The sequence below is a fragment of the Moschus berezovskii genome, chromosome 20 (assembly GCF_049115385.1).
Source record: "Moschus berezovskii isolate FMDL1 chromosome 20, NW_MosBer_1.0, whole genome shotgun sequence".
Taxonomy (NCBI): domain Eukaryota; kingdom Metazoa; phylum Chordata; class Mammalia; order Artiodactyla; family Moschidae; genus Moschus; species Moschus berezovskii.
This window is the reverse complement of record NC_142479.1, coordinates 64,102,842-64,671,027: the sequence shown is the minus strand read 5'-3', so window position 1 is coordinate 64,671,027 and position 568,186 is coordinate 64,102,842. Positions and strand designations below refer to the sequence as shown.

Genomic DNA, 568,186 nt, shown 5'->3' with positions numbered 1-568,186 from the left:
GTCTGGGAGCAGAGCAGGGGAACGGAAGGCTGCAGAGTGAGCTGGCTGAACATGCTTTTCCCAGAAACACACTCGGAATGCTCATCTTTTTTTTTTTTTTTTTTTGAGGATTTCTTTTATCACGCTCAGCAAAGCTCTGTGTGCCAAAGCTCCTTGATGAGGCTAGGTGAGTAGGAGGAAATTTAACTTGTGAAAAGTTAACCTTCAATAAAGAAAACAAGAAAGGCTGTGTGTCTTGAGCTGAAGGCTTTTATATCTACGAGGCCAAGTTTATTGCCGTGAAATGTGCTGATATCATAAAGCACCTGGGCTCGCCTCATCCCAACCACACCCCAGTTTCTCACGAAGGTTCTCCTCAATCTCCCTACTGCCATCTGCCAAGGGCCACCTCCATGGCCCAGCTACTCCGGTCTCCAGGCACCTACGTGCTTTTCTCCTCGCCTCTTTCCCCAGAGTCACACTGTGGGGAGCTCACTTGCAATGTGTGTTCTGTGTTCGGGCTCTGAAAACAAGAGACAGTGATAGAACAGCACCAGATCAGGAAGCAGGGAAGGGGGTTATGATAGTTCATATCATACCTGAAAATTCCAGAAGAATAAGTTATACCTGTTCTCATTTATTTCCTCTCCAAGGATGGTTCACAATATGGAGCGTCACTTGCTGTGCTAACGATTGGGCATAGAGAAATGTTTGAGGCCTGGACTCTTCTTCTAAGCTACTTGTTTTCTAATCACAGATAGACATAAAGACAATTCCTATAATGAAACGGGAAAAATATTACAATAGCCTCCTTTGTTGGTTAAGATATTCTCAATTATAAGTAACTATGCATCATACCCATACAGCCTTAAATAGTAAACTAGATTTACCGAATCACATAATTGAAGAGTCCCTATGGAGGGTAGACGATGCTGTGATTGATCAATGTTTACCCACTCTCTTTGTATCTAAAGTTCTTTCTCAAATTGGATTGCCTCATGGTCACAAAATGGCTTCCAGTGCAACCAGGCTATATGCTTCCACACTCAAGTTGCTTTCTTCAGCCATGGACCAGAAGCCTTCAACTTTTCTATGGAATGGTTACCAGCATAGACTTAGAGTCATACAAACCCAACCTTTAACTCTGTCTCTGCCATCTTCTGGTCTTGTGGGTCTGGGCAATTTACAAATCTTAATGTCTGTAAAGTCCAGAAAACAGCAGCACCAGCCTCACTGCGGTGTGGTGAGAAGTAACAAAGTGAATGAAACCAAACACAAATGTGGCTGTAGGGGGCACTGGCTGCATCCTGAGCTTCTTGCTTTCCCTGGGGGACCCACACCTCTCCCACACAGCCCAGACACTCTGGGGAGAGCCAAGTCTTCCCCAGCTCCAGGAATGAGACTTGGATTTTCTGGCCTTGGTTATCAGTTTAGGGCTGGGCATGTGCCCCAAGGCTGGCTCAGAGAGAGTGAAGACGTTTGCTGGGGGTTGTGGCCAATCATATTTCCAAGATAGTGACAATGACAGCTCCCATCCCACCAACTCTTCATGGATGAGAACTTGGGATGTTCCTCCCGTGAGTGATAGGGACTGCGGACCATCCCCTTGAATACGGGCAGCCCTTCGTGACCACTGCAATGAACAGAGCACAAAGGAAGTGAGACTGTGGGACTCCTGAGGCTAGATCATAAGAAAATCACGCATTCCTGCCTTGTTCCCTTGGATCCCAGGTGCCATGCTCTTGGGAAGCCCAAGCAGCTCTGTATGCGGAGGAACCAAGTTCCCAGTCAGCTCCAGCACCAATTGGCCAGCCACATGAGTGAGCCATCTTGAAATGGGTTCTCCAAGCCCCCGGTTTATCTGCTCCAACTGATGCCCTGCCCAAACAGCAGGTTTATAAGCAAAATAAAAATTTGGGGGGTGATTTGTTGTATAGAAAAATGTAACCAGAACAGGAATTTGGAAAAAGAGATTCCCTCTGCCATTTAAAGATTTGAAATAGAGCTGGAGCCACTGCAGCCATTTTGGCATCATGAGGGAAGCCATTGTGAGGCTAAAGTTGCTGCTACAGAGGACAGAAAGAAGAGGTGGACCTGAACCTAGCCCTCTGAATAGGGCTGAACTGCTGGCTCAACCATCCATGATACCCACACAGCCCCTATACTTTCCGGTTAATATGAATAGTAATATCCTCTCCAACACTGAAGGCTTTCTGAATTGGATTTGTTACTCTTAACCCAAAGCATCCTAACTAAGATATCTAGTATCACCGACAGGATCACCACCTGGGTTTAAGCCAAGGGAAATGTCCTGATCTTAGAGCCTGTCTTAGAGCAGTACAGTGGTGGCTTTATGGGGCTGGCCTGGACAGAGCTGGGAGGCAGGGAAACAAGCCAGGACAACTCCTGGGTCAAAGAAGGTGGGGCCCCAGGTGATGGGTCTGGAGAAGAGCACTGCTGAGGGCAGTTCACAGGTGCTGTGTTTGATCCTCCCTGTGATAGAGGTACTAAGTATTACTCAGACAGGCAGTTGAACTGTTGACCCTGATTTGGAAAAGGTTGCACCAATCTTTCCCTTCCCGCTCCCCTCTGCACCCATGGGATGGAAAAACTTCCTTTCCATCAGTGTCCTCACTGGCGGCAAGGAGGGGCTACAGATCTCCAAAAGGATTCAGGAAAGGCCCTGAGGGAAGCGGAAGCTTTCAGGCCCAGCAGCTTGGAGGCTTGTCTGCTGCCCACCGCGCTTGGCCAAACCTCTGCCCCCCGCTCAGCCCGATGCCCGCCCTCCATGCGTTCTTGGCCGGTCCCCACCCAGCCTGACCTCAGCCCGTCCCACCCTCCAGTCTAGCTCTGCGGGCCTCCCTGCCCCCACACCCCTCACACAGCTGGGAGTTGTTACTGCAAGCTCTCAGATGTTTACTGAAGGCCTCCCTCGGCATTTTCTCTCCTCTGGCAACACAGATTCTTAAAGAGGCCCGGCTAGTTTTCATTCTCTGGGCCTTGGGACACTCCGCCTCTGGGTTCTCCCCAGAGGTGCCCTCTTGACCTCATGTGGGGCGCAGGTGCCAGCGTCTGGACAGCTAGGGCTGGCAAGCCAGAGGACTCCCTTGGTGGTCAGCCCTGGGACTGTGGTGGCCAGGCCACTCTGATGGGGTGGGGGCGGCCACCTAACTAGCCTCCTTTTCCTCCTTGGCTACAGGGGTTCACCCCCACCCTGAGAAAGCTCAGGAGAAGTCCCTAAGACCTAGTCCTTCGGGGATGCCTTTCAAGGTTCCCCCCAGCTGGGCCTCACCCCCAGACTGGGTGAATAAACTCAGGCACGTTGGGGCCTGGGCAGCCTGCAGCCCAGAAATACCCCACTGTGCCACAATGAAGAAAATCCTTCTTGAAGGAGCTGAGGCTTTTAAGCACTTTCAGAAATCCACTGACCTTTCATGGGACCAGGCAGGCTGCCCGTGCACGTGTCCAGCTGGCCCCGCCAAGGTCAGAGGGAGCTGCCCGGCCCAGCAGGGTGGAGGAGCTGGTCTGGCCCGCTGTGCGGTCAGCGGTGGGGCCTCCTCGCTGTTCTCAAGGCCAGGGCCACCAAGGAGGGTGCCCCTGGGGGCCTGCCTGGCTGCAGCGTCGGCTCGGTGCCAGCAGGGGCCAGCTCCCCTCTCCTCCTCTCTGAACCCCAATCAATGCAAAGCCTTCAAATTACTGGGAAGCCTGAACTCCAATCCTGCAACACTGCCTGTGGGCTGGAGGGGGTGGGGGAAAGTTTATGGCTGGGCCGGTGTGGAGGGGCATTGGGGTCTCTAACAGGGGTCTTTGAAAGAGTCAATATTCCTGAAGGTCCTGGCACTGAACTGGACCTCCACAAACATCTGGTCACAATGATAGAAGATTCATAAACATCTCACATGGGCTGAATGTTTGTGTCCCCCTGAACTCCACATGTTGACAACTAACCCCCAGTACGATGGCATTAAGAGGTGATCCAGCCAGGAGAGGGAGCCTCAGGAATGGGGTTAGTGTCCTAATGAAGGGCATCCCAGGTGGCACTAGTGGTAAAGAGTCTGCCAGCCAATGCAGGGGACATAAGAGACACAGGTTTGATCCCTGGGTTGGGAAGATCCTCTGGAGAAGGGCATAGCAACCCACTCCGGTATTGTTGCCTGGAGGACCCCACGGACAGAGGAGCCTGGTGGCTACCATCCGCTGGGTCGCAAAGAGTCAGACACAACTGAAGTGACTTAGCATGCATGCATGTCTTAATAAAGGGGAACTCAGAGAGCACCTTCACCCTTCTGCCCTGTGAGGACGCAGCAAAAAAAGATGGCCATCTATGAACCAGGAAGAGGACCTCATCCAATGCTGAATCAGACTCCAGCCTCCAGAACAGTGAGGACTAAACTTTTGTTTTATAAGCCTCCAGGCTGTGGCGCTCTGTTAGAGCATCCTGAGCAGACTAAAACCCACACTCACCCTCATGACACGAGGGACTGTGACCCATTGAAGCCTTCGGCTACCCCAGTGACATCCCCTGGAGAGAGGAAGGGTATCAGCCCCCCTTTACTGAGATCAAGCTAAGGCTCAGAGAGCTGAAGGCTTCACTTAAAATCACCGAGCTGAGAGGAGTCAAACCTGGATACCTGATGCTAAGGCTGTTTCACCGTCTTTTGCATTGGATCCATCTGGAAACTAGAGGTCACCTTGCTTGTCTGGTTGTAACTGTAGGATGAGCAGCAGGGGTGGCCTGGCGTGGCAGCTACAGGGTAAATCCAGGGCAAACAGGGGCTCAGCTTTGGCTTAGATGCTTTCAAGTGGCACCTCCTGGTGAAATGTAATTCAAGGCAATGCCCTCGAAGATGAGAAGGTGGGTGGAAGGGGGTCGCCAAAGGCCTCCCTGAGGCTGGCTTTTCGGTGCAGACTGGGGAAGCCCCAGCAGCAGAGCAGGCGATGATAAAGCCACCAGCCCGAAAGATGGTGAAGGTCAAAAGCAGCCCTGGTTAGCAGCACCACCCTCCGAAGTCGTTGTGTTGCCAAGGCAACGCTCCTCCCGAGTTACCCATCCCCGTACAGGGTCTGCTGTGACTGAAGCAAAAGCCTCCTTAGGAAAGGCTTGAGGCTGGTCTGATAGGAACCAGCTGCTCAGCACACCACACACAGTCACGGGGAGCTGCCCTGGGCACCGTCCCCCTCCAGGCAAGGTTCTGGGAAGAGAGGTCAGCGACCCCTCAGCTTCCACCTGTGACAGCCTCCCTCCCCCTCGCTTTATTGAGCTGTCCTGGCCACACACCTGGTTCACCCCTGCTTTCTCCTCTCTAATCCTTCACTCACCCCCATTTCAGCAAAAAGGAGGTGGAGCTTGGGAAGCCAGAACAGAGCTGACCTACCCAGAAAGGCGGCGGGTGGGGTGGGGGGGACTGTGATATCGTAAAATGTCACATACTGAGAAATACATACTGGGTCCTTGTCCCCAGTTCCTGGTATAAGAACTTCCAAAACCCTTGAAATTTCATGAGAGGTTGAGAGGAGCATCCTTTGGCATTCGTGAGGAGCCCCTTTTTGACCAAAACTGAGCTTATGAGAATGAGGTGGCTTCTGGTGGGCCCCTCAGTAACCTCAGGATGGGGCTGATTGCCACAGGAACCAATCAGCTTCATTAAAGCTTAGAATTTTTAGCCGCCCCCCCCCGCCCCCCCGGCCTCTGGGGAGTGGTGAGTTTGTTGTTCAGTCACTTTGTTGTGTCCAACTGCCTGCAACCCCATGGACTGCACCACGCCAGGCTTCCCTGTACATTGCTGTCTTCTGGAGTTCACTCAAACTCATATCTGTTGAGTCAGTGATGCCATCCAACCATCTCATCCTCTGTTGTCCCCTTCTCCGGGGCTGGAGTTAATCCTAATGGCCAATGGTTTAGCCAATCATGCTTAAGGAATGAGGTCTCCCTGAACACTCCTAAAAGATGCGGTTCAGGGAGCTCTGTGCACAGGTGCTGGGAGGGTGGTGAGCAGGTGAACACAGCAGCTCTGCACCCCTCTCCCCACACACACCTTCCAACTGACTCTGCATTGCATCCTTTATGCTGCTGCTAAGTCGCTTCAGTCGTGTCTGACTCTGTGCGACCCCATGGACTGCAGCCTACCAGGCTCCTCCGTCCATGGCATTTTCCAGGCAAGAGTACTGGAGTGGGTTGCCATTGCCTTCTCTGTGCATCCTTTATAATAAGCTGCTATTAGTAAGGACAGTACTTCCCTGAGTTAGAATCACTCTAGCAAATCCTACACCTGAAGAGGGGGTGGTAGGAACTCCCCAACCCTAGCTTGCAACTGGCATCTGAAGCGGGGGTGACTCACAGCTCATTTATGGGACTGAGCTCTTAACTTGTGGGGTCTGCTACAACTCCAGGTAGTGTCAGAGGGCTGGAGATGTGGCATTAGAAACAACAATACAGATTTGGTGTTCAGAGGAGGAAACCTCTTATTTGGAGTCAGAAGTATTGTAACAATGGCACAGAGGGGCAAAGGCATAAGAACTTTCAGAGCTTCTGGGTGGCTCCCATAGGTGGCCAGTAGCTGTCACTGGTCTAGACTCCAGGACGCTTTGCAATTGAGTGACCCAGAGTCCCTGGAGGGCTTGGAGATACAGATTGCAATCCCTAGGGTTTCTGACTCGGGGAGAGTGGGGCAGACCTGAGCATTTGCACTGCTAGCAAGTTTCCCAGCTGCACTGGGCTGCTGTTCCACAGATTTTACACTTCATCTTCTTACGATTCCAAAAAAGATTCAAGTTCTAAGTGTTTGGGTTTTTTCTCCCAAGGTGTAGACGTGGGAGCTTCTGGCATAGTTTTGTATCAACGTTTTGTCTGAATGCATGAACTGATTCACTCATTCAACCAAGATTCAAAGGCTACCGTGCTGCTGCTCTGTGCTGGGCATGCCTGGGATCCGATGGTGGAAAAGATGAAATCAGTCTAAAGGTGGCAGAGACACACGTGAGCTTTGGCCTTGCCCTGTGGAAGGATGTTAGGGAAATAAAAATGGAGGAAGGTCTTATTCAGGCTTCAGAACCTGGGGCCCATGTCTCTGACCTGTTTCTGACTCTCCTGGACACTGCCCAGATTCTCTGTCTGCCTGCAAGCAACCAAGTCAGGAAGCACTTTAGATAAGATAAGCTTGGAATTTCTTAAGTTCTCGATGACCTGGCCAATCTGCCAGGGGTCTGAATGAAATCCCATGACTTACCAGGTGAAGCCAACAGCATTGTTAAAGTTAAAAATAAAGCCAGGGCTGCAGTTTGCAGGTGAATTGATGCTATCAGTTTGCTACCTGGAATGATAAGTGGGACCCCCCACCCCCGAAAGCTGCAATTTGAAGTCTTACCTGTGGGGTGAACACAGCCTGGGACTCTTTCCTCATTGGGACTTCCCAGCGCTGTTCAAGTCTGGATGTAGCTTGTTGACCCCAACTGGTGACGCTACTTCTATTGCTTCTGTTTGTTTTCTTTTAGTGCATGTGTATTGAAATTAAGTCAAATAATCCCCTTTTAAATGTTGAAGCTGTTTACTGTGTGTGATGAGTGGTTTCTCAACAAATCCTTCGATCCTAAAATGAAGTAAAACTTTTGGCAAAACAAAAGATTATTGAGCGGGGGAATGGAGAGTGTGTCATGGACACGGGACAGGGTAGCCTCCTCCAGGCTGAAGACAGAGGCTTTCCCCAGAGTTCAGGCATCTGAGTCACTGGTCCCTAGAGTGTGGTCCCCAGAGTGTGGCCTGAAGGCCAGGAGTGTTGGCAGTACCGGGAGCTGGTTAGGAATGCAGAAGCTCAGGCCCCTTTTAGTAAGAGCCTGAGATCTGAGGCTCCTCCATGGCTGAGAGGCTCCCAGACCTGAAGGGTAAAAAAAAATTAACCTGGTGTGGAGGAGGGGAGTGTTTCAGAAGAAGAAATAGTCTGTGTGTCATCTAAGGAAGAAAAGAAGTTCCTCTGAGCAGAGCTAGGATTTGGGGGTGGGTGGAGAAGAAACCTCTTGCCTTGTAAAGGATCCACCTCTAGGGATGCTCCTGGGGTCTCAGGCCATCTCCAGGATTAGGATCAGAGGGATCAGAGGTGATGGTGAGCTTGGTGAGGCAGAGATCCCCAAGCCTGTTCCTGGCAGGCCTTTGCTAGCAAGGAGCCAGGCAGGGCCACCATGACTCCGGCCTTGTGCCCTCCCTGTCTTACCCAGGCAAGGCAAGGACAGCTCCGTCCTGGGGCCCCTTGGCCCCCTCTGGACCAGCTGCCTGGCCTCCCTGAGACTCCTAGGTTCATCTTCAGCCTTGTTCAGCCCCTCTCCCACCCACCCCCAACCTTTTCTCTCTAGATCACAGCCTGCAGCCAGCTCCCCATGATTCCTCCAAACCGGTTCCAACTGCCCCTCTGTCCGGGCGCCATCTCTGTCTCTGCCATCTCTGCAGGTCACATGCTTGTCTCCTGCAGGCAGAGGCCCCTTTTCAGTCTGGAGGGGCCTCCAGAAGAGCCACCCGTCCTGACAGCCTGAACGCACATATCTGGCGCGGGCATCGGTGCAGACGAATCGGACTGGCACTCGGGCAGCAATCGTGTGGGGACCAGGGAGCCGGGAGAAGGGCTCTGCATTCCTTCCCTGACATTTTGCAACGACCACATGCTTGGCTCTGAGCTCCTGGCGTCCCCACCAGCGACATTCTTTCGGCACATCAGCTGCTGCCACATCAGACCTTTCCTGTCCAGAGCTCCCTGAGGCCCTGGGGCCTGCCACCTTTGCCCAGGGCCACGTGGGTGAGGCACCAACCAGTCCTCCTGAATTCTGGCCATTTCAGGAGGTCTGAGCCACTTTGTGTGAGGCTGTGGCCATAACCTAGAGGCTGAGGGCCTGAGCAGGGGGAAACGGCTTTTTAAAAGCTTCATTATGTAACATTTTCACCTCTGTGAAAAAGTAAATTGAATAAATTACAAAGAAACAAACAAACACCTCTCCTTGCCAGAAGGATACACCAGCGTCCTTGAGGGGAAAGTTGCCCATAAATCCCCTCCCCCAACAGAAGCATCAACATGGGTCACAAGCTCTCACCCCCAACCATGTGCACCCCAAACCCGTAACTGGGACTCCCCTGGGCCCTCCCGGGGATCACCTGGGGCTGCTGCCCAGTGGAGCGGGTGGGGGTTAGGTCCCAAAGGAACACCTGGGTTGTTTGGGGAAGGAATACGTGGGAAACGAAGGCTCAACAGACAACAGGGAGTGTACAATGCAGGATTGTTCCACGTTTGTCTAAGTTGATGGTGTGTCTTGTATCTGTCTCATGTCAGCACACAAGGGGTCCCTGAAGTCCTTTTGCACAGCTGTATAGCCTTCCACTCCTCAGAGGGCCTGTAATATATTTATTCCTCAGTGCATCTGAGTCTCCTTCCTGTGCTTGGGAAACCTGCCATCTTGTGAGCTGAAAAGACCAGGTCACTGCTTTCAGATGCCCTCTCAGGGCCTTGAGTCTTCAGCCTGTGGCCAGTGAGACAGGGCTGGTCCAGGGAGCTTGCTGGTGGCGGTGGAATGGCCGCAACAGCATCCAGAAGCTGGGGTCCCATGAGGCAGTGAGCACATCCATGGGCTGGCAGTTTTATATATGTATATATTTTAATCTTAGTTCTCCAACCGAGGATTGAACCCATGCCCCTGCAGTAGAAGCCTGGAGTCTTAAATACCGGACCTCCAGGGAAGTCCAGTCTGGTGGTTTTACTTCTAACCCGACTCTCTGGGTCCTGCTGTCTTTGGCTTTCTGGTTACATGCGAGGAGCTGATTATAAATAGTGCTCCTTTCAGCAGGAGGTAGAGTCTCTTTTGCCAACCGCTGGCTCCCTGCTGGCCCTGGGATGTTGGGGGTGAGTTCCAAGCCTGAGCTTCAGGAGGGCTTGCATCTTGAATAATGGAACCCTGATAACAGGTGACCAGGCCTGGGTCATTGTCCACCAGGACGGGAGACGATATAGAGGGAACACCACACCCCAACCCCCGATTCCTGCTGTCCCAGATGAAGCCTCAACATGAGTGAGCCCAGCCAACCCTGTGCAGAGCCAAGATGACCCATCGCAGCTGAGCCCAGTGGATCACACACACAGATGAATGGTGGTGGGAATGAGCCGCTAAGTTTCATAGTGGTTATTTCCTTGTGGAAAGTTACCTGGAACACTGCTGCCACTGCTAAGTCATTTTAGTCATGTCTGGTTCTTTGTGACCTCATGGACTTAGTGACCTCATGCCAGGCTCTTCTGCCCACAGGATTTCTCCAAGAAAGAATACTGGAGTGGGTAGCCATGCCATCCTCCAGGAGGTCTTCCTGACCCAGGGATTGAACCCATGTTTCATGTCTACTGCATTGGCAGGCAGGTTCTTTACCACTAGCGCCACCTGGGAAGCCCACCTGGAACAGCAGCCTTCCTTAATTCCTGCTCAGCTCCTCAGCCTGATTCTCTAGCCTCCCCACTCATTCTGCGAGCTTCCTAATTCCTTCTGTAAATCCCTTTTCTGCTTAAGTTCACCAGTGTGTGTGTGAGTGTCAGTGACAGACTGACTCTTTGCGATGCCTCGGACTTCAGCCCACCAGGCTCCTCTGTCCGTGGAATTCTCCAGGCAAGAATACAGGAGTGGGTTGCCATTTCCATCTCCAGGGGGGTCTTCCTGACCCAGGGATTGAACCCTGGTCTCCTGCATTGCTGGCGGATGCTTTACCATCTGAGCTACGAGGGAAGCCCTAAGTTCACCAGAGCTGGTTTCTATTTTCAGCAACTACTAAGAAGGTTGGCTGGTATAGAAATTGGTGGTAGAAATGAACATCAGGTAATGGACCTTCAGGGAACCAGGGGCTGAAAGCAGAGAACGACCCATTTGCACACACACACCAGAGCTGCCGCAGTTAAACGGCTGAGGCTGTGAGGTGCTGCTGGGGATATAGAGCAAATGACTCATGCACGCTGCCAGGGAGACAGGGCGCTGCGAGAACTAAATGCACGGCCCAGCAAGTCCACTCCCAGGTACACGCCCAAGAGAAATGAGCCCACGTGTCCACCAAAGCACATCACAAGAATGCTCGTAGAAGCTTTACCCCGAACACCGAAACACGGGAAACAGCCCCAAAGCTGTAGAACAGGTTGATGAACTGTGGTGAATTCAAACAATGGAATTCTGCTCTGCTGCCTGGAACAACACATGTGAATCTTGGACAAAATATTGAGCCAAACAAGGCTGCCACGGAAGGGCATATACTCTGATTCCTTTATATGAAGTTCAAGAAGAGGAAAGGTTAATCTATGTTGACGGAAGTCAGAACAGTGGCTGTGCTGAGGGTGGTGGTACTAACCAGGGGGAGAGGTGGGAGAAAGCCTTCTGGGGATGAGGGAAGGTTTCACTGTCTGGGTCTGAGTGGTGGGTCCATGGTAGGTAGATGTAATATCAAAATGAACTGAGCTCATTTTTGTACGTATGCACAGATATAAATACGTGTAGGTATACGTGTGTGTTATACCCCAGGAAAGTCATTTCTCCAACTCCCACAGGCTGCCAGGGATGGGAGTTTGGCATTGCCCCCAGTGGTGAAGCTGCTGATTCAGTCATTGCACTGCAGGGTCAGAGATGCTTGCTTTTAATGGGACTAAAGCAAGGATGAAGCAAGTGAAAAATTTAAGAAACATTCCATTTCAGGGGATAGATGACTGGGGAAAGCCCTTTGTCCTTTTCTGTTACCTCCTTCCTGCTTCCTGAAAGGTAGACATGATGGCTGGAACCCCAGCAGCATTACGGACCATGAGGTAACCTTGAGAATGGCGTCACATACTAAATGATGTAGAAAGAGTAGGAGCCTACCTCTCTACTATGTGAGAGAAAAAGAAAGGATCTCAAATAAGCCACTGCTATTTTCAGTTGTCATCATATGAAGCTGAAGCTAAAAACATCTAATATAGGTACAGCTATCAGGGATCTAGCTTCCTCACTAGCTTGAGCAGCTGAGAGTGATGCTAAGTATCTCCTCAATTCATTGACTGAAAACTGGCCTCCCTGGGGGCCAAGAATTCCTTGGTACAATATAGAGAAAGGAATCCAGGAGTCAGAACCCCTGAAGAATGTACTGTGAGCAGCCAATCTCTAGCCTCTAATCTGGAAAGACCCAGCCAGCTGTCTTTGCCCCAAGACCTGGTGAAGTCACCGGGAAAGGAGGCACCAGCCTTTTAGAAAGTGCCCTTGTGGCTTATCTCTGAAGGTCAGAGAGGGCCCCCTCTAGAGACGCTGCCATTGAGAGGGCCTCCTGATTGCAATGGGAGGGATGTGGCTAGCTGTTCATGAGATCCTCAGGACCAAAATAGATGAGCAGTTTGCAAAGCTCTTACTTGATTCTTATCACTGAGAAAAAACCCGAGCAGAGCCATCATGAGAGGGTTGCAGTCCCCTCCCAATTTCTGGGTGACTCAGAGCCCCCTCAGAGGCAAGTGGTCAAGTTTTTAGGCCCTGGACTTCAACAGTGTGCAGTCCTCACAACCTTCCTCCTGACCATTAACCAGGTGACCGAGAGCTCCCGGGAAAGATTTTGTGGGCTCTTGTACACACTTGGTTAGCAGACTATCTTGAACTAGACCAGGTGAAGATCCCAGGGGGCCCTCCTGTTTTTCCAGACACAGCCTGGTCAGGGCAGAGTGGTTTAGCCCAACACCTGGAACGCGGCTGTTGTGAGCAGTTCTTTCTCCCACATGCACACTACCCCCCACACTTCGGGACCGCGCCAGCTCCGATTCTGCGCCTGCACCCCGCCGTCTCACTGTGCCACAGCCGAAGGACAGGCGGCCCTGGCCTCTCAGAAAAGGGAGCCCCCTCTGGACGTGTGAGGTGGCACGTGCCACACTTGGTGCTGCTGTGGCCAGTTACTGGTGACCCAAAACCTGGAGTCAGAGCACAAAGCAGGCAGCTCACCTGTCATCCAAGGAATTGACATTTAACTAGATTTGCATTGGACCTCCCCACCCATCAGTCCATCTTAGCACTACCAGCCCTGGACTCAGTAACCGGCACGATGGCTGGACGGTTGCTCCCAGAGCATGCAGGTGCCGAGGTCAAGGGATTTGCTATCATAAGAGCAGCCCATGACACGGAGCTGGCCTGTGAATTGGAGGGTGAGGACAAATCCCAAGGCTCGAGATAACAGTGACGAAAGACAGAGGATCTGGATCTGAAGACATCAACAGCACATTAGCCAATCCTGGAACCGCCCAACTTCCAGATTCCTTAATACATTCTTTCATCATTTACTGCCGAACAGAACGGAACAAAACAACCCCAAACACACACCCAGCCCTGGGCTCCAGTTTGTGGCAGTGTGAGTCCCTCCCCCGCCTGCACCCCTAGTGTGGGAGCCAGCGGTGGCCGAGCAGGACAGATTAGTCCTCAGGGCCAGACGTTCTGCGTCTGGTCCCCCTAACTCTCTGGACTCTGCTGGTTTAGGGTTTTTATTTATTATTTTTTCTCGTTCTGTACCCCGCTTCTTCCCTGACATCAACCTCAGTATATCAGGGTTTGCCACTTCCCCAAGAGGGAGACCCTCACCAACCACCAGCAAGTCCACTGGCCCATTCCTGACATGCTGGGAGGGAGGGGTGGGCAGCTCTCAGGTGGACCCCTCCCCAACACTCCATCAGCAGAGTCCCTGCTGCTGCTGCTGCTAAGTCGCATCAGTTGTGTCCGACTCTGTTCGACCCCATAGACGGCAGCCCACCAGGCTCTGCCGTCCCTGGGACTCTCCAGGCAAGAACACTGGAGTGGGTTGCCATTTCCTTCTCCGGTTTAGGGTTTTTATACTCATGAAAGGAATATTTCCACTAAGAGACACCTCCAGGCTCCACTGGCCAGAAGCTGAGACCAACATCTGACCAAGTGGACCACTCATGTGTTTGGGCAAATGGGATGGGTGAGGAAAGAAGGCGGGAGGCCTATCCTGGGCTGCTGGACCCTGACTGTCAGGGGGACAAGGCTGCCACTCGAACGCCCACAAGGATGATGCAAGGAACTCGGGGATTCCTCGGGCGTGTCCTCAAATGGCTGATCCCATAGCTCAGGGTGGGGTTGCAGGCTTTCTTATGGTCTGGGTCCACCAGGGCCCGGAGCACTCTGGAGGAAAGGTTCCGGTTACCTGACCAGGCCTGTACCTTCACTTCTGGGGTGCTGGCTCTGGGCAGAGGTCCAGGGAGCGGATAGGAGAGGAGGATGCTGTGTGGGTTTGTGGCTCATTGCTTCCGTGAGACTGGCACTCCCCTGTGTGTGTCTAGTGCACATTGATAGCCATCATTTCCTGTCTTCCTTACCAGCTACGGCCCCGACGGTGGTTATGGCCACGGTCAACAGCGTGGTTTAAACAAAGTGGTAGATTTTTAAGATGTCAAAGGACCACCATAGAGGTGGCCAAGATGGTGGGCCTGGACCCTGGGAGGGGGCCAGGGCTGGGGGTGCCTTCTGGGAAAGGGTGAAGCTGCGTGGGGTCAGGGGGAGGCTTTGGTGTCCCTGCTCTTGTTTTTGCGGGACTGGAGGGGAGGAGGCGTGTGTGGCGGGGACAACTGCCGTCTCTGAATCTCCCTCCCATTGGGTGAGTCTAGTGCCGCCTCCCTTCTCAAGGCCAGAACAGTCCAGATGCTTGTTCTCTCAGACCCTGGCCAAGAGTGGCGGGCACGTGTCCTGAGCCTGGCCAACCAGATGCTTCCACCGGGGCCTGGTGCCTGGAGCGTGTGTATCACAAAGAAGCGGGGACAGTTTAGAATTTTTGCCCTGCTTGCGGTGGGGTCAGCCTCCAGCGCCCAGATCCCGGTGGTGGCATTCTAACGCAATGTCCCTATGGGGCCCCAGGCCCGGTTCCCTTGCCTTGCCCTAGATTCTGTGGGTCTTCCAGTCTTCTTCTAGTACACCCTTCTTCTGCCTGACCCTCTGCATTGTGGGTGTCTTTTACTTGTGCTCAAACACCCCATCGGTGGCCTTCTAGGTTCTTTGAAAATTTCCATTTCTACAATGCTGGGATGAGAATCTCTGCCCGCTTCCCCGTGCACAAGTGGGAAGATTGATGGGCCGAGATTTTGATCACCTACTGTTCCTTCTCCCCGGAACACACACCCCCTCCGGCCATTTCCCCCACGCCTGCTGCCTCGCACTCTTCATTTCTCCACTGAGATCCACTAAAGTAGTTCCAGCCTGTGCCTCCCACCTTCCTTCCTCTGGTTTCCATCACCCATTATTCCTGCTGGTCCTCACCCCAAGTGTTTGCTTACTGGTGATGGCTTGTCTCACCCACAAGACCGCAGCAGCTTCACAGGGAAGGGACCACGTCAGCTTATTACTGGATCCCAAGGCCTAGAGCATTATCCTCTGTCCCAACACCTTGTGAACTCAAGAGCCCTTTCTGCGTGAACAAGAGAACTTGGGAACCACAGTGCAATTTTAGTGATCTCAGACAAGGGTCAGCAGAGGGTGGAGAAAGCGAAAGGCCAGGTAGGAAACCCAACAGCTCCTGGCTCACATCTCGTTTCCCAGCAAATTAGCCGGGCAGTTGAAGTGGGAGTTCTCAGCTTGTGAGGGCACTAGTTGAAGGAAGGAAGGAAGTGTTAGTCGCTCAGTCATGTCCAACTCTTTGCAACAAGTTGTCTCTGACTCTTTGTGACCCCATGGACTGTAGCCCGCCAGGCTCCTTTGTCCATGGGATTCTCCAGGCAAGAATACTGGAGTGGGTTGCTATTCCCATCTCCAGGGGATCCTCCTGACCCAGGGGTTAAACCCAGGTCTCCTAAATTGCAGGCAGATTCTTTACCATCTGAGCCACCAGGGACATCTGCAGTAGCTGAAGTCTTCCAGTAATTAAGCTCAGAGAGATCAACGGAAGCAGGGGGGCCACCTGGTGGCCGGTGGTTGGAGGTGGCTGCAGAGAGGAAGTGCAGGAGGGGAGGAGTTCAGCCTCTGTGCGCTCCTGCCCACCCTGACCTCCAGCCTCGAGTCTAGTCCATGCCTGTGGAGTTGGTCAGGTAGAAGGGACGGATGACGGCTTGGAACTTGCTGAAGAACCCTGCCGGGCAGGGGAAGAAGGAAGCGCTCCTGGAGCTGTTGGTACCCAGGGCGCTGGGGATCAGGGCCTTCCAGCCCTCGAAGTCGACGATGTCTGCCACGAAGCTCCCCTCACAGTGCAGCAGGGCCCAGTTTTCATAGCCGATGGTGGGATTGGAGTAGCTGGACTTGGAGAGAGCCAGGAGTGGGGGGTCATCGGAGGAGCACGAGAACCCGTAGTTCCAGCATCTCTGGAGGGTGGGGAGGTACACGAAAGACCAGGAGACAGAGCTGGCCTGGAAGAGGAAGCTGGGATGCCGGGGGGTCTGGAAGGACCGGTAGGGGTTGTAACTGGAGCTCATCACAGACTCGCTCCAGGTGGGTGAGGTGTAAAGCCGGGGCTGGTAGGCGTTCTCGGTGAGGTTCAGACCCCAATACTGAGCCAGCAGCTCAAAGGGCACGGTGTGGAACTCCAGGGCCTGCAGTATCTTCTTCTGGAGGAGCGCCTCATGACTCCAGTACAGGGACAGGTTAAACTGCAGCGAGAAGAGGTCCCGGGGCGGCATCATGGGGAACCGCACCTTCTCCACCAAGCCCTCCACTTCCTCGTGGGAAATGCGCCTCTCCCGACTCCACTTGTCCACGGCCAGCAGCAGGACCAGCTCGCTGGGCACCACCAGTTCCGTCCTGGAGAGCAGGTCTTGGAGCAGGGCCAGGGGGACGCTCGGCCAGGCCTCGGCCTGAGTCAGGGCCCCGAAGTTCCAGGCCAGGAACTGCACGCAGATCTTCTCCAGCACAGGGTCCCGGGTGGCCAGGGCATAGGCGTAGAGCTCCAGGGGTGTCCGGAAAGAGGGGTCCCGGGGGATGAGGGTGGCAAAGAGGTGCCCACAGTAGCTCTGCAGCTGCTTGGCCTGGTAGGCAGAGGCGAGCTTGTGCAAGCACTTCACGGACGACAGGGACACATCAATCCTCCGGGAGTAGAGGTACCTGGCGGGAGACAAGGGCTGACACCTGGCCACACCCCTTCTGCCGAAGGATGACAGGTGTGCCCCGGTGCAGGTGTGCAGCTGACTGCTGATAGCCGGGGTGCTAGCTATTTCAGGGGGCATTCAGAGCCCCCCAATTTATCTCCTGAGTCAACCCCATTGGAAGCTCATGTTGGCCGAGAGCCAGGTGCACAGGCAGCTGGGCGGATCCCAGACTCCTTGAGGGTGTTGCTTCATCCTCATCGGTGGGGACGGTCCCACCACCTCCTCCATCATCACTATTGTCTGCATGGGCTGGGCCCCGACACCAGGACCTGCTGACCATCCGGGGCACTGCCCTTCCCTTTCCCCTGTCACGCCCCTGGGCAGAACTCTTGAGTTCCCCACTGGGTGCCACTTCGCTCGAATGACGAGCCTCCCAGGGAGCCTCAGACTTGCTGGCTTCCCCATCACCCGAATGCGGAGCCTCGGGTGCCCAGAAAGGAGCTGGGTCCCCACAGAGTCCAGGGGCAGCAGCAGGGGTGGGCCGGCCCTCGTCCCACCTGCTCTGCCCTGATGCGCTCAGTAAGTCTGGTGATCCTGCTGCTGACCACGAACTTGAGAGCAAAACTGGTCATCTGCACCACGCGGGGGCCACCGGGCAGAGAAGGGAGTGGGGGTGTGTGGAGGCAGCGAACAAGGGTCTCCAGAGGGCCTCTAGGGCCTGGGTGGGGCTCACTGCGGCCTCTCTGCCTTAGAGGAGCGAGAGAGACAGAGGTGGGGGAGGCAGAGACACACAGACACGGGGCAGTAGGAAGACAGAGAGACACAGAGACGGGCAGACAGAGGCGGGAGGGCAGAGAGGCAGAGACCGAGCCGGAGCGCGTGGCTCGACAGTCCAGAGAGTCACTGACTCTGACCAAGGGCGGCGACTGGCGGGCCGAGGCTGGGGCCAGGTGCAGAGGCGTCCAGGCCTCAGTCCTGCTGGGAGGGGCGCGGGACAGCCGCCAAGCTCTCATCCTTGGCTGAAAAGACGCCGTTTAATCTTTTTAAACTGCCACTTGCTGTTTCCTCTTAAATGTCACTTTTGGCTACCTACAACTCTGGGTCATGAGAGGGGACGGCTTTTCATACACTCGGTTCTTTCTTCAAATTGATGCTCCCAGAACGCCAGTCCCTGGGAAGCCCACCCGAGGTGGTGACATAGTGACCGCCCCCCCCCAGCAGGATGGTCTGCGGGGGAAGGGGCTGACCCCTTGGGGCCCACTCTCAACTGGGAGATGGGCTCCTGGCGTGGCTGGCCTGCTGGTTAGACCGCCGCCTGGACGGTGCCGCCTGGGGATTTTCTCCCCACTTTCTTCCGGCAGCAGACTTGGATTACCGTTTCTTTAAAAATATTTTTCGCAGGAGCAGATCAGTGAGGTGAGAAGAGGAAGAATAACTTTGATAGTTATTTTTTGGGTGCTTATGACACCCGAGAGACAGGTGTGGTGTGTGTGTGCGTGTGTGTGAGGGCTGACCCATTTCTCACAGTCCCCGTGGAAAGAATACATAAGAATGTGTGTGCAAAGGTGAGGGCGTGTGGCTGTGAAGGTGAGTGTGCGCACGTGTGTGGGTGTGTGAGCATGTGTGCACGCAAGTGTGTAAGCACATATGCGGTTGCCCTCGCATGTGTTCAGGCGAGCACAGCTGCGGTTGGTGCCGCGTCCCTTGTGCCTGGGGTTTTCCTTTGGCGGGGAGGCTGCCCAGTCCCCGGGCCCGGCCCCGAGGCCACTCACCTGATGAAGTCCTTGACGACGGGCACACACTCAGCGTCCACCTTCATGGTGACCCTGCTGCCCGGCTCCTTCCACAGGCTGTGGGCCTCAGGGTTGGTGGACAGGATCAGCTTGTGGGCGCAGATGGCCAGATCGTCCTCCTCATGCACCTTCACCCTGATGAACAGGTCACAGCCCTTCTGGCTCTCAAAGATCTGCTCTAGAGCCGCGGGGAGTTCACCGGATAGGTCGAGGGTGTACACACCTCTGGTTTCTGTGGAGGGGCAGGGGGACGCAAGTTAGGAGGCGGTCCTGGCCCTTGCTTCCTCTGTGACCCGAAAACACTTTTGCTCCGCGGAGTCAGATTTTTCCTTTAAACTGTGGGTCCTGCCTTATCGACTCAGAAAGGCTCCTGGGGAGATGAGGAAAGAACGGCCCTGGAACACAGGGTGCCGTTGACCCCCATGGCCCAGAGCCCCATCCCGTCAAACACCCCTACATTGTAGCTCACCTGCCCCCCCACATTCAGATGGCACATCTTGGGGGGGATCTGGAGGGGCTGACTTCCAGAACTTGGGGTCCCATCCCAATCAGTCAATCAATCACCCAGATGTGACTTTCTAAAACCTGAACCTCCTGCCTGGTCTGGTCTCAAGAGGGTCCCACGGCAATGTGGTTTAGAGCTTTGGGATCCTTGGCAGCCTCATACAAGGGACTGAGGCCTAGAGAAGCTACTGGAAGCCCCCAGCCTGGTTTGGGGGTGATGCACCCCCTCTCCCAGCAGAAACAAAAGGCTGCCGTTTCAAGGGGTGAGCCTGCAGTGTGTAGACACGGGCGCACAGGCACCCCACTTTACTGTGCGTCGCCGTTTCTCTGAAACTCAAGGTCGTGGCAACGGTGTCTTGAGCTATGCTGTTTTTTGTTTTCCAATGACATTTGCTCACTTTGTGTCTCTGTGTCATGGTTTGGAAATTCTGTGACCTTTGCATGTTACTATTGCAAATGACTTGCTGAAGGCTCGGAGGGTAGTTAGCAGTTTTTAGCACTCAAGTACTGGGTTCTTTTGGCTGTACCTCATGGTGTGCAGGATCCTAGTTCCCTGACCAGGAATCGAACCCATGTCCTCTGCACTGGAAGTGTGGAGCCATAATCACTGTACCACCAGGGAAGTCCCGATAAAGTATTGCTTAATTAAGGGATGTACATTATTAAAAAAAAAATAAAGTGTGTATATTATTATCATTATTTTTACTGCTAGCTTTTCTGGTTTATTGGGGCTTCCCTGGTGGCTCAGATGGTAAAGAATTCGCCTGTGGTATGGGAGACTAACTAGGGTTTGATCCCTGGGTTGGGAAGATTCCCCGGAGGAGGGCGTGGCAACCCACTCCAGTGTCCTTGCCTGGAGATTCCCCATCCACAGAGGAGCCTGGCGGGCTATAGTCCATGGGGTCACAGAGTCGGACACGACTGAGAGACCAAGCAATAGCACTGGTTTATTGATTTTATGCCATTGATCTACTGTATTTAGGATTGGCCATTCTTTAAATTTGTTCTCTTCAAAAAAAAAAGAGAGAGAGAGAAAATATGCATATTTCAGGGAGGCCTGGCGTGCTGTGATTCATGGGGTCGCAAAGAGTCGGACACGACTCAGCGACTGAACTGAACTGAAGTGATGTTATCTAAAACTCTTCCGCTTCAATCCTCTCAATGTAACAAGGCCCCGCCCTGGTGCCTTGAACAGGGTTTAGTCTCCCTGTACTTCCCCCTGTCACAGCAAGCGGGTGCTGCTGGGCCAGGAGCCTGTGCCCAGTGACAACTGCTTCCTGTCTCACGGGGAGTCTTTGCTGTGAGGCGGTAGCAACTGTGGGCTTTCCCGCCTCCTGAACAGCGGGCATAACCTGGGAACCTTTGCTCAGGCAGGCGTGTGATTCACGTGGAGCCGAATCAGGAGGCAGCTGAGAATCCTAGAACTCTCAGCTAGGATAAGAAAATCTTTGTTCCAGTCTCAACTCTGCTTCTAAGTGTGTTTGTTTATTCATTTAATTGAAGTATATGGCTCACAATATTATTTTAATTTCACGTGGGGAACATAGTGATTCAATATTTTAGTATGCACACTATTCCTTTAGACATAATGCTGTTGCACACTTAGATGACAACAGAGTGTACACACAAGTTCTACAGGCACAGGGAAAAAAATTTCACACGCTCGCTTTACTGAGATCCTCGCTTTCCTGCAATGTCTGGAAACCACGCTATCTCTGAGGTGGGCTTGTATTTTGAAGTGGCTCAGTGCCTGAGAATCAGGTTAAAATGGAGCATTTCTGAGTGGCTCCAGGGAGGGAGGGGAGGAAGTGGGGAGCCCTTGCTGCGAGGTGGTGGGAACTGTGGGCGTTCCCACCCCCCCTGGAGAGTGGGCATCACCTGTGAACATTTGCATAGGTAGGCGTGTGGTTCACGTGGAGCTGGGGAGTCGGCCTGACCACCACCCCTGGGATCCAGGCCTCGGGCCTATGGGGCAGCTCTTGCGGGGTGGGGCAGGGTGGGGCAGGGAGGGCCCTGGGGCTCACCACCGTCCCTGGGATCCAGGCCTCGGGCCTCTGGGGCAGCTCTTGCGGGGTGGGGCAGGGTGGGGCAGGGAGGGCCCTGGGGCTCACCACCGTCCCTGGGATCCAGGCCTCGGGCCTCTGGGGCAGCTCTTGCGGGGTGGGGCGGGGTGGGGCAGGGAGGGCCCTGGGGCTCACCACCGTCCCTGGGATCCAGGCCTCGGGCCTCTGGGGCAGCTCTTGCGGGGTGGGGCGGGGTGGGGCAGGGAGGGCCCTGGGGCTCACCACCGTCCCTGGGATCCAGGCCTCGGGCCTCTGGGGCTCAGGATGGGACGCCACCCCCACTCCGCTCACCGTTGGTGCAGATCACGCTGGCGTCCTTGTCGTGTCTGCAGTTGCTCCGCATCCAGCCCAGGGATGAGCAGTTGGCCAGCGAGGGCTCTGTCCCCGTGCACTTCACCTCGTCCAGCATGATAGGGCCGTGTCCTGGAAGCACAGCAAGGATGACAGAGCCTGGAAGGGGAGCTGGGGCTCTCAGCCCCGGGAGGAAGGCCCTGCCCACAGCGCTGCTTCCCTGAGAAGTCTAGTAAAGGACAGTCGCGGTTACACACAGAGATGGAGAAAAGCCCTCTGCAATCCTGCCACCCCAGTAAAGCAGCCCCTGGTTGGTGACGTCCCTGCCGGCGTGGGTCCAGGTGGGCACGTGTTTTCACCCGGCACTGTCGTGTGACTACTCGAGCGTGGGTGCAGATCTGTTACTGTAACTTTGTGCCATGAACTAGCCTTGTTCGACCTGGTCGGTCGGCTTTGTAGATACCAAATAATTATCCTGTAACTTACGCATCTACCCCTGTGGCTGAATACTTGGATGATTTCTTTTTTTTTCAGAATCACAGGCACTGCACACAGACTTTTCTTTTGGGGGGAAAATTTCAAGAAGGTAAAGTCCCGGAGTGGAGTTTCTGGGCTGGAGGGAACAGCTCCTAGGCAAGTATGAGTGCAGACTGGGCTGTCAGCTCTTGGCCAGCGCAGGGCTTCTGCCCCTTTGAAACCTTTGCCAGTGGTGGGAATGCCATTTGCACATCTTAGGTATGACCCCTTCCTGGGCCTGGTTCCTTGGCAGCGCATCCTGCTTTGGGGGACCTGGGGACCCGCGGGTTACCTGGCCCAAAGGCAGCTCCGCCCAGAGCCTCGGTGGCATTCTGGAAGCCCAGGGCCCGGCAGACGACGCTGGCGTCCATCAGGTCCCACATGTTCTCACACACCGTCCCCCACTGGCCACTGTAGTAGATCTCGACACGGCCCTCGTTGGCGGAGCCCCCATCAGCCAGCCGCATGTCGCCATCTTTCACGCCTGCGGGCTCTCAAGGGAGAGCAGAGGTCAGCAAGGATGGAGGCTGGGTGCTGGGCCTTCATCCCTGGGCGGAAGCATGGCCACCCCATACTCCTGGGGGCCATGGGCTTTTGTGGGGGCAGTAGAGTTCTCCCCAACAGGGGTGAACCCTGGACCATTAGCTTTGAACACCCCATCCATCCCCGAGGGGATCACCCCCTGGGAGGAGTGAAAAATACACATAGACACCCCCCCCATACACACACTGAGGGTGGATGTCCCCTTTCTAGGCCTTGGGGTCTGAGTCCTTCTTGCCATTGATAGAGAAGGGCCGGGGGGAGCTTGGTAACTCCTGAGAATGGGGTGGCAGGACCCCAAGGGAAGAATAGGCCCACACTGACCCCACCTGTGGGTATCTGGGGCTTGGGGAGCAGCCTGGGCACCATGATAAGGACTGCTGGGAGGGGCGTTTGGGAAGGCCTGGGGTCAAAGGTCCAGAGTGCCCTGAAAACACAGGAAGAGTATGCCAGACCAAGAGAGAAAGCAGGGTCCCAGCTCCACACTCATTCTTCTGGGACTCAGCCCTATGATCTCCCCACCCAGGCCCACCTCAGCCCCTGCTGGAGCCGACAGGGTCAAGCAGGAGCCGGGTGCCAGGTCAAAGGGCTCTTCTCAGATAGGGTGTAACAGGCCTTCCATGGGGTCACCAGGAAGGGGAAGGGCCTCTGAATGTGAAGAGCTTGAGGACAGGTGTCCAGGACTCTGGAAGCTGACTGTCCAAAGGGCACTGACCCCAGGCCCCTTGGGGCTCGGCCACTCTGTGGGCCCCTCCCGCCTGGTCCTTCTGGTTCCAGCTGGATGACAATGGAGCCCCCCGGCCTCCTCTCCAGATCTCTGAGCCATGACTGGGGGCAGCCAGGGCTTCATGCAGGAGCGAAGACTCGGGCTGGCCCCTGTGACCCAGGCGCTGGGCAGAACACTGCCTTGACTTTCTGCAAGGGGAAGAGGCCGACTTTGTAGAGCAAGGTCACAGATGGCTGCTCTTAGCATTCCTGGGGCTCAGCTCACCTTGAGACCCTGCAACCAGCAGCCACATCCAGAGGAGCCGTAGAGGGGCCATGGCCTTGCCTGGGGGTCCCTTGTCCTGCAGTGAAAGGAGGCAGCAGAGTGAGAGGGTGGAGCTGGACAGGCCTCGAGCCCTCCTCGTGGAGGGTGCTCTGGGGGGCCTAGGGGGGCTCTCACCCCATCTGAAGGTGGTCCTCCGAGGATGAGGAAGACTTGCCCAGATGAAGGGGTGTCTCTGGGCAGCGAGGACAGCGGGGGGAGAAAGGTGCCCATATCAGAAAGCTAGGTCCTGGGCGTGGCTGTCAGGGGCCATGTGTGGGAAGCACGGGGAGGGAGGAGGCAGAGGGTGCAGGGCCGAGATTGGGGGTCCTGGGGGACCCCGATCAGTGTGGCTGAGAGATGGCAGGGATGGCTCAGATGGCAGGCCAGCCTGCGAGAGTACCCTGAGGTCTGCAGCTGCCGAAGAACATTGCGTGGGCTCTGGACCATGTGAAACCTGGAAGGGAGGGGGACGAGAGCGGGGCAGGGTGGGGAGGTGTATCAGGAGGAGGCCACAGAAATCCGGGCAGGGTGACCCAGGGGCAGAGAGCAGTGACAGACACTGGGCTGGGGGCTGGGGGTCGGGTGGGGGGGGTGGGAGGAGAGGGTTGAGGACCAAGACCCAGAACTCTGCCTGGGCAGCTGGGTGGGCTTGGGGGGAGAGTGGGGGAGGGGAGCGAGATGAGAGGACACTCTGGGCCTGGCACTGCCACCTCTGAGGTCAGCGTCCCCGAGAAACAGAGGCTGGAGGAGGCGGGGGACCACAAAGGCCCCACAGCCAGCCCTGGGGAAGGGGGCAGGGAGGACCCAAGTCTCTCCACTTTTGCTGGGACGTCTTGCCTCTGTAATTCTCACAGCTCGCTTTTTCTCTTCACCCACATCCTGCCCCTCACCTGCCTCCCTCCCCTCGTGTCTGCATGCCTGCACAGAGAGGCGGGGAGAGGGGAGTGGGGGGTGCAGAGAGTCCCTGCTGCTCTGGCCCAGTAAGGATCTTGTGACACCCACACCCCCCCCTCAGGGCCCGGCCAGCAGGGCTGTGGCTGCTGTTGTGGGCACCCCTCGAGTCAGAGGCTGGTAACCAGACCTCCCGGGGGGTCCCAGGCATGAGGGCCTGCTGTCACTGAACAGAGTCCCTGGACCAGACTGCTCACACCACTGGCTCATGGAATCCTGACCACGACTCTGAGAAAGACCTCGTTGATCCCACCTTACAAGTGAAGGGGCTGAAGACCGGAAGGGCAGCCAGCTCTGCTCACACAGCTGGGGAGCTGTGGGTGGTGAGTGGCCGTGGGGGAACCTGCCCAGCGGCCACGCTCTCATTACAGTGACCTCAGCTGATAGTCGAGGGGCCAGGATGACCAACCACCCAGCACACCAGGGCCTGTCCCCGTTTTAGCACTGGAAGTCCTGTCTCCTGGGACATGCCCTCGGTCCTAGGCACGTGGGGACCGCTGGTCACCCTCTGCACTCCCCAGAGAGTGGCAGCCACCAGCTTTGCTCATCCTGAAACAGGAACCCAGGGTCCCGGGAAGATGGCCATTCAGGCACTTGGCTCATGGGATGCAGATGTCACTGCCCTTCGGCTGGCCATGGCCACCCATCTTTGCCCGACTCATTCGAGATGAGGCAGAATTGCCTGCCCGGGTCCATTCGGCACTCTTGTGCAAATTGGAGAAAGGTGCTCTTCCTTTTGGAGAAGGCAATGGCAACCCACTCCAGTACTCTTGCCTGGAAAATCCCATGGACAGAGGAGTCTGGTAGGCTGCAGTCCATGGGGTCACGAAGAGTCGGACACGACTGAGCGACTTCACTTTCACTTTTCTTTCACGCATTGGAGAAGGAAATGGCAACCCACTCCAGTGTTCTTGCCTGGAGAATCCCAGGGATGGGGGAGCCTGGTGGGCTTCTGTCTATGGGGTCGCATAGAGTGGATACGACTGAAGCAACTTAGCAACAGCAGCAGCAGCAGCTCTTCCTTTGGGCAGGCTTAGCCTGAGCTGAAAAGCACAGATCGGAGAGGGTGCCTCGGCTGAACTGCTTGCCCCTTTGGGTGGTGTCCTCGTGCACCAGTGAACAACCTGCCCAACTGGACAGAGAGACACAGGAGCAGCAGTGATGGTCCCTGGATTCAGGAGGTGCATCAGATCCCTAACTGAGCACAGGCAGGGAGACTTGGTCGCTGCAAGATTACACTGTGTACAGAGAGGGACACCCACCTGAGAGAAAGAGATGAGCAGCTTACCTGCCGAGGCACCTGCAGATGCTGTCCTAAGGCCTCCCACTTGCAGAGGAACCTTCAGCCCAGAAAACCCTCCCAGTACAGAGTGTGTCAGGCTGGTCCCAGGAAGTGCTTCAGAAAGCTCAGTCTAGTTTCGATTTCGAGAAACCACCTGACACTGTTTTCTTCTGGGGTTTGCTGCTGCCAAGGCTTCCTGCTCCCCTCCCCGCCCTTGGCTCTGAGTGGGGGCGGCTGGGATGGCGGTGGGGAGGATGGCAGCCGCCCAAGGCTGCAGTCTGGCTGATTTTGCTCTGGTTACAGAGCAAGGCGGCTGATGGCCGCATTTTAATTTCAGCACTCTCGCAAGCTGAACCGGCGCCAGGGGTGGGCGCTGGGGGAGGGGAGAGGAGGGGCAGCAGGGGTCAGCGGTCAGAAGAGCAGAGGATGGGCGTGGACAGGTTCTGTCTGCATCCAGGGACTGTGGGCTCTTTCACCGCACGCCCACACCCGTCTCCTGGGTCTCACGTGTTGCTGGGGGCAGGGCTAGGGAGGCTGCTCACTCTGCTCTAAGCACTTGGCATGCCTGACCTGAACATCTCACCCCTCTGGGGCGGGGGCAGAGCCTCTGGAGGGGACATCAATTGTTCTGCCCATCTCACACACTCCCTTTCCTTCCCTCTGACAGAGAGCCCGCACCTCGATTTTCCCCTGGGGGAGCACACTGGGTCTGGCCTGAGTCTGGCAGGTTGAAGACAATGGTGTTAGGGAGGTGTTGTGATCCCAGCCGACCTGAGGGGTCAGTTTTAGACTGCTGGAAGCGGACCCTGTAGGGAGCAGGCGGCCTGGAGGCGTTGATGCCCCTGGTGCCCCCGACTGTGCCCTGAGGAAAGCCCAGCTGCGGATGCAGGTGAGGGCAGAGCTGAGAGATGGAGGGACCTGGGTCCTGATGCTATGGTTTGAGCCCCTATGTCCCCCTGGCCTGAACTCAAGGCCAAGCCCTGGTTTCAAGGTTAAATGAGGCAGTCAACATCCTCTTTTGTTTCTGCCATTTGCATCCCAGGTTCTGGACGAGAGTTATCCCCTAGGAATGTCCCCAGGTCTCTCTAACCTGCTGGCTGTCACCCTGGTCGGCTCCTGAGAATCACCCAGGAGTTTCACAAACTCTCAGTATCCAGATCCACAGTCTCTGGGGTGTGGGCAGGCGTTGGCCTCAAAGTTTTGCAGGTGGTTCTTTGTACAGCCAGGGCTGAGAACCATTAGTGGGGAGACAGAGTTTCCCTGGCAGCTCTTGAGTCCAAGAGAGTGAGCCCTCGGGTCAACCATTCAATGACTATTTGCCCAAAACGTGAGGTTTGAGGGGGCTACGGGCTCATGTGATCCCCTCCAAAGAAGCTGTAAAGCTCCGTGGGGGGAGGCGGGGGGTGGAGCCGCAGAAACAGAAGCAGCAGAAGAGACAGGAGAGTTTGAACATCCCACCCAACTGAAGGGACCTCAGTGCTGGCTGTCACAGAAGCCCCGGCCTCGTCACTTCTAGCCTCCATTGGTTCTTGCCCCAGTAAGGAGCTGGTCAGGGTCAAGAGTGCTGAGGAAGTCCTTTGGGAGGAACTGGTGGCGATGTCGGAAAAACCCAAGCTGCCGAAGGGCATGGGATCAAAGCAGGGCTGTCTGTTCCCCTCGGGCCTTTCCAGTCTTCCGCCAACTAAGGGAACTGGAACAGGAATTGAGGCCATCTGCTGCAGAGAGAAGTGACTAAGCTGTGAAAAGGAGACCATCCGTGAAAGCCTCGGCTCCACAGATAAGTGGGCCAGTGGGGACCATGTGGACGTGGCTGCTGCAAGCAGGCAGCCATAGCCGATGCAGTCAGGAGTGTGCTGGGGGCTGTCAGAGACCAGAGCCCATATGAAGCCTGTAAGACTTTCTTTTGTGCCTCCTCTCCCGCTCCACCAAACAGGGAACGCAGCACGTGATGCTAACATAGAGATATGGCACTGCTATAGTCTCTGATGGGACCCATTCGATACTCCCAACCTCTACAGGAAGTTGATGTTGTTCAGTCACCCAGTCATGTCCAACTCTTTGCAGCTCCAAGGACTGCAGCACGCCAAGCTTCCCTGTCCTTCACTATCTTCCAGAGTTTGCTCAAACTCATATCCATTGAATCGGTGATGCCATCCAATCATCTCATCCTCTGCTGCCCCCTTCTCCTCCTACCTTCGATTTTTCCCAGCATCAGGGTCTTTTCCAATGAGTCGGCTCTTTGCATCAGGTGTTCAAAGTGTTGGGAGCTTCAACTTCAGCATCAGTACTTCCAATGAGTATTCAGGGTTGATTTCCTTTATGACTGACTGATTCAATCTCCTTGCTGTCCAGGGGACTCTCAAGAGTCTTCTCTAGCACCTCAGTTAGAAAGCATCGATTCTTTGGCGCTCAGCCTTATGGTCCAACTCTCACATCCATACACGACTACTAGAAAGACAATAGCTTTGACTATATCGACCTTTGTCGGCAAAATGATGTCTGCTGTCTAGCTTTTCTTCCAAGGAACTCTTATTAACTCTTTTTAAAAAATATTATTTATTTATTATTTTTGCTGCACTGGGTCTTCGTTGCTTTCTCTAGTTGCTTCTAGTTGCTTCTTCGTTGCTTTCTCTAACTGCAGTGAGCAGGGGCTACTCTCTAGTTGTCCTGCATGGGCTTCTCAGCGTGCTGGCTTCTCTTGTTGCAGAGCACAGGCTGTAGGCACATGGGCTCAGTAGTGGCGGTACACAGGCTTAGTTGCCCCGAGGCGTGTGGAATCTTCCCAGACCAGGGATCGAACCCGTGTTCCCCGAATTGGCAGGCAGATTCTTAACCACTGGACCACCAGGGAAATCCTCTTAACTCTTCAATAGATGAGAAAACAGAGGTGCAGAGAGGGGAAACCCACCTAGTTACACAGCCGAGAAGGGGGACTGCTGGCATGTCAACCACTTTTTCAAAAAACTTGACATCTGATAATTTACGTATAATAAAGTGCATCAATTGAATGAGCCTTGGCAAACGTATACAGCTCGTAACCATGACAACCGTAACAGAGAACATTCTTATCATCCCTCAATGTTCTCTTAGGCCCTTGACGGACAATCTCCTCTACCAGCCCCCAACCCTGGCAACTGGTGATCTGCTTACTCCTACTATGTGGATCACAATAAACTGTGGGAAGTTCTGAAAGAGATGGGCTTACCAGACCACCTGACCTGCCTCCTGAGAAATCTGTATGCAGGTCAGGAAGCAACAGTTAGAACTGGACATGGAACAACAGACTGGTTCCAAATAGGAAAAGGAGTACGTCAAGCTTGTATATTGTCACCCTGCTTATTTACCTTATATGCAGAGTACATCATGAGGAACGCTGGGCTGGAAGAAGCACAAGCTGGAATCAAGATTGCCGGGAGAAATATCAATAACCTCAGATATGCAGATGACACCACCCTTATGGCAGAAAGTGAAGAGGAACTGAAGAGCCTCTTGATGAAAGTGAAAGAGGAGAGTGAAAACGTTGGCTTGAAGCTCAACATTCAGAAAACTAAGATCATGGCACCTGGTCCCATCACTTCCTGGCAAATAGATGGGGAAACAGTGGAAACAGGGGCTGACTTTATTTTTCTGGGCTCCAAGATTGCTGCAGATGGTGATTGCAGCCATGAAATTAAAAGACGCTTGCTCCTTGGAAGGAAAGTTATGACCAACCTAGACAGTGCATTAAAAAGCAGAGACATTACTTTGCCAACAAAGGTCCGTCTAGTCAAGGCTATGGTTTTTCCAGTAGTCATGTATGGATGTGAGAGTTGGACTATAAAGAAAGCTGAGCACCAAAGAATTGGTGCTTTTGAACTGTGGTGTTGGAGAAGACTCTTGAGAGTCCCTTGGACTACAAAGAGATCCAACCAGTCCATCTTAAAGGAGATCAGTCCTGGTTTGTAGGAGACAGGAAGAATAAAAGAAAAGCAGGCCCTGGCAAGGGCCACAAAAGAAATTTATAATTATTGATAAACTGGATGCTGTAAGGCATGAAACTCTTGGAACAAGTCCAGAGGGAACAGTTCATAATCTTGAAAACAAGATATGATCCTGGGGGTCAGAAAACCGACCCCAGACTGATTCTCAACTGGTGTCTCAGAGTCACATGTTTTACGTATCTGGTGGAAAATCTATAGATAAGAATATTAGTCTTAGTTACTGATTTGTTATTGATTCAGTTCAGTTCAGTTCAGTCACTCAGTCGTGTCCGACTCTCTGCGACCCCATGAATCACAGCACGCCAGGCCTCCCTGTCCATCACCAACTCCTGGAGTTCACTCAAACTCATGTCCATCGAGTAGGTGATGCCATCCAGCCATCTCACTCTCTGTCGTCCCCTTCTTCTCCCGCCCCCAATCTTTCCCAGCATCAGTCTTTTCCAGTGAGTCAACTCGTCACATGAGGTGGCCGAAGTATTGGAGTTTCAGCTTTAGCATCAGTCCCTCCAAAGAACACCCAGGATTGATCTCGTTTAGAATGGACTGATTGGATCTCCTTGCAGTCCAAGGGACTCTCAAGAGTCTTCTCCAGCACCACAGTTCAAAAGCATCAATTCTTCGGCGATCAGCTTTCTTCACAGTCCAACTCTCACATCCATACATGACCACGGGAAAAACTATAGCCTTGACTAGGCGGACCTTTGTTGGCAAAGTAATGTCTCTGCTTTTTAATATGGTATCTAGGTTGGCCATAACTTTCCTTCCAAGGTGTAAGTGTCTTTTAATTTCATGGCTGCAATCAGCATACTCAATGGTTAATGAACATTTTGTTCTTTGGCCCTGAAGGCCACGAGTTATGGTTTAACTCCCCACTAATTCTTTCATTCACGGCTGAGAGTATAATAAAGCTGGCTTGGATTCTGTTTCGGCACCTTCACCTTGGAGCGGCGATGGTCCCTGATCCTCGCTTTTCTCTGAATTCTTGTGTCTCCTTTCTCACTCTCGCCGTATCGCGCTTTCGGAAACCCTGCTTGTCGAGCTGGACTTGACACTGGGTGTTCATTGGAAGGACTGATGCTGAAGCTGAAACTCTAATACTTTGGTCACCTCATGCGAAAAGCTGACTCATTTGTAAAGATCTTGATGCTGGGAAAGATTGAGGGCAGGAGGAGAAGGGGACGACAGAGGATAAGATGGTTGGATGGTATCACCGACTTGATGGATATGAGTTTGGGTGGACTCCGGGAGTTGGTGATGAACAGGGAGGCCTGGCGTGCTGCGTTTCATGGGGTTGCAAAGAGTCGGACACGACTGAGCGACTGAACTGAACAGTTTCAGCATCCAATGGAGTCTTGGAAAGTATCTTCTGCAGATACAGGGGTCGGGGGGGTGGCTACTGTATTACACATAAAACTGTTAAGAACATTTGGAGACAAGTCTTTGTGTGAACATCAGTTTTTATTTCTTTTGTGGAGGGACAGGATTGCTGGGCCCTGTGGTCGGTGTACGTTTAACTTCTTAAGAAACTGTCAAATTTCCAAAGTGGCTGAACCCGTTTTTGCATCCCTACCAGCAATTCCTATTACTGTTTCAGTGGCTTGAAATGCTCACCAATACTTGGTGTCGTCAGTCGTCAGGGTTTTCTACTTTGAGCGTATAGGTCTTGTGCATATTGTTAGATTTTTACCTGCTTCATGTGTCGGGGCGCTAACATACATGCTGCTGACTCAGAAAATTTCCAGTTGTTCACTGCACAGAAATAAAACGAACTTCCGTGTGTGAACGGTGCATCCTTCAGCTCTGCTAAACTCAGCTCTTAGGTCTTTTTGAAGAGTCCTTAGCGTTTTCCTATCTAATTGAAGTTGTCCTTGGTGAAAAAAGACAGTTTTACCCTTTCTTCCCCAATCGAAAGAGTCTCCTTTTTCTTGCCTAATTGCACTGTCCGGGACCTCATATAGGATGGTGGGTGAAGGACACTGATGAGCACATTGCCAGTTTCCTAGTTTGATCACAGAGCTGTGGTTGTGTAACAGCATGAAGGGAACACAGCAACACTAATTCTAGTTTGGCAACTTCTTTGTGGCTTAAAATGATTTCAAAACAAAAAGTTAAGTGGTAGGGAAAAAAAGAGTGGTGAATGCTGACATTCTTGCCTTGTTCCCAGCCTTCAAAGGAAAGTCTTTTACCGTGAAGTATTGTGTTAGCTAAAGGTTTTTTTCCACAGATACCCTTTACCAGCTTAAAGAAGTTCCTTTTATTTCTAGTTTGCAAAGAGGTCTTTTTTTTTTTTACGCTTGTATTTATTATTTTAAGAATATTTAAATTATTAAGAAAATTCATTTTTATTATGATAAATGTTCAGAAAATATATTCTTAGTGTTTAACAAATACTTATTTTTTGGCCATGCACCATGCTGGATCTTAGTTCTGAAACCAGGGACTGAACCCACGTTCCTGTAGTAGAAGCCTGGGGTCAACCACTGGACCACCAGAGAAGTCTCTGTTTGCTTTTAAATCATGAATGTGTACTGGATTCCATCAAATTTTTTTTTCTCTATCTTTTGAGATTATCATACGGTTTTACCTTCTTCATCTGTTAAATATGGTGGATTATGTGGATTTTAGAATATTAAACCAACCCTGCATTCTTGGAGTAAATCACAGTTTGTCATGAAGCATTGTCCATTTTACATGACATTGTATTCAGCTGGCTAAATTTTTGTCAAGGATTTCTGCTTCTATGTTCATGAGGGTTTGTATTTTTCTTCTATTTGTCTGGTTTTGGTATCAGGGCAGTGATGCCCTCTCAGAACGAATGGAGGGTGTTCCCAGTTCCCCAAATTATGGAAGATTTTGTGTTGGCTCCTTACAACTTCTTCCTTAAATGTCTTAGACACAATTTACCAATACATTTGGCCTTGGAATTTTCTTTGTGTGAAGGTATTTTATTTTTGCTTTATCCAAATCTATTAACCGTTTTATTAAGGTATAATTTACCAATTTGAAGTGCACAAAGAAGACAGGACTAACATTTGGAAAGAAATTAATCTCGTTTTCTTTCACTTAGTTCTGAGCTGACTTTTGGGAATTTCTTTTTTGCTGATGAATTGGAGAAGGAAAAGGCAACCCACTCCAGTATTCTTGCCTGGACAATCCCATGGACGGAGGAATCTGGCGGGCTACAGTCCATGGGGTCACAAAGAGTCGGACATGACTGAGCGACTTCACTTCAATTCTGGTGGCTCAGATGGCAAAGAATCTGCCTGCAATGCAGGAGACCCAGGTTTGATCCCTGGGTCAGGAAGATCCCCTGGAGAAGGAAATGGCAACCCACTGAAGTATTCTTGCCTGGGAAATCCCGTGGACAGAGGAGCCTGGCGGGCTGCAGTCCACGGGGTCACAAAGAGTCAGACACTAATGGGCTGCTAGGCAGGCGCAAGTCACCTGGAGCCCGGAGTGTCGCAGCTGCTGAAGATACAGTCAAGGGCCGGTTTTCTGTGCCCTCCTCCTCCACGCGCAGTTGCTCACCCTGTTCCCCTCCTCAGCTCGATGTGCCCTGGCCCCCCACCTCCCATCCTGGGACTGTTCTCCTGGGGATCGCTTCCTCATTGCTGGGCCCCTGGAAACACTCGACCTCCTAACTTGACACCTGCAGGGTTTTGACGGTTGACTCTCCTCCCTGGCTGTCCTGGGCAGGCTCGCAGCAGGTGGCCCCAGGTTAGGATACTCTAAGGAAGCTTGAAAGACCGGGGAGCTATTTACAAGGTGTGAGTCAGCAGGTGCAGCTGGTATCTGGAGCTCTGGCCACTCCCAGGCCAGAAGCCACAAAGGCAGGAAGTAGTTCCCAGAGATAGTGCAGGAGGCAGGCAGCCCTGGGGAGGGAATCAGAGCCTCCCAGCTTGCCCCACTGCTTCCTGCTGGCCAGGGGTCAGTCCCAGAGCGTGCTGATGAGGTGCAGAGGCTCACTCAGGTCAGCCTCTGGGGAGGCCGAGCAGAACGGGGATGGGACAAAGGACGATGGGCACCCTGACCCACACCTACCTCCTTCCAGGCTCCCGAGGCTTCCTCTTAGGGCCCCCAGTGTCCTCCAGAATGATCTAGTTGGTTCCTGCAGGCTCATCAGACACCTAATGACATCTGGGGCAGTCGAGACCTCTCGCTGAAGCCCACCTCACTATCAATCTTCTAGTAGCCTCCAAAAAATGGAAAAGTAGATGTTAATCTGTGTATGGACTCATTTACTGTTCATGACAACTCTGTGAAGTAGCTCCATTATCGCTCTCCTTTCACGGACAAGGAAATAGAAGCACAGAGACATTAGCTGATCCAACCAAGGTCACACAGTTGCAAATGCTCGGGGGGGACCCAGAGCCAGGACTGGAACCTGGAGTGGAACCAGAACCTATATTCTTTATCAGTCTGACCAAAACAGCGTCTTCAGGCTTAGGGACAAGCTGGACTGGCTGATATGGCTTCCATAAAGGCTTCTAGTCCACAAAGGTCCACGGTCCCTTTCCCATGAGCTCCCATGGTACCCCGGCCATCCTGCATCAAGAATGCTTCTGGCTTGTTTCTTGCCAGGATCCCTCTTCATCCCCACAGGACACGCACCCTTCTCTGAGCCCCTGTGGGAACTGGCTCTCATATCCCCTGGGGCAGTGCCAAAAGTCAACACAGACATGGAGACAAAGAGAATTGACTTTATTGTTTACAAAACAATGGCTCCAGTAGGGAGGAACACAATTGTTATGCTTACAGCAGCGAAAGGGGTGGGGGTGGGGGAAAAGTCTAGCTTTAAATACTTGAAAATCACTGTGTGAAATGGAGCTTCTGGGCACCTGGGTCTCAGATCTCAACCCAGTGAATGTCCCTAGTCTTCCAACCTTCCCAATTTCATCTCTGGTATTTTTAATATCACACAGCCCTGAATGTCATGGGTATTTATCAAGGAGGTGGGTCAGGGAGCCCAGGTAAGCAAAGTCAGAAAAGACTTGGGCCTTCAGACTGTGTACAGTGGGAGCTGAGTTCTAGAGAGACACGTCTGTTCAAAACCTTGTTTTCTGTTCTCCTGCTATTCATTTTATAGTGGAAGAAACAACCAGCGCAGGAATGAGGGATACTTCCTGGGTCCCCCCCCCCCCGAGCATTTGTATTAAAATTCCAAAGTGGGAAAAGTCTATGAGACAGGGGTTCACAAGGCAACAGCCAGAGCCTAAAACACAGCCCTTCCTGGCCATCGCAAACCCTACATTCTCCTGAGAGGTGAGGTAGCTTCTGGGTGAGGGGCACCGTGGCCTGATGGTGATGGCCCTTCTAGACTTCGGCTCTGGCCAACCTGTGTTCCAAACACTCCACCTTTACCCTGGGGTATGGAGAAGAGACCATAGGGACCAAGATGTGCCAAAGTTCCTGTGAAGTTTCTAGAAAGAAGAGGCTGCAAAACTCCCACAGGGAAGCGGAGAAATAAAAGGCCAGGACAGAAATTGCTGGACCAGGCAGGCCTCGTCCACAAGCTCCAGGGTAAGGGAGCCCCAGCGTCGGGGGCCAGGTGCAGGCTTGCCAGAACCTGGGGCCCCTCTACTCAGGAATTACACATTCAAGTCATTTATGGAAATCTTTACAGAAATGGCAATTTCTGATAATTGCTAGAAAAAGGTATTGTATCCTTATCATTGTATCCTTTGGCCAAGGACTTAGAAATGCTTGAAAACTTGCCTTACCGACTGTAACTGCTTAATTAACATTTTCTTCACTGCTGGGAATGAATTTCTTAACTACAGGACTTTGCTCTTGATAAGATTTGCCGATTCCATTTTATAAGAAAGGAAACTCATTAATATATAAGCTAATAATTAAAACTTCAAAGTGCTACGCAGGCACAGAATTTTCCTGAAGACAGAATACGGGGCCAGCCCCTTGAATGGAGAAGTCTGACGTGGGGGCAGACGGTGGGCCTGTGTCCCCTCTTGCAGCACTTTGAGCAGACGTGTTCCCGGAGGCCTGCCCTTGCCCTCACAGCCCTGTGAGACCCTGCAGTGTAAACGGGTCCTTCCCCAGGGGCCTGGAGGGGTGGATTTAAGGCCTGAAGAGGGTGGTCCGGGAGTACCAAGCTGGCAGCCCCACTTCAGACTCACTGCTGGGTTTCCAGAGAGGGCACAGTGCTTGACACACAGTAGGAGCTCAAGAAATATTTATTGAGCAGAAGAAGAAATGAAGAGAAAAGAAAAGGAGGTCAAATGGAAGAAAGGGCTGAATCGGAGGATGGGCCCCAAATTAAGATGCCGGCAATGACTGGCTTCAACCACCAGGTGGCAGCGCAGGGAAATGGCCGGCCTGTAGTTCTGGGACACCCCACCACCACCCCACCACTTCCGTTCCCCTCTGAGAAGCCACATCTCAAGACTGGGACTGAGCTCCCAATTCTGGAAATTTCTAAACCAGGCACACACCTCAAGAGTTAAAAAATAAAATCAAAACAAGTAAAAAGATAAACTTAACATCACATGAAAGTGCAGTCCTTGGGTTTTTATAAAACTTGAGTCCTGACGTAGCTTAAAACCGTCCACCCCTGGGCCTTGCTCCTCATCTTGACTTTTGTTGGTTCAAATGAACTCTATGCCCTCGTACTTCACACTCCCGATCTTCGTCTCGGGCAGGAGGAAGTGTCCGTCCAGCGTGAAGGCCATGATGTAGGTGGCGATCTGGCCGCCGTCCTCCTCAGACTTGAGGGCCACGATGATCTGGTCGTCGGTGTTGGGGATGAACTTGAAGGAGGAGAAGCCGTGGGTGGGGACCACCGCCCCCACGCGCCGGACAGTGATGTCCCCGAAGTCCTGGGCGGCGCTCAGCAGCAGGTTGGTGCCCCGGCGCTCGTCGTCCTTCTCGCTGTAGCGCTCGTGGCTGGCGCGGCGTGGCAGGAAGAACCAGCGCTGCAGCATGTCGCTCCAGCAGGCCGACTCGTGGATGAGGTAGCCTGGGGACACACAGACCGGTCACGGCCCGCCTTGCCCCGCGTGCAGACCCACGAGTGGTCCGGCGCCCGAGCCACAGCACTGTTGTCTTTTCTTTAGCTGTCTGTCTGTCCAGAGTGGCTGAACCCAGCAGGACAGAGCCCATGGGGCTGCACGAGCCTCTGCTGGGCCGCCTCTCTGGCCACCCTCCCTCACTGGCTCCCCCAGCACTGCTGAGTAGCCATGGGTACAAGGTCTGTATTTCACCTCCTTGGTGCTACTCTCGGGGCGCAGAGGAGAGCACCACGTCTGATCTGAGAAGACGGATCAGGGCGGGCAGGAGAGGCTGCCTCACAGCTGGAAAGGATGGGAAGTCAACCTATCTGGAGGGGAAGCTGTGACCTTAGTCACGGCCCGAGCCCGCTCCAGGCACCACCCCTCCCTACTACAAACCATGACTTAAAGAAACGAGGGCAAAGAAGCTCCCAGCACAGGACAGGGGCAAGGCCCGACCTCGAGGCAGCCCCCAGGAGGACACTGCGGATGGGGCTACTGTCTGAGCCCGCGGAGTGAGCCTGGGTGAAAAGCAGAAACGGCTCACTGGCCCCAGACCCAGAGGCTGGGCGGGAGCAACCGTCAGAGACAGCCGAGTGGTCTAACAAGCAAGCTCGCGGTGCCCGTCCGTGGGCCTGGCTCTCACCTGGTGGCCGGATCCCAGCGGCGGCCCGTAGGGCATTGTAGCTGGACACCCAGCTCTCGTGGTCCACGCTGCCTCTGCAGCCCACCACCTTAACCCACTCCGGGTTCTCATTCAGCACCTCCCCCGTGGCCGTGGTCCACTCCTTGCCTAGGCCGCCCACATACAGATGCTCGTCCTTCACGGCCAGCCACTCAGCTTTGAAGCCTGGGAACAGGGAGACAGGGGCAGGGCTGAGGCGAGGGCCAACCCTCTGCTGGCCTGGCCCGTGGGCCCAGTCAGGCCAGGGCAGAGAGCCCTCTGGGCCCGGCAGCTTTAGGTGGCAGAGGTCACTCATGTTGGACTCAACTTGGGGCGACGACAAGAGAATAGGGGATGGACCAGCCAGCTTGCAGCTCCGTCCGAGGGTGGGTGGTCAGGCCCCTCTCCTTAGAGCAGACACCACGGCATTCATGCGGGGCAGATGGGCACCACCGCTGCCTTCTGCCTCCTCTCCCCCTGCTCTCCAGCATCTTCCTCCCAAACTCACCCCAGGAACCCTGCTGGACCCCCCTTAACCCAAGGGAACCCCCCAGTGGAGTGGCCTAGTCCCCCCCCCCCCACAGCCAGAAAAGTGGCCCTCCACTCACAATCTCTGCAGACCCCAACCTGTTTCTCCAGCTGTCATGTCAGTCCCACCTCAGACTATGCCCAACCCTGGGAAAACGTAGGAAAGTGCTGGTCACACAGCCATACCCCCGAGGGATTTATGTGCCAGCTGCCAGAGCTTAGTGGGGCTCAGCAGATGCTCACAGCAGCCACGCCGATCAGTGTGTTTCTCAGATGGGTTTACTCACCACGAGCCTAGTTTGAAGGCTGTGTGGGCACTTTGTTCCAGTGTATTCTCTCCTGCCCCTAAACTGTGTTCTAATCTGTGCTTGTTCCCAAATGTTTTGCAAACTTCTGGCTGGCCCAAAGAGCTGTGGCTGCAGCCCTCACCTCGGGATGCTTCTCTGCAGGTGGCTCTGGGGGACCCACTGGCTTCCTGTGGTCTCCTCCGGGTGACTGACCACCGGGCAACCCCGAGTTCCCTCTATCCTACTACCCTCCAGTCCCAAGGGGCAAGCAGAACTGCTGGATGGTGCTGGACACACGTGGCTGGCCTGAGGCAGGAAGCGGGCAACCGAAGTTTTCAATAAAACGGTGGCTGAGAGAGAGTCCTGCCAACCTGCCCAGCCTCGGGCAAAGTCAGGTCAGATTTTTATCACTTCGAGGGAATGGGGGCCTGGCAGCCAGCCCAGGGCCCAGTGAGTTAATGCGATTTCTCCTTTAACCCCAGGTGCTAGCAGTGGAGACTGGCTTTCTAGCAGGTGCAGATCCAGCCACACGCATGGAAGCTGGTGTCAGCTCTCCTGCTACCCCATGTGAAGGTTCTGGGCACACAGGCTCCCTCCCACAGCTCTGCTACCTGCCTGCTGGCATGGGGTAAAGCCGATGCCAGAGGTCGGATTCCACTCAAGGTCGAGGTGGGGGGCACTGCTGCTCACACTCAGACCCTCCCCTGCTGGGTTTTCAGAAAGGAGCAGTTTGCTTTTTAACAAACTCTCAGTTCAGAATGAGCAAACCTGATGTCCCGGCTTTAAAGCTAAGGCACGTGGAAGGCGCAGTCCCAGAGTGCTCTCAAGACACTGACACGGCTGAGGACGCAGAAAGTGGCTGTCCCTGAGGGCAGGGCCCAGCGCTCCTCTGGGAGAGACCCCGCTTCCCCGCCAGCCCCCAGAAGCTCACACTCCTGGACGCGGCTTCAGTCTGAGGTCTCCGAGGACTCTGCTCAGGCTGTGGGGGCCGCAGGTCAGAGGAGGGGGAGACAAGATCTCCTTGACGTCCCCGCCCCGGACCTGTGACTGCTTCACTGTGCACATGTTGAGAACCACCCAGATGACCTGTCCTCCAGCACCGCAGCAAGCCTGGGGACAGATGGCCTGACTCACCTTTCCCCACGGTGCCGTCACCGTCGGACAGGATGACCCAGGGCACGGCCCTGGAGCCTTCAATCTGGTAGACCACCCCCGTGCGGTCGTCCACGGAGTACAGCTTCCCGTTGAAGACGATCAGATCCGACAGCTCCATGCCCCGACCCTTCTCCGCCAGGTGGGACTCCAAGACCTCATGGCCTTGGTCCCACTCCACGGCCACCCGGTCCCCGCTGTCTGACAGGGTCAGATGACCCTTCTTCAAGTAACTGACCCAGGTGTTCTCCTCCTGGGCCCTGGACTTTGTGTCCAGGTCGGCGATAACAGCGATCCGGTATCGCGTCCCGCCCGGCGTCCTCTGGGGGACAGACAGCGGGTAGGTGTCATTGTACCGGGCAGCAGGCGGCTGGCCGAGCCTCCAGTTGTGGGCGTTGGGCACGGGGGGCCGGCCAGGAGGGGGGCGGTGGGCGTAGAGCAGCCAGAGGACAGCGGCGCCCACGAAGGACGGCAGGATCACCTTCCAGCGGGGGCGGAAGCGGGGGTCCGCGGCCTTGGTCATGGACGCCAGCACGGGAAGGCCCCCCACGCTGATCCGGAGAGAGTGCATAGACTCATTCCATTCTGGGGGGGTGGAGAGCTGGACGGGCATCAGACTGAAGGGCGGGCGGGACCTGCAAGGTCGGGGAAAGTAGAGTGGTCACGACCGGCCAGACACAGCACCCCACGTATGAGCGGGTGCATGGTCCAAGGCGGCCTCATCCAGGGTGACCAGTGTGGCCACGACTCTGAGCCATTACTGCTCCCTTGGGTTAAGTAAACCCTGACTCTAGCAGTATCTTTGTTTGCTCTTATTCAGCAGGAAGAAAAGTCTTTCCAAAGCAAAATCATTCCATGTCCTCTGTCCCAGCTGGCAAGACAGAAACCTCAGTGAGAGAAAGTTCTGCGTAAGCCGGCGCTTTGCAATCTTGGGAAAGAGGGCATGTGACAGGCGGGGAGGCGGGGAGGGCGCTGGGCAGGAAAACTATCAGAGAGAATACAGGTCCGTATTTTAAGCAAAGGTCACCTAAGCCGGGAAGCCCTCCCTGATGGCTCTGCTCCTGACGGCAGCCTCCATCCCCTTCCGTGGCACCTGTCACCACCGGACATCGTGTTACAGTTTATTCATTTGCGCCCCCAGCTACTAGAACAGTGCACAGAGCAGACTCATGCTCAGGGAGGGAGTTTTTACTTCCTCCTGGGTTACGTTTCTGTGATATTGAAATAAAGCATAAAACACAATCAGCCAAACAGAAACGTGCTGTGCTGTGCTTAGTTGTTCTGTCATGTCTGACTTTCTGTGACCCCATGGACTGTAGCCTGTCGGGCTCCTCTGTCCATGGGACTTTTCAGGCAAGAATACTGGAGTGGGACGCCATTTCCTCCTCCAGGAGATATTCCTAACCCAGGGATTGAACCTGCACCTCTTGTGTCTCCTGAATTGCAGGGGGATCCTTTACCCACTGAGCCATCGGGGAAGCCCATTCAAATCAACTATGGAACACAATCAAGCCAAACAGAAACAGTGCAGGTTTTGGCAACATCTGTCCCCTGGCGCCTTTGTGTCATGCAAAAGGCTGAGGGTCCAGAGGCTGACGCGTCCTCATCCCTGGAGCCCTGCCTGTCAGCGCATCAGCTCCAAGGACAGCGTGGCTCGGCCCAGCCCGCTCCCCGGGTGCAGCTGGAGGCCAAGCTCCGGGGCCGGTGGTGGCGGCCAGGAACAGGAACAGCAGCTCTTGTCCCCAGCACAGACCACGGCAGCTCACAGGTCACAGCAGCACCAGGGGCAGAAGCAGCAGAACACCGGCCCGTGGCCACTCTCAGTCTTGACCTTCAGCTGTGACTCGGCAGGTCTCAGCCTGAGAAACGTCCCTCAGGCCACGGAGCATTTCTGCCTTGGCCCCCAAACAACTCACGGCTGACTCTCTGAGTAGATGCTCCTTGCTCCGCCAGGTGGCAGCTGGGAAGGGCGTGGGGACTCACACGGGGACTTGGCAGTTCTGTGAACCACCCCCCTCCCCACAATGGAGACCATGTGGTCTGGCTCCTGGGATGGAAAATCAAGGCAACAGGCCCACATGGGAAACAGGCCTCCCATCCCCTTGCTTTCCGGACAGATTCTTAGGTTCTGGCCGCAGGGTCAAGTACAGAAAAGGGGCTTCTAAGAAGTAGGTAAGACATGCGGGGCCCTGCGGAATAGCCTCGGAGTCTTCCTCTCCTGCCCTGGGCATGGGCCCAACTCCCCCCCTGGAAGAGGGCTCCCTCCGCCCCCAGGAAGCAGTCCCTCAATTTGCCATGGAGACGTGAGCAGGTTGCTGGGGACCTCGAGGGAAAGCAGGAGTCCTGGCCCCTCGTCTGGTCTCGCCAAACCACGGCTTCAGAGGCACTGCCCGCTGTCCATGTCCAGCCCCCTGTCGCCACCGAGCTCTCATCCTGCCTCTCACCTCCTGGTCAAAATTCTGCCTGGATTTCTGACACACAGTCGCCTGCAATTCCTCCCCCAGAAATCGAGGCGGCGATGGCGGATGGCCATCGTCGCAGCTGCCTGGTCGAAACTTCCATCGAAACCCTGGGAGACACAGCTTTCTGTGTGAATACACTTCAGCCAAAAGTTATGAGCCACGGCCACCTCGAAAAGCCGAGGTGTGGTCCCAATCCCCCTCCGTCTGCAGCATCTACTCTGTCAGCCCCAGGACCTGGCCGCCTGCCTCCTCTCCATCGGCTCACACGGCCCCTTCTCACGGGAGCCACACAGGCGCCCTCCTGCTGCCACTCCCCCCCCTCCGACACCCACCCGTGCCCTGTGGCCACCGACACCTGCCATTCAAGCCAGCCCCTCTGGCCGTGTCATTCCCTGCTTTGGGAGCAAACCCTTGCTAGTTATACAACCCCTGCCATCCCCGACCCGTCCCGGCAAGCCGGCTCCTCTGCCTGCCAACTGACCACCCTTCTACCCCGCGTCCCCTAGACAGGGCTTGCCGTCCTGCCCCGGCTCCTGATGGTCTTGATCGCACTCCTCAGAAGGGCCTCCCTGCCCACCCTCTGCCCCACAGCAGACTGCGCCGAAGGAATGAAAAGGACGCCCACTTCCCGAGCAGCTGAGGCTCCTTGCCCCTGGGTCCCAGCTTAGGTACACGCAGCCCCCCAGGCCTGGATCCAGCCGGATGGTCGAGCTGCCTGCCGTCACAGGGCTACAGGTGCAGTGGGCAGAGTGCCTGCCAGTGCAGACGTGTCTCCATTGTGATGTGTGCCCTCACGGCCCCTGGTGGACTCCTCATTTCTGGGTCGCTGTCCCAGTGTCAACCCCCACCCCCCGACTTGCTCCCAGCAGACTCTGAGGACGCCACCAGCAGCTAGGGCCCAGTGAAGCCCGCCCGGCCCCTCGGCCCCAGTCCAGGGGGAGGACCTCCTGCTTGCTCGGGGTCAGGTCAGCCATGCCTGCTCTACTGGTTCCTTCTCACAGTCTGTACTTGCCCAAATCTCCCATCCGAGTCAGTGTTCCAGCTCGAGTACACTCGCAGGTACACTGGTAGTGCTCAGTATGTGAAAGAGTGACACCGTGCCTCTGAATGAGTGCACAGCCCACCCTCCCCGTCCCTGAGGAGCGCTCACTCTCCTGTCCTAGATGGGCCCACCCCTGGCCCCGGAGATGCCCCACCCAAAGACAGGCCTGCTCCTGGGGCCCAGCCTGAGACCCCAGGCCACAGCGTGTCCTGCTGCACCTCCTGCCAGCAACAGGGACTCCAGTGGTGACCTGGCTGCAGTCCTCCTCCCTGTCTCTCTTCTCGGCCCCCAAGGCGGGCTCCGTCCTCACCACCCACCACTTCTCCTTCTGAATCCACACCCTCCCAGCCCGAATGTCTCCCTTGAATCCAGGCCAGGAGCCCAGCTGCTGAGCCTCCCGCGCCTGCAGCAGGTTCCCGGCAGGACGGCACTGCTGGCCAGGGGCGCTCCCAGCCCTCAGCGCCAGCCTGGGCAGCAGTCAAATCGCTCATGCTGCCACATCCTGGCAGGTGCCAGGCCCCCTCACCATCCACACCCCAGCTCTCAACTCCGCACCACTCCCTGCCCCGCCCCAGCCTCTGCCCTGGTCTTGTCTCACCTTGGCCTCTTGATGACCCAGACCTCTGGGCCCAACCTGAGTTCTGCCCGTTACCAGCCGCGTGACCTCAAACAAGTGACCTCACTCCTCTGGATCCGTCTCTCCACGTGTAAACAGTGCTCATGACGGACCGGCTTCCAGGGCCGCGGCTGCCGGGTCAGACGCTGTGGGACTTGGCACTGACCACCCGCTGCTGTCCAGCACTCCCCTCCTCACATTACAAGTGCCTGTGCCAGGCCTGGGGGGCCTGGCTCTGCGGGCGAAGCTGGCGCAGGGGCCAGCCCACTCCTGTGAGCGCCGGGCACGGCCAGAGCCAGGGACTAGACGGCCCGCAAAGCTGAGGATACCCACGCTCTGCTCCCCCAGAGAAACAGACCCTCCCCAATCCATCCTCCACACAACTGACTGAGACTTTCCTGAAAAGTGAATCTTTACCAGCCCCCAGCACCTTCCTGCCAAAGGACAAGCTCCTCAGCCTGCAGGCGAAGCCTCGCATCCTCGCATGCGCTCCCCACGTCAGCACCGCGTTGTTTGTGATCCCACAATCCGTGTGCCAAACACTTGCCCAGGACGCTTTCTCCACTCAGCCACATGGACCCACCTAGCAGTTCCTGGCTGTCCCGTGAGTCACGCACTTGCTGTCCTGTCCCCTTCCTGCCCTGCGTCTAAGTGAAGCACCCCCCCCACCCCGCCATAAACGTCCCTCCTGTGAAGGGCTGACATCCCAAAGGCAGCCAGGCCGGATCCCAGGACCTGGGAGAGTCCCCTTCTATGGCCACAGGGACTGTGCAGATGATTGCCAGTCAAGGGCCTTGCGACGGCGAGATTACCCAGGTGGGCCCCAAGCGTGATCATGTCCTCACAGAAGCAGGGTGGCGGGGGATGTGATGGCCAAGAAGACCACGTGACCACAGCCGAAAAACGCACGGGGCCCCGAGGAGCTGGAAGAGGCCAGGATGGACTGTGCCCTAGCGCCTTCGGCGGGAGCGAGGCCCTGCTCACACCACTTCAGCCCAGTGAGATGACACCTGCTTCTGGCCTCCAGAACAACGAGGGCACGTGTACTGCTTTCAGCCGAGAAGTCTGTGGTGATGTGTGAAGCCAGGCCCAGAAACCAACACACCCGATGCTGGCTGCACCTCTTGCAGGGCCGGGGCTCTGCCAGTCATCCGGCTGCGACCCGGTCTCAGCCTCCCCACCGACTCTGAGCCCCAGGAGCCCAGGGGCTCTGCTCAGTCAGGTTGGCTCCCAAGACCAAAGGAGGTCTGGGCTTCGGTCACGTTTTGCTACATAAACACTTATTCGATTGCTTTCGGTGACTGGAGAGCTCAGGCTGCCTTCAAGAAAGCCCCTTCAGCTTCACCACTGGATCAAAGCCCAACCTTGGTGTCCATCCCTCCTTTGGCATTCCAAGGGATTATTTTTATTTTGTAGAAAAAGAAAAGTTTCCAATCAGATTTGTTTTCATGCCGTGCCACGACCCACCGGTTTATCATCTAAAACTGATGGTGAGCTGCCTGTAGACTCTTGTTGCTGGAGGCCTGGCTCCAAGAGAGAGCCTGCATTTTTATTAAAGAAACAAAAAACAGAACAAAAACAAAAACCTGCCATCCATGAAAACCAAGAGACAAGCCAGCGCAGGTGAGAAGTGAAATGGACAAAGCCGTTCCCAGAAGGGCCTGCCCCCTGCCCACACACCTCCAAACACTAAGCGGTTTAAAGGTCTGCTCTCCGTGACGAGAAGTCTGTCAACCCCACCACGTGCAGCTTGAGCTGTCGCTCAGCTGTGTCTGACTCTTTGCAGCCCCAACGACTGTAGCCCTCCAGGCTCCTTTGTCCATGGGATTCTCCAGGCAAGAATACTGGAGTGGGTTGCCATTTCCTTCTCCAGGGGATCTTCCTGACCCAGGGATCAAACCCGCATCTCCTCTCCTGCATTGTGGGCGGATTCTTTACCCACTGAGGCATCAGAATGGGTCGATTTTCTTTAAAAATTATTTTTATTTGACCGCACTTGGCCTTAGTTGCAGCACACCTGGGTTCCCGGGTCAGGGACTGACTCCGAGTCTGCTGCGTTGGGAGCACGTAGCCTTAGTCACTGGACCACAAGGGAGGTCCCAGGCTGATTTTATATAGCCAGGAAAATTGGAATCAAGTTACTGCGGTAAAAAGTCACAAGCTCTTTGGCCGGCCAGGCTCACCTGTTCAGCGGGCATGCCTGCATTCGCTCCTGTTCAGAAACCCCTGGGGACCCCACCCCTCCTGGCTTCCTTTCTCCTGTGCCAGTCCTGCTGCAACATCTCTGAAAGACATCTCTAGTTGTTGAGGGGCAACAACCACCCAGGAGGTTCGAGTTCTAATTTCCTTCCGGGTCCCCTGTCTTTGGGGCGGGTGTCAAGAATGGCTCGCTGACACTCACGCTTTTCTGGTTTCCGTCGAACCAGCACTTCCTTAGAAGACAGGCCGGAAACAGCCAGGTGTGGTGCTGGTGATGATCCACTGGCCAGTGGACTCCAGACCCAAGGGAGGTGGCACCAACCTCTTGTTGTACACCCAGGGGGACGCTGCCTCCCCACCCCAGGAGCAGCAGCCCCTCCGAGGTCTGGTTACAGTTAAGGAGGAGGACAGACTCTGACAACCCTACTTCCACAGGCCTTTCATCACCGGACTCTACCAAGGCTTAGACGAAAGTGGGTGGCGACACCCGACACAGCCAAGAGCCTTTTTCTGTAGATTCCTTCAGGACAGGGGTGTGACACGTGGCAGGGCAAACAGGTTTAACGACAGCTGCCAAGGCTACCCGCCCCCATCCCCCTTCAGGATCTAGGGAGGCAGGAAGCACAGTGTGGAGATAAGGCGGCCCCTCCCTGCTCCCCTGGGGGCAGCCACTCTCCTCCCAGGGGAGCAACTGCCTTCCTGGCCCCACCTCGCTCCTAGAGAGCCCTGTCCAGACAGCGGGCTGGCCTCTGAGTTCCCGCTCTGCTCGCTGCCAAGGGGCACTTCCTGGTTAGAAAGTCAAGAGCTCATCCCATTGACATCACTAGACGCCAAGGGTTTCACAGCTACAGTGAGACGGCATCTCAAAGAATGCAGACGGTGTGTCTCAGCTCCTGGAAAATATGACCTGATTCAAGGCATTCTTCTGTTTTGAACTTGCCAAGGCTTACTACTTTGTACTATTTTAGGCCATTTCGAATGTGGACAGGATGGACAGTGGAAGGGAACCAGGAAGGAAGGGAAAGGTTCACAGCAGTCCAGTACATCCTTTTCAGTTCAGTTGCTGAGTCGTATCCGACTCTTTGCGACTCCTTGGACTGCAGCACACCAGGCCTCCCTGTCCATCACCAACTTCTGGAGTTTACTCAAACTCATGTCCATTGAGTCGGTGATGCCATCCAACCATCTCATCCTCTGTCATCCCCTTCTCCTCCCGCCTTCAATCTTTCCCAGCATCAGGGTCTTTTCAAATGAGTCAGCTCTTCCCATCAGGTGGCCAAAGTATTGGAGGTTCAGCTTCAACACCAGTCCTTCCAATGAATACTTAGGTCAGGGCTGAAACCTGAACTCCTCTTACTCTGTATACAGGCATTCACAACTGCGTGCTGAATCTGGTTACATACAGATCGAGGTAACTTATTTTTCAGCCCTCTGGCTTGCTTTAAGGTCACTACCCAAGAGGAGTGAGTTTGTCTTCTGTTGCTGCTATTAACAAATCACTGCAGACTCGGCGGCTTACACACCACAAACTCGTTTTACAGTCTCGGAGGATGGAAGTCTGACATGGGTCTCACTGGGCTAAAATCAAGGGCTGTGTCCCTTCCTGAGGAGCTGGCCTTTCTCAGCTTCTCGTGGCTGCCCACATTTCTTGGCTTGCAGCCCCTTCCTCCACCTTCAAAGCCGGCAACAACGCTGTCTTGCTCTGGCCTTTCTGCCATCACTTCCCTCTGAAGTTCTCTTCTCTCCCTCTTCCACGTTTAAAGGCTCTGTGATTGCTCGATAACCCAGCATGGTTTCCCTATTTTAAGGTCGTGGGTTAACAACCTTAATTCCATCTGCTACCTTAATATCCCCTTGTGAAAGTAAAGTCACTCAGTTGTGACTCTTTGTGACCCTGTGGACTGTAGCCCGCCAGGCTCCTCCATCCATGGGATTTTCCAGGCAAGAATATTGGAGTGGGTTGCCGTCTCCTTCTCCAGGGGATCTTCCTGACCGAGAGATTGAACCTAGGTCTCCTGCATTGCAGGCACTCTTTACATCTGAGCCACCAGGGAATTCCTAATAACCCCTTGCCACGTGATATATTTGTAGATTCTGGAGATCAGGATGTAGACATCTTGCGGGGGGGCATTATTCTGCCAACCACAAGGAGGGAGACAGAGAAAGAACCTCCCTCCGGCTTTTCCCAAGAGGCAGGGCCATTCGCACATGGCTCTGTCTTCAGGGTGGGCACACTGTGTCAGGATCGTCCACAGTTTGTAGTTACTGCCATCATGGGAGGGCTGTGTGTGCTTCAGTTGTATCATTAAAGCTATACTTGGAGGATTTTTAGCAAAAAGTGATCTTTCCAGTGGAAAGTGAGGTGCCATACACAAAACCACACATCACTGGGGCTGTTTTCGCAGAGAGCCCACAAATACGAGGACATAATCATCCCATGATCCACCTGAATCAGGGCTTGCTCCCAGACAGTGGAGCTGCACCTGCAAGAAATCATCTCCTCCCGGCACTTTTCTCAGTGGTGGGTATCGGTGGGACTCACTCAACCCTTGGAGCCCTTCTGTGGGGGCTCCAACCTCACCCTCACCCCCACACCGTCAGTAATCATAACTCTATCTGGTCTGGCCCCATCTGAACCCTGCTGTCTGGAGCCCTACTCCAGCCTCATTCCCCACGGCTTGTTCCTCCAGCTGAACGAATGAAAGTCGGGCTCTGCTTCAGAACCTGAAGCTGTGAGTTCCACTTAATGACTGGACCTGCTGCTGCTGCTAAGTCACTTCAGTCGTGTCCGACTCTGTGTGACCCCATAGACGGAAGCCCACCAGGCTCCCCCTTCCCTGGGATTCTCCAGGCAAGAACACTGGAGTGGGTTGCCATTTCCTTCTCCAATGTGTGAAAGTGAAAAGTGAAAGTGAAGTCGCTCAGTCGTGTCCGACCCTTAGCGACCCCACAGACTGCAGCCCACCAGGCTCCTCCATCCGTGGGATTTTCTAGGCAAGAGTACTGGAGTGGCTTGCCATTGCCTTCTCCGATGACTAGACCTACTACAGGTCAACAAGTAGGATTTAAAAAAAAAAAAAAAGGTATAGGAAACAAGAAAACCAAACACCTTCCCAAACAGATTTCTCTATCACCAGGATTTTTTTTTTCTAATTGATCATCTTGAGTCTAGTGAAACGGGAAATCAACACAGAGGTCCTTAAAGATCAATATGAAAGCTTTAGATTCCCCTAAGGTTGGCATTTAATAAGATCCTTCCAGGAATCTCCACAGTCCAGAGTGTTACTGGAGGGAAAAGTAACATCACTGCCTTTCCCCTGCAGTGTCCTAGGTACCATTCCACAATCATCTGAACGATAGAGAAATGACTTATCACAGCATAGACCTATTTCAGGACTCCCGACCACAGTCCCAGATCCGAGGTACTCTGTTTCTGAAGGAGAACACGCTGGAGCATGTGTCCACCGATCCTCCACAGCTGCCACGAGGACCGCCACGGTGCTGCTGGGAAGTCCTGAGACTCAGATGAAAGGGGCATGTGTGTGTGTGGGAGCCTGCAGTGCTCACCTCAAAGGCCACATTCAGGGAGTGGGGCGGACACAGCCGCTCCTCCTGCACCCTGGGTCCCTCCTCCCCACCTCTGTGGCTCAGGGAGGCTGGGCACACACGCAGGATGCAGTCAGACTGGCAGGTAAGAAATCCCTCGAGTATCGACAGCTTAAACACATCACTGCTGTGGGCTATGAAAATAAGGGGTGAACTACGTTTGGGTAACATCTTTAGGGGGAAGAAAGCAGACTTTCAGCTAACAGAAGGAATGGAACAATCAGATCGTACAGAGCCACAAAGCATACTTGCCCGTAGGGGATTTCCTCCACCACCCTGTGACGTCACGGTGCCTTGTGTGATCAGGTTAACTGGGACGAGAAAAAGTGAGAAGATGGAGAATCCTGGCCCCAGACCACTGCAGAGGCCTCTCCCCTGAGGCCTCTCCCAAAGACGCTCTCAGGACAGGACGCCCTACCAAGTGCAGAGGGAGTGGCTGGCTGGTCGGTGTGCCTCTCAGGCCGAATAGAGGGCTCATTGAGGCCAGGAGGGAGGCGCCCCAGGGGCTGGCTGCTTGCTGGCTGTTCTGGGAGGAGCCCCAGCGAGCCCACAGGCTCAGGCTGGGCTGTTCCACTGGCAGGCCTGTGGGGTGAGGCTGGGGGCTGGAGGAAGTCCCGCAGCCCAGCCCAGGCAGATTTTTCTCAATCAAGCTCCTCAAAGGGAGAGGAGGGGTAGGCTGCAGAGACCCTAGGTCTCCTGAAGGGCTGCAGCACCTGCTTCCTTTTCATGGACCCCCAGAGACCCCGTGCTTTTGTTAAAGTTTGGTCCTTAGACAGAAGGGCCAGCAAGATTCACTCGACCTCAGCAGATGCGGGCTCCACATCTACAATTTGTTCAGAATTGGGTAGGAAAAGATGTCAAGCACGTACCCTGAGACAGGCATAGGAAACGGGCCTGAGTGCTAAGAGGCTCCCATCTCCTAGGGGACCCTCAGGCACCTGGGAAAAAGACGTGTCTGGCAGACGGAAGGGGACCCGCCAACCCTAGGGACGCAAGGGCAAGGGTCACGACAAGACACAGGGATGGGCAAAGTGCCTGTCCTAGGAATGGTGCCCATCCTGACCAGAAGGTGGGGAGAAGAGGGTGGAGAGGGGGCAGGGCAGACAGTCTGGATGCAAAAGGAAAGAGTGGAAGGAGAGAAAGGCCTGCTGGGGTTGGGGACGCTGACCTGCTGCACGTGTGACAAAGTGCCAGTAAGAGAGGGGAGGGGTTCCCTAACTGGTAAGAAGAAGCCCTGCAGAGGTCAGAGATGCTGGTAATGAAATCACAGCGGGCAGGAGAGGGTTGTCCTCGAGGATAGTTAAGCCTCACGAAGAGAATGCATCCTCCAGGCTCAGAGGGGGTGATGTCCCAACCTAGTCCGAGGGGCGAGGTGTCCACAAGTCAGAGGGGGCAGGAGTCCTGCAGTCAGAGGGGTGGTGGACCGCGCGTCAGAAGGTGGACGAGTCCCCCAGGTCAGAGAGGGTCGCCCTGCAGTCACACGAGGGAGGTATCTCCTAAGTCAGAGGCGGGAGGTGTCCCGTAGGTCAGAGGAGGTAAGAGTCTTACAAGTCAGAGGAGAGGGAGGCGTCCCACCCTAGTCAGCGAGTCAAGGGGGGCGGGGGCCCCGCTCAGGGAGAAGGGGGATGGAGCCTGCAGGGTCGGAGGAGGGACGCGGCGGGGTCGGAGGATGCAGCGGGCGCCGGCGAGCCGCCGGCAGGCCGTCACTCACCCGGGGCGGGCAGACTCCGGGGCCCGCGGGCGGCGGGGCCTCGCTGCAGGTAGCGCCGGGGACCCAGCGGGCGGCCGACTTCCGCCCGGCGCGCTCGCCCCGCCTCCGGGCAACACGCTCCCGGCAGCCCCCGCTCCGCGGCTGCGCACCGACGCCCACTGCGGGCTTCTGGGAGTTGTGGTTTTCTTTTTGTTTTTTTGCTGCTCCGCGAGCAGGTCGGGCGGGGAGGAGCCGCTCGCTGGGAGGGGGCCCGAGGGCATTGTGCTCCGCCCGCAGGCCGTTTTCGGCTAGTTATTCCAGAGCTTTGGCCAAAATGGAAGAGGGAATGGAATGAAGGCTATGAGGAAGGAGTTATCATTCCTCCAACTGAGAGTGTCGGATCCCTCGCCTGGAGGCAGGGAAGCTTGGGCCCCTTTCTGCCACCGTCATTCAGACGGTAAAGAAACCGTCTGCAATGCAGGCTTCGATCCCTGGAGAAAGAAATAGCAACCCACTCCAGTTTTGTTTTGTTTTTTTCCTCTTTTTCCCCTACTCCTTATTCATTAGGGCTTCCCAGGTGGCACTAGTGGTGAAGAACCCGCTTGCCGGTGTACAAGACCTAAGAGATGCACGTTCGATCCCTGGTTCGGGAAGATCCCCTGGAGGCGGGCATGGCAACCCACTCCAGTATTCTTGCCTGGAGAATCCCATGGACAGAGGATCCTGGCGGGCTACAGTCCATGGGGTCTCAAAGAGTGGGACACGACTGAGCAACTAACACTTTCATTTTCCGAGAGTCCCTCTCCTTGGCTCTTCTAATCGGCCACATCGGAATGTTGGTCCGTTTCCAAACAAAAGGTCTGGGCACAGGGCTACAGGTGGTAGCATCCTGGGAATGGGGTGCCACTGATTTGCAATCAACGAACCCTCTCCCTAAAGAGGGTCGCTTATTTCATCCTGTTTTTACCAGTCTCCTTCCCAACCCCCAGACTATTTTCTTGGAAGTGTTAAAACGGATCCTGGCCCTACACTCCCAAGTCCTGCAGTGTGCCTGTTTTAGAAATACTGAAAAAAGCCTGATAGCAGTGGCGCTTCACCCAAGAGCTGGGCTGGGAGGGTGCCTCAGCGCTGTGCTGGTCTGCACCTGATTCAGTCTTTTGGTGCCTGCAAACACCCCTGGGTCTCTCAAGAGCTTAGAGATGCACAAGGGAAAAATTCAAATTATATTAATGGTGCACAGTGAAAAATAACTCGCCCCCCCCCCCAACTACCCTGTTTGGCATTCCCTGTCCAGAGGCAATCACTATTACTAGATTTTTGTGGTTATTTCTAGAGCTATTTTATGATGCACAAACTAATCATAAACACATACATTAAATTACCTTTTAAAAAATGCAAATGTGCTAAACATGGTTCTGCCTTTTTTTAGGGTGGAGGGACCCTTCTTGAATTCATTTGTTTCCTATCATGCTAAACTGAATCCTGGCCATACACCATATTTGTGTTTGTTCAGTCGCTAAGTCGTGTCCGAGGATTGCAGCATGCCAGGCCTCCCTGTCCTTCACTTTCTCCTGGACTGACTGTGCTGTGCTCAGTCACATTCGAGTCTTTGTGACCCCATGGACTGCAGCCCACCAGGCTCCTCTGTCCATGGTATTTTCCACGCAAGAATACTGAAGTGGGTTGCCATTTCCTCCTCCGGGGGATCTTCCTGACTCAGGGATCGAACCTGCGTCTCTTGAGTCTCCTGCATTGGCAGGCAGATTCTTTACCACTGAGTCACCTGGGAAGCCCCTCACTATCTCCCAGAGTTTGCTCAAACTCACGTCCATTGATTCAGTGATGTGATCCAACCATCTCATTCTCTGTCACTCACTTCTCCTGTCCTCAATCTTTCCCAGCATCAGGGTCTTTTCCAGTGAGTTGGCTCTTTGCCTCAGGTGGCCAAAGTATTGGAGCTTCAGCTTCAGCATCAATCCTTTCAATGAATATTCAGGGTTAATTTCCTTTAGGATTGAATGGCTTGATCTTCTTGCTGTCCAAGGGACTCTCAAGAGTCTTCTCCAGTACCATATATACCATATATATTATTATTACTTAAAATTCTTAAAATCTTTTATTTATTAAGATATCTATATATATATATATATATGGGGCTTCCCTGATAGCTCAGTTGGTAAAGAATCCACCAGCAATGCAGGAGACCCCAGTTCAAATCCCGGGTCGGGAAGATCACCTGGAGAGGGAATTGGCTACCCACTCCAGTATTCTTGGGCTTTCTTATGGCTCAGCTGGTAAAGAATCTGCCTGCACTGCAGGAGACCTGGGTTTGACCCCTGGGTTGGGAAGATCCCCTGGAGAAGCGAAAGGCTACCCACTTCAGTGTTCTGGCTTGGAGACTTCCATGGACTACATAGTCCATGGGGTCACAAAGAGTAGGACACGACTGAACAAGTTTCACTTCACTTCATTTCATATCTATGTGGGCTTCCCTCTCCGTGGTAAAGAATCTGCCTGCCAGTGCAGGAGCCACAAGAGATACAGGTTGGATCCCTGGGTCCAGAAGATCCCCTTGAAGAGGAAATGTCAACCCATTCCAGTATCCTTGCCTGGATAATCCCATGGACCAAGGAGCCTGGTGGGCTGCTATCTATGGGGTCCCAAAGAGTTGGACATGCCTGAGCACACACCCATGCTCTATCTACAGAGGCCTCCCAGCTTAAGAAATAAAACCTTAGCCCTGCTATCTTGAAAGCTTTCTTGGTACTCCTCCTCTTCCCAATCCCCTCCCACCGCCAGAGGTAACCACAATCTTGAATGTTGTGTTAATAGTGATTCTCCTGCTTTATTTTATGATTTTAGCAAATAGGCTTCCCGGATAGCTCAGCAGGTAAAGAATCTGCCTGTAATGCAGGAGACCCCAGTTCGATTCCGAGTCAGGAAGATCCACTGCAGAAGGAATAGGCTACCCACTCCAGCACTCATGGACTTCCCTTGTGGCTCAGACAGTAAAGAAATGGTCTGCAATGTGGGAGACCTGGTTTCAATTCCTGGGTTGGGAAGATCCCCTGGCGAAGGGAATGGCTACCCACTTCAGTATTCAGGCCTGGGTCACAAAGAGTCGGGCACTACTGAGTGACTTTCACTTTCACAATGTATCCCTGAACAATATATACGCCTACTGTAACTTTTACAAGAAATAAAACTATGCAGTGGATGAGAGATCAAGTCACTCCAAGATATTATCATGTTATTAATTTTGCCAACTATGGCATTAAATATCTTCTCTGGGATACTGTCTGAGTACTGAGAGACTGTCTATCATATATTTTGGTCATTTTTATTTCTTCTTCTACAGATGCCCCAATATCTCAGTGGTGTTTTTCAGGAAATAATCCTTTTCCCTTGATATGTATGCAATGCCTGTTTGGTCATAGATTAAGTTTCCATATATATGTGGGTCTGTTTGGGGGACTTTCTATTAGGTTGTACTGATGTAATTTTTCATAGTAGTTCCAATACCACTGTCCTCATTATTACCTCTTTTTAATAAGCGTTTATATGTTATAGGACAATTCCCCCCTCCCTCCCACAGCATCTCACCCACCCCAGCTTTTTAGGATTTTGAATGGAATTGCTTTGAATCTGTAGATTAATTGGGGGAGAATTGAAATTTTTATGGTGATGAGTCTTTTACCCCAGAACATGGTTTGCCTTTCCACTTACTGTTCAGTTCAGTCGCTCAGTCGTGTCCGACTCTTTACGACCCCATGAACTGCAGCATGCCAGGCCTCCCTGTCCATCACCAACTCCTGGAGTTCACCCAAACCCATGTCCATTGAGTCAGTGATGCCATCCAACCATCTCATCTTCTGTTGTCCCCTTCTCCTCCTGCCCTCAATCTTTCCCAGCATCAGGGTCTTCTCAGATGACTCAGCTCTCCACATCAGGTGGCCAAAGTATTGGAGTTTTAGCTTCAACACCAGTCCTTCCAATGAACACCCAGGATTGATCTGCTTTAGGATGGACTGGTTGGATCTCCACAGCTCAAAAGCATCAATTCTTCATTGCTCAGCTTTCCTTATAGTCCAACTCTCACATCCATACATGACCACTGGAAAAACCATAGCCTTGACTAGACGGCAAAGTAATGTCTCTGCTTTTCAATATGCTGTCTAGGTTGGTCCATTTTCTTAGCTCTTCTTTAATGTTTTTCAATAAAGTTTGTAATTTTTCACCTCACATGAATGCCTGTTCTATATCATTACAGAGAGAGCAGCCTCCTTCTCTAAGGAGCCATGTGCTATCTGCTGTATGAATGTTCTGTAATTTACTTTACCAGTCCCCTAATGATGTCACTTTAGGGTATCTATGATCTTTCTGCATTACAGCAGTGCTTCGGTGGCATATCCTAGAATTTACTTATTGGAGCCCATTTGTAAGTATATCTGCAGGATAAATTCCTGGAAGAAAGATGACTGGATCAAAGGGGACTTGCATCCTCTGGTGAATAGACACTGCCTTCCCAGAAGGCTGTGGCATGAAATTGCCCTCCTCCCTGTCAACAGTCATGTACAACCAGGTTTCTCTTTAATTTTCATTGTCCTTGTGTTCTTTGCATCATAGGGGACTTCACCGTGACCTTCTCCTGGAAATTCTCTCCTCCTTTTATTTCTGTGGCTCTGCATGAAAGACTAAAAAATTCTTCACTTTAATTGTTCATTCATGTGTCTGCTTACTCATTCACTCATAGTGAAAGGCATAGAATTGTGCTGTCCACTAGAGGGCCTCCGATTTTGTGCATCAAGTAAAGTAGTCTTACCTGACTGGTCTGTCTAGGACTCTCTCTCTGTAACTGAAAGTGCTAGGAAACGGGAGTAAGCATTGAGAGATGGAGAAACTGAGGCATGGGGCATTAAGTGGCTTGATTAGAGTCAGGAGGCATATAAAAGGCAAAAGAAAGACGGTGACTGTATTTTTCTATCCCCTACTGCCCAACTTGGCGTGGAGTTCTGGGGGGATTCCTCCTTCGAGTGGGCATGTCTTCTCCAGGTCTGAGGCTCACTCACAGATTAGCCTCCTTCCATCCTGGCAGCTATCAGTCCGATTCCCACCTGCCCCGGAGCCTTCCAGAACACGGGCAGTGCCATCCAGGAGCAGTGAGGGTGGGCCAGCAGCCAGGGAGCCTGGGTCTGGCTGCCAAGTTTCCATCTCAGCTCCTTCTCCAGATCTCCACGGAATCTCTCCCACCCCCATCCCTTGGCTGTGGGACACCACCGGAGCAGGCCTGCCTTTCGTTACCCTTTGGAACAGAATTCAAAAGTTTGCAATACCGATCTCTGCCCTTGAGACTGGGCAACCCGGCCCAAAAATAGCTGGGAGAGGCCTCAGTGGGAAAAAAAATCACAGAGCTGCTAATAACAGGCTTTGCTTATCTAGAACTGCGCGTCTTGCAGACGTTAACTGAGGTCACGTAGTTTTTTCCAAGGAGGAGAAAACAGAGTGAGCATCGTGACATGCCCCGGGGAGAGAAAGAATTGCCAAAGAGTGCACAGAATGTGCTGCCTCTGGGCAGAGATTCCGGGCAGTGTGCTCCCCTCCCCCCACCGTGAGTAGCTGGGTTTTACATCCCATAAGCAACCCGTGTCTGAGAATGTGGAGCCACTTGGGAATGTTCAGGAAAACTTTAGGAGTTTGGCCCAGACATCCTTGTGTAGGAGGTGCGGGCTCCTAGGGAATTCCAGGATGGGCGTGGTCTATGGCTCCTCTGGGAACCTAAGAGACCTCAGTCCGATGGGGTGGAGAGTCACCATTCTGGTTGGCCTTGGCCTCTGGCCCATCACAGGGCTGATGAACTCTCCCCCAGGCATGACTGCTGGCTTTGAGTTCTGATTTGTTAGCCTTTTTTTTAACCATCACTCTTGTCCTAGCCCTGGCCCAGACTGTCCTAGGAGAAGATATTTGCTGAACTGAGAACATTCTGCCCTGATTGCTGCGGGTGGGGTTGGGGTGGGCTGGGGGAGGCAGGCTATACCCACGATGGAGAAAATCAAGCATCGCCAAAATTTTTACTACTTACCACTTTAAGGAAATACCTGACAAAGGGCATGAGGCCCCTGGCCAGCTCTGTGTTTGCGTGACATAATATTTCTTTTCTTAAGGGCAGACTTTGCTTTCACTGGGAGCGTAGACTTTCGAATCTTTGCCCAGTTGTCTGTTGGTTTGGGTTGTGGGCCCTGATGGCACTACTCAACGTGTACTCAGACTTTAGTTCCTGTTCTCCGGAACTTCCCACGCCTCAGAGTCTTCTGTTTCTCATGAATATCTTGGGAAACCCCAGGCTCTTGTTGCCACATTTAATATTAACACACCCACCCCCCAGTTTCTGCCTCAAAAAAAAAAAAAAAGAGTAATCTCTTTCTAACTCTTGGGAGATTTGGGGGCTCAAACCAACAGGAAAGAGGGAAGAAGATCATTCTTGTAATGATAATTATCATGACTATTCTCACATTTGACCCCAGATCCCCCCAGTACAAACACTCTAAAAACACAATGTTCCCCTAAATTTGGCATGAAACAAATTTGAAAGAACAAATTGATTTAAAGTGTTGTGAGACTCTGCATGTCTTTCCTTTATCCCACTAAAGACAACACAAGTGTCTGATGAAGGAGCTCCACCCAAAACCCACTGGGTAGGATGCTCTTGTGACAGTTGCATCGTACTCCGGACATATCTGTCTTCACGGGTTCCAGGAAGAGACCCTGGACCTGGCTCTGCTTTATAGACTAAGACCCACCGTGGTAGGGCAGCATCCCCTGGCTGCGGACTCGAAGCCTCCTGTTAGGACTAGCCAGTTGCTGCTGAAAGGGACAGTCCTTCTTTGGCTATATTTCTAGAGTTCTGCTCTATATTGGGCCTCTGAGTTCATGCCTTGGAATGATCTTCGAGGTAACTGTCTTTTAGTTCTTCAACACCAAAGCCGTCTTGCATGGAGGCAAGAAGGGAACAAACCTTCCATTTCCACGTCTGTGTCTCTTTCAAGCTGTGTGCCCAGCTTCATGCACATTGAATTCTGGTATTGGTCCAGGACTTTCCCATGTCTGAGTCTCCTAAGTAGGACAAAGGAGGGCTTTTCCATTGCACTCAGGGGGTTCCCAATTCATAGGAGTTCTGAGAAAAGACCTGAATCCTCTAACGTCCAGGAAGAACCCACAGGGTGGCCTCTTCAGTTACTGCCATCTCCCTGCTTTGAAGGTTATTCGAGGACAGGGCAACTAGGGGAAGGTCAGTGGGTGTGCTGGCCTGGGGTCTTGTTGACCGGGAAGTGTCCTCGGGTTATGCACGGAACGAAGACGAGCTTATCTCTGGGTTTTCCTGTGTGGATAAGCTACCAGGGATGTAGGGTTTGCCAAGTCTCAGACACATGCCAAAGATCGTGAGAGGTTCTGAGTCTTTTAACGCCAGCTGAAATAAAACCATATCTCCAGGGGAAAAGCATTTACTTAATCTTTCCATGGTGTCCTTGAAGTTCTCCAGGGCTACGGAGGATCAGGGCCACTTGGGACTTTGCTCCCACAGAAGCGAGTTGATGGCTGGGGTCTCTCCACTATCCAGAGCCCCTCTGTCTTCTTCCATCACCACCATTCTCAGCTTGCCCTGGTGAGAAGGTGTGCCAGGTGCATGTCAGAAACGCACTCCCCTCCTCCTCTCGTTTTGATGACTTAGCCTTTCAGGCAGATACGTGGAGTGCAGAGGTGGAGAAGAAATTCCAAGGCAAGGAAGAGTGAGATTCAGTCTCTCTGCTTTGCCCCAAGCACTCCAATCCAGTATCCTTGCCTCTCCATCTCCTGTCTGAGTAGAGCCAGTGGGAGAGGTCCGGGGAGGAGTGATCACAAAACAAAAAGTGCAGTGAGGACATCCAAACAGATTGGAGAGACCGTGGGAGACGGCAAGAAACCACTCCCCCCCAAATTTTATCATCACAACAGAGTTGTGTTTCTCAAGACAGATCGTTCCACTTCTCTTGATATGATAAGATGCTAGAAATATCTGATCTGACTCAGACTTTGGGGATGGAGACCAGCTTGACCAGGGGCAGCTCTTGAGAAGCCTAGGGCAGTTATCAGGATGCAGGGAAGGGGATGGGGGCAAAGGACGTTGTTGCAAAAGAGCTTTTGTATAAGATGGAGAAAATGTCTGTTTTTCATATCAAGGAGTGAAAGGCCTGATAGAGACTGAGAAACGCTGACGTCCCTGCTGGCCCCACCCTGGCTCACATGTCACCCAGAAAGTCTGCACCCCCAGCTGGGGTTCTTAACCTTTGGATCACAGCCTCCTCTAAGAATCTGATGAAAGCATTAGACTGTCAGCGTCCAATAATACCCGTGTGTGCACACGCACGGGCACACGTGCAATTTTAAATTCTGTTTGGGGGTTCACAGATTCCCTCAAACCTGTCGGAGGCCCCTGGCACACCAGCTGGGTGTCTCAGGTCTGCCGCCATCTGGGAACCGATGGGGGCGGGGTGGCTGCAAGTGCCCCTTGGGCACCTTGGAGCCCAGCCCCCTGTCACCCAGCAACTCTGGGAGCTCACAACCCTCCTTGTCCTTGGACCCCCAGCCCCCCAACACCAGGAGGGACTTCCAGACCCTCAGAACCCCACCCCCACTGGCCAGTCCCCAGCCCGCCGGCTCCCAGGGTGGCCAGGAGGAGGGCAGCGCGGGCGCTCCCCCCGGGCACACACACAGTTAATCCTCCGCGGCTGCTGTTTGGATAAAATGCGCTGGGAGCGTTCGAGGCTCCGCGGCCGCTCACATCTGGCCGGGATTTGCTCCTTACACGTCTGTCCCGCTTTCTTCGGCTCTTCCTCTACTTTCGAGAAACCGCGTTTCCGCTTCTGGCCAAAGAGACCTCGGAGTTCAGGCGATCCAGGTGCCGGGAAGGGGTCGGCTGTTGCCTGCACCACCTCCCCTCCCAGCCCCCGCCTCCCCTGCAAACTTTCGGGGCCCTCTGTTCCGGAGGACTTTTTTTTTTTTTCCTTCCTGCTTGCTCTCTCCTTCGACAAGTCTGGTCTTCCTTCGACCTGGCCGGGAGGAGGCTCCGCCGCTGGGAGATGCTGTAAGAGAGGCCGCGGGGAAAACGCGGGCGCCCGGCTCGCTCCCGGACGCCGGTGGTTGGCGGTAGGTGGCCTGGTGGGCGGGGTGTGTGTGCGGGGCGAGGGTAGGGGGACCCGGAGCTCCTTTTTCTGGCTTCAGCATACTCAGAGAACCGGTGCCTTGACTGGGGCTGGTAGCGGCGAGAAGCGTAGTGGGAGGGGTCGGGGGCACTTGCTGCCAAGGGGCAGAAAGACCAGTTGCTGGAAAGGTCCGGTGCGGGTTCCTGCTGCTGCCTGCCTTGGTGGAGATGCCACGGAAAGTCGTGGCCGTGGTCTCTCTCTGTGACCAGGAAGCAGGAGGCTCCGTGGCAGATGCTGTTGGGAATGACTGGTTTTGTTTGTTCTAGTCCCTGAGTGGTGTCTGACTCTGCGACCCCATGGACTGTAGCCCGCCAAACTCCTCTGTCCATGGGATTTCCCAGGCAAGAATACTGGAGTGGGTTGCCATTTCCTCCTCCAGGGGATCTTCACGACCCACGGATCGAATCCGTGTGTCTTGCATTGGCAGGCGTATTCTCTACCACTGAGCCACCTGGGACGCCCCTGGGAATGATTGGACCTCCCTTGATTTTTGTGGCATGTTTACTCTGCTCTGGGTGTGAAAAGGAAAGTAATGATACCCAAGTTCCCCCTCTACCCCTGGTGGGGAGCCCCTGCCCCAATATTTCCTGGATCATGTGAGAGCCAGCCTTGCCTGTGGGCAACTTGGACCCCACACAGAACAGGGAATGCTGACTTTGGCCCCTGCATCTAATGGCTTTGGTGTTCCTGGAGGGGATCCAGTCTGGACAGGAAAAAATGATGTCCCTTTCCCAGGGACCCTCTGGTCTGCCGGCATCACGAAGGTGGCCCTGGTTGGGGCTGAAATTGCTGAGCTTCCCCTTAAGCCTCTGGATGGCACATGCCTCTCGGTGCAGCGCGAAGTGCCAGGCATCTGCATAGCACAGGTATGAGCCCACCTGTCCAGGGCACACGTGTCATGTGAGCCTGGGCCCCGCCGTGCACAGCTGCTGTGTCTTCCGTGGGACCCCAGCGTGGTCCAGGCTGACCCACTCGGGAGGGCGGGCCGCTCTGTGACTCGTTCCTGTCTCTCTGTCACTTGGTTTCTAAGAACAGAGGCAGTTTGGCACACTAGGAGTTTCCTCCTTCCAAGCTTTGAAAATGGGGAGTGTCCTGAGAAACTGAGTTTTCTCAACCGCCAGCTACATCCTGGGTCCCCGGAGGGAGGATGTGAGGTCCTCAGAGGCTGCTGGGCCTTTGCTTTTTATAGTTCAGGGAAGCACGCGGACAGCCCCACGTGCAAGGTCACACATAGAGGCACTTGGCTGTGTGTGCTGCCGGGAGAGGCCGGGGAAGAAGTGCATGCTCCACAGGCCTGCTCACTGTCCCTGCTGACCAGAGAGGCCAGAAACACAGAGGTGAAGGGAGATGAGGGACCAGAGGGTTGAGCTGTCCTCTCCTGCCCTCCTTCGCCACTCTCCTTCTTAACCTGAGCGCTAAGAGGAGCTTAGGGATGACCCAACAATAATAGTAGCAATATAAATGATGACAGTGCACGTGCGTGTGTGTATGTGTGTGTTTCCCACACAGTAAGCAATGAGCAAATGCTGATTCTCAACAATTCTACCAGTGGCACTGTCATCCCTGATAAGCTCAGAGAGACTGTGGCTTGCGCAGAGGCAGTTGGTGGAGGACCCAAGGCCTGCATCTCTGTGCCCAGAGAAGGGATGTGACTTGCTCAAGGATGTACAGCTTTCCAAACAGAGGCTGGAAAACCCAAACTTCTCAAGTTCACAGATTTCCACTTCCCAGCTGCCCACAGGGAACGTTCCTTGGCACAAGACAGCCAGGTTCTGCTTCCCAGGGACTCTGGCCCTCTCCTCTGGCTCTCTCTCCTGCTTCCTTCTCTCATCTTGAGTCTCTTGGGATGCCAAAGTGAGCAGCGGGTCAGGAGACAGAGAAATGCAGGTGCCAGAGGCCTTGGATGGGCCGTCTTTCAGCCAGAGGACACCGCTGCCTGTCTGGGGCAGGTGCAACCAGCCAGCGAGGGGCACGCTCGCAGGTGGGAGCCGAGAAAGCCGACATGGCCCCGAGAAGCCTGCAGGCAACTCCCGCCTCATTCCTAGGACGTAACCTCCCTATTCAGGGCAACCAGCACAGCATAATTCTTTTGGAACATGCTTCTTTCTGTTGTTCTTCCTGGTGCCTCTCTCCCTTCCCTCCACCCGCCCCCCCTCCCAGCTATAATTAGCATGACTCATAAACCAAATATTCTGGCATTGAACTTTACCCATCAAAACAAAGATGAAAAGAATTTCATAGATACAGTCGTGCTGCTGGGCACCCTCACTGGACGTGAGCTTGTCGTTGGGTTTTTGTCTTCAGGGGCCGGACCCTTGTGTGGGTCCCTGTTCCCGGAGTTGGGGGTGGCTGAGGCTCCAGGATCGTAGGCGAGAGGTGGTCGTTTGCAAAGCAGAGGAAGAATAGAAAGTTTCCCTTCTGTTATGGTCCCCACACTCTTCTGACAACTTAAGGTAACTCTGCCTGCTCAGCCACGAGAGAGAGAAATGGCTGTTTTGGAAGCAGCCTTGTCCCCCTGCTCTGAGAGCCCAGCGACCTTCAGTGGGGGCAATGGCATCTCGGGACACTTCATCTTGGTGGTGTAACTACCACATGTGCTAATTATTTTCTTCCTGTTTTTACCTGCTGAAATCTGCCTTCTCATAAAGTCAAATGAGACAGGGCAGCTTCCTGGATGGGACTCTCGACATCTCCTTGAACTGGCCTCTCCCACAGTGCGAGGGACCACCTGCTCACATAGAGAAGGATTTGGAAAAGGACCATTAGAGCCTGACCAGGTGCTTCCTTCTGTGCTCTCAGGGCAGCCCAGGGAGCCAGTGCCCTGGGTCCCAGGATTCGGGATCCCTGGGGCCCCTCCTGGGCATCCCCCGCCTGGGCATCCCCGGCCTGGCAGGACCAGTTCTGCACTTAGCTATGGACATGCAGAAGCGGGCACGCTGGCTCTTCCCCTCCTCCCCAAGCCCGTGGTGAAACTTTTGCCACTGCAGCCTGTGACCTCTGACCTTCATCTTCCTGCCTCTTGGAGAGTGGCTCCAAGCGGCTCCAAGAGGTGCCATGAGCAGGCGTGGGAGCTCTTGAGACCTTTGGGGGCATCTTTATCTCTGGGTCCTCATCAAGGTTGCAACTGAGCCGTGCCTGAGCAGTTGGAGGCAGAAGCAATTCCCAGACCCTGTGAAGCCCCTCATCCTTCCCCATGCTTGCTTCCCAGGACTGAGCTCAAAGCGGGATGGGTGTGGGAGGCCCCACAATGCCCACCCAGCTGTCCCTGGCCTGCCCAGAGGCCCTTGGAGTGAACCCCTCTCCAGCTATGGACAGCACAGGCATAGTCCTGTCCCAGCTTCCTGTCTCATTCAGGATGGCCATCAGGAGCTTTGGGCCTGCCTGCTCCTCCATGTCTGTCCCTGCCTGACCACCTCCTTGGCTCGTGTAGAAATTTTCCTTGAAATGAGGCGGAGCAGAGCAGGAGACTGCAGGCAGGGACACAGGATGGGAAGGGAGGCAGACAGGCAGGGCGGGCCATGGGGGGTGTGGGGAGCCTGTGGACCCCAGGTTCATGGTGTCTTGTGCTGGGTCAGATTTTGCTTTTGGCCACTGGTGGATCCCTACTTGGGGGAAGGCCCCAAACCCTTTGCCTCCCTTGCATCCACTCCCCAAGTGGGGACATCTGGTTACCAGCCGCCCTCTGCTCTGGGGGCCAGCACAGGAAAAGGACCTCGCCTGGGAAGACTGCCAGGCCTGGTGGAGCTGCGGGCGGGTGCAGGCCAGAAGTTGGTTGGGCTGGGCTCTGCCCCTCTGCCTGCAGGTTCTGAGGCTGGTGGTCAGGGTGGGTGACTGGGGTGTGCTTGGAAACACTTGGGCTCTTTCTGCTTGTGAAGTGTCTGAAGTGAGTTCTGGTGAGAGATGGGTGCATCTGGGTGGGCTTCGGAGTGGCCCTGGCTCTCAGGTCTTCCAGCATTCAGGACATCTATCCCCCACTTTCCACTTCTCCCCACCGCCTTTTTGTTTTGGCTGCACAGTGCATCATGCAGGATCTTAGTTCCCTGGCCAGGGATCAAACCTATGCCCTCTGCAATGGAAGAGCAGAGTCTTAACCACTGGACCACCAGGGAAGTTCCCTTCCTCCCTCTATTTGAGATATAGTTATGAGAATAAGGGGCTTCCCTGGTGGCTCACGTGGTAGAATCTGCCTGCAATGTGGGAGACCTGGGTTCCATCCCTGGGTTGGGAAGATCCCCTGGAGAAGGATCTGGCTACCCACTCCAGTATTCTTGCCTGGAGAATCCCATGGACAGAGGAGCCTGGTGGGCTACAGTCCACAGGGTTGCAAACAGTTGGACACAACTAAGCAACTCACACTTTCACATGAGAACAAGACCCACGGTACTGTAATCTGAGCAGACCCATGAGGAAGAGACCCTGAGAATGTCCCATGGAGCAAGCAGAGCCAGGCCTGGGAAGCTGGGGAGCTGTGCTGGAGTTCGATGCCTGCCCTTTCCACTTCTGTTCCCTTCTGATACTGTATTCTTCTCCCAGTTCCCTCTCTGCAGGGATCTCTCCTCTGGGGCCCCCACACCTGACCCCAGGCAACCTCTGAGGGATAGGCAGACACAGGGCACACTCAGTGCATCTCCAATGCCGATTAATACTATTATTTTTTGGCCGCTGCATGCAGCATGCAGGATCCTAGCTTCCTGACTAGGGATTAAACCTGCACCCCCTGCGTTAGCAGTGCAGAGTCTTAGCCACTGGACCACCAGGGAAGTCCCTCAGCGTCGATTCTCTACGCCATTCCCCACTGCGAGCTGCACTCCCCCTCAGACCCCTTTGCTTCTGAGCATCAGAGGGCGTGGGGATTGGGGTGGGACGTTCACTATCCCTGTGAGTTGTGGGCTTCTCTCTTCCCTCCCCTCCAGACCTCACTCATGCACCATTTGCTCTCTACCCTGCAAGAGCAGTGCCCTCAACATGTACATTCAGTGGGCCACGCCCCCACGCCCTTCCATTCTGACGTGTGAGGGGGGTTCCTGGTGATTCTGTGCCTAAACCCAAAGGAGTTCAGCTCCAGCGGTGGGCGTTACGATGCAGCCCCAGGAGGTCTTAGCACATCGCTTTGATGAGATGGCTATCAGGGATGCCCTGGTGCCCCGCATGGTGCTGGGCCTGGGACAGACCCTCAGCAATCTGCTGGAGGGATGGACACGAGGGTTCAGCCGGGGGATAATTTCTGCAGGACCCGGGCCGCTGCTGCTGTTCCCACGGTAACCGAGGGAGCTAAGCAAGTGAATGCCTGCCCAGAACGTGGGGGCGCCCGCTGGACCTTGGTTTGGTAGAACCAGCCCGTTCTACCTGGCTTCTTCCTGGAGGCCCCCTTGAGGCGCAGCGGCAGGAGCTCTGCTGTCAGGCACACCTGGGTCTCACCTGAGCTGTAGCACCTGCCACAGCAGGGCCTGAGTGGGTGACTCCCTGACTCTGAGCCCATTTATTCCCTGGAGAAATCGAAGTGGCTATAGGGGTCAAGTGCAGTAGCCTCCGTAAGGCGTGTGCCCAGAGCCCAGCATGCAGCAGGCGCTTAACCAGTGGTCGCGGGAGAGCTTTGTTAGAAGCAATCTCTGGTAATTGACAGGGCTGCTCACGGGCCCATTAATGCTCCTGACCATGCCTGACGATGGGCTCATGGGTTTTTCTCCATTTCCTCCTGTTTGATGGCTGCAGGCAGCTTCCTTCAGTAGAGAGTCACCAGTGACTGGTGTGTGAAAGGCAGAACAAATCCCCTGCTTCTAGAGAATGTGTTCTCTATGGCGGGCCTGATTCTGGGCCTGATTCTAGCCCCGCTTTGGCGCCTTCTCCCGCATAACTGGTACCCACTGCAACTCCAGGGTTCTGCTGCCTGATCGGAGCACTGAGTCTTCTTCTTTTTCCATCACATTGCTAGAACCCAGCCCTCTTTCCAGTGCTCAGCAGACACTCAACACACACTTGTGAAAGAACACGGGACTTCAGCATGAGGACAATTTATATTCCCCACAGTTTGGCTTGAGTCCCAAACTCACCACAGCGTCCCCAAGCCCCTCCCCCATTCTCCTTTCCCTCGCATAGACTCAAGTTCCTCAGAATAAACAAAATGCTCTCTCAATCCCCAGGGTGGGGCTTATTTGCCATTTTTCTAAGTGGAAAATAATGTGTACTTAATGTGAAAAAATATGTGACTATTATAGGGGAAAACCCCAGAGACACTAAAATAAGAAAATGGCAAACATCCATATTTTCATCACCCGGAGATAATTGCTGTTAGCAGCCAGGTGGGTGGCCTTCGGATCTCTGCAGTTACTGTATGTGCATGTGTGGATGTGTTTTTATGTACATTTGTTTTCAACACGCATTTTAAACTCATCAGCATTTTACGAACATCTTTTCATGCCCATAAATACTCATCTGTTGACAGGGGTCAGTCCTTGGTGCTGCTGGCTGAAGTTGCCCACCTCCCAGAATCATTTATTTGTTTATTTGCTGCTAAGTCGCTTAAGTCGTGTCCGACTCTGTGCAGCCCCATAGACGGCAGCCCACCAGGCTCCCCTGCCCTTGGGATTCTCCAGGCAAGAACACTGGAGTGGGTTGCCATTTCCTTCTCCAATGCATGAAAGTGAACAGTGAAAGTGAATTCACTCAATCGTGTCTGACTCCTAGTGAGCCCATGGACTGCAGCCTACCAGGCTCCTCCGTCCATGGGATTTATCAGGCAAGAGTACTGGAGTGGGTTGCCATTGCCTTCTCCGATTTGTTTATTTAAATGCCTTTAAATGGAACATGTGTTTCCTGGTTTGTCGCAGTTTCCATCCCTCCCTATGACATTACACCCAAGACCACAGTCAATGGCTAAAGGCACTTGAGTTTGTCGCCCTGACCAACCACCTCGTTTTTAGTTTTCCATTGTGTGGATGTACCATCATTTGATTAGACGGCTTTTGTAGGATCTTGGAGGTGGTTTGTAACTTTGGTTGATGGAGGCAGTGGGTTGCAACTCTTATTTTTGTTTGTAATTTTTTTTTTTTTTTGGATCTTTGTTGCTGCTCGTGGGCTTTCCCTAGTCGTGGTGAGTGGGGGCTGCTCTTTGTTGAGGTACAGGGGCTTCTCATGGTGGCTCCTCTCATGGTGCACAGGCTCTAGGAATGTGACTTCAGTAGCTGCAGCACCTGGGTGCACGGGCTTAGTTGCCGCGTGGCCTGTGGGGTCTTCCTGGACCGGAGATGGAACCTTTGTCTCCTGCACTGGCAGGTGGATTCTTAACTGCTGGACCACCAGGGAAGCCCATACTTCTTTTTTTGAAGCAGAAGGCTTTGAGTGCTGATAAGAGGAGCATCTGAGGCAAAGACGGCTACTTGGTCACACCAGGAGTCAGCATTCTGATGACACGTAATCATGTGTCCTTGGTCACTCTCCCCACTTCCCTTCTCCCCCTACCACAGACCACCCACGGTCCGAATTAGAGACAGATCTGAACACACTGGCTTGAGTCCTCTTTGGATGATGGCTCTGCTACTTGAGAAGGCCTGAAAGGGAGTGCGGAATTCAGTCAGTACTGAAAGTCAGACCCCAGACCTTGGAGACGCTTGTGAAATGAGACCTATCTCCTGTGTGTGAGGACCTCCTGGCCTGTGAGCAGACCAGACAAGAAAGTCGCTCTGTGCCAGATGCTGGGGGAGGAAACTTCCTGGAGGAGGTGGCATTGGGCTGGGCTCTGAAGGACACGGTGATGGGGAAGGTGGCAGGAGAAAGATACGGAGGATGAGACTGTGGTGTGACTTGTGTTGGGACTTCCAGTGGCTCTAGGTGGCTGGCGTGAGGGATACAGGTGCAGGGGTGGGGATGAGGGGCCACAGATGAGACAGGAGATAGATGGTGAAGCTCAAGAGTTTAAACATTTCCTATATTTTCGTGGGAAGCCTTTGGGGCCAAGGGTGGCATTCAGATGTGCTGGTTTGAAAGTGGCCTCTGGCAAGCAGTTCGGAAGGCAGAGGAGAGACGAGACGAGTGTAGGGCTGAGAGAAAAGTGGTGGTGGCCCCCTAGATAGGGAGAGAAGACCTTCAGGAGGCCTGGTGATGGTGCAGGAGAAGCAGGGGTCTACGGGTCTCCCAGGTGCCAGCCTGGGGCCCCTGTGTGAACAGCTGTACGTGCAGGAGTAGGAGCAGGGCTGGTGGGGGCTGAGGGAGAAGACAGAAAGCTAACAAGGGGCTCGAGCATCTTACGACAGAGTGAGGAGACCTGGTCTGAAGACAGCTGGATGCCTGGGTCCGGACCAGCGCTGTCCAGTAGGACTTTGCGACCATGGGTGTTTCCTCCCAGCTGTGCTGTCCAAAAGGGTAGCCACTTGAGATGTGCATGAGTGGTGGAGAATGGAAATTTTCACTTTGTTTAGTTGTCATTAATGTATGTGGCCCCAGGGGCCAGATGCCACTGTTCTGGAGAGCGCATCTTGGTGGTCAGGGACGCCTGCTGGGGACAAGGATCATGGAGCCATCTGCTGAAGCCATTGTACAGGAAAAGATTGGCAGGAAGTGTTTGGAGTGAGAGGGGCTGAGAGCTGAGGACACAGTCTGGAAAACACCTGTCTCTAAAGGGGAGGTCGCGCAGGGTAAACACTGGGAGACAGGGTGGGCCGGAGCAGGGGTGGAGAGGCGGGTGGTCATCTCCGGCAGGCACTCTGCAGTGCACTCGAGAGCCAGAGCCGTCTGGGCTGGATCAGGAGGCAGCAGGACTGTTGGATGCTGAGCTAAATGACACTCTTGACTTAGAAGCCACTAGATGTGGGACAACGTTCTACCTTTTGCCAAGCTCCCCCCCGCCCTGCCCTGCCCCCGGAGATGGCTGTAAAACACGGCAGTGATTTTCAGGTCCCAGAAAATTGAAAACGGTTGTGCTGCTTGTAAAAGGGATGGTGCGGTGGCTGTGGAATTCCCAGCTACTTCCCACCCTCCATCTTGGGGGCGGTCAGCCCTCTGAGGGCGTCACCACTGCGGGGCAGTGGGCCGGAGGCCAGGCCACCTGCAGCGCGGGCTCCGGCGAGGCACGAGCTGTCAGTGGCTCTTCTCTCTCACACGATTCTTAAAGCGGGGGCAAGCCTGCCGCCTGAGGCCTCACAGCTGGGAGGTGATCTAAGGACAGGGCTCTAGTCAAGGAAATCTTTGTTTGCACTGGGGAGGCTGGCCTGGCCAGGTGCCCCCGAAGGCCCGCCGCCTGCAGCCCACGTGGTCTCCTTGTTTGCAGGGCCTGGGCAGAGATTTAGGCGGTGTCTGCTCTCAGCTCCAGGTGAGCCCTTTCTGGTCTAGGCACAGCGAGTTGCCCCAGGAAAGGATGGAGATGTTTCAGGATGGGGAGGAGGCCTGGCCCATCTTACCTTGGCTGTTTGGTCCCAAGTCAGTGCAAAGGAAGCCCTTGCTTATTCATCAGCAAGTAGCCCTGGAAGACTTCATTGCCATCCCTGGTCTTGGGCTTTGGAGGGAACAAATAAACCCCCAAACCTTAAGAAAATAAATCCTCTTCCTCTAAGCCAGAGAACAGCTCCTTGGAAAAAGGAAAAGAAGGAGAGTCAGCGAGGGAGATGGGCGCCAGGACGCCTTCATCTTTTGGGAAAGGCTCAGCTTATCCCCCAGTTGACTGGTGCATGCGTGTGTGTGCGCTCAGTCGCTTCAGTCGCATCTGGCTTTTTTCTACCCATGGACTGCCTGCCAGGCTCTTCTGTCCATGGGATTCTCCAGGCAAGAATACCGAGTGGGTCAAAGCCGGTGCTCTGGGACAACCCAGAGGGATGGGGTGGGGAAGGAGGTGGGTGGGGGGTTCAGGATGGGGGGACACATGTACACATGTGGCTGATTCATGTTGACATATGGCAAAAACCACCACAATATTGTAAAGTAATTGGCCTCCAATTAAATAAATAAATATTTTTTTTAAAAAAAGGAAAACACACACACAAAGAATACTGAGTGCATTGCCATGCCCTCCTCCGGGTTATCTTCCCAACCCAGGGGTTGAACCCGCATCTCCTGCTTTGCTGGTGAATTCTTCACCGGACTGGAGTTTCTTTAATAAAGGATGCCCATCCCCCACCTCTGCTTCCTCTAGTGTGTTGGGAGGAAGCCAGAGAGGGCCCAAGACCAGCTGGGGCTGCCCTATTACAGAAGGGAAAATTAGATATGAATTGGGTTCCTGGGATTGGTGAGCAAATGTCATTTATCAAGTGGATGTCACTCTGCCTCCCTCCTGCCCATCACTGGAGGAGCCTGGTAAATGGAAAATGAGTGTGATGAATGGCTTCTGGGGTAGGAAAGCAGACGCCAGATGTTAGACAATCCTGATGGTCATCAGGGCCAGAGGGACACCCCAACATGGGGCTTTCTCCTTTCTGGGCACCCCAGGATCTGAGTCCAGGGAGCCTCTTGCAGCAGCTGGAGAGCTCCGAGCATCTCAAGTGGAGAATTTCCGCCAGATGTCGAAGCAGAGAGGGCAGCCCCAGGGCTTCCTTTCTGGTGGAGAGGAGGCCAGGGAGGGGAGGGGGCAGGAGCAGATGTGCCGGTTGCTGGGCTGAGGGATGGATGACGCTGGGCTGAGACAGGCTCTGACTGGATGCTGAGTCGAGTCACCTTCTTACCTAGAAGGCATTAGGTGTGGGAAGACATCCTATCTTAGGCCCAGCTTTCTTGGGAGACGTGTGTGAAATTTGGGGGTTGATGAACAGGCCCTAGAAAAGCCAGATGAAGATATTTGTCTTGGGGGTGAATTGAGGTCTGAGGCCCGGCCAGAGCTCCTGGAAAGCATCAGCTGGTACAGAGGAGTAGAGTCCTTCAGGAGATATTAAGGAGGGTTGGTGACTGATTCGGTGTGGCAGACATGTGAGAGGAAGGCATCTAAATGACTCCCAGATTTCTGGCCCACCGTTTGCTCAGGTTTCCTGCTCCCCCACCCCCCAACTTCATGTTGATAGGACTGAGCTGCCCAGTGGAGCTGTCTACAGTGATTGAAATGTTCTGTTCTGTGCCCTCCAGTATGGCAGCTCCCAGCTCCCCGTAGCCATTGAGACCCTGGAATGCGGCTAGAGTGACTGGGAACAGAATTTAGAATGATCTTTCATTTATTTTATCTTTTTGGCCGTGCCATGCGCCATGCGGGGTCTTAGTTCCCCAAGCAGATATCAAATCCGTGCCCCCTGCTATGGATGTGTTGAGTCTTCACCACTGGACCACCAGGGAAGTCTTTAGAATGTTCTTTAATTTTAATTGGTTTAAAATGAAATAGCCACAGGTGGCTAGTGGCCACTGCAGTGCACAGCACGGGCCTAGAATGTCTCTCTCCATTTTTTTTTTGTAGATGGATATCTTTTTTTATTTTTAGTTTGTTTCGTTTTGGCTGTGCTGGGTCTTTGTTGCAGAGCAGGCTTTTCTCTAGTTGCGGAGAACGGCAGCTGGTCTCTAGTTGTGGTGCGTGGGCTTCTCATTGCCTGGCCCCTGTTATAGCGGAGCACTGGTTCTAGGGCCCGCGGGCTTCAGTAGCTGCGGCGCATGGCTCAGTAGTTGTGGCTCCCAGGCTCTAGAGCACATGGCTTGGCAGGTGTGGTGCCCAGGCTTCATCACCCTGCGGCACGTGGGGTCTTCCTGGATCAGGGGTTGAACCCGTGTCTCCTACATTGGCGGGCGGATTCCTTACCACTGAGCCACCCGGGAAGCCTCCAGAATGTCTCATTTTGAGTCAGCATCTGCTGTTCTTTGAGCTGCAATTGGGCACTATCTGTCTCCTTCACTGGCTGGTAATCGCCTTGAGGTTATGGGGTGTTTATAATCTGCAGTGGCATCCCTGCCTCCCAAGCCTGATGCTTTGCTCATCACCGGCATCCAGGAAACCGTGGCTGTGTTCAGTTTTCTGCTGAGAGGCAATTCCTGAGCTACATAGGCCATTTGGACTTGTCTTCTAAATTCCTTCTAATCCAGGGAGATCCCGGGTTTCTCTCCCCTCTCAGAGCAGCTGGTTACCCGATGATGAGCAGGGAAGAGGGAAAACCACGGTTATAAAATGCTTTTGTCAAAGGGCACTGAGCTGGGTGTGGTCACAAGGCACAAGGCAAACATGTGGAGCCTGAGGGCTGGGAGTTCACTATCAGAACATTGGCTGACACCCTGGAAGTGGGCGGGGCCCCCAAAGTGATGGAACCGATTTTTAAACAGATATAAAGAAACTCGATGGACATGAGTTTGAGTGAACTCCGGGAGTTGGTGATGGACAGGGAGGCCTGGCGTGCTGTGATTCATGGGGTCGCAAAGAGTCAGACACGACTGAGCGACTGAACTGAACTGAACTGAACTGAAAGAAACTTAAACTTGTGTATGAAAATCCTCTCCTTAAATGATTCACCACACATCCATTCCGGGGCTCTGGAAGATAAAAATAATTAACCAGGAAGTGTTCTCACACTTCCTGCCTTCCTCCAGACCCTGCCATTGACCCAATTCCTCCTTTTCCCCTCCCACCTACTGTTGGAAGAGGGGAGGAGGTGAGGCTGCAGGGGGATGGGGAGGGTTGAGGGAGAGGAGAGGAGCTGCAGGTCCTGAAGGGAGAGAGTGGTAGAAAAAGATGCTCATGGAATTGCCATGGAATCTGGCAACTGAGTGTCTTGCAGGGTTTGGGATGGGCAAGTCCAGAACTTGAGTCATGTTGGAATCGACCTCAGACGCCTTGACCGCAAGGCAGCCAGGAGCCTGGACCACGCAGGACCAGATTCAGAAGGGTTACACACCCCTGGCCGAGGCGTCCTGGGGGCCGCTTCCCGGACCTGCGTCGCGGAGCACAGCACGTTCTCCTGAGTCACCTTTCTAGGGTCCACACCCGCTCTGTTGCAGGGGACTTCATTTCACTGGAAATCGCTAAAGTGGGCCGGGGCCAAGTTTGGTTGGAAGTTGGGCAACACTGTTTTTTGCCCCAAAGTGAGTAAAATGATGACAGTCATGATGCTGACTTTGCTGTGGGACTTGGGGAAATGGTTCTGAAGATAGTTGTGAAGAGGGAAAGGTTTCAATCTGGGTTTGCCTTGGCTCCAAAGGGGAGGTCCTTGAGGAGAACCTCCAGCCTCTGCTGACCTCTCTCAGTCCGCCTGGCGCCTCCGACCCTGCCGGGCCATCACGGCTCCACCCCCGCCCATATCGCCACCCCTTCACCAGCTGCATCCTGGTCTCCCTCTCTTCTGACCCAGGTACAGAAAAATTCCCTTTCTAGGCTTTGAAAGAGACATACCAACGTGCAGAAGGGTGCTTCTGTTGGGGGTGGAGGACTGATTCTCAACTGGGAGGATTTCTGCCTTCTAGGGGACACGTGGCAAAGTCTGGAGACGGTTTTCGGCTGTCACAACTGGGGGTGGGGCTGTGCTGATGGCATCGAGTGGGTGGAGTCTAGGGATGCTGCTAAACATCCTGCAATGCACATGACAGCCCCTCCCCCTCCCTCAACCCCACGACAAAGGCTGATCCGGCGCCAACTGTCCATGGTGCCGAGGCTGAGGGACCCTGGGGGCAAAGGAGTCCAAGATAACTCTTTCCTTCCTTTTGCTGTTCTTTTCCAACTTTCCCCAAATGAATTATATATTACTTTGGATTCAGGGGGGAAAAGATGTTTAAAGAAAGGAAAACCTCTTTTCCTTTCAAGTGATGCAAGTTTGGCATTGAAGAGGAAAACAAGAGTAATTATCAAGGCGCCAAGGAAAAACAGAGGAAATACAGAAATAGGGCAATAAACAAATTTGGAGAATTCAATCTGACAAATATTTGCCGAGTAGAGGGTGCTGCAGGATGCTTGGCGGGTCCAAGATGAACAAGACCGTGTCCCAGGCCCAGAGGAGGTCACGGGTGTACTGTGCAGAAACTTCCCAGCCAAGAAAAACTCTTTGCAGAATGAGACAATATGAGAAGCACAAATAACGAAGAGCAGGGGGATTGGTTCCAGCTGAGGGTCTGGGGGGCTCTCCTGGTGGCACTAGTGGTAAAGAGCCCACCTGCCAGTGCAGGAGACACGAGAGACGTGGGTTCGATACCTGGGTCGGGAAAACCCCCTGGAGGAGGGCATGCAACTCACTTCAGTATTCTTGCTTGGAGAATCCCCATGGACAGAGGAGCCTGGGGGGGCTACAGTCCATAGGGTCGCACAGAGTCAGATACAGCTTTAGCGACTCAGCACACAGGCATGCACCAGGGTCTGGGAGACCTTCAGGAGGAATACGGAGCACCTGGTTGGGTCTTGGGTAGAGTTTTGATGTGATCGGAAGGCAGCCTGTTGAATTCAAATCCAGCCCCCATGGCTTAAAAAGTGGGCAGCCTTGGGCTAATCAACTTTTCAGTGTCATTTTTTCCTCACTGATGCTTAGTCACTCAGTCGTGTCCGACTCTTGGCGACCCCATGGACTGTAGCCCGCCAGGCTCCTCTGTCCATGGGGATTCTCCAGGCTAGAATACGGGAGTGGGTTGCCATACCCCTCTGCAGGGCATCTGCCCAACTCAGGGATTGAACCCAGGTCTCCCGCATTGCAGGCAGATTCTTTACCATCTGAGCCACCAGGGAAGCCCTTCTTCACTGGTAAATTTGGTATAATAATGAATGAATATTGTCTCCTTAAAGGATTCACTGTAGGTCCATCTGAGGCCTTTGATGCTGTAAAATCTATTAATAAGGAAGTAATCTCAGGAGGAACCCTAACCTATAGGGTTGTATAGATGAATGGAAATGCTATAGTGATCCCCAGCACCGGGCCTGGGGAAGTTGTCGGTGGAGCACGGGCTCTAAGGCAAGTGGGCTTCAGTAGTTGTAGAGTACAAGCTCAGCGTTGTGGTGCATGGGCTGAATTTCCCTGCCGCAAGCGGAATCTTCCCGGACCAGGGATTGAACCTGTGTCCCCTGAATGGGCAGGTGGAGTCTTCACCACTGGGGCACCAGGAAAGTCCAGGAGAGATTCTTTTAATATGTGTTTTACGAATTATACTTATAAGTACAAACTTTCTTTGTGAAATGGAGGTGAGGTAGTGAACATTTTGAGTAGGGGGGTGGGGGCTGGTTCCAACCAGTCTCTAGGTCATTGGGAAGGTCTCTGGGCCCTGACTCTTGGCAGGTAGAGAACGTGGAGGTGGCGGGCCCAGCTGATCCACTGCAGGGGTTAGGGGATGTGCAGAGAATTGAAGAGGTGGTAGCAGTGTGGGTTGGGGGCTTGTGGGTGAGGTTCCCGCGGAGGCCAGCCTTCCTGGCTCAATCTCATCTTATCTCTGAGGACCCACTGGGAGAGCCGCAGCTCCCTTGGCTCTGGGAGCTCTTCCTCTGCCTCCCCCAGCTTTTCCTGACTTGGCATGGGGCTCCAGCAGGGCCAGAGCATTCTGTCTTCTGAGCCAAAACAGCGAGCCCACTAATGCACAGAAGAAAGAACAAAGCTGAGAGTCGGCACGATGAGAGGGTCGTGACCTCCCGGGCTGCGAGGTCTCTGGACCAGGGGAGCCGACGTACGCCCACGGAGGCCCGGCGTGTGAAAGGAGCATTCACCTGGACAGACGATCACCAAGAAAAACAGAACTTGCTCTCAGCATTTTCATTCCCCTTAGACATGAAAAGAGGAGTTAAAGAAAAATCCGACAATCAGACAGTACCTTCTGAGGCTGTTTCCTTGCCTTGATGCTTTGTTCCTCCCCCATGAGGCCTGGTTCCCAGCCCCAGCCTGGCTGAGAAGGGGGGTGGGCGTTCTTACTCCCCCAACTTCAGCCCTTTCGCCACACAGTCCAGAAGGTCCAATTTAGTGTCCTCGTCAGCGCTTTCCATGTTAAATTGTATGTTTTGGTGAACCAAATGAGTTGGGATTGACCACCGTCTTCCCTTCCATGATGGGAGGTTTTCCAGCCACCAGAAATAGCCGAGGCGCACGTGACTCCTCACTCCACATGCGTGTAAACCCCACGGCTGGCCTGGGTGAGCCAGGGTGATAACTCTGACAGTGAGAAACAGGTGGGATGTTGTGTCTGTTTTAAGTTCAAGCACTGCCCCCTTGCGGGCTCACTGGGAACCTCCCCAGTGGTCAGCTCTTTCTAGAAGGACTATCTTAATCCTGCAGGAAGAGGGTCCTGTCCAGAGCTTTTTGGAGAGACATGGAGCTGGCTTCAATGACAATAAGTGCCCTCTGGGGCTGGGCAGACTCGCCCCCACCCCCACAGCAGATGCTCAAGGACGCTCACTGGTGGCCAGAGAGCAACTTGACACCTTCCTGCACACCGGCCCCCACGGTGCCGGCTGGGGCAGAGTCACTGCACAGTGGACCCCCAAATTCATTCTGGATTTTGCTCATTGTCCTAACACGTTCAAGACACAATCATCTGCAGAGCTCAGGGTTGAGAGGTTTCCTTCCTGGGAGGCATGGGGGTGCTGGGCAGAGCCATGCTCAGGGGCCATAGGCAGCTAGGTGCTCCAAGGTGGAGTGTGCGGAGTCTGTGCATATTAAGTTTGTGAGTGTGCTGAGAGAGTGTATGTTGGGGTGGGCATGCATGTGTGCCTGAGTGCGCACACATGTGAGTGCATGTGAGTATACACGAGTGTGCAAGTGTGAACACAAGAGTATGGATTTGAGTGTGTTTTAAGTGTACTCAGTGTCTCGAGTGTGTGTGAGTGTCTTTGTGTATGAGTGTGTATTACTGTGTGAGAGAGGGTGTGAGTGTGTGGGGGCCTGTTTGTATGTGCGTGAACGTGCGCTGGGGTTTGTGTGTCTGTGGGAGTGTGGAGCGAGGTGTGTGAATGTGTTGAGTGTGTGAGTGTGTGGTCACCCTCCCAGGAGGAGCGACAGTGAAGCGCCTCCCAGTGTCGTGGCTGGGGCGAACTCCGTGGGCTTGTTCTCCCCATGGGGCTCTTCCAACCCACATCCTCCGTATGTCTCCCCAGCAGGGCTCGACGGGAAGATGGGCTCCCGTAGGCTGGGACTCGTGCTGGCATGCTGCCTGCTGCTGGCCTTCGCCTGTGGTCTGGTGCTGGGCCGAATGCCCCGTGGGACTCAGGAACAGCCGGAGCAGGAGGGGACCAGGGAGCCGCCGATGGACCATGCTGAGAGGTGAGGCTGCGGGGTGTGGGTGCCAGACCTTCGGCTCAGTGGTGGGGATGAAGGCCAAGTCCGGGCGCCCCCCGAGTGCTTGTTGACGGCCAGAGGAGAAGGGGCAGAGGCTGAGGAGCTGGGGGATGGAGGCAGCATTTCTCCTTTCAGTGACCTAGGTGTGTTATCTGCAACTGCAGATAGTAACCCAGCCTCATTCCAACCCCAGAGGAATGTGGGTCTGCCTGAGGTTCTGCAGTCACATCCTTAAAAAAAGAACATGCCAACCCCCCCACCCCAGCCTTTGGTTTCCTTGCATTCTCTCCTGTCCTTTGAGAGAATCTATTAGAGTTCTAAGCACCAGCTGGAAGTAGAAGGCAGGGACACTGCTCGACCGAGAGTGGGCCTCCACCACCCTGCTGTCTGATCCCATGCAGGTGGGGGACAAGGGGTGAAGACTGACGCGGGAAGTGGTGGCTTTCCTTGAAAAGTTATGACTTTCTTCCTCATGGCATTGTCTTCATATACCTGATAGCTCTGTTGGTAAAGAATCCACCTGCAATGAGGGAGACCTGGGTTTGGTCCCTGGGTTGGGAAGATCCCCTGGAGAAGGGAAAGGCTACCCACTCCAGTGTTCTGGCCTGGAGAATTCCGTGGACTGTATAGTCCGTGGGGTCGCAGAGAGTCGGGCAGGACTGAGTGTCTTTCACTTTATTTCACTTCATATACATATGCCTTCAGCGATACACAGACTCTGGGATCTCTGGGATATTTTGTAGGGATACACAAAATGCTTAGGATTACTGATGGAAATGTCGTTCATCAAACAAGAGGTCCTAGACACTCAGTGCTGGCCTTGAGTTTCATCAGCCCTTTTCGCTAGTCAGCTTTGGGCTGACTTGATACTCAAGGCTTTGGGCTGTCTTGGGATATACTGGAATTGCATAGGTTTGAGGTAAAGAAACATCATTCTTGGGCCTTTCTGCTGACTCAGACTATAAAAGACTGTGCCTGCAATGCAGGAGACCCAGGTTACGTCCACGGGTGGGGAAGATCCCCTGGAGATGGGAATGGGCCCCACTCCAGTATTCTGGCTGTAGAATTCCATGGACAGAGGCAGACTGCAGCCCATGGGGTCACAGAGTCGGACACAACTGAGTGACTCACCTTTCACACACACAACAGCATTCTTGACCTTTGTCTTTTCTTCTCCTCCTCTTCCTCTTCCTCCTCCTTTTCATTCAACAAACGTTAATCAAGTGCTGCTCCTGATCTGGCCATCTGCTAGGCACTGGGGACACACACATGAATGACACAGTCTCTGGGTTCCAGGAACTCCAAGGCTGTGGGGGGACAGACCCGCACGACCCACTTCAGTGAGGCTGGCCTTGCAGTCCAAATGTGTCCACAAGGTGGATGTGGAGGGTGGGGGTGGGTGGGCTGGGGAAAGTTAGGTGGAGAAGTGACTGGGTCTTGAAGGTCACTGGGGGAGCATCCCAGGCACAGAAGAAAGGGAAGCTGCCTGGCAGCCAGGACGACACATGTGAAGGGCAACCTTTCCACTGTCTGATTGTGTAAGGCTGGTGGGTCCTTTGAGTAGTGGGAGCCAGTGTTGGAGGGTGGAGGCTGGGAGGATGGGATGAGCCTGGTGGGGAAGGATCTCTCTGGAGCTTCATCTATAGGGGAGTCATGGAGAGATTTTCATTTCATGGTGTTCTAGAAAGAATTCTGGAAGGTGGCAGAGCAGGGGATGAACTGGCAAGGGAGAGATGAATTCCAGGAGAGTGTTCAAAATATCAGTGGTCCCAGAAGTAGGGAGAGCCAAGGGCCCAGCTCCTGGGGGTGCTTTGATGGTGGACTGGACTGACCCCTCAGGACTGCATGATTCTCAGAATGGAGCAGCGAGGGCAGAAAAGCATCTGTAATGAGGCTGAGGGTCCCGTTCTGGATGACTGGTCATGCTGCTGCTGCTGCTGGCGACAGGGTTTGGAAAGAGAAGACTCTGGTGACGAGCAGCAGTGAAGGGCCGTCAGTTTGGGGCGCTTCTTATGTGTGGGGCTCATGGAATCTTTGTGGAGACTTCTGCTGGGAGGTGGGGGCAGGGTTTCCTCTGAGAGTCTAGGACTTGTTGTGTCCACCCCACATGGACTGAAGCCCCCCAGGCTCCTCTGTCCATGGGATTTCCCAGGCAAGAATACTGTTTTTTCGGTATTGAATACCATAGGAGTGGGTTGCCATTTCCTACTCTGGGGGATCTTCCTCACTCAGAGAGCGAACTTGAGTCTCCTGCATTGGCAGATGGATTATTTACCACTGAGCCACGAGGGAAGCCCCTAGTGCTTGTAGGTGGCTGAGTGTAGGGCATAGAGATCCTTTTCCTGGATTGTCTGTGGTTTGAAAATAGGAGTGAAGTAAAACAAGGGGCTGACCCTTTGATGAGAGAACTGTGCCATCTCCAAGACGGTGCTGTCACAACCGAACAGCTGCAAGCAGAGAGCACGGTGCAGTGCAGTGTGACACCGGGAGGTGGCAGCATGGAGCTGCTGCTCCCCGGGATCCTCAGGAGCCCCTTTCCAAATGTCAGGTTGTGAACAGGACAGTAGAGTCTCCAGCTGCTGCAGCTCCCAGGAATCCCACAACGTCTGGCTGAGCCCTCTCATTTGCAAACGAGTCAGCCTAACATACCGTCTTCCAGAATCCTGGAGGTCAGAGTTCCAAGTGAAGTGAAGTGAAATGAAGTGAAATTCGCTCAGTTGTGTTCAACTCTTTGCGACCCCATGGACTATAGAGTCCATGGAATTCTCCAGGCGAGAATACTGGAGAATAGTGGCCTTTCCCTTCTCCAGGGGATCTTTCCAACCTAGGGATCGAACCCAGGTCTCCCGCATTGCAGGCGGATTCTGTACAGCCCGAGCCACCAGGGAAGCCCTAGATACGTGAAGGGGATGTTCATTCAAGGGCTGCCATGTCACGTCATCCAGAGACCCCTCCTAGAGGTGCCAGATTTCTCCCACGCAGCCTCCATCTTGCCAGGCCCTCAAGGTATCGCTGTTGTTGTTATCTTTATTTTCATGACGGTCACTGCAGTTAACGGAGGGCAGGGGCTCTTTCTGAAACTTCACTGAGGATCTCGGAGTTCACCAAGAGCCAGTGCAGCACATCTGGGAGAAAGATGGGGCTTCCTGGATGGCGCTGGCGGTAAAGAATCCCCCTGCCAATGCAGGAGACGCAGGTTCAACCCCTGCGTCTGGAAGATCCCCTGGAGAAGGAAACGGCAATCCACTCTAGTATTCTTGCCTGGGGGCTTTCATTGACAGAGGAGCCTGGTGGGCTACAGTCCATGGGGTCGCAAAGAGTCGGACACGACTGAGCACAGAGCACGAGAACGCAGCACATCTGAGTGAGAGCCGGGAGTCAGGTAGCCCAGACCCTCTAGCAGCAGAAGAGAGAAGAGGTCCTGGCTCTGAGGGCTCCTGCCTTTCACGGTGATGTCTTTACTCCCTTAGGGATGAAGAAGAGCATGAAAAATATGGCCCCAGGCAGGACGAGGAAGCCCCTGCTTCTCGGTGCCTCCGCTGCTGTGACCCTGCTACTCCCGTGTACCAGGCCATCCCAGTGCCGCAGATCAACATCACCATCCTGAAAGGTCAGGCACAGAGACCAGCCAAGGGCACCCTCCTCTGGGGAGGGGAGGGGGTGCTGCCCTGTCCCGATCGGGGGGCAGGGCAAAAGATAGATTTAGGGAGGAGGAGGGGGCAGGGGCAGATAGCTCCCTTGGGGCACCAAGCCGAGGCATGCTGTCATCTAGTGGGGAGGAGGGAATTCCATTTCTGAGGCTCTGGCCCCTTCCAAGAGGAGAGGTTGGGGAGGGGACCACGGGAGAAGGAGCCTCAGGGCAGCTCTGGGTCTCATCCCACCTGCGTTTGCACCGCAGGCCTCAGGGTCATGGTCCTGCGAGCAGTACATCACCTTGCACAGCCCAGCACAACTGAATCAGGAGGCAAAGCGGCCCAGGTCCTACATCCCCGGGGCGCTGTTTCTGCAGTTCATCTGCTTCGAGGGAGCCATGGGCCTGGCCACTGCTCCCGTTGCTTTTGGGTAAATGCTTTACTTTGCTGGGACTTTCCAGCAGGAAGAAAAAACATTTTTTTGATTGCTTCTGGATGAAAACAGAATAATCCTTGAGATTGCTCAACACCGTGTGTTTCCCTGTCCTGTTTAGGTGAGAAGGGCGACCGGGGAGACCGGGGCCTGCAAGGCAAATACGGCAAAACAGGGTCCGTGGGTGCCAGAGGCCACACGGGACCCAAAGGGCAGAAAGGGTCCATGGGGGCCCCCGGGGACCGCTGCAAGAACCACTACGCCGCCTTCTCCGTGGGCCGGAAGAAGCCCCTGCACAGCAACGACTACTATCAGACGGTGATCTTCGACACGGAGTTCGTGAACCTCTACAGCCACTTCAACATGTTCACGGGGAAATTCTACTGCTACGTGCCCGGCATCTACTTCTTCAGCCTCAACGTGCACACCTGGAACCAGAAGGAGACGTATCTGCACATCATGAAGAACGCAGAGGAGGTGGTGATACTGTACGCGCAGGTGAGCGACCGCAGTATCATGCAGAGTCAGAGCCTGATGCTGGAGCTGCGGGACCAGGACGAGGTGTGGGTGCGCCTTTTCAAGGGCGAGCGGGAGAATGCCATCTTCAGCGACGAGTTTGACACCTACATCACCTTCAGCGGCTACCTGGTCAAGCCGGCCAATGAGCCCTAGCCACCTGCCAGCCTCTGTTGCCACAGGCTCACCTCCCCTTCTCCCCGTGCCCTGCCCTGCTCCGCTGGACCTTCCCCCCACCCCCTCCACCATCTGGAACCTCCCTCACCCACTCCTGGTCAGCCCCTCCTGCACCCAGGTTTCCCAGGCCCCCCATACCCCCCTGCTTTGGTATTTGACATGACGCCCCTCACGGGAGCGGGAAGCAATGTTGGCTGGGTGGTCCCAAGCCTTGCTTTGTCCGCACGTGCAATCACCAGGTGGGTGTGCCTACGGGAGTTCCCCTCTGTGTAAGTGTCCTAGAGTGAGACCCTCTCCCAACGTGCCCCACGACAACGACGCGCCAGGGTGTCTCAGAGCAAGCCACCCTTGCTCCAGTTGCTGGGAATAATTAAGTCAGTTCTGAAGGTTGTGAAAGGAGCAAAGTAAACCATGAAAAGAGAGGGAGGCAGTTGTTATTTTTGTCTTCGGCCGGTCCCGCTGGCTCCCAGGAGGGCTGTCTCTGCTTGACGCAGTGGAAGGCTCCTGGTTAGACGAGATCTAAAGTGGACGCCGAGGGTTTCCACTAAAGAGGAAACCACTGGCTTAATATTTTAGGCCACATACAAATCTTCTTGGGGGACAGCTGGACTGATGTCGACATCCTGTGGACATTCCTTTGGCCTTGCTCAGGGGCTCAGCTGTTCTTTCTGAGCCACAATGGTGAGGGAGTTCGAACTGGGTGGCAAGTGTCAGCTCCTCAGAGGGGCAGCCACACCCTCAGCTTCAGCCTCTGACTGGGGGAACAGTCTGCTCACTAGAAACCGTGGGCTTCTGGCAGCAGGTGGTTCTCTGAGCAGCAAAGGTCAGTACAACCCAGAGGAGCCATGCATCCTTGCGTGGCTCTGTTCACTGGCGCCCCCCACACTCCACCCTGGCATCCTGGGCAGGACTCCACGCCTGTCACCCTGGCACAGGCTTTCTGTCCCTCTTCTCCAACAGGTCAGCTAAGGAAGGCTCACGGGTCTTTGGTTTCATAACAGTTGTTATGGTTGCACAGTATTTTCAATAAAACCTGCTCATACACCATCTCAGAGTCCTACACCCAGGAGGGTTCAGCATTCAGCCCTCCAGGACCCTCCCCTGGGACCTCTTTGACCATCAGCCTAAGACCATGCAGGAGGGGGCTTTCCTGGGCCCCAGAGCAGGGGAGAGCTGGAAGGGACTGGAAGGCTCCCCTCTGCCTGTCTCCGGAGCTCCTGCACAGCTTAGCCTCTGAAAGAGGGCATGTCCCCACCACTGGTGTCAGAGCCTCTGTTCTGAGGGGGGATGTGGGGGCGCTGCCTGGATCGGTGCTCTAGTTCTTGGCTGACTTTGGCCAGGCAGCCCTCCCCCACTTCCCTACATCAACCGCCAGGGCCGGGGTCACCCTGCCTGCTTGGGCCCTAGGCCTGACAGGAGGCCTCTTGCTCACGATTTGGTAATGCCCGATCTTGACCGATCCCTCTGCCCTCGCCGGGCCTGGCTGTGGGGTCTGGGGTCCCCACATCCCTCCCTCTGCTGGTCAGACTTTAAAAACTGTGTTTCTGTTTCTGCTGGTGAGCAGGGTGCCCGCCTGCTGCTTTGTGCTGCCTCGGTGCTCTTCCAGAAAACATTAAACTCGGAATTGTGTGTTTCAGCATCACAGCCTCGTAATTTTTGGTCCTTGAACCAAATCCTCCTCCTTTCTTTCTTTTTTTTAAATTGTTATTTGGCTGCGTCAGGTCTTATTAGGATGCATGGGGTCCTTGCTGCAGCGCACAGACTCTCTAGTTGTGGCACTGGGCTCGTTGCTCTGCAACATGTGGGGTCCTAGTTCCCTGACCAGGGATGGAACCGATATCCCCTGAATTACAAGGCAGATTCTTAGCCATTGAACCACCAGGGAAGTCCCATATCCTCCTCTTTTCTGTCCCCTCCCTTCCCCCTGCTGGCATCCCGCCTACTGTTCATTGGCGGCCTGGGAGCCTTTAGCTTGGAACCTGGGAACATGAGTACCCAGTGGCCATAGGCTGGGCCATGAACTGCCTCATTTCTCACAGGAACGCATTTCACAGCTGGACGAGGCCCCATTGGATGCCTGGTAGGGGAGCAGCCTTCCTTGCTTTTTCCGGCTTCCAGTGGCCCCACGTGTTCCACGGTTTGTGGCCACCTTGCTCCACGTGGCCTTCTTTCCCGAATCTCTTATATCTCCCCCTCCTTCCTCTCCCAGTTGTTGGAATTAAGGCCCAGCCTAAATCCAGGACCATCTCCTTCCTCTTGAGATCCTTGCTTTGATTACATCTGCAAAGATCGTCCAATTTCCAAATAAGGTCATGTTCACAGGTACCGGGGGTCAGGACCTGGATCTATCTTTTGGAAGGATGTAGTTCAACTGACTACAGCAGCTTGCAGGCTTGAATACACTCACTGACAGCACCTTTCATGCCTGAGCAGTGAAGAGCAGATGTTTCTTCTTCTCTCCCCATTGCTTGCTCGGTAGTGGCCAGTGCCCTTATCAGACTGCCAACAGGCAGTGCCGAAGCTGCCTGGTCCCGCTGGTGCCAGCAGGCTGGCAAACAACTGCTGTCCTCCCTTCGCCTGGTTCTGGAGCGGGCCTGTGTGGCCATACGCAGTCTTGGGCTGGGGCCAGACCGGAGCAGGCGGACACTGCAGTCTTGCTCCCTGCAGGACAAAGAGTGGGCCCCGCCTCCACAAAGCTGAGGCCACAGGACAGAGGACGCAGCTGGGAGCAGGGGCTGAGCGCATTTCCCAAAGGTGCAAGTGGAAAGGACAAGTCGGCTTGAGGCAGGTGTCCACTGCCCGCCCTCTCTCCAGGGACAGTTGCATGGAGCATGTGAAGCCTGTTCCACGGCCGGCCATGCCGATATGGGAGAGGAGGCAGGCTTTGCTCTGGAGCCCACCCAATCCCCTTTTGCTGTCCCTCACTCTTTAAGCTCTTCCACACCCAATCTTCCAGTCCATTCCTGCTGGCATTCCCACTCTGCTTGTTCTCTCTCCAGCTATATCTCCTCCTGCTCTGTGCTAGCCCAGGTGCCAAGTGCTGGGGCGTGGTGTCAAACAAGACATGGTGCTTGCTTCTAGAGGACTCTTCTAGGACTTTAGCTGCAACGTGACATGGATGCCGCCTCCTCAGAAGGGCAGCATGCGTGGCACCTGGTTACTGACCTCGCCTGACCCCCGTCCCGTGCGGCCGACCTTGCAGGGGCTCCTTTCCCCATGTCTTGACCCTGGCTACTGAGAAATTGGCTAAACTTTCCTGGAAAAGGTCTGATAAACTCAGTTGCAATGCAAATATTAGTGTTTTCCCAAAAGGACTTAGAAACAGCTGATGACTCAGCCAAAGGAAAGAACTGCTTGTGTTAGGACTTTCAGGAGTCTTTGTAGCCAGGGATGGGGGAAGTGAGGAGGGCACACCCAGTCCTATGGGAGAGGGAGAGAGAGAGAGAGAGAGAGAGAGAGAGAGTGTGTATGCATGCTCAAGGATAATTTTCAGCGGAGTTCACTATGGGAACACAATGGCATGATGGCAAGTTAGTTTTATTGGGCCATAGTAATAAGACTGGGGTAAAATGACTTTCTTGCCCAAATCATGAAAAAAACAGCAGGTTACAGAAAATCTTAACTAAAACAAGACACCCCCATATGCAAAACAGTAGAGTTGTCTCTAAACCTCATACCATATACAAACATTAACTCAAAATGGATCAGTCACCTAAATATAAGAACTAAAAGTATAAGATTCTTAGAGAAAAAAAAACAACGAACCTAGGTGTTAATCATCATGACCTGTATTAGGCAATAATTTCCTACCTATGACACCAGAAACACAAGTAACACAAAGAAAAATAGATAAATTGGATATCATCGAAATTAAAAATTCTATGAATTAGGGACTTCCCTGGTGGTCCAGTGGTTAAGACTCTGTGCTTCCACTTCAGGGGGCATGAGTTCGAACTGGTTGATGAACTAGGATCCTGCATGCTGCACAGTGCTGCCAAATAAAATAATGTAAAATGAAACAAAATAAAATTTGGTGCACCAAATGACACTGTTAAGAAAGTGAAAAACAACACAAAATGGAAGAAAATATTTGGAAACTGTGTATCTGATAAGAAACTTATATCTAGAACATATAAAGGACTCTCGCAACCCAGTAATAAAAAGACCAGTTAAAAATGGGCAAGAGGTCTCAATAAACACTTCTCTAAAGAAGATAAACAAATGACCAGTAAGCACACGAAAAGATGCTCAGCATCATTAATTACCAGGAAAATGCAAGTCAAAACCACAGTGAGTTACAACCTCACAACCAACAGGATTGTTATTCAGTCACTAAGTCATGTCTGACTCTGTGATACCATGAACTGCAGCATGCCAGGCTTAAACTGGCCTTTACTGCCTCCTGAAGCTTGCTCAAACTCATGTACGTTGAGTCAATGATGTCGTCCAACCATCTCGGCCTCCGTTGCCCCCTTCTCCTGCCCTCAATCTTTCCCAGCATCAGGGTCTTTTCCAGTGAGTTGACTCAGCATCAGCTTCAGCATCAGTCCTTCCAATGAATATTCAGGGTTGATCTCCTTTAGGACTGACTGGTTTGATCTCTTTGCTGTCCAAGGGACTCTCTAGAGTCTTCACCACAATTTGAAAAATCAGTTCTTTGGTGCTCAGTCTTTTTTATGGTCCAGCTCTCACATCTGTACATGACAACTGGAAAAACCATAGCTTTGACTATATGGATCTTTGTTGTCAAAGTGATGTCTCTTACCAGTAGGATGGTTGCAATCAAAATGACAAAAGTTGGCAAGAATATAGAGAAACTGTGACTCTTGGATGCTGGAAGGAATGTAAAATGGTGCAGCTGCTTTGGAAAATAGTCTGGTGCTTCCTCAAACATAGAGTTACAGATAACCCAGCAGTTCCCCCAAAGAAATGAAAATATATATCTGCACACAAAAACTGGATGGATGTTCTTAGCAGTATTACTTTGTAGTAAAAAAGTGGAAACAACCCAAATGTTCATCAGTGGATGAATGGATAAATAAAATGTGGCATATCTATACAGTGGAATATTACTCAGTCATAAAAATGAACCACTGATATGGGCTACAACATGGATGGACCTTAAAAGCACTATGCTGAGTGAAAGAAGCTAGTCATGAAAGATTACATATTGTATGAGCCCATTTATGTGAAATGCCCCGGATAGGCAAGTCCATAGAGACAGAAAGTAGATTAGAGGTTTCCAGGGGCTGGGGCTGGGGGGAATGGGGAATGACTGCTGACAAGTATGATATTTCTTTCTGGAGTGATGAAAATGTTCTAACATTGATAGCAGTTATGGCTGCACAACTCTATGAATATACTAAAAACACACGAATTGCACACTTTAAATGGGTGAATTGAATGGTATATAAATTACATTTTCAATATAGTCATAAAAACAAATAAACAAGACACATACCAGAACACCTTACCTTTCTCTTTTGAGTTGCAGAAATTCACATTTCCCCAGGCTTGACTTAGCCTGGGGCTAGGGTCCAGGGTCCAGTGAGGTGTGATGGGAATGTCAGGGTTAGTTCTTCCAAGAGCATCATTGAACAAACATTTTGGAATCAACTGATGGATGAGATCATGCGAACACAGGAGACTGACTCAGGTGCCAAGGGAAGCATTCCAGAAGGAACAGTTAATTGAAGACCATGCCTTTCTCTCTGAAGTCCCTACACAGCTGGAGTAATGACTGAAAAGTCACGGTGACCTCAAATGCCCCTACCTCAACTGGCTCTGGTAACCACCTCCTCCTAGGGAAGAAGAGAGCAGAGTCCTTTTCTCCTTAGGTAGATGACCAGGCAAGGACAAGAAATTTCTATCTTGGAGGATTTCACAAGTAAGATTAGAATTCCACACACTCTAGATAATTTGAAAACATCCCCGCCTAAAGATAGAGATCCGACTGTTCAATACAATGTCCACTAAGTTGTCCATTCAGTTTGACAGTCTGCCTATGAAAAATACCCAATAAGTATGTATTAAATTCTTACCGTATGGGGGAAAGGGCTTCCCACGTGGTTCAGTGGTGAAGAGTCCACCTGCCAAGTAGGAGACATGGGTTCAATTCTTGGGTCAGGAAGATCTCCTGAAGAAGGAAAAGTGCAACCCACTCTAGTATTCTTGCCTGAGAAATCCCCTGGACAGAGGAGCCTGGCAGGCTACAGTCCATGCAGTTGCAAAAGAGTTGGACTAAACAACAACAATATGGGGAAAACATTCATGGAATTGTCACAATCAAAAATGAAAATACCTATGCTAGCTGTATTTGAGGAAATAAAAGACAAGACAGAACTGTGGCAAGGAATTTGAAACTAATGAGAAAAAGAAAAAAGCTATAAGGAACTCTAGAAGTGGAAAAGAAAACAAGTGAAATGAACTCAGTGGGTGAGCATGACAGCGTGTTATATAGAGCTGAAGAGAAAAATCAGTGAATTAGAAGATAAATCAGAAGAAAATATCCAGTAAGCAGCAAGGCAAGACAAAAGACTGGAAGGACAGAATAGAGGTTATATCTGTACAGAAGTGACACTGAGAAAGACCTCCTGAGACCTAGGCTCAGAAGTCACACCACAGGGACTTCCCTGGAGGTCCAGTGGCTAAGAATCCACTTTCCCAATGCAGGGGGCTTGGGTTTGATTCAGGGTCAGGGAACCAGACCCCATAGGCAACTAAGAGCCTGCATGCCACAGCTGAGACCTGGGACAGTCAAATAAGTAAACAAAAATAAATTATTTAATTAAAAAAGGACAGACTTTCCAAAAATCATGAATGACTGAGGGTCTGTGTGATAAAAAAGAAAATGTATATACAAAATAGATGAAGAGTAATGTCCTACTGTACAGCACAGGTGACTATATTTAATATCTTGTTATAACCTATAATACAAAAGAATATGAAAAAGAATATTTATATATATATATATAAAATGAAAATTAAAAATGTTAATCGCTCAGTTGTGTCCTACTCTTCGTGAGCCCATGGACTGTAGCCCACCCGGCTCCTCTGTCCATGGAATTCTCCAGACAAGAAGACTGGAGTGAGTTGCTGTGCCCTTCTCCAAGGCATCTTCCCAACCCATGGATTGAACCTGGGACTCCCACTTTGCAGGCAGATTAATAACAGTTTGAGCTACCTGGGAAGCCCTTGGCAAACTGAAAATGTTAGTCGCTCAGTTGTGTTCTACTCTTTGTGAGCCTATGGACGATAGCCCACCAGGTTCCTCCATCTGTGGAATTCTCCAGGCAAGAATACTGGAGTGGGTTGCTATACCCTCCTCCAGGGGATCGTCCTGACCCATGAATGCTAGAGAATCTGTGTCTCTAGCATTGCAGGCAGATTCTTTACCATCTGAACCACCAGGGAAGTATATATATATATATAACTGGATCACTTTGCTGTATACCTGAAAGTAACACAACACTGTACATCAACTTCAATTAAAAAATGAAATAAGATAAAGCGTGACTTCCTCCCTCCACATGATAAACAAAAATAATTCTGGATGGCCTGTGGATCTGAAAGGGGAGGGCAAGAAAATAAAACTTCTAGAAAGTAACAGAGGATGGAGTGTTCCATAGTCTCATTAGTTTAGGGTAGTGAAATACATTTTGAAAAAGACACAAAGGTACTAATCATAACAGAAAAGGCTGATTAATTCTACTGCAGCAAAATTAAGGATTGTTTTGGATGAGTTAGTGGGGGCACTAACAGAAATGACAAGGCATCTAGAACTTACTGGAAGTGAAAGTTGCTGCTATCAAAAACTGGGAGACAGTGAGACTCTTTCTCAGAGGGAGATGTATTCCCTCAACTTGCATTCACAGAAAAACAAGAAAGATTTAAAAATAAGTGAACAGAACAGTCTACTTTTGAAACCGGAAAAAACAACAAAATAAATCCAAAGAAAATAACAGGAAAGAAAATAAATGCAGAGATGAGTGAAATAGAAAATAAACAAAAACTAGAACAAGATGAAGAGGTTGTGTTTTGAAAGGACTGATAAAATAGACAGCCATTCAGGGAAAAAAAAACAGCATCAAGACAAAAAGGAAGAAGACACAAATAAGCATCGGAACTGAAGAGACGGCATAATCAAGAGATTTAAAAATATGATTAGAAATGACTTAACTCTCTTACATTTTGAAAACCTCAATGAAGTGCATACTTTTCTAAGAAAACACTCATTGTGGTAAAATTGGCCCAAGAAGAAAGAGGAAAATCTGTATAGGCAATAACCAGACAGGAAGATGAAATATTAAAGGCCTATCCTTAAAAGGCATCTGAAAGTTGTAGACATAAACAGCAAAGAACTAAACTCGACAATTATTAACTAAAATTGCAGGAAAGCATCTTTATGACCTTAAAGTCAGGACAGCCCTCCGAAACAGCGAAGCCACAGAAGACAGTAGGAATAAACCTGACCATGCTGCTGGTGCTGCTGCTAAGTCGCTTCAGTCGTGTCCGACTCTGTGCGGCCCCAGAGACGGCAGCCCACCAGGCTCCCCCATCCCTGGGATTCTCCAGGCAAGAACACTGGAGTGGGTTGCCATTGCCTTCTCCAAAAGCTGACCATACAGGAATCTAAAAGACCTACAGTAAAAATAGACAGTCATACATTTGCTCCATTTATGTATATAAGAGGCAAAATATTAGTATTTAGCATATATGTGACTCTTACATCAGAAAGAAAAGACAACACAGTAGAAATGGGCAAAGACCCCCCCAACAGGACTGGCACGGAAGAAAACTCATTTCCAAATGGCTGACCAACACGAAAAGCTGCAACTTCAATTTAACACAACAGCCAGACCCCTATGGGCACCCACCAGGGGAGCAAAAATTTTCGAGTTCGATAATATCAGTATTTGAGAGGTTGCGGGGTAACCTGTATTCACCCCGTGCTGCGGAGGATGTCGGCTGGGAGTTTGTTAGTGACTTAAAACTGAATACGTGCGTGCTATTACTCTTAGCAACTCTAATCCTGTTTTATCTGAAAAGGGGGAAAAAAAAGTTAAGTATGACCAAAATGGTCTACACAGAGATGTTCATTTTAACATTTAAAAAATAATAGTAAGCAAATGTTTACTCTTTACATGCCCATCTATAGGTAGACAGGTAAGCAGACTGTTGTGTCAGAATGGTGGCGTAGTAATAACAGTCAAAACAAATTAGAGTTTTAAAATGAAGTGGCTTTAAAATTTTATTTATTTATTTGGCTGTGCTGGGTCTTAGCTGTGGCACGTGGGATTCTCAATCTTTATCGGGGGGCCTTCAGGATCTAGTTCCCTGACCAGGGTTCCAACTCAGGCTCCTGCAGCAGGAGCATGGAGTCTTAGCCACTGGACCACCAGGGAAGTCCCTTCAACAGGGCTTCATTTAAAAAATATTGCTGAGTGCAAAAAGCAAGATATAGAATAATGTGTGCAGCTGATACCATTTTTATGAAATGCAAACAATGTTATATATTCCAGATACATATAGGTGTGTCAATAAGTATTTTAAGACATCTGAGAGGGTACAGGTCAAACTGATAGAATTGGGGGGAATGTTAAGGGGCCTCAGTAGGACAGGGGAAGCAAGGAAATCAAGAGGGAGGTGGATTAAAAGGAACATTAATTTTATCTGCAGGGCTTTAAATTTTTAAAGAGAGAAAATGAATGTAACTGTTGTGTGAGTATAATAATACAGGGACCCAGCAAAGGCAGGTCGGAGAAGGCAATGGCACCCCACTCTAGTACTCTTGCCTGGAGAATCCCATGGATGGGGGAGCCTGGTGGGCTGCTGTCTATGGGGCCACACAGAGTTGGACACGACTCACGTGACGCAGCACAGCAGCAGCAGCAAAGGCAGGTGCCCCAGGTTTGCTATGATTGTTGCAGAGTGTTTGTTCACAGACAGGCATCTGTGAGGCGCACAGGCAGGTATGAACCAGAAGGGGCTCGATATTCATCATGCAGAACATTCAAGCATGTGCCTGGGCACAGACTCAAGTGGGTGTAAAGGTGACGCCAGGCCCAGCATCCTTTCATTCCTTGGCCTTTGCTGAGCACCTGGGAGAACTCTGTAACAGGGAGTGAGAGTCCTGGGCTGCACCACACAGGCCTGCAAACTGTGGGCAGGCTTCGCTTCAAGACCAGAAAAAGAACCCAGAGTCAGCAACAGACACATCAGTGGTTTAATGGATAGAGGCGCTCCCATGTTGGAAGGAAGGTCCTGGAGCACACCCCCTGTTGCGTGTGCAGCTGATGGCAGGTAGGTCATGGATACATCTTCACTTCCTGGGGGGAGGGGGAGGAGGAGGTTCCCAGTCATGGGGATTTGACATTGATGGACTCATTAGTTACTGGGGAAACCAGCAGAGGGGCATGCGTCTCACTGTCCCTTAGATGAGCTATCTGATCTAAAATTGTCTAGCTCAGGCCGGAGGGGAAAATATGTAGAAAGGTCAGTCAGTTGAGCAGGATGTAGGTGAAACAGGCATTGGTCATGCAGCGGATGAGCAAGAAAACAGCCACCATGGGAGGCCTGACCACACGGAGCTATAGTTCAGGAGTCTTTAATGTGATTTTTGCTCTCACCCCAGCTGGTCTGAGGCAGGTCTCTGAATGAAGGGAAAGTGGGGTTTATTGCAGAAGGAACGCAGAAAGAATAAGCTGATAAGATCTTGCAAAAAACGGTGACAGCCTTGTAAGGCAGGCTATTAGAGAAATTTTTTTAAATTCCTGTGTTCTCCCTCTGTTGTAGTTAGATTTGGCTACTATAAAAAAAATACCAAAATAGTATTGGCTTAAATCAGACAGAAGTTTATTTTCCTTACATAGGAATCCAAACACCAGCATTCCAGGGCAATACTGTCGTCTGTGCCATTGGGGGAGTCAAGACCCTTCTCTCTGGTTGCTCTGGGCCCTCTCCATGTGCCTTCTGTCTTACAGTCCCAGAAGGCTGCTGCAGTTCCTACCATCACATTTCACACCCATCTGGCCAGCAGTAGGAAGAAGGGAAGGAAAAGCGTGTGTGTATGGTGGCGGGGGGAGTGGGTGGGGGGTGTTCCTTTGTTTTGCAGACACAGCCAGAATTGCAAGTGTGACTTGCATTCTCATCCAGAAAACAGGACATGCTCGCCAGGCCCTTCTAAACTGTCAGGCCTACTGGAGATGCTGTCTTCATCCAGGGAGCCAACAGTAGCTAAGAGTGGGCTTTTCTCCCTAAAGTACAAGGGGGAGGAAAGGATACCAGGGACAATTAGCTGCTGCCTTTAGCTTATGAATAACCAAGCCTGTGGATCAGGTGATGTCCACTCATCTGGTTCTAGCTTCTGGCCCACCAACATTGTGGAGGCCAGAAGAGAGACAGTGGAGGAAGGAAAAGCAGGTAGATGTGAGTCCAGGTCTCCCCCTAGGCCCAATTGAGGGTCAGATGTGGCAGCCAGTGCAGGAAACACGAGGCTGGTGCAGCACCAAACCAGTGGCACCGTCATTCGGTCAGGCAGGGAGGTCTCCAGGCGCAGGTTCCTGAGCCATCCTGACTTCCTGTGCTGGCAGAGCCAGGAAGGTGGACAGAGCCATGACATGTCAGCAGGGGCCCCCAGGGCAGGGCAAGGCTGCAGTGAAAATTCACAGATGGGGCTGCCAGATTTAGCAAACTCAGCATCGAGTTCACTTTGCATTTCAGATAAATGAGAAATAATCGCTTAGTATAGTCATGTCCCATTTCCATTTGTTGTTTATCTGGCATTCGTGTTTAATTGGGCATCCTGTACTTTATCTGGAAACTCTACAAGGTAAGGATTTTAGGTGGCCAACCCAGGCTTTGGAGGATCTGGAGTCCCAGGGGGACTAGCGTGAGCTTAAGGCAAATGTGGGGACCTCCAGGCTCATCCTGATCCAGGACAAGGACCCTGAGACCAGGAGCCGCAGGGCCTCGCAGAGCAGGCAGCACAGCAGGGGCCAACGCAGAGGCTGCAAACCGGCTCTTCCTGGCCCTGTGGAGGGTGTGCAGGGCGACTTGAACTTCCCTGACCCCCAGACCAGAGGCCAACACTGCCGAGAGGAGCAGAGAAGGGAGGTCTGAATATATATTTTTCCCCAGAGACTGAGAATTACCCTAAAGAATCTCTAAGAACTTTAAGTTCGGAGGATGAAAACTGATTTATTTTCACCACTAAGCTGCAGGTAAGTGGTTTAAATGCAGACTAAATACAGACCCCACATCTTCTGTGCTCACTTGAGCACAGCCAGAGGGGAATCATGACCCTGCAACCTCCCCCCGCCCTGGGGGGGTCAAGGCAGACTTCCCAGGACGCTGTAGTCCCTGTCCCCCCTGGGCTCACTGTCGCCTGCTCCCTAGGGCCCCATCTTTCCCCGAGGCACAGCCAGGACCCATATTTCACAGATGAGTCATCTTCCCCACTCTATGGGTTTATGGACGCTTGGGGCCTCATAAAGTTCAAAGTCTGCAGCCATAGTAAAGAGGCCCACTCAGCTTGGCTCACGCAGCAGGCCATTCCCAAGCAGCACAAACAGGTGTTGCGAGCTGGGTGAGCAGAGCTTTAAGCAGGCCCACACTCAGTCCTGTGGGGCCCAGCCTTGGGTCCAGGCCCTTCTCCTCACACTCCACACTGTGGGGACCCCTCTGTGCCTAAGGTGCTGGGGAAGTGCTATCTCTGAGATACCTCCTGGCCCTGTGCACTTTGCGGGGCCTTGCAGATTTGGGGGTGCAGAAAAAAATTTGTGCTTCAGTGGAAACGATGCATTCTCTACATGCTGCATATCCTGCTGTTATCTCATTCTAGCTTTTTTTTTAATTGAGGTATAAAATTATGGAAGCATAGTTGATGTATAAGTTTCCATACAACACAGGGATACACAATTTTTAAAGGTTATACTCCATTTATAGTTATTATAAAATATTGGCTATATTCCCTGTGTTGTACAATATATCCTTGTAGCTTATTTATTTTATACATAGTGAAGGAGGAAACAGACAGAACAGGCTCCATCTTGAAAGCAGGACTCCATCTTGGGCCAGACTGTGGACTTTGAGCTATATGCCCAGTTTCTATGAAAATGACATGCCAACAGGAAACCCAGGCCCCCTGGATGGAAGAGCCCCAGGGCTCGTACCTAGACTCTCTGTTGCCTAAAAGAATACCCTAATTATCTGTGTAACCGAATAGAATCATAACTTCTATTATGCTTATTGGGGTATGACCACAGACAGGCCTATTGATACTTGTCCACTGTTAACTACCTAGGCTGAAGGCAGATGAATCAGGGGTTAACTTTGACTGTATCTTTCTTTTCCTTTGTTCAGACTAGTTTCAGGGAATTTGGGGAGGTGGGTTTGGGCACGTACACTTAGGATGTATAAGGTTTTCAGCAAAACTAGTCAGGGTCCTTGGCTAAGAGGAGACTCTGCCTTGGGCCCGCCGGTGTAATAAACTGCACTCCACTATCTGCATTGTCCTTCTGAGTGAGTTTGTTTCCCAGAACGTGTGGCTACAACATTTGGTGCATGGGCCGGGAAAGTCCTCACTCTGAGGAAACAAGTCCCATTTGGGACTACTCCGAGGCCTTGCGACTCGAATCTTCTAGAGAGGGGAAGGTGCCTCGCCCTTCTGGAAGGATTCTGCTTCTCACTGCCTGGACCTTTCATGTTAACAGGTAGTGGACGGCAGCAGGGGAACTGAGCACTCAGGTGAGGAGGAAACCACCGGCAGGGTGGAAGAGGGGGCCTGATCACCCCCCTGGGAGGGACTAGAAGGGGCACAGACCCATAGGAGCCTGGAATAGGCAGGCGGCAACGATTGCTTGGTACACAGGTTGACGAGTGTGTTAGGGCTTAGGAAGGAAATTTGTGAAGGTCATTTAGGAGGTGGTGTCCACGCTGTCTTGGGGAAAATTATTACCAAGCAATTGCCAGGGGATTTTTAGAAGAAACTTGATTTTTGTGTGCTCGTATTCTGCCCTCCCCAAGGAGGTGTCCCATCTGCTATGAAATTCTTGACCCCCTTGGAATTGTCAGGCTAGAAGGAGGGGGACACATAAGTGAGTATGAACTGGCTTTTCCGGAGACGGCCTGGGACATGGGATATTTAACCCATCTGTGTTTTCATCTGCTCCTGATCAAGCCCACCAAGGCAGAATGGACTTTAAAAGTTAAGAGAGAAACAGTCTTGGATCACGTGGTATTCTGGTTTGGCTGTGCTGACCGGCAGGTGAAGATACGCCAATCCTCCTTCTCCCTCTGAGATCTGGCAGGTAAGGCTCTTCTCACCCCAATTAGGAAGGAGGCAGAATGGCAATTTAAGTGTGAGTGGAAATACCAGAAGTACATAGGGTACTGAGAACTTCGTAGACAGAATGAAAAGGACAAGTAGAAGAAGGTCCGAGAAGGTAAGCAAGATGGGGGGAAGTGAATCTAAGGCACTGTATTGGAATGCAGTGTTAAAAATTTAAAGAAGGGATTTGGAGGAGACTATTGGGTGAAGATGAAGCCTAACCGCCTCCACATACTCTGTGAGGTCGAATGGCCCCCTGTGGGAGTAGGATGGCCACCAGAGGACACCATGAACTTAAAAATAGTGGAAGCAGTCTATACAGTAGTCACAGGAGAGCCAGGACACCTGGATCAATATCCATATATTGACTCATGGCTAGGGTTAGCTCAAGACCCTCTTACTTGGACAAGGTTCTGTATCCAGAAGGGAAAGGGGGAAATATTAATGGCACAAAACTTGACTGATGATAAAAAAAGAAGTTTTACAGGATTTGGACAGGGATGACCTGCTCCCTCCCCCATACTGGATAATGACATGCCCGCCACCCAGTGCTCCACCAGGACCAGAGGCCACCTTAATGCCCAATCCAGGGCCAGGTGAAGTTCCTGCGGCAGCCGCTGCTCTTCCACCAGCTCTCCCAGAGTTCATAGAGCCACCGTTTCGGCAGGCTCCGATCCCAGAGATGGAGACCTCTGGTCAGCGCCCCCAGAATTCCACCTCAGCTGGACCTCCTAGATTGTATCCACCTCTCCTGGTGAGTACTGATGGGAAGGGGAAGAAAACACAGGAATTAGACAGAGGCTGTGCTCCGCCAAGGAACAGGGGGAAAGAAGCCCACTACAGATGCCCCTCAGGGAGCTACAGCAGCCTCCGGTTCAGGATGCCTGGGGCACTACCACCAGCCCCCTGTAGCCTATCATTACCAGCCATCTTCCTCTACGGATTAAACGGGCAGACACGCTCCACCGTACTCGGGGGAGCCACAAGCCATGATTAGGCTAATGGATACTATTTTTCAAACCCACCGCCCTACATGGGTGACATAATCCAACTACTAGTCTCCCTTTTCAGCACTGAGGAAAGACACAGGATCCTAACTGAGGCCAGAAAATGGTCAAGAGAAATGGCACCTGAGGGTACTGCAAACCCGCATTGGTGGGCAGAACTCGCCACCACCGATGAGAGGCCCAATTGGGACTGTAACACAGAGGAAGGGAGGGGCCCCCTGGAAAGAGATCAGGCGACTATTTCACAAGGCCTCACGAGGGGGGCCCAAAAAGCTATGAGAATCGCAAAACCCTCCGAAGTGATTCAAAGGGAAACCAAATCACCCTCTGAGTTCTATGAAAGACTGTGCGAGGCCTATAGACTTTATACACCAATAGACCCAGCTAGAGGCTGTTGGGTCTCAGATGGTGATAAATGCAGCTTTTGTGTCTCAAGCCTACCCTGAAAATGTCAGATGTGGGGCACCAAGTGACTCATGAATTTTTATACATCCCTGAATGCCCAGTACCTTTGTTGGGAAGAGACTTGCTGTCTAAATTGGGGGCACAAGTGACCTTCCCCCCCACGAAAGACCCACTGTTTGAGTGGGCTCAGCCACCTATTTACTCTCCCTCTCAGCAACCCCTCAAGATGCATGGAGGTTGCACGATCTCCTGGAAGGGAAACCGGACGCGCTAAACAGTCAAGAGAGAGTTAACAATTCCCTGAGGTCTGGGCGGAAAACAACCCCTCCACCCCGGGCTTGCAAAACAACAGTCCCATTGGTAATAGAACTCAAACCCGATACAATTACATCAGCACTCACCAGCCTTGGGCCTGCCAGGCCTTGCTAAGCCGTTGACTCTTCATGTGACTGAAAAGGACAAGGTGGCTGTGGGAGTGCTGTCCCAGACGATGGGGACACGGGACAGACCGGTGACTTATCTCAAATCGGCTGGACAACGTTGCCACTGGGTGGCTGCGATGCTTACGGGCCGTTGCTGCAGTTGCCTTACTGGTCCGGGAGGCAACCAAGCTGACTTTGGGCCAAGATTTGCTCGTAAAAGTCCTGCATGAGGTCAACACTCTCCTGTGAGTGGACCCCCCATAAATGGCTGTCAACATCCCGGATTACTCAATACCAGGGACTGTTACGTGAGAACTCCCATGTTACTACTGAGGCTTGTCAGGCCCTGAGTCTGGCCACTCCTTCCTGTGGGAGAAGGTGGGCCCTCACATGATTGCAAGGAAATATGCCAGCAGACCTGACTTGAGAGACCAGCCAATCCCGGACCCAGATTTGGTCCTGTACACCAACGGCTCCAGCCTGGTGAAACAAGGACAATGGCTGTTGGGATATGCAGTAGTCAGGGGAGAATCCATCGTTGAGGCCAGCTCTCTGCCATCACACTGGTTTGCTCAACGGGCCGAACTATATGCTCTAATCCCGGCCCTCCAGCTGTCAAAAGGTAAGAAGACAAACGTTTACACAGACTCCAGGTATGCTTTTGCCACACTACAAGTACACAGGGCTCTGTATAAGGAGAGAGGCCTTTTGACAGCTAGTGAAAAAGATTAAAAATAGGAAGAAATTCTGACCCTATTAGATGCTGCCTGGGAACCAGAAAGGGGGTTGCCGAGGACATCAAAAAGAGGATAATCCCCAGGCTCAGGGAAACAGACTGACAGATAAGACCACGAAACAAGCAGCCGAGGGCTTGGGGGTGACAAGTGAAGCTCCTATTAAAGCTCTCATATTGGCAGAGCTGCCTGACCTAACACTGGACTCTCCAAAATACACTGAAGCCCAAAACCAACTAGCCAAAGTGGAAGGGGCCATCTAGACTGAAAAGGGATGGTGGGAATTGCCAAGTGGCAAGTTATTGGTACCAGAGGAGCTGACATCCACTCTGGTAAGCCAAACACACCAAGTGACCCATCTAGGCCATGATAAACTGGAAGAGCTAATTTGAAAATATTTCTTGGTTCTCCGCCTCTCTTCCCTATGCAGGACAAATCTCAGAACTGCACTGCCTGCTCACAGGTCAATGCTGCCTCTTGGCACAGACAGAAACCTCCAGGGATTCAGCTAAAAGGCATGCTGCCTTTTGAACACCTGGAAGTGGACTTCACTGAAATGAAACCTCACCAACACTACCATTACCTGCTGGTCAGAGTGTGTACGTTCTCAGGATGGGTAGAAGCTTTTCCTACCCAGACTGAAAGAGCATCAATAGCCTGGTGCCTGCTTAGGGAGATAGTTCCCAGATTTGGATTTCTTACCAGCATTGGATCAGACAATGGCCCGGCTTTTGTAGTTGATTTAGTATAACAAGTAAGCAAAACTTTAAGCATCAAGTGGAAATTACATACAGCATATAGGCCCCAGAGTTCTGGGATGATGGAAGGAAACAACCAGACACTTAAAGAGACACTCTCCAAGTGGATCTTAGAGACTGACTGTTCCTGGGTGGACTTGTTTCCGAAGGCTCTGCTCAGACTCAGGATGACCCCACAGTCCCATGGCTCTTCTCTGTACAAAATTGTGTATGGGAGGCCCCCTGCCATAATAAAACAGGTGTCAACAAATTTGCCTCAGGTAAGGGGAGATTAGATTTCACAGCAGATGGAACAACTGGGTAAGGTAATAAATCAGGTAACTAAGTTTGTACAAGAAAGGGTGCCATTCCCCCTTGGGGAACAGATTCACGAATTTGTGCTCGGGGATCAGGTGTGGTCAAGGGCTGGAAACATGACTCCTTGGTCCCACACTGGAAGGGTCTGTATACTGTTGTTCTAACCAGCCCTGCTGCAGTTAAAGTTACAGGTGTCACTCCCTGGATCCTCCACATGAGGGTGAAGAGAGCATACCACGCGGACTGGAGGACGCCGAGTGGACTACACAAAAGGACCCCACTGATCCCCGTGAAACCAAGGTCATCTTAAAAAAGAAGAGATGAAGCTCTACAATCAACTGCTGCTACAGGGACTTGCTGGTATCATCTTGAGACTAACCATAGTTTCAGTACAAAGAGGGACCTGTGCTATAATTAAAGTTGAACGTTGTGTATATATTCCTGACTTATCTGGCTATGTATCAGGCACCCTAGATGACATGAAAGGTCAGGTAAAAGTTATATCTGATGATAATCTTCCTTTTTGGACTTCAGTCCTATCTCAGGTGAAGGGTGACTGGTGGAAAACTATATTTACCGTTGTTATAGTTGCCTTGATAGCTCTGCTTTGTGGACTCTTTATTTTACAATGTATTCAGTTCAGTTCAGTTGCTCAGCCGTGTCCGACTCTTTGCGACCCCATGAATCACAGCACGCCAGGCTTCCCTGTCCATCACCAACTCCCGGAGTTCACTCAAACTCATGTCCATCGAGTCAGTGATGCCATCCAACCATCTCATTCTCTGTTGTCCCCTTCTCCTCCCGCCCCCAATCCCTCCCAGCATCAGAGTCTTTTCCAGTGAGTCAACTTGTCGCATGAGGTGGCCAAAGTATTGGAGCTTCAGCTTTAGCATCAGTCCTTCCAGTGAACACCCAGGACTGATCTCCTTTAGAATGGACTGGTTGGATCTCCTTTCAGTCCAAGGGACTCTCAAGAGTCTTCTCCAGCACCACAGTTCAAAAGCACCAATTCTTCGGCGATCAGCTTTCTTCACAGTCCAACTCTCACATCCATACATGACCACTGAAAAACCATAGCCTTGACTAGATGGACCTTTGTTGGTAAAGTAATGTCTCTGCTTTTTAATATACTATCTAGGTTGGTCATAACTTTCCATCTCAGGAGTAAGCATCTTTTAATTTCACGGCTGCAATCATTATCCGCAGTGATTTTGGAACCCCCAAAAAATAAAGTCTGACACTGTTTCCACATCTATTTCCCATGAAGTGATGGGACCAGATGCCATAACCCAAAGGTTGATGTCGTTCTCCCAGATTGGAGGTCGGGGAGTCAGGGTGCAATATATCCCTATGAATGATGCTCATACTACGAGTTAAGAGCATCAAGAGGGGGGAATGAAGGAGGAAACAGAACAGGCTCCATCTTGAAAGCAGGACTCCATCTTGGGCTGGATGTGGACTTTGAGCTATATGTCCAGTATCTATGGATACGACATACCAACTGGAAAACCAGGTCCCCTGGATGGAAGAGCCCCAGGGCTCGTACCTAGACTCTCTGTTGCCTAAAAGAATACCATAATTTTCTGTGTAACCGAATAGAATCATAAATTCTATTATGCTTATTGGGGTATGATCACAGGCCTATTGATAATTGTCCACTGTTACCTAGGCTTAAGGCATATGAATCACCGGTTAACTTTGATTGTATCTTTCTTTTCCTTTGTTCAGATTAGTTTCAGGGAATTTGGGGAGGTGGGTTTGGGCACATACACTTAGGGTATATAAGGTTTTTAGAAAAACTGGTCGGGGTCCTTGGCTAAGAGGAGACTCTTCCTTGGGCCCACTGGTGTAATAAACTGCACTCCACTATCTGCATTGTCCTTCTGAGTGAGTTTGTTTCCCAGAACGCTAACGCGTGGCTACAACAATAGTAGTTTGTACCTCTTCATCTGATTTTAGTTTTATTTTCTGTCATCTTTTTTACGTGTAAATTGTCTTGTCCAGAGGTTCAGTGATCTCACTCACCCCCTCCACCTACCCAGAGGAAAAACTCTTTATGCCTCTATTTACGTACTCATTTCAATATTCCTGATCTATATTCGATCTCTTTTCTGATTCGCTTTTGAACTGGATATAACACCTGTCTGAATAACGAGTAGGACAGTCTTTAACACTTGTCCATATTTATACTTGAATGAGAATTATGATTTCACTTTTCCCAGGAAATTATCTTTGAAACAGGAGTTAAGCAAACTGATTTCAGATATCACTTTCACAATTTACTGACTTTGTGATCTTCAGGAGATTGCTCATCTGAAAAAGAACTCACACAAAAGGGTCTTCCGGAGCCCTGGGCTAAGACCCCGCCCTTCCCACGCCCACCGCATCAGCCCCGCCCCTGGCCCCGCCCCAGACCCCGCCCCCAGGCCTTCCTCCGCTACAAAGGCCCGGCTGCAGGTGCGCCAGCCCACAGAGCGAGCCGGGTGTCCAGCCCGAGCCTGGTAGGGGCGGGGCAATCGCGCAGAGAAGTCCCCATTGGCCGGAGGGCGGGGGCGGGGGCGGGTCTCGGCCTGCGATTGGCCGGTGGCCGGCGGGCGGCGCGGGCGGGGCAACGTCATGGAGGCGGCAGAGACAGGGACCCGCACGGCGGCGCGGCAGCAGGAGCGGCGGGTGCGGGCGCCGGCGACCCTGGAGAAGCAGCGGGATCGGCGGCCGGCAGGGCGGCTGACTCGGAGGAGGTGGGTAAGAGGTCGGCGGGAGAATTCTGCGGCTCGATCCGGCGGCCGCGCAGTGGGCCGGAGTCGTTGGGCGCCTGGCCCTGGCCAAGGGAGGCCCTGGGCGCAGGACAGCGATCTCCGGCTCCCACGCTCACTGTTCGCGGCGGGTTCTGCCCATCTTCCCGCCTGCCCCGCACAGCAGCAGGCACGGACAGAGTCTCGGAGCCTGGGTGCGACCCCAGCAGCGGGCGGAGCTCCGACATCCTCATCTGAGAAATGGGTTGACCATGCCTCCCTCCCCTGGCCTGGGTCTGCAGAGAGATTTTAATTGCTCAGTGCAGACCAGTGGATGTAATTAGGATTATTAGTGTCCATGCTGGGGAGGACAGGGAGGGTGCCTGGCGCGGGACATCTGAACTGGTCTTTGAGGAGGTGGAGGACTTCAGTAGGTGGAGACTGGAGAGAAGGGTGTTCTAGTGTGAGGGAACAGAATGGGCAAAGGCACGTTTCCATAGTTTGCATTAAAAAATGTAAACCAGAGGACGTCTCCTCCTGCACGTCTTTCATGGGGTCTGGTCCCTTTGCTTCTACAGGTTCTTTTTCTTTACCCTTTTATTAAAAAAAAAAAAAATTCAACTCCTTCTTTGCTTAGAATTGAAGAGGATCAAGAAGAAGCAGTCTTTCGAGAAGTGGTCAGTTTTACCCCAGACCCTTTGCCAGGTGAGAAGGACCGAGGCTCTGAACACTGTCTGTGTTCACTCTGGGGCTTCTGGGCAGGGCTGCCCCTTCCCCATCTCAAGTTCTCTATTATGAATTCCATAATTTCCACTGATTCCTCGCTGTTTCCCTCCTTCAACCAGTTAGATATTATGACAAGGACACCACCAGACCCATCAGCTTTTACTTGTCTTCCTTGGAGGAACTCTTGGCGTGGACACCTGATGTGGAGGATGGCTTTAATGTGGCCTTGGGGCCCCCTGAGTGTCGGCAGCCCCCTCTGAGCAGCCAGAGGCCCCGAACCTTGATGTGCCATGACATGATGGGCGGGTACCTGGATGACAAGTGAGGACACTGCGAGTGCCTGGCCTGGGGTGACGGGATGGAGGGGAGGGGCTGTGCCCAGCGGTGGAAGGGGCACTGGACGTGGAGTCAGGAGCCAGCCAGCCCACCCTGCCACCTCCTGGGAGAGGAACTCAGGCTTCAGCCTTCTATCTGTAAGAAGAGGAGGCTGGGTTAGGGGATAGCTTATGCATCCTTCAGCCCTGAAACTGATTCTGTGGATTGCCTGCACCTGAGGTCAGAGAGGCTGGAGAAAGCACGGTTGCAGGGACCCTCTTCAGACCATCTGGCCCAGTAACTTGGTTCTTCTGCTGATTTCTTTCCTTCACCCTCCTCAGTTCTATTCCATCTTGGCCCGCTAGTTCTGGAATCATTCCACTCCCTCTCCCACCCCACCCCAGCCGGGGGCATTTCTTCCCAAGATCTTGCAGGGTCAGCTTAGAGATCTTGTTGTTTAGTCGCTAGGTTGTGTCTGACTCTTTGTGACCCCATGAACTGTAGCCCCTTAGGCTTCTCTGTCCAGGGATTTCCCAGGCAAAAATAGTGGAATGGGTTGCCATCCTCCTCCAGGGGATCTTTCTGACCCAGGGATTGGGTCGAACCCAGGTCTCTTGGATTGGCAGGTGGATTCTTTGCCACTGAGTCACCAGGGAAACCATTAGAGATCTTTAAATACCCATAAAACAAGCTTGGATGTCATAATTGATGGGAAGCCTTGAGTCGGAGCTGGCCATCAAGGTACAGAAGTGGGTGATGAAGCCACTGGTGCAGCTCATGTGGTTGTCAACCCCAACCGTACCTGCAAGCCGGCTGTGTCCTAGTGAACTGCAGATGTTGGAATAGAGCAGGGCCCTGGGCACTTGGAGGTCTGCGTGAGCCCCTCCAGGCCTCTTTCCTTGTGTTCTGTCTATCTGTTCATTGAGGCTAAACACCCTCAGTCTTTCAGATCTGATAGCCAGTGCCTGTTGGGCCTAGTGAAAATGCTTCCCTTAAGACTAACCCTCTCAGGACTTCCCTGGTGGTTTGGTGGTTAAGAATCCGCTTTCCAATGCAGAGGGTGCGGGTTCGACCCCTGGTCGGGGAACTGAGATCCCACGTGTTGTGGGGCAGCTAAGCCCACATGTCACAGCTACTGAGTCCATGTGCTCTGGAGCTCACACTGCAACTAGAGAGCCCAAGGGTCCCACCTGCTACAATTAAGACCCAGCGCAGCAAAAAAACCCAACAAAACACATCCAGGCTGTGACCTGCTGCTACTTCTCAGCCCAGTCACTGGCAGGGCCTAGCTCACAACAACCTTTAGTGCCAACTAGACGGATCTAAAGAGACTCTTCACTCGTGCTGCCCTCTCTTTTCCCCTTGGGGTCACCGTGTCCTCATCTGTTTCTGGGTCCTGATTGTGTTCTCTTTCTTCACCCAGGTTTATTCAAGGCTCAGCCACACAGACTCCCTATTCCTTTTACCACTGGCAGTACATTGACATCTTTGTGTACTTCAGCCATCACACGGTCACCATCCCCCCAGTAGGCTGGACCAATGCTGCCCACAGGCATGGAGTCTGCGTGCTGGGTAAGAGCCAAGGGCCTGCCTCCAACCCAGCCAGACTCGTTGGCACACCTGCCTGGGGCCCCAGTGATAAAAGGGCTTGGGCTTGGGATGCTGTTGGGTGGGTAGACCTCCTTACCTTCCTTGATGAGTTAGGACAGGTGAAGGCAAACTTGTTCTGGAAAGGAAATATTCTCAGCTTTCCAGGCCACTGAGTCATGTACTGGGGCTGCCAGAGAGATAACAGCTCCCACAGACAATAAACAAATAGATGGGCTTGACTGTGATCCTGTAAAATTGTTTTTGCAAGAAGAATTGGGGGCAGGATGTAGGTGGTCCACCTCTGGGGGAGAGGAGTGCTTCTCAAGCTTTTCCCTGCATCCGAATAATTTATTGTCTAACACTGATTTCAGGGCCCTACCCCCAGGGTATCTGATTCATCTGATATCTGGGGACACTGGGAATTTGGAATTTAACAATTTTTTTGCAGGTGATAGTGATGCTGTTGTTGCAGGAGCCACACCCTGGGAACTGCTGGGTGGAAGGGGAAATGATCCCCTGGCCCGACCTCGTTTCTCTCCTGCCCCACAGGGACTTTCATCACTGAATGGAAAGACGGGGAGCGGCTCTGCGAGGCCTTCCTGGCTGGGGACGAGCGCTCGTACCGGGCGGTGGCCGATCAGCTGGTCCTGATCGCCCAGTTTTTCCGATTTGACGGCTGGCTGATCAACATTGAAAACTCTCTGAGTGTGAGCACGCCTGACCCTGGTGCCTGGCCCGCCAGCCCCTGTGCCCCACAAGGACCCTCTGCCATGCTCCTCAGCCTCGCCAGGCCGGGTCCCTGCTACTGCAGCGCTTCCTGCATCCCAGCTAGAGCTGGCTCCAACCTCCAGCCCCTCTGCCTCTTCACAGGGAGATAGACATTCTCCAGCGTGATGTCCAGGAACCTTGCCTGGCTGAGCTTTGCTTCTCTGGCTCCTTCAAGGCAGCCCTGTCTTCCTCCTCTATCTCTGCTTTGCTTGGGCTGCATGTGCGACTTCCTTTTCATGGAGGCCTCCCTTTTCATTGGGTTTTATCTTCTCTTGATTGCGGAGTCCATGTCCTTCCTGCTTCAGAAAGAAAGGAAAGTCGCACCTCTGGCTGGACCCTCTCCTCAGCAGCTGTGGGGCCGAGGGGCTTCCGGGACCAGGACCTGTTTGCCCCTGGGGTTAAGTGTCCTGTCTGTCCGGGGCCAGGTGCTCCTCACGACAGGCCTCTCTGGGCCTCACGGAGGGTCTGTCTCCACCCCTCTCTCCAGCTGGCCGCCGTGGGCAACATGCCCCACTTCCTCCGGTACCTGACCTCTCAGTTGCATCAGCAGGTCCCCGGGGGCCTGGTGCTCTGGTACGACAGCGTGGTGAGCAGTGGGCAGCTCAAATGGCAGGATGAGCTTAACGAGTGGAACAGGTGAGCCTGCAGGCGGGTGGCCCAGGGCCCATGGGCAGGTCCGGGAGCTTCCTCTGCCTTCCAGAGGTGTCACCTACACAGCTGCCCTGGTGGAAAGCGAGGGAGAGGGCAGAGGTGTTTGGTACCCTGACCACCAACAGACAGAATTAACGCCTTGTCAGCCTGGCTGCGCCCAGCGTTACGGGCCACAGTTTGTGGTCTAGGTGCGGGCTCTTTGGAAGCAGACTCTGCTTGGTCCCGGAGGTAGGCAGTGTGCAGTCCGTGCACCCAGCAGACGCGGGTGCTTGAGGGGAGAAGGCCTGGGCTTCACGGCCCACCCGTGCCGCCCCCCAGGGTCTTCTTCGATTCCTGTGACGGCTTCTTCACCAACTATAACTGGCGGGAGGAGCATCTGGAGCGGATGTTGGGGCAGGCCGGGCAGCGCCTGGCCGACGTGTACGTGGGTGTGGACGTGTTTGCCCGCGGGAATGTCGTCGGGGGCCGGTTCGACACGGACAAGGTGGGTGGTGGCCTTCGAGGCCGGGGAGGTGGTGGCCATGGCCTGGGTGCCTCGTGTTCCTGTGGACCCCTCATTCCCACCCGCACCTCACGGGAAAGAGAGGCAGCAATGATCCTCCCCCAAGCGGGGACACCGAGGCCCTGAGAACAGGCTGTGTCCTAAAATCCTAACTTTCAGCCCATCTCTTCAGATGGTACGGTTTTTCCGTAGATTCTAATGGACAAAGCACTTGTTCCGACCATGGGTCTCACCGATAGCTCGACTTCCTTCTGGACTCCGTCCTTTGAGGGGCACTGAGCTGGCCTTTTAGCGCATCATGTGGACGCGGGGGTGGGGTGGGGCCAGAAGCCAGGGAGCATATTGTGGTGTTTCCTTAGCTCAGGGCGAAGGACTGAGGTCACACACCCACAGTTTTGGGAACTGCTGGTTTGATTAACTAGTGAGGTTTTTTGGCAAGGGAAATATTGTCGGCAGTGAGAAAAGAAGGGGGGCCCGCGGGCGGGCCGCCGCACCTGGTGTGGGATAAATGGGGAACCAGCCCATCCCCAGGCTGTCAATCCTGCCCTTCCCAGGTGCCGCGGGGACGTTCTCAACTCATTAATTAAGCTTTTAAGTGAATAAATTAATCCAATAACGGGAGATTCTCTCCGCCCCCCTGTGAGTCTGATAATAGAACGCGAAGCGTAGTGAGAGAGAGAGACGTCTCCCGTGGGCGCCCCGCGTACAGACCCCTGCCCCTCGGGTTTTTCCCTCCGCGCCTCCCCGCCGCCTCGCGCCCTCTTCTGGGCAGCTTCGGAACTGCAGGGATGAGCCCTGCAGCCCCGGAGGTTGCCCCTTCCCTAAGCCCCTCATCCTGTGCGTGGGCTCTGGTCGTTGGCACGGGGGCATCTCCCTGACTCCTATTTCCCCAGTCGCTGGAGCTGATTCGGAAGCACGGGTTCTCAGCGGCCCTGTTCGCGCCTGGCTGGGTGTACGAGTGTTTGGAGAAGGGGGATTTCTTCCAGAACCAGGACAAGTGAGTCCCAGGTGTCCCAAGGCCTGGGTGTGGCCAGTGGCAGGGAGGGTCTCAGGTGATTTCCCCAGCTTCTGGCCATGCTCGGCTGAGGGGTGGGGGTTAAGACAAGGCACAGGGATCAGCTGCCCTGGCTGCTCCTGGAGGTCCTTGAGATCAGTTACACAGCAAGGATGAAATCTGGGGACTTCAAGGGACCACTTGGTAGACACTCAGCGGGGTCCGAGGTCACTTGGGAAGGGGTGCAGAAAAGCCTAGGGTCATGAGAGTGAGTTCGGGGCGATGCAGGGCCCTCTGGGGACCTGAGCCTCCATGCATTTCTCTGTAGGTTCTGGAGTTTGCTGGAACGCTACTTGCCCACACACAGCATCTGCTCCTTGCCCTTTGTCACTTCCTTTTGCCTGGGCATGGGGACTCGAAGAATCTGCTATGGCCAGGTGTGTGGGTCCTGTGCTGGGTGGCCGGGGGCCAGGGGCTTCCTGGACGTGGCTGTGTCTGGGTGAAGGGGCTGCCTTCTCTTAGGCCTTTGGGCCTCCCCTGGGACTGGTGGGAGGGGCGTTGGGTGTGATAGCTCCCTCTGCCCCCAGCGCCCTCCTCCACCTCTGCCTCACCCTTCAGGAGGAGGCTGTGGGACCCTGGTACCACCCGAGCGCCCAGGAGATCCAGCCCCTGTTTGGAGAGCACAGGCTGGAAGGGGACGGACAGGGCTGGGTGAAGACGCATTGCTGCCTGGAGGATGCCTGGAACGGGGGCAGCTCTCTGCTCATCCGGGGGCTGATTCCGCCCGAGGTTGGAAATGTGGCTGTGAGGTAGGTGAGTGAGGGGGGCCGGGACCTGGGGCCCGTCAGCTGCCCCCGTCATCCTTGTTGGTTGCTGAAACCGGGCAGGTGGGCAGCAGAGGCCAGAAGGAGGACAAACTGGGATTTTGTTTTACTGTGTGAAGAACACGCAACATCCAGTTTACCATCTTTGCCGCTTTGAGAGTCCAGGAGAGTAGCATCAGCTGCCCGCACACTGTTGCGTGCCTCTTCCACCCCCGCGGCCTGCCCTGCTCCCCATCCTGGAGGGGGAAGTTGGCAGCCGGGACCAGAGCAGCGCAGGCTTTCCATCAGCTTCCCCGCAGCCTCTCATTGCTGGACCTTTCTCCTCCAGGTTATTTTCCCTGCAGGTCCCAGTGCCACCCAAGATCTTCCTGTCCCTGGTGTACAAGCTGGAAGGGACTTCGGCTGTGGGAGTGGCTTTGGAGCTCACCACAGGGGATGCGAGCAGCTGTCACGTGGGAGGCATCTCGGCTCTGAGCGGTGAGTGGATGTGGTCGGCGCCTGTCTTCCTCACAGGCTTCTCTCTTCTCAGGGGTGTCTCGGGGAGGAGGAGGTTAGGGGTGTGGAGGCAGCGGGGGTCCAGGTGGCGCTCTGAGCCGGGCCTGGACTGGGGGTTCGCCTCTCAGTCGGAACCTCTGGGCTGCAGTGGCCCTGCGGCACAGGGTCTGATGTGTGTGCCCACGACAGCTCTCCTGCCAGCAGTGCCCTGAGTGGGAGGATGTCCTCGGGCCAGTCCTGGGCATCCATCCCCAAGCTTCCCTCCTCTCCTCCCTGTTCTCCGTTCCCCAAGTCCTCAGTCCATTGGGCTGAGTACCTGGGGCTACCAGGGCATCTTGGGGGGCCCCCGGCTCCCTGTCCAGTGAAACCTCCCGGTGCAGTTTCCTTTGGACTCCCCTTGTTAAAGTTCTGTGTCTCTTCCTCCAGCAGAAACGAGCTCAAGGCGCAGTCCCCGACCCCTCCGGGTGCCCCCAACCAAGCTGGCCAAATGGGTGGGCCGCTGTGGCCAGCAGCTCAGCGGGGGCTGGGTCCAGCGGTGAGTCCCCCCTCCCTTTCCTGTTGAGTCCCCAGCAGAGGGCGGCCACACCCTGGTGGGGATTGGAGAGTGAGGGGCCCTCCACTGAGAAACTGTAGAATTGGAGGGATGTAGTGCTATTGCCTAGGGAATCCCATGGATGGAGGAGCCTGGTGGGCTGCAGTCCGTGGGGTCGCTAGGGGTCGGGCACGACTGAGCGACTTCACTTTCACTTTTCACTTTCACACATTGGAGAAGGAAATGGCAACCCACTCCAGTGTTCTTGCCTGGAGAATCCCAGGGATGGGGGAGCCTGGTGGGCTTCCGTCTATGGGGTCACACAGAGTCGGACACGACTGAAGTGACTTAGCAGCAGCAGCAGCAGCAGCAGGGGCCATGGGCCAGTCCTCCCAGATTTCAGGCAGCTCAATGACACAAGCCCAGGATGCTTGCAGGGAACGGTCATGATCACGGTCATGGCTTAGGTCCAGGTTTCCCACTGATCACAGGGTCTACTTTGGGATGGACCTCCCTGTGGCTCGGGCTTCTGTGAGCAGCCAGTCTGTAGGTGCCGGGCTGAGGCCCCTTGTGACTGGTCTCTCTCTGTCTCCCAGCTGCTACGAAGTGAATCTGCAGGGCTGCCTCCTGCAGGACCTCTTTGTTAATTTCTCCCGGCCTCCGGGCAGCCAGAATGAGGAGAACTTCATCTGTCGCCTTGGAGAGCTCCAGGTGAGGCATCCCAGGGACCTGGCTGGAGCTCGGCCGGGGCATCTGTGCTCCTTGCAGACGAGGCCGGACACCCACCCGCCCCCTCCTCTGGCTCAGAGGGGAGCTGGGGCAGGGGTGCCAGGGCTGGGACCGTGCAGGGCCAGGCGCCCCCCCAACCTTCCCTAGGCTCCCGGGCTGAGCTGAGCCTTGTCTCTTCTGCCAGGTGGTGGACGCCCGCAGCCTGCTGACCCCGCACCCCCAGGTGCAGGCTCTGACGGTCTCACATGTGCGCTGGCAGCCGGCTGCCTCTGAGCCGGAGGGTGGCCCCGCCAGGCTGCGGCTCAGCTGTACTCTCCACTGGGCCTACCTCCTTCCCCACATCCGGTGCTTCCGGATCCACTGCTGCCGAGGATCGGAAGGTGGCTCTCCCGGCAATGGGCCTTCGGAGCCCGGGAGGCCCAGGCTGCTGGGCCTGGCTTTTGTCAACCGGTATCGGATAGTGGACCTGGCAGTGGCAGCTGCGGAGCCTGGCCGGGATGGCCGTGTGGAGTTCCTGGTGGAGCCTGTCCCCAAAGAGGGGTTCCCGGTGCCTCAGGCCGAGTGGGGCAGGGCGGTCATGCTTTATTCCATGTCCCACACGTGAGCGGACATTAAAGCAGAGTTTCCTATCTCAAGGCTAAAGGCTTCTTCTGCGCCGGGGCCTCACACAAGTGTTCAGGGGGACCTGGGTCCCGAGGGCTGGGTGAGATGTCTGTGGCTCTTCACTGGGGTATTGCAATAGGAAAGCTGAGAAGTTGGATTGCTGAGTTGATAATTCCCAGGGGTGAATGGACACCACCCCCCCAGTCTCATCTCCCAGTAGTATACTATACCAGGTACAAGTGAAAAGATTTGGGAACATTTAGCCTAGAAAATTCCATAAAGGGTATTGCCTAATAGGCTGAGAGACACTTATGCTGACAATAGTGACCTTTTATTCCTGCAGTTGGAACAATTAGGAATGAGCTTCACTGTGGCAGGAGGGCCTCTGAGTAGGGCCCTGAGACGCTTCCTAGGGTGGGAATGAGATAGAGGGGCTGCGATGGGGGTGCAGAGCTGGGATTGGGGGATGTGGTAGCACAGGAACAGCAGCCCCTGCAGGTGCTGGGAGGGGGTCCCCGGGGTGCCTTCTACCCCAGCAGTGGGAGCCCCTGGCCAGGCGTGCCAGGTCACACCAGCCCCTGTTAGGGCGGGCACATGGGCCAGACCACCTGGTGACCTGATTTACTGTTCCCCAGAGCCAGAGCCACTTCTGCAACGTCCCTACTGGCCTTGGGTCCTGCTTTGTCTCTTCTGGGTTGTAGGCGGGAGCTAGTGAGCTTGGGCAGCAGGTGGCCAGGCAGTGCCCAGGGCTGCACCCTGCTGCCCCCAGCCCTGTGTGGGGGCTCTGGGTCGCCTCCTGCCTCCACACCCTCCCGCTCAGCCGGTCCCTTGAGCAGGTGTTAGCCCGGAGCATCACGGTGCGGGGGCTGCGGCTCCTCCTTCTGGCCTCTGCCCAAGCTGAGGCTGCCCAGCGGTTCTGCATAGGGACGAGGCGGGGGTCAGCGAGCCAGAGACAGCTCCTCCTGCCACACAGCTCCCTTTTGACATGTGGGCTGCCGCGGTGGCTTCCTGGGAGGGATCGTGGCCCTGCAGCCTCGGGGAACCCTGCTGCCCTCCCCTCTCCAGGCCCAAGTGGGCTCTGCTGTGGCCCTCTGACGACGGCCGTTGGCCCCTTGTTCTTGGGGGTCTCTCACTTCCAGGCCCCACAGGCCAGCGATGGGGGTATTACTTCTCTGTTCCTCTTGTCCTCCCCCATATGCTACGAGATGTGGATGATGCCAAGGGCCAGGACATTCTGGGGTGACCTCCCAGCTAGGAGGATGGGCCTCCTATGCCAGCTCCGGGTCAGCAGACTTGATTTACGCTGCAGGGAAGGGAGAGGCCGCTAGGCGGCAGTGCAGCCACGCTGCATCCGCCCTGGCCTCGGAACTGGGAGAGGACAGAGTGGCTCAGTGGTAAAGAATCCGCCTGCCAAGCGGGAGACACAGGGCACGTGGGTTTGACCCCTGGGTTGGGAGGATCCCCTGGAGAAGGAAACGACAACCCACTCCAGTACTCTTGGCCTGAGAAATCCCACAGACAGGAGGATAGGGGGGCTACAGTCCACGGGGTCGCTGAAGAGTCAGACAGACTCAGCCACGGAGCCTGTGCGCACAGGACACAGGAGTCTCCTCGGCGGACAACAGCCGGTCTCAACCTGCCTTGCTTCCCAGGTGCTCACGTGCCCCTTTCACAGCCCCACACAGGAGCTCAGGTTCCAGGTCTTTCCTAACTGGGAACGTTGAACTCTTCATGCCCCACACATGTGGCCCAGCTCAGTCCCAGGGTGGAAAGAGGTTTGTTTGGGAGGGGGACGATGGCTCCGGGGGGCCAGGAAGACACCTCCAGTGTCTGACCCTGAACAGGCCTCCCAGCGCCCCCGGTTCCCCCAGGAGACTGTCAGGGTTGGGGAACCGCTCCCTTGACTTTTCCTGGAAATGTTTTGAGCCTCCCCATTTTGAACTGGGGGTGAGGGCTCCCGTCTGCCCCTGCTCCCCAGTCCCCAGGGATGGTGGTCGGCGGCGGGGGGGGGGGACATAGGCGCCCAGAAGTGGGCAGCACAGCTGTGATGCCCTGCTGCTCTTATTTCAGGAGCACCCCCCTTCTGTTTTTTAGTGCTGGTTTTCCGAATATTTTATGCAGAGAAGGAGGGAAAATTTATAGTGGCAATTATTTTCTCACAGTCTGGTGAGCAAGCAATTAGAGGTAAGGGGATTTAGCAGAGCGTGGCATGCGGAGGGATCGCACAGCCCCGGCTCCCCTAGAGCACGGTCCCCAGTCCCACCGACATAAAGGCTCGTATGCAGGAAAATTAATATGTCGGCATTTAAGCCCGTGCCCCTCTGGTGTGTGTAATCGCCCTGAAATAAATTATCCGGCGCTGTGAAAAATGAAGAGTGCAGGTCCTGGCGAGACGTGGAGGGGGCAGTGTGGTTGGGCTTGGAGTCTGCCCCCCATCGCAGCCCCCAGCCCATGGCTTTCAGGCTGTTGGTCTGAACTCTGCTGCTTCTCCTCCCAGTTCTCCCTCTTCTCCCGGGGGTGGGTGGTGGAGGGTGGCGGCCACTCTCCTCCGCCCCATCCCGCCAGGGTTGGGGGCTCACAGGGGTGGCGCAGGGGGGGCTTACCTTTAAGCAGCTCCGTTCCTTGGGACCACGGCTGGCCCCGCGTGCAGCAGCCTCAACCGCCCAGCTGGCGCTCTCTCATTCCGGGGCGGAAGGCAGGCTGGGGACTGCCTGCGGTCAGGCCCCGTCAGGGGCAGCAGCTGCTGAGCAGCGGCCAGTTGGGGTGGTGGTGGGGTGGTGCTGCCGCCTTAGACTCTGCTGGTAGCTTCACAGACCTTACCCTCAGGCTAGGAGCCCTGCCTCCAGACTCCAGGGGTGGGATGGAGGAGGGGTAGAGGGGTGCTAGAAACTCTCCCAGAAGGGTCTTCTGACTCCCCCTGGCCATCTGGCTTCCTGGGAGAAAGAAGCTGCCTGTCCTGGTCCTCGGTGCCCTCTCCCCTCTGTGCCCAGGGGGCCGGCCAATCAAAAAGAGTTGTCCTGGTTTGAAGAAAAATCTTTATTAATAATCTTAATAATAATACGGTTGATTTAAATGGTCACACCTTGGAAGCATACAGAATGATAAGAAAGGAAGCCTGGGGCCTGGCTGCAGTCCTGGGGGTGGGGGGCGGGGGGCGGGAGGGCGCAGGGCGCAGGGCTGGGGGGTGGGGCGGAGTGGCTGCAAGAAAAGGGCCCAGAACAGCAGAGGGTAGAGGGGCCTGTACAGAGGACGAAGCCGGAGGCGGGGCGGGGCTATGTACACCGGGAATAGAAAAGGAGACTCATCTCGGTAGCTTCAGGAGCTGATGCTGAATATAAAGTGAGGTGTTTTTTTTTTTTTTTTACCTTTTAAGTTTCATGAGACAGTGGAGCCATGTTGGGAGCCTACATCTTTTGTTCTGTTCTGCTGCTTCCCCGACTCCAGCTCTCCCTGCCTGTCCAGGGGCTCCTCCCTGCTGCCCACCATCTGTGGCCACCCTGGGACCTGATCTGGGAGCAGGGGAGAGGGCCACAGACCACCCAGGCCTTCCCCTACCCCCTTGCTCTCCCTGCTCGGACGTGCTGTCCAGACCCACAGCACCGTGACCCCAACCTCACCGTGCAGCCAGGCGCTGGCCAGTCCCGTCCCTCTGTTCCAGCTGCAGTGGTGATGCTGGCCTTCCCTCCCCTGGGCCAGACCCAGGGCCTCCTCCAGAAAGGGAACCAGAAACCCACCAGTCCGAGCCAAGTCCACACCCTCCAGGCCCCCAGCCCCTGGCTGGGCAGCCGGAGCCCCCTGACATGGAGGGGCCCTGGGTGCCCTGGAATTCTGGAAAGACATCAGCCCTTGGTGTTGGGTTCGGAGCCCAGGGCTGCTGCTGGTCAGTTGGACAGTCTCCGGCGCTGCCAACTCCTCCTCCTCAGGTTTGCAGGACACGGGTGTTGGCGGCGAGGCAGGAGGGGTAGCTGGGGCCCAGAGCGGGAGACACGGGTCGGGGGGTGACCGGGCACAGCCGAAGCCCTGGGATGAGAAGCTGAGCCCCTCCCCGCGCCTGTCCCTCTGTTGGCACCGTCGGCAGCCAAGGTCAAGTCCTGCTGGCTGCTCTTCCTGCACGGGCCTGCAGCCTCTCACCACTGGCCCCATGCTGCCCCGAATGGGGCCTGGAAGGAAGACTTGGTAGAAAATGAGGCGCCCCCCACCCTTCCACCCCCCCATCTTCCTGCAGACTTGCTCCCTCACTGCGGTGGGTGCGGCGGCTTGCGGGCTCACGGACTCAGACGTGGTGGATGCTTCTTGGTTTGGTTGGTTGTTTTTGTCGCTTGGATCTGAACATCTTTTTTTTTTTTTTATTTTGTTTTTTGTTTTGTGATTTTTTTGTGTGTGATTTTTTTGTTTTGTTTTTGCCCTTCATGGTCCAAGAAGGAAACGGCAGAAGCTTTCACTACAACAGAAACAGAAAGGCAGGGCTTGCAGTTCACAGAAGCGACTGCCAGGTGTGCCACGGGGGGCAGCGGCGGTGGGATCTGGGGCCCTGGGTGCCAGGCGGCTGGGAGGGAGAGCGCCCCACACCAGCCCCACTCCCGGCTTCAGGGGCCCCCTCATCCTGCATAAGGGAATTGAATGCAGACCTCTGCCCTCTGCAGGGAGCGGGGGAGGAGAGGGTGGTGGGGATGGAAGAGCCACAGTGTACCCAGCTGGCAGGAGCTACTGCTGGACTCTGCTAAGACCTGGGTGGGCAGGGCCTGGCTGCTTGGGGCAGACGAGGGTGGAGGTCAGGGCATGGTGGGTGGATGGCGCTGCACGGGCCACGTCGGGGGTCTGGAATGAGGCAGCTGAGAGGGTGTTCAGGCAGTGGAGGTGAGCTGGCTGGGTACCCTCTAGAGGCCTTCCCACCCCACCAACCAGAAACAATGTGCTGGTGAAATAGATGGAGGCTCATGCCCTGGCTGGCGGGGACCTGCACCCACTAGCTGGGTGTCTAGAAGCCTGGAAGCCAGCTCTGGCACATAGGCACCCAGGGCCTCCTTGGCCCAGCCACTTTCTCCTATAACAGAGGAGACAGGGCCGCACCTGAAGCTTCCAGAAGCTCCCCTAGCCGTCTCAGCTTTACCTGCAGGCTCCAGAGCCCTGCAGCAGAGCTGAGCCGTGAGCTTCTCCGGACAGGAGGTGGGTGGTAAGCACTGTCCCGCCAGGGGGGCTGGATGGTGAGCACCACCTTTTCCCTGCTCTCTCCCTCAGACTGCCCTTCCAGAAATGTACCCGGAAAAGAACATTTCAAGCTTGGGGAAGGGAAGGCAGGGCTGCACTCAAATAGAGACCGGGGTGCCAGGCTGGCAGGGACCCCATCTCCAGAGTGTGGTCGGATTGGAAAGTCTCACAAGTGTGGGCAGTGGGGCAGACAGGCTAAGGGAGGGCCCCCGGGCACTGCAAGGCTGGACCACTTTTAGACTCTTTCATTTCTTATAGCAGAGGCTAAGGAACCCAAGGCTGGTGTGGCTCCCCCACGACTTCTGACAACTTCAGCAGGAAACATCAGTCAGATTTAATCAGAATTGTGAGTTTAGCTGAATGGGGACAAGGAGGGCAGAGATAGCTACTCTTGCGATTAGCTGGGTGAAGGTCAGGAGTGACCACTGTCGAGGCTGGGAACCCACCAAGTGGGGCAGACAGACAAGAGCCCCTTGCCGCCTGAACCCCAGGGGCAGGGGCAGGGACGGGTGTTGGCTAGGAACACCCCAGTCTGGGGTGGCTTCCTGGGGAGGCTGGACTGGTGTCTTCCTTGGGGCGGGGTGGGGGCAGGTGACGGGAGAGTGGGCATGGCTCTCTCGGGCTCTATTGCTAGTTCTTGAGAAGAGGTCTTCTGGTAGCCTAGCCCCTCCCACTTTGTGCATCCTATACCTGAAATGGCTCCGGGCTGGGGGTGGTGGGGCACAACATCAACAGAGTCAGAATAGGAACCAAGGTTTCAGACACACAGGGGTGACCAGGGTCAGAGACACACACGCCATCGTCGGGGGAGACCAGCTGGCCGGAGGTAAAACCTATGGACTTAAAGAGTCGCAGAGGTCAGCAGCGCGTGTCGCTGACCGGGAGGGGCGCACTGTCCTCGGAGTGGCTGTGCCTGCTTTTGGACTGCTGGGTTTGGTGTGTACTAGGCAGTCAGAGTGAATGCTGTTAGGGGCTGGGCCTCTTGCTAGTAGGGGGTGAAGCGGCTGTACCCTCCTCGGCAGAGGCTAGCCTGCAACATCAAAGATGAAAAACAGCCAATCAGTACCGCCTTTCGGGAGGGGAGGGAGAAAGCAAAAATTAAAAAAAAAAAAAAATGAAAAAAACAAAAAGAGAAACAGCTAAATCCCGTCTTCTGCCCCCTCCCTTCCGTTCTGCCTTGGGGAGAATGGGCACTGGTTGTCATGGCAGCCGGAGGGGTGCTGGGCCTATTTTCGATGTGGTTGGTGGTCTTGGGGTCAGAGAGGTGCTGGGGTCACCAGCCATGGAGCTTCTGGATAACGAGGTCTGAGATGTCTTTTGGGCACTTTGTTGGCTCAGGCCTGACCCTTCCCTGCCTGCCTCCTCCATCGGCTGTCATCTGGGGGAGGTCAGAGCAGAAGCCTCGCCTCCTCCGTGCCCATTGGGGATGCGGGGTTGGGGGGATAGGCCTCAGCCCCTCCAGGCATCAGAGGGGAGAAGGGCCTCTAGTCAGGGTTCCTGGGGCCTTGGCTTTATCAGGAAGGACTGCATCTACTCATCCAGCTCCAGGGGCCTTCTGGGGTCCCTGAGCCTCCTCTGTCCAGCTGGGAGGACAGGCCTTCGGCATGCTCTCTCTCCTGTGCCCCGGGGCTCCCCTTGGTCAGGGAGACCTACACAGGAACCTCCTGCCCCACCCACCAGTTTCCCCAGAAAAAGGAATGGTAAGTGCCAGAGCAGAAAAATTGGGGGAAAAAAAACCAAGAGAATCTTAGAAAAATAAGAGAAAACATAACAGGGAACCCTCTATGAATTAACAAAAGCTTTTAGCTAACAGCTTTGCAGAGGGCCTGGTGATTCTGAAGCCAAGGAGCCTGCAAGCCAGCTAAGGGGCCTTCACCCAGAGGCCTGCGACCCATGGCTGCTTGGGATGTCTGAGGCTCGTTAAAAATCAAAAAAAGACAAAATGAAAATTAGGAGGGAGTAATCAAAAACAAGGGAGATGAAAAAAAAAATCCATATTGTCTCTGAACCTCCTCCCTCTTTACCCTGCCCAAAACGTTTTCATCTTTGATGCTGGATGCCAAGCTAGTTAAAAACCAACATTAATACCCCATGGGGTTGGGGGGGTTGGGGTGGGCCTGGAACGTAGGTGTTCACTGGAAGCAGATTTCGGTGTACAGAGTGAGCTGGGCTGTATGTGTCAAGAGCTGGCCATACATACACACACACACAGACACACTGGCCCGTGAACCTCAGGCCTCAGTAGGCCCATCAGAAGTGCGCCCCATCCGCCCCCTGCCAAAGCCCAGGGCAGAGGCCCTGCCTCCCCAGGAGAGACTTGCAGGCCCCACTGAGCCACGGAGGGGTCACGGAGCAGGGGCGTGGGTGATGTGAGGAGAGGTACAGCAAGGGGGTGACAGAACACAGAGGGACTGTGGCACGGACACCCACACGAGGGGAAGTGGAGGCCCTGCCTGCCTCTGGAACCCCCGGCAGGAGGTTCTGTTGGGTTTTCCCAGTCCGGGGAGTGGAAGGCCAGGATGATCGGACTTTAGTTACAGGGCTCAGCAGAGAAGGCCACACCAGAAGTTCTCCCAGACGACGTTACCGGGCAGCTGCCTGTCTGGGCAGGCCCACCTCCCTCTGACTCCACCGTAGCACAAGGGGAAAGTCCTGCCCAGCTCAGATCCAGGCCCCTGTCCTGCCAGGCACAGGCCGAGGTCTGGGGCGTTTCCCTAAGGGCCTGCCCGCCCACCCCAGCCTCAGCCCGGCCCGGGCCTCCTTACCATGGTTCCAATGCTGTAGGTTGCCGCGGGGCCGATGGTGTGGTGGTAGGGGTCAGCAGCCGCGTAGACTCTGCCGTAACTGGGGAGGTGAGCACAGGGAGGGGGTGGGGGGCGATGGGGCAGGTGAGGGTCTCCCACCTCCTTGGAGACAGCACCCCAAGGCCCTGCCCTCCCCTGCACACCCCCTCTTCCTCCTTCCTGCTGGTTTGGAGGGAACATAGCCGGCCACCCTCTGAACACGTCTGGCGAGTGCTGACCACGAGTGCTGGCCTGCTGTGCCCCAAAGCCCAGAGGCCAGATGCTGAGGGTGCCGCCTGCCCCTGGAAGGGAGGGCCGAGGGGCCTTCAGTGCCGCTGGCAAGAGCAACAGTTGCCCGCCACGAAGTGCCCACTGGACGCCTGGCTCTGGAGCCTACATGCTTCCCCAAGCTGCAGTCAGTGGCCAACAGGCTGAGTACCCACAGGGAAAGGCATCAAGGCAGCCCCCCACCCCAGGACCGGCCCTCAAAACAAGAAAGAACCCTCCTAGGGCCTCTGGATGTACTTGCAGCTGAGCACATGCTCTGCCTTTCTTTCTCGGGGTTGAAGGGTCTCAGGCCTGGGAGCACTGATGAGGGTCAGAGGTGTCCCGGGCGGAAACCAAGGCTCCTAATTACCCTCTCACTCTGGGCTCCAGGGCTCAGGGTGGTGGGTGGGGGGTGGTTAGGCCTCCAGGGCTGGGCATCAGAGGAACTGTCTGCTACCCAGAACTGGGGGGTCCCAAGGCCTCCCATGTTGTGAAGGCAGGAAGTGATTACAGAAGTTGAGGGCTTGCTGGCTTGGGGTCTCCAAGCTCATGTAGACTTGCTGTCCTTTGTCCAGACTCTTATGTTCCTCCAGGGGGAAGCACCCCCAGGCCCGAAGTGGTGGGTAAGGCTTCTTGTCTGTTGCAGCCCAGCCCTGTGACCCGTCCATCTCCTCCCCATCCCATCCAGCTCTCCATCGCTCCCCAGGTACCTGTCACTGTAGGCGGCTGCAGCTGCTGCTGGCTGAGCGTATCTATAGGCGGCATAGCCTCCCTGCAAGGTAAGAGGGGGAACACGGCACACGGGCTTAGTGGGGCAAACACAACCTTGCACCCTTCACCTTGGGCAGGTGAGGGGTGGCTGGCGCATGCCTGAGAGCACCTGGCTTGTGGTCTAGTGGCATGGCTCAAGGTGGAGCAGGGTGTCATACACCTCCTTCCTTCCTTCATGTGTCCATTTGTGCATTCAACACACATGAGTGGGCACCAATAATTATATGTCTGGCTATGTTCAAAGCTTTGGCACACAGTAGATGTTCACAGACCTGCCACCAAGCCAGTGTACTGCCAACCTTGATGCTGATGGGCACGGAGAACCCATGGGTGACTCTGGGTGTTGGATGCTGGGATGGGTCAGGGGCAAAGGGCATTAACTCAGACCACATCTTAGCCCTGACCAATGGATGGCTGAATTACAGGTGACCACCACCCAGGATGGCAGTGGGGGATGGGGGTCATCAGCAGGGGCTCCGAGCTAGAAGAAGCAGCAAGTGATGCCCCGTGAAAGAAGAGAGAAGGCAGGACTCCATCCAGGGGTCTGCCCTGGAGCCCCTGCCTCCTGGTCATTCTCTGAGCCTCTGCAGTGGATCTGGGGTGCCCATGGGGGCCCATTCAGTGACCCCAATGTGATATGGGAGAGTCACCTACGGCCCCCATTTTACAACTGACACCTTGTGAAATGGAGAAGACACGCCTGGCTCATCGTGCTGCTGGGACTCCATTACTACTGCCACAATGAGCCGGGATAACCCAGGTTTAGCTGAGAATGCCCTCCTGGGCTCCCAGGATGGGAGGGATGGGGGGAGTTGGGCAGGGAGTGGGGGACACTGACTTTTCATTGGAGACACGTGAGGTGCCGGATTCATCTGCCCTCCCTCCCCCGGGGCTGCACTTACATAAATCTCAGCACCATAAAAGCCATCCTGATACACGACCCTGGAAGCAAACGGACAAGAAAGTGGTGGGAACGCTGGAGAGGTGGGGTAGGCCGGCTCCGGTGTCTGCTGAGGAGGGAGGGGGCAGGGTGCCAGCCCTGCCCATGGGACTGGCATTTTAACAAGCGTTTGCTCCAGTGCCCTGTTTTGGTATAACAATAGAGTAACACCCTTGCTGGTCAGCTCCTTTCTCCCACAAACCCAGGGGCCCATCGGCCCATCTTGCTTACTTAGCCTCCCCCTGCTCCACCCCAGGCAGCTGTACCCCCCATTAGGGTCGGAGGGCCCCGGGCCCCAGGGGAAGGGACCAGGGAGGGCTTAGAGAAGGCCCAATGAGCTCCGGGGCCGACCACGACCCACGGAAGCAATGGGCAAGGTGCTGGGGCTCTGAACGTCCCCCACATGCCAGTGACCCTGAGATCCCGGAGCAGGGTGGGGGTGTGGGTACTGATGTGGAGGCGACTGCAGTGTGAAGGTTGGGGTTCCAGCCCCACCCCCCGCCCCCGCGGCTCTGGAAAGGCTGCCTAGCCCCCCTGGCTGCACCACGCCTCCCTCCCCACGCCCCCTGGGCCTTTCTCCAAGCCTCCCTCCCTGTGCCCGCCAGGTACTCACGCTCCGTAAGTCGGGATGGGGGGCGGGGGCGGTGCAGCCCGGAAAGTATTGTATACAGCCCGGCCCCGACCCCGTAGGTGCGCGCCCCTGTAGGCAACGGCTGTGCCGGTGGTTGGGTAGGGGAACCCCGTCACTGCAAGAAAGAGGCCGGGAGAGGAGACCGTGTGAGAGGGACAGCTAAGAGGAGAGGAGGCTGGAGGCCTGGAAGCCAGACCACCGCTTCACCTGGCCACGCCTCCTGTCCGGCCCCGCCCTGCCTCTGTCCGGCCACGCCCCTGGCCGCGTCCTCCCACGCAGGAAGATCTGACTACCCAGCCAGGCCCTCTCAAGCCCACACCCCAGCTCCCAGCCTTTACCTGCATAGAATTCAGGTCCATAGACTGCCCCTACCACCGGATTTAGCTTCCAGCCTTGAAGAGAAGCAGAGAAACCCAATCACTATCCCCCACATTCTCTCCCTACTTCACATTATGTCTGGGAACCCTGGAGACTCCAGGATGGGCCCCACTGGGACAGTCCCAGGCTGTGGCCGCTGCAGAGAACAGGCAGGACCCCTCCTTCTGCAACCAGGGTAGATGGATAGGCAGGAGCACAGACCCCAGGCCCCGCTTAGGAGGCTGCAGCCTCACTGGCTGGGTGCCTTCTGCTCCCTAACTAACAGGCACACATCCACTCCTGAAAATTTTGGCCTTCCCCAGCCTGCCCCAGGCCTCCCCTGTCCTGGGGCACTGGCCCCAGCAGTTTGGGGTCTGCATGTCTGCTGAAGAGCGTTAAGAGGGAAAGTGGAATGTGTTATTATGCAAGCGTCTGTAGGTCGCAGCTGGGATGGGGGTGCTGGTGGCCTGGGTGCTTCGGTGCCTGACAGCCTAGTCTTCTGGGAGCTGTATCATGCAGGCGCCTGGCTGCCTTCCAGGAGGGTCAGAGGCTGCGGTAAAGGTGCCTGGCCTCAGCCATGGCGACCTCCTCCATTTCCCGCCCATGTCTGTCCTGGGCTGGAGTTCTTGGAGGGCTCCCTTCCCCAGGGCTGAGCTGGCTCTCCTGTATCTGTTTTTCCCCAAAGCAGCCTATGGCAGGGCTGCTGAAGGAAGAGGTGGGGAGGCAGGGCTTTGGGACTGGGGATGATAAGAAGAACAGCTAGCATTCCCTTTACCACATGCCTGACTGTTCTGGACCCACCCATCAAGGAAGGTGTCACCCTCTCCCATCTATAGATGAGCAAATAGAGGCTCAAAGAGGCACGGCAGCCTCCAGTTACAGGGCTGGTGAGTGGCAGTATGCGTTAGTCGCTCAGTTGTGTCCAGCTCTTTTTCGAACCATGGACTGTAGCCCGCCAGGCTCCTCTGTCTACGGGGATTCTCCAGGCAAGAATACTGGAGTGGGTTGCTATTTCCTTCTCCAGGGGATCTTCCCAACCCAGGGATTGAACCCCAGTCTTTTGCATTGCAGGCAGATTCTTTACCATCTGAGCCATCAGGGAAACCCAAACCAGCTCAGACCACGCTCCTGGCCACTCCCTGGGCCCCAGCCTCTTCCTCTCTGCAGGTGGACTGGCTCCTCCTGGCTGGTCTTCCTCTCCCATCAGAGACCCAGGTGCAGGGGTGAAGGCCTGCTCCCACCTGAGGCCCCGGGGATGGAAACCAGTTGGCAGAACCTTCACCATCCCCAGGCGGTCAGGAAGTGAGTGCGGGGGTCAGCCCGTTTGACCAGGCCCAGCCTCTGGCCTCTCAGCTCTTGGGGGTCTTTGCAGCACTCCCCCCAGGTCCAGCTCCACATCCCAAACCCAGAGTCTGACAGCCCCACTGCTGGGCCGACAGCCAAGAAGTGCACAGGAGAGTTTCCGGGCCTGGTTCCTCCCAAGGCGGCCCGTTCTCCACACTTTTTGTGAGACTGCCGTCCATCCCTGGCCGTCCATCCCTGGTCCACCATCACATGATGTGCCTGAATGTTACCGTTGTGTGTCTGGAATCTTCTATAAATACAGGTCAGGAGGGAAGAAAGAGTTCATCTTCTGAGAAGATCTCCAGTCCCAAGAACTGAGTCGTCGTCTTTTTTTTTTTTTTCAATTATTTATTTTTTTTGGCTTCGCTAGGTCTTCACTGGGCTTCCCTTGTGGCTCAGCTAATAAAGCATCCTCCTTGCAATGAGGGAAAGACCTGGAGGTCAGGAAGATCCCCTGGAGAAGGGAAAGGCTACCCACTCTGGCCTGGAGAATTCCATGGACTGTACAGTCCATGGGGTCGCAAAGAGTCGGACGTGGCTGAGTGACTTTCACTTCAGGTCTTCATTGCCGCGCCTGGGCTTTCTTCCCTTGTGGGAGAGCGGGGGCTACTCTCTAGTTGCGGTGTGCAGGCTTCTCATTGCAGTGGCTTTTCCTGTTGTGGAGCATGGGCTCTAGGGCTTCAGTAGTCGTGGCACATTGGCTCAGTAGTTGTGGCTCTTGGGCTCCAGAGCACAGGCTCAGTAGTTATGCACGGGCTTAGTTGCCCTGTGGCATCTCCCTGGACCAGGGATCAAACCAGCATCCTCTGCATTGCAAGGTGGACTCAGCCACTGGACTACCCGGGAAGCTGGAACTGAGTCTTCTCAGTAAAAATCCAGAATGGTGCAGAGTCCTTGAGCCACCTACCCAAGTCCAGCCCCCAGGTCCCATCGGGCACCTCCTCTGGTCCCTTCTGAGAGTCTGCACTTCTGTTTTGGATGGTCCTGGCACTTCCCTCTGCCAGTTCTGGAATCCTGCGTGCCTCTACCTGTTGCTCTGGCCCCAGTTCGCTGTCTGGGACCCCAGATGACGGAGGCAGCCTGACACCCGCCTGGGTGGATCCTTTGTTTCTTTTGCAAATAGTAACACCCAGTCAAACCTGGAGAGTTTTGTTTACTGCAGTGGAAACTTCTGCCCCTTTGACCAAACGATGAATTTGAGTTCTCCAGAGCGTTAAGCAAAGTCAAACCTTGGTCACCAGAGCCCATGAGCTGGGCCTCACAGCCACCTGCAGGGAATGCAGGGCTGGCTCACAGCAGCCCTTGTCACTCTCGCCCAGACCCACAAAGATGTGTAATGAGACTGTGGTTGCCACCAAAGTGGGCAGAGCTTTTTTCCTCTCTCCACTCTCTGTCGTTTAACTGGCTTCGGTTCTGTGCTCATCCGTGCCAAGGATGCAGTCATTGAGGGATGGGTTCCCTCCTGAATCCCATGCTCCTTGGCACCCTCAGGTATGCCAGACAGCAGGGGCATGTGGCTCTCAGGAGGGGCTCTGCAGCCCCCAGGGTCACCCTGACCCTGTAAACATGTCTGCGGCTTCCCTTCCTGCACCGAGAACCGGGTCTCTAAAGTCACACCCAGTACAGGCTCAGCACAGGTGCAAAGCCCGGGAGCCTCCAGAGTTTTAGAAAAAATGTGAGCTTTGTTATCCTCAAAAAAGCACACATGTATAGCTGTGGCTGATTCACATTGATGTATGGCCCAAACCAACACAATATTGTAAAGCAATTATCCTTCAATTAAAAAATTCAGGATGGAAGTGACAATAATCTCGTCTAAACGGAGTCTGGCCAGAGCCCCAGCCCTACTCCAGGAGGTCAGGTTGGGGGGGCCCGGACTGGCGGGTCAGGTGGTAGGTCTGCCCACAGTCCTGGCACAGGCTTTCTGTGTTGGCCCGTCCCCTGACTCCACGCACATCTGATCAGACTGGGACAAGCGAGTCTTGGGGTGGCTTGATTCACTCTTTCCTGCTGGGGGTTGGGGGGTAGGAAGCAAAGCCAGAAGACCCATCCTGACAGAGCGAGGCTGCTGCTTCCTGGCAAGAGGTGCGAACTCAAAAAGGCCCCAACGAGGTGCCAGCTACACAAACCAGCTCCTTGCCCGGCGAAGTTCAGGCACAGGGTGGCCAGCCAAGAGTTTTCCCTCCACCGCTCCCAGCTGCCAGCATTTGGCATTGGCAGTTTCGTTTCAAAGACTGGTCACCTCTGCTTACAGTCAGGTCCAGGTAGGTATGGGCAAGGCCGCTTGGCCAACTGGGTCTCAACCTTTCAGTGTTTCTAAGGCCGGGGTTTGGGGGAGGGCGACTGTCTGTCTGTCATCACACTCATTAAAATACTGAACACCTCTAGCCCGGGCTTCCCTCGGCGCTTAGAAAATAAGCAACAATCCAGGAAGTGGCCACCTTCCCCCTGTGCCTGAAGCCTGTCCTTGGCCTCTGGGTGCTGGACACCCCATGGGGGTCTCACCAGCTGTGTGGGAAGAGGGTGGTCCCCGGTTTCCCCCGCCTCACTGACCCACCCCTTTCGGACCACAGCAGAGCACGAGGGGGTGCTTAGCATCCTGGGAGGTCGGCCTCCAGCGGCCTGGGCCCCCTGTCCCCACGGGCAGCCCCTGCAGCCTCCCGGGGGTCCTGGGCCCCCTTACCATTGGTGTAGGGGTTGGCAGTCTTCTTGTTGGTCATGACCCGGGCCGTGGCGTTATTGACCTGCCCGGAGAGAGAGAGAGAGAGGCTGAGGGGGGCATTAGCCTGCAGCCCACTGGCCACCTGGTCCCGCTCTGAACTTCTCCTCTGTGGCCGCCTTGGAGGGCGTGGGGACTGGGGACGAGGCCCCCGGGGCTCCCAGGCGAGGCAAGGGACAGCTTCTGCCACAAGCCTAGTCTCCCACCAACCACGGCCTGTGCTCCTCCCTCCCAAGGCACCCCGCCCTACCCAGGGGGCTGGAGCCACCACTGCTCCCCATGCTGCCCAGGTCCCAGCCTCGCCCCCCTCCCCCTGGCTCTTGCCCTTCACGCGGTTGTCCCTACGACCGAAGCTCAGCCTCTCTCTGGCAACCCACGGCCGTGGGAGCAGCTGACTGGTAGACTCTCCACTCTCAGTGCAGCTAGCAGACCGATCCCTAAGACTTCTCTGCCGTGGGCAGCTGTTGAGACCTTCCTAGTCGTGGGCACCAGGATGGCCACCCCTCTTTGTGGGGGCTGCACCCCTTCCCTCAAGGCCAGCAGAGAGCTTTTCCTAAGGGGGGGCATACGTGCCTGTTGAGGGGGGCAAGGCCAATGGGGGAGGAGCAGGTGGGCACCAAGTGGGTCCTACTGTCCAGACATCTACGGCCCTGGTCGGGTTGCCCAGAGGGCCAGGTGGGGGTGTAGGAAGGAAGGGGAGGGCCTCTGCGGAGGGAGCAGAGAGCAGGCAGGGAACTTGAGGGAGGCGTCCGGGCCGTACTGCCTCCCCCCAAGTCCATGTGAGCCCCAGGGGCCTGGGGCCACAGCCTCGAGTGTTGCCGGACACTCAGCTGGAGCCCAGCGGTGGTCAGTGCCTGTAGCATTCGTTCCGCTTCCAGAAGCGTCCCCCACACCCACCCCCAAGCCTTCCACCGTTCTTCCTATGGCTCTGCACTGGCCACTGAGCCCTCCTCTATGGCCGCCCTCACTGCTGAGCCTGTTTGGGAAGCCCAGCTCCCAGACAGCAGAACCACAGCACAGAGCAGGGTGCCAGTGGACCCGGGGAAGAGGCTGGCTGAGTGTCAGGAGGACCCTGCCTCCTCTCCCCTCTGCTCCTCTGGGCTGGATCCATTCCTCTGCCGCACCCTGCTACCCGCTCTCTGGGGCATGAAAGCAAAGGGCAAATGGCAAGATGGGGCAGCGTGGGGAGGGGGCAAATGGGGCAGCTGTTGCTCCTTGGTGAGCGTGGCCGGGGTGGGTGGTTAATGATCCCCTCCCAACTAGGGGCAGACTGGGCTGGCTGAGGTCCTTGGAGCTGCCAAGCCTCAGAGAGATGACTTCTGGGGCTTCTCCAGCCCCATGGGAAGGAGAGGGAGGGGGCAGGGTGTGGGGCCCTTGGGTGAGCCTGAGATCGAGATCCAAGAGGGGGCGGCAGGTGGTGGGCTCAGCTCCAGCCTCAGCATGGCCCCGCCCCGGGGACCCTGGCCCGGCTCTCTGCAGGGCAGCGGCGGGGCTGAGTGGGGGGCCCCGGGGTGACCGGAGACGGTTCTCAAGGGCGTCCCTGCTGCAGCACACTTATCTGAGCACCTCAATTTTCCGGCCCTCTACGATCGTCCCATTCAGCTTCTCCCGGGCTCGGTCAGCATCTGAGCTAGTTTCAAAAGTTACAAACCCAAAACCCTGTGAGCGGAGAAGGACAGACATGGAGAGAAAGACACAGGATGAGAAAAAGGAAAAAAAAGAGGTGTGCGGGGGTGGGGCGTGGGTGGGAGGGGGCAGGGCAACGGGGGCGGGTAGAGAGAGAGAGAGAGAGGGCTTGAGTCAGGTGAGTTGGAGGAGACTCAGAGGTCTGTCCTGGTTCCACTGGCAGGATGCCCAGGAGGGGTACGGCCCCTGGCGGGGGCAGCTGCTGGCCTGGCCTGAACCAGGCCTGAGCTGACCGCCTGGCACCTGAGGGGACAGGCTAAAGCTGGAAAAGAGATGCTGACCTGACCAGGGGCCAGAACTGTTGCCCTAAGCCCACCTGGGAGGGGGCGGTGCCCAAGGCTGGGCTTCTGAAGGACCCAGTGGGGGCAGCCTCACCCAGCTTCACCCCGGGGAGCCTGAGGAGGGGCGCAATCTTCCCATCCAGGAGCTGGCACCCTCCCGCCTGCCCCCTGCCGCCCTTCAAGCCCCGGGCGGGGGGGGTGGGGGGCAGCTCCAAGAAGGCCTTTGGCCCCAGGGGAGCAGCTCGCAGCCTGGGGAGGGGCCCAGGCCCAGGGGTGGGGGCTCTCCGAGTGCAGACAGAGAGGTCCCGGCGGCTTAGAGAGAAGGAAGCACCCGCGGCAGCGCAGCGACAACACAGACAGCGGGGTGGGGAGGGCGGGGCGGGCGGAGGAGCGGGGAGTACAAGCACCCGTGTCGCTCAGGGGTCCTCAGGCTCGGAGCTCTCCAGGGCGGAAAGGCACATTTCACACGTTAGCCTGGCGGGACCTACAGCCGGGCGCTGTAATGGTGGCGGCCTCTGGGCGGCACCCACCTTGGAGCCCCGCTCGTTAAAAATGATCTCCACGTCTAAAATTTTTCCGAATTGCTGCAGAGACAGAGATGGGGGTGGGAGAGACAGGAGAGGGTGGGTTAAGACCGCCGGCCCGGTTCGCCGGCTCTCCACGGGGACCGCTGCCCACTGCCTCCGTCTGGTCCTCTGCTCCCGCGGGGGGCGGGGGAGCGGGGCGGGATGGGGTGGCCCTTTCCACCTCCTGCAGGGACGTGCATAGCCTTGCGGGGGTGGTCCCCACTTTCCCGTGCAGAGAGCTTCTCCTACCAGGACACCTGCCCCACCCGCATGTCACCAGCGTTCCTCTCTCTCCCTGCTTGGACTCTGCCCCTAGCTGCTGACAGCTGGCCCTGATTCACACACGTGGATACAGGGCTTTGGATAAGCCCTTCCCCAAAGGTGGGGTGCTGGTCCATAGAGGAACCCCCGGAAGAGGCACAGGGTCCTTCCTGGCAGCTGCCTGCTGCCTGTGCTGTTTGGGGGCTGGGCTATGTGGGGTGCAGAGGGCAGTGACCCCAGGCCCCTCTGTCTGCCTGGGACATACTGGTCAGCTGGGCCCAGACACTTCGGCTAACCCCTTCCTGCCCCATCGCTGGCCTGGGATCCTCAAGGGGTAGCCCTGTCCCTCTCACGGCACTTGAGATCAGGAAGCTGGGGATTAAGTCCCCTAAAACGCCAGCTGAGGTCCTAAGGGGCCTCCAGGACATGCAACTGGAGATTCCCCTTCATCCCGTAACGTTCAGGAGGCGACACAGAGCCAGACGGTGAGGCAGTGCCAACCCTGCTGAGTGCTAGGGAGGGAGGAGGCGCAGCTGGGATGCAGGTAAAGTGGGCTGATGGTTCTGCAGGGACTGGGGGTGCTCGTGGGTGGCCCGTAGGGACAGAGTGTGCTGAGACCCATGATGTAGGGACAGAAATGGCATCCGAGTGAACTGACCCACACCAGCTGCTTTAAGTCAGGGCTCCAGGCTCAGAGAAGTTTGGCAGCTGCCAGGCCCAGGCCGAGAGTGGGTAGTATCCTTATCTTCCGATGATTCTAAATTCCACCCACACCCCACTGGGTGTCACCCCAATCTAACGGGCCCTGGCCCCATCCCGAGGCCACCTCCCGTTTACCTGACAAATCCCAGCTGAGGGCGGCATGAGGGGAGGGCTGGGTTCAGGGATCAGAGTCTGCTGGACTTGAGGCGGAAGTGGGGAGTGGGCACGGGGCAGGCAGGTGAAGGAGAGTTTGGAGTGGGAGACGGGAAGGAGGGAGAGAGCACAGGCTGGGAGCACGTGTCCTCCACGGCTGGGGCTGAACCCGGGCTGCTGCCCTCTTACCCGCCCACAGGGCAGCCCCAGCCCTAAGAGGGCATCAGCACCTGCTAGGGGCTCAAATCACGTGGCAGAATAAAGTCACTGCAGGACTTAAGAGCCTCCTGCCGGGATCCTACAGATAGTCTGGGAACAGACCGGGAGAATCCAGGGATGGAATGCTCACTGGCTTCCCGTAGTGTGGGCTCCTTGTTGCCCCAGCCCCCGGGTCCTGGGGGCTGCAGGCCCAGAGATGTCAAGTACCCAGGCCGGGCCCCAGGCACACCGGACAGGCAGGGGCTGTTGGGTGTGGGGCCAGGAGGCTGGGTGCCCTTCTGGGCACAGAGGTCTCTGGAGCCCTCAACAGCATAATGATAAATGCAACTGGCACCCGCGTGGGCCTGAGGGGCAAGGGGTTGGGGTGAAAGTGAAAGTCGCTCAGTTGTGTCTGACTCTTTGTGACCCCATGGACTATACAGTCCATGGAATTCTCCAGGCCAGAATACTGGAGTGGGTAGCCTCTCCCTTCTCCAGGGGATCTTCCCAACCCAGGGATCGAACCCAGGTCTCCCGCATTGCAGGCAGATTCTTTACCAGCTGAGCCACCAGGGACGCCTGGGGTTGGGGGTGAGTCATGCAGGTCCCTCCCTGGAGCCTGCGTCCTGCCTCCCCCCTCCCATCCTGCAGGCTCGGGTCATGTGGGGCTGGACCCAGAGGGTAATGGGATGTGGGAAACGGGGGGCTGTTCTGACACTGGGGCCGCACTGGGGGTGGGGGGGCAGATGGAGGGGCCGCACACACTCACCCCGAACATTTGCCGCAGGTCGGGGTCCCTGAACCGGAAGGGGATGTTGGAGACGTGTAGCCGCTTGGGCTGCTGCTTCTCTGTGGGGTCGGAGGGGTGGAGTGGCTGGCTGTCCGTCTGTGCCGCCTCATCTGTCTGCTGTGGGGAGAGGACCCGGGCTGGGAGGTGCCCCACTTCTGCTCCCACCCCATAGCCGGGGAGGATCTAGACACCAAGCCCCGTGGACTCCCCCTGCCCAGGATTCACAGGACTCATAGCAGCACTTCAACCCCAGAGGGCCCACTTCCGGGCTTTCTCCCCGAACAGCGTCTGTGAGGCCATCACCAGGCGAGGCCTCCCTGGCCCAGCGCACTCTCCCACCCTGTGGCTCAGCGTGCCTACTGATGCCCGGCCTCGGTGGCCCCTTGGCTATCACAGTTCTTGAGGTCGTGCGTGTACCCCGCTGACAGCCTGAGCTCTGGGAGGACAGGGAACGTTCGGGGTTTCCAGCCTGATGAGAAAGTGCAGAGCTTTCGGAAGCCACTCGTGGCACACACATCAGTAGGGATGTGGCCACCAGGGAGGCCACCCCCAGACCGCCTCTTCTTCAAGCCCTGCTCTGGGGCTCTGCATTGTCCAGGGCTCAGGGCTGGTCCTGATTCTGGACCCAAACATTGATCAACAGAGGGATTCTGAAAGACTCGGGTCTCTGGGAACAAAGCTGCCGAAAGCAAGGACCACCTCCCCGCCCTGTCCCCAAAACCAGCTCCCTGAGAGGTCAAGGCCATGAAGAGGCCTCGAGGTGGTGAGGTGCAGCGAGCGGGCTGGGCACGTGTGTGAGGTTTCTCACTGGGGACTTCCATGGGGACAGGCCACCAGCTCACAGCCAGGCTGCCCTTCAGCCTGGTGGGTCCCTGCTGAATACCCAGGCCAAAGGCAGGCTGGGCATGGTGAGTGCAGGCAGGGCCCACCGCGGGGCCTCGTCATGACCCTGGGGCTGGCATCTCCGGGCCTCTGTGTGTCGCTTAGCGTTGGTGTCCAGGAGCAAGCCGATGACAGAACGGGTGACCGGACAGATGCCATTCTCTCACTTGGGGCCCCTCTGGGGCTCTCCTCCGATGCCATGTGTCCCCATCCCCTGTGGGCACGACCGGCTGAGAAAGCATCTTTTACTGCTTCTTTTCTCTTCCTGTCTCAAGTCCTGGTTCCCTTCCCAGGTTTTCTGGGATCACCTCCCCAGTACACTGCTTGGATTTGAATCTTTGTCTGGGTGGTCTTCCTCTGGGTCAGGATTCCGGGTGACAGTCGGGCGGCTTGGCTCCTGTCCGATACTCCTACAGAGAGCAAAGGGGGAAGGGCAGGGTCCTCAAGGCTGGGGTAGACTTTGCACAAATGGAAGTCCTGGCGGCTGGGGTCTCCCATGTGGCCGGTGGAGAGAGGCTGGGCTGCAGAGACATGCTCCGAGGACAGCTGAGAGGAGAGGCACTGGCGTGGCCCCCATGGGTCGCTGGCAACTGCCCGTTTGCTTCCGGTGGGTTTTGTCCACCAAAGGAGTGCTGGGCAGTACCACAAGCCTCCTGGAGCCAGGATGGTAAGCAGGGTGAGCTCACCATGCCCGAGCCATCGTGCGGTGGCTGAGGACTGGCCCTCGCCAAGGCCACTGGCTGGAGGTCTGTCTCTGGATTCCTGAGTGGCTGCTCTCGATGGCCACCCAGGTCATCCTCTCTGGAAGGACAGGGCCGCTCCCATAACTCCTGCGCTCAGCCAGGCCCCAGGGTGGCAGATGCCATAGGGGACAGGATGGGAAGGGATAGGGTGTCAGCTCCTGGGCACACTTCCTGGTGGCAAGCCGGGAGGGGGTCTGGAGGGCTGCAGGGGTGCGGGGGTATCCTGTTCAAAGGCCCCGTAGACTCAGCTCTCTATTCCTGTGTTGAGAGGAAGCACAGGGCCGGCGATCCTACATGTGGGTTTGAAACCACCATCCTCTAGTGTGCCTGGGGGGACATGTGTGACCTGGGGTTCAGCAGGCTGGCCACCTCATGCATGGCAGGCCCATTTCTGATGAGTGTGTGTTCTCTGAGCCAAGTGTAGGGCTGCAGGTGATTTTGTGCTTTTCCTGGGGCTTCACCAACAAGTGCTGACACCCAGGAGCCCCCCTTCAGTCTGGGGAGGAACAGCTGGTCAGGGGGAATGAGGTGGCAGGGCTCCAAGGCACCTGGTCTGGCCTGCACATGCCCTCGTTCCTGACGGACAAATCGGGGCAGCTGCCTTTGGGCTTTTGGGGGACATTTGGGGGCTCCTCTCCTCCAAGCCCAGGACCTAGAGATGCCCAACCGCTCAGCCCCTCTCCAGCTGTCCTCCTCCCTGTTGCACTCTTCTTTGTAGGAAGCAAGCTTGGGCGTGACCATCAGAGGGCCCGTCTGTGCCCCTAGACCAAGGCAGAACTGGCGTGTATCTGCTGATTCTTCAGAAGCCTGGGCCCCGCCCTCTGGCTACAACAAGCTGTGGCTCTTTCCATGAGGCGGTCAGGTTGGGTCCAGTGTCCCCTGTCACCCTCCCCTGCCCTGTGCCTTTCACACACCTGTGCCCTTGGCTGCTCTTGGGTACAGGTGACTCACAGACTCCGAATCTGGGAAACTAGGGGGGAGAGGAGCATGCAATGCTAACCCTGGGCCAGCAGAGGGCAGTGGTCAGCGCAACCCGGTGGCCAGGACTACGGTGGGTGGTGGTGGTGGGGGAAACCCAGCTTACACTCAGAGATGGGGAGCCTTGGGGGGGGAAGGGGGCACCATGGGATGGCACTGATGAAGCTGGGGCATTGGGGCCAGGCTGGGATGTCCTTTCTGCAACGCTTGGGCCTCTCCTAATAGCAGAACTGAGCCCACTGTGTGTCTCCAAGATCCAGGATCCCCCTGCTTCTTCCCACCTCAAAGGCCCTTAGGGGAGCAACTGAGGGTGAGGTGGGAGAGACAGGGTGATGGGGCGGGCAGGACATGTAAGAAAAGCCCCCCCCCTCGGCCCCAAGCACAGCTGCAAACAGAGGCAGATAAATGGGTTCAATGACTGTGAAATTGTAAGATGTGTGGAGAAACCCCAGAGTGTAACAGCACACTCGCTGCCCCGAGGGGAGACGGAGGCCTTCCCACCATTTATCACAGCGGTCCGGGCAGCTGGCACCGCCTTCCGAGGGACTTCACTTCCCTTTTTCTTCTTTAAAGCAATCTTTGCCTTTGGTTCTCAAGTGCAGGGAAACGAGAAACAGCAGCAGCAACACCCCTTCCCTCCCCAGCTGCTCTCGGCCGTTTTGCTCCTGCGTCCTCCTCATTTCCATGTCATCTTAGCCCACGTGGTGACACGGTCCTCATCCCCTTTCAAGGCAGCACCTGGTCCCTCTGCATGGGACAGCGCACCTCCCATCCTTGCACCCTCCAAAGAGTCTGCAGCCCCCTTCGCTTGGGCCTCCCCAAGCCCAGCACTGGGAGAGGCCGAGAGGGCCCTGGACAGGGTCAGTAGGTCCAGCGGGGAGGCAGGCATCAGGCCCGGACCCGGGGACCGTCACTGGGACAGAACCAAGGCTGGGTGATGCCACACAGAGGAAGCAGCTCCAGGAAACCCTCTTTCTCTGCGGCCCCCTCTCCCTCGTCTTCGGGCCTCCAAGACCTCCTCGTTACCCACGCAATGACCGTCGGCTGCTCGCCTGACATGACTCGCCCCTGGTGGGTGGTGAGCCAGCCTCGGAGGAGGTGTTCTCCCCATGAGGCCTCGAGCCATCCACTCATGAAGCCTTCTTCAGGACCTCAGGTGGAGCTGTGTGTCCTCTTTGGACTCTGAATGACGCCATGCTCCGGGAACTCTCTGCTGGCCGCCGCTCGTGGTGCATCGATGCTGATGGCGCCATCTGCTCACACCCTGCCTGCGTGGGGGCAGCATCCTTGGGTGGTGTATTCCAACCACAGTCCACCCCGTTCTCTTAAGTCCCAAGAGCCAAGAGTGCAGAGGACGGAAGGCTGCTGCTCCAGGTGGAGCTTCCGAGAGGACGTCCCTGTGGCTGTCTCGCCACACAGGGTGGACAGGTGGGTGGGGAGGACACCTGCAGGGGGCCCCGTAAAACCTTGCAAGAATGAGGTAGCTTCGGGAGGCGGTCCCCAACCTGTCCCCCCAGGGGGTCCTGCAGAGTAGTGAGGCGGGCCTGCTCCATCAGCAGCCCCAGTCACTCTGCGTCCCCTGCTGCCTTTTGATAAAAGAACGTAGATGACACCGTGATGACAAACGGAATCCACAGGGACGAGACAGACACAAGCTGGAGCCTACACTGCCTGCCGCCCCGTACCTCCCGATTCTAATACCAGGCTGCTTGGGGAAGGCCAAGAGGAGGCTCTGGGAAGTGACGCAGGCCTGATCCGGGATGGATGTAAGACAGCCGAGCAGCAGGGCTAGGAGGACCAAGAGTTTGTTGAAGAGAAGTGACTCCTGGAATCCTCGAGCAGGGCAGGCAATGGCCACCCTCCTCAGCTCCTTCCAAGGGGCGAAGCCTCTGCTGGAAGAAACACTCTGGATCGGAGCATCCACGCCCTGCAGCAGTGGCGGCTGAAGTCTTTGCTGGGCAATTCTGAGTGTCTTTGAGATCATCGGCTAGTCCAGTAACTTCCACCTGAGGGGCCTCTATCTCGGTATCCCAGGGGAAGAGCAGCAGACTCACCCCCTCCCAGGACCTGAAGCGCACCCCCGTGGATAAAGGAAGGCCAAGGCTGCCTGGTATCGGGCTCAGCAACTCTCTGGCCTAGGCACTTTCCTGGGAGGGGGGCATTTAACCGAGCAGTGAGGCTCTCACATCTCAGTTGGCTTCTCTCTGAGACTCCTGGGTCCTCTCCGGGGCCGCAGACTCTCGCAGAGTAGAAGGGGCCCATGTAATGTCCGTGACTGGTGGGAAATGATGCCCCCCGTGGCATAGGGTCAGGCCCTTCTTCCTGTGCAGCCCCGTGCTGGCTCGGGGCCTGGCATAAGCAGGCCCCTGCAGAAGTCGGCCAAAGGAAGATGGTTCTGTATGGGTGGCGGTGAAGCTGCGTCAGGCGGCCCAGGAGGCCTGTCTGTGCTGTGAAGGTGTCAGAGGTCTCAGCCTCCTGTGTCAGCGGCCAGTCTGGTCATCTTGTCTCCTGGGTTTGCTTCGGGGGGGGCGGGGCGGTGTCAGCGTTTGCTCCCAAGGAGGTCATGAGAGGTTTCCCCAGACTCAGCCCATCTGCTGTTGTCCATCAGAAAAGAGACTGGCCGGCCGGTGGTGACCTCCTCACAGGGACCCCTCTGGCTCCCTCCCTCTGGCTCTCTTTTCTGAGCACATGCAGGTCCCAGTTTGAGGTGTGAGAAGCGGCAGTGGCCAGGGAAGTATGGTTTGGCTCCCTGTGCTGAGACCCGTGGACACTGCCCTTCTCATCCATGGAACCCTGGGGGGCATCTGTGGGGGACACCCTGCAGCAGGGACGCTGGGAGAATCGAGAAGACTGATGGTTCTGGCGCAGACTCAGGTCCGGCAGCGCTCCAAGCAGGCAGGAGGGTTTGGTCCAGCCCGTGGGGGCCAGCGTGGGTGGGTGCTCTCCCCAGAATTCGGATGATGCTGCCCACACGGTGAGGGAAGGTGATATCCACATTTAGGGGTACACCGCGGGAGCCAGGCTGGGTTAAGAGGCTGAGGCGGCACACGGAGCGGGGCACCCATCAGGAGGGCGGTGCAGGGCATGTTGGCCTCCCGCCTGGCCCCCACCAGTCAGCACTGGCACCGGGCCAGCAGGGCTGGCTTGATGAACCCAGAGTCCAAGAGCTCAGCAGGGCGCGGGCCCACAGAGAATGCAACAGAGGGAGCTGGGGGCGGGGATGCAGCAGCCTGGTCTCCAGAGGGGCTTCCTCCACAGGGCGCCACCCCAGGCGGGCCAGGGGTAGCGGCCACTCCTGGGTGTGATCCTTGGCTATCAGGAAATCTCCAAGAAGTGCCGGGCTCAGCACTTTATCCTTGGAACTGCATCACAACCACATAATTGAAGCTATCTGATTGGAGGGCAGCCAAGCAGGTAGATTACAAGTGATTAGAAATGATAGGAGGGCCTGCAACCCGAGACAGCTCTGAGGGGCTCCGGGCCTCTGCTCCCTGCCGCCAGCCACCCCCATCCCCGCCCCCCTCACCGCTGCCGGCCCCACCCCCACCCCCCCCCCCCCCCCCCCCCGCCAACCCGGGACTCCGGGAGAGCCCAGGCCCCCCCCCCCCCCCCCCCCCGCCTCCACCTGGCCGTTTCTCTCGCTTCCCATTAACAGGTCACTGATGGTTGAGGTCACGCTCCATCTCCCAGATGAGGTGAGAGCTAGCCTGAAGTTATGGCTAGGGGAGGCAGAGGGGGGCCCCCTGCGTGGCATCTGCCCACCAGAAAGATTCTATGGTGAAGAGCCGGAAGGCTGGGAGCGCCCTCCTGGGGGCGGAGACACCCCTGCAATGGACTGCCTCTCCATTCGCAGGCCCCGAGGCCCGGCCCCCTGGAATTCCGGGGCTGGGGGGCCCTTACCGGCACCGTCTGGGCCCCTGTGATGGGCTGTGTGCTGGTATCACTGCTCGGCTGCTCCGGGTGGGTCTGTGCTGGTGTGTACAGGGTCATGCCATGCTCCGGGGGGACCGGGGTCTGGCCCGAGTAGTCCGGCGTGGGGTGCGGTGGGGGCGGGGCGTACTCGGCGGGGATGCCGTTCTGTGGCGGAGGAGGGTACTGGGCCGGGGGGTAGGGCTGGGCCATCGCTTCAGGCGGAGCCGTGGCGTCCTGATTGCCCTGCGGAGGAGAGAGCAAGGCTGGTTAGACCGCGGTGTGGCCGGGACTCCACCTCCTTTGACTGGCCCCTCTCCGGGAGGCCCTGTGGTCCCGAACTGGATATTCAGCAGCATTGTCCAGGCCGCCTGGGACGGGGGCGTGCTCCCCCAGCACGGGGCAACCAGCTCACAGCTGGGCTGCCAGGGGCATTCAGGGGAGCCCAGGTCTGCGGCGAGACACCCCTGGATTTGAGGCCACTTGTGTGAATTTGTCAGGTCCGAGCACACTAAAGGTTTATTTTTAATCCACCGAATTTTAAAAATAATTAAACATTTCCAGATAACTGTAGGCAGACACAGCTGTAAGAAATAGCTCAGGGTGGCCCCGTGTACCCTCTACGCAGGGTCCCCCAGCGGTGATGGCTTGTGAAACCTTCCGCACCAGGAGACTGACATGGGCCCAGTCGAGAGGCAGAACCTTCCAGCAGCACCAGGATGCTGCCTTTGGCCCTGGATGGCCACACCCCCTCCATCTGGCCTGAGAAAGGCTTTTTTTTTTTTAAGCCTCGGTTTTCTCATCAGTAAAGCAGGTGTGAGAGGACATGATCCACAGCCTGCAGAAGGGAGGACTGCAGTTGATCATGAAGACATGCAGCCTCGTACAACTCGGCTTCATGGTGGCCACAGGGTGAGGTGCTGTCTGTGGGGCAGAGGGTTCTGGCCTCCGTCTCGAGGATCCCCAAGATGTCCCAGTGATCCTTCCCACCCTCAAAGGTCTGCTGCTCCAGGGGGAAATGTATTCCCTCGATGCTGACCCCAGCCAACCCGGGGCTCTGAGAAGCCCTTGGCGAGGCCTGGAAGCACCCCAAGGACAGTGGTTCTCCAAATCGGGTGCTGGGACCCGCAGCATCAGCATCCTCTGGGGTCTGGTCAGCAGTGCAGATTCTCAGCTCACCCCAGACCTCCTCCCCAAGTCTGGGGACTTTGAGAACCACTGGTTTTGGGTACAAAGAAAAGCCCTGGTAGAAAAGTCTCAGCCTCAGAGAAGGGACTGGGGTCCCTTGTGGGTTCAGGGGAGGGGACTAGTGTTCTGGCCAACCCTCATTGTGGACACACACTAGGGGGCAGGCGGTCAGCAGCCACTGTGAGCAGGGGAGGCACCCCCTGGCCTTCTGAGGGTGCCTCTGGGGGAGAAGGGGCCTCACCACCTGGAAGGACAGGGGTCACCTCTCGCAGGAGGAGCCCCCACAGCGTGGAGGACCATTGCATGCACGGGGACGGTTGACTGCTTTCCCAGTGCCCTGCCGAGGGGGGACCTCATGTGTGCTCCCGTGTCCACCCCCATCAACCTCCGCGTGTCTGACCTCAGTTTTAAGAGTCTCCCCACCCTGAGACAGGTACTTCTTCTAGCAGGCACGCCCGACTTGCTCACTACTGTTCCTTCAATTGGTGACTATTTATTCACCCCAGACTGTGTGTTGGGAAGCTGGGGTGCCGGGCTCGTGATTCTGGTGGGGAGCAGGATGGGTAGTCCTTGCCCTGGTAGGGTCTGCTGTCTGATGGGAGAGTTCGACTCCCCAGATGTTGAGTTGATCATGAGCCGGGGAGGTGGCCCAAGGGGACTGGCCACAGGAGGCCAACGGAGACCGAACAGAAGACGCGGTGTTCCACCTTTAGACCAGACCCCTGCCCCACCGCCACGGTCTGCTTGCCTGCCCACCTCCCTTCTAGCCAGCGACCGCAGGCCCCCACGTCAGCCCAGGGCCCAGCTCCACCCTGCCCCTAACCCTCCCAATGCCAGCCTCCGCCTCGGTGCTGACGGCCCTCACTTCTGGGCGACCCAACACGAAACAAGAGGTCTCGTCCCCGCTTCCTCCTTGGGGAAGCCCCAAGGTCCTTCCCCTCTCTGCAGAAACTGGGGCAGACCGCGCCCCTGACAAGTGGACGGATACAGGCGCATGCACACACTCATGAGGGTCCCGCCCCTCACTAGAGGGTCCCGCCCCTCACTAGAGGGTCCCGCCCCTCACTAGAGGGTCCCGCCCCTCACTAGAGGGTCCCGCGCTTCATTGCTCCCAAGTAACCCAGAAGCCCCATCACCCAGTCGGCCAACACGCTGGTCGGTCCTCTGGCTCCGGCCCAGCGGGACCCGGGGTGGGCTCAGAAGGAGGGAGGAGGGGCCCGCGAGGCGGGAGGCTCGCAGGGGTGGAGGAGCACCCAGGCTCCAGGATGGCGGAGGAGAGGCAGGGAGGGAGGGGAGGGTGAGGAGCGGAGGGAAGCGGAGAGCCAGGCAGGAGTGTGGAAAGGCCCGGGTGAGGGGGAGCGCGCTGTCCGCAGCCTCCGGAGATCAATTAACTGATAAATATTTGATTAGAACCTTCGCTAACTTACATCTTGCCAGCGCCCCCTCTTCCCCACCTCCTCCGAGGCTCTAGGAAAGGGAGGCTGCTCTCCTGTCTGCTTCCTCCCTCCCCTCCCCCCGCCCCGCGACCCTCCGCAGCGCCCTCCTCTCTGGTCCTGTCCTGGCAGAGGGACAGCTGCCAGTCTCCCCCTCTGCAGGGCTCCCCCGCGCTGGAGCCCAGGGCCCAGACTGTCAGGGGAACCTGTGACACGGTGGGGGTGGCGGGAGGGGTGTTTGGGGTCCTGAGGGCCAGGGGCGGGCAGGAGGCCGCTGAGGGACGGGCACCTCCAGCGCCATTGTGACATCATGAAGTCAGCGCGTCTGAGCGCACGGTGCTGTTTGCTCTGCAGACGTGACCTCATTGCATCTCCTCCAACCTACCAGGTGGACAGTGAGCTCCCATTTCCCAGCCAATAAAGCTCAGGTAGAGGGACCTGTATGGCTTGGGCTGCCAGCTCCTAAACCTGGCTCCCTGCTCCTTGTGCAGAACTGTAGCCATGCCTGGGGGTCTAGGGGGAGGTGAGGTTCCACCGCCCTGTGAGAGTCGAGACCTTGGAGAGCACGTGGAGAGCTCTGATCCCCTGTCTTATCCACCCACTGGCCCCAGGTCACTGTTTATCTGCTCTGAGTACGCCTTCCGTCTGCAGTGATCACCTCTGGTGTGTCAGTGGGTCCTGGGCAATTCTCGACACCCCTGCCCTGCATCTCCTCCACGCCCATGTATAGTGGTTGTGGTTCCATGAGTGGCCTTTTCCTAGGCTGCACAACCCATACTTGGGACGCACACCGGGGCAGTGAAACTTCACAACTACACTTTCTCACGAGATTCTGAAGTGCAGCCCATGCTGACAGCCCCAAGAGCAGACCTGGATGGAATAGCAGTGAGTGTCACGTCCACCCTAAGCGGGCGTCCAGGTGCCCTGCACACAGAGGTTTGCACAGTGTTTGTCACTTTCGTTTTCTTCCTTCTTCTTGGGTCTGTTGGAGCCACAACGAAGGGCTTGGGCTTGGTGGCGTGAGCTGGGCAGAGTCCCCCTGCTGGGCCAGGTCTCATGGCTTCAGGTGATTTCAGAGCAGTTTGTGAACTAGTGTGGCTCCCCAGGGATCGTGAATTCCCTCACTTGCCCCCCATCCCCACACCCCTGCACTCAGCGCAGCACTCTGCTGCACTTGGAAGTTTCAACGCACACAGGGTGGGTGGATGGATGAATGAAAAGACAGAGGGAAAGACTGCTGGCTGGGTAAAAAGATGGCTGGCTGGGTGGATGGATGAAAGGATTGATGCGTGGACGGACGAATGGAAGAACTGACAGACAGAGGGGCTGATGGGTAGATAGATGGACAGATGAAAAGATGGATATAAAGATGAAAGGAGAATGGATGGATGAAAGGGGAGTGGATGAGTAGATGGACAGATGAGTTAAAAGCTGAAAGACCATGGTCAAGTCATTTATTCCCACCCATTCTGCAAACCTGTCTCTCCTGTCGCTACACTTGCCTGGCAAATTGCTAAGAGCAGCTCTGCCCATTCCACTCCGTGGCCCACACTCTGGGAAAAAGCACAAAATCAGCCCGATTTCCTGAGATCACTGTCCTCTGCCTGGATCTGCCACTCGCTGACCATTTCCCTCTTCCTCCCCAACCCTCCCACCACGCGCCAATGTTCTCCTCCTTGGCGATGACCGTGCTTTTATTTCCCGTGGAAACGGAAGGCTATGTCCATGCTCACTTGTTCACCTTCCTGCCTTGTCCCACCGCTGGCCTTCCCTCCCATCTCTGCTCCCATTTCTAACCGGTCACTTCCGTGCACACAGGTGTCCAGTGCTTCTCACCAGCATGTACTCAGAGCTCTGGCAATTCGCTGACTGGCTCCCATGATAGGGAAAGAAAACCCTCCTTCACCACTCAGCTTTGTCAGCTACAAACCCCATGCACTGCCTCCCTACAGAGCAAAGGCTCTTGAATGAGTCGCCTAGACCTGCAGCCTAAACTCCTTTATTCCCGTCCCCTTGTCATCCCACCCCTGGCAGACTCTCCCAGGCACCATTCCCTGAAACTGCCCTGGGCAAGGTCCCCACCTCTGCCATGTTGACCATCTAAGGGTCAGCCCCCAGCCCTCATCTGACCTGACCCTCGACAGTGCTCATTGTGTGGCCCCTCGTCTCTCTCCAGACACACTCTTTTTTCTTGGCTCTGACTGACCACTCTTTTCATTGCCATGAGGGGTTTCTGGCCCAAGAGGAACTGGCCATTCTAAGTCAGCAGTAATGATGGCTGGAAGGCAGTAAGTTCTAGAGAGCAAAGTTCGCTCATCTGACAAAGGGGAACTGGGGGCCATGGACACAAGAGAGGAGACTGATTCAAGAGGAGGGGTGATGTCAGGGGAGGGTGTGTGGTTGGCTGTGAAGGTGGGGCGAGGGCTCAGTCCTCTGGTTTCCAGAGTCTGTGGGGGAGTCTCGGGTATTCATTCCCCTGCTCTCTCCCTGGGAGGCTGTCTCGGGCTGGATCTCTCCCAGACCAGAGGGGATCCAGACTCAAGGGAGGGGCCTCTCCAGGACCCTCCAATCTTCTCGGTTCTATTGCTGCTTCCTCCTTAGGCCTGAGGTGGTAACAGCTCTGTCACTGTCAGTCTGGGGTCCTGCACTGTTCCTGGTGGTCCCTCCAGCCCGTCCTCCAGTTATTGCTGTTGTTGAGTCGCTCAGTCGTGTCTGACCCTTTGCGACCCCATGGACTGCAGCATGCCAGGCCTCCCTGTCCATCACCAACTCCTTGAGTGTGCTCAAACTCATGTCCATTGAATCGGTGATGCCATCCAACCATCTTATCCTCTGTCGTCCCCTTCTCCTCCTGCCTTCAATCCATCCCAGCATCATGGTCTTTTCTAATGAGTCGGCTCTTCGTATCAGGTGGCCAAAGTATTGGAGCTTCAGCTTCAGTCCTTCCAATGAATATTCAGGGTTGACTTCCTTTCGGATTGACTGGTTTGATCTCCTTGCAGTCCAAGGGACCCTCAAGAGTCCTCTCCAGCACCACAGTTCAAAACCATCAATTCTTCAGTGTTCAGTCTTCTTTATGGTTCCGCTCTCCTCCAGACACCTCTGCAAAGTCTCCGTGTAAATAAACTCACGTTATCCTAGAGCCAGTGAGCCACCCGCTCCCTGCTGGGTCCTGATGACACGGTGGTATGAGATGGAAGGGCTTGGCCAGCCCCAGGAATGGGCAGTGAGGGGCTCTGACCAGGGATAGCCCAGCCAGCCTCTCAGGGAGGGCCTGCAGCTAATGGCCTTTTCTCTGCTCCTGTACCTTGGGTAGGCCTGCTTTTGGCACCAGACCCTGAGCGCAGACTCAATGCCTCCATTTCTAGGTGACTCTGCACAGCCTAACCTCTTAGTCTGTGGAAAGGGGACAGGGACTCATCCGCCTGGAGGCAGGGGCTAGGCAGGAGGGCCCTTCATCTTTAAGATCTAGAGCTAAGACTCCCCCAAGTGTCTCTGCCCACATCACCGGCCCAGTGGAAATCTGTGCACTCAGGCCTTGGCCAGTGAGCTCCTGTCTTCCGGGGGGAGGGTCCCCTCTGTGTGGGATGCGCTGGGCAGGATGTTCAGGGAGCCGGGTGCTGGGGGCAGGGAAGAGCCAAAGCAGCAGCAGACAGAGGCCCTCCCAGCCCCTCCCAGCACAGTCCCCTAGGGGATCTATCTGCTCCCAGCCCCTCCACGACAATTAGGCTAATTGCTGCCCAGACTCCTCACCCCGGGAGGGAGGGCGCGGTGGGCCTGGTCTGCAGGCCAGGCTGCAGAAGGAAGGCAGGCCGGCGGCAAAGGCTGGGCACTGTGCCATCTCTCCACCACCTCTGGGCAAAGCCGGCTTCCAGACAGGGTGGAGGAGGGGAGTGCGGCAGAACCACCGGCTTCAAGGACCAGACGGGTAGGTGTGTGATCTGCCTGTCCCACTCTGGACATGGCTCACCTGTCCTGAGAGGAGAGGGGACCCCACCACCACCTTCACAGCCACGCCCCCCTAATACCAATCTTTACCCAGGTCACTGGCATCAGTTGAGCCTCTGCTGCCTGGCACCGGGGACACACAGGAGGTACACAGGCTGGACTGATGCTGTGCCTGTGTGCGCAGGGCACCGCCCATGTTCCCAGGACAGCGGGGACAGATGTCGCCTCCCTAAGCCAGGAACAGGGGCCAAGCCCAAGCCTTCATGCCGGGTGGGACAATTCACAGGACCAGGAGAACAGGACAGTTGATTTCCAGAAGAGGCCGGTGCAGAGGACCCCCTGTGAGCATCGCTGGGTCGTTCTCGAGGCCTCCCTGGTGCCCATCAGTGTCAGAAGAGGAGGCAGCTGACTTAGGGGCTGACTGCTGGTAGGCAGGACATGTGGGTTTAAGTCCCCAGTGATGGTTGAGCCAGGGCACCTCAGGGGTCTGACCTCCCAGCCTGGGAGCAGTATGGTCCTGCCCTCCCCATCCCAGGGCATGCACGTGTGAGGCTGTGCCCCAAACCTCTGAACACTGAGGAGTCTGCATCCCGAGCAAACCCAAGACGCCTTCAATCCCTGAGCCTTAGACGGGAGGTGACCACGGGTGACACCCGACCCGGCCCGCCAGACAGTGACTCTCATCTCTGTGCCCTTACGGGTACCCGCCAGGCTCTGTCCAAGCGAGCCCAGCGATGCATGTTCACCAGCGTGGAGGCTCCTTCCCTCCTGGAGCAGCTCTGCCGGGGTGCTCTTCCATGGGCAGAGCTGAAACCTGCCTTCTGGAAACTTCCACCCCGTGCCTGCACAACTGCAGCCCATGGACTTGTCCGCCCCTTGCTGACCCTCCAAGGGTGTGAAGAGTCCACGACACTCTACCCACTTTAGTTGTTCCTTGGTGATGCTCCAGGAATATGTGGGATGGTTGTCCCCCTTTTACGGGAGAGGAAACGTCGGTCCGCGGTTCCACACGAATCTGAATCCGGGCTGCGTTCTGCTTGTTTCCCGATCAGGGAGTGGGGCTCAGCGGACACCCACCTGCTCAGAGGGAGGGTCCCTCTGTCCCTGGCTGCCCCGGGTAGGCTGGTTCTGGAGCAGAGGGATGGCGTTTCCTGGAGCAAGAGGGCTGCCCATGATCACTGATGGTAGCAGTGGGGAGGGTGGGGGCTCACAGAGGGGAAAGGGCTGGGGTCAGGGGGGAACACGAGGAGCAGGAGAGGAGGGGAGGTCACGAGACTAACGCATTCGGTCTTGGAGGTGACGTCCCTATTCTATTTTCTTAACGTGCTGGTGGTCCCAGGGAGGTGATGTTTTGGAGAAAGAGAACATGAGGTTATTGAAGAGGAACGAAGATGAAACCGGGACACGCGGTGATATCAAGGGAAGGGGCAAGAGACCCCCGACACTTGTGCAGGCTGGCCCACGCATCATGGACTGTCATGTTCCTGCCGCCAGGCTTGGGTGAGTTTGGTTGATTCTAGCAAGTCCTCTCGCTGTGACTTAAGACACACCGGGCAGGAATAGCACATGTCCTCTGACTTTCTCCAAGGAGGTTGGATCCTGGCCCTGCTCACAGAGACCCAGGACCACTGCGATCCCGGAGAGGGACCTTCGAGGTGGAGAATGTTCTGGCCACTCAGATGAGGAAGAATTGGCCCCGGGGAGGACTGGCTGGTGAGTGCAGGCAGGGTTGGTGTTCTCAAGTCTGTGCCAGCAGAGTGGGAGCAACGGTGCAAATGAACCTGCTCGCTGACTAGACACCCAGCACTCACTAGGTCCAAGTTCTAGGTGCTGGCATATGCCAGCCAGCACGGAGCCCTGCCTCTGGGAGCAGACACCCTGAGGAGGCCCCATGAGCATCAGCTAAGTCTGAAGCACGCGACATGACTTTTGGGGGACAACCAATTAACTCCGCCACGGTGTTTGGTTCGGGCTGATATTCCAATTTCCTAGGGGGCCAACTGACAGCAGGGGCTGGGCGGGCGGAGTCTGTTGCCTCCGAGTGTCTCCTGCGTGACTCATGGAAGGGGCTTCTCTCTCATGGAGGGGAGGGGACTCGTTCTCCCGGGAGCATCAGTGCGAAAATAAATAGACACAATCGAGGTTTCCAGGACCTGCCAAGACCCAGAGCAAAAGGAAGAGCAGGTCCAGGGTTTAGCAGAGGCTGTCTGGGCTGGAGGTCACCCGCGGGAGGGTGGCCGGGGAGGGTGCGCCAGGACGGCACACGGTCTGGCCACACGCCCTCGCGCCCTCGTGCCTCAGTCTCATTTCCTTTCTCAGTCCAGAAACAGGCCACCTCCATGGCGCACAGGCTCCTGCCCCCAAATTTCATGGGAGAGTGGCCCTGCCAGATGGGAACGGAGGCCCCTCCAGCCCAGGCACCCGAGGAAAGTCCTGGCTCGTGGAGGGGGTGTCCTGGAAACCCAGCCCCTACCTCCATGCGAGACCCCTCCTGTCCCCTTCCAGCCCACCACCCCAGAGGCACAGTAGGGATTTCTCTCTCTTGGAATCTCATGCCTCCCCCCTTCCAAGAGCTCTTTAAGATGTCATCCCAGCAGCGTGCAGGGTGGGCAGATCCCTACAGGCCGGTATACATCAAGGCAGAGGCTTTGGGGCATGGTCTTGGCAAGCAGGGGTGCTGGTATAGATGCTTCAGGACAGAGCGGGGCTGCAGTCATGGTGCCAGGGAACTTGAGTGGGAAGGGCAGTGCCTGAGCCCACCAGAACATTCCAGAACCTTAGTAGTGGAGAGTGGAGACTCCCAAGGGCAAGGGCTCACCGCGGAGCTTCCCAGCACCTGACACAGCCCCGGCATACAGCAGGTGCTCAGTACATGTTGAGTAATGCTGACGAATGCAGGAGTGACAGCCATGGGTCACTCGGAGAGCCCAACACTGCATAAAGCAATAAAAAGGCATTAGTTCATATAATCATTCAACAGCCTGTGAACTGGCCTTCTCCACCGAGGAGAGAAACAGAGAAGCAACTCACTTGCTCAGGAGCACACAGCAGCACATAGCAGACCCAGACCTTCCTGACTATGGAACCAGTGGACACAGCATGACAGCTGTGGACTCTTGTAGCTGGACTCTTATCCATGGGAACAGAAGAGGGCGGTCCCTCCACCCACGGTCCCTAAGATCCCAGGGCTCCATCGAGCAGGCTGACCCAGCCTCACGGAATTCCTTCTAACCCAGCAACCAACCAGGGTTTTTGAGCTCACTGGTGCCCACCCCTGGCCTGACACCCTCCTCCAGCGTTCAGAGGACAGGCTGACTTGGCGATCCACTCCCCTCCCCAGGGGGGATGTCCTGTGTTGCGGCGGCTGCATATTTCCATGGTGTAAACGCTCCCCCCTCCGCTGATTTCAAGCTGCCAGCTTGGAGTCCCTGAGCGAGGAGCCGGGAAGGGATGCACACAAGCACACCCCTGGGGAGAGGGTCGCCGGCCCCAGGCAGGCTCCAGTTCACCTTTCCCCATCCAGGCGACTGGAGGTCGGGTTAAGGGCGGCGATGCAGGTGGTGGGTGTGAAGGGGGCTCTGAGGGGCACTGGGACGGGGCTGCCCTGGGGTGGAGGGGTGACCAGGGGCCCCCTGGCAAACACCAGGGGGAGCATGAGGGGAGGGAGGAGCATGAGGGGAGGGAGAAGCAGAGGCTTCAAGGCTAGGGCTGCAAATCCGCCTGAGCGGTGGCCCTCCCTGCCTCATCCAGTCCACTCTGCCCCTGCAGCCAGTTCAGTATCTTCTGTTAAGTCAGGGCTGTTGGAAGGCCCGTCACACTCTGTGCTGCTTCATTCAGGATCCACGGGGTGGCGGGTTCTCCAGCCTTCGGCTTTCTCCCCTTCCTCCCCCACCTTCTCCACGGGGTGTCTGACTCAGCGGATACTCCAGGGACTACAGGGTGCACTGCGTGTCTGCCCCCACCCCTGAGACCTAGAGGGACTTCAGGGGAAATCCAGGCAGAACCCCCAGAAATGAGCCCCGAGGACTCCAAGCCACTCGGCAAGTTTACAGTCTGACACTGTGGCCCGTGTTTGGCCATTCCTGGTGGCAACGAGGTGCAGGCCTGGCTGGGTTCCCACTGCCCCGACCCTTTCCCTCCAGCATCCCAGGTCTCCTCCACCCTATGCCTCCTTTTCCTCTGGTCCACAGACCCTCATTTCCCAGAAGGGCCTCAGGCCCCTCCTGCCTTGGCGGCTGCTGAGTGGTTGATGGGCCGGGTCACCCTGGCAAACAGCAAGCCCTGATTGCAGAGCCCTGCTCTCCACAGGGAGCACACGTGGGCCTGAGCCTGGGCTCCCACTTAGTCCGCAGCGCCGGGGCCAGTCTCCCGACACGGCTCTCTGGGGCACCTTACTCTCTGCCTAGGCTTCGCACGGGGAGGGCGAGCCTGGTCACACTCTTGCTCAAGGCTCCCTGCTGGCGGCTCGGTTTTCACATCTGCACCGCGAAGGCCGACAGGGCTGACCCAGAGCTGCCGTGGCTCAAGATCAACGCGCACCGATTCGGCGCTGTGTCCGCAAGCAGAGTGGTTGTGCTCCGCCTATGCTTTGTCCGTGTTTCCTTCTATTGGGGGAAGAACTCGGGGCACCTGCGATCCTGGACAGGAAAACACCCTACCTCTCCATCTTACCATCTGCCAACTGGAATGTCAGCGCCCATGAAAGTGGCTGCAAAACCCAGGGCGTGAGCACCGCCCGAGACCCTGTCTTGAACAGAAACTGTAGGTCCCTCCTGCTCTGCTATGCTTGCCCTCACCCCAACTCCAAAACTAGGGTGTAAGCAGACCCCACCCCCAAATGGTTCTTTCACACATTTGTAAAGAAGCCACAGATTATGACTTCGCCTGTTTTCTCTCTTCAGATAAGTGTATTCCAATAAAATGGTTTCTTTTATAATCCTAATGTATTTTATGCATTTAAGACCATTTTTTGAGAAGGGATCCGTGTGCCTCAGCGGATGCTAAGAGGGTTCAAGGCACAAGAAAGAGTAAGACCCTCTACTCAAAAGACCTCAGGCGCTTTCCCAGTCTACCGACTGTGATGTCCCCCCACCCTGCAGAATGGAGCCCTGCCGCCTGCCAGAGCCTGCCACTGTTTCTCAGCCCCGACAAGGCCCCTTCCAGCATAAGCCGGGCCCAGATCTCAGCCGAAAAGCCCCAGGGGAGGGGATGGATTTTTGCACGATTAAACCGTAATTCCCTCCAAGCTCACTGCATACAAATCGTAAATAACGTGGCCCCATAAATCCCCCCTCCCATCAGCTTCACCCCCACCGCACTCTGTCCTGCCAGGGGAAATCAGCCAGGAGCCGGCAGCCGCTGTCTGGCTGAAGGGCCCAGGAAGGCAGGTGTGGGGTGGGGGTCCCTCCCGAGCATGAGGCTGCTGGGCCAAGCAGGGACCCCAGGGGCTGAGTCTCTGCAAAAGGGGGTGGGACCAGAACACAACTGGGGGTCAGCCAGGGAGTCCAGGGAGCTGCGGCCGGTCACTGCCCCTCAATGAGCAGAGGTCCTCATCCCATTTCACAAACCCCTTTGGGTGCTGCCCGGCCTTGAATCTGTAACTGACTGTGTGTGTCTGTGTGTGTCCACACATGTGTGTGTAACCAGCTTGTGTGCGCATGTGTGTCCAACACATGTGTGTATATCCACGTGCATGTGTGTCCACACATGTGTATCCACTCTCGTGCGTGCCTGTGTCCATGTGTGTTCATGCATGTGTATGTATGTATGTCCATGTGTGTCCACACGTGTGTGTATCCACAGTTGTGTGTGCGCGTGTGGCCACACATGTGTGCAGGTGCCATCAAGAACTAGCAGCTCTGGGGACACATGGGGCTGTGGTTAACCGGAAACAGTGGCTGTCCAGGCACGTGGGAGTGGTGGGGCAGAACCGCTCTGCCCATGGGGTGGGCGGCCCATTACCCGATGGGCTCGTCTGCCGAGCCTGGAGGCCCCTCCCACCGGGGCACTGGGAGGGTGGCACTGGCTGCCCCACTGCCCCCAAGCAGTGGGAGAGCCCCCAGCACCCTTCAACTGCTGCTCATAGGCTTCCTGACAAAAAACGTCAGGAGCAATGGGAAGAGACACGCTGAGCTCCTCGAGGTGAGGGAGGGGCTTGGGGAAAGCAACCCCCTTCTGGGCCAGGGACCCTCTTCAAACCAGGTGGGAAGAGACAGCCAGGAGGGCCGGGAGGCTGCATGCTGGCCCCAGGGGGTGCTGTGTGAGGGGACAAGCCCACCCACCTGCCTCCCCCACCTCACAGAGCAGCACAGTGAGGCTCCTGGGGGCTGGCCTGAGGCCACGCAGGTAGGGCTCAGACCCCAGCATGGGCAATCCAAGGCTCCGCTCTCACCCTTGGAGCCCATCTGCCTCTGGGAGGAGGAGGAGCCCTCCATGGTCTCGTACCCCTGCCCCCAGGAGCCCCGGGCTAGACCAGCGGGAGGCACAGGGCAGCTGAGCCATCTGCCCAGGCCCTGGGTGCTGGGGGCGCCAAGGCACTCAGACACCTGTAGGCTACCAAGGGCAAGGATGAAGGACACTGTCAGGGAAGCCTCATGGAGGAGGGAGACGGCAAGAGGGGAGGGTCCCTAAGGAGGACCCAGGCCCAGCCTGCCAACCACAGTTACTTGCCAACTCCTAGCAGCACCCACCGAGGCTCCCACACAACTCCTTCTGTCCCCTACCTTCACCGCTCCATTCGCTCGGTAAATAACAGTTTGCTGAGCACCTCCCATGTCTGGAGATATCAAAGTGAAAAACACCGCCCCAGTGTTACGCTCATGGACAGGCTTTGTGCAGAGAGTCTCTGCTGTGACCCAGGGCTCTTCCCTCCTCCAACCCTCCTGCTGCCCTGGAAGGGTTCAGACACCTCCTCTGGGAAGGCTTCCAGGTTATTCCCATGCCCTGTGGTCTCCACTTTGCTCAGTCCCTCCTCTAGCCTTCTCTGGGGTGCTGAGATGCCACTGTAAACCTGTAAGTGGGTGAGCACACGTGGCATCTTCGTGTACACTGAGAGAGGACCAGCGGACGCCAGGCCACTACTCAGTGGGGTGGAGAGGAAGTTCCGTCTTGAGGACAAAGCAACAGCACAGCGTCAAGGTGACCCCACAAGGAGCGGTGCCACAGAGAACCACTCAATCCGACCACAGACAGACAACAGCCTGTGGGCCACTCTCCCCTGAGGGTCCAGAGCAGCAGCCTCTGCACTCCCAGGATGAGCCACCCCCCCATGCAGCCACATCGTACATGTTTCCTGCATATTCATTCATTAAAGAATATTAGCATGATGAATGGCCCATGGTTTCACTTAACAAATCGAACAGGATATTAACCATGGTGCCCAGGACATGACGTGGGCAGGCAGGGGTGGGAAGGGTGGATGGTGGGGGTGGCACCCACCCTTGGGTGTAGCCCAGCATCTGTGTCCTCCAGCCTCGGGTCCCCGATGTCTGTCCACCCCCCGCTGCCCTCTACCACACTCATACCACGGCGCACTTCTCCTAGTTACTGTGAGCCCTGGGAAGGCAGACTCAGATGAAGACTTGCAAAATGCCATTAGGAAGGTAAATTTCCTGGCAACAAAGATTACATAATGCGTCCCACAGTCAAACACCCCTCAAGGGATCCAGGCTGAGAACGGAATTCATTCGTCGGTTGGGCGGTCCTTCTTTCATGGGGACGTTAGTGAGTTCAGGACAGTGTCTCCGGGACAGGGGATGCCATGGGGACAGAGCTCATGCCTGGTCGCATGTGGCCACACCGGCGGGTGTCTGCAGCCCTTCAACCCTGAGTCTGTGCACAGTAAGGTCCTCCAGCTGGGGTCTGGACGGTGGCATTGCGTGCCCCTGCATTGTCAGCAATGCAGGTTCTCGGGCCTTCCCGAACTGCCGACTCAGAAAGTGTGACTCAAGGGAACAGCTGCTCCTGATCACAAGCCATGATAGCCCTGGGAAGATGTCCTGAGTTTGAGCCCAACCTGGTGGGCTTGGGACCCGGGCTGGGGTCCAGGGCGTGAGCTGATGCTTATGGAGCCGAAAGTTCCCATCTGGGGGCCAAGTGGCAGCCTCAGCTGGCCCTCAGGGCTTGAGCCTGCCGACACCTGAGGGACTGTTCTTTCCAGGGGCTGCAAGACCTTGGGGTCCTGGTAACCAGGACCTGGGGAGGAGACTCCCACCCCTGGGCCTGGGCTGGGAGGACACCTGCGTAGGCTCATCCCGGGACAGTGGCCATGGGTGGATGCCTGTGGTGCCAGAACAGAGGGTGGGTCTGGGAGAGAAGCCAGAGGACGACGCGGCATGGGGGCCCGCTGCTGCGTCTGGGGGACGAGCCACCCGGGGCAGCCCGCAGGGATTAGGACAGGGCTTGACTGGGGAGCAGAGATGATCACTGGTGCCCGGGCTCTGGAGGCCCTGCTGGGAATTACTTGTGTGTGGCTCTGTTTGAGCCTGCCGACACCAAGGTGGGGACACTCAAGCACATGCCAAGAGCCTTGACTCCCCGAGGTCACGGGCATGTCAGTGGCACCATGTGGTCTAGAATCCAGGCCCCTGGAGGGGCGGCATGTTCCTTCACCCATGTGTATCACTGAGCACCTGCTCTGCTCACAGCAGGCAGCCAGGGAGATGGAGGCAGCCCACCAGGCGCTGGACCAGTGAGGAGGGGCAGGCGCGAGGGTGGGGTGCCCCCAGGAGATGAGCTCCTGGGGAAGGAGCCAGGGCCACCTGAGGAGCTGCCCTTTGTCTATGCAACCCTGGCCACCACCTCTCCTAAAAAACCTGCTCTAATCTACCCCCATGTCCATCCCAGGATCACCTTGGTGCTGGAAGTGGAGACTGCACTCTGCTCACACAGGGACCTGGGCAGCCTGAACCCCCGGACCCACAGAAGTCCCCCTCAACGCAGGAGTAGTGCTTCCAACTGGAGTGTCCAGGCAAAGGGCTGGGCCCCTCCTTACTGGCCTCATCCAGAAGGATGCTCCCCCGGACAAGGGGGCCTGGGGGAGGGATCCCGAGTGCTTTGTCCCCATCATTTTTCCTTTTTTAATTTTCGCTGTGCGGGGTCTTTGTCACGGTGCAAGGGCTTCTCCAGTGGCAGCACGTAGGCTTAGCTGCCTGACCAGGAATCGAGCCCCGGTTCCCTGTACTGGAAGGCAGAGTCTTAACCACTGCACCACCAGGGAAGTCTCGTTCCTAACCGTTCCTCACAGGTCTCTGCGGGGCTGTCTGCTTGTCACTTCCCAGGATGGGGTGGGCCTGGCATCCAGGGCCCCCCACCACCTCCCTATGACGGAGGCAGACTCCTGCCTCCACACTGGACAGGGTGAAAGGCTGCTGAGATCTGTGGGCTCAAGGGTTCCATACTCTCTCAGCCTCAAGCTGGTCGATGCGAACGTCTCCATGTCAAACCTGGGTCCCTCCTGCGGCACTGCCCAGCTCCTCTGCTTTGCTCCTTTCCAAGCAAAACATTTTCCTCCTGAAAATGTGGACACGACCAGGGCCAGGAGCAGCCTGCTCCCCGGGACCCGCTGGTCCCTGCTCCTATGTCCCTCTCCTGGCTTCTGCTGCCCCACAGATGTGATGCTGCCGACACCCCACCACGTCTTCTCTGCCCAGAGCCCCCTCCTCAGCTCACGCTTGACAGCCCCGGCCTTGCCCACATGCCTGGGAAGGCCCCTCCCCTGACTCTCCCTGCTGGGGGGCCTTCTTGGCACAGTGGTGGCAGCCCACTGTACCCCTGTACTGGGGGGGGTTGGAACTTGGGGATGAAGGAAGACAAGGTATGAGCTGAGCCCCCCGGCTGCCAGACCTCACCTGCACTGAGGGGACGGGTCCAACCTGTGCCACTGTGACCAAACCCAGGCCTCAGGCTCGGTCCACTGGGGTAGCCTGGCCCTGCACCCCCTGGGCTGCAGGAGGCGGGAAAGGTGCCTGGGAGCCTGGTGGAACCCGCAGGGCCACGGTCTGAGGGTGGCACCCTCAGGTGGGTCCCTGAACATGCAGTCAAGATCACAGGTGTTGGGGTGATGGCCCACCAGATGGGCGTGCCCTCAGACAGCCTGTCCTGGGCGGGGGCCATTCCCCCCACAGCCTTAAACCGTAAGTGGACAATTCTCTAAACACAGTTGAAAGCAGGATCCTCCTAGGGGCCCATATGGCGCTGGGTGGTCCCGGGTAAAGCACACCCAGCAGCAGGAGTCAGCTCGCCGGTCAGGGCTCCCCAGGTCTACCGGGGCCCCAGCCTCCTCTCCCCCCTCACCCACGGGAACGAACCATGACACGCATCCGCGCTCACACACGTGTTCCCCGGGCACACAAGCTCACACGCACGCATCGCCCATGCTCACACACACTTGGTTCACATGCCATGCACTCACCCCACCCCCAAGTGCGTTCACACACCCAGCCTGGAGCAGGTGTCTTGTGGCCTTGGCACCGCTGACATGTGTGGCAGCTGGATCTCCCGTGAGGCTGCCCTGGGCACAGTAGGGTGTCTGGCATCCCTGAGCCTTACGGGCAAGCGGCGGGTGGCACCACCCTCCCCAGGGTGACCACAAAACACATCTCCTGACGCTGTCACGTGTCCCCCGGAGAGGCCAAAATCAGCCTTAGCTGAGCACCTTTGATCCTGACGCCCTGACACCGTCCGGGCACCCGAACATGCCTCCACGTGGCTGTGTGCAGCTGGCCCGGGGGCATCACATCTCCCTGACGGGGCCCTGGCGCCGGGCCTGGCCGCGCGGGCAGGCGGAGGAGGCAGGCCGTCTCCGGTCCCCGCTCAGAGCCCGGCTCCTGGAAGAGGCAAGCATGGATCTAATCTTCAGCTGATTAAATGTCCCTCATTAATGAGTTTCTTTAATTAATGAAGTTTTTGGGTCTGCTCCACTTGCTTTATTCCAGTCACACTCTGCCTCCTCAGCACAAAGCGGGGCCATTTCCTCCCGGGTAATTGAGGGAGCCGCGGCCGTTCCTGCCGACGCTGCACTTTCCTGATTGTGCCTGTCAACTCGGGGCTGACAACTCCATTTTTAAACATTTCTTCTCCAGAAGCCATGTGCACATGCGTGCCTGCACACGCACACGGGGGCCACGGCCCCGGTGCTCCCGTGGCCCCCGTCACAGCCGGGCACATGCATGCTCTGCACACACCCGGTTCTCACCGCCTGGGCGCCCAGAGGTGCACAGGGCCAGGCGTGTGCCAAGGCTGAGTCCACACGCAGGCCTCCCTTGTGCATGCATACTAGGACCCTTGGAGCCTGACCAGGCCAGGAAAGCAGGGGAAACAGAGTCAGACAGACCCTGCCCGCCCGCCCTGCCATAGAAGAGCTTGTTTGTAACGGCTGCCAGGCCACAGCGTGCCCAGGTCCCGCTGCCATCCAGTGACTTGGCTTGGTGTCTGGCTGCCAGACCACAGCGTGCCCAGGCCCCCCTGCCGTCCAGTGACCCGGCTTGGCGTCCGGCTGCCAGGCCACACCATGCCTAGGTCCCCTGCCATCCAGTGACCCGGCTGGGTGCCCGGCTGCCAGGCCACAGCATGCCCAGGTCCCCCTGCCGTCCAGTGACCCGGCGTGGCTGCTCCTTGGCGCACCCTGATGTGACCAGACGCCAGCTCTGGGCTCCGGGGCCTGGAAAGGTGATTTACTCCCTTTCATTGGCTCGTGAAAAGCGCCCTGAATTAAAAATATTTATCTTCTGCTGCTGACGAGGACACCAGACCCCGTACCCATGAGGCTGGGCAGTCAGGGGCCATGCTCTGCAGCCAGGGAGGGGGACGAGTGGCTGGCCTGACTTCCTTGTGGGTGGGCCAGCATGGGACAATTCTTTAGGACCAGAGCTTGGCCCTGACACCCAGGGGAAAGAGGCAGACCCTCCCTCAGGGCAGAAGCTGGGCCTTCTGTCACCAGGAGTCAGCCTGGAGAGATGGCCCGGGCACGATAGAATGCTCTGCAGTAATGACACTGGACAGGGGGACAGCCACGCTGCCTGCGTTCCGCTGGGACGGCCCAACAACTATCACCCCAGTCGGACAAGGTGTGTCATTATCCCCAGAGTACTGACGGGGAGCCAGGCTGAGAGAAGCAGAAGATGGGTCTCGTGGTCTTGCCACCGGCGAGTGACAGAGCCGGCTCTGAGCACAGCTCTGCCTGACTCCCCTGCCCACCCTTCCCGAGTTCCATGCTGCTGCCAGACCGCTCCACCTGGGGTCTCCCCGAGGGCGGCTCTGCTCACCTAGCTCTGCTGGCCACACATCTATTCACCACAAGCGCTTACAGGCTCCTCCCCACACCTGAGAGGCATGTGCCATTGTCTCCAGTTTACAAGGGAGGAAACTGAGGCTTGGAGAGCTGATGAGACTTGCTTGGAGTCACACAACTCGTCCACAACAGAGCGCCCAAGAGCTGGCCCTGGAGGGTGAAGTTTCAGTAATGCCCAGTCCCGGCAGGGGCAGCTTCACGGAGTCTCTGGACACCCGTGCGGAAAGAGACCTGATGTGTGCTGAGCAGCGACTGCCCAGCCTGCCACTGTCCCCTAACTAGGCGCAAAGTGCATGGTGGCCCTGGCAGTGTTAAGAGTCCTCACTTTACTAGATGGGAAAATGGAGGCTCAGAGAGATCAGGCTAAGGTCTCCCCCTTCAAAGAGGCACTGGGGGTGGGGGTCAGATCCCAGCCCACCTGCAGCCTGGCTGTTTTCCCTGGTCCAGCACTTTCCAAGGCCTGTGCTGTAGAAATCTTAGTCTTCTGGGATGCTCTAGAAAAGTCCCCAAGAAGTTCTACAGGAAAGCGAGATATATATATATATAAAACGAAGTTTCCCAAGCTTAGACCTGGAATTCTTTTTTTTTTTTTTGTCCAAGGTCTACCGGAAGTCAGGGTCTTTGGGAAACAGCCAGACACCATGCTGAGTGGGGTGGCGGCGGGGGACAGCTGGCTGCTGCTGGGACAAGCAGTGCTGAGCGCCTGCCTATAGTGACCGGTTCCTGAAGACCCACTGGGGATGAAGCTCTGTACTGGGGATGGGCGTGGGGGAAGGACCCCGGGGTCCAGCAGCGATGCTCAGAGCAGCTGTGAACACAAGTGAAAATAGGATGCCAGGCCACAGAGGACGAGAGGGAGCCTCCAGAGTGCTGACCACTGCAGGCTGGGGGTGGGACAGAGAGGGGTCAGAAGGCACCCTGTCCTTTCTGTAAAAAACAAGCATGAATGGATGCCCTCCTAGCGTAACTGTAATCAATGAAAAACCCCCCAAACCAGGAAGCTGGAGTCAAGTCCAGGAAATGTTTAAAGCACAGGAGACTGCGTTCATGGCCAGAGGGAGGTCCGTCTGTCCCTGGGAGTTATCTGGAGAGCAGAGGGGGCCACCGCAGAGCTGGGCCAAGGTTGCAGCGTGTCTCCTGGGCATATGACTCTGAACTTGCAGTTCTATCACAAGCAGCTGGGGTGGGTCATCCTTTTAACAGAGGCTCAGAGAAGGTGAGGATGGGACCTGAGGTTGCACAGCAAATCAGCAGGTGAGAGCTGGGAGGCAAGCAGGGTGTGGCTGGGCGTTCTGAGGTCCAAACACACCAGAACTGCAGCCATGTGCTCAGATCAAGCAGGCCTGAGCTCCAGTCCTGCTGAGCCGAGGGTCCCTCGGCAAATCCCGCGCTTCACTGAATTCTGTTTTCTTGTCTGTAAGGCAGGTGTGAGGCCAGAGCCCACCTGGGCGGATGTATGCGATGGAGGTGTTCACACAGGTAAGGGGATAACACAAGAGTGGCACCCAGTTAAGGGCCCCAAACTGAGCGATGCTGACAAAAATGAGCATATTTCTAATAGTTCTGCTGCCCAGACAGCCCGAGAAGCTTTGGAGAACCTGTGTGGCCTCTCCTGCCTGATCTCAGAGGAAGAAAGAGAAATCAGGTGAGTGAGAAAGGGAAGTCCTCCCAAGAAGCGAGTCAGCTCTGTGGGCTCAAGTGTGGGGTTCCTGCCTGGTGTCTCTGAGTTTGTGGAAAGTGAGGGAGGGAAAAAGTTGGAGCTGTTTTCGTTTTATGATGCTTTTGAAATACCGTCTGGATCAAGGGAAATTAAATATTGCAGCTTTTAACTGCAGCCACGCTGAAAACACAACCTCGCAGTAAATAAAAATACGATTTACCACCGCGACACTTTCATTTAACAAAACCCCCTGTGCACCTCATTTGTACTTATTCCCAAACTCAGTGAAGGATGGCCCCCGCCCCCGGCCCCTGGTCCTTCACTATATCATCTCCGTCCAAAGGATGGGGAGGAGGCCAGGGAGCCTGCAGGACTGGGCCGGGCGGGTGAGAGCTTTGCTGTCCTGGAAGGTGGAAGGGGTCTGAATGTGGTTCATTATGATTGAGATTAAACTGAAAAATCAATTTTTAATTGAATGTATTCTTTGAACAGGCCCTGTTGCCCATGGCTGAGCACTAATGGAATTTCCATTCTGAGCTGTCCCTTCTCTGTGGACACCCTGATGACCCCAGCAGGACTGACCAGACCAGCGGATTCGCCCCCTAGTGGGCCAGCAACCTGACTCAGCCTGTGGGCTTCAGAGGGCAAGGCAGCCGAGACCACCCCTCTGAGGCTTGTGCGGGCGGGAAGGGGTGGGGGCTGGTGGAGAGCACGCCTTCCCTGTGCAGACTGGCTGGTGGTGTCAGGAGGGCACCTGGGGTCTTCTGAACAGGCCAGGAGCTGCTACTTCTTGACCCAGCCTAGGGCTCTCACGAGGTGGGGAAAGGAGCAGGGCGTTCACAAAGCAGGGTTCTGTTCTGCCTCCGGGTGGTTACCAAGGGGCAAGTCCAAGGACAGGGGCCACAAGGGTCCCAGGGAGTGTTGCCTCCTCCTCAACCCTGCAGGCCCTCTGCCCTACACCCTAGTTCCCGGCCAAGAAGACAAGGTGACGGACCCCGGGCAGGGGAGACCCGGGAAGGCCTGTGCCTCTGCACCTCCAACTGCCACCTCCCGTGGGCCTCCAAGGACTGGCCGACATATGGGGGATGGGATCCTTTTATCTTTCTTTTGTTGGGGGAGCTAGCTGAGTCTGAGATGGACTCGACTCCCGGGGATGTGGGTCCCTGTGCCTAAGTCTTAGAGAGCCCCACACCTGGGGGAGGAGACCGGTGCTGACCTTTGTGGGGTCAGCTCTCCAGAGTCTCACCCTGTTCTCTGCCCTCGCTGGGCTCCTTGTTTTGCAGGCCACCCAGGGGTCATCCCAGCCCATGGGTGCAGCACCCGGGGAACCAGGATGCCAGCCTTCAACTGTGTTGTCCTGGGGGTGGGGGTGGGGGTACAAATTGGGTCTCAGATGTCTCCTTGACCGCTCCCAGGGACCCCCACCTTCAACCCTCTTTGCCTCTGATGCTTTCCTCCACTTTCCAAGGCCCCCAGCACCCCTGGGGGGGCCTCGGCCACAGCTCAGGTGTCTCCTTGCAGGCTCACATCACCCTGGACCACGTGGAGCACTTTGCAGACCCAGGCTGGGACTCAGCTCCCAGAGCCAGGGTTCCTTCCCACCAGGGACACTTCTGTTCTGGCCCACACTTAGCCGGTCAGCCAACTCAAACCCACGCATGGGGGCTTATCAGCGGCTGGAAATGGGGGGCAGTCATCCTCCTAGCAGAAGAGCCCCCTGGCCTGGAAGCCACGGTCAGCTTTGCACCCGAGGGCGGTGCATGCTTCTGGTTGGACGGCAGCGGCCCTCTGAGCCCTTCATGCATAAAGTGCTATGTTATAAAGACACCCTTTCTTCATTCTTGGTCTGCGGGGACCCCCAACCTGGGCTCCTGTGCTCATTGCAAGGCACACCAGCAGGGCAGGCTTCTCCTGACACCCTGTTTAACTGTCCACCAACCTGCACAGACCCACAGCCCCCGCCAGCAACACCGCCACCCCATCTCTCCACTAAAGAATGGTCCACAACAGGAGGCTGGACCGCAAGGCAGCCTTTCCGATGCGGGGTCTGCTTGGTCCACGCCCAGGGAAGGACAGCAGGCTCCCCATGACGCCCCCAGCAGAGAACAGAGCTAAGTGGCAGGGCCCAGCACTGGCCGCGGGGAGGGGACAGCGCTCCCCAGACAGGAACACCCGGAGGAGGAGGAGAGACGCGCCAGGCGGGCAGGTGGAGAGGATGCAGGCCTCCCTGTCCCCCGCCTCTCACCCAGCCTCCGAGGCTGGTCCATAAACCGGGCAGAGGAGCCGCAGCCTGCCCACCTCCGCGCTGTTCCCGGACTCCCGGCACCGAGACGAGCCCATGTGCTCCCTTCCTCCTGGGTGGTTCTGCACGAGACCTGATGACTCGACAAGAACCCTTGGGCGCCCTCATCACTGACCCACAGCCTGGGGCCCTGTGGTGCCCGTCTGTCCCAGGAGAGTTAGGAAACATAGATTCCTGAGGAAAACTGCCCCGGAGCACAGATGGGGAGCCCAGATCCTGTCTGCTGCTCACTGAGCTCAGGCAGGGCCCCCAACAGTTCACCACCTCTCCTGGGCTCTGGCTGAAATTTCGATTCAGCTGCGCCAGGCAGGCCTGAGCTTCTGCATTTCAAACAAGCTCCCAGCTGTCCATCTGTGGACCAGAGCCTGTATCCCATTCCCGGAGGATGTCTGATGTCATTGATCTGGGGTAAAGCCTGGGACAGGGGTTTTTAAAAGCTGCCTCGGGGATTCAAATATGCAATTGAGTTTGAGAAGTGCTGGCCTGGACAACAGCCAGAGGTGGCCTCACGGGCACCGCCTCCCTGGAGTTCTCTGGAGCCAGCCCCCAGCTTCCCACTCCCGCTGGGGGAAGCCTGGCCTTCTTGGGGCCTGCGGGGCCTGCTGGGCCTGCTGGGCACTGGCCCTTCATGGGGTGGTGGCTGGAGACCTCCCTGCCCCTCTCCTGTCATCTTAGCTCAGATCACTAATGACAGGAGGGGCTGGGCCTTCTCTGTGTGGCGGGCATTCTGTGCACTGCAGCAGGCTCAGCAGTGCCCCGGCCCCACCCACTAGAAGCCAGTAGCATCTAAACTCTCTCCAGGCATTGACAAAGGTCCTGGGCAATGGGGGCACACGCAGCAGCGAGAACTGCTGTTTTCACTCAGCATTGGCCTCACTGCCCGGGATTCAGGCTACAGCAGTGTTTAATTCACAGTCCCTTCAGGCAAGGCACCCAGTGAGTCAGTCCCCCATCCCACAGCCACGTCAAACCACGTCTGGGGACACCAGTGACTCAGGCATCAACGGCACGGCTTGGCGTGAACTCAGAATGCAGGGTCTGTGCCCCGATCCGCTTCAGGCTCAAGTTTAGCCCCCACTCTGCGCTTCTCTGACCTGTTCAGGCTCCAAAATCACCTACGACAAGATCTTACGTGGCTGCCTGCTTCTAGGCGGAGCCTTTTGGTTCCCAGGGGTTTGTGGGACAGAAGGGTGTGCTTCCAAACCAACAGTAGGGGTGAGAGGGCAGAGGAGGGCTTTCCCCACCCTCCCCACAGCGTGTCCATTGTGAGCCTCAGGGCCACTCCCCTGGGCATGAGGGGCAGCAGTCCCAGCTGTTCGGACTGGCCTGCACACGGGGTGCCCGTTCTCACCCCACCAGCTACTTGTGACAGCATCCAGTGGCATGCCGGGGCACCTCAGCTGGAACTGGGCCAGGGACAGCTCGTCCCCATGTCCCGGCCCCTCCTGGTAAGGTTCCCAGCCCCCTGGGATTCGAGGGGGCTGTCCTGGTCCCTGCTGGGCCCAGGAGAGTTTGTTTTCAGGGGGTTGCCGCCTGCTGGTCAGGCAGGATGGCCTGAAGGAAGCATTCCCTTGGCAACTGTGCGGCCCCCTCTTCAGGCTCACTCCCACCCTGTGGAAAGGGGCAGATGGGCAACTGCCCCGGGCAGAATTGGTAGCCCCCTGCCGACTGTTGGGCCGGGTGCCAGCAGCTGTGTGCCTGCCCCCTCTGGCGGGAGCAAAGCAGTCAAAATCCTGGCTCCTGAACACACCCAGAGGCCAGATCCTTTGTTTCAGAGCCTCCAAAGAAAATTACAAAATAAAAGCCGGCGTGTGAGTGTGGTTACCACAGGCCCGGCACTCAGCAGTGGGTGATTGTGGACATTGGCACCGGCACCAATCTGAGCTGAACCAAGGCCCCGGCCAGGCTTCCATCCTTGGAGACAGGAAGGCCCATGTCAGCAGAAGCTGCGGTCACGGGAAGGGAGGTGGCGGTCACGGCGGCTGTGGGTCTGGTAGACACGAGGAAGTGCTTCATGGGCCACAGGGGCAGGACACTGCATGGCCTTCCAGGGGAGGAAGGACACGTCCAGTAGCCCCTTCTTTGGATGCTTTAAGCAAACTCACAGCCCTTCTCAGACTCATACCAGCCCGTGCAGCCCATTTTACAGAAGGGGAAGATGAGGTGTACTTGGGAACGGCCAAGCTGGAATCTGAGCCCAAAGCTCTGGAAGCTGCCGTTGTAAGACGCAGTAAGACCCGCCAATCTGAGTGTCCTGGGCGGGGGGGTCACTGTGCTCCCCGACCAGGAGGGAAGAAGGCTGGCAAGACCCAGGAAGGCAGACCACCAGCCAGCCCTCTGTACCTCTGGCTCTAAGCTCTCCAGGGGCTCCTGCCTCCCGCTCCACGCACGTGTCCTGGCCAGACTCTGTGCCCCCTTGTCCAGGCGTCCGGCCGCGCCACCCACGACAAGGTGGCAGCTCGTCCTGAGCTCTGACAAGCCCCTTCGATCCAGCCTCTCTCTCATGCTAATGATTGTCAACATGAAACAGAGGCTGTGAAGGGGAAGAAAATTACTCCCTGAAAAGGAATTGACTGATCCCCATCATTTCTCAAGGAATCACTGACCTGTGAATATTTCATTACCCAAAATGCTGCACCATCCATACAAAGCAGCCGCCGCTGCAGCACGACCAGGAGCTCGGCGGGGCCTGAGTGGACACGGCCACCAGGGCCGGCCTGGGCATGAGCCTGGGGCCCGAGAGGCACTGGACTCAATGCTCCACCCGCCTCTTGCACCTCCAGGCTATGACCCACATCTACTTCCTACCTGAGTCCTCAGGGCTCATCCTTGGTGTCGAGAGACGGGGGCCCTGAGGACAGGACACCCAGACACCGCAGCTGCTTGCCCCGTGGGCCTGGAGGAGCCATCCGGCATCTCCCGAACATCCCAGATTCGGAGTCCAGTTTCTTGCCAACGTCCCTCCCAAGCTTCACAGTTCACTCGGGCCTCACTCAGTTCTTTCCTGGGCTTGGGTGAGTCTGGGTCTAGATGTTTCTAGACGCTCAGGCAGCCTTGCTCCCTGGTTCTATGGCCCAGGGGGTGGAGGAGGAGGCAGAGGGCAATGCTGATGCTGCAGAGCTGATGCCAAGACGGGGGTGGAGGCAGGGGAGGGGAAGGAAGGTGCACCCCACATCTGGCCTCTGTCCCATGTGCCGCCTCTGCCCCTCGGCCGCTGCACACCTTCCTCGGGCTACTTCACCTCCCTGGGCTACCACTTCTGGGGCCCCAAACAAGGCTAAGAACCAGGGCTACCTGGCAGACGGCTGAGGGTGAAATGAGACACAAAATCTAATCGCGGTGCCTGACGTGAACAAGGAGTCACCCACCTGGAAGCAAATATTCATAGGAAACTCTGCTCTGGATGCCCAGACTCAGGTCACCATGGTGATCACAATACCCTCTGAGGCCCGGCCGGGGCACCTAAGGCTGAACCCTCCAGGACAGGAAAGGCTGGGACCACCGTCCTCTGCATTAAATAGGCTCCTGAGTTTCTAAGATGATGGTGGGTGGACAGGAATGGTGTGGGGCTTTCTCCAGGAACTCCAAGGGCCCAGAAGAGGATTCACCCAGGAAACAGTCACAATAAATCCCACGTGACCCTGGTCTTTAGGTGGGTGAGGTCCAAACACCCAGCCTGCAGCTACCAACCGATGAAGGGTCACCCTGAAGCTTAAGATGCCAGAAGAGACCCTCTCGGGGCACGAGGCTCTGGCAGCTCCTGGAGAGAGACCCCAGCTGGCTGCGGGGGAATGTGATGGCTCTGTTGTTATTGCTGGGGTTACACTGGGGATGGTGTTCCCAAATTAGCGAATGCTGCGGAGGAGGTGGAGACTCCATCTGGGGATTAGTAGAGCATGGGAGGCAGCGTCAAGGCCCCTCCCTGGTCCAGCTGGAGGGAGCCGGGATGCCTGGCTGGTGGGGGGATGTGGGTGGGGAGGATGGAGCATGTGGGGCCAGACCCCAGCCCAGCCCCCGACGCCCTCCTAGTGGCTACACATAGGGCTAGCTCAGTCTGAAGATGGGAGGAGTGGTCCTAGGGTGGAAGGGGGCTGGCCAAGAGGGCGAGGGCTTGGCCGGCAGTAGGAGGGATTCAGGCTGGCTGCACTGAGAAGCTGGAGGCAGCCAGGCATGTGAGACACGGGGAAGTGCGCCTTGGGGGCGTCTATGGAAAATTCCTCCCGCAGGACCACACACACAAGTCTCCTTTCACCCGCTGGCCACCAGCCTGGAAGCCTGACACCCCCACGTACCGCAGGGGGCCGGGGGTGGCCTGTGCGCATGCTCAAGGCTTCACCCACCCTGCTGGCCCCCCCAGCTCCCACCTGGGATGCTGAGAGGGCGTCGGGCTGCTGACAAAGGACGCTGCGGCCCTCCGGGACAGGCTGGGCTTGTAGGGTCATGGGGCAGGATGGCCACCATCTGTCATTGCACTGAGTGTCCACTGCGCATCTCCGCAGGCCAGGGCGCGTGGACAGAGACGAGCAGCCAGCCCCCTCCTCACCAGGATGGATGGGCCTTGCAGGAGGACTGTCTGTGGCTCTGTTGAGGATTCACTTATGTACTGGGGGTGGAGGAGAGGGTACACTTACTTGGGGGCAGACAAGAAAGGGCTCTCGGAAGCCTGGTGTCACCCAGAGTGGGAGGTGGCCAGGCCCAGCCTCCACAGTTAGGATACAAAAGTCCGAAGCACGGTGGGAAGCAGCGGGTGCCTGCCCTTGTCTGCTGGACACAATATGCAGCAGCACTCACACCCCAGGGAGACTGAGGCATGGGGTCTGCTGAGGGATAGCATGAGCTTCTGTGACCCCACATACCTGAGCATCAAGGCCCAGGCCAGGTAGCAGGGAAGTGGGGGAATGCAGGGGGAGCGGGAAGCCCGGAGGGGAGGTCCCAAGGGGGAGGAGGCAGTGGGGTCCAACAGTTCCAAGGTAGGGAGTGGTTCGGAAGTTGTGGGGGCGGGTTATGGAAGGAACAATGCCTTCTGGGCTGGGGTGGTGCGGGCACAGAGGAAGGGCCTGGCTTTCTCCGCTTGGGTCACACGGCACCGGCCCCAACTTGCTCCAACTGCACTGCCACAGCCCAGGGTCAGCTCCCCCAGTTTGATGGCAGTTCCCTCAGTGCCTCGATGGCACCCAGAGCCACGAGCAGTGCTCTGGATGGGAGGCAGCTGGTCCTCCTGACCCCAAGCCCCAGGGTGGCCAGGCTGGCTGAGGGTCGTGGGGTGGGGAGGCCCAGGAGGTGCAGAGCCACCACTGGATTCAGGCGAAGGGCCACCTCCTGGGGCAACAGAGACTCATCTCCATGCCCTCACTTCCCTCCCCATCAATCCCCCATCTGCCTGGCATCCTCAGCCAGCCCCCCACCTTCCAGGGCACAGGGCGGGGGCAGAGAGGAGCCCTGGAGAGGGACCTCGGGCGCGGCACTCCCACTGAACCTCAGTGTCCCTGTCTGCAGAGTGGGGAGAATGAGGGCTCACTTCCCATGTGCCCACCGCCTCCCACAAAAGAGCCCTGGCCCCGCAAAGTGCCTGGCCACTGGCACAGCTCACTGCCCACCCCACTCATCCCTCTGCTCGGTTGGGCACCTGGACACTCAGGGTGACAACGATCCCCATGGGAAGCGGGGGGCACCGCCCCTGAGGTCACCTTGTGTGGATCTGGACTGCTCCTCACACAGACCTTGCTTGCCTAGTGACGCAGATGAAAATACGGGTGAGTGGAGCCCCAGGTGCCCCCAGAGAGAGTAACAAGACTAGGACGCTGGAAGCCCACCAGGAGGGCCGTCCCAGAGGGATGGGCGGTTGGGAAAGGCTGGTGGGTGGGGGTGGGACTCCATCAGGGCAAGTTGGGGGGAGGATCTTTGTGGCAGAGAGCACAGGCCCCCGGAGGCGAGAACAAGAGGAGCTAATGCAGAAATGGCTCCCGGGGTGTGTGGGGGGAAGCTGGGAGTCCTCACCCACCAGCCCCTGAACCTGGGGCACTGCCCCCACAAAAACACCTGGTGGGCTCCAGCTGGTCTCAGTTGGGAGTCTTGGGGTGCCCACAGACTGTGGGGAGGCAGGCTGTGGGATCATGGGGACCCCAGACCCAGAGGGGTCCTTGGGAGGCAGGCTGTGGGATCATGGGGACCCCAGACCCAGAGCAGTCCTTGCAGGATCCCAGCCCACTGGGCCTGGACACCCCTGGGGAGACCCCTCCCAGACACCCCCATTTCAGCTACACAGAAGCTCAGCAGGCCACTGATTCTGTCCAGCAAATATAGACGCTGCCTCCAGAAAAATCAAGGCACCACACCAGCCGCGGGCCAGTGAGGAGATGGCCCAGGACACCATGGGCGTGGGACACTGGCCCACCACGGTGGTTCGCAATGGAGGGAAGGCCACTTTCTCAGGGGTGGCCAGGGCAGGGAAGGCCCCCTTTCTGGCTGGGCTGGGGACCACTGCCAACTTGGAATGGGGGGCCGGCACCCCTGCACAAGGCTGCAGGCTGCACACGAGGGACAGGGTGGGGCCCAACACGAGAAGGAGCAGACAGAAAGGCCAAGGGACCCCAGAAGGAGATGGAGGGGGAGGAAGGGAAGGAAAAGTGTGACATCCCAGACAGAGAGAGAGAGACGGGGACTGCGAGGGCGCCAGAGCAGGGGTGAGGCAGGGCGGGCTGCAGAAGGAGCAGAGGAAACAGTATCCACCAAGGGGAGGAGGCAGGCAGGGAGGAGGCGCGGGGCTCCTGCCCACTGCTTCTGTGCAAGAGAACAGGTCCCGTTTCTGCACTTCGCCACATTCTCCCGTTAGCTCTTTGTACGTTTACTGCCCCGTGTCTGCAGGCCTGGAGCGCTTAGGGGTGTTGCAGGCCCTTCTCCAAGTGAGGGGGCCTGGGGTTGGGCGGGCCTGCCGTCCAGCACGCCCCTGCTCACTCCCAGAAACGCAGGGAGAAGCATCAGCTCCCCAGCCTTGCTCCTCCTGTTCCCCCACCCCTCACTCCAAGTCTGGGAGCAGCTCACCATTCCTACCTCTCCCTGCTCCCCACACTGTGCCCTGCCCTGCCCAGGAGTCCCCTCCATGTACAGAACCATGGACCGCCCCCTGGATTCTGGAGCAGGCTGGCTGGGGTGCTGGGCTCAGCGGGTGACAGAAGGGCCAGAAGCAGCAGTCAACCACTGTCACCCCCTTTCCCCACACTTGTCGGGCCGAGACACGCCGAGGGTGTGGTCAGGGAGGTGAACGGGACAGGCCTTTCTCGAATGTGTTGAAGGAACTTCATGCCGAATTGAAAGAATTTCCAAATCCCCTCAGCTGGGAAATCGTCTTTCTCCACGAGAAGCCCGTTTTCAGAACTGGTAGGGGTGGCAGGGGCTGTGAGCCCAGGTAAGCTCCCTGAAAGGGGTTGGGGGCTCCTGAATGACAGAGGCGGCTCAAGCTGACAGGCTCCTGGGAATCATTGTGGACCAGCGCTTCTCAGCCCAGAGAGGCAGAGGGGCTTATTCAAGGACATACAGCAGTTACCAGCAAGAAGGCCGGGCGCCCAAATCTCCCTTCCAGCGCTTCTTCCCTTCTGCTTCCTCCCAGTTTTCACTTGGCGCACAAATGTTAAAGACACAGGGAAAGAAAACAAACAATCCTCTACGATCCCAGAACCTTAACCCCAGCACACGGTTTTCCCACCTCTCCGTCCTGTCTTTGGCAATGGGCCTACACAGCCTTGCCCACTTGGGACTGTGGATGCTGACTTTCAGCTCCTGCTGGGGCACCTCTACCCTCTTCTACCACACTCCTGCCCCTCGGCAAGGGCTCCTCAGGCTGGGCCCAATCCTGGAGGCCCAGTCACCTCCGTGCGGCACGGTCAACTTGACTCTTCAACAACCACTGCAGACTCCAACTGGCCTGATTCCAGCTCCCACAGCAGCCAGAAAGGAGATCAAACAAGGCATACACTGAACTGTGTCTCTCCACCACCCGAAACCTCTCAGTGACTTCACGTTCCTCGTCGAAGAAAATTCATCTTCTTGCCCCCCAGCTCTGCTGGTTGCCACCCTGCCACCCTTTCCAACCCTTCCCTGTGTACCTGACTCAAGCCGCTGGGGACTGTTTTCAGTTCTTTGGACACGTCAATGTCCCTCTTCCTCAGGGACTCCGTACGTGCTGTTCCCTGTGCCTACGAAGCTGTTCCCCTCAGTCTCTCCACACCAGCCTCTGCCAGTCCTTCAGCTTAAAAGTCACCCCCTCAAGACTTCTCTGGTGGTCCAGTGGTTAAAAATCTGCCTGCCAATGCAGGGGACATGGGTTCGAGCCCTGCCCTGGGAGCATTCCACATGCCGTGGGGCCACTTAGCCCACACGCCACAGCTGCTGAGTCCATGCCCTGCAACAAGAGAAGCCACCCCAATGACAAGCCCGTGCGCTGCAGCTGGAGAGCAGCCCCTGCTCATGGCACCTAGAGAAGCCGGCACATAGCAGTGAAGACCCAGCACAGCCAGAAACACATAAATAAATAAAGTTTTAGGAAAAATTCACCCCCTTGGAGGTGTCCTCCACGACCACCCTGTCTGAAGTCCATCCCACTGTTAGTCTCCACCTCAGGACCCTGTTTTCACAGCACTGAGGCCGACGTGTAAATATTTTCTTCATTTCCTGTCTATCGTCTCTGTGCTCCAGGAGACTGCAAGTCCGTGGGGACCGGGACCACACATCCCTTGTTCTCAGCTGCGTGCTCAGTGCCATCGTGATGCCTGGCGCCCAGCAGGTGCCCAATAAATGAATGAATCAGAGATCAGATGGGTGGAGGGGACAGTGGGTGGAGGAAGTCTGGCACCTGAGGTGAAGGACTCAGGACCCAGGCGATGAGGCGGACTAGGACAGGGGTGAAGGGAGAGGTGGTGCAGTATCCAGGGCTTCGGTGACGATGAGATCGGAGTCCCCGACACCTGTCCCCTCGGCCGGCCCTTGCCTGATGAGGTAGAGGGAGGCTGTGGGAGGGGCGCAGAGAAGTGGGGGCTTCGGGCTGCTCAGCCAGCGAGTGGCAGGGCCTCTCCCACATCTCAGCGCAAGCAGTGGTGTCACCTGTGTACCGTAATCACCTGTGTGCAGGTGTGTGCAAAAACACGCACAGGATCGCCTTCCTGTCCTCCCTGGCCCAGGGTGGCCTGTTTCCCAGCCCTCTGCAGCCCCTGGCCTTGGAGTTAGTGGAACAGTGAGCTGCTGTGCCTGGCTCGCAGAGGGCCAGGTCAGGGAGGTGGCAGTGGGCAGAGAAGCAACGGCAGCCTCTCTGCCAGGTACTCAGGGCTCTGCCCGACAGTAGCTGCCCGTGCTGGAGCATTAGGGCAGAGCAGCCAGTGGGTGCCCGCTGGTGCCTGCCCCCTCCCCAGCATTCTTGGCCTTGTGGAGGTCTTATTCTGAATACTCAGCCCACAAAGTGGAGGCATGGCTGCCACAGAGCAGTTCAGGACTCACCCTATGCCCACAAACACCAACGGTTTCCCCAACAACCCCCGAACCCCTCAGCAACAGTTTCCCCCCTCCTCCTCGGGCAACCCCAACTCCGTGGGGGAGCCGGCACCACTCACTCCTGGGCAGCAGGCGAACGGGCAGGGAGGTTCAGGGCAGCAGGCTCCCAGCTCCATCAGACGGACACCTCGGAGCAAAGCCAGCATGAAATATTCATGCAGTAAATGGTGCAATTTTGTCTGCATTCAGCCAACTTCATGTATATTTCAGAGTATTATGAAATGATAATGTTGTCCAACAGAGGCAGTGAGACCAGGAGGCCGGGGCATAGGGGGCCAGCAAAACTCTCTGGGTGGAGATGGAGTGGAGGGGAAGACACCCTCAGCCCCTCGTCTTTCGGGAGCACAGAGTCACGGACAACCAAACCCTTGAACAGGAGGCACCAGACGGGGGTGTCGAGGGACGGCCTGTGGCTGTGAGAGCCCCCGAGGGCTCCAGAGCCAAGAAGGACACAGCCCACCCTCCACCTCCCCGGGCAAAGATCCCCCCACCCCCAGACACCTCCTATCCGGAAGGCCCCCTGCTTTCCTCTCCCCTCTGCTGACCACTGATTACAGGGAGCTCTGGTTTCAGGCCAAGGCCCTGGTGCCCAATTGAGCAGCGGCTGCCTCCGGGCACAGGTTAGCTGGAATCTCTGGGGCGGCTCAAGTTAGTCCTGCCAAAGGGATCTCAAACGCAGCCCTACTGGGTTTGGATCACTCAGGGTTCCTCCCGGATCTGGGCGGGACATCAGAGTCCAGCCTTGTCCTCTGGCCCTGGGTTGGACTGGGCTGATGTTCTGGGCCTGGCCTGCTCGGCAGCTGCGTGTGCAGTGTCTCTGGAGGAAGGGTGCGCCGGGTTTGCTTTCCGGCTCTGAGAATCTCCCAGGACCTCAGACGAGCTCCGGGTAGCAGAGATCACCCAGTGAGAGGAGAACATGTTCTCTGGCCTCTGGATGCCCAGATGTCTGTCTTCTGAGGTCCCGCTGTGGCCGCCTCGAGCCCCGAGTCTTCATCCACCCAGACTGCCAACCCCAGCTTCCCTGAGCCAGTCTCCCCACACCCTATACCAGAAGAAAAGCTCCTGCCTTATCCCAAGGGACAGAGACCCCAGAAGCCTGGCAGCCCCAAGCCTTGCCAAGGTGGGGTGATGGGCTTCCCTGGGTCCCTTCTCCACTTCGAGATTTGTGCAGACCTATGGTGCCAGGGTCCGTTGGACCAGCGATTGACAAACTAGAGGTTGCGGAGAAAATCTGGCCCCCTGCTTGCTTATGTAAATAAAGTTTTATCGGAACCCAGCCCCACAATTCACTTGCACAGCTGATGTCTGCTTTCCTGCTGCGGCAGCAGAGCTGGGAGTGGAGACAGAGTCCATATGGCTCACAAGGCTCAGTCTATGTATGGCCCCGGCCCTTTGTGGATCAGGTTTGCTGATCCGGAGCGAGACAGCAGGACTAGGATGCACTGGCTTGCTGGAATCCTCCAGGTCCTGAGGATGGGAGGAGGCCAGCCCTGCTGCGGAGTCTGAGAGAATGCGGGGACTCTGTGCCCTTGGCTGGCGGCAGCTGCCTCCACTGTGGCCACTGGGTGGGAATGGCTTTTATCCCTGGTGAACCACAGAGCCACACTGTCTGGCCTACAGCCTCGCCAGCAAGGGCCCCGCCCCCAGCGCCAGGCTGGGCCGCGGGATGGAGAGCGGGCAGAAGGACACGGGCCTCCGCGAGCCCCCGCACCTGGGGGGGCCTCGCTGCCCTGCTCTCTCTCCTGCCCTCCCCCCCCGCCATGTCCTGTTTGTTCCCGCTCTCTCAGTGCCCCGCCCCACACCCACCCTGGCTGGCTGTCCCCTCTCTCTCTGCTTCTGACCCCGGGCTGGCCGGGGCTGGGGCCCATCAGCACCTGGGCACTGTCCAGTCTGCAGTTGGCCCGTGCGGCTTGCAAGTTGACTGACTTCCTGGCAGAGAGCCTTTCTGCTGGTCCTCAGCTGACCACTGTCCCTCCCTGTCACCAGGCCTGCCCTTTCCCATTCCCAGGCTCCAAGAGGCCATCAAATGCCCCCCTGCCTGTTCCACAAACACTGATAGAGATGTTTCTTCCCTGTGTGGCCCGAGGACACTTGCATCAGGAGCCCCTGACGGGACCTGCTAAGAACTCAGAAGCCTGGCTCCGCCTGGGTCCATGAGTCAAACTCAGAGAGTGAGAACTGGTGGGGGCCAGTTAATAAAGTCCCCAGGGGACCCGGCCTGGTGGACTGTGAGGACCCGGTGGGTGAGGCTGTGCCGGGGCCAGGTCTCTGTGAATCAAGAGTGCAGACATACTAGGGTCTGGGCACGCCCCCTCCCCACCCCCAGAAGAACCACCTCTCAGGGGTGGGCTTATGTGGCAAGAGGCAGGGGTGGGAGCAGTCACCCCCAGGCGGTTGTCACAGGTCCAGACTGCCCACCTCTATCACCGCACGCAGCCATGGCAACCAGGGGCACCCCCCACCCCTGGTTGTCCCGCTCCAGACAGCTTTAATGATTATTGTTATGATAATCGCACAACTGGGGAGGCAGGGCGAGGGGGTGACTCTGAGCTCAGGTGGGGCGGCAGCTGCCTCTGCCACACACAGCACAGACGGTGGCTGCATTTGGTTGAGTCTTTAAAGAGGTAATTAAGGTTCCATGAGAATACGGGCTTCACGGGTGGCGCTAGTAATAAAGAACCTGCCTGCCAATACAGGAGACGTAGGAGACATGGGTTCGATTCCTGGGTCAGGAAGATCCCCTGGAGGAGGGCATGGCAACCCACTCCAGTATTCTTGCCTGGAGAATCCCATGGACAGAGGAGCCTGGCAGGCTACAGTCCAAGGGGTCACAGAGTTGGACATGACTGAGTGACTTGGCACGTATGCGTGAGGTCATAGGCGTGGGCCCTAATCCAGCACAACTGGTGTCCTTACGAGAAGAGCTGAGGAAACACACACTCATGGAGGGGTGACCGCGTGAGGACACGGGGAGAAGGTGGCATCTACATGCGCAGGAGAGAGGCTTCAGGAGGAAGCACTGTGCCCATACCCTGCTAACACCCAGCCTCCAGATGGAGAGACGGTACACTTGTGTCGTTTGGGCTGCCTGTTCTGTGGCAAACCAACAGACTCACTGGACCACCCCCAGCAGGGTCCTTGTGCCCTAGCTCTCCTCTACTGTAAAATGGGATGACAACGGGCTGGGGTGAGTGAGTGAGCTAGCAGATGTTAACAGCTTTAGCCCGGCTGGCTCGTGGGGCACCATACACGGGGGCTATTACTATCCCCACACTTCACATTTCCCAGGCCGGTCCCCGGGGACCAGGGCCTAGCCTGTGGCTCTCATACTCATTTGCTCCAAATACCCCCCAACCGGAGTCCCACGACAGCCAGAAGGAGAGAGAGCAGGACCCCCCTCTGCCAGCAACCCCAGTACTGAGGCTTGGAGCCCATTATTTCCTGGCAGGAGATGAGAATGGCAGTGAACAGAGGGCCCCAGGGCTGGGCAGGGGAGCAGGGTTCCAGGGCAGGGGCTCAGTCATGGGCATGGCCACCGCTTCTGTTATGACTGAGTTTAGGTGGCTAGGGGCCCTGGGCGGGCATGGCCCAGGGCATCAGGGTCCTCTTCTCTAGCATCCCTGGCTGCTGGTGTCTGGGTGCTGCTCAGGCTCCCAGGGATGGGTAGACTGAGGCGTGGGCAGCTCTGAAGTGGAAGGCTGGTTTTTCACCTGTAGCTGTGTGGCAGGTGCTGAGTTTGTGCCCCCTGGGACGGGGTGGGCAGGCAGATCTGCCCGAGAGGCAGGCATGGAGAGGGGGCAGTGGCAGCCCCAGCCCTGTTCCAGTGGGGCTGCTGAGAACAAGCAGGGTGGATCCTGCCCTCCAGGGGCTGAAAGAGCCTCTTCTCAAACACTCGTCCAACCTTCCCCTGAGGGCAGACTGTGGATGGTCTGCTGCAGGGAAGATCAACACCCAGAGAAACAGAGAAAGGGTCAGGAGCAAGCCCTGACCCCCCACTGCAGCGCCAGCTGACAGCTTTCCCATCGCTCAAGCACCAACTGCCAGAGGAAGAAAGACGCCTGGGAAGTGGGGGCAGCTCCAGGAAAGGTGTCCTCCAGCACCCGGCCCCATGCATCCCTCTGGATGTGCCTGTGGGTCAGGGTGGTGGTGGGGGCTCTCCTCTCCTCACTGCTTGGGGACAAGGTTGGCACCCCTCAGGGCCTGCAGTGAGGCCTGGACAGCTGCAGCCTAACTGTGCATTGAATTGAGCTCCTGTGTTTAGAGACAAGGACCTTTGGCAGGGGCAAAGGAAGGGACAGCAGGAGAGCACAGGGTTAAGTCTGAGGGACAATGCTTGAGCACCTGCTGTATGCAGGTCACATCCAGTTCACAGCTGGGCACCAGGGCGCCACCCTAGCTGCACAGGCCACATTGGAACAGGAGGGGCCTCTCTGCGGCAGGTGGGCAGTGGGGAGTTGAGGTGTGTGGGATATGAGATGCAGATGGCAGGTCAGTCCGGCCCCCAGGTCAAGGGTTAGCTCCGCCGGTGCCTGGGCGAGCTCACCTGGAGGTGTCGGGTCATCCACTGAGAAAAGACCCAGAGGCACATGCCGTGTGGACAGAGGGTCCAGGAGCAAAGCTGCCATCAGGCAGCTCCTCTTCACCAACTCTGTAGGTGCGAGGGAAACGAACCGCAAGGCCCACCCCAGCCCCAGCTCCCTGGACCTTGGAGACCCCCACCCTGCACAGCCATATCACCCCGCGGGCAAGCTCTGCCTCCGAGGGAAGGAAGGCTGGGCTCCAGAAACCCGCGGCAGCAGGCTCCCAAGGCCCTTTTCCTCGTTTACCCTTCAGTCTCACAGCAAAATTCTTCGGGTCAATGCCACCTCGTCTCAGCTGAACCAGGGAACTGGCTGCATCGAGGTCAGAGGGGCTGGGCTGTGAATGCGCACTCGACACTGGGATAGTGCGGGGAGCTGAGACCCAGACAGACAGGGGGCCCAGCAGGGCCCTGCCTCCCGGACTCTCCTCACCAGCCCCAGCTCCTCTGGTCCTGCGTGGGCCATGAGCAATACGTCTTCTAACATGACTGCCTTCCAGGGTCTAAAGACCAGGGACATGACCCCCACCTCCGCTCTCGGCTGGCCTGGACACCCCTTGGCCCTCAGCACCAGCTCATAATGGGGGCCAGCAGAAGTCCCAAGACTCAGAACGTGTGCCTGAGGTTGATTCCAGCCACGAGGGGAGGATTGGGCTGGGGAGGGGCCAGGGGATCCTCCAGGGGTGGTGGTGGCGGGGGAGAACGGGAGGGAGGGTAGGGGTGAGCCAGCGGGAGGAGAGAAGAAGGGCAGTGGGGGTCCAGCAAGGCAGGGTGACCAGTTGTTCCTCCTGCACAGAGGGCCAGCCCAGGCTGCTCTCATGGGCGGCCAGGAGCTTGGTCTTGCACCCGCCCTTCCCCCTCCATTCCTATGGCTCACCCTCACCGGCTCACCCTCACCTAGGGAGCTGGGCAGGGGCCCAGGGATGGAGCTGGGGCTAACTGTGGCCGAGGGAAGTGCGTGTGTGGCCACAACCACTGTTGAGTGGACGTGGTGACCAGTCCTGACCGCCTGCACGGGCATCGAGGCAAAGGGCAGTGCATCCCACAGCTGCATCCCAGACGCACAGCTGCTCTTCCCCAGCCCACTGTGCCTGATGCTCACGTGGACCTGCAAACACCGCGGCAGGGGCTGGGGGCGAGATGGGAAGGACACAGATCCAGGAGGCTGGAATCGGACCCTAACCTAAGCCCAGGAGGGTTCAGACTGAGGGACGGGCAACCCACCAGGTGGGGTTAACTGGTACCCAGAGCCACCAGACTGTGGAGTTTGAGGCATTAAAGCACTTTTCCCCAGGCCTCTGTTTGCCTGGCTGTGTAGTGGGGCTAGGACTTCCCAGGTGGCTCAGTGGGTAAAGAATCTGCCTGCAATGCACGAGACGCAGGCAGACGTGAGTCCGATCCCCAGGTTGGGAAGATCCCCTGGAGGAGGGCATGGCAACCCACTCCAGTATTCTCGCCTGGAGAATCCCAAGGACAGAGGAGCCTAGTGGGAGACAGTCCATGGGGTCACAAAGAGTCGGACACAACTGAGTGACTGAGCACGCACACACGCACACTAGTGGGGTAAGACCCCTCCCTGCTCCCCCTCCCTGCTCCCCCTCCCACTCTGCCTGCAGCCAGGTGTCGGGATGAGGGACGGCTGGGGCCGGGAAGGTGGGTGGATCACTAGAAATGCCTGTGGAGGCTGAGCCGTGAGGCTGCAGAAACACAGGAGTCTCGGGGCCACGGCCTCGGGGGACAGGCCCATTCGGCTGCCTCTCTGCCCTTCCCTTCCTTCCTCCTGATCCCCTTCCGCTGGGAAAAGACAGCCAGGGTCGGGGCACCTGTTGGGGGAAGGAGGCAGTGGCTCTGGACTCCAGTCCTCCTATACACTCCCCTCCCCTCCCAGGACAGGCCAAGCTGGTAGGCGGCCTGGAGAAAGGCCTGAGTGGCTGCGTGGGGACCACCAGGGCTGACCCACCTGCCCAGCCTACACCCCACTTTTCCCCAACCCCCTGGTCCTGAGACCAGGGGGCCACAGGGAGCAGGCAGGAGGGGTGAGGCGGGGCCCAAGGAGTGAAGGCAGGAGGAGGGGGTAGGGTCTGGGGACTGTGCTCATTTCAGCAAAGTGACCAGGACCAGATAAGACTCCCAGGGCCAGGTCAGACTCAGTCCCTATGCCCGTGGGGACACCTGCTGCACAGGCGGGCTTCTGGGGGACAAGAAAACAGAGGGACAAATAAGCTGATGGGATGAGACACCCCCTGCCCATCTTATCTGGGGCCCAGCTGCCATGCACCATAGCCTGGGGGTGCAAGACACTCGGATTCAGGCTGTCACACTCACACTGGTGTGTGAGATACTCATACCCACTCAGGCTCACATACACTCACGTGTGTACACTCAAAACACACTTGCACCCCCACACCCCAGGCTGGCCATAGTCCCACTTCCCTTAGGGACAGCTGGCAATAAATGGTGCAGAGGCCTCAGCTGAGGGGGTGTGTGTGTGTGTGGTCACACATGTGTGTGCAGTCCTGCGACCCCACCCAGCAGCGCCCCCCAGCCCCCAGCCAGTGCCCTCTCTTTAGTGCTGGTGAAACAGAGAAGGGTTCTGCTTGCGCCCCCAGGCCTGGAAAGGGTGGTGGGCGGCTGTGGGCTGGGCTGACTTTCCAGGCGCTGAGCTGTGCGTGAGTGATAAGTGAGAGTCTAGCTCCTGTCCTGGGGGATTCTCCACGATCTGTGGTGAGTAGATAAAGCTGGGGATTAGGAGCAGCTACAGCATGGGCCCAGAGCAAAGCTCACGCTCTCCAGACACTGTGAGAGGCGCGCGGCCTGGAGCCAGGGCAGGCCCTGCAGACCCCGCTTCCCCCCACAAGTCAGGGGTAGACCCTGGGGCCACATCGGTGCCTGAATCCGCTCAGAGGCCAAGCATTGAGTGTGCAGTGGGCACACAGACCTGAGGTCAGAGCTGGAGGGACCCTCCATGGATGTCTGGGCAGACCAAGGTCTAGGGTCTAACCTCCAGGTGAAGGGCAGTAACCAGAGTCTGTCGCGATCTCCCCTGTCTGCGCACTTACCCTGGACCAGGTCTGGGCTCCCCAGTCACCCCTGCCCCATCCTGTCTGCCATCCTCTTTCAGAGAACTCTCTGAGACAGATAGCAGGAGACTCACAGAGCAGTCAGGGGGGCGAGAGTTGAGATTCAGTCTTGAGTAAGACCCTTATCTGGCCCTGGCCCTCCATCCAAGTACAGCTTAGTCAGACCTACAGGCCCTTCTGCAGAGACTCTGAAGCCATGGGAGGACAGAGGATGGAGCCAGGCAGTGATGAGGTCACTTGGGGGTAGGGGTGTGGCTCCCTGGAGGAGGTGGCTTTGCCGGAACCACAATGGATGTGCAGGAGGGAACAGAGGCAGGGTCAAGATAAGGGCCAGAAGAGGTCAAAGTCACAGAGGTGAGATGGACAGATGCTGGTGCTCCTGGATCTCGGGTGCAGGGTCAGGTTCAGGGTGGACAGGGAGGACCCCTGGGAAGCCCCTCCCTGGATGCCAAAGAGCCTCCCATGGAAGCCTGAGAGAGGCCGTGAAACCCCACACAGGTCCAGCGCGTACCCCGATCCTGTCTCCTTGAAGACCAGCCTTCTCCCACTTTAGGCGCCAAGAGTCCCCCTGGGAACGGGGGACAAAGGGCCTTCTCCCCAAAGCTTGAGCTCTGCTTCTGTCCTTCGGTCTGAACACCCTCCTCTGCTCGCTGGCTATTCCTGTGTGGCCCCTCCCTCACCAACACCCACAGTCTGGGGGACCAGGTCCTCCTGCAGGGCGGGCAGTGGGCACGACATCAAAACCGACTGTCCAGGGATACCTTGCCGCCACCACAGCAAGCCCAGCAGGGGCAGAAATGGAAGACATTCCCGGGATTAGGCAGACGGGAAAACAGCAGCCGGGCCAGTCTCTTCAGCTGAGATCCGGGAGAAGGAAGACGGACCTGGGCTGCCATTCCTGCCCCCTGTAACCTCCGGTCCCATTAAAGTGGCAGCATCAACCCAGCCTCACCTCACAGAACCTGGCATAATGGAGCATTAGAACAGAATTGAATTTCCCTTTAATTACAATGGCCCACAGACACTGTTTAATTTGTAATCGGGGAGTTAATGCGCTTTTCCCCTCTTGCCTGCACACGTGTTTCCCCCCCCATCCCCGGCACGGCTGGGCCGGGACACCCCCAGGGCACTGACAGTGGAAGCCCTCGCTTCCTGCCTGTGAGCATTGCCTCCTCCCGCCCACCGCCCGCCCCTGGCCAAGCCCACCACACCCGAGAAGTCCATGTGGCCGTCACATGTCACACGGCTCACACATGCATGAACCGTCCTAATAGGCAGACAGGAGCATAATTTTTCCTCTAATTACATATTCAGCACTTCTGAGAAAATGAGATTTTAGTAATTCAATTGGACTGAGAAGCAGGCCTATAATAAAATGAAATTTGTAACAATCGTGCAGTTAAATTAGTTAAATGGAGAGGAAGGAGCTGTGGAAAATTGACCCCTCGATCTCCTAAGGACTAATCAGACATTTGAACTGAGTTGTGTTAACAGAGCCCTGGGACGAGGCGGGTAGCGAGGGTGGGGATGTGGAGTCACACCTGGCGGGCCGAGGTCAGGGTCAGCAGGGGGCGGACGGGACGGGCAAGCAGGCGAGGGGAGGCTGGGGAGGATCCGTGTGAGGCACACAGGAGCGGGAGCAGAGAAGAGAGGGAAGGCAGGTGGCTGGGATGGAAAAACCCAGCCACGCTTGCTGGGCCTGGACTTTCTCAAACTGCAGCATTTCAGAGCATCTCGGGGCCACCTGCAGCGGAGGGGATGGAGATTTGTGCAGAGAGCTTGAGGGGACATTCCTGAGCAGGTGGCGGGGGCTGCCGCAGGGACCGAGTGACAGCTAGGGGCTGAAACAGCGGGGCCCCCATGCTACTCCGACCCCACAGTGGAGAGGCTCAAGCTGGGAGGGGAAGCAGCTTTCCCTCTTGCCCAGCCCGGGGCATGGCCGCCTCTCCCTGGAAAACTTGCATCTCTCTGGCCCTGCGGCCCCTCCTGGGGACCTGTGCACGCACCTGATGAACCGAGTTTCAGAGGCATCGCTGAGCCTCTGTGTTAGATGCCCGGCTGCAGCCTGTCACTATACTGTACAAGGGGACCGCAGCATGCCCAGGTGGTCCTTCTGAGGGGAAAGAGGCCCCCCAGCTCTGCCCTCTTGGCCAGAGCTGGCCATCGACCCCTCGCTATACTGGATGTCAAGATAAGATGTCGACACCCAGGGCTGAGGAAACCCTGGCTCCCAGAAACAAGCATTTGAATCTGCTCCACAAGCTGGGGCATCGTTCTGGGAGGGGGCATGGAGAGGCCTGGGGGCATACTGAACAGCCTGTTTATGACTCCGCTGGGGCCCTGCTGTCTTCAGGGTTACCATCGCCCAGGAGAACATCTTCTGGGAAGACCCAGGCCAGATAACAAGCTTGGGCGAGGGGCCTGGGCTCCTTCCCTGCTGGTGCCCACGTGCTGCTCAGTTCAAGGCTGGCTGGTGGAAGAAGCCCAGATGGAGACCCCCAGTGGGCAGCCGGCACCACCCTGTTTCCCATGCAGCTGATGCAAAGGGCTGACAGACCCCACTTGCCCCAGGTCTACTGCCAGGGGCCCCCCGATACAGAACTGGTTTTCCCGCACTCAGCGCCTCCTTGCCTAGGTGCTGCGGGCGGTTCCGGGCCAGATGGAGGCCAGACGAGCCTGCTGCAGCCCACCCTGCTCAGGCCTCCTTGGAGCCTCCGCTGAAGACCGGCCCTTTTGCTGAGCCAGGTAAACAGGCTGGGGCTGCACCGAGGGGGCCCGGCTCCGAGGGTGGGTGTGACCTGCCCCCTGCCCTGCTGTCTGAACACTTTCTAGAACGTCAGCATAAGCAGCTTCCTGCCCGCCTCTGCTGGCAGGGCCCACCCTGGCCATCACCCCCGGCAGCTGGGATGCAGGCAGAGGGGAAATCAATAAGAAAGCTGGAGGTGTTGTTGTCAGGTTCTGGGAGGTGAGATAAGGTGAAGGAAAGAATCTTTGGGAGGGGTGCAGGGGCTGCAAGTGGAGAGGCCCCTGGGGCAGGATATCACAGCCATGCCTGCGGGGTGGCGGGGAGACAGTCCAGCCATCCCAGGACGAGCTCCTTCTGGGGTCGATCCACGTAACCCTCAAATTCCCCTGAGACGCGGTGCTGGCCTGCCCCTGATCCACAGACAGAAGCGAGAGGCTGGGGGGCCTGCCCTCTGGGGGAAGGAGGGCAGGGCTCCCTCCACCCAGTCAGATCCCTTCCTGGGGGTGGGCACCATTTCAGCCCTTCAGTCTGGGGGAGGGAGGTCCTGCAGAATGACATCTTGGGCACAGCCACCTTTGTCAAAGAAACTAGCATCACTAGTGGCCTGGTCTCCAGGGCTGGGCATCCGCACACAGGCAGGAGGCTCTGCCCAGGGAGGGACAGGAGCTGTGGTGGGGGAGCAGTCAGGCTGGAGCGAGCGGGGTGGGCAGGATGTGCCCAAAGCTCTCCTGTTCTCCTTCTCCCTGCATCCGTCTCATCCAAGGGACCTCGTGTCTCACATGTCACTTTCTCTTCCACCCTAGGTCCAGGAACAAAATGCACAGCATGGGCTCAAGGAAAGACCCTAGTCCTCCGAGAACCAGGATGAAGGGGCCTGGGGTATGCGCACCACGGCCAAACTGAGGGGGAGGGGAGGGAGGGAGGAGAGGAGGGAGGAGTTGGGGGAGGAGAAGGATGGGGGCGTGGCATGCGCTTTCGCCCTCCAAAGCCTTCTGCCCTCCAAAGCCTTCTGCCCCTGGCCCGCTGGGCAGGCTTCCACCTCCCAGGCTGCAGCAAGCCATTCAAATATTTATCCTTGTTTCATTTTCCAAAAGGGGAATGAAGAGAAAGCAATAGAAACAGAGAGAGAGGAGAAAAAAAAAATCCAAGTTTCTCATCTGAAAGTTAATTAGTCTAATTAGGTCTAATTAAGAGCCCCCAACACAATGCAGCTCACAGATGAACTGCCGGCTCCTCATTTCCTCTGGTTCTCGTTTCAGACCGAGCGTGGGGAAGCCTGGAGGGGCGCTGGCTCCGACACTGGCACGGGTGGGGCCCCCTCCCTCCTGGGGGGCAGGTTGGGGGTCCACGGATTCCTCCACAGCAGGCCTTCCCTGGGCGGCATGGGAAGGACTTCATAGCCAATCGCCACCCCCGTCTACTTGCTGGCTCCAGGGCCCCTGAGGAACTGGCTTTCCCAGGAGCTCACTGCCGGCTCTTCTGGCATCAGCCAGGGAGCTGGTCCGAACGCTGTTCTCTGGCTTGATGAGGCGTTTGTGCCCAGGGTATGCCCCTCCTTGGGCACAGGATGGAGGACGAGCTGGTTGGATGGCATCACTGACTCAGTAGACGTGAGTCTGAGCAAACTCTGGGAGATGGCGAAGGACAGGGAAGCTTGGTGTGCCGCAGTCCACGGGGTCGCAGAGTCGGCCACAACTTGGCAACTGAACAACAACAGTGCCCCTCCCCCTGGTTCCACAGGCTTCTAGAAGTCAGGTGGGTCGGAAAGCCATTAGGGGCTGGGCACCTGCCCCCACAGGGAAGGAAAGATGACCCCAGACCCTAGGTTTACAGGCAGGGAAACTGAGGTGCAGGGCGGGGTGGATGAAATGTCGCAGGGTTCTGCACCCAGCCCGTGGCAGAGGGGTGCTGGGAACCGGGCCCGATGGGCCACGAGTCTGAGCTCTGCCTCGTCCTCCTTCCTGCTCCTCCCACGGCCCCAGCAGGGCAAACTCTGACCCCAGGCAGGATTCGAGAGACCTGGCTCTTACCCAGCACAGCTGCCAGGAGGCCGCCTGGCAGGCCCACAGCAGGGACTGAGCACGGGAAAGGAGGCCAGGGCAGGTTCCAGGGGAGCCCGCCACAAGGCTCTGGCAGCCGAGGTTCTGACTCAGGCGCTGCAGACCCAGCAAAGCAGCGGCGGGAATGGCTGGAGGGGCTGATTTCTGAACCAAGATCAAAAGAATTAAGTAGGCTTAGCTCCGAGCCGAGGATGGAGGGGAATCCTTGAGCCACCCACAGGGAGGTGAAGCTGTTGAAAGGGGGTGGAGGGATTCAGGAGGGTGGGCACAGCCTGGTGACATGGAACCCCCCGGGTGCTGTAGCCCAGTAGGGGAGGCCTAGCCCCCGAGAGTGTGCCCCAGAACTGCAGAAGCGGGGGGCTCGGCTCTCATCTGCCCGAGGGAAGTCTCGGGGAGCTCAGGACCCATCACCCCTCCTGCCGCGGCTGCCCCAAGCCAGGTCTGGCTGGGGACTCCAAACAAAGAGAAGTCGCCAAGAAAGTTTTGGATTATGGAAATTCTGTCTGCAGAGTTTCTCTGTGGCCACACACCATACACCTTTATTGAAAGTCACTGCATTGTACACCTTATAGCAGGCAAGTGTTCTGAAATGCAAGTTACACATCAACAAAGCTGTAAAATATTGTAAGGGGAAGGGACTGGAGGCCCTGGCCTCTGGATGCCTAGAAACACCCTCAAAATAGTGACCACGTGGACACCAAGGGAGCCAAGCTTGAAGAGGGGCTCTGCTGGCAGGGTCCCAGTTCCTGGTTACAGCCGTTTGGGCAAAACGGGCACGTCATCCCCCATTTTTTTGAGCCTTCTCTGTGCCTCAGTTTTTCTCTTCTGTAAAATGGGCTCACAGCCTACACCCTGGGGCTGCTGGCAAACTCACGAGACAGCGGTGCCAAGCATAAGGCCAGGAAATGCCAGCGCCTTCCTCCGCCCTTTCCAGGGTCCATTGTAGGGCAACGCTGATCTGGGGGTGTGTGGTGTGTCTCCACGCTGCATCGGACCTGGGTCTGGTGGTGACACACAGTCTTCTGACCTCTCACCCTCTCCTGTGCTGCCCACCTCTCACCCCAAGACTGCTCGGGGCCCAGGTCTGCCTCCCGGCTCCCAGCGGGAGGGCACCTGGGTGGGTGCTCCCGTCTCCCTGGCACAGCTGTCCACCTCTTGCCTGGACTTCTCGCTCTAGACTCTCCCAGTCAATCCTGAGGCCTCTGATAGCCCAGCTCCACCCAGGCCCCCGGGCAGAGCCAGAGATGCCAGAGTGGCCTTGGGAAGCTGCCTCTCTTTGGTTGCTGGGTTCTCTACTCCGGTTCCCAGCCCAGGGGCAGCACAGAGCCCTCCAAAGGCTCTAGCAATTTCTAAGGAGGAGGAAGATGCATAGGTAACAGCTCTCTGATGACAGGAGGGTGGGGATTCCTGGCTGGATGCAAGCCATAGGGCGGGTGGGCGGTTAGATAAATGGCCAGGTGGTCAGGGCTTTGTTTATGGGAGCTGGAAGACAGCAGAGCTGGCACCAGGAGACTCAGGGTGCCCTGCGGGCTCTGGACGCCCAGGCCCACTGTGACGTCCAGCTCCGAGGGGCACTGACCTGTCGCAGGCACCCTAGTACCCACGGGGCCCCAAGGAACCGCACAGGCAAGGAACATTTGGCCTGGCAGGGCCTCCTCCAGTGTACACATCCATTTCTAAATGAAAATAAATCCCCATCATCAACTTGTGAATAGCACAATTACACTGCATTTGCTCAAGCATGAGTTTAAATTGTTAATTTGCTAAATGGAAATATTTAAGATAAACTACACATCTTGTGACCTTATTTTAGCAATTCCTTCTTCCCGATTTAATATATCTGGGAGCTTTAAATAACAGACGAGGCCATGTCCACCACGGCTGACCCCACCCCAGGCCTGGGGCGGCCACTCAGTCTGCACTATATCATTTATCTCCCCACCGGATGCAAAGTCATCCCCATGGACCCAGGAGGAAACTGAGGCCCTGGGATGGAGCAGGGCTGGGGTCACTGAGCAGAGGAGAGGCAGGCCCAGCCCACTCACTGCTTCCACACCCCGCCAGTTTCCTCTTGCCCCCTGTGAGCAGAGCGTTGACAGAGGGCGGAAAGGAGGACAGGCGTGCCCAGGGAGGCAGGGCTTTTGGACACCAGGGCTCTGCGGGAGGCTCCGCCTGCCTCCAGACCTGGGGGCTGGGCCAGTGAAGGTAGCCCAGCAAGGACAGCCCATGCCTCCTCTGCCAGCCTGCCGGCGTGCTGCTTCAACCTCCTAGCTGCCTTGTCCCTGGGTCACGCAGGCCGTGTGTTGGCACACGCCTCTGGGGCAGACACTCTAGCCTGGGGAGTGACTCCTTCTCTATGCACTGCCCCAAATTCCTAACCACACTGCGGAGGTCTTAATACACACACGTGTCACCCTCGGAAAGCACACAACCCTCCCCCCAGGCTACCTGCTAGGCCTTGGGGACCCCTGAAAGGGCCACCCTTGGCCCTGCCCCGCTGCACGTGACCACAGGAATCCTGGGGTCACTTCCTACCTGGGATGTGAGTCCAGAGGATGCAGGCTCTGCACGCGGGGTGGAGGTAGCCACACACTGGCCCTCCGATGTCAGACTTGGACACTCATGCGTACTCGAGCCCAGGCACTTGCCTGAGGGGCACCTGTGGCCTGCGGTTCACCAGAAGAAACCAGAGGATCTGTGCGTTTCCTTACACACACCCTAGGCAGGGGCAAAGCTCAGAAAAATGGCCACCCTCCCTGTTTAGGGGCTCCTTCTTGTCCTCCCAAGCCCATCCATCCATCACGTGCGGGCGGGCATTGTGTGGGCCTCTCCCACGAGGCCTCTGGAAGGGCAGCTAAGGATGACTCTGCAAGTCACACTCAGCCTGGGACCAAGAAACCCACCACCTCTGCGGTCTGCAAGCCCTCTGAAGGCAGAGCTTTGCCTTCCTGCTGCAAGATCCGCTCCAGTCCCCAGGAAACAGTAGTGGTCAGACACATAGGGCCCCGCACAGTGTGATTCTATTAATCTGAAATGCCCAAAACAGGGAAATCCAGAGACACAGAGCAGATTAGGGGTTGTCAGAGTCTGGGGGGAAGGGGACTGATTGCTTAACACATACGGAGTTTCTTTGGGGGTAGAACTTGACAGTGGTGATGGCTGCAAGACTTTGTGAATACACTAAAAGCCATGGAATGTTGTACACTTTATAAGGATGTATTATATGGCATGTGAATTACACCTCCATTAAAAAAAGAACCACAGATAAGAACTGTATACTTAGAAGGAAAAAAAAAAAAGGAAAGAAAGAAAGCAAGAGAGAAAGAAGGGAGAGAAGGGAGGAGGAAGCGGGTGGCAGAATGAAAGAGCCAAGCTCCCCCTCTGCCTGGCCCCCGAACACGCCTGTCCTTTGAGCCTTGAAGCCCCACAGATGGAGGCTGGGCTCATCTTTGCCACTGTAGCTGCTCCGCCACTTGCCAGCTGGGCCTGGAGGGGTTGCCCGGCCAGGGGGTGTCAGAAAGGGCGGTGGGTAAGACAGAAAACAGACCCTTTGCTCCCCGAGGCTGCCGGTGGAGGGCAGGCAGGTCTGAGTCACACACCGAATGTCTACTGAGCACCCTGGGGTACCAGGAACTGTCCTAGGTGCTGGGAAAACAGAGTGAACACCCCAGTCCTCCCCCTGGTAGAGGCAGACAAACACGTAAAATGTGGAGTGTGCCAGAAATCCACAAACACTCTGCAGAAAAACACAGCAAAGGGACGGTAAGAGAGCACGATGGGGAGGGAAGGCTGCACTTCTAAATGGCTTAATAACAATCAAGAGGGGTCTCGTGAGAGAGTTGAGTCTGGGAGGAAATGGGAAGACATGTCAGGCGAGTGTCTGGGGACTGGCACTCCCAGCAGAAGGAAGACACGAGAACAAAGGCCAGGAGGCTGGAGCTACTCGGGAAGAAACACACATTCCTTCTGCTCAGGTAGGCAAGCGAGCCCAGCCATCTCAGGTAACCCTTGCGTCATTCCCTTCCAATGCGTTTTCCCCACCAGGCTCCCACATCCGTGAGGCCCTCTCTGGTGGTACAGAGGTGACCTGTTACCTGGCCACACCTCCCCTGATGCTCCCCTCCCCTCCCCTTCCACTCAAGAGGCCACCTGCTCCCTGGCTTCTGCCATACACCTCCCTGGCCAGGTGTTTGTGGAGTGACTTGGGGGCACCGGGCGGGTGCGTGTGGGGCCACCGCCTGCTCTGGAGCCGGTGAGCTGTCCTCCCATCTAACTACCTCGCACATGAGCCCTGGAGCACGTTTATTCTGGGGATGGCAGGATCCAGGAGGGACTGCCTCAGGCACCAGCCGGGCTCAGACCAGATACTAATGCAGGACACGAGGTGAAGGTGTTCAGCGTCCAGAAGGGCGGAGCTAGACGTTCACACATGTCTGGAGGCACTTGCCCTAGTCTGGCCCAACAGACCCAAAAGGAGGCTGGAGGAGTGGGCAGGACCCAAGGGTCCTCTGCTGGGGCGTGCAGCCTGCCCTGGTGCCCACAGGAGGACCCCTGGGCCAGTGAGCGAGAGGAGAGGCCTTTCTGCACCAAGCAGCCAGCACCTGGGGGCTCACAAGGGCAGGGGTGATGTGGTCAGCGCCCCAGCCACGAGGGGTAACCCACTCATCACACACTAGCACCAACCTCAAGCCAGAAATCACTGATTCCACAGGGACCCTCCTTCTCCATGACACGTCTGTTTGCAAGTCCTGGGGCACACCTCTTGGGCAAAATCTCCTGCGTTCACCCCACCTTATTCTCACTGCCTGCTGGAACATGCCCATCATCTCGGCCCAGTCCTGACAGTTGCCTGGTCTGTAGTCTCCTTTCCATCCCAGATTCATATCCTCCTTACCTACAGAGCTGATCATGTCACTGCCCTCCTCTAAGACCTTCCATGGCTCCCTATTACCTACTGAAAAACGGCCACATTTCTGAGCCTAGACTCAGAACCATTCCCACCGTCATTCTTTCTCTCACGCCCTGCGTACTGGGCAGTTCAGGAACCGACCCTGAACCCACTTCACTCTTTGTCTCTCCATATAAGTTGCCCTTGCCCATTGGGATGGTTCTGCCCACAAACTCACCTGCAGCAAGTTTCAGTCCCATCAATAACCAGCAACGAGCCGAACTCCCCTGAGCCTCCTTCCCAGCTGCCCCAGGTAGAGCTCACCTCATTCCTTCCAGACAGATCTGCTGCCCATCTAGGGCAGCCACCAGCCCCATGTGGCTACTGAGCATTTGAAATCTGGCTGGTCCGATGCACGCTAAGCCGTGAATGAAAAGCACACAGTGAATTTCACAGATGTAGCATGAAAAAAAAAAGCACGCCAAACATCTCCGGCATATTTAGATTGGTTAAATGTTGCAATGAACATATTTCGGATTCGGTGAAATACAATATACCGTTAAAACAAACTTCACCTGTGTCTTTTCGCACTGGCTGACGTGGCTACTAGAAAACGCAGCGTCGCACAGTCTACCACTGTACCTCTACGCTGCTCTGTGCTGGAGGCTGGCAAACTTTTCCAGCAAATATTTTGAGCTCTGCGGGCCATATGGTTTCTGTTGCATCTGCTCAACTCTGCCGCTGCGACGTGAAAGCTGCCACAGACAGCGCGTAAACAAATGAACGTGGCCGTGTTCCAACAAAACTTTTTTTTTTTTAAATAAAAACAGACGGTGGGATGGATTTGGCCCAAGGATCCCTGTTCAAGATCACTGGTTTCCAGACTTCCGAAAAGGACTACTTAGTGAAATGTATTTTTAAAAAGAGGGGTGGTGGGGATTTGAGTTGCCAGCCTTTTATTTTACCAAATAAGGACATTGAAAATGTGAACAGCAAGTGTCACCGTCAATTACTTAAAGCAGACATTTCACACACAAAAGTGAATAGATTCATCTTTATGAGAAACGTCACTGTGCTTAGATTCTCCGTTTTCCCACTTTGCCGAGGGTAGGTGGAGACTTTGTCAAGGACACAGCCCATCAGTAGACTGGGCCCAGGAGCAGGGGTCTCTGAGACCCGCAGCCACAGAAGGATCTGAGGGCCACCCCATCCACATCTCTCCAAAACACACCAAGTTCTGGAGCCACGCGACTCCCCCAGGCTTCCCCTGTTCCATGCCGATTCCGACACTGGAGGTTTACAAAGAACCCAAGGTCTGCGTTTCTCACTGGCTCCCCATACTGCTCATCCGTAGACTAGACTTTGAGCAGCGAGGCCTAGAGCTGACTTTCTGTGATGATGCAAAAGTTCTGGATCTGCCCAGCATGTTAACCACAACACTCGGGGAGCACAGAGCCCCAGAAATGTGGCCAATCTGAGTGCAGAGGTGCCGTATGTGTAAAATCCACACCAGATTTCAAAGACTTGGTACAAAACCAAGAATGCAAGCTATCTCATTAAGTGTTTCATATTAATCATATGTGATGGCATGGTATTTGGGATATCCTGGGCTAAATAAGGGCTTCCCAGGTGGTGCTAGTGGTAAACAATCTGCTTGCCAACGCAGGAGACGCGGGTTCAATCCCTGGGTAGGGACGATCCCCTGGAGGAGGGCACGGCAACCCATTCCAGTATTCTCGACTGGAGAATCCCATGGACAGAGGAGCCTGGTGGGTTATGGTTCACAGGCTCGCAAAGAGTCAGACATGACTGAAGCGACTGAGCACACACGCACGGGTTAAATAAAACGTATTACTGAAACCCATCTCACCTGTTCCTTTTCACTTCTTTCAAGTAGCTACTAGAAAATGTAAACTTTCCCACTGGCTGGCACTATATATTTTTATTGGACAGTGCTGCTCTAGAGCTTCTGAGGTAGAGAACCAGTCAGCCTCTGTTGCATTCCTCTGATGACAGGGAATTTACCATGTCACATAACAACCAGTGCAAAAGCGGCAAGGTGCCAGTTAGAAATGTTCTTTGAGATTTTTCTTTAAACCCACCGCCTGTTCCCACCCTCTGCTCCTGTCCAGGCAAAAAGGGTCTGTTCTCCCTTGCACGCCAACCTGCCGACCTCAGCCGAGATCCGGGTTGAGTCCCTACGTGCCTTTAACTGAGCCTGTTAATCACCCGTTGCTGAACACACCATGGTTTGGTAGTAACTTGCCTCCTAAAATATGACAGTTAGGATGGAAAACCCCACACATTCGTTCTCCATTTCTAACCCCACTTCCAGGTCTGGGCAGCCCTGGCCTGGTCCTGCTGGCTCACTTACCGATGAGGGAGTGAGGCCCAGGAGGACGGCAGGTCGGGCAAAGTGGCAATTGGAACTTGAACGTTCCTGACTCTTAATCCAGGCCTTTCCCCAGCATGCCTCCCCCTGCAGCTTGAGTCAGATTAAGTCGCACACCAGATTAAGTCGCACACCACCCACCTTCTATGGGGACCGGTTTCTGAGGGTCTCATCTTGGGACCCCCCCGCCCTGCACACCTGTCCCAGGCCCTGCATGCAACCACACATGGAACCCGAACTGCCTGAGCTCTCTTCCGGCTTCTCAACACACACAACCCCACACGTGCACACACACAACACACAACCCAGAGGCACACAGTATACAACCTCACACACACACACACACACACACACTCGATCCCCTTAGCACAGCACAGGCACAGGTGACATCTGTCCAACTGAGACGGTGCCCTGGGAGCCGTGATCTGGGCACAGGGTCCTCCCGGGGAAGGGGACAGCATGAGTCCCGGCAGAGCACAGCCAGTGCTCCCGGTTCAGCTTAAGTGCTTGCTGCCCTCTCAGGGGGACCTGCGTCCCTGCCACTCGGCCTCCACCGCGTGTCCTTCACGTCCGTCTCTACCCATCACCATTCTAACCTGCCTTTCTGTGGACCCACCCCCTCCCCTGGGCACCGGAACGAGAGCTCCATGAGGGCAGGGAGGACGCCCGACTGGCAACACGCAGGGGCACCCGGTGCTGCTTCTGGATGGTACTTTGGCTCAACCCTCAGCATCCTGCCATTGGTATCCTGGCTCTGCACACAAGCCACAAAGGCCCCGAGAAGCCAGAGTGCTCTCGGCCAGAGGGCCAGTCACGGAGGGGCCCAGAACGACCAGTGTCTGCCCCCAGCCGTACTCCCTTCTGGGGTGACTCAGGGGGACCTACGGCCGCTCCAAGGCTGGTGTGAGGCAGCTCCTCTCAAGGCCACCCAGTGGGGGTGACCCTGGGCTCGGGGGTGGGGGGCGCTCAGCGGTCAGCCCTCTCCCGTGAGTCCCCACTGCTGCCCTAGACAAGCTCCCACAGTCAGACGTGGAGCTGACTCACCACACCCGGCACACCCGGGCCGCCCGCTGGGGCGATTAAGAGGCTGGACACCATGGCGAGGTGGGAGACTCCATGCCTGGTGATGGGGCAGGTATCGGCTGGGGGTCAGGGAGAGAGTAGGGGGTCTCTGCACCTCTAGAAGTCCTCTGAAGAGGAAAGAAAGATGATGTAAAACCCCAACCGAGAAGCTGGACACAGAAGCCCTGGCCGCAAAGGGAAGGCACTGGCTAGTTCCCTTCTCAGACCACCCGGCCGGGCTCTGGACACATCCTCGGAGCCAGAAAAGGAGAGCTGTATGCTGCTCCTAGAACCAGTTCTCTCTGTTTGAGTGGGACCTGTGAGCCCCAGGAAGCAGAGGACAGGAGCTCTTATTCTCAACTCTACACCCAGGGCCCACTGCAGAGCCTGGGACAGACAGCTGCTGCATAAATAGCTCGTGGCTGCTGACCCTCCTCCTCCTCTTTTGACTTCTGAGCTTCTCAAGGGTCCCTGGGGTGCAAAGACCTTGCCTGCCCCCCTGGGGCTCCTGACTGATTAGAGGCTCCAGACCCACCTCTGTGGTAGCTGGTGGGTACCTCGCTGTGGCAGGTGGGCTGGCCCCAGAGCCTCCTATGGGCTCCCGGGAGCAGCCAAGGCCTCCCGCCCAAGTCCAAGTCCCGGCCCCACCCATTTGGCCCCACCCATTCTCCTTCCGGAACTGGATTCGTTCCCCCGGGGACCCTGGCCATGAAGGCCCACGACCAGCTGTGATGGTGACGCAAAAGGCTGGAGTCAGTCCCGTGGTCCCAAGGAAATGCAATTTGTAACGCATGCGCAGCCCCGGATGGAACCATGTAACAGTCTGGCTGATGGGTTGACAGGTCATGGAGGGGGGCTGGCCAGAGTCTGGGGGAGGAGGAGGGGCTGGAGCCCCTGGAAGGAAGTCAGGGGTGAAGGGGAAAACGGCGCAAGTGGATACGGGAGAGGCGAGAACGTAGGCTGGGGGGAAGGGGAGAAAAGCAGCAGGGAATATTCTAGGGCAGCTGCTGACCCGAAGGTGGACGGGAAAGGCTGAGGGCTGGAGGAGGCATGGAAAGAGGTGCTGGAGAAGAGGCATGAGGAGGGTCAGCAATGTGAGGCCTCGCTGGGGTCTCCAGGGGTCTGGGGTGGCTGCCAAGCCCCCTCTGCAGGCCAGCAGTATACTGCTGCCTCAGGGACCTGGAGGGGACTTGGCACTGGTCACAGACAAGCCCCCAGCTGCCGACCTCCCTCCTGACACCCGCTCTCCTGTGAGGGACCACTGTCTTTGGCCCGGGTTCGAGTTGGGTGCCAGATGCCACCCCAGAGCTAGCTCGAGGTCCTGCCAGCCTCCCCCTCCCCGCCCCAGGAACCTGATACTCTGCTCCGAGCCGCCTGCGGGTGACCGTCCCCAGGACCGAGGACAGGAGATGGAGGGCACTCGGGCTGGGACCTCAGCCTCGCCTCCTCCACGGGGGTGGCATTCTGTGACCCCCCAAGTTGTGGGGCTCAGTGCCTGCCCGCTGGTCTGGTGGGCTGTGGGCATCGGGCTGTGCCAGGGGGAGAGGAGAGGCTGCAGGCGAGGTCTGCTGGGCTGCAGTGTTCTTCCCTGCCCTCTGCTGACCTCCCAGCATGCCAACTGGCTGTTGGCCTCGCCCATGCCCGCCAGGCCTGCTCCTCTGTCCCGGGAAAGCCTGTCCCTGGCCCCATGCACCTCGCCTCTGGGCAGGGAGGTCCCAGAGTAGAGTTGGGGGTCTGAGGCCACTCAGCTCTGCCCAGTCTTCACACACTGCTGGGTCTGACCCTCCTACCCGAGGTGGCCCTCCATCCGCGCCCAGGCTGGACCCCCCTCGGCCACCACTCTTGCCATGCTCATCACCTGTGCAGACAGACATAGCAACTTCCTCCACGTTCTTCAGAGAAACCCACTCACCCCAAGGAGCAAGATACAACAGGCCAGGCCCCTCAGGTTTCAGAGGCAGGCTGCTTCCACGTTCCCCAACTCAAGACTGCAGCTGCCTTACTTCTCTTTTGCACACGGTGACGAAAGCGGCTGGTGGGTGGGGGCGGCTTGCTCCTCACCAGTGTGTGATTTCTGGGGTCCATCTGCCTGAGCTAGAACCCGGGCTCTGCTCCTCAGGGGCTTTACAAGTTCACTATTACCTAACCTCTCCATGGGCTTCCCAGATGGCTTAGTGGTAAAGAACCTGCCCTGCCAACGCAGGAGACCTGGGTTCGATCCCTGGGTCAGCAAGTGATTCCCTTCCTGGAGAATGGAATGGCAAGCCACTCCAGTATTCTTGCCTGGAGAATCCCACGGACGAAGGAGCCTGGTGGGCTACAGTTCATGGGGTCGCAAGAAAGTTGGACACGACTGAGAGACTAAATAGCCACAACAAAAACCTCTGCATGCCTCAGTTTCAACTATAAGACGTACACATACACTCAGCAGATTTAGGAACGAACATGCACTACCAAAGAGCAAAAACTGGGGAAGAACCCACAGAAATAACTGAGTTATTTGAGCAACCAAATGATGCCAGAGTAAGCTGGTTTCCCCCTAAGGTTGGATGGTTCAAGGCACAGGCAGCTAGAATATAGCTATCCCTGGTCCAAAAGGATTCCTTGGGGTGGAGTGGGATGGGGTGTGGGGGCCCCTTGATCAGTTGGCTCAGTTTAGAATGAGCGTCATGCGACCTCGACTACTGGTCTGATGAAGTTCTCCAGTTTATGGGATAATTTTTAGGATATGGCAGCTCTGGCCACCAGTACAGACCTCAATAGCCTGTACTTCTGAAGATGCAGGTGGAAAGTTGTTGTTCCGTGCCTGTTCCTGTCCACTGGCTGGGAGTACTCACAGGTATGTTATGTCACCATGAACAAGCATGTCTCAGATGGGGTCCTTGGAATTGCATCGCGGTGATGTGCCAGCAGCCCGGGAACAGAGACGAGATGCCCAGGCGTGCACAGAAGGTGCTGCCTTTGCTACAGCAATTAATCCTCAGTAAAAATTCCGGTGACTAGCAGCGCTGCTACCCCAAAGAGAATGATTCTTAATAAGAACAGAGCTTCCTAACCAACCTCAAAACAGACCCTAGAATTCCCGGGCCTCCTGAGGGGCCTTCGGGTTCCACACCCCAAAGGAATGCTTTTTCTACCAACTCCAAGAAGCAATCTGTCTTCCATCAAGAGGCTGGATGGACACACCGTGTCCTCTGAGGAAACTTCCGGTGACTGGCAATGTTCACGCCAACGGCAACCAAAGTTCTCTGTGATTTCACCTTGATTAAAAACGTAAAGATGACAAGATGGGCACAATTCTAAACACAGCCCCTTGGGAAGACCCTAGGTGCTCAACCCTCCAGGGTCTGGTCCCTCTCTGACCTGCCAGCAATCTGCCAAGCACAGTTTCCGCCTCTCTGTCACCAAAGCTCTTTTTTAGAAAACTTAGGGCAGTTAATATCTCTCTCTCCCCGCCCCGAGTGATTCCCCGGCTTCCCAATTGGATGTAGTGATGATATTCTCTTTCTTAGGACACTACAGCTTAGTAATAAGTGATTAGCTTGACAAAAATTCCTGTTTTGTGGGTTTGGGGGTTTTTCTTCCCACTCTCTATAATTTGCTTCTACTGGAACCCAGACTAACCCCCCCCCCCGCCGCTAACACCCCTGGGGAGACTTGCTGACATTCTGGATTTCCAGATGAGGTCCTTTTTGCTCTGAAAGATGCTAAGTAGCAGTCCCACTCTTCGCTGGCAGCAATGTACCAGGACAACAGTCTGTGTCCCATCCCTGGATCCCCATTAGGGACCGGATGTGGGGGGCCATAGCCCTGGGCTTTGGACGAGCCAGGGTCCCCAGGTAGCAGGCTGAGGCCACTCGGGTGAGCTCTGATGGAGTACTGGAGCCCAAACTGCAGCCGGACTGCTCCTGCTGTTGGGTGACCTGAAGTCCTGCCTTGAACTGTTCGAACTCTGAAAAATACCAGCACAGCTGAGAGACTGAGGAGGGACGCCTGACAACAAGCTCCTCGAATTAATTATAGAGCCGCCGCGTCTCAGAGGGGACCTGGCCCTGTGCTCCGCACACTCGGGGTACAGCCCATGCTGTGAGGAAAGGCTGATGCTTTAACAGAAGAGAGAACAGAATTCTCCTGGTGGAGGTTTTATTTTTGAATTTCCAGTTCCAAAGACTCTCTGTTTCAGAAGCTTGCCTGTTTAAACGCGCATCTTAATGCGCCGAAAACTACGTCTCTTGTCTTGCTTGATTTCATGTCTTTTGCTCCTGTTATCAAACGTGTGTTGAGACTGAATACACAGCCTGCATATGGCACCAAGGCTCACTCATGCGGAAGCCCTGCAAGCCCTCGGCGGGATCCTGCAGGGGAGGCAAGCTCCGACTCTGGAGGTCTGGCCGGGCCGCCCTGAGCCCCTCCTCCTCCCAGGACCGCCATGTTCAGGGGGCGCGGGAGGCTGTCTCACTTCAAAGGTGGTTTGGAACGTGTGGGGTCTTGAACCAAACGCTATTATTTGTTTGCTGTTGGTCTTGGACCACCAAAGCTGCCTGTGCTCCTATAGAAGTGAGTCCCCACAAACAGCCAAGAAATGACTGCGTTCTAGATCTTTCCCAGTCCACTGAGACACACGGCCATCTCCTGTAGAACAGCTGTGAAGGAAACTGGGTGCTTCATAGCTTAGCCCAAGGCACTCTGGCTTTCCCACAGACAATTCTGCTCGTGGCTGATGACCACGTGGGATGGGTCTGTCTCGTCTGCGGTCTTTTTGCCGTCCCCCCACCCCTACGGAAAGCTCCAAATGCTACCAGCGGGGGACGCATCCACTCACTGCTGGAGGAAGCGGGTGCCTTGGCCCCTGGCCATTTTGGTGCATTTACCCCAACTATGAGCACTGTTCTGACTTCATCAAGATGACGCAAAACGTTTGTCTGGCCTTTTTTGGAGGCATGCCGCTACTTCATCTTAAGTAGACCTCCCATTCAGCCTGGGAGGGACGGTCTTTTGCCCTCTGTCTCAGAGGAAGAGCCTGAGATTCAGAGAGGAGAAATGACTTGCCTAACACAGCCAATAGGCTGTGGACTGGTCTCCATTTCTACATTTTACCCATGAAAGCCTTTTCTTGAAGCCCAGAGCATACCTGTCAGGGGATCTGGGGGTGAGGCAGATCCTGGCTACTTAGAATGGTCTGAAACCTGGGAGCGTTTCAGAAATGCAGATCCACAGGCTCCACCTCAGAGATCCCCAAAGGACTCCTGCGCTCATGGAAGTTTAGGAGGTGATGGGAGACTGACCTGTGGGGTGGACCTGCGAAGTTGCACCCTGATCATCTGTGATTCAGTGACGATGGGGAATTCTGGGAGTCGGCCGCGGCCTGGGCTTGGATGCTCACGGCCTTAGGGTACGGGGGCCCTCTTAGCGGCTCTCGTTGCCACTGGTCTGTGTCCAGGACTGCTCAGACATCACAGGTGGTCCTAGGGAGGGTGAGACCAAGGACCAAAGGCTCTGGGTCGCAGACCGCTTCCGGCCGCCCTCTGATCCGGATCTGTAGTCAGTCCCCCGTCCCTTCCTTTGTAGTTGCTGACATTTGGCAATTCCTGCTGCGTGAATACTTGTAAGGGGCCAACCCAAGCACCCAGCAGCCTCAGGACACAGCCGAGGACCCCATCTTTCTCTACGGTGTCCCCAGCTCAGGCTGGGCCACCTCCGATGGCTCTTTCTTGGCCCGCTGGAGAGCCCACAGGGGTACCAAAGAACAAGAACCCACCATCCAAAGGCCCTGCTCCACCTGGACCTCTTCGTGTCTCCAAGAAACACACACTTCTGCCATCCTCCCTTCAAACACACCCCTGGGGGAGGTGGTAGAGGAACATAGTCACTTAGGCCTGGCCTGACTCTGACCATCAGCCTTGGGGTGGCACCCTCTGCCCTCTGCCTCCCATCTCTACATCCGGCCCAGGGTACAGACCTGGTCCTATGGGAGGCCTCTCTCTGGGTCAGGCAGGCCCTAGGATGGTCGGCCTGAAGCTCTTGGCTTCACCATCTTCCACCTTCAAGCCCCAGGCCTCCCCAAGCAGTCACCTGGACCCTGCAGGCCCAAGCAGAGGGTGAGGGTCCTTAAGATAAAGAAGGCAGCCTCACATCGCCGCGGAGTTGGGGGTGGGGCGGGGAGGGCAGGTCGGAAGGTGTGGGCAGCTCGGGCGGGTTAGGCAGGGTACTGCAGCCCCCAGCTGGCTCTGGCCAAGCTGGCACCGGGAACTGCAGCCCTGAGAGGGCAAAGGGGCTGGAGGAGGCAAAGGAGTACCCTGCTCTGCCCCCAATACAATGTCCCCACTGATTCCGCACTGGGTGGGATCACAGGACTCCCGCCCCCCACACCACGGCCCAGCAGGCAGCCGGCAGCTGATGTCCTGTGCGCACCTTCCCGTGGATCGTCCTGGAGATTTGGAGGCTCAGAGTCCCTTGGTTTCCAGCATCCCCCTCTCCAGCCCCAGCTTCCTGCGCAGCCCCGCAGATTGCAAAAGTCTGGCCCAGCCCCCTCCCCGGTTGGAGCTTCAGGGGCCTCCCTAACCAGCCCCACCAGGCGGGTGGCCCGCCTCCCCCGAGGCCCGGAGCGCAGTCCCCGCTGCAGCAGAGCTCCGCGCCCCCGTCGCCGCCTCCGCGCGGCCCCCTGGCATTGCTGACCCGTCAGAGAGGGGCCCCGCGGCCCGGCGCGAAGTTCCCCAAAGTGACCAGGGTGCCGAGAACCCCTGCCCCCTCCCCTCCCCTTCGGCTTCCCCCGAGACTCCGCCCGCCGCCCCCTCCCGCGCCTTCGGAAAAGTTGCGAGCGACGCCCCAAACTCCAGCCCCCGGCCCCGCGCCGCGCGCGCCCCAGGTGCCCCCGCGCTCGGCCGCCGCGCAGGGGCGCAGTTTCCCCCACCGGGCCCCGGCGCCATGACGCGGGGAGCGCAGCGGGGCCCCGGCGGCGGCGGCGCGGAGGCGGCCGAGCGCGGGTGTGGGCGGCGGCGCGGGGTGCACGTGCGCCGGGCCGGGGGCCGGGGGCCGCTTACCTGTTGGAGGTAGAGGAAGGCGGGCGGGCAGGGCACGGAGTGCGGGAGCATGCTGCCGGAGTTGGACAGCAGGAGGCAGCCCGAGTTCGCCATGGAGCACAGCATGGGGCGGCTGGGGGGCGCCCGGCGGCCGAGGAAGCTCTGCGCTCGCTGCGCGGCTCGCACCCTCCGCGCGTCCCTCGGTGTGTGCGCGCGCCCTGCCTCCCGGGCGCCCTCTCGGTCTCCTCCTCCTCCTCTTCCTCCTCCGGCCCTCCCCTCCCCCTCGTGGCGCTCTTTAAGAGGGAGGCATGGAAGGAAAGCGGCGCGCCTCTGCCCGGTGCTCCCCTGCCCGGGCGGGGACGCTGGAGAGAGCGCGCGCGCGAGAAGATGGCAAGGGAGGCTCTCTGCGCGAGAGAATGGCCGAGGGGGAGCCGGGGAGAGAGAGTCCGTCACTTTGGAGCCACCGGAGCCCTGTCTGCAAAGAGTGGTGCGTGTGCGTGTGTGAGTGTGCGCGTGTGCGCGCGTGTGTAGCGGTGGGAGGGGGAGTCCCTGGCGTACTCCAACATCAAACAGCCCCGCGCGGAGGGAAGAGAATCCGGAACGACGGCACAACCGCTGATCGCACACTTAACCCCTCGCCCGCTGGCGCCCGTGCGGCCAGCCCTCGCACCCTCCCACGGGTCTCTCCGCTCCCCTCCTCCTCCTCCCCGCATCCAGCGGCCACTCCCGGCTTCGGGGTCTGGAATCTCCTTTTGCCCCCCGCTCTGTCCACCGGCCGCTGCGGAGAGCAGGAGCCGCTCGGCCAGCTCTGCGGCCCGACCGGAAGGCGCTTGGTCCTGCTTGGCGTTCGGAGAAGCGCCTCTTCTAAGGGAGGCCGGCTCAGTGGCGGGGATGTCGGTGATGTAATGAGGGCATCTACGCAGAGGCTTCCTCGCTGGAGAAGCGTCTCCCGCTGCCCGGGGCTTGGAAACCCGACTGGAGCCCCTGGGAGCCTCTCCCACCCTCCCGCTGGCCCTCGGACCCCATTTATACCCCAGCCCTGACCCAGACACATGGCCTTGTGGACACTAATTACACGGGGGAGGGCGGCAAGGGGCAGTGGCTACAGCCGCATCCTCCCCTCACCATATCCAAACACACTGGACTTGGTGTGTGCGCATCAGTGGAGCCCGAGTGCACAGTCAGATCCCTGACCCCAGTCCCCGCCCGGCAGAAGTCTTGACTGTGCGCTGCACCGTGACAGGTGTGTGTGTGTGTGTGTACGCATGTGCATAAATCTGCAGCTTCACCATCCACACACGCACACACACAGGCCTGCCATGGGTCCACACTTGCCGGATGCCCCCTGACCAAGCCCAGTTTACCAGGACAAGCCACAGGTGAGTGTGGCTGTGAGAGGGACAGCCTGCCCCTCACCACTGTTGGAGGCAGAGACAGCAGGGCCCATACCCAGCCTCTTGCTCCCACTTATGTGTACTTCCTCCCAGCAAGGGGCAAATCCCAAAGACCTAGTACCGATTCTGGACTCACCAGTCCTGTCTAAAGACACCTGAGCTTCCTGTGCTCTTACTGTTGGGGAGCAAGCCCTACTCTGGAGGGAAGCAGGCCTGGGCCCACCTGGCAGTGGGAAGACCCACTCACTGGCTTGGGAGTCCAGTGGAGGCACTTGCTGTGTGATCTTAGGGAATGTGCTTGTCCTCTCTGGGCTTTGATTTCTCCCAGCCTGAAAGGTCACTGGGCTGATGTCTGAGGCTTAACACTTGCTGCAGGATGTGTCCATGAGGGCCATTTAGGAAGAAGCAGCAAGGAGGGGCTGTGGGGGGGGGGATACTGAGGTTGGGCTCCCTCCAAGCTGTTTGGGAAGAAGCTCAGCTTGAACACATCTGGCAGGGGTGTGCCCCTTGGATGCCCTTCTCTGGGGCACCCCGTGTCCCTTGAATGAAACACTTCCTGTTCTTCCTCCTCTAGGAAGGAAAGGGCCGGGCCACATCTGGCAGGGAGGCAGACAGAAGAAGGGTTGAGGGTCAAAGGAGAGGTGGTGGTGGGAGAGCTGACCGTCATGGTGGGTAGCCGTCTTTGCCTGGCCTTTCTTTTGGGGAGTCCATCACTGGGCTGATCCCAGAGGTGGCGCTGGCACGGAGTGGGGATGGGGGCTATGGACTTGCAGAGACCACCCCTGCCTTCAGGCTGGACAGGTTATTAACTTAGCACCCCAGAAGAGGTACCCCTACATCCTAAGACAGTAACAGGGTGGCGCAGCGCCGAGGCCTAGGGCACCCAACTGGGTAGAGCATTTGCCAGCAGAGACCTTGCTCATCTGTGGTGGGTGGCATCCCAGGGTGGCACTGGTCACAGAGCCCGGGCATCCCTGTAGACTGCCTTCCTCCCAAGTCATGTTGCTCTGTTCTCTTGTTTCAGAAGCCTTCCCCTTCCTCTGTCCTCTCCTGGTGCCTCCAGTTGTCACGCAGGAATTTGGGGCAGCCTCAGCCCTGGACTCCATGTCCACCCTGCCCATGACCCATTCACTACCCGTTCAGTGTTGTTACAGAGTAGGTATTGCGATCAACGCTTTATCCTTCCCATAAGAGAACTTGGGAGTGTATCCTAAACAGTGCCTAACGCACAGGAGTTAGACACCCTCTGAGTAGACTCTTATGCCTTTTCTTATTGTGAATCTGCTGTGTGCAGACACTGCAGCAGTTGCTGGAGCTGTAGAAATAAAGTTCTCTGTGCTGGGAGAGAGCACATCTTCTGGTAGGGAAATCAAGCCAGCAAACCAAGACAGCAGCCTCCTGTACCGAAAGCTATGAAAGCTCAGGATAGTGGGGGCTCAGATCTGGGTGAGCTTAGACGTGGGGTGTGGTCAGGGAAGCTTTCCTGGAGGGACTCCTGAGCTCAGTCATTGGCCCGGAGAAAACTGGGGTGGTGACTAAAGTACAGTATTGCTTCCAGCAGCCTCGTACCAGCTCATCAGTGAGCATCTTGGCCCAGGCACCTGCCTTCCAGCCTCACCTCCAGAGAGTGTCAGGCCCAGGGAACATGTCTGAACACCTGCCTCCATCAGCCACCTAATCACACCCGGACTCCAGCCAGAGTGAGAACAGCAAAACAGAACTGAAAGAAAATCTCCAGAAAAAGGACCTGAACAACGTGTTATGTCTGGCTCATGTCTCAGGATGGGGCTGTGCGCCCATGGCCTCCTGTGCTGTTTCCTGAACTTATGACTTTCACTACAGCCAATTACTAAATGGCAAATTGAAGAGGCCTCAGTTCACCGAGGGGTGCCTTTTGGGGGCCATGAGGCCATGGAAGAGCTGAACAGTCTCTCTGGCCCCTTCCCAGTCTCCCCTTCAGGAACTGAAGTGTCAGGAAGGCAGGATGCCGGCTGGTTCACAGCCTCGAGCCAATGCCTGGAGTAGCTGCTGGCAGGGGAGAGCGTGGTTGCCCCTGCTCCCACCCCAGCCCCACCCCCACTCCCCATCCCCGTGATGAGTGGACCACAGCTGCTGGAGGATCCAGGAAGCGCAGGCACAGAGGGCTGGGCCCGGCTGCTGCAGAGAAATCAGTGCCCCTGGGGTGGATGTCCACACGGTGTCAGGAGCATCCCTTGTCTGTAGTCTGGAGAAGACAGGGGAGAATGCTCTGGGCTCCTCCAACCGTGCTCCTGGGAGCCCCCCAATGGCACGGACCGTGTTTAGTCTGATTGTTTCTGAATCTGTGCCATTCTCTCCCAGAAGCTCCAGTGCCTGGTACAGAGTCATCGCATGAGACTGTGGGGTACTACGTTCTTCAGATCCCCTGGGCCCCTCTGGAGCTCCTGGTGTCTCCTGGGCCAGGGTGGGCTGCTCTGAATGGGGTGGGGGATGCCCGGGCATCCCGTGCTCAGCTGCCCCCGCTTCTGGGGCGAAGAGAGGCTGCGAGCTGGGAAGAGCTGTCAATCCAGTGCTAATATTCACTACTTAAAAAAAAGAGCCAAGGAAAAAAATATCCTATTCGCCCTGAATCTGAGAAGGGCCTTGTTAGGGAGGCAGGAACTGAGCTGTAATTATTTCTGCGCTCCTGGGCACCACTATAAATATCAGGCAAGGAGGCACCTCAAAAGGTCCGGATGGTTCCCAGGCTTTGGAGATCTCCTGGCTCCTTCCTGCCCCCACCCTGTGTCACCTTCCTTGGAGACCCTATAGGGGGTGCTGGGGCTGCCCCCTTTCCCCCAGCCATTCTGGGCAAGCCTGCCTGGGGGATTCAGGGCCGTGTAGCCTTCCAAACACTCTCAGACTCTTTGGTGTGCTCCTCTGTGAAATGGGGACACAGGTCTCCCTGGGGCAGCACGTGCCAAAGTGTTTAAAACGGTCAGTGTTCTTAACAAAGGCGGCAGTTCTGCGGCCAAATGATTTGGGAGATTGTTGCCTAAGACAACATCCCAAGTCCCATCCTTTGGAAATTCCAAGGTCGCACCTGGGCAGAGCCCAGCAAGAACAGGAAGCCCTGCAGTCCCTTTAGGGGAGGCTGGGTGGGGTTAAGTTACACATGGGTCTGGGCCTCTTTCCCCTCCTGAGTGTCCAGACTGGCGTCCTCAGGCTTCACCCCACGCAGGGAGAACAGCATGAAGCTTGGCAAAGGCCTCCCAAGACAAGGAGTGAGCTCACCGTCTCCGATGGCAGCTGGGCCATGATCTACAAAGACAGTGTGCTCTGTGCTTCCAGCAGAGCCAGAGCTCTGTGCCCCAACGTTGGGGTGTTTGGCACAGGCTTGGGTGTGAGCACTGAGGGGCCAAGGAGGCAGGAGCGGCAGAATTGTACCCAGCATCTCCATGGAGACGGGAGGGTGGAGTGGGCCAAGGTGGCTGTGGCTCAGGGAACAGGGTGTGTGCGTGAGGGGGCGTGGAATGACCCAAGAAGTATCTTTTATGTGAGCCAACCAGATGCCCACATCACCAACTGAACACTCTCCCAGGGGAATTCATTCCCCACTCCCACAGTGGGATGGCGTTGAGTGGGGTCAGGCGACAGCTCCAAGCTTGGGGCTGTTTGGGGTGCCTCTAGCAGACACCACTGGGGGAATGTCAGGTTGAGGACAGGAAGAAGCTCTTTAGTCATCATGTAAAATGGAGGAACCCCCCCAGATTCCCTGAACGTTTGTGGCTTCCCTATCTTGGGGGTGGGGACTATTTCTGTTTCCTCCCAGTGTGTCCAGTTCTCCCAGAAGGGCAGAAAAGTTGACAGAGGAGCCCCTGCCGGGACAGGGTGGGAGTGCACGGCCCTGGCTGACCAGGCCATGCCGGAGGCTTCCAGCAGAGGGCCCACTCACACCGGCCAAAGCCTCCCCTTTGAGGTCAGTACCATAAGGAGGGCCCGCTGAGGGTGTTCCCCACCCTTGGGCCCTCTGCATTCCTGAGCCACCAGGTGTTTGGCAACAGAGAGGGAAAGTCAGTCCCAGCCCAGGCTGCCTTGGCCAGCACCCACCTTCCAGCTCGACGGGGATCCCCCACCACTGGTGCTGTCCCCCTTGGCCCCAGCAGAGACTGCAGCAAAAGTAAGAATTGGCGTGCAAAGGAAGTTTATTTATCTGTTTAATTAAGAGGCGTTTGCCAGCCACATTCGGGTCCATCCGTCTCACTTACAACCATGTCCCGGCAAAATTAAACATAATAAATATAAGGAGACTGAAAGCAAAGGGCACACTCGAGATATATGGGCAAAGCCAGAAGTTGCACAGGGTTGCAGTTATAAGCACATCTTTCTTTGGCAAGTTCCTCTCCCCTCGGGGCCTGGGAGCCAGAGGAATGCTCTCAGAGAAGGGCTGTGGGTGCCATTCCTCCCTGCTTTTCCCACTCAGCTTGCCAAGCTTTATTTATTTTAAATGAGCCCCCAGGACTTCTCCTTTTTCCTCTTCTGGAGAGGGGGAGAGAGCTCAGCACAGAGCAAGAGAACATCTGAAATCAGCCAGTGCTGTGATGTTCCACCTCAGGGCTTGGTGGGAAAGAGGCCTCGGCAGCTGCAGCCCTGGAAAGCTCTTTACAGGCTCCTGCTGCATCTGGGCTGTGGAGCTTCTGGCTAGGAGGCAGGTTGTGCTGAGAGAGCCTTGGAGAAACAAATCTGAACTCTTCAGTGTGGCCAAGCCACCACTCAGGATGCTGCCCCCAGAACCCACAGGGTCTGGAGAGGGCCAGAGGAGGGAGAGGGGCAGAATTCTTTTTCAAGCCTCAAGAGCCCGACCGTTTGCTTAAACTTCTTGGGAATGAGAGTGTACAAAGCGAAAAAGTGGTGATTTATTATCATTATTGATTGCTAACTGTAACAATACCTTGCACTGGCTCAGTGCTTTTCTAACCTTTTCATCTCACTTGATCCTCACATAGTAGATGGGGAAGGGAGAATGATGCCCGTTCGGTTTATGATGACACGTCTAGGATCTCAGAAGTGGCCCAAGGTCACACAACTCGGGAGAGGGAGAGTTCAGGCTGGAAAATAAGCCTCCCAGCTCACAAACTCACACGAGTCTTTCGCTTCCCTTCCACAACTGTGCTTGGCTCATGTGCTCCATTGAGCACCCTCATCATTAGCCCTTGGCTTTCTCTCCTAACAGGATCAACCCCAAACCAAATCTGTTAATGTAATCGTCATTTGCAGTAGCCTGGGCATTTACTAATCACACTGCCACTCAGTCTGCATGGCAATTATTTTGAATTTCCTCTTTCTCATTAGGCAGGAGGTTGCGAGAACTCAGTAGGGTTGCTGAACTCTACGATGAAGCCAAGGAGGGAAGCTGCCATTGGACAGAGGAAGCCCTTCTGCAGGGTTCCTAGCTGGTCTGCCAGGAGAGACTCAGTTTCATGGACCCTCATCTCGCACTCTGAGCCTGGCCCGCCACCCAAGCTCTCCTGTCTATCTAAATCTGGGTGTATCTACTTGGCTCCCTGTGCCAACATGGAGAATGACCGCAGAAAAGAAAAAGTCCTGAGAGGTACAGCAAGTCAGTATATTTGCTTGGAGCTGAAGATTCCAGCTTTGGCTGGCTCACAGATGAGATGCCCTTGGATGGCAGGGTCCCCAGTGTAGAATGACTGATGATAGCCTCTGCTTACACTAGAGCAGGGCTCATGTTACAGGTTTATCACCAGCAGAGGCTGTGGGAGCAGCGAAACCTACATAACTTGCTGTTCCAGGCACCCCACCCAGGACAGCCCTCCGGGGCACTAAGATTGCTCTCAGAACCCTCATTTGATGCCTTTCAGCACCAGGGACAGCACCAGCATCTTGTACCTCTCTGGTCACCACCCCGCAGCGAGACACAGTCCCTGGAAGGGAGAAAAGCACACTCATAGGCCCAGACTATGGAGCTGGAGGGGACATTGGGATCACAGTGTCCAGTCTTCTGCCTTCTATCTGGCAGCCACGAACGCTTTCAGGGACTGGCACTGTCTTTTTTTTTCTTTTTCTTGAAGTACTCCACTGAGGGAGACCTAGACATCTCTCTGGGGAACTCGTTCAGATTTTATCACCCTGGCTGTCAAGAAATTCTGTCTTGTGTCTCACGCAGACCTTTTCCACCTTAATTTTATTCAGTGGAGAAAAGCCTTGAAGGAATTCCAAGGGGGAGCTTGGACCAGCAGCTGAAGCCACTGTCATCTCCAGCTCCCAAGAGGGACCGGGAGTCACCCACAAGAACCTGTAGAACAAGGCTGTGTGCTCCAGGAAGGGGTTTAACAGCAGCTCCACATGCTTCAGGGTGTCAGGAAGGGAAGACTGTGTGCTTGACATTTAGGAATCCCTCACATGGACAGAGGAGCCTGGTGGGCTACTGTCCAGGGGGTCATAAAGAGTCAGACATGATTTAGTGACTAAACAATAACAACAAACAACTTGTGAAAAGCATGAATTTGTGTCAAAGTTCAATCAGAATTGAACTGAAGACACAAAGCACTGAGGGTCCCTAAGCAGTGAGCCATGGGAAGGGGTCAAGTCTTGTTATTTCATCCATAGGGGATGGATCTGAGCTGCCTAGGGTAGAGGGCCCACTCTCTGCTTCCTGCCTCTTCATAGGCAGCAAGTGAAATAGCTGGACTCTTCAAGTTGCCATCAGTTAAAATAAACCTTACTTAACAGAAAAACCAGTGACCCTTCCTTCAGCCTTGGAGAGGCAACAAAGGGACAGACCCAGGGAAACCCTCCAGAGAGGGAATGATGAACAGGGGTTAGCCTGGGTCCAAGGACTGTGAAAGTCAAGTCCTTCAAACTCTGAACAAATCTGAAAGTCTCTTGGTCAAACATCTGCCTATAGCCTCAGCAGTTAAAAAGCAACCACGAGGCTGCAAGAAGCAGAATGTGAAGGGGCTGGCTCTTGGCTCCTCCTCTGCCCCTTCCTGCCCCTAAAGCCAAAGAAATAGCTCATTAAAAGCTCATTAGGAGCCCAAGGCCACAAAGGCCCAGAGAGGCAGTGCTGTCCTGGCAAAGTGCATGACCCTGAGAAGGCAGGTGCACTGTGTCAGGCGGCCAGTGCCAAACTGGAGGCAGAAACAGAGAGATGGAGCCAGGAGGTGGCCAGTGCTGGGAGGTGGGCAGTGGGGGTGGGGTGGGAGGCTCTTCCAATGAAGTTTTATGGGAGCTGAGCTTGTCTCAGGACTCATGGGGTAGAGACATACCTGTCTGCCAGGAAGCAGAGGAACAGGCTCGTACCTGCAGACTCTCCTCCTTTCACTCCCAGGGTGGCAGAGGCCACATATGTATTCTTTCTCAGTCTTTGAGGGGAGTGAGCCAGAGTTATGAAGGAAGGGTAGGCAGGACCCTGGCTGGTATCAACTCTGCCTGACAACTCAGAATACACCAGGAAAGTTTCATAACACTGGAGGATAGTGCAGCAGAGAAAGGGGCCATGGATGCTGCTTGCTTCTCCAGATTCCCTAACAATTGCCGAGAGAAGGGAAGTGGGACTTCTCTGCTGGGGGACTTAGGTGTGAGGCTATTCTGGGGTCCCCAGCCCTTCTGACTTCCCATCTTTCTGCTCCCTCTCACTCCTTGTTGGGGGTGGGGTGGGGGAAGCCCTCCTCTTCCTTGATCTACACTGGCATTGGGGTCCAGTGCTGTTTTGGCATTGACACAACTCTAAAGTTCCAAGGCATGAGGTTTCTGAGAATTCACTGGCAAGGAGGTTTGGGGGAAGTTGGCAGCTAGCTGAGGGCCCTGTGCTGCTCATAGTAGCTCCCAACCTCTCCTCCTGCTGAGAGCTGCTGCATCAGGATGGGGGGCGCCGTCTGTGCCTTTTCTTGCTTCCCTAGGATGCTGTGACTTTTGATTCCTGCTTGATTAATATACAGCCAACAGAGACTGTATTTAAGACAGCTTTAATTCTCTCAGGTCACCAAACTCAGGAGCAGCAAAGCTGCAAGGAGCCAGCCCTGCAGTAGATCAAACACTGGGACCTTCAAATCGCTCCGTGGCCCAATTTCTCATCGCTGCTGCCGCCTGATAACCCTCCTCTAGCCTGGAGCCAATATCTCCCTCTTCCAAGGGGTGGGAACAGGGACTGGACGTGGAGGTCCCTGTCTGCAACCCTCCTGGCAGCCAGGAAGGAGAGCTGTAGGTATTCAGCACGTCAAGCGCGCAAGAGTGAGCCCTTCAGCACCAGGGACAGCTCTGCTCCCCCATCCCCTGCCCCTGGAAATCCAGTACGGCTTATGCTCCTGCCTTCCTGAGCCAAACACAGATAGGTGTCAGTGACCTCACTGTTTGGCTGTAAGTGGCCAGCGGCTAGCCCTGCTGATGGCCACCTTTCACAAAAAAAATCCCAGCCGAATAAATCTCACCCAGCACATTATCACTGACAAAGTCTCCCTTTAAGTCTTCATCTAGATCCAGCTTTCTTATTCTCTGACCATTGGAGACCTCCCCAGAGAGAAGCAGGCTGTTCTTAGCTGGGACTACCTAGCCCATCTCTCCACTGGTCCCCAGTGCCTGGAGCTCCTGTGGGCCCAACAGTTTCCTTTCTGGCTCTCCCTCAGGCCCTCCCAACTTCACTGTCATTAGCATCTCCTGAAAGGCAGGCTAATTTCTCTGCTGAACACCTGGGTGTTCACTTGTTTGGTGGGGGGCTGTGTGTGTGTGTGTGTGTGTGTGAATCCTGTGTGGCTGCCATTTCCTCCGAAATGTCTTTTATAGACCTGGTCTGTGTTGCAATTCAGGGAGGCACCATGGAGCAGTACAATGCGGGAAGATTACACTCGGAAGCCGAGCTTGTAAATTACCTCCCAGTGTTGGCAGGGAATGCGCTTGTTCACGGAGAACCCAGTGCTCAAAGCCATTCTCATTTCAGAGCAGGATCTTCCCGGATCAGACTCTGATCAATCCCTGCTGCCACCACGTATTTTGGAAGAAACATTCACATCAAAGTTGAGGAAGCCCTGGACTTGCCATTTCCCGGTCACCCCAGTTTTCTTAGGATTTTTCTCTGGACCGAGCCATCACTGGATTTTATTCCCCCTACTCTGCCTCTATCCACTTAAAAATATCGTCTATAGATTTTCAAATTATTGCTACACTTTCTAAGAGAAGGATGCCGTGGTTAAAAATTAACAGCAAATTTATAGGAATTCTATATGGCAATTACAGAATTATAATGAAGTGGCTGCCACTTGGCCGAGTGTGGGTAATTGGAAATCCACGCTGGGAGACTAGAATCTTTACTGTATTGGAATTGTATTTTTGAGAGTAAATGCCGTGGAGAGGGTCAATGGAGCCTTGAGCTGGCCGGGTTCTCTGGAGGAAAGAGTGACAGGTTTACTGGCTATTTGGAGGCAGTTTAAAAGAAGTCTCTCTTAAGCTGGCATGCAGGAAGGGAGGTAGGAGTTCTGGGCTGGGAGGGTGGCCCCATTGCCTTCCAGCTTGATCTGGAGAAGGCAGGAGAGAGTATGAAGGAAGGGCTTTCATGACCAGCACAGGCAAAGAGATAACTGAGATGGAAATGGACAGAAGGCAGTCAAGAAACCTGGTGTTCTCTCTGTCTGGTGGGCTAATTCTCCTCGGGAAAAAAAAAATGGTAAGAAAAATCAGATAGATTACTTTGTCTTGAAGACACCAACTTCATCCAGTTTCACGTGGTGCAGCCTTCACGCCTGTACTTGCTATGGCAGAAATGGACTGGGACTACCTTCTCCTCTTTCCTTCTCTTTGAGATCCCAGGCACCCGGAGGGTCCAAGGTGGGTTGTAATACGGAAGCTCTGAGAAAGTGAGTTCTGCTAGGAATTAAGGTACAAGTTGCCTCATAGTTCTTCAAGAGTTTTTTCTAGACCTAGCACTGTCTAATACAGGAGCTATTATCCCACCCCTCTGGGTACAAAATACAAGCCAGACTTGGTACAATAGAAAGAAAGAAAAAATAATTTGTATATTCAATTACATATTGAAATGATATTTTGGCTATATTGGGTTAAATAAAGTATGATGTTAAAATTAATCTCATTGGTTTCTTTCTTTTCACTTTTTAAATGTGGCTATTGGAAAGTTACGCGTGGATACATGCCATTTGCACTTTACTCTCACAGGAGGAACTGATCTTGAGCGGGGGTACAATGTCTTTGTACTCTGCCCTGGCAACATCCATTCATTGCCTGGAACAGTGCCTGGCTCACAATGGGATGCCCGCTGGGTCTCTTTGTGGTAGGGTCTAGAGAACACGTCTGCCTTGGCAGAAAGGACACACAGATCCCTCCCACCCCAAACACAAGCGTCCAGCAACAGAGTTTGCTCCATTTAAATCTATTTGTGTTGCTTGGTTTCCCTTTATTCCATCCTGATGTCTGGTACTAGAGCTTGTCATTATGTCCTGCCAGTGCAGTTGTACAAGCCCAGAGGCCAATGGTGGTGGTAGCGGGCTGGCTTATCTTCTTACTCTCCCTTCCTGTCCAGGACAGATCAAGGAAACCAGTACCCCAGGCACCTCTCAGCTCTGGGGCTCAGCTCATGGCTGGTGCTTCTGCCTCCTGACCTCAGTGGGAGAAAGCATCTCAGCAGCCAACTCCCAGGTGGCTGAACTTGTTTGCATTTGGCTCCTGGGTCAGCCTATTGATTTTCCTTCCCAGGGTAAAGGGAGAGGCTTTGGAAATTCCATTCCAGGGATCCAGGGCAGGGCAATAATTATCATCATCATCACAGTGCTTTGGGCAGATCGGATCTCAGGCGCCCAGATTGCCTTCAGCCTCATTCTATGCCCCGGCTCCCTGAAGGCAGGGAGAAGGATGGACATCATTTTTCCCATGTCATTGGGGGAAAAAGATGCAACTCAGAGGGCAGAGCAGTGCTCAGGGTGGAGAACGGAGCCCAAGGCTTGGGGTCTGAGTCATCACCCTTTCCTGCTTGAGGAGCAGAAGCAGAGCTGAGCTTCTGGGGAGACTGCAGTCCCGGGTCTCCTGCCTTCCACCACACAGGCAAGCCTCAACATTTCCAGAACCCTCTACCAGCAGGAAGTGGTGAACACTCACACTTGGGAGTTGCCCCAACCTGGAGGCAAGCCCAATTCTGCCCTGACCAGCCATGAAACTTGAAGCAAGCACTTCAACATCTTGAGCTGTACTTTCTACGTCTGTAAGAATGGGACTCAATACCTCCCTCAAGTGTTGTGGGATTCAAAGACGTTCCGTATACAGTGGAGCTGGCAAATGGTAGATGCTCAATAAATCATGTTAATTAATTCAACAGATATCTATTGAGTGCCTCCAAATGCTGGGCTTTGTTCTGGGTCTCTTGTCTCTGCAGCGGCCAGGTGAGACAGCCAGTGATGTTGCCTTTCCCTTCAGCTCCCTGGACCCAAATTGCCCTGATCATCTCCTGAACCTTGGGACAGGAAGTATTGTTAATCCTCAATTATATATGTAAACGGAGTGGACGTTTCACTGATAATTCAGAAAGAGCAAAGAGTCCACAAATAATTCTTATTTGAATTTGAAGTGCATTCTGCTTCTTTTTGCATCGGATTTACTTTCCTAATTATGTTTGTTCTGGCTTATGCTCAAACTTGTTTACATACACAGAGTTCACACTGTTTGGTAATGAGAGGTGTGTCCCAAACGTATGCTAGGACCATCATGAAGAAACCAGTCCCCCAGTGGACTGACACCCACTGAAAATGGAGCAGTGGGCACTGGGGTTCCTTTCTGGTTTCTGCCCAGGAGGGACGGTAGAGGATGCCTTAATGTTTGCTTCAAGGTTTCTGCCTATGTGGGTGGCTGGCATGGTGGGCAACATGGAGGCCTAGATGCCACAGTGGCTCTCATGAGCTCTGTTTTCTTTCCCAGGGACCCAAAATAGAGATGAAATGCACAGCCTTTCTTTGGGAGTGTGGCCCACATTTTGTTCTTGGTCTGGGCTTTTCTCCTTATGTGTCTGTCCCTCCATGTTTCCTGTCTCTCTGTGTGTCTCCATATTTCTCCACACATTCCTCCACTATTTTGAGCACTCTTCCTCCAAGGGCAAACCAGGAAACATATTTATTTTAATAGACATAACTTTCATGCAGCTGGAGATGGAGGGACCCACCTTCCCTTTAGAATCATGAGCTTTGGTGGCCAGGAGGGTTGTATCTCAATGGACATCACTTTTCATGACCACCCCCCACCCCCGCCTCTCTTTTAGGGCAGGGAGAGGAGAAAACGCAACGAGCCCATCTTTTTATGCTGTCTCTCTTCCACGTATCCATCCCCTTGCCCAACACTGAGTTCCATGGAATAGGGGTCTAGGCCCTGCACTAGGCAACCAAGACAGCATGCGACCATGCCTTTGGGATACGCTCCTGATTTTCTCAGTCTGTCAGGTGATTTCACCCCTGAGGGTCTTGTTCTGTGTCAGGACAATGTGGGGCGAGCTGTCATCTCACGTGTGCTAGGAGGGCAGTGCTTGGTCATTCTTTATGCTGGACCAGACCGGAAGGCAGTCTCCTTGAGGGATGGCTGCTTCCTGAAATCCCTCTATGCTCGCCACACCTGCCTCCTCCCGACCCACACAGGCCCAGGTGCAGCAGGCGGGAATGTGACTCAGCTCTAGAGGGCCCCGTGCTGAAGCTGCAGCGAAACACTGACATTTGTGTCCTGCATCCCAGCTCACAAAGTGCATTCCCTTATGACTTCAATGTGCTTCTCGCATCCTGAGAGATGAATGGGTACAGCGGGGGAGACCAAGGCTCAGAAAAGGTAGACCCTCTGCCAAAGGCCTTATCTAGGCCTCTGGTCACTCTGTTAAATGATTTTTAGGGATGCCAGAAGCCCCCCTCCATACCTACAAGCTTTCTAAAGCTGAATGTCATGCATTTTCCATGATAAGAAACAAACCCACTCCCACAAAGATGCTGAGCACATAAAGTCTACAGTTCAGTTGTGGGACTGTTAATGAGAGCTGGTTCCCAGGGAGAGGAGGAAGAGGAGGTCTGCCTGACACTGGCCAGTGGAAAGCCAGAGGGGGCTGTCCCTGGGGGGTGAAACTGCAGGGAGAAGGAGGCCGGCTAGGTAAGGGGGGTGGGGTCTCGCCAGCTCACCCTCTCCTCTCTGGAGACACAGATAGGGCGGCAAGGGGCTGTCAGAAAAGGAAACTTGTGGCCACCTCTACGCCAGGCCTATTGGTGGGGTTTCTGCCAGGCGTCATCCCTGGAAGTTGGTGGAAAGCAGGCCATGCCCCTCAAGTGGGCTTCAGTCTCCCCTGCCACCTCCTCCATTTCTCCTCCTCCCATAGCTCTCACCTATTCAACCCTCCCCGCAGCAAGTGTGGGAACCAGAATCAGGGTAGGGCCTTGAGTCCTCTGCTCCACCCCACTGTGTTGAGATCTTGGTTCTCTCCAGGGAGAGAAATTAGCCCAGGTGAGAGTCGAGGGAGAGGTCAAGGTCAGACTTCTGTAGCTCGGAATCTAGTAAAAGACCCCAAGGTGCCCATGACCTCTATGGTGGGAACAAGTGACTTAGAACAGCCAGGTTTGGTCCCAGCTCTGAAGATAATTACACACTCCTGAGTAAGTCTCTAAAACTTCAATTAAAATGAAAGTAAAACTCCAGTTTTTCCAGTGCACCATATTTCAAGTGCTCAGTGGTCACATGCAACTAGTGGCTACTGTGCTGAACACCCCCCTAAAATATCGCCGTGGTTGCAGAAAGTTCTGCTGGACAGTCCTATTCTAAAACTTTCCATATCTGTTTCCTTATCTGTAAAATGGGAAGACGAGTACCCTAACTATTGCCCCAGGCTCAATGAGGTGGCAGATGGTCAAAGCACAGTGTGCAAACTGTAAACAAAGTGGCCTCATGGTTTGTGCCCAAGCTGCCAGTCTGCTGGGAATGAAAAGAGGTGAGGGAAGCCCCCTGGAGAGTGGCAAACCCACAAGACACATGCTGCTTGTTATGGCCAATCTCAGTGGGTCAAAGGATGAGGTGCCAGGGGAAATTCAAAGTCCTTTCATCAATTGCCAGATATGGTGGGCACCAACCTTGTTATCCATGCTGTCTCTCTAACAGTAAATATAAGAAAAAGAAGAAACAAGACCCATAGACAGAGCCCTCAGACAGGGATTGTCTCCGTCCAGAGCCAAGAGGAGCAGAGCTGTCCCTGCGAGGGGGCTGGCAACAGGGGCAGTGGCTCCACACATCTGGCTTCTTGCTGCACCAGAGGAAGGACTGCAGGATGGGCCATGAGTTTTCACAGAGCTCATCCCTGGAGAGTTGCTGAAGCCAAGAAAGCTTTGCTGGGCTGGCAGAAGCCCACACACCAACTCAAGACCAAAATAACAAAAGAGAACGCTGCACAGAGAACAAACCTTTGCTGAGGAAGGGGACAGCCCCCCAGAAACTGACCTGGTGAGTGAGTCTGAGAGCCCTGAGCTCCTGCCTAACACAGAGATAAGACCCAGAGACCCCCCCATCAGACTGTGTAGGGGGGATGGGCAAGCAAAGAAAGCCACGCATCCTTGGAGTCTCTGGAAGAATGTGGCCCCAGGATGAGCCCATCCCTCCTTGCTGGTTCTTTGTTGTCCTCAGCTCCTTCTCCATCCATTTCCACACACCTCTGTTCTCCATAAGACTGCACTTCCCTCTCTTTGTTCTTTTAAAACATCGCCTTCCTTTCCCACAAAACAAAAACAGGAAGTGGCACATAAAACCGTCCTGATCCAATTCAGCTGTAAGCTGAGCAGCAGAGGTGGCCCAAGTGCTGACCCAACAAGGAGCTCCTCCTGCCCACCCAGAGGTGTTTTCATCTGTTCTCCAAGTTTGAATAGATCTGCCCTTTTGGGGCACCAAAATTAATGGAGTTGAGAGAGGGCATTCTGGATACTTTGAAAGGGAACATGGGGGAAGTGAGTGGAATGAGAGAGGTGGAAAACAGGGAAATCAGGGGATGTCTTGTTTCCTGCACTGCGAGAGAGGGCAAGCTCTGCTGGGATACAGAAAACCAAGCTTCCTATCAGGAGCACCCACCAGGAGCACAAATGGGGATTTTCAGGGGATTGTGGGCTGAATGGACTCCCCGCCCCGCCCCCCTGACTGCTGTCCTTGGTCCTGAACGTGGCAGCTGGCAAATGGACTCTTCTCCCAATCTTGAGGAAGCATGGTGATTTCTCTCAAGATTTTCCTTTATTTTCTCTCTCTCTCTTTCTTCTGGGATTTTCCAGACCATGTAAAATGTTTCTGCAAGTCTATCACATTTTTCACAACTATAAACCCCTTCCGCCCCTTGGAGACATTGGAACTTGAAGCCCTGTCCTTCCATGATCCCCTGTGCTGTGCTCAGCTCTCTGCCCCCTCACCCCTTCCCACATGCTTCCTTCCCCCCCTACACTTTCCCTACTCCACTGGAGGCTGGGGGGTGGGGGCTGACGAAGAGCCTGGGGCAGACTTGGGCAAACTTCCTTAAAAGTTGCCTTCAACTTTCAGCCCTTCTCTCTCCACACCTCCTCCCCTGCTGCAGACGACCCAAATGCTCAGCTTACACCACCTCCTCTCCGGAGCGTCTGTCTCATCCTCCTCCTCCTACCTGTCTCACCAGAAGCTGTCACAATCCCGGGGTGGTGACACACGTCTCTGTAACATCAGCACTCATTACTGGGAGAATACCCTAGGTCCCCTGGGTGCTCTCTGAGGTACTGACAAGGCTTCCCTGGCATGAGAGGTTGAGTGGGCCAGGGCCCAGATGAGGGAGGATTCTGGAGGGGGAAGGACAAACCCTGGGGTGCATCTGAGATGGGCTGTGCTCCCTACTGCTGTACAAACTACAGGTACCTCTTGTCCCAGCAAAAGGGGAGAGGCCTGGGGCTTGGAGCGCTTTGGGGAGGAGGGGCAGCTCCAGGAAACTTTGGGGCCGTGTCCAGGGCGCCATGCCCATCACAACAGCAAATCCCTCACACTAGGGTAGAGCTCCACAGCATACAAAGCTTTCACTAATACCATCTCATGTGCCACTTGACCCGCCTTGCAGAGTGGTCCCTGGAGTGGTTACTCCAGGGCTACATACGGGAAGAGGGAGGCCCAAGCAGGGGATGCCCAAGATCTCCCAACTTTTAGTCCAGGCATCAGGCACTTCCCCCATCCCACCTCCCACCCACCCTTCACTCCAGCCTTCTCCACGGCAGCCAGCTGGGTGTGACTGTCATCTGACAGCGCCTCCCGTTAGCTCGTCTTTCACTTTCTCTTCTGGGGCTTTTCTGCTGCTGCTGTGTGGGCACCGGTGGGAACTCACCCAACCATTCTGATGCACGAGTGAACCTGGAGGTGCGCCGGGGTAAAGGTATTTGGAGCAGTCCTTGGCCGGAGAGGGGAAAAGGACCTGGCAGGGAATGCTCCCTCTCTACCCCTCACGTGGATTCCTCCATGGTCCCCACCAGCTCCCCCACAGCCCTAAACTCCGGTTACCCACAGTGGTGATCAGCTCAACGACACACACTTGACTGGCTCCCTGTCTTTCCCTATTTGATTTTCCCTAGGGCCCCTCACTCCAAAATACACTTCCTGCCTCTCAATGCTTCTCCCAGGGCCTATTGTCTGGGGGAGATCAAGCTGAGGAAGCTCCTCAGGTGGAAATACTGGAGCTGGGTGGTCACCACCAGTCATTGCTAGGGACCCCATTATGTGGCACAACCCCCGGGCTGCAGGGCTGGCATGGTTACATAGACTCGCTGGTGGAGGACTGGGAAGAGGGGCAGGTGGAATGTGGAGTGTTTGGTTAGGCAGTAGTGGCAGCAATGGTCCGGGACAGTGGCAAATACAAGGACTACGGAGTTGGTTGGGTTTAGAAGCTTTAAAAAAAGACAATGATGGTTTCAAAGCTGAACATCAAGGGACATCAACTCAAGGGACATCGCCCTCAGTGGAAATATCTGAATAGACCTGATTTTCTAAAGCCCTGGGACTTAATTATAAGGGTAACAGAATCACAAAGGAGCCTGAACACACAGGCATGACACACCTCCTTTGCCAAAATCAGAGCCCCGATAGGAAAGAATGGGACCTAGAGATGAGACTATACATGTAGGGGTAAGCCTGAGGGTCCTGCACCCTCTGAGTTTCCTGAATTCTCTGGGCTGGCCAAAGGAGCCCCTTCCTCCTTGCTAGAGGAAAACTGGCTCCCCTTACTTGGAGAACAAGCAAAGACCACATTTGAGGCTTGGCAACACCACAGCAGTAAATACAGTGATAATCCCTCAGCCCTTCCCCAGAGATGACTGTGCCATTTACCAGAGAGCCTGTACCTGGGACACAGGGTTATCCAGACTTTGAAGACTCTGGAACATGTGGGCAGGGCTGACAGGGACATGAGTGAAACAGAAATATCATTAGAGTCACCGGCTGAAGGGCAGGTAGTGGAAAGCCAGAGATATACGACATCCTGACCCAAGCCCATCTTACAGCGGGTCCAGTGGGTTTGCAGACCCGTTCTGCAGTTGGTCTGTCACCTCCGAGCACATCATTTTAAGAAAATATACTTAGCATCTGGCATAACCCTCATTTTGGTTCTTTGACCTGGAAGGAAGCCAAAGAACCTTCCCCCAGCCTGGCCAAGAGAGCAAATCAGAAGAAATAACAGCCCCACCCTACCCCACCCCACCCAAAGAAAGCTGCGGAGATTAGATCCATCATCAAGGACTTGAAGGAAGCAAGGGCGGAGGTCTCTGTCATATCTGTGTTCAGTTCACCTGGAAGGACCAGAGGAATCACAGTTGATGATGGTGGGCTCCTATGAACTTAACCAAATCTCTAAACACAGACAGCAGTGCTGGAACCAATCAATAGAGCCTCTATTACTTGGTACATAGTCATCGATATGGAAAATGTTCTTCTATCAGTGAAGAAGGTTAAAAGCTCTTTGCTTTTATACAGGAAGGATAGCAATACACACTTACTGTCTGATCACAGGGCTATAATCAAGCTCTGCCCTTGATCACAGTGTCTGTAGGTCTTTGGTCATTTTGATGTCCCAGAGAACACCACGCTCATCTGCCATGTTGAGGAGGTCACACTCATCGGACCAGGTGGGCAGAAAGAGGGAAGCACATCAGATGCCCCAGCAGGACACGTGTGTGTCAGAGGGTGAAGGATGAGCCCAAGGAAAGCCCAAGAGTTGCCTCGTCAATGGAGTATTTAGAGTCTGGGCCCTTCCACAACATTCCATTAATGTTTATGTAAAGGTGAGTTGTTGGGCCCTATTTCTCTTCAGCCGAGAAGGGGGCACAGAACTTGGTGGCCTCTTTGGACTTCAGAGGCAGTAGATGTTAATGTCTCCAAAGGGGACCAGTTTTGAGATGGTCCTGCAGGGAGGGCTCTGGAGTAGCAGGTTCAAGATGCAGCAGAAACATTCCAATGGTCTTAGAACCACACTGCGGTGGTGAGGAGTCTCTGGTGAGTCTCAACTACAGACACACAGCACTGACCCCTCCAAAGGGAGTCACCCTGAAGGCCTTGTGATGGGTTTTATACAATACGGGGGGCAAGAGGAGGATGGCATTACACACTTCTTGTGTTCCACTCGCCTCCTCTCACCTTTCTTCTCCAGGCTTTGCTGGCTGTCTGCCCTTTGCTTAACTGAGCTGCTCACCTCTGTCTATCTGAGGCCATCACATGTGTGATGCCTGCAGGGACCAACGTGGGAACACAACAGGGTGTCCCCAAGTCAACAACCCGAGGCACAGTCCTTCCAACGCGCTATGGGAGCTGGTGGTTAAACTCCCCTCTCTCCTTCTTCTGTGGGCCGTTTGCATTGCCTTCTGCGTGGCTCCCCGAGGGTCTCGGTGGGACTGAGCCCCAGTGGCCTTGTCGCTCAGCTCAACAACCCAGCCTGCGGTGGCGTTCTTCCTTCTCAGCTCACTTTCTAGCCCTCTTTCCTTCAGATCACTTCCCAAAATAAACCTCCTGCACACAAGCCCTTGTCTCAAGTTCTGCTTTTGAGGGAAAAATCTAGACAAGATTGCCAAGATTTGAAATCCGGAGTTTCTCATCCCAAGGCAAAAGAGCCACATCACTGAAGCCTTGGAATAAAAAAAGTCCCCCCCCACCCAGAGAGTCCAGCAGTAGCCAAGAAGTGACTCAGCGCCCCCAGGAGAGTGCCCTTGGAGGGTCTGTTCCTCCAGGACGTGAGACTGCCACGGTGGAGGGCCATGGCAGACTTTCCCTGGAGGAAAACCCAGAACCCGTGGACGCGCTCCCCAGTCTCCCTAATGGGATTAACTGTTTTCAATTATTTGTTGGGTTAAAAATACTTCTTAATATTTTCATGAGTAGCTTTTTAAACTTAGGAAACAAAGTATATGAAGATTACCACCTGTGACCAAAGGGCCTTACGGGTTGGTCATTAACTAGAATAGCATGGTCATCCCCTGTCAAAGTGGTTGGCACAGTGGTAAAACCGTTTTCCTCATGTCCTTAAGGAGAAGGCAATGGCACCCCACTCCAGTGTTCTTGCCTGGAAAATCCCATGGATGGAGGGGCCTGGTAGGCTGCAGTCCATGGGGTCGCGAAGAGTCGGACACGACTGAGCAACTTCACTTTCACTTTTCACTTTCATGCATTGGAGAAGGAAATGGCAACCCACTCCAGTGTTCTTGCCTGAAGAATCCCAGGGGCGGTGGAGCCTGGTGGGCTGCCATCTATGTGGTCGCACAGAGTCGGACACAACTGATGCGACTTAGCAGCAGCAGCAGCAGCAGCATGTCCTTAAGATGGTTGCTGGATCTGAGACCTCAAGGACCCCTTAATTCACCCCTCCTCATGACCTGAGGCCAGAACCAGGGAACTCTGATCAGAGATGCCCTAGGTCCTGCCCCTACCTGAAGCTCACCTCTAGGGTGGTCTCGTTGCTCCCTTACATGGACCCAGTGTCCCTTACAAGCTCAGCTGGGGGGCTTCCCAGGCCATTGCCAGGTCACCAGGTTAGAATTGGGATGCTGGGCCAGTGGGCTGTGCGTTCACATGGGCAGAGGGACCTGGGCCTTCTTGGGACATCACCCAGGTGCTGGACACTCTGGAAGAAGGCGCCTTCTCACCTGCCTCCCGGGTCCTGCCTCCTTCCGGCCCCAGGTCCTGAGCCAGGCACCCATTCTTGGAGGACATCTGTCCCGGCTCAGTGCTGCCCTCGGGGAAGCATTTGCCCTCATGGAACCTTCTCCCGGCCACTTGCAGACTCGTGAGCAACTGCGGCATCATTTGTGGGCTCACTCTCTTTCCTTCTTTCTGCTCCCTCTCTCCTTACTCATCTTCAGCTCCTTCAAATCTAGCCAGTCTCAGCCCTGAATCGAGGAAATGATCATTTGTTTAGTTATACAATGAATCAATGTCTTGCCTCTTTCTTTTTAAGCATTGTGGGATAAAGACAGAGGCTGCAGCTGCCCCAGTGGCTGGCTAAGCGAGCAGAAGGTGGTCCATCTCTGGCTAGCTCCTGGCAGCTCGCTCTGTTCTCACTCCCGTCTCTTTCCTGCAGCTCCAGGGGAGGGCTTATTTACAGTCACTGCAGAAACACTCCTGCTAACCTCTGTTGGTATAATCGGAACCGAGTAGATATGCTGAGGCACTGCCTGGCAGGCACGCTCTCCAGCTGTAAGCCCTGCCCTGCAGCTCTTGAGATGGGATCCAGGCACAGAACCAAGGCTCTCAGTCCTTTCTGCCAGCCCTGCCATCCCCATCCCTTCCCCATCAGCCAAGGCCATCCCAGCCAACAGCCCTGGGTCCTGACACCTGCAGACAGAAGGGACTCCCTTGGGCTCGCTGGCAGGCAGGGAGCAGGAGGGGCTGGGGGCTGTTGGAAGGCTGAAGACGAAGAGGCACTGGCCTAGTCTCTGTTGGGGTCTCGGACCACTGGCTGACTTTCTCTCTCTTTGGACCATGTCCAGCTTCCAGCGGCCTCCCTGTGTGGTGTCTTCATCTGAGAGGAAAGTCAGCTCTTGGTCATCACCTGGAATGTCAGTCCCAGGCAAGTGGAGTTGGGGAGGCTCCAGTGAGGGGTGGCTGGCTGACAGATGCCCCGTTCTGGTCCCTGAGTGGGAGCCATCCCAGGTCATGCCCCGTGCTTGGGGTTTTGTTTGCCTCTCTTTGACTTGGCTCTTGCTCTACCAACCAGGCAAGGCACGGTACCACATCTGCCCTCGGACGGCCCTCTGTCCACCCCTCCTCTTCCTTCTGCCCAGGCCACTCATCCCGCTGATGGTTCCTGAAGCACTGGGCCGTCCTCTTGCAGGGGTCACCTGGGATACTCCCTCCTCCCCCGGCGGGGGGCACATTGGTGCTCCCCCTCTGTGATTTCACCTCGCACTTCCTGCATGCGGATGGGTCTCATTCATATTCCCAGGGTCCAGCGCAAGTGTCTGCACATCACATTTCCTTGATAAAAATAAACAAAAGGAAATTGCCTGTGGAGACACAGTGAGAGGCTCAGGGCTCATGTTTGCCATAAAAGGAGGGCATTTCCATGTACGTATGCAGGGTGCTCCAGTGCAGCGGTGTCCCCAGCTGCATTAGGTCTGGGATCTGATGCCTGATGAGCTGAGGTGGAACTGATGTAAAAATAACGAAATAAAGTGCACGATAAGTGTAATGTGCTTGAATCATCCTGAAACCATCCCCTCCCCAGTCTGTGGAAAAACTGTCTTCTGCGAGACCAGTCTCTGGTGCCAAAAAGGTTGGAGACTGCTGCTCCAGCGAACCCTGCATCAGACAGAGCAGACAGACATGGCTCCTCCCTGGCTAAGATAACTCTCAAAGCACATGGCGCCAGGGTCTTGGAGGGGGAATATTCTTTTGCTAATTTTTATTTATTTCTCCAATTTTTTTCAGATTTAAATAGTCCCCCACCCCAACCTCGTGTTAACACTGCCATCCCCATTTCTCTGTGGCCTCATCTGCCCTTTATCCATATGTAATTATAGTTTTTACCTCATTATAATCAGTGTTCTACTTCTTCACTTAATGATATTTCAAAGACACCTTCCCTGTATGGAGTCTTCCTATTCTCATGTTTAAAAGCTGTATAATATCCCATTGAATGGTTGCCACATAATTCACTTAATTGTTACCTGCCTGCTGGACAGGTAGGATCTAGTAGGCACGGCTTCTGCTGCTGCTATAAATATCTCGGTACTTCAAGCTTCTTTCTTCTTTTGAATTATTTCCTGAGGATATGGTCCCAGGAGCAGGATTATGGAGTCAAAGGGTCTGAATGGCTCTTGTCACATTCTACCAGATTGCCCTTCAAGAAGACCTGGGCCGGGGTAGGTGATGCGTGAACGTCCACTTGCCCCCATCACCTTCACATCTTGTGCTTGGCTGGGGGTGTGCGGGGCTGGAGAAAGGAGGTAGCAAGCAGCTTGGACCCCGGGGCACCCTCAGAGTGCCGATTTCTGGAGGTTACCCCACGCCTCTCCAGGTCCTGTGGTCTCCTGCGTGCCCCATGCCACAGAGCAGACGGTGGGACTTGAGGGCAGGTGACTCTCACAGGTGGGCAAAACAGAAAATGAGGGTGTGCTGTCTCCTGACAGGGGCTATGACTTCAGTGGTGGGGGAGGGATGAGGCAGAATTAAGATGCTCATCTCAGCACGCTGCAGCCCCGCTTCGGACCCTGCCAAGCCAGCCTCTGCTGTGGCTCCCCGCTCGTTCTCCAGAGCCATGAGTGGGATGCTCCAAGTCCCAGCTGCTGACCAACCACGGCCGGAGGAAGATAAATGCAAGGGTCCTTAATCCCAACTTCTTTCCATAATTAAGTTTTGAAGTCACAATCAGCTGAACCTAGTTTCAGTGGAGCAGATGGGCTCGGCTCCAGGTGGAAGCTGGTCTGTGGCAGCCAGGCGGGGGTTGGAGGGATTGCCAGCCCTGCCAAGAGATCAGGAGAACCCCTGCCCACTGCCCAGCCAGGGGGTGCCTTGTTCCTAGAGTCAGATCCTCTCCCAAGTCGGCGGGCGGAGGGGTGTGTGTTGCTGGATGGACACCACTGATGGCTGCAGATGCCCCAGCATGAGTCTTCAGCCCCAGTTGGTCTACAGTTTTCAGGCCTTGTTCCAAGTATTTACTGCCCATCCTTGGATGGGGCATCTCAAGACACCTTGACGAGAACCAGGGGCAGCTCAGACAGTCAAGTCCTCCTTGAAATCACTCCATAGAATGTTCCTGGTTCTGCTAAACTGACATAATTCATTCCCTTATTTAGCATCTCTGTAGAGACCCACAGTTTACCTTGCTCATGGCTGGGCACAGAAACACAGAAGCTCCCTGGCTGGGCCCAGTGGGGCCTGGATATGCAAAGCCTCACTCTGGTCTCTTTTGGAGACAACCAGCCAGCATCTCTCCCTTCTCGAGTCCTCCTGCATTTGAAGAATTGACAAACACACCAGGGGGCAAGACAGGTGTGGGGAAGCGTCCCACCTCAGGATCCTGGGCCACACCAGGGACATGACAACAAAAAATGGCCCCACAGTGGAGGGCCAGGATCTGGATTCCCCTTTCTCTGGGAATAGCTCTCCCGGCCACCCCGTTCCTTAAGGTTGGAGAAGGACTCTCATCACCCGCTCCTCTTCCATCTGTTAAGCTGCCCGTAGAGGGCCAGGCCCCCAGCAAGCCTTGCCTCTTCTCTGCCCTCTCCTGCAGCCTGGCTGTGTTCCCCATTTCTCCTTCCTCTAAGATCCCTTCCTTTGGCACCCTGTTTTTGGAGGTCTTGACTCCTGCTCCCCTAATAACTCAGTTGGTAAAGAATCCACCTGCAATGCAGGAGACCCCAGTTTGACTCCTGGGTTGGGAAGATCCCCTGGAGAAGGATAGGCTACCCACTCCAGTATTATCGGGCTTCCTTGCGGCTCAGCTGGTAAGGAATCCGCCTGCAATGTGGGAGACCTGGGTTGGATCCCTAGGTTGGGAAGATCCCCTGAAGAAGGGAAAGTCTATCCACTCCAGTATTCTGGCCTGGAGAATTCTGTGGACTGTATAGTCCATGGGGTCGCAAAGAGTGGGACATGACTGAGCGACTTTTGCTCACTAGGATCCCTTCCTTTGTCACCCTATTTTTAGAGGTCTCGCCTCCTGCCACCCCCACCACCAGACCCTCTTTCCTTCTCCGTCCCACACTTGCCCACTCCCTCTCTTCCCTCACTAGCTTGTCGGATTGGACTTCAGAATAACTTGCTTCTTTCACAAAAATCTCTTGAACCTGGAAGGGATCATTTTCCTTCCCAGCCCTGCTGAACCTTAGCCAAGGTTATGCTCCTGACCCTCTCTCGGAATCTCAAATGTCCTCAGCAGCCCCCACGTCTGGAGTTGTTTACTTGGGGGCGGATATCAAGGGTGAGTATATGACAGGCTAGACACAGGAGTGACCCCCTCAGGGTTCCTGCCATTTTCCTGGGACCTGGACATGGATGTCACCCCTGGGTAGAAATAATAGCTGCTGCTAAGTCACTTCAGTCGTGTCCGACTCTGTGTGACCCCATAGACGGAAGCCCACCAGGCTCCCCCGTCCCTGGGATTCTCCAGGCAAGAACACTGGAGTGGGTTGCCATTTCCTTCTCCAATGTGTGAAAGTGAAAAGTGAAAGTGAAGTCACTCAGTCGTGTCCGACCCCTAGTGACCCCATGGACTACAGCCTACCAGGTTCCTCCATCCATGGGATTTTCTAGGCAAGAGTACTGGAGTGGCTTGCCATTGCCTTCTCAGAAATAATAGAAAAGGGGTTAAATTTCCTGTTTCTCTGGTGACCAGATCAGGGCTGTGGGAGCAGGTGGGCACGTGTCTTCCCTGCCTTGTGCTCTCACAGAAACGGGGGAGGATGCTTGGCGGGAGTGAACTTGTGGCTCAAATCCCATCAGTTGCCCAACCACACAGGCACCTCATCGTCAATTTGCACCTTTCCTGAGCTGTGTCAAATCCCCGTTTTTTACCTGCAGCTCCAATCTGAACCCTTCGTCTAGCGATTGCCAAAATAATCAGAAAATGATGCCAGAGGCCACGGACTGCGTCCCCGTGCTTGGGGTCGGCCCTGCCCAGGGGTGCCCGCTCCTTTTCCTCTTTGGTTTTTTTATGCCTTATTTTGTGAGGATCCTAAGACCGTCTACAGGGGGGCTCTGAGCCTTCGGGGGGACTGCTGACCACGAGAGATGGTCTCAGCCAGGTGTGGCCAACAGAGCTGATGAGCTGTGGGTGATGTCGCCCCTCCTGCCTTTGCCCCCACCAAGAATATTTGTGCCACAGGGATGGAAGGCCGCAGAAATCACAACCTGACTTTGTGGCCGACCACCTGCCATGTGAACGCCGGGGTGTCAGCCAGCCATTCTGCACCTGTCTTCTCCTGGACTGGGAACCATGGCTGTGGAGGATGGTACGACGCTGCGTGCGGGCATCGCGTGGGCCTGAGCACACAGAACGCTGCCACGGATCAGACCCGCCTGTTTCTGTTTCTGAAAGTGGCACTAGCGGCTGTTGGAGGGATGAGTGTCCCAAAGACGCTCCCCGGAAAGCGAATGCTCGGAGCCCACCTGCAGGGTCCCACTCAGCCCTGGCACAGCAAGTGCTCAAACACTCAGAATAAAGCAGAGTTGAATGTCCCCTCTGACAGCCCAGGACGGGGCTCCCAGGACAGCTCCTCCCTGGGGCTTTTCAAACCGTGGGTTTTAGGCCCCTGATGAAGTCACCCCTGGGGTGGGGACGGGGCCTGGGGCCCCTCCTACAATTTTCTCGCTCACTACCGAAAATGGCTCCACGTATTACTGGAGTGAACGAACACCACGTCCTGATTTTTAGTAAACCCAGACATCGTCCTGCAGCTTCACCTAGAGAGCTTCATGTCTCTCAGTGATCAGACAGCTTTCCCGCTGGCTTAGGAGAGAGGCTGGCCTGCTGGTCCAGGCGACCTGGGGCTCCCGCCTTGACAACAGGAGTGGAAGGTATCAATGTCTCAAAAATGACTCAGACCAAGAGAACGCAGCTGCCGGTCCTTGCTGGCCACTGGAGGGAAGGTAGGAAGGGGATAAGGAAGAGGAGCTTCACCGGGACGAGAAGAGGCCCCGGTGTCTACCAGGGCAGAGACCCCCAGGAGGCTGAGTCTGGCCTGGGAGGGTAGGTTTTCTGATTCCCAGGGGCTGCCCACTCTGAGATGCCTGGAGGGAGAGAAGGCTGGAGCCCAGGGGCCCCCAGATCCTAGGTCTTAGGAAAAGAAGGCACTAAATCCTCATTATAAGGCTTTTTAAATGCACAGACAGGATATTAGCGTTTAAACAGCTTCTATTACTCCAGGGCAAACTTTAAAAAACATAATATTTATAGAAAACCTCATCCCGCTCACCCTGTTTGCTCTTTATTTCTCCTGCAATTATGGCTAATTTGGAGACAGTTTGCTGGCATCTCCGCCTGGTGCCAGTCAATTATGAAGCCACCCACCGGCTCCCCCAGGTTGCAGGGTGACATGAGGCTGTCCCCGAGCCTGTCCTTTCTCCCTGCCCTCCCTCTTCCTGGACATGCCCCCCTGCAGGCACTCACACATTGTGGGCCAGCACCCTTTCTCCCTGAGCCATCTGTCTGTCCTGGGAGCCCATTTTCTAAGGTCTGCCACCCAGGCGTAGAGGCAGGGAGGTGTTTGCCCCGTTGGACTCCCAGCTACTGAAGCACCCAGACCCTGGGAGCTTGCACATGACTGCCTGCCTGCGTCTCTGAGCTGAGCCCCAGTAATGCTGAGGCTGGTGATGAGTCGTCTGCCTGCTCTGGGTTGCAGCCCCATGAATCCCAGAGTCACACTGCCCCTCTGGGACTTGTGGGGGAGGCGGCTCTCCGAGGAGCTATGCGGTGCTCGGACACAGGCTCTTTGCTCTCCAAGGACATGCCACCGCCAACAACTCCCCTCTCCTCTGTCCATCCCCTAAGTGTTTGCCAAGATCTTCCCTTTTCAGGGCACAGCTAGAACACAGCTCAGACACACATGTCCACATAGGGTTCCCAATCTGGGGAACCATGAGAAAGGAAGAATGGCAAGGCTCACGTCAGACCAGCTGGGTCCCTTCTGGTGCACAGGGTTGGACATCAGACCTGGGCCAAGAAGAGGTAGGTGGGGAGACCCAGTGTGAGCAGGTGCAGGAAAGCATCTGGGGGCCAGGGCAAGAGCCGGCTCCAGTCCAGGCTCTGCCACCCTCAGCCTTCCACCCTGAACATCCTCCTTGCCCAGGGGTGGCCGCATCCATGTAGGGGTCGGGGAAGAAAGCACTGTGGACCCCCGGTGACCAACACCACAGGCCGAAGCTAGCACGGGTTTCCTCCCGCAGCAGTGAACCACAGGAGGCTGCTGTGGCCATGAGGAGAGCCCAGGTGGGTGAGAAAAACAGAACGTCCTCCCACCCCGGGTCACCCTGTCTTGCTACCCAACATCCCTACTCCCTCTGTGCTGGGCACGGAGCGTGCGAACCATCGCTGCTTCTCAACCGGCACAATGGTGCGGTGACTCACCCTCCAGAGAGTCACCTGGGGCTCAGAGAGGTTTGCTGACTCACTGAGGTCACACAGCTGCTAAGCTACAGACCTGGATTCCAGGCCAGGCCCGAGGGATGCGAAGTCCCTGTCCCTGGCATTGGGCCCTCTGCCCAGACCCTGCCCCCCCAACCCAGACGCCTCTGTTTCCCCTCCTTGGTGACAGGCCTCCTCCACGTGGAGTCAATGGGCAGGTGATCCAAAGACAGAGGTGACCCCAAAGGAGGCAGGGGGCCTCTCTCACGGAGCAGGGGTGAACTTCCACACCCACACCACCAAAGGGAGCCCCAGTGGTCAGGCTGGAAGGGCCAGGGATGGCATTCCCTTCTACACCCAACCCCTGTTTCGCCATGATCAGGCCCCTTCACAATGAGGATGGAGGCCACAGGCCCCAACTTTGTCAACTTTAAAATGGGAGCAATGATTCCTCTAATACCTCCTTGAAGAGTGGTATCCAGGGCATGGGGAGTCCAGTGGTCAATTGTGTGACCCTCGGCTCAAGATGGAGAACAGTGGGGAGCTCTGCAGGTCTTCTGCTTCAGAGGACACCCTCTGACCAGGCCCCGCCCTGTCTCATGGAACAGACTCATTCATTCTAGCATGCAAGTTTCCTGGAGTCCCGGGCAAGCAGCCGTTACGCTGTGGGCACCAGAAAGAATTGCTGAGCAAGACCCAGTCAGGATCCTGGAGGGAGTTCCCAGTGGAAGGGAGATGGCAGAGTAAATGGGCAAAGACAGTGACCTCAGATGAGTGCATGGGGATGCAATGGAGGGAACGACTCTTCACTGTGGGGTGGTCAGAGCGGGCTTCCTGGAGGTGGTGACCTCTAAACTGCTTCTCACTTGACATGCCACAGCCCTCCACGTCTTTGCCCACAAGCTTGCCCTAAACTGACAGTAGGAGCCAGCTGTAGGGTGGGGGATGTGGAGGAGGGAGGGTATTTTAGGAGGAACAAGCCTGGGAGAGGGGGCGCTCAGCAGACGCTCTAGTTCGCCTGGAAGCAGCTCAGCCTGGCTGGACCACAGGAGGGTGAGAATGTGGAGGAGCGGCAGGGGTGAGGCTGGGGCTAAACAGGCCATATGTGAAGAACTTTATGCTCCAGGCTAAGAAAGACATCTAGACTTGACCTGGGCAGGTGGCGCTGGGGCCCGGGCCTGCAGGTCTGGGGAAGGGGGCGGGTAAAGAGAAAGGGCAGAGGCAGAACCCGCAAGGTTGGCTTGTGCTGGGAAGCTGGGGTTGGCAGGAGTTGAGGGGGATCCCAAGAGTTCGGGTGGGTGGGAGGACCCTCCTGCGACTGTAGGAAAAAGAAGGAAAAGCTGGCCAGAAGAGAAAATAACAGCTTCAGTGTGCTGAGTCTGAGGACTGTGTGGACACCAGGTGGGCATTCGGTGGACAGTGGGAAACGAGTGGGTGCCAGGCGGGGCTTGGGAGGGGCTCCAGGCAAGGGTGCTGACTCGGGAGTTGGTAGTTTGAGTGCCATCTCCTGAAATGGGGTGGGGACATGGCTCAGGGAGGGAGAACTGGGGGACAAGACCCAGGGAAGGGGTCTGTCTGCCATGGCCCTCTCTCCTTTCTACAGCGGTGAATCCCCGCCTGGACGTGAAGCCCAACCAGGGAAAGGAAGAAGGCGAGATTCTCCAGTTCAGGTTCCAGCCCTGTCCTAGAACAACCTCAGAAGTTCAGGCGGGGACACTCCGGCGCATCCCCTAGGCCCGGCTGTGTGAATGGGCAAGGACAAAGCTTTGGAGGGGAGGAGGCCCTGGGAGGCTAGATCCCCCAAGAGGAGCCACAGCCCCTAAGAAGTAGCATGCTTGGGGGGAGGGGATGGTGCGGGACTCTCCTCTGCAACCACCTAGCCACCTGGGAGCATCTCCTGGTTGCCAGGCCCAGAGTAGGAGAAGCCCCACGAGGCTCTGGAGGGACCCTCAGGCCACAGGAAGGATCAAGGCCAGCTCACTAACACCAGCCTGGTGCTCCCTGGAATCGGGATACAGGGAGAAATCCACCCTGCCTGCTGGTTCAAGAAGAGTGTCCCTGCAGCAGTGTCCCCTCAGGCTTGCCTTGAAGAATGAGGAGGAATTTGCGGAGCAAAGGCTTGGGCAGCCAGGCCATTCTCGTCAGAGCTCTAGGTCTTTGCAAAAGATGGAGACCTACAGCAGCTAGGCATGTCACGCTCATGCTCAGTGGCCCATGGACTGCATCCTGCCAGGCTCCTCTGTCCACAGGATTCTCCAGGCAAGGATACTGGAGTGGGTTTCCATTTCCTTCTCTGTGGGATCTTCCCCACCCAGGGATGGAACTGGCGTCTTCTGCATCTGTGGATTCTTTACCACTGAGTCACATTGGAAGCCCCGATCTAGACACATGCTGGCCCTAATTCTGCCCTGGGTGGGAATGGGGTCAGCAGAGCTCAGTGGAGCTCGGCTTGTGACCACAGCTGTGGGACTGACTACAGCCGTCCTGGCTCCCAGTGCCCACTGGCGCCTTCTCTGTGGCTGCCTTGGCCTCTCCTTCTGACACCCTGCCCAGCCACCCAGGTGCCCCAAGGTTCCTGCTCCCAGGTCAGCCCCTCTCAGTGAGGCCCCAGGGCCTTTGAGAGTTTCCCTGGAAGTGGGGACTGGCTGTGGCTCTGGAGGAGGACGCCATGGGGCAGGCTGCACATGGGCCTGGGAAGACAGCCTGGAGGAGGTGCCTCAGTGTGGGGAAGCCATGGCCTGGGTGGTGCTGGGGCCACGGGTGAGACCCCGGGGAGAGGTCTCTTCCATGTCAAAAGCACAGAACTCAGATTTTCAAACCACCTCTATGGCAGCCCTGAGGCCAGGGATCGTGGGAGACCTGCAGTTCATGCTTGTTTGCACACATGCACACACATACACACACACGTGCCTGGCTTTCCTTCTCTCAGTTCAGCCGGACTTAATGAGAACCGCTAGTCCCTCCTCATCCCCGATGGAGGCCCTTCCAGCTTCGGCCTCCCCACTGCCTCTTCCAGGTCTGGCTGAGACCCCTGCTCTGATCACTTCTGCTGTCATTTCCTTTGCCGAGAGGCCCAGGGCTAGCCAGGGAGGAGGGAAGGGGTCTTCGGGTTGGGGCTTGTCCTCTTCCCAGGCCCTCCCAGCTTCTGGGGTTTTGGGGCCCAGAGCCCCAGGGCTGTCGGCTCCAGCTCATGATGAGCGTGCCCACCAGTCTCTCCAGGGTCCCGTGTCTGTTGCTGATTTTGTGACTCAGGTGGGGGGGGGGAGGAAGGGAGCAGAGGAGAGGCAGGGCTGGGGGGGTGTCCGTGGTCTCGGGAGCCACCTGACATTTTCACTGGGGGATCTGAAGCAGGCTCCTGAAAGGACTGGCGAGAGGGAAGGGACAGGGCAGCGCATCCCATGCAGGGCCTTCCAGAGCTTCCGCCCAGCCCATGGAGGCCACCGAGGGGAGTGTGGCTCTCCGGCAGGCCGCACTTCCTGTCTAGGGACACTCCCGACCCCAGCGCGGTGCTGACTGGGCCCTGGGGGAGAGCTGTGGTGCCAGCTGGGGACAGGCGCGAGGGGGGCACTTTCAGGGTCCGCGCTGGGCAGGCTGCTTTCTCATTTTAACCCCGGATCTGCCCGGAGCCGAAAAAGCAACTCGGCAGTCCGCGCTTGGTACATACCCAAAAATACATCATCATTTTGGAACTGAGGCTCCACGCAGGCTCGGGGAGGAGACCCAGTGGGGCAGCCGCAGGCGGGCAGTGCAGCAGGCTGGGGGCGGGGGGTTGCGGTCCCCACGCAGCGCCGGGTGGAGCAGGCACTCGTGCTTGCTGCCGTCTTCAGCGCCGCTCTGCTCTCTGCTCCCCCGCCCGACCTCTCCCTCGCCTGGTCTCCCGGGTTTCTTCCCAGGTTGTTCAGCTTAGCACCTGCTCTGGCCTTGCCCATCTGCTGGGGTCCTGCCCGTCAGTGTCCGGTCCAGTCACTCCTGCTGCCCAGCTCTGCTCAGAGCTGAGCTTCCCCATCCTGATGCCTGCACTCCCACGTGGGGCCTGGGGGAGGCTCCCACAGTGCCCGGGTGGGGAGGCAAAACCTCCCAGCCTGATCGATCTCATGGATACTGGGTGGGGAAGGGGAGACCTTCTCTGAGGTTGAGAAAAACAGAGAGAGTGGGATAAAAAGGACCACCGTTTGTTTTCTCAAAAGGTTTCTCTTGGCTTCAGAGGTGGGAAGATGGTAGCAACAGAGGTGAGACCTGCCCCCGAGACCCCAGCCCCAAGTCTGGGAGGGGAAGCCGCTGGCTCTGGGCCCCGGATTGAGGCCAAGTTGAGATGAGGCATTGCGGCCGCCAGGCCAGAAGTTGAGTGCTGTGCAGGGGCTGGCAGAGGGTTGGGGTGCCAGGTACCCCACATGTGTGTGTCTGTCCCACACCTGGCCTGCCTCAGCGTCTTCTGAGCTGCTCTCCCCATGAACCTCTGTGCTGCTGGACACCCAACCCTGCAGAGCATCCGGGCTTCTGGATTCATGCTCAGCCCTGCCCAGCGCAGGCTGGCCCAGCTGGCTGGCTGGCCTCCCTGACCATTACCTCAGGCCAGGGCTGCCCAGGGGTCACAAGCTACCTAGGGACCTGGCCAGGCAGGAGGCCGATCCATCTGTAGGCCTGAAGACCAGATTCTCCCCAGGCTATCGCCCCCTATTTGACGGGACAAAAGAAAGAGATGAAAGGAAGCCATTCTTCCCATGATCCTTAAGGTTTCTTCCAATGGGGAAAACTGAGGCCCGGAGGTGGGATTTGGGGATGGGGGTCCTATGCTCTGGTAAGGGGCAGTAGGTGGTAAGCTTCCTGTTGCCCTTGGGCCCCACTGGTGTCTTCAGACTGGGAGAGGATGGGGACCATTTCTGATAGTCCAGCTCTTCCTCGCCCATAGTGGGGCTGTTGGCCTGCTCCTGTTAGGATTCCCTCCCACCCCATTAAGACCAGCTAGCTGTGGGAGTGCGGGAGCACAGGGAGGTTCCTGGCTGGCCTCAGTGGGGACCACCCCATCCACACCACATCATCTCCACCCAAGGGGGCCTGGCTGAGTAGAGAGGAGGGCTGGATGGGGGAGGAGGAGGTGGGGCTCGGGGGCTGGGAGCCTCTGGCTGGGTACCCTGGCTCCCGTTTAAGGCCCAGCCCGTGACTCCCAGGCTGGATGAGCCCCAAAGAGGAGCCAGGACAGAAGTAGTGATGTTAGGCTTTACACCTCTGGGGCTGCAGTATGCTGATGGGTGCAGGGAAGTGTGGAGGTGCAGGGAAGTGTGGAGGTGCAGGGGGAGGGCTGGGAGGGCAGGGGTGTCTGTGTACTCTTGTTGGACGCTCTATAACTGTGTCACAAGCCGCAAACACTGGAGGATGAAAAAGATGTTCAGAGAAGGCCTGATGCCCCAGGAACCCCCTGCCTGATTTCTAGCAGGTCTAATGAGCTCCAGGGCTCCCTGGGGGTGCAAGCACTCATGAGCCAGTGAGCAAACATGGCTGGAGCCTTCGGAGGCCCAAGAATTTGCAAACCCACCTCTGCCAGTCACAGCCATGCTTTGACCCTCAATTTCCTCATTTCTAACTGAGGTGACAACTCCAGCCCTGCTCCTAAGCTGTTTCAGTGATCTGACAAGACTGACCAAACGATCAGTGATCAAACAAGATGCATAAAAGGCCTGTACCCTCGCACCACCTGAGGATGACTGATGGAGAAACGGGACATCAGCGTAGACGCGGGTCTCCCTGCAGCTTGAGGAAGGGTCTGGTGCCCCGTTGCTTTTCAGAAGACCCCTATGCCCACCCCAGGTCCCTGGCCACCCTCCTCTGGGTCCTTACTGAGGTAATGAGTGCCCACACCTGTTGACACGGTGCTCAGAGCTGGCACCTGGTCACATTTCCTCTGAGTGTGTCCAGAGGGCCCTGTGGAGCCAGGCTTTGAGTTCAGAAAGTTCACGGGGACCACAGTACCCACCACAGGTGGTCATGAACCCCCGTCCTTACTTTCTGTGGATTCCAGCCTGGTCAAGTGGCCTTGCCCTTTACCCAGATTTACCATCTCTACCTTGGGAGATGGGCAGCTCCTGGAGGTCAGGGGCTTCGCCATGCCTGTTGTAAGCGGGGGGCAGTCATCATGGGGCTGGGCACACAGCAGATACCTACAAAGGGGTCTGAAGAAGACTTAAAGGCTGTGGAGCATGGCTGGGCTGCCCTTTAGGGAAGGCGGGGGTGGGGGCCAAGCCTTTGTGGAAAGAAGCAGCAGTTTCCTCCATGATCTGGGTCACTGTTGACCAGACAACGAGCTCAGGTCTGGAGGGCCTGGAGCTCCAGCAAACTTCACACCCCACCTCTGGGATGTGGGTGGGAGGTCTGCACTCCCCACCCCGAGCATTTTGGGAGCTTGCCATTTCTCGCGTCCCCTGGGACCTGCTGATGCTGCCTGCACTGCCCCTGAATAAGTTGCCTGTCTCCTGGCATCCTCTGTCTCTGGGGTGGCCACACCAACACCTCCTCTGGGAAGACTGGCTCAGATAGCAATGTCTCGCGGGCAGGGCCTGTGTCAAATTAAGCTCTAGGGTGTCTGCTAAAAAAACGCATGCCTGAGCGCACACACATGGCAGTGCAGGAGCCCACAACACAGCTGCGTGCATTTCTGCACGCACACACATACTCAGACACACAGGTTCCGCCCAGCACACACGATGACTCTACCCCCACAGACACACCAAGGTGGCCCCCAGTTGGAAGGCCGTGTCCACCCAGGTGTACCCCGGAGGTCTTCAGTTGGTCGGTCGCAGGGGGACGTCCCAGGGCCCCAGCATAGAGACTTGGCTGTCCACCCGGGCTGGGTGGTGACTTCAGGCACAGACTCAATCCATAGCCCTCCCGGCCGGTGGCATGAGACGTGGAGAGGATGCCACACCTCCGGTAAGAACGCCAGCAGTTGCGAGTGAGAGGTGATGAAGGCAGAGGGAGGAGGGAGCTGGGAGCAGCTGTCCCCACCGAGTGGGGCCAGGGGGTGGATTCTAAGGGCCGCCATCATACAATCCCAAGCTCAGCTGCTCTCCGGGGTCCCCCTCCAGCACAGTGATAAAGCAAACGACACTTTCAATAATTCAGCAGCAGGAGGGGCGCTTGGGAAGTGGAAACCACCTCAGGGGCAAGAGGAACAAGGGAAAGATAGGGTGCACAGGGAAGGCAGGTTTGAACTCACACCTGACCCCTCACATGTCGTCACACCTGGGGGGCTCTCCCTGTGTCCTGCTTTAAAGAGGTGCTGGCAGAGTCTCCTTCCCAAATAGTTAACATGTGGTGGCCACTCAGCACTGCCTCCCATTCAGAAGAGCCACCTGGTCCTCCCCTTTCAATAGATGAGACTCCTCTGCAGCCTCCAAGGATGGGAAGGGACTCATCCATCGCTGGCCAGCTGTCAGCCAGGACCTTTGACAGTCCTCCCTTTAGACCGCCCTTAAACCTGCCCTCTGGACTCCTTCTGATTTCAGTGAATCTAAGGCCACATGGAGAAAACCACCTTTTCCTTCAGCAGCCCAGCCCTCGGACAGTCCAAGACAGTCTGGCTGTCCAATCTTCCTCCACTGGCTGAACAGTCCTAGTCCTATGGCTGTTTCTCTCGGGATGTCCCATGACCCATCATAGCCATGACTTCAAAGTGAACCCAAGGGTCCAGGGAGGCTCCAACCAATTTCCCCTTTCCATAATCCGGGAATATGCCTTCAATCATGCAATCCAAATAACGTGAGCTTTCGAGGCTTCTACTCAGAGTGACAGCACCCTCCAGTTTGTCTGGGACACTCTTGGTTTATAGGAAACAGTGTCCCCAGTCTGGATAAGCTATTTTGTCACTATTATGGACTAAATGTTTTTGTCCGCCCCCTACCCCCCCCTGGAAAATTCTTATGTTGAATCTCTGACCCCAGTGAGATGGTATTAGGAGGTGGAGCCTTTGAGAGGTGATTAGGGTCAGATGAGGTCATGATGGTAGGGCCTCTGTGATGGGATTAGTGTCCTGATTACTTCCTGCTTCTGCTTTCCATGTGAGGACACAATGAGAAAATAGAAAACAGCGATCTGCAACCCAGAAGAGGGCCCTGAAACAGGACCCAACCCTGCTGGCACCCTGATCTTGGACTCTAGCTCCCAGAACTGTTAGCAGTAAATATCTTTCCTTGATAAACTGCCTGGTCTGTGGCGTTCTGTTACGGCAGCCTGCATGGACAAGGCAACCTCCTTAATTGTGCTGAACTGACCGTCACTTAAAACCCTCACCCCTTCCTTCTCTCACATTCATCAACTTAGCATTTTTGGACCCACGAGCAGTCTTTTACATTTATTCTTACTGAATTTAATTCAGTTTCATCTATGGTCCTGGGCAGTATTAGTTATTCTTCTCAGTTTCGGGTAAACAAGAATCTGATCATCATGCCTATTGCATGCTTACATAAATCACTGATAAAAACGCCGACTAGGCTAGGGTTGAGAGCAGAGCCTTGTGGTATACCACTAGGGACACCCCAGGAGCCAGCGCTCTTTGGAGATAATCATTCAGGCAATTCTGAATGCACCCAACTGTACCGCTATCCAGTCTCCAATTAGAAGATGACACGGGGACTTCCTTGGTGGTCCAGCAGTTAAGCATCCACCCTCCAATGCAGGGGACTCAAGGTTGATCGAGGAACCAAGCCCATGTGCCGCAAATGGAGGGGTCTGCACAGTGCACCAAAGAGCCGGAGGGCCACAGTGAAGACCCACACAGCAAAAAAAAGAGAGAGAGAGAAGGCAGGGGCAGGGCGGGCCTAACTGAAGAGGTGATGTTCAGGCCAAGCTGGAGGAGCCAAGGGAAGGAGCCCTGAGGCTCTCTGGGAGGCATGTTCCAGCAGATGGCATAGCCCAGGCAAAGGTTTTCATGGGACATGTCTGGCTATTCAGAGAACAGTCAAGGCGGCCCCTTGGACTGGAATAAGGAAATTGAAGGGGAGCTAGTAGAAAAGGTTGTCAGAGAGATGATGGGGCCAGATCTCATGAGGTCTTACACGGGAGGGTGTTCTGATGACTTTGGCTTTTCTTTAAAAGAACCAGCATCCCTGAGAGGATTTGAGCTGAGGAGGGGCAAGTTACAAGGTCCAACTTAGGCTTTAAAAGTATCATCATTAAAACCCCTGAGCACAGTCCTTAAAAGCGGGGAGGGCCGGGTTAGGGTTAGGGTTTTAGGGTTAGGAGGTGTTGAAGGAGGAAGACCTTAAGACCATCTCCACTCATCCTGAGGATTTCTTCAGAGCCAGCACCCATAGCGGAGTGGGGACGGTTTCTTGGCTCCATTAGCGGTCTTATCCTTCTACCCTTGATCAAGAGAACATGAGATATCTTTGATGGCACTGGGCACCTCTGGAGAGTCAATCTGCGGGGGCAGGAAGGAGCCTGGATCCAACATCACTCAGACAGGGGCTAATTTCAGCCTAGCTGCTGACTTGCGGTATGGCTTTGAGAAAGTTACTTAACCTCTCTGAGCCTCAGTTTCCTTTTTGGAAAAATGGGATAGCATCCTGTACTTTCCTGGATGATTACGAGGTTCAGAAATCATCCAGGTGAAGGAACTGGCACACAGGTGGTGCTTGATAAGTGATCGCAATTATAAATTCGATCAAGGGAATTTGCAGGTGTAAGAATGAAGAGAGAAGCAGGTATGAAAGTGGGGGTGGGAAGGCAAGTGAATTTATTCATCACAAAACTGGAGAAGGAAAAACTCCACATCCGCAAGTTGTTCAGGGGTCTCTGGGGCCCGGCCAGCCTCGGGGACCCTCAGCCTTCTGGATAGTGACCTCTCGGCCTGGCCTACACAGAAGCTGCTGCGGACGCTCCTTCAGCCCTGTCTTGCTCTGCTCCATCTTCATTCCTGTATCTCCTGTCTTTCCCTCCTTCCCTCCAACGCATCTGCAAGTACCAGAGAGTCAGCAGGCTGGACACCCAGCAAAGAACCCTAGAGATTTCCTGCTAGCTTGCCTGAGACCCCTGGTTCTGTGAGCCAAGTCCTGGAAGGCTAGTTCCAGCAGACGAAGAACAGAAGCCCCGAGAGCAGAGCAGCAAATGAAAGCACATCTTTGGAGGCAAGTTGGACCTCTGCCTCTGAGTGGTTTTCCCTTTATTCCCTTAGACTGGCTGGAAGTGCATCTGCCCCCGACCCCTGCCCACCACCAGGAGGGGGTGATTATTTGCTCGAGTATCAGTCTGGTTGGTTCAGGGTAGCATCCTGAGCACCTAGCACAGCCTGTGGCACACAGTAGGTGCCCATGGCACCATCCTAGACCAGATAACTGGGGCCACCCAGGACCTTCCCAGAAGGATTCTGGGAAGGAGCAGACCCTGCTCAGTGTTTGTTGGCTATGGTGCAAAGGGAAGGGTGGCCAGGAGAGTGGACTTGGGGCCAATACTCATTATTATATACTTTATAACTTTACAGAAAAAGTCTTGGTGCTGAAAGCAAGTGTGTGGTCACTTTCCAGCATCTGCCTGCAGCAGCAAGAGGCAGAAGCATGCATGTGATAGTGGGAAGGACAAAGCAAAGTGTCCTGGGAGAGCCTGAGCAGCTCAGGAGACACGGGGGGTGACCCTAGTGCTCAGGAGAGGGTGGAGGAACCCAGGGGCAGAGGGAGGACGGCCTAGGCCTCTGGGCTGGTTTTGCCTTTCCAAGCACCTCACCAAGGCCAGGGAGAGACTGATTTATAACTGTTGCATGGCAAGGGACCTATACTAAGTGGTGAGCCTGTGTGTCCTGCTTTCCAGCCACAGATAAGAATAAACCCACCTTCTTCGTGGACATCCCCAGTAGATCCCAGAGACCCCCAGCCATTCTGTCGGCCTTGAGGGAAGGCCTGTAAGATCGGAGGGGATCCAAGGTGGGCAGCCAGGCTGGCTGGTGCCTGTGTCTTTCTGCCTGTCGCCCCCATCAGAGGCAGACATCCACGAGAGACTGCGCAGTTTCTCCTTTCAAGCCACCGTCACAGGCCTTCCCCATGATGGGCTCTGTCTCAGGCAGATGGTGTCAAGGCCTCACAGTCTCCCTCCTCTCCCATGCTGCTGCCTGCAAGCTCTCCGTGCTCCCTCTGGCACATGCCTTGGGCAAAGCCGTCCACCCCGGAGCAGGTGGGGCAGCTGTGAAGTCTGAGAGAGAGAGAGACGTGTGTCTTCTCTCTGCGCCGTGACCCGCCTTCCGCTCCTAGAAACTGAATGATAAATTACTCTGCCCAAGCGGAACACGCCCGGACAAGCCTCCTCTCCAACTGTAATTAATACTCTTGGGAAAACACAAACTCGGGATTTTTATACTTTCGCACAAACATGGATGCGCACACGTAGGCTCTTCTTTCTGTTGTCCTCTAATCCCATCTCGAATGTTTCATGTGCCGCTTCTTTCATGGGTAGCACAAAGCTACCCAGCTGGATACAGCCTGAAAACCAAGGGAAGCACTGGGGACCCTTGTCAGTCCCTGCGACACAGAGCTTGACGGTTTGGGAGCTGATTTTCTGGCAAGCGGTGCCCACGTTGCTGGTACAGTAAACTCCCTACATAGGAAAGAGTTCCCTTCCAAGAGCACGTTTGTAAATCCAATTTGTTCATAAGTCCAGCAAAGTTAGCCTAGGTATCCAACAAACACAATTGGCTACAGAGGACTGTACCGTAACAGGTACACAAATAATCCATAAAGAACAAACATTTAAAATCTTACAGTACAGCACCTTGAAAAGCATAGAAGTACAGTACAATAGCTGGCATTGAAAGGGGCACGCTCGAGTTTTTGAAAGTTCACAACTTGAAGGTTCGTATGTAGGGGACTCAATGTACACTGTAGCGTTAGAGTTAGAAACAGCTGTGGGATTGGGTGAACCCTTCGTGATCAACATATCAGACATTCCCCCACCTTTTATCCCCCCACGATGACAGCCTAAGTGATGTACTAATCCAAAGACACGTGCATATATGTCAAAGAACTCCTGACATCTGCTATTCCTGGAAAAAAGTTCTACAGTGAGTCAGAAATCTTGCAGTCCCATGAAGCTAGTCTGCCGACAGCCCTGACAATGGAAATGCTCTGTCAAAGGTCAGGAGAGCCCTAGTTGGCCTGGTAGGGTCTAGTCCTCTCTGTCCCATGCTGGTCAGTTAGCTCCTTTGGTGTGGCAGGTAGAGGCATGGCTGGGCAGGGGCTCAGAAACCCAAGCCCAAGAAACCCACACTCTCTTATAAGGATCATCAACTTTGCTCAAGGGAAATTCTCAGCATGAAAAGAAGCCTGGGTAGCATGAGCCTGAGCAAACCGTTTACCCATCCTAAGCCTCAGTTTCCTCATCTGTAAGATGGGGTAACGTGTCGTTTGAGTTGACAGCTATGTGAGCCCCTCATAGGTTGGGGGATGCTATGCACAGACAAAGGGTTAAGAGTGCAGCTCCGGCTGTGCCTGGCTCACGGAGACAGTGTGGGGACTGTGATTTGGAGGAGCGAGTGGCCTTAGCCTCTGACAGGTCCTCCTTCCAGCACAGCTACTTGTATGGGGGTCGAGGTGGATGCTGCTTCTGATATGCTATGATGTGCTTAAACTGTGAGGCAGTTGGGGCTGCTGGGGGACTCCGAGTTCCCTTTGGCCTCACTACTGGGGGGTTTCTAACCACCCCCCCCCCACCCAGGGGGGTTTCTGATTCCCCCACCCCAGGGGGCTTTCTGACCTCCCCATCACTGAGGTTTTGAGAGGCTTGGCGGTATTGTCCTGCCCCTCCCCACTTATTCTTTACAATCAGAAATTTCTTAAGAGATTCTGTGAAGAGCGCTTTCTGACAGTCTTCTAAGATCTAAGTTCTCGATGCTACAGATTCATCTTAATTGAGGAGGGGTGGGGTGGGCCCTTCTCAAGGAAAATGAGACCATGGTGTTTGTCCCTCTACTCAGACCCCTCAACTCTCAGGTCCATGGTGCCTGCACCAGCCCACCCCCTTCTCAGGAGCTCTCCCTCCTCCCACCCTGGTGCCTTGAGGCAACAGTGGTTTTCAAGACATTGGACACCAGAGGATGAAGGACAGTGATCTGAGAAGGGGGGAAATCCAGTAAGGGGAGCCCTCATAACTTGCTGTCCAGAGAGGTTTCAGGCCAAAGTGCAGGGATCCCAGGTAGAGCCTGGGATCATCCCTGAGTTGAGACAGAACTGAGAGCTGGGGAGACCAATTTGACTGGAGCTGCAAGACTTGGTAGCAGAAAGGAAAGAACTGGACAGAGTGGGGACCCTGGAGAACTCTAGAGGGTTCCCACTGGGTATTCAGCTGAGTCCTAATCAGCAAATGCATTTGAGAGACGAACCATCAGAAAGGATTAGAGGAAACAGTACAACCATCAAAATAACAAAATAAGAGGTAAAGCGAATAAGTCATGAATGGAGATAGAATGGAATAATGATTAAAAAATTACTCAATCCAAAAGAAAGCAAAAAAAGATGGAAAAGAGAATAAAGAACAAATAAAAAAAACAGAAAAAAAATAATGAGATGATAGGCTTAAGCCTATGTTGGACTAAGGTTTGAAGATTAATGAATATAATTCACCAAGTTTTTAAAGTTGTTTTTTAGCAAATTAAAACTGGAAAGGCATGTGATCATTTCAATAGACACAGGAAAATAATTTAACAAAAGTCAACGTTAGTTTCTAATAAAAAAACTGATAAAATTTTCCAATGAACTCGCAATAGAAGGGAACTAGGTGAGCAAACTCCAGGAGGTAGTAAATGACAGGGAAGCCTGGTGTGCTGCAGTCCATAGACACGGCTGAACAACAATAAGAAACAGAAAGAAACCTATGAAAAACCTACAGATAATATCCTACTTAACAGAGGCTTACTATCTTTTTTGGTTTTTCCCGTGGTCATGTATGGATGTGAGAGTTGGACTGTGAAGAAAGCTGATCACTGGAGAATCGATGCTTTTGAACTGTGGTGTTGGAGAAGACTCTTGAGAGTCCCTTATACTGCAAGGAGATCCAACCAGTCCATTCTAAAGGAGATCAATCCTGGATGTTCATTGGAGGGACTGATGCTAAAGCTGAAACTGCAATACTTTGGCCACCTCATGGGACGAGTTGACTCACTGGAAAAGACTCTGATGCTGGGAAAGGTTGGGGGCGGGAGGAGAAGGGGACGACGGAGAATGAGATGGCTGGATGGCATCACCGACTCTGTGGACGTGAGTTTGAGTGTACTCCGGGAGTTGGTGATGGACAGGGAGGCCTGGCGTGCTGTGATTCATGGGGTCGCGGAGAGTCGGACACGACTGAGCGACTGAACTGAACTGAACTATCTTTTTTAAAATTTATTTATTTTAATTGGAGGCTAACTACTTTACATTATTGTATTGGTTTTGCCATACATTGACATGGATCTGCCCTGGGTGTACATGTGTTTCCCATCTTGAACCCCCCTCCCACCTCCCTCCCCATCCCATCCCTCTGGTTCATAAGGTATAAAGCAAGAATGGTTGTTTTCACCACTTCTGTTTAGTGTTCTACCAGAGGTTCCAGCCAGTGAAACAAGGCAAGGAAAAGAAATAAAAGGTCTCCAGATTCAAAAGTAGAAGTAAAACTGTCTTTCTTCACAGACAACATGATCATATATGTAGAAAATCTGATTGAGTCTACAAAGGCTACCAGAACTGGTGAGTTTAGCAAGGTTTCAGGATACATGATTGCTATCAAAAAACATAATTTTATTTTTATACACTAGCAACGATCAGAAATTGAAAGGAAAATACCATTTAAAATAACAAAAAATATATGCAATACCTAGGGGTAACTCTGACAAGAGACATATAAGACCCATACACTGAAAACTACAAACCACATATCAGAGAAAGGAGCTCCAATTAACTGGGGAAACATACCCTGTTTATGAGTCAGGAGATAATATTAAGATTCAACGATCCTCCAAGTTGATCTATAGAGTCAATGTAATCCCATTCAAATTCCCAGTTGGTATTAAAAAACAATTCACATGCTGATTCTAAATGTAAGGGACCTAGAATAGCTAATCAAAGTTGGAGGGCCAACATTACTTGATTTCCAGACTTAACATAAAGCTACAATAATCATGGTAGTATGGTATGGCATTCAGGTAGACAAACAGGTCAATGCAATTAAGTCCAGAAATGGACCCACACATATATGACAACTAATTTCTTTTCAAACTGAGAAGATAATTCAATAGATAAAGGACAGTTTTTAAAATAAGTAATGGAATTCAGTGCTTCCCTGGTGGCTCATTGGTAAAGAATCCACCTACCAATGCAGGAGATGTGGGTTCTGTCCCTGGGTTGATGAGATCCCTGGAGGAGGAAATGGCAACCCACGCCAGTATTCTTGCCTAGGAAATTCCATGGACACAGGAGGCTACCAGGCTACAGTCCATGGGATCACAAAACAGTTGGACTTAACTAAGCGACTAAACAATAGCAACAACTGTATGGAATCCATCCATATGCAGAAAAATGAATTTCAATCCACCTTCCACTATACACAAAAATGAACTCAAGATAAATCACAGACCTAATGGAATATCTAAAACCTATAAAATGTCTAGAAGAAAGTATAGGAAAAAATCTTGGTGACTTTGGGTCACACTAAATAAATCTTAGATACAGCATGATCTATGAAGAACACATTGGTAAACTAGACTTTACCCAAATGAAAAAGTCCATTCTTCAAAAGGACACTATGGAGAGAATGAAAATTCAGACCAATGAGAAGAAATATATTTGCAAAGCAGGTGTCCAATAAAGGACTTATATTCAGAATACATAACGAACTCCCCAAACTCAACAATAAGGAAACAAACCACAAGTCTGTTCTCTGCATTTGCATCTCTGTTGAGAGACTAGCACTGGAGCATATATGTCTCCACGTGTAAAACAGGCGGGAGGATGGACAGCTGCCATTACAACACAGGAGCTCAGCGGGTGCTCCGTGACAACCTAGAGGGGTTGGCGGGGGGGGGGGGGGCGGGAAGGTTCAAGAGGGAGAGGTGTATGCTTACTTATGGCTGATTCATGAGGGGTTGGCGGGGGGGGAAGGTTCAAGAGGGAGGAGTGTATGCTTACTTATGGCTGATTCACGTTGTTGCACTGCAGAAACCAGCACAACATTTTAAAGCAATTATCTTCCAATTAAACATAAGAAAGAAAACAGACCACCCAATAAAGGTATAGGCAAAGATTTGAACAGGCACTTTACCAAAGGAGATGCAGGTGTCAAATAATCACACGAAAGATGGTCCACATCATTCGTCATCAGGGCAATGCAATGGAACCACAACCAAATACCATTTCACACCTGTCAGAGTGGTGACAGTGATATAGGCCGGTCACACCAAGTGTTGGTGAGCGTGTGAAACTGTGATCCTCACACATGGCTGGTGGGAATGTGAAACGGTGCAGCCATCTTTGGAAGAGAGTTTGGCATTTACTTAAAAAGTTAAACATGCACTCCCATAGTATCCAGTCATCTCACTCTTTCATTATACCCCAGAGAAAAGCAAGCCGGTGCCTAGATAAAGACTTGGTCATGGATACTCCTAGCAGCTTTATTTGTAATAGCCCCAGACTGGAAACATCTCAAATCTCCTTCAAGGACTAAATGGATAAATAAACTGTGGTGCTTTCCTAACATGGAACACTACTCAGCAACAGAAAGGGTGAGCTGTGGATGCATACCTCCACCAGCATAACTGCGCTAGGTGAAAGAGCCTAAACCGGAAAAGAAAGGACACGAGACACGATTCTGTTTATATAAAATGCTAGGGAAGACAGATCATTGTGTAGCAATGGAAGCAGATCAGTGCTTGCCTAGGAAAAGGGGATTGGGAAGACGTGAGAGGAAGAGGTTAAAGGGGCACCAGGAAAGTTCTGGGGGTGATGGATGTGTTTGGTGTCTTGACTGCAGCGATGATGTCATGGGCATAAACATGTCAAAACGTAAAACTGTACACTGTAAAAACACCTAGTTGATTGTGTATGCATTGTACTTTGACAAAGCTGAGTAAAACACTGAGTGTGCAAAAATCAAGCCAGCTGATCACTGCATCATCCTTAGAGTGCAAGTGGACGCTCTGTCTCACAGACGAATTTACCTGAAGACTGGTTTGTATGCTTGCCCATACAGTGAGACTCAATTTTACAAAGATGGCCTGGCAAGAAGAAGCCGTGTGACGCTGCCTTCTCGGTGGTTACAACGCTCTGGCGGGAGAGTGAGAGCAAGGCCGACCCCACTTTCCCTGTCCCCTCCCACAGAGAAACGCATCGAGCACTCACAGAGCCAGGACGGTCACTCCCTGGGGACTCTGTCATGCATCGCCCAGGGACACACGAAGAGGACCCGTGATGGAAAACTAGTGAGCAGGCCCACCCTGTCCTCCCCACACAGCTCCTGTGGCCTGCGGTGAATGGCTTCTGGGACACACTCCCTGGACAGGTCAAGCTCCATTTGGTCCACGATGAGCCAAGCGTGGGCTTGGGGCAGAAACAACACTAAATTTCCAGTGTTTGGCTCGTGAAGGCCTCAGACTCCTCCCAATCAACAGCTTTACTTCTGTGGACAGGCTTGGCCATCCTTGGGCCCCTGAAGCCCAAGACCCAGGAGCCTGCGAGGAGAAGCCCCCTGGGACCCGGGATGACAAGTACAAGGTGCACCTGCATGTTCTAATTTCGTTCACAACAAATACACATTATCTTTATAATAATGTAGCCCCCTCCCCCAAGTAAAACTCTGCAAGTGAATCTACAAAGGAAATCACCTGTGGGTAGGCAGGACACAAGGACCCAGGGCTCAGGTCAGAAGCGTCCGGTGCCCTCTGCTCCCCAGCCCTCCACCATGGGGGTTGGCTTTGGGAACTGAGCCCCTTCCCTGAGGAGACCAGGCCACAGAAGGGAGCTGGACCACCCTGGACAAGTGAGCCCGAGCTGCCCTTGGTTCTGAAGACCATGCAGTCTGGGGGTGCACACCCGGGCACTAACGTACCTGGGGTGGGAAAAGTGGAGGTGAAGGGAAGGACCAGAAGGAACCAGCACAGCTTCCCTGGCCACTCAGAGCTGTCAGGCAGTGTCGCCTTTAAACAAACACCTGTCCTCTCCTGTCCCTCCTGGCTCCCCAGGCCTGCCTTCCCAGTATATTTTGGGCTGGCCCATCATGGGAAGAGAGCTAAATAAGCCACCCCTGCTTACCCCACCAAACCTATTCGAGCAAATAGGAAACTCAGAGCCCCCAGCATCCACTGTCAGCAGCTCCCAAGTTGTTCAACATGCGCATATCTGTCAAAAACTATTCAGGGGGAAAAAAAAGAAAGTCTTTATACCTTTTATTCAGCCAATTTTTCCCGAGGCACTGTGGGCTCTCTAAGAAAAAGAAAAAGAGAGAAAGAAAGAAAGGGGAGAGAATTAGAATCAGTGCCACCATCATACATCTGGTTGCTAGCTGCGATTTGCTCATTGACTAGTCAAGTCTGGAAAAGGAGGCATTATCTCCCTGGGAGGCCGAGGAAACCTGCCCAGGTTAAACTCTCGCGGCTGTCTCTGCGGCTGGCGGGGCTTGGAGTCAGCGTTTGATTTAACAGGCAGAGACAAAGGGAAACAGAACACCGTGGGCCTGCCATCCAGATTTTCCAAACTCACGTTTCCCTGCAACTCTGGGTTATTCCTTTGTGTTTTCTCTCTTTCTTCCCTTTTCCCCAAACTCTGAGGTACCTCTTCCTCTTCTTCCCCACCCCCACCTGGTTTTGAGGTTACCTTCAAAGGGGACTTTGTGAATTGTGGTTCCCTGCCTCCCCAGGTGCCTCTCTATGTGGAGTCAAGGCCTGCCAATCTATTTTAATTGTAGTCAAAGGAGAACACAAGGAAAAGTGGATGGGCTGCTGCTGTTGCTTAAAGAGAAGTAAGACGATTCTAAATCCCAGCAAACACATGATTTCAGAAGCCACCGTTGTGTGTTGTTTGGAATTAGGCACTGCTTCCAGGAGCTTCCATCGGCAGGAGCAGTGTGGCGGAGTGGCAGGGGCCGGGTATTAGCTCCTTTTATAATCCAGGAACCTGGGATGTGCGAGATCAAGGGACCTGCCTAGAGTTGCAAAGCTGATTCCTGGGGGCCTGGGGACTGCACACGTGCATCTGGACTCCTAATCCTGCCCTTTTCTCATTGGGCGCTTTGGAGATTAGAAACGAGGGTGCATGCGTGTGCATGAATGCGTGTGTTTTCTCTGGACTTAACTTTTCCTTATTGATTTTAGTAACGTTTCATAATTGTATATGTACATATCTTGCACACCTATGTGATAAAATACACGTAACATAACATTTTACCATTGTAACCATTTTAAAGTGTACAGTTCAGTGATATCAACTACATTCACATTGTGGCACACACCACATCTGGTTCTAGAACTTCTTCATCACTCTGAAAGGAAACCACATACTCATTAAGAAGTCACTCCGCATGCCCCTATCCTCACAGTGTGTGTACTTTAAAAAAAAAACAAAAAAACTTAACATAAACATCTTAAAAACAACTGAAAAGCTTCCGGAATCAAAAGGTAGTCAACTGGGCCCCTTTCTTACAATGCAGAAAATCACCATCATTACCATCATCAATATCACCGGGAATGGTGTTAAAAAAGATGAAAAAGAAAAGAAAAAAGAAATCACCAGGAAGGACAGGGAGCTGCTGTCACTTATTCTGAACATTTTATGTGTCAGCGGCAGGTACCATTCTTATCACCCCCATTTTTCAGGTGAAGAAACTGAGGTGCGCTTCGGTTAAGCAATGGCGCCATCAGTAACTGGGGCGACTGGCTTTCCCCAGCATGTGTCCGTTGCACTGCTCCCACACATGGAGAGAGGCTTCCTTCTCCGCAGAAAATCAGAATTAAAAGTGGAAGGGGAACACTTAATGCACGGAATTTGCGTGGCACGTGTTAAGAGTTTGTATGACTCACAAGGCACTATTTCATGGGAAACCTGCTCCCACCCGCCCCTCGTCCGCACGCACACAGATACCAGCCACAACAGGGACGGCTGTGGGCCAAAGTGTGGCTGAACTTGAACCACAAACGAAGAGGCCATCACAGATGTGGCCCCCTCAACAGCCTCTGTTTGTTGATTGGCATCCCTCCCACCCCCAGCCAACTGGCAAAAGCGGCTATTCTGGCGCGTGTCCACTTGCAGCTCAAAAAAGTGACTGGATGAGATTGGAAGGCACCATTGAATGAAGGCGTCATTACAAAATGAGATGGATTGAATCAATCAACTTGCATCAGCTGCTGCCTTCAGTTGATTTGGGGGATTTTCTTATTGTTGACTCTTTTTTTTTTTTTCTTAAAGTGAGTTTTCCTCCCAGTTCAATTCAATTTAGTTCCATTTAATTCAATCCATCCAGCCCCAGTGAGCAGACACATGCACTGGCTGGAGCACGGGTCTGGGCCAAACCTGTGGGAGTCGCATAGGAGGAGTCTGCTCTGCTGGGCAGGCGGCGCAGGGCAGGAGAACGCAGGCTGGTCCAGGATGTGAGATGGGCACTTCCTCCCTCCCTGTCCTAGCCTTTCCTCCACCCAAACAACTTCCGTGACCACCCTCCTTGATCCACTGTGTCCAACCCACAGATTTCCTCTAGGCACCCGGGAATCTGCTGGCCCGGAATTCCCAATCCCTGGGGAACGTCAGCCCGGGTCAAGGTTGGCAAGGCAGCCCCACCCTCACCCCACCAGCTTCCACTGGTCCTAAGTTCCCGAGTCACTCCTTGAAAGTGAAAGTCGCTCAGTCATGTCTGACTCTTGTGCACACTCTTTGCACATATTCCATGAACTATACAGTTCATGGAATTCTCCAGGCCAGAATACTGGAGTGGGTAGCCTTTCCCTTCTCCAGGGGATCTTCCCAACCCAGGGATCGAACCCAGGTCTCCCGCATTGTAGGCAGATTCTTTACCAACTGAGCCGCAAAGGAAGCCCAGTGTTTCCCATGGTTACCAGGGGCCTCATTTGGCCAAAGAGAACTATCTGATCCCTATGCCATTTGAGGGGCTTCCCTATGGCTCAGATGGTGAAGAATCTGCCTGCAGTACAGGACAACCAGGGTTCGGTCCCTGGGTTGGGAAGATCCCCTGGAGAAGGGAATGGCTACCCACTCCAGTATTCTTGTCTGGAGAATCCCATGGACAGAGGAGCCTGGTGGGTGACAGTCCATGGGGTTGCAAAGAGTCAGACGTGGGTGAGCAACTAACACTTTCATGCCATTTGAATCCAGGGGTTACACTGATTCAGTCCATGTCGGAAGACTCAGAGGCAGGGGCCCATGTCCATCTCCTCTGCACTTTGAAAGATCCAGAACCAGAGGGACAGTTGGGCGGCCCTGGTGAGCCTGACACCTCACACGAGGCTCCAGCCTGTTCTCCCAGCGCTTCAGGCTGAGCCTCCTGCTCGTCACGGTCCTCTGTCTGGGTACAGAATTTCCAAGGTAATGAAGGTTTTCCCTGTGCCTCCCTGGAGGTCATTGCTGCCTGGAAGGAAAGGAAGTGGGCCCCATGCAGATCCGTCCCCGCTGTGGCCCAGCTGCCCTCCTGGAGTGAGCAGACAGGGATGGGCTGACTCCGATGGGGCTTGCCTTGCTTTCTGAGATGAACACTGGCTTCTCCTTTCCTCTTCCACACCCCAGCATTTCCTACCCTCTACTCTGTCACCTCACCCACCTGCCCCACCACCCCATCTGGGAGAGGAGGGAGGGAGGAGCCTGGGGCTCACCCTGCGCCACGGGCCTTGCGACAACATCCACCTGTGGGAGTGCCGGTGGGTTAGGAACTGTGGGGCTGACTCTCAGCCTCACAGTTAGCAAACACTGCTCTCAGCCACCCAGCGGGATAATCAATTATGGAGATTTTTGCCACCATGATCAGTTTCGTGGAGAAGCACAGCTCATTACACCAGGGGCGCTGAAGTTCCCAAGCACAGCCGTGGAAAGACTCTTTAGCAAAGTCCAAACAGAGAAAGATGCATTTACCAAGCTCAGGGGGTCTCCACCCAGCCCAGCCTGCACTGCTACAGCCTCTGCGTGAAGTCTGCTGAGCTACAAACTGTGGACTTCCTTAATGGCAAGGAGTTGCGCAGAGCCAAGCTGCTTTCCGTTTCTTGGGGCAGGAAGTCCCCTCCGTGTGGCACCCACTCACTAGGCTGTGACCCCACCCCCACCCCGCAGAGGCCATATCTCAGAGGCCCCAGAGCCTGGCACAGGGCCAGTACAGAGAGATGGAGGCAGTGGCTGTTCGGTGAAGGAATAAATGAACCAGCAGGCAAGTGTCTGCCATGAGGGATCATGACCAGGTGACCATTTTGAGAAGCAGGCCTGGGTCCCTCTAGAGTGATGTTTGCTCCTGGGGATCCCATCATAAAGGGACACTCACCCCATGGGGACCATTCCTCACGGTCTCCCTCCCCAGTTCTCCTTCACCCCTGATTCCATTAGTTCTCAGCTTAACCTGCCACCCTCACCCTGTCCCACTCCAATGCCAAGTTCCTCTTGGGCTTTTCTCTGCAATTCTCCTTAACAGCATTAGTATCTGCCTTTATTCGACTCCATCCAAACGACAGAGGTCATTCCCTTTAACCTGTGTTCTCCTCTGTCCATAAAGCAGTGGATTTTTTAAGAAATTAACTTACTTGTATCACCTTTGGGATGAAAACAATACATATTCTGCACCCCTATGTTCCTAACAGTCCTATTTGCAGAAGCCAAGACATGGAAACAAATGAAACGCCCATCAACAGATGGATAAAGAGGATTTGGTACGTACACACACATACACACACACACACTGGAATATTACTCACCCATAAAGAGGAACGAAACAATGCCATTTGCAGTAATGTGGATGGACGTAGAGATTATCATATTAAGTGAAGTAAGTCAAAGGAAGAGAAATACCATACAATATCACTTACATGTGGAATTTAAAATACGATACAAATGAACATACCCATGAAAAAGATTCACAGACAAAGAGAACAGACTTGTAGTTGCCAAGTGGGTGAGGGAAGGATCGGGAGCTTGGGATTAGCAGATGCAAACTGAAATATCTAGGATGGATAAATAATAAAGTCCTACCATACAGCACAAGGAAGTATATTCAATATCTCATGACAAACCAGAGTCGAAAAGTCTATGAAAAAGAACATATATGTATAACTGAGTCACTTTGCGTACAGCGGACATTAATGCAACACTGTAAATCAGCTATACATCAATAAACATTTGTTTCCAGCCCGTTGTTAGTGTGCATCATGCAATACGACCTGCCGAGAAAGAGTCCCTTCCACCGTGGTCCAGACCCTCACAGGTGACTCTCCTGTGGTGCGCCTTGGACCTCCTTACTCCCGCCCCAGTGAGAGCAGAACACGTAATTATGACTGCCTGTGACTTCAACTATTTGCTAAAGTCAGTTTACCTATCAAGCATTTATCATGTGCCAGACACTGAATATACATGTCAAGCCTCATATCAGCCCATGAGTTAGGTGTTATTATCCCTAATTTCCAGATAAGAGAAAGGATGCTCAAATGTTTATCCGGGTCCATTTCACTTTAAGTCCCAGCTACCTCACTACACCCTCCTGTACGTTTGTCGGGGAGAGGGTTTATAGAATCCATCATACTGGAACACCTGTGTTCTTAGCTCGACCGGTAGGAATAACCGAGTTGGCCACAGACGCCTGCGTTCCAGGACAAAGAGAAAACGGCCTGTCCTGGCAGGGGTGTTTGCGAGAGGAAGAGCTTGTTGACGCTGAAGGCGATGAGGAAGATGCTGGTGACAGCAGAGACCCATTTCTGAAAGAGGAAGCTTGGGTGTCTGAGTCAGCTTGGGCTGCATAATAAAATACCGCAGTTTGGGGGGTGCTTAAACGGTTCTGGAGGCTGGAAGTCTGCAAATCGGTGCCAGCGTGGTTGGGGTCTGGTGAGGGCCCGCTTCCCCACTTGCAGTCGGCTGCCTTCCTGCTGTGTCCTCGCACGGATGGGGAGAGAGCTGTGGTGCCGCTTCTGACGAGAAAGGCACTGATAAAGGAAGTAATTCCATCATGGAATCCCACCCTCCTGACCTCATCCCACCCTAATCACCTCCCAAAGACCCCACCTCCGAACACGTCACAGCAAGCCTGAAGGCATCAACCTTCGAATTAGGGGCGGGTGGGGGGTGGGCGGGACACAAATGTTTAGTCCATGGCACACAGGTCCCCAGCATCCACGCTTTCTTTTGCTTTTTTCTCTCTGTTTTCCCAAATGTGCAGCACTGGTGCTGGCCTCTTGTTTATGATCAGAGCAGATTTATCTGGCACCGTACAAGCTGCTGCAGTGCAGTCGCCAGCTCAGGGAGGATCTTGGGGGTCCCTTGTCCACACTGGTCATGCTGCTTGTTAAGAGTCCCTGCTCAGTGAGCCTGGGGCCCTCCCCTCACCTCGACCTTCTGGGGAGGGGCAAGGCCAGGTGGACCGTACCGAGGCAGTGTTAAAAACACTGCCTGTTCACTGCTACTCTTGTTTTATTACTTTGGATTTTATTAAATAACCCATATTGTGCTCTCTCTCTAAGGGGAATTGGAGGTGAATGGTGCAATTTTATAAATAAAAAATTAACCGTGGGTGGCTTAAACACGACTTCTGATGATGGTCATCACAACGCCAGAACTGCCTCAATTTAAAGGTTTTTTTTTTTTCTCTCTTTATGAAAAGAAATTCACCTTTGGAGAGAAGAGGAGAGGACAAGAGAGGAGGGGAGGGGAGGGGAGGGCTGGGGAGGGGAGGAGGGCTGCAGGCTCGTGGCTCAGAGACCCCGAGGCACTGCAAGGGAGTCTGGGGGGTTCTAGCAGGTTCTGGCCATCAGAGTGAATGCAGGGTTGTCTGCGATTCTGAACACACAGAACCTAGCACACCAGGGGAAGAGCCACCCGCTTATGGGCGCCTCAGAGCGGCTGGGCAGGATGGAGCTTACTCTCTTCTGGGAGCAGCCCAGACCCCTCTCCTAAGAAGACCAGGCAGGGCTCAGGGACCTCCTTCAGCCAGAGTCCCTCCTTCAAGGTCCTCCGAGGCCTTTAGTCCTGCTCCAGGGGGCAGGGAGCAGGCAAGCCCATCTAACCCTCTGCCTGCAGGGCAGCCCCGGGGGCTCTGCAGCAGTAACTACACAGCTGACATCCACCGAGTGCTCGGGCAGAAGGTGGGGAAAGTCCAGCCACCCACTGTGAGTCCACTGGCCTCGAGAAGCATGTGGCTTTGGTGCCCAATGGCTGCCAAACCCTTCTGTTTGCTTGTGACTCCCTGGCCGTCCCTTCTCTGCCTTTCTGTGACCAGCTGCCTCTCCTGGCTGTGTTGGACTTTGCAAACTCTGGAGCTTCCGGATCCCCACCTGGTCCAGCCTCATGGCCCCTGAGCTGCTCTGGCCTTTGCCAGCAGCCCTGGAAGCTTTCAATCACTCCTGTAGTATAGGAGACTCTGTCTGGTGGGATGAGGCCAGCAGGCAGCTAGAGGGGAGGGCCCCATGTTAGCTGAACTCAGCATGGATCTGGGACCCAAGGGAGCCCAATGGCCAAAGGCCCAGCAGCTTTGCCAGCATCTGAGCCATCCACCAGGACTGCTGCGTGTCACCCTCCTGCACTGGGGTTGGCCGGGGGTAATTTTCCCAAGATGGACATGGCTTGAAGGAACAGAATGCCCAGTGCCACCAAGCAGATAGCAGATGGCGGTGGGGAGCAGTGAGGGAGGGACCAGAGACCCCACTGTGGACCCAGAAACCATTCAAGAACAGAGTCAGAGAGGAAAGGCAGGGGTGGGGGTGTGGTCTCTCCTCCCTGAGGAGCTTTCTAACACGCAGCCCCTATCATCCAGAGCCCAGCATTGGGTTCTATAGAACCTACCTGGCCATCAGCCCATGGACAAGATGCCAGCTGTACTGGGTAGAATGGTACCCCTAGAAATGCGTGTCCCTCTGGAACCTCAGAATGGGAGAGAGGGTCTTTGCAGATTCAGGTAGTTAAGGGTGGAGATGAGAGCATCCTGGATTAGCAGGTCTCAAGCCCAATGAGAGTGTGCCTGTAACAACCAGAAAAGGAGCAGACACAGGCGCAGAGAGGCCGTGTGATGAGAGGCAGGAGCTGGAGTGATGTGGCCACAGGCCAAGCCGAGCTTGAGCTTCCAGAAGCTGGAAGAGGCAGGAAGGACCCACCCCTAGGGCCTTCGGAGAGATGGTGGACCTGCTGACAGCTTTATTTCAGGCTTCCGGCCTCCGGAAGAATATAAAATAAAAAATATAATAATTTATATTATTATATAAATAATTATATTTATTTATAATAAATAATTATATTTATTATAATTAATATAATTGTGAGAGAATAATTCTAGGAGCTGTAAGCCCCATAGTTTGTGGAAATGTGTTACGGCAGCTCCAGGGCGTTAATCTGCTGGCCTCCTCCAAACATCTTAGAATGATCTAGACATTTGCCCCCACCCGTGCTGCACCCATCTCATCCTGACCTGTGCAGCCTGGATCCAGACCCCAGCCACACCTCCTGCTCACTGGCCCTCCGTGACGTCATTCTGACCACTCCCACTCTCCAAAGCTCACCCCTCCAAGAGAGCTGTTCTTTCTAATGCCTGCTAGAGGGGAGGCCACGGTCCAAGGAGCCTGACACTGCACGCCCAGTAGGCTGGTGTCTGGCAGTCGGATCCCGAGAAACAGCTTTCAGACTGAAAGACTCCAGGAAAACCATCGTTCCCTTGAGGGGTACTTCGAATCCACTTTTTAATTTGGGATTTTTTGAGATTTTTTTTTTTTACTTTTTTATTGTGGTAAAATATATGCAACAATTTTTTTTTAAAACCATTTTAGCCATTTTTAGGTGTACTACTCAGAGGGAAATACGCTCACACCGTTGTACAATCATCACCACTGTCCATCTGCAGACTTTCTTCATACTCCGAAACGGAAACTCTGTCCGCATTAAATGCTGACTCCCCAGCCCTCCCCCCAGCTCCAGAAAACTTCCGTCCTACTTTCTGTCTCTGTGAATGCGCCTCCTCCAGGGACCTCCAATGAGTGGGATCGCACAGCGTTTGCCCTCCTGGGACCGATCCATCTCACTGAGCGCAGATCCTCCACGTGGTAGCAGGTGTCAGAATTTTATACCTTTTAAAGGCTGACTAATATTCCATTATATGGATAGACCACATTTTGTTCATTCATCTGTCGATCAACATGTTGAACCACTTTTAAGAGCAGCAAGAATCATAGTATCAGCCATATTTTCCTCTTTTCTTTGGCTGTTAGCAAGTTCAGGAAAAAAAAATGTGGCTCAACCTTGCCAGTTGTATTTCAAAACCCCACAGGCAGCTTTTTCTGTTCTATTTCTCTTTTTCTGTTCTTTGATCTTGACTTCTACCTATGGACACATTTCCATTTTATTTAGTGTGGTTTTAAAAATGGATGCAAACCCATCTATGGGACACAATGGGGATACCAGCTAAGAGTGATCGCCATTGTGCATTCTCCAAGCTGTCCTGATGCCACACCAGCTTCTGCACCCTCTGAAGAGACTCAACTTTATAGCTCTGCTGTCTCCAACTCTGTTCATTCATTCACTCAACAAACATGTAGCGAGTCCAGGCGGGAGGGGCACGGATATGTACAGCTTGACCATGGGGGCGAGGACACCTTTGACTGCCTGGTTTTCTGGTCACTTCCACCGGGTTCCGATTACAGGGTTCTGATTACCGGGTTCTGATGATGGGTTCTGATTACGCTGAGGAGGTCGTTCTTTCTAATGAAGGAGAGGGCCCTCTCTGAGCCATTCCCCAGGGAGCTAGGGGCTGCCACGTTCTCTTCAACACTCGGCTGAAATGGAGTTCAGTGATGGCCAAGTCTGGGCGGCCGTCCCAGTCTCCACTTGGCTCTGGTCCCTTATGTTTCTTTAAAAGCCAGAGGCCTCTGAGCACAGAGCGTCAGCCAGGGTGGTGTTCAAAATCACGGTGGGGCTGTGTCTCCTTCCAGGTGCTCTGTGGAAACCTGACCACGTACTTACTGCCTCTCCTTAGGGTAGGTCTGGCCGGAGGACAGGGCCCCTCCACAGAAGCAGTGGGTGGGATGCTGACCACCTGTGCCCTGAGCAGCATGGGTCGGGGGTGGGGAGGGTGATGGAAAGGGCAGAGGAGTTGAGTTAATACACAGGACAGATAGCGCCAATCAGCACGCAGACGGTCTGCTATACTAGCTTCTTAGATGAGCATGTTTCTCTATCAATAATTTAGACATATCCTTTCTCCTTTGGGAGACAGGCAAAATCTCATTTCCTGAGCAAATCCCCTAAGAAACCAACCTGTTCATGCCTCTAAGATTTTCAGAAATCTATCTCGATCAACCTACTTATAAAATAAAAGTAGAGGCTCAGCTGAGAGGGCTGGGGGCTGGGCGGCAGGGCAGCTGCTGTACAGACCGTGGTAGCCAGGCGGGGTCCAGACTACGTCCCAGTTCCAAGCTGGGAAGTGCAGCTAGCCCCATCCTCCTCCACGAGCACCTCTGTAAATGCCAGACTGCTTGATGTTGACACAACAACTAGATGATCGCTTAAAGAAATAGAGAAAACCCAGGCAGAGACGCCCGTTTTAGGAAAAATCTTGGGATGGGGTGTGTGCTCAGTCGCTCAGTCCTGTCTGACTCTCTGCAACCCCAAGGACTGTAGCCCGCCAGGCTCCTCTGTCCATGGGATTCTCCAGGCAAGAATACTAGAGTGGGTTGACATTTCCTTCTCCAGGGGATCTTCCCCACCCAGGGATCGAACCTGTGTCTCTTGAGTCTCCTGCATTGGCAGGTGGGCTCTTTACAACTGAGTCACCTGGGATGGGGTGTCTGCAGCTTTTTCCTTCTCCCCAAAGTGGAGGGAAGACCTTGGTTGTGCTGGGTGTTTATGTCAGAAGTTAATCCACCATCCGATCCCACCTGGGATGGTGGTGAAATCTTTGGCGAGTGCCTCTGAGTGCCTCAGTTTACTTGTCTGTGAAGTGGGGAGGCAACAGTGCTGCCCTCCTGGTGCCTTTGCGAGGAATAAAGGAGAACAGACTTCAGCATGATGCCCGGACCATTACTGGGGAGGATCTCACCCCAGTGATGAGGTCATGAGTCTGCGCTGTGTTCTTCGTGGGCTAGGGAGCCCTCTGCACAAACTCATCACAAGTCATCCCACAAGCTGACAGGTGGGTGCCTTTGTCCCTGGACGCAGGCAGGGAAGCTGGTGTGCCCACAGTGGCTGGTGGTCCCGGGTGGCAGAGGTGTCACTGTCACTTTCTTTGGGAAACAAGGCTGGAGGGGATTGATGGGTGTTGATATGCAGTGTTCAGAGTCTGGCCTCAGCAACCAGCAGAGTTTTGTCCCCAGTCTCGGAGCTCTGAGGGCTTGCCAGGCCCACTGGGACTGTGCCCACTGCCCCGTCTTTGGCAGGAGGACCCCTGCTGGCCAGGTCCTATGTCTGAGCTGGGACCTGCCACCTGAAGGCCAAGGAGGATCTCCCTGCCAGCTTGGCCATGGCAAGGTCCCTGCCCCTGGGTCAGCAACGTCACAGGCCTTCCCCTTCCTGCAGCTGACAAAGAACTCCCGAGACCCCTAAACCACCAAGCCCAGCAAACCATTGCTGGAAGGGCCGTGAAGCCTGGGGCCTTGAACACAGCCAGCCACTGCCTGCTGGAGTGCTGGTGGCCAAGGAGTGTTAGGTCTTTAAAGTCACGCACACGTGCTTGGGCTGCAGGCTGGGGGCAGGGGGCGCTACTGAGCTGTGAACAAAGTCAGAGCCCACGCTGCACCCCCTCCGCTGTTCAGCATGTCCCAGGCGGCCCTACTCTAATCCTGCTGCATAACCACATCTCTCATTTTCTGTATCTTGATGCTTTGACACTGGGGCACTGCCGACCTTGGAGGGACTGCCCCTCCCACGGCCGGCTAATTCCTAGAGATGGCAGACAACACCCCATGCCCATCTTTCATGTACAACCCAGAGCCCACACCCCCAAGTCCTCTACTGGGCTCTCACTCTCCAGGCCACTGTCCACCTGCCCTAACCACCACAGGGCCAGGTATCGGACACTTGGGACAGCCTGTCTGCCTGGAACCCACTGAAATGACTCAACCAGCCCATCCTGAGCCTGCTCGCCCTGTCACACCTGTCTGTTCCCTTGGAAGCCACAACTCAGGCTCTTACCCACATATTCCCGTTCCCTCTGCCTTCTGATCCTCCCTGGTGCTGCCCCATGTGGCCCTACATGGCATGCCTCCTGTGTCTCTAGGGGACAATGAGTATAAAATCGTCTCCTCGCATGACAGTCACTTTTGCTTCTTTGTGCCCCTATCTCCCCTGATTCAAGCAAATCTTGGGTCCTCTTAACACCTGCCAGCCTCAGGTTTTAAAGGGTGATACTGAAGTACTCCCCTGAGGGTGAGGGAAGAGTCAGTGCTTGGTGCAGCATAGAGGCTGCTGGCTCGGCTTGATTGCTGCTGCCAGAACCACCTCAAAAGGACTATCACTGCTCAGCAATTACCTTTTGGGTTTAACACATCTCTGCCTGTTTTACCAGTTTCAGTCTTCTATTGGAATCAGCCTCAGAAATAAAAAGTGAACCTGAACTTCTATCAGACCCATGTCCCGGAGCATCTGCCTGCAACTGACCTTCACTGACAAGCAGCTAATCTGTGGATTGTTCCTGTATGGACAGTTGGGTCTGTTTAGTAATAGATAGCCTCTGTCTCGGGGCTTCCCTGGTGGCTCAGTGGTAAAGAATCTGCCTGACAACCAGGAGATGTGGGTTTGATCCCTGTGTCAGAAAGATCCCCTGGAGAAGGAAATGCAGCCCACTCCAGTATTCTCCCCTGGAAAATCCCATGGACAGAGGAGCCCGGTGGGCTACAGTCCATGGGGTTGCCAAAGAGTCAGACACGACTTAGTGACTTCACAAGAGGCAGCAGCCTCTGTCTTCTGCCACAGTGAAAGCCTTTCCTGAGATGGACGGAGAACACGGTCATTTGTGAGTGCCTTCCTGTGAACATTCCTAAGGTCCTGAGGCTATTGGTCAAGACTTTAAGTAATAATAACAAAAACAACGTTCATTGTAGGAGGAGGCCCTTATGAGGACTGTTCACCTAACAGATCTTGAGATGTGATGGACAAGCCATCACGGGAAGACAGTGGTTGTTCAGTGCTGAATGTATGTTTGCTTCCATGGATGTGTGGGTGAGGGTCACAAACGCTGCCTCGCTTGGAGGACGTCTGATTTGTAGAAACAAGGGAGTCGACCTGGCTTTCTGGGTATTTCAGCTGGTAAAGGATTCACCCACAGTGCAGGAGACCTCGGTTTGATTCCTGGGTCTCGAAGATCCCCTAGAGAAGGATTAGGCTACTTACTCCAACATTCTTGGGCTTCCCTCATGGCTCAAACAGTAAAGAATCCTCCTGCAATGCAGGAGACCTGGGTTTGATCCCTGGGTTGGGAAGATCCCCTGGATGAGGGCATAGCAACCCACTCCAGTATACTTGCCTGGAGAATCCCCATGGACAGAGGAACCTGGTGGGCTGCAGTCTGTGGGGGTCACAGAGTTGGACATGACTCAAGTGACGCACACACAGGAAGGGTTCCCCACAAGGCTTCTTGGTCAGACACCCCTCTCCTGGGCTCTCCCTGCTCCCTAACCGCCCACTCAGCCTCCTTAGCAGCTCCCCAGTCTTCCCTCCCATTTGCATCTCTCTTCCCAGTGACACATGCCTGGACCATCTTCTCTGTGCCCTGGCTCCATCCCCCATCTGTCTTGCAAGAACTCCTACTTTCAGGTATCTAGTCCAGCATCCTCTGGTTCCTTCCAGATATTGCCGCCTGGTTACCTATGCTAGGAGACAAGCAAACTAAAGATACAAGACCGAGAAAGTCCCCTTCCCCTGCATTTCCTAGTTCAGCCAATGATGCTGATCCAGAGCCCCAGACTCAGAACTTCTGGGCATCCTCACTTGTACCCTCCGTCATCCTCCCCAGATTGTGCTCCTGGCTTCTGTCTGTTCTCCCTCCTCAGCACCTTTGTACCTGTTTGTTCCTCACCACCTGGCAAAGGGCCCCTTCTCTCCCCAGAACTCTCTGCAGCCTCTGAACTTGCTCCGGACCTGGAGCCCCTCCAGGAGTCTGGCCCCAACGTGTGGCCAGATGGGTCTGCTTCACTGCAAACCTGACCTTGTCACATAGCTGACAGCAGCCTGCAGGCTTGGGGAAGGTTCGGACCTCTTCACCTGGTGCCCGAGGCTGCTCACACCTGGTGCCAGCCCACCTTTCCACCCCTGCCTACCCCACGGCTCCCCACCACATATCTATCTCGGGTCAGGAGGAGAGTCCCCCAGGTCCGTGATATGCTTGCCCATGCCTGCAAAGACCTGTTCCTCTTCCTCCAGCCTTAAACTCTCCCTCAACTGAATCATCGCACGGCCTCCGTCAGCCTTGTCTTCCTTGATCTCTCAGCAGAATGGCAGCCTGTTGAGCAGACCCTCAGGCCTCCCAGGCTGGCCCCACATGCTCCGGGTCCTCCTCCTGCGACTCCAGCCTTCCCTTCTCCATCCCCCTTGCAGCTCCAGCCTCTTCTAGTGGGTACCTGAGGGCTCAGTCCACCGCCTTTCTCTTCTTACCCTTTACCTTTTCCCTGAGCTTCTCCATCACCACTCTGACTGTAGTCACCACCTGCATCCCAGGGATGCTGGACTTGGCACCTGCAGCTGAAGTCCCTGAGGGTTAGGCCAACTCAACCAGCCTCTTCTCTCCTCCAACCCGACGTGCTCAAGGCTCCTGGTGCTATCTCAGCAGATCCATTTCAGTAAATGGAACGGTCGTCCAGCCAAGTGAGCAGCTCATCTGGGGGCCACCCTGGCCCTCCCTGTTTCACATCATGTCCATTATCGATTCTGCCAATTTGGCTTCCAGAATGCCTCTGGCATCATCTACTTCTGTCTACCTCTATGTAACATGCTGCTTATCTGGCTCCTAGACTATCACTTCTTAGCAGTGGCCAAAGGACTGGAAAAGGTCAGGTTTCATTCCAATCCCAAAGAAAGGCAATGCCAAAGAATGTTCCAAACTACCGCACAATTGCACTCATCTCACATGCTAGCAAAGTAATGCTCAAAATTCTCCAAACCAGGCTTCAACAGTACATGAACCAAGAACTTCCAGATGTTCAAGCTGGATTTAGAAAAGACAGAGGAACCAGAGATCAAATTTCCAACATCTGTTGGATCATAGAAAAAGCAAGAGAAGTCCAGAAGAACATCTACTTTTGCTTCATTGACTACACTAAAGCCTTAGACAGTGTGGATCACAACAAACCGTGGAAAATTTTTAGAGATGGGAAAACTAGACCACCTGACCTGCCTCCTGAGAAATCTGTATGCAGGTCAAGAAGCAACAGTTAGAACTGTACATGGAACAATGGACTGGTTCCAAATTGGTAAAGGAGTACATCAGGCTGTATACTGTCACCCTGCTTATTTAACTTGTATGCAGAGCACATCATGTGAAATATTGGCCTGGAGGAAGCACCAGCTGGAATCAAGATTACCGGGAGAAATGTCAATAACCTCAGATATGCAGATGACACCACCCTATGGCAGAAAGTGAAGAGGAACCAAAGAGCTTCTTGATGAAAGTGAAAGAGGAGAGTGAAAAAACTGGCTTAAAATCCAACACTCAAAAAACAAAGATCATGGCATCCGGTCCCATCACTTCATGGCAAATAGATTGGTTAACAATGGAAAGAGAGACAGATTTTATTTTCTTGGGCTCCAAAATCACTGCAGATGGTGACTGAAGCCATGAAATTAAAAGATGCTGGCTCCTTGGAATAAAAGCCATGACCAACATAGACAGCATGTTAAAAAGCAGAGACATTACTTTACTGACAAAGGTCCATAAAGTCATAGCTATGGTTTTTCCAGAAGTCATGTATGGATGTGAGAGTTGGACCATAAAGAAAGCTGAGAGCTGAAGAACTGATGCTTTTGAACTGTGGTATTGGAGAAGACTCTTGAGAGTCCCTTGGACTGCAAGGAGATCCAACCAGTCAATCCTAAAGGAAATCAGTCCTGTATATTCTTTGGAAGGACTGATGCTGAAGCTTAAGCTCCAATAGTTTGGCCACCTGATGCAAAGAACTGACTCACTGGAAAAGACCCTGATGCTGGAAAGATTGAAGGCAGGAGGAGAAGGGGGTGACAGGATGAGATGGTTGGATGGCATCACAGACTCAATGGACATGAGTTTGAGCAAACTCTGGGAGAAGGTGAAGGACAAGGAAGACTGGCGTGCTGCAGTCCTGGGGTCGCAAAGGGTCAGAGATAACTGAGCGACTGAACTGAACTGAAACCATCACTTCTTACATGAACCAGCCCCCAGGCAGTTTCCTGAATTCACTCCAGTTCCCACTCAACAGCCAGGGTGACACTTTCATGAGGGAAATCTGAACATGCCCCTCCCTCCTTTCAACACACTTGTATTGCTCCTCAGAGCAGCTCCACTGGCGTGCACTGTCTCCTCCTGCCCCAACACCCAGCGCCTCCCAAAGAGGGGTTAGAGCCAGGCAGTCAACTTGCTCCTTCCTTGAGAACCCCACCCCCACGCCAGACAAAGCCAAGGGGAGGACGCGGATTAATTTAACTTTTAATTACATCCACTTAACAAGATTATCCAGCTGAGGTTAAAAAAAGTCTGCCTCCCAGATGAAAAAAAGCCCTCTCTTTATCTATTTATATCCGCTATATACATAACCAGAAACGAATATTTCTTTATGGACCATTAAAGATTTAATGTTTAATTTATAGCCACTTTCTCTGGCTGGGTGTCCAGGCACAATATCAACATTTTTAATTAAATGAAAAAAAAATTTTATCATAAAGATATATACATATATATGTATTTTAAAGCCACATTTGAACCAGTTAGCAACAGACCTGATTTGCTGCTCTGGGAGGTGTCGCTGGTGAGAGAGGGTGCTGGAAACTGGGGGGACGTCTCTGGAATTTCAGATCACAGGCCAGGTGGTTTGTGTCCCTCTGGGGGTGGGGGGAGGAGGGAGCAGCCTGTGTTGTAAAAGCCCAGCTATGTGGCTGAGCACGGGAGGCTCTGGGTTGTTTGTTGAGTACCCACTGTGTGCCAGGCACTCTCCTCGGTGACTGACACACTCACACAAACTCAGTTCTCCCAACTATGGTACAGGAGGCAGGGGCAGGGTGGGGGCCAGAGATTACCACTGATGAAGCTCAGGGAAGTGGAGTGACCTGCCCGAGGTCACACTGCAGAAGTAAATGGATGAGGAGCCCACGTGCGGAAACAGATCAGAGTCCCCAACCCAAGATCTTTCCCTTTTTCTTATAGCCTGCTGAGAACGAGCTCAAGAAGGAGCCTTCTGACCACTGTGTGTCAGACTTCTGAGTCATCAGAAGTGACCAGACCCCCGGGCGTAAGGAAGGAGCTATGCCAGGCGGACTCGGTCACCGTTGGGTCCCTAACATTCGGGTTCAGTGGGCTCCCAGCAAGCATTCAGGGAGTTTTAAAGTTCATGAGCAAGAGGGCGGCTCTCTAGGAGGGGCTTTGGGGTCCTGGCATCAGGGAGCAGGGACCCTGAGGTCTGCAGGAGGCCAGCTGCTGTCTGGCTCTGATCCCTCCTCTTCACCACCCCGCCCCTTGGTGGCAGCAGGTAAGGAGAGTCACTTGCTCCCAGGGCTCTCAGCTGTAGCCTAACCCTAACCCTTCCCTCAATCTGGAACACATGGGCTTAGGGTGCAGCTCACAGCCGCCTGGCCGGACTCATGCATGCTGACCTTGGGTATAGATTGAGGGAAGGACACCTAGTTATCCAGCCCATCCCTGGCCCCATCTGAGGGTCCTGGGGGTGGAGACGGAAGCTGGACCCTGAAACAAATCGATCGTGTCCAGGGCGAACTCTTAGGGCAATGCCTTCCTGTCCTGGGAGGACTCACAGCTGACCAGGGGCCACTGGTCTGCTGCCACCAGGGGTCACTCCTGAGTCCTTTCAGCAACTCCTGGACTTGGGCCCTCTCTGTGCAGGGTCAGGCCAGGCCATGGGCAGTGATGGACCAGCCGTGTCCCTGTGAAATCGGCTCTCCTGTGTGGGTTCCGCATACTGACAAGTCCACTGCCTGGCTGGGCTGATGCGTGGAGAGCCTGACTGTGCAGGTGATGACCACTCGGGGTCTCACCACAGGCCTGACACTCTGGGGAAATCGTTGCGCTTACAGGCCAATGCGGTAGATGAAGTAACATCTGCCCGGGACCCCACCTTACTTTGTTCCAGCTCCACGAAGGGTTTGGACAAGACCTGTGCTCCCAGAGCCTCCACCCTGGGCAGGGACGGTTGACCACGCAGGAGGGCAGGCGGCCTTTTCTGGGGCCCAGACTGGACTTTGCTGACTGCCCTGCCCCCAAGCTGCCTGACCCCTCCCTTCTTAGCTGACCCCTCTGAAGCTTGACCTCTGCCAGGTCTATCCTGTAGGTCTTTCTCGGGCCCACACCTTTCCCAGCCAGTTTGGTCATGATCCCGCTTCCAGGACAGGAAATAGGCAGTCAGGTGGCTGTGTGATCGTGTGTGTGTGTGTGTGTGTGTATGTTGTGTAAGGGGAGCACAGAGGAGTCAGGGAGGGGGCACTGGGGGTGACGGTGCCGCAGGCCCGCATGGTGAGGCCCCGCCCAGCCAGGGGCCCGAGGACACCAAAGACACCACGAGGGACACTCGGACACTCCACCTATCCTGCCACAGCTGCTCAGAGAAGTGACGTCTCAGGGGTACAGCCCAGGTCCCCCATTTTTCACTCCAGAGCACCATCCCTGCCAGCTGTACTCAGGGGCAAGGCCATGTTAATCTGAACCAAGGGTGGAAATTAGAAGCAGCCAGAAGCCAGCTGCCTTTAATGGGGTGCTACATCTTCCCCTGCTGCTGGCACCTCCAGGGGCAGACTCAGGGAGACGCTGAGTCAGCACCTGGATGGGCAAGGGCTGCCCGAGCTCAGCAGCTGGCACTTGGCTTGGCCTCCCAGGCATGCTTGTTTCCAGTTCCAGGGGCACCACAGCTCGGGATTGGCATCCCTGCCTCTCTCCGTCCCCCTTCTTCTTTCCCAGCCCTGGGGGAGGAAGCCCCTCCTGCAAGTCCCAGGGGTCGTGATGCTGCTGAGACTGGCACTGAGTCCAAACCAAGCCCACAAACTTCACCTCCTGCTTCGGGGCAGAGTTCACGCACCCTCTACTCGCTGGAGCCAAGGACGAGCCCCGCTACCATCCCTGCTGACTCCCTGGGTTCCTCCTGCCTGGGGCAGGGAGGGCCTAGGTCCTCTCACCCAACAAACTCTGAGTCACAATCCTCTAAGAACTGGGGAGCTACCTTCCAAAGCCACGAACTTCCACGGTCCAGAGGAAACGGGCTTGCTGACGGGCCGGCCACGGTGGTCCATCTTCCGCACCCCCCAGCCCACCGGGGTGCCCCCCTCCCCTCCGGCCTCCACCTCCATTAGCTGTTGAGGTCAGACACTTATTAGCTCTGTTCTTTCCTGCAGGGAGGCAGGCGCGCGCGCTCGTCTCTGGAGCTTCTATTCCCATAAACCGACCCTCCATTTCTCATGTGGATCCACTTTAATTACGAAGCTAAATAACGAGAAGAAAATATTAAAATTAAAAAAAAAAAATCTCTACACAAAGCAAGTTTGCCTGTGCCGGCCACTGGCTCCCGGAGCCAAGGCACAGAGCGAGGATGGCACCATGCCACCCACTAAAAGCATGAGTGTCACTAAATCAATAATTCATTTACTTTAATGAGATAAGTACTTTGAAAACTAATTGCAAACCTGCTCCATTTACTCCGACCTGTTACAGCCCTTAATGTAAATCGCAGAACCATTGCTGTGGGAAGGAGAGAGTCTCCAGGTGGAAGACACCGTGTCATCTTCCTCCCTTTCCTCTAAGAAAGAGAAAGAAGACCTCGAGGGGGGTGGGAGAATGTGGGGACCCGATGAACTCCATCCCTCCACTCACCCAGCAGTGGCCTGGCGCTCCTTTCCACTGCCAGAAGGGAAGTCACCAGGGAAAGCAAGCAGATGCAGAAACATGTGCTGATAGGAAGGGACTGTCCTAAGGCCTCCAGATCTTGGAGAGTCGAAGCATGAGCCCTAAGCCTCCTTCCCCTCAAACCCCGAGCCTCAGGTGGAATGCATGGCCTCAGAGAAACCCGTGCAAGGCTGAGCATCCTTAGGAGAGTATGGCCAGCTCATGTTTGGCAAGTGAAATCCCAAAGGGTCCTTAGTGTTCTGGCAGCACACAAGCCGGGGACCAGGAAGGCAGTCCGACTAGCAGGCACTGGCAAGTCAACTGGCACAGCCTGTGCAGAGCTACACACACCATTAGCAGAACGCTGAGGTTTATCATCTACCGGGGCTGGTAGAAGAGCGACAGGACCCATGGGGTTGGGAAGAGATACCCAAGTTCTCTGTACTGTCCTTTGCTGTTTGTCTTCGGGCAAAGAAGAGCAGTAATGGCATATTTTTTCCAGCTTTTCATGTTAGGGGAGTCCCAAATCCTCTCGCTTTCTGTCTTCTGGCCTTACTGGAAATCGATTCTAATTCCTCAACATAAATCCAAGGGTACTTCTTGACATTTTTAGGAAGAATCCACATGGTTTAGAGACTTTGTCTCTAAAACGTCTTGGAGAATGCAGAAGCATCTATGTTTGCTTTGTGGTGAGATGCTGGTCTGGTTGAGCTCTAGAGCTGACCTGGTGCGGGGAGCTCTGTGCCTACAGGCCAAGTTGAAGCACTGGAGACTGGCCTGCAATGACATCCCCAGACTTGAGGAGGAGGAACCCGGAACTGTGTCCCTGAAACTCACAGCCCACTCAGCCCTCCTGTACTGGGGCAAGAGCAGAGGATAGAATCTCCCTCATTCGAAAGCGCCGGGTATGTAGCTTACCCATCACTGTCAGGGTTACTGCTGGTACAATTTTGCCAAGAATGTGCTAGATCAGCCCCGGCTCACTGGGGGGTCCCTAGAAATAGAGGATAATTTCCCCAAGCTGAAATGGAGCCAGGGGCACAAATGATATTCTGGGGCAGATCCTGGCCATTTAAAAGGAGAAATGGGTTCTGGGGGCTGAGGGGAACAAGCGGGAACTGGATTCTTCTCAATTGTGCCAAAGGAGAAGAGGGGCAGGCCCTTTGGGAGAGGAGGGTGTGGCACCCCAGAGCATGGGAAAGGACTCTGGGGCATCTCAGTGGAGGCTTGCCTCTGAGAATCCCACTTGCTCACCCTCCTGCTCTGTTGGTTGCAGAGAAGGGGCTGGTGCCCAAGACATCTTGAATGTGATCAGCCACCACAACTCCACCCTGTGGAGGGGAGGGGAGAGCCGCTGCTCCAAGTTATGTTCAGAGACACCGTCCCAGAAAGTGTTTCTTGGAAGACCCCTTGTAGTCATTCGACCTGAACAAAGGCTTCTCTTCCTAAGCAGCGGCTGCTGGTTTGGGGATTCTACCTCGAAAGTCATTGCTTGAAACCAGAAATGTCAAAATTCTCTGTTTTAAATGTTGCACATCGGGCTGAACTGTGTGTAAGAGTAGAGAGAACAGAGTGTCTGCCGAGTGCTGTTTCTCTGTAGTCACACCTTCCTCCACCCCGAAGCACTGACCAAACCCAGAGTGAGCCGTGACACCACCTGACTTCCGTGGACGCCACCCCAGAGGCTGCACTCTCCCTGGGGTGAGCGGGGGATGGCGGAGGGGTGGGTCCAGCACTGACCCCAGGTGGAGTCGGCCTGGCAGGACCTGCCATCCATGTGGTGAGATGTCCTGGGTGCCCAGCCCCTCTGGGTCAAGTGCAGCTGCCCACATCATGAGGCTAATGAGAAAGGTAGGGGCACAGAGAGAGTTCATCACCTAGAGAGAGCCTCTTCTATTTTTCCTTTCCACGCTGCAAATCAGTCTCATTTGGGAGGCACTGCGCGACACGGTGGGAAGGGCAGGGGCTGGGCCTTTGGGGGGCTGAGGAGGGACTGCTTTGCGACATGGAAGGGAGGGGTGCGCGGCTGACGCAGGAAGGGTGGCAGTGGGCAGAGCAGGGGCACGGGAGCAGCAGACACGTTTCCTTTTGCTGAACTGGCAATCCTGCACGCCCCTCGGAGGTGAGCGATCCCGTGCCCGGACCATCTGCGTACACTGGCAACAGGACGTTGACATGTAACCCCGTCCAGACGGCTTCACACATGTCAATCCGGGCCCTTGGGGGCGCTTCTCACAGCCTGCCAGCCTTCGCTGCAGCTGCCACCTCCCCAAGCTGGGGCCGAGGGTCAACGAGTCAGGTGGCCTGTGTGGCTGCAGGCTCTGGGAGGGGAGAGTAGACCTTCCCAGCTTGGCAGTCGTGGGGCCAACCCATAGGGGCTTTGGCTAATGGCTGCCACTCCGAGGAGCTCATTAGCGGGAGGAAGGTTGCCAGGTCTATGAGCAGCCCCTGGAGGTGGTGAGGAGCCAGCAGGATCATCCTGATCTCAGTTCTTTGGCTGCTTCGTGATTATCAGAGCCTGAGAGATCTGAGCAAGCAGGTGAGATGGACTCATTGCTCATCCCATCCTGCCAGGGTTCATCCCCAGACTCAACCCAGGCCTGACACCAGAGCTGCCCCTTGGTGAGGTCTCTGGATGGAGCTCTAGGACCAGGGGCTGGGACCCAGGTCTCCCCCTCAACATCGGGCTGCCCAGTCCTGAGCAAGTAACACCAGGGCAGATGGCAGCCATGTAACTTTGGAACCTGGCGCTGCTCTAAGCGCTCTGCCCTGTTCTCTCAGCCAGTCCATGAGGAAGTCCCAAAGGCTGGTCTAAGTATTGTTCCCATTTTACAGATGAGGAGTCTGAGGCCCAGAGATGCTAAATCAACTGTGAGGACAAGGCGAATGTGAGCCTGGGGGGGTGTGCTTCAGTCCCCGCTTACCCTGTACCCCAGATAGAACCCCCATGTGAGTTTTTCCCTGAGCCAGCTTCTGAGCCTGAGGGGTGTACAATGCCCCCTCCACCGGGAAGGGGAGAAACAGCCAGCCAGCAGGCCAGTTTCTCAACTGGGACGTGAGAGAGGATTTTCAGTCCAGATCACAGATGCAAGCCAAGCCGCTTCCCGGCTCTATAGCCCTGCCTGCTCTCATTGGCAGACCTCACCCACCTCTGCTTTCTCTTCAGGCTGCACTGGATTCCTTGCTGGCTGTGGAGCCCTCCAGGCGTGCACTCCACCCCAGGGCCTTTGCCTCGGCCCCAGCTCTTCCTTCCTCCCCTGGATCTCAGCTCAAATAAAAGGGTTAATATCATAACCTTCACCTGCCCCCCACCCTCGGGCCCCATCCCCTCCATGGCACTTGACTCCCGTAGGCTCCCTGCAACTTCCTCGGGAATGTAATCCCTTGACTGCCCCTCTCCCCCAGCATGAAGTAAGCTCCATAAAAAATTTTTATGTCTTTTGTCCACTGATATAGACACTGATGTGTCTCTGGAGTCCAGGACAGGACCTGGTTCAGATCCGACACTTCGTAAATATATTAGAGTAAGTGAGGGAAGGCGTGAGCACCCACAGAATGGTAAGCAAACAATTCCTCCCTCCTTCCCTCTCCTCCTTTTTTCTTTCCTCCAGTTCTCTCTCTCTCTGGCAGAGTCATAAAGAGCAGAGAGCAAGGTGGGAAAGGGCCTGGAGGCCAGAAGGTATAGGTGGAGATGCTCTTGCCAGATTCCACAAAGAGCCCTCCGGGACTGTGTGCACTCGACTCTCCTGGGGGGGGTCTCTTGAAATGGAGATTCGATTCAGCAGGTCTGGGGTGGTGGGCGGGCTGGGGGGAGCTGAGAGCCTCCATTTCTCATGAGGTCCCAGGTGAGGCAGATGGCCTCAGGTGATGCGGAAGCTGCCAGGGCAGGGACCACAGTCTGAGTCAGAGCTCAAGCACCAGGCAGGTGGGGAGCAGAAATGTGTTTCCTTCTGTTCTATGCTGATCCCCACGGCGACCTCAGTGTGAAGCTGGGATCAAGGCCTGCACACCTACAGGCTTCTCCTGCTCATCAAAGACGCCCCCAGAGTGGCCCTCCTCCGCATCAGGGTCTTGGTAGCTGATGGATTCTGCCAAGGGGAGGGAGCAGGACTGGAGGGTGCCTGGGACCAGAGAAACTGCTGGCTTGTTTTTCTGGAACGTGGAGAAGACAGAGGCATAAGAACACCTGCCATGTTTACACAGCACAGCTGGGGACCCTGGGCCATTCACAGCACTCAAAAACTCTGAGTTATTGACACTCTTCTTCTCTGCCTGGCTATATCCTAAACCAAAATAACCACTTTGGAAGGGCTCTCTGTCAGTCACAGCTTTACGTGGAGAAGCCAAGAGCCCAAGCCTGGAATCCTGCATGCTCAGACCCCACCCACCCCACTATGTCCCACATCCGAGGGGACCCAGCCCCTCATCTCAAACCCCTGCTGCAGGGGTGTGCAGGCATTTATACATTGCTCTCTGAATTTCACCCCAGCTGTTCTCCATTGAAGGAAAATCAATGGGAAGAGCTCAATTAATAACACAACGGGCAAATGGATTAGGATCCTAAATTAGGTCAGTGCGACTGCCCGCTCCCAGGGTAGGACCCCTTAATCATTGTTCCATTCTTGAGAGCTGGACTGCAGGCTGAGTGGAACGCTGGAACGGATTCTTCCTGAGCACTGAGGGGCCAGGCCAAGGTTGATACAGTAGAACTGGTCTTTCTCCATTGGAGGAAACCAACCCATGCGCTTCGATCATGAGTGCAGGGGCAGCCCAGACAGGATGATGTGTCTCTAACCCTAGGCCATGAAGCATCGCTGTGGTCACCTTCTCTTCTTTCTGTTTCAGGTAAGCTAGTGGCTGAAGCCGTGGGAGCATGCCTGAGCTGGTGAGTTCTCCAGGTAAGGCTGGGGCAGGTGAGGCGTCAGCCTCCACACCCCGAAATCTTGCTCAGAGCTGTTGTGGCTAGCTGCTGCTTGGCTGAGCGGGCCCTGAGCTCAGGCGGGGTAACAGGTCTAACGAGGCATTACAGAGTCCTGAGGGCTCTTAGAAGCTCAGCGAGACCTCTCCTCCACTGATCCAGGTGGACACGGGGCCCATCCCCCTGCATGGGCTTCATTCCGCTGTGACAACCCTGCCTGGCTTTGGAAGCATTTATGGGTCTGAAAATACTCTGGCTGGAGTGAGAATCGCAGCAAAGGTGATTTTTTTGTGATTCCTTTTCCATTCTCCCAGCCCAGTGTTTTGGATGGTGGCCAGCACTTTTAAGGAGCAATCCAAGCGAATGTTGGTATTTTATAGGTACTTTGTAAATTCCATAGCACTTTAAATTTATGTTATTTGTTCGGGACACTGGGAAGGCACACAAACTTTGTGCTGACACCGATGCCCGCTTTGCCGGTCGGGCTTTACCTGTCGTGGCGGGGCCCTGGGGCCTGGAGATGCCCACACTGCTCTGCAGCAGCCCCGTGAGGAGCCGCGAGAAGATGAGGGAGGCAGAAGACTGCCCTAACGCTTCCTGAGCCACCACTTCCTTCTTTCTAGGCTGCCTGGTGAGATTCAGCCGGAAGCAGACCAAAGGAGTCAAAGCTGCTACGCTCCTTGCCAGGAACCAAAGCATCATGAGGTCTAGGATGTTGCCAGTGGTTGCCCAAATCTCCACGGCTCAGAACAGCGCCTGGCACACAGCAGAACCTGGTAAGTATTTGTTGGTTGACTGCAGGCACACTCCACAGAGTGAATTGTGCCTTGGGTTGTTGTTCAGTTGCTAAGTCGTGTCCGACTCTATCCAACCCCATGGACTGCAGCACACCAGCCTTCCCTGTCCTTCATCATCTCCCGGAATTTGCTCAAACTCATGTCCATTGAGTCGGTGATGCCATCCAACCATCTCATCCTGTCGTCCCCTTCTCCTCCTGCCCTCAATCTTTCCCAGCATCAGGGTCTTTACCAGTGAGTCAGTTCTTTGCATTAGGTGGCCAAAGTATTGGAACTTCAGCTTCAGCATCAGTCCTTCCAATGAATATTCAGTGTTGATTTCCTTTAGGATGGACTGGTTAGATCTCCTTGCAGTCCAGGGGATTCTCAAGAGTCTTCTCCAGCACCACAGTTCGAAAAGCGTCAATTCTTCAGCATTCAGCCTTCTTTACGGTCCAACTCTCACATCCACACATGACTACCGGAAAAACCATAGCTTCTACTATATGGACCTTTGTGCCCCTGATGTCCCAGTCCTAATCCCAGAACCTATGAATGTGGTCTGACTCAAGAGAGAGTCTCTGCAGATGTGGTTGAGTTAAGGATCTGGAGCTGAGCTCATCCAGGGTTTCAGGTGTCAACCTAAATCCAATGACATGGGTCTTCACAAGAGAAGGGATGGAGATTTGGACACAGACACACAGGGACAAGCCCATGTGAAGATGAGGGCAGAGACTGGGGTGATGTGTCTACAAGCCTGAATGTTCCTGGGGCTGGGAGATGCAAGGAAAGTCCCCTCTAGAGTCTTTGTAGGAAACACAGCCCTGCCGACACGTTGACTTCAGAGTTCTGGCCCCCAGAACTGTGAGAGAAGATATTTCTATTGTGCAAAGCCACCCAGTTTGTGGAAATCTGTTACAGCAGCCACAGGAAACTTGGGCCCATACTCTGGCCTGGAGCTTAAATCCTGGCAAGGTCACCTCCTTGATATGTACCTCGAACACACCACATTCCCCAGCTCACCCCTCCCACTTCTTTCTGTCTCACTGCCTGCTGCTGGAGGGGGCACGCTCAGAGGATGGGCGGGGGGGCCTCTACCTCCCTTCTTTCTTCTTGGCAGCCAGCCCCTCTGGAGGAAGCTGCCTGCTCAGGAGGAGGTAGCAGGTTATCACCTCTGCCTCAATCCACAAGGTAGATTTGTGGCCGTAAATAAAAACAGCTCTGAACCGGTCCAGAAAGCGACTGGGCAGCATCCTCCCAGGGCCAACTCTCCGCAGGCCCTTCTCTGCAGACACCACGTCCAGCGCTGGGCAATGTGGGGGTGGCAGTGGGGAGGTGTGATCCTTGACCCGCACTTCAAAGGCCCCAAAGCAGAAAGCCTAGATCTCCAACAAACAAAACTCCTGCTGTCCTTCGCCTGTAGGAATGCTTTCAGCGAAACTCGTGACTTCTTAAGCTCCTATTACATTTTAAAATTTAAGGCCAGTTTCCTCCCCAAAGCCGGCCCTGGAGGGGTCCACAATTATGAACTGTCTTCAGGCGGTTCTGGGGAGCAGCTGGTCCCGGGACTCAGAACCTTTCATTTAAAGAGGGTTTAACCTGCAGTGAGACGCTGTCCTTGCTCCCTGGTTCCTCATCCCTAATCATCTCTCAGGAAGGACTCATCAAAAGCATTTTGAAACTCAGGTAAATTATGTCCACCGGGTTGCCGGGATGCCTGCCATTTTATTAACTTTTTAGAGCGCTCTGGTGAGTCCGAGCGCCTGCTTTCCTTGTGGGTGTGTGGAGCCGTTTGACCTCATTACCTCCGGGCACACAGGTCTGCAATTTCCAGGGTCTCCCTGGGTGACGTTAGTGACTTGCCAATTTCCAGACAGGGCTTAGTTTCCGAATCCCTTTCAAGATCACCGCTATTTTAAACTTTCTAATTCCATTAGGTGAATCCGCTCCAATTTCGGAGGTTTACTGGGCTGGGATTTCGCAGGTAAGCTTATAAACTGCTTCCCTAGAGCCACGGCTGGGAAAGCCTGCCAAATCTGGGCAGGCCATGCACACCCGAGGTTCCAGGTGACTCTGGAAGCACTCAAGACTGGCTGAGGGTGGGGGCCCCCACGTGGCTCAGCATCCAGACTGCTTGGGCAGCAGGAATTTAAATTCGTTTGTCATATGAACATGGCACAAATCCGCTGGCACTGCAAACCCTCCCCAGTGTGGAGATTCCAATGGGGCTGCTCGCCGGTGACTGCTGGGGGGATGCTGTCTGTGAGACCTCTGTTAGATGTCCCTACCCTCCTGTCTATAGCACCGAGGCTCATTTCAATGGGAAAAGTGCCCTAGACAGAGCAGCTGGCTCTGGGTTGGGACAGAAACAACCCTAAATAAGGTTAATGAACCGTTGTTCCTGCTGTCCTGGCCTCTGTCCCCACCCCTGTCTCCTGAAATTTCTCCTTCTCCCTTCAGATTCCACACCCTGCCTAGTCCAACTTAGATACTGTTCTACTTCATGTCCACTGAGAACCTCAGCCTGTGCCCTTATTTGGAAATATGGTCTTTGCAGATGTAATTAGTTAAGACAAGGTCATACTGGATTAGGGAGGGCCTGGAGTCCAATGACTGGGGTCCTAATAAGAAGGGGAAATTGGTACAGAGATACAGACACACGGGGGGACGGCCACAGGAAGACAGAGCAGAGATCAAAGTGACGCAGCTGCAAGTCAAGCAGCGGAGCTTTGGGCCAGAACACAGCACCCAAGGGGGCATCCAGAGAAGTCCCCTTCCCTAGGCAGGGCCTGGGGAGAGTGTAGTGGGGACTGAGGAGGGGACCAAGCTGATGCGATGGGGCCCAAGGAGGTGGCGGGGGAGCTCATGTACTTTAACCTACAGTTGTTGCTGTTCAGCCGCTCAGTCGTGTCCGACTCTTGCAACCCCATGGGCTGCAGCACACCCGGCTTCCCTGTCCTTCACCATCTCCCGGAGCTTGCTCAAACTCATGTCCATTGAGTCGGTGATGCCATCCAACCATCTCATCCTCTGTCACCCCCTTCTCCTCCTGCCTTCAATCTTTCCCAGCATCAGGGTCTTCTCCAGTGAGTCTGAGGCAAATCTACAAACTGGAGGCGCAGTGATAACAGTCTTTGTCCGCTGGAATGACAGAGCTGCTTGCTCTGAGGCTGCCCCACCTTCAGCCCCAGATTGCAGGTGAGGAAACAAGGCTTGAAGGTTAAGTGATTCGGGCAAGGTTGTGCAACAAGATGTCAGGGCTACAATTTAGACCCATTTTTTCTGGACCACAAAGTCCAAGACCGACTTAATTTTGGGGGCTCAGTACAGTCTGAAAATACAGCCCCTGTTTAAAAAGTACTAAGACTTTCAAGATGGCAACCAAAGATCATTAAAGCCAAGCCTGGGGACCTGAAGCCACCCTGCCAGGGCTAAGCTTATAATCACTGTCCCTTTGTAGCTCTCCCTGGGCAGGGGCTTCCTTCTTGCCATCAGACCCCTCCCGAACCACCCTCTAAAGGATGGTCAATGGCTGGGCCATGTCTCTTCCAGCCAAGTCCCTCTCCTAATTTTCCCTCCTCCTACTTCATTCTGTCCGAAAACTCTGACCCCCGGAGCAAACCACCAAAGCTCTCCAGACCCCTTTTTCCTCATTAAAAGCAGTAAGGACATACATCATACAAGGGTATGGGCCACCATAGAAAGTGTCACCTGTCTGGTCAAAGACTCACGGGGAGTCCAGGTCTGAGGCTCAGGGATCTCCCCACCCAGCCCCACACTTGCACTGAGTCCACCTCGGCCACCTGCTAGCAAGGTTTGCTGCCTCCGGGCCTTTCTCTCCAATTTCTCCTTTGTCCTCAAAACAGCCCTCCAGGCGGCGGGCAGGAAGCCGCTTTTTTCCAGGTGAGAGCACTGAGGCCGAGGTGCCCGAAGCAGCTGGAGCCACCTGGCTGATGAGGAAGGGGGTGCGGGAAAGAGCGCCAGTTTTGAGGGCACATAGAGCTCCTGCCAGAGAGAATCAACCAGTGCAGACTCCGGAAGCGAGCCTGCAGGGCGGCCTCCATGGGCAGCAACTCGTGAAAGGCCCGTAAAAGCCACTCGTAAAAGGCTGATCTCCCGGTGGCTTCGAGGGGGACCCTGGTGTCACAGGTGTGGGAGATTTCATCTGCTCTCTGTGACACCTCCATTGCTCAGCTGAGTTAAGACCTGGATACCCCTGGTAACCACCGGCAATGCTGTCACTTCCTTGAAATCACAAGACAGTGAGAACAGTCGTTAAGCATTTTCTCCCGAACAAGCAGGTGGGTCCCTCTGCCCATGTTCCCACAGCTGCCGCCTGTCCCCCGACCCAGGGGCCCTTTCCTGAGAGGTGGGCCCCTCCCTTCCTCCGCCAAGAGCTGAGAGCAGGCCGCCTCACACAGAGACTTTCCTACTGTTGGCGAAATCAATTCGATTGGGGATTTTGTTCCGTTTGGGCTCTGCTGCCGAAGCCGATTTTGTCAGCTGACTTGATTCTGTTGGAGTCAGTCCCCTGCACTGCGGGGGAGGCCCTGGCTGCAGGAAATCGGGGTGCACACCCCACCCCCAGCTCTGCCCTCCCCTCCCGACGCCCTTCTCTAGAAAGATTGTCCCTCAGATGAGCTGATCTCCTTGTCCTCTTCTCCAGGCCCACTGCTGAGCCAGGCCCCCCACCCCCTCCAAGGGCAGCAGCAGCAGAGGAAGTCCTAGCCCAGCCGGAAATGAAAAACACTCCCACGTTTCGAGGGGCTCTGCCTCCAAGGGGGGAGTTTGGATCAGGACCAACACCCTCAGGGGCTTGGAGAGCTGAGGTTGCTGACCACAGCAGGCCCCCCAGCTCACTGGGGCTTGACAGATGGGAAGGGGCTTCCCTGTCCATGAGAATGGATCTAGAATGTTCTCTGAGCATCCTCTACTATGCTTTGGGGTGACCCTTCTACAGCTGGGCTGCAGAGTCACTGGCAGGGGCCAGGGGCTGAGGGCTGCCTGCACTTCTGTCCTTTGTCCTTGTTTGTAAGGCTGGTATGGGACCAGGAGAAGTCTGTGTTCAGATCACTCTGGCGGCTCAATCATCTTCTAGAATGCTTGGGCTCTAGGGCTAACCTGGCCAAGTGAAGGCCTCCTGTCCCCATCAGCACCCATCTGCCTGGATGCTGTTACCCCACCTGCGAACCCTTCTCTGGTTGTGCCTTTGGGCTGGAGACCCAGGGCCTTGGGTACCAGAATGTGATGGAGGGTTGCTGCCTACCTAGTGGGTGTCTGGACCTCACTGCCTCAGTTTCCTCAATGGAGGAAAGTTCCCACCTCACAGGGTGGCCTTGATGATTGATTGAGTGAAGACTTCTGATTATGCAGCATGGGGTCCTCAGCAAAGGTGAGGCATCACAGCTCTTTCCTTTACCTTTAGAGGGTAGAGTTGGACTCTTGGAGGTGGCAGATTATCTGGGAGGCAGCAAGTCTGGCCTCTCTCCTCCATACTCAGAGGCTTCTCCCAGTTGTGGGGCTCAGGGAACCCCAATGATGCCCTAGAAATTCCCATGTTGTCAGTATGGCTTGAGGGATGTTTGCTCTCAGTTAGGCTGGGGGTACAGTTACCAGATATCTCCACACGCCTCATTCTCCAGTCTGCTTATCCCTCAGAGGCCCTTATCCCGAGAAACAGCCCCTCCATCTGCTCAGTTGCTCAGCTCAAAGCCCAGGAGTCATTGTTAAACCTTCTTCCTCTCCTACCATCTCCCTGGCCCAAGCATCAGTGAGCCGCTCAGGGCTTCCTCCCAATCAGGTCCCCAGTCCTTCCTTTCAGGCCCTGCCACTGGCTAGGTCCAGGCCTCCATCAACCCAGCCAATCCTAAAGGAAATCGATCCTGAATATTCATTAGAAGGACTGATGCTGAAGCTCCAATATTTTAGCCACCTGATGTGAAGAGACAACTCATTGGAAAAGACCCTGATGCTGGGAAAGAGTGAAGGCAAAAAAGAAGGGGCTGGCAAAGGATGAGATGTTTGGATGGCATCACTGACTCAATGCACACGAATCTGAGCAAACTCTGGGAGACAGGGAAAGACAGGGAAGCCTGGCGTGCTGCAGTCCGTGGGGTTGCAAAGAGTCGGACAGGACTTAGTGACTGAACAACAACAAGGTTTCCATTGTGTCACCCATGCCCTGGGTTCCCACCCCACCCCTCTGTGACCCCACAGCCCTGAGAAGGAGGGCCGACCTCTGCCACCTCCCGTTCTGAGCTCTGCCTGGCTGGCCTTCCTGAGCAGACATCCTGTTTCCATCTCTCTGTCTCCTTCTCCCTTCTTCCTCTCGGGGGGTTTCCTCCCAGAGATCTCATCCCCTCCTTCCCAGCTCCTTCCTGCTCTCGGCCCCTCTGCCCAGCACACTCTGTCCCCAGATTCTGCCGGGTCTGTTAGATTTCAGAGATGCCCTGCCTTCCAGGTTTGAAGTGCAACTGGGCCCTGTCACAGCTGCCCAGTTCTCTGCATAGCGCGGGGCTCCCCTTTGGTAACTTTGTCTGTGGACTAACTTCCCCTCCATCCCAGACTCTTGGCTCCATGAGCTCAGGGGCTTGTCTGTCTCCCCCTTTGCTCATCCACATCCCAACCCATGGACAGTGCTGACCACAGAGTACGTGCTGACCAGTGGGCTGAGCGAAAGGAACAGAGGAGCTACGCTGTCCACTCCGACCCCACCCCTGTTGCAGGCGTCCAGCGGGCTCTCTCACAGATGCACAGTCATCGTAGCATTTGTCCAGCAGTTGCTATGTGCCCAGCTCTCTGCCAGGTTCGGACGGAAAAGTAGAGGTAGCATCGGCCCACCCTGAAGATAAGCTCTTGTTACGCCCCTCACTCCCACCTCCAACTCACCCATTAACACCCTGCAACCAAGGGACACACCATGAGTTTGGGTTAGAAGTGACGAGTGCTTTCAGAAAACACTAGGATAGGAGGTGAGATGACCGTGAAGGAGGCAGTTCTGGGTTTGCCCTGGACCTAGAAGAGGAGAGTGAATATTTCCTTTAGAGACAGTTATCTCGGGTACAAACAAGTACCCGTGCACACGTGTTCATGGCAGCACTGTCCCCAGGAGCCGAAAAGTGAAAACAACCCAAGTGTTACCAACAGATAAACACAGTGTGGTCCAGCCACACAATGGAGTGTCACTTAGCCACAAACAGGAGGGAAGCGCTGACACCTGCTACAGCACGGATGAACTCAGAAAACATTCCACAGAGGGAACTCAGCCAGACGCAGAAGCCACTGAGTGTATGATTCCACCGATGTGAAACCTCCAGAAGAGGCAAGTCTGTGGAGACAGAAAGCTGCCTAGGGCTGGGGGTTTTGGGGAAATGGGGCATCACTGGTCCTGGGTGCAGGATGTCTTCTGGAGATGATGAAAGTGTTTTGGAATTGATTATTGTGATAACTCTGTGAATACACGAAAAATCCGTACATTGTACTCTTAATTTGTGGGAGGAGGTTCAAGACGTTTTCGTTTTCAGAGCTTTGTGCCCTTTAAATGGGTGAATTGCATGATATGCGAATTGTATCTCAATAACACAGTTATTTTTTTAAAAAAGAAAAAGAGCTAGTGTTTCTGTAGCCAACTCACCTGCTGGGTGGTCCCTGAGCACGTGAGTGCACTGGCCCACCCTGCCCACAATACCTGTGCTGCCGCCTCCCTTACAGGTGGGAAACAGGCTTGGACAGTGTGCTTGCCCAGGATTGTGGGGGCTGGTGGGGGGTGCAGAACTCGCACGCTGCTGCGTGCGGTTCTAGACTCTGCACTCTCAGCCACCACTGTGTCTGCCACGGGCACAAGAAGAGCCTGAGATGAGGTCCGCCATCGCCTTGCTCACGCTCTGAGCATCAGACTGGCTGTTAGGTTAGGCTGAAAGTGACGGCGCTGCCAGCTCAAGCTTTGTCTGGAGGGACCCTAGGCAGGCTGAGCTTCACATCCCACCAGGGAGCAGAGGAAGCCGAGGGTGGCCAGGCTGCCCTGCCCCCAGGCTCAGCCCACCTGGCCCCTGGCTGCCCGCACCTCCACGCCCCTGAGCTTAGGTCTGGTTCTTTGCCTTGCATGCTGCCCTGCCTGGCTCTTCGCGAACCCGTCAACGCTCTGAGGCCTCCAAGGACTCCGTGGTGGGGGGGCGGGCTGCAGTGCATCCTGTACCTTGTTCTGTAAATACAGATATAAGTATTACAATTTAGTTTAATATTTAATATCATCGGGTTAATACGCATTCCAAACTCCATAAATAATCATTAGCTGAGGGTTCTAATTGTGCTGGTGGGATCCGACTTCATGACTAATTTAAAGACCAGAAGACGTTCCCATACTCAGCTCCCCCAAACGCCATAAATTAACACGCAGCCCCATCTCTGTCGTCAGAACCACTGGGATGCACCAAGGAGAGGACAGGCTGCTGGGGGCCTTTGCCCAAGCTGTCCCAAGCGCACTGCCTGGCTGGGTGGAGGGCTGGCAGGCTGCCCACTGTGGGGCCTGGGCAGCCCCACGGGCCAAGGGGCAATGTCAGCTGAGAGGGTTGCCTCTTGGGAGGAGGCTGACTTGAGGGAAGGTTATGTTGAAGGCTGGAGAAATGAGCTGCTTGCAGAGGAAAGCAAAGGAGAAGGGTGGGCAGGCCTACTGGAAAATTGTATGGGCTCCAGGGATGCCATGTACAAATCAGAAAGCCCTGAAACAGTCTGCCTGGCAGCCTCCAGACCCTGCTCATGGCCTGCGGGGTGCTCCAGGAGGTGAAAGATTGTTTCAGCAGGATTCTGGGTACAGCAACCCATAGGGGCCCTGGGATTTCTGACCCAGCAAAACCCAAAGAGCTTCATGGGTCAGGAAGTAGGTTTCTAAACCCCTAATCAGGGCACAGAGTCTGGCCAAAGACGGAGGAGGGACAGGATGGCTTAGATTGCAAATACACACAAAACCTCACTTTGGAGGGTGTATAGTGATCACAAGGTGCCACATCTGGAATTGGGATTGTCCCAGGAGATCTAAGACAGGGGGGAACCAGGCCAGTTCCTTCCCAGCCTCTCTGCTGCTAGCATTCACCCCTGTGCCAGCCGGGCCTGAGCCTCAGCCTGCTGCTCTGCCAACTACAGCCTCACATGGAAGGTGCTGCTGGGTTAGCCTTCCTGTCCCTGCCCTGGGCGGAGGCTGCAGGGCCCAGGTCTGCTTGGCTGGAGTATCCAGGGTGTGTGATACTGGAAGGATGAGGACATGGAAGCCTGGAGAGGACAGGGCTTTTACCCAGGTTGCATGGCCAGTGCGTGCAGGGCCAGCCTCTACACCCACCCTGGACATCGTCACTTCCTGGAGGAACAGGAACACCAACAATGGGTTTTGACCGAGTGCATTCACGGCGCCAGCTGCCTGTGTTCTGTCACCGTGTCCTCTGTATCACATGCTCCTCCCACAGCTCTCTGGGGTGTGTGCCATTTATACGCCCGTTTGGGGACTTCCCTGGTAGTCCATTGGTTATGAACCCACCTTAACCAACGCAGGGATTGTGGTTCAGGCCCTGATGTGGAGCAAGGTCTCACATGCCATGGGGCAACTAAGTCCTTGCACCACAACTAGAGGAATCCTGAATGTTGCAGTGAAGACCCAGCACAGCCAAAATACACAAACAAATAAATGCAACACGTCCATTCTACAGATGAGGACACTGGGGCGTGGAGAGCTTCAGACACCCAATCATTAAGTGGCAGAACTGGGTGGTGGTAGTGGTGCTGGAATGATCCCCAAACTCACTGTTAGGGGGTGAATTATGTCCCACAGATTCATATGCTGAAGCCCTAACCCCCAGTGTGATTGTATTTGGAGATGGGGCCTCCAGGGAGTTGATGAAGATGGGATGAGGTCATCAGGGTGGGACACCAATCCGATAGGGTTAGTGTCCTTATAAGAAGAGAAGGAAATACCAAAGATCTCTCCATCCCCACGTGAACACAGAGGAAATAATATGAAGACACAGGAGGATGACCACTGTCAGCAAGCCAGGAAGAGCACCCTCATCAGAAACCACCCCTGAAGTCACCTTGATCGTGGACTGCCTGTTATTTAAGCTGCCAGTCAGTGGTGTTTTGTTGTGGCAGCCTCAGCAGGCTAATACAGAGGCAAGGTGGTATTTTATGATGGGAGGATTTGGTTTGGAGGCTGGGAATGTAAATATTTCCATTTACAAGTGCAGTAGAAAGTAAAGGGAGGGCTTCCCTGGTGGCTCAGTGGTAAAGAATCTGCCTGCCAATGCAGGAGACGCGGGTTTGATCCCTGATCCAGGAAGGTCCCACATGCCATGAAGCAATGAAGCCTGTGTGCCACAACTATTGAGCCTGTGCTCTAGAGCCCCGAGTCAAATTAATAAACAAAACTATTACAGAAGTAAAGTGAAAGATTTTACTGTCAAACCTTGAGAATTGTGTACCACCTGTGTTATGTGGCTGCAAATCTTAGACCCAACATTCAAAGACAAGATCTAAGTGGTGGCCACCTGATGCCTGGAGATTAGGCTCCCAGGCGCCCAGGACTGGTGCAGCAAGCCTGCCAGCCAGCTATAGGATATACTCCCTCAAAGCTGCTCTTGCTTCTCTGTTGTGAAGCGGGTGACGGAAGGGACCCCAGTGCCGTGTTCTTCCTCTTTTCTTCCCTCACCCACCAGCCCCCTTGGAACTCAAGGGAATGTCTTGAGAGTTAAAGCAGTGGTGTGTGTGTGTGTGTGTGTGTGTGTGTGTGTGCGCGCGCGCACGTGTATATATGTGATGTCCTTCGCAGAATAACCTAGAGTGGCAAGGCATGGTCCAGAGGAAAAGATCACCCCATCCACAGAAGACAACCAAACCAGCACCTGTAGGTAGAGCTAGAAGTCACAAACCAACACAGGTGCACACACACATATACACACAACTCTCTGAGAAAACCATGAATCCATCAAAAAAGGAAGCATACAGTCCTGTTGGGTGTGATAGGTGACAGGCTGAAGAAGAGATGAAGGGTGGTGGCTCAGGAACCCAGGGGCTTGTTGGGCACAGAACACATGCACATACACACACACACATACTCCGGGAATACCAGGCCTGTTCAGTTTTCCATAGGTACCTTCCAAACCCACTCTTCAAGCAGTTCCAAAGGGAGGGCTTCACACTCACCTGCTTTGAGCAACAGGTTGGCTCTCCGGCGTCACTTAGGGACACCTTTGGAGAGAACATACTCCTTTGATGGGTATACATTTTAGAGAGTAAATTTAAATTAAGGCTATAGTTACATAAATAGATTGAAGGAACCCATGGGCTGAGGGCTCTGGAAGTTGGGATTAGCTGCTATGCTGTGTGCACACCTTGTGTCAGAGCAGAAAATGACAAACTAAAACATCCAGCTTACTCTTTTGCACACCTCCAGGTACCCCTGCGTACATACCATCCTGGGACCAGGGACAGAGCAGGATGCCAGGGAAAGCTGTCTGTAGATGGGGTCCTCTCTTTTCCATTACAGAACAGCTGTGGTTACATGGGGCATGGCTCCGCCGTCCATCACGTACTGCTGAGAACATCCTGGGCAGAACCCTCCATAAATCAAGGGTGGAAGAGGCGGCGAACCAAGCATATTAGCGAGATTAAGGGCTGCGTGAAAGATGAGCCTCTGTAGTTCCCAGACCACATGCATCGCCTCTGTCGGTAGGTGGGGTAACTGATTTAGCAGGAGCCTTGGAGCCAGATAGACCTGGGTTCCAGTCCCCAGAGTAGCCCACTTGTGTGCCCTTGGGGACTTCCTTCCTGTCAACTTTGAACCTGAGCTTCCTTCTCAGTGAAATGAGGCAAGCGTTGCAGGGCTGGGGAGGGACAAAGTGCTGTGATGGGAATTCTCCAGGTGCCTGGGGCTTGGAAAGGCGGGTGTTGGCATGTGGTCAGGCCAGGATGGCCTGACTACCCTTTGGATATTGCATCGGCATCCACAGCCCTTCCCGGCCAGCATTCCCGGCTCAGCTTTTGTCCTGCCAGTGACCACATTGTGGGACCTTGCTGAGGTTCACACCCGATGGTGTATGGATTTAACTGCCATCCTCAAGGGCTTTCAACACATCAAGAGGTGTTAAAATCAATAAGTGGCCTTGAGGGTTTTGTTTTTGAGCATATATATATATATGCATAATCTTTGCCTTGGTCAAGCTTGCTCATTGCTGGCTTTGGGTGCTCAGAGATCCTAGTGAACAAACAGTCATCAGGGAAATAAACAGCCATTAGGCTGCACACAGACACATCCACATAGGCACAACCCATTAATTTGATCACTGTGGAGCTGGTCCACGGACTTTGCTGAGACAAATATATCTGGGCGGTGCGGGGTGGGAAGGGGACGACAAGAGAATGACATTAATTCAAAGGTTGTCGTATTGGGTTGCAGTTTTATTTGCTTCTTGAGATAGTGCTGACCAAATGCCCTACAGCTTATTACTGACCATGCAGTTCTGGAGTGGGTTTGGGAGAGCAAAGGGATGGGGTTTGGGACACAGGGAGCTGCGGGGTGGGGGCAGGGGCGATGAGGGGGAACTTTCCTGCAAATACAATCAAGGAGAAGGTTGACTGAAAACACAGGAGTAAAAGGAGTATGGGGGCGGGGCTGAGAGTGGAGGAGCCGTGGTGCTGGCTGAATAAAGTACAGGAAAACTTCCATGTCAAAATGTTTTCCCCCTAAGGGATTCGCTGATGCATTTCCTTTTTAGAAAAGGGTTCTTTTCTGCTCTCGGGAGCTTAATTTCATTCGGAATGAAAAATGACGAGAGCGAATTGGACGAGCTGTTTGGACCCAGCCTGAACCGCTAGCTCAATGCACTTCATGTTTATTTAGCTGAAAGCCTGGGTGTGAAGCAGAGAGAGGGGCACAGGGGCAGGCAGGGAGGGTCACTGCATGGGTGTGGGGGAGAGGCAGGCTGCCAGTTCTGACGGGGTCCTTGAACTGCGGGGAGAGGGGCCTGAGAGGAAGAGGCCATCTCGGCAGGGGGCTTGAGACTCGCCTTCTCCGGGCTGCCTGGACACCTCATCGTCTTGCTCTGAGGATTCCCAAACCTTGGTCGGAACTGTCACCCACATCTCTTCCAAACTCAGGGGTTGACTAAACCACAGTGGGCCCAAAGTGGGAGGGGGGCCCATCTGACAGTGGGTTGGGGGCGTTCCCTGCCTGGGGGGCAGGCTAGAGGAAGAGAAAGTTGGACCCCCACAGAGCCAGACCGACCCTCAGCTCTACCTGGAGCTCATTAGGACCAGCATCTTTGCAGTTAGTGGTCTGGCTAACGGTTCTTGCTTTAACTGCCTGAGAAACAGAACTGAAGGGAAAGAGAGGAAACAGCCAGCACCTCGTGAGATCTAAGTGGCTCTGTTTTCAGAGCAGATGTGGGAAGTTTCCATTTTCAGGAAAGACATCAAGGCGAGGTGGGAAAAGAACTCATGCTAAAGTTGGGGGTATTTTGCCACATGGACCAGGAAGGAACAGCCACCAGTGGCAGTTGTTGCTTTCTTTCCCTGTTTGGTTTTTATAGCTTTTAGAATAGAGGACAGAGATGAAAGTTTTCCCATGCTAAGGTAACATTCCTATTTTTCACAGGTGAGTGCAGCCTGGGTTTGGAAACGCACCAGATCCAGGTGAGATCCGTCATAAGTGCTGGACCTGGAGAGAGGACCCCCTGAGGAGGATGTGCTCGCCCCAGAAATGGGTTTCTGACCCACACATAGTTGAGAACCCTTTCTGATCCCAGAACCCAAGCCATGGCTGGTGAGGCAGAAATGGTGCTCCAGCCTCACGTTAGCTGTAGCCTCAAGCTGGGTCCGGCTCTTAGAACTGAAGATTTCATAGTGAAGGCATTTCCCACTGTTCATGGAATTGTCCCGTTCCTTTATTTACTTCTTTACTTAGAAGTGGAAATGCATCCTGAAAGTCAGCTCATTTTTATCTGCCCCATATTTTCATGGGCCGGTGCCTGGCATGGACGGTCTCGTCTCAGTCAGAGGGTTGCTCTGGAGAATGGGGTAGAAATCCTGTGTGCCATCTGGGGTTTAGAAAGTCTTTTGGTAAAACCTGGCTTATGATAGTTAATAGCTTTCTTAAATGTTTTGTTTGTTATGCCTAAATTCATAAACAACAGCAATAACAAAAGAATCATAAAAAATGGGATAGTAAGATGATCGAGTTGGGATCCTCTTTGGTGCTGAAGGCTTATAGCAGTCATAAAGAGATGACTGGCAACGGGCTTGCACGTGGACAGATGACTCTGTCTGTGACTTTGGGGTCATGAAGGAGATGGAGAGATGGCAGACTTGGGGGCCCTTCACTCTCTTTCAGTCCCAGGGTTCAGATGGGAGAGGAACCGTCCCAGAGAGAGCCCCCAAACTTCATAGACAGCCATGGATTTGAAACCCTGCCCAGATATTTCTGTCTGGGTGACACCAGGGAAATGGTTACACTTGCTGAGCCTCAGTTTTCTCGTCAGCAAAATGGGAGTTGTGGTACCTGCCCCTCAAGGTGTTGGAGAATTAGGGAGGTGATGCTTGGCGAGGCATCCCCTTTGCCAAGAGTAGCTGAACCCTGCTCTGGGGCTGTGACCCTCTCCCAGCTCCCACAGAAAAGCTGGTATCCCCCCTTTCTGTCCCAGACAAGTAGATAGCCAAGACACAGTGAACATGCCTGTGGAATTCCCATCACCTTCTCACAGTCTGTGTGAATGGAATGGTGTACGTTCACAATCACACATTCACACTGGTTCACATGACAAGTTACGCTTGCTTCTGACTTTCTCCTGTGAGCAGTACCCCCATAAGCTGCAGCATAGCATTGTTTCTGCCCCAAAGCCACTTCACTAAGTAATACTCTGTAGACGAATATTTAAATACACCAGAGAAGCTCAATTCTATAGGAATGCTGCTGTGAGTTCTGCAGTTGCCTTAAGACCCATCACAGGGCCCCAGACGACCAGTTCCTGTCACCACTTTGCAAAGGTTGCGCCTCTGTGCACTGGCTTCCATTCAAATCCCATGCAGATGGCCATGAGCAGGGGGCCACTGGCACAAAAACGCATCTCTGTCAGACCCCATGCGCGGTGCCCTCCTGGAAGCTGGTGCCAACACAAGAGTCTGTGGCTGTTTCCAAAAAGTGGCTGTCTCACCCCTCCAAGCGCTTGCAGGGACTCACTGATGTCATTGGTAGCTACACTGATTGGCTCCTGTGCCACAGTGGCTACGGGAACTTTCTAGAACTGCCTTCCTCTTAGTACAGCCTGGCAGTTCCTGGCTTCTCAGCTCAACTGAGTGGGGCCCAGGCCTTCTCTTGCATTCACAGTCTCCATGCCCTCAGCTGCCACCTGCAGTCCTGCCCCGAAGGGAGAGAGACCCCCCTTCCTCCTGCCCCGCCTCAGCTCCCCAGACCTCCCCTCCTTCTTGAGCTTGTTCCCAAAGGCTGGAGAAGCCAGTCGAACAGAACAAAATGCAAGGGAGGCACAGAACGCCCTGTGCCTGCTATTTATGAGCTGTGCAGTGAGAGTCCACACCCCTGGGCTGGGTCCCCTGACATGGAGCAGGGGTGAAACACTGCTCCTTCCTACCTCGCCAGCCACCCCGGGAGAGCCGAATCTCCGCAGCCTTTCACTAACCCCACCATAGGATTGATTCTGGTTCTTCTCCCTTGGTGCTGACACAAGGAAAGGATGGACTGTGAGGAGATGAATCCAGGCTATGTGTTAACATGGAAGTTGTCTTGGGAAGCCCAGCTTTACTGACCAACTGACCTGGGAACCGAGGGCCCCAGGAAGGGACGTGACAGTGTCCCCCACGGATCCTGCAGGCACACAGCCACTCTCCTCCATGGACAGAGAGCTGAGAACAAGGAGCTAAGAGAGAGCTTTCTCTTGCCCCAGAAGCTCTGACCTGGCACGTGGCTCTGGAGCTGGCCCTGCGGTAAGTGAGATGGGTTTACATGGATGAGGACGATGTGGCGCTGGGAGACTCTGATGGTGCCTGTGGTAGAGCAAAGGATGCTTGTCAACAAGTGAATGATGGTCACTGTTCCCCCGATCCCCAAAGCTCGGCCTGTGCTAAGGCAGAGGGTCCCTCACCTGTCGGCCCCTGGGGACGAGGAGGACCCTCAAGTGACATTTCCACCTGGAAAGGACCATGCTCCCTCCCCAGACACCCAGACACCCAGACAGCATTTTCCCAACCCGCAGAGACCCTGGAATGTCTGTGCAGAGAGGGATGGAAATTGGGTTTCAATTGATTCATTTTTCCTCTAGATTAGGTTTGCATTGAGGGAGAGGTTTGGGGGATAGAGGAATCCCACAGGTGCCTGGGACGTCCTTTCCCCCCAGCTCAGCATTCTCTCTTTCTGCTCTCTTGCTTGGCAAAACCCACAATGTGGATGCCCCTAGCCAGGACCCCAGGCAGGGCCAGTCCCTGACAGGAGACCCAGTCAACAGCAGGTACCTGGGCCACGTGGGTCACCCAGGGTCTGTGATGAGAATCAGTGGTTCTTAGGTGGGCTCTGTGGGTAGGGTGGAGACTAGAGAAAGAAGGAGCCGCCTCTTCTGGGGGAGCAGGTCCCACCACGCTCCTCCCAGAGACTTCTGGTGTGTGGGGCCGTGTTGACCCCCAGCTGCATCCAGTCCCTCCAACCATGAGTTTCTGGGATGGGAGCCATCAGGGACAAGAGAGGCCTCCCATTCCCCCCCCCCCCCACAACACACACACATGTAGAGGCTGTCTTAAAGGGGAGCACTCCTGCATCCATGCCCATAGCAGCTTACTCCCAGTGGCCAAAGTTGGGAAGAGCCCACGTGCCCACCCACAGATGAGTGGATAAACCAAACAAGGTGCGTCCACCCAGTGGAAGATTACTCGGCTAGAAGCAGCAGTGAAGCACTGACTGGCTACAACACGCTGAGCCTAGGAGACACGACGCTGAATAAATGATGTCAGACACAGAAGACTCCATGCGGAATGATGCCTTTCATATGGGACACCCAGAACAGGGAAACTGACTGGAACAAAGCACAGGTTGCTGGTGGACCAAGGCTGGGGGAAGGGAGGGTCTGGGGGGTGGCTGCCACACGGGTACAGAGTTTCCCGTTTGAGGTGATGAACGCCTCTTGGAACTAGATTGTGAAATACCACTGAATTGTTCACTTTAAAATGGATTATTTTATAAGAGGTGCAGAATACTATGTATGCAATAAATAAGCTATAAGGATATATTGTACAGCACAGGGAATACAGCCAATATTTGATAATAACTATAAATGGAGCATAATCTATAAAAATTTTGACTATGTCATACATCTGAAATGAATATTGTAAGTCAACTATGCCTCAATTAAAAAAAGGCTTAAAAAGTAAAGACAAAAAAGGAAATAAAACAGATCATTTTAAGTGATGTGACTTTTACTTCAAGAAAGTTTAGGGAAAATTAAATTAAAATAAGGAACACTCTAGAAATAGGGGAGACATATTGGGATACAGAGGCTGGGAGGGTGGCAGGGGACGGGTGTCTGGGTCAACTGCTTGTCATTTTTCCAGCCCTTTGATGTTCTTAATTTTGCATCTGGCTATAGGAAACAATAGGGTAGCTGGCATTTTCTTTTTCCTTTCATGGTTTCCCCTAACCTTTCCCCTGCTTGTGGGATTTCACTCATTTGGGTGTGCATCTTCTTGTTAGTACTCAGGAGTATCCTTGGTCCTAAGAAATCAGGAGACCCCTGATCTGACTGCAAGCATTTAAGTTTTCATGGGCGGGTATCTCCACCAGCATGCCAAGAGTAGGAGGATTTCAGGGCAAGTTGATCAAGACAAAGGCAAAGAGCTCACCCACGGGCACCACATCCTGTCTCTGACCCCGTCCCTGCCCACGTCCTGGGCTGTGGGCTGTGATGGGGCCCAAGGGGTATGCGTGTGGAGGTACAGCAAAGCTGGAGTGGGGAGGAACTGTGAGATACTGAGACATCAGCATCCTATAAACTGATGCAGATCATTCCTCTCAGACTCAGCCTAAACAATTACATCATTTGATCCCTTGAGGCCAGCAGGCAACAGAAACTCAGTCTTGTTTCCCAGGATTCTGAGAATCTGACTGGTTTCTATCTTGCTCTATGGTACCCTGGGTCATTTGCCAGGCTAAGCTACTAAAAGCTTGCAGATATGTGGTGGCAGGGGGGACAGACAGGAGAGGCCCATGTTGCATGAATGTTCTGACACTTGGTGGCCCAACATGCATTCACTCCAAAGGATGCAACCAAGACCCCCTGCCCGGCACTGCCTGGGCCCTAGAATGTCTTTCCATGGATGGGTGTGTCTGTCAACTCAACCTCCCCATCTGGAAGTGTCCCAAAGTTAACCCATCCAAACCAAATCCCTGACAGCCAACTCCCATCCCACCCCTGTTTGCTTGAGTGACTCCCACTTGCTTAGATCAGACTCTGGGGAAATCTGAGGTTTATGACTTTCCTTCACACCGCACACCAGATTCATTAGCAAATCCTTAGGGGTCCACCCTTGAAACAGCTAGAATTCCTCCACTGTCCACAGCTCTTCATCAGCTCGGCTGTAGCCACGCAAAAGGTTCTAGTGAGTCCAGCTGCTTCACCCTGGCCCAGGATGTACTGTCTACTGGCAACACTGCCAGTGCGATCCATCTCCAGGGAAGTCAGGTGGTGCCCTGGCCTGACTGTAAACCCCTCCAACACCCCCATTTCATTCAAAGTAAAGCCAGCCTTCTCAGAATGTCCCCCCTTGGTCTCCCATCGGCGGTGTTCTTCCAGGCCTCCTCAATGCTCCATCTCTAGGTCTTGGCTCAGATGTCACCGCCTCTGTGAGGCTTGCTCCCATCCTTGCTTAGCTTCCCTGTCCCCTCCCCCAGTCCAGGTGTCCCCAGGCCACCTGAGAGGGCTGATGGATGAACAAGAACTCACAGAGCAGAGAGAAGTGCTGGGTCAGAGGTCTGCCCCATCCGTCTATCCATCCAAACAAAGGTTTGCCATGACTTGAGCTATCCCAACCTGCCTTCCCTTGCCAGACCCCATTTCTCACGAGCCTGACTTCGAAGCCACTGTTCCCTTTTATTCTCTCCTGTTTATCCACATCCTGATGTCTGGCCCTTCCTTGCTGGTCAAGCTTCTGTCAGGAGACACCCCCGCCCTCCATGTGCAAAATGTGACAGGTGCTTCTCCATCCTTACTGACAGCACATCTCACGTGACCAACTGCTCTCCCAGTCCTGACATTCTCTGTTTGCCTCTGGAGCCCCCACGCCCCAGGACTCTGTCTGTTTCCCCCGGGCTGTCTTCATGCCATTGATCTTCTCAGGCTGGCTGCCCTCCACTGGGATGATTTATTCACCCCCATGTTTCAGTTCCCTCTAAATATAATGACCCCCAAATCGATGTGTCTGACCCAACACCATCCCTGATTTCAGACTTCATCAGAGAGATCATGGAAGAGAGATACAGTGTTCTAGACAGAAGGAAAAACTCATGAAAAGTGCCAAGTGCTTAAAGGGAAATAAGTATTGGGAACTTGAACTGGGAGCTGGGTTGTTTAGTGTGGGTGAAATGTACTGGGAATGAGGTGGAGTGAGCAATGGGGCTCATCCAGGGGAGAGATGCTGGGAGGATGTTGTCTCCATGGGAAACAGTCAGGTGGAATCAACCATGGGCACCTTCCTATCACTGCACCTCTGGGAATTTCCACACCAGAACCTGTAATCCCTGGCCTTCTTCCACCCATCATGTCCCCAGAGAAACTCCATCTAGAGGCAGAGAGAGGGGCACCAGACTTCTCTAATGCATCTGGCACGGCTCTCTGCCCACTCTGTGGTCTCGAGCCCATTTGGTGGCATTCAATGTGTGGAGAGAGCCATCCCAGGGTCCCCTAGTTGGCCCAGCTGTGTCCCTTCAAGGCTGAGAAACTGAACACAAGGGATGGAGAGGAGTGTGTGCATGCACGCTAAGTCGCTTCAGTCATGTCCGACTCTTTGCAACCCCACGGACTATGTCCTCTGTCCACAGGATTCTCCAGGCAAGAAAACTGGAGTGGGTTGCCGTGCCCTCCTCCAGGGGACCTTCCTGACCCAGGGATCGAACCCCTGTCTCTTTACATCTATCTACCTGCATTGGCAGGCAGGTTCCTTACCACTAGGGCCACCTGGTAAGCCACAGAGGAGTAGAGAATGTTCTAAAAAAACATATCTCATCTCTCCCCTGGGCATTAGTGGACTTGCCAGGACCAGTTTCCTTGACCACTGTGAGCTGAGACCCAAAGGCCTTGTCTACCCTCAACAGCCATCGAAGAAGCCAAGCACTCAAGCCCCCAGTAACAACACCCTCCCTTCTTAGCCACCCAGATCGAGACCCTCCAAAGCAGCCCTGTCTTTTCTGTTGAATCCACAGTTCCCTGCCTCCTTTCTTTCCATGCTGGTGACATCCAAGGGGTTGTTCTTCTCCATGTGAGGTTTTAACCCCCCTGTTCCAGCTTCCTGGCTCGGAGGACAGGCCTCCCGGACCTCCCCCTGTGGAGTCGTCTTTAAAGCTGTTTCTGGCACTCAAATCTGCCTCCCAGCTCTTAGCCTCTGGTTCAGAGCTTCCCTCAGAAAGTGGTGTATTTTATCTTTATGTGTCAGGATTTATATAAAAAGGGGATAGTTCAACTCTAAATGTAATGAGTTGGAAGAACAGCTCTCTGGTGGCTTTCTCTAGTGAACACGGCATCAATAACATTGATTGCTAAAAATAACTAATAACTTGGGGTAGTGGTGGCCAGGGACTGCTCCAACCCCGCCTCCAACAGGGATGCAAGGAAAGCTGGCTCTTGCCTCTGAACACAGGCTCCTCCCACAGGTGAGTGCCTGGTGGTATTCAGCCGGAGGGGGAGGAGGAAATGCTCAGTGGACGCTGATGCGGGGAGGGAGGGCAGAACCTTCTAAGCCTTGGCGGACTGACAGGGGATGAACCTCAGTTTCTACATCTGGGAAGTGGAGATTTGTGGTCCTTCTCACTGTGCTACCATCATGGATTTCTTGCATGCACTCGTGCGAAGTCGTTTCAGTCCTGTCCGACTCTGCGACCCTATGGACTGTAGCTGGCCAGACTCCTCTGTCCATGGGATTTTCAAGGCAAGAATGCTGGAGTGGGTTGCCATGCCTTCCTCCAGGGATCTTCCTGACCCAACTCTCTTACGTCTCCTGCCTTGGCAGGCAGGTTCTTGACCACTAGCGCCACTTGGGAAGCCCCCATAGATTTCTAGAGGGGATGCAATTCCCTGCTCCTTGAATTGGTCTTAGCCTCCTGCCCGTTACATGGTTTGCAGTTCCATATACGCTTAAGGTTGCAAGGCTTATTCTTGAAACAGTCCAGGAAGGGAATCCGGGCAGGAGCAGTTAGCAAGTGGAGTCTGAGATTGACACAAAGGACCCTACTAGTGATCAGCCCCAAGGGAGATAAGTGGTATTTAGGATTAAGGGTCACCCAAATCAGAGAAGCTATAGTTTTTGACAAGGCAGACGGACAAGCATAGATTATGTGCATCTCATTTACTTCCAGAGGCTGCTTCTCTGGGTTTGATGACAACTGGATGGAGAGTCTCCACCACACATGCAAAATCAATTCCCGCATGCCCTCAGCTCTGGTCATTCTGCCCTTGACAGTGCTGGCCAGCTTCTCCCAGAAACAGGCAGCATGCTTCAATAGGAATCTATGCTGGGGTGAGGCGGGGAGTCTTCCGCTGGCAGGTCAGCTCAGCCTGGGCGGCTTCCTGCCTTTCTAGAAGGATTCACTTGCCTAACCTCTCTCTGTGCTTCCCTCCCTCCTCCTGGGACTTCAGGAAAGGAAACACAAATTAAAGGTGAGGTGTTAAGGACTGGGGGAGTGAAGGACCATGATAAAAATGCCAGGCTGCCATTAAGAAAGAGAGCTACTTAGCTGGCCCCAAACAAGCCTAAGTTTATAGAGATGAAATAATGTGTTTTTAAATTAATGGCATAAATGTCAACTCTGATGGCTGGTGTATTAAAGTATACGGTCACTGAAGTACTCTTTGTGAGGTTATTTTCTGTCTCCTGCACGCCTTGGCTATGTGGAAAGACCGACGGCTGTCTCTGGACCCCGCATTTTGGATTCTGGGGTAACTTCATCAGTTGAATTGGAGTGTGAACGATGTGGAGTTGCTGTGGAGTTGCATTCAGTTAGCTCATCCACCTGGATTTGTAATTAAATATGGGTGGTATTTGCAGCACTCTGCTTCAAGTGCGGGAATCTATTGAAGTAACTTGCAAACACTCCTCTCTGGGCAGAAGGAATGGGGCTGAGGGCACATCTCAGGGCCCAGCATCATTAACACACCCCCGTGAATCCAATAGGCCCTTCCTGTATCAGCCACAGGTCCTGCAGGGCTCCGGAATGGCTCACTGCCTGGGAGGCAGAACCAAACCCTGAGTTTTCTCTGAAGTCTCCCTTGATCTCTGTTCTCAGGGACAGGCAGCAGTGTCAGAGATTTCCCTTCACAGAGCACAGGGGTAACACAGCCCTTTCCTGTGGCCATTCCCAGAGCCTTTCCGGACAGCCCCATGTGACTCCTCCACGTTCAGTGGGAAGAGAGGGAACTCTGTGCAGGTTGGAGCTGCATGTCACAGATGCTGCTGCTGTTCAGTCACTAAGTCATGTCTGGCTCTCCATGGACTGCAGCACACAGGCTCCCCTGTCCTTCACCATCTCCTGGAGCTTGCTCAAACTCATGTCCATTGAGTTGGTGATGCCATTCAGCCATCTGATCCTTTGTCATCCCCTTCTTCTCCTGCCTTCAGTCTTTCCCAGCATCAGGGTCTTTTCCAATGAGTCCGCTCTTTTCATCAGGTGGCCAAAGTATTGGAGCTTCAGTATTAGTCCCTTACGTAAAAACATCCATGGAGCAAAACTTTGAATTTTACAGTGCTCAGTCTCACTCGTGGGCTGGAGGTATGGGTTTGACTGTCCAACTCCCACAGCCTAATGAGACCCTGCAACTTAGAAACCCCAAAGCCTAACCCTGGAGCCCCAGTACCAACTTTGCCCAATCCCTCGTTCCAAGGCTCTCGTGGGTGATCACTGTTTGGGGGTTACTCTGAATTGTCATGAATTTTCAGTAGTCATGCCAAAGTAGGAGGAGGGTTGATTTAAAGACAAAGGAAGTCCCGGAGCCCAAAGACATCAGGACATATTAGAGGACAGAACCTAAAGAGTATCTACATGTGCCTGGGAGAGAGGCAAGATGAGGAAGATCAGTGTGTACACGTCACAGAGCCAGAAAGTGTGGTGGGACCACCCACACCTCCGGCGCAGCATCTACCATAATGCATCTTGATGTCCATGCCGCATTACCCTGAAAGCAACCAGAGGACCCGAGCAGGACCCTAAATTGTGCCAGGAGCACTGGCTCACAGAAGGTGCTCAATAAATATTGAAGGCAGGAATTAAGATGTGAGTTTATAATAATAATATATCTATGCTCACACTTACATTCTGCACTGTACACACACACACACACACACACACACACACACACACACACAAACATACACATACACATCGTGTACTGCCCATAGAGGTGTCCAGTGCTGCAGAGGGTAGCGCTGGGCATCCCTTGCTGGATAATGAGAGAACAGCAATATGCCGAATGCTTAGAACAGAGCCTCTTGCTTTCTTTCCTCCGCTATGTTCTGCCACTGGAGACCTCTGACTATTGTATTCTGATTCCACCAATGTGAAGCAGCCTTTGGGAGGGGGAAATCGCCCATTCCCTTTATATTAGGAAAGTAAGAAGCAAACAGACTTCATTTTGGAATCTAGCCTTTCTTTTGGGAGTTGGTATAAAAGGTAATCCTCCCTGAAAGCCTTGCTTTGGCTTGATGGGGTTTTATATTTGCCCTCATCCTTGATTCCCACCACACACACCCTCCCCACCGAAACGAAGCCCCTGAAGCGCTTGCGTGACTGGAACATCAGAGATGGAGGTCTCAGCAGCCTCTTCTCTGTTTACAATGCTGCCATCATTAATGCCTTACACTTACATTACGTTCCACAGTTTTCCAAAGCCACTTGAAGGTATTGTCTCATTTAATCCTTCCTATAACCCTGTAAGGTGGTAGGGCAAGTCTTACCATCTCCACCAAACAGATAAAGAAGCTGAGAACTTGGGGAGACAGTGACTTACCCAAGGGCACCCAGGGGTCAGCAGGAATTGTCTCAGTTCCTTACCTGCTGCTCACATAAAGACACTTTCTTCCATTAATCTGCTGCTTTGGGGGGAAGGGGGTGACGAATAAGAAATAGGGTCACCCTGTAGCAGTGGTGTGGTTCTCAATGAGCCAGAGGGATGAGATGAGACAGAGAGGGCTGTTAGGGAAGCATCCTGGTTGGAATTTCAGCCTCAGCAGTGATACAAGATGGGGAACAAGTCAGACAGAGAGGGAGCTCCTAGTTGGCACGGGGTTGGCTAGAGCCTGGGTAGGACTCGGAGAGCGAAGACACAGTCGCACACATGGGCCTGCACCCAGCTACCAGAACAGGTAAATGTCTGTACGACAGGACACTGGTGTCTCCAGCTGTGGCTGACGGAATTGCAGCTGAGCTATTTCAAATCCTGAAAGATGACGCTGTGAAAGTGCTGCACTCAATATGCCAGCAAATTTGGAAAACTCAGCAGTGGCCACAGGCCTGGAAAATGTCAGTTTTCATTCCAATCCCAAAGAAAGGCAATGCCAGAGAATGCTCAAACTACCGCACAATTGCACTCATCTCACACGCTAGTAAAGTCATGCTCAAAATTCTCCAAGCCAGGCTTCAGCAATTCGTGAACCATGAACTTCCAGATGTTCAAGCTGGTTTTAGAAAAGGCAGAGGAACCAGAGATCAAATGGCCAACTTCCGCTGGATCATCAAAAAAGCAAGAGAGTTCCAGAAAAACATCTACTTCTGCTTTATTGACTATGCCAAAGCCTTTGACTGTGTGGATCACAATAAACTGTGGAAAATTCTGAAAGAGATGGGAATACCAGACTACCTGACCTGCCTCTTGAGAAATCTGTATGCAGGTTAGGAAGCAACAGTTAGAACTGGACATGGAACAACAGACTGGTTCCAAATAGGAAAAAGAATATGTCAAGGCTGTATATTGTCACCCTGCTTATTTAACTTGTATGCAGAGTACATCATGAGAAACGCTGGGCTGGATGAAGCACAAACTGGAATCAAAATTGCCAGGAGAAATATCAATAACCTCAGATATGCAGATGACACCATCCTTATGGCAGAAAGTGAAGAACTAAAGAGCCTCTTGATGAAAGCAAAAGAGGAGAGTGAAAAAGTTGGCTTAAAGCTCAGCATTCAGAAAACTAAGATCGTGGCATCTGGTCCCATCACTTCATGGCAAATAGATGGGGAAATAGTGGAAACAGTGGCTGACTTTATTTTTCTGGGCTCCAAAATCACTGCAGATGGTGATTGCAGCCATGAAATTAAAAGACGCTTACTCCTTGGAAGGAAAGTTATGATCAACCTAGACAGCATATTAAAAAGCAGAGACATTACTTTGCCAGGTCTGTCTAGTCAAGGCTATGGTTTTTCTAGTAGTCATGTATGGATGTGAGAGTTGGACTATAAAGAAAGCTGAGCACCAAAGAATTGATGCTTTTGAAGTGTGGTGTTGGAGAAGACTCTTGAGAGTCCCTTGGACTGCAAGGAGATCCAACCAGTCCATCCTAAAGGAGATCAGTCCTGTGTGTTCTTTGGAAGGACTAATGTTGAAGCTGAAACTCCAATACTTTGGCCACCTGTTGCAAAGAGCTGACTCATTTGAAAAGACCCTGATGCTGGGAAAGATTGAAGGCAGGAGGAGAAGGGGACGACAGAGGATGAGATGGTTGGATGGCATCACTGACTCAATGGACATGGGTTTGGGTGGACTCCGGGAGTCGGTGATGGACAGGGAGGCCTGGTGTGCTGCGGTTCATGGGGTCGCAAAGAGTTGGACATGACTGAGCAACTGAACTGAATTGAACATACAGTTAGAAAAACACAGTCAATTGAGCTAGTTTTTTTTTATTCCTCTTCAACAAGTCATTGCTTTTTCTTAGATTTCCCCACACTTGAAACCCCTTGGAAGAATTTTGGACTTGAGGGCCATCTAGCAGATTAGAACAAGCACACCTGTCATCAAATCCTGGTATCAAGTAGCTGTACTCTAATTCAGTAGATGGGTTTCCCTGGTGACTCAGTGGTAAAGAATCCACCTGCCAATGCAGGAGATGCAGGTTCAATTCCTGAACTAGGAAGGTCCCCTGGAGAAGGAAATGGCAACCCGCTCCAGTATTCTTCCTTGGCAAAACCCCATGGACAGAGGAACTTGGTGGGCTACAGCCCATGGAGTCGCAGAGTCAGATATAACTTAGTGACTGAACAACGAACAATGAATTCAGTAGATGTCTTCACTTCTAGAGAAACAGGGAAAGAGATGAGGTGTGAGAGAGAGAAAGAGTTCAGCACCACGGACAGATGCCCACAGAGACCTGGGGCTGCCAGCCACCTGCTGAGCTCCAGGCTGGGGGCTGCTAACAGCCTCCGTTCATCTCTGTCCCATGCTTAGAAGCACATGGCACTCATTTATCACCTGGAAACAGCAGACAGTGCTTATAAAGGCTCATGTCACCACTGATCTGCCTTCATCAAATCTGAAACAGGATTGCTTGTCACTTGTTTTAATTCATTTCCCCAACAACCATCCATTTGAATAACTTTCTAAAGTTTTGTCCATCAGGAGGAAGAGATTCCTCCCTGGAGGTGGGTAAGGCTAAGATTTGCTAAGAAGAGATCAATGCCCAGTTCAAACAGCCTGAGTTTTTACCAGATAATGATGTCTGTGAGCTTTGCTCAGAGCCCAGTTCACCTTTCCAACCTCACTTGGTCCATGTCAGAAGCTCCACATAAGAGGTAATGGCCACCACAGGACACGCTCAGACTTAGGGATCTTCTCTGAGGCTACGGTTTAATCTGGCACCAGTGGCTGGGGCCCGGGAGACGTGCAGTATGCAGATAAATTCTGCCGCGTGTGTGCTCACTAAATCCACCGCGCTAGAAACGCATTTGGAGGCAATCCTGCCTGCCCACAGCAGATTTTCCAGATCCTGGCAATTGGAGCATGTTAAGGACGACATACAGCTGCCAGGTCTAATTTCTTAAATCGAGATTCGTTTTGTGGGGGAAGGCAGGAGGGAAAAATTAATGCACAGCCTGGTGGGGTGAGCGAGGGAGGGACGGCAGCCGCCTTGGCCTCCTTGTACATTCTGAGTGGGAGCCAATTATTTTTCAGCAAGTGACTTCCAGCTCTGGGAAGCGGGAGGGGCTTCTGTAAGCAATCTGGGATAAGAATTGCCTGACTTCAAACTGAAACCCGATCAAGGTACAGTGCTGAGCGAAGGATCAGAAGTTGCTGGTGTGTGCTTTGTGTTTTTTGTTCTTCCCTGAGTTTTACCTTGGTTTCCTGCCCTTCCCCCACCCCCTAGCCTTCTCCACAGCACCACCATGCTATCTCCATCCCACAGGGGAGAGGTAGGCCAAGCAGCTGCCCAGGGCTTGGCTCAGGGAGTGGTCTGGCACCTCTGCCCACCCCAGCCAAGAGTGATGGAGGAAGTGTGAGAATGACCAGTGTGTCCATGTGTGGTTGGGCGACAGTGCTTTATGAGAGTGCTGAGAAGTGTGGGATCTGCGGGTATGTTTGGGGGTATCCATCTGTCTGTGGCAGGGCAATGAGAAAGTGCAGCTATTTGTAAATAATAGCTAACTATTGAGGTTTTACATAATAGATAAGCCAGTGTCATTCCCAGTAGTGATGGCCTTTTCTATCCTTCCACTGCTCAGTTGGAGCTTGTGGGGGGCTGGAGGATCGGGAGAGTTGAGGGACAAGGGGTTGGAGGAGGGCAGAGGCAGAAATGAGGTGAATTAGAGGGACTTTTGTTGCATTTAATATCAATTCATTTTGCAGACTGCTGATATGGCCAGATTCCACAGCTCAGAATTTATGGGGCCCCCTCGTGAGCAGACTCAAAGAGAAAGTACAAAAGAACTTTTTTTAAAAATGACCTACCATCAGCAAAAAAATTTAAAAAATTTACCCCCCTCAAAAGGTACCAGCATCACCACACACCCACCATCTGATTTTGATTTTCTTGGTTTAGGGTACTTAGTTTCATTATGTAATAATCACATCATTTGCCAGAGTCATGCCATGTCTCATTACTTTATGGCAGACTTTATATTAGATATATACTCAAAAGTGATTAGTATAATGAGAATGTCAAGAAAAGGAATACACTGAAGAAAGGACCCAGTCCCCTGACCTGGACGAGAGTGGTCCTCTGTCAGCCCCACCCCCAGGGAGCTGGGCTCCTGTGACAGTGCCTGATGGAGGACTCCATGCCCAGACTGAGCCGCGCGCTTCTTCTGCAGCCACGTTGCCGTGGTCCCCCGCCTCCCTCCCCCATCTTCCTCTTCTCCCACCAGCTCTTGGCCAGTGTCGCTCTCCGTGTTTGCTCGTTTTCCTGAAGTGCCCTCCAAGGCCCACTGCCTTCTCCTCTGGGGCTGTACAGAGTTCCCTTTTCCCCAAGCCGGGCTTGTCTGAGGCTGCCTGAGCTGGGGGACTGGAGTCACACCAGAGCTGAACGAGAATGGCTCTCAGCAGACCTCTGACATCCTGGACTCTCTCTCAGGGATTCAGTGGCTGCACCTTCCATGGCTGCCGTGGGATTCAGCCTCCCATTGCCTGTTCATCTGTGGCCGAGGTGCCCTTCACTATCCAGGCATTGACCCCTTTGAAGCAAAGAAGATGTGGAATCCACCTCTCTGGGGCCACGTGACCTCCTGGAGTTGTCCCCCTGGCATCACTGCTCAGTTCAGTTCAGTTGCTCAGTCATGTCTGACTCTTTGTGACCCCACGGACAGCAGCACAGCAGGCTTCCCTGTCCATCACCAACTCCCAAACTTATGTCCATCAAGTCAGTGATGCCATCCAGCGTTCTCATCCTCTGCCGTCCCCTTCTCCTCCTGCCTTCAATCTTTCTCAGCGTTAGGGTCTTTTCCAATGAGTCAGTTCTTTGCATCAGGTGGCCAAAGTATTGGAGTTTCAGCTTCAGCATCAATTCTTCCAATGAATATTCAAGACTGATTTCTTTTAGGATTGACTGATTGGATTTCCTTGCAGTCCAAGGGACTCTCAAGAGTCTTTTCCAACACCACAGTTCAAAAGCATCAATTCTTCAGTCCTCGGCTTTCTTTATAGTCCAACTCTCACATCTATACATGACTATTGGAAAAACCGTAGCTTTGACTAGATGAACCTTTGTTGGCAAAGTAATGTCTCTGCTTTTTAATATACTGTCTAGGTTGGTCACAGCTTTTCTTCCAAGGAGCAGACATATTTTAGCTTCCCTCACAGCTCAGTTGGCAACACTGAGACCCTCTCTAATCATCTCCAGTAACCTCAGGGGGTTCTTGGGAGCAGGTTGGGCTCTGGCCTCCCAGAGAAACAGTGATTGATATAGGACAAACACATGGAAGTCTGGCGGAGCTGTCATCAGCATCATGCTGGTCAGAGCCGGATGGCCACATGACACAATGGACTGTGTCCTTTCCATGATGGAGGATTAGGCCTGAGTCATGTTTTATTTACAGCAGACAGGGCTGGTCACACTGACCCACGTGTAGATTCCAGCCCACCTGGGGCAGCCTTCAAACAGCCATGCCTTTGGAATCAGGGACTACAGAGCTGACCGTGGTGACTCATGTGCCCGGGACACTTCCTTCCACCCACTCTTCTGAACTGCTTGGACAGCCAAGTAGAAAAGCCCATTTGTCCTATTACAGCCAATAGTCACATAGAGGAAAAAGAAACACAACACAAGCCAATAAGCATACAAATTACAAAACAAAGCACATGTCCAGGAAGGCGTAATGGGTGTTAGCATCCCATTCTGGCAGCTTCCCTTGGTGGAGAGCTCGCCACCAGCAGATATAAGATGCATCTGGGTCAGGTCACTTGAGTCAGCAGCAATGGAGCAAACCAACAGTAGGAGGGAGATGTGGGCTGGCTAAGGCAGTCTGGGAACACGGAAAATGTCTTCTAGGAGCAGAAAGAAGATCCTAGGGATTAGCTGCTTTGTCAGTACACTGTGGAGAAAAATAACAGTGTCTGCATCTCCCCAGCACCAAAAACGTGCTGGGCACCATGAGTGTGGGGGAGGGTGACAAAGATGAGCCTGAACAAACTCTGTGTCTAGTTGCTCCCACCCAGGTGGGGAAGACAGGTCAGGAGCCACGGCGTTGGTTCATGGTTAGTGGGTATGGAGCTACAATGATGCCTGCACAGCAGGGAGAAGGGAGGGGAGAAGCCAGGCTGGCTTCATGGAAGAGGTGATGCTTGGGTACAACATCAGGGGACAGGGAGTCTTTTAGGAAGAGAAGGGCATTCCAGGCAAAGGCACAGAGGACAAGCCAGCATTTCATTTGACAGACAGCGTTGAGAAGATTCTGTCATCCCCAGTCAGTCCCTGATAATGGTGGCACATGTAGGGCAAGCTGGGGAGGTCTGGAGACCTACCTCTCCTTGCCTCTGCCCTGCACTTACACACCATGAGTATGTGTGGGGATGGGGGCGGTTGGAGTGAAAGAGGGTGGAGGTCTTCCGGGGGCACTGTGCTATCACACCATCTGATGCCACGTGGTATTGACCCCATGACAGCAGAGACAGGAGTAAACAGCCTGTCCTGGGGGTGCGGCTCAATCCGAGGCGGGGTGGCTGCATTTGAGAACTGGCACATGCGGATGGCCAGGCTTATCAACAGGAGGGCAACGTCTGTAACTGGACAGCGCTGTTTGGAGTCAGCATTGCTGAATTGCTCCCAGCAGCAGATTCAGCTGGACTTGGGGAGACCGGGTGGACACTGGAAATGAGACAATAAACAGGAGGCCAGGTGCAGGGTCCAGGTGGCTGCCATGCCGAGATGCCGAAGCGAGCGGGATGTCTCACTCGGGAGCTACTCTCTAAGGCAAACTCAGTGGGACAGAATGGAGGCTCACCCGGGTGTGATGCTGGTCAGATCAAGCTCTTCTATGGGATGAATTATGTTCCCCAAATCCATATGCTGAAGCTCGAACCCCCAGCTCTTCAAAATTCAGCTGTATTTTGAGAGGGTCTTTAAAGAAGTGATTAATTTAAATGACATCATTAGGTTAGGCCTCAGTGACTTTGGCCACCTGATGCAAAGAGCCAACTCATTGTAAAAAAAAACCCTGATGCTGGGAAAGATTGAGGGCAGGAGGAGCAGAGGGTGACGGAAGATGAGATTATTGGAGGGCTTCATCGACTCAGTGGACATCAGTTTGAGCAAACGAAGCCTGGTGTGCTGCAGTCCATGGGGTCGCAAAGAGTCTGAGCAACTGAACAATAGCAGCAACAATTCAATATGACTGGTGTCCTTATAAGAAGAGATTAGGGCATAGACTTGGACAGAGGGGGCTTCCCCGGCGGCGCTAGTGCTACAGAACCTGCCTGCCAGCGCAGGAGACGTAAGAGACGCGGGTTCGCTCCCTGGGTCAGGAAGATCCCCTGGAGGAGGGCATGGCAATCCACTCCAGTATTCTTGCCTGGAGAATCCCATGGACAGAGAAGCCTTTCGGGCTACAGTCCATGGGGTCACACAGAGTCAGACACAATTGAAGCGACTTAGCACACACACACGCATGCACAGAGGGGTGAGCGTGTGAAAACAGAGATAAGATGGCCATCTGCAAGCCTTCAGACATCCAGCCTCCACGTCTATGAAGAAATAGATGTCTGTTGTTTAAGCCGCCCAGTCTGCGGTTCTTGGTTATTGCGGCAGTCCCAGCTGACTGGGACGGGTCCCGTCCAAGAATCTGGACGCCAAGAATCTAGTGGACATGGGAAGTCAGAAAGAAAAACGGATGACATCACTCAAAAATGGGAGATACGATCCTGCTAAACTGCAGCTGATTTCCAATGAAAATGTTTTTCGTTCCTTAATAAAAGTGAAATTAATTACATTGATATTGGATTGGCAAAAGCATTCGTCTGGATTTTTCCGTTAACATATTACTTGGGGCAAAAATCCGGAGGGAGGGGAGAATCCACATGTAGAGAAGACATAGATACAGAAAAAATCTACCAAACAGAGTCATTTATGGATGAGAAATCAGGACAGTGGGAACTCTGCCTGGATCGGTGGAGAAAAAGCACTTCAGATAAAGCATGTATGGCTATTGTTCTGTTATTATTATTCTTTTGCCTGTGGTGACTGACCTCTCAAGGTGTTTTAGTCCCCAAACCAATGTTTTTAGGGTCTGAGGGAAATACCAGGAGCCTCCTATGACTCAAAGCCAGAGACTCTGGTGATTTGAGGGGGAAGTGACATTGTTTTTTGTTTTCAGAGAAGATGAATGGGCCTTAGGAGAGAAAGAATTGGCATTCCAGAAGGCTGCAACTTATGTGGCTACATTTATAGACAAAATCCTAAGGAGAAGACTCAGACGTGTTTGGGATGAAACTACTTCCCGTGGTTACTTTAGGGGAACAGGTGCCTTTGTTCCTCACCACCAGCTCCTGAAATCCTGTGGTCGCCAGACCACCCCTTCCCAGCCCCTGCCCATCAGCGGTCTGAACACACGCCCCAACCAGTGGATTCCAGCTGGAAAACACTCTTCTTCCAGGGTGGACCTGGGAGAACCCCAACGGAGCGCTCTGGGTCCCAGCCCCGATCCACTTCCCCTTATGTCAGGATCCATGGATGTGCTCTAAGTTTTTCCATCACTCTGGTCCCTCTGGCCCTCAAGTTGTCCATCTGGGCTGTACCTGGACTTGGCACCTATCTGAGCAAGCAGTTAATAGAAGACAATGTCTCAGGGTGACATGGCCCCTGAGCCTTTGCATAAGGCTCGTGCAAAGCAGCAGTGGTGGTGGGGGGTGGGGCATGGCGTGGCATGGAGAACTGTCTCCTTTGGGTATATTTTTTTCAAGACCTAAACCCTCAAAGATGCCCAAGCATGTGTTCCCCAGGAAGGCTTCAGCCCGCCTTCTAAAGGCCTGTCTTCTGCAGATTGATTTCATAGGTGTGTATGTGTGTGTGTGTCTTTATGTGTGGGAAGGGTGGGGAGAGGAGAGCTTCATTGGAAAGTGAGTTTCCAAGTCAATTTAGTTTCTCTCACCCCAAGACAGAGGGATAGAAATGCACAGAGCAGCAGGGGTCACAATAGCCAAGAGGTGGGAATGCCAGTGTCCATAGATGGATGAATGGCTAAATATGATGTGGATAAACACAATGGAATCTTAGTCTTATAAACGAAGGAGACTCTGACGATGCTACAGCATGGTTGAACCTTGAGCACATTATACTCAGTGAAGGAAGCCAGACACAAAAGGTCAGATAAGGTACGATTCCACTTATGTGAGGTTCCTAGAACAATCAAATTGATAGAGGCAAAAGTAGGATGGCAGGCGCCAGGGTCAGGGGAATCAGAGTTAGTGTTTAATGGGGACAGCATTTCAGTTGTGAGAGATGAGCAAGTTCTGGAAGTGGATGGTGATGATGGTCGCACAAGAATGAGAATGTGCTTAATGCCACTGAACTGTTCACATAAAAGTGGTTAAATGGTACATCTTGCCCTGTGTGTTTTACAGCAATTAAAAAATAAAATTTAAAAATATTTGTACATCCACTGAACTCTCGCCATGCACTAGGCACTGTCCTGGTTCCATCATATACAGTAAATACCACTTTCATCCTGCCAACAGTCCTTCAAGAAAGATGTTATTAACCTATTTTAAAGACAAGAAACTGAGGTATAGAGATTGTTCACTTTTTAAGATGGTTAATTTTATGTTATGTGAATTTCAATACAATATGCTCTTTAGAAATGCATGTATAGAATATGTCCATATCCATATATTTTAGATTTCCCAGGTAGCTCAGTGGTAAGAATCTGTGGGTTTGATCCTGGGGTTGGGAAGATCCCCTGGAGAAGGAAATGGCTACCTACTCCAGTATTTTTGCCTGTGAAATCCCATAGACAGAGGAGTCATAAAAGAGTCAGATACGACTCAGCGACTAAACAACAACAATCCATATATTTTATATATATATATATGTATATATTCTGAAACTGAATACAAATACACCAGAAATCTGTTTACTGGTGGTTCATTTGGTATATGAATAAACACACAACTGCCCCCTGTGGGCACCATTCTCCCATGGCCTGGACTTGCCCTCCTCTGAATGGTTTGGAGCAAGCTGTAGGCCTGGGTGGAGGGTGGATGTCTATAGCTAGACTTGTCGGGGCAAAGATGCTCTTAGGGCAGCTTATAACATCCCTTCATGGATGGTGACACCACCACGGGACCCGCCCCCGACCCATGCTAGGCCTGTGGACACTAGCCTGCAGGCTGGGGATTTGGGGTTTTCAAATCTGGTTTTATTAAAAGTTCCTAAACAGTTTCTCTTTGGAGGCTTATCTGTCTCATTAAATAATAAGTCACATGGGCTGGGAGCACTGACGAGACTCGCCTCATCCATATCCACTTCCCTTTACCTTTTAGAGAGAAATGATAGTTTATTCCCAGTAATGGTTGCTGGGCTCAGACCACCTGATAAATAGATGTGATTAAAAATGAACTAAATTAACATCACCTTTCAGCCGACAGTGGGATAAAGCTGCCAGATGCCAAGTGTATGTGCGTGGGTCCATGTGCATGAGTGTGCACGTGTGTGCGGGCACACATGTATGTGTGCGTGTGTAAACACGTGTGTCATGCGTATGCATTCATGTGCACTGCTAGTGTGTGGACACGCCTGCATACACATTCTGTGGACCCGGGAAGGACATCCATGAAGGAAGGGACATGGACGGGGATCCAGACCCATCACCCTCTGTGCAGGAAGTTGATATGTGGTAACTTCAGTGACCCTAGGGAAGCCCATTTCTCAAAGATGGTCCTTTGAGGGTATATTTGCAGAGGTCTTCATAACATGAATGATCATCTCCTAATTCTTGTTTGGAAAATTAATCTTCTGCTTCCTTAAAACGTGGTGCAGTGTTTTGGAAATGGGATCAGTGGCTAGTGCCTATTTTAGTCTTTATAAATCTATCTGAGGGGCTTCCCATGTGACGCTAGTGGTAAAGAACCTGCCTGCCAAAGCAGGAGACGTAAGGAATGCAGGTTTGATCCCTGGGTTGGGAAGATCCCCTGGAGGAGGGCATGGCAATCCACTCCAGTATTCTTTCCTGGAGAATCATGGATGGAGGAGCCTGGTGGGCTGCAGTCCATAGGGTCGCAAAGTATCAGACATGACTGAAGCGACTTAGCATGCAAACACACAAACCTACCAGAGGGTATTGGTTAAGGAAATTATGGTACTTCTATGCAGTGAAATAATATTCAATCATTAAAAACAAGGAAAATATCTGCCTAGAAGTAAGTTCCTGAAAATACTGTTAAGCAACAACAAAACCCCAAGTTACAAAACAACACCTATGGGTGAAATATATTGGCAAACTCTTACATGTGGAAAACTCTGGAAGATGACAAGACACTGAGGTGTAAAAAGCAGTTGCTTCTGATAGTCAGACTATGGGTGTGTGCTCTTCCTTCATTTTTCCTGTCTGCAGTTTCTACAGTGATCATCTATCACCTATGTAATAATGAAAAGGTACTAAGAGATTGTTTTAATTTGAAAAGGGGGGTGGAAAAAAAGGGATCCCATTGAAGGTCTTTAGACCCTGCAAGCCCCAGGGGAGGAAGGTGAAAGGGCTTCTGGGAGACAAGCAGAGGGCACGCACTCTTGGCTCTGACTCTGAGCATTTTCCAGGGTGTTGGTGGCTCGTGGGCTGCAGCCACAAGGTCACCCTGAAAGCCAGAGTCGTCTCCTCAGAGTGAGATGTACTCACGCCCACTCGTGTCTGTGGGAGAACCAGATCCTTCATTCTCATTTGGCTCCTGCCTCACAGCAATTCTCTTGACGGATCCCACGCTCGTTCCTTGGACACTAAAGAAGCTCCCGGCTTGGTGACCAGGTGTCGGCCCAACGTGGCCACTCTCTCCCCACCCCGGGGGCCTGAGGCACTGTCAGGGCAGGAGGCGCTGCTCTGGAGCCTCCAATCATCAAACCTGCCCCCAACCCCCCTCTACCAGGCCCCCCGCCCCACGGCCCAGGGGCTCAGTTCAGTCGCTCAGTCGTGTCCGACACTTTATGACCTCATGGACTGCAGCAGGCCAGGCTTCCCTGTCCATCACCAACTCCCCGAGTTTACTCAAACTCATGTCCATTGAGTCGGTGATGCCATCCAACCATCTCATCCACTGTCATCCCCTTCTCCTCCTGCCTTCAATCTTCCCCAGCATCAGGGTCTTTCCCAATGAGTTAGTCCTTTGCATCAGGTGGCCAAAGTACTGGAGTTTCAGCTTCAGCATCAGTCCTTCCAATGAATATTCAGGACTGATTTCCCTTCGGATGGACTGGTTGGAGCTCCTTGCCGTCCAAGGGACTCTCAAGAGTCTTCTCCAACACCATAGTTCAAAAGCATCAATTCTTCAGCGCTCAGCTTTCTTTATGGTCCAACTCTCACATCCATACACGAGTTCCCAAAAACAAGGCAGAGCACACTCAGACCACTCATCCCCAGGAGCACACAGACCTATGTGAAATTAATTCACGCCTCCGTCCTTCCGGTCATAGTGGGAGGACCGGGGGACAGGACTGCTAGTCACTGAAAGTAGTGCTTTTACTCAGAGCAGCAGTGATGCCGTCCCTCAAAGGTCCTGGGCGGGACACAAGAGAGCTGTCTCTGCACGTGGCTGAGGGTCCTGGTGTAAGTCAGCGACCTTTCAGAGAACAGTCTCCTTCTAGGTCATAAAAGGAAGGAGATGGACAAGAAGCTCCCCGGCTCTCCCCCACCGCTCAGACATTCTACGATGCTCTATGGGTGTCAAGATACAACGCGCATGACTTTCTTCTTTGACAGCAACTGGACCACAGCAATTTGCCCTATTTCTACTTCCTTCATATTCCAGGATTAGGAATAGTTTTGAGAAAAAAAAATCCTCGCTAGCATGGAGTGTCTCTACCACACACACACCCCCCGCAATTTCACAGCTCAACCCCATGAAAAGTCCAGAGTTGACTCCGAACCAAGGACACAGCAAACTCCAGAGACAATATCCTCACTCAGCTCTCTACACCCTAGGGCTCCTACCCTAGGGATGCCACTTTGTCCTATACAACCCCCTGCTGGAGGAGGCCAGTTTGGGGCCGAGACGCCTACAGCCAGACGGACATGTTTGCCTTCCAAGACAGTTCATGGACAAACCACTTCCACCTGGCACATGCTGATTGAGGGATCAAAGATCTGGAAGACACGAGTCCCTGTGGCAGCCCTTCACTTCCTAGCCCCCCGAGGTCCTCATGCACAATGGGGAAGGGGGTGACAGTTCCGACGGGGCTGGGTGAGACTCAACCATGGCAGCAAATGTCACCACTACAGAGTCACGAGACTTATCAGCGCGATGTTCTGAACTGGCCTCTCAGGAGAGGTGGAGAGGCCCAGGCTCCTCATGGGTGGACCAGCCCTGGATGTCCCTTGACTGGGCATTGTGGGCTACAGAGCTCGGGATGGTGCCAAGGAGGCCTGGCCCAGCCATGCTGTGATGTCCATCGCAGGGGACCAGCAGTTTGCTCTGTCTCTGATTTACTGTTTTTTTTTCTTCTTGGTGACCCCCAAACAGAAACAGATGAGAGACTATAAAAAATGCCGTAAAGTGATCAGAAAATCAAAGGAGATGCAGAGCAACTCCAAGAGGGATGTTCTTCGGTTACAGAAAGATGAACTTACCCGGCGCCTCTGTCTACCAACGGAAGGCCCGCGCCCTTGTCTGCCGGTTCTGGACAGAACATAATTGAAACAGGCTAGGTGGCCACTCCTCCAGGAGACCCCTGAACTGCCAGAGGGAGGAAGCATTTGGAAAAGATGCCTGTCAGCTCTTTCTGCTTCTTCCTGGCCCACCTCCCTCCCACTTGGCCTGTGCAGGCTGGGCAAACAGCACCAGAGGTGGCACAGCTCTGAGCTAGACAAACTCCTGAAAGGGCAGGGAGACTCCGCTGGGCCATTTTTCATACTTGAATTCCACTGAGTGAAACTTCAAAAGGCTTTCCACTTGCTCAGTCCAAATTCCCTCTTTGCCTTGGGCAAACACCGCCCTCCAAGGAGAAGGGCCTGCTGATCATCGGGAGGCCTGCTGTAGATGCCAGTGTCAGGCTGGGCGCTTCTGCTGCACAGAAGCAGCAACACCCACGGATGGCTTCCTTACCAACTGGTGAAACCCAGAAGGAGTTGAACGACAGGGCCCGAAGCTTCCCGAGGCAGCGGGCCATTGTGGCCACACACCCAGCTGTGAGTCTCGGCTCTGCCATAAAGAAGCTGGCAGCCGTGACCTCCCTGAACTCTGCCCCCCAACCCGAAGGAGGACAAATTCTAGGAATGTCTCCCATGGAACCATATTGAGAATAAACAAGGCAGGGACTAACCTGTCCCCAGTACCAGGCCCTCAGCAGTGTCAGCTGATGATCCCCAGCCCAGAATGCTGAAGCCAGCACGCCCCTGACACTCTTGAGTTTCAGCTGAGAGCAGACCCTGGGGACGCCTGTCCTTGGAGAGCTTCCCTGGGTTCTCCCCACTCTGTGCCCTGGGCATCCTTTCTCTCTCTGCACGTGTTTCTAACTTAGTCTGAACTCTTCTTGCTTTGGACTCCAGGAGTGGAAGACAAGGTCAAGAGGGAGGCATCTTGCCCAGTGACCATCTTGAGTGTCTCTCTTCTTTGCACAGATGAGTAGGCATAGCAGGTCAGGAGCAAAATGCTGGGGAGGAGGGCAGGCAGGAAATCCCAGGATGTCTTCTCCCTTGGCCTCCTCCCATGGGCACAGAGGCCACACCCAAGCCCCTCTTGTGCCCCATGGGGGTGTTGGCCTTGCCCACCAGGGCCTCCTCTGTTCCAGCTTCATGGAAACCTGGGAGCTCTTCTCCACATTGGTCCCCAGACCTGCCAGCCTAGGCCCTGGGCCTCTGTGGTGTAGGAGACCAGGGTGGGCCAGGGAACCTCATGCCCTGTCCGGGTTCGGCAGCCAGGCTCCCTGAGAGTCTGGGAGAGAGTTTGGCCCCAGGCCCTCTTGAGAGAGTTTTCTTTTATATTTATTAACCCACTTTCTCTCCTGGCCCTTCAGAGCAATGAGGAAACCTCAGCCAAGGCTATTAATAGGCCGAAGCCGTCCCTGGGGAGGACAATGAGCTCAGACCCACAGCACAGGTGCCAAGCATAATGAAGTTTCCTGAGCTGCCTAAATATAGGCTGCGGCCGCGTCGGGGTGCTGAGCATGGTCTGCCCGTGGCCACCCAGCCCCGCGGCCCGCCGCCACCTGAGCCAGACCAAGCCCTGCCGAGAAAGGACCTGCTGTCATCTACACGTCCACCCCAGGTCAGACCTGGTGGGAGCCGCTGGGGCAGTGGGGGAGGGGTCGGCAAAATGACACGCAGTATAAATGACGCCTGTAAACAGAGAGTTTAATGAAAAAGGCAGTGAGGGAATTTATGGGCAACCCAAGGATCATTAAAATTATTTATCTACTTACCTCCCTTGCTGGCTGATCAGTCTATTAATTATCTATCATACATGCGCTGATTTGCATTTCAGTGAGAGGACAGGGTGAGGGCAGGTGAAAAACACAGAGGGGTCCAGGAACCAAGTGGTGGGGACAGGTGTGGACCCTCTCTACTGACCATGGCTCCCCGACCGATACCCCTCCAGGCCACATTGTGACACGGCTGTGCCCCGCCCCCCACCCCTGGGCCTCTGAGGCGCCCTGGGTCTGAGGACCAGGTCGGGTGGAGCAGAATGTGTGCCAGAAGGGGGCACGAATGGAAGGGGCACACACCTGTTTGCAGACAGGCAGCTCCCAGGACAGGGTCCCAGCCGGAGGGGCCTGCAGACCAGCTCGAGGGAAACGGGTGCGGAGTCTTCCTCAGGCAGCTCTGACTTAGCGCTGGGTTGAAAAGAGAAAACACGAGAACAAAACCATTTCCATCTCTGAATATCTGGAGAGCATCAGACACACGCGCTCCCGCGCTCTTGATTAAAAATATCACAGGACAGAGTGTCATGGGAACCGCATCCTTTGAACACTGCGACTGGAAAACATTAGGCGGGGGGGAGTTATAATGAGGCGTCCCTGCTCACCCCTTCACAAGGGCAGCAGCTCCCAGCTCTGCTCCCCTGCAGGGAGACTCGGACCCGTCCCAGGGATGCCAGGGGATGGGCCAGCAGGCCAAGGGGTCCGGCTGGCTGTGGCCAGACCGATGGTGAGAGGGTCCATGTCACCCATTCCCAACTCGGGCCCCCAACTCTTCATCAGGTCAACAGAGCCAGGTTGAGGGATAATCATCAGCATCACCCCATTACCACTGCGGTTCCCCAGCACCAGCTTAGATTCCAGGGGTGTGGGGCTGACCAGGGGCTCTGCCTGGGACTGACCTTGCAATTTATGTACACATTGAACCTCTCTCATCAAAACCTGTAGGGCTGACCACTACCAGCCGTGGAAGCCAAGCCTTAAAACAAATCTCCTTCCTTCTTTTCCTTCCTTCCTTCCATCTTTCTATCTCTGCGTGACATCTGCCCTCCTTCTATAGCTACAGGATGTATCTTCGCCTAGCTATAGACAGATACACACACATGTGTGTAGGTAGATACATGACCCGTTGCATAGATACATCATATTGATTCCATTTCTCTGGAGAACCCTGTCTGGTTCAGGGCCTCTAGCTTGCATGCACTCCAAGAGATCGACCCTATTCACTAACAGCACCAGAAATGCCACTGTCCCACCCCGTCTCTGCCCAGCACTCAGTCCCCTCTCCCAGGGAAGGAGCTATGCCCCAGCAATGGTATTAAAGCAGGAGGGAGGAGGAGGCAGCAAGGACCTAGTCGTCTGCTTGAGAATGAGCCGGGAATGACCTGGCCCTCCAGAGTCTCCGATGTGACGCCCCAGCCCCTGCTTCTAACCAGGGCCTCAAGACCCACCCCTGCCATCAGAGCCAGGCTCCCTGCATTTGCAGGACAGTCTCTCCATGCCCCCCTCCCCTGTGCCCCCACCCAGCTGCCCCCTCTTCCCCTGCCTGCCGATGGCTTCTCAATTCTGATGATGTATCAATAACCGCAAAGCAAAATGCCACAGTTAGCAGCGCTACTGTACTGTAACTAATCGCTTTTGGAATCGATTCTCAGGGTTGAGTGTGTGCAGCGAGGTGGGGCTGAGTCCCCGAGGCCGCTGCAGCCCCCAGGAATTAGGCACACCAGGAAAAGTTCCAAGAGACAAAGAAGGGGGGCGGGAAAGGAAGGGAGAAAGGAGACCAAGAAGAGAGCAGATTTTTAAAAAGACTGTAATGCAGAGAACAAGGGGCAGCAAGTTGCATCCTGACTCAAGGCCGGGTGAGGACACCGAGGGTAACAGGACCTTTCCTGGGATGGGGGCATCCCTGACCCCATAGTCCCATGCAGCCCGCAAGTCTCAAGACCTGGAAGCTCCTCCAAGCATATGTGGACCTCAGGGGTCTCTGGGGCTCATGTACCTAAAAGACTGTGTTGGCTTAATAAACCGTGCTGCTGCCGCTGCTGGGTCATTCTCGGGCAAACACAGGAGAGGACTCGGGAGTGCTCAGTGGCCACTCCCACCTCCCCAGGAAGGAGAGAGGGGGCAGGAGTTCAGGACAGAGGCCTAGGCAGGGCTGTGCCTCTGATCATAAGGACTCTCAGAGCCTTCTTCCCGCTGTAACACATGAACCCCTCCAGAGAGCCTAGAGGGAAACTGAGGCACAGAACCCTCGAACACCCCTTTGCCCCCCGCCAAGGTGCAGATTGGAGGCCCAGGGAACATGGAGCCTGGCCTGTGATGGCCACACTGTCCTCACTCTTGCAACAGTGGCCTCTGGGAGACTTGGTTTCCCCACCTGCTATGTGGACTCTTTAATAGCTGCCCCTCTTGCACAGCCCTGACCCCACCTGCCCCGAGCAGGATCATCGAAGAAGGTGGGACAGGCGGGGCCACACCACAGGGGCTAGTTTAGGAAAGTGCCAGAGAGGGGACAGGGGTCCCTGTGTGCCTTCCAAGCACGAGCACCAGGACAGAGCGTTAGTGGGTCCAGTGCCCTGGGATCCACACATCACCCACTTGTTCCTTTAGCTGCTCCACCCTGCTCCTGTTTACCTCACTGCTTCCCACCCCAGATCACCCAAATCCCCAGGACGGAGCCCCAGGGACTCAGGCCAGAGCTGGGCTGTCTGGGGGTGGAAGGGGCAGAGAGCCCCAGGCAGGTAGATAAGTGGGGGAGGGGGGAGGGGCTGACGGGAAAATGGTAAAGGTCCGGTGGCACCTTCAGGGAACAGAGGGAGGGCATGGCATCCAGTCTCTTCCTGCAGAGAAAATGCCAAGGCCAGGCCTGAGATCGGCTATTTGCTTCACCTGCCCAGAGACTGCTTCCATCGGTGACCCCTGGGGGCCCCTGTGGCTTCAGCATCTCTCCCAGAGAAGAGGGGGAGGCTTGAGACCACCATCGCCCCCTGGACCAGGGGACACCCCTGCCAATTCTCCCACCTCCTCTGGAAGCCACCTTGCGGCCAAAGGCAAACATCTCCAGACCTCTGTTCACCCTTCCCTGCATCTCCATCCCTCTCCCGGGATTGCTTTGAGGGTCCCAGGGTCTGTGGTCCAGACTAGCAGAGCCTGAGGGCTCAGCAGACAGACAGCCTTAGAGGGCAGGGAGGGATCAGGGCCCTACACAGGCTGCTTGGCATTTTGGCCAGAGAAGTCAGGGGCTGTGATCATTCCTGAAGTGGGGTGCAGGCACTGGGGGCCTAACAGGGAGTCCAGACATTGGCGAATGGTTTTCTTAATTTTTAAAAAATAAGTAGAACCATTTCAGGTCTTGCCCTAAATCTTTCTGGGGACAGACTGCTTTCCCACGTGGGAGAGTGGAGGACGGGGTAACCCACGGTTCCCCAGGAGCAGGCAGAGTCCCAAGCCTGCTGGTAAACAGAGGAAACGTGATGTCACTCAGTCATGTCTGACTCTTTGCAACCCCATGGGCTGTAGCCCATCAGGCTCCCCCATCCGTGGGATTTTCCAGGCAAGAGTACTGGAGTGGGTTTCCATTTCCTTCTCCAGGAGATCTTTCCGACCCAGGGTTTGAACTCGGGTCTCCCACATTGTAGGCAGACGCTTTACCACCTGAGCCACCAGGGAAGTCTCAAACAGAGGAAAGGTGTGCAAGAATCAGGGGAGTTAGAGTAAAGCAAGCCGCCACTTCTCAGCTCTCATGTGGACAAAAGTAGACACGCTTGGCAATCTCAGTGAGGACAGACGAGACAGCTGGTGGAGCACGGGCGGGTCCAGACAGTTGAGAGCTGTGGGCAGGATCTGGAACATTCTAAGACCAGCCACTCACAACCAGGTATCGTCTCCAGGGCCGGAGGAGATGAGCACAGAGAACCGCGCGTCTGTCGCAATAGCGATACCATTGCTGTTGGTTCTGGACAACCAGAGCGTTTGTCAAGGACAGAGTGGGTAAAGACAAAGCCGTCGATTCCTAAGACAGATTTCTCCACAGCAGACAAAAGGAGCGGATCAGAAATGCACAGGGGAGCTGCGAAAACACAAAGCCGGAAGAAGCAAGTTACAGAAAGAGGTCACGTATGTGAAGTGAGAAGTGGGAGAACCATGGTCTGTTTGTTGTTCATGGTCATATGTGTGCAAGTGTGTTTTCAAGGGACAAAGTGATGGACACCAAGTTGATGCTCAGAGCTGCCTCTGTGTGTCGGGTGGGGGGTTGAGGCTGGGGATGCAGAGGGGACTTGACCTCCATCTCTAAAGCTTTTTTAAATTTAAACAACACACTATAACTAAATGTTAATCATTGTTAATTGCAGTAGAGAAACATAGATATTTATTATATTTTACCTTAATTGTCATTAAGTCTCCAAAAACTTTCTGAGATAAGCATGGTTAGATTAGAAGCCCCTTGAGGAAGTGAGAGACCCAGATGACACATGTATAGTCACTTGGCAGTAACAGTGTTTTACACCCTCAGGGGCTCAGTGGAAATCCGTGGCCTGGGTGGATGAGCAGATGAATGACATACGTGACAGTGACTCCAGACGACTCAGATCTGCCCTTTCTTCTCCCCCTCCACTTAAAGGACAATAAACTAGTCTAGAATTGTCTCTTCTACTGCCCACTGAGATTTTCTTAGAAACCACCAGCCTAAGCAGAAACTGTTGCATTCCAGACGAGGGTCCTGGGTGTGGGGACGATCAGTCTCTAGATGTTCTGGAGTCTAGACCATCTGTGATTCTAAGAACTCAGGTTCTCACATTCTTCTCCCTCCTAAAATGCAAGGGGAGGGCACAGAGCTTGGGAGACCCAGCGACTGTCCTCTGAGCAGAGTTTCCCCGCACTGGGACGAGCACCACAAGATCCTGACTGCTCAGAGGGCTTCTTTACTCCCTGGCAACCAAAAATCTCCATGCAGACAAGGAACCCAGAGCGACAGAAGGGGTTCAGCAGGGTGGCTGTTCTATTATGAGGGGCCGAGTCCTGGGAGCTTTCTGGCAGGTCTGCTCCACAGGCAGAAATCCATCCAGGGCAATTTACCCTGAGAACTGCCATCCTTTATCCACTGGGCTGCACAGGCACCCTTGCCCAGGTCCTCCAGTGTGTACCAGGCTTTGAGTGTGCCATGTGGGCAGACATGCCCCGGGCTCTGGCTCTGATCTTATACATGGTTCCACTTTCTGTGTTACAAGCTAATAAAAGCTGCATGATCAAATTCCAGGTCATTACTCAAGGAAAGGGACCCCTCTGTGGTCGCCAGCCACAGTTTCGAACCAATTAAAATAAGCCCGGCATTTCTGCAGGCTGCCGCCATGCCCGCCACCCCAGAGGTCTCGGAGGGCCCATGCCCGCCATGAGCAAGATGCACAAAATGTTAATGGAGACGCTTAAATGCCATGTCGAGGGGATTCTGGTAAATAAGGCCACACGGAAGAGGCTGGGGGAGAAGTCTCCTGAGCTAACCCTGGAGGAAACTTCAATAAAAACAAGATTGGATTGAAAACAATTCACTCTGTATGCTGGCAGAGCTGGGAGGGGTCTTCGGGGGAGGAAAGCTATTTTATTTCCCATTAGTTCCCCTTTGCACCTTATGTGCCCCCTGCTACCAACACCAGAATCTGCCAGGGTGATGGCACCCACTGAGTTTGCTGGGAGAATTGGAATCGGGGTGTCATTTGCCAGGGCGGGGCACAGACAAGCAGGCAGTGGTTTAGTGAAGGTAGAGAATGGAGGGCCTGGAACAGAGCTGCAAGGGCGGGGGCGTCTTGGGGCTGAGAAGGTGGAAGGGTTTTGCTGAGGACTCAGTTGTGGGGAGTAGGGGGTGGTCACACTGTCTGGCAGCTGCTTTGAGTTCTGTTGGGTCCTGTTTCAGGTAGATCAGGTGTCACCCATGAGACAAACAAATAAGTTTCCAGAGAATGCTGCCCCGGACCTGGGTCAGCAGGTAGCTGGAGCCTGGTGAGCAGTCCAGGTGGACACTGTTCAGTGAAATGTCTACTGTTCAGCGTAATGTCCACTGTTCAGCGGACATTCAGCATAAACTCAGGATCAGCCCCGAGTTGGGGGGCGGGCAACCCCACCGGGCTGAAACTTTGACCTTTGCCCTTGTTCCCAGCCAAGATTGTCTATGGCTCAGAGTTCTGCCTGAGGCAATTGAAGGACCCCCAAAACCAAAAAAGAAAAAGAAGTCACCAGGCCCAACAGAGACTCAAGGAATCTGGGCTAGGTGAGCTGGGCAAAGCAGCCCTGTGCCCTTCCTCACTCAGCCCCCACCCCCAAGGCCACCACAGCCTCCCCTGCATGCCTGCTTCTGTCAGTCACGTTTTACAACTGGAGCAAAAATCCGTGTACCAGCTAGGGTTGCAGATTTAGCAAGTTAAATTACTGAGGGGTGGGGGTGGTTTAGTCGTTAAGTTGTGTCCGACTCTTGCGATCCTGCGGACAATAGCTCAACAGGATCCTCTGTCCATGGGATTCTCCAGGCAAGGATACTGGAGTGGGTTGCCATTTCCTTCTCCATAAATTACTGGATGACTAGTTAAATTTTAAATTTCAGGTAAACAATAAATAATGTGTTTGGCTTTTTTGAGTATAAGTATGTATCATGCAATATTTGGGACACACTCCTACTATCAATTATTCATTGCTTATCTGAAGTTAGAATTTAACCAGGTGCCCTGTATTTTTACCTGGTGACCCTAGCTTCCAGCTGTCTGACCGCCCAGCCTAAATATACATATACACACACTCACGTTCATATACACACAGGCATGCACACACAGGCACACCCTTCAAAGAAAAGAAAGGAGCTAATGCTTCACAAGGAGCAAACCGCCTGCCTCGTGTTTCCCTTCTGTTTGCTCCTGAGCCCTCCTCCTATTCCCCACCCCCCCACAGCGGCCCCATCACTCAGACAAAGAGGCTGGGACACTGGGATTGTCACTTGTCCAAGGCCGCATGGTCAGCATGCAGCCTGGCTGAAATTGCAGACCCAGGTCATTCGCATTCCAAAGTCTGCGCTCTTTCCACAAAACCAGACCCAATGCATCAAACTTTAGATGTTTATCTCCAAACAAAATGGCCATAAGGAAGTTGCTATTGATTCTGCAGTCAAGTCAATGCACAGTATTTGAGGCCTTGGCTCAGCTCACGCTAAACCCAGAACAAAGATGCCATTACAATCCAGGGAGGCCCCTGCTGGGGAGCTCACTCAGGACAGGGGTGTCGATGAGCACATGTGGCTTCCATTCAGAGGGCTGGTGGTTTGGGTCCACCCGGAGAACTCGGCTGACAATCAAGGTTGGAGCAAATATGGAAAGTGACACTGGTGTGTGTGGAAGGGTGTTCTGGAAAAGAGAATCTCTCTGCTGGAACCAAAAAGGGGACAAAACTTGTGCCTTCTTGGGTTGAAAAGATAGACCTGAGATGGTTTGCAAATTGGCAAGGTGTCCCTGAGCCCTCAGCTTCTCCTTATCAACGAGTTGCTTCCCAGATAGCCAGCACATTGTTTAGAACCTTGCCATGTGGTTAGAATTGCAATCTTTAATTAAAAAAAAAAAATCACAGCCTTTGATGAGGCCAAGGTGAGTCATGGGTGGCATTCTTGTCACTCATCTGGGCCACTCTATTGGCAGGGAAAGAAATTGGAAGTGACTGACAAGTCTTGCCCTTTACATCAGCAAGACAGTTACCACACCACACACTAACTCCCAAGTCTTAATGATTTGGTTTCATAATGACTTTCCTGAGAATGAAAGTTAAGCTTTACCACTTTGTTGTATCTAGAAATAACTTTACCCCCCTCTCCTCCTTTAAAAACAATCACCTCATGGATTGGAAAAACCTCCAGCACATTGTTAGTAAATCTTCCTCCCGTGAACTGCCTGCCTGCTGTCAGCAAGTTTTATGAGAGACAGAAGCTCCTGAGAGTTGTCAGCTGGGCTCTTGCAAGGACTAATTTTTGTCGTGAGTGAAATAAAAGTATTCTGGACCTAAACATTGGGATGGTTCAGGTGTTATTTGCTAACCCAGTGGCCAGGAAGAAAAACGGCATGCGGTTGGGGAGGCCACAAGGAAGAGGAGAAGACCATCATGGATCATCCAAAACTCTAACCCAGAGGACACCACCAATCTCATGTTAAAATCCAGAAAACGAAACTGTAAGGTCAAACGAGCCGGGGAGGTCTGCTTCATGAAAAGTACAGCCAATGCCTCCAGCTTTTGCTTCCACCACACCTCCCATTTTCCTCTCTCAATAGTGCAGTCAAGAGGCAGTCAAAGTACTAACATGGTGATGTTTTCATTCTTTGCCTGATGGGGTTTGGTTGGAAAGCTGTGTGCCTAGTATTGCATCTTGAGACTTTCTTTGTAAGGAAGGAAGACGAGGGGAGGTAGGGGGAGGAAGCTGATGCTGGATCTGGGCTCTTCCGGAGACAGCCCCCCGCAAGGAGCTGGTTTAATTATAGGCAGGTTGTTGTTTTTTTCACATGACCTACTTCCCAGATGGTTTTCCCCGTGTTTCTTTAATGCCACGAAGTTTTGACATATTGGAGCCAGGAAGGAAGAGCAGTCAGACCTGCATCTCCCAAAAAAGGAGGGAACCTGGGGGCTTGATGGTGGGCCTCAGAAGAAAGGAAGAGACGAAACAGGTAAGAGGCTGGGAGTGAAAGAGGTGGGAGAGGGAGAGAGAGCAGGGAGGCTCTTGCTGGCCGCTTGGGAGGTACTCGGTGACCTCCCTGTACAAACCCCCTGGTGGCCCAAGCAGCCATTACCCAGGAGGCCTCGGGCCTGGTTTCCGGGTGCAAAGCTGAAGATTGGCTCACTGGAGGGCCCTGGGCAAATTACTGCCGAGGGCAACCTGGGCTGGCTGGTATGTCCTGTGGTGCTGGACCATGTGGGTGGCCTGTGGCTCCTGAGATGTGGACACGTTTCCAGAAGGCTGTGGTGGGTTCGCTGTCTGACAGCTATGACTGTGGCCTCTGCGGGGAGAGGGCTGGGAATCACTCCCCACGGAGCCCCTCTTGGTACTGACTGTGACCCCAAGCCCCAGGACAAGAAGATTCTGCAGACAGCCCAGCCCGCCACCACGGCCAGCAGCAGACTCAGGGCCCCTAGTGCCCCAGCTGTCCAGCAGGACTCCAGGTCTTCCTGCTTGGAGAACAGACTTGATGATGCTCGTTCCGTCATTCTCCTGCCTTGAGGCAGGGACCCTCTTTGAACGTCCTTGTCAAGAGAATTGGTACAATTTTTAAATGCTTCCTGGTAAGGTGTTCCCCATGCTCTGTCTCCCTTGGCAAACCAACCCCACTGCCAGAGAAAATCCTTCCTCTGATGTATCCCAGATCCTGTGCGAGGAGCCCTGAGAGCACTCCCCACCTCCTTTCCTGGGTGCGTGTGGAGAACAGCTGCTTGCCGCCTGCTGCTGAGTTGCCAATAGAGCCTTCAACATAGAAACACTGCACCTCACAGCTGTGAGCTCTGTCTGCCTGCTCTGTGCATATCTGTCTTTCCCCCTAAAATCCTGGAGCAGGATTGCCACTGTTTGCATCAGGCATGGCTGTGAGGGGCCGCCCTACTTCTCTGTGTCACAGCCTGGCTCTCGTCAGCACTAATAGGTAAGCGGGAAATGGATTCCTCACGCCCCTGGGGAGCCACCTTCTTGGCACATTCAGAGAGTTTGGCCCATTCGGCCAGGAGCCTCCATTACCGCAGCTTCAGGTCCTAGAGGTAACGGGAGGCGCTGGGGGAGGCCCCCGCAGGTGCACTGGGGTCCCTGGAGGGGAAGCCTCCACACGCCAGCAACACCACTGCCGATACCCACATGCCATGAAACGCCACGTATCAATTTGATTCATGGCCTTTGTGTTTCAGATTCAGATGGGCTGAAAAAGACATCTGGGCTTAAAACTTATTGTGCTCAAATGAGGAGCTGTAGCTCAGGGCACAGAGGGACCCTGCCATCTTCTAAAGGTGGATCCCCACCTACAAAGATCCAGGGACCCTGGGGACCCACCTGTGTCCTCCTTGTATAAAACGCCAACTCCGCAACACCAGGGAAGGAAAGCAAACACATGGCCAAGGCACTCTCTTGCTGTTGCAGCAGGTCTCGGGGAGGCCACGGCCGTTGAGCTCGGCCGTGTCCCTGTCTCCTCTGGACCCTGCCCCGACACACCTACTCAGCTGAGCTGGGACACAAAGCAACTTTAATGCATGGCAAAGAAACCTCCAGGTCTAAGTTTTCCATGAAGAGCAGGTGAATTAGTTCTCATCAGAAATGTATCGTGGCCCCTGGACTCGGAGAAGACACATCAGACAGAGGGAGGGACAGACAGAGACGAGAAGGAAAAACAGGGATGAGTGTTTACCAGGCACAGAGAGGATGAGAAATGGAGACTGGAGGATGCCAAAAGGCTTTACGAATCTGCATTCTAACGCAGGAGCTGGCATGCACCTCTGGCCTGCTCTCAAATCTCCATGCGTGTGTATTATTAATTTTAAAAATGCAAGAGTTGACACAGAACAATGTTGGGGTCAGGAAAGAAGAGGTGGGTGCAAATAGATACCAGGGCATACACTGTCAAGGGTGGGATTCATGATGTGTCTCAGAAGAAGTGATAAATACGGGGGGCGGGAGAAGAGAGGGCACCCCAACCAAGAAGGGAGAGCAAGAGCGGTTCTTCAGAGCGCCTGCCATGGAGCTAAGGCAAGCAGGTTATGGTCTCACCGAGACTGTAATGCTGAAGGGCTGGCAGAACATGCCAAGCCACTCAATGAGTTGGCCCAGGCAGTGTGCCCAGGCACAGTTCCCAGCACAGAGCCTGGCACCCAGCAAACTCTTAATAAAAGTTAGTTTGCTTCCCCACGTGGAGCAGAACCAACCGGGGGCAGTGGAGCGAAGGGAAGAGCTAAGGACCTGGCTCCTAAATAAAACTTGTTTTCCTGGGAATGATGAAACCCGTGTCACACAGGGTCCAAAGGCAACAGCAGGTGAACGTGATGCCCAAGGGTTGGGATGGAAAGGGAAGGAGCCCAGATAGCCAGTCACCAAGACAAACATTCCTAAGCAGGTTCACCGGTCTCAAAGCCCCAACTGCACCTGTGGAGCCCCAACTACACCACACATCTTCAAGAGAGTGAGTACCCAGGGTTGTCTTTGGGTCCACAGAGGGAGTCTGGGATGCTTCGTAAGTTAATGCACAGTGCTGTGATTCCAAAGTCCTGTGCCTGGAAGACCCCTTCCCGGCTCTAGCAGTTGCAAAGCACTCAGGGAAGGATATGAGATTGGCTGGCACGGGGTGTGGACAATTGGCCCCATGCTAACTTGTCACAGCCGTTAGTTTGAAAGTAAGAAATACAGTGGATGTGGAGCTTGGGCAAAGCTGTCAGGCACCCTAAACCACAGGGCTGTAGGTGCCAAACAGGGATTCCTATCATTCTGATCCCATTGTCATTGGCATTGGAAAGAAAGTGTGAGCGACACAGCGTATTGGTGTGTAATAATATAAGATGTGCTGTTGTTTTCCATGACATCCAGATCTTGGGAAGAGAAATACTGGGCCAGGACTTCTCACAGGGGCTCCAGAGGCATGAGAGCTGGTTCCAGGAGCCCTCATCTCTCAGTACTGGTGTTAAGTCATCTCTCAGTACTGGTGTTAAGTCATTGCTGCAGCACAGACAAGGGACAGTCCCTCTCCCACCGTCCCTGTAGACTCCAGGGAAGCCTGCCCTGGAATGGAGAATGGAAACTGGTTACTAGGCGTCAACCATATCAGGAATTGAGGTTTTAAGCCCCTTTCCTAGTCCAGCATGTTGGGTGGTAGTGAGGGCAGTGCATTTAGCCAAGAAAAGTTCCTGCAACGGTGGCTGCAAGGCCACCAACAGACACCGGTATCCTGTGGCTGCACCTGCCTGCCCACCTGGACCCCCTCTCTAAACCTCCCTGTCCTGGGCACTCACACCTCATTGTCTTCTCGCTCTCAATGCTGCCAGGATTGCAGAGGAGGCAGTGCCACAGCTCAGTGCTCTTCTGCCCCGGCCAGAGATGACTGCTTGCTGAGAGCTGGTGAGAATGGCATGTTCTGCCCATGGCCGGTGGTGCGTGGAGCGATCCACCAACATGAGCCCAAGCCAGGCGTCATTAGTGCACAGATGCACATGGCGAAGGGAGACCGATTGTTTGGACCTTGTGCTGTCAAGCTAGCGGGGCAGGATGAGAACTCAGGATCTTGTATTTCTAGGCTATCTGCAAACCTTCAGTTGCCTACTTCTAGAAGGAATGGAATCACTCAAGTGCCTCTGGGAGCTGCAGAGAGGAAGCCCACTTCTCACTGAGCCCCTCACGAGGGGAGAGGGGGATGCTGCCTGCTGCAGTGACAATAGCTGACCCCTCTGCAGCATCCTTCTGCCTGCCACACCATCTAAGCATGTGGGTCAGGTCCGAGGATTGATGGGTAGGGAGGCATTCCTGCCCCCCTCTCTGGACCTCCCTTCAGGGGCCTCAGAGTCTCTGGCTGTGGGGGTTTGGTGGCTGTCATGCCCAGGAGAGAGCACAGAGAAGCAATTCTGTCATGAGCTGGTGGTGGCTCTGGACAGGCTGCCTTTGGTGGAGGAGCAGAGTGATGGACCTTCAGCTTTGAGGGAATGCGCTGTCCTCTAGGGGGCACCCAGGGGCACAAGGAAACCTCAGAGGGGAACTCCATTTCTGAGGGTTGGCGAGGAGGTGCAGCCAGTGCCAGGCACTACCCTTGGCAACTCCCCGCTCCATCTTGAGAGAAAGGCCTGTGGCTCACCTCCCACCTTCTGGGGGCAGCCCCTCTGGTGGTGGGCAGGCAGTTGATGCTGCAGCTATCTGGCCCATGTCCTCAGCACTGCGCCCTGAAAGCCTTCCCCAACCTAGAGTTCAGAGGATCTGCTTCCTGGGGGGAGGGAGAGAGGCCCTTGGAGAGGGTGGGGAGGGGCTTGGAGAGGGGAGCGCAGGTCGTCTGCCCACACAGCTCTAAGGCACCACCTGGCAGAGCGGGCTGGCACCTGTAGGAGGCAGACGCTCATTCATCACCCTCGCAGCCCAGCCCTGGCTCCTCTGCCTCTGGGCGGGGAGACAGGAGAGGGAAGGGGTGGACAGCTGTGAAATGCTGCCCTCAGGCCAAGGCAGGGTCATGGTCCCGGGGACTGTCCTCTGTGTGTGTGCAGAGGACAAGCCCTATGATGAAGGCTCCGGGCACGGTAGGACACGCAGCTGACATATTTAGCACCCCGCGCACAACAGCTCTTCGTAGACAACAATGAAGCCTTTCAGGAATGCCAAGTCCTGAGCCGGTCCTCACCCCAGGCAACGGCCAGTGGCACTTCTGCTCATTCTCGTTGTGCGGGCCCGGCCAGGGCAGGAGCAGGCAGGAGACACTGAACAAGGACTAGCCATAGGTGAGCTGATCACCCCTGGTCCTCCCCAGGAGAGACAGAGTAGTGGGCTCATCTCTGGGAGCCCCACAGGAGGGGCTGGGCAACCTGTTGGGTTGGGCTTTCCTGGGCCCATCTGCAGTAGGAATTTGGGGAACAGCTTGGGCCATCTCATCAAGAGATACAGCTTTAACTTTCGAGGGACTTGTCAGTGAGCCCAGTAAGATTTCAGAGGACTTATTTATCCCTAAATGTCAACTGCCCAGTCACTCACTTTTCCCCCAAAAGAAGGGCCCCTTGACCTCAGTCCTTCACTCATCATTCTGATGGGGGCAGAGGGAGCTCTTTAAAAAGGTCAGTCAAGACTGACCCCTTCCCAGGATGTGAAATTCTGCTGTCCCTCTAACATGAAATAAAATAAAATTTAAACATAAATGAAAAGAACAACAGAAATGTAAGTACAGGTGCAGAGGCGCCTTCTTCGCCTCCCTGCTCTGAGCTCCAACCTCTTGTATATTTATTGTTCGTTCTCCCCTAAATCATTCCTGACGGCTGGACTGCTTGCACTCCATCACGGGGAGAGGCTGTGAGGAGCCGCAGTTCCGTTTAGCTTGCAGAAAAAGGAGCCTCCTAGGAAAAACCCACCCGGGAGCTGTCCAGTGCTGAACTCCGGCGTGATGGACGATTATGGACCATCTGCACTTTCAGAGGGGGATAGATTTATGAGTGGGAGAGACAGCTAGAAGAGTGTCCATTACTATAACTCACTGCACTCTTCAGAGATATTCTAATCAGGCATCTTCTCCTGCCGAAAAGCCCAGGTTAAGAACTGGCAAGAGGTGAGATCAATTACATATTTCTGGGCTGCTTTCTTCCCAGAACAAGGCTGTCAAAGGTGCTGGGGACAAGGGCATCAGGAGGCCAGGGTGGGAGCCACTGGTGGAGGGGCCCTTTGCCTGGCAAGGCAGGTTCCTGGTCACATTTCCCAGGGCTCCCTGTCTCACCTCGGCTCCTGATTTCTTGCAAATGGTGTTGAGAAGACTGAAGAAGCCAGTATGTCTCTTCTTTCTCAGCCCCTGCATGGACCTACTTGAGATTTTCTGAAAACCAGGAATCACCACAGAGGGTGCAGCAAAGATCTGGATCTTCCTGGTAGGCTGTGCGGTTTGATGTTTATGTGCACGGGGAAGGAAAGGAGTATGGTCAGGTCCTGAGCTGGATGCCTTCTGTACATTGATTCACAGGAACCTTATTCTCACTTTACAGGTGAGAGAATTACAGCCTATGGTGGTGTGTGACAGGGCCTCTGGCCCAGGTCTATCTGGTCCTCCCTAGCCTGCTTCCTGAAGGCCCAGATGACAAAGCAGAGATGCACATGGAACTTCTCACTGGCCCTCTAAGGCTGACCCCCCCAACCCAGAGCTCCTCCATCAGGACAGCCCCTGACTCGTCTCCAGTGGGCTCCCACTCCCTCAGAGGGCCCTGTAGTGAGGAAGTGCACTGACCACCCTGGGCCCCAGCTCCCAAGAAAAAACCCCTACACACAGACAAACAGCCCCTTCATTTCTACTTCAGAGTTCACTTCTTTCCACTTCAGAATTCACAGAGCATTTTGACACTTGCCTAATCTGACCACAGCCTTTGTATTAGATAAAACAGATATTTTTAATCCTCATTTTAAAGGTGAAGCAGTTAAGGGGCTTCCCTGAGGCCACAGAGCTAACCAGCAGTCAAGCCAGAATCAAGCCCTCATCTCCTGGCTGTGTGTCCAGGGCCTTTCTGGCCTCTGCCTGCCTTCCCAGGAGGCTGCCCTGAGCACGGCCACCCTTGGGAATTGCCTCCCTTGGGAACCTGCCCTCTCCTAGGCTCTCCTTCTCTAAATTTGAATCTTGTCTCCCTGATTCCACCCGCTTTGGGGTAGGTTGAAATCACCCAGCTCTTTGGCAGAGCCCTTTGAGAACTCACCTGGGTGCAGGCTCTGAGACTCTAATCAAAGGCCCTGCATATCGGGAAGTGCCCCCTTCTGCCAGGACCCTGCCATTCATTCTCTGAGAGGGTGGGCCAGGGACCCGTGCAATGATGTGCAGCTCAGCAGTAGGACCGGCTCATGAGAGTCCTGGAGTCAGGTCTTAACTGGGACAAGATCAGGCTGTGGCTGAAAACAGCAGAAGTTCAGCTTGTTCTTCTTCTGCTTTTATTTATTTATGTTTATCTTAAAACACACACACACACAAAGCTACAATTCTACCTGCTTCACTCTGGGAGCTCACCTGTGGCCTTTTCACCTGGAAAAAGCCTTCTATTCTTGCCAAGCCCCCTCCATCCCAGTCACTCATTTTTCCCACCACTCTCTTGACTGTGCACACATGGAGGGCAGGGCCTCCTATCTCGCACTGGGCGGTCGGGAAAAGCATCCTGCAGGAGGTTGAATGTGAACTGACCTGGATCTTTTGGAGGGCCTTAGAAGGTGGTCAGGTGAGGAAGGAGGGTGGGAGGGCTCTGTCTTGTGGAGGTAAGGTGGGCAGCAAGTGCAGCATGCCATCCACATGTGTGTGGAGCAAAGAGAGGATGAGGTCGGATTAGTGAGCAGGGCAAGCACCCCTTTTTAATATAAAACCTTATAGGCTTGTTGCCCTAGGAGATGGCTGCTCTCTGCGGAGCACTTGGGGCACTGGGTTGCCCCTGTGCAGGCCACCCTGCCCATCACAGCAGATCTGATGGAGGGCCTGTCTCTGGACCAGTGTGTCCAACAGATGGTGCCATCACAAAGATGCTCTGTGGCTGAAAGGTGGCCAGTGTGCCTGAGGACCTGAATTTTAAACTATTTCATTTAAATTCATTTACGTTTAAATGGCCACTGTTTTAACTAGCTTGGCTCTGGAGGTGAACTGCGCAGACAGCCTCAGGGTCTCACGCTGCCTGACCTCACTGACCTCTGGCTGAGAGCAGTTGTGGCTGAGACCCTCTTGTTCTAAAAGCTTTGCTGTGAAGCCTGAGCCATGGGAGGGGGCGTGTATCGCTCTCCAGCCCGAGACATTTTGCTTCACCTGTGAAAACAGCATCCATTTGATGAATGGCCAGTACCTGCACTTTGTGAAATTAAATTCTTGGCTTGGTCAGAGCAGCATGGGGATGACCATGGCTGCCCCCACAACAGGGATGGGGCAGCAGGGTACTAGGCAGCAAAGGGCTCAGAATTGTGGCCCTGGCAGCTGCCACATGAGGGCAAGGCAGGCAGATAGCTACATCAGCAGGTGCCCCAGGCATTGACTGGAGAGGAATGGGGAAGAAATCAAGAACACTAGTGCAAGAGAGGAGCTATGCAGCAGGGAAGGATGGTACTCACGTCACCCTCATAACCCAGACTCTGGCCCCTGGCGCACTGTCACCCCCAGGAAAGTGTCTGTCCAGGGCACATTCACACCAGTCTGACCTTCCCACTCCTCCTGGCTCAGACGCAGGAGAATTTATGCGCCCCTGTTATTTCCAGCCCAGCTCTGCTCTCCATGGAAACCAATTCCCCTCCTGCTTCATTATTATTATTATTATCTTCATTAACGCTTGATAGAATGCAGTGTCCATTATGGCCATCCTGGGAACTCCTATAAAGTGCCATTTCCCCAAACCCATCCTCCACCCCAGCCACACTGCAGGTGATCCCGTCCTCGGCTGTGGGGTGGAGGGGGTGGCGGGAGTTGGGGTGATGAGAGTGCCTCATCCTTTATGCCTCTTCTCACACAGTAAAAATTACTGCCAACGATGTTATATGGTGACGCCATAAACTCAGATCACCTCTGAGAACTTGCTTCATTACCACCCCCACTATATAGTCAGGCAGTTACTCTAAACCTGGCCTCCTCTCCTCCTTCTCTCTGCAAGGAGGTTTGCAGACCCCATGGGGGCTCTAAAGCGTGGCCTCTGGTCCCTGACTCTCACTCACAAAGCTTGGGAGGCCAGAGTCCACAGTGGCCCAATTGCTGTCCCCTGGGTGAATCTTCAGGAGACGCAGAGAATCCGAATGAACGTTCAAGTGCCCCTGCCCACTGTGCACCAGATTCACTCCTTACTCATCCCAGAAGCCTCCATCTAGGCCGTTGCACCCCTGTCCCTTTTTACCTGAACCCCCTTGAAAGAACTGGCAGGTATGTTATTTGTGACGTCTCTGCGCACCCCCTAAGTTGGAGCCAGAGGACCACCCCCACCACACCTGTGCCCACTCAGAGGGTTGTGGCCTCTGACCCTCCTCTCCATTTCAGTAAAGGAGTTAGGTTGTTCTGGGAGATGGGCCATCAGATGAACCTCGGAAACTCTGTGTGTGTATGCATGTGTGTGCATATATGTTACATGTGTGTATGTGTGTGTTCACTGCCCACCTAAGGTCAGCGCCACCTTGGGATGGACCAATGCCTTCTCCTTCTCCCATCTCACCCCTACCCTCAGTACCCAATAGAGGGGCCAAGTGCTTGACTCTCAGACAAAAGTAATGAGTTTATTTAGGGTGTCAGGCTGGTTTTGCTGCTGGGCTGGGGCCTCGACCCTTGCCCTGGACAGTTCCGGAATTGCCCGGAGACCACCTGGAAGTCCCCTTGGCTCTGCCCGGTTTTCCCCACATAGACCCCAACTGTCATTGCCAAAACCCCCTCTGTGTGCACAGAGATGCCTGCCCACCGTGGTTTCCTTTGAACTCTGCAGAATCTTGGATCGTCCCCATAGATTCTATAATTAGACAGGGCAGGGGGTGGTGGGTGATTTCAGGAGACATTCAGGTTCGATGCCCTTCTCCATCTTTCATAGGCGGGATTTTCAGGGTGGAAGGAGGAGTCGGGCATCTCCCCAATCCTCTGACTCTCACCAGTTCCAAAAGGGAAAATCCCTCCCACAACAAGGTGGCTGCCATGCAGTTTGGGGTCATGAAGTCGGGTGGTAGGTTTGTGCCCAGGGAGTCTTCTCCGGGTCTGAAGGCCCTGTGGTGCCCCCGCCCACGGCGGCCCATCTCTGAGCCGGTGGCTCACAGTGGGAACTGTCACTGGCCACCTTGTCCTGTTCTCACTCATGCCCTGTCTTGGGTCACTGTGTTATTTCCGTCTAGTGCTTTTCTTTTTTTTCATGAGTGTGTGCCTTGTCTTATAAACTAACCTGTCCATTTAGACTTTAAAAAATGCTTTAAAAAAAAGTGCTTTTAAATGTTTTTAAATCTCACATATGTAGCCCCCAGGCCCTAAATCTCTATTTCTGAATATCTACAGGGAGTGTCCACTCAATGGCCTCTTGACTCCCATCCCAGGGGACCTAACTTATCCTGCGCAAAAAGCAAGAGCTGCACGCAGAGTCCCTGTTTCTGCCACGTGGGCTTCCACTCACCTCTCCCCGGGTTCAGCTTCAGTCTTTTCTATGCATTTTTACTTTTCTCTTCAATTTCATCGCCTTCCAATCAGACCCTGCTCCCCACAGTGGCCGTGTCTCTGCCCACACCATCCTGTCCCCACCACCACGCATCGGCAAGCTCTCCCTGCCCCAGAGCCTGGAGGGCTTCACTGCTTGAAGTCAGAGAATGGGTTTCTCACCCCCCATCAGCCAATGCAAATGTCTCCCCATCCTTTTCCTCCTGCCTGCAGCTTGGGGTTTCACCATGTACCCACTCAGCTTATGGCTGGACGATCTTCACAAAGTGCAGACTCCCCATCTCCAAAGAGATCAGAAGCTCCCAGAAGACAGCCATGGTGTCACAGGTTTTCTGAACTGAGTTCAGGCTGTGAGCTGTCTGCCATTCCCAAGGTTTCCTGTGTCTACCTGCTGGAGACTATACAGGTTTTAGCCGAGGTCCTTCATGGGCATTGCAGAAAAGATCACAGAATCCCATTTCACTTCAACCGTATTTCCTAATGCCCATGTGAGGCAGGAGGGTCCAGACAACAGTACAGAGAGTCCCGAGGTGCTCCCAGCTTGTCCTCCCTACCCCGTAGAGACGCCCACCCCTTGATGGACAGACACTCCCTGCTGTCTCTTACTATTCTGTTTTCAGTTCTGTCTCAGGTCTGAGCAATCTGGTGCCCAGACTGGGTAGTAGGCTTCATGAGGGGCTCCCCACTCACGGACAGCTCCTCAAGGCTTCTGGGCAAGTCAGCTCTGACCCCTGGCCCCAGAGAGCGAGAGAGTGGATGGTCACCCGAAGTCAGAGCAAGGGAGAACCAGCACCCTCAGTGGCCTGTCCCTGCCACCCTTCACCAGCCCCCTGGGCCACCTCCTCGTCCTCGACCGCTGCCATCTAGGGTTGAATTCTGTTTCCAAATTGGAAATTGCTCCAGCCATTCAGGACTGGAACTGGTGCCCTAGCAGGGGAAGGAGCCATTTGTAGCTCTTATTTTTTGATGCTGCTGAGCAAAGCAGGGATCAGACTGAGCACAGCTGTCAGGAGGTGTTTGTGATAAATCAATACAGAGCCCAGGGTGGGGAGAAAAGGGAAATGAACAGGGAGCTCAGGTTGCTGGGGACAAGGGCCAGGCACGGGCCAGATGCCAGCTCCTGAGACCGTAAGTTAAAATGAGGAGGGGATGGGGGGGGAGTGTGGGGGAGGGGAGAGAGATAGAGAAGAGTCAGAGAGACAAAGAGAGAGAAGAGACAGAGAGATACAGAGAGGCAGAGAGGGGCAGAGAGGGAGAAAGGAAGAGAGGGAGGAAGATGAGGAGAAGGACGCGGTGAGAGAGAGAGACGGGTGCAGAAACGGGGTACAGGCTGGAACCCCGATCATGGAGGGAAGGGCTTTTGGAAGTCCCATTTAGATGCGGCTGATCATCTCCCAGCCTTGATAAGGGCACTGTCTGTCATCAAGGAGTCAGGAAGAATGTTTTCTTTTCTCCGAAAGTATTTTCATTTTTTAAGAAGTTCCCATCCTGGCTCTTCTCATCGAGAAGCCCACACTGGCCTCCCCAGGTATTGTGAGCCACAATGGTTTCACTCTCTTTTGTTCCAGAGACACAGAATTGTTTAATTCTCATCCTTTAGATCAATACCTGATGTCATGTCATCCAAAGCCATTATTTTTTCACTAGGGGAAAAAAAAAGGAGACTGAGTACAGTCTAAAGAAGCCGGAGAGAGGAGGCAAAGCCCACTGCTGGGAGGCTGCAAGCAAACATCCTGTTCAGAGCCATCCAACCTTAGCATCACCCAACTGGCTGGCTGTCTCCTGGCTCTGGGACAAAAGTGCCTGGAGGGGAGACAGAATGAGAAGAAAGGTCCTTGGGAAAAGAACACGCCATAGCCCCAGAAGGCTTTGTCTGATAGCAAAGACCACCCCAACCATCAGCCCACACGATGAGAGTTCTACCAGGACCAAGTCCTCCACACCTCCCCTGACCCTCTGCCCCATCTCCCCTTGCCTCTCGCCTTCCCTGCTCCCTGGGGCCTCCCTCCAACTTGCCGGCACACTCAGCCCCACATCCTCATCCAGTGAAGAGGTGTCCCCCCTTCACTGCCACGCAGTTGGCTCCTCTCTCCCCTTTGACCTCCACGCCGTCCCCTCCCATGAACTGCAGTCCCGCTCCCTTCCCTGCTCTCATTCCCAGCTTCCCTGAACCCTGGTTGCCAGCCAGCTCCCCAGTGCCGTAGCCAGTGACCCGTCTCCAGTCCTGCCCCCTCTCTCTTTTCTGTCGCCTTTCACCTGTCATCCCTTGGTCCGTGAGATGGTCTCTTCCATCATCTTGGCCCATTTCTACCCATCACTCCTTTCCCATGTGCTCCTATCCTTTGCCTCACCTCCAATGACTTCCTAAAGCATGACCGTTATCCCTGGGCATCCCCGCTGCTTCTGGCACTGTGCTTGGCATTTCGGAAGAGCATCCTCAGGGTTTAGATCCTGTCCCCATGGCTTGAACATCCTCAGTGCTCGCTCATTTCCTACAGGTGGGCCTCTTAACTTTTGGGGACCCAGGAGACCTCTCCCCAGAAAAAGGCACACCTGTGCACAGAACTAAATTTTGCAACCATTTCAGGAGGCTCACGGACCGATGGGAACCTATGTGTAAATCCCTCAATGTAAGGGTCTGGAGGGCTAAGACAGTTCTCCAGGGAGGTATCACCCTCTGGCCCCGACACAACTTCCCAGCCTCAGTTTCCTCGTCTGTAGAATGAGACCAGTGACAGAGTCGCCTCAGAGGGTGTGCGTGAGCTTGAAGGTACCTGTGTGTAAACCACATAGCTGTGCCCCACACAGATCCCGTGTCTTAGTCCTGACCAGTCACGCCAACCCACCCTACACAGACACATCGGCGTTCCTCAATGGGCCTGGCTCCTTCCAACCAGCGAACCTTGGATGTTCCATTCTGTCTGCCTAGAATACACTCTGCTGGAGAACTCTTCACTTGTCCTCCAAATCCCAGCTCAGATGTCACCTCCTCTCTGATGCCTTCCTAGCTTCCAAGGCTGTTGGCCAGCCCGTCCTCAAGGCTCCTCGAGTTACTGGTGCCGTACTGCGTCTGCCCTGTGCCCAGGGGCTATACTGGGAGGGCTGTATCCTGGTTCTGACCTTCTTGGTATTCGGGGCCCAGCGCAGGGCAGGTGTTCAGTTTATGAACAAAGCACATGGAGATCGGTCTGTGACCAAGCAGAGGTGTCTAGGACAAGAGTCTGGGGGAACCACTGCATGTGACTTCTTTCCCCTGGTGGGGGCCCAGATAAAAACTATTAGGCATGCACTGTGTCCATCGTCAGATGCACCATTTATTGTTATTCACCGTAACATACACCTGGCCCCGGGCCAAGAACCACGCTGTATTATCTCATTTGATCCTCACTCCTGCCCCATCATCACTCAGTCTCACAGTGGAAGAGACCGGGGCTCCGAGAGGTTGCACACCACCCAGACTCTCATCCCTGATGCCAGACTCCCCTGCACTGCCCGTGTGTGCAGGCCCCCGTCCGCGCTCCTGGGCTCAGTGCCCCAAGCCCTCCAGGCCAGGACCCGCTCCCCACTCTGGTGTTCCCTGCATTGACACCAAGGGCCCTGTGTGCTGTCCCCTGACACCACTTGCCTGTGTTCCTGGAAGGCCCTCCTTCCTGTTTGCTCCCAGCCGTTCTTCCTCTAAGTTTCAGATTCCTGAGCCTTCCTTGAGCTCCCCAGACCCCGTCAACCTCACCTCCCCTGAACTCCATGCTGCCTGCAGCACAAATCCAGACTCTGGTCCAGTCCTGGGATTTTCCAGAAGTCCCACCCTGGTTCTTGTTATACTATTCAGCCAGTTCTTACTGAAAAGGCCAGACTTGCTGTTTCTCCCACCTGCTGCCGATCTACCTGCCCCTTATCATAGTGAGACCTGTCTCCTCATTACTGTTACCCATAAGTTCAGACAGAATCACCCACACTCCTTCATTCTGCCCTGTAAGGCCCCCCTCTGTTCTTTTAAATCCCAGTCGCTCAGATGGAACAGCTGAAGTCCCAAAAGCTGGTGCCTGCTGCCCAGCAGCCCCTGGAAACAGAAGAGTCAGGGCAAGGGGCCTCACGCTCGTGTCCTGGCTCACGGGGGCAGAATCTTTTCTGTGGAGGTGAGCCCTCAGTCCCTTCCTCTCTCCTCTGAGTCAACCCTTCAACTTTACCCAGGAACATAGAACAGTCTGGCCCTCGGGTGCACCCAGGTCTCTTACTCCTAGCCCAGTACTGCCAGAAACAGATTCCCCAAGAGGCAGCTCATTCACCAGGACCTCCAGAGGGGCAAGGCTCTGAACCAGGAAATGCACAACACGAATAACAGTAGAGAATTCTCTGGGCCTTCATTGGTGTCTGGCCTTTTGGTGGCAATTAAAAAGGCGCAGTAAGAAAGTGAAGTGTTTCTGTTTCAACAGTCCTGACTGTTGCACCACCGGGAGGAGCCGCGACATCCTACTGCCTCCCAAGATTAGACTCAGGGCTAGAACTTTCCAAGGAAAGACTGTGCTTACTTAGCCAAAAATATTAGTAACAGCTGGGACAGAGCCACAGGTGCTAACAAGCTTCCCTTCACATCCCTGACACCATCGGTATCTCTGGAACCCCTGCTCGGGGCCCAAGGTGCAGGATCCTAGACTGCCTCACTGAATCAGGCCATATGCACCGTCGCATGTGAATCGCAAGCATAACTTCACTCGTCCCTGTGTACACACGCATGGTCAAGAAAAATGCATTCGTAAGTCAGATTAAGAAGATGCACTTGTTTTTACTGTACACTTTCTCTCTCTCACACACACACACTTCTTACCCATAGCCTGCCTCTGAAAAGCAAAGAAACTGGCAAATGTGTATATTCCTTGCTGCATGCTCACACCTCTCCTGGTATTTTGCAATGGAGTGCAAGGAAGTGGGGTTTAATCTTGACTGGCCCGGTCATCCCCTACAATGGAAGGAACAAGGATCAGGGAGACGGTTTTGTAACTACTCACAGCGTCGCAGTGAGCCGAGAATATTTATCAGAGTGTTGTCACGCTTATATTACGATAGTTTCTGAAATTTCTCTCCTCCTGTGGAATTTCAGGGAGATCGGGGTGAGATGGAGAAAAGAACCCGTGGACAGCTTTTCCAGGGCTGCATAACTCACCTCCCTTGAGCCGCACCCCCACCATTATCACCCCTAGACCTTCATTTCTGTAAAAGGTGCTCGCCGTCCGCATCCATTTTCAGCAGTCTATACCCACAGACAGGTCAGAATACAACACCTAGGAGTGGGAATTCACGAGTACAGACTTCACCGTCCTTTCAGGAACTAGAATCACTGCAGTACGAGAATCAGCAGCTCAGTGCCATGGAGGGAAGATTACTGAGTGACAAGTACTTTTCCCATGGACCTTGGATACAAAATCCCAGCTACCTACAACTTGCACTGCTGCTTCTCCCCTTCTTCACCCATTGGCTATTATATGATTTTGACTGTCTGGGTTATGGAACCTTTGGAAAACCATTGGCCTGGGGCAGTGTTTCTTAAAGTGGGGTCTCACAGCCCACGTTGGCCTGAAGTCAGGGTCTGGGTCCTAATGTGGTCCTAACACCTGTGTGACCTCAGACAAGTCATTCACATGTCTTCTCCCCCCTCACCTTGAGCCACATTTTTTTTTCATGAGTGAAATGAGCAGATTGGGTTGGGTGGGCGTGAGGCTTCTTTCAGATCTGTGTGCTACGGTTCTAGGCGATGCTGAAATGCACCAGTAACCAGAACTGGGGGCAAACAGCAGGGGTGACGTAGAACCTGTTTTACTGTCCCCCATCCTCCCACTGGCTCTCAAAGCCCCCACCCCCCGATGTTAACTTTGAACACAGCAGAATCTGCATTGGGAGCTAGGTTGCCCTCCACAAGCCCGGCCTCCCAGAAATAAAATCTCAGACTTGTTTCTTTCCTTGTGGGGGCAGGCCTCAGCAAGCTGGGTTCCAAGCCGCCCCAATACTCTGAATTTTCGAGTAAGGATGACATGTGTTCCCCCTTAGGTCACCTCTGCTACATGGGGTAGGGTGACTTCACAACATGTCCTGGCACATCTGAGAAGTGACCTCTCCCGGGTGATCGGAGGGAACCCACAAGAAGATGAGCACACAATCACTGGGGCTTCCCGACACAGGCCTGGCACTCAGAAGCCAGGAGATGGAAAAGCTTGCAGTTTTCCATGACGGCCTGAATTTATGAGATGAACAAAAAAATAAATAAATAAATAAGGAAAAGAAAAAGATGAAAACATCTGTACTGAACATCTGGATTCTATTGCTAACCATGAAAGCAAATTTCTCAGAGTCAGCACGTTGGAGAGGGCTGGAAAAGGGTGTATTTATAAACAACTGCGATATTTAAATGGGAAAAAGATGCCCTAAACACCACAATTTCCTGCTTTAAACCTTTTCAGGATGGAGAGGCATTGAGTTCAGTTTTGAGTCGCAGGGAGATAGTCGTACCTGCAAGTCAAGCTCTGGACACAAACTGGCACGATTACAGCCTCTGGATTCTGGCAGTTAATTCCCCCCCTCAAAAAGGCATTTGAAGAAAGGGTTAAATGCACCTTTGTGTATTCGTGGGTGTGCATTTATTAACTTGGGAGGAAGGTATGCACACACATGCACATGGGTGGCTGGGTGGGCACAGTCGTTCACACAAGTTCACGTGTGGGTGTGTGCAGAGTCATGTTCACAGGCATGTTTGCACATGTATCTATGGGCCTGTACACAGTCACACACGGGTATTTGCTTGTGCCAGTGTGTGCCTATGTGTACATGCACTGCTACTGTTGCTACTGCTAAGTCACTTCAGTCGTGTCCGACTCTGTGTGACCCCATAGACAGAAGCCCACCAGGCTCCCCCGTCCCTGGGATTCTCCAGTCAAGAACACTGGAGTGGGTTGCCATTTTCTTCTCCAATGTGTGAAAGTGGAAAGTGAAAAGTGAAAGTGAAGTCACTCAGTCGTGTCCAACCCTTAGCGACCCCAAGGACTGCAGCCTACCAGGCTGCTCCATCCATGGGATTTTCTAGGCAAGAGTACTGAAGTGGCTTGCCATTGCCTTCTCCGGTGTACATGCACAGAAATGTCCAAATAAAAAGTTTACCTATTTAAAAATGCAGCCATTTTTTGCAGCTTCCTTTTCTTTTAACCTCCTCGTTCTTTCAGCAGCGAGACCCTCTTCCAGGCCTTCCCATCACTAATTACTCTGTCTCCAAGTTCTGCCCTCGTCAGGTGTAGCTAACTGACTTAGGCGGCATCATCCCTGGGCATCCAGCGATTGGAGGAAAGCGTCAGGGAGGGGAGTCAGGAGCTGGTGTGGACAATCATCTCCGCCCTGCCCTCGCCGCCTGTCCCGCGGGCCCCCGAGCTGTGCACACAAAGCGTCAAGGATCCATTTCTCAGCCAGAGAAGCAGCTCCTGCCCCTCAGTGCATCAGCGACAGAGCTGGGTTCCAGGCTCTTTGTATAATAGTCTTAACAGGGAGAGGAGTCGTGGCGGGGGTGGGGTGGGGGGCGCCTGTCTGCTCTCATGAGCCATGCTCCCTGAAAATCCCTAGCCAGGGCCATGGGAAAAACGATTTGCAGCCGGTGGCTCCTAATGTATGGAAATATCTCTATCAGTGGGTGCAGGTGACATCCTAACACGAAAAGAGATGAGAGAAATGGAATCCATTTGGAAAATTTTACCTCTGGCCTCCCTGGGAGCTTGGGCAAGAGGGTGTGCTCAGTGGTCGGTCCCCTCCCCCGGGGTCCTGGCTAGCAGGCAGCTTTGCCAAACCTGTCACCTGGCATTACAGGTGATAAAAACCGCACCACTTCCTAACCCCGTCGTGTGGCTCGTGTTTAGGGCTCTTGCTTTATCAGTTTTTATTTCGTGTAATATTCATCACACTGGTTTATTTATGGGGCCCTCGTTGGGAAGTTATTTTTCAGGCTTGGTGAATAAAACATTAGCCTTTGCGGCTTGTCAGGGTGACTGCAGCTCCTGTGATGTCAAGCTGACGAACTGCCTTTTCTTTTTCCCAACGACTGCACTTTTAGAGAAATTTATTTGTATTTTGTTGGGCATTTGTTGTTCTTTTCTCTTTTGGCTGGTGGATGTTGGTCCAAGTCAGGTTCTTTTCTATTCTGATGAAATGCTGGAACCTTCACTTGCTGAGAAAGGTAATATGTTGAGCAGGAGGGGCAAGAACTGAAGTCCTGGGCTGGAGAAAAAACACCCTGAGAATTCCACCCTTCAGTGTGCATGGAGCTCCTACAGAACACACGCTGATGAATGAGGGCCTTTTCAGTTTTATGGGTAAAGGACCAGAGCCCTCCCCAGAGGAGCGACAGGGACGCCAACGCCACCTCATGTGTGAGGAGCTGGGGACAGGGGTGTGGAGTCCAAAGCCTCAAGGAGAGTCAGAGAGAAAATAATCTCAATATGTTAAAAAAAAAAAAAGTAAATGTGACTTTAAGCAAACTCCAAATAAGAAGATGCACATTTACAATAAAGAATCCTTACTGCTGTTTAGTTGCTAAACCATATCCGACTCCTTGCGACAGCATGGACTGTAGCCCACCAGGCACCTGTTCATGGGGTTTCTGAGGCAAGAATACTGGCATGGGTTGCCATTTCTTCACCACCCAGGGATCGAACTAATGTCTGCTGCATTGGCAGTTGGATTCTTTACCACTGAGCCACCAGGGAAGCCCACAATGAAGAACACTAGGGTGAAACTATTCACTTTACACAGGACCGGCATAGTAATTCTCCAGTAATATTTCTCAGCGCATTTAGAAGGTGAATTACTTTACATGACTTTTCAAGTTTCATTACAAGGAAGGAAAGAAAGAAGGAAGAAAGAGGGAGTGAGGAAGAACAGAAGGAAAAAGAGAATCTGGCAAGGTGATGCTGTATTTCACACTGAATAGTGCCAAGTTTTTATTTTTCTTTCTTTCCAGAAATCAAGAAAGGGGTTTAGACGACTTCGATCAATAAAAACCCAGCCAGATACTGGTGATTCACTACAGCTTGTCTTTTGGCAGAGGCCTAGCCTGGCCATCTCTTAATTAAGTGAGACCAGACTATGGTCAGCCTCACCAAGAGCACAGAAGTTCAGTGGTTCTTGGGAAACTGGAGGAAGAAAATGTGTCTCAGCTTCTTGGGCAAAATCACCATTGGACCAAGGACGTCTGCTTCCCTCCTTGGTTTCTCCATGGGATCCAGGGTCACTGGACTGGATGCATGTGGATAATATAGGCTACTTTTTGTGGGGTGTGGGCTATACATAGGCCAGGCAGTAATCATCCCCACGAGCCCACAAAATAGGCACCATCAACCCATCTCACAGATGAGGAAGCTGAGGCTGTCACACAGAAGAGAAAGCAGACAGGATCTGGACACAGAGCCTGCACTGCTAGCTACTGGTGAGTTTTCCTGCTCAGCATTGGTGCTCTGAGCAGGACCAAGGGACTGATCCTCCTCCTCTCATTTTGGGTGGTGATGTGAGATGCTGGAAGATGCCCCTGACTGATTCATTTCTATAGAGAAAGAAAACAATATAAATGGCAAATCAAATCTCCAAGAAGTTTTTAAAAATTAATTTAGAGAGCTCTGCGGTCCACGTCAGAGGTGCGGGCACAAAATGAGGACGCTCAGGCCCATGGGAATGCCAGGCCCAGGGTCCTGAGGCCAGCACCCCCTCCTCCAGATTGCCAGGGCTCAGAGCCTAATGGAGAAATGCACAAGCATTAAAAAAAAATTCCTTGAGTCTTAGAGTCTTCAGTTCAGTTCGGTTCAGTTGCTCAGTCGTGTCCGACTCTTTGCAACCCCATGAATCACAGCACGCCAGGCCTCCCTGTCCATCACCAACTCCCGGAGTTCACTCAAACTCATGTCCATCGAGTCGGTGATGCCATCCAGCCATCTCATCCTCTGTTGTCCCCTTCTCCTCTTGCCTTCAATCTTTCCCAGCATCAGATATTCTCAACTGACTAGTTTGAGTCTGGGTAAATGAAAAATGACCCAAGTGCCAGTGGGCGCATCCTTATAAGAGTCCACCACGCCCAGCACCTTTCAAACAAGCTCCAGCGACTCCTGTCTCAAAGCATCAATAAAGCAAGGATGACTCAGAGTCCATCAATCCCCGCCCTCATCTTTTGGAGCTGCTGCCCTCTGTCTATTCTCTTTCCTAGCCCAGTGTCTCAGCAATTCGTCTACACAGGATTGATCCACTTTGTCACCTTCCATTCAACTCTTCAACCCACTCCAATCTGGCTTCTGTCCTCACCATTCACTTCATCAAAACGCTCTTGCCAAAGTCACCTTGACCTCCTGATTGTGAAATGTTGATGTCATGGTCATTTGCTGTCCTCAGACAACAAATGTGACCACCCCCACCCTCCTTCTGGAACAATTTCTACTTTTGGCTCTTGAGACATGATGCTGGTTGTGCTGGGTTTCCCAGGAGGTGCTGGTAGTAAAGAACCCTCTTGCCAATACATCAGAGCTAAGAGATGCAGGTTCGATCCCTGGATAGGGAAGATCTCCTGGAGGAGGGTCGGCAGCCCACTCCAGTATTCTTGCCTGGAGAATCCCATGGACAGAGGAGCCTGGCAGGCTATAGTCCATAGGGTCGCAAAGAGTTGGACACGACTGAAGCAATTTAGCATGTACTCACGCTGGTTGTCATTTATTTCCTTTTATATAAAATTATTGTCTTCTGCCTTTTTCTCTAAGGGAATGATTTGTATTGGTTCTTTCAATGTTCTTGATACTAATCTTTCGTCAGTTATATGGACAGCTAATATTTTCTTCTAACTAGTAACTGTTATTTTCACTTTTTAAAAACTACTCAATATATTGACTTTTAAAAATATATTGATTTTTAAAAGCTCGTAATTTTCCCCTGTTTTTTAACATACTCAAATCTGTCAATCTTTACCCAATCCAAGATCCACCTGTATTTTCCTCTAGATTTTTGACATTTAATTTCTTTATTCAACCTGAGTGAATTTTCAAAATATGATGTGAGGTAGGGATCCAGTCTCATAATTTTTATAGAGTAATGACACTGTTTTTTTTTTTTTCCAGCTCATCTTATTAAATACCCTTTTCTTTAGCTAGTGATTTGAAATGCTATGTCTGTCATAAACCAAAATTCCATGCATCTATTTCTGGGAGTTTGGGGAATTGGTCAGTCTTTGTGACAACCTCATAGTATTAATTACTATAATTTTGTACAGTAATGAGCCTTGATACCTGGTAGGAAAAGTACCCACTCTGTGCTCTTCTCTTTAGAAGAGTACTTACTGCCTATTCTTGGTCCCCTACTTTACAATATAATCATCTTGTCAAGTTCTATGAAAAGCTCTGTTTGGATGTTGACCAGAATTGCATTGGCTATAGTCAGTATAGATCAATATGGGGAAAATGATATTTTAATGATATAAAATCTTATTTTTCCTTTATTAGAGCTCCTTTACTTATACTTAGCAAAGGTATATAATTTTAACCTGTATGTCTTAAACATTTAAAAATTTATTTTTTAATAAAAATAAACTTATTTGTATTTATAAATTCAACTGACATTTTCTGATACTATTATAAATGATATTTTATCCTTACATTTTTTGGGGTTTCTTTCACTGCTGGTATATAGAATATAATATTTCTGTATATTAATTTTATATCAGCCAACTTGCTAAACTCCCCAGTGTCTAAGGTTCTCTATGTAAACAATCATATCATCTGAAAATAATAACATTTTCTCCTTCCTTTCCAATGCTTATATAGCTTTAGTTTCTTTTTCTTCTTTTATTGCACCATCTTGGACAATGTATAATGGGAAGTTTTGTTATGATTTCACATTTGAATGACAATTTGGCTGCACATAAAAGTCTGTGTTCTAAGTTCTTTTTGTTTTGTACTTTGCAAATATCACCCTATTGTCTTCTTTTATCTGGTGTTGTTGTTGAAAATCCTGAAATCCCTATGACTCTGGTTCTTTGTATGTGATTGTCTCTTCCTCTGGAAATTTTCAGAACTTTATCTTTTTAGTTCTTAAATTTCACTGTAAGTGTGTAGATTTGATTTTTTTTTCCCCCCTTATCTTTCCATTTTGGCAATCTAATAAGACCTTTTCAATCTGGGACTATTTATCCATTGTTTTTAATCTAAGAGATTTTATCTTCACATTTTCCTCAAATATATCCTCTGACAGGGAGGCCTGGCGTGCTGTGATTCATGGGGTCGCAGAGAGTCGGACACAACTGAGCGACTGAAATGAACTGAACTGAAATTTTTCTTTTTCTTTTTTTTGGTGTGACTTCTGTTACTCAGATGTTAGTACTTTAGCTTCTTTCTTCCTTGGGTTATAGCTTTTTAAAAAGCATTTTCTCTGTGCTTTTCTTCTTTATTCCTGGGCAGATATATCAAACTGCTTCTTCAATTCACCAGTTTATTCTTCTGCTGTATTTAGTATTTATCCCCTGCACTGCTCTTTATTTTAACTAATACATTTCGAGACTTAACATTTCTGCTTGGTCACTTTATATATTTTCTTGTTCTTGTTTCACTTTGCTTATAATGTTTTCTATCTCTTTTAGTATGCTTATGAAGCTGAATTTTAAAATTGGTCTCTTTGTTCTAGTATTCTGCTTCTTATGGAAACTGGAATAATCTGTAACAGAGTTTGTTGTCTTTTTTTTAATGCATGTGCTTCTCAAATGTCTTATTATTTTGCCTGTGAGCTCATTTCCCTCTGGTGGAAATCTGCTACTCTGTCCTGCAGTGCATCTGGAGGAAGGCCAGCCCAGGGAGCCCATGTGACCTCAGGGCTGAGGGTGGATGCTCTGTCACTGGAGAGGCTCCAGAAGATCATATCCATCACCCTTCACTCCACCAGATTCCCCCTGAGGTCAGAGCTCACCTTCCCCGCTCCAGAGAGAAGCAGCATTAGGAGAAGCCCCTGCTCTACCACATCCACTAAGCTTGCACTGGGATGATCTCCAGGTAGTCTGCAAGGAGGGTGGTGAGAAGCGACTGATGAGGTCCAGTGGCCCACACCTGTTTTGCTTGGCTTCCATGGGCACAGGGCTCTCTGCGGCTCTGATGTTAGGCCACCTACACCTGAACTCTGCTTGGCCACAGGTGTGGGGTGTGGACGCAGGTGTGGATCAGGCCCTGTTTGTCCCAAGGCAATGGTAGCAGGAACTGGGACAAGCTAGAGCAGATCTCCCAGAGTCCCCTTCATTCTGCGTTCTCCCACAGCTGTGCTCAGCCACCTCCTGTCCCAGCCAAAACCACAGCCTCACGCATATCAACGTGAAACCCATCTAACCCCCACCTCATCAGCTTCCACCATTGTTCCACAGGGGTGATTTTGGCACAAGGAGCCAGCGGTCTTGCTAGTTAAGCATCGGAACCCAGGCTTCAAAGGTGACGTGTCCCAAGTAGAACCCTTGACCTCCCCACTGTCCATGAACTTCTGCCCCTCCCTCCTGTCCTCATGCAGGTAAACAAGCCCTCCAGACACTTGGTGGGTCACCTCAAATGGAGAGCCTGCCTTGCCTGATCCCTCTTCTTCTTCCCCTGCATCCAGTTCACTGGCAAGTCTGGTAGCTTCCGCCTCCAGAATGTCCCATCGTGTGGTCCATCATCACCTCAGCACCTGAGGCTTCGTCCTCCCTGCCCTGGCTGCTGCATGTTTCCTGACTTCAGTCTTTGCTTCCCCCTCGCCTCTTCCAATGGTGCTCACAAGGTAGCCAGCCTGATGTTTTAATCCACAGGCCCACCCCTGTTGTTCCCTGCTCAGCTCTTGTACATGCCTTCAAGGCACTGGGGGCTGCAGGGCCAGGCACAGTCCTGGCCACATTCCCTGCTGCCCGTCTCACTTGGCTCTCACCTCCCTGGCCACCCCACCACCACCACACGGACCAGGTGCAGTCATTTCGTATCCCTGGGGGACATATCCCTGCTCCATCATCGGTGTAGAGGGAACCACACATGCCGGGAGCGTTGGCCTCCAGCATCCAGATGGGAGGAGCCAACAGAGGCACAGGCCTGGGGAGCTGGTAGAGACAGGGCATGATGCACTGTCTGTGGCATTGCCCTGGAAATCTTATCTTTCCAACCCAGTTTCACCATACAGTCTCTGCTGCTCAGCATTTCTGATGGGTTACTGGCTCCGGTGACCCTTACCTCTACCCATTGCCTCTACAATCCTGGGGTTTGAGGTGGTGTCTTATTGTCTGTCTGTGTGCGTGTTTCAGTTCAGTTCAGTTCAGTCACTCAGTCGTGTCCGACTCTTTGCGACCCCATGAATCACAGCACACCAGGCCTCCCTGTCCATCACCAACTCCCGGAGTTCACTCAAACTCATGTCCATCGAGTCGGTGATGCCATCCAGTCATCTCATTCTCTGTCGTCGTCCCCGTCTCCTCCCACCCCCAATCCCTCCCAGCATCAGACTCTTTTCCAGTGAGTCAACTAGTCGCATGAGGTGGCCAAAGTATTGCAGTTTCAGCTTTAGCATCAGTCCTTCCAATGAACACCCAGGACTGATCTCCTTTAGAATGGATTGATTGGATCTCCTTGCAGTCCAAGGGACTCTCAAGAGTCTTCTCCAGCACCACAGTTCAAAAGCATCAATTCTTTGGCGATCAGCTTTCTTCACAGTCCAACTCTCACATCCATACATGACCACGGGAAAAACCATAGCCTTAACTAGATGGACCTTGGTTGGCAAAGTAATGTCTCTGCTTTTTAATATGCTATCTAGGTTGGTCATAACTTTCCTTCCAAGGAGTAAGCATCTTTTAATTTCATGGCTGCAATCAGCATCTGCAGTGATTTTGGAGCCCAAAAAAATAAAGTCTGACACTGTTTCCACTGTTACCCCATCTATTTCCCATGAAGTGATGGGACCAGATGCCATGATCTTCGTTTTCTGAATATTGAGCTTCAAGCCAACCTTTTCACTTGTGCGTGTTTAGTATACTTCATTTTTAGAGCTAGGGGCACAGCAAATCTGAGCAAAAGGTACAGAGATTTCCCATATAGCTCTTGCCTTCTGTCCCTGCACACAGCCTCCCCTATTATGAACACCCAGCACCAGCGTGGGGCACTTGTTACAATCCATGAAACCTACACTGACTCAGGAGGAAAAGAATAGAGGAAAGAGAGGCCAGTAAGCAGAGGCCACGGGAAGACAAGGGAAAGAAACATTGCAAAGCAGACAGCAAATTCAGAGCAAGCACGTTCCTGTCACCTCTGCTTCCGGCCTGTGAGGAGAGGACTCCCCCAGGACACTTCTCCCATGGGTGAGCAAGGGCACGATGCTTAGGAACCTTGCCCCCTTCCCTCCCCTCACATAGGGGTTAATTTCCACATTGCACTGTTAATCGTTACATTATTTTTAGTTCCATAGCACTGAAAGTAGCTTGACACGCTCTGCATTTTTGCAGGGTATCCGTGATCCTTCGAAAGTAAAATTAAAGGATATAATTAGCTCATTTAATAGAGAATTGCACCGGGTTCACCGTCACCTAATGGCCCTCTCCCCTCCCCTGCTGCACGGTTATTAATGGGTGTTACTGCTAACAGCCCGCCCCTTTGATGAAGGCTCTCCCCACCAGCCTCGCCTCTTTGTGTCCCCAGATGAGGTCATTCCGCTTGACAGATTCCACCTCCTCATACACTTCCACATGGTTTAAAACAGGATCCTGAGAAGGACGTGGCATATTTTTCGGGTGGAGACGTACAAAGTAATGACCCAGGAAACACGGGGTAGGGGGCAGGGAAGTGTGGGCAGCAGAGGGAAGGGCCCCCCTGGTTTGGAGCTGACTCTTCCCAATAACAGAGTGGCCCCAGGAGGGAAGACGGGAGGAGCTGGACTCTGAACCAGTGCGTGCAATTCTTCAGACGCATCGAGCCCTTTGGAGAGATATGCTGTTTGCCAGGTGGACTGAGTTCTGTTCACAGGCCCCCAGGCAGGAGTCCTATTGACTTTATCAGGCAAGTGTTTCCTCTCTGTTTGGGGTGCCCACCCACCTTGCTCTGTGGTCACGTGGAAACCCAGGGGCCCGGTGACTGCAGAGAAGGCTGCTCTCCAGGTCCTCCTGGCTGGGGAGCCACGGGCTCCTGGACTACTGATTTCAACTCAGGATGAGACCCGAAGAGCTGAATGTGCCCCAAGTACATTGATGAACTGTTTTCTTATTATTACATTTCTTGTAAGTGCAAGGAAAATTCCATCTCTGCTAAATGTCTGACAGAAGGCAGAACAAAATTATGTAATACATGATTCAGGTGATTTTCTGTACTGGGACATCTTGGCTTGCTCCCAGCTCCAAACATTACTGAGTCTTTATAAACTCCTCCCTTCCACCCTCAACTTGAGTGTGAACTTGGGGATAGAGCTTTGGGGCATTTCAAGTGGTTCTTGACTTTCTGCAAGAACTTGAACAAGAGACCTGCCCCAACTGTGGTCCAAGTGTTTCTGTGTGAAACTGAGAGATGTCTTCTTCTAGAAACAGGAGATGCTAGCAGATCCATGGACACAAGGTGAGTGTCCCGGGGACCCCGCTTGGGCACTGCTGAGGGGCGCCTCTCGCAGGACACGTGCTTGTCCATTTCGAAAGGGTGAAATTGCTATTATTTTTATGCCATTGTGAAAAGATACAGCAGCGGGTTTGAACAACCATTCAGAAAAAATCAGTTTGTTTCCTGGAATGTGATCAAAGATTAGAAAACAGAAGTTAAAAAAAAGTAAAAATTGGTTAGGAATCACAGTGTAAAGTCAGTTCTCCCTGCCCAGATAGAAAGTGTTGCAAGGGCAGTCCAAGTCCCTTTCAGCCAGGGCCCCAGGCCTGAGCCTCAGGCCCAGCACAGCTCCCCCTCCCTCCTCACCCAGCTGCCGTCTGGCTAAGGGGGATCCCAGCTGCACACAGATGAGACCCCTTCAGCTACTTGCCTCTCGCTATTTTCTAAAGTGTTCACCTGAGCGCTCAAAACAGAAACTTGGCAACTACATCTTGGGAGCAGGCTCTCCCCGCAGTGACATTCTCGCTCTGGACCAGCCCCACCTTGGCCTCAGGCCCCAGACACTTCTCCGTCAGCCAGTCACAAACACATCCTCCCCAGGTGCTATAGCTGCTGCTCTGGAAAACATGTGTGCACATCTCCTAGAATGCGAACGCAAGCAGGCTATAAATACATGTACTGGTTTTTCTCTTTCGGCGGCGCCGGTCTGGGTGTATCTGTCAACGCGTCATTTAATCCTCTCAACAGCTTTATTTTATGAGTGAGGAAATCAAGACTCTGATAGATTAGGTGGACCTCATTTACCCTAAATTTCCCTCTTAAAGATGATCCCAAGAGGCCCAGGGCAAGAGGGGAGGGGTGACTTGGCTGATAGACAGCCAGATTTAGCAAATAGAAAATCAGGATGCCCAGTTACATTGGAATTTTTTTAAAGTAATTATTAGTATAACTATTTGTATAAGTATGTCCCAAATATTACACAGGACATATTTACATTAAAAACTTATTCATTGTTTATCTGAAATTCAAACTCAACTAGGCATCCTGTATTTTATCTCCGATCTACTTACCCCACATGTTCAGCCGCTCAGTCATGTCCGACTCGTTGCAGCCCCATAGACTGTAGCCTACCAAGCTCCTCTGTCCATGGGATTCTCCAGGCAAGAATACCTGGAGTGGGTTGCCACTACCTTCTTCAGGGGATCTTCCCAATTCAGGGATCTAACCCACGTCTCCTATGTCTCCTGCATTGGCAGGCATGTTGTTTACCACTAGCACTACTTGGGAAGCCCAACTTTCCCCATCCTCTCCCCTAAATTCCAAAGAGCATATTTTTGTTGATGGTGAGGAGTTAACCCTTGCTGGGTACTAAACTCTACACCCTCGTGGCTCAGATGGTAAGAATCTGTCTGCAATATGGGAGACCTGGGTTCAGAAAGATCCCCTGGAGAAGGGAATGGCTACCCATTCCAGTATTCTTGCCTAGAGAATCCCATGGACAGAGGAGCCTGGCGGGCTATAGTCCATGGGATTGCAAAGAGTCAGACATGATTGAATGACTAACACACACACACAAACTCTACACAGGCAAGACAATTATATTTGAATAGCCTGGCCAACATTTTTTGACAGAGAGGGAGAAAAAGCAACCTCTCTATCCAGACAAGGCTGGCCCGACAAGACTGGGCTGAAGCAGGACCAGTTCTGCCATGTCCAAATGTCTACTACATCCGGTTCTTTGGATCATTTTTATGTCTTTTTTTTTTTTCATGTTGGCAACCAGTGCCTAGGTGACTTGGACTTTTTGAACTTAATGCTCCTTAACTGATAAACCATTTTAAGCACTCTAAGCTGAAAAAACAAAATATTTAAGGATACTGGGTATTTCAAAGGGGCATGTAGACACACGTTCAAAAGCTCTAAGAACTATGTAAATACTAAAACAACTCAACAAGGGGCTTCCCCGGTGGTCCAGTGGTTAAGAATCCGCCTTGCCATGCCAGAGCATGGCTTTGATCCCTGGTCCAGGAAGATCCCACGTGCCTCAGGGCAACTAAGCTCGTGTGCCACAACGGCTGAAGGCTGCAGGCCTGGAGCCCACGCTGCGAAGCAAGAGAAGCTACTGCAATGCCCAGCCCGCGCGCTGCAACTAGAGAAAGCCCGCGAGCGGCGACAAAGACAAAACACTGCCGATAAACAAAGTAAAGAAAAAAGTTCAACGAGAGCAAAACAAGGGTGACCACAGTGAACTTGGAAGCTAAGAGAACGGCTGGTCAGCCTCAGTGGGCAGAGAGCCCTGAGCCTGTCTGGGAGCACGGGTCGGATGGCCACCCGAACCTCACCAGCCCGGTCCAGTGCCAAGCCCTGGGGCTTCCTCCTCAGCCAGGTTCTACAAGGGTGCTGGACCGGGATGTGAACAGTTCTCTTGATTCTGCACCTTCGCTGAACTAAAACCCAGCAACTAGCTTCAGAGATGATGAAATGGGAAAAGCTCTCACCACTGCCAAAGGAGGGGTTCCTGGCTTGCACTCAAAACCCCTATTACAAAATCAAACCATTACAAAATCACAGGGAAAAAGCCAGGAGATTTCCCTCCACCATCTGCTAATTTATAGGGTTATTGGTGTCAGCAGTTTAGAAGTTAAATTATATCACAGCCCCACTCAGAACTCTGCCGTGGAAGCTCAGAAATGTAATCACAAATTTTAATTGAGAAAAATTGCTCTGGATCTAATTCCTTGTGTGTGTGTGTGTGTACGTGTGTTTAAAAATGAGATTAAATTATGTGTGTTGAGGGTGGGGGAGGGGAGTGGCAATATGAGTTTTAAATTAGTTATGATAAAATCGAGGTATGTAAACCGATTTGTGTATTGTGTATTGTGAGCAATTACTGGGAGCAGACGGCTTGTCTGGGTTTTTCCCACCAAACACGAGAAAACATCAGCTTTTGGTCACAGGGGTTCATTTCTCAATGAAGGGAAGGCAATGGATAGAGGGACGAATATCCCCCTCCCCAAATCAGAAAAGACCCACATTTGAGTGCTAAGGTTCAGAAGAGGGTGATTGACAGCCTTTCCCCACAGCCAGCGATCTTTCCCCCACAGTTGATCATCTCCGCACTTCCTTGGCCCCGGGTGGCACTTTCAGTCTCTACACTGACCCACCTGCCAGTGGGGTGGTCCACAATGAGATGGTTGGATGGCATCACCGACTCAATGAACGTGAGTTCAAGCAAGCCCCAGGAGAAGGTAAAGCTCAGGGAACCTGGCATGCTGCAGTCCGTGGGGTTGCAAAGAATCAGACACGACTTAGTGACTGAACAGCAAAGTGACGGTAATAGAGGGAGGGGCTTGGCCAATCCATAGCTCCATTCAGCTCGCATAGGCTGATTTTTCCCTCTGCCTTCCACGTGCAGACATTTCCACCCCCTTCCCGATCAGACATCTCTAAGGCGATTAGAAGACGCCCCGTCAGGACGCCCCACTGGTCGGTGGGCTGTGGGGGTCCCCAGGCCCTCCCTCCAAGCCCCACAGTCCCATCTCCCGCCCCCAGAGTCCATGTGTCCTCTGGGCTCCAGTCCTGTGGTTCAGGGCAGACAGCCCTGCCGCCTGCTGGGAGGGAGGCTTCTGTCCAGAGTGATTCCTTCCTCTCCTCCTCCCTATTTCCCCCCTCTTTCACTCTGCCCGCCTCCCACCCTTTCCCTGCATTTCGTGGTCTCGGGGCCAAGGCCAAGGGCGTGTGCACTTGTGCGGGCTGGTCAGCGGGTGAAGCTGTGTGCACTTGCTTATTTATTTCGAGAAGCAGAGGAAGTTGAGGTGTTGCTGGTTCTTACCATTTCATCTTGATTTAGTCATTTTTATATGGCTCACAAGGCACATGCAGATTTCTGTTTCTTTATTTGTTCATTAAAACTTCAATAAAAATGTTATAAAAATGTCTTATTTTGGTAGTTAATTGCCATTTCCATCTTAATATGCACGCAGTGTCTTCTCTCCTCTGAGATTCCCCAAGCCTCTCTAAATAATACAGCTGCCGCAGACGACTGTTCCCAGCCTCTGCGGATCGACTCCGTCATCAGAGCCCCGAAGTGGGGCTGACACATCACCCCCTTCCCCAGGACCTGCTCCATCACCCGCTGGCTCTTCAGGCCAGCTGTGCTGCAGCTACCAGTCCCCATCCTACACACTTGGGGGTCTTGAAGCCCAAGGTGGAGCCGCCCAGGGAACCTTCTTGGGTTCTCAGATATTCTCTCACCTTTGGGAAAACGCACCTTACCCTCTGCGTTTTTCTGAAGCCAGAATTGTCAGCTCATCACCAGTTTAAACGACTCGCTCCAGGACTTGGCCAAGATCCCCAGCCTGAGTCCGATGAGGACAGTGGGGAAGGCAGCATCTCCAAGAGCCAAACAGGCCCCACACTCCCCACACGGGGAGAGGAGGATGGCCGCCAGGGGACAGGGAGGGGCGGGTGTGGGCAGCACCTGCACTGGACCCAGAGCTGGGCTGCAGGGACGGTGCCAGGCTGCAGGCGAACACGCCAGTGCCAGCTGGATGTTCGAAGGGGGACGGGAGCCTTGGATGTTCTGTGTGTAGAGGTGCCCAGAGGCCACTTTTCCAGGCTTGAAATACCTGATATGGCTGGAGTAACAGCATCAGCCTGCTGGGCGATGCTCCTGGGACTGAGCCAGCTGCTGGCATCACATCCCCTGACATGAAGACAAGGAGACTCTGAGAAGCTCTGTCACCTGCCCAAGGCCACTGAGCTGGTGTTGGTAGCCCCAGCGTACGTGTGTGTGCTCCACTGTGTCTGTCTCTTTGCGGCCCCATGGACTGTAGCCAGCCAGGCTCCTCTGTCCACGGAATTTTCCAGGCAAGAATTCTGGAGTGGGGTGCTATTCCCTTCTCCAAGGGATCTTCCCAACCCAGGGATCAAATCTGCATCCCTTATGTCTCCTGAACTGGCAGGTGGATTATTTACCACTAGTGTCACCTGGGAAGCCCGCAGTGTATGGAATAGAGGCCTGAATGCCCCCTTCACGTCCCGTTAGCTCAGAGGAGTTAATGCACAAGCATCAGAGAACCCTCAAGGCCTGCCTGTGGGCGTGGAAATGCTTCTACCCTCAGACCCCACAGAGCACAGGGGCCCTGCTGGAGAGGGCCGTGCACCACATATATCTACAGGGCAGAGTCTCGTCTGCACTCACAGTAGACTAAGAACTGAGAGTGATTAAAAGCGCAGAGGGGCGAAGTTCATCCAGACTGTGGGGTGAAAGGCAGAGACGAGAAGTCAGGTTTCAGCAGCTCCTGCCTCCAAGGAGACTTCTTGTCCTTCTGAGAGTGAGGGGCATTCGGTTCGATGTGCTGAGAACTGAGGGACTCATGAAAGTCAGAGACTCCCGGGATACTCGAGGGTGTGCAAGGATTCCTGTGATGCACAGGAGGACACGGTCTGTCCTCGGCAAGGGGACGGGTGAGGTGACCTCAGCCAGGCTCTCCAGGACTGATGCCTCTGGAAGCTTGACCTTACCAACTGCCCCAACACCTATATTCCAGGCTCTTCTGTCTGCTACCTTTCTGGGCTCTGTTGGAAGCCCCACAGGAGTCTCGAACCCAATGTGTTCAGACTAGGGCTCCATCTCCCCTGTTCCTGCCCAGGCTCCCTCAGGGGTCCCCATAAACAGCACCCCCACTCACCCAGTGGCCCAAGCCAAAACCCTGGGCATCTTGATGTTCTCAGGGTGACCTCAGAGCCCCTGGGCCTGGCCACCCACTCTCTGCAGCCAGTGCCCACCCAGCCACTTGAGTCCACTTTCAAAAGGTCATCAGGTCCCAGCCCAGGGGCTCCCATAGCCCGGAACGCCCCACAGACCTCCCCGGCACCCACTCTGTTTTGGCCGCTCTGTACACCAACTCAGAGCCTCGGCCCCGGCCATTGCCCCTGCCCTAGCGTGCACTTCCTGCAGGCTTCACACAGCTGCTCCTCCTCCAGGCCCCAGCTTAGACACCACAGCCTCAGAAAGCCCATCCCCTAGGAAGTGACCCCAGCCCCCCGACCCTCTCAGATCCTTGGGGCAGCATGTGGCCTCTGGGGTCTTTCATTCGTTTAGATGGCCCCATGTCTAGAGGTGGGCTCTAGGAGAGCAGGGATGGTCTTCTCTGCTCCATGCCATGCCTGGGGCAGGCCTGGCACAAAATCAGCACCCATTACCTACTGGCTGATGGGAGGAATAAATCCCAGCTCTCCAGATGCTGTCTGGGCAGCTGTTGGCCCAAACCTCAGAACGGCTGCCCAGGACTGGCGGGCAGACACTCCCTGTACCAGGCCAGGATGGCTGGACTGCGCAGGGCTGGAGTGAGGACCTGGAGGGTCTGGAGGCCAAGGAACGGAAGCAGGATTATAAACAGAAAAAAAGAGAACACAAGACCCTGTCAGTCCTGGCTGTATTCAGCAGACCTGGGGAGTGGAGAGGCTGGTTTCTTGATCTTTGCTGAGCCCAGATGAAGCCCATCTACCCCGAATGCGTAAATTTCTGCTCTGGACACACAGTGTTTATGGGGGGATAAAAATCTTAGCTCCGTGTTCTTTTTAACTCCTTGTAAAGAATCAGTTTGGTTTTTTTCCAGTTTCATTCTCTGCCAAAGAAAATACTCGCTCCAACAGTACCGAAAGGACCAACTGTAACCATAGGGAAAATACAACACCCTCTCTGACGTTAAGGAAGACAACAAACTCTTAACTGAAAATCCACCGAGAAAAAATAAAACAGGAAGCTGCGTGGGCATCAAAAGTCGCAAAACGAACCCGTTAAAGAATAAAACTCATTAAATGCTTGTGATAACACTTTATTTTAATGGTACATTTAATTCATACTTAATTCCAATGGTGCTCCTGCAGCGACCCCCGTGCTCCCACACGGACGCCAGATAAATGGATTCCAGCAAGCAGTGAGACAATGAGGGCCTGCCGCAGCCAGCGCCCGGCAGGTGAAAAATGTTGTAACAGAATATATTTCTTATACATGAATCACCAGCACATTTGATAACACCTTCTGAAAAAAATAAAACTGAAGGGATATATCTTCCTTACACTGACAATGTAGATTAAACAGTTTTGCCCCATATTCTATCCTTAGAGCTGCTATCTGATTTAGAGCTCAGGAAACCCTCTGGGTAAGGAGGGCATGATCAGAACCCAGCAGAGGCCATGGGGATGGAGGGGCAGCTGCCTCACTTCCAGGTGGCCCGTAACCATGGAGACAGGTCCTCTCCTGGGTACCACCCTCTCGTACCAAAGAAGCCGTCAGCACCAACAGAAGTTGTGGCATGGTAAAGCTCTGATCAGGACCCATCAGGCAAGAAGGACAGGACTCAGAGACCCTCCCACCCGCAGTGACACACAAGAGGGGCTTGCCAGAGCCGCCGGCTGGTTCGCACTGCAGAGGATCCACCTGCAACTAGGGACCCCTGTGCTGAAAGCAGCACCTTGGAGAGCAATGTGTGAGTCTGCAGAGAAACAGAGCAAGAGTGAAGCATCCCAGACGCTACTAGAATGAACTGGATGGCTGACAGAGGCAGCCGCAGGACCAGCCTGCAGTCCAGGCAGAAACCAGGCCCTGTGCTGGCCTTCCTAGCAGGCGGGCCAGCCACCTCTCGGGTGCCATCATCGGCAAAGCCGACACTTCACCCCTGTGAAACCCACAGCATGACCGGCCATTGGCACCACGGGTTGGGGAATCTATCTTCCCCAAGTTTTATGTTTTTCTTTAAAGTATTTAATTTTAAAGGAGTGGGTGGGCTCCAGCGGCTGACGCCTGCTCAGGAAGTGAGCTATTATTTTATGATATGTTGTGCCCGTGCCACAGCGCGATCGATCAAAGTCGGTGTCCCCAGAGCCTGAGAAATCAAAACATCGTGAATAGAGTGCCACTCTCCAGCTCCCACCGTCTGCCAGTGTGTGAGCCGGCCTCCCAACACGCAGCGCTTTATTGATGCCTCTACTGCACACAGTCGATGCTGGCCTGCTTCACCACCGGCCCAGCACCTGCTCAATTAGAGGAGGAGAAATGCAGGGACACACCAGCACAAGAAGATGTACCCGGAGCTGGGAGGCTTCTGCCCCCAAGCCCCAGTGTGGCCAGCCCTCCACACTGGGCCTCCCGAGTGGGTGCCTCCTCTTCCCTCACCTCCTCATCCTCCCCCTCTCCCTCCTCTGGTGCCCGGATCTTCACCCACTGCCTGATTCTTGTTCAAAATGCTAATTATGTTGGCCAGATCCATGTGTTCGCCGCCCAGCATCACTGACGACCACATGTGAGCCCTGGGTGGCGGGAGCCAGGAGGGAGAGCAAGGAGGAGCCGGTAAACAGAAGGCAGCCCCTCTCTGGCTGGGAGCTCAGGTGGGGTGAGACGTACTCGAGGGAGCAACTGGAAACTGTCCCTCCAGCAGCCCTGCCCAGGACCCGGAGGAGGAGAGGATGGAGGCGCCGGACCCCTGCGGGGAGCAGCAGAGGTGGGCAGGAAGGGAGGGTGGACACCGAGGCAGACAGGGCCTCTGCAGGGCCTGAACCAGAGCTACCCTGAGGACGCCTGAGTCTGACAAACCCTTTAACCATCGCGCTGGGAGAGGGCACTGAGGAGGTCGCTGAGATGGGCGCTCTCTGCCTCCGCGGCTGGGACACTCTGGATGCCTCTGTGTGCATCCAGGGAGGGGAACTAACTCCAGCCCAAGACGAACAGCAGGGAAGGAGCACGGACTCCTGAAATCCTCACGGGGGGTTCTCAGCATGTGGAAAGATGAGTCACGATGGGATCTGCGTTCGTTTCCTACTCACGAGAAGGGAGGTGTGGGGACAGAAGTTCTCACTGATACAGTTCTCCAGCACGCGTGGACTGTCTCTCCTTGCGGGGTTCTCACGGGTTCTCTTTCAGGGTGACTTTCCTTCTCTCCGCACCCATGCCCACCTGTTTTCTGAAAGGATCAGGCTCACAGGAAGCAGAGTGAGCACAAAGGTAGAAGGAGCATCTGCCTCTCAGCCCGGGTGTCAGCAACTCCGCAGCATCTGGGATGAGGCCCAGGCGGCCAGCAAACTTTGGCGTAGCCTGGACTGCTCCGCAGCCCCCTTCCCCGGTGGGGAAGGTCCACTCCCTGGGCGTCTGCCACACGCCAGCGCTGACACTTGACCGACAGTCTCACTTGCCCTGCAAGCCCTCCATGCCCAAAATCCAGATGTGTGCTTTGGGGGCACAGCTGATGTCACGGCAGCGAGAGTTCAAAACTATTTCACTCGCAGCACGTCCACCACCGCCTTGGCCGGCGTTCCTTTTGTCCCGGGCAGTAAGTGGTGGCGGCCAGATGTATCACCACTGCTGATGCACCTGGACCCTGTCCGCTTCCTGAGAGAGCCTTTGGCCAAAGCCTCCTATGCTCTCCTGTCTTCTAGCCCAGGGTTCTTCCTCTGCGGCTCTGGGTGACAATGTCTGACCCCGAAGGACATAAAACATGTGAAGGAGTGTCTAAGTCTTTACCTCCTGGCCTTGTTCCCCTCCTCCCCCCCGCATCCCCGCCCACAGGAAGCCCGCACAATGGGAGGCTCCACAGTGTCAGAGGACGTGGTCTTGGACATCAACAAGTGGGCCCTCCAGGACTGACGGACGTTCTCTTCACTGGGATGAAGTCTGGGGTCCCACCACAAGAGAAGGCTCTTGATCCAGGGGAGACACATCCAGGGCCTGCCGAGGCAGCAAGGGTTGGGCGGGCAGCAGAGGCCGAGCCCCTTTCCTGGTGCCCCCTCCTCCTAGGTCACGTGAGATGCTCAACCCCTCAACGTGTCTCATCAGGAGCAGAGCCTGGAGGGTCCGAGAGGGAAGACGCATCAAAGATGGCGTTTGTATGTCCAAGGGAATCTTCTAGACAGCCTCCCCACAACATCAAAGTTTGGGCAGTCACTGCCACGTGGTGCCCCCTCGTTCCCCTGGGACGGCAGAACCCCTAGCTGGTGCCTGACATGCTGCTTATGGCGCTGGTGTGCCGGTGATCAAATCATGGAATGGGCTCAGCACCCTCATAAAAAAGCCCCCAGGAGACCCCCGCCCCTCCGCCACATGAGCACGGTGTCCCAGGAGAGAAGCCCTCCCCCAGCTGTGCCAGCTCCCTGGTCTCAGACCCTGAGCAGTGTCTGCTGTCGACAAGCTCCCCGTGGGTGATGTCTTGTCCTCACAGCCTGAACAGAAAGCTGACCTACTCAGCGTGAGTCTGTTCCTACATCTTCCTCCGGTCAGAGTGTTGGACACGAGAGGTAATCAGTGATGCAGAGACTCAGGGCAGAGAAGGTGGTGGGTGTCGGCTACAGGGGTGGAGCTCGAGGGCTGAAGAAGACCGAGGGGCGGCGGGGCCCAGAGCCGCCCTGCCACAGAGGGATCCCAGCCCCCGGAGCAGGTGGGCCAGGCTTGCCCAGATTTTATTTCCAAGGGGAAGCTGAGTGTGGACTCTTGTCAGGCAGCTCAGAGGCTTGGTCTCCAAAGCTCAAAGGCTCCTGGTTTCCAGGGGCGGAGGACCACTGCAGGACCCGAACCCCATTTCCACATGTTATTTTCCGACGTGCTGGCCCATCCAGCTGTATTCCCAGGTGATCACGACATTGACTCACAGCTCTCCAGGTTCTCCCTGCTAAGGTCCCCACACTCTCATAAGCAGCACCCTAAAAACCTAGCTGGCCCCCACTTCCATGTGGAGAAAATACCCCAAAAGAGGAGGGGACTGGCCATGGACCCCACCTGCCTGCCCGCCCTGCCTGCTGAGGGTTCTTAGGAATATCTGTGGAAGGAAATAGTTTGCCCAAAGCTCTGAGGGACAGAGAGCAAAGCCAGCGGCAACCTTGCATCTCTGCAGTCTGAGCTCTGAGTTTCTTCTCAGTTTCCATGAAATGGGTTGGAGGAAGCAAAAGGGCGCTGTTTGCACAAACCTTCGGGGCTGAGCAAATACTGCATTGGAGGCCTTGACAGCGCAGAGCTGGCCTGACCGTGTTTAGGCCATTCACAGCCTCAATAGGAGGCTCTGCAGCGGGGCTAGTATTCCCTAGGAATGAGGCTCACAGGACGCCTGGAAGGGCGTGTGTGGGAGGAGGGGGCCCGCCGGACCCCTCCTTACTCCACAGGAACCAGCTTCTCTTGGCTGTTGTTCTGTGATGCGTTTTAAGCTCACAGTAGGGCTGTCTCCCCAACACTAGGCAGGTCCTAGGGAGAGACAACACCCTGGAGACGGTGCGAGGGGCTTGGGGCAGGTGAGGGCAATAAAGGGAGAGGGCCAGACCTCCTGAACAGGGTGGGGGGGACCACCTCCCCCTGAGCTAGGGCCTGGGGTGGAGGGTGTGGGTGGGGAGGAGCTGGTGTGCAGGGAGAGAGGGATGGGGGCGCTGCGTCTGGGCACAAAGTGCCAAGACCTTCTCCTTTGGAAAGGACTGGTTTCCATGCAGAAACACGATTTTCTAACAGCCAAGAGTTAAGAAAACTCATTAAGCTAATTAGTTGCTGCGGAAGACTTAGGCCAGCAAATAAAAACTGGAAGGAAGGGCTTTTAAACATTTAATTTAAATTGCACTGAGCAGTGAGAAAATGCCCTCGCTGGCAGCACCCAGGTAGATGCAAGAGAGGGTTTGCACACACTGGCACACACACAGCCATTGTTTTTTTTATGTTTGTAAGATTTGGGGGTTTTCTTTGAACTGTTTAGATGTGCCCTGCTTTAAGAACACTCCATTTGAAACACATGAATTAAGTAAAGAATGATGGTTTGCATCAAGCACAAGCAATGTTTTTTTGGAAAGGACTTCTGGCGAGGTTTCTTTACTGACTGAGCTTCCCCCAGTGCACTGAGAATATGATTTGATTTAAAGGAACTCTATTTACATACAACATCCCAGAGTTCTTCCGCCTCCTTCCTGGAGGGGCACCCGCCCCCTCAGCCCAGGGTTTCCTTCTCCGAAGAGCTCCAGCTCCAGCTTCTTCCTCCCTTCTGCCTGCCCCTGCTCCACCGGGCTCCCCTCCCCTGGTTCCCATGTCAGGCCCCCGCAGCTCTGCTGACCAGTGTCCCCCTCTCATTTCTCTGACTGCCGCCTCCTATTTCAGCCAGGCCCCTAGTGCCCTGGCACTCCCCCTGAGCTGTCAAACCAGTTCTGTGCCATTGGGAGGTGCCCTGTGTTCCCAGAGGAACGTGACATCCCAGGGATGGGGACACAGCAACCCCCAGTCATTTGGTCAAGACAAGGTTTCCCCAAGAGAGGATGGAGGGAAATCGTTTCCCACACGTTGACTGACTCACACTGCAATTTGGCTGGGGGGGTGAGGAGGGGATGGGAGGGATTCTGCCCCTGTCCCGGAGAAGCTGCTGCCCAGCTGGGGAGACAGAAAACACACACTCGTATGTCTCTCTCTCTCTCACACACACACACATAGTTGTCTCCCTCCCTATGGCTGGGCAAGTGGGTAAAGTGATCACAGGGTGGGTGGCCAGGGGCTCTTGACCAAAAGACTGGGGCTTGGAGGGCTGTGTCCCCAGCCCCCAGGGATGTCACATTACTCTGGGAACACAGGGTGTCTCTCAATGTCACAAAGCTGGTTCGACGGTCCAGGGGGAGCCCCAGGGGGCTGGGGGCCCGGTCTGGAGAGGAGGTAGCGATCAGAGAGAGTGAGGGGGACCCTGGGGGGAGTGGCGCAGAGCTGCTGCTCCCAGGGCCTCACTCTTGCTCAAAAGAATCCTTTAAACTGCTCCCGGTGAAACACCTGGTCCTGTGACAAAAACTTGGCTTCTGGGGCAGCACAGGGGTTACAAGCTCAGACTCTGCAGCCAGACGCCTGGGTTGGAACCCTGCCCCTGCCCCATGCCAGCTGTGTGACTTCGGGCAAGTTACTTAGCCTCTCTGGGCCTTCACGTTCTCAGCTATAACAGGAGGTAATGGTTATGCCTCCCTCACAGTGAGGATGAGGATTTAGCGCAATATTCTGTGTAAACCCTTAAAACTGTATCCAGAAGAGAGCGAGTACTCAGTACCTGTAAGAGCAGCTGTTAACAGCAATTACTACACTGATTATTCCTGGACATGGGGTCCAAATGCACCACAGGCCTCCCTCTCCCCGACACAGGGTGACCTTTCTCAACGGGTAGACACACCTTCGGCTTCTTTGCTCTCACAGCCCCTGGGGCCAGGAGCACACCTTCCCTGGATCGGTCTCCATCCCGCATAGTCCTGGTTGGAAAGGGTGCCCTGTCCCCACGTTTTATTTTGGGAGGAGAGAAAGATCAAGTTTCCATTCCTGACGCTGCCTTCCCAGCCACGGCGGCACCAGCAAGCCAGTCCATGCTCTGGATGAAGCAGGCAAGGAGGTGGAGGGGTGGGGGTGGCGGGGGGCCTGCCAAGACCAGCAGGACTGTCTCTTGGCTCAGCCTGGGGTGATCAGAGCTTCTGAGAGGGAAAGACGCTGGGCCTCGAGAGGCAGGAACACCCCCCCTGCCCCCAGTGCACACATAAAGCCAAGCGTTCAGCTGAATCCTTTTTCAAAACATTGTAAGAGAAGTAATAATCCGCTGTGAACAAATTGGTTCAATTAAATTACCAGTGGCCTGCCTGGCCCAGCCTTCTGTGAGTTTGCTTAACCACCTCACCCCACCGAGGAACAGAGAGCCAGGCCCCGGGGCAGGACAGGGAGCTGCCGCACAGCGGAGAGGCTGGCAGGTGAGGACAAGCACGGACCTGTGTCCTCTGCCCCATTTCTCACCCGTCCCTCTGCCACTGGTCAGCCCGAGCGCAAAGACAATCAAGTTGTCTGATCCTTTGCACATCTGCCTGCAAGTCCTTTCCCCTGTCCCGGGAGGGTCAGGGAGCTCTCTCGAGAACACAGCACCCCGGCACTTCAAGCCCTACCTCTCTCTCGCCCGCCCCTCCCAAACCCTGAGCCCAGGCACCCCCTCCAGCCCCCCTCACCACCAGCCCCAGCTTCAGTGGTGGTGAAACTCACAGTACTTTCCACCAGGTCGTTGGTCAAGTTTGGGGCCTCCTGTGTTGTCTTCCTAATAGTTTTACAGAAATTGCAGGGGGAGGAAATATCCCTGATCAAGCACAAAATATTCCCCTCCTTCTAAATGCTCATTTCCCTAATTAGGCTATTTCTGGGGCGATGCTCCAGACCTTCACCACCTGGCTGCCTCTGCCTGTGTGTGTACAGGGACACACACAAAAACAGGTGCGTGGGGACACACACACACACAGAGAGACACACAAATATACAGAGAAACACGGACACGTGTGCTCACACGCGCACACACACACACACATGTGCACACCAAATCACGGCCTTTTTCTAGAGTGTTGTTCAGTTGTTAGGTCATGTCCGACTCTTTGTGACCCCAAGGACTGCAGCTTGCCAGGCTTCCCTGTCCTCCACTATCTCCCGGAGTTTGCTCAAATCCGTGTCCATTGAGTCCGTCATGCTATGTAACATCTCATTCTCTTAAGCTTCAATGAAACACCCTGTCATTGACAGTGCGGCCCATCAGAAAGAATGCCAGAAAATCCCAACCCGGGAAGTCAGTTTTCTTCTCAAAGATGTTAAGACTCAAGCTGGGATAATCATGACTACCCAGGTGGCACAGTGGTAAAGAATCCGCCTGCCAAGGCAGGAGATGTAGGAGACCCAAGAGGCACGGGTTTGATTCCCTGGGTAGGGAAGATCCCCCAGAGAAGGGAATGGCAACCCTCCAGTGTTCTTGCCTGGAGAATCCCACGGACAGAGGAGCCTGGCGGGCTACAACCCATGGGGCCGCAAAGAGCCAGAAACAACTGAGCAGCGGACCACCATGCCCTGAGTCCCTGCACTGAACACAGAGTGCTCAGCCATGGCCTCTCTGAGCCACGTGACATTCTCACCAAGGCTCTATCACGCCCATTTTATGGGTAAGAAAGCTGAGACTCAGGGAAGCCAAATTGTGACTTAAGAAACAGAGCTGGACTTGGAAGTCAGGTCCATCCCCTTAGATTTAGGTCTTTTAACTGCTCCAGGAAGCTCCAAACTGGGCAGTAATGGTGGGGGAGGGGAACAGCCAGTGCCTGTGTGTCTGCATTGAGGTGGGAAGGCTCTTGGTGTCACGTGGTTCCTCCATCTGTCCATCTGCTCTCAGTCCCCTGGGCAGCACCACAGGAGAAGCCCAAGGCCTCCGGAGGGTGCATAGCACAAGGAAGGCACTGAACACCAACCTCCTCACCCTGAGCCGTGCAAACTCACTCTCCAGAGCTCCCCACTGAACCCATGGCCACTGCCTGGATGGACAGCAGCCACTGGGCAACAGCTTGGAGATATGAGGCTGCTGGGCAGTGCTAATCTCCAGCACCCCTGGGGGAGACAGCAGGGTACTTCTCCATCAGACAGACCCAGGAGGCATAGTGCCAGGCCCACAGAAATGCTTTAATTTCTTTTACAACCAGAAGAAATAAATGCTTTTAGATTGAGGACAATGTTTCAACGTATATTAATATATTCATCTTATACCAACGCAGTCATAAAATACAATGCCGAATAATTTTATGATGGAAGGAGCCCGAGCAGGCAGGGGCATCCAGTGTCCACGAGTCCTAACGTGGCTCTCGTGAGCTCACAGCTGGCAGGAGGTATGCCTGGGGTCCCACCTCCAGTCAGAGCCCTGGAGAGCATCACGTTCCCCCTAGCAGCTCAGCTTCTGTCACCACCCAGTTCAGCAAAGACTGAACTCCCTCCCACAGGTCCTGGGAGATGAGAGTGAGGCCCGAGGGGGGCTGCGTGTATAGTGGGTGATGGCGTGGCCGGCTCCCTTCCGGGACCATTGCCACAGCAAGAGAAGCAGGCATCAGATCCAAGGAGGAGATTTCACTTTGGTAATTCATGGATGGGATATGGGCCGGCCTCAGACTATAATCTTTCTCCTAAGAACCTGTGGAAGAGATATTAAAATAATATGGCAGACAGCATTTAGAAAACACCTCATTTGACAAGGCACCAGAATCACTGGGACCCAGCCTTTGGCCGCTGCGCTGGCCTGGTTCTTGCCTTGGACGAGCACTTTTCACGCTTTGGGGACTGATAGCCTGGGCCAAGCATCCCCAAGGGCCTGGTGCTGGGGCTGGGGCAGGGGAAGGGGCTAGTGGGAGGGGCCTGGTGCGGGTCGGGGGTGCTAGTGGGAGGCCGGGGACTGGGAACACAGCCTCCCTCCTGGAACCACCACGCCCCACCAGCCCCTCCCTCTCCAGGCCGTGTTGCTGTGTTAATACAGCTTTTTTACACAATTACTGCAAGTTTTTCAGAGCTGGGCCTAATAGATAACATTTGCTAATTACAACATATTGATTCTTGCTGGAGGTAACGCTGGGTGGGAGGAGGAGCCTGGATCCTCTCCCGCAGCAGCTCAGCGACCACTCACCCTCGCAGGATGCTGGCCTCTGCTCCCTGCCCCCAGGGCGACGGCCTGGTCCAGGTTGCCCAAGCCTCAGGAAGCGCTCTGGACTTGAGCTTTCCCGGCCCTGGGTATGACTCCAAGAGCATCACAGTCCAGGGATGGTGGTGGGGGTAATCTCACTCACCTCTACCCCAAGCTGACTTCTTCCCTTGTCCTTTGCAGCTCCCGGCCACCACCCTGCTGTGTGACAGCTGCCCCAGCGCTTGTGGCCTTCAGCCCCTGGGGGTGAAGAGGGTTGAGCTGGCTGACCGCTGCTGCGCCACAGCCAGGACCACCGAATCCTCTCCTGGCCTTGGGACAAACATGGGAGTATGGACGGCGGGGTTGGGGGGGGATTGAAATGAAGTCAGACAGGCCTGAGCTCTAATTGGACTTTGTGCTTATTGTCCTAAATCTTTACCAGTCACTTAAGGAAGCCTCATGTTGCTGCATCTTTATTTATACTTTTCTCAGTTTTCCAGATTTTCCTCAAGAAGTATCAGTGACTTTCTTAAAGCAAACACCGCTATCACTTTAATTGAGGAGAATCACACCCTTGCTTTTAGATAGATGAATAAAAACATGGGGTGTGCGAGCAGGGGGTCCCTGTCTGGGATGGGGGATCAGGAGCTGGACATTGGTTCCATCGCTGATCTTGGGGTGCCCTCAGGGGGCTGGGGCCACACGGCTCAGACCCTCCAATCCCCCATGGAACCCTAGGGGCATCCTTGGAGGCTGGGGACCACACGGCTTAGACCCTCCAGGCCCCCATGGAACTCTGGGGGTGCCCTCGGGGGCTGGGGTCACATGGCTCAGACCCTCTAATCCCTGATGGAACTCTTGCTTCCCTCTAAGATAGACTTCAGATCCAGGGTCAACTCCAGGATATTTGCTGATTTCAAGCCACCAAGAAGCCTCCTGGTTCCCACTCATAACCAGGCTTCCTACCCGCCTGAGAATTACAGATTGGTTCCTTGAGACTTGAGTGTGGCCTCCCCCTTCTTCCTCTTGGGAAAGCTCCCCCACTGTCCCCCGTGTGCCCTGCCCTGTCACTCTGCTCCTCTTCTCAAATTCACCCTTCACCCTCAGGCTGAGCCCCTCTGCCATCTCGGCTCCCTCCACCACCGTAGCTCTGCCCTTCCTCCCAGGACCCCATTGCATCATTTTTGTCTTTCTCCCAAATCCTCAGCATCAGTAACCAACCCCTGGCTCACTCCCCCACCACCTAACAATCCTTAGCAACACCCTCTTCCCCCAGCGCCCCTCCACCAGCTGCCAAGCCCATCTCCCGCACTTGGGGCAGATCTTAGAGCAGAAGAATTTAATTGCATGTCAAAATTAAATCTCTTTTGATGAAGAACAATTCAACGACGGCTCTGCCTAATCAAATTAACAAAGTCTTTTTTGATTTTCAATTATCTTCTTCACGGGCACACTTTATCCAAGGCTCCCGAGATGGTGCTGACAAGCTGTGCATTCACAATGAGGATCCGTCACCTGGACGTGCTGACCACGGCCCGGAGCTGCCCCCTCCCCACCTGGGACGCAGCTGCTCGCCCCCACCCACCCCCCACACCACCAGGGCTGCCTGGAGCCTCTGGGACTACATCCAAGTCTTTCAGTGCCTTGTAGCCTGCGATCCTGGGGCCGGCCACTCTAAGCAGTGGGGGCAGCAAGACGATGCTGTGAGTGAGAAATAAGAGAAAACCAGGCAGGGCTGACACCCAAGGGACGGGGGCTGGAACTCCTTGAGTTGGGAATTATAGACACATTACCCCAGCGATGGATCACAGTTGTCCAGCAAGCTTTAGATGGAACCAGGACCCCCCAGTATGGCCCATTGCACCCATCACACTGTCCGTCTACTTCCATTAACACTTGAGATGAACCCAACTATAAAGAAAGTTGAGCGCTGAAGAATTGATGCTTTTGAATTGTGGTGTTGGAAGAGACTTGAGAGTCCTTTGGACTGCAAAGAGATCCAACCAGTCCATTCTAAAGGAAATCAGTCCTGAATATTGGAAGGACTGATGCTGAAGCTGAAACTCCAATACTCTGGCCACCTGATGCGAAGAACTGACTCATTGGAAAAGACCCTGATGCTGGGAAAGAATGAAGGCAGGAGGAGAAGGGGACGACAGAGAATGAGATGGTTGGATGGCATCACTGACTCGATGGACATGAGTTTGAGTAGGCTCCGAGAACTGGTGATGGACAGGGAAGCCTGGTGTGCTGCAGTCCATGGGGTCGCAAAGAGCTGGACATGATTGAGCAACTGAACTGAGCCCCGCCCGACTTCACCTTCACCACTAAACATATTCAGTGACAAGCCTCTGTGCCCAGATCACTTCTCTCCAGCACACCCTGTAGTCACTTTCACAGGTGAGCTGTCAAATGGCAACATCCCATGCATCTTCCCTGAGGCATCTCCAAGGATCCAGAAAGATCTCATGGGGGCCCAACAAAACACGAGCCCTTGCAGGGGTTTAAATACATTCCCTGGGTAACTGTGACCCATCCTACCACCAGACTGGGTTTCTGTGAGGCTGTTGTGCTGCCAATACTGAAGCGATAGGAGCAAAGTTTGTGCAGGGGGCCCGCAGATACTTGGTGCCAACAGACGGCAGGTGTCCAGATGACAGCCTCCTCCCTCCAGACTTTCCAGCGTCCTTGGGCCACAGAGGGGATTTAGACCACATAGGACGGCGGGGGTGGGGGTGGGGTTCAGCCCTTCCCGCCTGTGTTCCACTAGTCATGTTATAGAACAGCCTGCATCTTGCTATGACAGTGGCAAAAAGAAGTGTCCTTTCCCAGAGGCTCGCCAACTTGCTTGGGTTTGCGTGACTCCAGATGAACTTGCCGGGCAACCAAACCCATGCAGCCATCAGCATCCATTTCTCCTCACCAAAGACCTTTCCAAATGGGCCCAAACCACACCCACACATGAGGCTTTGGAGTCAGCGCCCTTGCAAATAGCTTCCAAAGCCAGTCCTCCAATGCAGTCTCGGGCAACCCCTGACACAGGCATCTCCTCCGGGGCTCCCTGAGACCTGATGCCAAGGGGACTGGGGTGCCTGGACCCTGCCACCGGTTCTGTGAGCATTTGAGGGTGGACTCCAGGCAGGAGGGAGCAGGGGAGTGCAGGAGGGGTGTTTTCAGAGTCTCTCTGAGCTGGAACTGAGGTTTGAAGGGGCACAGGCCAGGATGGCAAGTTTCAATTATCTTAATGATTGACTTGAGCTGTTGGGACCGTATTTAGGGGGCTGTGCGGGCACATTACTAAATGAGTCGGTCTCACCCTCTCTCTCTCTCACACACACACACACTCACACTGAGAGTATAGAATCAATACCATTCTTCACTGGAGCCCTGGACCCCAATATCTGATCGTTACCATTCATCGTGAGGCCCCTGCACAGGAGAGGCCAGGAACGGGTGGAGGCACCAAGTCCCAGAGCCGCCCAGGGCCTACAGGCTGTCCCTCGCCCCTCCCTTCTCTAAAGCCCAGTCCTCAGAGTCCTCCCCAGGACAGCGGTGGCCTGGAAGGCCTAGCATCTCTGGCCATGTGGCAGCCACCCTCCCCAAGTGGCCTGGAAGGAGCGAGAGCACTCCTGCCCCCTGCCCCAGCCGGCAGCCATACACCGGTGAGATGTAGTTAACTGCACCCTGCCTTCAGCACACAGACTTGTTTGATCAAAGATTCAGTTGCTTTTCCTCTCCCTTCTGGCACAAATTCATGGGCTCTCATGACAGAGAATTAATTGCTGCTGATGAAATTTCATCGCTGAAGGAACACACTTCCCTGGAGGAATCCCACCCGGATGGCGGGTTCCTGCCCCGACTTGTAAAGAGTGCTCCTTGTGGAATCGGAGCCAGGACAGCCTGGGGCTCCTGGGGACTTGCCAGGTGCCCCGCCAGGAAAGGACTGGAACTTGGGGTTCTGAATCAGACAGACACCCAGAGCCTTGGTCAGCTGCTGGGCTTCACGGGGGCTCTGCATCACCTGTTCTCAGGGGGGTTTACATACGCCTGGGGGAGCTCCCCGAAAGGCCTGGAGGCCTCATTAGCCAACCGTGGGTCTCCATGACAAGACTCTGTCCCAGACTGGGTGTAAAGGGATCTGTGTTTGGGCCGGAACAGCATGAGGACCCTCGAACGGCAGCCTCAACGTGCTCAGGTACAACCTTGGCAGAAGAGGAGGCCAGAACCGGAGCTTCGATAAGGACACTCTCCCGACTCACGGACTCTTTTCCTCTGTTTTCAAAAACACATTGAAAGTGTTTCTAGCTGTGTCCAGATGCCCCAGCTGCAGGCTCCTTCCTTCGTCACCCAGGCCAGGCATTCTTCAAAGACGATCAGAAAGCCAGTGGGTGACAAGAGCTCCAGATGCAGCCGCACAGCCCCTGCTGGCTGTGGCCAGCCACGTCCCCAGCGGGAGCTCTTGCCAGGCCCCCTCCTGCCCCCGGGGGCCTCCCGGGACTCTGAGCCTCACAGGCAGCTGGTCTGTAATCCCTCCTACCCCCACCCCCACCAAGACCAACCCCAGCCTTGATCCCCTTCTCCGCAAGGCAGGGAACGTGTTTCCCAACTCTTCCCTCTCTAATTCCTCCAGGGCAGGAGACTCACCTCCCTGAGCAATAAGCATTTCTGAGGGAGGCCCAGCCCTTGGGCGTGTGGCACACCTGTGTGAGGGGTGTCCTACACCCACCGGGCAAGAGGAGGCATGGCAGGACCATCCTCAGGAGGGTCTGCATCTTCTGAGCTTGTCCCCCAACTCCAGGGCGGCCCTGGGTGGGTGAGTGTCCACGCTTGCCTGCTGATAAGCATCCAGGGGATGCAGGGGGCAGACCTACCCCCATCTGGGAAACGCTGGCCGTGACCCTCCACAGGGCCTAGTAGTGAGCCCTCCCAGCCCAGCTGAACTACAAGCCAGACGCTCAGCTTGGAGGCAGCTCCACACTCAGCCACCTGCCTCCTCTGGTCTCCTTCCCACTTTTCCAGGAGGAGGGGAGAAGGGGGCGAGGACTCGGAGGAGAGCACAGTCCAGGGGACTGTCTCCTCCTGTTCTTTCTCTCTGTCTCATTTGTGGGAAATCAGGGCTGCTGGTGGAAATAAGAGGAGGGCAGGCTGTGCCTCCACCAGGAAAAAGCAGGGCCGGAGTTCCCAGGCGTCGACAGAAAAGGCAGGCGGAACCAGAGCCTGAGTGGCCGCCCTGGGACTCGCCACACGCCGCCCCCCTCAATTCCTGCTCCTGACATCTTGGGCCCCTAGGGACCCAGCCCTCCTCCGCTAGCAGGTTGGCTTTCCGCCTTTGTGGTCAAAAGGTCTCAACTTACATGCCACCCATCAGATCAGGTTTCCCCCTAAAGTTCACTCCAAGAGGGGATAAGATGGCCCAGGTGATGGGGGCAGGAGTTTTCTGGATTCTCACCCAACCACCTTCCTCTGTTGGGTGAGGGCAGGACTGGGCGAGGGCAGAGGGCACTGTCCTGCCACCTCTGCCGGAGAGAAAGAAACAGTGGGGCAGAGGCAGAGGCGAAGGTGGGGCGGGCCCTGGAGGAGGAATTAACGGGGGAGGTTGAGGTCCCCTTCCTGCCCCTCCGCTGCTCCTCCATGGGAACACGAACAATAGAAAGGTGGTCAGGTCAGTCAAGTCGGCGCTGGGGAGGAGTGTCCAATGAGGGTCAGTGGGTACCTGACAGATGGAGAAAATGTGGGCTGGAAACAGAGGTTTGAGGACCCCCGGGATGAGGTCTCAAACAAGCACTGGCTTTGTCTCCTCCAGGACAGAGCTCCCCCAAAACCCCTCCCTGGACTGCATGGGGGCCAAATTCTCCTCCCAGTGGTCTTTGGGATTGTCTTTTACAAACTTCAAACTTTGACTTTGTATTGGGATATAGAGGATTAACACCGTTGTGGTAGTTTCAGAGGAACAGTGAAGGGCATCTGTCTTACATACACATGTATCCATTCTCCCCGCAACTCCCCTCCCATCCAGGCTGGTACCTAACATTGAGTAGAGTTCCATGTGCTATACAACAGATCCTTGTTGGTTATCCATTTTGAATACAGCAGTGTGTACATGACCTTACTTTGGGGTTACTTTTAATCTCCCCTGTTGAATGTGCTGGAGCTTTTTAGGAACTGTTTGAGCCAGTTGGTGGTGGATGGGTCGCCTGAAACCAATCAGCCATGGTGGGCATCAGCAGACATTATAATTCAGGCTGTTCTTTTTTCCCTTTGGAAGAGCCTGTGGCTAACACCTTACTCTCACACCCCTGCCTCTGTGTTGGTACCATCATCGCTATCTCAAGAGGGCTGTTAAGCTACAGGCTCACTCTCAGAGGGTCCCATTCTGTAAGCCCGGGAGGGGCCGACAGTTTGCATTTCTAGTAAGTTCCTGGTGGTGGTGATGCTGCTGGTCTGAGGACCACACTTCGGGAACCTCTGTTCAAACTCAGTGTGGGCTCATTGACTCCATAGCACAAAAGCAAACCACTCTGAAAGACAGGAGACACAGGAGGGAGGAGGCCACCTTCAAACACTGCAGGGCTGGAAACACAAGTTCTCCGTGTTTCCAATGGAGAAGGCAATGGCAAGCCACTCCAGTACTCATGCCTAGAAAATCCCATGGATGGAGGAGCCTGGTAGGCTGCAGTCCATGGGGTCGCTAAGAGTCACACATGACTGAGCGACTTCACTTTCCCTTTTCACTTTCACACATTGGAGAAGGAAATGGCAACCCACTCCAGTGTTCTTGCCTGGAGAATCCCAGGGACAGGGGAGCCTGATGGGCTGCCGTCTATGGGGTCACACAGAGTCGGACACAACTGAAGTGACTTAGCAGCAGCAGCAGCCGTGTTTCCAAAGCAGAGTAGCTTTCAGCTTGAGAGGAGGTCTTGGAACAGGTAGATCCAGCCCTCCACCTGTCAGCTGCCACAAACAACACAGCAACAAGCTCCCTGTCTCCCCAAAGATCCCACCAAGGGCCTGGCTGCTGGAGGTGAGACCCAGAGTCAGGAAGAAGGAGTCTAGAATGTTCTAAGGCTCGTCCAGCCTGCAGGGCTCTGGGCCGACTCTCGACCTGGAAGGTGGCCCGGAGTCCTTCCAATGCCAAGTCCGTCGGCTCCCCTGTCCTGTTCTCCATGGACACGTCAACATCGGCATCCCAGGTGGATTTACTTAAGTGCTGCACTAACTTGGTTTTGCCATGAAACATCGCCCAGGCCATTGCACTTACTGTGAATGCTGCGTCAAGGCCAGGAGACGGGTTGAATCTCCTCTGTGGCTCAGCCTGAGAATCTGAGGACTCCCACGATGCCAACTCCAGGCAGATGCACTGTGGAGTCCAGGCAGGCTGGATGAGCACTCTTTGCGCACCGCTGGTCTAAATTAGCCTGGATACAGTGGGAGTTTTGCTTGCTTGAGTCAAGACACCTCACAATGAACCGCGTGTGAGCCACCTCTTATCCCAGGACCAATTGGGTCGGCGTGAACCTTCTGGAACCCCAGGCTGGCTCTGCTTCCTCCTTTCCCTAGTCCTTCCTATCTCCACGGCTCCCAAGCCCTGTCCGGTCTTCCTCAAAAGTCTCCTTCGTTTTCTTCCCAAACCCTCTCCCGTAGGAGATGCCAAGCCCACTGGAGCCTCCACACCTCGCGTCAGGGTCTGTAACCACCTCCAGGCAGGGTCCCAATGCCTGGCTCTCTCTTCTCAGACATGCCCTGATTCGTGTCTCTAAAACTCACTGGCATCGCATTACCCTCCTCCTCTACTTTCAGTGGCTCCCCCACTGCTCTGGGAGGAAACCCCAATTCCTCGGGCTGGCCACCAAGGTCAGCACCCACCCATATCAGCTCCTAGCAGTTCTCTCCTGACACCAGACAGCAAGCAAAACCTGAAGGAGGACTGGCAGAGGCTCCCTGACCCCTCTGAACCTCTTAATAATGGCTGCTCTAATAACAACTTCCATGTCGTTACTCAAAACGCCAAGCGAATGGCTTCTCTGACTAGAGCATTGCCACCTCTTCAAACTGGGCTCAATGCAAACCACACAGGGGTGGGATGACTTCAGAAATGGGCCCAGACAATGAGGCGTGTGTGTGTGTGTGTGTTGGATTGTGGAGGCATGACAACCAGTGTACACATGTGTTGGGTGGCACACCTCATTTCTGGATCTAAGTTCCTTTGTGAAAAATGGGACTGGACAGAAGACTCCTGGGTCACCCCCTTTCTGGATCTCAAGTGCTCTAGGCAGGTGGCAAGAGGTTTGCGAGAGGACACGTGCTGCCACCTGGTGGAAGAAACTTGCATAGCACAGCTCCCCACCAGGGCTTCCTGCCGCTGTAGCTTGCCGGCCAGCACCAGGATTCCAGCACTGCCTGGAATTTCATTCCTTCACGCACTCCATGCCTGCGTGGCCTTACTCTCCCATGGCCTTGGCATCTTTGTTTGGGAAATAGAGCTAAGAACTGTGCATCCGTGTGGAGCTGTTCTGCGTGTGAACTGGGATCACACGTGAAAAGCACTTAGGTTGTTGCCGGATCTGCAATAAATACCCAACACGGGAAAACTATTTCCTGACATTTGGAGGAGAGAAACACAGAGATGTTCTTGAAGCCCCACAACTCTGTTGGCTTCTGGGTTTATCTGTCCATTGGTTTCATCATCTTTCTTTTTAATTCCTTCTCTAACGTTTAGCCTTCTTTTCAGAAGTCACTGCAACCATAAGTCAACCCTTGTGAGAACAAAGAGGGGTGTACATGGCAGATAAACCAAGGTGACAGAGGCTTCTCCTCCCACTGGCAAATGCAAACCCGGACATAGAGGCAGTGTGTGCACAGACTTCGTCCCCATGAGGTCAGCCACTTACCAGCTGTCCAATCCTGAGCCTCGTGGGGGCGAAGTCTACACACCCACAGCCTCTCCGTCTGAGTCTGCATTTGGGACCACCATGCTCTCTTTTCTGGCAACCAGCAGGCGGTCACAGGGTAAGCCTGGGTCCTGGGATATGGAGCCACCAACGTCCAGCTGACCCGCAACGCAGTATGGGTCAGAAACAGCTGCTCACTTTGATTTGCATCATCTGTTGCTGAGCATAACCCAGCTTACATCGACTGACACACCATTATTCCACCAGAGCTTCTGAGAAGAAATTGTTTCCTCTCATTTACCTTAACATAGGCTTATTAAATATGAATAAATAGAAATTAATGAACACACACCTTTACTTTCCCCAAACTTAGACTACCAAGCCATAGTACCAGTGAAATTTGCAATTTAAAGTACATCATAAACTGTGACATGAGCCAGAGATGAAACAAAACAGAGCTTCACAGTGTTTTTTTCTGAAAAAGCCAAAAAACTGTTACAGACTTGGGGTTGCACAACTCAGACCTGGTACCCACTTATGAGAGCCCCTGCCGACAGCAGAGGCAAAAGCCTGGGGGCCCCTCTTCCAGCAACGCCCCCCGCCACCTAACTCATGCATTTGAAGGGGAAGGGTCGTGTTTACCGTCTGCGGGGAAGGAAACGCAGAGCGAAGACAGCAGTGAGCGCCCCAGGACGCGCTCTCCCTTTGCCGTGGTCCCTGGCGCCACCTAGTGGCGCTAGTCAGCACTGCCTGGAGCCTGGGGCCACCTGCTCCCGCCAGGGCCAGAGCGAGCTAGACGCTTTCACCCACTACAGCTGACTCCCCCGGGGCACATGAAGGATGAAGGGCTCAGGATGGAAAGACAGGATGTGGACAGAGGACGCCACCAGCCCGGGGTGGAGAGGAGCTCACAACATGGCCTCTGCCAGGGGTCACTCGGACACCCCTGCAATGCAGAGGGGACCCTGAGGCCGAAGCCGGGCAGAGCCCGTCTCCACCATCAGGATGAAGGGCTCACAGGTCCACCGAATTCTGGGTCCGCCAAGTACAGGTGAGGTGCGTGTGGTCACCTAGAATGGAGCCCGCTGTGAAGCCCTGTGGGGTCTCACCTTGGTGGTGGGCTGAGAAGGGAGTAGCCGGGATCCACTCTGGGGCTGCCAGCCGGCAAGCATCACAGGCCCTCCAAGGAGGAGCCGAGGGAACTGTGTCCACTGCACATGGCCTTGCCTGAGAGGCCCGGGTCACACAGGTCTTTCTCACATCACTACATGTCGTGGCTCCAGTGACGCCCGCCTCCTCAACTAGATGCGGGCTCCCTGGGGCGGCAGCCATATCGCCCAAACCCCCGATCCCGAGGAGTCTCTGCCATGGGCGCTGCCCGCTGAGGGAGGGCTGATGGAGGAGAGAGATGGAGCATGAGGCTGTGAGCGTGGAGGGTCGGGGGCAAACGGGGAGGACTCCAGAGGTCCTGAGAGCACGGAGGCCAAGGGCAGCACCCAGCACACCCTTGAGGAGGGACAAACTGTCCCAGCGGCACCGCGGCCGCCATTCACTGGGCTCGCAAAGCCGTGTCTCACTTGAGCCTCACGTCACCTCCACACATTGAATCTGAGTTGAAAGTGAAAGTTGCTCAGTCGTGTCTGACTTTTTGCGACCCCATGGGCTATACAGTCCGTGGAATTCTCCAGGCCAGAATACTGGAGTGGGTAGCCTTTCCCTTCTCCAGGGGATCTTCCCAACCCAGGGATCGAACCCAGGTCTCCTACATTGCAGGCAGATTCTTTACCAGCTGAGCCACAACAGGTTTATTTGCAACCCTCCTAGGCTGTCACCAGCCACTGCCGAGGGCTGGCCCAGAGAGGCTGGCCCGGAGATCCCTGGCAGGGTCTAGCTGAAGGGTGAGCTGCAGCGGCCTCTGTTTTGGGCAAACCACTTGACTCCCGACTTCAAGGGATGGGTCATTTCAGGCCCAGGAGAAACAACACAAGCCAACCTGTCCCCTTAGGACTTCCACTTTCTGGGAAATTGCTGTGCATTTGGCATCCTGCTTGGACACATCTGTGAGCGATTCATAGCAGCTCCTGTTACAGGCAACCTTCACCCTGGGGTCCACTGTCCTGGGTCAGCCTAGACACCCGAGCAAGAGCCCAGCCCAGAGTCACAATGGACACTGGCAGCTGACACTTAAGTCACCACCAGTCGTGGGCGCACTGGTCCAAGTGCTGTCTGTGGGTTGACTCCCCCAACTCCAAGGGGTAGAATCACTGTTCTCCCATTTCACAGAAGGGGACACTGAGGCACAGGGTGGCATGCTTTGCCCAAGGTCAACAGCACTCAGTGGTCGAGCTGGGATGGGATCGCAGGAGCTGGGCCCAGGTCTCTGCTGCCCCTCTACAGTGAGACAGGGAAGCTCAAGAACCCTCCCCCCACTTCTGGCTGCTCCATGAACTGCAAGGATCATCCAGACCCTCACCAGTGACCCTGCCAGTGCGTGACTGGGGCTCAGCAGTGCCGTGTCCCAGCACCACCAGACCTGGGGGAATGGTCCTTAAAGAGGTGACAGAGGCTTTGCCAGCCACAGACTTCCTGCTCCAGCATCAGGGTCCAGCACCAGCAAGATGAGGACAGACAGACAGACTCCCAGGCTCTGGGGGGCAAGCTCAGAACCCAGGCCCTGCCAAGGACCACAAGCACCTCCAGAGAAACCACCGAGTCTCCACCTGGGACAAGATCAGCTCCTTCCTCCCAAAGCCGGCCCCACCTTCTCGGCACAGAGGCTGGCCACCCGGACCCCTGGAGGAAAGCCAACTCCCATTTTAGGAACGTTGAGCCTGGACTGGATGGAGGCTGGGGGCGCTGGCGCTTAGTAAACAGAGGCCAGGACAGCCCCTCACTAAGAATGACCCGGCCCTGGATGTCAGTCATGCTAAGGCTGAGAAACCTAAACCGCCCAGAGAAAAGCTAACACAGCAACAGTAATTATTACAGCTGACACGGTGTTTACTGAGGTCCAGACACGACTCTAGCCATTTTCTACCTGTGAAGTCATTAACTCCCAGCTTGTAAGGTGGATGTTATGGGTTGAATTCTGTCCCCTTGAAAGATATGTTGGAGTTTCAACACCACCCCCCCGACCTCTGAATGTGATGCCATTTGTGCAGACAGGAATCTGGTTAAGATGAGGTCATTAGGGCGGGTCCTAAGCCAATGTGGCCATTGCCCTTAAAAGAAGGGGGAAGACACTGTGGAGACAGAGATGTGGGGAGAAGACAGAGGCAGAGAGTGGAGAGCTGCTCCCAAAGGCCGGGACTGCCAGCAGCTGCCGGAGTCTCAGAGGGTGGCGGCCCCCGACACCTCGCTTTCAGACTTCAATCAGGCTTCCGGACTGCGAGAGAAGTTGTTCGTGTTGTTCAAGTGCCCCAGCTTGTGGGACTTTGTTAAGGTGGCCCCGGGACACTAATCAGGAGGATAATCTCACCCCACTTTACACAAGGGGAAAAGGCGCAGAGGTTCAGGGTACTTCCCGTGCTTGCTTGGCTGGCAAGTCCTCACTTTAGCCTCTGCGACTGCTCACGTTTATGACCAGAGCATGAAGGTCTACATTTAGCTTTTGTGTGTGTGTGGTGGGGGTGGTGACCACGTGATGATTGCGATGGCTTCACATGGAGGGTGTTGTTGGGTTTTCTTTTTTTGCTGCAGTCACAGGGAGAGCCCTGAACGTCAGGGATCATTAAATGTGGCAAAAATCCCACGTGGTGGCCATGCAAGTGCCCGGTGGATAGAAAGGGGGAAGGAGGGATCTCCCTGTAAGTTTGTGGGAATGACGCTGCTGATGTGCTAAGCAACGTCCCTGATGACACCCTACTTTCTTGTGTCTTCACCGCTGTTCCCATTTCGCTTCTCAGGGGCACACAAGCCGGCGCCCCTCCCAGATGAACAAAAGAATCTTTTCTTTCCCTTAAGTGGAGTTCTCCGTTCTCTCTATGCAGAACAGTCCAACTCCAGCTCCCGGACCCCAGAGAGAGTTCAACAGTGCTCAGAAAACGTTCCGAGACCTCCAGACCCATCTGCCCGCGGCTCGACTCACGGACGTGACGGAGGAAGTGACGGGGGGGTGGCTGTGGGTTCCGGGCCTCCGGCCACACTCTGTCACCGGTGGGATCAGGACTGAGTCCCTGGGATTGGGCGGTTGGGAGGGAAAAGTCTGACAATGCAGAGACGAACCAAGAGACCTTGAGGCTCAGGCTCACCGACGTCAGGGCTTCCCGCAGAGTGAATAAAGACAAGCGGGTGGCGTGAGGGCGGAAGAAGGGCTGAAGGGCGCTCAGAAGGCAACAGACGCACAGGCACCCCTCAGAGGCCTGCTTGCAGGAGCCCCTCCGAACCTGAATCTGAGATCTCAAGTCCTGAATCTAAAGTGGCACAGTATCTGCATACAGGGCTTCCCTGGAGTCTCAGTGGTAAAGAATCCACCTGCCAATGCAAGAGACGCAGGTGTGGCCCCTGGGTTGGGAAGATGCCCTGGAGGAGGGCCTGGCAACCCATTCCAGTATTCCTGCCTGGAGAATCCCATGGACAGGGGAGCCCGTTGGGCTACATCCCATAGGGTCGCAAGAAAGTCGGACACAACTCAGAGACTAAACAGTAACAACAAATCTGCATATAAAGCATGCACATCCTCCCAAATACTTCAAATCACCCCCAGAGTACTCATAATACTGATACAATATGATACTGTGTGGATAATTGCCAGTAGAAGCGAATTCAAGGTTTGCCTTTTAGAGCTTTCGGGGGACTCTATTTTTCCCAAATATTTTAGGTCCGAATTTAGTTGAATCTGCAGATATGGAACCTGCAGATATGGAGGGCACTGTCTGTAGAATGCCCAGAGGCGCTAGGCAGATGTCGTGGGAAGCGGGGTGCCCCATGCTTCCATTTCTTACACAGAGAAGTAACCCCCCACAGCGCCATTTCACAGGTAAGCAGCCCCTGCCTGTAGCAGCCACTCCACAAACACCTGTTGACCAGGGCAGGGCCTCTCCCAGGACCCCTGGAAGCTCCTGGCCACCCTGACCTTAGAGGGTCTCTACATCGGAGCCAATCCACCTTGGAAGCCAAAATTAAAGCCTAGTGCCCACACTTCTGATCTGAGCTAGACCCCCCAAAAGCTGCCCCCAGATGCTGTCACGTGGGGAGGGAATAGTCTCCTTGACATCAAGAAATCCTTCTCCAGACAGAAACAAGAAAACACAGCTTAAAAACCTGTCTTTCCCAAACAGAGAAACTTGGGTGCACTCATTTTTACATCTGCGGCGGTGAAGCCTCTTGAGAAGCTGCTTCCATAATAGTCAGCCAGATTGGGTTCACCCCAGGGGCTGGTTCCAGAATGACAGCGATTCAGTGGGCTGATGAATTCATACCCAATGTTCAAATAGGAAGATAAAACCTTGGCAACTCTGTCTTTCTGGCTGGTGGCTGGCCTGCGCCATCAGGTGGCGGAACATGGGTACTACCTCCCAGAACAGGTAGTTAAACCAAAATAGGGCGCAAGGAAAGAAAAGGCAAGAGAACTAGTTAAGTCCCAAAGGAAAGACTCCTTTGGGAACCGCAGACACAAGCAATCCATCAGTCGGTCAATCAAGAACACCACCTTTAGAGGGTCAAGAAAATACAGAGTTTTTTTCAAGTTTGTTAATGATGTAACTCTGGGTCTCTATGCCAGTAAAGGGCACACTCATGGAGCTTCTTTGCTTCCTTCCCTCCACAGGTGTCCTGGAGTCTCCTGCCAGGCTGGCTTCTTTAGGGAGCAAGGCTCAGACCAACATGTGTGGCCTCTCATCTCTGGAGGGTTCCCCGAATCTTAGGCGCCCAGAAGGGCATGCTATGTACGTGTTCCCATCGAGACCCTGTGTTTGAGGGCAGAGTAGGTGAAGTGAAAGTTGCTCATTCATGTCCAATTCTTTGCAACCCCATGGTCTATACAGTCCATGGAATTCTCCAGGCTAGAATACTGGAGTGGGTAGCCTTTCCCTTCTCCAGGGGATCTTTCCAACCCAGGGATCGCACCCAGGTCTCCTGCAGTGCAGGAGGATTCTTTATCAGCTGAGCCACCAGGGAAGCCCTGAGGGCAGAGGGAAGGGGTGAAAATGGGAGGAGGGGTCTCTATTCCCTTCCATCCCTTTGAAGGCAGAGGACACCCCATATGATCCCCAGCTCCCCAGCCCATCTTTATCCCACCTTCCAATCCCAGTACCAGTGTCCGAGCACCGCTGACCTTGCCGCACGACTGTGAGCTTCCAGATGGGGTTGCTGGTCTGTGAACCCCATGGCACCTGATCCAGTGGGTCATGGGCAGTACTCATTCAGACACAGTTGTGGGACTGAAAGCCAGCCCCAGATGCAGTAGCTTGACACACCAGCCCCAGGTCTCCAAATTGCTGGCCTGGCTGTCCTGAGATGGAGCTTGCTTGGGGAAAAGGGGCCAGACTGCAGGGTGTGCACACAAGCAGAATCTCCTGGGATCCTGGCAGTGTCCAGTGTGGAGAATCTGGGAAAACACCACCTGAAAGGCTGGACCTGCAGTGGGTTGAACTGTGTCTTCCATCCCTCCCCCCAAAACATGTGTCCACATCCTAACCCCCAGGACCTCTACATGGGTTCTTATTTGGAAATAGCCTTTGCAGGCGAAATTAAGGTAAGGATCTCCAAATGAGATCATCCTGGATTAGAGTGGTCCATAAACCCAGTGACAAGGCAGAGAAAGGAAAGGGATACCTGACACCAGGGAGAGGGTCACGTGATGACTCAGCCAGAGATGGGGTGATGGGTTCACCAACCTAAGAAAGCCCAGGACAGCCGGCAACCCCAGGAACTGGAAGGGGCAGGAAGGATCCACCTCTGAAGCCACACTGACACCTGATTTCAGACTTCTGGCCTCCAGAACCTTGAGATGGTATATTTCTGTAGTTTTAAGCCACCCAGTTTGGGGACATTAGTTAAGGCAGCCCTAGGAAACTCATACAGGTCTCATTCAGGTGACACCTCCCGGGTTACCCGGAAAGTGGCCACCTGGGAGTCAGGTGCCTGAGAAAAAGCAGAAGCAGGTGATTTCGTGGCCTGCCACCTGGAGCCCAGGCTAGAGGCCCTGGGAGAGCCCTGTGTCCTCAGAGGCTGCCGGGCCGGGGGCACCAGTCAAGGAGAAAGCGGGGTATCTGGGGAGAGAGGAAAGAGAAGGGGGGAGCAAGGGGAAGGGGATCCATTTGGCAGCTGCTCAAATTTAGTCTGCACCTCCTTCGCCAGTGCAAGGGAAATAAACGACCTGCGAACTGAGTGAGAAGCGGAGACTCATTACCCCTGATGTGTGATGATGGCTTAATTATTTTTCTAACTGGGGAGAGCCGCTTTCTGACAGCAGGTGCAAATGAATTCTCCACTGCTCCAAGGAGTGACTGGCCCAGGACAGGCAGAAAACTGGAAAACCTAATTAAATCGGGAGACTTGTGAAATAAATGGAGCGGGGAGTTTGTTTGCTTGCCGTTGACGGGTATGAACGATTCCCGGAGCGGCTGTGCGGGCTCCTGCCAGAGTGGGCGTGGGGGGCATGGAGGGAGGAGGAGCCCCGTGGGGGACAGGACCCAGGTGAGCTGCACAGGAAGAGGTGGTCTAGGGGCCTGAACACTGGGCCGCGGGGGTGTTTTGGCCACGAGGGGGCGCACTTTTGACTCGCAGTTTCCTCGCCTGTAAAGCAGGAGGCTGGACGATCGGAGGAGCCAGGACGGCGGAGTGCCTCGGGTAGGACAGGCCCAGGGGCACCTGGCATCTGACTCCAGAGCACGCAGTGGGGTCCGACAGTGGGCTGGACCTGACACTTCTCTCCTCGGAGCTGGGTCCAGTTTATCTCTGCCTCTCGGAGCCTCAGCTTCCTCATCTCTATTACGGAGCCCCCGCGGTGCCTGACCCACTCCAGGATGGCTCCAGGTTGCCGTGAGCTGACACCAGCAGAGGCAACTGCACAGGACAGGCCAGCCAAGGGTCTAAGTACCCCGACCTTCTTCATGCAGATCAGAGGGGGCGGCCCCTCCCAGGGGCTCTAGATTCCCCACCCGTCAAGTACCCTCTGCCAGGCTCCCTCTGTGAGCATCCAGCTCGCCCACTGACCTCCTGGTCACTCACCCCCGAGTCTCCTGATCACTCAGCCCCACACCCGACTTCTGCCTTCAGACAGTGAGAGGCCTGCCTAGCTGTGGGGGAGACATCTTGGCAAGAGTTCAATATTTGTGGGTTTCTCTCTTTTCGCATCTCTCTTTCTTGACTTCTGGGTGGGCCTGGGTAGGTACCCTCCTCTCCCCTCTCCTGCCTTCTGGCCTCACTCACTGCAGAAGTCGCCCCAAATCCCGTTCCTTCCAGCACTGCCTCTAGTGCACAATTTCAGGGTGTTACTGTTTCCAGAATCCTCTCCTCTTACTAACAATCCTGCTGCCGGGTGACAGCCCCCACTGTGCCCCACAGAGGAAGGACCACAGGGGACTTAGGAAGGGATGAGGGGAGAGAGGGAAGGTTGAGCTGAGGCTGGGGTCCACCCTGGGCAGCTGGCCGGGTGGGACACAGAGGTGGGACACTGCCCCTCCGGCCCGGGGGGCCCTGCTCAGGGTGGGAGGGATGATCAGCCTGAGTCCCAGAGGACTAAGCGACTTCGATCCCATTGCAAGGTCCCATCCCCTCCCCTGCTTGCCACAAAGCCTTCTATGCCCAGGCATGCTGCTGGGGGCCAGCCTGCCAGGGGCCAGGAAAGAGTCCATGTGGGTGCAGACCTAAGCCCTGGCTCCTCTCACTCCACCCCATCCGGGACATCGGCCTCCGTGAGCCCCCTCCTCAGAGGTCACCGTCTCCCCTTCCCACGACCCATCTGGTTCCTCTAACTTCACTCTGTGTCCAGATTCACACCCCACCCCAGGGCAATCCCTGCTCTGGAACCATCCATGGCTCCCTGGTCTGATTATTTTGAGAATCCCCCAGTCCTGACTTTCAGAGACTGCCTCCAACCTATGGAACCCCCAGTTTCCACCTCTGTTTTATACAGTCCTGGTCCCCTCACCCCTGCAACACCCCACATTGACTCTGTTCCTGCCGCCCCTTTGTAGGGACATCCTGTTCCCGCCTTTCCACCCTCCAGCCTCCAGCTGGCTGGTCCAGCCCCCTTCACTTTTCCATCTCCAGAGCCCAGCAGCATTCCTACCAAACACCAAAACTGTGGCAATTAAATCTTCCTTGCATGAGTATTTTGACCTCCCACCTAGTCTGTGAAATCCCCAAAAACAAGAATCACAGGGAATTTGAAGAAGTAGACAGTCTCAACCCCCACATCAGGACCTGACACTTGGTCTAGACCCGTAGACATACAAGTAGCATTTACCTCAGAAACTTGCAGCTCTGCCAGCTTCATCCATCCCATGGCACCCAGCATGGCACCAGGACTCCAGAAACACATGTGCGTTGCAGACACTCACCACCTCCTACTGGTCACAGCGAAGCAAAGTTCTCCCAGTGTCTCCAGAAACGGCCCTTTGTGCACTAATTTTGGGACTGATTTTTCCCCAACATTTTATTGTAAACATTTTCAAACAGAGAGAAAAGCTGAAGGAGTTTGCAGTGAACGCTTGTGTACCCACTACCTTGGGTCTGCCACCAGCATTCTTCTATACTTGCTCTATCACATATCTGTCCATCTCCCCATCCCTCAGACCATCCATCAACCTATTTGATTATTTTTGATGCCTTGAAAATAGTTGCAGACATTTGTACACTGCCTACCCCCTATAGTTATTAAACTATAACTATAGTTTAATTTGTTTGCAATTCTTTTTTTTTTCTTTTAAGATTAAAATCCACACACAATGAAATACACAAATCTTGAGTGTCCCATTGGATTGACACCGAGCAGGACCCTATGAGGCTTTCCCAGGACACGTACCCCTCCATGACCTCTGCCTGCCTCTTGTTTGTAGAAAAACTCTAGCTTCCTAGACCTTCCCCAAGGTCCAAAGAATAAATTTAATCAGAGGACTGAGAAAATCCAGAAGCAAAGGAAAACAGTCAAGTGAGGCAAAATAATAATAGTTTAGCCATTAAACAAAGTCAAGGACTTTCAGTTTCTCCTTAAGGGCTCTAATATTCTGAACCATGTCCTTTGAGCTGTTTTGCAGATACTGAAACCCCACCAGGTGGAAGAAGTCAACTGCATGCTGCCCATAAGAATGGAGACCCCAGAATGATTGGAATCCAAAGGTTGATGATGTTGACTTCTGATGACCAACCAATCAGGAGAAAGTCCACGACCTGGTCACATACCCCACAACCCCTCTCCTTCATCCTGTCTTTAAAAACCTTTCCCTGAGAAACTTCAGGGAGTTTGGGCCTTTTAAGCACTAGCTGCCTGGACTTCTTGCTTGGCCCCTGCAATAAACACGCTGCACTTTCCTTCACTGTAACCTGGAGTCAGTAGATTGGCCTTCCTGCCAGCAGACCAATGGACTCAAGTTTGGTTTGGAAACAGGATGAATCTGCCAAATGCACACACCTGTGGGACCTCACCTGCCAAGATGCTGATCATGACCCTTCCTGCCGGAAGTCTCCTCCCTCCTTCCCAGTCACTCCGGCCCTTGCCCCCCACTCCGCCAGGGGAGAGCACTGTTTTAACTTTGTCTCACCACTGATTAGACTGTTCTAAAACTTCATATAAATGGAATCCATGCTTTTTTGTGTCTGACTCCTTTCATTCTACAAAATGTTTTTAGGCTCATCCATGTTTTTATGGCTTGTCTCTTCATTCTTTCTGGAGTTATTTCTCCACTGATCTCCAGTAGCATATTGGGCACCTACTGACCTGGGGAGTTCATCTTCCAGTGTCCTTTCTTTTTGCCTTTTCTTACTGTTCATGGGGTTCTCAAGGCAAGATTACTGAAGTGGTTTGCCATTTCCTTCTCCAGTGGACCACGTTTTGTCAGAACTCTCCACCATGACCCGTCCGGCTTGGGTGGCCCTACATGGCATGGCTCATAGTTTCATTGAGTTAGACAGGGCTGTGGTCCATGTGATCAGGTTGGTTAGTTTTCTGTGATTGTGGTTTTCATTCTGTCTGCCCTCTGATGGAGAAGGATAAGAGGCTGATGGAAGCTTCCTGAAGGGAGAGACTGACTGAGGGGGAAACTGGGTCTTTTACTGATGGGCGAGGCCATGCTGGGCCAGAATGGTTGGAACCCAAAGGTTGGGCCACAACACCCAGTTGTGGATGTGACTGGTGATGGAAGTAAAGTCTGATGCTGTAAAGAGCAATACTGCATAGGAACCTGAAATGTTAGGTCCACAAATCAAGGCAAATTGGAAGTGGTCAAACAGGAGATGGCAAGAGTGAACATTGACATTTTAAGAATCAGCAAACTAAAATTGACTGGAATGGGTGAATTTAGCTTGCTGCTGCTGCTGCTAAGTCACTTCAATCGTGTTCGACTCTGTGCGACCCCATAGACGCAGCCCACCAGGCTCCCCCGTCCCTGGGATTCTCCAGGCAAGATGACCATTACATCTACTACCATGGGCAAGAATCCCTTAGATGAAATGGAGTAGCCCTCATAGTCAACAAAAGAGTCTGAAATTCAGTACTTGGATGCAATCTCAAAAATGACAGAATGATCTCTGTTCATTTCTAAGGCAAACCATTCAATATCATGGTAATCCAAGCCTATGCCCCTACCAGTAAAGCTGAAGAAGCTGAAGTTGAACAGTTCTATGAAGATCTACAAGACCTTCTATAACTAACACCCAAAAAAGATGTACTTTTCATTATACAGGACTGGAATGCAAAAGTAGGAAGTCAAGAAACACCTGGAGTAACAGGCAAACTTGGCCTTGGAGTATGGAATGAAGCAGGGCAAAGGCTAACAGAGTTTTGCCAAGAGAATGCACTGGTCATAGCAAATACCCTCTTCCAACAACACAAGAGAAGACTCTACACATGGACATCACCAGATGATCAATACCGTAATCAGATTGATTATATTCTTTGCAGCCAAAGATGGAGAAGCTCTATATGTCAGCAAAAACAAGACCGGGAGCTGACTGTGGCTCAGATCATGAACTCCTAATTGCCAAATTCAGACTTAAATTGAAGAAAGTAGGGAAAACCATTAGATCATTCAGGTATGACCTAAGTAAAATCTCTTATGATTATACAGTGGAAGTGACTAATACATTCAAGGGATTAGATCTGATAGACAGAGTCCCTGAAGAACTATGGACAGAGGTTCATGACACGTATAGGAGGCAGTGATCAAGACCATCCCAAAGAAAAAGAAATGCAAAAAGGGAAAATGGTTGTCTGAGGAGGCCTTACAAATAGCTGAGAAAAGAAAAGAAGCAAAAGGCAAAGGAGAGAAGGAAAGATATACCCATTTGAATGCAGAGTTCCAAAGAATAGCAAGGAGAGATAAGAAAGCCTTCCTTAGGGATCAGTGCAAAGAAATAGAGGAAAACAATAGAACGGGAAAGACTAGAGATCTCTTCAAGAAAATTAGAGATACCAAGGGAACTTTTCATGCAAAGATGGGCACAATAATGGTATGGACCTAACAGAAGCAGAAGATATTAAGAAAAGGTGGCAAGACTACACAGAAGAGCTATACAAAAAAGATCTTCATGACTCAGATAACCACGATGGTGTGATCACTCACCGAGAGCCAGACATCCTGGAATGCAAAGACAAGTGGGCCTTAGGAAGCATCACTACGAACAAAGCTAGTGGAGGTGATGGAATTCCAGTTGAGCTATTTCAAATCCTAAAAGATGATGCTGTGAAAGTGCTGCACTCAACATGTCAGCAAATTTGGAAAAATCAGCACTGGCCACAGGACTGGAAAAGATCAATTTTCATTCCAATCCCGAAGAAAGGCAATGCCAAAGAATGTTCAAACTAGCGCACAATTGCACTCATCTCACATGCTATCAAAGTAATGCTCTAAATTCTCCAAGCCAGGCTTCAACAGTACATGAACTGTGAACTTCCAGATACTGAAACTGGATTTAGAAAAGACAGAGGAACCAGAGATCAAATTGCCAACATCCATTGGATCATTGAAAAAGCAAGAGTTCCAGAAAAACATCTATTTCTGCTTTATTGACTATGCCAAAGCCTTTGACTGTGTGGATCACAACACACTGTGGAAAATTCTTCAAGAGATGGGAATACCAGATCATCTTACCTGCCTCCTGAGAAATCTGTATGCAGGTCAAGAAGCAACAGTTAGAACTGGACATGGAACAACAGAATGATTCCAAATCAGGAAATGAGTAGGTCAAGGCTTTATATTGTCACCCTGCTTATTTAACTTATATGCAGAGTACATCATGAGAAATGCTGGGCTGGATGAAGCACAAACTGAAATCATGATTGCCGGGAGAAATATCAATAACCTCAGATATGCAAATGACACCACCATTATGTTAGAAAAAGGAGAGCTAAAGAGCCTCCTGATGAAAGTGAAAGAGGAGAGTGAAAAAGTTGACTTAAAACTCAACATTCAGAAAATGAAGGTCATGGCATCCGGTCCCATCACTTCATGGTGAATAGATGGTAAAACAATGGAAATAGTGATAGGTTTTATTTTCTTAGGCTCCAAAATCACTGAAGATGGTGACTGCAGCCATGAAATTAAAAGACGCTTGCTCCTTGGAAGAAAAGCTATGACCAACTTAGGCAGCATATTAAAAAGTGAAGACATTACTTTGCCAGCAAAGGTCCGTCTAGTCAAAGCTATGGTTTTCCCAGTAGTCATGTATGGATTGAGAGTTGGACTATGAAGAAAGCTGAGCACTGAAGAATTGATGCTTTTGAACTGTGGTGTTGGAGAAGACTCTTGACAGTCCCTTGGACTCCAAGGAGATCCAACCAGTCCATCCTAAAGGAGATCAGTCCTGAATATTCATTGAAAGGACTGATGCTGAAGCTGAAACTCCTATACTTTGGCCACCTGATGCAAAGAACTGACTTATTGGAAAAGACCCTGATGCTGGGAAAGATTGTAGGCAGGAGGAGAAGGGGATGACAGAGGATGAGATGGTTGGATGGCATCACCAACTTGACAGACATGAGTTTGAGTAAGCTCCAGGAGTTGGTGATGGATAGGGAAGCCTTGTGTGCTGCAGTCCATGGGGTCGCAAAGAGTAGGACATTGAACTGAGCAACTGAACTGAACTGATGTTTTTATGTGTCTTAAGAGTCACTTCCTCCTTTTCACTGTAGCATAAAATTCCCTGGGTGAATAGCCCTTACAAATAAAGCTGCTATGAACATCCATGGGCTTTCCTGGTAGCTCAACAGTAAATGACATGCCTGCCAATACAGGAAACACACGTTCAATCCCTGGGGTGTAAAAATTCCCTGAAGAAGGAAATGGCAACCCACTCCAGTATTCTTGCCTGGGAAATCCCATGGACAGAGGAGCCTGACAGTCCATGGGGTCCCAAAAGAGTCGGACATGACTTAGTGACTAAACACCAACACAAAAACATGAACAATCTTGGTTACTATCTTTTCCTTGAGAAACTATTTTTTCCCTCCTTCCTTGTCACCTATGTTTCTCTAGTGGATAGAAACCAGGTGAAGAAAGCAAGTTCCCCTCCTGCTTGTTCCCCTGGCTGCTGATGCTTCTAGAAACAGGATTAGCCCACCAAGCTCTCGAGCCGCGGCTCCTCCTCTGTGGGGTCCTGACTCTGTCCCGTGTCACTCTCCACTTCTTAGGGCTGGAGGGTTCTGCTTGCTCCCGCTGTGATACTCCTACTTCATGTGTCCAGGGAGAACAGCTGGCCTCCTTCCCTGGGCCAGTGAGGACCAGGCCTCTCAATTGCCCTGTTTCTCCCACCAGAAAACCTCCTCTTTACTTCCAGTCACAGGGAACTATGGAAAGGAAACACATCCCAGGATCTACTAAGGATGGTGCCCTCATTTCCCTTCGTCCTGCAAGTGTACTGTGATAATCACAACTCATTTCCAGCCTCGCATCTCCAGAAGGCTGTGACTGAGCATCAGAGAACTGTCTCCACCAAGTGACAAGACTTGATTCACAGTCTTCTGGGGCCACTACACACTTGCTTGTGTAGGTGGCTTGTCTCCTCAATGGAAGAGTCAATACCAGTTCAGACTGGATGTTTGAACATCCATGTTCCCCCACCCCCAAATTCATATGTTGAAATCTTAACCCTTGTTTGTGAAGGTGCTGATCTTGGGAGGTGATTAGATTTAGATGAGGTCATGAGGGTCAGATCCCTGTGATGGGATCACCGTCTTTATAGAAAAAGACCAGAGCACTCTGCCATGTCAGGACACAGAAAGTAAGCAGAGGTTTATAAGCCAGGAAGGGGATCTCTCCAGAAACCAAATCAGTGGGTGCCTTGGTCTGGACCTGTTGGCCTCCAGAGCTGTGATAGATAAACGTCTGCTGATAAAGCTGCGTGTGTGTGGTGTTTTGTGATAGCAGCTCAAGCAGACTTAGAAAACCAAACAATTGCGAATGTTTATTGAGGACCTACTATGTGTGGGGCAGTATTTCCAGCATTGTGGAACTAGGAGCAACATGAGATGCAGACTCTGTTTTCCAGAAGCCTATGCACGAGCAGGTGGAGCTGCATGAACTCCCACAGGAGGCTGTGCAGGGGGGCAAACACGAGTCACAAGCTTCACTACACTCACCTATGTCCGAGCGTGTTTGCCTGTATTTAGGAAAAGCAACAGTCCGCACCTCTTGAGTGAACAAGTGACTCAACGATGTAACAAAGGTCAGAGTGTCCACCCTGCTGTTTAGAGAGGGTCCTCCTGAGGGGTGGACAGGAAGGAACACGGGGTTTTCCCTTTTTGTGTGATGTGTGTCCGGATGGTTGAAACGGTCAGTGAGCTTGTCCTGCCTTCTTCCAAAGAAGGGTGTAATTTCGCCGAAGGTGGAGACGCACAGTCGTCACAGTGCAAGACATGGATCAGGCCCCCTGCCTGGCTTAGATTCAAACCAGAAGGTGAGAGTGGTTTGGAAGACAGAAGCGTCTCAGGGGGTCGGGGGCCATGGAGGAGGGAGGACTCTGCAGCATCACAAAGGAGAAGCGAGAATTCCCGCGGGTGGGAGACCGCCTAGAGGGTCTTGCAGAAGGAGCCTTGGGCACAGGGTCTTATGTGCCGAGAACTGAAACAACAGAGAATCACACGTCCTCCCAACCCTGATATTCTGTTTGTTTGTTTTTACTCTAGTGGCACATTAAGTGCCTGCCAACTAATTCTTTACCTACTTGACCTTCTGAAATCCATAAGTGATATCCAGGGGGTAGCTGGCATGATGCCTCTTGCCCATATGGAAAATTCTAAGCAAGAAGTGAACAGCAAAGGACAGGCAGCTGGGAGGTGGTGTATTTAAACCCCAGAGCAGGTTGGCCAAGACTTGGCAGCTGGGGTTCAGCACTCCCCCCCAGATTGGACAGGCAGGCCCTGGACACTGATCTCATGCTGTCGGCGTGGGACATGTGCACTGGTGAGGGTTGGCACATGCCTGCCTCAGGTGTCCCTGTGTCTGCTGCCTTTCTGTTCCAGCTCAACCTGCATTTGGGAAGCTGGGAAAATGCAACTTCTGAACACTGGGCCCTCTGGGGCCAGGCTAGCAAGGTCCTCCAAGATCTGGGTCCACCTTCTCCCCAGCTTAGATGGCCCTGAGCTGGTGGTATCTGCTTGCTCCACTGAGAACACTGCGTCCTCACTCGTGCCTCTGTGCATCGATCCTGGCAACATCCCAAAGGGCCCCCAAGGTTCTGGACCTCTGGAATCCTCAAATCTGCTCCAAGTTATTCAACCAAACACAGATCAAGGTGTTTCTGTGAAGGGATTTTGGAGGTATAATTAAGGCCAGCTCAGCCTGAAGGTCCCAGCTCCAGGGTGTCTGGCCTCCCTCCCAGGCCTGCGTTAGGTCTTCCTCGTTAGGGCACCCCTGACGCATGACTGACCCTCACCTGGCACCTCTTCCTCCATCCTGCCTGGAAGCACTGCCACCTCTTTGTAAGGCTGTCGCCCCTACATCCCACTCACCTGGTGAGGCTGAAAATCGACCAGGGCAGGACCAGAGTTGGACTCCTGCATATTTCCAGGATCCAGTGGCACCTGACACTGAGCTTTCATCCACTCCTTCATTTATCCAATCCCTCAATCATTCATTCATTTTCTCAGGCAATGAGTAGCTCTTGAGCATCTGCTATGTGCCAGACCCATGAATCATCCATGACAGGGCCTCATGGAGCCCTGGGAAGCCCTCAGGGGCTGTTGCTGGATGGACGAATGACTGAACGCTCACAGTGGGGCCAATCAAATGAGAAGTGTGTGTGTGCACACACACGTGAATGGTGTGTGTACATGAATATGTGTGTATGCAAGTGCATGAGTGCATGGGATGTGTGTATTGCTGAGTGTGACGCAAGAGTGTACCTGGTATGTATTTATATATGTACTGTGTACCAACGTATGTGTTTACATGTGTGTGTGAGTGTGTGGTGTGTATGTGTGAATGTGTGTGAGTGTGTGTGATGTGCACACATGTGTGGTGTGGTTCATGCCGACAGCATGGTGAAACCCCCAAGCCCCTGTGTACCCCAACCCCTGGTCCCCCAATCAGATTCTTCCCATCACGCTCACTGAAGCCAGATAATCAAGCCACCCCCACTCAATCTTTCTTCCACTCCAGGAAAAGGGAAATTTGGGCATTTTCTCAAAAGGTTCTGCCAATTAAAAAAAAAAACAAAACAAAACAGGGGAGGCAGAGCTACCCGGAAATGTCACCTACAGATGGAATACAAAAAGAAAACGGCCGAAACCAAAACCAACCCAGACCACCAGACACTCCTAGTAAGGGAAGGCTGCCTGCGTGGTCCTGACCAGGACAGATTTCCTGCAACATGCCTTTCTACCCAAGCTTAGGACTGAGCTCTGCACTCTCTCGGTTCCCTCGACCTAAATCCAAATTCCCCAAGAGGAAGAGTGCTGAGTCTCCACGTGGAAGACCAGCCATGGCTCTGACTATCCCTCCAGAACTCAAAAGGCACTGTGAGTCCCCACGTCACTCAAAAGTCTTGGTGGGGTGTGGGGAGGGACCACACACAAAGTGATGCCCCATCACTGGGGTCCATAAATGCGAACATGCAGGAAGCTACCACATGCCCTGTCTCCCGCCCAGGAGTAAGGACAGCAAGCTCCAGCCTCTCTGCCTGGCTGAACCACACGTGCGAAGCAGGTTTTCACCTGGAGTAAAGGGAGAAGGCTTTTGGTGCTGGCAGAGCCATGACCACACAGAGAGAAGACTGGCTTCTTCCCCCTTTCTGGGGTCCACACCTGGTGGTGGGTGGGAAGCAGGAGGATGCTAGGAAGCCGGCAGCGAGCCCACTTGGGCCCCCAGCCCAGGAAGCACTGGCACCCGCACCCCCCGCCTGTACCCGCCTTCTGGGGGCCTGGCCAGCGGCCACTCACATTGGCTTCCACGGGGCACACAGCTGCCACGCCATCTGCAGCACAGCCGGCAGCCCTGGGCCCTGTGCCCTCCGCGAGTGGCCCTTGCCAGCCTCTCACGGGCTGGAGGTGGAGTCGCTGGGACCTGCCCAACTGCCCTGAGCAGGTGGCTGGGGTCTCTGGGGAGCCGGCGCGGTGGACCCAGAGGGGTGCTGTGAAGCTGTGTAACTGGGGTTGGGTGGGCCAGGCGGTACCCCCTCAGCAGGGACCGCACAGGACGGGGCACAGAGGGGAACACGGGCTGTTTGAGCAGCTGGAAGGGAGCATCCCGCAGGTCCTGCTGCCTCGGCCACGCGGTTCCAACCCGGGGCCAGCGAACCCCGCAAAGGCTCAGCCCCCCTCCCAAGCCCTCTCAGGGCCCCAGTTGTGTCCACACCGGGGACTTGCCAGCAGCACTTTCTAATAAAAAGCAAATCAGCAATTGCCTTGCTGAAGTACAAGTGGGGAAAAAAAAAAATCACTGTAAACAAAATCTCTGTTGCTATGGAGACCATTAAAAATAGCCTTCCCACCCTCCCCTCCTTCTTGCCGGGTAACGTACAGCTGAGTTCCTTCACACCACATTATTATTACTTTTTAATTATGAATAATTTCCTCCTTTCCATAAGAAGATGGATTAATGCACAGAATTTCCCAAATGAAGCCCCCCTTTAGGATGTATCTCAATACACAAATGAGTTTATGTCACAGTTAACCCTTTCTGTCCCACCTGTCTGCTCTAGAATCATGACATGGATTCTGAGGATGCAAAGGCAGGTCCAGGAGAAGCCTGGCTGGGCTCAGTGGCTGCTGTGGGGGGAAGAAGATACCCAGAGAGAGCAGACGCAACAAATGAGGTATGTCCAGGGGGAAGGAACACACACCACGAGTCCCCTTCTGCTGGCAAACAGCAGCCTCTGGTCCCAGCTCACGAGTGCCATGATGAGACGTGCTAGCTGTCCATCTTGCCCAGGCAGCTCCTAAACCAGCATGACTAGGACAAGCTACTGGCAGTGAGGCTTGCATGGAGCCAGGGCAGCAGGAGAGGCCGGCACAGTCCTGCCCTCTGTCGTCAGAGTGCTCCCAAGCCACTGCAGCACACAAGAAGCCCCAGCAGCCACCACCATCGAGGCAAGTGAATAAGAGTCACACCACAATCACAGCTAGTGGAATAGACCCCGTCTGCCAACGTAGGAGACATAAGAGATGTGGGTTCGATTCCTGGGTCGGGAAGCTCCCCTAGAGAAGGAAACGGCAACTCACTCTGGTATTCTTGCCTGGAGAATCCCACGGACAGAGGAGCCTGGCGGGCTATGGTTCATAGGGTCGCAAAGAGTCAGACACGACTGAAGTGATGACTTAGCACCCCCCACAATCACAGCTGCCAGTCTGCAATCTCACCTGCAGAGACAGCATCAAAGGACCCCTGTTTCCACTGCCCATTCCATCCAGGAAGGACGCCCACTGGTTTCAGAACCTAAGATGGCCACAGGGCTCTGGGTGTGGGTCTGCATGAGTAACTGCTGGTACTGACAGGTGGCCCAGCCTATCACCTGAGCGGGGCTGGGCCGTGGGGTTGACCCAGGGAGAAGAGAAGCAGGGAAGTGGGGGACTGTCCTCCCTGCACCCACCCGGGGCTGAGAAGGGGCCACTGCTCACATTTCAGAAGCCTTGGGTCCTTTCTGCCTGGATGCTGACTCCTTCATCTGACAGCAGGACTGGCTGTTTTGTGACCTTTAGAATCTAAAGCAACTGAAGCGGAAAAGTCCCTGGAGGAGAAAGTCTGGAGAGGCCACCTGTGGACCAGAGGACCTCCTACATCAGGGACGTGGCTTTCACTTGTGCTGACTGCAGCTGGCCCACTTGGTACTCCCACCTGGCCAGCAGGCTGGGAAGAACTCACCTTCTTCCCGGGCCCCCTAGCATGGTTCCCAGGTCAGGGAGAGGAGAAGATGGCCCCTCCTTGCTCACTCCCCTCACCTCTGCAGAAAGTGGGCGTCTGTCTCCTGGTGAGAGAGCCACAAGGTGCAGAGCTAAGGTGTTGGGAGAGGAAAGGAAGCGCCATGAACTCACCTGTGGGTGTCACCCACACAGCTCAGAGGGAGAGGGTCTGATTAAACCACCACCACTGGGAAGTTTTCTATGCCCCCCACTGCCTCCTTGGCCAGCGTCCCTGGTCAGAGGCAGGCTCAGCAGTCCTTCCTGGAGACTTCAGAGAGGACACCTCAGCCCTGTGACAATCCCCTCCAGAAAGACTAGCAGTAGGGTGGCCTGTCCCTGGGTATTGAAGAGTAGGCATCCCCACAGCCTTTCTCAGAGAAGTGTACTCAGCCAGGACAGTCTAGACTCAAAGCCAGTGAGCCACCTCACACCATTAGGGTGGCTGTCATCAAAACACCAAAGAGAGGGACTTCCCTAGTGGTCTATTGGTTAAGACTCTGAACTCTTACTATAATGGTTCAATCCCTGGTTGGGGAACTAAGATCCCATGAGCCACACAGTGTGGCCAAAATATACATATATATATGTATATATACATATATATATTCAGTTCAGTTCAGTCGCTCAGTCGTGACTATATGTATATATAATAGACTTTATTTTTTTTAAATACAGAAAAGAACAAGAATAGGAGCGGATGCAGAGAAGCTGGAATTCTTGTGCACTGCTGATGGGCATGTGCAAGGGTGCAGCCACTGTGGAAAATAGCAGGCAGTTCTTCAAAAATTAAAACATCGAATTACCATGCAATTCAGGATGGTTCTTGTGAGTACATAATCCAAAAAAGTGAATGTAGAAACTGAATAGATATATATATAGACTCATATTTATAGCTGCGTTATTCAGAATGGTCGAAAGGTGGAAGCAACCCAAGTGTCCCCTGACCAGTGAATGGATAAGAAGGTCCCTACGGTGGAGTATTATTCAGTCTTAAAAAGGATGGACATTCTGACACCTGCTACTACACAGGTGGAGTGTGAGGACGTCATGCTACCTGAAGTAAACCCATCAGTTCAGTTCAGTTCAGTTCAGTCGCTCAGTTGTGTCCGACTCTCCGTGACCCCATGAATCACAGCACGCCAGGCCTCCCTGTCCATCACCAACTCCCGGAGTACACTCAAACTCATGTCCACAGAGTCGGTGATGCCATCCAGCCATCTCATTCTCCGTCGTCCCCTTCTCCTCCCACCCCCAACCTTTCCCAGCATCAGAGTCTTTTCCAGTGAGTCAACTCATCACATGAGGTGGCCAAAATATTGCAGTTTCAGCTTTAGCATCAGTCCCTCCAATGAACATCCAGGATTGATCTCCTTTAGAATGGACTGGTTGGATCTCCTTGCAGTATAAGGGACTCTCAAGAGTCTTCTCCAACACCACAGTTCAAAAGCATCGATTCTTTGGCGATCAGCTTTCTTCACAGTCCAACTCTCATATCCATACATGACCACGGGAAAAACCATTGCCTTGACTAGACGGACCTTGGTTGGCAAAGTAATGTCTCTGCTTTTTAATATACTATCAAGGTTGGTCATAACTTTCCTTCCAAGGAGCAAGCGTCTTTTAATTTCATGGCTGCAATCAGCATCTGCAGTGATTTTGGAGCCCAAAAAAATAAAGTCTGACACTGTTTCCACTGTTTTTCCATCTATTTCCCATGAAGTGATGGGACCAGATGCCATGATCTTTGTTTTCTGAATGTTGAGCTTCAAGCCAACCTTTTCACTCTCCTCTTTCACTTTCATCACGAAAGGACAAATCCTGTATGGTCCCGCTCATATTGGGCACCTGGGAGAGTCAAGTCCACAGAGACAGAAAGTAGGGTGGGGTGAGCATGTAACGGGGACAGAGCGTCAGTCTGGGCTGATGAAGACTGTTCCGGAGATGGATGGTGGGGACAGTCGCACAGCAATGCAACTTAGTGCCCTGACCTGGACCTCTGAAAATAGTTAACATGGAGAACTTCGTTTTCTTTACCAGTTGTTTTGCCACCACTTTCTGAAGTTCAAGAGAAGACTCTGGGATGCTCCACACTTCCTGCAGCTGCTGACTCTCCTCCTTACTCACACCCACCCACACGCGTGCTTCCCAAGCGAAGTCAGCCAAGGTCTTTCTCCATCAGATAGTCCTACCCTAAAGCAGCTTTGCAAAGAACGATCAACTGTGCACGGCTGATCTTGCCATAGCAGGCACTCTGGCGGGGAAGTTGCTCCTTGCTGCTCCCCTGGTCCGATCCAGTGACACACTGTTTGTGTCAGCCCAGTGCCTACTTTTTGTGATTGAAAGCAAGAAGGACATGCCCACAGGCCCCCATGCACACTGAGGGTGGCCAGAGGTGTGGCTCAGTCCCCATCAGCCTCCCAGCTCCGAGCGGCTTCTTAGCAAGAAAGACCAGGCGAGAACCTTGGAGGGGGACACAGAAGGACAGACGGACACAGGGACGGGGCAGGACCAAGATGAGAGGGGCTCGGCCAAATTTCACAGTGTCCCAAAGTCTGGGTGGCAGTCCCCTCCACTCAGACCACTTGAGAAACCTTGGGAGAGGGGTTCCTGCCCACGGGGTGAGCAAGGAGACTGCACGGACTGGTGTGAAAGGCCCAGCTCTTTCAGACACAAGTCGGCCTTTAGCTGGGCCAGAGAGGCAGGTTCCAAGGCCATGGAAACTTCTCTGAACCAACTCAGATCGGGTCACAGCTTAGGGACGAATGTATCCTTCTTTAACTAAGCAATCCTACTCACATTCTGCTAGGCAACTAGATTCCACGAGCCCTCGAGTCAGTGTGGGTGACACGGTGGCCACTGTCAGGGGGCTGGGTCACCCAAGCTCCAGGGGAGGAGCAGGATTCCAAGAGCGCTGCACACCTCAATCTCACAGGAACGTCCCAGAGCGGCCGAGTTATCACTTGAGGTTTCATTTGCCCTCACACCACCTCCCTGCCTCTGCAGGCTGCTCTGCCGCACCCACACATGTGTGCATATATATGCAATCCTGTGCTGGAGGCACACGCTGCTGTGAATGGCTCTTCTGTCGCCTCAGCAGCTCCCTAAGATTTATGTTTTCCCCTTGGGCAGCTTCTTCCTGTGCCAAGATGCAGCTCTGTCTGCACTTGAACTGGCCGCCGTGAGAGCAGATGCTGGCTGCACCCCTGGGAGCACACAGCGTTACAGCCACCAACCTCCCCCTCCACCCTGCGCCCATTGTCTTGCCAGCAGATAGCCATCAGAGGGAGGTCTGGAAAGCTGGGGACACACAGAGCTCCATCGTGGCCGAGACCTATGTTTTTGCAGGTTTCACGCAGATTTTGGACCTCAGACCAGAACTTCAGAAAATGCACAGCAAGCAACAGGTGTTCGCCTCACAGTGGACACCGCTGTGCATGCACACGTGCCTGTGGATATGCGTGTATGCAGGTGTGTAAGTGTGTGTGTATGAAATCCAGAGGCACTGGGGGCCTGTCAGCACACAATGCTTCGTTGCCTCTTTTAAACAACATGGTCGTGGAGAAGGCCCTGAATCTCTTACCCTTGGCATCTTCATCACAACGGAGGGGGCGCGGGGAAGCGACTCACCTTCCTCCCACCTGCAAGCCCCCTAGAAGAGTGACTGTCAGGATTCAGACCCGACGACACACCTGAAAAGCCCTTTGGGAAGCGCCCAGGAATTCGAGGGTGTGGGGATTTTCGTGCGAGTTGTGGACGCCCCTGGCATCCCCCTTGCTTCCTTCTAATGGAATCATTAGAGATGTAAGATTAACAGGTGTGTTGCTTTCAGGCAAATCTGATGTTTTAAAAACACAAATTGGCTGATGATTCACTTCACAAAAGGTTCCTTCATGTGGAAATGGAGCAGTCCTGAGCGCATTTTAAAAACACTGCCATTTTTTATCTACAGGTTTTTCAGAACATATGCACGGCACAAAGTCAGGGGCTATGATCAGGACACCTCCCACCCAGCTTGCGGCCGTGGGAAGGAAAGTGGGAGTAGGCTGCCCCAGGACAACCTTGGCAAGGTCCCCCGGCAGTCGTGGCAGCCGCCTTGGACTTCTCAATCCTGGGCTCTGTCCAGGCCCTCTCCTGCCTCTCTGGGAAGGGTGATGTGGGCCTGCCCACACTCCAGAAGGAGGGTTTTGGGGTTTTCCACAGGCACAGCAATTAGCCAGGAACACAAAGCTGACTCCCCTTATTTCCTGCTTTCCTGGACTTGGCCCCCATGCCTCTGCTATTGGTTGACTCCAATTGGTGTGTCTGGGCTGTAATAAGACACCCCTGTGAGTATAACCACTTTCCTGAGTTCTGTGAGTCCTCCCCGTGAATTACTGAAGCTGAGCGTGGCTTTGGAAGCCCCCCTGAAGTTGTTGTCACAGGTGTGTGTGCTCTAAAGTGGCTGTGGGGTCTAACGGGATGGGGCCCCTCAGCTCCTGCAAACAGGAACGGGGGAGTCGCCAGCGGGATACCACACCACTGGCTGAGCCATGGGGACCCCTTCAGGTCCCTGGGCCACACCCACCACGTGATATCACCCCCTGGGCCCCTGGCTCTGAAGAAGCACAATGGAAACAGTCCAGAATGGGAGGCGTGCATGTGCTTCCCTTGGACATGAAGCCATAGGTGGGGCTGAGAGAGGCTGGCACTGGGTACCAGGCAGGGAAGCCACAGAGGCCAAGGACTCAAGGAATATGGGCTCATCGCCCTAGCACGGGGACCCCAAGGACTCCCAAACCCTGTGCTTAGAAACAGACCCCAATGACCAAGTGAGACAACGAGGCCCCAGTCAACAACCAGCAATACTTTCCCCTCCTCCTGGGAAGGGAGGTCTCCTCTGAGGCCAGAGGAGGAAGAGGAGGGTGGACAGAGAGGGAAGTGAGACCATGGCGATAAAGCCGTGGAAGACCCCCATGAAGATGGCCCCTAGAAACCGGCAGGTTGAGAGGAAGCATGCCCAGCTTTCCAAGTTTCTCCATCAATCCACAGCTCACCCACCCTCGGCAGCCACCCCCTCCACACATGGTCCTCTTACACAATTTTGGATCCTCTCTCAGAATCACAGGAGTCTCTTTCTCATCCCTCAGGCAGAGCTGGAATAATGGGAGGAAAAAAAAGCAGAGGGAAAATGCCCCATTTTTCAAACTGGTGTGTCAAAGTCGAAACCTTGTAATCTCAGTTCATTAGGGCTTGTTGCCCAGGGCCCCAAGCAGAGGGCTCTCCTGCGATCTCCTCCCTTCCCCCTGAGGCTCCCCATCTCCCAGGGGCTTTGGGAGGGGCTGCTGTCCAGATGCCATTTCTGCCGAGGGTTGTCATGTACCCATCAAGGCCCAGCCACCTTCAGGGGCTGAGTGATGTATGGAGCCAGCTGTGCGGAGGGCTTTATTAAAATCCCGCCCAGATGAGATTAGGAGGGGGAGTGTGCTGGCTGCTGGCTGCTGTGGTAAACAACCACCAGTCCTGTGAGGGCTGGGCCCGGATGGGAGTGGGGGGGACAGGATGGGGCGCCCGGGGAGGGAAAGGTGCAAAGGGCCTTGTTCACACTTCAGCACGTGCTCCCTGGTGGCGGAGGCAGGACTTGGAGCCTTGGGGGGCCCCAGGGAGGAGGGGATGGGCCGGGAGGGAGAGGAGAGGTCAGGAGGGGCCCTCTGGAGACAGCCATTCCGGAGAGGCAGTCGGGGTGGCGAAACAGAGGGACGCTGTGTGTGGAGCGGCTGGGACTAGTTAGGGGCACGCAGACTCAGGGCTCGCCCAGCAGCACAATCCATACTCTCCTTAAAAATCACCTGGCCTTCCTTGCAGCACCTCCCAACCGGAGCACGCCTGACCCTCCATCACACCACCTGTCATATCCATGCGCATGGTCCCCCCCGCCAAGTGTGTAGGGGGCCGTCCTCACACGGGCGGGGCCTCCAGCAGAGCAGGGCTCACACCCCCTCCCCGCCGCCCCAGGGTTTCCTGCCCAGGCTGCCTCTCCTCTGCCCGCTCTCAACACACTTCTTGTTCCCGTGTAGCCACTGGGTAGAAATGCAACCCTGGGAAGGGTCCCCAGAGCCCACCAGAGTCAGGGCTGGGCCAGGCCAGGTGGGGTCTGGGCCTGTTTCAGACCTGCATGTGGCCCCCTCTGCTGGCCCCCACCTGTCTTGGTGAAGCTGGGAACCTGGGGCTCTCCCTGGCTCCTCTTGCTCCATCACCCTCTGCCATGTTGGCGTCTCCCCCAGATCAGTATGTGAGGCCAAAGCCCCAGCATGGCTCTCAGGAGAAGGCTCCTGCAGGGACACCGGTGAGGGGTTTCCCCAGCGCTGTTCTGGGGCAGCAGGCAGCCTTCCGCTTTGGAAGTGCCTGATTGCAACAGTAGCCCAGTCTCTGGAGATTCACTGTTTGACAACTGCAGGAAAGAGTCTTAGGAGACTGAGTCTGTCTACAACATCTTCGAAGCGAAAAAGCCATATCAGAAAGAACGTGGAAAACAAAGATTCAAACCTATGCCTAAAACCTCCTAGTACACCAATAAATGGAAAACCCTGCCCATGCTTTAAGGAGTCTCTCCAACCCGCAGTTTATATAACTGTCCTTTTTAAGGGATTCTTAATCAGAAAAGTGATTTCAAAATCAAATATACTTTTGAAAGCACTTTTGTTCCTAAAGTAAAGTACAAATATGATTTGTCCTACACTATGCTCAACAAATATTATTTCTCATCTGCCAACAGACTGCTTTGTAAGAACACAGGGTGTGGGGTCAAGGCCTATGTGCACCCCCACACACACACACACACAGAAAGCCCTGGATTCCGATGCTGCTTGCAGAAATCCGTGTGTCGACTCATGTTTGCCAGAAGCATGGTGGGAAGGGGTCAAAGACTGGAAATTAGTTGGTATCTGCAGCCAGAAATATCGCCTGGAGTCTCCCAGATCAAATCAGAGAATTGCTCTTTATGGTGAAGTATAAAAACTTAAAGTCAGGCTTGAGACCAGACTCATAAGTGTTAGCTCATGAAAATAGTGGAGGAATCCAGGGACCAGGTAACAAATATTGAGTGTGAAATAGAACACGTATAAACATACAGGCAATTCTCATTACTCAAGGATTAATGCTGTATAAAGTTGCTGCCAACTCTTAATTAGTGAACGCGGAACAATTGCTCCTGGGGGTGGTTGGGTTCCTGTGAGCCTCCAGCCATGATGTCTCTGTCAGCCCTTTGTTAATACGTGACCATCTGACCATCTTAAGGGGACAGTTCAGTGGTGTTAAGTACAGTCACCTCCTTGTGCGGCCATCACCACCATCCAACTCCAGACCTACTTTTATCTTGTAAAACTGAAACTCCGTGTTCATTAATCACTAGCCCCCCTTCCCCCTTCCCCAGCCCCTGGCAACCCCCATCTACGGTCTGCCTCTGTGATCTGACGGCTCCCAGGTCCCTCACAAGAGTGGAATCAGAGTATTTGTCCTTTTGTGACTGGCTGATTTCACTCGGCATGTGTCAGAATTTCCTTCTCTTTTTAAGGTTGAATAATATTCCATTGGATGGATGGACCACACAGTTCGTTTACCATTTATCCATCAATGGACACTTGGGTTGCTTATACCTTTTGACGATTGTGAGTAATGTTGCTGTGAACACAGGTGTGCAAATATCTCTTCAACACCCTGCTTTCAATTCTTTTGCTGCTGGTGGAGTATTTTTGTTTGCTTTTCACAAAAATAAACATCTCTGTGGAGCTTCAATTCACGGGCCAGGCCCACAGAAGCTGGCTCGGCTCAAAGGGGAGCCTGTCACAAGTCAGACTTCCAGAATGGCGGGGAGTCTGTGCTTGTTCGCTGGAGGTGCATATTCATTTTTAAATGGTCACTAATGGCCCTTTATTGGCACACAACCTGTTCAGCTCAAAATACTACCTTATTTGTTTGAAGTGGAAACAAAGGACAATTAATTAATTTGTTAATTATTCTTCCCTCCTTTCCACGCATGCCAGTATCAAAGGCCCTGCGTCCCAGATGTGAAGGGAACAGATTCATTTACTGATGAGGAACCAGGGAGATGCCCTGAGGCAGAGGAAGGAAAAAAATTAAAAAGCAAACGTGGTACGCGGTTTCAAAAGGAGAACTAATTATGATGATCCTAGAAGTTCCACCGGCTCCCCTTCTCAGTGAGATGAGTGAGTCTGTAAGACAAGCCCCACAATTTGCGAGGCTGGCTCACTACAAATCTGTACTTTGTGCTTAGCTTGGTAAATGCACATAAGCTGTCCATAAGTAAAGCATCCAGAACACATAGTTTCTGGGATTTCCTCTCTTGTTCCCCAGTGGCTCAGTGGGTAAAGAATCCACCTGCAATGCAGGAGACACGGGTTCCATTCCTGGGTCAGGAAGATCCCCTGGAGAAGGGCATGGCAACCCACTCCAGTATCCTTGCCTGGAGAATCCCATGGACAGAGTAGCCTGGCGGGCCATAGCCCATAGGGTCACAAAAAGTTGGACACAACTGAAGTGACTGGTCACACACGCATGCACACTCCTGTTCACCCACCCCTGAATTAACTAACCAGCCTTGTCCCTGCTCCCTCCTAGCCTGCCCTCCAGGTCACCCTACAGACAACTTCCACTGTTCGGTATTGGTGAAGGCGGCAAACTTGCCTATTGGAGCAGTATTTGCACAGAGACAGCGGGACACTCAGGTGTGAACAAGGAAACAGTGAGCAACGGCCCTTCCGTCCCCTGCCTCTGGGCCAGGACCCTCTGCTGCATCCTCCCTTTCACCGCAGTGACCTAGGTCTCAATCAACCTGGACATCCTCCCTGGGCAGTGTTCAGGGGGGCACCCAATTGTTCATACCGCCATCATGAGACTCTGCACTGCCTTCCATAGAAGTGGAGTGTACTTCCCACCCCTGGACCTAGGGTTTGGCTGATGACTTGCTTTGACCAGTGGGAAGTGAGTTGACATGATGCAAGCAGAGGCTATAAGGCTATTTGCAGGTTGGGTTCATGCCACTGCCATGGCCAGCAGAACTCCCTTGGGAGCTCATGCCCTTCGGCCAGGACCCAGGATGAACCCTCATGAGGAGGCCTGAGCCTGCCTTAGAATGAGGAGCCCACAGCTTGAGCAGAAGCATCCTACCAAGCCCAGTCCAGCCCAGCCCAGATCAGCCTGCACCCAGATGACTGGCAGGCACGTAACAAGAAAACAGATAGTTCTTGCTATTCATGGAGTTCAATGCTAGAAAGTCATGGCTAACACTTGATCCTAGGGGAAACACAGAACTCTGCTCACAATGTTTTCATCAACCTATGGCTTCCCAGGTGGCGCAGTGGTAAAGAACTCGCCTGCCAGTGCAGGAAGCGCAAGAGACGTGGGTTTGATCCGTGGGTTGGGAAGATCCCCTGGAGTAGGAAATGGCCGCCTACTCCAGTATTCTTGCCTGGAGAATTCCATGGACAGAGGAGCCTGGCAGGCTACTGTCCATGGAGTCACAAAGAGTCGGACATGAGCAACTGAGCACATCAATATATACGCCTATTTTATGTATGTTTCTGGGTAAAGATGCCTTATCTAATACAAGTTGTATGAGGTTGGCTCATTACATCGAGTTCAGGGCCAACGGCACCATAACACAGGCTTGAATGAAGCTCATCTAATGCCCACATTTTCTCCGTAGGGCACATCTCAGCCTCCTGGGGCTTAGGAACAGTGGACAGCACTCCAGCACAATGCTCGGGCCATTCTAACAGTGAAGTCACCAATAAAAAGCACAAAGAAACAGAAAATGTGGCACTAAAATATTTCAGCATGAGAGCTAAAACTAGAAGGCAGAGCATCACCTGTCCAGCCTCAGCTGAGACCACCTGTGCAGACGACTCAAATTTTTCAATGTTCTGCACACATCCGCAAATAACCAAGGAAGTGTCCTTCATGTTGATTGAGGGGTTACAAAGAACTGTCAGCAAAGAGGCAAGTTTGCAAGTATGGGATCCACAAATAATGAGCCTCAACTGTAAATTATTATGTTTTTCAGACGTTGACTTTCGGGGCAGTTGGTTAGGCACCAAGAACTGGCTGCTACATGTGACAAAGATCCAGTGGACTCATGCCCTTGGCTTCCCAGATGGGAAAATCTGGAATTGTTGAAGGCAGTAGGACAGGCTGAAGTTCATGAAATGAATCAGGGTTCTCCAGATTCTACCTAAAAGGACTTCCCTGGAATCAAACGGTAAAGAATCTGCCTGCAATGCAGGAGACCAGGATTCGATCCATGGGTCGTGAAGATCCTCAGGAGAAGGGAATGGCAAGCCACTCCAGTATTCTTGCCTGGAGAATCCCATGGACAGAGGAGCCTGTCGGGGCAGTTGCAGAGTCAGACATGACTGAGTGACTAACACACATATCCTGATTTTATAATAGGGTAAAAATCCCAATGCAAACGTCACAGTAGGAAATATAAGCCCAGCAGCGCTCTTCCAGGCAATGTGCCTGGCCCCCGCCCCTCCCCATCACAGCTGCCTTACCTCCGTCCATGGCCCTGAGCAGATGTGAACACAGGCGGAGAATGTAGAGAATATTCTCCTGTCCTCAAGAGGTTCCAACATCCCCGGTGTTGCCTTGACAACAACTAGTGAAGAGCATCTTGGCAGTCGCTCTCCTGGCCATCAACTGGGGCATTGTGTGTGGGTTTTAGGATTTGAAGGGTCAGGAGTGGTGGGGGGGTGGGGAACACTAGCATGCCAGCCAGGTCCTCTTAAAAGGAGCTGGACCAAGCTGCTCATTACTCCAGGACCAGCTCTGCCTGCAAAATGCAGACACTTCCATGCTGAGAGACACTAAGAAAGGCTTCATGCCACAGGACACAGGCTGACCGTGAAAGCCGTGTTCATTTTCTGGACAATATGGATTCAGAAGGGCAATATGCAGCCCCGTCCATTCAGAAATAAACTGCTTGGTCAGAGCTAGGTGATGAAAGGCAAGCCCACAAAAGATGAACGGCCTACCTTCATCTTGTGACCTCGGCTCTTGTCTGACGCCCCTCGGAATATCCAGATTGCCTGAAACCGGGAATAGCGTGAATGCTCCCGGCTGTCTTTGGCACCCATGGTTCTGACTGTCTGACTTTGTTTAGGGGATTAGCCGAGAGGGCAAAGGGGACCTAGATACATTCTGTATCTTACTTAGGAGAGAGCGGATTAAAGTAATGTTGCTTCAAATCCATATTGGTCTGAACTTTAGGGAGAGCTGGATCTTGCTTAGGAATGCTGATGGAGACAGAACTGCTTCTCCAGAGACGGACTTGAGGCCTGTGGGGTCAGGTATCAGCCGAACAGGCTGGAACCCTCAGGGAAGCACAGGAACCAGTGTTTCCCACTCAGCAAGGTGTTCTTAAAAATAAATGGTTATGTGAGGGGGGCATGCCATGTTTCCCAGGGCCTGGCAGAGCCAGGGGTGGAGAGCCTCCTATTGGCAAGATGTACCCTGTGCCTCTGACCTTCTTCTCCACCCATCTGAGGAAATGGGCTCTTGGTTAAGAAGCGCCATCTCACTGGAGAAGGCATGTCACAGAGGATTCTAGACCTCTAGATCTAGAATGGGCTCTAGAATGAGGATCCCAGCACAGCCACGCGCCAGCTGTGTGACCTCGGGCCAGTGGCCTGCCCTCTCTGCGCCTCACTTTACCTGTGTCTAAAAGGAGAAGGACAGATGATTCACTTCCTCAGGGTAGTTGTGGGGTTAAATGAGGCAATGCAAGGAAAGGGCTCAGAGCCAGGCACACAGTAGGAACAGATGAACGGTAGCCACTAGGCTTGGCCCCTGGCCCTCCGTGCCTGCTCCCAGGTGCCCCCGGCTCTGCCCCTCTGGGGTCAGCGTCCACGTTAGCAGGCCACTGATGGTGTACAGGTCCTCTCTGCACAGGCAGTTCTTTATTACTGACACGTGGTTTGTCCCTGACAGCCTTCAAACCCCGAACGTCTTCCCTCTGCCACCTCTCACATCCCCAGCCACCTCCTCCCACGCCCCGGCTCTGTGTACTCAGGGAATGCTAAACAATTTTAACATTGTTCTAAGCCAAACATAATTAGGAAGGTAAATCTATAACAACAGCTAAATCACATAACGCATTCCAAATCCAAGGAAACATCACTGGGGGGCGTCTTGGGGTCTCGGGCGCTCCAAATCACGAAAGTGATGGCCGTGTTTTCCCCTGGCTGCCCCCTGCCCACCCCCATGCCCTCCCCAGCAGCCTGAACAAGAACAGAATTGGCTCCTGGCTTCTCCAGGCCCACACAGAGTTCTCCATACCGCGTGCATACCCGCAGCAGATGGATTCTTCTGGAAATGTCGGCAACCACTCACTCAGCCGGCAGCTGCTGGCCATCCGCCACGTGCCAGCGCTGCGGAGATGCACGGGGCACAGCACTGCCCGAGAACCGCCAACTCTGGTGGGGCAGGCGGATCCCATCAGCAGCTGCCCTAAGGTCGCACAGCAGCAGCCCTACATGCTCAGCAGCCGTGGGAGGGACGGCTGATTCTGAAACGTGCCTGTGTGCAAGCACGCACAACCATGTGGAGGTACACATACAGGAGAGTGGCTTTGGGCCTGCTTAAATGAAGAGTAGGCTTGGGGAGGGGCCAAGAAGAGACCTGCTGCCAGAGGGCGCCCTCAAAGTCCAGCCTGTGTCCTATTGTGGAGCCCTGGCCGACTGTGAAGTCCACTACCTCCCTTTGCTGCCCGCCCCTCCCAACCAGGACCCTGGGGATGCTTTTGCCTTGGTGCAGGGTGTGAGCAGGATTAGGGAGGGTCCTTGCTGGAGCCACCCTCCTCTGCCCCGGGGAGCAACTCTTAGATATGGAGGTCCCCAGGCCGTGAAGTCTAAATTCAGATGGGGTTCTCATTTTTGTGCCTGGATTATCTGTGACTTCAGCCCCCAGGCTGCCCTGGCTCCCTTCCTTCGCAGGGACCATAGGAAGCTCAGGGCATCTGAGCCCCTCCACCCCCGCCCCTACCCTCTAGTTTGCATTCTCCCCCACCGCTCACCCTCGCTGCCCCCACCGGCCCTGAAGACCTCCCTGGACTCTGGGGACATTCCTGGTCTGGGACAAGGTCTTGGGTGACCTCAGTTGGTCGCAAAGGCCTTAGAGGCTGGTGCCTTGACTGACAGCTGCTCGTGTGAATATTGTTCATTCGAAGCTCCGGGGGACAGGGTCACTCTGTCCACCCCTCCTGCAGTTCCTCTTTCTCCGGAATCATAAAGAGATGGTTAAATAAATAATGAGCACAGGGAAGCAGCTCTGGAGCAGGAAAGCCCACAGCACATCTGAGCTGAAGCTGCCAATCGCTGTCACCCCGTCACAAGGCCTGAAACGAGGTTCTGGGGTCACAGGGGGAGGGCAGTCCAGAGTCAGGGGATCCTATCTCTAAAGAGCAGGCTCCCCACACACCCCCTCCCACAGCAGGCATCTAGCCACGTTCCCTGAAACCCACGTCTCCAGGCACAGGGGTCTCCAGAAGGCATTTGGACTGGTTGCCTTGTCCTTTGGGATCTGGGAAACCATTTGTTCCAGCGCCTAGAAGAGCCCTCCTTCCGCACTGAGCAGGCTTGGGGTGTCACACGCATGCACACACATGTGCACTCACATGTAGGGAACTCCACGTTTAAAAGTAGAACTTCTTTGCTGCCAGCAGGAGTCTGTCAGTGGGGCTCTGGCTGTGCCAGCCCCTCAGAGTGGGTCCAAACCCTGGAGGCCCGGCAGGCCTGCGAGCACTGTGTTTTGTGTCCCGTCTCCCTCTTTCCCTTTCTGCAACCCCACTGGTTCTTCCACAAAATAAAACTAGACATTAAATAAGATCCCCACCACCATTTTTCATAGAATGGTCTAGAAGTGTCTGGAAGCATTCCATCCCCCTTGCTCTCCAAGATCAAATGATGAGCTATTGCCCCCGTGTGTGGCCGAGGCCTGATGCTTTCCCAGCGCTAAATGCTAATCCCCTTCTCCTGGACCTCTTGTCCCACAGGAACACCAGCACAGATAGGCTGCACGGATGTGGGCTCCTCAGCTCTCGGGGGCCTTCCACCTGCCTGAACCTGGCCGGGACCAGGGGCGGGGGAACAGGCTGGCAGGAAGGTCCTCCAGGCACCAGGGAGGCTGCCCGTCTAGGGGACCTGCGCCTTTTCCCACCATCAGATTCCAAGTCAGACACTGCCGTTGATCCATAGGTGCCCACCTCTTGCTCCTTTCTCTTTTCTGCCACAACAATCACCTATATTTTCTCATAAAGGGAGCTGGGGTAGGGGAGCACAAGGCTGGGGATGGGGTGGAGGGTAAGGGGCGGAGGGGGTGGCGGTTTTGAAAGGCATTGCCTCAGACTCACCCACAGCAGGAAGGGAGTGAATTCGGAGTGTGGAGTCCCTGCTGCTCAGCATTTCGGGGTGTGGGTCGTGGGGCCGGGAGCAGGGGAATCTCGTCCTTCCCCTCCTCCCCAGACCGCCTTCTTTACAAATTCCCAAGTTCTGGTGGTTTTAATTTTACGGCTCACATTTTCTCCCAGCAGAATCCTGGGATGACAAGGTAGAAAGCCTGCCTTGATTAACTGTCCCTCTGGCGCTGAGGCAGGGCCTGGTGTGATAAATAGCAGGAATAAAACCGAGAGATGCGTGAGGCAGGCAATCGCAGGCCCGGCCGTAAATCCCTGCTCTGATGGGGCCGGAGATGAGCTGGTTATTTTATGGAGGGAGCTCGGCTGGAAGCAGCCGCTCTCCGAGCCGGCGGGCCTCCCCAAGGCGCCCCCTCCCTCTCTGGTCCCGGGGCCCCTCCCCCCTCCTGGCTCCCCTGCAGTGGATATTGTTTAAGTAAGATAGAGTGGAATCGCTCTATTGTGTCATTGATTTTTAATAAAAACAGGTAACATGCTGCAAATCTGGCAGTTATTTCATTTCTCCTCTCTTTGCCCAGATGTCCAGAAACTTTCCCCAAGGGCTCTGTTCTGTGGGCAATGTCCCTGGCAGGAGGCATGCTCAGGGTTCTGAGAGATTTCCAGGCAATCTGGGCTCTCTTTCCTCTTCACACAAGCACACAGGGCACATACACACACACACACACACACACGTGCATGAACACAAGCAAGCACGTGAGCATACATGCCCACACACGTATACTCAGTTTGGTGCATGCACACGTGAGCATGTGCACGAACATACATGTATACACCCATGTGTGCACTCACAGGCACACACAAACACACAGGCACACACACGTATACGGACACACATGCCCCACTAGCCCGAGAAGAGGGACGAACAAAGCCTGAGCTCTCCTCCTGACCCAGCTCTCTGAGTCTCTGGTGACCTTGAGTCTGACATGAAAAAGCTGAATGTTCCAGGAGTGGGGAAAGGCAGGTGTGTGAGAACAGGAAGGCGGGAGAAGCGTCAGAAAAGGACAAACAGAAGGGCTTAGAGGAAGAGGGGGCCAGGGTTCCCGTTAGAGCAGAGGAGCCTGAGCATCGCACGCCCACAACATTATCCGCCATGCGTACCAGCACCCCAGCCCCGTTGGGCCTCCCGAGTCCGTCTCTGTCCATTTCGCAGGAATTACTGGGTATAGCTGAAGCTCTGTGTCATTCCCGGCCAGTGAGGCCTGCGGTTTACCTGTTCCCGTGAGTTCACAGACTCCACCTGGGCTGCAGGAACAACAGAGAGCTATGCGTGGGCCTCACACTGCTGGGGAGTTTCGAACCTTCTCAGAGCATTATCACACATGGGGTGTCTGGGGGGTGGCACATCCCCCGTCCTCTGTGATTCTGGAGAGGCTGGTGCGGGAGTTCCCGTCTCATAGACGAGGGGCCTGAGAGGTGGTTACTTGCTCAGGGCAGGCCTTGCTTCCTGCCTGACCTCCAGGCTGCACCTAGCACTGTCCACCTGGGCTCTCCAAGTCTGGGGTCAGGGCAGGAAGCTCTGTGATGTCCTTACCAACTTCTACCAGAGCAGCTCCTCTTCAGGTGGTCATTAAGGCCTCCCTAGTGGAATCCCTTTTAACCATCAAATCTGCAGTTCACTCATGTTTGATCCCTGGACTATGCCAGAGGCTGACCTCTGCCTGATGCTCAGGCTCCCCCAGAAAAACCTGCTGCTGAGCTTCTTCGCCATGGCCCCATCCCCATGGACAACAGGGACAAGGCTGAGCCCACCTCTACCAACAGCATCCAAATTCCTACTTCTGTTCACAGCCTACCTTCAGCAAGGGTTTCCCACCTCAGAAGCCTCCTGCTCTCCCACCACCAACAAGAGGGCCTTAAAACCTCTCTTCGGGCCCAGGCCTTGCAAGGGGAGCTGAGGCAAGATTCCATGTGTCCACTTTGGGTTGCAGTTGGGCAAAGGCTGCAACCCTGAGTCAGGACCTTGGACACTCCGGGGACACACGGAGGGACAGAGGGATCAGGACACCAGAACAGGACGTCAAGGAAAGATCTGTGGAGCGAAAGATCTCATCTGGGAAAGGGCTGCAGGAATGGAGTCACAGTTCACTAAGAAGGAAAAGGGCATAGGGCAGGGGCTGGGCCAGGCTTTGACAAGGCCCCGGGGCCCAGCTGGTGCCTGCCTCAGGCTGGAGTCCAGCGGTCCTGGGTGTGTCACTCCCGCTCGGGGCCTCGGGGTCTGTAGTGGGTTGGATGGCTCCAGAACTCATGTCTACCCAGAAACTCTGAATGTGAACTTATTTGGAAAAAAATGTCTTTGCAGATGTAATGAAGCTAAGGGTTGAGATGAAATCATTCCAGATTAAGGGCGGGTCCCTGATCTAACGAGAGAGAAAAGGAGACACACACACAGGGGAGAGGATCCCATGACGATGGAGCAGAGACTGCAGTGATACATCTACAAACCAAGAGACAGCAGGCTTTGCCAGAAGATACCAGAAGCTGGAGAAGGGCCTGGAAGTGTCCCTTTCTCAAGGCTTCCAGAACGAAACAGTCCTGCGCACACCTTGACTTCACACTTCCAGTCTCCTGAACTCTTGAGAGAGTAAATTTCTGCTGTTTTAAACTGCCCAGTTTGAGTCATTCCTTCCAACAGCCCCAGGAACCAATACAGTGTCTTTTGCTGAGAAAGGAGGGCTGTATCTGTCACGGGATCACCAGGCAGATAACGCGTGAGACGCACAACAGCACCAAGTCCGGATTGCCCCGGCCTTGAGCTCAGCCGCAAGAGCAGAGCATCACTGGCCCTCGCTGTTTGCCAGGCCTGTCCGAAGCCCTTTACATGCACAGTTAACCCTCACAGCCTCCCTGTGAGATACACTCAGCTGTCACCCCGTTTCCTAGAGGAGGGAACCGAGGAACGCAGCTCAGTCAGGCCCTAATTAGCCCCTGGCAACGCTGCCTCACCTCCAGGCAGGGGGCCACATCTATGCCAGCGACCCTGGGAGCTGGGGCGAGGGATGGACAAGCTGGGAGGGGAGAAGGAACACAGCGAAGACTGGGACAGCAGAGAGAAGGAAGGAGGCGGGGGGGACTGCACACCAGACCCCTTTGCACCTCCAGGGGCTCGTCAACTTCTGTGACCTGAGCAGAGGGACCAGGGATCCATGTAGGTTGGGGGCCCGACAGGACATGCCCACCCCGTCACCTCCCCTCATGACCTTACATCATCGTCACTCAGTGCCCAGCAGTCACTGCCCAGTTCATACCAGTTTGCAGGACACTTTCTGAGCTCAGCGAGGCTGGGGAATGGCTGGGCACATGTCGTCAGCCTTGAACTCACTTCTCTCGTGACAAGAAATCTACACCACAGTCGACCGGCTAAACACGGTACGCATGACGTCCTGAGTCAATGCAGAGCCCCGTGTGTGTGGTCAGCTCTAAGCCACACAACCAAAGCCCTCTGTGCTGAACCCCAGACCCCCAACAGCCTTTTACCCACCTCCCTATGGGTGCCCAAGGCCACCAGTGTCCCCCCATTGTCCCCTGATACGACCTGTCTTCCTGCCCAATCTGGTCCTTCACAAGCCCTGTGCGAGCTTGTATCTGCTCTGGAACCAAATAAAAACTACAGACACTGGAGAGTATCTAAAATATATTAAGAGTACATAAAGAACATTTCATCGCCCCCTAAAATAAATACTGTACCCATTAATAGTCACTCCCCCTCCCCCGACCCCCACTTCCTGGCAACCAATAACTGTTTTCTGTCTCTAAGGGTCTGCCTGTTCTGGACATTTCACATCAATGGAATCTCACACAACGTGGCCTTTTCAGGGTGATCTTCTTTCACTGAGCATCGCGTTTCAAGTCCCATCCATGCGGTAGTGTGTGTCGGGACTTCATTGTTCTTTATGACTGAATAAATATGTGACAGTTGGACTATAAAGAAAGCTGAGCGCCGAAGAACTGATGCTTTTGCACTGTGGTGCTGGAGAAGACTCTGGAGAGTCCCTTGGACTGCAAGGGGATCCAACCAGTCCATTCTAAAGGAGATCAGTCCTGGGTGTTCATTGGAGGGACTGATGTTGAAGCTGAAACTCCAATCCTTTGGCCACCTGATGCGAAGAGCTGACTCATTGGAAAAGACCCTGATGCTGGGAAAGATTGAGGGCAGGAGGAAAAGGGGACGACAGAGGATGAGATGGTTAGATGGCATCACTGACTCAATGGACATGAGTTTGGGTAAACTCCGGGAGTTGGTGATGGACAGGGAAGCCTGGCGTGCTTCAGTTCATGGTGTCACACAGAGTTGGACGTGACTGAGCGAATGAACTGAACTGAATATTCCACTGGGTGGATACATCGCATAAGGTCGACCTGTTCATCTATGGATGAACATCAGGCTATTCCACTTTTTGGCAATTGTGAATAGGACTGCCGTGAATGTGGTGTTTTCATTGGCCTGGGATCGATCAGGGACTGTATTTTCTTATAAAGAGGTCCCACCGCCCAGAGGCAAAGCCAAATGGAAGCTCAGCACCTGGGAGCAAAAGATCCAAAATGAATTTTCTAAAGGGAAGCAGCCTCAGAGAAGGATCAGTGGGCCTCAGCCTTTAGAGGGGCGGCCAGAGAGGCGGCCAGAGCTCCCAGGCTCACTTCTCTAGGAAGCGTCACCCACAGACCCAGGAGGGCCGCCTCCACCTCCCCGGTGCCCAGCAGAGATGTTCCCAGCATTCAACACCACCGACAGTCCACCCAAGAGGACCGCCTCTCCTCTCACCCTTCCTCCCCAAAATTTCCCTTCCCATCTGCACCGAACTTGGGACCCACACCATGTATCCCCCTCACAGCCCATTTTGCCTTCATGGGACACGCAGTCTGTGTCCCAGCAAAGTCCAGGTGGTGGGTCTGAAGGTCACCCACACATGGTGCGTTCTAGGCCTCGTTTTGCTGCCACGGGACACTTGGCAATGGCTGGAGACACTGCTGGTGATCACAACTGGGGGACACTATGATATCCAGGGGCTGGAGGCCAGGGATGTTGCTGAACATCCTATAGCACACAGGACAGGTCCCCAAGGGAAGATTCTCCAGTTCCAGGTGTCGGTGGTGCTGCGGCTTAGAAACCTTGTCCTGGAGGTGACAGCTCACTGAGCGTCTCAGTCGCTGGGCCAGGCAAGCTGAGAGCACCCTCACCCCATTAGAAGCCTGCAGGAGGGCTAAGCCAACGCTGCCTCTCCCAATCCTATCCTTGTGCTCCAAGGACACAGATTTCCACTCTTCCAGAAAGTTCCAGAGGCTCCTCTCCCAGCCGCAAGCCGAGCACAGCTCCCTCTGCTCCCCCTCCAGGCAGCAGAGCCACAGATCCTTGGCCAGGGGACCAGGAGGAAAGGCTGGTGTTGTCCCGCCCAGGTCCCACACAAACCCTGGGCACTGCATATCAAAGCCAAAGCCCACCTGGGGTGAAGGCAGGGTCACCTGGGCCTGGGCCTCCCCATCAGATGCCTCCCCTTCCTCTCTTGACATCTCTCAGAACAAGCCTGAAAGTGCGGTCACTGCCTTCCAAGGGTACGGCAAGCGTGTGAATCTGTTAGCAGCAAACACTTAAAATAGCTCAATTTTGTAACCTTTTCTCTATCTGAGCCTCTGTAAGTGAACGCAGCTCTGGCCCCAGTCAACTTCTGAGAGGCCCTTGAGCAAATCTCAGGGCTCCGGCTCAAAGCCACAGGGAAATTAAACTTACAGCCTCAAACCGCTGCCCCAACAAATGTTCCACAAACTGCCTTCCCGCTTCCCTGCAGGCAGCTGCACTGTTAGCCCTCCTGTCTGCTGGGGCAGGTGCTAATATGTACCCCCATTTCACAGAAGGACCCACGGGGGTGCAGAGAAGTGGAGAAGCTGCCAGAGAGTCAGCGAGGGCGGTGGGGGAGGTGAAGGGCTCCAACTTGGGATGGGTTAGCCAGCAGCCTGGCTCCCCATCGCTAACGGGATTTTGCTGCAGGCGGTGGAGACATAAAGAGCTTCTGCTGTCCATTCGACTTTGTGCTGCCTGCTGCTCAGCAAAGCGTCTATGGCCAGGCAGAGGGCCAGCCAGGATGGGCCCTGCCGTGGGTCAGAAGCAGCTAGAAGAAGCGGTAGGGGTGCCAGAAGGTGGGGACACAACTGAGGCAGAGGAACCAAAGCTGAAACTTGGGACGGTGCAGCAAGTCGAACTGTGTCTCCTAAAAGGAGGGTCCAAGGAACCTGCCCCTGGAATCGGAGACTGTGACCTCGTTGTGGAATAAGGGTCTTTGCAGATATATTTAAGCTCCATCTAAGGTAGGAACCTCAAGATAAAAGTCGTCCTGGTTAGTGCTGGTCCAAAATCCAATGACCAGTGTCTTCATAAGGAACAGAAGCAGAGAAATAAACCTGGGCTTCGGCAGTTTGTTTTGCCAGCCTTGGTTCCCCTATAGGCGCTCTTGAGTCCTTCTGCCCACCTTTCCCGGGGTCCCTTCTCAGTGAGGAGGGGGAGAGCCAACAAAACCTCCCACACTGGTTCCATGCTAGGAGGCAGGGGAGGAGGCCCGAGATCAGTTTCTGGCACTATGTTCCCTTTGGTTTCCATGAAGAAAATTAACATTTAATTACAGTGGGAGCGGAACAGAACACATCCCAGAGAAGACTGTGGGGACTTGTCACTCACCTCCCGTCTCCCTCTCTCTCCTCCCCACCCACCATCCTTTCTCCCCAGAGCCCACGCTACCCCAGGCCTTCTCTGTGCCAGCCTGCACCCTTTGCTCCCATCACCAGTGACACTCAACCCACATCCAGGTGAATCAGCAAGAATTCCCCAAGCCCTCTCCCAAGCCCACCCCAGTCACTTCAGCCCAGTTTATCGAACACAAACCGTTCAGAAGACTCCAGCATCTTCCACCCAGAGATACTTCAGCATTTTGCATAATTGCTATTAGGATCAGTTTTCATCATTCAATTATGGTTGAAGATCTCTATATGCTGACTGGCAACTCACGTGTACAAACAACACACACTGCGTGGATCTGGCCACCTGTAGACCCTACAGAGCTGTCTCCCTTGGTGGACATTGCCTTTTCGGCCCCAGCTCTGGGTCAGCATGCACCCATGTGTGCACACAGAGCCTCACACTTGGACACGAAGGCAGCTGTGTGGCTGGCGGGAGTGGACTTAAGGGTTAAAGTCGCAATGGGGCTGCGCCATCCCTGCCGCCATTCAGCAGGGTCAGCACATTTCCGTTATCCAGCACCCGCTTGTTAATTAATCACTCATTAGGCTAATCACAGCTATCTCGTCTCCCACTAGGGGGGGAAGATGTTAGCACAGTGGAAAGCCAAGCCCAAAATGCAACTAATGGGGTTGTAGGAAGGCAAAGCGAGAGAAAGCAGAATGACAGAAAGTTTCTAAAACCGAGGTGGGCATGTACAATCAGATGGAAGCCATGCGTGTGCAAGGAGCCCTCCCGGGAGTTGAAGCCATCCCAGGGCGGGCAGGTGGGCAGCCACAGCAGCCCCTCTCCTTCCTGTGTCCCTGCAGGCTCTTTCCATTTCAACCCTAGGCAGTTCCCACTGCAGGCAGTGGACTGAGATCTGGGCCCTGGGAACAGGAAGAGCAAGAGAGAGGGGGCACCCACAGGGACCATGGGAATGTCTCTCTACAAACAGGAGGACAGTCCCCAGATATTAATGCAGATGTGCCCATTGGAACCCATGTGGGACATGGATCCTTGGGGGTGACTCCAGGGAAACGAGTCACCCCAAGTTCCAAAAGGAATTACAAGTTCATCCAAATCTATGACCCGGAGGAAGAAGATGGGAGGAAAAACTACTAGCTGCTTGCCATGACCCAAGCTAGAAAGAAAAGGATGTTTTTTTCCAACAAAGCAACTGAGCTCCGGGGAGACTCACTGGGGAAACAGCTTCAGACAACGTGTTGTTTTTATGTCACCAAGACTAGTCAAATGCCTGTATCCAAAGAGATAGATCCTAAGAGGAGAGAGACAAGCAAAACCCTGGCTAAAGAAACACATTTAAGAAGTAAAACCTACTTTCAGAAAAGCACAAACCAGGTTTTGCTAAACTAGGGCCGGCAGCCTTCAATCAGAAGCTGGTGTGGCATCTTTGAAGAGCACCAGCTACCCACCTTCTCCAGCATGAGAAGCCATGGTTGCTCACCCCAAACCCTGTTTTCTCCCCAAAAGTTTCCACCCACAGAAATGCTAAACCCTTCCTACTGTCTGTTTCACTCCATTTGGGCTATATGCAATCAAAATGCACAATTATTAGGGGATATAATGACGTTTAGGTGTATTATTTGCAAGAAATTAAATGTAAACATCTGGGTAGTAAATGAGAGGAAAAGATATTGGGAAATTTGGTTTTAAAGTGTTTATGCTGATTTATTCGACTCAGTTGAGTGTAGTCAACCCTGGACCCTGGGGACTGTCAGTGTGGGTGACAATCATCGGCAGAGATGGGCTAGGGAGAAGTTGTCAAGCTGCTGTGTTCTGAGGCCAGAAGACAAGCACGCCGGCCTCACAGAGGCATCATCCTGGGGATGAAGGAAGCTGGAGAAACGTGTGTTCAAATCTTCCCAGGGGACAAATCGGCTCACCTTGACTGTAACTCCATTGTTCAACCTGAATCCCTGGGCAATGTGTGCCCTTGGATCAAATCAGCAAGATGGAAACCATCTGCTATTCAGTGGGGAACCGGGAGCCATCTAAGTTATACTCCATTCAAGAGGTGTCCACAGGGCCCCGGAGTTCAAGTCCCAGCTTCTCACTAAGTGGCTGAGACCCTAGCCACATCATTTGATCTCCTCCAACCTTCCTTTCCGTGGTTTGAAAAATGGTGGGGAGAATGGCACCTGCCCCATCACATTGTCTGAGGATTAAATGATAGTGCGTGTTGGTAGGTGAGCCTGGGCACAGTGCCTGAGATGTAACAGGAGTTTATTAAGTGGAGTTACTTCCATGGGACCCCTTCCTCCAGGCCCAGAGCATCCCTCCCATCCAGTAGGAGCCACACTGTCTACACAACCTATAAGGTGGCCAGGGGCTGACACTCTTGGTCCCATAGAACCGAGAGGGCTTTCCGTCACATCCCTTGAAGATCTGGGCAGGGGTGGGTGGGGCACTCGTGGAGAAGGGGAGCTCTGAGTTGAGCCTGGAAGTTGGTAAGATTCTGACTGGTTGGAATTCAGAAGAAGATAAATGGTGAAACGAATGGACAAACAGCAGCATGGAGGTGAGACTTGACAAACGGTTGCTTTGGCAGGGTCAGAGGATGTTTAAGGAGGAAGCAGGAAACCACGCTGCAGACAGATTTGAGTCAGGGTCTTCCAAGAGGCGGGAACTTAACATCTTAGAGGCAAGACTGTGAGCGCAGATGGGTCAGGGGAAGTGTTCCGCCCACAACCTTTGCCAAAGGGGAATACAGTGGTCAAGGTGAAAGGGAGGGAGGGGGTCGTGCCGGGCTGTTGCAGCAGGAAAGAAAGACTGCCCACATAGGGCCGGGAAGGTGGGGGCCAGCCAGCTGTTGTCCCCCAGCCACATCAGGACAGCTGCTCGGAAACAGATGTGGGCTGGGGCTGGGCCCAGGACACTGTCTGCTTCAGGAGGTGTTCCCTTGGCCCTTTTGGCACCTGGCCCCCGACTACCTGGGCTACGTCCCACTTCCAAAACCACCCAAGAGGTGCGCAGCTTTGAGCAAGTGGCTTCACCTCCCTGAGTGTCGCTTGCCTCGCGGGGCTGCTTTGAGGATTCAGCAAGTGAGTTTCTGCAACTGTCCACAGCCCACGGTCAGGGCAGTGTTATTCATTAATGTTACACAAAGTTAGAGGGAAAAGCAGACAGATGTGGCATCTGTGAGATGTGTGGTGCTGGAGCTCAAGAAGGCAGATGGGCTTTGGCTGGGGCCCTGGCCCCACTACCCACATGCCAAGTCACAGCGATGGGGCATCCTGGGGGCAGTGGCCTCGTCTCGTTGTGACAGGATGAGCGCACGGGCTGGAGCCATCTAAGCAGGATCACTGCCCAAGTCTCTGCCAGTCACAGTAATGGGAAAGGGTGCCTTCTCCTCATCTCAGGGTTGTCAAAGGGGAACCAGTGGGAGGTGGGAATGTTAGGACAAGCATAGCAACAATACAGAAGAGTAGGAAGATGGCCTGCTATGGCCCCAAGACCCTGGGGAGCCCTCGTCTGTGCTGAGATCATGGAGAGAAGGTGTGGGTAGGTATATGCAGGTGAGAGGACTCGTGCAAACATGTGTGGGGCAGCTTAATTAATGGCCGTGGCAGGGAATCTCAACAGCTTGACTGAAGGAAAATAGGAAAGAGGGATCAACTCAAACCCCAGGGGCTCGGTTCCACCATCCCATTGGCCCTGGACAGATAGCAGGCGTTTGTCCTTATCTTGGGGTGCAGTGTCCAGGGCAGGAAATGCCCTCCTGGCCCACCACCCAGTAGGACATTTCTTACATGCAGAGATGACAGCTGACAGCTTTGACCTGCATGGCACATGCAGCCTCAGCGACAGGGAGCTGTCCCCTTGCTGGCATGTCCAGGGGGAGGAGGTGTCTTAAAACGGCTCATGAGCGGGGGACGGCCTTTCTAATCTCTGCAAATGTCACCGACTTCCAGAGATCTGTGAAATCACCCAACCAAGGCACATGGCCCATAACTCCTTCTAATGTGCTTTCGTGTCTGTTTTAGCATCTCCACTGGCTCTTTCTGGGAAGACAGAGCCTGCGGGTCCCTGGCACCCTCTGCCACACACGGCTCCTGGGGCCTCCATATATGGGGAGAGTCAGAGCATCCGATGTTCTTCGCATCCCAGCAGCAAAGAACACTGCTGGTCTCCGCTCCCAAACAAGGCACCCTTCCCTAGGGCAGACTCCTTCCCTCTCCTGTTTCCCACAGTCTCTGCAGACCTGGCCATCTCCATAGCTGAGCCTGGGGTTTGGGTCCTCGAGCCACAGGCCCAGCTGGCTCCCAGGGCTCCTGGGGACAGTGGTATCACCTCCAGGGAACCCAGTGTTCCGAGGTCTGCTGTGGAAGCAGGGAAGGGCCGGGGTTCTCCCTCAGCTTGTCTTGGGGCGTGGAGATGGCTGGGAGAGGGGCAGCTGTGCTGGGCATTAGGACTCTGACCCCCTACCCACTCGCTGATGCCAGGCTTGGTGTTTCTCCAGGAAGCAGGGGATCCTGGGGATCTCAGCGTGGTCAGAGCTCAGAGGGGCTGAGGGCATAGTGGTGCCCTGTCTGGAGAGGAAGGAGTCTTGAGGAGCAGAGGGTACTACTCTCAGCAGGAGAACACTGGGGGAGGAGTGGGAGATCACAGCCACCACCCTCACCCCCTCAAGTTCTAGAGACTTCCAGACACCCCCCACCACCACAGTGGCCACATTCCTAAAGCCCAAGAATAAGGCTCCTGAACACACGGCAGGTGTTGAAACACCAGTTGCCTGAAGGTAGGACGTGGAGGTTACGGTAGGGGGACAGGTCGGAGGGGTGAAGGAGTTATGGGATTCGTGGTCACTGTTTCATTTCCTAATTCAGCTAATACACTGTGAGTGCTAAAAGCCTCCCTCATGAAGTTGGTCCTTCACGACAGCCGACTGTCTATCAATAGACAAATGGATCAACACAGTGTGGCCTGTCCAGCCAGTGGAATCTGGCTCAGTCACGAAGTGGAATGAAGTACTGGTGTGTGCTACGAAAGGCCAGATTTGCTGCCAGTTATATGGGATGTCCAGGGTAGGCAAGCCCAAAGACGGAGAGTAGCCTCACTTGGGTGTGGGGTCTATGCCACATCATCAGTTAAGAGTCTCGAGGTCAGTGACTGGTATCTTTGTAAGACGACAGTGAGGGAGGTTTGGACACAGGAAAGACAGAGGCAGAGACAGGAGTGATTCAGCTACAAGCCCAGGGATGCCCAGATCCACCAGCAGCTGGGAGAGGGACCTGGAATAGACCCCCCCTCAGAGACTCCAGGAGGAACTAACCCTGTGACACCTTGATCTCAGCCTCCTGCCCTCCAGAACCATGAGACGATATATTCCTATTTTGTTAAGCCACCAGATAGTGGAAATTTGTGATGCTAACCTTCAGAAATGAATACCTGGCTTGCTACCCATCCAGATAATTTACTGATTATGCTCATTACTTGTCTCCCTTTTCCAGAATGCATGGTCTGTGAAGGCAGAGATTTCTGCCTCCTTATCCACGGGTGGGTCCCAAGCTCCTAGAAGGGTACCCACCACGTGGAGGCACATCAGAAATCGAAGATTGGAGGATGGTGCATCTGAGACCGAAACCCGGCTCCACCAGTTACCAGCCGTGTGACTGGGCGAGTTCCCAGACCTCTCTGAACCACAGGGTTCTCTCTGTGGGGCACAAATCCTAGCAACCACTGCCCATGATGCTGCTACAAAGAGTCAATGATTAGAAAGGCAAATAAGGTGTCTGATGCACAGGAAGCCCTCAAACATTAGAAACGGAGTCAGAAATGGAGTCACTTGAAAATAGATTAACGGCGGTTCTCAGCCGGGGACAACTCTGACCCCCAAGCCAGGGGCCACGTCTGGAGACAGTGTTGTCACACCCAGTGGGACAGGGCTGTGGGGTGGAGGCGAGAGGGGCTGCTCAGCATCCTACAGTCGCCAGGACAGCCCCCACTACAGAGCTTACCCTGGCCCCTGTCAATAGCGTTGTGAAGTCCAAAACGGTTTCTGGAGTGGAAGCAGCAGGATATCACTGCAGAGTGAAAACTCAGACACAGAGTGATAGGTGTAGGGGGAGGGTCGTGGCAGGAGGCTATGTTTCTAAGGTGAGCCCGAGACATTCCCCACCAGCTGCCATCTTGAAAACTGCCACAGAATTTCGCCAGCCAGTGTGTAGGGGTCATCTAACCTCCGCTTCTTCTGGAGGGACTCAGCCATACCCACCCCCAGAGGGAGGGAAGAAGGCAGGGAGAAGCCTCTCTTGTTATTTTGCTACTGCCTTCACCACCACCATCTCCACCACTACCCCCACCAACATCACTGCCATCCCACCACAATCAGTGGCAGCAAATGTTCATAGGGCTGCTCCACAAAAACTAAATCCTCCTGGGTTTAACCCTGAGGCCCCGGCAGCCACCCATCGCAGAAACTTTACTGCAGCTTCACTGGACCCAGACCAGGAAATCCAGACAGGGATGTGTAGGAGGGCTCGCTACCCCTCAGCTCTGCAGTGGGGTCTCCGCAAGACGGCGACACATCACGAAACCTTCACTTCCCCTTTGCTACCACAGAAGCCAGCATGCTTGCTCTCCTCCAAAGCGTTTCCAAAGCAGTGGGCAAATTACCAAAGAAATGTTAGCGGTGGCCTGGAGAAGGAGGTAGCCAGCCTGCCCGATGTGTCATGCCCTGGAGCCCACCGACGTGGGGAAGATGCCCACCAAGACCCAGCATGAGCCCAGAAGAAGGGGCACATACAAGCCTGGCAGAGCGGGGACCTTGGCCCTCAGCAGAAGCTGTTGGGCACCAGGCCCCCAATTAGAGCCCGGTATATCTGTCAGGGTGGCTGGAAGACAGGCAACAGATCCCCCGCAGACATCTGCCTGCAGGAGGAGCTGTTCCCGTGCAGACGCTGGAGGTGGGGCCATGCAAGCTGGTTACTTCACTCAGGGAGGAGGAGGGGATGGAGGGGAAGGAGGCAACTCTTTCTATAGCAAGCAAGCAAACAAACTGTTTTGCTTCAAGAAGCCAAAAAGGAGAGAGAGAAAGAAAAAAAAAAACAGAATGTTTCTGGAAGAGCGGTAAGATCCATTTTGGTTAGGGTTAGAGAGGAGGAGGGCTAGGAGCCAGGCGCGCTGATGCTGGGGTCTGCTCTGGTCCCCAGAACAGCTGAGCACAAGGCAGGCCAGAGTCGGTTGGCTCCCAGACTGCCCTGTGTGTGACTCACTCCCACAGCTCACAGAAGCCTGGGGAGTGGCGGATTGCTATCCCGAGTTCACAGGTGAAGAGCACGGGGCTCAGCCATGCTGAGGCTACCGGGTCAGTGAGAGGGAAAAACTAGGTGTGGCCCAGACACCCACCCACCCACCAGCCACTGACGACCATGCTTCCCTGGGGACCCCAGGGTCTCTCATTCCCAAGCAAGCCGAGAAAGGAGCCCTCCCTGACATCCCTCTCCTTCATCCCCCTTCCCCATCACCTCCACCCTCTGAACCAAGAACTGATTCAATGCACCACGATAGGCAGAGGCCTCTCAAGGCCGCCCCCAACCCCCCAGACACAGGGTGCCCTCCCTTCCCTCCTCCCTTTGTTCTGGCCATGCAGACACTGGAGCTGCTCGTCAGGGAGTGCGCTCCATCCCATAATAAATAGCATGAACTATTTATAACCCTGAAAACATCTTTATTATTATTTCTCTTCCCTCCAGAAACAATCTCGCGCGACTGTGCCCAGCGCACACGGCGAGGACGGCAGGGCTGCGGGCCGGGCGCTTCCTCTGGCCCTGCCCGCCCGGAGAGCAGATGGCGGCGTGGGCGTTAGGTACCAGCCTCCTGGCAGTCCGAACATCTGTTCCCGTTAGAAAATGCTAATTGCCATCAATCAGGACAGCACCTACCCACATTTACATGCAAGCACACACACACACACACATACACACACGGAAAAATACATCTGAATTTGTCCAAACACAACACTCCCTGCATGATAAATAGGAGGTCAGTGCCTTCGCCAGGCAGAGGCCGGCACCTCCCTGGAGGTTCCACCTGGGCCGCACGGCCTTTCCAGGACCCCCGGGACCCACAGCCAGGAAGGAGGTTAAGGAGTCCCTCAGTGGACACCACGGCTCCTCCAGCCCCTCATCCACACATCTGGGAGTGGACACGGGGTCACTGGCTCTGTGCGGCAAGGATTAGGTCACCCAGACAGAATGCCTGCAGACACCAGACGTTCCTTTAAGCTCTCCTTCTCCATTTGGTTGCGGGGGTGCATCTGCACAGGGGACCTCTCTCTGAGCAAAGGTTCTGGGTGCCCCACACCTCCCAGGAACAACTCAGCTACATCTTTCAGCCGAGAAGTCTGCCCCACTTCCAAACCTAGAGGGTGGTCCAGAAGATTCCCCGCCGAGACGCTCTACAGTACCTTAACGGCCCCGAGGCTGGCCTCCTCTGTGGGTGTGTATTGTGGCCCATGACGCTGGGACAAATTTTCTTGCCCTCAGGTGTCAGACTGCCCCCTGGGGCCCAGTCTCCACCCCCCAGCCTGGGGCCCTGGGCTTCACTCGCCCATAGACCACAGTTTGATTGACATGTCCCCAGACGACAGTGATCTCGAATAGTCCTAAGGGTCAGGGGGCACGGTGCTTCCTACCACAGAGCCTCGTCCTCCCAAGGAGCACAGACCCAGGCTGCTGCCCCCCCTGTGGAAGGGCAGGCCACAGCGAGCCAAGACCCTGTCAACAGCAACTCTCAGCCAAAGTGTGAAATCCGAGGGCCCCAGTGCTTCCAGAAGGTGGCTTGGAGTATCAGCCTGTTACATAAAGAGAAATGTGTATTTTCCTGAGACTCCTCCCCTTCTCCACACACACACCCGCCTCTATACACACCCTGAAGAGAGCAAGCAAATTTGCTTTTTTTCCTCCTGAGTAGCAGGTGTTGCTGCGGGATGCAGGGACCAGTTTGAGTGGTCAGTTCAGACAACTGAAGGAGGGGTGTCTGTGTGTCCGATGGGCGAGGCCCAGGCTCCTCTCACCTGGGGATCAGGTGGGAAGAAGGACTCTGCCCACAGCTGGCAGCAACCTCCATCAGGGTAGCATCACTGCTGCCTCTGATCCCAGCATGGGGCTGCCCTTACTCCCATTGTGATGAGGGGAAGCACGTGGCTACATGAAAAGGTTAGGAGAGGCCGGTGGGTCATGTTTCCCCATCTGCTTACTCTAGTTCCCCAAAGTAGGAAATTTCTGGTGAAATTTCTGGTGAAATAAAGAGCTGGGGCGGGGATGGGGGAGAGGAGGAAGGAGGGAAAGGGCAGAAAACCTTACACAGGCTCCAGGCACCTTTTCAATTGTTCTTCCTTTAGGAAGGGCCTGTGAACACACATAGGTTGCTCAGCCACGGCCACGTGATGTCCGTGGAGCAAGTTCCTTTGGACACTGGTGCCCAGGACTCCTGTCCCCACTTCCTGCCCTGCCTGCCCCAAATAGCAAGGTTTTTAAAAATCCATGAACTTCTACCCCTGACGGCTCCGCATCTGCCAAGGTGGGCAGTGAGACCTGTGTGCACCGGTCCACCGAGCTATGCTCCACTAGCCCCGTGGCCCGAGATCATCAGCATCAAGGGGAGTGTTACCCCTGACCAGTTCATGCCAGGTTCCGGGAGCTGCATGCAGTGTTTCAGGCTCCACTTTCACGGGGCTTGCCCTGGTCTCTGTTCAGAATTCTGTGTTTCTCTCCACTGAGCACTCTGTGAGTGCCAGGATAGAGACCTTGAGCAGGGTCCCCAGGAAGTGTCTTCCTTTTCATTCTGGGCCCCTCCCTTCGTGCTCCCCCAGCCTCTGATTTCTCCTCAGCTCCTGCGAGCAAGGACTGTCTCCCTTCTCGGGACCCCGGCCTTGGGCCCCGGAGGGGGTCCTTTTTCCAGCACCAGGGACAGGACATTGCGCCACCTCCCTGCCCAGCGCCTGCAGCTTCCCCCACGGCACCTTTCAGTCTGAGTCCCCTCCCTGTGGACACGCAGGGTGCCCCCTGGACAGGTGCCCTGGGGGACACTGGGGATGCAAGGACCATGACTGCACCAAACCTGGGCACTAAGTCCAGACCCAGGAACCCTCATCTGCCCGTTTCTTAACCCCAACTTGGGACATCTGGGCCCAGGTCATCCTCTGTTGGTGGGAGATGCCGTGTGCACTGGAACTTTTCTGGCCTCCATTCACAAGATGCTGGCAGCATCTCCCCGTCGTGACAATCAAAAATGTCTCCAGACGTGGCACAGTGGCCCCCCGCTGAGCCCAGGGCTCTAACTGGAAAGCCTCAAGATGACAACCATAACCCTTGGCTCGGAGGAGGAGCTGGACGTTTACCAGCTGTGAGGAGGGGCAGGGCAGGGGGGATGAGAACAAAGAGGCAGCACGTGGGCGGGACAGTGAGGAGGGAGGGAGGGGCCAGGCGGGACAGGACAGGTCAGGGGCTGGATGTTGACGGCGTGGGTGTCACAGCCAGATGCCACGTGTCACCCATCAGTCCTGGTCATCACTCCAGGAGGCTCCTCGGGCACATTTCCACATTTCCCTTCCGCCTTCTGCCTGGTCTTGCTCAACCACCCTGCCACCCCCACGCTTACTTCCTGCCTCACAGCCTCCCTAGTTGGCTGAGGCCTGAGAGGTGATAGATGCCCCACTTAAGCATGAAAGACAGTAGGGCAAGGAAACACTCCCACCCTTACAAGATCAAAGGAGGACAAACCTTAAAAATAAACTTTGCAATAATAATAATAAGCAATGATTTCCAGAGAGGAGGTGGGTGGGAAGATACAGATGGACAATAATAGGCAATGGATACACACATACATGGACAATAGATACATGGATGGATGGATAAACACATACATGATTGATAAATAGATACACTGCTCCTTGGAAGGAAAATTATGACAAACCTGGACAGCATATTGAAGAGCAGAGGTATCACTTTGCCGATTAAGACCCCTCGAGTCAAAGCTATGGTTTTCCCAGTAGTCACGTATAGATGTGTGTGTTGATTCATAAAGAAGGTTGGCATCAAAGAACTGATGCTCTCAAATTGTGAGACTGGAGAAGACTCTTGAGAATCCCTTGGACCGCCAGGAGATCAAAGCAGTCAATCCTAAAGGAAATCAACCTTGAATATTCATTGGAAGGACTGATGCTGCTGCTTGCCCTCCCGAGATCTCTGCTGCAAGTATAGGTTTTGGGGTCTGATTCTCTCCCAAGCACGCTAGGGGCTGCATGGAATCTGCCACATTGGACATCCCCTCACACCCACAGTGGAACACAGCTGGATCTGTGACCTCAGGAAGCATATTCCTTTCCAGGGCCCAGACCCTCATGGTGGGACTCCAGCAGGGAGACATAATGTAAGGCAAGGAATGGTACATGTCAGGGGAAGGGCAGTTTGCTGAGCCAGAGTCAGGAGAAGATGCGTGAAGCAGGGAAAGACAGAGTCAAGATCCTCTGCGTACTGAGTGCACTTTCAGAGCTGGGCTCCGCCCACAGAAAGACACATCTCACAGAGTGCTCTGAGGAGTAAATAAGAGCCCAGGTGAGAATTTCACACACTTATGTAGGTTCTCCTGCTGACCACAGGCTATTTTGTCACTCCTTGTACCATCCTATGCTTAGCTTGGGACCCACAGCACCAGGTCGTTTTCTGCCCTTAATGTGCTCCAAAAATATTGGAGAGTGAATACGTACACATTTGGATTTCATCCTAACTATGGATGTCACCTGCAATGCAGGAGACCCAGGTCCGATTCCTGGGCCAGGAAGATCCCCTGGGGAAGGGAATGGCAACCCACTCCAGTTTCCTTGCCTGGAGAATTCCACGGACAGAGGAGTCTGGTGGGCTACAGTCTATGGGGTCACAAAGAGTCAGACATGACTAAGCAACTAACACACACATGGATGTCACCAGCTTGAGACATCACCCCACCTCCAACGGCCAACAGGGGTATCTCTGAGACATCACCGCTCCCACACAGAGAAGAAAAAGTGGAGGTTATTACCAGAAATTGGCAGGCTGGTAGGGGTGGAGTATCTTCACTCAACAGCTCATCTCTAGGCCACTAGGCCCCTTATAGGAAATGTCATAGCATCGTATGAAGGGTCTCATCCAATTTCACAGGTGATGGCATTAAAATACATCTAATCCAACCCACCCCCTCAGTACACATGTGCATCTCATGTTAGAAACCCTCCCCCACATCCTCACCAAGCTTCTCAAACCAGAGACCCACCCCTAACCACGCCCTTAAGCCACTCAAGGAATCATGGTGATGACACAGGGTAGCTGAATAAGTACGCACAGCATTTCTAAAGCGTTTCAGCCAAAGTATTTTGGAGAAATGGTACTGTTAGGTTTCAACCAGCAAGAGAATATTGTGGATGAGATGGAAGATCTGCATGAATTTTTAAGATAACAAATAAGACATCAAAGGGATGTCAGGTTTCCTCGGACCCCTTCTGGCAACAGACATCCAGTCTTTCAGGGGTGCAGGTTTAATATTCCTGCCCTTTTGGAGTCTTCAGAGGGAAAATTCATACCTCTAGTGAAATGCTGCGTGCCCTCTATCATCCAAGACAAGCCATTTAATCTCCCTTTTCCCGAGCACAGCTTACTGCGTGCAGGTGCATGCTCTACCTCCGGGATGTACTCTCATTTAAAGAAATTATAACCAGGCCTTCCTTTAGACTCAGAAAAGGAGAAAATTCACTCAAATTAATTTCTCCATAGAAGATAAAATAAGGCTTCTACCTGCCTCAGCGAAAATGCCTCAGCCTTCCTAGCTGCCAATGGAGGTGAGTGTTGGGCCCATGCATGCCTTGTTCTGGAGGCCGGTACGATGAGTAGTCTCCCACTGGAGTGGCCTGCTAGGTAGCTGAGCTCCTGGAAAGTGGGGTCAGAGTGAAATGCTCCATGTATGCCCTGGGGACCGAGAGCAAAGCATTTTTGCAAAGAATGTATGGGGCTATGTGAAGTACTAAATAACTAAAAAATCATTACGCTCTTGCCTTGGGAACTTTTTGAACAGCAGAATGTTCTAGAACAGTGACCAATCCAATGACATTCTGGCTCACAAACGAGAGAAAACATTTAAAGGCCACCTCTGGTCATATCACGTACAGGTGACATTTGTCCTGGTTGTCCAGGTTACCTAGCACTCGGGTGTACAGGCATCTGTTTCCTTAGCTGCAAACAGTACAACAGATATTCAGATACACAAACCTACAGCTTCTCAACCAAATACGCTGTAGAGAGGATAATCGTGATCTGAAAATTCTTCCCAGTGACAACACGTCTTACTCTGTAAATGCTGTTGAGTGACTAATGTGCTCTGATCCCCTTGACAGGGTCTACGAAGGAGCAGATTACTCCTACGTTACACCTGCGGTGACCAGTGAGTCAACGCTTCCCAGGGGGAAGGGAGAGGGTTTCAAGTGCGTTTATATCAAGACGTTCTGTGGGAAGTCTTTTATGGAAACCTACTAGGTGCGAGGCTGTGGGAAGAACACAGAAGCAGCAGAAGCTTGCGCCCTTAAGAAACCCAACAGAGAAACAGAAAAGTAAATATCGTATATGAGCGTATATATACAGAATCTAGAAAGATGGTACCAAAGAATTTATTTGCAGGGAAGCAACGGAGAAACCAACAGAGAGAACAGACTTATGGACATGGGGAGAGGGGAGGAGGGCTGAGACGTATGGACAGAGTAACAGGGAAACTTGCATCACCAAATGTAAAATAGACAGTCAAGGGGAACTTGCTGTCTGTCTCAGGAAACTCAAACAGGGGCTCTGTATCAACCTAGAAGGGTGGGACGGGGAGGGAGCTGGGAGGGGGGTTCAAGAGGAAGGGGATATAGTATACCTATGGTTGATTCATGTTGAGGTTTGATAGAAAAAAACAAAATTCTATAAAGCAATTATACTTCAATTAAAAAATAAATAATTTTTTTAAAAAAGAAAGAAACCCAAAAGAGGGAGGGACCCAAGAGGAACTTCCATGGACAGAGAATATAGAAGTGTCTGTTTCATGTACCTTCCGGCTGCCCTCTGTGGACTTGGAGGGATGGAACCAGAGGGCAGACAGCAGAGAGGGGCAGGGCCTGGGTCATACCAACTTGGCATCCATCCTGGTATCATCCCCCAAAACCTGGAATGATGGATGCCTGCTGGGATCTTGCCAAGCAAACCACAGTGGCCATGCTGTTTTGGGGGAGGTGAGTGTCATCCTTGGAAAAAAACTTGTTATTCTGAAATAATTTAAGACTCGAAGAAACTGCAAAAATAGTGCAGAGAATTCTCACATCCCCTTCTGTTATGGGCTGACTTGTGTCCCCTCCAAATTCATTAAGTTGAAGCCCTAACCCCCAGTACTTCTGAGTATGACTGTATTTAGAGAGAGTTTTAAAGGGTCATTGACTCCATGCATGCTCAGTCACGTCCAACTCTTTTGAGATCCCGTGGACTGTAGCCCACCAGGCTCCTCTGTCCATAGGATTTCTCAGGCAAGAATACTGGGGTGGGTTGCCATTTCCTCCTCCAGCGGATCTTCCTGACCCAGGCATCGAACCCACGTCTCCTGCATCTCCTGCGTTGCAGATGGATTCTTTACCACTGTGCCTCTTGAGAAGCCCGTAAGTTTAAATGCAGTCATATGAGTGGGCCTTAATCCAATCTGTGTTTATGCAAGAAGAGGAGGTTAGGACCCGGACACACAGGGATGACCATGTAAGGATGCAGAAAAAGATGGCCATCTACAAGCCAAGGAAAGAGGCCTCAGAAGAAACCAACTCTGTTCACACCTTGACCCTAGACGGACTTCCAGCCTCCAGAACTGTGAGAAAGAAACTTTCTGTTCACCATCCAGTCTGGGCGCTCTGTCATGGCAGCCCAAGTAAACGAATGTACCTTCACACATGACCTCATTCCCAAACCAGGTCAGCCATGGAGCTTATTCGAACTTCACCAGTTTTGTGATCTGACTCTGTATCCTCTGTATCTGGGCTTCTCAGACTATCTGTGGCAAAAGCCTCACTCTTCTTTGCAGATCTACATTTATTTATTTGCAGATCTACATTTCTTTATAAGCTACAAGCATGGGATTATTGGAAAAGTGGAATAAAAAGACTTACAAGATACAAAGCCTGATTTCTTATTAGATTCAGGAGACACAAAAGTAGACAGAAAATTGTCCTTTCACTTTGACTTTGAAAGGTTCTAAATGAACACCCTCGATTTCTGCCCCCATCTTGCTGCAATCAGAGCAGCAGCTCACAGGCGGGCACTAGCTCTGATTTGGTTCGTGGGCTTCCCAAGTGGCACAGTGGTGAAGAATACCCCTGCCAGTGCAGGAGAGGCAAGAGTCGCAGGTTCGACCCCTGGGTTGGGAAGATCCCCTGGAGTAGGAAATAGCAACCCATTCCAGTATTCTCGCCTGGAAAATTCCACAGACAGAGGAGCCTGGCGTGCTACAGTCCATGGGGTCAAAGAGAGTCAGACGCAACTGAGCGACTGAGCATGCATGCACAATTTGGATCATAGAGACATGGGTCTTGAACCGGGGTTGTCACCAGGCAGCAGCTGTGGGTTCAAATCCTGGACAGCCCTGTGCTAACCATTCCTGTACGGCTCAGTTTCCTCAGGAGACCTAGCTTAGAGGGTTACTGTGAGGATTAAGAGATGACGCATGGCAATCAAGAGATGAGAACCTTGGATAAGATACCTGCAAACACATGTCACCCCAGCTTGTCAGCTGGACCAGTCTCCAAGCTCTAAGTCCTGCTTTAGAGACTCCAGGCCCATGGATATCTCCCACAAGAGGTTGTGCTATGAGTGTGTTGCTTGATCTTCATTGAACTTGGGTTTGTCATCTGATTGCGTCCAGGTCCTTCCGGAATGCTGGCATCCTGGGGAACCCCCACTGATAGCTGCAGGTGGCCACGCCCTGCGCGCTTCCTACAGTTCCAGCCATCACTCAGCCACACTCAGCGACACAAGGTCACTCTAAAACACCATCTGTCCATGTGCCACCTCCTCTCCCACCTCAAAGAAAAAAGAGGAAAATGATTCTACTCTGCCTCCATGTTTTCTCCCCTACCCACAGAGACACACACACCACTGAAGTTAAGCTTGTCTCAACCTCTACTTCTAAATTAATTTTTCTTCCTGAGGCATTTACTGACACTCCCTTTCTGTTCTTTGCCCTTCAGAACACAGATGTCTTTGAAAGCGCCAGGCCTGGGAATACTTAATGTATCCTTGCAAATCGGATAAAAAAAATAATCATTTTCTCCCAATCCATAAAAATCCCAGCTCGTCTGTTTGCCCTTTGAGTGGAGCTCACCGTCAGCCTACGTGTTGACACAGAACAAAGTTGAGGGTTCTATGGGATCCGATCCAAGGGCCTAACCTGGGTACCTGCCTGGCAGTGGAACCAAGAAGCACACATCAATTTCTGGGTGAGGCTGGCTCACAAACTCTCATGGCCCCCAGGAGCCCATTTTGAATCTAGAATCAGCGGGTTTGTATAAATCCATGTAGAACTTCTCATGCCTCTCTGCCCAGGACTTCTCCTTTAAGTCCCAAACTCTTTACTGGGACTGATGTGACAAGTGCACACATGTCTCAGCAAAGCACACCGAGTGTGACACTCGTCCCTCCCTCCCCTCCAGGTACCTGCCTGCTGCTGTCAACGGCGACAGTCATTCACAGCCCTGGTACTGCTGGCCCGTAACCTCGCAGGAAGACGGACCATGTGCACACGAGGACTGGGAATCCCAGGAGGCCGCCTCGCCCACCCTGGATTTTCGTATCCGCAGACTTCAGTGCAGCAGGTACCAGGCTGTTTTCAGACTCAACTCCTCTTTGTTCCCTGGTACGTTCGTTCCTCTCTCTACCAAGCTCCCCCAGTTCTGGATTCTCACTCCCACATTTCATCCTCTGGGCTCCCCAGCCTTCAGAGCCTCCGCATTTCTAACCCCCGGAGCGCCTAGGTGCCTGACCTCCTCCCTTCCCCGAGCCCTCTCTCCCTCACCTGGCCAAGCCCGGCTCCAGCTTCCTCTTGCAATCTCCCGCTTCAGGCCTCCGGAGCCTCTAGGAAGACCCTCGCTGGCCAGGCTCTGAAATCGCTCCCAAGACATGCGGCAAGGACTGCTTACTTTTAGGTTTAGATTTGGCGTCTGTCTTTTTCATGCTTGGTTTGTTCTTAAGACCAGTCTTAACAGTGGGACTGGTGGCAAGTGGGTGACATGGAAAGGATCTCAGGCAAAAGTTCCTGGCACTGCAGCTGCCTCTTGAATGACAGACAACCTATGACCTTGGGCTGGGGTTTTCAAGAAGTCCCTCTTACAGCTTGAGGGTTCTGGCCTTCAGTTCTTAATTGGCCCATGGGTACATTCTTATCATTGTCTTTAAAATGAACCAATGACAGTACTTGGGGGGTGGGGGGGGTGGTGGGAACAAGTAGTCAAGGTGTCTAGGCTCACCTCCCTCCCCAGTAGTCTTAGAGGATACAGTAGGTAGAATGGTGTCCCCCAAAAAATCCTGTCCTCAAGTATCTGTGACAATGACCTTGTTTGGACTTAGGGTCTTTGCGAATGTGATCAAGTTAAGATGAGGTCCTCCTGGAGTGCAGGGGTGGGGAGGCGGGGTGAGGGGTGCTATTCCTTAGCCGGTGTCTTCAAAAATCGAGGGAAAACGTGGGCACACACATACACACACAGAGGACTGCACTGTGTCAAGAGACAGGGACAGACAGACGCCGAGGGGAGAAGCCATGTGGTGAGGCAGAGACTAGAACAAACGTGTCTGCCGGGACAGGCGGTGAGCACAGACCTGGAGAGAGAACGGGCCCTGCTGGCACCTCGACTGCAGACCCCCAGCCCCAGGGCTGTGAGAGAACAAATCTCTGTTGTCTTAAGGCCACTGGTTTGTGGTCCTTTGTTGCAGCGGCCCCAGGACCCTCCCACCGAGCGTCTGAATCAGGAGCCCCCCTGTGGGTTCCCCACCTTAAAGCCCCGGGCTCTAGGAGCCACTGCTGATGCCTGCCACTCCTCTCAGACTATTTCCATCTGGGGAGCTGCCAGCAGTGTTTCCCTTCCAGCCCCTGAGCTGAAGCTACATCTGGAAACTCTTCTCACCCTTAATTGTTCTTAATGCTTTAACACACTGAGTGACTAATGGGCTCTAATTGGACAGCTCTGGCGCGAAGGGGGTGCTCTGACAGCGCCCTCCGCCACCCGCCCAGCCTCCTGGGCTGCTCACTCCCAGAGCTCAGAGGTCACCAACCAAAATATCGACCCACCCCTGCCAACAAGCAGTTTCATCCCTCAACCAGCAAAACACGAGGCACAGAAAAGGATATCGGAAAAGCCCAAAGCAGCCGGGACAGAATGCCACTGGTGCCACCGAGGTTTGTGACATCTGCCGGGGACACACAGACAGGTTCTTGGAGGCAAGTGTGTTTGTCGCTCATTCATGTCCGACTCTCTGCGACCCCGTGGACTGTAGCCTGTCAGGCTCCTCTGTCCATGGGATTCTCCAGGCAAGAATACTGGAGTGGGCAGCCATTTCCTTCTCCAGGGGATCTTCCTGATCCAGGGGTTGAACCCAGGTCCCCTGCATTGCAGGCAGATTCTTTACCGTCTGAGCCCCCCAGGGAAGCTCTTGGAGGGAAACCCAGCACTAGTCAATTAGGTGAATGTTTAAGAGCCTGGAAGATTCCAGCCACAGAGAAACAGGGTCCAGGCCTTCCTCAAGCAATTAGAGGAAAGGAAAGGGGACAGAGAGAGAGAAAGAATATCAGGAGAGGGTTCCAGACTCCCCCCCTCCCTCCTGGGCATTTCCCCAGAACTTGTTCTAGCTGTGAAGGTTCAGAAGCAAGGATTAAAGCTGATCTCAGTACCCTCCCAAATCTTCTTTTCCAAAATACATTTAGCAATAGAAGAGCAACCACAAGTGTTTCCAGAAAGATTCGTCTCTCCAAAGGCTGGCTTCAGCTACAGTCTTCGAATTAAAATATCAGGCATGAGAAGCAAATAAGAGGTGATTCTGCAAGAAGGGAAAAACACCAGCCTCATCGTTCAGGTGGGTATTACCTGTTCCACCCAGCAGCCACCGGGACTTCCTCATGCGTGGCAGGAATGTATTAACTGCCAGTGTCAGAGAAACATCCCATTAGCTTCTGGTGTAACTAGATAAAGTCACGCTCTCCGTCTCCCCACCACCAGGGAGACATTTACCTCGATGCTCCAGAAAGCTCTGTGTGCATTAATATTGCTGATGCGGGCAGCCTTTGCTGCAGCTTGGCCCCCCGAGGGTGCCATGTGATGGATTCCAGTTTAACAGCTTTTAAAAACAAGCAGACAAGAGATGAGCGTGATGGATGATGCAGGAAGCACGCTCATTCGGGAATGATTTATGGGAAGTCGCATGTTGCCCCTCAGGGGTCCATCCCCTAGGGTGGGGGCCGGGAGTAGACAGACGGGTTTTAATGTTGTCGAGGGTGGGGGACAGCAGCCCAAACTGCCAGCTGCACAGCCACAACACACCCACGCCTGACCCAAGACGAGTGTGGCAGCCCCCGCTTCGGTCACACACTGTCCCCTGTGCTGGAAAAGGTGCCACTGGCCCAACCCAAAGCCACACTTTCTTGGATGAGAACAGTAAACCCTGGTGTGGACTCTTCCCTGCCCCCTGCAGGTTTTAGGAGCACCTCTCAAGAGGCTAGCAGCCAGATTTTGTTCATCTCCAGAACAAAGATGTTCCCCCACCCCAAGAAACATCTGGAGAAGAAACAGCCTGCTGTGCCCTTTGTTCGTATGAGCAACCAGAACACACAGGACCAGACTTTGGAAGGAGCCAGACTGTCCAATGAGAGTGAAGACAGGGAAAGGAGAGAGAAACGGGAGGGTCACGGACAGAAGAGCAGGTGACGCCCAGCGAGTGTCTGCTCTCGACGTGGACAGGCGGGTTCCCTCCCTGTTGATCTAGAGGACCCATCTGCCCCAGCCTGTGCTCCTGCGTGTAAGAGACAAATCTCACTTTGCGGCAGGTTAATATCCACCCATGTTTTTAATAAGGACTCAGAATTTACAATACAGTAAAATCCAAATCAAACCCTTATTTAAAGGATGAGCCTCCGGGTGGGTTATAATTTATGGGACATTTTCCAAGGCAGAAGAAGGGAACCAGGGATGGAACGATGGCTAGGAAGGAAACAGCTTTCTCTCTGTGCCCTGGGCTGACCCTTTCTGCCCCTACTTGACCTCGAGGCTCCACCAAGGACACATCTGCAGTGACCAGGAGATACACTCAACAGTCCCTCACACCACCGGGAATGGAACAGCCTGCTCATCCGAGCAGAAGGCTCTTCCCTGTAGTCTCTCCATCACTGATCCCGGAGCACCACTGGGGAGCACTTTCTCCAGGAGACCTTCCGCTGTGAAAGGGCATGAGAGATGTATATTTGCAGGGGCTCCATAGGCCCTATGTTGGCAGCTGCTATTCCCCAAACCTCCCTCTCCCGGGTCGACTTTTCTCCAAAATGTCTGCTCATGACTAAGTCATGGATGAGGGGGCTGCTGGGAGGGAGGAGCCAGTTGAGATGCCTGTTGCCCCACCCTTCATTTTCTTTCTGGACCTCAGCTCTAGATATACGGGTATACCCAGATAGTAGGTTTGGCAGCCCCCTCTGAAGTCTACATCTGGATCCCATTGAGAAAAGCAGGGATGTTGGCCCTCTCCCGCCAAGAGGTTCCCCCCCCCGCCTGGAGGTGACCGGAAGGCGACAGAGTCCAGTCCCCTCTGCGGGCCTCATGGTACTCAGGGCGAACAGGACGCCAGGGTCTTCCCTTTGATGCCTCTCTCCCCTGGACTTCACCCCATGGAAGGGAGAAGAGCCTTGATGTGCATTTCCTGTTTCACAACTGCAAGCACACCTTCAGAAGCCACAAAGGGGCCAGAAAGGGCATGTGCACCCAGAAACAGCTCCAGGTGGAAAAGGAGCTTGCGTAGCCAGCCCGCCCAGCCCCAAATGGCCGGACCAGCCATCAGGATCCGCTGGTCTGGAGCTTTCGACTTCCACGACACCAAGCACTTACTGTTTTAGGAGAACACTGGTTCTCAAACCCACAGAAAGGCGAGGCAGCTAGGCCCTGCAACCTCCTTCATGGAGGCAGCAAGAATTATCTTCCGAAGATTCATGGAAAACATAGCACTTTGAGTACTCAAGTTGTTCTAGCAAATTATCAAAACTGAGGCAGTTGTGGGAACCTGTGAATTTGCAACCACTTGGTCAGAAGTGCAAATGTCCTTGAGACCTGCAGCTAAAAGTGGGGCAGTCTTGTGGGGGACAGGCCCTAAGCCCGTGAGGCCTGCCAATAACTCTAGGTGGCGAGTGCCAGGGTTGAAGTACAGTCCAGCCACTGGAGGAGGGAGCGGGGCAATCATGAGTTCCCTCTAGAGCCAGTTGAAGACATCAGAGCCCATCCCTGGGCCACAAGGGAAAGTGCACAGCAGGACATGGAACCACGCTAGGGAGGGTCAGACCCCCACCTTGGCCACCGTGGCATTTCATGCTGACACTAGACGGTGGACCGAGCGCCCTGTCCACCCTCCTTCCTGGAATAACCACTCCCCACCAGGTTGATGGATTTCAGCAGCCACTCCTTACAAAATCCCACCCAAGGCATTCCTGCGGTTCTGCGATTCTCCCCGTCCTCCTCCCTGAAGACACAGAAGACACCAAAATCTGCAAACTAGAGCCAGCAGAAGAAGGTCCCTGTCGTTCCCTCATTAAGATGTTTATCCATCACAAATGCAAACTCCAAGGTCAGCTGTGGTGGTGGGCAGGCGCGGCCTTACCTGGAGTGGCGGGTGAGGTGGTTCTCTGGCAACAGGGAGGCCCCCCTGGCGTTCTTTCTGGGGCTCCCCTTGGGATGGAGGGTTACTGGGGAGGAGTGAGTATCAGCAGGAAAACCTTCGGAGTCTCAGAGGCAGCTTTCCAACCTGAAGGAAAAGAAAAGGAAAAACGTAAATGCCTTTGAAGCCAACATCCCTTTTTTTAATATATAAAACAAACACTGGTGTTAATAAACAAGAGAAGAGAGAGCAGCTTCGAGGCCAATTTGTTGCCACCAGGGATCACACCCCTGGGGAATCAGGGGAACCTTGTGAAAAACAAATCATTAGAGCCGGACTGCTGCCCAGGGTGGGACGTCCTCTGCGGCTCGCCCAGCTCTCTTGCTGTGGAGCCCTGCTGCCAGCCCCCTGTGACTCTCTGACTCCACCGTGCCCGTCTCACCCCACTTTGTCTCTCATCCACCCCCCAGCTCTCACTCCCCACCTCGCCCAGTTCAGATTCCATGACCCATGGCCACACCACCACCTCCGGCAACTGCCTTGTCCTTCTCATTCTAACAGATTCCCTGGTGACTTCACTCTCCTGATGCGTCCCCCCAGCGGTGTCCTATTTCACTGGGAGGCAACACCCAGATTTGCTACAATGGCCTGCAAACCGGGTCAGTCCAGGTTTGGGGACTTTGAAGCTTACATGGTTTGGGAGGTGGTGTCCTTTCCTAAGAAAATAAGACAAGATGGTGGTTGCAAAAGTAAGGTGCAGGGTCTTACCCAGGGCTCCATAGGTGCATAGTGTAAGTTGCTCAGTCGTGTCTGACTCTTTGGGACCCCATGGACTATACAGTCCATGGAACTCTCCAGGCCAGAATACTGGAGTGGGTAGCCTTTCCCTTCTCCAGGGGATCTTCCCAACCCAGGGATCGAACCCAGGTCTCCCACATTGCTGGCAGATTCTTTACCAGTTGAGCCACAAGAGAAGCCCAAGAATATTGGAGAGGGTAGCCTATCCCTTCTCCAGCAGATCTTCCCGACCCAGGAATCGAACCAGGGTCTCCTGCATTGCAGATGGATTCTTTACCAACTGAGCTATCAGGGAAGCAAGCCCTGTGGGTACATCACTTCACGGTAAATCCTCCTCTACCCACAGGACCCTTGGTACTGCAGCCTCCTGCTGTACCGCTGGCCCCTCCCCTACCAGGCCCACTCCCTGCCTCCCCCACCCTCTGCAGTCCCCAGGCCTCCCAGCTGTGCCTCCACACTGAGCATGCCTCCTCCCCCTCCCTCGCCCCCACCCCACATCACACCTTTCTACCAGCTGTTACATGGACTGCACTCCCCTACCTAAGTTGGGGTTTGCCCCCACAAGGGATTCCATTACACGACACTTTTCCAGAGAGGTCATCTGCAAACCAAACACCTTATCAGAAATAACCACCATCCCCTTGGTACTCATTCCTCCTTTTCCCCATGAATTTTCCCAGAAATTATTGAATCCGCTGTCACACAGATGTACTTGCTGCCTGTGGTCTTTCTTTTCCCTTCCCTCAACCCAGAATGCCAACTTCCTACGGGCAGACCCTTGATCTGTCTGATTCAATACATCTTCAGGGCCAGGAACACACCTAGCACATAGTGGGGCTCACTCAGTATTCATCGGGCGAATGAATAAACAACCCCCAAGTTTTATTCTCATTTCACTCTCTTAGATTTACTTAGAACAATGTCTCATATCAGTCTTTAGAGAAGGAATTTCCAGGAAAACAGAAGGGATCTGGTTGTTTGTGTTTATTTTGTTGGTGGTGGCTGGTTAGGTTTTGTAGAGGGTAGGAGGCACCTGGGCCTTGGAAGTCTTTTCTTTGCTTAATTTATCTCAACCCAGTGAGTGTGCCATTAGGCAGACAGGACACATAAACCATTTAGGGGATCCATCCTGATCAGTCCGAAAGGACTGGCTTTGGGGAGGGCTTGTGAGGTCATGTTGGCCACGCGATGGTTCAGCTTTGCCCCCCACCCTACCCCCAGTGGAAAGACTCCCATTGGCATGACCCCAGAAATCTCACAACAGAGCTTTGAAACATAATAAAGAAAAAATTGTCAGTTTTTTCCTTTTCTTAAAATCCAGCTACTGAAGAGAGAAACCAGCCCCATCCCAAATGGCAGAGCCAACCTCACGGAGTGCTGCCAGCTGCAGAGAAACGTGTGGGCACATCCCCCTTTCCAGTCGCCATCCATGCCAGGCACAGAGCCAGGACCTGGGCATGGGAGAGGCGGGGAATAGCCCTGAGCTCCACAGGCCACTTTTCAAGGGGAGAGATAAGTGCATGATCTGATTCTCCCAGGTCAGTGGGCTCCACGCAAGGAGATGGATGGCTGGGGGAAAGGGGCTGGGGGAGAAAAGGGGCTCAACTGGGGGTAGAGGGAGCCCACGTGGAGGCAGCTCCAGGTAGCGACCCCAGCTGTTGGAGCAAGAAGGCAGGTAGGCTGGCTTCTCGTGTAACTAAACGCTTGATTCTCAGCAGCCAGTACAAAAGGCAAAGGCCGGCGTTCCTTTTCCACCAGACCTGCCGGATCAGGAGCAAGATGGGGCTGTGGATGCGTCCCGGCCAGACCTGCACCCCACACCCCTGGTACCTAAATCCAGGAAAGAAAGTGACAAAGAAATGGGCGCCAAGACAGGGAGGACAAAGCGGCAAGAATCGGAGGGCCGTCCCCAGTCACCAGCACCTTGATTGTCACGTTCGATCCTCCAATCCGGGCCACCTTCTCCAGGGTCAAATTCAAGTCCCCCACCCGCCCATCAGCCCCACTCTGCCCCGCACACAGTGCCTGCTGAGACGGACTGGAGGGGGCCCCCTCCTCAGCTCCGTGTATTTTCCTCCACCTGAGCTGGATGGGAGATTATCTAACAGCTTGTCCCCGATTGCAGCGGCACATTTTCCCTCACTCCTCAGTAGGAAACACCATCCATCACCCACAGCACAGAAGCCAGGCCCACAGTTTTGGGGCCCACAGGGCCCACCCAGGTGGAGAGTCCTGGCTTCTGGGCTGCAGAGGAAGGAACTGGTCCCTTCCTGCCCACGGAGCCCAGCGATGGTGGTGGCGGGGGAGGTAAAGGCCGAGCAGTGAGGTCGCCAGGATGCCTCTCTCGAGGCCCACATGATTGGCTCGGTTGATAAGGCAAAAAGCAAAGAGGCCAAGCTGCCCAGGGCGGGGCCCAGGGTCAAGGCCACAGCCTGTCATATCGGATTCTGGACTCTGAGGCAAAAGAGTCGGACTGGATGCAGGAGGGAGCTGCATCTTCCTCTTTCTTGGAATTACATTTCTTGCACCCCACCATGTGCCATGCTCAGTGCCAGGCACCTGTGGTTCCAGCCTCTGCCAGGGCACACCCTGTGTAGGAGGCAGGCAGGGGCCTCCAGCTGCTTCCCTGCAACCTGCCAGGCCTCCTCACCCCCCACCACTGTGGGGGGGGGTGGTGTGAGGGCCTCTGAGGCCCCACTCCCACCCCCCCACACCCCCTGCAGAACCCCAGGGTCACTGGGGCACAAGGGTTTACTGTTGGCCAGGACTCTTCCTTGCCCCCTCTACCTGCTTCGGGATCCACACGCCTGGCATTAGTGGCGGGGGCTTTCAAAATAATTTGGGGATCGACAGAGGCCTATTTCCTGGGAAGGCTGGAGATATGATATAGAAAAGGCCTTGGATCTGGAAAGTACCAGGCATGGTCCTGCCAAGGGCGTGGGCAGGAAGCCTGGGCAGGAGGGAGGGCTGAGTCTCAGAGGACAGTAAAGAGCCCATTCCCACTGCCAGCCACCACCCACCCCAACCACCACCACATCTCAGCTGTAGACTGAAGTCTCCCAGGCCTGTGCCCCAGCCTGACCACTCCAGCCTACAGTGGCTGCTAAGCCAGCCTGGCCCCCAGCTCTGCTCCCAAGGTGGCCAGAGGCTGGGGGCTGCCTTTGGCGCTCCGGCCCCAAAAGGCCTCCTGTTGGATTCTTGCCACTGGGGAGAAAAGATGGAAAAATAAACACCTGGACTTCTAGAAAGTGGTTTCTGCAAAAAAACAAGCCAACACAGAAAGGGGCCCAGGCCCCACTGGAGGCTCCTTCTGAAGAGACTGCGTGGATGACAAGGTCCTCTGGCCACCCTCAGACTCCAGCCCTCCAGACGAGCAGCCACACAGCCTCCAGCTCTGCCAGGGACCAGGCAGTCTCCCCTCCGTTCCTTTCTGAGGGCTCCTGTCCTCTGCCCGCCGTGGGGCTGGACACTGTCCTGAGGGGCTAAGCAGGGGTGTTGGTCTGGGAGGGAGGGGGTGAAGGGGGTGAGAAGGTGGGGAGAGATGAAAGGACTGGAGGAAGGAGGAAGGAAGAGGGAACGGAGAGGGGAGAAGGGTTGGACCATCGTCGTTGAAGTAGGACTGAACCGAGTCCCGTGAGGGCAGACTGGTGTTGAGCTTTGCTCACCATTGCTCCTGGCACCTGGCCCAGGGCTGCACACAGTAGGCGCTCGGCCAATATTTGTTAAGTGAAGAATGAAGAGAAGGAGAAGGGAGGCGTGTCTGGGTGGGCAGTGTGCACAGGATAACGTTTCTCATTAAAATTCCCAGCCAACCTGAGAACCGACACGTGGAATTAACTGTTCTTAATTACTGCCTGTCAGCGGGATGGTCTCTGACTCCCAGAGGTGGAATGACCTTCACGTTCTACACAGTAAAGCCAACAATCCAGGCCCACCCAAGACCCCTCAGGCTCACAGTTTCCTGCAGAGAAAGGTCCAACAGCCAAGCAGATACTCTGGATTTGCTTCCAAATCTCCAAGAGAAAGGTTCGCTGGGACTTCAGGGCCCAAGAACAGGTAGGCGAGAGAATAGTCCTTTGTAATGTACAAGTTACCTGAGGAAGAGGCTTTATTCACAGGACTCAAGTGGAGGCAACCCAGAGAAGCAGAGACAGCGGGTGAGCTAACATGGAGCCCTCCCTGGAGCGCCCTAACGTGGGGCCCTCCCTGGAGCGCCCTCACCGGGCTGCCTGCCAGCACACAGCACCACTGGGCGTCGGCGTGTGGACAACGGCTCCCCCTCTGGGCAGATGTGCCCCTGCAAGTGCAGCCCTTCATCTCCTCCTCGGAACAAAGCACAGGACACCTGCCCCCATGACAGACTGGGTGACTTTTCTGGAGCCTCTGGGGCATCGGGGCAGGAAGAACTTGGAGCATGTTCTCCTCCAGCTAGCCCCATCTCCGACGCGCTGTGTGACCCGAGACAAGCAGAAGTAACGGCCCTGACCCTTTGCCCCCTGGACTCGTCCGAAGAGCCTCCTGTGTGCAGACGCACACCCGGGATCAGGATGCTCCATGAGGCGTGGTGTCTGGAATGTCACCTGACCGGCTCCTCTCAGAGGCACAGGGGCAATACATTCAGAAGGCTTTGCACTAAATCAGAGGCATTTTCTCCTAATGCTTCCAAGAGCCAAATGACCTCAGGAGCCAAATGACCCCCAGAGCCACAGGCCTCTTCATAAAGGTCGGCCATGAACGCCAGGAGCCACCTAAGGCAGTGGGGAGCAGGGGGCAGGATGGAGTAGAGGGGATTTCATTGGTAATAGCGAAGATTTTCCCAAAGGACTCTGAAATCTTCAGAAATCAAGTTTTGGGGATTTTGTTGTACCTTGTTTGGTTGTTTTAATGAGGATACTAATATTGCCAGGAATGTGCCAGCCTCCTTACGTGGCTTCCCACAGGGACTCCAGAAATGGAAGCTGCAAAATCCTAGAGGACTCAACATACACATCCTAGAAATGGGTCTTTCTCCCCAAACCACACATTCCTGCTGCATCTCATTGCAGAGGAGGGAGGCTTTTAGTTTTCCAGTTTGGCCTGGTAGAAAATAAAAGAAGTTCAGAGTAATGGCATAGATTTGCCATAGAAACAGAGAAATAGCCTGGTGGTTACCAGAGGCAGAGGGTGGGGGCAGGGGGGAATGGTGAAGGTGGTGAGTAGGGACAAACTTCCAGTTGGAATATGAACACATTTTGGGGGTGTAACACAGCATGGTGACAGCACTATGAAGTGAAAGTCACTCAGTCGTGTCCGACTCTTTGAGACCCCGTGGACTGTAGCCTGTCAGTCTCTTCTGTCCATAGAATTCTCCAGGGCAGAATTCTGGAGTGGGTAGCTTTTCCCTTCTCCAGGGGATCTTCCCAACCCAGGGACTGAACCCAGGTCTCCTGCATTGCAGGTATGTTCTTGAAAGTTACCAGGAGTAGATCTTAAAAAGTCTCATCACAAGAAAAGAAAAAATGTAACTATGTGAGGGTGATGGATATTACTAGACTAATTATGGTGATCATTTTGCAATAAATGCAAATATCAAATTATTATGTTGTACGTGTTAAACAATGTTGTATGTCAATTACATCTCAATAAAACTGAGAAAAAAATCAGAATAATGGCAGGGATTCAGTATTCACTTTTAAAAACCATTCAAATCTCCAAACCCAACAGGGCTGCTTATCCTGCTAACTATTGCTTGTTGCTATTTTAGTCACTAAGTCGTGTCTGACTCTTTTGAGACCCCATGGACTGTAGCCTGCCAGGCACCCTTGTCCATGGGATTTCCTAGGCAAAAATACTGGAATGGGTTGCCATTTCATTTTCCAGGGGATATTCCTGACTCGGGGATCAAACCTGTGTCTTCTGGCAGGCAGGTTCTTTACTGCTGAGGTACTAGGGAAGCCCCCTGCTAACTATGAATGCAAGCATGCTAAGTTGCTTCAGTTGTGTCCGACTCTTTGTGACCCTATGGACTGTAGTCCACCAGGCTCCTCTGTCCATGGGATTCTCCAGGCAAGAATACTGGAGCAGGTTGCCATGCTTTCCTCCAGGGGGCCTTCCCAACCCGGGGATCGAACCTGTGTTTCTTATGTCTCCTGAATTGGCAGGTGGGTTCTTTACCACTAGTGCCCCCTGGGAAGCACCCCCTGCTAACTATACCCATTCGTTAAACTGCGGAGTCCTCATCCACGTGCCTGCAAGGCAATGTTTTCCTTCCTTATTTTTCTCTGAAACCTGCTTCTCCCTATAAGCCAGGGTCCTTTCTCCCATCTTCTCTCTTCAGGCTGTCTCAAGGCATCTCTCAGGGATGCTGATGGCATTCCCCTCAATTTCTCATCACACCTATGCCTCCTCATTCTGCTCCCCCAAAACAGGAGCTAATCACCAAAACCAGAGCTTGAAATGAGACTCAAGCTAAGAAAGTCAAACTTGCTATTTCTTTAACCAGGAGAAGAACATGAAGCATCACATTTCAGTTGTAAAGATTACAGAGGATATGTAATATTCTGAATAAATGAATCTCCTCTGCCCATTTTTAAACCACTCGTGTGAAACCAGCTCCGTTCCTGATTCCCCTCATGCCTTATGAATCCTTTCTCTGGCAAAAATAATTTGGGTTTTATGATTCTGGCATCTAGTGGGAGTCTGTGACAATTTTAATGTAGCTCCGCTGCTGTCGCTTCTTCTTCTTTTAATACCAGTGTGTTTTAATAATAGTGTACCTTTAGGTATTGTTGAAATGCTACATTATTCAATGTAGCCGGCGGGAATGGGAAGGGCCTCATGTAATTTATGTGTCCCTGGTGCTGTGTTTAAGGCTTGTGAAATGGAGGGGTGTCATTTGGGAGGCAATTTTCCCCAAGGTCGAGGAAAGCAATTTCTGGAGGAGCGGCTGGAAACTGTGTGACCCGACAGACAGCCAGGCTCAAGCTGGGGGCTCAGAACCCGTGACATGAGGCTGGGACCAGTGGCCAAGGGACTCCAGGCCCCAACCCCGAAACGTTCCCCAAATACAGGAGAATTTCAGTCTAGCTACTGCTGGCTCACTGGGGGCCATGAAGGCGAGTAGCGCCTTCTTTCTCATGGAATGCCAGACACACGCCAGCAAGGTGGGCCGTGGCCGTTAGACCCAAGTGCTCTGCAAGGCTGGCTGAAAGGCTGGCAGGGGGGTAATTAATAGCTGAGTCTTGGGCAGTGGTGGAGACACCGGAGAGTCACGTGCAAGCATAAGCAACTCTCAATGAGATGGCCTTGCCAAGGGCATGATCCAAAGCCTTCTCAGCCTCTGCTGCCCATTTCCCTGCTTCCCTCACCAAACCAGGGATGCCGTGTCTAGGAACTGATGACCAAGACCCTGGAATAGTTAAGTAGGCCTGTTCCAGACTCAGGGAATTTCAGGTCATCTAATTCCCATGTTCTGGCCCTTCCAGAAAGCACCATTCCCACACTGAACGTCCACCAAGTCCCTCCTAGATGCTAGGGATGCAGATCAGAGACACCACCCTGACATGCCCCCAAGGGGCTTGCAGAGGGAGAGATGACGATAAACCAAAATTCTGGGCCGAAGTAGGCTGAGGGCTCACACGGATGGCAAGCTCCAGAGAGCAGACCTTCGTTTAGCTCGGTGCCATGTTCCTGGCACCTAGAACAGTGCCTGACACGTGGCAGATGTTAAAAGAGTACGTTCGAGTGATGGAACGAAGGAGTGAAGTTCCACCGAGAGGGATGGGCAGAGGATGTGTAGAGCCTAGGGCAGAGGCGACTCCCTCACCCCGAGAGGCTGTTCTTGCTCCCAGAGGAGGTGCCAACCTTGGAGTGAGTGAGAGACTCAAGGAGAGGGGAGGCAGAGACAGCAGGTGCAGAGCCAAGCAAGGAGGAGCAGGCAAGATGTCTTCCAGGGATACAGATAATGGGGCAGGAGGTGTGGGATTGGAGGTACCAAGGACGACACTGGCCAGTAAGTCAAGAATCAGATCATGAAGCACCTTGAACACCACACCAAGGGCTTTAAAAGATCCCTTGAAGAATTTCAAGCAGGAAACACGGCAGCTGTGTGCCTTACAGATGCTTGCTCTTGTGCCAGTGTGGACAGGATGGAGGGAGCAAAAACCAAGGCAGGAATCTCAATCAGCAGGCTGTCACCAGGAATCAAGTGAGAAACTAAGATCTGGGAAAGGGCAGAAGGAGGCTGGTATGATGGACAGGACTTAGGGAAGGTTACATCAAGGAGGCTTCAGCTGGGTTGATAGTTTATAACCTACCTTTTACACGTCTGCATATGTTAACAATTGCATAATACAATTTTTCCAGGCTTGTGGAGTTGGACATGTGTTCAAAGAGCCCCCGGTATGTCAGGGGTGGGCTGATATTTGGTAGACGGTTGGGTGCTGGGATCTAAGGTTTAGGAAACAGTCTTGTCTGCTTTAGAGATTGCGGCAGCCCACCTCCAAGGTGGCCCTTATAATTCTCACCTCCAGTCTTCTTATGCAGCCCCTACTCACATCAGACCACGGCTGGTCTGTATAACCACGAGAACATGGATGAAGTGATGGTGGATCGATTCTGAGGTCAGGTCACACTCACTCTGGGGGAAGCTGGCCGCCATGGCCTGAGGACACTCAAGCGGCCATAGGGAGTGAGGCCTCCCGCCAGCAGCCAACACGTTGACTGCGACCTCTGGAAAGACTCTGAGCTAAAAGCACTCAGCTCAGCCACCCCCAAATTCCTGAATCTCAGAAACTATGAGCTAATAAGTGATTATTGCTGGGAGTCACTACATTTTAGCATAATCCATTACAGAGCAATAGGTAAATAACCCAGGAGCTTCCAAAATACAAATGGTGGCTGAAGACAAGGGTGTGGATAAGAACAGCAAGTAAGATGAGAGCACAAAACAGGCGATGGGAAGGAATACCCGAGACACCCCAGGAGTTTGTGGGAGAGAGAGGAGGACACGGACAGGCCCCCAAGAGAAGGAAGATGAGACTGCAAAATACCGCAAAAGCCCACCGAAGGGGCGTTTTCTGAAGGGAGGCAGCAGATTCTTCAAAGAGGTCCAGCAAGATTGGAATTCTAGGGACCCAGCTGTCTCCCACCATCCCCAGGTGAGATCTTCTCACTGACTGCTTCCTTGTGAGACAGCTGCCTCCATCCCATCTCTCGTCCTCAGTGGAAATCACATCTCTGAGAGGCTTTCCCCGACGACTCAAGCTAGCACTGTCCCCAGTTCTGTGGTGACTCTCTCTTGGCACTGTTACAAACTAATTATATTTTGATTTATTTCTTTACTTAATCATGGTCTGCGAGAGCTGAAAATATCTGTTTTGTTCACCACTGTAAACCCAACACCTGACAAATACTGCTGCTGCTGCTGCTAAGTCGCTTCAGTTGTGTCCGACTCTGTGCGACCCCAAGACGGCAGCCCACCAGGCTCCTCTGTCCCTGGGATTCTCCAGGCAAGAACACTGGAGTGGGTTACCATTTCCTTCTCCAATGCATGCATGCATGCTAAGTCGCTTCAGTCGTGTCCGACTCTGTGTGACCCTATGGACGGCAGCCCACCAGGCTCCTCTGTCCCTGGGATTCTCCAGGCAAGAACACTGGAGTGGGTTGCCATTTCCTTCTCCCTGACATATACTAAGTTTCTGATATTTGCTGGATGAATAATGACACGAATGAACAAATGAATGGAAAGATCAAAACCGATTCTCACCTGCTGGCCCCAGATAACTGGTAGACAAACCATCCCTCCCCCTTCCCCCCTCCACTTCACCACACACCATTAGAGGGGTAAGGGCCCCTTGGCTGTGAAGAAAAACACAGTTGGATTGGGAGGGAGGAGGTGAGGAAAGAGAGAAGACCCTGAAAGCAACTCGATGAGCTCTTGGGGAAGAGGCTGGAGGAAGTCCAAGTGGCCACCATACTTCCTCCAGGTATTCAGCAAACCTGGAGAGCCTGTGCCACGTCAAACTAGGTGGTGGGAACCAAAGGTACATCCTGCATGGCCCCTCAGCAGTTCACAGTCTAGTGGGGAAGTGGGCAGACAGGGGCGTCTAAGGGGTGAGGCTGGGAGGGTGTGTCCCCTACCTTGTCACCTCCACCTGGGAGGTCCTGGGCAGGTTGCAAAACCTCTCCTTCCTTCACCGGCTCACCCATGAGGGGCCACTCCCACCATAAAGGTGGTGATACCACCACCTTTTGCCCTCCACCTGCAAAACACTGAAGCCTGGGTGAGAGCATAGGTGTGCACTGCCATGATTTAAACAGGAAATTGCCATACACTCTGATGGATGCCTCAGAAGGGATGCACAGAGCACTGTGGACGCAGGAAGGGTGAGCGGGGACCGACTTTCTGAAGGAAGTAACAGCAGAACTCAGCGCAAAGAGTGGAGCAGAAATGCAGGAAGGAGGTCAGGCAGGGCAGCCTCCCCAGCCGACTGCGGAGGCCTGAATGCAGGGCAGGTGGCAGGAGAGACAGGACAGCTGGGGGTTGCAGGCTCTGAATGGCCCACTGAAGAATTAGCTCAAATGTGCCTGCAGGGGAGTCCTCTGGCCAGTGGCATATATCAGAAAGTCAATCCCTCTGACAGACACACTCGGAGAGAACCCAGCTCGGTATCACAGAGCTGGAGGTTGGCGATTTTCACCAGAACTAGGAAGACAGGCAGGTGTTGAGGGGAGAGCCTGGAGCAGATCAAGTGAGTCCCATCTTCAGGCCGTGTCTGATCACAAAGCAGACTCTGCGACTGGGGCCCAGGGTGAAGGACAGCCCACTCCCCACAGTGAAGCCTTACTCTGCTTCCCGGGCATTGCCCAAAGCCCACCCCCGGGAAAAGATCAAAGCCACCTCTTCACACCTGTCGCCTTTCTTCTGCCCTCCTGCAGGCCAGGGACACTGGCTCAGGGATGCTCTGCTGGGCAGGGATGGGGACAGGGGAGTTACCCCAGCACTGATCAGGCTTGGCTTCTTGCTGCATGCCTAGCGAGACCCTGGCCACGCTATCTAGAGGGCCTGATGGGAGGGGCCAGAAACACCCTTCAGGAAGGAATCCCTGGGCTTCGGGAGTGAAGGAACTGAGGGACACGCGGGCAAAGGGAGGTGTAGCGGCAGCAGGGAGTGGAGGTGTGGAAAGGGGAGAGGGTGCAGGATGGGGCGCAGGGCGCAGGGAGATGTGGGAGGGACACGGGCGGCTGAGATACCTGGACACGGGGTGCACTGGGTAGGAACGGGGTGCAGGCACACCGTAGAGTCGCAGAGGGTATAGACCTGCGGGAGGGGCGGGAGGAGGGCCTAGGAGGTCAGCGGGAGGTGTGGGGGAGGGGCGCAGAAGGTGGGAACTAGGAGGAGGGAGGAGGGGAGGGCTCGGCAGGTGGGGTCGAAGGCGCTGTCTGGGTGGGACCCGGGGGTTGGGGGGTGAGGATGAGACTCCTCCGCAGTTGCTCCAGCCCCTCCCATGTGGGCCGGGCCGACAGCGCAGCACCGCTGGATCAGAGATGCCTTCTCACTTATCTGAGCACTGCCCCGCATCCGTGGGGTGGAAGCACGCATTCGGTTACAGGATTTCGATGTTGAACAGCTGACGTTTTCTCCAGACTGGCTTTACATCACCAATGGAGGGGACCCAAGACCTTAACAGGATTCTAAATCTTGCAAAGCGGAGAGAAATGGAGAGGGCAGAACGGGGACTCCCAGGGCTCCCTCCCGAGGACACTTCGATGCCTGCATGGACCAGCATTTTGAGGTGCTGACGGGAGGCGTGCTAAGGCGTGCTCGTGGCCTCTGGGTCATAAAAACCAGTAGGCCTGAGTGAAGACTCGGTCTTTGCTCTTGCAGTGCAGGAACCAAACTGACTGTTTCCCCTCCCCGGGGTCCTTCAAGCGCCCGACCTGGCCCCGAGTCCTCCATTCTGTCATGCACTCCCAGGTCTGGGTGTCTTCTGGAGCCTGACTGTATCTCTTGGAAGGTTTTTTAAATGTTCCCTCTGTTGGACCACACCTCTCTCCCTGGGCACAGGGAATGCAGTTCAAGCATTAGCATCAGGAAATTAAACTTAAAACGCTAAAGTGCTTAAAAAAAAAAAAATATATATATATATATATATATATATCACCTAGCTACTGTAACCACATGTCCTTTGCACAAACATTCCAAGAATTCCCCAAGGGCCCTGCTGTGGGATAATTCGCAGAGTGATGCCCACCTCTGAGCCTCCCATACACGGTCTCAGGTGTTTACAAGGGCATCCCTTGAATGCCAAATGCCTGTCTGCCCCTCACAGGAGTGCCTGCCACACAGGACACGGACATCTTCTTGGATGATGAGTGGAGGGGAAAATGAGCCGACGACCTTGCCTGGTTCTTTCCGGCCGAGGACCCTTCTTTCTGTCTGTTCCTTTGCTGCTGCCCACTTTTGGCCAGGCACGTTAGCCCAAAGGAGCTGGGGTCTCACAGACCTGCATTGGTTGAGGCCATCATCCTGAGAGTCCTGCTAAGGCTGGAACTAAGTCCTAGGTTCACCTGCCTGCCTCCCATCACCCCCCCACCAGGCACTCTAGCGCCTCGTGCCCAATCAAGGAACTTTTTCAAGAGATGGGGAAGTTCCATATCTCAAACTAGGTAATAGTTACACAAATGCATACATTTGTCAAAACTGCTTGGTCTATATTAAGACCTATACATTTTGGGGACTTCCACTCCAGTATTCTTGCCTGAAAAACCTCACAGACAGAGAAGCCCTCCAGGCTCGAGTCCAAAGGGTTGCAAAGAGTCTGATATGACTGAGCACACACACACATATACATGCATACATACATTTCATAGCATGCAAATTACTCTCAGTTCTTTATTTTCATTTATTTTTAATTAGAGGATAATTGCTTTACAATGCTGTGCTGCTTTGTGCCACACAACAACGTCAATCAGCCCTAAGTATAGCCATGTCTCCTCCCTCTTGAACCTCCATCCGAGCCCTCCAGGTTGTCACAGAGTACCAAGTTGTACTCAGTTTTTAAATTAAAAAATTTGTCACCTCCTGGACTGACAATAAGCCCTGAGTCACAGCCGCTCTCTCAGGTCCCTGAGGCTTCAGAGACTCGACTTTTGCCAGAGTCAGCGACAGGAGTCAGATCAATACGTCTGGGAAGAAGCAATGATCAGTGTAATGATGCTGCCAGGGCCCGTGCTCGGGGCAAAGAGACTTGCCCCTGGGGGCTTCCAGCAGCAGCAGCAGGAGGGCCATAGGCGTCAGCACGCTGTCGCCCAAAGCCTCAGCATCAGCTCCCTAATGGTGAGAAGAAAGGAGAGAATGTGACAACATAGGAAATGTCCTCGCCCAGACCCCACCCTGGCCGCCTTGCACACCTGCAGCAGGAACCAGAATCCACACCTGGCCTCCTCTGGTGAGCGCCAGATGGGAATGGACACACCACGCCCAGGGCTGCTGCTATTAAGAGGTGAACTGCACCCAGCACCCACAGCTGCCCCCTTCCCCTCTGGAGTACAGTGGCCACCCCATCACCACTGGGCAAACACCTAGTATCTACCCAACCCCTCCTCAAGGCTACAAGACTGCAGAGCTCCCCCCTGCTCCCCACCGGCCGCCACAGGGCCCTGGTCTCAGTCAGGTTTTCCTGGTAAAGGTAATGCTTCAGCTTCAGGGGCTCGGAGGGTCACAGTCAGAACAGCTATTGGTGCTTAGGGGAAGATGAGGACAGGAGAGATACTGGCTGGAGCAGCAAGGGCCACCACACCCTGCTTCTTCTCCCCCCATTTGCTTCCTTGGCCAGAGGCTATCCTGCCCACTTCCTGCCCTACCTTCTGGGCATGAAACTTAGACCAAGGTCTGACAGAGAGGAGGCCTCTCTGCACAAGCCCAGGTAGACCAGGACTCTGCAGTGGCCTTCAGACTGTCCTTCCTGAGTGATCCTGCCCATAATAGCTGCTTTCCTAGGACCTCCCTTTCCTTCAGGGCTCCTTCAAGGCAGCATCCTTACTACCAAGAGATAAGTGTTGGCTCATGAGGAAAGGAAGACCTCTCTAGAGGCAACCTGGCTTAATGAAACTAGGATTACACATCAGAAAGAGGCTCAGGTCCCTGCAAGTAATAAATTCTGGAGAGGGTGTGGAGAAAGAGGATCCCTCTTATACTGTTGGGGGGAATGGAAATTGTAACTCTACTAAAAGTAGAGTTGCCATACGATCCATCCATCCAACTCCTGGGCATATACCCAGACATAACTAAAATTTGGAAAGATACATGCACCTCTATATTCGTAGCAGCACTATTTACAATAGACAAGACATGGAAACAACCTAAATGTCCATCAACAGATGAGTGGATGAAGAAGATGTGGTAAATATATATAAATATATATATACTCAGCCATAAAAAATAACAATATAATGCCATTTGTAGCAACATGGATGGACCTAGACATTATCACACTAAGTGAAGTCAGAAAGAGAAAGACAAACAACATATAATTTCATTTATATGAGGAATCTGAAATACAACGCAAATGAACATATACAAAACTGACGAGCTTCCCTGGTGGCTCAGACGGTAAAAGCATCTGCTTGCAATGTGGGAGACCCAGGTTCGATCCCTGGGTCGGAAAGATCCCCTTGAGAAGGAAATGGCAACCCACTCCAGTATTCTTGCCTGGAAAATTCCATGGAACCTCGTAGGCTACAGTCCATGGGGTTGCAAAGAGTCAGACATGACTGAGCGACTTCACTTTCACTTTCCAAACAGAAACAGACTCACAGACCTATGGTTGCCAAGGTGGAAGGTGGGGTCGGGGAAGGAAGGATTGGTAGTTTGGGGTTAGCAAATGCAAACTGTTGATATTACATAGGATGGATAAACAACAAGATCTTACTGTATAGCACAGGGAACTATAATCAACATCCCATCACAAACTATAAATGAAAAAGAACGTATATATGCATGAGTCACTTTGCTATATAGTAGAAATTCACACAACATTGTAAATCAACTACTACTATTTATACTATAAATATTTTTTTAAAAAAAGAGGCTAAGTTTCCTGGAAATATCAGGTCCATTTGTCTACTGAACTATCTGCCCACTTGCCATCCATCTGTCTGTCCATCAACCTGACCAGCCACTTACCCATTCACCCGTCCATTTACAAAGTAACCCCAGTGAGGGGAAGAGAAGGCCTAGAACGGGGCAGGAACTAGAGGGCAGTGCTACAAGACTGAAAGGTATAGTACGTGCGAGTCTGACCTTGGGACTCAGATAGACTTGGATCAAAATCCTGGCTCCCCTGTCACTAACCTTTGCCAACCTCAGTTTGCTCACCTATGAACCGGGTGATAACAATTCTCTTTTGGGGCTACTATAAAGAATAAATAAGACCATTACACAGAACACTTCATTTAGTGACTAGTCCATTGTTGCTGTTGTGTTCAGTTGCTCTGTCATGTTCAACTCTTGGCGACCCCATGGACTGCAGTACACCAGGCTTCCCTATCCTTCACTATCTTTCAGAGTTTGCTCAAACTCGTGTTTATCGAGTCGATGATGCCATCCAACCATCTCATCCTCTGTCGCCCCCTTCTACTCCTGCCCTCAATCTTTCCCAGCAACAGGGTCTTTTTCAACATGGTAAGCACTAAGTAAATCATGTGACTTTGCAGTTTTTCCTGCTAAAAAGCTGTGTGTTAGTCACTCAGTCATGTCTGGCTCTTTGCCATCCCATGGTCTGTAGCCCACCAGATTCCTCTGTCCATGGAATTTTCCAAGCAAGAATACTGAAGTGGGTTGCCATTCCCTTCTTCTAAAAAGGTAGATTCTCTTTTTACACCCTCTGTGAATCTGGGCTCAACATGGGAGTTGTTTGGCCCAACAAGAAGGAGGAAGAAGAGATGGTGAGCCATTTCCAAGGCTAGGCTAGAAGAAGCCTGGATTGTTTCTGCTGTTCTCTGGTGCCTCTGCTATTGCCATGATTGGGCCCCTGGTCCCAGGATGGAGGTGAAAGATTCATGAAGCAGGGCTGCTGCAGCTTGACCCAGACTGCAGCAGAGCCACTGAGTCTATCTGCAGTCCCAAATGGAGCCCAGCCAAGACCAGTTGACCCTGTTTTAAGCAACTGACATTGAAAGCAGTTTGTTATGCGGCAGTAGCTAACCAATGCACCTACCCTCCTTCGATTTCTCTACCCCATTCTCCTGTCTCTGTCCCAAAGACACTGCTTGCAGGCTAAGTCACTTCAGTTGTGTTTGACTCTTTGCAACCCTATGGACTGTCGCCCACCAGGCTCCTCTGTCCATGGGGATTCCCCAGGCAAGGATACTAGAGTGGGTTGCCGTGCCCTCCTCCAGGGGATCTTCTCAACCCAGAGATCAAACCCAAATCTGTTATGTCTCCTACATTGGCAGGTGTGTTCTTTACCAATAGTGCCACCTGGGAAGCCCATCAAAGATATTGTATATCTTCTAATTGTGTCTCTTCTACAAAGTCAGAAAAGGAAAGACCTCTGCAAACAGATCACATGAAACCTCAATTCCTGGCCTACAATGCCTGCTACCTCATCGGAAACAGGAAGTGACACTGCAGCTCACAGCATAGGCAGAGGGGTGACTACTGAGAGTTCAGCAAGCTTGTCCATGGCCTGGAAATGCGGACACTGAGGAAAGGGATTTGTCTGTCGGTCTGTCCATCTATGTCTGCTTTGAAGCTGAGGTAATGCAATTTTCAGAATCTCCAGGGAGCTGGGTACTCAGGTGGCAGGGAAGAATGAGAATTTGTCGTGGAAATTGCTGCTCAGCAGAGATTAGGGCTGCGACGGAGGGTGTGTGGCTCTCTCCTGCAAGTGCATTAGGGATTCCGCCTGGCGTGCTTGCCGTAAATCACTTCCCATTCAGGCCCACTGCTGAGGGGCCAAAGGTCGATTTTCCATGGTTATGACAACAAAAACTAAAATTGGGTCAAACCTGAAAGGTATTATCTTCCCCTGAGCCGCTAAATGCACAAGAGTAATGAGGTTGGTTAAGCAATATACCTCTGCCCATGCCAGTTTCTCAGAAGACAGATTAGCCAGGTAAGTGGCTGGCTCTGGCTGCCCAGCGATGCCTCCACCTAAAGGTGGAAGGTCTGGGGCTTCAGACCTTCAATTCTCTGACACCAGAACACTCTTTGGCCACAGAAATCAGGTATCTGAAGCACTCAGGAACCCTCCCAGCTACCATGGGATGGGGACGTCGGAGGACTTCTGGAAACTAGAGCCCCAGGGGACAGGTTTCTCTTGCTTCCGAGTCCCCTTCCATGCTGACCTCTCCTGGTCATCACCATCCGTACTCACAAGTTTGAACCCGTGAGAGCCCAGGGGCTGAGGATTCTATTCAGTTCAGCCCCTCCCTCTATGGAGTCCTAGCATTTATCTGTTGCAGACACAATGCCAATACCTTGAATTTGCATAACATGCCCTTCTCCTCATAAATTATTGATTTGCATTCCGTGAGCGTGCACACACCCTGCCTGGAGCCCATCCTTCAAAGCCTCACTGTCAACAGGCTTCAAATTGGACCCATCATCCCAGGTTACACAGTATTTATAAACTGACCCGTCCCATCACTTGGAGATATTCTTAGAAACCACCCCGCCTCATCTCAAGAGAAGGGGAGGGGGAAACAAGAGGAGACGCTGGGAGTGATAAGGTTTTCTTCCAGAATTGATTTGATTTTCTACTTACGTGACAGTTGTTATCAAAAGGGTGAGTGGGGTATATTAGAAAAACTGTGGGCCCATCAGTGTCACCTGGCCAATGAGAAGTAGGCAGAGCCCAGGGGAAGGTCAGAAAAAATATGTCATTGCTCCTGTTCACTGGCCATGTGACCTCCAGGCATGTCTCAGTGAGCCTCCATGGTGAGCCTTGGTATCTTCATCTGCAAAATGGGGCTAATATAACCTGTGTACAGGATGGCTAGAATGGAGTGAGACTGGTTATATGAAAAGGCTTTTAAAAATCGAATTCTTTTCTGGACTTTCCCTGAACGGTTAAGAATCCATCTGTCAACCCAGAGGACACAGGTTCAATCCCTGGTCCAGGAAGATCCTGCATGCTGAGGAGCAACTAAGCCCATGTACCACAGCTACTGAGTCAGCACTCTAGAGCCGGGGACCCGTGGGCCACAACTACTGGAGCCCATGCACCTGGAGTCCGTGCTCTACAACAAGAGAAGCCATTGCCATGAGAAGCTCACGCGCTGCACCAAAGAGTAGCCTCCACTCATTGCAACTAGAGAATGCACGCAGAGACGAAAACCCGGCGCAGCTAAAAATAGGTAAACCTTAAAAAAAAAATTAAACTCTTCTGGCACCTGCTGCAACACGGCTGAACCTTGAGGACAATATGCTGAGTGAATAAGCCAGTCACAGAAGGACAGACACTGTCTGGCTGCACTTATACAAGGCACCTAGAACAGGCGCATCCGTCGAGACAGAGTGGGATGGTGGCTGCCGGGGGCAGAAGGTGGGGATGTGGGGAGTTAGCATGCGATGGGGAGGGCGTTTATTTGGGGAAGATGAAGACGTTCCAGAGGTGATGATGGTGATGACTGCACAACAGTGTGAACGTCTTCAATGTCACAGACCTGGACCCTTAGACATGGTTATAAAGGTAACATTTAAAAAAAAATTTAATGACTATTATAGAAATGCAAAGTGATGCTATGATGACTCACCTGTAGGCCCAATTGGAAAGTAGTCTTTTATGAACATTCTGTCTCACACTTTCAGCCTCAAGATCAACACCTGTTTGGGCAGTGGGGTCTCTGCTGCCCAAAGGGCTCAAATTCTGTCTTTGAACAGGAAACATGCGCTTCTGTTCCCTGGGCTGCCTGTTCCTGTCTTCCCTAGACTGCTCGCGCTCCTGAGCAGGGAACACAGACTGGGGAGAGTGGGAGGCCAGTCCTCATGACTCCCTGTCCACTTGGATCCAGGCAGGCCTTCAGGACAGGAGACACTGCCACTCTCATCTCTGCCAACCTCTCCCGGAATGATTTCTTGAAGGTCCCTTCTGATAAGGAACAAACAAACTAGTGTCCCTTCACTTAAAAGTGGGCAGAGGGCAGTGAGAGTATCTGTCAACTTCTGGAGCTGTCTGGTCCAACAGAAACAGTGTGTGAGTCTCCTGAGTGAGCTTTTTGCCACATTTTCTAGTTTTAAAATAAATATCTTTGCAGGGATCCACCAGGAAAATCCAATGAGAGGAAGCAGGGTCGCCTGGTCCTGGGAGCTGCCCAGTGGGAAGGACTGTCCCCTGCCTGGCTCCCACAAACTCCTCCATGGCCGGCTGTCAGAATGTAAGCTCTCTGAAGGAAGGTGCTGGCCCTGTGGGGTCAACAACGGCTCCTGGGTCGGCTGGGGCACAAAACCCTTCATCCAGAGCTAGAATCCAGCAAAGCCCTGTGCTCACCCTGACCCTTCACGCCCGCCCACCTTAGTGATTTCAGACAAGACACCTATGGGGGTGCCTGGACCTGTCATCTTGAGCTCCTGAATGCCCTCTCCCGACAAAGCTCCCGGGACTGGGGCTTGGGTGAGGTCACCAGTGCCATCAGGGGCTGCCTGTGCGTCTAAGTGCCCAGGCACTCTAAAGTTTTCACGGCACCAGAACATGTCCCTAGTTAGAACACTGCAGAGGAAGAAATCAGAGAGAAACATCCATGACAGTCACAGCATATGTTTAAAAGTCAAGGCTTCTCCCTTGCCCAGTCAGAGGACAGCCACGCAAGCAGATTCCCTCACATTTAGTGCAGCTCACTAGCGACCCCTGCGGTGTGTTTTGTTATGACACCATGCAAGTTTCTGCTGCCCTAAGTGACTACAAACTGGGTGGCAAGAAAGTCTGTTCTCTCACAGAGGCCAGAAGTCTGAAGGCAACGTCACAGGGCTGAAACCAAGGTGTGGCAGGGCTGCGCTCCCACCAGGGGCCCTAGGGAGGAATCCATGGCCTGCCTTCTTTGGCTTCTCGGTGGCCCCAAGGTCTCCTTGGCTTGTTGCCGCATCCCTCCAGTCTCTACCTCTGTTGTCACAGGCCTTCTCTTCTGTTTGTCAAATCTCCCCTTCCCCTGCTCTTTTGAGGACAACTGGGATTGCATTTGGGGCCCACCTGGATAATGGAGAGAAATCTCTCTGTCCCAGGGTCCTTAACTTAATCACAGTCAGGTTTTGTCAAACAAAGTAAAATTCACGGATTCCAGGATTGCCCCATGGGTATCTTTCAGACAACCACAGATAACTATATGACACCAAAACCATAAGTCAATAGCATATGCATGTGGGGATTAGATTAGATTTGAGTAGATTAAATAGATTCATTCCCTGGTGAAAAAGCTGGCCACCGGCCACAGGAAACCATTCTTGGGGAGGTACCAACTTAGGCTAGTGAAGACCAATGCCCAGCAAGGTGAAGGGCTCCCAGGGGGCAGCTACTGCTGAATGTCCACACAGCTCAGTCTCTGAGGCCAAGGCGGGTAGAGAGGTCCCCCACTCCATGGGGAGGGCCACCCCAAAGCCATCTGAGAGGGGAACCACCAAAGTGCTCTGTATCCTCAGCCATCAGCACCGTCACCATCGCCACCACAGGTGAGGGTCTGCAGAAGACACTGCCCGGGCCGGGCCATGTCCCCCCACCCTCGACACACCAGTGCCCAGCCCTTCCACTTCCGAGGACCACTCCCAGTACCAGTTCTTTATCAGAGTCCGATCAGGAGGCAAAACCACACACTCATTTTGCCTCAAAATTACTGGAGATGTTTCATATAAAGAAGTATTAACTATCACAGGGAACTGAGATAAAGGGGGATTGGGGAGTGAGAGGCAAAGCAAACTCTAGAAACATGAGATTAGCAATATGAGGATCTGCCATTACTCTTAGGTCTGAGCTAGAAGAGACTCCAAGGAAGGGGATCTCCACCCTCACCCCCAGGCTGAGATCCAGACTTTGTGAAGAGCATACAGCTACATCCCCGCCCCCCCCCCCCAACAAAGAACTGCCAGCCTCTGCCTGGGGCTCTCTCCATCTGCCAGGCCTGAAGACCTGAGGTCCAGGCATTATGCCCCCTGGGCAGCCTCAAGAAGGAATGGCACGGATGGGTACACACATATCCCACCCCTCCCCATGATGGGAGAGCCCTGGGGGGCATGTTCTCACTGGTCTCCAGAGCCCCAGGGAGATAGGCTCCAGCTGCCCTCAAGATGGTGGGCTGTCTCTCTTCCTGTCCCCTCCCCTTCCTCTCCATCACGCATGCCCTTGACCACTTATCTCAGGGTCTGCCCTTGGGAGCCCCCAAACGGAGACACAGGCACTGTCCAGACACCAGGGAGGCACAGTTAGGAGAGGCAGGTCAGCCTGGGAGCATCCGGGATGAGATGAACCCAAGGAGGTGGCCAAATGGGGCAGGGTGGGATTGTTCGGTCAGCCTGGAGGGTTTATGATGAGCGTTTTGACAATGAAACTGATCTGTATCACTGCCATCCTTTAAGAGAGGTATTGGATGCTTTCCTGAACGTTTCATTGAACCCACACAACCAAAAGTTCTGCCGTTGCCCCCAGCTGACGGTGGAGAAAACCAAGGCTGAGAGTACCTCCCGGCCAAGGCTACACCACTGGGAAGAGGCCGAGGGTGAACTCAGGCCCCAGGGTCCGCCATGTCCCACTCCCATCCAAACCCAACACATGACTGCTTACAGCTGACCAGGTGAAGTTCACAGGCTATGGATGAAGATAAGCAGAGAAAGCAGGCATTTGAGGGGGGAGAAGAGGAACCCAAATGAGCAATAAGGAAGTAGAGACCTTGAGTTTCTGCAGACCAAGAGCAACCCCAAGGTTTCCATGTGGAAGCTGCCTCCCACCAGAGCAGAGGGGGAGCAGGAGGGAGGAAGCGGCAGGAAGAAGGTTGGGAGCAGCAGGCAGGACCCGAGGATGCCGGTTTCCTGCCCAGCTGGACTGCAGGACCCTTCTGAGGACACGGAGAAGGGATGAGGACTCTCAGCTGTCACCTGGCTCCCGTGATCACTAAATCACGAGTCACGGGAACACTGGAGGAGCTGCCGCGCGGCCATCTGTCGTGGGGCACTGGGAAGCAGGGGCCTGCTGGGCAGGAAGCTGGCTTGGGTGACCTCCACGTCCTGGCCTATCCTTGGGTTCAAGTGCTGTCAGACTTCCCGAGTGGGAACCCCCATGTTCTGGCAGCGCTGCCCCCAGCCACAGAGCACCTCGGCCCAGTAAACAAAGACCGAATCCTGGATGCGGGGAGAAAGGCCATGTCGAGGGCAGTGAGGTCCTGGGCTAGACCCGCCCCTGGCTCCGTCCTGGGTGTTGCAGGTTGGGAAGTGGTGGTGGGGCAGGGATGGCATCTGCCAGCCTGGCAAGTCTTGGCAGGGTGAAAGCATTAGGTCACAGAGAAGTAGACCAGGAAGGGGGGGTGCACAGGGCCTGTCCCTGGTGATGACCGTTCCAGGTGTTGCCCAGTGGAGGCCCCAGGATGAAGAGGATCTACAAGTCTTGAGCCACGTCATCCCAGGAGGCCGGCTGTAAAGGACTGAGCCTGGTGAGGACTGGCCTCTGACACAGCTCGGGCTGTCAAGCCGCTGCCTGAGAAGTTAAAGAAGACACCCGTTCCCCCCACCTCCAGGAAGTAGTCAGCACCCTTGGGTGGAATCCGAGAGCGGGGAGAACAGAGGAGACTAGTCCGGAGCGCAGACATCATTAACCCCCAAGACAACATTCTCGCAGCAGCCTGGGAGCCTGCTTGGCTGGTGGTAGATTTTATCTATTATTTATTCATTTTTGCTGGAAAGAGCCTCCACAGCCTGACCCTTGGGGTCCATAATGAGAGTGAATGGGGGTGGCAAAAAGGGCCCGCAGTGGGGTGATCACCCAGCTGGGGTGGACAGGGGACATCAGCATCAAGTCAGTGGCACCAGCTGGTCACACCCTTTCTCGGCTTGGGGCCCCATGTCGGGTTGTTGGGGGCGTCCGGCACTGGACCCAGACTTCCTCTGCTGCCTCTCCACTGCAGGTCTCTTGGGACGGGCGAGTCGCCCTGCCCTGCACGGCCCCTCAGGCATCAGAACCCTCACTGTCATTCTCCCCAGCCCCCTCCTCCCTCCCACACCTCCCCACGTCACCCCACGGCAGGGCTCAGGGCCTCCCTACTCTGGTTCTGCCGAAGCTGACTGGGGCTTCGATGACCCCACTGGGGCTGAAGCGAGCGCCCTGCCCTGGCCTCCCAGTCTTGGCCTCTCTACCCACCCATCCTCCCCACCAGGCACGGCCAAGTCCTTGACTTTCCCTCGGCGTCGCAGACACAAAACTCAACAGCACCCGTGGATCGCACCTCCATCCAGACCCTGTGCTCTGCCCTGCCTACTCCTTAGAAGCACCTGGAGTGTTCTGGAAGCCCCTGATGCCTGGGCCCTCCCCAACCAACCATCCAGAATCCAGGGAGGGAGGTACTGTGACTCTTAGCACTTCAGCTGACTCTTAAGTGAGGCCTGAATGGCCAGCACTGATGCCCAATCAACCACAGCCATGAAGCCACAGAGGGGTCCCCCTTTGTGGGCAAGGGGCCCCACAGGGACAGGGCACGAGAAAAGCCTGGTGTCAACGTGGTGGTGACCAGGGGGACAGGACTTAGCACCTTGTATCTCCCTGTGGGTGACCCTTAGCAGAACGTACAGAGTCTTTGGAGACGAGACTGATCAGATGACAAGAGAAGGGCCCTCCTGTCCTTCCCGCCACCGGCTCTGCCTGGCCCCATGCCCCCTACAGACCTCACGAGGCCATGCTCAGATTATGAGGATGTTTGGGTTCACTGCAGCCCTGGCTCCTTGCCCCAACTACCCTGGGGTTCCCAAGGGCATTGCGGGCACCTAGGACCACCAAGAGGCCTGGCAGGGGATCATCACTCCACGCCATCAGCAGGAGTCCAGGGAACCACCCCACCTCCCAACCTTCCTCTGCAGGCCTGCAATCATGCCATCATTCTGTCCATCACTCCAGCCCCTCAGGGAACACTCAAGCCAGAATCCAAGCATAGGGCCCGGGGACTGGGAGCTCCAGGCGGTGTGGGAAAGGTCCCGATCAGAAGTAGGGTCCCAGCCTGTGCTTCCACGGACCCAAGGACTCTGGGCTGGCCGCACCATCACTTTCTGAGCCTCAGTTTCCAAGCTGTTAGGATGAAGCTGGCACCAAGCAGTCGGCGGAGTTCCTTCCATCCTACTGTTGGGCACAGAAGCCTGAAGTTAGGCCGTATTGCCAAGTATTTTCTAATAAGCATATATTCCTTTTATAATTGGAGAAAAACAAACTTCATGACAAAAGTAAATAGCAGCAGAGGCCATAAAATTATCTCTGGGCCCCAAGGGGTGCTGTGAATGGCCTCACACAGCTCAGGGAATGGACAGAAGTCAGTCCTGCTGGTCAGCCAGCCAAGTTCCACAGGGGATGAAGTAGCAGAATTGCCTGATACGGACCGAGGTACCTCGGAGAAGTCGCTGAGCCTACCCTGCGGGTAGGAAGGCAGAGACCATGCCTCAGGAGGGCCGGCAGGCTTCTGGGGAGGTTGGCTCCCAACCCTGCCGGAGAGGGGAGCCCCGGCCTCCCAGGACCCAGCCCTCCCTCCTACCCACTGCCCGGACTGGCAAGCAGGCAGAACGCTGGGAAGGGCGAGGAGCCCGGCCGCTGCTGGCAGCCAGCCACCCTCCCCGCCCCCCCTCACCCACCATGACACGCTGCTCATTTCTATGCACTGTTAGCCCCACCAGATCCTATGACCTTGGCATTTGGGGGTCACAGGAGAAGGACGCCGTGCGTGCACAGCGCCTCCATCCAACGCATCAATTAACATTCCCCGTGCAAAAGTTGGGGCTGTAATTACAGCAAGTGATTAACAGGCCGAGGTAGCCTGTCTCCGAGGGAGCAGATTAACAGCGGAGGTTGGGAGCGCCTGCGCTCACCTCGGAATCACCGGTGCGTCTTAAACAGGGGCCCCGGTGCCCTGAGAGCTGGTGATTAATGGAGGGGATGAGAGTGGGAACGTTTCCCTGGCACCCATCACTGGGCTTTTTGCTCTTGGCGGTCACCGTGCTGGCCAGGTACGGGGAAAGGGAGGGCAGGCCGGCCTTGAGGCAGAGCAGCAGAGCCCCAGGGGAGGGGGCAGGCCTTGCTCTGCCTGCCCCAGGCCCTCCCGGCTGCAGCTTCCCAGTGAGCGAGAGGCAGACGAAGGCCAACTCCACAGGGTCTGTGAACACAGGGAGACTCGGCCCCTTCACCAAAGCATGTGGAATCTGGCACCACCTCTCACCTACCCCACCCTGGGGAACACACAGAGCTCCACTAAGAGGCAGAGGCCGCCGCCAGAACTGTGGCCATCCCAGCAAAGATGCCCAGGTCAAGCATAACATCTGCTTAGCTGGCTGAGGGAGTGGAGGAGCCCAGAGTGGGGGTACTCCCGGGGATGAAGAGGGAAAGAGCAGGGGAAGACAGCCCAGCAAACTAGGTGTTTACAGGTGCATGGGTGTCAGCACATCCAGGTGAATCAGCGCACACGTCTGTGTGTATGTGTGCGTATGTGTGTGTGTGTGTGTGTGCAGTGGGGACGTTACCTGTTCTTCCAGGATTAGACCACCCCCTGTCCCCATGTGTGGTGCTGGGCACAGGCATTTAGGGACTAAGTCCCACCCAAGAGGCTCTTGGTCTTGAAGAGAAGATGGTCACAGAAACCTGATGAATACCCAAGGGCTCAGAGGGTGAGGCTTGCAGAGAGCCCGGGTCTGTCCCAGGTCTGCCTTGAGGGATGGGGGCAGGAGGGAGAAATAGAGAGGCAACCCGAGATGAACTGTGAAGTCAGCCGGGAATTTATCCATCAAGTGGCAGGGGCCAGGCACATGTCGCCACGAATGCGGCCCCCTGGTAGGGTCCAGTCCTCACGGTGAGACGGCGCCGGCTGCTTGGGGTCACGGCCCAGCACAGCCGCCGGTTACCTGTGTGGCCTTGGGCTCTCGCTGGCCTTCAGCCCCTCTACTGCCCACGGGAACGAGGGGAGCTCCCACCTCGTGGAAGGACACAGCTCACGTGCCAGCAAGTGGGTATTCATCACAAGTTCCCAGAGTGGGTCCCCTGTGGGTGCATCCAGGCACACACCCTAGCGGACCTCTACCCCATTGGCCCTCTTCATCCAGTAATCAGATCACCCCTACTGTTGGTAAGTCCCTGTTTCCTCTGAGCTAATCAAAACAGTGGCCCGTGATTTGTCCAGAGGTTCACCTGTGACATCAGCAGAATGTCCCAGGCCATCTCTAGGGTTTTTACATTACTTCCCTTTCACTTTTCACTTTCATGCATTGGAGAAGGAAATGGCAACCCACTCCAGTGTTCTTGCCTGGAGAATCCCAGAGACGGGGGAGCCTGGTGGGTTGCCGTCTATGGGGTCGCACAGAGTCGGACACGACTGAAGTGACTTAGCAGCAGCAGCAGCAAAGGGCCCTCCACCTGCTTGGAATCACTAGACCTGCCTGAAGGGCACCCAGATGGGCTGAGGGCACGTCTCCTTCAATACCAACCTCAATTGGCAGGAGAACCACTGGGATGCAGCCAACAAGTAAGGGCCCTCTCTCCCCACTGAGTCCCCACATCCAGGCACCGGGTGGCCAGACTCACTCCAGCCCTCCCAACGACACGAGCAGCAGAGGCGGGCATCTGAGACTCACACCTGGGAGATTCGGGAGCAGCACACACAGCACACTCAGTGCTCGCCCAGATGGCCATTTGTACGTGCAGGGCCCTGCTTGCACTGGTGAGCCGCCACAGAAACCCGTGTGGTCCAGACCCGCCCCACTTCACTGACCAGGAGGTCACCTTTGCACCGCCACATGCACCCTGCAGGGGCTCTGAAGCAGTTAGAGCCGCTTTGCATCCGTTTCCTTCTGAGGCCCAGCTTCTCTGAAGGTACTCACCATCCAGTCAGTTACTAGATGAAGACCTTAAACCATGGTCTGCTCCCCTGAGCCAGCCTGAGTCCACACTTCCATGTGCCCACAGCCAAGAACTTTCCCCAGGACAACCGAGAGAGAACTAGAATAGGGTCTGCCTGGCCAGGAGGGTCAGCTGCTGCCGTTTCAGTCAGCATCCCCAGACACGACAAACGTTCAACACAACAGATGAAGAAGAAAAAAAAAACCCTATTTCCATTGCTGAAAACACTCCCATCCCCACCGTGTTTAAGATGCAAAGTAAGAAGGGATGAGCATGCCACACTGCCTGTCCTCTGGCCTCCCCTCCCCTCCCTCAGCCCCCTACCTTCCCTTGAGGCCCCCTCACCCCTTCCCTGTGTGCATCTATCCTGCTCCCCAAGTGCAGGGTCAGGAGACTGATCCTGGAGGGGTCTCCTTAGCAGTGGGCAGTGAGAATGATGCAGAAGAGAGTGCTGGCCAAACGTGAGGAGTGGGCATATGTCCACACGTGGGGGACAGGCAGCCTGCGGTGGGCGTTTCATCGAATCATTCCTGAGGGACGGGCCGTCATCACTGTGAACTGCAGTAAGGCATCTCAGCACAGTGTAAACCTGCCTTTTCCTCTGCTGGCCCCCAGCCTCTGCTGCAAGTTCCTACAAGCGTGGAACCTAAGTCGGCAGATCTGAGCACGGAGCCCCACCCATCTTCCCTCCTGTTTTAAGGCAACACCACCTGAGGACTCACCCCTTCCAGCAGGGTCCTCTCTGCAATACTCCCAAGGCTTCTCTTGTGTGCCAGGCACTGGGTACAAATGGGAGCTTTCTGCCCCCACAGCTTTTAATTCCACCAAGGATGAGAGATGTTGAGACACAGAAGGCAGCAACCTGTTTTGGGAGTGACTGGTCCTTCGCCAGGTCCCTCCACTGCTCCCTGGACTCCCGTGAACCCCTGACCAAGGCTGGATGCACCATAGTGTCACACTGGGAACCCCTGGACCTGTGACTTGCTCCCTGCTACCCCCCAGCCTGGACCTCCGTCAGTACCATGTCCCCAGTGGGATTTTCAAGGAGGCAGAGAAGATGGAGCACTGCAGAGCCGTTTTCACGGCTACAGACAGAAGTTTCCAGGCACAGTGGGCGTCGTGATTCCATCTGGTAAGGGTGGAATGGGATGGAGCCACCAGGCAGTGCAGGATAACAGAAACACGACAGGCTTCGGGATCTAAAAGATGTGGCCTTAGGACATGGTGCTGACCCTTCCAGAGGGACTGGGATGAGATCCGCTGATGTCCCTTGGCCTTTATCTCCCCATCTGTAAATGGAGGTGCTAAAAGACCCTGACGCTGAGAAAGCTTGAAGAAGAGAAGGGGACGATAGAGGATGAGATGGTGGGATGGCATCACCGACTCAGTGGACATGAGTTTGAGCAAGCTCCGGGAGTTGGTGATGGACAGGGAAGCCGGGTGCGCTGCAGTCCATGGAGTCACAAAGAGTTGGACACACCTTATCGACTGAACAAGGGACTGGGGAAGTCAGGGAGCTACTGATTCATGGGCGAAGTTTCTCTTGGGGATGATGAAAAAGTTCTAGAAATAGATGGTGGTGACGGTTGCACAAGAGTGTGAATGTCCTTGATGCCACCAAGGTGAACACTTAAAAGCGGCCCCAATTGTACATTTTATGTCATGTGTATTTTATCACAATAAATCTCAAAGAAAAAACTCAGCATGCTGGACTCTGTAGGGGAAGGGTGGAGTGCAAGAAGGGCCCCCATTCTGCTGACCAACCACTCACTCAGTGCTTCAGTTACTGGGCAGAGAGGGCCTGTTGTCAGCACGGCTCTAACAACTGACTTTGGAAGAGGAACACTGGAAACACTGCCTGCCCACCGTGGCCTCTCACCAGCTCTAGAGGGAGAGGATTTGGGGGAAAACTGCCATGTTGATGCGCTGGGGTTAGTCATCATTTTTGTAACATCAACAGTAACATCAGAAAATTTCCACTTCCAAAGACACATTACCCTGCATCCTGCCTCCCCACCAGCAACTTCAGGAACCCCCTCTGCTGTTCTCGACTCCACACCATACTCCCTGCAAATGGCCAGCCTTCTTGAAAGCAGCTGGCCCGAGGTCTGACCAGGAATCGATCCTCAGTGTGGATGGAAGGCCGCCGGAGAAGCCCGACGAGCCTCCAATAATTACGAGGAGATAAGACTATCAGGTGTAATTAAACAGTGTCCACAGGCAGACCTCTTGGCTACAGCCTCTGTCCCTCATCCCCTCCTCCTTTTCCCCGAGACTGCAAAATAAATTATCCTGTGAAGTCAGCAGAGGTTGAGCTATGGAAACAATTAAACAGAAATTAAATCTAATTCATTTATACTCCAAGCACAAAGTGGATCATGTAGGTTTTTTTCTCTCCTTCCTCTTTTTGCCTTGGTGTTAGAGAGGACTATTATGGGAAATTAATCATGAAACGAAGCAATGAAAGTGATCTATCACTCGCTAAAGTGCACCGACCGACTGTATAAAATCTATTACAGCAGCAGGAAAATGTAGAGGTAATACTATTTGGAAGGAGGGACACCAAGGAAAGAGGGGGTCTCCTAACTGAGGTCCAAGCGATGGCTAGGCCAAGGACCCACTTCCTCCAGGTCCAGGGGTGCTGGGCAGAGGTCCACATCCAAGTTCACTGGGCTTGTTCAAGGTGTTCCTGATGACGTGAGACTGACCCCACAGGGGAAAGCCTGAGAAGGGTCCTCCAAGGCCAGCGGGGCTTGGGTCTGGGGGTTCTGAGGGAGAATTGGCTTGATTCTCACCATTTTCTTCAACATAGAAGTGTGTGGCCAGGGTGTTGCTGCAAGGACAAGCCCCAGGGAGGAGCCCCACGAGAATCAGCCAGGCCTGTGTCCCACCTACAAATTGGGGGTGATGCCACCTGCCCTGCCTCCCCTCACGTGAAGATGAAATGAGCAAGTGGGCAGGAAAGTCTGCAGGAAGTACGGAGCACGGAGATGCCGAGTGGCTGGCGGCAGGCCCAGTGAGCCATGTTCCTGGTTTCCGGCTTTCAAGAAAAACAATTTCAAAAATTGTTTTCCCATTGTGTGGAGGAAAGAGATGGCATAAGTGGAATATTTCCTCCCAAACGCAGCAGGGCCCAATACTGCCAGGGCAAAGAGCTCAGAAGCACTGGGAAGGGGAGGCTGGCCCAGGAGAGGTAGCTTCAGGACGCTGAGCCCAGGGGACCGCTGGGAGAAGGCCTGGGGCTGGTGGGTACCCTAAAGGTCTGGGGGCACCAGGCCCCAGCGAAAGGATGCTCAGGAAGTAAACAGAGGAGCTCAGGGATTGGGAGGAAGGCTGAGCTTTGAACTCGGCATAAAAAAGGAAGAGACAAAGGCCGCCCCCACTCTGCTGCTCTCCTGAAGGGCAGACAGCCCTCTCGGCAGATGGGGCTGCCCCTGGGAGCCACACACCCACTGCTGCCCCAGGGCTCACTTGCCCAACCGAGGCCGGCTGCCACGCTCCCGGGAAGGTGCCAGGGGACGGCCGGAAGGGGAGAGCAAGGCAGGAGAGACGAGCCAGGTGACAGATGAGAAAGGCACGTGTGGCTGTCTCTTAAACCCTCTCATTTGAGACCAGCCCGGACTTCACAGCCCAGCCCAGAGTCAGGCCCGAGTCTCCCAGGGTATGCCTGGAGCCAAGCCCTCACAAAGCGGGCAGGAGCAAGGAGGGGCCAATCCCCTGGGACTCAGCCCCTCTTCTTGCCCGCTCTTCCATCCCTGTACTAAGAATGCAGCGGGCCCCTCTCCCCTGGATTGTCTTCATTTTACCTTACCTGTCTGCAAGGCCAGAATCATCTTGGGGCCTATGCAGTACAGGGTTAGCTTTCCCCCAAAGAAGGTTTGGCCCTTGCCCCTGGTTCCTGGGAGTTCACCTCTAAGCCTTTGGAGGGTCTTTGTGAGTGTATTTACCTGGGGGCCTTACCATCACCCAGATAGTCTGTGATGACAGTGTGGTTTGGGGTAGGGGCCTCAGGCCACACTGTATCAGTTTTACCTCTTGGGGGGCTGCAGACAAAGGTCAGGCACGTGGGTGGTCAGTGAGGTCTATGTGGTCAACTCCCAGTGAACCCTCTGGACCCCAGAGCTCAGGTGAGCATCCCCAGGTGGTGAGTGCTGTCAAACATGGTTCTGAAAGGATTGGGAGCCGTCCACAGGACTCCACTGGGAGAGGACCCTGGTCACTCAGGCCTGGTCTCACCTGGCCGCTGCCCTGGGCGCCTCATCCCACTGCTGATTTTTATCTGTGTCCTTTCCCTGGGGTGGACTGTGCTTGTGGAAGTGGCACAGCTTTGCTGACTCCCTCCCGTGAATCACTGGACCTGGGGGTAGCCTCAGGGGCCCCTGAGCTGCAGTGACGCACAAGGCATAGCAGGAGTCATTGGGTCCAAGTCTAGCCAGGCAGTTGAGGAGAATGAGGCCAGAGTTAAAGGAACTGCCCAAGGTCGTGTAGGAAGTGGGAGGCAGGCAGGACCAGTGCCCCCTCCTTGGGACAGCGCCTCCCCTTCCCAGCTTTCATCCTTGTCGCCTCCCCCAGGGGAAAGGCTCACGGGGAGCCCTGGGACTCAGCCCCTCTTCTCAGTCTGTAGACTCAGTGGCCGGAAGTGGAGATGCCAGCACCAAGGCTGGTCCCCACCGGCCAGAGACGGAGAAGGAGCAGAGTGACTGCCAAGACCTTCTGTCCCCAGGGTTGGCGCTAAGGACGAGGAGAGTGTTGGGCTGAGATAGGGAGCAGCCTGGAGCCGCAGTAAACCGGGCTGCCCTCCCCAGTGTGCTGGGGGCCCCAGGGGCAGGAGCAGAGCTGCTAATTAAAACCCCAGCACACATTCCCATGGGTAGACTCACACACTCCACAATGCCCTCCCCATGCTGAAACATCAGCCTAGCAGCCAGCTTCCCTCTGCCCCACCCAGAGCAAAGGGACACAGGCCTGAGAGTGATTAATGTCCTCTGCCACTTGAGCCTGGCACCTGGGCCTGGAGGCATCCAGCATCACGCCACCAAGAGGCCAGCCCCTGCCACTCGGCCTCAGCTGGCCAGGCATGAGGGCGAGATTAGTGCTGGGCCCCGCTCCAAGGCTGCAGGAAAGAGCACCGTGGAGACCTCTTCCAGCGGGGCTTCTACTTGATGCGTTACCCTGTGTGTGAGTGGTCTCCACCAGGACCGGCCATGTGAGTGGCAGCCCCCAGAACAAAATGAAAACTCCAGTCCCTTGCTCACACTGCAGGACAGGAACAACAGAGCTTCAAATCAAGTGCCGGCCCTTCTGAGCTTGGGTCCCTGCACGGCTTTGCAGGTGGCACAGGAGCAAAGCTGGTCCTATTCCCACTGTCAGAGCCTCTCCTGGTCATCTGGGGAGAGCCCTGAAGACACAGAGAAGGGCAGAACTCAGAAAGGACACGGCACACTAGGTGTGCACACACATGCACGGGCATACACACACATGGGTGCACACACACACGTGTGCACACACTCCTTGAACACTCGGGAGACACTCGGGCTCTTACCTGAGCCCAGGTAAGAGTTGGTTGAAATGACAGCATGGCTGACATCGAGGAGCAGCTGTAGCAGGGAGCACCCCGAGGGACCATTCCCCAAAAGGTGGATGAACAGATGGATCCAGCCCTCCGGCCCAGAACCCGAGGTCCTGGAGCTGGAGGGCACCAGGAGACCAGCTAGTCTGACTTCCTCCATTAGCAGATGGGGAGGAACTGGAGGCTAAGAGAAGCCAAGAAGCTGCCTGGACTTCCCTCCCCAGGAGTTCTCGGTGGACAGCAGAGCTCCTACCCCAGGACTTTCCTCTCCGGGCAGGTCTGCATCACTAGCCCTGACCCTTGGCTCACTAAGAGTGAGGACTTCACGGTTGTGCCCTGTACTCTAGCTCTGGAGCCAGGACTGGGGCATGACGGGCTGTTTTGCTTCCAAGACACTGAGAGAGGGCACACAGATGTCCAGGGATACGAAGCTGGGGAGTGGCGGGGCTGGGCAGGGCCTTCCAAGCTTGTGCCCCCGAACCCTGGGGGATACCACATGCAAACACGGAATTCATTGACTTCCTGCTCCGGAAGCTTAAAAACCACCTCCCAGGGGGAGGAGAGGAGGAACAAATTAGGAGTATGGGATTAACATATAGAAACTACCATATATAAAGTAGATAAGCAACAAGGATTTACTGTTTAGCACAGGGAATTATATTCAATATCTTGTAATAACCTATAATGAAAGTAATTTGCAAAAAAAATAAATAAATACCTGAACCACCATGCTGTATACCTGAAACTAACACAATACTGTAAATCAACTGTGCTTTAATAAAATTTTTTTTTTTTAAAAGAACAAAAACCACTTCCTGGATCCTTGAGAGCACTTAAGCACTTGGAGCATGATAAAAAGTTCCGGATGAGTGGAGGTCAGGTCACGGTGTCATCTAATTGCTGAGATTACACAACCTAAAAGGCCTGAACTAGCCCCTGTCTCCAGCTCAGGTGATGAGGTAGAGGCACAGGAGGGCAACAGTCAGAAACCACGTGTGGTGGAGGCCACTGTGCATGAAGCTAGGCAGGGCAGTGCCTGACCTGGGACATGACGGGCGCCTGGAGCTCATCACACAAACATGAGCCCATGGCTGCCCGTGGCCGGAACTCCCAGCAGTGTGAGCCAGGTCCCCAGCCTGCAGAACAGCACCAGGGACACAGTAGGTGCTCAATAAATATCTACAGAGCGACTTTAAAGAAAAGTGTTGCTTTTTAATTCCCACCATCCTGGCCATGTGGGGCTCCTCCAGAAGTCCAGGACCAGGAAGAAAGCCAGCAAGGAACGCGGGAGCAGGACCAGGACTCTGTGGTCACAGAGAGAGCACAGGCACGAGTAAAATATGCATAAACACAGAGAGAACCACATTTATTTATATTTTAGGGTAGCAGGATGAAAGAGGGATTCTTTTCTTTCTGATGTTTGGTGTCATTCCGCTTTTTGACAGTAAGCAGAATGTCACAATAGGAAAAACAATGTAACAATAAGGGCTTTATCTCTCATGCAGGTACCCTAAAAGGGGGTGGGGATAAAGGAGCTCCATCCAGGCCAGGATGGAAACGGGGTAATAATAAGGCCGCTGAGACTGTAGGCCAGAGGGGCTGGGTTCCAGGTGTAGGGCTGTGATTCAGGATCTGCTAACCCTAACCCTAACCAGGAGGAGCAAATGGCTGGATAAAGAACAGGCACGAGGAAGGGGTAGTGAGCAGCCCATAGCTGCTGGAGCAAGCTCTTGCCGATCCAGCACAGGAAGGGGTGCGGTAGGGGTTGGGGGACAAAGTGAAAGGGAGGAAATAATAAAAAAACACAGCCCTTGGCAAAGGGGTGCATGGTAGTCTGTGTGCAATTAATGCCCAAGCACCCTCTCCTCTGAAATTCATCCCCGTCCTGCCCTGTGGGGCAGCCACGCCATAGACAAAGCTGGTTCTCGGAGGCAGGGACCAGAAAGCTTGGGTGTAAGGTAGGAGTGGTGGGGAGGAGGGCCACATCGTGCTTCACGCGGTTTTTTGTAGCCAGAAAGGACTCGTATTATTTTTCTCTTAAGAACACCATAGTACCAAAGTGGATTTTAGTGTCAATTAAAAAATAACATATAAAAACATGTTAAGTTAAAGAAACCAGTCATATGATTCCATTTAGATGAAAAAGCCAGAACCGGCAAATCTGAAGAAAGAGAAAGTGGATTCATGATTGCCAGGGGCTGGGGGTATAGAAGGATTGGAAGGTGACAGCTTAAGGGCACGGGGCTTTTTTTTGGTCGGAGGGGGAACAAAGTGTTTTAAAATAGACTGTGGTGGTGGTTGTACACCTCTGAATATACTCAAAACCACTGAATGGTTTAAATGAGTGTGTTGTATGGTGTGTGAATTTATCTCGTTAAAGCTATTATAAAAATTTTTTTTTGCATAGGTGAACCTAACTAATGCGAAAGCAGCAGGTTCCCCCTGCTGGTCTCGGTGACCGGCCTGCCTCCGTCTCCTTCCCTCACTACCTTAATCTCACTCTGCCCTCTGTCATGCAACCCCCAGGTGGGCCCCCGTTCTGCCATGCATTCTCCTTCCTCCCACCCTGGGCTTCTGTGTGCAGCCCACACGTCCTGCCCTCACACACACACATCTGACCTTCTCCTAGCCATCCATCCTCCAGGAAGGGGCACCAGGGCAGGGTGGCAGCACGCAGCAGCCCCCGGTCCTCACCCTGCTGAGCAGCGGTCACTCACCCTGGAATTCCTGACTTAGCCGACTCTGCCAACCACTAGTCAGTAGGCCCTTCAAGGCAGGGAAGGCTGGATTCACCGTCCCATGTCCCAGCCTCCCAGGGCCTGGACCACAGCAGCAAGTCATATAAAAGCCATTGGACGAACAGAAGGGCACCCAGTTCTCCCATCATTGACCTACGTTTTCTATTGTCAGGAATCTGTTTTATATGACTCAGTTTTAATTTGGCATTGTTTCAATAGGTTCTTCTCAGTTCAGTTCAGTCACTCAGTCGTGTCCAACTCTTTGCAACCCCATGGACTGCAGCATGCCAGACTTCCCTGTCCATCACCAACTCCCAGAGTTTACCCAAACTCATGTCCATTGAGTCGGTGATGCCATCCAACCATCTCATCCTCTATTAATATGTAAATATATAATCTGTAAACTTGTCATTCTTGAAGACAACACATTATTAACAGTTTGTTTAAATACTTCCCACTTTTTAGTGCAGATATAAGTATCCTTGTGCAAGGAAGACTGGGTATTTTAGCAATTTCTGTGCTCCATGTTTCCTGAAATGGGATTACAGGATCAATGGGCATTATCCATTTTATAATCCATTACGTACTGGCAAAACCCACTGTCTAAAGGATGCCGTGAGCAATGAGTGGTTGTATACAGTCCTATTGGGACTCAATATTTATATATTCTCAATTTACTTTTTTGCTAATATAAACAGGTGAATTATTTCAGGTCATTAAAAATCCTATATAGTTTAACCTTTAATTGTATAGCCTGACAAATTCCCACTGAGGGTGAAGTAGACATGCAAGTTTCTCGATGAAGTTATTGCTCCAGGATCCAGGAAGGGAGCCCACCTATTATGCCCAGCACTGTGGGGCAGCCAATCTCAGTTATGGCGTGGGGCGGGAAGGAGTAGGAATTAACTAAGGCCAAGATGGGGGGTTGCACCCCGGATGTCGTTGCTCAGTCGCGCAGTCACGTTTGACTCTTTGCGACCCCACGGACTGCAGCACACCAGGCTTCCCCGTCCTTCACCATCTCCTGGAGCTTGCTCAAACTCACGTCCATTGAGTTGACAAAATGCTCCTAAAAAGTATGTATGCCTCCAACGCTGGAAAATGGTGTTTGGGGGGCACTGGGCGCCCCAGAGGACTCACAATCTCCAGGTGTCTTTGCTCTCTGATGCCTGTTCTGAAAACTGCTCTGGCTACGGAAGCCTTTTGTAGTGAAGTCTCATTGAAGGCATCACCATGGCCCGAGTCCAAGAGTCTAAAGAGTCTCTTCCTCCTCAAAAGCATTCCTCAGTATCTACAAGTCCCTAGCTCCATCTCGAGACACAGAAACTCTCCCGCTGACACCAGGGCCAGGAGCTCCGTGGGGCCAGCCCCACTCTGTGGATTGAAAGTACCACATGTTGACACAAACCCCCAATGGGATGCTACTGGAGGTGGGCCTTTGGAAGCGGGGGTGAGTCAGCCATGAGGGTGGACGTTCATGATGAGATTAGTGCCCTTGGAAGAAAAGACCCAAGAGACAGTCTCTCTCTGCCTTGTGAGGACGTGGTGAGGCATCCTCGGCCAGAGAGTCTTCACCAGACACAGGAACTGCGAGCACCTGATCTCAGGCTTCCCAGAACTGCGAGACAGAATGTGGACAGGGGAGCCTGGCGGACTACAGTCCCTAGGGTTGCAGAGACTCGGACGCGACTGAGCACGCATGCATAACCCCATTTACAGGGACTCCACCCCGATTACCTGATCACATTCCAAAAGCTCTCACCTCCTAATACCATCACATCAGAGATTCTTTTAAACATTCGAACAACGGGAGATTGGAAACATTCAGTCTACAGCATATGGTTAAAAGACCAAAGTTCTACTCAGTGAGTTTCCGTCTTTCAAGTTCAGTGTCCCCATGAGCTGATCAAAGAACAGATCAAGGAGTCCATTGGTTCATTCAACAGAGTTGCTAAGCCCAAGCCCTGAGCGTCAGGCAAATGCCCAGATGCCAGGAATATGACCAGGGGTGGGACAGCTGCCTGTCCAAAGGGAGAGTGGAAGACTGGAAAACACACAAATGTAACTCAATGAAATGCAAAACTGATCAAAGTCAAACCTGTCCAGCATCCTGGTACCTTGCCTCCCATGGTCTCTGTGTCCTGAATCTCACCTCCCCTTCCTGCCCACAGTGCCATCAAAATGAGTTGCCAGACACCCCAAGAGGTCCTATGTTTTCGTCTCCTAGGGGGAGTAGGCTTTCTTCTGAGAGACAAAAGGCCAGAATTTCAGGACTACACTTGTGACCACCTCTTTGCTTTTCCCTTCTGGACCTCAGTTTCCCCACTGTTAAAACCAGAGTTGGGTTAAATGATCCCCAGACCCTTCTTCTGTGATGGGAAACTTCACTCTCCCTACAGAGAGTGGAACCCAGGATTCTGGAGAGTTCTGGAATAATGAAATCATTCCATTCCCCATTTGGGTAAGAAATGAGTTTGACAGAAGAGTACTGCCAAGAGTGATGTGCGGGCAGGTTTACCAACACACGGCAGACAAACCGCAGGTTAGAGCTGGTTTCCTAGAACCAATATTTACAAACAGTACCAGCGTTAACGTGGGCAAGCGGCTTTCTATGTGCCTAACACAGCCTCTCCCCCATCCACCCTGCTTGGTAGAGGCAGCTGAGCTCTGCTCCAGCCTTTCAGCAGTTTTAAGAGGAGAAACAACAGCAAGACAATGGCTTCTCTCTCCTGCCCAGCACGTCCACCCTGGGGGTCCATTGCAAAGCAGTGTTCTTGAGTATTCAGCAAGGTCCCCCTCCCTGGGATGTCAGCTTCAAGTGGTGAAAGCTGCTCCCTGCCAACAATGTGTGGAATGCTGGGTCCCAGACTGCTGCCTCCAGCAGGGCACCGAGTCTGGACTGAGCACAGGGCATTGCATCTGGAAGCAAACGCCTCGGCTGGAGAAGCAATTGTAAAAGCAGCCCTGCCCTGCCTCATGCCTTGAGAAGCAGAGAAGTCACCCCTCTTACAGACTCTCCCCAGGCCCCACATGCTCAGGACCTGCACAGTCACATAACTCAAAAACAAGGATTCCCATGTATAATTCACCATCAGACAAGTGCCCGCCATGGTGCTTAAAGAATGTTGTCTTCATAGCTTTCGCATGGAAAGGGCCCTCTGGCACCTCCCAACCTTGCCAGGTGCCCCTATAAGTCAGGGTTTCTCAACCTCAGCACCACTGACGGTGGGGCCGTCCAGGGCACAGTGTGGTATGGGGCAGTGTCCATGGTCTCCACCCTCTAGATGCCAGAGCACTGCCATTGCCCCTGGTTGACAAGGCCGCTGTAAATTAAAGGACCACAGGTATGTCAGGCAACGAGAATCTCTGATGCACTCCAGACCAGATGAGCCAGACGGCAAAGACCTCCACATCACCTAGGAGGCCCCTCTGCTGAGTTTACTTGGATTCACCAATGAGTTTCCCAACAAGGGAGAAAGCCCGTGATCCACATTTCCAGAAAATGATTTCTGTTCTTTCCATAGGGACTGTGCCCTGGCAATTTCGGTTTCATTTCTCACCACAGAGCTTTCTCTTACCCCCATTCCATCTCCAATAGGGGAGGACTACCTGCACCTCTGAAGCACTCTCTAATCATGTACAGGTAAATCAAATTGAAGTTTTCACGCTTGCCGGGATCTCAACGTCTTAAAGGCATTTGACTGGAATTCCTTGGGAAGTTTATTGTAATACCACTCATTACCATCTATTTTTCTAAGCTTGGAGTTTTGTAATAGAAATCTCTTTTCTTGTCTGAGTATATGTCCTGTGTATAAATTTCAAACCAAAAGGCATGGAAACTCATTTTTATTTAGAATTTTGACCAATCTCTTGAGATAACAACTGGCAAGATGCTGCGGATGTCACCCACCCAGTATGGAAACCACTAACATCCAGCCTGGTAGAAAAGCATAGGGAAAGCGGTCAGATTCACCAGGACAAGCCAACTGCTGTACACAGGTTTTCACATCACAACACCCCTCACAGTCAGCCCCAGCTCCCATGCAGAGCACAGGGCCCCACAGTTACCCTTCTCTCAGCCACAACCCAGAGACAAGAGCCAGGAAAGAAGGTTGCCCCCCAGTGCTCACCCACTTGCTGGGAAGTGACAGTCATCACTTCCACTCACAGTCCACGTGGGAGAACTAGTCACATGACTCCCAGGAATGTGAGGCCTGGGGAGTGGAGCCCTGGGTGGTCTCCTTCCAGCAACAGCTCCATTCCACAAGGGGAGCATAGCCCCACGGTGGTCAACCAGCTGCCTTAGTCAGCAGGCCACTGGACAGCACTCACATGGCTCATGAGGAAGACGGCTATGCCACTGAGCCAAGTGGCTTCCTTCCCAAAGCAGAGGTGACCCCAACAGTCATCCATACATTGTGTCACCTCTGTCATGGTCTTAAGCCCCAGGGAGTTAGGTGGGGTGCTACTCCCTCATCAACAGGCACTAACAGACAGTGATGGCAGGACAGCAGTCCACACGCCCAACCAAGGAGCAGCCCCCACCCCACTGCTGAAACAGGTCAAAAATTAGGAAGTGTCTGATCAGCAGAGTTCAGAACGGTCAGAGCAGAGGACCCTGGAATCGACAAATCAAAGGTAGGAGGGAGGTGGAAGTAGTTCTGTTCTGGCTAAACCACGTCCCAGTGGCTGGACATGAAACAGACACTGGTTCTCAGTTCTGTCACCCTGGTACATACAATTAAAGGGTCAGAGCACAGCTGAACCAGGGCTGTCTGTTCTCTGAAGAGGGCCCTGTGCAGACAGAGCCCACCTCCCATCTTCCAGTGACACCTGTGTTGGTTAGAGAACCAGGCACGTGAGAAAGTCTGGGACAAAACCACCATGTGATTCCAGCCCGGCCCCTCCTGCTCTGAGCATCAGTCCGCGAGGCTGAGGACTGCGAGGGGCTGGGACACAGAGGAGCTCACAGGTGGCTGACCCTCAGGACTCCCCCTGCCGCCACCATCGGCCAGTCCCAAGATCAAGTGTCACCATCCTGAGCCCACCCTCTCATCTCATCTCCTCTCCTGGCAGGATCACCACTCTCTGCGTTCCTCACTCTTATCTCTTTCTGTGTGCAGGACTAGCTCTCTGCACCAGGGACCCCAGGAACGCACACAAACTTCTGTCTGCCAGGATCATCCAGCCAGCTTGCTGGTAACTATGCTCTTCTTTTTCTTGTCTTTTTTTTTTTTTTTTAACCAATTGCCCTTCTGGGAGAGAGAAGAAAAGCCAGATCTTTCGGAAATACCATCCTGCCGTTGCATGTATAAAATCCATCAGCTCTGAAACCACAACGCTGGAAAAGGAGCTGGAGGGAGGGCGGCCCCACAGCTGCGCTGGGAGTTCTGTGCTGGGCACTGGTTTTGCTTGTTATCCTCTCCCCGCCTGCCTCCCTCTCCCTCTCCCTCCTAGCCCGGTCTCTCTCACATCTATTTTTGTGGTTGATCAGTGTGCCTCTGTTTCCCAACCGAGGGCTTACGTATGTGTATTTCTATACATTATTCCCTCCATAGAGGCTTCTGAGCCATGCAAATGGCACCTTATGCAAATCAAAGACTCCTCCATCTGTTTCCGATATTCCCCACTTCCCCTTAATAACCTGTTTTAGGGGCTGCGGTACATGCAGCAGATGATACAACTTTATTTTTGTAAACCCAGTTGGTCCTGGAGTGCTGGCAGCCACAATAATAGAAGAGTGCGCCTGTTAGTGCCTCTCAGTGAGTCTGCTGTCAGGCAGCACCTCATTAAAACTAGCCGGGAGGGGCTCCAAGGAGAAAGGGGGGGCACGGTGGGGTCCCAGCAGAGCAGCACACGGAATCCTGGCCTCTCCCTCTTTCTACTTGGTCCGTGTTTGCTGTGGGGCGAATCGTGTCCCTCCCCGCCCACCCACCAAAAGAAATGTTGAAATCCTAACCCCTGGTTCCTCTCAATGCGACCTTATTTGAAAACAGGGTCTTTGTAGATAGAATAAGATATAAGTTAAGATGAGGTCACAGGGGAGGAGAGCATTTAATCCAATATCACGGGTGTCCTTACAAGAAGCGAGGACAGAGGCAGGGAGATGGGCCTGTCACGACGGAGGCAGAGACTGGACTGATGCAGTTACAAGCTGAGAAACATCAAGGGCTATCGGCAGCCACCAGAAGCCCGGAGGGGCCAGGAAAGATTCTCCCCTAGAGGTTTCAAGGAAGCGGGTTCCTGCCCACACCGCCATATCACAGCCCTTCCAAGTGCCTCTCCTTCCCACCTGAGACTTCCAGGTGTTGCTGAAACTGAGGCAATGCTTATTTTCCCAGCCCACTGTGCCCCCAAAGCCCTGCTCAAAAACTCTCTGGCAGAATGAAGGCAGGAAGGCTAAGTAACTGCCCCCAGGTAACAGCAAGCAGGTGCAAATGGGGCAGAAAGACATCACTCAGAGTCGATTCCAAACTGTTTCTTTTCAGACCTCTTTTAGTGCCCAAAGGACACTCCTGACATCAAAAACCCACTTTCATCCCAATGAAGGGTACCTAGGATTCTATGCACTGATTTTTCAATTTCCTGTAAGTTGTTTCCAAAGACAAGTTAGGAGGGAAAAGATTATTACAGAGGCTTGTGCCCCACCCCACATAAATCACCTGGCTTACAGGTGAATTTGAGACCTTACAGTCAGGAAGCAAAGTCTAGACTTCCAGTAAGAGGTGAAGAGAGGCATTCAGGGAAACAAGCTGTCACTGAGAACCTGCATTTTTCAAACACCCAAGGAACCAGCTCTATGGCTCCCAGGAGAGAGGCAACTGAGGACCAGGAGTACCTAGAGGAATTCAGACAAAGAAGGGAGGGAGCGACACTCTGGTTGGGGCAGCTGGCCACCAGCAAGGTGCCCAGTACAGGAGCTGGCCAGTTCTGAAGTGCAGAGGGGAGTGCCTGTGAAAGTGGGGAGGGGGTCATGGGGGAGCTGGCCGCAGACCCAAGTAGCCGACTCAAGTCTGTGCAGAAGAGGGACCTTCTAAAGGAGGCAATGGGCTAGACCTACACACACGTCATGGGAGGCGATGCTGGGGAACTTAGCGGTGTCACCAGTCAAGGAAGCTCAGACTGAGCATGAAGGCATGAGGGAGAAAAGGAAGAAGAGCCTTTGACCCCCAAAGGGGAAAAGACGGACCCGACGTCTTCCAGGAGTCCCTGGACACTCTACAGCAGGTCAGTAAAACAAGGCCAGGGGACAAACACAGCTTTCCACCTGTTTTGTAAACAAAGCTATGGGAACATAGCCACATTCATTCATTTACATATTATCTAAAGTGGCTTTCACACTGATGGTCAAGTTAAGTTGTTGTGACAGAGACCTCCTGGCCCTAAAATACTAACTTCCTGGCCATTGACAGAGCTAGTTTACAGAGCCCTGCTCCAGAACATTTCAACTCTACAGGAGCTGGTTTGAACTTACACAAAGCATGGATGGGGGGACTTTTAAAGGGATGCAAAGAAGACAAGGAGTACAGCCCCCACGGAGAGGCGGACATGCCCACAGTGTTTTCCTCTTACCCACCTTGGGGGAAAAAACCTCAGTTCTGGCAAAGTGAGTGCAAGCCCCATGAACTCTGGAGAGGCCAAGCTAGGGTGAGGGCCCTACACTGGTACCTGGATGTAAAGCTGTGTTTTCAGAGAAGGGAACATGCCGGAAAGTTGTTCATAAGCATTTCTGATGTGATTCAGGACAGGAAGCCCAAACTAAGAATTTCAGAATAAAGACAAAAACCCACAGGGACAGAATATTTTTAAGACAAACATCAAACCTAGGGGAAAACTTTCACCTACAATTGATGGTCCAGCAGATTCAAAAGGGTGATGATGGTCCACACTCAGCCAGGGGGCCCTGCTTCAAGGGCTTTCTTGGCACTAGAGTTGGACAGCCCCATCCACTGAGCCTGCTGAGGTCCATTCTCTGAATCCCACACCATTCTCCTGCCCACACATGCTCCAGCACCCCCACCCCCTGCACTCCACTCATCGTGTGCAAGGGTCCATGCGCCCCAGGCCTCTGGCCCTCCTCCCTCTGGTCATACACACCTAGGAGGCCAGCAGCCCTTCCTGCCATGGAGAGCTGCGGTGAGACTTTGGGATGGTTGGCCGGGCGGGGGGGCAGGGTGACTTACTCAAAATGCCCATGTTCCTCATCCTCTCCCATCACTCTCAGTGCTTGGTGAATAAACACCCGCCGGCATTCATCCACCCAACACAGGGCATGTGTCCCGCTCCCCTCGAGTGTATGAGATGCATATGGGCCAGAACCATGCCGTCTCCATCTTCATGCCCCAGCCCATGCCCAGCCATTGCTCACCTGGAGCTCAGCTGACAGTATTTTATTCTGAGGTTGTGGTGAAATCCATCCACGAAGGTCAACACTAAGAGGCAAGCCAGCCCCGCGAGCCAGACCAGGAGAAACCAGGGTGGGTGGTGGGCTGTCCCCAGTTCCTTCACTCACTCCATCCTTGGGCACTGGCTTGTCTCGGCCCTGGGGCTTCAGAGACAATGGGCCTCTGTCCGAGCCCTCAGGGTGTCCACAGCAGGGCTGGGGGACCCTGATAAAACCCCTGTGGGTCCTCATTACAGAACCGTAAGGCGTGTGGAGTAAGGGTGCGTAGATGGTGGGCCTCTGGGAGTTCAGGGGTGGGGGCGACAGCTCCTCCAAGGCCACAAGCATCTCAAGAGGGTCTGTACTCAGCAGCGGACTCTAAGCAGCTTGGGGTTTGGTGGTGGATGTAGGGGGTGGCATTCTGGTGCCTGCTTGTGCCCCCTCAACCTCTCCTGGGGCGTCGCCCCTGCAGGGCTCCACCAGGCCGAGAACTTGGCTGGTTCTGGTGGTGAGGAAAATAGAACAGCAGGCTCCCGGCTGGGAGGTGCGGCACAGAGAAACATCAGTGTCGTTGCCAAGTGCCCAGATCTTACCTCTCAGTCCCCACACAGACTGTGCCTGCATTCAGGGGAGGGGGGCTCCAGCTGCAAGCCCACCCTTCCCTGTGGCCTCTGACCACTGCCCCGCCCTGGAGGCCCAGGTGGGATGAGGAGGCCACAGGGCTCAGGGGAGGGCGGCACAGGCCAGCAGGTGGGGCCCGTGAAGCTGGCAGCTGCCACGCTGCTCCAGCTTTAGCATCCTCGTCATCTAAGGCAGCTTCACTTTTAAGCAACCAGTGAAGGACAAGCACCCTGTAAATTTAGAACGCGTGATGGCTGGTAGCGTTTGGTATTCATCTGAGAGCACAAGTGGGGGGAGGAGACCGGCCGCACCATCGCATCCCAGCCCACAGAGAGGCTTGCAGAAGGGAACCGTCTTCCCCCGAAGGAAAAAGGTGGCAGACCCTCTGAGGCCGGGTCCCTGTCTCCACCTCAAGGGCTGCCCTCTTCACCTCTATTCCCACCAGCGCGGCTCCACTCAGGGCACCTCGGCCCCACCTCTGGGCCCCCTTCCCTTTCTCACATTTGGCTAAAAATAAAACCTCTTTTGGCAGCAAATACACCCAGTTTCCCCAGAACATAAGCTTCCTGGGAATCTAGAAAAGGGAACAGTTCTACCTCTTATGGAGCCCAGATGGATTCCTGAAAATTTGTGTCAAACCAATTTTTGTAAATCCAATCATGTTCGCAGTGATTCACCTCCATCTCTGAAACACTTCCCTCCTGACCAGCTGCTCACCTGACCAGCTTCCTCCACGCGCACAAACACGCTCACCAGCAATGGGCTCGAGCAAACACCAATTCAAGAGGGGGCTGCGGCCAGAGAGGGGCTTCGTGTGATCCGAATACTCACGGCCAGATTTTGCTGTGTCAGGGCTCAGGTTTCCAGGAAGCAGAGCAGGTGGCCCAGTGCCCTCTCTGATTTAGCCCTCATCTGATTTCTTTTAGGGAGGTCTCACCAGAACCACCATGACACCTCTCACCTCTTTCTCCAGGACCTCCCAAAGTGGTCCTCTGCATGATAGGTCTGTGTGAGAACTGCAAGGAGGAAGGAGGGGGAGAGGTGGGCCCAGTTTCCCTGTTGTAATGTCCCCCGTGTGCTAGCCCTAAAGGCAGGGTGGGGTGGTCTGCAGCAAAGCCAGGCTGGACCGTTCAGAGCCCTTGGGCAGCACAGATGGGTGAGGCAGGGGCCAGCATGAGCAGACCTGCAGTGGAGGAGGGTACCTCTCACCGCAGGACAGAAGCATCAAGGCTGCAGGCATGGAAGCCAATAATGGTTGCTGGTGCCCGAAGAAATGGAGACAAGTGGACAGGTCCAAGGTCCAAGGCCAGTGGACTGGGCAGTGGATGATATTTAGGAGGTCAGAAAAGAGGAAGATGACCTGGCCAGTGAGGGAGCCCCACGCCTTCAGAGTAGGGAGCCTCCCCTTGCTCCTGCCGCCGCTCCCCAGGACAGAGCAGCCAGGAATAATCCTGGGGTTCTGGCCTCTGCCTCGATGATGCTGGAGAGCCTGGCTGCTGCCCAGTCCAGGGGCAGGTACTGTTGAATCACCTGTGCACTAGACTCCCAGGTCACAAGCAAGATCACAGGGACCAGTCCCTGCTCCGTGACTCTCTTTCTTCAGGCGACTGTTAAAAACATATGTGCATGCATGCATGTGTGTTAAAGAATGAATGACTCCTGTTGAAACAGCCCTCATCAATCTGGAGCTGAACATCTGCTGACATGGAGAAGCTTCCCCAGTGGACTTCACCAGGTTATACCGGGGTGGGTGTGTCCCCAGTTGGACTATACCTTCCTTAAAGGTGAGAAAGAGGAGGCATATATGCTCAGTACCTGCCCTGTTTCAAGCCCCACACGAGGTCCTTGAACCTCGTATTTCATCTCATTTTCACAGCATCATCTTCATTTTGTAGGTTAAGGAGTCGATGAAGAGCTAGTTGGTGGGGTAGCTGGGGTTCGGCTTTCCCTACCATGCAGGCTCTGTCCTTTGCTTTTCTCATGGGACCACCCTGGGAATGGGACAGGCTGAGCTGTGCATCTTTCCCAGCTGCTGGCCGGTGCTGGGAGCTAAGCCCTCCTCCAGCACTGGGGGTGGGAGGTGTGGAGGGGACTGTTCAGGCTTCAGAAATCCAGCCACACCCCTGGACTTAGCCAGCCATACCACCAGCACAACCATTGGCTGGCATGGGTACAGTAGAGGACTAGAGGCCCATCAAGGAGGCTGGTGATAAACCCACCTATCAGGGTCACCGAGTCACTTCAGTACTAGGGAAAACCAGTGTCAGCTTTGCCCAGCCCAGAGTCCCAGGAGTGTGGGAGGGAAGCTTTTGGTGGGCCACCCGGGGCTGAGCATGGGAGCTGTCCAGCACAGGAGGAGCAACCTGGGCCCCTTGTGGTCAGAGAATCCAAACAGCCTTTGGCATGATCTGTGATCTTCTCCTTATTATAAAAGGAATACATATTCCTTGCAGAAAATTTAGAAACTACACTTATGCAAAAAGAAGAAAATTTAAAATAACCCACAATCCCACTACCCCGAAATAACTCCTGTTAACATTTTGAGCATAATACCCTCCCAGACTTTCCTATGCATAGAATATATATTTTTGGTACTAAGTGGGATCATACTGTACATTCCATTTTATAACTTTTTTTTTCCACTTAACTATGTCTCATACTAAATCACTAAGTATTCTTCCACAATATCATTTTTTAATGACTGAATTAGCCAAGGAATACTAAAAAGCTGGCTGAAGACAGGAAAGGAAGATTTTATAATACAGAATACCACAATTAAGCATTAAACAGGAAAATGCCCTTTGTCAACACATCACCTTTATGATTACAGAAAACTATTATTTATTAAAGCTTTTTCCTCTGTAGTCCAAATTCTACAATATTTTAAAAAACCAAACTTGATTTAAAGACATGACCCTCAAAAGAGAGCCCCCCTTCTCTGAGACCTTCTCTTACTGAAATGGATCAGTGAAGAAACAGCCAGATCTGCGCATCCAAAGATCTTCCAGGCTACCTAGGCATGATCTCTATAGTTCTGAGAAGCAAAAGAATAGAATCATTTAAAACCATAAGGGGTTGTATCCAGAGTTGTGTGTGTAGGTCTGTGTGTGTGTGTATAAAGGCAACAGTGGATATCTGAGAATCTGTTGATGGATAAATGACACTGGGGTGGGGATGTACATGTACAAAAGGTAATCAATTTTGAGCAACAGTGAAAAGGTTTTACTGCTGACCTTTATAACTAATACTGTGAATGTTTCTATACTTGATCTGAGCTGAAGGGGCAGGAGGCTCTCCTTGGCTAGTGGTATCTTCAGATATAAGTAATGTCATTGTTCTGAAGGACTGACTTAACTTCATCTCACTGCAGGTGTCTTGGAATGAATGCTTGTGTCCCCTCAAAATCCATATGTTGAAGCCCTCGTGCATGCGTGCTAAGTCGTTTCAGTCATGTCCAACTCTTTGTGACCCTATGGACTCTAGCCTCCAGACTCCTCTGTCCACGGGGTTCTCCAGGCAAGAATACTGGATTGGGATGCCGTGCCCTCCTCCAGGAGATCCTCACGACTCAGAAAGGTTGAACCTGTGTCTCCTGCGGCTCCTGCAGCTCCTGCACTGCAGGTGGATTCTTTACCACTGAGCCACTGGGGAAGCCCGTTGAAGCTCTCACCCTCAATGGAACAGTATTTGGAGGTGGAAGGTGATCAGGGTTAGGTGAAGCCTGAGGATTGGGCCTTTGTGACGGGATTAGTACCCTAATAGGAAGAGACATCAGAGCCCTCTCCCCACCATGTGAAGTCATCAAGAAAACAGCAGTCTGCAAGCAAGGAGAGGGCCCTCACTAGAACCTGACCTCACCACATCTTGATCGCAGACTTTGAGCCTCTAGAACTGTGAGAATTAAACTCCCTCTGCTTAAGCCACCCTGTTTGCACTATTCTGTCATGGCTGCAGAAGCAGGCTAAGACCTCAGGTAAGATGCCTAGAGTAGTTTGGGGATAGTAAGATTGCAGTCATCTGGACTTTGTCAAGCCATACCCCGAGAAGAGACCCAGAGGGGCCGCTATGGAGGTGGGAGTGAGGAACCTGAATCCCTCCTGAGTCCAAGGAGGGACTCCTAGGACTCGCAGCCACTCTGCCAGGAAGGAGGCATGTTCCTCAAATGGAACATGAGAGTTTGGGCTGGGGCCTGCTGTTTCATGGTGACAATAGATGAGGTGCAAAGAGCCTTGGTATGGCCCCCAGGGCTCCTCTTGGATGAGGCACAGGCAGAGCCCCTGGGGTCCCTCCCACTGTGGTCTCACTGGAGCCCCACGGGAGAGGGGTAAATGAATGGAGAACACGAGGGAGCTTATAGGGGTCAGAGCTGAGGCCAACTCCAAGAAGAGCAAAGGGGGCTTCCCCAGGGTCAGGAGAAATCCCGGGGCCAAACACACGGGATTCCCCTTCGGGGACCTGGGGTTGGGGCCTTGAGAGCAGCTCCACACAGACTCAGGCCCTCACCAGAGCAGGATGAGCAGGGTGCTGGAGGGGCTGAGAATCCCTTCCCCTCCCCACCCAGGTCCGGCCTCAGGATCCGCCAGCAGCTCTTCCTACCACTGGTCCCCCAGCTTGGTTGAAAACCCGAGGAGGAGATCGGCCTGGGGCAGAACCAAGGGTGACTGGCAGTAAGCTGTGCCAGCCTCAGAGCCACTGCGACCCAACAGCAGTGTCCTTGGGAGCACAGATTCGTGCTTGCAAAGCATCATGGATGCCAAGCAACTGCGGCTTCTAGTTTATTGCTTATCTTTCCTGTGCACTTTAGGGAAGTTCCTTTAGGGAAACACCAACCTGCCACGGGTGAAATAAAGATGGAGGATCTCTGCCCAGGTGGGAGCCACTTTAATAAGTGCCCCAGAGGCTGAGCCCAGGAAGAACAAGGCTCAGTGACTCAGGGTGCTGGCGGCCCTGGGAGACACAGATTCCAGGGCCCACGTGTAGGCCTCCTGGTGCCTAGAGTGATCCCACACCCTGGGATCCATTTCCTGGACAGGAAGTCCAGGCTAGGGCTGGTGCAGGGCTGGATGATCCAGTACCTCCCTCTGTCACCAGGACACAGGTCCTGCCCCGTGCCCACCCTGCACCTCCAGTCAGGCTGGGAACAGGATGTCTGCAGTAGATTCATAGCAACATCCCGAGGCCCCTCTTAGAAGCCAAGAACCGTTCACAGAAGCTGACACTCCATGCTGGAAGATACTCCTCTTGTCTCATCAGCCAGAACCAGTCACCGCTAAGAGCACAGGGCCTCCCGTGGACCGAGTGCTCAATCTTGAGGTCAGGGTGGCCTCCCTCTCCCTGCAACAAGCCCAGGTCAGTAAGAAGTGAGAGGGCCTGGACAGCTCTGGGAGCCATCGGCCTGTGGGGCCATCTCCCCAGCAAGGCTCTTCCCTGCCTGCCCTCTGAGAAGTCACCATGAGATGCTGCATTCACTCTCACTAGACCTTCACCCTCTCCACCACCACCCAGAACACTCACCCCAATGTTCAGATCCGCAGGTGATCTGGAGGGTAGAAAGTGCCCCTCTGAGGTGCCTGGGCTCACAGGTCAGCCCACAGGGCCTGGCCAGGCCACATGCTGGGGTGCATAGAGCAAGATAGGATGGCCCGCTCCCAAAGACAAAGTCGCCTGGGTGAGGATGACCATGCTAACACAGGAATGGCCTGTGCTGGGGCCCAAGGAGGACCGCAGGGCCCCCGTTTGTGGGGCCACTGGCTGAGCAGGGCCGGAAGAGTCCACACGGATAGTGGGTCCGCCAGGCAGTGGGAGGGTCCCCTCTTCTTCTAGGAGCAGATGAGCCCTCAATCAGAAGCCAGCCTCTGGGGAAGGGCTGGTCTCCCCTCTGCAGGCCACTCGAAGACCCCAGCCCCCTCTGCCCGTGAACAGTAGCTACCGCAGGTCTGTCTGCACAGTACCTCCCTCCACAGCTTCTTACACACACAGACACCCTCTCTCCTCACCCTTCTCTCTTCCATTCACAGCTAGAATTAAGTGACTTCACAGAGGGGTGGGGATGAAAAAGTGCCATCCCCTTGACCCAACAGTTTGGCTCCAGAACCCCCATGATACTAATCATCACCCAACGAACACCTTTGTCTTGGGCCACATAGTCCTGGCAATACCGGTAAATCACGTGCGCCTTCCAGCAAAACGCACCATCACAGCCTGTAAGTCTGCCAGCCAAGGGGTCTGCTTAAGTGTAGCTCAGTAGACATGTCCTTGTGGCCACATCAGTTCGGTCAAAGGTGCTCCATCATGCCGATGGACAGGTGGACAGGCCACGTTTCTCCTGACTCTCGGGCTGCCGGCCACTGGGTTCTTTCCATTGACTGAGGCATTAAAGCCTCTGAGAGGAGCCAGCCCAGGGGCTGCTCAGACCCACCCAGTGCGGCACTTGGAACAGAGGCCCCTCTTACCTTCTCTATCTTCTAAGCGACCCAGGAGGTGGGACACTGACCTGCTTGGCTGGTGTATTTGTCTCCTGGGGCTGCCGTAACACACTACCACAAACTAACTACCACGAACTGAGCAGCTTAAAACAACACAGCTTTATTCTTGAACAGCTCTGGAGGTCAAAAGCCTGACACTAAGGTGTCGGCAGCGCTGTGCACTCTGGAAAGGCTTGCACCGCATCCCTTCAGTCCCTGCCTCTGCCCTTACCTGACCATCTGTCTCTGTATGCCCTCTTCTCTTCTTATAAGGATACCAGTCCCTGGATTGAGGGCCCACCCTACCCCAGTAAGACCTCACTTTAACTTGACTAAAGCTGCAAAGACCTTATTCCCAAATAAGATCTCATTCACAGGTCCCCGGAGTTAGGACTTGGACGTATGGGGCCACAAAGTAACACATAGCGTAGGTCTCTCCCAGAAGGTCAAGGGTGGAGGGGCACACAGTGCCAGGCCTGTCTCCCCACCTCCATCACCTTCATGCCAGCCAGCCTCTGCTCCAGTGCCCCAGGGTGGAGTCCTGACAGCCTCCTGAGTCCTGCTGATGTTCACATCTCTCAGAACCAAACTCGGTCTCCCTAGAGCTTGCACCCACACATCCTTTTTCTGCCTTTGAACACAAAGGGACAAACCTACTTCCTCCTCCACATGACAGACCTTTGAATAATTAGAGCATGGCAGCAGGCCCACCCCCACCCACCCTGCCTCTCCAAGGCTCCTGGTGGCTTCAAGGACCCCCCTGTCATGGGTGTGCCCCCCCCACACACCCCAGCTAAGCGAGCCCCACTGGCCACCATCTTTTCCTAAAGCAAGATACAGAACTGGCCACAAATGTCCCAGGGAGATACTCCTCCCCGGAGTGAGAACTGTGAGAGCCCCTCGCCCTAGGTCGGGCTCTGGGGCTGTAATTCATCTATTCTGCAAACACAAGCCCCCCCCCCCACTGTGGGAGACAGATGGAAGAAGAGCTGGTCCCAGCCAGTCTGTCAGCAAAATCTGTGCCATCATATAAAGACTTATCTCCCAGAGGCTGATAGCTCCCTGATTGCAGGGTAGGGTCTGTGTATGTGCCTGGAGGTTGACAAAGTCTGGTTGAATGAATGAATGAGTTAATGGTTGAAGCAAACTGGGGGAACTGGAGACTTCTCGTCTCTCCCCCTTCCACCCTGCAGCCCCTGAGACAGCTCGCTGCAGAGCTACACGGGAAATGTGGCTCTCGGGGAGATTTCCGTGTCCAGAGCAGGACACCCTCAGTGCTGCCTCCTCCCAAGGCCCAGTTTCCTCCTCTGGAGCAGAGCTTTCTGTGTGTGCAGAGAAAGCAGGCTAACAAAGGGAGGTGGGGTTTTGAAAGCTATCCAGGGCTGTCCACTGTTTTGGGGGCAGCACCAGGGCAGTGAAGCACTAACAGAGGCTCTCAAGCCACACATGGTTCCTTTAAACCCAGGAATTTCAGACAAACAAGATCAGCAGACCTTAGGCACCCAGATGGGATTGGAAGTCTACAATTGCCATTAGACCCAGAAGGTCGCTGCCGTGAGAAGCTCAGGTTTAAGGCTTCGAGATCAGGTAATGGCTTAAGACAGCTGGTCCAGAAGCAACTCCAAGACAGCATATAATAGTCAAAGTCTGAGAGTGGCCCATATGTAAAGGGTACCCCAGAACAAATAAAAAAGAAAATTCTCCATGGACACATAGATAAAGCACACGAATAGACAGTTCACAGAAGTCAAATGCAAATAAATAATAAACAGAAAAAATATAATCAACCTTCCTAGAGTTGAGGAAATGTAAGTTTAAATGCTATTTTGTACCCTTAGACTGGCAAATATTTTAAGAAATAATAATAACTGTACTAGGATGGGTGTAGGATAAAGAATTCTCACATGGTGCAGCGAACTCTGTAAATAGTTTCAAATTTGTAGAGCAATCCAGCTGCAGTTACTAAAACTTAACATATACATGCCCTTGGCCCCAATAATTCTTCTTCTGGGATTTTCTCCAAAAAAGCAGAAAATGCCAGGAAATAGCACATGAAAATGACATACGTGCATATATGCACATGAGTTGGTCAGCATGAGCAAAGCGGGTATTTTGGGAGGAGACACTTCCAGCTAGTAGCAGAGGTCAGAAGTCACACCTGAGAGCTGGATTTGGGGAGCAGTAAGTGAGACTAGACTAGTCAAGGCTATGGTTTTTCCCGTGGTCATGTATGGATGTGAGAGTTGGACTGTGAAGAAAGCTGATCGCCGAAGAATCGATGCTTTTGAACTGTGGTGTTGGAGAAGACTCTTGAGAGTCTCTTGGACTGCAAGGAAATCCAACCAGTCCATTCTAAAGGAGATCAATCCTGGGTGTTCATTGGCGGGACTGATGCTAAAGCTGAAACTGCAATACTTTGGCCACCTCATGCGACGAGTTGACTCACTGGAAAAGACTCTGATGCTGGGAAAGGTTGGGGGCGGGAGGAGAAGGGGGCGACAGAGAATGAGATGGCTGGATGGCATCACCGACTCTGTGGACATGAGTTTGAGTAAACTCCGAGAGTTGGTGATGGACAGGGAGGCCTGGCGTGCTGTGATTCATGGGGTCGCAGAGAGTCGGACACAGCTGAGCGACTGAACTGAACTGAACTGAAGCGAGACTAAACGCTTCACTTTAGACACTTCTGTCTTAGAAGACCTAATACAATAAATAAATAATGACTTTATAACTCATGCGACTGCATTTTTTAAGTGACTAAGGAAATGATTTCAAAATGAAGCTTTTTTTTTTTTACTTCCTCTGCCGTTACAGGTGGGGTTGCCAGATTTAGCAAATAAAAACATAGGATCCTTGGATACATTTGTGAATTTCAGATAAACAACATTTAAAAAAATGTAGGTATGTCCCATGCAATATTTGGCACATACTTATACAAAAAAATTCTTTGTTGTTCATCTGAAATTCAAATTTAACTGGGCATCCCGGGTTTTATCTGGCAACTCTAGTTACAGGGGGAGGGAAACGAAAGATTTCTGCAACTCTAATTTAAATTCTTTTCTTCCAGCTCCCCCTGAAAACCTGTCACAGCCATGACGATGTTTTTTTTCCTCCCAGTGATCACAAGCACGCACACGCACACACGCACACACACTCACATGTTTTGATCATCACTCGTCACCCTCCAAAAGAACATTCTCTGACTGGCACACACTGATGTTCTGCACGGTTCCTATTTGAGAGTCAGGATGTCACATCAAAGCTCCTAGAGCAGCGTCTGGGCCTTTCCCATTCTGTGCCCTAGCCCAGCAGGGCCGGGCACACAGAAAACTGTCAGCAAACTGGGGGAGACCAGTTAACGGAGGATCAGGTGCACCCTGGAGGAAGGATGGTGCCCCAGCTTCCTGCCCATTGCTTTGCCAGGTCATGCCTTTGACAAATTCTTAGCCATGGTGGGCATCGGAACCTGCTCAAGCTGCCAGGGGCGCCTTCTGTCCCCCTCTCTCCCAGCACTGAACACCCAATGCATGAACTTCATACAGAGTGGCCTAAGTCATTGCTTCCAAAGGTTATGGTTATGTTTGCATCTCATTTCATGCTATTCGCTTGCTGTCATGGCGAGGATACACAGGACTGAGGATGGGGAGGCTGGAGCCAGGGTGATCTTGACCAGGTTATAGGCTGCTCAAACTCCTCACCTGTACAAGCAGAGGTTGGGCGGATGTTCTTGAAGGGATTTCTAAGGCTTTCTGGGCTTAAGGTCAGGAGTGTCCTCAATCTGCCTACGCCAGGGTATGCCACTCACCCACCCTCACCCAAAGCAGAGAATGTGACCACTGGCTGCGGAAAAGTCCTGGGCTCTCTCCTTGAGGCCCAGACAGCTCTGCAGGCCCAGGAATCCCCTGCTGGAATCGCTGCTTAACCCACTGTCCATCGTGTCGACTTGCGGAAGCTGCAGACGCAACATTAGCATTACAACCCACACTGATCTTTGTCAATTACGCTCCAGTATTTGAGCTCTAACCAGCTTTAAATTGAATCAGGACAAAATCATCAGAATAAAAAGAGCCCAAGCCCCAGCCTTTCAATTCCAGCACTGGAAAAAAAAAGTTATACATTTCATAATGGCCTTCTACCCCATAATGAACAGGAAAAATAAATTAGATTCCAAGCTAAGGGTATATTTATGCAATTTCATTATGTGCCCATGAGCAAGCCTGGTTTTCACCAAGATAAAAATGAGCTCTCAGAAACACTCGCACTAAATAAATGGAGTGATTTAACAGCTTAACGGGGAGCGTGGAGGAGGAACTGAAGGACAATGTCAAAAATGGAAAATAAAAATAAGAGGGACATCCGACGTGCCTCCTGTGCTATGTGCTCCACGCCCGAGGCGCCAGGTCTGAGTGGCCCTCTGGGCAGCACCTCTATTCTTGGAGGCCTGGGCGACGGGAACATGGATTCTCCCGTGTTCTGCACACCGATCAGCAGAACATCCGCCCCCATGTCCCAGGCCCAGGGGCCAGTTCTTCAGAGTCCACGCCCACTTCCAGAGACGACCTCACTCAGCTAGCTTCTGCAGTAAAACTCGGGGCTGTCCTAGCCCTTCTGGTCCTCATCACTAACCTTCTTGCCTCTTTTCCAGAAGTTCCTCTTGGTTCCTTTGCTCCCATGTCAGGGTTACCTGACGTTCCTGTGGCCCCAGCTTCAGGGCACCTCCTTGCCCACGGGTTCTCTTCCAGGGTCCCTGGGAACCAGTTGCCCGGCCTTCACGTCAGCATTTCTTTTTTCCAGAAATGCAGTCAAGCTATCTGCTGCCTTTAAACTCTCTAAGCGTGTGGTTTCTTTCTTTTTTTCCCCAGTGCATTGTTTACCGTGTGATGCTCTGCAACCTCGGTGTGAGAGGCGTTGTGTAAGCGTGTCTCACAGTTGTTGTGAAGGTTGACAAAATAAGGCACTTATTTTTACTCTTTTAATGCATATTTACAAAGCTGGAGGGTGTCCCCTAAAAACCCCAGTGGTGTGTAGCTGGGACAAACTTGGAGTGAGACAGCTCTGGGACCTCTCTCGAAGGCAGCGCTGCTGACTTCCAGAGGCGCCCTTTCCAGCCTCACTGAGGGGCTTCCTGGTGCTGTCAACAAGGGCACTCTCAGTCCCGGGGAATCTTCTGGGGGAATCTCCCTCTTCACAGGCAAGGTTACCAAGGCTCCAAGAGACCAGGGAGGGATCCCAGCTCATCCGTGTGGGAGGGGGTCTTCCATCAGCCTGCCTCACAGAAATATCATGCCAAGCACATGGATCATTACATGGTGTAGCAGTCACATTAAAATTTCCCCAAAAATGGTGAAATTAATTTCAAGAATGTATTTCATGTAACCCAATATATTCAAAGTATTATCATGTCAATATGCATTCCACGTAAGAAATTACACATGCGATGGTTCATATGCTTTGTCAGAGTGCTGCATTTTGAAATCCTGCCTGCATTTTATGTCCACAGCTCATCTCTACCTGGACAGGCTACTGGCTGGTGGCCTCCCTCTCGGGTGAGGGCAGCACAGAACTTCTTCACGTCACCATCTCACTTACAAACAGCTCCAAGCCTAAAAGACAACCAGGCAGGCGCAGGTGGCTGCCAACTGGTACGGAAATACAGCCAGTGCTCAGAAAGGCATGTTTACAACCTTCACCTTTAGTGATTTTTCCAAAATCGCCATGAGATCATAATGAAGAATCACCACCACCACGACTCCTCGAGTATCTTCTGTGTCAGGAACAAAGGACTCTGCAGGTGACATATGGCCACATCCTCTGGACAGCTCTGAGAGGCAAGTACTGTCATCGCTGTGACGTCCCATCAACAGCAGAGGCTGAGACGGGGCTGCTGCAAAATCAGTGAGTCAACAGGTGTCAGGGAGCTGCAACGTCGACGTTTATCAGCCTCTGAGGGCAGAATCTTCCCTTCTGACAGGAATCCGCTTAGAACCACACAGGCACTGGATACCCCTACTTCTCCCTCCCGGCAGCCATCAGCTACTCGACACGGGGCAATACCAAGACCCTCCTGCTTTGACGCGTTCCCTCCTTTCCCAAGGCCTCCAAAGGGAAGAAATAAACACGCAGACAGATAAATACCAACGAAGGAAGATGAGACGAGCTGTGAAGATTAAGCATGCCAAGCTGGAGCCAGCCTCGTGGTCTTAGACGCCAAGCCCATCAGCTCGTTAGTGCAGATGGAGCTGGAGTTCCACAGCCTAGAGTGATCCCTGGCTCCTGCCCAGTGAAAATGCAGAGTGCATGGATGACCAGCAAAGACACACCCAGTGTCCATAGCAGGGGGCATGGACGGGGGGAGCACCAAGAAGTTTGCTGAAGACACCGTGGGACAGAGGGACTCGGGCACCCTCCCTGACCCCCGCCCTCGGCTCCTTCCACGCCTGCGAAGGTTGGGGTCGAGTCCACAGGGGCTGGCTGTCATCCCCATAGCTGCCCCCCTAGCGGGTTTGAGGAAGCTGTGTGAGCTGGCGGCTGGCTGGCAGTGGTGCCTGGACCCCACCGCAGCTACTTGCCGTTTCAGCAACGCCTGCTCAGGTTTTTGCCTCTCCGTGTGGGTCAGGTGGGCCCTACCTGTACAAGGAGAGAGTGTCGGCATCAGCCGCTGGGATGCTGCGAGGTTCAGGATGTGTGCTGCTCTGTGGCCACGTGGTGGTGACTGGTGTTGGGGGCAGGAGGCCTCGAGGAAATGCGGGAAAGGAGGAGGTCTCTCCCCCATGGGTGGGGAGCTGATGTGGAGAAAGGAACGAAGAGCAGAGAGTGTCTCACAGTTGTTGTGAAGGTTGACAAAATAAGGCACTTATTTTTACTCTTTTAATGCATATTTACAAAGCTGGAGGGTGTCCCCTAAAAACCCCAGTGGTGTGTAGCTGGGACAAACTTGGAGTGAGACAGCTCTGGGACCTCTCTCGAAGGCAGCGCTGCTGACTTCCAGAGGCGCCCTTTCCAGCCTCTGGGATGGAAGAGCAGAGAGGGGAGGGCAAAATCAGAGAGGGCAAGGTCCTCCCCAAGCTTCAAGGAGTTTGCTCCTCCCACTGGAGCTCCTCCACCCTCCAGGCCTCCCCCCTGCTGCCTCCCTGACACCCTAAGAACCCCTCACAGGCACCGCACCTGCCACAGCACAGCCAGCAGGGCCCCAGCAGACGGCACCCAGCCGCCTTCCTTGATGGCCCGGGGAAGGGTGTCTGCCTGCCTCTGTCGGCGTCCCCAAGCCACCCCCTTGGTGCTCTTACATAACTTGGGTCCTTCCCCACCCACGAGCAGTGCCGTCCTCCAAGTCCCCCCACCTTCTAGACACGGGGGTGTAACATCTGCTCGCACTGCTCCTCTCCAAGAGAACACCGTCCCCCACACACCGCACCCCAAACTCAAACACTGCCACCCTCCCCCAAAGCCGCAAAGGATAAAAAATAACATAAAATAAAAACATGCTACCACTGCCACCCACCACATCATTAAGGGCAAAAAAAAAAAAAAGTCTTCTACAAATAAAACTCTTTCCTTCTTGTTCTAGAAAAACAGTAACGAATCAGGGTCGGGGGGGTGGCGGGAACGCAGGGAGGGAGCAGACGAGAGCTGCTCTGCCTTTTCATCTCCATTGCTGAAATCATCTTTGATATTTCTTATTTTTAAAAAAGAAAGAGAGAATTCCACAGAGGTGCAAGTGCGGGCTCCCAGTACTCCTACTGTGAGCATTCATGTGGGCAAAGGGTATTAGAATTCAGCACCAGAAAGCCACATTTGGGGGCTCCCACTTTCCCCTGCCCTCATCTCACTCCCCTCCCTGCAAAGGAGCACGTCCAGTGGAACAGAGGAGGGGGCGTGTTTGGTTTCAGATCAAGAGGCCAAGATCTGCACTGCACTGGGGAGCTCGAGGGAGCACAACCGGGGATGCGCCAAGCTGGCCGGGAGCCATCCTGAGACTCCACACACTTCCCAGCAACCCCCACCTCAACCTCAATGCAGAGGGAACCCAGCTCCCGTGTCCTTCCAGCCAGCAGAGTGCTTAATGGCCTGATGCCTGCCTGCCCTTCCAAACTCTTCCATGAAAGCAAGAGGGAAATCCGTAAATTTCCCCCAGGAGACGCTGTCTAATCCACTTCCCATTATCCAATTCAGCTTCACCGTGGAGACCGTGGATCCCCTTTCTGTGTGTTCTCAGCTGCTCCATGACCTCACCGCCCTGGTCTGGATGCCCCCACCCAGCTGTAGCCAAGAGTCCCTCTGGTTCAGCCTCTGGGCGCAAAGTCACCTCCCTTCTCAGTCACCCAGTTTATTGTACTGTCTTTGGGAGATCTTTGTGGGCATGGAAGCCTCCCCTTTGATTATTCCTATATGGCTAACTGTGTGTGCACACATGAGTGTATATTACACGCAGAAGTCATTATGTTACAATCCAGATAAATCCCAAATGTGTGGGATACAATTTACAGAAGTCATAATGACATATTTAAAGAAAATCACCTTCAAAAGGTTTACAGGGTGTCCAGGAAGGTCACGGCTGCAGTCTGGATCTCAGGGGGTCCTTATCTTCCCGGATGTACAGTCCCACTTGTCGCCACTGCTGAGCCATGAGCATGTGGCAGGAGACAGCCCAAACCCCAGGCTGCTTTCCAGCCGAAACAGAGGGAGCCAACCCTAGAAAGTTGTGTTTATGGAGGACCTATTTGGTGTTTCACAGTCTCCCCTTTTCAGTCACAAGGATAGACAAACGACCTTCATCAGGTGAAACGTTGTCATCAAGGTCCCAACAACTGCCAGCATGGTCCCCTCTGCACACTGAGCTCCTCTAGTCTCTGCTCCAAGCCCTCGATTCCCAGCACCCAAAGAGAAAGCTCTCTAAAGAGGGATGACTGATGGCTTGATCGAGCAGGGCATCCCTTGGTTCCCTCCTGCCTGCTGGTGCTCCCAGCTGCCCTGTCCTCATAGCTAATCATGGCAGGCAACCTGCTCAGGGCTGAGAATGGAAGCTGGATGCTGGGCAGTGCCTTCCCACCAGGGAGACCCTCACAGGCCAACCCTTGTGATGGAGAACAATGAAGAATGACGACAAAATGGGAAAAGGAGTGTTCCCGCAGCCTAGTGGCTCAGAAGTCACAGAATCTGGAGGGTCCACAGCATTCCTTTTCTCTTTTCTATTAAAAATCTGCTGCTTGGGGGAGGGAGCCAGAGAGGACCAAGCATGGAGGCCTCATAGGAGCAAGTCCCCAGACAGGCTCTCTCACTTTCTCTCTACTTGGAATGAGGGTCCACTTGCCAAAACAAATCTGGAGCACAGGCAGGAAATGTTCATTTTCAGAGAACATCCACGTGGTGAAAACCAGAGGAGATATCCTTTTTATTCCCGTCGAGCAGCTGCTCGTCCAGCGCTGACAGCATGCAGGAGGCCCACAAAGGCAGGCAAAGGAGAGATGGGCCAGGAGGCTCCAGGCGGGGCTCGGGGGACAGAGGGGAGGGATGGAGGTGCTCCACCACAGTGCTCCCCCAGAACAGGCCTGCGTGCCTGGCTGTTACCCAAACATGCCCACCCTCGCCCACAGATCCCCCCTCTCTCTCTTTCTCCCAAAAAAGGACCAACTCGCATTTGAGATTCCCAGAGCTCAGAAGTCCAAGCAAGCATCTTGCCTGGGGCGGGGAGGGGCAGTGAGGAGCAGTGGCTCCCTTCCCTCTCCAAAGGGCTGGCGCAGCCCTGTGACATGGCTCTATCACCACCCCAGAGCTATGGGTGTGCCCAGGAGAGTGGTACAGATGAATCAAAAAAAAAAAATGTGCTGGTTAAGTAGCACTGCTGACAGGGAGGCCTGGCGTGCTATGATTCATGGGGTCGCAAAGAATCGGACACGACTGAGCGACTGAACTGAACTGAACTGAAGTAGCACTAGCTGCTAGAGAAGGGGCCTGGTTGGATCCACTCCCCATCCCTGGGCTCACGTGGCCCCCAGGAAGCCCCTTCAGCTCCCTGGGCCTCCAGCGTCCTCTGTGAAGTCGGGGACACCCAGCTTCTTCAGCATGTCACTGTCCCTCCACAGGACCCCTCTAAACCTGAGAATGTATCCTGTTCACATCTGCAGGTTTCAGACATCTTCAGGCATCTCTTCATCCCAGTGCCCTGGCACGCAGTTGGTGCTCAATAAATATTTGTGAAATGAATATAGAAATGCTTCCTTGTTGCATTTCATTTTATCCTCATAAAAACCCTGTGAGCTAGCAAGAGCCCTCATTAGCCTACTGGGGACAATCATCTTTGTTGCAGGAACGGATGCAGTTGACTGTAGGAACTCTGTGTTTACATGATTTCGTTTCATTCTTTCCTCCAGGCTGTGAGGTGGTAAGATTATTACTGATGTTTTGCAGATGGAAAAACTGAGGCTTGGGATGGGGAGATGCACTGTCTGAGGTCCCTTGTCCCCAGATCGGAACAGATGCCCATTTCAACCAGGCTAGTTTTTGCCTACTTTCCACGAAGGCTAAGGGAAGGCTGCTGGTGAGCAAGAGAAAACAAAGCCTCAGGTTTTCACCAGGGTCTCTGGGTTCTACCAAGCAGGAGTGCATCTTATTTAAAGAGTCCTAAGGGAGGCCCTGGAATGACGTGACAGTGGACGGGGCTCAACCTCCAGATGGGAGCCTGCAATGCAGAAGCATAGCTGTTGAACTGGCTGTTGTCCACTCCACTAGGGCAGGGGGAGCCCCGCAAAGCCCCAGGACTGACTGAGCAGATGGTTCCTCCCTTTTCCATTGCAGACAGGCAGGGACGCAGCTCAACAGAAGTCCAGCCAACTGCAACTCAGAGGCAAGCGGAGCTCAGGTTTCTGTGGAGACTTGAGAATGATCTATCTGACACCAGTGGACTATCTAACCAGAAGACTCTTTAAGGAGATCACACAATGGTTTGTGTCTTGGGGCAGTAACTCCAGGCTGCAACCCAGAGGGATGCTTTGGGGGACACCCGAGGAAGATGTGGGGGTTTGGCAGAGCAGACCTGTGGCTTTCCTGTGGTGCTGAGGGACAGGGAGCATCCAGGAGAGGATGAGGCAGAGAAATGAAAGAGAAAGCAGATTCCTGCTTGCATTTCACATCCCTGTCCCTCAGGAGGGAGAGGAAGGGAGAGGAGACAACATGAATATTCCTTCACCATGTGGCCCAATATCACAGCTGAGAAGGCCCCACAGCTGTGGGCACAAGCCTCTGCCTGGCAGGGCTAACTTCAAAAATAAGAAGAGTTGAATCATCATAAAAAGTAAGAATTTTCCAGGCTCAGAGACATGACAGATGAAGCAGTTTACCTAAAAAGCCCTAGTGTTCTGGGAAGAACACACACACACACACAAAAAAAATCCCCAAAACTGTGGAAAACCAGCCTCCACAGCAAAATGAAGACATATTGACTACCCCTGCTGGGCACCCGCTGAGAGCTCGTGGGTACTCCCCCCACAAATCCTTCCTTTATCTCTATCTTCTGGGGTCTACAGTAGGAAAAGTCTACATCAGAACAACAGGTCAGAGACAGGCCAGGGCCCAGTCAGGCTTAATGATCCTGAATACCCCACAGAGTGCTTGGAATGAAGGGGTCTGGAACAGGAAGACAAGAATGTCAGAGAGCAGAAGCATCACCAAGAAAGCTTGAATAGTAGGACAAACTCTCATAAAAGGGCGACTTCATGGAGCCCTACCTCTTCCATAGGAGTCAGCTCATGAACCAGTGCTGAAATGAGGACTGATGGAATTGCGTGGCTATGATGCAAGTAAAGCTAAACAAAAGAGTGAAACAGGGTCCCAGAGATCAGGGGAGAAAGTTCCAAACGCAAGCCCACACGCTTACTGCAGGGACGCATGGCGCATACTCGTCCAGCACCCAGCGTGGAGCTGAGGACTTCATACTCACTGAAGCAGCACTACATGTCAATACCACCTGTAGACTGACTGAGTGGATGGATGGGTGCTCAGGCCAGACTCGCAGACGGAGAGGGGGATGACGCTCTATTGACATAAAAGGAAGCAAACGGAGCTCAGAATCCAGAGTACTGAGAACATGACTTTGTAATTCAGAAGTTCTCAAAATCTAGCACCTGGTATTCTAGATCAGCGCTGCCCATTAGAACTTTCTGGAATGGTGATTCCAATATGCTGACCGTGAGTCATATGTGGCCACTGAGAACTTGAAATGTGGCTAGTGCAACTGAGCAACCCAATCTTCGGTTTTACATAAAGAGTCACAGGCAGCTCGTAGCAGCATAGTGGACAGCGCTGTTCTAGAGTTTCCCAACACACCTTTGCACGTACTGACCCTCCTTGGGTGGCTGTGTGGAATACAGGCCACCCGAGGACAGTTGGGAAGGGTGACTTTTTGAGAAACTGATATCAACACGAGCAGGGCCATTATTTTTGCAAAATCTTTGTTAGATTAAAAAACATTGCTGTTCTCTCTCCGAGAAAATTATGTGCTTGCTTTTCCTCTTTTTATTTGCTGCTGTGCAGTTTGATTAGCATGGGAAGTACCTGCTCTTTAAAGGTTTGGTTTAAATTCCCCCATGGAACCATCCAGACCTTCTTTGTGTGGGAGTAGCTTAAAAATTTTCTATCTTCCATGCAAACTGGTCAGTTTCGGTAAGTTAGATTTTTCTTATTTCTTGTGTTTCTCATGCCTTCTTCCTCTTAACCTTGATGCGGCTAGCTAGTGGTTCAGCTATTTACTTTTTCAAAAGCCAGCTTTCCACCTATCAATCCCATCTTCTATGTGTGACTCATATCCACTATCTATTAACTTCACTAATGCCGTCTTTCTGCTTTCCTTCAGTTTATCATTCTTTCATTCTTTTTCTAACTGTTTGAGTCATATATTTAATTCATTTAGTTCTAATTCTCTCTTTTGTGGAAGAATTTTTAAGGACATGAATTTTCTCTATCCCTCTCCCCTCACCTCCACCAGGCACAGCTGGTCACTTATTGCGGGTGCTTCGTACACCCCTCTGGGCGTCTGCCCCTCTTGTGATTTATTTGCTGACAGCGTGTCCCTCCCATTGGACTGGGTTCCTCAGAGTCAGAGTCTTTAGCAGCTCTGGACATCTAGCACCTAAAAGTGTCTGACACACCTAAGGTCATCAGTAAATACAGAAAACATGGAGTAGTGAATAATTTCATTGTGATCAATGTAAAGCCCACATTTGAACATTTATCCTATGCCAGGCACAGGGCTAGATGCACAGTGAACATCAGCTCTCTCGTCCTCAGTCAACTCCACGGGGAGGGTTTTGCTCTCCCCCTTCCACAGTGCAGGAAACCAGGGCTCGGAGCAGTTAAGGACTTTCCCAAGTCACAACCCTCAGAACTCACGAACCCAAGGCCTGTGCCCCTAAGGGCTGATCTCAGGAAGCAGAGGATGGTAGCCCATGTGAAACAGAGTGGCCATGTGGCTCTGCAGTCAGAGTGCAGGCTTGGGTATGAAGCCAGCTGCGGCCCTGAGAGCTGCGGCACTCAAAGCAAACAACTGAACTTCAATATGCCTCAGCTGTTTCGTCTCCAAAATGGAGAAAAATACCCACACCCACAAGGCTGTTGTAAGAATCAGATGTGGACATAAACAGCCAGTGCCGTGAGTGGCCTGTGGCAAACACTCAGGAGCTGGTGGTGACGCTGACAGTTATCACAGTTATGATGGTGGTGGTGGTGGTAGAGATGGTGGTGATGGTGAAAGTGGTGGTGATGATGGTGGTGGTGACGGTCACAACAGCTGTATCATCCAGCATTCCCATTACCACAGTGCCACCAAAACCCAACATCGCACAGTAGAAACAGGCCCCGTGAGGAAGACAGACAAATGCCCACAGAGCTGAAGGAATAGAAAATCATAAAATTTCAGACCAGAAAAGCACACTGCTTTACAGATGGAGAAAGCACAGACCAGAGTCAGACGAGGCATTTGTCCCAGGTATCATACGTGTTCACGGCCGGCTGAGACTTTCTGATCCATGCTAAGTCCCCACCGTCGCCTCAAACATCAGCTGAGCACTTACCCTGTGCGGGGCCCAAGTTTAGAGCCCAAAGAGATGAACGCAGGAGGGATGCCGTCACACAAAGCATAACAGATAGTATTTCCGTTCGGTGAAGGGAGGCGGGAGGAGCCACCCCCCTTGGCTTCACAGAGTGCTGCTCTCGGGGCCCAGGAGGGGAGGCGAGACCAGGTTGGACGTGAAGTTGGCAGGAGGGAGCACAGCATGGGCTGCCCAGCGCAAGACCTGCGGGAGAACGCAGGGGTAGCACTAGATGAGTGTTAACACAAATGAGTGACGGGAGTAGGAGTTGTAAACACATCCAGAGCGGGTGGAGAGAGGGAATTAAGTGTACAAATTAGGGATGATATGAAATTAATGGCTACTTAAAAAACGCATGCTAATTTAACATCTTTGTAAGCATGAAAAAATATGAACTAGAAAGAAAAGACTGGCAAAATATTTACTGACAAAAGGCAAAATAAGAAAATATTTGAAAAGCGTGTAGCACATAAATAAACGCCTTGAGGTGGCAATTCCCTAGGAAATTCGTTTCCTTCTGCAGGCATGGAGTCAACCAGAGCAGCTGGGTGGTAAGAGGGACGGAACCAAGACCTTTCATCCTCAGGGGCTGCTGTGCATTGAGGGCTCAACTTTGCGCCTCAGCCCAGAGCTAAGGTTTTCCACGCCCATCTCCATCATCCGTGGAGAACCCACCTAGGAAGCTAAGACAAGAGAGTGAGCCACGGGGCTGGCTTTCAAACCCAGGCAGTGTGGCCCCTGGTGCCCAAACACCTAGCCGTTGTGTGGTCTGCTCTCCTCTCTCCAGGGCTAAGGGAAGGCTGAACCGGCCACCCTCCAAACGCTGAGAAGACAGGAGTCTGGCCACACATGGCTTCAGTCCCAGGACATTCCTCAAGAGATGGCACCCGAAGGGCTATGGGAGAAGAGAGGCCACTGGGACGAGTCTTGGCTGCTGGCCGGAGGCACACGTCTCATATACCACCGTATAAGTGGCCTATGGTGAAGCATTTTCAAAGCAGGCTAAAGAAACGTGTCTTGAGCAAAATTGTGTTCGCTGGCTCTGGTATAAACACAGTCACAAGGCCAAAGGGAGGTCTGCAAACCATAAACCAAGACCAGGGCAGAGGCTAGCATGTGGGCAGGAGGAGGCATTTCAGGGGAGGTCCCCCGGGCCACCTGAAGGCCCCAGTCGTGTTTAATATCCAAGCAAATGATCCGGAAGACAGCAAGCAGGTTGGGAACAGATCTGTCAGGGAACAAGCAGGCGGGTGCTGCAGTTTGCAAGGGGTGCTGGTGGGGGTAGGTGGCAGAAATGACCTGGAGGGAAGGTAACTGTCTCCCAAATACACTGAGATTCAGCTTTGAAGGAAAACTGAATGCTCAAGTCTAAGAGAAAAAGAAGAAGAACCTGGCTTGAAACAGATACTTGCTGAGAGGAAGAAACTCGGGAAGGAGGGACAGCGCCCCATGAGATGACCGGGGAGCCTGTACTAGACGAGCTTGAATGCAATAAGCGGGCATGACTCGTGTTTTCAGCTGTTCGGGGGGTGGAAAAACAGTCCCTCAGAGGAGCTGGAGAGCAAGCTGCTCAGGGACGTCCCCTGAGGCCACACTCAGCCCGAGCGGCCTTAGTAACAGAAGCAAGCAGATGATCAGATTCAGGGAACAGGACAACCAGCCTGTGGGCAAGAACCCATTAAACATCCGTCACTTAGCTGCCCGGGACTGACCCGGAGGAGGGAACACTCTGGAAGGTCGGGAGGCTGGACACAGACCAGGGCAGCTGGAGGGTTGGGGTGTGGGGGCTGGGGGTCGGGGGTAGACTCTTCCTAAGAGGAGTCTCCTCAGGCCCGGCCCCCCAACCCTCTGCCTGCCTTCACCTGAGCTGAGGCGCTGCAGTGGGGACGTGTCTAGAAGGTTGATTCAGCTGCCTGAACAACGCCAGGCCTCCCTGCTCAGCCTGTTTGGTGCTTGGGAGGAAACGAAGTCGTCAGCTCCGGACACATTTGGAAATTTACTGAAGCAGCCATTTCACACTGCCTTGTGGGGACTGGGTTAGTCATCCAGTTAACCACATACTCCCAGGGCCCCCCGTGTGCGGAGGCTGTGTGGGCCTGCGGGGAGTGCGGGGGAGAGGGCAGTACAGGAGGTGCTCAGGCTGGGACTGAGCCCCACGCACAAAGGCAAAGGGCTGACAGAGAGCAGGGTGCGCTGGGGGGTACAGGGGGAAGGGGCGTGGTGGGGGCAGCTTCCATGGAGCAAGACCCCTGAGGCTGAGAGGCTGAGTCAGGCTCTCCACAGGCATTAACTCTAAATTCAACTGGCCCCCTCTCGATGGACATTTCTGGGGGCAGGAGTCTGTGCAAAGCACCTGGACTGCTCAGGAGCCCCTTACCACGAGACCCAAAGAGAACCCGTGGGGCTGGCCTCAGGCCTGAGAGCCCACAGTCTGCCCCAAGGGTCAGATGGGCAGGGGCACTCGGGTGACCTCTGCTCTCTAGCATATTGCTCGTGTGCTTACTGGAAGTGACCTCCTTGAGGACAGGGAGTTTTCACAGCCGTTCTTCACTGCTGATACTCTGATACCTAAAATACTACCCAGCATACATTAATGCCTGGGAATTACTTGTAGCAATAGATGAATGGAGGGATGGGTGGGTGGGTGGGTAGATGGTGGATGGTGGGTGGTGGATGGATGAAAGATGGATGGTGGGTGGTGGATGGATGGGGCATGGACAGGGGATGAATGTGAACAGATGAAGGATGACTGGGTGAGTAGACGGATGGATGGACGGATGGATGGATGGCCGATGCATGAGGGATGGTTGGAGGGCAGATAAATGGATGGATGCGTGATATATGAGAGCTCCCCTGGTGGCTCAGTGGGTAAAGAATCCACCTACCAATGCAGGAGACATCCCCGGGTTCGATCCGTGGGTTGGGAAGATGCCCTGGAGGAAGAAATAGCAACCCACCCCAGTATCCTTACCTGGGAAATCCCATGAAGAGAGGAGCCTGGAGGGCTACAGTCCATTGGGTCACAAAAGAGCTGGACACGACTTAATGATTAAAAAAAAAAAAAAAAAACAGGTGATGCGTGAATGGATGCAGAGGCCCTCTGCTGCATCTTCAGTAATTCCTTGAACATCAGGTTCCAGGCGACTGTGCCCTCACCATCACTCCCCATCCCAGCCCCAGAAGAATTAAGAGACTGGGGCTGAAAGGGTCGCTGGAGAGTCTCTGAGACTAAGCAAAGCATGTATGCGTGTGTGCTCAGTTGCTTCAGTCACGTCCAACTCTTTGCAACTGTATGGACTGTAGCCTGCCAGGCTCCTCTGTCCATGGGATTCTCTAGGCAAGAATACTTGAGTGGGTTGCCATGCCCTCCTCAAGGGATCTTCCCGACTCAGGGATTGAACCCATATCCCCAGGGTTTCTTGCATTGCAGGCAGATTCTTTACCCACTGAGCCACTCAGGAAGCCTGGGAGATGCTAAAGAAGATGCAAGAGGCTGAGAAAGCCTTGCCCAGCTCTTGCAAGGATCAGATGAAATAATATACATGGAGGTACTTTGTAAACTACAGAGCAGTGTACACGTGCGAAGTATTTATGCTTTATTCTCCATCCCTCAAAGACTGAAGCACCTTCCCTCTCCTCTGGTGGGACGCTTGGAGAAGGCAGCCACTGCCTTCTGACTGTACCCCCAGGATGTGGCCAGAATACTGTGAGTACATCACTGTGTTTACAAGGGGCAGTAGGCAGCTAATGAGCGACTACTGACCACCTGGCCCCTGCTGTGTCCAGGGACATCAAGGGACCATAACGCATGCTGGCTCTTGCTTTAACACCAAGTCTAAGATGCCAGGCAGTTCTGCTCATGGCAGCATCAGCCCCACCAGAGCCAGCCAGTCCTGACACTCAAGCTATTCACTCATCTCAAACTGTAACCCCTGCCCTTCACCTTCCCATTCACAACAGCATTGCCAGCTTACTGACTACAGTGGGGTCTTTGCTGAGCTTAGATCTATGTTGAGAGCTTTACCATACCAGCTCATTTTCTCCACCCAACTGCCCTACAATGGAGGATGATTGATCCCATTTCACAGATGGGAAAGCTGAGGCTAACATGGATTAAGTAACTGGCCCACAACCACATATCTGACCGAAGGTGAAGCTGAGAATTAGACTGAGGCCCACTTTTACACATCAGGGTCCCCATCAGCTAGACCTAGGCAGCTCTTGGCTGTCCCCCAAATCAGCTCTACCCTCAAAGGATCATGCTCCCATGAATTAAAAACACCTTGGACCATGACTATTATTCCCAAAGAGGTATCTCAAAGTGCTTTAGGGGTCTGGGGCCTAGGTTTAGAACACCCGAAGGTGACTACTCTGGAACGCGCCTTTTGGTCATTTCCCATGTACTTCCTTGGGTTTCGGGTTCACCACAGTAATCAAGGGCCCCAAAGTGTCAAGGTTGCAGTATGGGGTTTCCCAAGGAGCTGTTGGGAGGAGAGCCTGGTCCATGAGGCAGACGTCCTTGAACTTGACCAACTCAGGCACTGCAGAAGGAGTCCTCTCCTCATCCTGGCTCACATCACAGACCAGTGACCAGCACCCGAGGGGCAGTCCCCAGCCCTCACTAGGGAGAGGGCGCATGCTCGTGGGGACTCAGGCCCAGGGTGGACCCAGTCTGCCATCCCCACATGTGCCCAGTGGCACTGGTGCTCTCCCCTTATATAGGGATGTGGGGGCACTGGGTCTCCCACTGGCACTGGTCCCAGAAAATTCAAGTTGTCTCCTAGACACGCTCTGTAATGGATAAGGACACAGGAGATGGGCAGTGGGCAGCACAGCCAAAAATGCAAGTTGGCAGGTATTCAGCAGCCACCAAAGGCCACCAAGGGGCAGATCAATAAGTCTTTGTGATACGCACTAGCCAATTCATTAGTGAAATAAATTCTCCCCCCAATTTGAGATCATGTTAAAGAACAGTTTGTTGATTCCTTTCTTTTTTTTTTTTTCTATGTGTAAGAAATGGTAGGGAGGCCATGGCTCCTGGGAACTGAGAGTGGAAGCCCTGAGCCCTCACCTGCTTCCTCAGTTTCCCCACTGGCAGAAGAGGCTGAGTGCCTCTCAGGCCAGGGTTCCATGGGTCTCCCTAATGTCTGTCTCCTCTCTTGAGTATTTAAGTGTTTTCTTTTTTCTTCCTCTCCCCTTGAAAAATCAAGTAGGATGCATGTTGGGTTGAGCTGGATGCTGGAGATTAGATTGCATCTGTCTAGATATAAATAATTTACTGCTTGATGGTCAGAGGGAATTTAATTAGTTCTTGTTCTCCTGATAGAATCAGCCCACCATTGCTAAAACATTTCACTCTGAATTAGTCTGTAAGGGGCCAACAAGGCAATGCTAATTTTATACACATGACATCCCCCGCAGCTTCTGAAAATACACATCCAGCACGAAGCACTGCCCTGGCTGTTGCAGCCGCCTTGGTGTCTGCAAGGCGGCTGGAGAGAGGGGAGTCGGGGTAGCCCCAGAACCCCGTAGCCTTCTCTCCACAACTCTTCTCCTCCCAACCTCAGGATAAAAGGATCAGGGACCAGGTGATGTGATTGGTAGGTGAACAGCCCAGGTGAGGGGCTGGTCCCTGCCCAGGCATTCCAGCAGGAAACACTCAGAAGAGCGACACATTTTCCCCTTTACAGAGCATGGCTCTGCTGGATGGCAGCCTCCCCACCTGTCTGGGGAAATCACAGCTTGGATTAGAACCTGAAGATGAGGCCCTGTGCCAACCAGCACACGCCCACTGCCTCCGCGGGGGCCCAAACACGGCAGCACAGGGTGGTGATGGAGGGGAGCAAGGAGGCGCTCACTTGTCCTCAAGTTCCCTCCAGGAACAGATGAAATGAAGCAGATCTCAGAAAACAAGCCAATGGGATCAAGAGCCCACAAAAATCACCACAATAGAAAAAATGCTCTAGAATGTGGGGATGTAGTCAATGGATCTTTGGGAAAAATATCAGAATCTCAGAGAACTGTTCACCAAGACAGAAGAGGATGAACAGGCCAAAGGCTGACTCATCTGTTGAGCCAAGACCATCCTCGTCGGAAACTGCAGCCAATGAGGCAGGAAAACAAAAGGCCACGCTTCCATCAGTGAGAAAAAGGCAGGATTCCTACAACCCCACGGCCATCAGCTCGCTCGCTCCTTTGAAAATGAAGACAGCCGCTTCTCGGCATATTTATGTCTTTGACCTAGAGAGGACACTTGATTTCATGGCACGATTTAAAGTATCTGTTTCACCACAACCTTGCCAACACCGCATGTTAGCTTTTTTTCAGCCTTGGCTAATATGATATGGGAAAGCGGGTGTCATACTGTTTATGCTGGTATGGATTTGATTACTCGTGTGATTAATTTTCTTTCCACATAGAAGAGGAATAGAATATGTCCTCTTTTGCAAAGTGTGCTCTGTTTTGGCATTTTTCTTCTTTGGAATTAAACCAATATGTTCTTCAACTGCCTGTCTGAATCCCCCGCTGGCCTGGAATTTAGGTCACAGAGCGTGTCTTTTCTCTATCTGCTTGTCCGGCGCTTGCTCTCCATCACAGAGTGACGGACAACACTTAATAAATATTTGTTGGGCAAAACAGAGGATGGGATTGAGGAAGTGAGTTCCACCATGGTTCACAGACGCGTTCTTCATATAGAAGAAAACTGGAATAACGATACTCAGAAGAAAAGCACCTAAAGGTTCGCAGAACCTGTGCCCAACCCCCGCTCCATGCTCCACATGTCTCTGTGCACCCCCGCAGCATGATGCTTGGCCCCACTGCAGAGGGGGGACCCAGGGCTTCTCTGGGGTGTGTAACTGCCCACGGTCACCCAGGTAAGGGGTGATGACCAGCATTTAGCCCAGGCAGGCTGGTTCCTGCCCTCAATCTGACCCACACCTGCATATGTGTGGTCCAAACCCTTCTAGCTCCTGGCCGGGTGGCCCCAACCTGAATCTCTCTTTCATCCAGCCATCCTTCCCCATGAGCTTAGGGCCAAATGAAGGAGACACAGTCCCCACTATTAGGAAACCATGTTCACCATGCTGGGGGGAAGGTGTGCACTGGTGTAGGAGGAGCTGTCAGCACGCCAAACAGGAGGGCGGACGACCAAAGGGTGGGTCGGCCTCTCACAACAATCAAGGAAATGCAAATGAAAGCCACGCGTGCGACATTTCCACCTACGAAACTGGGGAAGATCGCTTCTGAGAATAACAGCCGTGCTGGCCAGCTTGCATGCTGACACCCACAACAGCTGATGGACACATGTTAACAGGGGAACAAACTTCCTGAGGACCCCTCAGCAAAACGTTTCAGGAGCCTAATGAATGTTTGTGTTGTTTGAACCCAGAATTCTGCTTCTAGGAATTGATCTCACAGAAATAATCACAGGCACAGACCAAGATTTATGTACAAGGAAGTTAATCACAGGATTATTTATAACATGGGAAAAAACTGGAAACAACCCAACCCGCCAACAGGCCAGGAAGGAAGAAACGAATTACAAATTTGGGGGATATCCATGCAACAGACTAGACAGCAATCACTAAAGACCATGGTTTTGGTGGATGCTCTAAAACATGAAATGACACTCACCATACAATTCTGGATGAAAACAAGATAGACTGTATATAAATGTCATCCTAATCTCATTTTTAAATGCATATTTTGAAGCACTACTGGAAATAAACCAAAATGTTAAAGTAATATTTGCCTCTGGGTGGGAAGATTTCAGTTCAGTTCAGTTCAGTTCAGTCGCTCAGTCATGTCAGATTCTTTGCGACCCCATGAATCACAGAACGCCAGGCCTCCCTGTCCATCACCAACTCCCGGAGTTCACTCAAACTCATGTCCATCAAGTCGGTGATGCCATCCAGCCATCTCATTCTCTGTCGTCCCCTTCTCCTCCCACCCCCAATCCCTCCTAGCATCAGACTCTTTTCCAGTGAGTCAACTCGTCGCATGAGGTGGCCAAAGTATTGGAGCTTCAGCTTCAGCGTCAGTCCTTCCAATGAACACCCAGGATTGATCTCCTTTAGAATGGACTGGTTGGATCTCCTTGCAGTCCAAGGGACTCTCAAGAGTCTTCTCCAACACAACAGTTCAAAAGCATCAATTCTTCGGCGATCAGCTTTCTTCACAGTCCAAGTCTCACATCCATACATGACCACGGGAAAAACCATAGCCTTGACTAGACGGACCTTGGTTGGCAAAGTGATGTCTCTGCTTTTTAATATGCTGTCTAGGTTGGTCATAACTTTCCTTCCAAGGAGTAAACGTCTTTTAATTTCCTGGCTGCAATCAGCATCTGCAGTGATTTTGGAGCCCAAAAAAATAAAGTCTGACACTGTTTCCACTGTTCCCCCATCTATTTGCCATGAAGTGATGGGACCAGATGCCATGATCTTCGTTTTCTGAATGTTGAGCTTCAAGCCAACCTTTTCACTCTCCTCTTTCACTTTCATCAAGAGGCTTTTGATTTCCTCTTCACTTTCTGCCATAAGGGTGGTGTCATCTGCATATCTGAGGTTATTGATATTTCTCCCGGCAATCTTGATTCCAGCTTGTGCTTCTTCCAGCCCAGCGTTCCTCATGATGTACTCTGCATATAAGTTAAATAAGCAGGGTGACAATACACAACCTTAACATACTCCTTTTCCTATTTGGAACCAGCCTGTTGTTCCATGTACAGTTATAACTGTTGCCTCCTGACCTGCATACAGGTTTCTCAAGAGGCAGGTCAGGTGGTCTGGTATTCCCATCTCTTTCAGAATGTTCAACAGTCTATTGTGATCCACACAGTCAAAGGCTTTAGCATAGTCAATGAAGCAGAAATAGATGTTATTCTGGAACTCTCTTGCTTTCTCCATGATCCAGTGGATGTTGGCAATTTGATCTCTGGTTCCTCTGCCTTTTCTAAAACCTGCTTGAACATCTGGAAGTTCACGGTTCACATATTGCTGAAGCCTGGCTTGGAGAATTTTGAGCATGACTTTACTAGCGTGTGAGATGAGTGCAACTGTGTGGTAGTTTGAGCATTCTTTGGCATTGCCTTTCTTTGGGATTGGAATGAAGACTGACCTTTTCCAGGCCTGTGGCCACTGCTGAGTTTTCCAAATTTGCTGGCATATTGAGTGCAGCACTTTCACAGCATCATCTTTCAGGATTTGAAATAGCTCAATTGGAAGATTTAGGTATGGCTAATTATTCTTCCCCATCATTACACTTTGCTGTGCTTTGTCTATTTTTCTCAGAGAAAATATTTACTATAATAATAAATATTTTTAAGTAACAAAGAATAAATTTAGCTCTTTTTTTTTTTTTTTTTGGTCTGTGGTATTCATTTTGGAAGCTTACTCAGCTCTTCAAAGTCCCTTTTAAAGTGGGGCATGGAGAGCTGAAGACAGGACCCCAGCAGTGCTCTGAGGAAGAACAGAGCAGCATCTCCTCCTTTCTTCTGGAGATAATACTTCAGTTAACGCAGCCCAAGACAACCTCTGGATTTCTGATGCCACCCTATCACACTGTCGTCTCACACTCTGGCTTCCTGAGTCGCCGGGCCCTGAATCACCCATCTCAGGCTTGGAAAGTTTGGCTATTTGGACCCAAATAAAGGACTTTCAATTCATTCCTATTAAATTGTATCTTGCTAAATTCAACCTATCTAACTGCTGTGATATAATTAAATCCTGGGTCTGTCTACAAAATGCCCTCACTTTGTGGGCTCCCAGCTTTGTGTCATCCTCAAATTTAATAACTCTGCCACCTGTCCCCAGCTGAGTCATCAGCCACCATAAACAGCAGGAGGAGCATGGTGACCGAGCCCATCTCTAGAGGCTTAGCACACATCTCTGGAAACCTCCCTCTGTGTTTTATCCATTTGATAATCAGCTCCCATTTGAAGTTCAACCAGTTACAAACATTTTGAACAAAGATATTTGAAAAGGCTGTCACAGTCCCTATTTGAGCCTTGCATGCTTGTCTGGGATCACCCACTTGTCCACTAAAAGAAGTGGCCAGAGTCAAAGAGTCTTTCCCAGTAACTCCTTCCTCCTCCACGCTGCCCTGCTCTCCAATGGGGCTCTTGGGTCTCAGGTATGTACAGGGGAACCAGGAAGGACCAGTATGAGCCCTAGTCCCCCATCCATCATGCTCCATGCATCTTGGACCCTCAAACAGGAGAAAGGCTGAGGCTTACAACAGATCATAAAGCAAAACTCTGAAACCCCAAACGATCAAGAGGGCATCTCTCCCTATGACGGACAGAATCCGCCAACATACGGGGAGCTGCACAGGGCTTCCAGGACACCCCAGCCAAGATTCTGACCTTGGGCTGCCCTAGACTCCGGCAACAGAAGCCTTGCTTGCCATCCTTTAGACGCAGCGTCCATAGTTCATCTGTTCCATGGATCTCTGAGCACCATCAGGAGAGTTGCTCCAAACGGGACACCCTGGCAGATTGCCATGGGGTTAATGGCTTGTGCCTTGAAGCTTATCAAACAGGTTCAAGTTTCTGCCCTGCAGTGAAAGAGCTACCTGCAGTGTGCTTAGCTTCTTCTTAGGCGTACCACCTGGTTTGTTGGTAGCTCTGTTTCCTTCCTTATAAAACGAGGCCACTGTTTTAAGGATTCCCAAGTCCCTGGCAGAGGAAGCTATTTCCCTTTTTTAATGACAACAATGTCCTCTCTGGGACTTCACCTCTGGGTTCTGGACTCACTCCAAGGCAGGGTTGGCCGAGTCATGCCAACTGAGAAAACCCTGTTTTCTTCCAATCCAAGAAATTCAGAATTAGAAAATCCATTTGAAATTGATACATAAGAACATGGCTGACGTTCCCCTCCATATTCTCTATGAAGTGATGGTTTGCAGACCAAACTGATAGCACAAAAGCCCCCAGAAGGCTGCTTGGATGCTCCCAGGACCCGCTGCACCTCTTGGGACCAGGGCCCAACACAGGGCAGCACACACAGGGGCGCACAGGGGCCCCATCTGGTCTTAGTGTCATGAAGCAGTACTGGGATCCCCAACTCTAATATCTCAAATAAGTATGTACTTAGAGTACAAACACCCTATTCCTTCATAGTAGTCTCTAACAACCCAGCTTCTGCAGGTCTTCCCCCAACTCCCACTACAGCACAACCTGGGGTTGCTGCTAAGTCACTTCAGTCGTGTCCAACTCTGTGTGACCCCATAGATGGAAGCCCACCAGGCTCCCCCTTCCCTGGGATTCTCCAGGCAAGAACACTGGAGTGGGTTGCCATTTCCTTCTCCAATGTGTGAAAGTGAAGTCACTCAGTCGTGTCCAACCCTTAGCGACCCCACGGACTGCAGCCTACCAGGCTCCTCCATCCATGGGATTTTCTAGGCAAGAGTACTGGAGTGGCTTGCCATTGCCTTCTCCGAACCTGGGGTTACGGCCTCATTATTTCAGCATTTCTCCCCATGCCCACAGTGGCCTGATCCTCAACAGTCCCCATATTCAGAGTAGGCGATCACCCACCTCCCATCAAAGCTTAGGAAGATGTGAGAGCCCCATCCACTCACTTCAGGGGATAAGCAGGCTCATTTCCCACCTTTGTCCCATCAAAAAACCCTCCCTCTGAAAGAGACTGCCCGTAACACAGGATCCTGCATCCCACTCACAAACTACCACTGAGAACAAACCAGCCAAGCCCTCCCAAACCCTGCTCTGCGGGAGTAGCTGAGCTAGTAAACCCTGTACTGTCCCCACATTCCAGATTCTCTTGCACGAGGGGTGTCGGGTGGTGGGGACCTGCCAAGGGGGTAATGGGGCTTCACAGTCCACCCTCTAGCCGCAGACTGAGGAGAGCAAGGAAAACCTTCACTAGCCTCCCAAACAGGCTTCTTCTTTCCTCCTTTTTAAAAAACAGTTTTATTGTGGCAAAATATGAGTAACAGAGAATTTGTCATTTAACCATTTCCACACGAACAGTGACATTAAGTCCCTCAGGTCCACTGTTGTACAACCATCACCAACATAATTTTCCAAAACTTTTTGTCAATTCCAACAGAAACTCTGTAGCCATTAGGCAATAACTCTTCCCCCTTCCCTAAAGGCCCTGGCAATGATTAATCTACTTTCTATATCTATGTGCTGGGCTTAGTCCCTCAGTTGTGTCTGACTTTTTGCGACCCCATGAACTGTAGCCTGCCAGGCTCCTCTGTCCATAGTATTCTCCAGGCAAGAATACCAGAGTGGGTAGCCTTTCCCTTCTCCAGGGGATCTTCCCAACCCAGGGGTCGAACCCAGGTCTCCCTCATTGCAGGCAGATTCTTTACCATCTGAGCCACCAGGGAAACCCAGTCATAGGGTTCGGGCTCCCCTGTGCATGGAATTCTCCAGGCAAGAATACTAAAGTGGGTTGCCATTCCCTTCTCCAAGGGATTTTTCCAACCCAGGGATTGAACACAGGTCTCCTGCACTGCAGGCAGATTCTTTACCATCTGAGCCACCAGGGAAGCCCTATCTCTATAGATTTACCTATTCTGGAGTTCCATATAAATTAAAGCATACAATATTTGTCCTTTTGCATCTGCTTCTTTCACTGAGCATAATGTTTTCAAGGTTCATCCACATTGCAGCCTGTGTCACAATTTCACTCCTTTTCCTGACTGAATACTATTTCATTGTGTGAATATACTGCATTTTGTTTATCCCTTCATCGGTTGATGGATGCTTGGGTTGTTTCTACCTTTGACTATTGTGAATAACACCTATGAATACAGGTGTGCAAATATCTCTTTGAGATCCTGTTTTCAATTCTTTTGGGTATATGCTAGTAGGTTTATTTCTTTAACCCACCAACTTGCATTTATTCCATTTGCTGTTGCCTAGGAGTGCCTGCTCTAAACACCGGCACCAGATGCAGGATATTCTGGTGGCCAAGGTAAACGTCTGAGGATGTTTGGAGGATGGATGGAACAAGGATGGGTGGATGGATAGATGGATGCATGGACAGAGGGATAGATGGATGGACAGGTACATGGATGGATGGATGGGTAACAGATGGACAGATGAGTGACACCCACTACCCCACTCTTCTACCCTCTCTTTCCCCTACTTACTAGCACAACAGCAGTTTAAGAATTTCTGAGTGGACAAGGCTTCCTGCGTCTCAAAAGCTGTGTGTAAATGATATTTCACACTAAGAGGACAGATTGCCACTGGCTCCCAAGCCATCCTACCCATCAGAATAACCTGGACAGCACTTTCAAAGGGACACTTCACAAGACCCGCCCATAAGACTCTGACAGGCAAGATGGATCCCTGCAGTCAGTATTTATTCCAGGCTCTCCCAAGGCTCAGGGGATCAGCCAGAGCCAGGAATCCCTGGTGCAGGCCTAGCTCTCCAGGAGTGGGCCTGGGGGCCCCGCTGCTCTGCACAGCTGTAGCAGCGTGGGCAGCTTTTAAGAAACAGAATGTCGTGTCTTAGAAAGGATGGAGAAACCTGTAAATCACAGATAAGAGACTGGCTGCAGGAAGAGGAGGGGCCTTGGGGGAAGGAACTTTTTATGAAACAGAGAGGCAGGGAGGAGAGTCCAGAGCCAGAAGGACTGTGAGGAAGTTAATCTGTTAGGTAATTATTGTAATACCAGCTCCACATCCCCTGCCCTGTCCTAGCTGTCATTAACTCATTGAAAAGGATGTTTCTTGTTACTTCAATTGGATCCTTTGGACTGATGATCTGGTGGGATCAGGTCCGAGATTCTTAAGGAATCCCAGAGTCTCCTGTATCTCTTGAGTTCTCTAAAGAAGTCAGCACTGTGGTTTCCAAATACACAAAATGAGGGAAAACAATAGACCGTGACCTTGTCTCAGAACAAAAGATGAATCACGGTCCTGGCTGTGAAACTGGCCAAAGCGAAGTCCTGACTCTGTCCCATCAAGCCCAGGCGAGGACGGGCACAACCCTGCCTCCTTCCCCAATCTTCCTGTCCCTGAGATTGTAGGCTCTTCCTCACGGGCTGGACGCCTTCCTACATATCACACAGCAGATGTTTTTCATCCCATTTTGGGCTTCCCCACTCTCCTTTCCATCATAGAAACTCTGATTGAAGCTGAAGTATATTAGAATAATTGTATCAGATTGTAATAAGCCTGGAGTTAAATTTGTGATACATAGTTTCAATTAAGTTTTAAGTCTCCAATGCAGTATCTCATTTTATCTCTCTGCCTCATGCCAAGTGAAGGCTATTGGTTAATCAGGGTGCAGGGAATGTGGCCAAGGTTGGATATTCATGAACTTGCCTTGCAGAGCTAGGTTTCCTCCTCCTGCCCCTTGGAGTGTCTGACACAAGGGCCTGTCCCCCACCAGAGGCTGCCTGGCCCCATTCTGCCCCAAGAGGAACCCAAATTCAGAGAGGCCCAGGGAGAGTGGTAAACCTACACCCTCACCTCCCAGTAAATAGAAGAGGCCCCAGGGCCTGCATCACCAGGGCAGAGCCCCACTGGAGGGAGCAGCTAGCATCCCAAGGCCTAGGGTTCATTCCTCCAATACACATTTACTGAGCACCTGCCATGAACTGGGACAAAGGACCCCACGCTGACAATGACCTCTGTGTCCACCTCCAGCACTCCAGCCCATTTTCCCCTTTCCAAAGAGTGCTTACTTGAAAAAGCAAATTCCATCATGTCAGCCCCTTGCTTCAATCCTTAGTTTAATTAAGCGATCAAATCTGTAAATACTTCCTGGGGCATGGGGTCAGATTTTACCCCGAATGTCCCCCAGAAGGGTGGGGCCTTCCACTCATGGCATGCCCAGTACCCTTCTGGAGGAGCCCTAAAGGCATTCGGCCACATCAGCAGGGGTGGGAATTAGGGAGAGGTGGGGTCCAACAGGGTTGGAGCCAAGTCAAGCCCAAGGAACCCGGGAGCTGGTGACTCTTTCCTTGGTGGTTGACAGCAGGAGCCCACTGCCCTCGTGGGCTCCTTTCTAAAGTACTGATAGCAGGTAAAGGAGCAGCCTGTCCTTTTACTCTATCGCCTATAGCAGTTTCCAGACGTTCTCATTTTAGGTGCCCATCTCAGCAGGCAAACAGCAAAGGCCAAGGTAAACTCAGCAACAGGGTGCTAAGGCCTGGAAAAAGCACCAAAAGGCAGGACAGTAGAAAGCTTGCCTCCCTCCCCCAGGCACCATCACAACATCCTTCCCCCATGCCACCTCCACTCTACACAGGGTTGCCAAATACAGCAAATAAAAATACAGCATGCCTAGTGCCTGGAGTGGAGAAGGAAATGGCAACCCACTCCAGTGTTCTCGCCTGGAGAATCCCAGGGACGAGGGAGCCTGGTGGGCTTCCATCTATGGGGTCACACAGAGTCGGACACGACTGAAGTGACTTAGCAGCAGCAGCAGCAGCAGCAGTGCCTGGAGAATTTCATGGACAGAGTCCATGGGGTCGCAGAGTGGGACATGACTAAGCAACTAACACTTTCACGTTTCACAGTTAAATTTGCATTCTAGATAGACAGCAAAAACCTTTAGTATGTCCCATGCAATATCGAGTCTCTGACACTGCAGGCAGATTCTCTACCATCCGAGCCGCCAGGGAAGCCCCATATTAGAGACAGACTCATTCTAAATAATCAGTTAATCTGAAATCTGAGCGGCAGCCCTTCACCTTGTACGCTTGACCTCTTTCTCCCCTGTTTCTCAGACCACTCTCCACTGAAAGCAAGGACCACCCTAGAATTCACCCTTCTTCCCAGAGCTTGGTAAAGAAGTCTGGAAAATGAAGCAGGGGCACCAGAAATACTTCCTCAGGGCCTGAGACAGATGAAAAGGAGAGAAAGACAAAGAGCACCAATAAAGACAGACAGAGTAGGGCTGGGAAGGTGAGACCCCCTGGGTAGCCAGTGTCCTGTCCACAGACTTGCCTCTGGATGATGCGGTCCCAAGGGGCTGAGGCTCTGGGCACCGTGGAGCCTGCAGGGAGGGGCTGAGATGAGAGGCCCTTCAATGCTCTGCACTGGCTCATTCCCCAACACAGGGCAAACAGGCACTGCTCCTTTAAGGGACCAGGCCCTCGCCATCCCACAGCTGTGGCCACTTTGAGTGAAAGACGCTGCTGGGAGAAACCACATCTGGGATTTTCCAAGGCAATGATTCAAGTCGAATGTGTTCCAAAACCTCACTGTCGAGTCTAAATGATTATTTCCGCCTTCCCATCTTCCTCTGGAATGTTCCTTCTCCCTCCCCTCCCTCCTGCATCACCTGACTCTCATCCCCATACTGGTTTGGGGTTTCTTTATGAATCTGCCAGAAAGGGAAACCAAACCAGGACGGAGGTGGGAGGGAGGGGTCAGGACATGCACTAGCCAGGGAAAGGCAGTGTCTGCTTCTCCACCTGGGCCAAGGATGACATTCTCTAGGAACAAACAGGACTGTCGAGGTGGGAAACTGGGCAGGGGAAAGGGGACCACAAACTCCAGCCTCAGCCTCCTATGAAGAAAGGGTGTGTGCCCACCCCCCACCTCCCCACCCCTGAGCCTGCTGCCCATGAGAAAACTAAAATGGTTCTAGGGAGTGGAGTGAGCAGGTTATGAGGAGAAATTTGGGGATTGTTTAAAAATTATTCATGTGTTCACTTAATAAGAATTTACTGAACAGCTACTAGGCTGGGGCAGGAGAAGCAGTGGTAAGCAGGATGGCAGGGATCCAGCCTCATACAGCGGTCAGCTGAGTCCTCCTCAAACCATAATGTGTCCCCCAAACCACATGGGGTCTGGTTAAGGGGTCGATTCTAAGCCAGAAGTTCTGGGCAGGACCTGGATTTTGTATTTCTACAGCTCACATGTTGGAGGACGCTAGGAGTGAGGCCTGCTCTAGGCCAGCATTGGTTCCCAATTTTGAGTGCATACTTAGTGTCTCCTGAAAGTGAAAGTGAAGTCACTTAGTCGCGTCCAACTCTTTGCGACCCCATGGACCATAGCCACCAGGCTCCTCCATCCATGGAATTTTCTAGGCAAGAGTAATGGAGTGGGTTGCCATTCCTGAGGAGTTTTGAAATCAGCTGCTGCCCAGGTCCCACCCACAGAGGTTCTGACCTGATGGCTTGGACTGCAGTCTACACACTGGGAATTCTAAAAGCACCCAGGTCAAGAACCACCTGTCTAAAGAGAAAGATAGCTCACTAAACAGTTCACCAAACCTATAGTTACTGAGTTATGCTTGTGGAAATCCTGCAAAGAACAGGAGGGGACTGTCTCACTACTGCAAGGACATGTACTAGGGGAGCAGGGGGCTCCAGGTTAGGGGGTTCTCATGAGCAGATGTTGGGGTGACAGCAGTCAAGGAGAGGCATGGAGACAGACAGTGCTGTGGGCAGAAGCCCTAAGGACAAGCAGAGGCCAATGGAGCTGGGATGTAAGAGATGCAGCTGAGAGGGTGGAGGGAGCAGGGAGGCAGGCAGGGCCAGGCAGGCGGGCCTTGTGGAGCCCAAACCAATTTCCAAAGGCCACAGGCAGCCCTTTGAGGGGTTTCAAACATAAGAGTGACAAGATCATATTTTCTTTTTAAAAATATGACTGACTTTGGCTTAGAGAAATAGGTGAGAGGAGCCAGAAAAAGAACAGAGTAGTTTGAATCTCCATCACTCATCTTTGAAAAAGCAAGTCAAAACGAGGCTAAAAACCTGAGAAGTGGGGCACCTCTGCCTTACTACCAAGATGAGATCGGGTCACTTCCAGCTTCTGAGAAAGAGATAAGGTCCTGCTCAGACAGGCCTGGAAGAGCAGATTTAGCCAAGAGCTCAGCACGTGCTGCTTTTGGTCTGGCCCCTCCCCAGTGGTCTGTAAAGTATTTTCTGGCTTTCCTATGATCCGAGCAGACCTCAGATCAGGCTGAAACCACCAGTCAGAGTCTCACTCCTGAGGGGAGATCACCCAGACCTTCTGGGCATGTGGAAGGGCACTGTGATGGTCCATTTTATGTGTCCACTTGACCAGGCCATAGTTTCTAGTGATTTAGCCCAACAACGATCGAGGTGAGGCTGTGATGGTATTGTGCAGTTACAGCTCCCATCCATGACCAATTGACTTTAAGAACAGGAGATCTTTGATAATGTGAGTAGGTGGGCCTCATCCAACCTGTTGAAGGCCTTCAGAGCACTCACTGGGGTTTTCAGGAGAAGAAGAAATCCTTCCTCAACACAGCAGCATAAATCCTGCCTGAGTTTCCAGCCAGCCAGCCTGCTTAGGAATTTTGGACTTGCCAGGCCCCATAATCAAGTGAGCAGATTCCTTAATGTAAACTTGTTGACATAGACAGTGATACAGAGGCAGAGATAGAGACAGGGGTGGGGAGATATGGAGACGGATGCGGATGGGGTCAGAGATGGGGTGGAGATGGAGCCATACAGAATTATCCTGTCTGTCCCGTTTCTCAGGAAAACACTGACCGACACAGACACATACCACTCTGGCTCCAGATGCTTTGAATCGCCTCTGACCTGCTCCTGGTGAGATCTATCTAAGCATCTACCTCCCTGTCATTAAAACGGGGCTCAAGGAAGCCCCAACCCAGGCCCCGTGGGCCTTATCAGGATGGCACGGGTAACTCACACCTGTAGAACCCAGCATGCCAGTAGCGTGTTACTGGGGAGCGTCACTCGCACTGTTCAGTTTGATGGGAAAGGTCCCAGATCAGACCCCCATCACAGCTTCTCACTCAAAACTGGAAAAATCAGCTTGGCTTTGAGGAGGACAGAGAGAGCTACTGTGAGAATTTCTGTCTTCCATTTCCCGAGATTTATACTCCCTGAAAATTAGATTTTCCAACAATTCTGGCTAGAACAGAAAGGAGGGGAGTGAGACGCACATGGGATCTTGTTGGGGTGTAGGGTCACCAAAGGATCATAGTGCTACAGATGGAGCACGTTGGCACCCTCAGTGTGGAAGCTGTATGACCACGAAGAAGAAGAAGAAAGACAGTGGGTCTGCATATACCTAAGTGGACTCAGTCGGACAAGAAAGTGCCTGACAGGGAAAAGGTGCATCATCCAAAAATGTCCGTGAGTCCGATGAGTTAAAAACTTATCGAACTCAATTTAAAACAGTTTTAATGATACTACATTAAAAAAAATCTTATGTTTCTAGTGCTGAGGTACCTTGATAAAACACTGAAGTTTCCAGAAGTCCAGTGTTAAAAGCAATGGACACATGCCTTGCCAATTAAGATCCCCATCTTCTCATTTCTGCCAGTTTCAGAACTGGCTCTGGCTCCTGGAGCAGCTGGTCCGCCTACTTCCTCCCTGGAAAGCCCAGACAAGGGGAGGCAGGAGCCGGGGACGGACAGGGGCAGACCAGCACCAGGGAGACTGGGGATCCAGTGCCCTCGAGACCAAAGCAGCACCCGGCTGAAGAACCCTCCATGCCAAAGCTCTCATCAGTGGCCGGCCCAGGTTCCCTGGCACAAGGGTGGATCTGGACCACTGCCACAGAGGATGGATCTGCAGGGAATGCTGCGGAGACCCAGCATGGGCAGCAGTGCCCTCAAGCTCCTAAAAATAAGCATCCGCTCAGCTCAGGATCCTGCTGCCCCTCCACCTGGCCCCAGCATGCTCTGCCTTCCAGGACGAAGAGCTGGCTGGCTGATGGGCAGGAGGTGGGCGGTTGGAGGAGTGAGGGGGCTGGCCGAAACTTTTTCAACCAAAAGGGCCACTTGTATGCTTCCTTCTTGTCTCCCTCACCTACTGGGGGTTTTGATGATGCCAGGGGCAACCACAAAGTCTAGGGAAATCAGAAGCTTGGTAACCATACAGCTCTGGGAGCGCCATGGCACAAGTGCTATCCTTAAATAACTCCTGGTTCATCAGGAATGCAAAGCAGGCAGATGGCAGATGCAGAGCAAAGCATGAACCAAGGCAGAGGCTGAGGGTGATGCTGGCTTCCACAGCCGAACGACCTCTGGGCAGCAGGTAGCTGTATTTCCTCAACTGTATAGCCACAGTGAGGGAGGGGGTGTGGAGGGGGCTGGGCTTCCCAGGGACTCAGTGGCTAAGAATCCATCTGCCAATGCAGGAGATTCAGGAGACATGGGTTTGATCTCTGGATCGGGAAGATCCCCTGGAGGAGGAAATGGGAACCCACTTGAGTATTCTTGCCTGGGAAATACCACGGACAGAGGAGCCTGGTGGGCTACAGTCCATGGGGTCACAAAAGAGTCATGACTGAGCGATTGAGCTTGCGTGCATAGAAAGCGCAGCACACAGAACTGTCCCCTTCCTGGCTGTATGAGGGGAAGGCTAGGGCTTGCTGGCCATCCTCCTGGAACCCCCTCTGGACCATGAAAATTGCATGTTGACGCACCTTTCCTAAGTCTTCAACAGAGATGTTTGGAGAGATGACATTTGAATTCACAATGTCTATGGGAAAACAACTCCCTGGCCTGGCTTTTAAAAATAAAATAATAAAACAGCATAAAATTTTAAACCAATACACAGCTTCTTCTAGAAAGCCAGAAGTACAAGTGGCTACTGTAGGGTTTGCTTGGCATTTTGAGGTTTTGAGCGAATGGTGATCATTCTAGAATTTAACCATTCTCCTGGCTCAGAACCTTTGCCAGCCACTGACAGCAGGACTCGCACCATCAACAAACACCTCTGACTATGCAGCTGTGGCTACACTGGCTGCAAACTTCCCAGTTTATCACCTCCTCCAAGAAACAGTGGTCTAGTAGGGAGCTGGTCACATTTAAGACCTTCAGCCTCCAACTGTCCCCGTCCTCTTTGAAATCCCATGAGTCTGATGCAGGACGCTGTTCCCACGCACCTCCGTCACGTCTCCTCTTTCTTTCCGAATGGCACAGGCCTTCATCCTTCCATTTCCCTCTCGCCCTGCTATGCACCCCATCCTGCCCTTGCCTAATTGTTTCCAGGGCCCTTTGGGACCTCATCTGGTCCTACCACATGGTGAAAACACAGACCTGTCAGGGCTGCCTGTCCCCAGCCCTGGGCACCTGCCCTCAACACAGCGTCACACTCCTCTGCAGAAAGCCTGCAGGGGAGGGGGCATTGAAAAAGCCCATTTGCTTCAAGCTCCCCAGAAGCAAGAATATTGCCCCTTTTCTGGACTTGATATTCACATGTCATTTTGCCTGGATTTCTGCAAGAGGACACTGTTTCCACAACACCTGACCTTCAGATCCACTCTGGCCAGTGCCAGTGTGGGGGGTGGGGAAGCAGGAGGGGCCCCAGATGCTGAGCCAAGGGGGAGATCCACCACGTGGGAGTGAAGGACACAAAGGCGAAGAGAAGGGCTGAGCTCCAGGCTGGTGTTCTTCTCTGAGTAACAGTAGAATGGGGCCCCAGGGAGCAGACTGCCTCAGCTACAGCTGGCAGGCCCTTGAAGCTGAACAGACATTGGGAAACATGGTGGAACTTGGTTGCTCCAAGTGCACAAGCTCTGTGGCATGGGGGTCTGCAGTCCTCCAGAACGCACTGCACTGGATGGCCATTCGCTTCCACTGCTCATCCTAAAAGTGGGACGGGGATCACAGGACTGTGGGTCTCAAGGGCATCCTCTGGATCTTAGCCCTCAGAACATGCCAACACTGTGCCCTCGTCTCCTGAGATCCTCCAGGCCTGGATATCCAGTCCTCTCTCCACATCTTTGCTTATTCGTCCTGGAACTTGCCAGATACCACCTCTACCGCACATTCCCACCCTCTCCTCCTCTTCCTCTACCTTCTCCTTCATTTTTTGATGATCCAAACTCTATCCATCAGCCAAGGGCTCCCTCAGTCCACCCTGAACCACATCCTGTTTCATAGATATAAAAGCTCATTCCCCAACCAGTCAACTCCTATAGACCAAAGACCGAACCTAACACTGTTCTAATAGCCCACCCCCTCTGGGCACAGATCACGATGGCTCAGTAAGTGCCCACTGAATCCAACTGCAAGGCTGAGGTGCTGGTACCCCCACTGGACTGGGAGATTTGGGGAGGGGCCTCGTGTCAGCCCAGGGAGGGGAGGTTCCGCTGACATAACAAAGGCCACAGGGTCACCATCACTTTTAACAGCAGAGACCATTTGATCACACTACATTTCCACCACCAGTCCGGACATCTGTGAACAAAAAACGAGTCTATCTCAACAGCACTGACCCAAGGCCAGCGTAAACTGTTAGTGCAGTAGGACATCTTAGATGCCACTGGGCTTCCAGAGTCAAGGAGGAAGACTTACACCCAACCTTGGATTTATCTGACAGTTCTTCCCATGGTCACCCTGTCCCTGCTTCAGCCACAGTTTTGCTGACCCCAATAAAGGGGAGGGAAGGCCAGCTGCAATCCCAGGTGCTAATGAGACACACTAATGAGTCTCAGGACAAAGAAAATAAGTGAAATTAAGCAGGAGAGACTGCTAGAGAGTCGCCAAGGGGCTTACCTGTTCGATTTCTGTGAGTATGTGCGCCAAGGTAAGAAAACGCCTCCTTTACAGAAGGACACGGATCTTCGAGAGGCTCTCTGGCCTGCCCTAGCCCCAGGTCACAGAAGCTTTCCCCACCGCATGAGCTATAGGATAGGATTTCCATCTGGTTTCCCGACAGGGAAGGGAGAAGGACTGTTCCTGTGCCCACACAGCCTGGGGGAGCAGGTGCCACCTGCTCCGGACCTGGCAAGGGAGACTGCTTGCTGTTCCAAGGAGCTGGGAAGCTGGACCCAGAAGGGACTTGGCTTGGTTTCCACGGATGCTGCCTTGGAACTAGGGCCACTTTGGAGAACCTTTTAATGTATCACGCTAACCCTGAGGCAAGGTAGCCTCTCTGCTAGTGCCCTGCACACACACATGTGCATGTGTGAGTGCTCGTGCATGCATGGGTGTGTGTGCATGTACTGTGTGTGCACACGTGTGTGTGCATGCATTGGGATTGTGTGTGCACACATGTGTGTGCATGCATTGGGATTGTGTGTGCACACATGTGTGTGCATGCATTGGGATTGTGTGTGCACACATGTGTGTATGCGTATCTGGCCTTGGAATAGTGGGCCAGATAGTGGGCTTCCCTCCCACCTCCCCATGCCTCCCTTTGTCCTTCACTAATGACTTGGGAATGCCAAACAAGATCTTTTTCTTCTCAGTAAAATGCAGCTCCAGATGCATTTCCTGGAGGGACCTGAGTTACCAGCAGCCCCCAGTGCATGCTGCCACCTGGGATGTGGCTAAATGTGGTTTCTGAGGTGTGGCCATTCTTTAGTCTTGCCTCAACCAGAGCTGTGGACCACTGGTACCCTGAATGGCCTGCTGTACCCTACCTCCAGGCAGAGCTTCCCAGGGATAAGTTGTCATGGGCAAGGCAAGAGACAGTCAAGACTCCATTCCTAAGGGATCCTGTCAGGGATTAAGGCCCAAAACATAAAAACCAAATAATAAAACTACAGCGTCTAAGCACTGGGTGCTCCAGGGAGGGGACACCTTCTGTCCTGACACAGCATGGCTCTGACCGCCCCCTTCCTCTCCCTATGACCCTAGCCTCCTGTGCCTTGGTTTCTTCTCAGTAAAGCAGAGCCAAAGATGCCCATTTCACAGGATTGTTTTTGGGACCCAGTGGCTGATGTGTGTAGTCATCTTTGACATGTTTATCCACTGATCTCAACCGTTTATTGGGTTTTCAGAAGCAGGCACCACGGCCCATTCTGAAGACACAGTGATGACTCTGACCGAATGGCCCCTGGTCCTACAAAAGGCAGAGGGCTGTCAGCACACCGCAGTGATTGCACAGCAGCTGTGGTCAGGGAGACCTGCAGGGGGAATAGGAAAAGCTAGCTGCAGCCTCATGTGGGGGGCAGTCAAGGAAGGCTTCCTTACAGAAGTGACTAACAAACTGAGTTCTGAAGGCTAATAGGATGAATGACAAGGTAAAGGGAGTTGGGATTAATTGAGATTAATGACAAGGTTGAGATTAATGACAAAGTAAATGGGGAGAGGAAGATTGAGCTCTCCGGGCAGAAGGAAAGCCCGTGCAAAGGTCCCAAGGCTCCCAGGAGCACAGAGTAAAGAACTTAGAGGCCAGGAGGTAGGATGGCCCCAGGAGTGGCTGCTGAAGTCCGCTAGAAGCCCCTCAGGATTTCCGTGCTTATCCTGAGAACATTAACGCCATTAGAGCACTCTAAGAAGTGGATCAGTATGATCTGATTTGCATTTTTCAAAGATTTTCTAGCCACCCTACTCCCCTGTCTACTTCCCCTACTCTGCAGCCTCGGCCTGACCAGCAGATGGGAGGTGACGGGCACAATCAAGACTAGAGAAGGTGGCTTCTGTGGCAAAGGAGAGAAGCGAGCAGGACTGGAGAGAAAGGTGAAGGTGCTGAGAGCACTTCCAGGCTTCTGGTTTGTGTCAGTGGTGGCGGGGGACAGAGGTGCCATCTGCTGAAATGGAGAGGGCCAGACTCAGAGGAAGTCTTATACATTTGGACCTGTGAAGCCTGAAGAGGATGCCTGAACAGGCCCCGGGAGGATGGGGGTTCAGGCAGGAGAATCAGGACTTGGGTGGCGGCTGAAGACCCAGCTCGGGGAGATCCCCAGCCCAGGGAAAGCAGAGAGGATCAAGGCACCAGGAACCACCAGCAAAGGGCCAGCAGAGAGAATAAGCCCAGGAGGTGAACACGTTATGGACAAGTAAGTACAACAGGCTCCAAGAAAGGAGAGCTGATATTAGTACAGGCTCGGGGGAGGGCCGAGAACGGAGCTGGGACTGGGGGCGGTTGAACTTGGACATAACCCCCCACTGACTAAGTCTCCAGGCGTCTTGGCAGTACTGACCCACTCCCAACCTAACTCAAGTGCCCACCGACCAGCCTGTCCATTGCCCAGGCCACGCCTTCGAGACTGGAGTATCTCCCAGCGACAACGCTTCCACTCTGGGAAGACGGATTTCAAAAACCCCTGTTCATTCCTGCCTCCATGTAAACACTCCCTTTGCAAGGGGACATTAAGTTTCCTCCCACAAACAAATGCAGCCTATGTCTTCACCCCTGGAATCAGGGCTAGCCTCCCGACACATGGGACAAAACAGGCCATGCAAATGGTGGTGGGTCAGCTCCATGCCTGGTTCTCAACAGGCCTTGCTCACTTCCATTTCCTGCCTTGGAACCCAGCCTGAGCTACCTTTCTGGAGGATGGAAAGCTGTGTGAAGCAGGAACCAGTCCTCAAATGCTGTGAATCTCCAGCCTTTCCACCAAATGGCCACAAATCCATTAGAGAGCCCAGCCAAGAACAGTCAGGCATGGACCAGATTAACATAGGTAACCAGCTGATCTACAGACTCATGAGCAAGAAGAAATAACTGTTGTTTCAAGCTTCTGAGTTAGGGGGCTCATTTGTTACACAGCTGAAGCTAACTGATACTCTTCCCCTAAAGGCAGGAAGATGCTCCACAATTTCATTCTGCTTCTCAGTATTAGATAGAATCCAATAGAGACACACAGCTAAATTCAGTCTAGCAGGGTTTATAATTGATTTACTTGGTGAGTCTTTGGTTTAAATTTTTCTTTTAATATATTTTCAATCAGAAGTGTAAGGAGTTGCTTGGAATGTCCCTGCAGAGTTCTCAGAAGCATCCTTTCCTGCATTTCTCCAGAGAGACTTGTTTTGTTTGTTGGAGAGTGTGTTCTCTTGCAGCTTTTCAAATGCTACATTTTCCTCTGACGGCAGCCAGAGCATTTATTTGATCGCAAGAGAGATGGTGACGTGGTTGCAATTGCTGTCAATATTCCTTTTACGACTCTGAATTTGCATCTGTGCGAGGCTGGTAATTCTTATCTGAATGCCAAGCACAAATAAATGAAACTTATTTAAAATAACTGGGAAAATTCCATGCTGGAGGTTTAAAATAATTTTTTTTTCCTTTTGCTGCTGCAGATGGAGAAACTGGTCCTGGCAAGGCCATTTGAAATTAACTAAACAACTGGCCAGCCCCAAAAATGATGTGGCAGGTGTGTTCAAGGCAGAGAGATGAACAATAGAGGCCCTGAGCACCCACCCTTTGGTGCCCCGGCTCTACAAGACCCCTCCAGTCAACAAAACGAAGAGATGATGCGGGGCAAGGGGAACACGGGGACATCACGGGTCACCGTCCAGCCGGCGCCCCTCCACACACTCTGTCATGTGCGGCCTTCATATCATTCTTGTGAGCGGTGCAGGACCAGACTGGTCCCAAAACCTCCACCTTGTAGTTCTTTGTAAGATGGACCTGCAGGGGTTCTGCTGTTTCAATCATAACTTAGAGCCCTCTGACCACAATAATGGGGCAATCCTTCTGCTCAGGAGTAGGGGGTTGAGAGGGGGAGCAAAGTAACCATGAAGTCACGACCACCAGAACACCAGCCTCACTTACCAATCTGCGGGGCTGCCCAGTAAGATCCTACAGCCCAGGACTGCAGAAGTCACCCAGCCAAACAGAGGACCAGCTTGAAAGTCTCTCCCACAAGCACCAGCCAAGTACAACACCTCAGAAGCCCACCTGGATGCCACCTAACCCCACCCTCCAGTCTCAATACATAGCATCCTTCGGGAGCCTGTAGGGAGCTGGTTACTATTGACTATGCTGGCCGAGGGTGGAATCTGGCCTGGGAACCTACCTTTTTCAAGACACACAGTGTGGTCCAGGAACCACACCTTGGGAAATGCAGCCATAGAAAGGGGCTGGGCACCCAGAGGAATAGGATATGTCTCCAGGATATTACACGAGCCGCCCCAGTCCAGGTCCCACTTGGAGGCAGGGGAGAGACTTCAGGAGAACAGATGAAGAAGCCACTGGAGAAATCAGGGCAGGAACACTTCATGGGTGTGTGTGTGTGTGTGTATTAGTAGTTCAGTCATGTCTGACTCTTTGCAATCACATGGACTGTAGCCTGTTAGGCTCCTCTGTCTATGAAATTCTCCAGGCAAGAATACTGGAGTGGGATGCCATTCCCTTCTCCGGGGGATCTTCCTGACTAGGGATAGAACCTGGGTCATACCATTTGAGCCACCAGGGAAGCCCCACTTCATGGGAGAAGGGGACATTTGAATTGGGTCTTAAAGCATGAGTAGGAGTTTCCAGTGTTGGGGATGGCAGGGGTGAATCCAGATCTGGCTCTTGAGCCCACTATAATGTTCATAAACAAACGCTTTTGAGCTTTAACGTGGCCCAGGTCCCACCCTCACTGCAAGACCTCCTGGGCTTCGTCATGCCTCTAGGACTGAAGCCTTTCCAAGGGCAGCTTGGTGCCTCTTTAGGCTGCACCAGGCACTGGTATTTATGACTTCAACATACCTTTTTGGGGGGACACAATTCTGCCCTCTTGCCCTCAGGCTCCTGTGTGCCCCCTGGGAGGGCAGGTGGGCTTCGAACACCTATCAGAGATGGCGGGAAGGAGCAAGGATTGCCCCCTCAGCTGATCCGAGAGGCCTGAGGAAGTACTCAGGACAGACTGGGTCACCTCGCTCAATCCGTCCTGCATCACCCAAGCACAGACGTGGAGGACGGAGTGGGGGTGGGGGCTGGCGTCTGTCCTTCCAGCATCTCTAAGCCCCACCGCCGGGGTGGGGAGGGCTGTCAGTTCCACAGCGGATGCTGTTTGATATGGAGATTTCGGCACTGAGAATGCATGTGCCTCCATCAGAGGTTTATACAAAATGACAGCTTCTGGAGAAAGAAGCCCTGGGATTAAAACAGAAAAGAAAAGAGGAGGAGGAGGACAAAGAGATGCCTTGGGCTGCCCCCCTTCCCCTTCCCTCGCCTCCCCTCCTCACGCCTTTCCTGGAAGCGTGGGGGTACAGCAGCTCCTAAGGCTGCGGGACCCCCAGAGAGAAAATCCATGCATTTGGGGCTGCATCCTCTTCACCTCAATTTGTCTCACCTTTGTCCCAACACTTTTCGAAGGAGAAAGGGACAACAGAGGATGAGATGGTTGGATGGCATCACCGGCTCGATGGACATGAGTTTGAGCAAGCTCCGGGAGTTGGTGATGGACAGGGAGGCCTGGCATGCTGCAGTCCACGGGGCCGCAGAGTCAGACACGACTGAGTGACTGAACTGAACTAAACTTGCCCCAACCTGCCCCCTCCTTGCTAATTCTCCTCCCCTCTGAACTGCCCCCCAACTCCTCATTTACGGTCCTGATCTGTCATTGCCCAGGATGAGGACCCCAGATGACCAGGCCCAGGTGGATGACAGACACACATAAAGACACTGTAAACTATGAGCAGTCATTTTGAAACTTTCTCAACCTATCGTTCTAAGAGGGTGGACCAACTCCAGATCCTTCTTGGGAAGCCAACAAAAGCAGAGAAGGATTGCATATAATTGCCCTTTGTTTAAGAGGCAAATGAATATTCCTGCAGAGCTGAAAACTCATTCTTCACACAGATAAGCTTCCAAAAATTGCAATCTATTTGTTGCCAAGTTTGGGACTATTATTTCCTTCCCAACCCCCTCGGATAGTTTTTAATGCCCTGAAATGCAAACTGCCTTCCTTGGTGGCCCTTTGGGGCTAGAAACTTGGTCTAAAGAAGTCCATCTCAACTGAACCGTGGGAAAAGAGATGGCTCCCCCGCCCCGGAAAGAAAGTTGAAGGTCAGGGATACTAACGAAGGTCATCTTGGCCATGTCTCCCTGTCAGTGAAGCAGGTAAAGAGATCTGTTCTCTCGTCTCATCTAGAGATTCTGCCTCAATTCCTGGGAGCAGCCCTGGGAAAAACCTTTTCACCATCACCCATGTCAAGAGAGAAGACTAGAGTGGACCCCGCCCAAACCTCAGAGAAATCTTCAATGGAACTCTTATGGGGAGAGAGGCTCAAGACTGAGGCTGATTTGCCAGAAACCCCAGCGGTCCCTCTTCCCAGAGCACAGAATAAGCCTGTAATGACTTCTGAAGAAGGCAAGGCTGGGCCCTGAAAGGAGGGAGCTGTCCCCTGTCCTCAAACTCCTGGTGTGTTTTCAGGACAGACCTGGCTGTACCCACTTCTGCATCTCACTGTCCTGGGACACAGATCCCGGACTGAGGAGTCCCTCCAGGAGAGGTACATCAAGAGAGACTCCTGAGCACCTGCCCCCAGGATCCCAGGGGCTGGCATCCATTGCAATGTGTCCACCCCAGACCAGGTAGCTTCTGGCTGATGTTTTGTGAGTCAAGGCTGGACTAAGCTCACCTGCCCCAGGGGCTGCCTTCTATTTGCAGCTCAGAATATTGGGCATGACCACTTTGCACTTATGGAATTCCTGGGAGTTGGGGGACACCTTCCTATGACCAATCCTGGCACCAACAGCAAGAGCCCCCCAGCCATGGTCCACTGCCTAGAAAGGCAAGGGCACCAGGCCCAGACTCATCAGTGCACAAATCCTCACTGAATGCCCACTGTGTGCCATGCACAGCCCACAGCAGTAAAGCAGCACAGTCCCCACAAAAGCCCCATGTCCCACCCCACCCTCCTGAAAGCACAGGGGCAGAGAAGTGCAGATGCCCAAAGCAGGAGCTGCCAACATGCAGGCCATGGCCACAGCTGCCCGATGCGGGTGAGCCTAGAGGGCTCCGAGGGACACACTCTCCCGCAGCAGTCCCAAGCAGAAGCAAGGCAGTAGTCTGTTTCCCGGGAGCCTGTGTCCCCACCTCCATGCCCCCCCAGCCTGTCTCTTGAAGGCCAGCTTTTCAAGTAAAACATCATGAGACTGATCACCGCAAGAAGTGACCCCTGATAAGTATTTTGTGTCTCCTTCAGATTCATATGTTAAATCCTAACCCCCAATGTGTTGGTATTAGGAGGTGGAACCTCTGGGAGGTGATTAGTGATGAAGGAATTAGTGTCCTTACAGAAGAAATCCCAGGGCGCTCCCTCACCCCTTCCCACCTGTGTGGACTGAGCCAGCAGGCGCCGGCGATGAACCAGGAAGCGGGTCCCCACCAGACACTGGATCCGCCAGTGGCTTATCTCAGACTCCAGCCTCCAGAACTGAAGCACATGAGTGTGGTTCATAGGTCACCCGGCCTGTGCTGTTCTGTTAGAGCAGCCCTGAACAGGACTAAGATGACAGGTAAATGAACCTGCAACCTCAGTGTATCCAGACTGTCTCCTCCACTGACAGCATCACCTTAGGCTTAAATCTCTGCCGCTCACCTCTTCCCCGCCCAGAGGGAGCTAGACACAGGCTGCCACCATCCACACCCCTGCCCTGGCAGACCCTAAACCACAGCAACAGCCGGAGAAGAAACATGACTGGCAGCAAGAGGAGGGACCCCAGCCCCTCAGTCTAGAATGATGACCCCTGACACCCGGGGCTGGGGTGGCACACAGCTCCATTTGCCTGACGCCGTCCTCAGGTGACAGAGGCAGGGGGGCAGCTGCTCCAGGAGAGCTCTGGGTGCAGAGAGACTTCCACAGAAGTATAGCCCTCCCCTGGCCGGCAACACCACCCAGGAGACCCCCACATGGGGCCAGGTGCAGAGACACCACCCTCCTACCCCTCTGCCCCCAATCCTTCCCTCTCCCCTTTGCCCTTTTTCCTTTTAACTAAGCCTCTTTTGTTTAGCGAGGATCCCTTCATGCGTGCACACCCGCACATGCGTGTCAAGTTTTTATTCCAATCCTTAAATGAGGTCTTTGCTGAGAATTTACAATTCCCCTGTGGCCTCAATCTTGCAAAGATTGCTTTTTTAACGCTGTTAGGCCTTAATTCTAATAAGCCTCCTCTTTATTACAGAACCAGGTCACATTGCCTTGACACCGCCAGAAAAATCTTTCATCGGCAGGGAGGGGTGGGCGAGAGGAGAGAGGGACGCCGAGAGGAAGGGGCAGGGAGATGGGAACCAGGGAGAAGAATCCTCCCTTAATTTGATGGAATTCTAAAATAATCTAATTTCTGGGAACCAGAGTGGCCCAATAGCGTTAGATAACTCTGTGATATGTTCGTGTCTCCTTCCAATGTTAGTTTTCTTTTAGTGGCTTGGTTTTTAAAATGACTAGAGGGAGAAGGGGGAGCGACAGAACCTGATGGCTACGCCGGGCACAAGCTCAGGTCCCAGCTCTGGACAGAAGGTCACCGGCTCCGGCCCAGCACGTGTTCTCCTGCCAGCCTGCTCTGGTCCTGAGGGCCAGCAAAGGAAATAGAAGAAGGGGACCAGCGGGCTCCAGGACAGAAACCAAAAACCACTTGCGGAAGAGGCTCGCTGGATCTGGACACCTGGGGAATCCATCAATCCCACCATCTCCCTCCTCCCCTCTTCCTCCCTCTTCCTGAGTTAGTCGTCTTATGGGGATAGAGAGGGAGAGAGGTTACTGAGGAAGAGGGAGTGTCAGTCTGCATTCTCAGAGCAGAAGGACAGTCCTCCCCACACGTACCTTCAGTGTTTATTAAACATCTGCTATGTGCCAGGGAGGTGAGAGGCGCTGGCCCTTTCCTCTACTCTTGTCGCTGGACGTAGAGAAATCCAAGAGCTAAGGGCTGAGGTGGTGCTCGATGCTCCTTCAAACCTGCAGCAGCTTTCTGGGATTGAGGATGTGAGTCAGGAACAAGCCTTCATTCTAGAGAGTTCTGCCAAAAAAGCTATGGGGCAGCACCCTCCAGAAGCTCTCAGACCATGGGAAAGACTTAGGAGCTAGATCATTGTCTCCAGATCTTGAGACTTTCTCTGGAAGCATCTTTTCCTCACCATCAATCAGCCCTCTCCATATCCTGTTTGTCTTCTCCCCGTACAAGTCAACTCGAGAGCCTTCATTCTGGTTGGGTATTTAAAGCAGGCGCCGCAGGACCCTGGACAAGCAGAGGCACACACAGAGCCCCCCAGGCCTGCAGCCACCCAGCCCCTCAGCGTGCATCCTGCACAGCCAGCAAGCCTCCCCGCCCCAAGTCCCTGGTCCTACCCTGAGTCTGTGTGACTTCACGGTGTTCTTCTGGGAGGATAGTGTGAGCTCAGCCAATTGTTCAATATAAAATTGTCAATCGATACGAGGTCTAACGTAAGGCACCTTAGAAATCAAAGGTCATTTTTTTAAACTTTGGTGCCAAAGAGCACTGGTGCACAGATTGAGGTGCTGATGGCAGGGGAGACGGGAGATGTGGGCCCCTCGAGCAGGCCCATCCACCCGCACTGGGGCCCATGCCCGTAACTGAGTCTCCAGCAAGGGCACACTGAGCACCTACTGTGTCTTGAGAATACAAGACAGTATATGTATATGTTTCCATCTTAAAGGACACAAATTGTTCTGCCAACTTCCGTTTCCAGTTACACTGCACTGTGGCTTTCTTTCCACATCATCTAAGACAGCTGCATAAAACTGTTTGAATAAACCATTCTTTCTAATCATTTTTTACGCAGTCCCCACTACAGGAGGTTCGTCAGCAGTGGGAGACCTTTGAGAGATGGGGAAAGGGCAGGTATCAGCAAGGATGGTCTGGCACTTCCCTCCGTGTTGGTGGCCAAGTCACGAGGGGATCGAGTGCGTGTGTTCCAACAGCTCTCCTGGAAGGAGAGCAAGGTGGCAGCCCTTGGCCCGATGACAGCAGATTCTTGGATTCTGCAAAATATGATTGTGAAGGCCAATCTGCCAGCGGAGAAATATGCAGCGCATTCACAAGCTAAATATAAATAATATTGATTCATCTGCCATCTTGAATTATCCATTTCACTTCTGTTTTCCATTAGCATCAATAATCGCGAGATGACTCCCCCAAAGGCGGGCTACACTGCACGCTACAGGATGCAGCCAACCCAGGGTCACGCACCTAAGGAGTCTCAGGCTCTCTTCCAGAATAGTCTGGCATCTTCTAGAAGAGTCCAGCATCTTCCTAGGAATGTTCTTTCCCTTTTGTCTACTCCTCACTCCGAGTCCAGCAAAGAATGGGACTCAGAGACACATCTGAGGTCTCCCCACCCACTTTTGGAGGCATTCTGCTCTCTTTGGCAGTTGACCTTGATTCTGGGAAAACAGTGGCACACAGTGCAAGTCCCTTCACTTCCAGGCTGAAGGGGAGGAAGCTGGTATGGCTGGATGCACAGCCCAACCAAGCCCATGGGGCATCACCTCACTTCTGGCACCCCCAGCACTGAAGCTGAGCCCACTTCTTCTCCAAGCCAGAAACCACAGGGCTTTCCTACAGCCCAGCTCCAGGCCCCTGGACACAGAGTATACCCACAATGCACCCAGGAGGAGGACCAGGCCTCTTGCAAACCCTCCCACCACCAGGACTCAGCAGGCCTTTCAGTGACAGGAAGAACCAAGGCACAGAAAACCCCCAGGCCCCTCGCCTGCCAGCCCAGCTGACCCAGCCAGGATGGAGGGCTAACAGGATACCAAGCCTGCTTCCACCCCTCCACCAGCCAGCTGTCAAAACCCCCCAGAGACAAAAACCATACTGTGAGTGGAGAGGCATCCACAAGCTCTGGGGGAAAACAGGGTCCCTGCCATCAAAGCCTTTACAATCTGACACAGCAGACAGGTGTGCAAACACCTACCAGGATCTATCATTCTTCATTCTTCCTTATGAGTGCTAATTACCACTCTCAGAAAGTGCTGCAAAATACAGGGTGCTGTCAGCCCAGAGGGAGCCATGAGAAGGGGCCTCTGAAGATGGCTTCTCCTGTCCTTTGTGTAAGGAACACAGGTTAAGTTCCAGTTGCCCACCAGCCTTAGATATGCTCTGTCCCATGTTTGTGAAAGAATCTAGAACCTCCCCATTTGTCTTCACCATCTACCCACTGGCCAACCACTCCTAAGATCCTCTAGGAGAAATCCAGGCCACCCCTGGCCTCAGCATCCCACTGTCTGTCAAAAGAGAACAGCTTCACCTTGCAATCAGCAGGGAGGAGACACCCCACAGGTCACTGAGGCCCTGAGGCCAGATGCCCATGGGAGAAAAGCAGTCAGGCTCTAGGGCAGGTGGTGACAAGGCAGTTGGCCAACCACCTGGTCTCTTCTTTTTTTAGCTAATATTCCAGCTACAAAGGCTGAGCCTGGACCGTGTGTACCCGGGGGGCCCCTTAAGAGCCCACAGATAGCTGAATGCGCCTCGACTCATTCTGTGGGCTCTGTTCTCTGAGTAGAGAGAAGTCTGGCTGGAAGGAATCTCGGTCTGGCTTCTTTCTCCCACAAAGCCTCCTGCAGATATGTATATCCCATAGCATGGTCCAGATACAAGCTCTACAGCCGACAGGTGTAGGGACGTGGCAGGTCGTGGTTGCCCTTACATGTATAGACAGGTACAGACAAGTGCTCCTCGAAGAACGAGGGAATAAGGCATGCGTGTGCACGCATGCACACACACACACACACACACACACACACACACACACACATTCCTCACCGTTAAGGACCTGGAATGATGTCTTCTCTGTTCTCGCGGCTATAATTATTTTAGCGTGGGAGACAAATTCTGTCTCCAGAGTCTCAGAAGCACTACATTAGAATATCATGCGCTATGGTCCTGCAATATCTCTACCGTAACCTCATCCTTTCCCTCCAAGCCAGAGCACAAATGGGCTCCTCAGATGGGCGGACACACTGTGGAGGCCCCGCACCAAGGGTTTAATGCCTGCTCTGAGCTGCTCCACTTAGAGCAAGAGAGCCAGGAACCACGCATGCGGGTAACCATGGCAACTTCAGGGAAGTTTAAAAAAATAAGTTTGTGAGTTGTTGGTTGTTATTTGGTGCTTGGGTTCTTTCCTTCTTTTTTAAGATAACAAGGTCCCTGAATAACACTTTTGTGAGTTTTTTGGGTACTGCATCCAAGGCAGCGGCTGTCTCCAGACTTGCAGTTACCTTCCAAGGGGGGAGGCACGTCTTGTCCAAGCACCACCGTCAAAGTCCAGGTTCTCTTCTGGGTGGCTGTTCTCTGTGGGGTGACCTGGAGCCAGTGCACCTCCCACACATCTCCATGCCTCCTCCTCCCTAGGAGTCCCGAGAATGTCAAACCAGACCCCTGGGGATCCCAACCAGGTCTCACAACACCACTCACCCAATCTGGGGAGAGTCAGGCAATTTCCTCCAAAATCCTAATCTCCACAGGCAGAGTTGCACAGACACTCACACATGTGCATGCACAAGGGGCCAGCACGAGCCATGTAAACTACATTCGCCCACATAAACAACATCCCGCCTGAACTCAAAAATGCCCGAGTGGCCTCTGTGGAAGCAAATGGGAGCCACAGCCCTGACACTGACCTTTCTCCACAAAGGCAGCAGGAGCAGCCTCTCCATGCTGAGGGACATGCTCACGTGTCAACAGGGCACACACGCCATGCAAAAACAGCCATCGGTTCAGTGGCCCTGGCTGTGCCAAAAGTTAAGTCACTGCAGCAGGAAGCACACTCCTCCAGGCTCGCTGTACCGATTGTCTGCAAAGCACCTCCGGGCAGAACAATGGTGGGGCCCCGCCCACCCTGCTGCCCACTGTGCCAACGCATGGATTAGGGTCGGGGTCAGAAGCACCAAGGAGCGCTTGAAGGCCACGCACCATTCCGTGTCACAGCTGTGGCCCCAAAGGGCTGGGCAGATGGCTGTGAAAAAAGGAATATATTTTTTTGTAAGCAGAAAAATCCTAAATGGCCCTTTCAGCCTTTCGGCGCACATAATTGTAGTATCCGAGTTAATGAAAGGCCTGGCGTGCTGGCTGGCTGAATACCGCTAACGCCACAGCCCGCGGCTCATGTGGAGTGGCTCCACCGCCATCGTGGAAAGCAGACCCCAGTGGGGAGGCGGGAGGGGGCGGGGAAGGAGGTGGGGAAACGCAGGAAATAAAGAGCGTTTCCAGGAATGACAAGGCTCCCACGCAGGATCACATCATCAATTAGCCAGTAGGAGGGCCGAGGAACGCTTGGCATCTTATTTCCACAAAGACAAAGTTTCCTTGAGGAAACTGCCAGAGTCTCCAAGGCACTGAAGTCCGACACAGAACAAATGAAGAGGGACGAGGGCTGGGCTGGGCTGTTGCTCAGACACCCGCCCCAGGCAGTCTGGCAGCGGGATGTGTGGGCTTAGAGACACAAGTGGAGCCTGCAAGTGTCCAGGAGGTGAGAACACAGAACATCTATGTGTGTACACACACATACCATGCACACACATGCCAACACTCACACCTGTGCACACACACGCATACACATCCATGGACACGCACACTCTACTGGCAGGTTGGGGTCCACTATTCTGACCCACAAACATTCCAGTCTGTGGCACTCTTGCCCACCAGCTGCTCAGGAGACAACACACAAATGCGTTACTCAGAACTTCCGCTGAAGACCCCACAGCACATCTCCCATCTGTGAGGAGACACTGGGGTCTTCAGGTCCGGTCTCGGATGGAGCCCAGAGCATGTCAGATCCTTCAATTGTCCATTGCAGAGCCTTCAAACCCACACCCAAGGGACTCCTGCCCTATAGGCCCCAGGAAGCAGCCTAGCTCAGCCGTCTAAGTGGAGGTGACTGATTTATTCTGACTGTCCTGACTCTTAACGACCCGCTCTCCTCCAGCCGTGCAAGGCTTTAATTGTCCATCCAGCAGGGCAGGGAGGAACCGTAAATCTTTCCTCCCGGCTGCTCTGAGCTCAGCGCTGCTTGACCTGCCATTGCCAGCCCCTCGCCTGCATCCCGCTGGAGCAGTCTGCTGGCTTTGAAGGTGAAGGCGGGGACTGGGGGAGGGAAAGCAGGAGAAAGAGGCTGGTGGGGTTGGGGAGGGAGGCAGAGGGGTGGAGCACGGCCGTGTGCCCTGCCTGCTCCTAACCCCAGGGAACTGAAGAGGAGCCCTCACTGCAGCTTGCAGGGGAGGCGACAGTGGGCACGGTGTGCATGGGGTACCCTGGGCTACACCTTCCTGGGCCAGTGTCTACACACCAGCCTCGCAGAGCCCAGCTCTCAAGCAGCCTGACTCCTGTGAAGTGGGCCAGACCCCGGGGGAGTCTTGGCATTCCCTTGCCTTCTGAAAAACAGCACAGGCCTGAAAGGAACCCACTGGGGAGGAAATACTATCCTCCATCCAACCTTCACTGTGTGTGTGACTGGTCCCAGCTGGGGGCACAGGGACCTCTCTGTAAGAGATGGGGGAGGGGGTAAGCCACAGGCACACAGAAGGCTGGCCTCAGGCTCCAAAGCAGGCCTCCCTCCCCCTCCAGCAGACTTCATATTTTCTGTAATTTTAGTCCATATTAATGCATTTCAAAGTGGTGAACATTATAGTTATGATTATTACCTAAAGACTTCCTTTATAGCCCTCATTTTCTAGCGTTCATTACTTTCTGAAAAATTATCCTTGGGGGCCAAAATTTCCCAAGTCTGGTCTTGTGGGTTTTCCTTCTTAGGATCTGAGCAAAACATACGATTGTGTCCATGACGGGCAGGGGGCAGGTGGATTAGCACTCCCTCAGTCAATCCCCATGGTGACTTCTGACGAGGAGAGAATGGTGTGGGGAGGACAGGACTGCGCGCTGCACTTTTACCAAGTCAGCAGCGATATCGGTGACCTGGTTTTGGTTTTGACCGTCTGCTCTGTCCAGACAGCTCTACTTCTGAAATGGGATTTCCATCTACGTGAGGGGGGAGCACCCATGCACCATTCGTTTTACAAGCTTAAGCACAGACAAGTCAGGACAGCCAGCGCTAATCACTGCAATACTGTCAGTGAACCGATACAGCCGGACATGTATTTTCCAAAACAAAGGCAACCTTAGGGAGAGATCCCAGTCTTGGCCAGCCGATGCTGGAAGGGTCAAAAGAATACAGATTCTGTGTGCATTCTTCTCATCTGTTCTAGGAGAGATCAGTCTGTGAGGGGGAAAAAAAAAGACATGCTGGTAAGCTGCCTTTCATCCTGTTGTCCCAGAAACCATCCTCAGGGCTTCTGAGGTTAGGACAAGGAAATGGGGCCCCCCACCAAACAAAGGCCATCCTCCGGCTTCTCTATCTCCTTCCCTTTGGTCAGCAGTTAAAGGTTCACAGTCTGTAGCGAACAGACTTCTGGAATGGTGATACTTGATACGGCACTGGCTGTTTGGGAGTGTTGATTAGAATATTACACCAACCCAAAACAATAATTCTCACCTTAAATTCCTCCAGCACCTCTCTTTTCCGTGAACGTTTCAAAATTCTTGACTAATGTACCCGTGGATAGCACTCCTAAGAGGTAGGCTGCAGGCAATATCAGTCCCACGATGAGCAGCTTGGGGGACACGGGAGGGAAGCTGGTGAACCACAGCCCCCACCCCGGCGACGAGGCGCCTGGGTAAGAAAGCCCTTGGGCCCTCGCCAGCCCCTGCAGCGGGGGCCCCAGCTGTGCCTAATGGCATCACAGTGGTCCCTTCAGTGAGGGAGAGTCAATATTCCAGAAAGCCACGCACACTTTATGTTTATTTCTAATGGGTTTTGCAAAACTGGGTTTCGGTTTGTCACACTTTGGGTCCTGGGAATCAAAAACATCTCCTTGCTGAATGCGGAGATGGGATAGAATCCTTCAGTCTGAGCGTTAAGTGCCGTAGTGGTGATCTCCAGATTCAGAGAAGTCCGGGAAGGGGAGGAGGTCACGATTCTTCTTTTCTTCCTCCTCATGGAAAATCCAGCTGACACTGAGCTAGGGCCCCCATCTCTTAGAATCCAAAGCCACTCCTGTAAAAGTAAGGCACCAAGCACTTCCCCCTCCTTCTATGTCCCTTGACATTCAACCGGGAGCAGAGGAACGGAGAGGGGGTGATGGCACATCAGTGGGGCACACCTCGAGCAGCCAGAAGCCCCTTCACTCTCTGGAGGCCACGAACAGGATGACCGCTGGGACCACAGCCCCACAGACAGACCCTCACTCATGTCTTTCTGCCTGGCCATAAGTGTACCTGAGAACATGAGCTGCCAGGTTCTTCCTGGGGACTCTCATCAGCCCCCTGAGCACGTAAGGACATTCTCACCAATACAGGAATGCTAAGGTTTGTTTCTGTCCTGGCACCTGCGACTTTATCTGGAACCATTTTAAAACAGCATCATCTCCTTGTGGCAAAAGGAAACGGTGCAGAATCCATTTCCTTAACTCTGACAAGATGCTCATTCCTCCAACATGCGATGGCACCAAGGAAGGTCTGTGCTCACCACCAGCTGTTGTGGCCTACTGTGCACCAGTTCCTTTACGTGTATTACATCGCCCCTCTTCTCAGCTGAGTAAGCTAGACTTCACGAACTTGCCCCAGGACACAGGGTTGGGAAGGCTACATGCCCTTCCCTCCTGCATATTGCAGTCAGTCCCACCGCCCTGGAAGTCAGAGCCTGGCCTCACACCTCACGTCCCCTGCACACAGCCTCCCGCTGCATCTCAGGCCAGTGCCAGACCTGCTCCTTGCACCCTTAATGGGCTTGAGGTCTCAAGTAAGGTAATTAACTCACAGCTTTGACCAGAAGCACATCCCATTTAAATGTGCATCTAAATGTGTGTGTCCCAGGGGTGAAGGGTGGTTCTTACAAGAAGGAACAGCCACGATGCACAATATCAGGGAAGCCAGTGCTGGTTAATAAGGAGACGAACTGAATGAAGATTCAGAGTAGGCCTCCAGGGAGAAGAAAGGATGGGAGGGCAAGTCAGGAGAGGGTGGAGCCCAACAGGAACCTGTGTGCAGACCCAGCTTGAAGCATCATTCTGATTTTCCTTTTGCTTCTTATATCTCAAGGTGATGAGAAAAGTAGGGAAACTGCGGTATGCGCGGCGATCTCACTGAAGTATTAAAAATTCATCTTAACACCTCTTGCTGAAAACAGAAGGTTAAAAAGCCCTTCTTGCTATTGCCAAAAGAAAGAGGGATGGGGGCGGGGGAGAAATCATCAGCAGAAGCTTTGATTTCAAGTGGCCCAGAAGCTTTTATGTACACACCCTGGAGTATTGCCCTGCACCCAGCCCTTAAAAGAAAAGTTCCAGGAAAATTAGGAGTTATTTTCTTTTGGATCCTATAGTGAAGCATCTCATTCAGATTCAGGAAGGATCTTGAGCTATTAAAGTTTAGAGAGAAATTACTCCTAAATGTACCTAGGTATTCATACCTCTTTAAATCTTTCTCCAAGTTGTATCCACTTTTTTAATACAAGTAAACTTTATGTTCTTTGGCTCCAATAGAGTTTCCCATTTTTACATAAAAATAGCCTTCATTGCCGAGAACAATGTGCCTCTCTGTGTTCTCATTATCCTAAAAGGAAACTATCCTGAGATAGGGGAGGTACCTAGACTCTGGAGGACCACATTTCTTGTCACCACCGTCCCTCTGTTTCATTTGGAGTCACAGACAAGGAGACAGTAATAAGCAGGGCGGCAGCTCTCCAGCTATTAACACACAGAGCTCTGAACAGTCCCTAGGTCTTTGCAGGGCACTACTGGTAGATCATAGTTGTAATGTAGTGGACAGGCGGCCCTGTGAGGGAGCGGGTGGCCTGGCTGACTTCTGGCTTGTTTGACTTGGTGGAAGAATTTTGGTGTCAGACAAGACGCCTCGGAGAAACAGAGGCACACAGGATTCTCTTCTCTTCCATACAGAAGACTTCTGTTACAATTTCACTTGGCCCTCCGAAAGGAACGTGATGAAACTGTGCAGGGGCCGGCTGGGAGCGAGTGTGCCCCAGGCCGTTTCCTCATCTGCAAGCAGGACTATTTTCTTGAAGGGCCAAGAAAAGACAAATCTGACCACCTGCCCTCTCCTCCTAGTTTCCAGGCATAGTCCGAAGTGATAAGAGAGCAGAAGGGGTGGCTTCCCTGAGCAACAGCTGAGACCTGACACACAGAGTTGATGATTAGGCGGAGATCTGGAAGGGAACCAGTGAGGCAAGGTACAGGGCGGGCAGTTCTTCACTCATGCCTCTGTTCTTCTAGAATCTTAGGAAGAAACTCTCAGGACAACCACGAACCAAAGAAATATTTTATAAAATTCTGCTCAAAATATGTATATTCTCCCCGCTCCTTCTTTTTTTCTGCTGGGAATTCTCTCTGGCTTTAAACAATTAGACCTTTCAAAAACTTGCAACCCAACTGCTTTGCTCTTGGTCCTCAGAGGAAACTATAGACTCTGAAGACCCCACCCCATCCCACACAGATTGATGCCAGCAAGTCATAGCCCATCCCCAGGTGGAATCAGCAGCCCCCAGCCCCGAGAGACACAGAAAGGGTAAAGACTAGATCCAAAGGAGGGGACCCTGTTGAACGGTGAGCACATCTTTAGGTCCCTGAATCTTAAATAAAATTAGCAGTCTTTTGCGGGCCCCGCTGGCTGGCCGTCCCTCATGGGGCTCCCCTGACTCCTGAGCCACAGGATTCAGTTTTGCTTCACCTGGTCCCTGGCAACACTTTCCAAAATGCAATGTATATACTGGGAGCTTTCCCCAGGCTACTAGAGGAAATGCTTTCAAATGAAGTAGCAGATTTTACGCTCTTTATTATCTCAAGTCACCTTCTAAGGCATGTTTTGGTGTCAGCTCACGTGTTGGAGAAACTGTGACAGCAAACTCATTTACTGAGTGCGCTGTGCTTTTAAAATGTACATTTTATACTAAGAAATCAAACCAGTCCACGTCACAAGGTATTTCTTTAAGTGAGGCTACTCGTTTTTCTGTCTGCAGTCCTCCACAAAGAAAAGACCTCACCATGTACTAAGTTACTCCCCATCCCACCTGTAGATGCGAGCTCTTCTCAGTCCTCACACGTAATTCAAAGAGAAAGTCATATACCAAGTGCCTGCACCACTCAGAATGAAAAGGGAGAAAAGAAGACGGAAAAGGGGGAGGAGAAAGAGATACAGACGAACAGAGAGAGAGAGAGATGGAACCAGAACGCTATAAATAAAAAGGAGACAGTGATGGCTCAGAGAGAAACCGACTTCAGAGAGGCAGCAAAAAATAAGATGTTTAGGCTGTCTGAATGTTTCATGAACCTGTGAAAATAACGTGCTGCCTTATGAAAGAACGTGGGGAGACATTGCAGCTAATCAAAAAGATGTAGGTGCAAATGGGATGTGTTTATAAAGCCAGTATCGCATGCAGAAGAAAAAGCCTGCTGCAGGCGGGGATTTAGGGAAAGGCAGGTGCCCACGGAGGAGCACAGCATCTCTGTCCAAGGGAGGAAGTTTCAGGATGGTTTTTCCCCTTCACTTGTTTAAAAACAAAAAATTTCTCACCAAATGTCAGCTGTGAGTCAGGTTCCATTTGTCTTTATAACAAAGTATCAAGCAGGAGTGGAGAAATAAATAAACACAGAGAGACAACTAGGACGAAAAAGACCAAAATTGCAGGCACCTGGATGGGCTAGATGAGGTGAACCCCACACCACAACCGCTGTAAAAGAGCGTTTCGGTTTCATGTTCACCGTCACGCCAGGCTCAGTGAGACGCTTCTCCCTGCGTGGCTCCTCCAGGCTCCTTACATTGCCCCCCACCCCACACACCACCACTCTGACACGTACGGGGGGGAGAGGTGCTTCCTTCACCTTTACATTCCTTCACTCCGAATTCCACAAGCAGGCATCAAATAACGCCATGTGCCCAGGAGGAAGTGGGTATAAATCAACCAGTATCTCTGCCCTTAGGAGTAAGGTGCCTCCAACTTCTACACATCTCAGAACAAAGGGGCCTGGCACCATTGTTGAAAGGGAGTGAGGGGCTGTAAAGAAGACTGTAGGGTAGAGGCAGCGCCCAAGCTGGACCAGGCTGGCCAAGGATCGATCCAGACCTGGGGCTGGCATTTTCTCTGGCCAATACCATGCCCAGTTCAACCCCAAATACCAAAGAGCTCCATAATTTCTCTCCAATTCTTGGAAGCCATTTCTTTGAGCCATTGGTAGAGCTCAAAGCTTAGCAAGCAGCAGGAACATAACAGAGGCCCAATCTAGAGTGGTACCCAGGAGTCCTCCCATCTGCCTCCTTCCTAAATCTGCCTCTTGGCTGGCACTGGGTTAACTCTTCCCCCAGCAGGGCGAAGAGAGCCATCGCCGCGGCAACGCTCCCAGCAGCCCCAGGACAACTTCCTCAGGGAAGAGGGCACCAAAGCAGGCTGCGGGCCCTGGCCCTGTCCTTGGTGCTGCTGACGGCTGCGCCCCCTGTGGCAGGGGCCGCCCAGGACTCAGCCTTCCCTCCAGCCTGGCCTCTGGGTCCCTGCAGAAAGGCCATGAATACATCCGGACCAGCTTCGACTCCTTTCCCAGAGCACTGGGCAGGAGGCATTTGCAATGAAGGCCCAGCAGAGCCAGAGCCTGGTCTGTGGGGACTTTCCTGGACTCCAGCTTCCCCAGGTGACCTGAGGCTACCCAAGGCCCAAGTGCGGACTCAGTTCTCTCTAAGCTCAGGCCCCTGGAGGGGGGATCTGAGCAATCATTCGAGTCCTCTTTTAATCGAGGAGGGGATTGCTGTTGGAAATGGGCAAGTGGTGCCAAAAAAGCCCATCAGCTCCAGCACAGACAGCCCACGTGACCCTAGCAAACTCCCTCCTTGGTTTCCAGCTGCCTCACCAGGCCCCGAGCACCAGACACTCCACTCTAGCTCCCTAACCCTTCAGACCGTCTCACCTCATTCTTCAGGGGTCTGCTCTACCCTTTCAGAAGCTCCCAGTTGGGAAATGAGGAGTTAAGCACTGCTTCCAGGAGAGTGTGCCTGTGAGCCCGGTGCCCACGCAGGGAGGCCTCCAGTCTCTGGGGAGGGACGAGGGTGGCAACCTCCATCCTCGGGGCATAATGGAGCTCCGAGCCCCAAGGTGGAGACGGGGACTGTGGGACAAGCCCGCCTAATGCGCATAAGGAGCTCCTTTGCCGCGCCCTTCCAAAACCCCCGGGTCCCAGTGCTCTTCGGTCCTGAGAGAGGCCCCCACCTGCCTGCATCCCGCTTCCATCAGGCTGCGCTTTCATTGCAACTTTCTCCCTTTCTCCCTTCACAATCTTCCCTCACCTGGAGGGTCTGGTTTTAATTAGTGCACTATACCCGTTAACAACGCAGCCTAATTAAGACATCCGCCCAATTCCGAGATGCACGCTTAATGAGCAGGTTTTGCCGCAATGTTTATACTTTTATTATGATTATTTGCAGACCAGTAAAACCAAAGCCGGCTTCCGGCTCATAGACCTCATGCCGGCGACCCCACTCCATTAGCCTCCTACCTGCTCTGTACTAAGTGCCCCGGGCTCGCGGGCGCGCACCCAGGGCATCCCCCGGGCTGAGCGGGTATTTCAGCTGGAAATTAGCGGCCGGGCGCGCTGGAGACGCGACTTCACCCCCAGCTGAGGCGTAGGGCTGAGTCCCTCCTCCCCGTCCTTTTCCTCCACCGCGGAATGTCTCGTGCAGCAGCGTGAGCGGCACGGCGGGCGTCCTTTTTAAAGTGACCATTAAAGAATAAATCCAGTCCCTCCCCAAAGCTGGAGAGCTCCGTCAGGAAGGAGTTTTTCCTCACCCTCGCCGGACCCCGCGGCCGCTGGAGGAGCTGAAATCCTGGACTCCCAGTAAATCCCTCCTACCCTACGTGAGACCTCGGATCGTGCGGCCGCTCTGGGACGGGATGGGGTCCCAATGTTCCTCCACGCCCCGCGCCGCGTCCTCGTCCCCGCGCGTACCCGGTGAGGGCCCCCGGCAGCCCGGGCACTGCGGGGATGGAAACCCGGAGAGGCTCCGCGCCAGGGGAGGCCGCGTCACCCCGAGGTGCCGCCAGAGACAGCCCTCCCGAGGGAGCGAGCCCCGGACCACCCCCTCGGCGAGTCTCGCCACCTCTGAGACCACCGGGACAGAAAGTTTGGACAGGGTGTGCCTGACCGCCTTCGCGCCAGCTTCCCTCAGCCGGGCTGCGCCAGCCCCTGGGGGCGGCCGAGGCTCGGAGAAGCAGCCTGGGTTCACGCCGGAGCCTCCCTGACTCCCGAGACTCTGCGGGGAGCGCCCTCAGCCTGCCGCCTGGAGGGCCCTGCGAGCGGCTCGCCCCCTGCCGCTTCACACCGGCGCACAGCGCGACGCTGGGGGCCCGGGGCCTCTCTAGGGAACCGTGGGAGACCCTTCCTCCCCACAACTCTTTTGGGTCATCAACTCCTCCGTGAACCCTTCTCCTCGAGGACTCAGGCAGGGTTCCCAGGGACTGGGTGCCCAGGGGTCGCTCCCACCAGCGCGGGTTCCAGCTCCGTACCCCGGACGCGCCCCGGGGGGCCGGGATCTCCTCCGGCTCAGCCTCCCCCCGCCAGGGAGTTCCCCGCGCCGGGCATTGTGCCGCCGCCACCGCCACCACCGCCACCGCCACGACCAAAGCCACGAGCGCGCGGGACTCCCCGGCGTCTCCACGGAGCCCGACCCCGGGGCCTTCCCCTTCACAAAATCGCCCCTCCGGCCGCGGGCTGGACCACGTGCCGAGCGACCCGAGCCCAGGAGGGAACCCAGAGAGCCCCGAGCCCGCGGGGAGACCCCTGACCCCGCGGGCGCCACCCTCCCCGAGCGCCCTCGGGCCGGTCCCCGTCCGCGCCCCCCCAGCCCCGCCTCCCCCTGCGGGGTCCCGCGCGCCCCTCCCCGGGACGTGCCCACCCCCACCCCCGAGCCCAGCCCGCTCAACGCGAAGGTAACGACCACCGCAGGGGTGAAGCGCGGGCGGCGGGGGCTCGGTTACTCACGGGCTCAGCGCTCCCCGCGGCAGGTGACAGGGGCCCGGCGGCCATGCCCCGGCTGCATCCCGGCCGCCGAGCGGGCAGCGGCGTCCCGGGGCCGCGCGGGCACCGGCGAGCCGGCGGCGAGGAGCGCGCGGGGCCGGGCTCAGGCGGCGGCGGCGACCGCGTCTCCTCCGACCACGCGAGCGCTGGGACCGCGGAGGGGCCGCTGTCCGAGGAGGCTGGGCGCTCGCTCTTGCCTCGCTGCCGCCCTCTCTCTCTTTCTCTCGCCTCTCTCCTCCCCCTTTCTCTCTCGCTCTCGCCGGCTCCTCTGGCTCGCTCGGCTGGAGCGAAGAGACAGCAGGAGCACGCGGCGGCGGCGGCGGCCCTGGCGGAGCGCGCAGCGCGCGGCAAGGGAGGGGGCTCGGGCGGCCGCGCGGCAGGGAAGGGCGGCGGGGCGGGGAGGGCCGCGGCGGGGACAGCGCAGGCCCGACGCACCCTTGCGGCCCGAAGCTCCGGCCCGGAGGAGAGCCTGCGCGAGAGGTGGGAGAGGCGCGGAGGACCCCAGAGCCCGGGGCTGCCCGGTTTCCCGCGAGCGCCGCCCTCCGGTCCCGGACCCGCCTCCCCTCCCTTTCTCCCTCCCTCCCTCCCTGCAGCGATCCTGAGGCCGGGCAGCCCTTACCGGGACCCTTATCCTCCTGCCACCCTGGCCCTGGCCAAGAAAGAACAACACTGGGGATCCCTAGGAATGGGCCTCGGGCCCCAGGAATGGGCCTCGGGCAGCGAGGGCGAAAGCTCCCCAACCTCTGCCACCGGTCTGCACCGCCTGGCCTCCTCTTCCAATTTGCCACACACCTCCGACTCCTTAGTGGGGCTTGAAATTCCCTGCCTTGCCTTCCTGGGAATCCAAGAGTGAGTGATCAGCCACACAGAGTCACCACACTGACCAGCCACAGCAATTCAAACATTTCCACCTTGGCCAGAGAAGACGGGCTGTCACTTGTAGGAGGTCAGCTAAGAATTTGCCTAAAGTCAGAAAAGCAAGTATTCCCTGTGCCCACTCCCAGCTCCCCCACCCTAGGGGAAGGGACCCTGATGTAGGGTCTGAGAGGGTCTCTATCCTTGGGAGGGGGAGCAGAAGGAAAGCAGAAGCTAAGGGCCAGAGGAGTAGGGACCATCTGGGCTGGCAGAATGAGACCCATGGAGAGCAGTGAGGTCACACCAAAGGCAGGCAGGAAGGCCTTGACTGTCCCAAACAGAACCACAGAATTATGCAAAGCGTTGCTCCTGATTCTACGCAAAAGACAATCGGATGCAGGCCTGGAGTATCATCAAGAAGGATGAGAGCAGGGATGGAAGTGAGCTGAACCATCAAAGACATTCTCAACCTAAGTGAAGTGAAGTGAAAGTCGCTCAGTCGTATCCAACTCCAAGAACTATACAGTCGGTGGAATTCTCTAGGTCAGAATACTGAGTGGATAGCGTTTTCCTTCTCCAGGGGATCTTCCCAACCCAGGGATCAAACCCAGGTCTCCCGCATTGCAGGTAGATTCTATACCAGCTGAGCCACAAGGGAAGCCCTCTCAAGCTAAAAGCAAATGAAAAACCTGTGCCAGGTTGCTTTTACTTCTGGATGCTGCTTCTAGAACAGATTTCTTCTTGTACCTGACTGTCCTGCTTTTCTGTGTGAAGCAAAGACCATGTCATGGAGTCTGGAGTTTGTTAGGAGCTTGGAGGACTCAGAGACAGTGAAGGGAAGGAACTCAGCTCCTCTGTGCCAGGGCTCTGCGCTGCCGGCTGCCTTCCCAGCGGAGCGAGGACAGATAGTATCCATGACAAGTGGCTACTGTCCACTCACGAGCTTGATGTTTGTAATTTCTGGCCCTTCTCCCTGTCTGGGCATTGATCTGTCTTGGTCAGTGGGAGTCATGCTACACAATTTCGACTTAGCTTCTTGGCCCTACAGCTAAACACTGGATATGTGCCTTGTCCACCAGCAAGTCAGCTGCTTGGTTGATTGAACTCTCCCCAGCCCCCATATTTGAAATAGCACATCCCCGCTCAAAAGACCTAATTGGCTTTCCCTGTCCTCTGCTGTCAGATGGTCCAGGCCTCCAACTTGTGGCTGGGCCTGCCCACTCCTCATCACCCGCCTGTCTTCCTATAGGCAGGCCTTTTGCTTCCCAAGCAAAATCTTTACTAGTCTCTCCTCTGGATCATTCCAGAGAAGCTCTTGGAAGACAGCACCAAATCTTGTTCGCAAGCTCCACCAGACCCAGCCAGGGCTCAGCATGCTGTAGGTCTACTCAGACACCTGAGCGCATGGATTGAAGTTGGTGTCGGCGGCAGGATCAGCCCCAGGATGTGCACGTTGGGATCACCATCAGGGAGAGGCCCTGGCAAGGCTAGAGCCTCATGACAAGCCTCAGGGAATTTGGCCTCCCAGCACCAGCTGCCGTGGAATGGGGATCTGCCCAGAAAAGGGGCTCAGGGCCCAACTGTATGTCCTCATAACAGTGTCAGCCAGGGTGGGTTCCTGTCTTGGGATACGACTGAACAGAAATGTACAAACCTCTGACTTGGAAGCTTCATAAAAAAAAAAAAGAGAGACCATGAAGGAGGAACCAGGAACAGCCCTCTGCAACACTAAGAAAGAATCAAAAGGAGATTTAGCTCAGAGCCTAAAATGACAACTGAACACACAGAGCTAATTTTACTCTCTCTGAAAACCCCACTAAAACTACCAAAAGAGATTTCCTGAAGATGAAAACCCCCCAAGGAGCTGGAGAACAGAGAAAAGACAACCACCAGCAAAATGTGGGATGCAGGAAGGCAAATAGACAAGAGGTGCTTGGCCTTGCAGAGCTGAGTCCTGACCCCATCATGGAGAGAGCTAAGAAACAGAACCTCCAAAAGCTTAGAGCCATGGGGCAGGTAACTGTGGGCAAAAAAAAAAAAAAAAAGACAGCTAGGAGCAGTGATCATCTGTTTAAAGAGCCTCAGATCCTGGATGGTTGCCCACTCCAGATCACTGGATGGCTGGTCACCATGGAAGGGTACTCCTCAAGGAGGGTGAAGCAGGGGCTCTGTGGCCTGGGGGACTCCATGCCTGGTGACAGAGGGGTGTCCTTCACTCTGAAGGCTGAGCACCCCACCCAGCCCCCATAGCACCAACATCCTCCAGGCAAGAGGCTAGAAAAGTCTCTTCCCCCTCCTGCAGATTTTCAGAGAAACCTATGGATGTAATTTTATTGTTTCCAGGCAGAGCCCTGAGCCAGTCTCCCTAGAGAGATTCCCCAGTGGATGAGCCCACCCAATCCTCAGACCTTCGGGTAGCTCTGCAGTCCCTTCCCCTAAATGTGAGTAGACAACCCAGGATTACCAGACATTGGGGGAAAGCCTTTGAGAGAAAGAACCACCCAAGTGGGGACCTAGGGGTGTGGTGCACAACTTCAAAGAAATAGACATTAGGCAGGGAGGAGAAATAGACATTTAATATCCTCAAAGACAGCAGATAAGATATTGCATTTATGAACCAAGAGCAGGGTGCTATTTTAAGGAGAACATTTAGAGAACAAAAAAGGACTGGAAAATTAAACGTGTGAGAACAGAAACAAAAACCTCAACAGACAGGTTGGAAGATGGAAGGGAGGAGCTATCCCAGAATGCAAAGCAAAAAGACAAAGCGGAGAAAAATAAGGAAGGATGAAAGAATTAGATGACCAGTTCATGCGGCCTAGGACCCAAACAAAAGCAGCCCTTCTTTCCATTCCGTCCTGCCTGAAAGAGTTATTTAATTCTATAAATTTCCCAGAAATGAGTCTCCAAGTTCTCAGTAGAGCAGATGGAAATTGACCCATATCGAGGCATATTATCACACAAAGCAAAACACTGAAGAAAACGAAAGAAGAAAGTGAAGTCGCTCAGTCGTGTCCGACTCTTTGCGGCCCCATGGACTGTAGCCCGCCAGGCTCCTCCATTCACGGGATTTTCCAGACAAGAATGCTGGGGTGGGTTGCCATTTCCTTCCCCAGGGGAACTTCCCGACCCAGGGATCGAACCCAGGTCTCCCGCATTCCAGGGAGCCACCAGGGAATCCCAAAGAGAAAGAAAGGCCTCCACAAGTTTCCAGGCTTCATAGAAAAGAGAAGAGGTCTTTTCTACAGAGGTCTCAACAACAGCAGAAGCTAATAGATAATGGAGCAGTGCCTTCAGAGTGTTGAAGGAAAATATTTTCTGGCCTAGAATCCATTATATAGCCAAATGAACAATCTAATGTGAGATTAAAATAAAGATGTTTGCATGTGCAAGGTCTCAAACAAATTTACCTACCATGTACCATTTCTCAGGAAGCTATTAGAGGATGTGCTACAATGAAACAAGGGAGTAAAGCATGAAAGAGGATGACAATGGATAGATGAAACAAAGGATCCAGAAAGAGAGGGAGAGAGGAAGGGAATTCCACAGAATCAGAGAGAAGGGGGACCGCAGGAGAGCAGCTGTCTAGATGAGAGCAGGGTGGTGACACGCTCCACTGTCCAATACATAGACCTGCTGAGAGCTATCATCACTAAAATGCCTTCTGACATCATACCACCCTTTTAAAGCCAGTTGCACCTGCCAGGTTCTTATCTGTACTTGGCCTGTACAGGGCCAGGTCCTGATAGAGTTTCAGCTCTCCTCTGCAAGCATGGCACCGGTATAAGATGAAGACACTCATTTCCCCCATAAGAAGTGTGCTATTTTGTTTTCTTAGAAATAGAAGGATGGCCATGGTTAGCTAAGAAACATAATATTCAGATCCATCTATTTCTCCACCCCCACCAATCTACCAGACATCCCAGCTGGGGATGTTCCCCAGGGAGTCCCCATGACCTTGCCAAGAGCTTTCTAGAACAGATGCCATGGTCCATTCAGGGCCAGTGAGTACACTGACTACCTAAAAAGGGCTCAAGTAAACTCCCAGGCGGTTGAGGCCACTCTGTAATCCCCAAGACTATTCTCTTATCTTCTCCCAGGCTTCTATGAGTAGCAGCCCAAAGTGCCCACAAACAGAAAGGATATCGTGGCTAGCTCTCTGTGTTAATCACCTTGCACATAAGATGACGCTAAAACAGTAATATGTTTGAAGAAAACACAATCCAAGGGACTTCCTTGTCCCTGTCAGCCGTTTATGACCAGCTGGTGGGCTATTGGAGAGTGTACTTTACATCCATTACCAGGCTTCCTTGTTTGGTCGTTTAATCCAACAGAGAAGGTTGCTTAATGCAGTCAGAACCTCCTTGCTAAGAATGAATATGTTACTCTCTGTCTACACACAGACACACACACACAAATACACTCCAATATTTGTGTTACATATAAATATATGAATATTTTCATCTCCCCACCACCATTGTTGGATATTTGGGCTTTCCCCTTTGGCCACAGTCGAGGACATGGTAGGGTACTGTGAAGAAGTGCTCTATTCTAGTGATTTGCTGGTAGGGAAAGTTCCACAGGTCCTACTGTAGTGAAGTGGATGAACCTAGAGCCTGTTACACAGAGTGAAGGAAGTCAGAAAGAGAAAAACAAATATGAACACATATATGGAGCCTAGAAAAAAGCTACTGATGAAGCTATTTGCAGGGCAGGAATAGAGACTCAGACATAGAGAACAGACTTACCGACACAGCAGGGGAAGGAGAGGGTGGGACGAATGGAGAAAGGAGCGTTGAGATATACACATTGGGCTTCCCTGGTGGCTCAGATACATTAGCGTGTGTAAAGCAGAGAGCTGACAGGAAGTTGTTGTATAGTGCAGAGAGCTCAGCCTGGCGACCTGTGGCAACCTAGAGAGGTGGGACGGCATAAGAGATGGGAGGGAGTTTTAAGAGGAAGGGGACATGTCCTTGTCTACGGCTGATTCATGCTGGTGGACGGCAGAAGCCAACACAATGTTGTAAAGCAATTATCCTCCAATTAAAAATAAATTTAAGAGAAGATTCTCAAACACAAAATGCGGGGCAGCCGTGCAAGAGCTTCTAGTCTGTAGGGCTCCGGGGCTTGTATCTCTCTGGATCCTGTGAAATATAGGTCACAATGAAACCTTGGAGGTCAGAGACACCAATCCCAGAACTTAAGAAGGTTGACTGGCTCAGGCCCCCGCCTCTACTCACAGCCAGTGGAGAGGCACCCAACACGCGCCCAGCCTCGACAGGGGCCCCAACAGCTGCACCAGCCTCCCAGTCTTCCCTCACACCTGAACAATGGTCCCAAACTTTGTCCAGTCCCGGTGCTCCGGACCCTGATTCCTGGCAGACGGACAGGCAGCGTTCTCTGTGTCTCCAAGAAGGGAGGGCTCAGACTTAAGCAGCTTTCTTTCCTCTCATCTTCCATCCGTGCTCAACTCCTCCTCCTGCTCTCTTTCCTTTCAAATCCTCTCCACATACTGGTCTAGCCCCCTCGGGCTTCCTCCTCTTCCACTCTCCCTGCTCTGAGGAGCTCCAGCCTAAAAGCGTGGTCAGTCCACACCCATCCCTTAAGAACAAATCCTAGTGATGCTCTCCTGCCATCACCTTCCCTTTTATCACAAGTGGTCCCCACCTCCTCTCCAACATCCCCTGGAAATGGCCCTGCTGGGGTCCCTAGAGACCAACTAGCCTGTGCCCCTTCCTCCACGCAGTGAATCATTCAAGGGGTTGCCCCCAAGCAGACCACGGCATCTGTTCTGGAAGGCTCTTGGCTCTGACTGTCACCCCTTGTTAAGAAAGTTGGATGGTGCCTGGGAACCCTCTGCTGGCTCCTCTCATGCATTTCCCAGGCCTTCTCAGCAGGGAACAAGGCAGGTGGCACATTCTCCACTCCCTTTCTAGAACCTTCTCCCTTTCCTCTATAGCTTTCTCTGTTCTTCCCTCCCAAGGCAGCTCCCTCTGCAACTCCCTTTGGTTCCCCTGCACCTCCCTAAACGCCTGCTTTCCCTGAGACTCCACTGTCAGTCCCTTCACGCTATTTTCTTCGATGATCTCATCCCCTCCCCCTAGTGCCACTGTCGCAGGCATCGTCCCGGCATTTCAGAGCTGGAGGCAACTCCGAAACGATGAGAAAACTGAGGTCAGCGTGTCCAGGTGCCCTGCAGGGGCCTCCCAACGCCCGGGGAGCAGCTCCAGACCTTGAAGCCCGCCTCTGGCTCCGCCAGCAGCGCTGCCCCCGCCGCCCCCCCGCCCCCCGCCACACTGCCGCTTGTTTCACACGCAGGGGAGCAGGTGGGCGCGTCTGCAATGTCACACACACGCTTCCAGACTTGATATTTTATTTAAGAGCAGGCAGCTCTATATCAGTACCCAGTTGCTTTCAATTCTGACATTTATCTTCTCCAAAGGAGGGTGAGCCTCTTGCAAATCGTCCCATCTCTCCTCCCACGTGGCTGGGAAATGTCAGAGGGAGATCCAGGCAGCTCAGGGTCCCTGGCCCACATCATGCACATTTCACTCTTTGCGCTGCTTGGTAACCCGGCTGCTTTGGGAGAGCTGAGAAGGCCTGGGAAATTGCATGAGAGGAGCCAGCAGAGGGTTCCCAGGCACCATCCAACTTTCATAACCAGGGGCGACAGTCAGAGCCAAGAGCCTCCCAGAACAGATGCCGTGGTCCGCTCGGGGGCAGCTGGGTCCTTCCCAATCTTCTCAGATCTCCTTGTTTTGAGTGGGACCCATGCCATGTCTTAGAGCTCTGCCTGTGATTGCACAATAATACCCACCCAGAAAACAAATTAAAAATAGGAAAAATCCATCCGAGGCGTGTGTCTGCTGAGGCAGAGTGCTGTCAGATTGCTAGGCAACCCCGGGCGATCCTGTGGGAAGGTCTGTGCTAAGCTTGTTCCACAGAAGTAGCACTCTTGTCCCTGTTGTGTGGATGTGCTCAGCTGAATCTGAGCAAGGTCATGGACAGAGGGAAGGCACAGGCTGCCTGAGCTGAAGACGTGCCCATCCGCCTGGACAAACGGATTTTCCGGAGGACAGAGAAGAGGCCGAGGGTGTCTGCAAGATAAGAAGCATCTGGACGCATGCTGGAAAATCTATCTAGTTTCCCCATGTTCCCCAAGATCCAGGTGCTTAGAACTGTGTAGGCAACATGCCTGAATCTTAGCTGATTTACCCATTCCACTGTCTTCATCACCTTCAGTCAGAGGTGAATTAAGTAGGTTCAGAGGCTGGAGACAGGAGGAGGAGAAAGGAAAGAGGGATGCATGGCCAGAGCTGGTGGAGGAGCAGGGAGGAAGCAGAGCTGGGAGCACCCAGGCACCGCTGTGCTCGGCTTTGTGCTCCCAAGGCTGAGATGGAAGCACGTGCTCTCTTGTTACGGTTTCATCCAAACCGCACTCACAATAACATGTTTGTGGATGGTACAACGCTGGCTGTGAGCATAAAATACTTTTAAAAGGAAAAGGTGGGGGATGCGACATCATGAAAAATAACAAGAATTTTCCACTAGACTTGAAGTTCTTTAAAATAAAGATGAAGTCAAGAGAGCTTCTTCCCTTTTCCGAGGCTCCGCAGAGACAACCCAGGGTGAAAGCAAAAGGGTGTGTTAGCTTCCTGGGGCTCTCATCACACAAAACCACCAGCTGTAAAACAACAGAAATGTATTCTCTCACAGTACTGAAGGTGAAAAGTTGGAAACCAAGGTATCAGCCTGCTGTCTCAAAGGCTCCAGGGAGAAATCATGCCAGGCCTCCCTTCTGGCTTCTGGTCGCGGCCGATGGTGCTTGGCGTCCTTGGCTTGTGGCAGCATTGCTCCAGTCTCTGCCTCTGTCTCCATGTGGGTTAGTCTCTGCGTCCTCTTCCCTTTCTTATAAGGATCCCAGTCATCGGATTGAGGGTGCACTCAAATTCAGCACAACTTCATCTTAACTATTCAATAATTGCATCTGCAAAGACACTGTTCCCAAATAAGGACCTGTTCTGTGGTCCGGGTGGGCATGAATCTGGGGGGACGTTATTCAACCTACTCCAGGGGAATGAATAATGAAATCAGATGAGCTTCAGAACAGACAGGTGTTGGCCATCATCTGGTCCAGCCTGTCTCTCTGTTACAGCACCCAGATGTAGTATCCCCAGCTCTGCCTGGGCACTGCCATGGCGGTGTGCTCCCCTCCTCCCATGACAGCCTCCCCACTAGAGGAGAGCCTGCACTGCAGGAAAACCTTCCTCTCCAGATGGACCCAGACTCTGCTGTGGTCATGGTCCTGCTGAATCTCGGGATTTTGCACAAGTCCTGGCACCAGTCCCACCACAGGTGGATGGCAGAGGACACGAAATCCTCCCCCTTCAGACACGGGGTTTCCACTAAGATGTCCTAATGGTCGCCACAACACAGGCTGCCTCATTTCCGGTCCGTTTCTTCCACGTGGTTTCCGTGCATATGCCCAAACATGTGAGGGTGGGGGTTTCAACTTACTTCTGTTAAATTTAATCCAAATGGTCATCCATGTTGATTCTGCCATCTTGACACATTATTGAATAGTTAAAACGAAGTTGCGCTGAATTCGAGTACGCCGTCAGTCCAACTTTTCACCTTCAGTCTGCATCATCCCTGGGTTGAAAGCACGATAGGAAAGCCTGCTCCAGGCCAGTGAGTAACTGAATACAATGCCCTCCCACATTCCTGAGTAGGTAGCTTGCCGTGAGGATGTACATTTTCAGGGTACCGCTATTAAATAATCTCAGTAACTAACATAGTTAGAAAGAATACTTCACTGAATCACTTTGGATGACTTTTATCATTAAAGTTTGGAATCTACTGAGTGCCTTAATGGAAAATTCAGACCTTTACTATTTCCATAAACTTTTTTCTTCCAGTTCTGTTAAGATAAAATTGATATAAGATTGCATTGTTTAAGGTATACTACATAATGATCTGACATATGTATATATTGTAGGAATTGCCAAATAATTTAGTTCATGTCCATCACCTCACTTACAGTTTTTAAATTTTCTTTTGAGTCTGTGAACTGAGTTGACAGTTCTTGGGGTGGCTGAAATGACATCAGTTTCACTGGGACATGACCCGATCAATGTCCTCTAGAAACCAAAGGCAGCCCACACCCTCCCCAGTCACTGAGAGCTCACAGAGGCAGGAAAGCCTGCAGGACACATGGGTGCATGCAATGCGGTCCCCACGGGGTGCTGGCTGCTGTCACATGGCTTCTGGCAAACATGTGATGGCCCATACATCCTACAGGTCAGGGCATGTGTTAATGACGTGGCTTGGGAGTCACCCTGAAGGAGGCAGAAGAATAAATAACAGAGGAGGGAAAACTGCAGGTGGATCGTAGGCCTCTTAGAACCTGACATTTTTACACTGTGGCTTAATTTCCATGCTTCCTCCCAGAGACCTCAGGGCACTGTGTTATCTATGTGTCCAGTACGCAGGGTCCTGTACAAACTCACCTGATCGTGTCCCCACAACAAAGGCGATGCTGGTCACCACCACCAGCCAGATTCCCAGTTCCGAGGCCCTCTGCCTGACCAGAGCAACAGCAGGAGGCAAGCCGCCTCCCTCCAGCTCCAGGGGACTCCGGCCAAGGCACCCACCCTGGGGAGGGCTGCCCACATTGCACCCTGCCCCTGTGTTAGTGTCCCTGGTTCACCAAAATGAAGCAGCACAGACACTGGAGGCCGGCAGGCCGAGATCAAGGTGCTGACGGGCTGGTTCCTTCTCCCTGTTTCCTCACGTGATCATTCTTCTGTGCCCTAACCTCTTCTGATAAGGACACCAGTCATGTTGGATTAGGGCCCATCCATATGAACTCAGTTTAGCCTAACTGCCTCTCTAAAGATCCCACCTCCAAATACAGGCATGTCCTGAGGTGCTAGGGGTTAGGACTTCAACATGTGAATCCGGGGGACAGTTCAGCCCACACACCCTGTTCATGTCCCTATCTCTCCTAACAGAGTCCCCAGTCCTGAAACGCAGCCATACCTCTCACTCCTTCCCCTCCCTGCTCAGCCCCATCTACATCCTAACTAAAGCTACATTTTTGTCTCCATCCAGCACTGAATCTCCAAGTGAAGTGGAGAGGTGGGCTGGGCAGATGTCACTTTTGACACCTTTGTGAGGCGTGGCAACCCTGGGGTCACAGGTCTTCCACTGCTGCCCAGCAGACTTGGTCTCCTGGCCCATCCAGGGGAGCATCCCCAATGCCAGGCTGGGCCTCTTGTTTGGTTCCCAACAGTGGCAATAAGTGGCCCAGTGTACCCAAATCCTTGGATCAGGGCCCCCACGTATGCATATTCAGGACAGTCAGCCCCCTGGGATGTCTGGGACAGATTTCTACCAAAATAAGATGAACATTGAAAATGAGACACTAACCCCCCCGGGAACTGTTCACCAAGCATGGCCCTATGGCCACAGGCCCCCTCAACCACTTGGCCGGTTCTTGCCAAACGAGGTGGCTGGACTCTTTGGTGGGGAGGACAATCCCAGACCAGAGGACAGAGGACCTGGGTGACCAGCTTAGCCTGGCCGCCTGTGTGATAGGGACCTGCTGTGGGCATCTTCAGGGCTTGGTTTGCTTCTGTGCTAATGTGCGGGGACAGACCTCATGACCCTCAGTCAGTCTCCAGGAGTGGGAGCCTACAGTTCTGTCTGAAGCAGCCTGGCTGCCCCAGACCAGCTCAGCAGTGCCAGTGCTCAAAGGAGACCTGTGGGCAGGAAGAGAGGTGAGCTGCCTATTGTTTCAAGAGATCTTCCTCCTTCTACCTCCCCCTCTGGAAGCTCATTCTTTTCTAAAATAACTCTTGTGCCTCCTTCCCTCCTGTCTCCTCCCTGCTTCCGGGAGCTTCATGGCCAAGTCCCACCTGGCAAGGGGGAAGGGCACTGAGGGACAGAGGGTATGGCTCTCAAACTGCAAAATTTCAAAGTCAAACAATGACCCCTCCATCCCTCAATTAACCACCCCCTTAGCAGCAGACTAATAGATGGAGCCTTGTTCTCAGGCCAGCTCCCCTGCTCCAGGGTCCTCACAATGCCCAGTCCCCAGAAAAGGGATCTCCTGAGCATTTAGAAGCCCCTACACACTTGCCTCTCCCTGCTCTGCTGGGGGAGCCCGAATCCAAATGGAGTGTTGACCTTTCCTTGGCCAGGCTGTGGCCACTCCCTACCCGGAGGGTCCTCCTCTGCCCCCACACAAGATCAGGCCTACAGATGGTCAACCAACCTTGGCCAATTACTTTGGACCCCACACTGACCCTTGACCCAGATGCACCCTCTGTTCAGCTTTCTGCAAACCCAGCTCACTCCCCACCCGTCTCCCTGCCAACTCCCCTGGACAGTGAGACCTATTCTGATCTGTGACTTCAGGGCTAACACAACAAACCAAGGGCCTGGTGCACCAATGCAATTTCCTTCTCCACTGCAAGACAGCAGAGTCTTTGGTGGTTGGGACATACTACATATCAGGCTAAAGTGGCTGGGAGCAGGGAACAGCCAGGAAACCTTGTGCTTTTTTTTAAACTAAGATGAAATTCACATAACCTGGAATTAACCATTTTAAAGTGTGCAGTTCGGTGCTGTTTAGCACATTCACAATATTGTGCAAAAATAACCCTTATCTAGTTCCAAAACATTTCCATCACCCCAAACGGAGACCCTGTGCCCACCAAGCAGCCACTTTTTTTTCCCCAAACCCTGTGCTTTTTGATGCTAAATGAATAAAATGCAAATTTTTCCTACTATTCTTGCTCCAAAGCATTGGCGCTTTTTGAATAGGACTGTCATACTGTCCTCATCTTCTTGGCTTGCCCACTTAACACTCAGGGATGTTCCAAAAGTGTCACATGAAGGGACAGGCAGTCTTAAGCTGCCTTCATGAACAACTTTGCCATTTCCCCAAAGACAGTAATTCCTCATGCATTCATTTATCCAACATATATTCTTTGAGCACCTTCCTAGTGCCCAGCTCTCGGTCAGTCAGTGGCTCACAGGCATGAAAAGGATCTGATGCAGCCCTGCAGGCACTGGGTGCTAAGTTGGGGAGGCAGACGGGTAAACAGCGCAATAACAATGTCACATGGTAAGCGATTTGAGAAAAACATGAAGACACACTCCACCCACAGAGTGGCCTTGCCATCCTCTATCAGTATTTTCATCCACACTCCCACATGTTAACATGGCTGTCTTCACCTCCAACACCATCTTTAAACACCAAAGATGGGGACACATATGCTGGCCGAGACCGCAACAGGAGGGGGCTTGAAGAGGCAACTCACAAAGAAGACTTAAAAAGGACCCCAAAGCACAGAAAGTGTCTGATCTCACCAGCCACCAAAGCAACGCAAATCAAAACAAAAACACACTTCCACTTCTCCACCCGCCGGATTTTGAAACTGCGGACTGCATTCCATGCTTCTGCTGGGAAGTGACCCTCTCCTGCACTAGTTGGTGGGGTCGAAGGGGGCGTCTGTCTGGAGGGCAGATTGGTACTTGGATCAAAAGCTTCCAAAATGTGTTTAACCTTTAACTCATCAATTCAACTTGTAGGAATTCACCCTAAGGAGAAACTCAGGAACAAACGCAAAGATTTATCTTGGAAGATTTATGTACCAGAACATTTGCAGCATTGCTTATGACATCAAAAGACTGAAAACAAACTGAATATGCAACTCCTGGGTGCTTGGTAAATAATTTGTGCACTCATTACAAATCCTTCCGTAGAAGAACATTCAGTGCCACCGCAAAGTGCTCATAAGGCTTTGATTGGAAAGATTTCTAAAACTGTGTGCAATACAATGCCACTTACACTCTCCAGGCTCTGAAACAGGCTGGAGGGACACACTCTCTTGGCTGGAGGTGATTCCCTCTGGACAGATGAACAATGGGTAATTTTTTATTGTTCTTGTTTGAACTTCATTGTATATTCTAAGTTGGATCTCAATCATATTTGTAACCAGGAAAAATATAAGGAGTATTTTTACATTTTGATGAGAAATGTTACAGGGGCAATTTATCTGCCAGCGCATCAGCTTGAAGCAGAAGGAAGAATCAGGACAATTCCTGATAAAGGCAAGGCTCCACCTGCAGGGGTTCAAGGTCCCCGTGCCTTTGACCAAGAAGCTGAGGGAATACCATGGTCAACCTCTTGACTTTCCTTTTCAATTAAGTTTTGAGTTGACTTGCTGGCATCAAGCCGTCAGGAGTTCCCCATGTCTCTTTGGAGCTCATGGACCATCTTGGCAACACAATCTAGCCCTCTCTCTGGGTCCTCTCAGGAGGAGCTCCCTCTTGGGTTTATTATTTTGAACTAAAGTTCTGGAATTTTCATCATTACACTATAAATATTTTGGAAGCTCATGATTCATGAGAGCAATAAAAGAAAATTAATTTTTATTGAATTCCTACTGTGGGCCACACACCCAACAGGCAATTTCCTCATTTAACCTTTGAAATGATGCCTTGAGGTTGGTGTTACTGCCCCCAAATTACAGATCAGGAAAATGAGTCTCAATAACCCAGACTCAGAAAGCTGGCCTCGGTTTCAGAAGCTGGCTTCTCCCAGAGCATCTGATCTAAGAGAGCCAGAGAGAAAAAGCCCCAAGGTGGGGGCCACAGTCTTTTTATAACCTCACAACCAGTAAGGGCTTTTGGTACCCAAACTCCACTTGGACCCCTTCCTAGAGAATGGACGGCCTGCAGAGGACAGTGCTCGTGTTGCCTGCCCACCTCCCACCCAGTCACAGGGATGTGGCAGCTAATGAACTGGGACAGCTGCCCCTGAGGGGGGCTGTCGGGGGAGACTGTCCAGCCATGCACACTGCCAGAATCTGAGCCCCCGTACTCGTGACTGCAACATCTCTGAAACCAGGAGACAACTCTATTGGGAGAACAAGCGCTAATTAAATTTACTGGGATCATTGAAGAGGAAATTATTTAATATTCTGAACAGATTTAATATTTGAAAGCATGGACTGCCTTGATTCGTCGTGGATGGGTTCTTTGCCATGGGGCTTACATTTGATGGGATCCACAGAAGCCAGAAGGAGGGGATGGAGATAGCCGGAGGCTATGCTGTCCCTGGAAGCCAGAGGAGAGGGAGAGAAGCTGGACATGGTCGGAGGGTGAGGTCCTCAAAACAACCCTCCACAGGGACCCTGGGCACAGCTATAGCAAGCTGGAAGTCATATTCATGGTTTCTGTGGCCCCATATCTGTGGGTCCCCAACATCTGCCTGCTTTCACCCCACCTTGTTGGCCAAGGTTCCCACCTGAGTGAGAGGGCCCAGAGCCTTGTATTCCTTGGAACACATGATCTAAACACCCTTACGTCTCTTGGCAGAAGTGAGAAGAGATACAAACGCTTCTAATATGTCCTCAAGACACATGCCTGGACCTTTCAGGAGCCACTCAGCCTTGCCACCATAGTGCCACCTGGGACCACCCACAGGTTCCTCTGAGACCTGCTCCTGGAGGAGTCGCACCCCACGCCCTCATCCAGGTGCCAGGACACGGCCTCCAGACTGAGCAGCAGCTGAGGCTTGACCACTGGGGGCCCTTTCTGGAGGCTGGCTTGGGGTGGGGGTGGCCAGGCTAGGAGTCAGTCACTGCCCAGCAGACAAGCTCAGGATCACATCCCATTGGCTGTGCTGCATCCATGGGGGCAACTGCAGGTCAGGAGACCAGCTCAGCTAACCCAAGGCAAGGCCTTCAGGACCCTTGAAGCCCTGAGACAGGGAGGGGATGGGGAAGAGGTGGGTGAGCTCAACTCACTCCCTAATGGGGAGAAAATAGTTTCCCAATGGGAACTGGTGAGGTGGGGAGTGGGGTGAAGAAACTCCAGGTGAGAGCTTGGGCTAGCCATGGAGATGAGGAATTCCCACCCAGTCCTCAGATATAAGGCAGAGAGTCAAAACATTCAGGGAGCAAGTGACAGAAACTCAACTCATCCACCTTAATCTGAAAGATAGTTCGTTGGCACCCACTATCACTGGAAAAGACTCTGATGCTGGGAAAGGTTGGGGGTGGGAGGAGAAGGGGACGACAGAAAATGAGATGGTTGGATGGCATCACTGACTCTGTGGACATGAGTTTGAGTGAACTCCGGGAGTTGGTGATGGACAGCGAGGCCTGGCGTGCTGTGATTCATGGGGTCACGGAGAGTCAGACACGACTGAGCGACTGAACTGAACTGAATGGAGTGGAGCTGGGCTTGAAGACAACACGTTACACATACACACACACGCGCGCGCGCGCGCACACACACACACACACACGCACACACACACTGGTCTTGCCTTTCCGCTGACCTAATCTCCCTGTTGGATATGTGTCCTGCATACACTGGACTTGGAGGAAAGAGCCCATGGCTGCTGCACATGGAGGCTTAGAGCCTGCCAGTTGAGTGGCCCCCCAGGACACAGAGCACACTTCCCCCATCTCTGCTCAGGGAAGCCACAGTGAAGGATACAGATCTTCTCAAATCGGTGTGGCCCATCCAACACCATGGCCTCCCTGAGAGGGGGACACACTGCACCTGTGGAGGGAAGGGACACGCAGACCATGTGGATCAAGGCAGGCAGAGGCCACAGCAGCTCCAACCCAAGGGCGCCTGGTCCCAGATGCCCAGTGGGCAGCCCATGGCTATGTGGCACCAGAGCCACCAGCCAAGAAGTGTGGAGGCCAGTACCCACAACATGGAGCTCAGAGGAGGCACCTGGTCAAATTCCAGACTGGGCAAATGCTAGCACCCGCCTTCAGAGTGATTTTTTTTTTAATTGTAAGTGATTCTATCTGCCTCACATGTCAGGGGCTAGAGTTATAGGGACATGCTTTATAATTGTAATTAAAATAAATCAAGTGCCAGGAGGATCAGTAGGATTTTACATCATGAGGCTCCTCTCATCTTTCTGAGCATTCCGACTGGAAGTTTCCCAGAGTCGGTGTCCCCTGACACGCTACCCTTGGAAGAACAGAACCCTAAGTCTGCGATTTTCTTTTTTCCATTGTCTCTCCCACTTAGTTTCCTGTTAAAACAGATCCCCATACCAGTCTGGAACCCCTATTCAAGCACCTAAACCGCCACTTAGTTCAGTTCAGTTCAGTTCAGTCACTCAGTCATGTCCGACTCTTTGCGACCCCATGAATCACAGCACGCCAGGCCTCCCTGTCCATCACCAACTCCCAGAGTTCGCTCAAACTCATGTACACAGAGTCGGTGATGCCATTCAGCCATCTCATTCTCTGTCGTCCCCTTCTCCTCCTGCCTCCTATCCCTCCCAGCATCAGAGTCTTTTCCAGTGAGTCAACTCTTCGCATGAGGTGGCCAAAGTATTGGAGTTTCAGCTTTAGCATCAGTCCTTCCAATGAACACCCAGGACTGATCTCCCTTAGAATGGACTGGTTGGATCTCCTTGCAGTCCAAGGGACTCTCAAGAGTCTTTTCCAACACCACACTTCAAAAGCATCAATTCTTCGGCAATCACCTTTCTTCACAGTCCAACTCTCACATCCATACATGAAATAACCCAAAAACCAGTCCCAGCGTACTGCTGCTCTTAACCTATCTCCCATGGTCTCTGGTGGCTCAGCTTCTTCGATGCTGAGCTTACCTAGCTTTCCTGGCTTCAGGCATCCATTGGAGGCAGGGAGGAATGACCACGGGAGTCCCAGAGTCCAGAACAAATGCCTCTCCCATGTTTTCTGAACACTGGCCTGTGAAGAACCACAGATTCCCCTGTACTTGACTGTGGCTCAGCCCCTGCCCACTTTGTCATCAAAACTACTGGCAAGTGGCTGCTGTCCCACCCCTCCCTGCAGGTCCTCAAGAGCCAGTAGCAGAGTGAACCCTACTCTCATCTTGTATTCCCCTGTGTTCCATTTCAGGGGACCTGGAGTCTGTCTGCCACTGCTCTTCCCTAAGACAGGCTCAAATCCATGTCCAAAGTGGCCTTTCTGGGCACACTGAGCTGTGGACACTTTGCCCAGCCTACAAATCCCCAGGGGTTCATAAAGCACCCACTACTATTCATCTCTGTCTAATGAGCGTGGGTGATAAGCTGCAGGATGCCCAGGAGCATCCTCAGGGAGCCTTCAAGGAAACTGATTCAGAGAGGATGCGAGCAGCGAGGGGTCAGCGCTTGGTCCAAAGGGACCTGGCCTGTCACTTACTATCAACACATCCTTGGCTTTACTTGTTTCTCTGACTATAAAATTGACTCTGACTTAGATGATCTCTAGGGTTTCTCTTGGTTCTAAAATTCTCTGCTTCTGTAATTCAGGAAGAAACTCTGAGGCATGGATGAGATAGGCCCAAAGCTCGGAAGGTTACAGTCAATGGTTGGAGCATTCAGAGGAGGTTTCCTGGCATCCCTAAGACTCAGCCCGCATACAGGCTTTGGCACGTGGGCCACTTCTTAAAGGTACCCAAAAAAATGGGTACCTGAACCCTGGAAGCCTGAACATTCTGACCACTTTGAGAGGTTGGAAAGAGTGGCTATAAAGGAGTCCTGGAAGCCTGGGGCCTGATAGGAGCTTCACTGGCCAAGTGAGGTGACATGCGGCCATGTGAAGCCACATCCCCTCCCTGTCCCCGCTCAAACTATTCCCCTGGATGCAGAGCTTAAAGCTGGGGAGACTGAAAGTCACTTTCATGACAATAATACAACAAATTATTTTAAAATCTTGCAGTGGAGAATACTTAATATTACATAAAACACAGAAGCCAAAAAAGGAAAAGAGTTTTGATAAAAAGATAAACTTCTGTATCAGAAAAATAAATATTATCAACAAAGTTAAAAGAAAAATTATACAATCAGAAGAGATTTATGTCACATATGACAAGCAGGGCAAAGGCTTATAGAGTTCTGCCAAGAGAACACACTGGTCATAGCAAACACCCTCTTCCAACAACACAAGAGAAGACTCTACATGGACATCACCAGATGGTCAACACCGAAATCAGATTGATTATATTCTTTGCAGCCAAAGATGGAGAAGCTCTATACAGTTAGCAAAAACAAGATCAGGAGCTGACTGTGACTCAGATCATGAACTCCTTATTGCCAAATGCAGACTTAAATTGAAGAAAGTGGAGAAAACCACTAGACCATTCAGGTATGACCTAAATCAAATCCATTATGACTATACAGTGGAAGTGAGAAACAGACTTAAGGGGCTAGATCTGATAGAGTGCCTGATGAACTATGAATGGAGGTACGTGACATTGTACAGGAGACAGGAATCAAGACCATCCCCAAGAAAAAGAAATGCAAAAAAGCAAAATGGCTCTCTGAGGAGGCCTTACAAATAGCTGTGAAAAGAAGGGAAGTGAAAGCAAAGGAGAAAAGAAAAGATATACCCATTTGAATGCAGAGTTCCAAAGAATAGCAAGGAGAGATAAGAAAGCCTTCCTCAGGGATCAATGCAAAGAAATACAGGAAAACAATAGAATGGGAAAGACTAGAGATCTCTTCAAGAAAATTAGAGATACCAAGGGAACATTTCATGCAAAGATGGGCTCAATAAAGGACAGAAATGGTAGGGACCTAACAGAAGCAGAAGATATTAAGAAGAGGTAGCAAGAATACACAGAAGAACTGTACAAAAAAGATCTTCATGACCCAGATAATCATGATGGTGTGATCACTCATCTAGAGCCAGACATCCTGGAATGTGAAGTCAAGTGGGCCTTAGGAAGCATCACTACAAAGAAAGCCAGTGGAGGTGATGGAATTCCAGTTAAGCTATTTCAGATCCTGAAAGATGATGGTTTAAAGTGCTGCACTCAATATGCCAGCAAATCTGGAAAACTCAGCAGTGGCCACAGGACTGGCAAAGGTCAGTCTTCATTACAATCCCAAAGAAAGACAATGCCAAAGAACACTCAAACTACCGCACAATTGCAATCATCTCACATGCTAGTAAAGTCATGCTCAAAACTCTCCAAGCCAGGTTTCAGCAGTACGTGAACTGTGAACTTCCAGATGTTCAAGCTGGTTTGTGAAAAGGCAGAGGAACCAGAGATCAAATTGCCAACATCCGCTGGATCATCGAAATGCAAGAGAGTTCTAGAAAAACATCTATTTCTGCTTTATTGACTATGCCAAAGCCTTTGACTGTGTGGATCACAATAAACTGTGGAAAATTCTGAAAGAGATGGGAATACCAGACCACCTGACCTGCCTCTTGAGAAACCTGTATGCAGGTCAGGAAGCAACAGTTAGAACTGGACATGGAAACAGACTGGTTCCAAATAGGAAAAGGAGTATGTCAAAGCTGTGTATTGTCACCCTGCTTATTTAACTTATATGCAGAGTACATCATGAGAAACGCTGGGCTGGAAGAAGCACAAGCTGGAATCAAGATTGCCTGGAGAAATATCAATAACCTCAGATATGCAGATGACACCACCCTTATGGCAGAAAGTGAAGAAGAACTAAAGGGCCTCTTGATGAAAGTGAAAGAGGAGAGTGAAAAAGTTGGCTTAAAGCTCAACATTCAGGAAACTAAGATCATGGCATCCAGTCCCATCACTTCATGGCAAATAGATGGGTAAACAGTGGAAACAGGGGCTGACTTTATTTTTCTGGGCTCCAAGATTGCTACAGATGGTGATTGCAGCCATGAAATTAAAAGACGCTTACTCCTTAGAAGGAAAGTTATAATCAGCCTAGACAGCATATTAAAAAGCAGAGACATTACTTTGCCAACAAAGGTCCGTCTAGTCAAGGTTATGGTTTTTCCAGTGGTCATGTATGGATGTGAGAGTTGGACTGTGAAGAAAGCTGAGTGCAGAAGAATTGATGCTTTTGAACTGTGGTGCTGGAGAAGACTCTTGAGAGTCCCTTGGACTGCAAGGAGATCCAACCAGTCCATCCTAAAGGAGATCAGTCCTGGTTGTTCATTGGAAGGACTGCTGTTGAAGCTGAAAACTTCAGTACTTTGGCCACCTGATGCGAAGAGCTGACTCATTGGAAAAGACCGTGATGCTGGGAAAGATTGAGGGCAGGAGGAGGAGATGACAAAGGATGAGATGGCTGGATGGCATCACTGACTCGATGGACATGGGTTTGGGTAGACTCCAGGAGTTGGTGATGGACAGGGAGGCATGGCGTGCTGTGGTTCATGGGGTCGCAAAGAGTCAGACACGACTGAGTGACTGAACTGAACTGATAACAAGATTGAGCACCTTCATAAATAGAAAGTTCTGGCAAATTAATAAGTGAAACACAACCAGTAGTGAAAGCACCAGTCCACAGAAAAATATAAATGAACATTAAACATAGGAAAAGATATTCAACTTCACTCATAAAGAAATTCAACTAATAGCAAGAGACCATTATTAAGTTTCAAATTGGCAAAATATTTAACAATAGACAGTACTAGATGATACGCAGAAAATGGACTAAACTGGCAAGATCTTTCAGAAGGACTATTTGGTGATACTCATTAGTTTTTAAATGCTCATGCCTTTGATTTAACAATTCCATTTCCAGGGATCTATCCCACTAACTTACTCTCACAAGTAAGCCAACATTTACAATAAATTAAGTGAATATTATTGTAGCAGCAGGAAATACACCGGGAGGGAGAGGGTCCACCCACTAGGAGAGAGATTTTGAAATGCCCACATGATGGCATATTCCACAATCATTCTTTTTAAACAGGAAGACCTATATGTGCTGAAGAGGCTTCCCAGGGCGCTCAATGGTAAAGAAGCCACTTGTCAATGCAGGAGAAATGTGCTCAGTTCCTAGGTCAGGAATATCCCCTGGAGGAGGAAATGGTAACTTACTCCAGTATTCATACCTAGAAAATCCCATGGACAGAGGAGACTGGTGGGTTACAGTGCATGGGGTCACAGACAGTCGGACACAACAGAGTAATTGAGTACCCATGCATGCATATGTGCCGATAAGTCACTGTTTCCAAAGAAAGTTCCAGAACAATATATATATAATCCTGTTTAGGTAGGGGGAAAGGAGACATTCATAAATATATGTATACACACTGCTTAGTCAATTCAGTTGT

At 53.6% G+C, this 568,186-nt stretch overlaps 5 protein-coding genes and 1 non-coding gene across 19 annotated transcripts; 3 read left to right on the top strand and 3 right to left on the bottom strand.

The window, feature by feature from the left end:
* Positions 1 to 15,415: 15,415 nt before the first annotated feature.
* On the bottom strand, positions 15,416 to 26,132 carry LGALS3BP (galectin 3 binding protein). Of its 6 annotated transcripts, none has more exons than XM_088829270.1 (6): positions 25,980 to 26,132; positions 23,702 to 23,777; positions 22,463 to 22,663; positions 21,655 to 21,786; positions 18,776 to 19,028; positions 15,416 to 17,058 (listed from the first exon to the last, which is right to left on the bottom strand). In XM_088829270.1, exons 2-6 carry the CDS (start codon positions 23,751 to 23,753, stop codon positions 15,987 to 15,989), a joined length of 1,710 nt encoding a protein of 569 aa, XP_088685396.1. In that variant the 5' UTR covers positions 23,754 to 23,777; positions 25,980 to 26,132; the 3' UTR covers positions 15,416 to 15,986. The 6 variants fall into 6 exon arrangements, with proteins under 6 accessions (XP_088685396.1, XP_088685398.1, XP_055264416.2 ...); XM_088829272.1 differs by having other exon boundaries at positions 22,463 to 22,654; XM_055408441.2 differs by having other exon boundaries at positions 15,416 to 17,019; positions 25,980 to 26,131.
* Positions 26,133 to 34,633: 8,501 nt separating this feature from the next.
* CANT1 (calcium activated nucleotidase 1) lies at positions 34,634 to 51,334 on the bottom strand. Its single transcript, XM_055408438.2, has 4 exons — positions 51,225 to 51,334; positions 39,571 to 40,223; positions 37,604 to 37,807; positions 34,634 to 36,926 (listed from the first exon to the last, which is right to left on the bottom strand). Exons 2-4 carry the CDS (start codon positions 40,199 to 40,201, stop codon positions 36,556 to 36,558), a joined length of 1,206 nt encoding a protein of 401 aa, XP_055264413.2. The 5' UTR covers positions 40,202 to 40,223; positions 51,225 to 51,334; the 3' UTR covers positions 34,634 to 36,555.
* Positions 51,335 to 59,975: 8,641 nt separating this feature from the next.
* On the top strand, positions 59,976 to 83,953 carry C1QTNF1 (C1q and TNF related 1). Of its 7 annotated transcripts, none has more exons than XM_055408430.2 (5): positions 59,976 to 60,383; positions 61,175 to 61,305; positions 77,379 to 77,544; positions 81,030 to 81,169; positions 81,746 to 83,953. In XM_055408430.2, exons 2-5 carry the CDS (start codon positions 61,260 to 61,262, stop codon positions 82,294 to 82,296), a joined length of 903 nt encoding a protein of 300 aa, XP_055264405.1. In that variant the 5' UTR covers positions 59,976 to 60,383; positions 61,175 to 61,259; the 3' UTR covers positions 82,297 to 83,953. The 7 variants fall into 7 exon arrangements, with proteins under 7 accessions (XP_055264405.1, XP_055264406.1, XP_055264408.1 ...); XM_055408431.2 differs by having other exon boundaries at positions 59,977 to 60,383; positions 77,382 to 77,544; XM_055408433.2 differs by lacking the exon at positions 61,175 to 61,305 and having other exon boundaries at positions 59,977 to 60,383.
* An 18,924-nt stretch (positions 83,954 to 102,877) lies between these two features.
* Positions 102,878 to 111,762, top strand: ENGASE (endo-beta-N-acetylglucosaminidase). Of its 3 annotated transcripts, none has more exons than XM_055408428.2 (14): positions 102,878 to 103,007; positions 103,639 to 103,706; positions 103,847 to 104,048; positions 105,466 to 105,614; positions 106,182 to 106,339; positions 106,888 to 107,036; positions 107,370 to 107,535; positions 108,447 to 108,550; positions 108,876 to 108,984; positions 109,166 to 109,356; positions 109,700 to 109,848; positions 110,296 to 110,401; positions 110,995 to 111,109; positions 111,312 to 111,762. In XM_055408428.2, exons 1-14 carry the CDS (start codon positions 102,886 to 102,888, stop codon positions 111,729 to 111,731), a joined length of 2,208 nt encoding a protein of 735 aa, XP_055264403.1. In that variant the 5' UTR covers positions 102,878 to 102,885; the 3' UTR covers positions 111,732 to 111,762. The 3 variants fall into 3 exon arrangements, with proteins under 3 accessions (XP_055264403.1, XP_055264402.1, XP_055264404.1); XM_055408427.2 differs by having other exon boundaries at positions 110,293 to 110,401; XM_055408429.2 differs by lacking the exon at positions 102,878 to 103,007 and having other exon boundaries at positions 103,851 to 104,048; positions 110,293 to 110,401.
* Positions 111,763 to 116,434: 4,672 nt separating this feature from the next.
* RBFOX3 (RNA binding fox-1 homolog 3) lies at positions 116,435 to 435,044 on the bottom strand. Its single transcript, XM_088829440.1, has 15 exons — positions 434,925 to 435,044; positions 310,937 to 311,044; positions 245,382 to 245,421; positions 137,891 to 138,145; positions 131,367 to 131,504; positions 129,248 to 129,301; positions 128,317 to 128,409; positions 126,715 to 126,775; positions 122,669 to 122,722; positions 122,313 to 122,445; positions 121,662 to 121,701; positions 120,699 to 120,760; positions 119,704 to 119,782; positions 119,526 to 119,618; positions 116,435 to 116,548 (listed from the first exon to the last, which is right to left on the bottom strand). The coding sequence occupies exons 4-15, from the start codon at positions 138,110 to 138,112 to the stop codon at positions 116,435 to 116,437; spliced, it is 1,143 nt and encodes a 380-aa protein (XP_088685566.1). The 5' UTR covers positions 138,113 to 138,145; positions 245,382 to 245,421; positions 310,937 to 311,044; positions 434,925 to 435,044.
* A 47,989-nt stretch (positions 435,045 to 483,033) lies between these two features.
* On the top strand, positions 483,034 to 483,111 carry LOC129544841 (small nucleolar RNA U2-19). The gene has a single exon (XR_008683585.1). It is a non-coding gene; the product is annotated as a small nucleolar RNA U2-19 (small nucleolar RNA).
* The last annotated feature ends 85,075 nt before the right edge of the window (positions 483,112 to 568,186 follow it).

Coding starts and splice junctions, on each gene's coding strand:
- LGALS3BP (XM_088829270.1), bottom strand. CDS start 23,753: ATGGCCCCTCTACGGCTCCTCTGGATGTGGCTGCTGGTTGCAGGGTCT. Junction 22,664..23,701: donor GCTGGTTGCAGGGTCTCAAG/GTGAGCTGAGCC, acceptor CTCTCCCTTGAG/AGCCCGCAGGCGTGAAAGAT. Junction 17,059..18,775: donor GTCGTCAAGGACTTCATCAG/GTGAGTGGCCTC, acceptor ATCCTTCGGCAG/AAGGGGTGTGGCCAGGTGTC.
- CANT1 (XM_055408438.2), bottom strand. CDS start 40,201: ATGCCCGTCCAGCTCTCCACCCCCCCAGAATGGAATGAGTCTATGCAC. Junction 37,808..39,570: donor TGACGGCACCGTGGGGAAAG/GTGAGTCAGGCC, acceptor CCCTGTTCCCAG/GCTTCAAAGCTGAGTGGCTG. Junction 36,927..37,603: donor CGCTGGGATCCGGCCACCAG/GTGAGAGCCAGG, acceptor GTGTGTCCCCAG/GCTACCTCATCCACGAGTCG.
- C1QTNF1 (XM_055408430.2), top strand. CDS start 61,260: ATGCCTCTCGGTGCAGCGCGAAGTGCCAGGCATCTGCATAGCACAG. Junction 61,306..77,378: donor CAGGCATCTGCATAGCACAG/GTATGAGCCCAC, acceptor ATGTCTCCCCAG/CAGGGCTCGACGGGAAGATG. Junction 77,545..81,029: donor CCGATGGACCATGCTGAGAG/GTGAGGCTGCGG, acceptor TTACTCCCTTAG/GGATGAAGAAGAGCATGAAA.
- ENGASE (XM_055408427.2), top strand. CDS start 102,886: ATGGAGGCGGCAGAGACAGGGACCCGCACGGCGGCGCGGCAGCAGGAG. Junction 107,536..108,446: donor GCCGGTTCGACACGGACAAG/GTGGGTGGTGGC, acceptor CTATTTCCCCAG/TCGCTGGAGCTGATTCGGAA. Junction 108,551..108,875: donor TTCTTCCAGAACCAGGACAA/GTGAGTCCCAGG, acceptor ATTTCTCTGTAG/GTTCTGGAGTTTGCTGGAAC.
- RBFOX3 (XM_088829440.1), bottom strand. CDS start 138,112: ATGGCCCAGCCCTACCCCCCGGCCCAGTACCCTCCTCCGCCACAGAAC. Junction 122,723..126,714: donor TGCCAACCCCTACACCAATG/GTAAGGGGGCCC, acceptor CTTCTCTTCAAG/GCTGGAAGCTAAATCCGGTG. Junction 116,549..119,525: donor CCCAGACAGGCAGCTGCCCG/GTAACGTCGTCT, acceptor GCCTCATTCCAG/ACCCCCGACGTGGCCCGTGC.